This window comes from Macrotis lagotis, chromosome 4, assembly GCF_037893015.1.
Source record: "Macrotis lagotis isolate mMagLag1 chromosome 4, bilby.v1.9.chrom.fasta, whole genome shotgun sequence".
Taxonomy (NCBI): Eukaryota; Metazoa; Chordata; class Mammalia; order Peramelemorphia; family Peramelidae; genus Macrotis; species Macrotis lagotis.
In genome coordinates, this window is record NC_133661.1 from 120,015,541 (window position 1) to 120,592,256 (window position 576,716).

The 576,716-nt window shown below is 35.4% G+C and overlaps 6 protein-coding genes and 1 pseudogene across 8 annotated transcripts; 4 read left to right on the forward strand and 3 right to left on the reverse strand.

The window, feature by feature from the left end:
• Positions 1-91,592: 91,592 nt before the first annotated feature.
• Positions 91,593-91,794, forward strand: LOC141520009 (thymosin beta-15A homolog; annotated as a pseudogene).
• Positions 91,795-123,716: 31,922 nt separating this feature from the next.
• On the forward strand, positions 123,717-185,552 carry TMC3 (transmembrane channel like 3). Its single transcript, XM_074233990.1, has 22 exons — positions 123,717-123,821; positions 125,147-125,293; positions 130,978-131,053; positions 139,998-140,079; positions 147,180-147,286; positions 150,121-150,219; positions 150,318-150,460; positions 153,983-154,130; positions 156,024-156,067; positions 158,480-158,627; positions 161,625-161,734; positions 162,859-162,937; positions 164,199-164,432; positions 166,506-166,634; positions 167,029-167,096; positions 170,556-170,684; positions 173,368-173,478; positions 175,071-175,196; positions 176,131-176,209; positions 178,325-178,367; positions 183,023-183,266; positions 184,629-185,552. Exons 1-22 carry the CDS (start codon positions 123,733-123,735, stop codon positions 185,473-185,475), a joined length of 3,282 nt encoding a protein of 1,093 aa, XP_074090091.1. The 5' UTR covers positions 123,717-123,732; the 3' UTR covers positions 185,476-185,552.
• Positions 185,553-189,456: 3,904 nt separating this feature from the next.
• LOC141521434 (stAR-related lipid transfer protein 5-like) lies at positions 189,457-228,320 on the forward strand. Of its 3 annotated transcripts, none has more exons than XM_074233994.1 (6): positions 189,457-189,619; positions 190,325-190,374; positions 190,969-191,101; positions 196,926-197,043; positions 202,496-202,589; positions 218,005-228,320. In XM_074233994.1, the coding sequence occupies exons 1-6, from the start codon at positions 189,521-189,523 to the stop codon at positions 218,030-218,032; spliced, it is 522 nt and encodes a 173-aa protein (XP_074090095.1). In that variant the 5' UTR covers positions 189,457-189,520; the 3' UTR covers positions 218,033-228,320. The 3 variants fall into 3 exon arrangements, with proteins under 3 accessions (XP_074090095.1, XP_074090094.1, XP_074090093.1); XM_074233993.1 differs by lacking the exon at positions 218,005-228,320 and adding an exon at positions 214,767-215,876; XM_074233992.1 differs by lacking the exon at positions 218,005-228,320 and adding an exon at positions 207,189-210,952 and having other exon boundaries at positions 189,459-189,619.
• Positions 211,871-253,701, reverse strand: LOC141521433 (pro-interleukin-16-like). The gene is made up of 13 exons (XM_074233991.1): positions 253,604-253,701; positions 252,567-252,783; positions 250,544-250,661; positions 248,535-248,667; positions 245,678-245,765; positions 242,051-242,532; positions 236,086-236,242; positions 230,607-231,684; positions 229,515-229,692; positions 220,417-220,518; positions 219,634-219,883; positions 214,003-214,128; positions 211,871-212,418 (listed from the first exon to the last, which is right to left on the reverse strand). Exons 1-13 carry the CDS (start codon positions 253,643-253,645, stop codon positions 212,213-212,215), a joined length of 3,177 nt encoding a protein of 1,058 aa, XP_074090092.1. The 5' UTR covers positions 253,646-253,701; the 3' UTR covers positions 211,871-212,212.
• Positions 253,702-269,678: 15,977 nt separating this feature from the next.
• LOC141521438 (stAR-related lipid transfer protein 5-like) lies at positions 269,679-291,127 on the forward strand. The gene is made up of 6 exons (XM_074233997.1): positions 269,679-269,825; positions 270,514-270,563; positions 271,159-271,291; positions 277,125-277,242; positions 282,687-282,780; positions 287,381-291,127. The coding sequence occupies exons 1-6, from the start codon at positions 269,727-269,729 to the stop codon at positions 287,526-287,528; spliced, it is 642 nt and encodes a 213-aa protein (XP_074090098.1). The 5' UTR covers positions 269,679-269,726; the 3' UTR covers positions 287,529-291,127.
• A 928-nt stretch (positions 291,128-292,055) lies between these two features.
• On the reverse strand, positions 292,056-453,519 carry LOC141521436 (pro-interleukin-16-like). The gene is given in 20 exon segments (XM_074233996.1): positions 292,056-292,608; positions 294,193-294,318; positions 299,829-300,078; positions 300,612-300,713; positions 309,714-309,891; positions 310,806-311,883; positions 316,284-316,440; positions 322,237-322,718; positions 325,865-325,952; positions 328,685-328,817; positions 330,694-330,811; positions 332,693-332,758; positions 332,761-332,908; positions 333,729-333,802; positions 344,511-344,625; positions 347,924-348,034; positions 352,989-353,131; positions 363,903-364,011; positions 403,876-404,288; positions 452,962-453,519. Coding segments are annotated over 20 exon segments (4,137 nt in total). The 5' UTR covers positions 453,002-453,519; the 3' UTR covers positions 292,056-292,402.
• A 54,481-nt stretch (positions 453,520-508,000) lies between these two features.
• On the reverse strand, positions 508,001-532,852 carry CFAP161 (cilia and flagella associated protein 161). Its single transcript, XM_074233995.1, has 7 exons — positions 532,728-532,852; positions 531,289-531,378; positions 527,576-527,808; positions 517,698-517,782; positions 515,679-515,837; positions 509,515-509,588; positions 508,001-508,397 (listed from the first exon to the last, which is right to left on the reverse strand). The coding sequence occupies exons 1-7, from the start codon at positions 532,794-532,796 to the stop codon at positions 508,229-508,231; spliced, it is 879 nt and encodes a 292-aa protein (XP_074090096.1). The 5' UTR covers positions 532,797-532,852; the 3' UTR covers positions 508,001-508,228.
• Between the last annotated feature and the right edge of the window lie 43,864 nt (positions 532,853-576,716).

The window sequence follows — 576,716 nt, forward strand, 5'->3', positions numbered from 1 at the left end:
AGCTGCAGAGAAGGTATGGTCCTATATTGGCACAGGGTATTATTTTGCATAGGATTTTCCATTACTAATGAAATTTCAGATCTAGTTTCAATCTCTTTTCCTTTGACTTCCCTCATGGAGCTGCCCTAAGGAAAACATTTTGTAAAATAAAAATTATTATTATTATTTTCTATCTTAGGATGTGGCAATAAGAAATTCTATTTTCTTTTAAATTAATATCATCCTTAATAGGAGGTATTTTAGTCAGTGAATATTACATCTGTTGTAATTTCTATAAAATTGTGACTGCACAGTAATTAAATTAAAACTCTCATACATTACAGATGTTTTCCATCTGATTTAATTGGGATGGTAGGTGGGGATGGGGATTTTTGAGTACAAAAGAAGTATCTTCTTAGTTTTAATTTGATTTCCAGGCATAATTTCATTTATTTAAATGTAATACACCTGTGACATTGTGAGAACAGCTATGACCTGTGATGCAATAATTATTTTGTTATACTTCTAAGGTGTTATTCTCTTCATTTTACAAACCCCTACTTACCCTGAGAATCCAAATAGCCAAGGGTAATTTTGTAGTCATACTTTAATGAAAGGATTTTGGAATATTAATGTAATATTAATGTAAAACTAATGTAATGACTAATCTTTTTTTTAGAAAGCTGATTATCATAAATATCATTTGAGGATTTGACAAATGGAAGAAATAGAATCAAGACAGGGATTTTAATTAGAATCAAAAAATGTTCATTTCCATCAATATTATGATCTTCCTTCCAGGTCACTCGGGTTTAAAATATCAGTATCGTCTCTGATTTTCCCCCCTCTGCTTTTTCAATCCTTTTATAGTCCTCCTTTTCTAGTCCTCTAGCTTAAGGAGCTACCGAGTTCTATCGATTCTTCTTTGATAATGCCCTCCATTATCTGTTCATTCTTTTCCAATTGCACCATAGACCAAGACCAGTGATGTCATATCTGACTAATAAAAAGGCTTTCTAATCATTTTCTCTGCCTTCAGTTTCTCCCCATCCTGTATACATTAGTAGATTAATCATTTTAAAGAGCTATTTAGGGGATGGCTAGGTGGCACAGTGGATAGAGCACTGGCCCTGGAGTCAGGAGTACCTGAGTTCAAATTTGACCTCAGACACTTAATAATTACCTAGCTGTGTGGCCTTGGGCAATCCACTTAACCCCACTGCCTTGCAAAAAAACTAAAAATAAAAAAACGAAGCACTATTTTTTTATCTTGTAACTCCTATGCTCAAAATTTTTCAGTAGCCCAAACTCTGTAGATTACAATTCAAGGGCCACCCCAAAAGTAAACAAGAACAGACTTGTACTGCTCTTTATAATTTAGAAATTTTATTTCTCCCCATAACCTTGTGATATTGGGTACTGTAAATATTTATTTCCATATCATAGATGAAGAAACTGAGGGTTGGCGTGGTTAAGTGACTTGACCAATCACATGTAGTCATCTGAACCCAAGTCCTATACCCTATAGCATTCTTGATAATGATTCTGAATTGATTTCCAAAATGAATACTCTATTTTGACCAATGAAGTTTATTTATCATCTTTAAAACACATGTATTATTGTTTTTGTACTTTGGCTTTTGCTATTCTACTTTGCTGAAATTCCCTCTCCTCACACTTAAGAAATTAAAGAATTTAAGAGTTCTAAGGGACCTCTAATCCCACCCATCCACAAGAGGAATACTTTTATAATTGTATACATGACAAATGGTCCTTTAGTCTCTGCTTAATGACTTAACAAGGAAGAGGAACCTCCCATTGAGCAGTCCATTTCACTTTTGAACAACTCTAATTGGGAGCAAATTTTTCAAGACATTTAACCTGTCAGCAATTTCTACTCACTGTTCCTCATACTGTCCTATGGAACTGATGAGAAAGATAAAATCAAATCAAATCTCAGCTCACTATGACAGTCCTTCAAATATTAAAGACAACACCCAGTGAGTCCTTTATTCTCTGGTCTAAAAATGTCCAGTTCCTTTAACTGATTCTCACATTTTATATCATTCAATAAACATCCATTAAGTACCCACTGTTTGCCAGGAACTATGTAAAGGACTGTGGATCCAAAAAAACAGGGGAAAAAAGACAAAAGACAGTCCCTGACCTCAAGGAGTTTACAATCTAGTAGAAAGGGCAGTATTCAAATAAATATTTACAGGATAAATTAAAAATGTCTATTATCATCATCATCATGATGTTTGTGTTTCATCTCAAAGATCATGAGAACAGAGAGATTATGCCACGACCAGCATGTGAAGAGAGGTTATGCCACGACAAGCACGTGAAATGGATTTGAGTGAGGGGTGCTGTGATAAGTCACTTTTCTCACTTTCATCTCCAGAAACCATCTGACTCCAGTGGCCAAATATACTTCAGGACTGGAGATGGTCTTGGATGTGAGGCAATCAGGGTTAAGTGACTTGCCCAGGGTCACACAGCTAGTAAGTGCCAAATCTCTGAGATGGAACTCAAACTCCTGATGCGAAGGCCAGTGCTCTATCCACTGCATCAACGATTGGGAAAAGTTTCCTGTAAAAGGAAGGATTTTAGGGGCAGCTAGGTGGTGCAGGTGGCCCTGGAGTCAGGAGTACCTGAGTTCAAATCCGGCCTCAGACATTTAATAATTACCTAGCTGTGTTGCCTTGGGCAAACCACTTAACCCCATTGCCTTGCAAAAAAAAAGGAAGGATTTTAATTGGAAATTAAAGGAACCAAGGGAAAGAAGTAGGTGAGACTGTGAAGGGAGAGCTTTAATAACTTTAAATTGAATTTAGATTTTTGGGATTCCCCATATAATATGATATACAGTCATATTTATTTGGGGTGTGAATAGTATGAGGGTATGTATGTAAAAAGAGAGAGAAAGAGAATACCTTTTGCATTTTGCTGCTTTCTATGTTTTACACCATTTCATACAATTCTATGTTTTTTTTCTGAATTCTTACAGTGTAAGAATATTCATATGACACAATAGTATTCCTCTAGTGTGAGGTACTGAATTTTTGCTTTTATCATTTTCTATTTTAATGTTTTATTGAAGATATTTATTGATGTCACTGATAATTCCCAATGACTCTGCATCACCTATAGTAGAATCCTTCCTCTTCACAAAGAACAAACACATAAATACATAGTCTATACTGACAATATATGCTTCACTATGTACCTATGGTCTATCATCCTTCTGCCAACAGACATGCTTCACCTTTCATTCTCTAAAGTCATAATCAGTCACTGTATTGTTCAGGTTGGAAGTCTTTCAATGTTATTTTTCTTTACATTATTGTATTCATCATATAAATTGTGAAATTCTGTTTACTTCTCTCTGTATGATTTCATACAAGTCTTCTCAAGTTTCTCTGAATTCTTCATTTTCTTATTTCTTCCAATATTCTATCTCATTCCTATAACACAATTTACTCATCAATTGAAAGAGAAGTCACTTTCAATCTAATCTTTGCTATGACAAAAAAGTACTAATAACAATATGTGTTTATATATTGGACTTTACTCATGGTCATTGACCATCTTAGAATATATGTCTAGAAACTTTATTACTGAATCACAAAATAAGCACATTTTAGAAACATTTTTAGTATCATTCCCATACGCTTTCCTCAAAAGTTAAGTCTATCCACAATTCCAACAACGGTGCATTAATATGCCTGACTTCTCCTCGGCCATGTAAAATTTATAAATTTCATCTTTTGTCACCTATGCCAGTTTGATAAATATGAAGTGAAATCAGAGTTGCATTATTCTGCATTTCTTTTATTACCAATGATTTGGAATATTCCCTCATATATTTCTTTTCTTCTTATGAAAACTTCCTGTTCATACCCTTTGTCCATTTATCTACTGTGAATTATTTATCTACTATTCATATATTAATTCTCTGACACATTGAATGTCAATGCTTTATCAGAGATATTTGCTGAGAAGGTTATTTTTCCCCCAATTAATTGCGACTCTTCTTATTCTAGAGGTATTTTATGCAGAATTTATAATTTCATGAACTAAAATTATATATTACTTTTTGTCATCACCTATATCATATATATATATATATATATATATATATATATATATAGTCAAGCATGCCACCCCCACCTCACCCCAAGTCATAACTGTGCAATTACTTTCCCAATCACTCTTTTCTACCTTGATTTTACTTGCTCCTGAATCCTACATTATAGCACAAAAGAGGAGGCCCCTTCATTTTGTATTTACACTCTAATTGCTATAAGAAAAGCATTGGACTAGGAAACAGCCTACCAGGATGTTTCTCTTAGCTCTACCACTTAACTAGCTTTAGGATATTATGTATGGAGGGCAGCTTGGTGATGCAGTGGACAGAGCACTGGCCCTGGAGTCAGGAATACCTGAGTTCAGATCCAGCCTCAGACATTTAATAATTGCCTAGCTGTGTGACCTTGGGTAAGTCATTTAACCCCATTACCTTAAATAAAAAATTTTAAAAAGAAAAAATATATATTATGTGTGGGGGCAGCTAGGTGGTACAATGATAGAGAACCAGAACTGGAATCAGAAGGACCTGAGTTCAGATTCTGTCTCAGACACTCAGTACCTAGCTGTGTGACCTTGGGCCACAGCCTCTTTGCTTTGCAAACTACTCTCCCCCCACCAAAAAAAGATATTATGTGAGTAAGTCACTTCCCTTCTAAGGATCCTACTTTCCTTATCTACAAAAAAAAGGAGGTTAGAATAGATTGCCTAAGATCTCTTCTAGTTCTCATAATCTGTGAAATTATTAGCTTGATTTTTATATGCACCAGTCTTATCTGTCTGAGAATATTATAACATAATTGAGGGAAGAGAAAAAAGGAAGCATTTATGTAGAGCCTACTGTGTATCAGATATTGTACTACGTGCAGGGGATATAAAGAAAATGGCACAATCTTCAATATTTCTATATGTCTCCAAGTCAATCAGTCAGAAATTGAGATTTATTTAGTGCCTACTATATATTAAGCACTGGGCAAAGTGCTTGGGAAGCAAAAAGAGACAAAAGACAATCTTTAATCATAAGAAGCGTTCACAGGGTAAAAGCATATTGTACAAAATACTATGTCCAGAACAAGTACTCAGTAAATATTTGATGACTGAAGGAAAATGCAAAACTTCTTTACTTACTTAATGAACCAATATTGTTGCAATCAGTATAAGGAATACCTTCAATTGAAAGATCATCCATTAGTGCAGAGCAGCTAATTCTTGGAAATTATAACTTCACTCAAAATTTTATTATAAAATGAGACAGATTTTTTTCTGACAATAAAGACAAAATTCATATATTCACTATTAATATCTTTTGTTGCATGGTCTCAAATTTATGCAATTTGATCCATTGGGAAAATTACAAGATTTAAAGTCAATAAGATGAATTTTACTAATGGCTAGGCCTCTGAAAATCTGGAATTCTAGGTAGTTAAATCCCTTAAGCTCTCTGAGTTTCAATTTCCTCATCTGCAAAGTGAGATTAATCCTTTTTGCACTCTCCCCATATCACAAAGTAATTATGAGGGTCAAATAAACTAAAATCAATAGGGGGGGAAGAGTTATTGTATCCCTTTCACTTAATCCTAATTCTTCATACTGAAAATTACTCATCTGAAAACATATTTATCAAATTATATATGTACAATGCTAACCTGACTATTCACTGCTGAGATCCCGGAGGGGGATAGAAAGGGAGGGTGGAAGGAAATTTTGTAACTTAAAAATATACATGTGCATATGGATGAAAATAAATTAAAAAAATAAAAATAAAACCAATGGGGAAATGTTTTGCAAACAAAAAGTATTAAATAAATTATAATTATTTGGTACTCTTTTAATAGTAAATAGGCCAAAAATTGAGAGAAACTTCCAAGACTAATCTCAGGAGTATTCTTCCCCTAAGGATTTGGGTCAGATTCTTCCTTTAACCTTACAGCATGGAGAAATTTAACCCACCCGTTCTCCTAATTAAAAGTTGTATTCTGAGTAGTGCCTCTGAGATGCAAGTTGAAGGATTCATGACTTCTCTTTTTTAATAGTACTCACAGGTCTTGCAAAGTGACCTCAGATCAGTTTATCTTAGAGTATTCAATTGCCCCTTTACATTGGTCAGCTTCAAAGTATCCACCTTTAGGGAATTAGTGTCACATAGGGTAATAGAGTAGCTGCAAGGAAACAGACTGTGTCTCATTTTTTCTGTAGCAGAGGTGAACTGTCTGGACCACTGAGCTTCAAGCCTTCAGGATACTCTGTTTTATTTTATTGGTCTCAGTCACGATCTGGAACATGAAAGGAAATATGAGGAAACTTCAAGCTGAGATCATTCTGCAAGTCAAAAGATTAAGATGAGGTCAGGTTTGCTAGCAATTACCCCGTATCGAGTTACCAGCACCAGTTAAGATGCTAACCAGGGAACCGGAGGTTTAGGAGAGCAACAGATTTACCCTGGCCTGGATTTCCATTGCTTGAATGTTTGAGTGAACTAAAAAAGCAATGCATCCTTGTAACCAAAGAAAAAGCAAATAGAGGGTGTCAGATGACTTTTCCTATGCCTTTCATTCCCCTTTTTAAAAAAGGATGTGAGGCTTGCAAAGTTATTTAATTTTGAGAATTGAATTGATCTTCTCTTCCCAGAATCTTGCGTGATAGTGAAATCAAAGTCTGCCAAGAGAGGTCATTTATTTTATCCAGCCAAATGACTCATGGAATTAAAAAACAGGGCTCTATGATTTGGTCAAAAATGATGAAATTATACCATGAAAATATAACCCCTTCCTTTCTGTTCCTGGAAACTGTGTCTCAGGTGTTTGTGCTCCAATAAGTCAAAAATAGATTATGACCTGGATATGAAATATCACTCCATGAAAAATGTATGGCTAGGGGGAAAATCTTTAAAGGAGGATGAAGTAATCCAAAAGGAAAATTAAAAATATATAACTGGTTATACACATTTGAAAAATGCCTACACACAAAAATATAATGTAGCTGGTGTAAAGAAGAAAATGTTAATTGGGGAAGAAAAAACTTTACATGATACAAAATGAATAAAGATCTGATTTTCAAGATATATGAGGAAACAACACTAATATATACATCTAAGCTATTCCTTAATGGATACATGATCAAAAGAGGGGAAGGAACAGTTTTCAGAAGAATTACAAGTTGCTAGTAAAGAAATTAAGTGTTAATTCAACTCTTATCTTTCCAGTTATGCACATCAGAGTTGTCAAACCTATAGCTCATAGGTTACATAATAACCCATGATAAACTGGAGAGGAGCTGAACCAGAATTTCCATGTAGTTGAGAAATATATGACAAAATAAATAAAATAAAATAAAATAAAGAATGGATAGCATGATATAAGATTTTCAAAATCAATATGTGAATAGAAGGGATCTTTGTATGTGGTTTAGTGACCATTATTTCTAGTTGAATTTTGTATCACTCATATCCATAGTCTGTGAAGGAATGACAGAAATAATTCAAATTAAAAGTTTTAACTGGGTATAAGATGCATTGAGAGATCAAATTTGGAAATTTGGAAATTTCAAGGAGAGTTCCAAACACCGGTGAAAAATTGTGGAAAGAAGGGACTTGAAAATGATGCAACCATTTGGACTAGAACAAGGATTATTAGCCTGGTGCCCTAATTGGACCATGGATAGATTTCAAGGAGTCTCTGAATTTGGACTGAAAAAAACATAGATCTTACTTTTCATTAACTTTTTTTATTTCCTTTGTAAACTGATATAATGTCTTTTGTGAATTTAGAAATTATTCCGAATAGACTTTATCAGACTGCCAAAGTATCTATCTCATGGACACACACACACACACACACACACACACACACACACACACACACACACACAAATTTTAGAGCCATATGGACCAGAAAGAGATTAAGCAGAAGTGCCATTTTGAATGAAAGATAATTCATCCCTGAAGATAAAGTCAATTTCATCTATGACTAAAAAATATATGGTCTCAGTATACAGGGTAACATGAGAATATAGTACAAAACTTTAGTAATTTAGGTATTTTTTTCCTTTGCTTCTTCACTCCCTTTTAATTCTTAGTACAACTTTTCAATTGGAACTGATTTAAGATAAGAAATATTTGGGGCAGCTAGGTGGCACAGTGGACAGAGCACTGGCCCTGTAGTCAGGAGGTTCACATGTGACTTCATACACTTAATAATGGCCTGTGTGACCTTGGACAAGTCACTTAACCCTATTACATTGCCAAAAAAAAAGATAAAAAATATTTGTTGTTACAAGATACAAAAGTTAGGGGAAGCATTCAGATATTCTTAGACTTCTGGGTAAAGTTGATGACAACAGAAGTGAGACAAGGATACTTTCAAAAAGAAACTTTAGAATTAAATAAGTTAGTCTTGACTTTTCAGGGGTGTTTCTTAATATATGGTTAATTTTTTAAGCCTTTAAAAAGTTATAATAGTTGGTAAATTATCCAATTAACAATCAACAATTGCCAGAAAGTCTGTTGATGATAATCTCTTCAATGTTATGGACTTGGATCAAATTGGGTTACTATTCTGCCAAGCACTAAATTTACAGATTTACAATGACACAAGTGATCATTGTCTGGAATGGTGGTATGAGACCTGATCCTTGGGTGTTTGTGATGAAATTTTTCAAAACCTATTGAGATCATAGAGATCTGTGATGTGGTTGTGAGTGAAGAAAGTCAACAGAAATAAGACAGAAAAACTAGTTTGAGAATATGTTCAGATGAGGATCCATGATATTTCATTTTGACTTGGCACCCCATTCAGCCTCTCCTCTGGAGATATCATAGAAGGCAGCATGAATAGCCTATTCATTTTTAGAAAAATGTAACTTAAATATAGAACTTAAATAGTTGTACAGTTGATACAAGGTAGTCTGAGGAAAGTTGAGTCTGCCCCTAAGATAAACTCTGCCTTAGGGCACAGGTGAAGAGAGAAAGTTAAGATCAATTAATAAGAGCAGTATGATTGTCTAGTCTTTCAAATGATAAGACTATGTTCATTCAATCCTGGGTCTAAGATGCATCTTTCCAGTACTTGATTTGAATTGTGAAGAGACACTAGGAACCAGTGAATACAAAATTTTGGGCTGAGATTCCTTGCTGATACATGACTTTGTTATTTAATGAGTTGAATGATCTAAGGATAGTCACTTCACTTCTCAGAGGTACTATATCTTCAAAATGAGTAATTCTGAATTATATGGCCTCAAAAATTCTTTTCATTTCAAAATTATGACCCTGAATAAAGAACTAGGTACAGTTTGATATATAGTCAAATATTAGAAAAGTAGATTTCAAAAGATTTAGGAAAAGGAGAGATAGGACTGAGCAATCAATGGATACTATATGTAAACACTGGGTTAAGTGCTGGGATACAAATGCAAAAAAAATGGAACAATTCCTATTTCGAAAGTAATTCATTAAGAAACCATATGTGTGTATGAAAAAAATAAAAGATGATTAAATTCAAAATAGTTAAAGAAAAAGAACTCTAGCTTTAGGGGGAGGAGAGAAAGAGGAAAGGATTCATGTAAAAAATGGTGCTTGATTACTTCCTTCAAGGAAGATAGGAATTCTGTGAAGCAAGGGTGAGAAGGAATTAAGTTCTAAGCAAAGGGAATAAATAATCAGTCCAAAGGCATGGAGATGAAAGATGAAGAGGAATATGTAAAGAATAGAAAAGAGCCCATTTTGGATACATTGTTGAGTACAGGAAGCAAGGGGGGATATATATACTAAGACTGGAAAGATAATTGAGCAAAGGTCATTTTATTTTATTGTACTGGCAATGGGATTCCATGATCTAAATTTTTTTCCCAGGAAATGACTTGAGAGGGACAGGTACATCTCAGAAATGAAATTATAAAGAACAAAGCAAAAGATATTCCAACATAGAAGTTATTTCCTGAAGAAATAGAAGTGATAGCCAAGGAAACTCCTGATTAACTCAAACTTAAGATGAGGATCTGTATAGAAAATTGAAGTGAAGACAAATCTGAGAAAGTAATCAAGGATTAAATGCCAAAATAGAATCATAGGTCTGAATGTTCAGGAGTACTAAAGCTTAAAATAAGCTAAGGTTAATTCTTTATTTATTTAAAATCAGTGCTAAAGAGAATAACAACAACAGCAAAGTTTGCTTTTATTTTGTTGTTTTGATTTCTGCTGTGTTGACTTTAGCTCTCCTGGGGCAAGAGAAAGATATGGCCTTTATCAAAGAAAGAATATGACTGCCATTTGGGGTCAATTGGATTATCATCAAATGTGACAGTGAGAAGGCTTAAACAATCAGCACTTCTGCTTCTGTTTTCTCTTCCAAGGAGAATGATCTTTGAACTGGGAAACTAAACTGGACAAAATTTAAATGGCTAGCAGGGAAGTAAGGCCAATGAGAAATGAGACAATAAAAGAGCTTTTAACTTCACTTGCAATTAATTCACATCTCTGGCCCCAGATGAATATTCCTGAATACTGAAAGAACTGACAGATATGTCTGAAATCTTATTGCTGATTGTTGGAAGATATGGGAAAAGAAGAGAGGTTTAGTAGGACTAAGAAGGACTAAAGTCCCAATTTTCACAAAAGAAAGATTAATGCAAGTGCAAACAATAGACAATGAGCTTGATATAGATATAGAAAAATATTCTAGAAGACATTATTTAAGGTATGACTTGTTTTAATTTAGAAAGGGAAGCAATAAGTACCAAAGATCACCATGATGGTAAAGTCAATAATGGGGCATGAGAGAGAACTCATTTTTCCCTTTAAAAGGGTATCTAGAATGGTAAATCAAAAGGGTTGTATTCACAGAATACTTACTTTTTAGTCAAGATATTTTACATCTTTCAATATTTGGTCAAATGAGTAACCCAAGAAAACACTCATTAATATGTGTCATCTTGGAAGGTGTCCCTTATTAATATTCTCCAAGGATCTATCTTTGGCCATTTTGTTATTTTTGTTAATAATGATATTTTTTCCAGGATTTGGATGAAGTCATAGAAGGTATGCTTGTCATATTTACAGATAACTCAAAGCTAAAAGAGTTAGGATAAATCTAGGAACCAAAAAAAATAAACATTTTTATTATATTTCTTTCTTGTTCACATGGTTTGATCTCCTTTAAGACCCTGAACATTGCATTACTATCAGCAGAAGACAAAGACAGAATTGAGGTTAATTAACCCTCTCTCTTGGCTTTTACCATTTCTCCTGCTTTTCTATCAGACAGATTTTCAATATTTTTACTCTCTGTGTGAAATTGCTCAATGGCAATATTGTGTAATCTATTTATATCTATCATGCATGACCAACCCAAAATTTTGATTCCTCAAGATTCTGGAACATATAAGCCATTGGAAAAATGGAATTAAAAGATGGTATTCTTGTTTCAGAGAGAATTATTTAATATCATTTTAGATTTATTGAATAAATATATTCTTCTTTTTTCCTTACAGAAACATAATAATGATGATTTCCCTCAAAATATGCCTAAAATAATAAAATATATTTAACTACTGTTTGTCTTAGTTTTATCATTCTCTAATATAAAGAAATTTAACTGTAAATCAGTATGCTTTACCACTTATCTACAGGGTAAATCACTTTAACATTGAATCTCAATTTCCTTTTCCTATAAAGTGCTGAGAATTATGCTTTTGTTGCCTACTTCACGGTGTTGTTATACGATTCACATGGGATAATATATATATATATATATATATATATATACACATATATATATGACAGTGGTTTAAAAATTGTACAGCATTAGATAAATGTAAGATGCTTTTATTGGTGATATTACTAATTGACTAACAGAATTCAACTTATTATTTTTTAAAACGTGGTTTAAACTAAATTTAAGTCAATTAGCAATAAGTGCCTATTATCTTCTAGGAATTGTGCTAAGGGTAGGGAATACAAAAAAGGCAAAAGACAGTCCCTGTCCTCAAGGACCTCATAGTTTAGTGGGAGAGATAACAATCAAATGACTATATACAGAAAAGATAGATAGGAATTTAATTTCAAAAGAGATTTTCTCTTCGAATTGGACCCTTATGTGTAGTTAGAATATTTGAATAAATTTTATAAAATCCAGAGCTGTGATTAATAATAAAAGCTAGCATTCAATTCACCTCAATTCAGTAAAGATTTATGTAGTACTTTTGCCTACTGTATTTCAGGAACAGGAGAATATAAAAATTTAGTTAAAATAAAAGAAAGCTACATAGCACAGAATGAATGATTCTAGAGTCAGAGAACTCCATCTCAAATGATGACTTCGATGATTAATACCTCCTTGACTTTGGGTGAGTTATTTAATTTCATTAGGCATAAGTTTCCTTATCTGTAAAATTAAAGTACTGGACTAGATGGCAGTTAAGGCCCCACCTGTCCTTCTCTGAGGACATAATACTGATCTCTGTCTTCATGGAACTCACAGTTTCTGGAAGGGGATTGTGACACATGCACAGATAACTAAAATACAAGAGAATATACAGCAAAGCAATGAAACAGTACTGGGTCACCATAAGTTAGCAAGTTTGCTTTACTTCCAAGTTCTAGAAGACAAGATGAAAATCTTTATATACCAAGTCACAATTCACTGAGATTATCTGCAAGAAGATTATTCCCCACAAATATGAAGAGTGATATTAACTAATTATAGGATGCATACAAAATACAGAGGTCAAGGATACAGGATGATTTTTTTATTTTATTTATTTAAGGCAATGGGGTTAAGAGTGACTTTCCCAAGGCCACTCAGCTAGGCAATTATTAAGTGTCTGAGGGCGGATTTGAACTCAGGTCCTCCTGACTCCAGGGCCAGTGCTCTATCCATTGTGCCACCTAGCTGCCCTGATAAATTTGGTTTTAACAGTAGTATATGTTTTCAGTCTTTATTTAAAAGTTTGTCCATATATGGAAAATTAATCTATTATAATTACTGCAGTAAATGCTTTGAGTTATTTTGACAATAGTAATGATAGGTTTGTGCTCATTTCTCCACAGATAACAATAGTTTCTTAGAGTGAAAACATAAAATATTACATAGGGCAAATTCTTGTGCTATAGCAGAAAAATGTCAGTTTTGTGATGGCATTCCTGCTCTTTCATTTATTACCTCTATGGTCTTAGACAAGTTAGAACCTCAGTGGACCTCTATTTCTTGATCTATAAAATGAGAGCTTTAGATTAGATGAGCCATAATGACCTTTACAGCTCAAAGCCTATGGCCCTATGAATATTCTTAATAAATGACCTCCCATTCACTTTCTTTTTGACTCCTCCTTTGTTGAGCAGCTCATTACTTTCTTAGGCAGTCCATTCTATTGTCTCCAGGACTGGAATCCTGCTTCAGTCATTTACTAACTCTGAACTTAGCTGGGTGCCTTAGTCACCCTTGGTCTCATTTTCCTCACCTGTAAAATGGAGATGATACTAACATCAAGTCACAGAGTTGTCATGAGAATTAAATGAGTATATGTAAAGTAATGTTAAATATGTAAAGAAATGTTAATGTGCCATATAAATTTTAACTTATAAATGCAAAATGCCAGCCTGTCTCTTACTTAGATAAGTTTTAAAGAATGATGTAAGACAATTGAGTTATCCAGAGTCACATAACAAGGGTCATGTAATCTACATCTTCCTGTCTATAAGCTCAATACTATGTTTTCTCTAGGATGCTGCCAAATCAATAACTCCCCAAAACTTCCCCTTCCTCTTAGCGTTTTACCCTAGAATCATAGAATATTAAAACTTGAAAATACTTTAGTGATCATCTGGTCCAGACCTCTATTTTACAAGTGGGAAAACAAAGGCCCAGAGAGGCAAAAGATTTGCTCCAGGTCATAGTGCATTATAAAAGAGAAGAGCTAGGAACAGAGCCTAATTCTGCAAAGTAATAGGATGCTTCTATGTAATCAAGAAAAAGTCTCGTTAGGCGACTAAGTGGTGCAATGAATAGAACACCGGCCCTGGAGTCAGGAGTTACCTAAGTTCAAATCCAGACTGAGATACTTAATAATTACCTAGCTGTGTGGCCTTGGGCAAGCCACTTAACCCCATTGCCTTGCAAAAAAGAAAAAAGTCTTGTTTAAAGACAGACAGGCAACAATCATTTATTATAGGTTTACTCTGAACTATGTAAGTAAGTAATCAAGTGTGAACTAGGTTTATAAATAGAAAAAGAAATATTAAGTGAGGAATTATCATCTATAAATTAATTTGACACCCTTCCAATAAGAAATATAGGAGAGAAAAATCCCTTCACCCTCACCCTTTTCTAAGTTTGAGTTACTTATTAGAACTAAAGTAAAAAGATTAATACAGGTTAAACCAGTTAATGGACAGCTAGATAGTGCAGTGGATAGATCAAGGCCTGATATCCATAGGACCTGGGTTCAAATATGACCACAGATACTTATTAAATGTGTGACTCTGGACAAGTCATTTAACCCTGTTTTCACAGTTTTCTCATCTGTAAAATGAGCCAGTTCATTATCTTTACCAATAAAACCTCAAATGGGGTCACAGAGTCAGACATGACTGAAACAACACAACAACAACAAACAAGATGATAAAGAGGCCTTTCTATGACATAGCTCAAAAACTACAAATTAGAAGAAACCCAATTACTATTGTTAGAAGTGGTAACATCTGGAGCAGCTAGGTGGTACAGTGGATAGAGCACTGGCCTTGGAGTCAGGAATTCCTGAGTTCAAATCTGGCCTCAGACACTTAATAATTACCTAGCTGTGTGACCTTGGGAAAGTCACTTAACCCCATTGCCCTGCAAAAAAAAACTAACAAACAAACCAAAAAAAGTGGTCACTTCTCCAAAGTAAGGAGATGATAGAGAAGTTCTTTGTTGTCTTAAACAAAGCCTTGTGCTTCATATATAGCATACTCTACTTATATACAGATAAAAGTCTTCTGATGTCTAATCAATCAATAAGTGCCTTTACTCAATGTAGAATTTGACCAGGAAATGCTTTAGATATATAACAGGGGTGTGCTGGTAAATGTTTAACTACTGACTTGGGGGGGGTGGGAAATGAAGGCAAAACACATTTTTAAGTTAAATCTTCATTATTAAAGTTTTCTCCATACTTAAGTCAATACAATAAAAAAATAAAACAAATTTTGTCTAATACCATTTGCTGATTCCTAAGGTATAATTGCTTACATTGTAAATTGAATAATCAGCTTTGGGAAGTAAATTGAAGTTGGCTCCAGAATAAACTTGATAAATGTATTCAAGTTCTCCAGGAGTTTATAAAACTTTTAAAAAAATTTTTTTTTGATGTAAGACCCTAAACTGTATTTGTTGGATTTTCTTCAGAATAAGGTCCAGATCAAGCTTTATAATACAAGGGTATGTTTTTGACTTGTCAAACCATGCAAGATCTATTTGCCATGACCAGTGGTGTGCTGAAACAAGCTAGGTAAAGTGGGGATATACCAAGTTTTTAAGAACCACAGGTTTCCTCAATGACAAGCCCCCAGCCCCTAGTTTGCCTTAAGGGATATGAGATTAGGAGAATCACAGATACCACAGCTCACAACCCAAGATATGGTGATATACCAAGAGGTCAGTAAAAGTAAAGAGAAAGTGACTGGTAGTAGGATAATAATTATAACAATAATAAAATCTAACATTTAGAGAGCACCTAAATGTTTACAAAATGCTTCACAAATATGATCTCATTTAATTTTCACAATTATCCTAGTGGATACAATTGTAATTTTCATTTTGTAGATGAGGAAATTGAGAGTGGGAGAAGTAACTTGCCCAGGGTCACACAGCTATTAGATGTCTGAGGCTGGAGTCTAACTTGAATATTCGGATTATTTAATCTAATGCTCTCTCCACTTCACCTTGCAGCCTTGGCTAGTATAGAAAAAATATTGGATTTGGCATCAGAGATTGTTGTGAATGTGAAGCATCACTAGAGTGTTTTATTCCCTGTGAGCACCTGGGCAAGTCATGTAGCCCCTAGGGCTCAGTTTCCTCATCTGTGAATAAGAAATCCTTCTTATTCTACATCTGATCATATAATTGAAATACCAAGCCAGAATTATAAAAGAAAAAGGCTGATTTTGAACACTAGTCAAAAAATCACTAAGAATCACAGGACTTCAGGATTACCAGGGACCTGAAAATTCCTCTCCCACCATCTTGTACCAGTAATAGCATCCTCTGGACAACATCACCCCCAAGTGGTCACTTAGCTCCCATCTTCTGAAAGAGCCCTTTCTACTCTGAGACAGTTCCTCATGAGAATCTGCTCCTCTGAAACTTCTACCCATTGTTGGAAGTTTTCCCTTCTTACACCAAGTAGTAAAAGTCCACATAAGAGTCTTTCAAATATCTGAATATAGCTACCATACTGCCCCTCTATTCCAACCTTAAGTCTCCTCCTCCTCCTCCTCTTCCTTCTTCTTCCTCTTCTGCTTCTGCTTCTCCCTTTCCATTTTCTTCTCTTTCTGTTTCTTCCTTATCTCTACCCCATATCCCTAGATTATTCAAATGATCCTCATATTCTCAAAAAATTCTTAAATATGTGTGAATATGTTCCTAAAATAGTTGTTTCTGTCCAGGGAAAAGTATAGTGAAATTACCATTTTCCTCATTTTTAAAAATGGTGGAGGTAGTGCTAGCAGTAGTAGTAGTAATGGTGGTAGTAGTAGTAGTAGTAGTAGCAGTAGTAATAGTAATAATAGTAGTGGCAATGATAGTGGTAGTATAGTAATATGATAGTAGGAGAATGGTCATATAATAGTAGCAGTAGTAGTAATAATAGGGGAAGCAGCAGCAACAGTAGTAGCAGTGGCAGTAGTAGTAGCAATCGAAGTAATAATTATGTAGAAATTTAAGGTATACAAACCATTTTAAAATAAGGTATCATTTTATCCAACCAGTAGCCCTGGGAGATAAGTGCTATTATCATCCTCAATTTATAGGAGAGGAAATTGAGGCAGAAAATGGTTAAATGCCTTGTCCAGGATTAAAAAGTATCTGAGATAGCATGGTAGAAAAGAGTCATGAATTAAAGTCGACTTCAATTGAAAAGAAAGAATTGAAGTGAGCCAGTGAAATATTGCATTAAAGAAAAGTAAAACTCTAAAAAATCAAAACTTTGCCTATTTCTGCCTAAAAATAATAATACTGTGATCAATATTATCTATATGATTAATGCAGATGAAAAGATAAAATCAATGATTTCACCTAAGTGAATATATATGTATATCTACTATATACATAATATTATATAATATATACAGTTATATAATACATTACATTCATATATTATAACATAAATATATAATATTCATATATTTTATCTAATTAATATATGTTAGATGAATTTATTGTGACTATTCTATGGAATCATGGCTATATATAATGATATATACATGTATATGTGTTTGTGGATATTTTTCCCCTTTGGACCATAAGAAAATGATACATATGTCTTGTTGAATTTTAAAAACACATGCACAGTTTCCCTCTGATTCTGTGACTGACAAATAGAGCACTATTTTTCTCCTATAATATTTTCCAATGTTTAACAGAATTTTTTAAGACTGTGACACAATTTATCCCTGTCACCATTTCATAACTACAGTTTTCTGGGAAATGACCCAAAGAAGTCAGTCATGACTGAGTAAGAAGGCAGAAATTCAAATCTTGGCACCACCACTGATCACTTGTATAGTTCTCCTAAGCCAATGATCTCAAATTTTGGTCAACCCTACATAAGAATCCTTGTAAAGATCTATTGACTTAGAAAATCATATATTAACATTATCTAAGTTCTATGGTATTTTCACTTATTTTAGTCAATATTTCCCAATTACATTTTAATCTAGTTTGACCCCAACTCAGGAGTCTTGCAGAATGCTAGATTTCCTCTTCTATACGATGAGGAAATTAAAATGTGTGTTGTATACATTTCCATGGGAGTAATGAGAATCATAGATTTGTAAATTTGGCATTCACTCTCTTAATTTCTCAGACAAAAAAATTGAGGTCCAAAGAGTTAAGTAACACATTCAAAATCATGCAAGTTAATAAAATCAAAATTTGAATCCAAGTCCTTTGATTCAGCTTGGAATTCATAAAATAACACCACAAGTCTAGTTCACTGTTGCCAAAAATATCAAAAAGTACATTTTAAGGACCTGGGTTTATTGATCAATGCATATTTTGGAAGGAAATGGTAGAAACTATGTAACATACCACTACATGTTGCATAAAGTTAATACTTTAAAAGAAATGATCAAATGGTCAGAATTGTGCACCAGAAGCACTGTCTTAAAAAAAACTGACAAATGCAAATGATGGTATTCCCAATAAAACCTTCAGATCCACTTGATAATTTGAGAGATAAAATGTTTATAATGGGAGAATTATCAGAGCTCTTATCATTGCCCACAATCTATCAGACTTAGCACTGATCCATAAATTCCAATTATAATATTTATAATTTATGTCACCATACTGAACACTTATAACATCCCATGTAAAAAAAATAAAAAGTTCTAGAAATATAAAGTGTAAAGAGAAAGAATCAAAGCCATATGGGAAGAGGATGACATAACATCCTCTTTTTCCTACTACCAGATTTGTCCTAAAACTCATAAATCACAAATTTCGATCAGGAAGAAGCCCTAGAATCCATTGAATCCAATCCCTTTATTTTGCAAATGACAAAAAGTAACATACAGTAATTTTTTTGATGCAAGTCAGACAATCAGCAGGTGCTTTTGCACATTTTAAAATCAGATTAAATCCCAATGCATTTATTCTGTTATATAAATCAATCCTCTGATCCGCCTATAACAGTACTATATTGAACATTGAACACAAAAAAACCCAAAGACAAAAGTAAAATAGAAACTTGTCCCAAAACAGTTTCTATCAATCCTCCATGAAATATGAAATGAGAATAATACCATCATCAACCTCATCATCATCAAGAACAATATCAATCATCACATATATGAGCCAGCACTTGAAGATTTGAAAAATGCTTTCTGTCATCTCATCGAAATAAAGAAGAGCCCTCTTCAAAGAGGCCATGAAACAAGCTGCTTGCTCACTGATGAAAATGAAATAATTACAAGTAATTTTAGTTTAACTACCATTTAAGATTAAGACAGTAACTAGATGTTAATGCACAAAAGGCAATGGGATTGCTGATAGCTTCACACACATCTGCTTAATATTTCCAGGTAATTTGGACCATTTCCCAACACAATGAAGTAAAAATGATATTGAATTAGATCAATGCCTTTTGGTTTCTGAAACCTGAAAATATAATTACTTTTACAATTGGAAGCTGTCTCTGGAATTTCACACTTGCAACCTACTCTGAAATTAACAACTGAAGAATAATTGTCAGCTCTTTTTCACTAAGACAATAATTAAAGAAATAATTTCTTTTCCTCTGAACAAGTTTTGGCAAAGTATCTTTAAAAAATTAAATAACTCTAATCCACTATATATTTGTCAAGTGCCTGTTATTTCCTCTGTACAATAGGAGATACAATGGTGTGTAAGAAATGTAATCAAGTGAAAGCCTCCTTTCCTGAAGACTGCTAGACTTTGCATTCCTTTAAACATTGTTGGGCTAGTAAATGTTTAACAATTGACTTTCCCTGAAAAAAACTTTAATTAATTTAAATAAAATTTAAATGCTTTATAAATTTTAAAAACTTAATAAACCTTAAATACTTTAGATAAAAAAATTGACATTTTCTCCAATACTTCCTTAAGTCTAGAGATGATCAGTTAAACAACAAACCAAATCTTGATTTGCCCATTTCTGAGGTATAGAGGTTCACACTGACACTCCTGAGTCAATAGGAGCTGACTCCAGCCTCCCATTGCCTTGAGGTATGTTGATCTTTTTAGTTCCATTTAGCCTAGTCACCTGAACATTTCAGGAGCTTAAAAAATATCTTTTGAAAAGGTATTTGAGTAAGAGGATCACAGATAGGGATAGCATGAAGTAGAATATGAAAGCTTTATGACCATCAGGAGAATTCAGAGCCAGGACAAGTTGAACCTATCAGCTTAAAATGCTTAACAACTTGACCTCTTCCCATATTAGGTAAATGATCATGGAAAACAAAACTTCCTTCTAAATCTTGTCAACAAACAGTATCAAATTAAGGCAATATAAAATTCAAAATTAAGTATATATGTTTTCAGGTGAAATAAAATTTTTGAAATTGAAAAAAGTCATTCCTAATAAAGTATGTGCTTGTCTACTTTATTGGGGGACAGAATGGGAAGAATGAAATATACATATATCTATATAAAAACACAAATGTTTACATATATATATGTAAAATTTTGATTAACCAGAACTCAACTAATTAGTATGCTTAATTGGAATCCATAAATGAATTTTGTCATTTTTTCTACAAATGATTTTTAAAGATCAATGTAAAATAATGATGGGCAGCTATTAGAGAGAGAGAGAGAGAGAGAGAGAGAGAGAGAGAGAGAGAGAGAGAGAAGAGAAGAGAAGAGAAGAGGAGAGAGAGAGAAGAGGAGAGGAGAGGAGAGGAGAGGAGAGGAGAGGAGAGGAGAGGAGAGGAGAGGAGAGGAGAGGAGAAAGAGAGAGATATAAGAAGAGAGGGTAGAGATAGAATCAGTCAGAAAAACAGAGAAAGACAGGAACAGAGAGAGACACAGAGAGAGAGGAGATAGAGAAGGAGCAAAGAGAGGCAGAGAGGGTGGTGAGAGAGGGAGAAGGAGAGGCAGAATAGGGAGAAAGAAAGAGAAGGAAGGAAGGAGAGAGAGAGAGAGAGAGAGAGAGAGAGAGAGAGAGAAGGAGAAGAAGAAGAAGAAGAGACATATGGGTTTTGTAAATCTCCATGTAAGTTTTTCTAAATTTGTCTCCCAGAGAGGCATGAATATGGGATTTCATCCATCCCTTTCCAAGGAAGATATTGATTTCTACAGGGTAGGAGGTATTGGAATCTTAAAATGGTTCTCATCAAATAAAAACTAAAGAGTAGAATTCTATAATATGCGCCCATCACCACCACCAAAATATTACTAGTTTAGAGAAAATGATTCTTAGGTTCGTGTTATTTTTCTGGTATTCCGTATTCTTTAGAAAAGGCTTTGTCACTGCCACATTAATTACACAAACCACCACAAATATTGAGCAGCAAATAAACTCATTTATCTAAGCTGATGACAAAGAGAAATCAGAGAAGTTATAGAGAATTAGAATATACCAGAGAATATACAGAGACAGAATTTTCCTTTTGAAAGATCTTAATTCAAATAAGTACCTAATCTCAGCCAAGTGAAAATTCCCTGAAGTCTCTAGAGAAGCAAGTTGGAAATATGGCCTTACTTGAGGTGCTGGCCCTTTGACATGTTGGCTTCTTCCAATGTGTTTCATTTCCTGAAGAGAGACTAGAACTGCATGGGTTCTTTCTTGAAGGCAGCAACCAGAAGAAGGAACCTCTTCTCTTTCAAACTCTTGCAAACCTCACCCCTCAGGCAGGCACTGATGACTGAGTCATATTTTCACCAATGAGGAGCCTTGAATTCCTAGGCTTGAATTCTGAGTTATACTTATTTTATATATAACTCCCTCAAAAGGTGAAGAATCAAAAAAAAGAGAAGGAAAATTTTATTCTGAATTTGATTTTGCAACAGTTTAGACAGATGTTACAGGGGGAAAAAACATCTTACTGGGAGTGAGCAGTCCTGGGTTCAAATCTAAGTTCCCTCAAGCACTATCTGTATAACCATGAATTAATTATTTCCCTCTCTGGACTTTGGCTTCCTTATATGAGAGGACTGGCCTATATAAGCACGAAGATTAATAATAATAATATTAATAATAATAACAATAATAGCTAGCATTTATATAATGATTACTGTGTATTAGCCACTATTCTAAGCATTTTATTTCTGAACTAATGAAGTGATTGGTACATGGAAATAATGAATACCTTAAAGGCAGCCATGCTATGTTAGAATTAACAATAATATTTCTATAGCATTTACTATATGATGGACACTGTGCTTACTGCTTTAGAAATATTTCATTTGATCCTCACCTGGGAGATTATTATTATTCCTATTTTTATTATTTATTTATTATTTTATTGTTTATTATTCCTGTTTTACAGATATGAAAACTGAGGCTAAGTGTTTTTGTTGTAGTTGCACAGCTAGTAAGTATCTGGGTCAAATTTGAACTCAGGTACTCCTGATTTATGACGCTATGCCACCTACTGGCCTGATTGTGTGAAAAAAGAAGAGGAAATTAAAACCCTACAATGTACTCTTTGGGAGTGGAGGGTGTCAGGGGAAGAGGGAAGGGGATTTCAAGAAAGGCAGAATTCTATGGAGTAAAGCATTAATAAAGAAGTCATTTCAGGAGTATGTTCGAGAATGAAATTCCAATCAATAACGATTTAGGGCATTTTCCATGTAACTATAAATTGTCCTATACTTTCACCATTTATCAATTGGTGAATAATTCATTTTCTTATAGATTTGACAAAGTTCTTTATATATTTTAGATATGAGACCCTTATCTGATAAACTATCTGTAAAAATTTTCCCAATATTTTGTTCTTTCTTTCTCATCTTGGCTACATTTGTTTTAATTTGTACAAAACCTTTTTAATTTAATGTAATTAAAATTATCCATTTTACAACACCTAACTTTGCTATCTGTTGTTTGTTTATAAATTTTTCACCTATCCATAAGTCTTATAAAGTAATATAATCCCTGTTCTAATTTTCTTTATTTTTAATTTTACAAAGTTTTTATTTATTTTGAGTTTTACAATTTTCCCCCAATCTGGATTCCCTCTCCCACCCACCCCCCACAGAAGGCAGTTTGCTAGTCTTTACATCATTCCCATAGTATGCATTGATCTAAGTTGAACATGATGAGGGAAAAATCATATTCTTAAGGAAGAGATATATAGCGTGATATATAGCAGAATTAATTTTCTTATAATTTTTCTCTTTCTCTCTATTTTATGTATACATTTTGATTTTATCTTGGTAAATGGTGTACGATATTGGACTATTGTAAGATTCTGGTCTAGTTTCTGCCATATTGCTTTCCAGTTTTCAAAACAGAAATATTTTTTTCCACTAATTAAAAGTAAATTAATTTTTAAAAAGAAAAAAAAAGAATGACTTTCCAAAGATACAAAGGGAAACAGTTACAGTGAGAAGGAAATATGGAATTTGAGGAAATCTGTGCAAATGCAAGAGAATTTGCCAACCACCTCAGATTCCACCAAAGATGGAAGCAAAACCAAATAATGGAAGGTTAATATAAAAGCATAACATCTACTTTTAAAATAGTATCAAGAAGACTGAAGGTCAGAATAAACTGAAGTTCACAACAACAAAGTACAATGAAAAGGTTTTGCTGTTATTGTGTTATTACTTTGTTTTTAGTTATTTTGGGAGAAAATGAGGATCAAGAAATCAAGGAAAGTTTGCTTGTTTTGGATGAAGCAATGCTGACTGAATATAGAGAGAATGTAGAGCTGTTCAAATCTCATTTTTTCCTCTTTTCTTTTGCCCTTTGTGCTGAACTGGACGGGAAAAAAGTTAATAGAAATTCATTACCCAACATAAATAAGATTATAATAGAAATAGGGTAATTGACTTCCCTTAAAAAATTCAAGTCAGTTGGCTGAGATGAGCTACAGTCTCTGGTCCTGAATGAACTGATCTATGAAACTGCTAAGACTATCTCAGTGATAAGTAGAAGATCATGGAAACTGAGAAGGGAAATATAAGATCAGAGAAGAGCAAAAAAATGCTTTCCCAATTTTCAAAAAATGGAACAGATCCAAGTCTGCAAGTAAGCTTTACTATGGTTCCTGGGAAAATTCCTAAAATGAGTCATTAAAGAACTAGTTTGTAGACATCTAGAAAAGGAATGGCTTATTACAAAGCATTGCTTCAGCAAGACCAAGTCATGCTAGACTAGCCTCATTTCATTTTAACAGGATTTATAAATGAGTAGATGTTGAAAATAATGTAGATAAAATTTCCATAGATATTCGTATTTGTCATAAAATATCTGATATAAAATATTAATGCACTGTTGGTGGGTCTATGAACTTGTCTAGTCATTCTGGCAAAAGACACTACACAGAAATATCTTGTAAGTAACTGAACAAATCAATCATGTCTCTTGAGACAAAAAGTAAAAATAGCTATCCATTCAGCATTTGAGGATTCCAGGATCAAAATTCTGGAGGCAGAATTCTTTGGACTAAGTTATAAGTGGGGGTAGGTGCTTTTTTCTTTCCCCTTACTCCCTTAACCATGTCATTGCCACTACTAGATTAGTAGGAGGTAATATATCCAACCAGAAGGAAAGAGATACAGTAAGGATACACAGATATGAGAAGGCAATCTCCTGAGGGAGGAGGCAACTTCAAAGAGTCGAATCATCTGTGGAGGAGAAAATTGCCAGCTATGGACTCAAAAACAAAAAAGACATTTGGATTCTAGCTGAGAATTTCATCCAGGAGAGCAATGTATGCAAAAACTAGGTGAGGAGGACTCATTTTCAAAATCAAGTCTATCTTACAAAAGTATTTTATCAACATTGTACTTTAAGTTTGAGCCCATTCTTCCCATGAATGTGGGAAAGTATCCCAGTTTTTGGTTTTTGTTTTGCTTGTATAATAACCCTTTTTTTTCTTTGTTTTGCTTTTGGGGTGGGAGGATGTTATTTATACCAATTGTTCCTATGGTACTACCTTAGTAAACACTTTGCACAAATCTCATTAAGTCTTCAGACATATCTAATGGAAAACACCAGAAGAGAGGGAGGCAGGTGTTTCTCAAACTAAAGTATTGGGAGCAACCACTAGAGAGTTACTCAGAATCAGAACTGGCAGTGACCTCTTTAGGGACACAGAGTGGAGTATGAGTACAAATTGAAGATAGCAAAGGAGTTCTTAATATGTATTCCTAAAACACGGATCAGACCATTCCCCTCATTCTTTCAATATACACTAATGAATCCTTATTGATCCAGATAAAGTGTACATTCTTCATCCTAAGGGGCAGCTGCATGATACAGAAGATAGAGCACCAACCTTGGAGTCAGGAGGACCTGAGGTCAAATTTGGTTTCAGATACTTAAAACTTGCTTAGTTGTGTGACCTTAGACAAGTCATTTAATCCCATTGCCTTAAAAATTTTTTTAATGTTCAACCTAACATTTAAATCCCTCTACAATCTGTTTCATTATATGAAATAATCTTACCAAAGTTATTTCCCATAATCCCTCTTCATACACACCTCATTCTAGTCAAATTTGTCTAATGGTGATTTGTTATATATAATATTCCATCTTCTGTCTTCATTCTGTTGAACAAGTAGAAGACTTTATCTAGAATAATCTTGATGCTAAAATACCTGGACTTTACTTACCACCTGTGTGACCTTGGGCAATGTTATTCAACTTCTCCAAGACTTAGTTTCCTCATCTGTAAAATGAGTGAATTTGACAAGATGACCTCTCTATTCCCTTTTAATTCTATGATATCTTCCTCTACTCCCTCTCAAATAAATTTCTTTCAAAGTGTAATTCAGTACTTCCTCCTACATGAAGCATCACCTGCTCCCCCAGTTATTAGCCTCCTTTCTCTATTGAAATCACTTTGTTTTATCTCATCTGTGCATGTGTCATATCCAACATTCATCCTCCAACCTTCTACCAGGATGTAAGATCCCTAAAGGTAGGGACTGATTTGTTTTATTCTTTTCTGTCTTCATATCTCCAAGATCTAATGCATTGTCTTACATTTAATACATATTTATTGAATATAATCTAATTCTTATATTCTGGCTAAAAAACCTATAATTCTAGCTTAACATTAAAAAGGGGCTCTAAAAACCAGGCAATCTGGATTTTTGCCTAACTGGAAGTCAGGCTCCCTGAACTATAGCCTGGCTCAATCTCTACCTATCTGAACTTGAGCTAAATCATTTGCCCTCTTAACCTCAGTTTCCTCACCTGGAAAAGGAAGAAATTTTACCAACATATCCTTAAGGTGCCATTCAGCTCCAATACTATAATTTTTAAAAAGCTATTCTATATCTTGAATCAAAAATCCCAGCAAGGAAGGACAATATGTATAATTTCACACATTATCATCACTTGTAATGTTTTTTCTCCACAGGTGAGTTATTCTATCTATTCAGTTTCTGTACTTTCTCTGTGTGATACTCTATTGAGATATGTCTTCCATGCACAGATTCAGTATCCCTTCTACATGCCATTTCTGGCAACACAATTGTGTGAAAAGAATTTTTTCCCCTTCCTCTCTGTGTGATCATCCTCCTATCCAAAGTAGCAGCAGCAGATCATGTTCAATCTTCAAAGCTCCCTATCCAAACTTTACTCTTATTTTCACTTGATCCTGACACTGGGAAACGAATGATAGCTACCAAACTGACTCACACTCCCTGGATTCCTGATTTTCTCTTCACTTTAACTGTTCTTCAACTTTGGGAAATATTTGAAAGTGGGATAGAAAAACTAAGCAACATAGTTTACATATAAAAGGATGGGAAAAAAATAATAATTTATGACTTGGGTTCTTGTCCTGACCATCTAACTTCAAATTTATATGACTCTAGGCAGATTACTTCACCTCCATTGGTCTCTGTTTCTCCATCTGTAAAATGAATGATTGAATTATATGCTTTCTAAGGTCTCTTTTACATTTAGAATGCTATGAGATGGACTCAGTTTTGCTTGCCATATTCACCTCATTTCTCTTTTTATACAATCTTTCCTTTTTCATTCTATTAAGTTCTATTTTAATGACACAATTTTTCAATCACTTAGTACTTAGTATTAAGTTATTTTCAGTACACATAAAGTAAAATCAATAAATAGGCATTGAGAAAAAGAGGAAAGAACATATTATCCTTGAAGTAAAATTGAGTTTCAAATTTTGGCTCACTCCCTATGTAGCTACATGCAAATAATTACTCATTTCTCAGTCTCAGTTTCTTCAATTGTAAAATAAAAATAAAATTAAGAAAACCCAGAAGGTCATTGTGAGAAAAGCATTTGGCAAACCTTACATTTCTCAAAGATAGTAAGATTTATTATTATTATTATTATTATTATTATTATTATTATTATTATTATCATTATCATTTTCTCCTTCCCCCCCTTCAAGAGATCTTTAATTAAACTATTTTAAGGCAATTCTTTATTAATCGTGTTCAAAAAAGGCAATTTCCTAGCAACCATTGGTCCACCATTAATGAACACTGCTATTAGGGTGCTCTGCTCAGGGCTTAACCTAAATCTCTCTCACAGTAATTTAACTTCATTTGCTCTATGGAAATGAAAAACAGTGGCTATCTTCCCCATAAAATGGTCCATTATTCTCTTTGAGGACAATCATCTCTTAATTTCAACTAAAATATTCCAATTTATTTTCTCCTGCCTTTTAATCAGTCTCACTGCTTTCCCTTTCAACTTTTTATAAACCTCTCTTAAGTTTTAGATTCCAAAACCATAACAAATGTTCTCATAAGAGCTTGAATAGAGAATGACAGTTCAACCATCTGGCCTCTAAAGATCCCTTATTATATGACTATGAATATAGCAAAAAAAAAAGATTCTGTCTATTATACAGAAGTACAATACATTTTAGCTTGTTCTTGATAAGTAAGAACAGGAGATGTATGGGTAACTGTATCCCACAATGAATCCCATAGTCTCTTTTTATCAAATGAACAAAACTTATCTACAGGGCTACTAACAAATGATGCCTCACATAAGAACAATCTCCAACATTTATACTGTGATTTAAAGTTTTCAAAGAACTTTCACTCTTGTTCAATTCTCACAAATACTCAGAGGTGAGCAGGTCAGGTGTTATTTTGCCACGTGTGTGTGTGTGTGTGTGTGTGTGTGTGTGTGTGTGTGTATGTGTGTGAATGGAGGCACTCAGGAATTAAGCAACTTCTCCAAGGTCAAACAGTGATAAAGCATGTATAGGATTAGGGTTTCCAAACCACTGCTGATCCCATTCTCTTTCTCCATTAACAAGATGGTGTCATGAAGTTAATACGGTCCCAGTTTCCCTACACAAAGCTAAATGAAGGCTCTGCACAGACATTAAAACTCCCCATACCACCAAGAAAAAGACAAGATCCAAAGAATTTTTCAATGGTAGATATCATAGAGGTTCTTCAGTGAAGGTCTGTACCTTTGGGGGGGAAGGGGAAATAAAGTTCACAGGGATCAGATTCCAGTCCCAGAATAAAAAGCTTGGCTCTATACTCCCTATACCCAAAGATTACAGCTCAGACATTTCAAGATGAACAAAAAAGTTAAAAGAGCACTCACTATAGAAAGCTACCATGTAGATAAAGATAACAATGCCACCTCAGAAGAAAAAAACAATGAAAAATTACCCACAGGGGTTAGTCTCACAAGAGTCAATGAACTGGACTCAAATCCAAAAGCTCATAGAAGAGCTTTAAAAAAGAATTTAAAGGGGCGGCTAGGTGACATAGTGGATAAATTACCGGCCCTGGAGTCAGGAGTACCTGGGTTCAAATCCAGTCTCAGACACTTAATAATTACCTAGCTGTGTGGCCTTGGCAAGCCACTTAACCCCGTTTGCCTTGCAAAAAACCTAAAAAAATTTAAAAACCAAAGAAGAGAGGAAGAAGAAAAATGGAAAAACGAAATGATAGTCATGCAGGAAAATTATTTTTAAAATGACCAAATAAATCAACTCCTTTAAAAGGAAAAATGGCCAACTGGAAAAAAGAATGTAACTCTTCAAAAACTAAAATTGACCAACTGTAAAAGGAAACACAAAAGCCAATTGAAGAAAATAAAATCTTTAAAAATTAGAATTGAACAAATAGAAAACAATGATCTAGGAGACCACAAGATTCCATCAAATAAAATAAAAAGGCTGAAAAAAATTGAAAAAATGTAAATTATCCTTTAGGAACAACAAATGACCCAGAAAATGGATCCAGAAGAGATAATTTACAAATCATTAGACAACTAGAAATCCCAGATCAAAAAAAAAAAAAAAAAAAACCACCATTGGGAAGCATCTTGCAGGAAATTATCAGAGAAAACTATCCAAATCTATTAGAACAAGAAGAAAATAGACATTGAAAGAATATACAGAACTCTTCCAGAAAGAGACCCCAGGATAAAAACTCCGAGGACTATTATAGCCAAATTCCAGAATTCTCAAATAAAGGAGAAAATAATGCAAGCAGCAAAAAAGGAAACAATTTAAAAACAAAGGAAACACAATCAGTCTTACACAGAACTTATCAGCCTCAACATTGAAGGACCAGAGGACCTGGAATACCATATTTCAGAGGGCAAAGGACCTGGGATTGCAAACCAACTACCCACAAAATTCAACATATGTTGTCAGGGGAAAAAGATGAGTGTTCAACAAAATAGAGGACTTCCAAAATTTTGATGAAAAGACAGAACTGAACAAAGAATTAAATCATCAAATACATAACTAAAAAGATGCATAAAGATGTAACTGAAAATGGGGAAGAAAATAACAAAACAAAGCAAAACAAATATTAACCATCAAATTGTATACAATCCTATAAAGGACAATATAAACCTTGTAGCTCTTGAGAATTGTATTTCTCTTAAAATAGTTAAAGGGTTGAATATAATTAAAGCCATTGTTCTTAGAGATAATGTGTCTGCTTGGGTCTTGTCTCTTCATTGAAGAGGACTTTTTTGTTTAAGAAAAAAAGACCTGATGAAAAGCTAGAGTGTTTACTCTAAATTTAAGCATCTCACTTTTCTCTTGCCTACTTTAATTCTGCTTTGCTCACAAAGCTCAGCACTTTTTCTGAGTAGGCCATCTTGTGCTGGGCAGGCTTGAGTCAGTGTCTCCCATATCTTACAATCAATTGCAAAGTTCTTAAGAGAGACCTTCAGTTTCCCAGTACTTAGAGTACTTTGAAACTCTATGGTTAATTAAATCAAAAGTGACAGGGTGAGAACCTACCAAAAAGGGTTGGACTTAATTCATACTTTTTTTTTAACAATGGTTTATGTACCCTGGGTGTGGAACTAAAGGGGAGAATGGGGGGTGGGGGTAGGGGAAGTATGCTTGGGGGATGGGTACAAATAGTTCATGAAATGATTTGGTTTGGGATGATACTTTGGTTCTTGAGGATTGTCGTCCTTGGAGGGTACTTCAAAAGGGGGCAGGGTAAAAAATGGTTATAATTTGATATAATTCAAGACTCTTTCGAAGTGTACGAAGTGTATTTCTAGTGAAACAGAAGAGGGGAGGGTACTTAGTGACCTTGAGGCAATGCTGCTCACTAAACAATCGATCAATCAATCAATCTGTAGTTGTACCTTGATAGTACCTAGAACTTTTCAAGAAATCAATTAATCAATCTTTGATTGATGGTACCTGATTAATAGTATTTGTTCGATAAATAACACTAGATGAAGAGGTACAAAGATCAATAATTTGAGAGGGAAAGAAGGGAGGGTATGAGTACTGAATAAAATCTCTTTTTTTTTAGCAGTGAATGAATTCTATTCAATAAATGTGACCCAGAGAAGGAATAAGATATATTCCCACTTGGGTTTACAGATCTATCTATTCTACAGGGAAGGGGGAAGGGGGGAGGAAAAGAAAAGGGAAGAAGGAAGTGATAAAAGGGAAGGTCAAGGCCTAAGTGAAAATAAACTGAAAGTTGAATTTTAAAAGAAAAGTTAAAGGGGAAAGGGAGTTCAATTTTGGTGAGGAGGAATAAGAGTAAAGGAAAGAAAAAATATAAACTGGGAAAGATAACATGGAGGGAAATACAAAATTAGTAATCTTAACTGTGAATGTAAATGAAATGGGATGAACTTTCCCTTAAAACAGAAGCAGATAATAGAATAGATTAAAAATCAGAATCCTACAATATGTTGTTTATAAGAAACACATTTGAAGCAAAGTGATACCTTTAGAGTAAAGGTAAAAGTATAGAGCAAAATTTATTATACTTCAGTTGAAGTAAAAAAAAAATCAGGGGTAGCAATTCTGATCTCAGTAAGGAAGGAAGCTATACCTTCTTAAAAGACATCATAGGTAATGAAGCTATATCATTATTGAACATGTATGCAACTAGTGGTACAGCAACCAAATTCCTAGAGGAAAAGCTGAGTGAATTACAAGGAAACATACACAGCAAAATTTTAATAATGGGGAAACTCAAGCTCTCTCTCTCTCTCTCTCTCTCTCTCTCTCTCTCTCAGAACTGGATAAATCTAACCACAAAATTAACAAGAAGGAAATTAAGAAGTTGAATAAAATCTTGTAAGATGACAGACCTCTGGAGAAAACTTAATAGGAATATAAAAAAAGATACTTTTTTCTGCAGTACATATCACCTATTCCAAATTTGACCATGTACTAGGGCATAAAAACCTTATAATCAAATGCAGAAAGACAGAAGTAATAAATGCATTCTTCTCTGATCCTGATGCAATAAAAATTACATGTAATGAAGGGACATGGAAAGATAAACTAAAAATTAATTGTAAATTAAATGACTTAATTTTAAATAATGATTAGATCAAAAAGCAAATCATAGAAATAATAAATAATTGTATCCAGGAAAATGATAACAATGAGACATCATACCAAAATTTATGGGATGTAGACAAGGCATCCCCTTTTTGAGGGGAAACTTTATATATCTAAATACTTACATGGCCTAAATAGAGAAAGAGGAGATCAGTGAATTGGATATATAACTAAGAAAGTTAGAAAAAAGAAAAAATTAAAGATTGCCAATTAAATACCAAATTAGAAATTCTGAAAATCAAGGGAGAGATTAAAAAAATTGAAAACAAGAAAATCATTGACCTAAAAAAAACTGAGTTGGTTTTATGGAAAAAAAACTAATAAAATTGATAAACCTTTGGCTAATTTGATGTTAAAAAAGAAAAAAGATAGCTAAAATATCAGTATCAAAAATGAAAAGAGTGACCTGATCGCCAGTGAGGAGGAAATTAAAGAGATAATTCAGAGGTACTTTGCCAAATTGTATGCCAATAAGTTTGATAACCTGAATGAAATAGATGAATACTTGCAAAAATACAAACTGTCCAGATTAACAGAAGAGGAAATAAAATACTTAAACTCATTTCAGGAAAATAGATTGAAGAAACCATCAATAAACTCCATAAGGTCCAGATGGATTTAAAATTCTACCAAACATTTAAGGAACAATTAATTCCTATTCTTCATAAAATATTTTTTAAAATAGGAGTTCTGTCAAATTCCTTTTATGACACCAAAACGGTAATGATATCTAAACCAGGAAGAACCAAAATATATAAAGAAAATTATAGACCAATCTCCTTAATAAACATTGATGCAAAAATCTTAAATAAAATTTTAACCAAAAAGGTTACAGTAAGTTATTATTAGGATAATACACCATGATCAGATAGGTTTTATACCAGGTTGGAGGGGATGGTTTGATATTAGGAAAACACTTAATTAATTAAATATTATCAATAGCAAATCCAACAGAAATCAAATTAATTTCTCAATAGATGTTCAAAAAGCCTTTGATAATATACAACATCCATTTATATTAAAAAAAACACACTAGAAAGTGTTGGAATAAATGGAGTTTTCATTAAAATAATAAGTAATATCTATCTAAAACCATCAATAATATTATATGTAATGAGGATAAGTTGGGAGCATTTCCAATAAGATCAAGGATGAAACAAGGATGCCCATTATCAACATTACTATTCAACATAGTATTAGAAATGTTAGCATTTGGGGGAAGCTAGGTTGTGAGGTACGTAGTACACCAGCCCTGGAGTCAGCAAGACCTGAGTTCAAATCCAACCTCATTCTCTTAATAACTACCCAGCTGTGTGACCTTGGGCAAGTCATTTAACTCCACTGCCTTGCAAAATAAACAAAATTAGAGAAAGAAGTATTAGCTTTATCAATACAAGAAGAAAAAGAAATTGAAAGAATCGGAATTGAAAATGAAGAATCAAAGTTTTTACTCTTTGTAGATGATGTGATAGTAATTGGAGAACCCAAGAAAATCATCTAAAAAACTACTTGAAACAATTAACAAATTCAGCAAAGTAACAGGCTATAAAATAAACCCACATAAATAATCAGTATTTTAATATATAAACAACAAAGCTCAGGAGCAAGAGATAGAAAGAGAAATTCCATTTAAAGTAATTGTAGAAAATGTTAGATACTTGGGAATCTACCTTCCAAGGAAAACCCAGAAACTATATGAACACAATTACAAAGCACTTCTCACTCAAATAAAGTCAGATCTTAACAACTGGAAAAAATGACAATTGCTCATGGTTAGGTCAAACTAATAGAATAAAAATGACAATTCTACTCAAATTAAATTACTTATTCAATGCCATACCAATCAAACTACCAAATAATTATTTTACCAAGCTAGAAAAAATAAAAATTCATCTGAAGCAACAAAAGGTCAAGAATATCAAGGGAATTAATAAAAAAATGAAAAAGGTAGGTAACCTAGCTCTACCAGATCTAAAATTATACTATAAAGTGGCAGTCATCAAAACTGCTCAGTACTGGTTAAGAAATAGAATAATGGATCAGTGGATTAGGATAGTTTCAGAAGAAACAGTAGAAAATGACTACAGAAATCTACTGTTGACAACTCAGTAACATTAGCTTCTGGGATAAGAACTCACTATTTGACAAAAATTGTTGGGAAAATGGAAAAATACTATGGCAAAAACTAGGCAAAGACCTACATCTCACACCCTGTTCCAAAATAAGGTAACAGTGGGTATAGGATTGCAACTATCTGATAAATAATTTCCTGATCTATTAATTTATCTAAAGCATGACACTATATATAAATTAATAGACCAGGAAATTATCTATCAGATCTATGGAAAGGGGACAAATTTATGATCAAGAAAGAGAGTACATTATAAAGTTAAAAATGAGTGATTTTGACTATACTAAATTAGAAAAGTTTTACACTAATAAAATCAATGCTGCCAAAATTAGATGGAAAGCAGAAAAGTGAGAAACAATCTTCACAGCTAAGGGCTCTGATAAAGGGCTCATTTCTAAAATATATAGAGAATTACATCAAATGTATAAGTTTACAAGTCATTCCCCAAGTCAAAGGGTATGAATAGACAGTTTTCAAATGAAGAAATTAAAGCTACATATAATAATATGAAAAAATGATCCAAATCATCAGTTAGAGAAATGCACATTAAAACAACTATAAAGTATAACCTCACACCTATCAGATTGGCTAAGATGACAAAAAGAGAATTGATCAGTGTTAGAGAGGTTGAAGGAGGATTGGGACAAAGCATTGCTGGTGGAGTTATGAACTGGTTCAACCATTCTGGAGAGCAATATGGAACTATGTCCAAAAAGCAATAAAGCTGATCATAATCTTTGACCCAACAATTCCAATGCTAGGCCTATATCCAGAAGAAATCATAAAAAATGGGAAAAGTCCCATATATTCCAAAATATTCATAGAAGCTCTTTTGTGGTGGCAAGGAATTAGAAATTGAGGGGATGCCTATCAATTGGTGAATGATTGAACAAGTTATGGTATATGAATATTATGGAACACCATTCTATAAGAAACCATAAATGGTCAGACTCTAAAGAAGCATGGAATGACTTACAGGATCTGATAACAACATTGTGAGTTGATCAACCTTGAGGGATGCAGCTCCTTTCAGCAGTTCAGAGAGCTAGGACAGCCCTATTAGATCGGCTATGGACAATGCTAGAAGAAAAAGAAAATGAAACAAAAAATTCCTTCAGGGTCTGATGAACAGTACATTCATTTAAGAAAAATTCACTTATGTACTTCTTTCCCTTAACCTTAATTCCTCATATCGAAAAGACTAATCTGTAAACATATTTAACACAAATGTGTTTGTACAATATTCACCTGACTGCCACTAAGGGGGAGGGTAGAAAAGGAGGGTGGAAGGAAATTATGTAACTTAAAAATGTACATATGTATGTGGATGAATGTTGAAAAACTTTTATAATGTATATTTGGAAAAATAAAATATCATTTAAAAAACAATAAGCATGTTTGACAGAAGTAGGACAAGGAGAAGACCATAATATACAATATGATCTATCACAGAATGATCAAATTTGCCCTAGCTTTCCCTCCAAAAAAAATAACAGTTTGTATTTAAAAATATTTTATAATTAAAAATTGTTTTCCATAAAAGCTTTGAACATTCATTTTATTCATAATTGTTTCTATTTTGGCTTTCTATCCCAAGTACCCAACATCATGCCTGAACATATAGTAGATACTTCAAATGGTTTCTTAAATGTTTATCATATGAATGTTTATTAAACTGAATCTCAAAAACAGCTCCTGGGGTTAAGGAGTGAGGGTACCATTATCTCCATCTTGTGGATGGAGATAACGAAACTTACAAACCTGAAATCAAATCATAAATAGATGATAGAGATCAGAACCAAAGCTGATTCCCTCAGTTTGGAATCCTAGTGTTCATCGCACTCTACTCCAGCACTAAGAAATAGGGAATAAACACCATTGAGTTCAGTCTTTACTTCTTATGCTGTGATACCCTTATCTGAGTGATGCTTTCTCAAACATATTTCAATTTTGTGTTTTCACTGTGGGAAGGTAGTAACACATTGGCATCTGTATCTGTGATTGAATGATTTTTGTATAACTTCTCCCAGCTTATATCAGCCTCTGTAAAGATTGTGTTTCCCTAATACATGTTCAGTACATATGTCATAAAAAGAATTTGGTGGCCTTGTTGATGCATAGCCTTATGGTTTGTATAACTACATTCCCCTGTTCCTTGTATTTCTGAATAGATATAATATTGCATGTCAGATAGGGATCACCAAGAAAGAAACTATTTTGTGAGCATGTATCTCACGATCCACTTCAGACACTTTTTTTAAGTGGAGGCAGCAAGGTATTTGGTAAATAGTTAAAAACTGGCTCTCCAAGAGAAAAAAATCTCTATTCATGACCTACTTTTGAGTTTAATCTTCATTATAACCATTTTCTATTTTCTCCATTATTTTCTTATGCCTAGACAATGAAAGGAACAATGAAGTGAGTCCTAATTTGTAGCTGTTGCTAATTTCTCAAGTTTATATGCTCACAATGAAAATTGAACAATTGGTTCTTTTGAGTCGGCATAAACTTGTTCCAGCACACCTCTGGTATGGTGTCATAAAACAGAAAACCTTGGATTTGGATCTAGATTCCACCATTTCCTAGCTGTATAACATTAAACAAGTACCTATGTGTCTTCAAGCCCTAATGTCTTCAATTGTATAGTGGGGACATTAAGTCAATACTATTAATGTCACAAAATTGCTACATAACCTAAATGAGAAACTGTAAAGGAAAAAAGGCATATAGGTTTGGATAGAAAGGACTTATATCAAATTTTAATTCTACACTCTAATATCTAAGAGAAAATTCACTCAAACCCATGTCTCTGGGATTCAGTTTCCTCAATTGGAAAATGAAGAGGTTGGACTGGAGACCCTCAAAGGTTTCTTCCTTCAACAATCCATACTAGTTCTAAATCCTATGTCCATGAGATATTGAGGAATCATATTATAATCAAAAAGAATTGCAGACATAGAAGTTACTACTTAATGGGCTGGATAGGACTGGGGGGTGGGGCGGGGTTCTGCCCTCCCTTGGCCAGATGGATAGATATTGGACTTGGAGTCAGAAAGACCTGAGTTCAAATGGTGTTTCAGATATTTACTGGGGTATAATCTTTGGATAGTTATTTAGCCTCTTTCAGCCTCAGTTTCCTTATCCTCATAATAATAACATACATACTTATATACATATATACATAAATAGGATTTTTACAAATCTTAAGGTACTGGGTAAATACTAATTCTTTTTTACTAAAATTAATTCTTTTGGAATAAAATTTATGTCATATTTTTCTCAATTTCCTTGGAAGAGATTTGAGTTCCTTCCTGTTAAGTAGAAGAGTATTTCAAATTATGAATGCAGAAATTTTCTAGTAGTTGGCAGCCAATTCATCAGTCAGCTATCAATCAATCAAATTCTTTGCACAAATAGAAGATTTCTTCAAAATAATTCTTCATATGAATAAATTGATTGAGGAAAATAATTATAAGATAATCAGCTGTCTAACTGGAAGACATTGTAATTGAGTTCAATTGAACAGCTGTTATTGATTGCCTCCTATATTCTAGGACTTGTGTTGAATATAGAGATACCGAGATAAAAATAAAATAGTCCCTGACTTCACAAAGTTTGCATTCTATTGGATTAAACCACACACACAAACATTTGTGTGTTTAATTGAGATATGGGTTGGGAGGTAAGCCAGGTGATAAGGAAGGGCCTCAAGCAGGAGTTGGCATTTAAGACGTATCTGGAGTCAGAGTTTTTAAAAGGTAATGGTGACGAGAATATTACAGGCATAGGAAAGGGCATAACCATAGAGACATATTCACTAAATGAACATTATTTTATTTGGCAGAAAAAGAATGTAACAATGAAACTTGTGGGAGATAAGGAAAGAAAAGTATATTGGAGTCAAATCATGAATAGTCTTCAATGCCAAAAAAGTTGGAGGGCTAGCTAGGTGGCACAGTGGATGGAGCACTGACCCTGGAGTCAGGATGACCCAAGCTCAAATCCAGCCTCAGACACTTAACAATTACCTTGGACCAGTAACTTAACTCCATTACCCTGTAAAAAAAAAAAAACAAACGAGTTGGACTTTGTTGTTGACATTTGAGGGAAGGAGGGAAGGAATAAGTATTTCTATGATGTATTCTGTATTCCACACATAATGACATATTATTTACAAATATTTCATTTGATCCTCCAAAAACCCCTGGGAGGTGGATATTATTATTATTATTATTATTATTATTATTATTATTATTATTATTGTTGTTGTTGTTGTTGTTATTGTTACTATATTATTAATTACTATTATTATTGTTATTATTATTATCCCCATCTTACAATTGAGAAAAATGACAAAAAGTCAAATGTCCAAAGACACCCAAGTAGAAGTATCTAAAATCATACATGAACTCAAGTCTTCCTGACCCCAGGTCCAGAGATCCACCCACTCAGACACCCAGCTACCACTTCAGAATCAATTATTTATTTTCTCAGCAATTAAATGACAGAATATGACTTGTGCTTTAAGAAAAATTAATCCAGCAATAGTGGCAGAGGGAGAGACTAGAGATAAGGAGACTAGTCAGGAGGGAATTACAATAGTTGATAGAAGAGATAATGAATTTACAAAGGATGTGACAGTGGAAATTAAAAAGAACAACCTGTATCAAATTACTTGCTAATTAGGGATGGAGTAGAGAAGAGTGGAAGGGAGAAAAGTTTACAAAAATGAATATTGAAAACTGTCTTTTCATATAATTTGAAAAATAAACAAACATTGGGGGCAAAGAATAATACAAGATAAAAGCCACAAAATGGGAGAATTCAAAGAATTGAAGTATAAAGTCCAGGTGACTAGGATAACAATAACACCATTAGCAGCAATGAGGTCAAAAAATCATGTAATGTTCCTGGACCTCAGGTTCTTCATCAATGAAATAAAGAGGTTCACCTAGAAAGTTCTAAGTTCATTAACTTTGTTTTTTAGGCTTTTTAATAAAAAGTAGGATATGGTAGGTTTGATTTTAAATTTAATTTAAATTAAAGATAGGATTAATTAGATTGAATTTACACTTTACAAATTATAATCACAACCATATATTTATGAACTTATTGATCACTAGTCTATTGGTTTGGAAGACCCAAAATTATAGATGTGAACACAATTTGAAAAACTGCATCTTCCAAACTAATTTTCTTTTGTAATATAGAAATTTTGAATCTACACAGCCCCAACATCATTGGAAATAGAATGAGCAAAACAAAATAATGAAGTCAACATAGAGGACAGAAAAGGGACATTACTACATGTCACAATAGGGATCCAATGGAGATTTCCGACCCACCAAGTGGAATAATAAAATGAGTGCTCTGCAGAATAGAGGAGAGGGAGGTTGAGGATTGGAAGATGATCAATTATAATCATATAGTAATTCAAATTTGTTATGATGAGTGTGCGGTCTTTGAAAATCCAGGACCTAATTACATGAAAGGAACAACAATGAGGTATTAGGCTAACTATAAAAGATGCAACCAAAAGGCAATCTATTTATGAGGTGTAAATTATACCCTGGAAAGAATTAGAAAGGAAACAACTGAGTTAATGAAGAATGACAGGCCACACTTCATGATCATTAAAGTTCAGTTGTTGAAGGGAGCAGCATCAGCAATATGGAACTGGAAGCAGGGATATTTCAAGTAGTCACATGGAGTTGAGGGAAAGAAATGTATGGAGACAGGAAATCATCTCAAGGAAAGATGAAAAGACATTGGGAATAAGCCTGCTTGGTTTCATTGGACCTTAGCTGTGTCAGGAAAGGTGCAGAGGAAGCTCACTCCCTGGACTATAGACCTATAGCCAGCTCCCAAAGTGTTGCTGTATTCTCTTCCCTGACTCTTTGTCTTCCTAATCAAAACCTGAAGTTTCAAATTAGGGGAGGAGGAGAAGGAATGATAATGGAAAGACAAAGACTGTTTATTTTTGGGGGTTTGTTTTTTTTCTTTTTCCCCAATAAATTTTCATTCATTTCATTAGATATTTCTCAATTGTAAGCAAAATATTTTTGACATTTTTTTAATTTTCCAATCTCTCTGTCTCCTGTCCCATCCCTTCTCCTTGAAAAAAAATAAGCAATTTGATATAGATTATGCATGTGAAGTCATACAAAACTTATTTCTGTGTTAGACATGTTGCAAAAGGAAAGCAATATACCAAAGAAGGAAAAAAATTAAAAATTTTAAAAAGTTTTTATCTACATTTGCCATCATGACTCCTTTGGAATTGTCATGGATCATTGTATTGATGAGCATAACTAAATCATTTACAATCGATTACCATAAAAAAATTGCTGTTACTCTGTACAATGTTTCCCTAGTTCATCTCACTTCACTTTGTATCCACTCCTATAAGTACACTCCAGTTACTCTGTAATTATCTTAATCATCATTTCACTTAGCACAATAGTACACCACAACTTGTTCATCCATTTCCCAATTAATGGAAATCTACTCAATTTCCAATTTGCTGCCACAAAGAGAGCTGCTATAAATATTTTTTGCACATATGGTTTCCTTTTCCTTTTTTTTTTCTTTTAGCTCTTTCAGATAAAAACCTAGCAATGGTATTTGGGATCACAGGGTTAAGCACAGTTTTATAGGATTTTAGGCACAATTCTAAATTGTTCTCCATAATGGTTTAATCAGCTCATAACTCCACCAACACTGAATTAGTGTCCCAGTTTTTCCATATCCCTTCCAAGACTTATAATTTCCCTTTTCTAACATATTAGTCATAGCTGTAAGATGATCCCTCGTAAATCTTTTAGCTTGCATTTTTCTCATCAGTAGTGATGAGAGCAATAAAACATCATATTCTTTGATCCAGCAATGCTAATATTAGGGCTATATCCCAAAGAAATCTTTAAATATGGGAAAAATCTAAAATGTTCAAAAATGTTCATAGCAACTCTTTTTTGTACTGGCAAAGAATTGGAAATTGATGGGATTACCATCAATTGGGGAATGCTTGAACAAGTAATGGTATATGAATGTTATGAAGTACTATTGTTTTGTAAGAAATCATGAGTGGGAGGGGAAAAGTCAGGATGGTGGTGTGGAGGCAGGAATTCCAGAGGTTCTTCCCAATAAAAAACAAAAACTCTAAATGCCATAAAATTATGATGTCAATCAAATTCTAAAGGAACAGAACCCACAGAAAAACTGAATGAAACAATTTTCTAGCCCAGGACAACTTGGTAGATCCACAGGGAAGGTCTATTGCACTGGAACTGGGGTTGGAAAGAACCACAACATAGCCTGGGCTGCAGCCATCACACCAGAGCAAACCAACTCCAACCTTCCAGGAACAGTCAACTGAGTACCTGGGTCCATGGCAGTGGGTGTGGTTTCCAGAACTCTTGGACCAGGGATTGCCAGGGACATCTTGGACTGTCGACAGGAGAATCCTGCCACACCAGAGTGTGAAGCAGAGGTCGGCACAGGTCTCAGGGCAGCCCTGGGAACCTACAGAGTCATCTAGCAGGACCTTCAAGAGACCTCAGTCCATACATTGTAAGGGAGTGGGGAGAGACTGCAGACATCTCTCTGCTATCCCTGAGGCAGGACTCTGCTGCTTTGCCCATACTCAGATTCAAGGCCCAATCTGAGCCCCCATACTACCACACAGGAGAGGGAACCTCCTCACAGCTCCAGGGAAGAGAGCATCCATAGACTAGAGCACATGCCAGGAGAGTAATCAATGCCTCTCATAAGACCTTCAAGGGATTAAAGTCCCAGGAGGGGGAGTTCCAAAAACCCCCAATAGCTTTGGAAATACAGTAAATCAGGTCATAGGCTGAGGAAATGAGCAAACAACAAGGGGAAAAAAGAATCAGATCATAGAAATTTACTCTGTTACCATGGAGGATCAAACTATGCACTCAGAAGATGACAAAGTCAAAGCTTCTGTATACAAAACCACCAAGAAAATAGGAATTGGTCTCAGGCTATGGAAGAGTTCAAAACTAATTTGAAAAGCAAGTAAGGGAGATAGAAGAAAACTTGGGAAGAAAAACAAGAGAAAAGCTGGAAAATCATGTAAACCAATTCAACAACTTGATGAATGAAATACAAAAACAACACCAAAGAAAATAACAGGTTAAAAACCAGTTTAGGTCAAATAGAAAAAAGCAGTCCATAAGGCCAATGAGGAGAAAGACTTAAAAAGCAGCATTGGCCAGTTGGAAAAGGAGATAAAAAAGTTCTCTGAATAAAATAACTACTTCAAATGTAAAATAGAGCTCAAGGAAGTTGATGACGTTTTGAGAAATCAAGAAACAATAAAACAAAACTAAAAGAATTGAAAAACTAGAAGAAAAAGTGAAATATCTCATTGGAAAAACAACTGTACTGGAAAACAGGTCCAGAAGAGGTAATTTAAAAATTATTGGACTACCTGAAAGTCATGACTAGGAAAAGAGTCTAGACTTTATTTTTCAAGAAATAATCCAGCAAAATTGCCCTGAGATCCCAGATGCAGAGGGTAAAATAGAAATTGGAATAATCCACCAGTCACCTACTGAAAGAGATTCCCCCTCCCCCCCAAAAAATAAAAACTTCCAGGAATATTATAGTCAAATTCCAGCATTCTTAAGTCAAAGAGAAAATACTACAAACAGCCAGAAAGAAACAATGCAATTACCATGGCACTACAGTCAGGATTTGGCAGTATCTACATTAAGGGCTCATATGACTTGGAATCGGATACTCTGGAAGGCAAAAGAATTTAGATTACAACCAAGAATCAACTACCCAACAAAACTGAACATCCTCTTTTGGGGAAAAGGTGTACATTCAAAGAAACAGGAGATTTTTCAGACTTTTCTGCTGAAACAACTAGAGCTGAACAGAAAGTTTTATCTTGAAGATACTGTACTGAAGATTTCAGTACAGGACTCAGGTAAAGCACAGAGAGGGTGAATGGGAAGGGCTATTTATGAGGAATTTAATGATGTTGAACTGTGTGTTATTCCTACATGGGAAGAAGATACTGATAACCCATATGAACCTTCTTATTTATGAGAACAGTTAGGAGGAGCATGGTTGAAAATTGATATACTGGGAGAAAGGGAAAGGAGAGTAGAATGGGCTAAGATATTTCACATAAAAGAGTCAAGTAAAAGCTTTTTCAATGGACTGGAAGGGGGAAGGTGAGGGGAAATGAGTGAACCTTCATTTCATCAGAAAAGGCTCAGAGAAGAAATAACGTATATACTCAATAGGTTATAGAAATCTATCTTATCCTAAAGGTAAAAGAACAGGAAAGGAATGAGAGAAAGTATGCAGGGGTAAGGGAGTAGTGTCATAGGTGATAGAAGAGAGGCAAGTTCATGAGAGGGGGCAGTCAGACACAATGCACTTCTGAGGAGGGACAGGGTGAAACGAGAGACAGAATAGAATAAATGGGAGTGGGGAGGAATACAATGTAGTAAGTGTGAAAAACATATTGAAGCAACTTCTCTGATGGACTCATGATAAAGAATTCTACCCAACCCAGAGACTGAGTTGATGGTATCTGAACACACAGTAAGGTACTTTTTTTCTCTCATTTCATTTTTCTTGAAGTTTCTTTTGAAGGGAGGGAGGTTTATGTTTACTTTTACAACAAGATTTGTAGTAATTAATATAGTATTATAATAGTTTATCATATATTTAATGATAAATAAATCATTAAAAAAACACATTAAAAAAGAAATCATGAGTGGCAGACTTTAGAGAAGCACACAAAGGCTTGCATAGTCTGAAGCTGAGAGAAGTGAAGAGAATCAAGAGAACACTGTATGCATTAATACCATGGATGCAACTCCTTTACAGCATTTCAGAGATCAAGAACAATCTTGATAGACTTGCTATGGGCAATGCCATCCATATCCAGAGAAAAAACTTTGGAGTCTGAATGCAGAGCATAGCATTCTGTGTTCACTTTTTTAAAATTATCATTGCATGTACTTGGAAAAATAAGATAAAACTGTGATTAAAAATTAGTAGTTTTGAACATTTTTATCATATGATTATAAATAGCTTTGATTTTATACTTCTAAAAATTGCCTGTTCTTATCCTGTGATGGTTTATACTAGGGAATGACTTTTTATTCTTTTAAATTTGACTCAATTCACAAAATATTTGATAAATGAGGCCTCTAGCAGAAAAAAATGTGCTATAAATTTAAACCCCATTTTCTGTGTTCCATCTAATTATGGATGCATTGGTTTTTATTTGTGCAAAACCTTTCTAATTTCATCAAAATTATCCACTTTATATCCCAAAAGACTCCCTATTTCCTTTTTGGTCATAAATAATTCTCTTATCCATAGATCTAAAAGGAAAATTATTCCATGCTCACCTAATTTGCATATGATATCACACTTTATTTCTAAATCAAGCCCCCATTTTGACCATATCTTAATATATGCTGTAAAACCTTGGTCTATACTAGGATGGTGAAGGGGCAGCAGGTGAGGTAAAGTTGAGTCTCACCACTGATTTCCAAGAGTACATACACCTGGTGCATATGAAGGATGCATGCCAGATGTAAAGACTCAACCCTTGGCAATATATATAATTTATTTAAAGTTTTAGCCAAGCTGCTTTTTAGCTTTCCAAGCAATTTTTGCCAAATAGTGAGTATTTGTTCCTAAATCTTGGATCTTTGTGTTTGTCAATTTCTAAATTTACTCTAAAATACTACTTTGTATAATGTATTATATTGTTTGCAGCTATTTGACACAGAGAATAAAGAGTGGGGGTCTGGAGTCAGGAAGATCCAAGTTTAAATTTCGACCAAGATACTTAGCTGTGTGACCCTGGGCAAGTAAACCCTAGGGTGGGGTTTACTATGGATAAGAGAATAATTTATGACCAGAAAAGAAATAGGGAGTCTTTTGGGATATAAAATGGATAGTTTTGATTACTTTAAATTAGAAAGGTTTTGCACAAATAAAACCAATGCATCCATAATTAGATGGAACACAGAAAATGGGGTGAATGTTTACTCCATTTCTCTTGTCTGTAAAGACTTGAAGAATGAAATGGCAAACCATTCAAATCTCTGACAAGAAAATGCCAAAAGGAGATAAAAAGATATGTATACAACTTGAGTGACTGAAAAACAATAGAAACTGTATACCTAACTTATTCTGCTGATTTATCACTCTATTTCTTAGCCAATACAAAATTATTCATTTATTGATGTTTTACTTTTCCAAATACATTTTATGACAGTTTTTCAACATTCATTCATATGTCTATGTATATTTCTAAGTCATAAAATTTCCTTCCACCCTCCCTTCCCACCCACCCCTCCTCAGTGGTAAGGTTAATATAGTATTTATACATGCGTGTTAAACATATTTATGGGTTATCCATTTTCAGTATGGGGAATTAGGATTAAGGGAAAGAAATACACAAAAGATTTTTTGGTGAATTTAGTGTTCCTCAGATGACAAAGAATTTTTTTTGTTTTGTTTTATTTTTCTTCCTCTGGATGAGCATAGCATTGTCCATAGCTGGTCTAATAAGGTTACCTTAGTTCTCTGAACTGCTGAGAGTAGTTGCATTCATCAGGATTAATCACCTCACAGTGTTGTTGTTAATGAGCATATTATCCTCTTGGTTCTGCTCCCTTTGCTCATCATCAGATCCTGTAATTCCTTCCATGCTTTTCTAGAATATGACTATTTATGGTTTCTTATATAATGATAGTATTCCATAATATTCATGTACCATAACATGTTTAACCATTTCCCAATGGATGGGAATCCCCCCAATTTCTAAATCTTTGCCACTATAAAAAAGAGTTGCTATGAATACTTCAGAACATGTGAAAATCATAGAAAATGGAAAAAAATTATGCATGTTTCAAAATAGTCATAACAGCTCATCTTAGTCAATCTGATAAGTGTGAGATGATACCTCATATTTGTTTTAATTTGTATTTCTCTAATCAATAATGATTGGAGCATTTTTTCATATGATTACATATAGCTTTAATTTCTTCATTTGAAAACTGTCTATTCATATCCTTAGATCATTTATCAATTGGGTAATAACTTGCAACCTTATATATTTGATGCACTTCTCTATATATTTTAGAAATTAGACCTTTATCAGAACTCCAAGTTGTGAAGATTGTTTCCCAGCTTACTGCTTTCCTTCTAATTTTGGCAGCACTTATTTTATTAGTGCAAAACTTTTTAAATTTAATATAGTCAAAATCATTCATTTCCAATTATAATGTATTCTATTGCTCATTTGGTCACAAAAAATTTTCCCTTTCCATCAATCAGATGGACAGAGTATTTCTTGTTCTATTAATTTATGTATGGTATTTCTTGACCAATACCAAATTATTTTGATGTTTACCACTTTGTAATATAGGTTGAGTTCTGATACTTTATTTTTCTTCAATTTTTTTCATTGATTCGCTTGATATTCTTGATCTTATATTCTTCCAAATGAATAGTATTATAATTTTTCTAGTACTATAAAATAAATTATTGATAGTTTGATTAGTAGGAGAATGAATAATTAAATTAATTTAAGTAGAATTGTTGTTTTATTATACTGGTTCTGACTTTCTCATGAGCAATTAATAATTTTTCAGTTATTTAGATATAACATTATGTGTATGAAAAATATTTTATATTTATGTTTGTATACTTCCTGAGTTGACCTTCACCAGATAAGACTCTCAAGTATTTTATATTGCCAAGGGTTATTTTAAATGAAATTTCTATCTCTTGCTGCTGAACTTTGTTGATAATATATAGAAAAGTTGACAATTTATGTGAGTTTATTTTAGATACTGCCATTTTAATAAAGTTGTTAATTATTTCAAATAGTTTGAGTTGATTCTCTACATCATCTACAAAAGACTATTCTAATTCTTTTAATTTCTTTTTTTCTCTTATTGCTATAGCTAGCAATTGCAGTACAATATTGAACAAAAGTGATAATAATGGAGATACTACTTATCATCTCAAAGGAACTTCCATTTATTCCTATGCTTTCTTGAGTTTTTAATAGGAAGGATTTTTTGTATTATTCAAAGCTTTTTGCATCTATTGGTATAATCATATCAGGTCAATTTTCCTTGATAATTTCTAGAAATATGACATCTAGATTCTCTATTTTTTTAACCATGGCTTTCAGGTAGCCCAAAAATTCTTAAATGATTTCTCTATTTGCCTTGATCTATTGGCCAGATCATTCTAGTTGTTTTTCCAATGAGATATTTCACATTTTCTTCATTCTCATTCTTATAATTTTTTCTTATTGTCTTCTGGGTTATTAATTTCCATTTGCCCAATTTCAGTTTTTAAGTAATTATTTTTCTTTGAAGAACTTTATTACCTTTTTCCCATTTGTTGAAAGAATTTTTGTGCTTTTTTCCATTTGTGCAATTTTGTAAAATTTTTACCTATAGTAGGGTGGTGAAAGGGTAGTGGGTGAGTGGGGTATTTTTCGGGGGGAATTCTTATCAATGGGTTTTTTTGGCCTCTTTACCATTATGTCAATTTCATTTTTAAATATTATTTTCTTTAAAATTAAAATTCCTTTAAATAATATTTTTAGTGCTTCCTTTACCAACTGTTGGCTCTCTTTCCATTTTTTTTTGCTCCTTTCTTTTCTCAACTTTCCCCCATCTCGCTAATTTTATTTTAAAGTTTGGGGTTTTTAGGGGTGGCTACATGATGCAGTGGATAGAGCACCAGCCCTGGAGTCAGGAGTACCTGAGTTCAAATCCAGCCTCAGACACTTAATAATTACCTAGCTGTGTGGCCTTGGGCAAGCCACTTAACCCCATTTACCTTGCAAAAACCTTAAAAAAGAAAAAAAAAGAAAAGAAAAAAAGTTTGGGTTTTTTTAGTTCTTCCTAGACAAATTTGGATAATTGCAACCAATTCTCATTTTTCTTGAAACTCTGAATGCAGATGATTTTATTTCTTTATCTTCTAAGTTTGTGTTTTGGGATTCCCTATTATCATAGTACCTTTTATTATGGTTAGATTCTTTTGTTTGTTTGTTTTTGGTATGGTTCTCAATTTCCATGCTATTTCTTAACTTTTAACTTTATTTTAAATTTTGGCTCTTCTCCCAGGGTTTCAGGGTTTTTAATGTTTATGTTTTCAGATATATCTGAGAGGTCTGTAAGTTTCCAGTTCTTCAAGGTGACATGATCTAAGGAGAGGTGTGGTCACTATTCTCTTGACCTGTGCTCTAGTCTGAGTGACCACAAGCATACTTATCCACCCTAGAACTGTAGAGTACCCTGTAGACTTACAGCAATACAGACAAGGGTTCTAATTCTCCTTCTCACTCGAGGACTGCAACCTGAACCTTCTAAGAACGATGAAACAGAGTCCTGTACCCAGGGGTAGGAGTTTTGATGCACATTCTTCTATTTACAGATGATTGTGCACTCAGTGCAACCTCTGAAACTGAGATGAAACACAGAATAGATTGATTCTCTGCCACTTGTGCTAATTTTAATCTAATAATAAATACCAAGAAAACACAGGTGTTCCATCAGCCAGCACCACACCATTCACATGTGGAACCATCGATTATAACAATTGGAGAACTTTAGAATAATGTAAATAAGTTCACTTACCATGGCAGTGTATTTTCCAGGGAAATACCCATTGTTAATGAGACTGATACATGCATTTCCAGAGCTGGTTCTGTATTTGGGAGGTTCTGAAAGAAAGTGTAGGTGAGAAGAGGTGTTAGACTAACTACAAAACTGAAGGTCTATAGAGCCATTGTGCTGACCTCATTGCTGTATACCTGTGAAATCTAGACAGTCTACCCAGCATTATGTCAGAAAACCGAACAGCTTCTATTTATATTGTCTTAGGAAGATTCTGAAGATCACCTGACAGGAGTGACATTGAGATCCTTTCTAACAATAGACTGCCTAGCATTCAAATATTAATACAGAGAGTGCAACTATGATGGACTGGCCATTTTCTTAGAATGACAGATGTATGCTTGCCAGAAAGACTATTTTATGGACAACTCACACAGGGCAAGCACTCACAAAGGGGGTCAAAAGAGCTGATAACTAGAACACCCTGAAGGTCTCTCTTAAAACTTTTAGAATTGATTGTAAAACATGGGAGACACTGGCACAGGACTGCCCAACATGGCCTGCCCTCATCGGAGAGGGTGCTGTGCTCTATGAGGAAGGCAGAATTGAATCAACTCAAAGGAAACATGAGATACATAAGGACTATTAATGTCCAATCTGTGGTAGAGCATCCTGAGCTAATCAGCCACAGCCGGGCATACATAGTGATGTCATTTTGTTCTTCTTTGATAAAAAAAGGACAAGAACCACTAGGGAGAGGGAACAAAATTAGTGAATCACCCTGATCATCAACCATCTGTCCAATACCGCTACAAAAGAGGGGTCTTCTCAGAGTCAATTTGCTTGAAAATGTAATCCAAAGCAAGTAATAAGTTCCAAACAATTCTTAATACTGACACAAGAACTGTGAAATCAATAAGGGGAAAATGAAAAGAACATTGAAGAGAGAGAGAGAGAGAGAGAGGTCAAGTTATCATGAAACCATTGAAAAATTCCTGGAAATAGTGGAAGTCAGTTGATAAATTTCTCAAGAGTGACACTCCTTGCAAAGTCTCTCTCTTCATTTAATGAAATTCAGTTGAAAGGTTAGCCTAAGTTACACCCTTTCATTCCATATCTTTTTCCTTTCTGACCTATTCAAAGAACAAATATGCATCTCAGAAAAGATCATCTGATGCATCCATATTTTTTCACTTTGAAACTTTATTGTGGTCCCTTTTGTTATTTAAGTCCAGGGCTCTCAAGGATCACTCCCCTGTATATAAAATTAAAAGGCAGATCTAGAAGATTCCCCAAATTCATTTTAACTCTAAGTATATGATGATGATATAGTGCTTCAACGTTTGCAAAGCAATTTTTATGCATATGCACATATCATACATATAAAAGATTGTCATTCTCTTGGGTTTTAGGATTTAGAAATCCCTAGGTTACCACAGGGAGAAAAAGCCCTTTTGAGATGTACACATATTGAAAATCCCCATCATCTTCTAGCTTAATTTTCTTTTATAGTATAGAAATTTTCAAATCACAGAACCCCAACATCCTTATGAATAGAATAACTATGATGACAAAATCAACTATAGAAGAGAGAAAATGGAGGGAAAAATATATACTGAAACAAATAATAAGGGGGTCTTTTAATGAGTTTTTTTTTATTTGTTATAACTTCCCCTTCAATCAGTTAAAAAAAAATTCAAACCACTTGGTACTCTGAGGGTAAAAAAGACACAAAAGGTAAATTGCAATTTCTTCAATACTGTCCAAGAAAGCAGTGTGCTTCTCAAGACTGGGTTGAGTTGAAGAACTTCAAAAAGTTATTTCATTATTAATAATAACATAGATGGTATCTCTCACTTTTGCCTTTGATTTTCTATGCTATCTATGCTCATGTTCAGTGTAGGAATTGAAATATATTCTAAGCTCTAACCCTTATCCAGGGAAAATTCTGTCTACACAGCATCCAAATAAATAGAAATCAAATAATGAAGCATTTAATTGAAACATGTGAACAAAATATAAATAACAAGAAAATTCATTCAGTAGACTGATTTTTTTTTTCAGTCCAAATCTGTGTTTTATTGCTGTAAGGAACTATAATCCCAGAAACTCTCTCTATCAATGCAGATTCAGAAGTACTGTGCAATTTATGATCCTAAAGAGCTGCCTGGGGCACTGGGAAGTGAAACAAATGGCCTTGGATCAGTACTTTATTGTCTTTATAAAGTAATGGAAAATAATTCTTAAATAAGTCACACAGAGATTCTCATGCTGGCTGGGGGAAGTTAAGGCACTCATGTTCCAAAGAAAATTGAATAGATCTTGAGGAAACTCTTTATCCCATTTCTCTAGGAAAAGGACAGTTTAAGTTACCATGGGAAGTTCCTTTCACTCTCAATTTTCACTTAGTGAAACTTCACCTTTTCAACCACAATAATCTACACTTTCACACTAATCATCAATTTCCTTGCTGGATTATTTACATATAGGTATAAATAATAAATGGTCCCCCCCATGTCACAGTTCCACTGGATGTTAACTCAAAGGACCATTTAAGTAGTCATTCCTTTTCAAAGAATATCTTCTACCCCGACTCATATCTATATCAAGGTGAATGATTTTCTTTCACTTTTTCCCTATCTCAAGAAGTCAGGGAAATACCACCCTTTCCCCTCTTCCCCATAAGCATCTGACATAGCTGTGATTTTTCTGGAGACAAGCAACTCTTTTTTCAATTCTTTCAACTACCAGGCTGTTTTTCTTAAGAATTTATTGGAGGGAAGGGCATAAATAGTAAATACTCAGCTAATTTTCCTGTTATCAAAGAAAAATATTTACCTACCTTACATCAGTAACTAAAGTAATAATAGCAACACATTTATATTACATTAAAATTCCCATAAATTTCTTTTGTCACAAAAATACTATAAGGCAGGTAATGTGTTATTTTCCTTTTCTAGGTGAAGAAACTGAGGCTCAGAAAAATTAAATGACTTGGCCAAGATCATATAATTATCTATTTAATCATCTTAGATTCAGTCAACAATGCTCTCATTATAAGTTCTGTTGAAGAAGGGATCCGAAGTCTTACTTTTTTTTCCCATTCATCTTTGGATATATTTAGAGTTGTCAATTTATGCCTAGGAGGGTATATCACGGACCTCTGACTTTATCTTGTTATCTGTATTGTGCCTCAGAGATATAAAACCAGTTATGGTGTAAAACCAGTAGAAATGTCATCTATACTGTGTCATTGTTTGTCTGGAGAACCAATATACTGTTCAGGCTAAAAGATTTCAGTGATATGGATTCTGAGACTTTCAATGTGAAGCTGTTCCATTTGTCACATTCTGTGACTCCAAGTGGCCACCTCCCCCTAGATAACATTATTATTTGTAGTTAATTTTAGCTAGAAATTACTGAACAATTTATAGATAGTGGAACAGCAGGGTTCCTTTTGTAGCAGCTTATCTACACATGGAATAGCACAAAGGTTCTTTGTCAGCCTAGGAGAGCAGGCTCCCTTACTTGGCTCACTAGTGCCATCTTGAGGCAGTTACAAAAGGACACCAAACAGAAAACTATGTCCAAAGAGTTATGCCAGCTGTGCTTTATGCGATGATGTTCACAATAAAATATTTTGTCTATAAAGAGGAAAAGAAGGCACTAATTAAACACATTATTCTGATACTAAAAGTCAGAATGGTCCTCCTGTTAATGAGGACAGAACATAATTTATTTTGTTTTTTTTTTAAAGACCTAGGATCATCCAGATTGGATGTGTACATGGTTAGAATTTACTAGATTAATAGTTTAATAGCCCTCTTGACATTGATCTGAAGAGGAATATAATTGGATCAGAGATTATTAGATAGAAATTATGAAAGAAATAATCTGAATCATTCATTTTACAAAGGAGGAAATGGGGGCTAAGGAGGAAAGGGCTAGGAGTAGAGAAGTGACTTTCCCAAGGCCACACAGCTAGTAAGTAGCAAATTAAAATTTGAAACAATTACTTTGACTCTACATGGCTTGTTACTCATACCACATTAAAGTATTCTGGTGGAAAACAGCATCTGTTATTTATTGTTACTAAAGGAAAAATAAAGTGAAACAACAAGGCTAAATATAGAGGATTTATTTCTTGCCTGGAACACTGAACTAATAAATCAGAGAATATGAATTCTGGTTTAATTTGTAAGAGACTATGATCTTGGGGAATTCAACTTCCCTGACTTTCAGTTCTCTAATCTGCAAAGTGGGTATAATAATACTTGATCTGACTTAGGATGGCAAAGAATTCATTAGAAAATGCTCTGGAAATTATACAAGGTTACAAAATATAACATAGGGCTTCTTTGAATTGACTATTAAAACAGGGATACTTACCCAGGATGTTCATTGTAGATTCCAGGGAGTTTGTAATATTTGGTGGGGAAACATTATCTTTTTTTTAACTAACCCTTGTTTTCCTATGCAATTTACTTTAGATATTTGCAAGCATTATTCTGAGAAGGCACCTATAGGTTTCACCAGACTTCCAAAGGACTCCACAACTCAAAAGTAGGTAAGAAATCTGTTGTTAAAACTGAGCAAAATCAATTTACTATGAGTGAAGCAAGGAATCATGGATTGGAAAACTATAAATGACTTTAAAATCAATTACTCCAAACCTGTCAAATCTGAGACCCCCAAAATGCAGTAATTTGCAAAAATATCAGAGCAATTGAGAACAGAATACAGATTTTCTGTGTCCTCCTTTTCCATTTCTTTGATTTTTTAATTTTGTTCATATATTTCGTTTTAACATTACAAGCTATCTTCTCATAGCAAAGTAAAACAATTAAGGAAAAGCAAGGACAACATCTAAAAGGGCATATAACATTCGATATCTGTAGCACTCCATCACCACCTTTATTTTTAAAATAGAAATTTAATTTCTCTTCCTTCCACTTTAACTCTATTTAAAAAAAGAAAAGAAAACATTTCTTATAATATGTTTAGTCTAGCAAAACCAATGCCCTCATTAACTATATACATAATTATAGTTATGAATATATGTATATACTACATATGTATATATATAGTTATGTATACACACACACATATATATATAATATAATATATATATATATATATATTTATGAATTCATTCTACACCCTAAACCCATTGCTTCTCTGTAATGGCTGGCACATTTCATCATCAATTCTCCAGAATTTTGAATGATCATTTTATTGATCATAGTTCTTACACATTTCAAAGGATTTTGTTTGCTTGCTTGTGTGTTTTACAGTAATGTGCTCATTGTGTAAATTGTTGTCCTGGTTCTGCCCATTTCATTTTTCAACAGTTTATAGAAGACACAAAATTGTTCTACTTCTCTCACTATACCATAGCAACAGAATTAAGCAAGAAAATTCTTAGCAGTGTACATACTTGTATGAATGCATCTTGAGTCATTTTTTTGGTCAGATCATCACCCATACTTTCTTCTGTTACAATTGGTTCTAAACTTGGGACACATTTGGTGAGTTTGAACTATTCATCTCAACTTCATTTTTTTGAGTGCCATATCTTCTTCCTTACATAGCTCATCAGGATCAAGAGGTTAGATTCCAAATATTCGCTGTCACTGATGATGATCATAGAAGACACTCTAGAGATAGTGTCATTCTTTTTTTCTGTTTATTGGCTGCCTTCCAGTTTTATCTTTCAGAGTTTATAGGAGGATCTGTATTATTTAAATTTCTTATGCTGCTTCCTCTTTTATGAGGATATACTACTAATATGATTGGCCAACCTCATCAGTTTACAAAGGAACTTAAACTCTATTGTTGCCCTCTACTTCAATGTCTCTCCATTTAATAAAATGAAAGTCTTTGTCAGCTTAATTGGTTTGAGGTACTTTGAGATAACTTTATATATCAAACTTCTTTGGGCTAGCTAGATTGCACAGTGGATAGAGCACTGGGCCTGGATTCAGGAGTTCCTGAGTTCAAATCCAGCCTCAGATACTTAATAATTGCCTAGCTATGTGAACTTGGGCAAGTCACTTAATCCCCTTGCCTTAAATAACATTGTGTATATATATATATATATTATATATATATATATATATATATATATATATATATATATAATATATATATATACACATATATACATAGAATATATCAAATATTATAATATATACATATAATATATCAAACTTCCATAAGAAATGATGACAATCTGCCAAGCAAAATTGATGTAAATATGTCTCCCATTTTTACTCTATGAATTAGTAAATGAATTTAGAGGTGTCATTGGATCCAATAACTTCTTTTCATGTTTATTATTTTCTATTATGACATGGATTTTTAACTTTATCCTAACCAGGTGATCACAGACAGCTGACTCTGAAATAATTTCCATGTCAATGATTACTAATTTGCTTTTCATTAAAACAGAAAATTCATTTATTGTGATTGGGGTGGGGAAGATATAAAGGACAGAAATTAATAGATAATCAATATCTTAGACCTTTTTTCATTTCTTAGTCTTAAAACATATTTACCAGCACACTTTTTCATCAATTTCTTGGTCTCTTAATGTCTTACATAGATGAAATATGCAATGGATATGTTAATCATATGAATCAACACTGAACCAATAATTTGTATTTATAGCCCTAATATTTGCATTAGTATTTGTAAATGTTCTATATATTGGGATTTTATTATTCCATTTTCCTTCATTTTACCATTAAAACTTTTTTTTAGGTTTTTGTAAGGCAAATGGGGTTAATTGGCTTGCCCAAGGCCACACAGCTAGGTAATTATTAAGTGTCTGAGCCCGGATCTGAACTCAAGTACTCCTGACTCCAGGGCGGGTGCTCTATCCTCTGTGTCACCTAGCCACCCCACCATTAACACTTTTTAAGGGAATAGGAACCACAAAGAATGGAAGCATTTTTGTATTTATATTCATTTCTCAGGTCACTGGGGCCAAAAATTCATACATTTTAATCAATCTACTCTAAGTGACAGCCCCTCTCTATAAAACAACTATTCTTGACCCTGTAAACCTCCTTCCCTACAGGTTTAAACATGCCCAGTTCTTCTCACTAATTTTCATGGAACATGATTTCAGGCCCCACCCCCATCATTCATACTTTCAAGTTTTTTCTCCACTAAATGTTATCCAGCTATTATCAACTCATGTCACTCTTATTATGAAAACTGTGTCTAGTAATCTACTCAAGGTTTCACAAGTAGTTAGCTGTCACATCAAACTGTTGACTCATATTGAGTTTGCAGTCCAGTAACAGCCCTAGGTGTTTTTACATGAACTGATGTCTACTTGCATCTCCATAGAATCAATTGCATCAAATGATGAATATCTACAGGCATCCTTTGATCCATTTAAGCATGATGTTAATCCATTAACTACAATTCATTTTGTCATCTCAGTTCTTTATTTTTCAACAATATTTGAAAAATCAACCCTTTTGTACCCTCTTCAAAATATTCTGCCATTTTCTAAATTATCCTGTTATCTGTTATCACCGAGACACTTTATTTTGTTGCTTTTTTTGCCTCACCCAGGAGCCATTCACAGAATTCTGAGCTGCTTTATATCAACCATGTGTAGGCAAGCTGCCAGGTGTTTAATGATTGCTCTCCATTCTAGTTCAAGAAATTGGAGAAATTAGAGCTAGCTGACATTTATACAGCGTTTTCAGGTTTACAAAGTGCTTCACATACATTATCTCTTTGATCCATGAAACAATACTGTAAGATAGGTCCTACATGTGTAATTAACTCCATTTCACAGAAGAGGAAAATGAGACTTAGCAAGGTTAAATGACTTGACCATGGTAATAGAGCTAGTGTGCAATAGAGCAGAAATTTTAATTCAGGCCTGACCTTACTATATATCTGGCAATCTAGTCTCTTTATAATGCTGCTTCTCAGGAATGGGAATAATTTCCTAGATGAGCTAAACCATTCCTCTTAAAACAAGAAAGGACAGTTCCCAAGGGTTTACATTTCAATTCAGGTACATTATTCAAGCAATGGTGTATATACCACTCTTTGTGAAATGCTGATTGGGTGGAACATCACTATGTTTGACTCTCAATACTTTTTCATAAGATGTCCTAATTCTCCTAAGTTTTGTTAGAAATATAGCTTATGTAGACACAATTCTGATCATTTCACCACTCTACATAGGGATTGTGGAATGTCTTACTAAACAAGTCAAATTGGATAAATGTGATTATTTGCTAAGGCAAAGCAGGATATGTGTACTCAGTTATCTTCACTTTAAATATAGAATTAATATCAAAATGTATATAAAAATGATGGTAAGAATAATTTATGGTAAGTCCATCAAAGAGATACTTTCTGCTCCAGCTATTAAAAAATCAATTAACAAACATTACAAATATTTACTATGAGTCTGCTATGTGGAAGGCATTGTGATAGGGGCTACAGCTTTTTGAAAAATAGACTATTTCCCCTCAAGGATCTTACACATAGGGGGAATAGTGTGTATGTAAACATATATGCATGTATATAGTCATAACTATATCTATATCTATAAATGGACATAGACATAGATATATAGACATATATAGAGATCAATATTGAAATATATATATATAGATAGATAGATATAGATATAGATATATAGATATATATATGCAGCTAGGTGACACAGTAGATAGCTTTCTCTATCTGGAGTCAGGAAGTCTCATCCTGAGTTCAAATTCTGTCTCAGATACTTTTTAATCATATGACCCAGGGCAAATCACTTAACCCTTTTGCCTCAGTTCCCTAATCTGTAAATGACCTGGAGAAAGAAATGACAAACCACTCCAGGATTTTGCCAAGAAAACTCCAAATGGGATCATGAAGAGCTGGACATGACCAAAAAATTACATATATATATATATATATATATATATATATATATATATATATATACATATATATACATATATATATTTAATTTGATTTATATATATATTTAATGTGATTTATATATATATTTAATGTGATTTATATATATATATTTATATATATATATATATATATAAAATGAGAAAGAGGAATATATAGGTGGGGGTGTCACACAGAATATGTATATATACAGAATATAGCTATGATATATATATATATATATATATATATATACAGAGAGGGAGAGAGAGAGAGAGAGAGAGAGAGAGAGAGAATAATAGCTAAAGATTATGGTCACTGGATCCAGATGTTTCCAGATGAGAAAGTAAGACTGATAACTTTGCACAGCACCCCCTCATTCAAATCCAATTCACATGCACATCCCTGATGTCATAGTCTTCTTCAAGAAGGAAGGACAAACATATTAACTACATACACACAAAAAACATACAAAATCAGGAATTCCAGGAGACATGGATAGGGAATGAAAGCATTCAATGCATCAGGAACAGCCCATGCAAAGTCACAGAAATGGGAGAGAGAGAGAAAGAGAGAGACAACAAGAAGGCATCAGACTATAGGAATACATGAAAGGGCATAAATAATAACAAAGTCATAAAAGTGGGTTGAAGTCAGTTTATGAAGTTTTTAACAGAGATGAAAGACTTTATATTTGTTCTTAAAGGTTGTATGAAGGCACTGGAACTCACCAAGTAGGGTAGTGAAATAATCAGAATTGTATCTACATAAGCTACATTTCTAACAAAGCATAGGAGAATTAGGACATCATATGGAAAAGTACCTAATATATTTCCCTGAAAAGAATCTTCCACCAAACTTCCCAATTACTATCAAAAACATTATCATACTCCCAGTAATGTAAGTTCCCACCTGAGTTGTCATCCTTGATGCCTCAATTTCTTCTACAACCCCACATTCAATCAATTGGCAAATTCTATAACTTCTTCCTTTGTAACAACTCTTGAACATGCTTTCTCTCCTCTGATACTATATTGACCCTGGTGCAGACCCCCATTAGATTTTATTTTTATTTATTTCTATCTATTATATATATATATATAGATATATAGATATGTGTGTGTACATTTGTATGTGTGTGAGTGAATGTATGTATCTTCTAACTCCAACTCTGTGAACTTGCAAACCCAGTTTGACCTCAAGATTCTCTAAACAAGTATCTCAACAGCTTAACATCAAATCAGCCTTGCTTAACTTCTCAGCTCCAACCTCATGCATGAGGTCTAGTCATCAGGTTTTTTCTTTGCTCATTGTTCACATTGTTCACAGCTTATAGTTCAGTTCTATGAACTGGGTCTCTCCCTTGAATATTAAAACTTGAGAATTTCAAGTTTTGGATAAAGGAAAATTTTCCATATAGAATTTCCTTTAACATAGCCTTTATTCTGATAACATGACTGCAGGAAATGTTGCATGCTCTTTTCCCCCATTCAAAGGTAATCCTGACTAAAGAGAACATTAGGAATGAGTGGGCAGTAGGGCATTATTTTTCTGATACCTGCCTTCCTAAATGTAAAGGAAAACAGAGCTGACAAGTCAAGTCAAATCAAATCAGTACACATTTATTAAATGCTTAGTATGTGCTGGCCAAAACAGTTCAGTGCTCAAAGAACTCACAGTCTAATAATGGAGATAAAATGAAAGTAGCTGTGTGCATGTGAGTTATGCAAGACAGACTGGAGGAATCTCAGACAGAGACATTAACATTGAGATGCACTATTAAAAGGATTTTTGAAGAAAGTAGGGTTTAGTTAAGATTTGAAAGAAGTCACAAGGTTGAAAGAAGGGAACCCATCCTAGGTGTGAGGGAAGAGTCAGTAAAATTGCTTAGGCTATTAGGTTGGGCAGTAGATAAATAGAATTGAGTTTGGAGTCAAGATGACATGAGTTCAAATCTAGACTAAGATATTAGGTACATGACCCTGGGCAAGTCATTTAACTGCCTTCTAACTCAGTTTCATCAAATGTAAGATGGAAATAATGATAGCACATATCTCCCAGGGTTATTGTGAAGATACAATGAGATAATATTTGTAAAACATTTAGCACAGAATCTGATATATAATAGGTACTTAATAAATAGTCTTCTCTTCTAATTTGAGGAACAGTAAGGAGGCCAGTTTTACTAGATCACAATGTGGATGAAGAAGATAAAAATGTGAGCTTAGAAGAGGAGGAAGGGGCCAAATTAAGAAAGCCAAAGAGATAATGTTATGTTTGTTCCTAGAGGCATTAGGGAATACCTAGAAATGGTTGAATAGGAGGATAATAAAGTTAGACCTGTGCTTTAGGAAGATCCATTTAGCATCTGATAGACTGCTATGGGAGAAATCTGAGGCAGGGAAATTAACCTGCAAGCTATTTCAATAGTCTAGACATGAGATGATGAGGGCCTACACCAGTGTTAATGTAGCATCAAGGTAGAGATATTACAAAGGTAAAAGCTACAGTTTTTTTCCAATTGATTAGATATGAGAGTGAGCCTATATAATTGGGAGTATGATAGTATCTTCAACAGAAATTGGGAAGTTAGGAAGAGAAAAGTCTTTATCGGGAAAGATAATGAGTTCAGTTTGGGCATGTCAAGTTTAAGTTGTCTGAGATTTCTAGTTCACTATGATCAACAACTGAGACTGTGATATGTCTTATGCAAAACTGGAGATCACATTGGAGGTCAGGGCTGGATAAATTGATTTGAGAGTCATCTGTATAGAAAGTCTTTCAATGTTCTATATGGCCCTGATTCTCTTCTGCTTTGATTGTGAAAATGTAGCTCATGTTAGATATGTCTGATCATTTCACTATCTTATTCTATAAGCTCCAGGGGCTCCCTATTAATGCCAAGCCCCTTATTTCTCATATAGAGGAACTGAGGCCTGGAGAAATAAGTGCCTTTCTTTTGATCACACAGCTAGTGAAATCAAAAATTTGAACCTAGGGATTCCTGACTCCAACTCTAGCAGTCTATCTATTATAATTTAATTTAAAGTCATATTTACAAGGAGATGTTGAGGTTTTAACTATGAAAATCAGGAGAATTTTAGGGATCTCCTTTTATGATATAATCTAAACATATTACAAGGATCTTCCACTTGATACCCCTTGCTTTGACTTGGGCCTCATGGGCATTCTACACAATTTCTGTTCTTTTATCATTGGAAATTTAAGAATGATTCTTGGGTCCTAACATTCCCCTCCCCAGGGGTTAGATTGGTTCAAGATCTTGGGTTGGAATTATGGCCGTATAATTGGGGCATTAAATGATGTCAACTGCAGGAATATATACAAAAGGAACCACATTGATAATAGCTTTGTTCCCCGAATATTGACATCATCCCTTTGGTTTTTCATTGTTATTCTAAGCAAAGTGCTTTTTGGTCTGAATTATCTGAAAAACTGCCTCATACATTCTCTTTTACTTTGACTAAGAAATTCCTCTCTCCCCTATAACCCCTTTTTTATTGGCTATATATTTGTATCTGTTGCTAGGAAGCCTTTATTTTAAATAACTAGTAAATATGCTTTTCAGATGTTTAAGAGTATCTTTTTGGTAGCCGATGTCAGTGAAAAGAATGAGACCCATCCATCCTGATTCCCCAAAATTGAAGTATCATTATGTACAGCTGTACCAAGAAATGGGAATCATTCTCCTCCCCATCTTCACTGCTTGACTCTGCCATGTCCGTATGGCTTCCAGATGGAGGCAACTAGACTTTCCACCCTGGGCCATGGTTTCCTCTTCTTTTTTTCCTAATATCTTTCTTTCAGAATACTTTAAGAACCTTTAACTTTGAAACAAGAACCCAGCCTTAGCAGCATCTCTTTTCCAAAATATTCCTAGCTATGCATTCTGGGACTGGTTTGCCCCCCAAGACAAGATTACATTTATAAAAAAAATCATTGCTGATGTTTGGAGTGCACAGGTTACAACATGTCCTTTGGAATCATGTTCTGACATTGAAAACAATGAGCAACAAGAACTTATTATTTGTTCTTCTAATAATACATTTAAAAAATCAGCAAAAATTTCCTTATCCTTGCTAAAAGTATTTTAAAATCTTTAAGATTAATAATCACTGGTATTATTCCATTTTACAAATGAAGAAACTAAGGCTTAGAAAAATCAAGACAACAAAATTTTATTAAGTGTTTACTGTTATTTGTTTTTCAGAGAATTAAGTACTTATTAATGCTCAACAAGGTGCTAAGTGCTAGGAATATTAATATATGCAAGAGAAAAATTCTTTGCCTTCAATGTGTATGCATTTTATTTTTTTTCTATTTTTTAAAGTTTTTAATTTAATATTTCATTTTCTCAATTGCATGTCAAAAGGTATTTTTTGAGTTTTGAGTTTTTTGAGTCAAAAATTGAGGACTTTTTTCAGTAGCCCAATTCTTTGTCATCCTCTCATTGAGGAGACAAGTAAGTTCATATAGAATATGAATATGAGTCAGAGTATGCATTTTAATGAGAGAAATAAAAAAATTAAAATGAAAAGGGGAAAGAAGAGAAACTTCTGGGAGTATGGTGACAAAGGTTGAAAAATGAAAGATGAAGGACATCTGATCTGAATTATTTCTCAAAATGGAGTGTCTATGAGGAATTCATCAATAGTAGAAGAATGTTGCAAGACTTGAGAGAGAAGGCAATTGAAGGGGCAGCTAGGTGGCACAGTAGATAGAGCATTGGCCCTGGAGTCAGGAGGACCTGAGTTCAAATATGACCTCAGACATTTTTAAAAAATTGCCTAGCTGTGTGACCTTGGGCAAGTCACTTAACCCCATTGTGTTAAATTAAAAAGCATTTTTAAAAAAGAGAAGGCAGCTGAAGCATAATAGGAAAGTTCAGAAGCATTGCTGATCTGAAACCTCCTTCAAAATAAAGGTTTCAACTATCATGGATAAAAACAGATCAGAAAAGGGGTTCAAACCTAGAACTATTCTGACTTCAAGTTAGTACTCTATCCATTAGTTCTCCTTTGCTAAAGTGCATGACAGCTATCCAGGCAAATTCTCCTTAGTATATGATTTCTAATATGGAACTCTAGGGAAGCAGTCCATGATCCAAGAAGCTTATTGAATTCCTCTAAAACCAGAAGGGATCTCTTGCTCTTCTAAGTTCATATGGTGAGTTACTTGTGTCTCTGATGTGGCTCTTATTACCTATGGTCATGTGTCCTATATTTAAGATTACTGGAGGCAGCTAGGTGGTGCAGTAGATAGGGCAGTCAGAAGGACCTGAGTTCAAATGTGGCCTCAGACATTTAGTAATTAACTAGCTGTGTGACGTTGGGCAAATCACTTAACCCCTTTGCCTTAAATAAATAAAATTATGGCATTTAATATGGAAGAAGCCTTCTTCTAGCACAGCTTCTTTTCTGATGCCCAGGGATGGGAATGACCAATTATTCAAAGACATATAAGTAATAAATAAAAGAGCCAGAATTTGAACCCAAATTTCTTCTAATCATTCAAATCAGTATACTTTCCTCTATGCCTTTTTCTAATGACACGTTGTGCTTTGTATTCTTATATTATCTCCTCCACTAACTTTTCACTTTCTTGAATGCAGTTCTCACTCTGTATGTTTTGTATTCCTCATAGCAAATCTTCTCCAAAACAATAGGACATAATATAATAACTGTAAAATGGGTAAATAAATCTAGAGTTTATAAATTTTAATCTCTATAATTGCCCATTCTTCTAGGAAGAAAACAATTATGTTGCAAAGAAAAATGGTGTTATTACATTATATTTATGTTGAATATTTAATTAAGCTATATTAAAATATAATTATTCAAAAAAAAAATCACAGACCAGGTTTAGAACCTTTGACAAATTTCCTTATTTTATACATGGAGAAACAGAGGGCCAGAGGACTTAAGTAAAGGAATATTTATATTCACTGGGAATGTCTTTAAAAAGGAAGCCCTAAACAGAATATGAAAAAGCCAAAGAGAAAGAATAAGAAGAGACAAGTGAGAAGAGGAAAGAAAATGAACAGAACACAGCAACAAACACCAGAGGCTGGGTCTGATTGACCAGGTCAAACCTCTTGTAGTTTTAGTTTGATATTCAAATGAATTGAGAAAGTGGTAGGTTACTTGACAGTTAGCAAGAAATTTACTTAGGCATACCAGGAGGATATGAAGCAAGGTCGGGCATTAAGGGAAAGAGGCAAATGCAGATCTAAATAGAGCACTGAACCTGAGTTCAAATCCTAACTCAAATGCTAACTAGATGTATAACCTTAGACAAGTCACTTAACTTCTGCTTACCTCAGTTACCTCCATCTGTAAAATGGAAGCACTTATGTCCTAAGGCTGTTATAAGTATCAAATGAGTTAATTGTAAATCTATGTAAATGCTAGCTATTATTTTTATAACTCCAACTGATGCAGCTAAGCAAAGCTCCCCTACCTGAGTAGGTCTGACCTACTCGTGGTCATCATAACCTAACAGACAGCTAAGAATCAGCAAATTCCTAGAGTTCCCCATTGCTATCTTGTATCAGGCAACCAGAAAGTGATGATTTTTTTGCTATTTTGCCTAAATCTTTTGTCTCTTGAGCAACCAAATTTTAAGGAGTACTTCAATACCTTTATGGGGGAAAAAAACTAGCTTAATTTACATGGGGGTAGATGGATTAGAATATTGTTCTCACCATATTCTTTTTTTCTGTTTTTCCATGGAATAATAATTCATCTATCTTTTCACAAATATTTTGAAATGCTCATCAGAGGAATTAAATAAATCCTAATTTATACCGAATTAAACTAGACAAAATTTTAGGTATTAAAATTTTGTCGCCCCAAAATCAGAAAAGCTCACATTTCTCAAAACCTAAATCCTTGCTGAGGTTTTCTTTCCTCAAAAGTATTTATTTTAAAAAATTCCCAAACAGTAATGATTTCAACACAGAGACAGTATCTTATAGTAAAAGGAATACTGAACTTGGAGTCTGAGGTACTATATTCAAATCTTCCCTTTCCTACCTATCACCTGTAACCAAGAGCAGACTTTGTTTCTGGGGATTGAGCTACACTAGATCTCTTTCAAGTCTAAATCACACCCTGGAAACATTTCCCTGAGAGTAGAAATATAAAAACAAAATTTGACAGACTCTTAACTGCTACTGTATAATGGTGCTAAATACACCACTATAATTTAATTACATTCCTCCTTTCTGCTGCAGTAAGATGGTAGAGATATGCTTTATGAGAACACGAGCTATTATACCACATTACTGTTTCAATCAGTGTTTAACAAATGCATTCATTCACTCTTCAATTACATTCTGAGTGTGTTCCCTTTAATAGGCTGACTACATTGCTAATTTGTCTCCTAATCACCACAAACATGTTTGGCCTCAGTTCAGAGAGATAGTGGATTCCTATGTATCATGAGGAAACAATAATAGTTCAGCTAAACAGAAATATATATTCCTACAGTTTCCAGCATCTGCTATGGTGCTAAGCTGAGAAAAGTTTGTTTTAAGTGTACCTAGTAGTGAAGGAATAGCTCCTGAAGAGAAATGATGGGTTTCTCAATATTGGAAGAAGGCTTTAGCAAAAGCTGAAGTGGGATAGCCACTTATGGGTTTCCTGAGAGGTAGTTATTTTTCAAGAAATGAATTAAACTAAATGACCTCTAAGGCTCCTACCATTTTGGAGATTATGGAATGTAATGGTAGAGTGTTTACAGTCATCTGAAAATTAAACTCAATGTCCAGATTTGTCAGTTTTCTGAAAAAGCAAGATAGGGGAAAGAAACTTTATAGACCATCTAGAGCAATGCCTTCTAACCTTTTTGCTATTATGGATCTCTTTAACAGCCTAATAAAACTTAAGGGTCCCTTCTCATTATGTTTTTAAAATGTGGAAAATAATATATATTGTAGAATTATAAAAGAAACCACTTATATTAAAATATAATTATAAAAAATTCATAGACCAGGTTAAGAACTTTTTACCAATCTCTTCATTTTATATATAAGGAAATATAGAATTAAGCAAAAGAAAATTCACTGGAGATATCTTTTAAAAGTGAACCACGAGGCAGCTAGGTGATGCAGTAAATAAAGCACTGACCCTGGAGTCAGGAGATCCTGAGTTCAAATTCAGCCTCAGACACTTAAAAATTATCTGTGTGACCTTGGGCAAGTCACTTAACCCTATTGCCTTGCAAAAACCTAAAAAAAAGTGAACCCATGAATAGAATATCAAAAAGCCCAAAAGAAACAACAATGAGAAGATACAGGTATGAAAAAGGAAAGGAAAAAGAAAATTGAAGCAGCAAACACTGGAGACAGCAAGCATTAGAAGTGTAGCTGATCAGGGACAGCTATATGGTACAGTGATTAGAGCACCAGCCCTGGAGTCAGGAGGACCTGAGTTCAAACCCAGCCTCAGACATTTAATAATTACCTTGCTGTGTGATGTTGGGCAAGTTATTTAATGCCATCACCTTGCAAAAACGACAAAAAAGAAGGGTAGCTGATGGACAAAGAAAGGACTTGAGATGATTAGAAACAGTGACAGATGCAAGAAGGTGAATCTCTGTGAGAGAAGAGAGCAGGAACCAAGAAACCAAAGACAATGACTTAGAGGTAGTCAGATCATAAGTATGAGAGTTAGCTCAGCTGCCACCCATAAAACAAAATCCGAAGGAGCCAGAGAGAATTATTATATAGCAAAGATGCATCATAGATTAGAAACTTGGCTGTTAAAGATGTAGGCAGGGGTCTTTACCTGTGAAGGCAGTCTTTCCCATACAGATGCAATGGTGACATAGCTTAACAGTTAAGACCAAGTCTGGGAATGATGTAGCCCCAGAAGAGATCTATAATCTTGATGAAACAGATCTCTTTTTGTGATGCTTTTCAGTCACAGGCATTGGAATTAACAATTAAAAGGACATGTTGAATTTTTCTTAAATATTCAAAGACTATGGGCTCTCAGGAAACTAGAGATGGAATGTGGCACTTGCAGTCAAGGAAGATCTCATTAGCAGACAATCAGTGTGGGACTAGAAGAAAGAAATGAGAGAAGGAAATAAGGATTTACCTACCACCTACAATGGACCAGGCCCTTGCTAAGGATTTTATAATTATCTCATTTGATCCTTACAACAACCCTGAGAGGTTGTTGTTATTCATTTGTTTCAGGTAAGTCTGATTCACAAGACTACATTTGGGGTTTTCTTGTCAAAGATATTGGATTGATCTACCATTCCCTACTCCAGTTCATTTTACAGTTGAGGAAACTGAGGTAAACAGGGTTAAGTGACATGCCCAGTGATACACAACTAGTTAATGTCTGAGATCAGATTTAAACTCAGAAAGTTGAGTCTTCCTGACTCTAGACTCAGTGCTCTATCCACTGAGATGACTTCAATTTCTCCATATGAAAATACAAATGATCTGAAAGGCAGATGACATTCAGGAATTTTCAAGACAATTCTGGGCTATAACGTGGTATTAGTACTCATTAAGCCAGATATCCCATAAAATTTTTATTTTCAAGTGCAACAACATACCAGCTATGGAAGACCATTCTCCCCTTCAGATCATAGCATCTTAGATCTTTAGCAGTTAAGGATCTTGGTTTCCATCTCTAATTCAATTCTTTCCTTTTACAAATGAATCTGAGAGATAAAACCAGTTACATCCTTCCTCCCAATTCCCATTCATAAACCTTCTTTCTCTCTTTTTTTTTCCTTAAGCCTTACAATGTCTCCTCATCATTCCTCACATAATGTTGTTCACTGATACTTTGCTATCTGAAATATTTTCATTAAATTTAGATTTAAATTTGATCTGGAGACTTTTCCCAGAAATGGAGATCCTGGAGGAATATTCATTTTGGAGAAAATAACAAGTCATGTTCATTTTTATATTTTATGCTGGGCTCTTCATCTGACTCTTCAGACTTCCTTCTCCACCTTGACCCAATTTGGGAGAAGTTTCTCTTTTCTAACCCTTTTTTTCATCTTGCATTTGTATGTAAGCAGGGACTATCTTTTTGTGTGGATTTGTATTTCCTGAAACTAGCACAATGCCTGGGATGTGCTAAGTCTTTAATTAATGCTTGATGACTTCAGTCTGTGGAAGTCCTTAATGCAATCTCACAGGCAATGGTGATCTAGCATAAAACAGTTATTTTATATATCCCTGAAAAACTTTTTTTATTTTCTCTCCCAAACACTTTTTCTACTCTAAGATCCCACAAACAGGTCATGTCGTCATCTTCATCTCAACAGAACAGACAAGCTATTTCAGTTACTCAGAGTTATAAACCACCTCATTACTCTTTACTGCATCCTTCAAGCTTAAAGGTCAAGTGATGGATGCAATGGGGAATGAAATCATTTCCCCCATCACCCTATAAAGAAGTTGATCACTATTAACTACTTTGCTAAAACTTTTCTTGGCATCTTGAAATAGCAGATTGTTATGGAAGAAAACACAGTCACATTATCTAAATTCCAATCAAACTGAATCTGTTGATTCAATATAAACAAATTTATTTAGTGCTACTAACTACAAGGCCTTTTGTTAAGTTCTGAGTATATTTTGAGATCTGTATGTATATAATACTATGTATATATATATATATATATATATATATATATATATATATATATATATATGTTCTGCCCAAGGTGTGCACTTTATAGGGAGAAGGAAGATGTATATATAAATAACATGTATAGAATGAGACACTTGGAAGGAGACATCCTGTCAAAATGAAGGGGAATATGGTAGAAGGATTCAGAGAAGATGCTGGAGAAAATATGTCAGTTGAGTTGGTCTCTTAAAGAGGGAATGGATGGCCATGTAAGGAAATAGGTGATATTATATGCAAAAAATAGAATATTAGAGAGAGTAAGGAAGACAAGAATCCATTTATGATGGCATATAAAATATAATAAGGGTAATAATATATCTAGAAACGTCCAATGGAGTTAGGTGCCCTTTGAGGGTCCAGAGCAGGGATGCATATGAAAGATTTTCATATATGGTCAGCCTGGAAAATTGCCAAGGAAATTACATGGATTTACAAATTCAAGGCAAATCAACAAATATTTTTTCTGAGTCTTCCATATACCAGGAAATCAAAAATGAAAAATGGTAGAATTCATAAAGTTTACTCAAAGCCTACTGGGAAGATATGAAAACAGTGATGGATAATTCAGGTTCAGGTTATGATAGTAGTAAAGGACAGATTCAAAGTAGACCAAGAAAATCTGATTTTGAAATGATGCTTTGAGTGAAGTGAGAGCTGCAAATCAAAGATTACTTCAAGAATATGGGGGTACATAGACTGAGCCTCAAAGAAAAAGAAAGATAGTAACCCATAGAAGGAAAAAAGTACTATCTTCCAGGAATGGAAGTAGCTTGTACAAATAAATTTACAGAGGTAAGAGATGAAAACCACAAAGGAAAACCTGCTCTTTGTGGAGAGTTGAGGACAGATGCTCCTTATTAGCAAGTCTTCTAGATAACAAGGATCAAAGTAAGGGCTATTGTTGTTCATCTCGGATCTAGGAAAAATCTAGTATGTGTGTTAGTTGCTTAGGAGTTCCTGGGTTAGTTACAAAGAGAGAATAATTCAATTTGATTTGATGAGCATTTATTAAGTGCCTACTACATGCCAGGAAAAGGTAGTATGGAGCTTGGAAAGAATGTATAAAATAAATGAGATAGAGAAATAGAAACGCAGAAACAGAGAGAGAAAAGAGAGATAGAGAAACAGCAAAGTGGCAGAGACAAAGCCAGGCAAAAACAGACAGAAGGAGATGAGGATCCAGACTTTAGTATAAGATCCTTCTGGGAGTAGGACACAGTTCATTTGCTCTAGCTCTCATCTTTACAACCAATTCCCTCTTTCCTGTTTCATTCATTGAATCTTCTCTCTTCTTTATTCACTCTGTTTTCTGTGTCTCTGTCTTTCTGCCCCTCTTTCTGCTTCTCTCTCTCTCTCTCTCTCTCTCTCTCTCTCTCTCTCTCTCTCTCTCTCTCCTCTCTCTCCTCTCTCTCTTTCTCTGATTTGATCTGTATCTCTCTCTTTGTATCTCTGCCCATGTGTGTCTCTGTCTTTCCTTCTTTGTCTCTGTCTCAAAAGCATGCATATACACATATATGCATACATGTATATATATATATATTTATTTATACAGATATAAATATATGTGTAATATATTTGTATATACACAGGAGTGCAGGTATTTTTTAAGCTAAAATGATATAATGGATATAAAGTTCTTTGCAAACCTTAAATTGCTATATAAATGTCAGTTATTATTATTATTATTATTATCCTTTAAGCATCAAGTCTCCAATTTGATGCTGACTTCATTTACTGAGTCTTTTACTAAGATAAAACAATGTATATAGGCAATCCAGAGGTGTGGTGATAAATGTTTAAGAACTTAGGGTAGAACAAAAGGAGTAGAGGAATGTAAGAACTCATTTTAAATTTCAATCTGTATTTTCCCACTCTCTTAAGTGTAGACAATCAACAAAATAATAAACAAAGTTTTGATTTGTAGTTTGTTGATTTCTGAAGTCTAAATGCTAACACTAAGTGTTTGATGATGGATTTTCATGGGTTAGAGCTGGTCCCAGCACACCTCTGTAAATTTGTATGTGTGTGTGTAGACACATTACTTAAGAAAGAAGAAAAATATAGGGAAAGACATTATTAAGAGAAATTATTAGAAGAAATACTTAAAAACAAGATATTAGACCCACTATGGACAAAACTGATTTCAGATACATCTGTTGATCGAATCAATTGAAAAGTAACAGGAAAAAAACAGCCCTGGAGAAAAATGATGATGTTTATAAGATGCAGAGCTAGAAAGGTCCTCAGAGCTCATGTATACCAAACCCCTGATTTTATAGGAGAAAAAATTGAGTCCATGGGAGTATAAATGATTATTTTAAAGTTATAAGCAAAGGACAAGGACCCAAGTCCTACTTACTTTGTTCATCTTTTTTGTAAAGGAAACTGCTTTTTTATAAGTGATACTTTATTCCTTCCACTTCTAGGTCCATCATGTTTCATGCCCAAAAAAACACTAGTCAAGGAAAGGATTGAAAGTATTTCTTGGTAGGGGTATATATCTATGTGGAAAGTAAAGACAAAATATTGCTATGAAAAACACAAAAAGGAGAGAATTTAAGGGAAGAGAGAATAGTTGAGTTAAATGCTATAAAGGGTTCAAGAATGAGAATTGAGAAAAGGACATTGGCTAGCAATTTTTAAATTCCTGTTAATTTTGGAGCGTGCAATTTCTTGATTGAGAGTCAGAGGGTTAAGAAAAATATGAATCAATGAACTAGAGCCATTGAATATAGATAGCTTTTTCAAGGAACTAGATAAGAAAGGGAAGAAGTTTATAAGATGATGTTCAGTGGAGATGGTAGGATCTAGTGTTTTGTTAAGGTAGTCTTTGGCATATTTGTCAATAGCAACAATGGAACTATGTATAAGAAACATAGGCAAAGAGTGGATATTGGTGATAATATTTTACTGAAGATGATAAAAAGGCAGTTATGTGATACAGTGGATAGAGTGTTGAACCTGGAAAATTCGAGTTAAAATCTAGTCTCAGGTACTTACTAATTTACCACTTAACCTTAAGATTTGCCTCAGTTTCCTGTAAAATGAGCTGAAGAAAGAAAAAGCAAATCATTCTAGTATCTTTGCCAAGAAAATTGCAAATGAAATCAAGAAGAGTCAGATATTACTGAAATGACTGAACAACAAACAGAAGAAATGGCTTTAGTGAAATGATAAATGAAATGTAGAAGCTGATTAGATCACCAAATGAGAGACCATAGAGTGAAAAAAAAAGAAAACCCAAGACAGAAACTTAGAGTATGCCCACAGTCTCCCCTCCAGAGACTGAAGAGATAAAGAAAGTTGTATAATTTGATACTTAGGGATTGTGAATTGAGGAAGAGGAGAGAAGATGTAGATGTCATGGAATGAGATAGGTCTTCATCTGAGAGAGCAAAACAAAGGTGGGGATTTTCTGGGAGTCTTGAAGAGGGCAAAAAAGCCTTAGAATAAGAGATGTATACCAAATAATGAATAATTTAGGGAGGAGTAAAAGGATTACCATATTGTATGGAAGAAGTCACCTAACACAGATATTTCCTTGAAAACAGCAGTGTAAATTTATTAAGTAAATAAAATTAAAATAATACATTACAATAAAAGAATATTTTTGCTCAAAGGCAAATATTGTGTTCAATCAAAATAAGAATTATCTCAATCTGATAACTATTTTGTCATAGTTACTTAGCTCTGAGTAATAATGATAACGATAAATTGTACTATAACTACTAAAGTAAGGCAGAAAAGAAACTAAGAAACTGTATACACAGTCAAAATACTGGAAAGAGAAATATAGGCTTCTATTTACAATGAAACTACCTCTAGGAAGTTAGAGTAGAACAATGTATGCACTTTCCCCAAAGATCTGTTAAACCATTATTGATGAGGTGGGCTGGATCTTCTAGTTAGGAAGAAAAAACAAAAGGTCTTCTCAGACCTCAGAAAGAGAGATGTTACAGACCGAGACACACAGAGAGAGAAGATTGAGAGAGAGAGAGACAGAGAGACAGAGAGACAGAGAGACAGAGAGAGACACAGACAGAGACAGAGAGACAGAGAGACAGACAGAGATAGAGACAGACAGAGAGACAGAGAATAACTGAAAAAAGTGTCCCTTTCAAAACAAAAGAAGCAAAATGTGAGAGTATAGAAATGAAGAACCCATCTTAAAAAAACTGCTTCTTATTCTTCTGTTTGTATATATATATATATATATATATATATATATATATATATTTCAAACTGCTTATGAATATATGCATACTATTGCAATAGCTTTAGTTTTTCACATTTTCATGATAGCAATATTTTTTAGATATTCTTTGTTCTATCACATCACTTTTAAAATTTTAGTCTGATCTTACAAAGCCTTTGTCTATTTTATAGATACAAATTAGTTAGGAACACAAAAGAATATTATAGAGCACTTAGCTTTTTCAAGATTAGTCTAATTTACTGTCTGACTACTCCTCATTCTCCTTTGTTGCTTCATCATTCATCATACCCACTAATCCAAGGTTTTGCCCTGGGTTTACTTCTCTTCTGTTACTACATTCCTCTCCCTTGCTGATCTTCTCAGCTCCTGTGAATACAATTATCTTTATTTAGCTAATTCCTAAATTTCTATATGCATCCTTTACTTGATCTTAAAAACTATATCAACAATTGTCTACTGGGTATCTCCTGGATATTCTGTCAGTTCAAATTCAATATAGCAAAAATAGAAAACCATATCCTCCCCTCTCTGTCTCCCCTCCCAATGTCTCTGTTGCTAAATCTCTCTTGCTTAATATTGCTTAACATAGCACCCTGGTTTTGGCTATAGTAATAAATTTGTTCAAGTAGAGAGAGAGTTAGTGGTCATTGACTCCCCTCTACTGGAATAGAGACAAATTTAAAAAACAAGTTGCATGAGAAAAAGGCAGAGATGTGACACAAGAGCATACCATTTCCAGTCATACCAGAATTTGGGGACCAGTTAGCCATGTTCATCTGATTAAAGAAGTTAATTTATTTTCTTTAAAATAACATATAGGGGGGTGGCTAGGTGGCATAGTAGATAAAGCACTGGCCTTGGAGTCAGGAGTACCTGGGTTCAAATCCAGTCTCAGACACCTAAAAAAAAATTACCTAGCTGTGTGGCCTTGGGCAAGCCACTTAACCCCATTTGCCTTGCAAAAACCTAAATAAATAAATAAAATAACATATAGGAGCATGTGGGTGGTGCAGTGGATAGAGCACCAGCTCTGGAATCAGGAGGATCTGAGTTGAAATCTCATCTCAGACATTTGATATTTCTTGCTGTCTAACTATGTAACTTTGAGCAAGTCACTTAACCCCATTGCCCCACAGAAAAACAGAAGAGACTCTATGTCTGTGTGTCTGTGTGTGTGTGTGTGTGTGTGTGTGTGTGTGTGTGTGTGTGTTTAATGGATTCTCTAAGAAATACAAAAGGTAGTGGGGGAAAAGACCCTGCAGGAAATATATAATATCTAGGAATCTACTGGTGACTTAGTCAAAAGGATAAAGTATATGATTCAGAAAAAAGCAAAATGGGAAAAAATATTATCTTTTTTTTCAAAGAAGTAGAATTCTTAATTGATAAAATGGTCATAAAACAGACATCAGAGCAGATTGGAAGCTTGGGAAAAAAATCAACATTGGGGTAAAAATATTAAATATGTAATTTTGACAACTACCATGAACATATAAATAAATTGTGAGTTCTTTTGTAATTTTCTTTTTTAAATTCAGTGCCTTTCTTTGGAAATCTTTCAGACAAGGTAAATTTTCATCTGTAAGGGATTATTTTAGTGGAGACTAGCATGAGGCAAGGCTGAGAGTGCTTCCTTGAATACAGTAGTAGAGTACCCTATCAATATTTATTGACTAATTGAATTTTAAAAATCAAATTTATTGACTGACTTAATTAGATATCTTATTGAGGCTCTGCTAGTTTAAAAAAGTCAAGTTCTGGATCTTATCTATTCATCTTAACCCTATGAAGAAATGGAATTATTCATAATACAGCCATGGAATGTTAGAGCTGACAGCTATCTTAGAAGTCATCTAGAACAGAAGTATCTAACAAGCCACTGTTGGCATGCAATCTATAATACTTCTCAGTGTAGCCCAATCATTTGAAAATATGGAGACTTCTGGGGCAGAGCCAAAATGGCAATGTGAAGCTGGGATGCTCCCAGAGTTTTCCCCATACAACCTTAAATGAAACCTCTTCACAGACAGTAAGGTTACAGATCCCTCCAAAAAAAGACAAAATCAAAACAAGTTTTCAATTGTAGGCATAGTGGAGGATCTTCAGTAAAGGTTTGTCTTTTCAGAGGAAAAGGGGAAGTAAAGCCTAGTTAGGTAAGAGAGTGGGAAAGTCAGTAAGAGGCTTTTAGCCACAGTATAATCAAGGTCCCAGTGGCTAGGCAGCAGTACAGTTCTCAGCAGCTAAATAGCAAGCCAACAAGGAGGATCCCGAGCTCAAACAAAATATGAACACTGGGGTAAAATACAGGACTGCATAGGTATCAACTTGACCAGGGATAAGGCAGGGATCAGATCCCAATCAGCACAAAAAGCTCAGGACCATACTCCCTATACCACAGGAACAGAGCTCAACAATCACAAGAGCAAAAAAAAAAAAAAAAAAAAAAAAAACCTTAAAGAGTCCATAGAAAGCTACTGTGTAGATAGCGATGATAAAAATGCCACCTCAGAAGAAGGCAGTGAAAATTTTCCTACATGAGAAGTCACAAAAGAGTCTATGAATTGAACTCAAATGCAAAATCTTAGAGAAGAACTTAAACAATAATTTGAAAACCAAAGAAGAGAGGAAGAAAAAAATGGAAAAAAGAAATGAAAGCTATGCAGGAAAATAATGAAAAATTGATCAAAGAAATCAAGTTCTTTAAAAGTAAAAATAATCAACTGAGAAAAGAATGTAACTCTTCAAAAAATAATATCAATCAACTGGAAAAGAAATGCAACTCATCTAAAACTCAAATTGATCAACTGAAAAGGGAATGCACTCTGCAAAAAGTAAAATTAAACAACTAGAAAAGGAAACACAAAAGCTAACTGATGAAAATAAAATACTAAAAATTGAACTGGACAGATAAAAACGAATGAATCTATGAGACACCAAGATTCCATCAAACAAAGTAAAAAGGCTGAAAAAAAATTGAAGAAAACATAAAATACCTATTAGGAAAAGTAAACAACCTGGAAAATAGATCCAGGAGAGATAATTACAAATTATTGATCTATCAGAAAGTCTAGATTTAAAAAGGAGCTTAGAAAATATAATTGGGGAAATTATCAGGGAAAACTGTCCAAATCTACTAGGTCAAGAAGACAAAAATAGTCATTGAAAGAATATACAGAATTGCTGCATAAAAAAGACCCCTGGATAAAAACTACAAGGACTATCATAGTCAAATTCCAGAATTCTCAAATAAAAGAGAAAAGTACTGCAAGCAAACAAAAAGAAGCAATTTAAATACAAAGGAAACACAATCAGACTTCCTCAGAACTTATCAAAATCAACATTGAAGGACTGGAGGAACTGGAATTCAGCATTTTGGAGGGCAAAGGACCTTGGATTATATGCAAGAATTTACTACACTGTAAAATTCATCATATTTTGTCAAGGAAAATTTGAATTTTCAACAAAATAGAGGACTTCCAAAATTTCCTGATAAAAAAAGACCAGAACTGAACAGAGAATTCAATATTCAAATTAAAAACTCAAGAAATGTTTTAAAAGGTAGACAGAAAGGGGGGAAAATCAAATGCTAGTCAAGAACATTAAATTGTTTACAATTCTACAAGGGAAGATAACACTTGTAACTCTTGAGACTTGTATTTTCCTTAGGATAATTCAAGGGGAACAAGATTGAAGAAGACCAAAATGACATCACTATTTTTGAGACAAATTGCAGAGTATCCTCCTGTGGTTGATCAACCAAATATGAGCTCAGAATACTCTACCACAGATCATGCACAAATAGTCCAGGTGAAAAGTTGGAGTATTTACTCTAAACTTATGTGTCTTTTGACTTACTTTATTTCTGTCTTGCTCATAGAGCTCAGCACTCTCTTTGATGAAAACACCCTATGCTGGACAGTCCAGTATCAGTGTCTTTAATTTACTAGATACTTAGAAGTTCATAACACTATAGGGGCAGAGGGTGGAACCTACTTAGAAGGGTTAGACATAAAGAGATTGGGAAATGATTTTATCTTAATCCATACTTTAGTTAATGAGGATTTAAATACCATGGTTAAGGAGCTAAGGGGAGGGTGGAATATGAGAGAGAGGATGCTTGGGTTGGGGTACAAATGGTTCATGAAATGATTTGACTTTGCAGGATCTCTGATTCATGAGGATTGTTGTGTCCATGTGTACCTGAAAAAGGGATAAGGAATAAAGAGATTAAGGGTATTTCTAATGAGACAGAAGAGGGGAGAGTACTTAATGACCATGGGGCAATGGTTTTTATCAAGCAAGCAAGCAATCAATCAACCATTGATTGATTGTACTTTGATGGATAGTATTTTGAAAACAAAAAAAAAAACATAAAAAGAAGGAGAAGGTTAGACATAAATGGATAAATAATACCAAGTGAAGAGGCACATAGTAGAGGTTAAGAAGGGAGGGTGTGAACACTGAGTAAATCCTATTCAATAGATTTGGACTGAGAGAGAATAATTAACCCAAATGAATTTAAAATTCTATCCTACTCTACAAAGAAGTGGTGGGGGAAGAAGGAGGGAAAGAAAAGGGATCATAACTCAGGATCATAACCAGAATCCAGCTGAGTCTATGTCTTCTTCCCCCAGGATTCTCAGCAATTAGAACAAACTTGTTTGGAAGTTGTGAATTTTCAGACTAAAGTGAGAGAGGACTTACAGGAATCACCTATTCCAGGTGGGGTAAGATTAGTTTGTAGATGCATCTTCGAGGGTGGTGGTAGGAAAAACAATGAATGGATATGCTATAATAGATGGGAACAAAAATACAGTTCTTCCAAAAAAGATGGTCTGTTCAGACTGGAACTGTTTGCACTGAACCAGGCATTAAAAGGATTGGAAAACAAAGGGGGGACTATCTATACTGATTCCAAATATGCTTGGGGAGTTGTACACATATTTGGGAAAATATGGGAGGAGAGAGGAATGATAAATAGTAAAGGGAAAGATTTGACCCATGATGCCATAATAAGAGAAGTTTTAAATAATTTGCTTAAGCCCCCTGTTATTACAGTAGTATATGTCAGAGGACATCAATCAGGGAACTCGTTCGAAGCTAGAGGTAATTGTCTTGCCGATGAGATGGCTTGAGCAGCTGGGGAAGGAAAGCTTGGAGGACCAAAAAGATATGTTAATACTAATATCAAAGATCCTTTCATACATCTCTCCACCATCCTTTACCAATGAGGAAACGCAGAAAATGTTGGACCTAGGGGCTAAGGAGTCCAATGAGGGGTGTTGGCATTTGCCCAATGCACAGGAAGTGCTGAACAAAGCAAGTGTGAGGCAAGAAAGTAGACTTGCAGACTTTATATCAAGGCAGTCATTGGGGAGTCCAGAATCTGTGCGATGTGGTCTTAGCCAATTATGTATCTCCTGGCCTCTACACAATAGCCAGGCAATTGGTAGATGGGTGTCTCATTTGTCGAAGGACAAATAGGGCTGCCCAGCACCAAATGCTGGCAGGGGGATGGCCTCTGAGAATGCGACCCTTTCAGAGAATACAGATGGATTTTACTGAGCTTCTTCCTGTTGGACACCTCAAATACTTTTTGGTCATAGTAGACCATTTGACCTCCTGGATAGAAGCCTTCCCTCTTTCAAGGGCAACTGCCCCCATGGTCAGCAAAATTCTGCTAGAAGAAGTAATTCCCCAGTATGGTATGGTGGACAGGATTGATTCAGATCAAGGGACATACTTTACCTCCAAGTTTCTCCAGTCCCTGGCTCAAGCCTTGGAAATTTCCTGGGAACTACATACTCCCTGGCATCTGCCCTCATCTGGCAAGGTGGAAAGAATGAATCAGGGGTGGCTAGGTGGTGCAGTGGATAGAGCACCGGCCTTGGAGTCAGGAGTACCTGGGTTCAAATCCGACCTCAGATACTTAATAATTACCTAGCTGTGTGGCCTCGGGAAAGCCACTTAACCCCATTGCCTTGGAAAAAAAAGAATGAATCGGGAAATTAAGAGACAGTTAACAAAGTTCTCTTGAGACACAATTACCTTGGACCAAATGCCTGCCCCTTGCATTGTTAAGGCTCAGGACAAAGCCTAGATGGGACATTGGGTTATCCCCTTATGAGATGTTGTATGGCCATCCATTTCTTGGCCCAATTGAACAATGGGATCCTAGTTTAGATAATAAGGATAAGTTTGTCAGGGAATATATAAAGGTACTAGCCCAACATTTGAAAGATATTCAACTAAAAGGACTTATTGCACAGACGCCTCCTTTAGGGTTTTTCAGTCCATAAATTTGAACCAGGGGATTGGGTGCTGATCCAGATGTGAAAGAAGGAGAAGTTGACTCTGAATTGGGAAAGACTGTTCCAGGTTCTCCTGACCTAAGACACTGTTGTGCAGATCCAGGAGCAAGGTTGGACCCACCATACCAGAGTAATAAGATTTGTGAATCCACCAAAAGAATGGACTGTGGACTCTGAACTCACAAATGAATTGAAACTGCATTTTAAGCAAGTATAGGACTAATGGTGAACTAATGTGAACACCTCACCCAGGAGGTGGAGGATTCTTGATATTTTCCCCTTTGTTATAATTTTTTTTATCACTCCTTTGCTTCCTAGTTGGTATAAATGTATACAATATAAGGGATTTCCACATGGGACCCATTCCTGGGTGTAATTACAGTGTCACTCCCTGGGGTTGGCCCCCTTCTCTTTCTAGGCTCTGGTCAAGACTACAATCCTGCAGAAATGTGCCTTAGATATCATGTTCTGAGAGTGCCCCTCTTAAATTTGAGCCTATTTGAGACCTATTGGTATATCAGTCCTCAGTTTTAGACACTTTCCGTGAAGAAAAAACACTTTTCAGAACTTAATTCAAACCATTGCTAATACTTTCAATGTAATTAACTGTTGGATTTGTGGAAGGCCTCAAGGATTGAACACATGGCCATGGCTGCTGGTTCCACTTGAACCTGTTTGGTTATTGAGTAAAAAGTCCTTAATTCACAGTGGAACTGGATTTTGGAATGAGAAGGAAAAACACCAATGGCCACTGGCAGAATCTGTGACAGGGAGATATTGCCTTAACCAAACTGGGAAGGGACTTGACTTAGGACAAAGTAGTTGCAGGTGGACTTTCTCTGCTAAGGTTGACAATATACAATTAGTGCCAAATTGCTGGAAATATCAGGGCTGTTTGGATAAGACCCATGTACAGTGTAATGATGGCACCTGGGTTAGATGTTATACTGGAAAATTAGATGAGAATCATTGCCAATATATACTCAGTGGAGTGGGAAAGTGTAAAGGTGACCTATCCATAGCAGAATGTAAAAAGTATAATCAGAACAATGGTCCCCTGATTACTCAGCTCCAAAGTTGGAGATGGGTAAATGACAATGGATGGGAAGGGTTCTTTATTACTTTTTGGAGTGCCCAAAATAGAGGTGGAGAACCTTTCATTGAGAGATGTAGCTGGGAGGAAGGGCCACAATTGTGTAAATGCAAGTACAAAAATGATGGGCAGATGAGGTGTGATGGAGGCCCTCTAGGGGATCAGGATACACAGTATTACCCTGTAACAGAATATAATCAGACCAGGATTTTCCAGAAAAAAGAATCTGGCTCTAAAAGGGCATTATTGGGTATGTAGGCAAACAACCTATACATACCTCCCACTAAATTGGACAGGGATCTACTATATAGGATTAATTAGACCTAAGTTCTTTTTCCTCCTACACCAAATAAGAAGTTCTTTAGGTGTTCAATTGTATGATTACATAGGAAACCAGAAATGGAGTATAGATACTTCTCTAATGATAACTGGAGATGCTACTGGTTAGGGGAATGCCTGGCCCCCACAAAGGATAATTAAGGAGTGTGACCCTGCTATGTGGGCACAAGATGGGAGTTGTGGATACAGGACACCAATCTATATGTTAAACAGAATCATTAGACTTCAGGCTGTAGTGGAAATTATAACTAATCAAATGGCAAAGGCACTGGACTTATTGGCAGATGAGATCACCCAAACTAGGGAAGCTGTACTACAACACAGAGTAGTGTTAGATTTTCTGTTGTCTGAGGAAGGGGGTGTTTGTGGAAAATTGAATTTGTCCACTTGTATGAAAATTAATTACAATGGAAAATTGGTGAAGATTACCACAGAAATTAGAAAAATATCCCATGTCCATGTCCAGACTTGAAACTCTCCCTTTAATATTTCATGGTGGGCTTGGTTCGGAGGGAGCTGGTGGCATCAATTAGTGTGGTACAGACTTCCAGTATTAGGAGTCTTGATAATCCTCCCTGCCTGTATACCATGTATGATATGGTTGGTTACTAGTACAGTTCATAAAATATTCCCTCAAATACTTTTGGCTGAAGACCAAGTCCTAATGTTGATGTTAAGGAGAGAAAGTTGGACTCCTGTAAGCCAAGATAGTGGAGATGAAGAAATTGAACAGCATTGTGAGAAGTTATTACAAAAATTCAAGCAGAACAGGGGACAGAATGGGTGAAAAGTCAGCAGAGATTATAATAAATAAGAGGAAGGATTGTGAGGGGCAAAACTGCTGACTTTTCAGAAACATAGTACTAAATTAGTCTAAGACAGAGGTCTCAGTTTCTTTTTCTCAAGAATCAGGTGAGCATGAGAACCAGGATCTCCAGCTAGAAAAATTATGTCACCCCTAACCATATAAGATGTAAACAAAGACAGACCCTCCTGGGAAAGCTTAGGTACACTCCCCTTCTCTTCCAACCATCAAGTTTGGCCAATTGTTGTAAGGGTCAGCAGAATAGAGGAGGGGGAATGGGTTGTGGGTTTTGTGGTTTTTTAACCCTCCTTCAGCTTCTGTAATTCAGCTTTTCCTGCTCTCTCTCTCTCTCATAGAGAGTTAGGAACTGCCCCTCTTCTTGCAAGAACTGAAATAAATTTTAAATCATTGCTGCCTTGAGAGGACTCCAAGTAGTCATTTTGGGCTAGGGTCTCAACACCCTGCACCCTTAATCCTAATTCCTCATACAGAAAATGACTAACCTTAAACATGTTAAACACAAATGCATATATACAGTGTTTACTAGACTGTTCTCAGTTGAGGGGAGAGGGGTGGAAAGGAAAGGTGGAAGGAAATAATGTAATATAAATATGCATATGCATGTGGATGAATGCTGAAAAACTTTCATAACATTTTGTTGGAAAAATAAAATAAAATATCAATTAAGAAAACATAAATTAAAATGTAATTGAGAAAAATAAGTAAAAAATTCTATAAAACATGGATAATATCACATTTTAAAACAGAGTCTATGGATCTTAAGTATGGATTAGTAGTCCCCATTTCTATTTGAATTTGATAACCCCAAATTCTAGTTTAACCTTTTTTTAACTCTGTCTTTCCCAATGTCTCTCTGTTATTCAGAAATACAACTTGAGCTACATCCCTCTTCTTCACATCCCTCATTACCCCATCTCTTCTCTCTGAGCTATCCCCTCCCATTTGTTTATCCCTAATTACCTCATTTTCTTCCTCCTTTAAAAGCTTACCTCTCCTTAGTAAAGTTGCTCATCTTCCTTTGGCAGTCTACTCTTGGAAAGAGTGAATTTCCAAATAATTTATTTTTCCCCATATCCTTCTTTATTACTTATTCCCTGATGGCAACAGCTGCTGCTATTGCTGCTGCTGAGGATGCTTCTCTCTCTCTCTCTCTCTCTCTCTCTCTCTCTCTCTCCCTTAGCTTCTGCTAACCACAGTAATACCTTAATAATCATTTTTGTACTTTGTAAAAAAGAAAAGAAGTACAGTTGGGAATAGAACCCAAGTTTCATGATTCTTATACCAGAATGCTTTCTCTGATCTATGATCCATTTCTCATGAAAGTTATAAGCTATTTATACTATATCCTAAACATTATCAACCAAATGTCGCAGATTCCTGATGCCAGCAGAGAATTTTCCAAGTGGAGTTTCCTCTCTAGAACTTCTAACATCTCTAATAATGACCCACAGCAAGATTAGAGATGAAGTAATGAGGGCAGCCAGGTGGCCCAGTGGATAGATTGCCAACTCTAGAGTCAAGAAGATTCATCTGCACAAGTATCTGACCTTAGATACTTACTAGCTATATGGCCCTGGACAAGTCATTTAACCCTGTTTTCTTCAGTTTCCTCATCTGTAAAATGAGCTAGAAAAAGAAAGGGCAAACTACTCCAGTATCTTTGCTCTCAATTGGGGTCAAAAAGAGTCAAAAATAACTTTAACTCACAAGCAGCAACAAATCTTGGAAACCAGCTGTCATTGCTTTACCCTCTCCTCAATTAAAAAGGGCAGACTTCTAAGCAATGACTGTTTTTTAAATTGTGCCAAAGCAACTCTTTTCATAGTTCTGTTTTTAGGACATTTGGAGCCATTGCAGGGTGTCTCCATCACTGTACTTTAGTCTAGTGTGCCGTTTTCCAAGAGACTGGAAACATTCCCATAAACACAAGGCTTCTTGTCACAGAAATCTAGTTGAAAATTCCCCTGGTCTTTTCCAGTAGGAAAAGAGAATTTGCCAATTCCTTCTGTCTCTCCCCATAGTTTTCTCATCAGGGCTGTTTGCACATTGATAATGTTCCTTACTGATGTTATGTTCCCATATTTCTGTTAGATTTCACCAATCCAACCCACAGTCAGATTTTCCTCCATTTTAGTCAGCTCACAAGACTCCCTGTGTGCTACATACTCTTTATTCTTTCATTGTGGCATGCTTGGCTCATTTGATGAAGCTGTTTCAAAAGGGTGACTATATCCTTAGCTATGACTGAGTAGAAATTATTCATGCAAATGGAGGAAACAGAACTCCTTCCACCCCTGCCATCCTCCAGTTCTTATTGTCTGGACTATCATGTGATGCATAATTCTGCACTGCTTGGCTCCTCTCTTGCTCCTCTTAGTAACAGCTTTTCCATTGTTTCCATCTTTTCTGTTACCAATTTGATTATAAGTCTCCTCAGCTCTCTAGTTATATTTAGTAAGCTTCTTATGGGAAGAGAATTTGTGATCTTTGCATGACTTTATTGGGAGGGCAAGGAGGAAAAATGGAAAGCAATTCACCATCATAAAAGAATAAATCCTCAGGTAACCAGTATTTTTCTGAAAACATTTGCTCCCTTGGTGTGTGTTCTTCCTGACTGGGACCTGCTTCTGCAGTTTTTGACCATGACTTTATACCCTTGTTTTAAACCCATTGCCTCATTCAACAGTTTTAGGATTCCCAGTGAAATCTGGTTGGACAAGAGACTGTTTCTAGTTTATGTCTCTCTGCTTACTACTTGAACCATATCTATTTTTCCCAGAAAGAATCTACAATTCAATTCAACAAATAGTTATTGAATGTGAAGCATTAGAGGAGGCAAAGACAGAAACAAGAGTGTTTGTGCAATAAAAAAAGCATTCTGTCTCTGTAGAAAGACAGAAATTCAACTCAGGTCAGCAAACTTATTTTGTCTGTTATGTGTCAGACAAAACACCATGCTAAGCACTAGGGAGACAGAGACCCTACCTTCAAGGTGTCTGTGTTTCGCTGTAGGGATACAGCATGTACACAGAATAGGAAATATAAAGCATTTAAAAATATTTTCAGGAGGGACACAGCACTGAAATCTATAGGTGCCAGGAAAGGCTTCCTCTAGAGAGTGGCACATTAATTTGAATAAAATAACAAATTTTAAGTGAAATGGGGAGAAATAATACAATTCCAGGAACAGTTCCTGGAAGTAGTCAATGGAATGCCACACACAGCTGAAAAGTTTGATTGAACAATCTGGAGAGTAATAGAACTTGATAAAGGTAGATGAGAGTTAGATTGAAGAAAGTTTTAAATTCCAGGCTAGTAATTTTGTATTTTGTCCTAAAGACAATAAGGAAACACTGAAGTTTTTGAGTGGGAAAATAACAAAGATTAATGTCTTTAAATGAGTAATTTGGCAGCTATGTGGAAGATAAAGTCAAAAAGAGGCAGAATTGAGGCAGGAAAACAGGAGACTATTACAATAGTCATGTAAAGAGAAGATGAGAGCCAAATTTAGTATGGTGGTTTCATGAATGGAAAAAAAAGGAAGAAATCTGAGAGCTCTTGTTGAATTCAGACACTGAATAGATAACAGTTGGGCAAAGAGTCATGGAGAACAAAGAATCAAAGATGGCTTGATGTAAGCCTAAGGATGTTCCCAATAAAAACCAAGGAAGTTTGGAGGAAAGATCTTGCTGGGTGTGGGGGGATGGGGGATGGAAATAATGAGTTCTGTTTGGGACATTTTGAGTTTAGATGAGAGGATATCCAGGTAGACATATGGAACACATTTTGAAAATGAAGAGTTAGAATTTAGAGAGGCATGGGGTGGGGGAGGAGAGATTGAAATGATCTAAAGAAAGGAGATAAAATGCAAGATAAGAGATGTGAACAAAACTAACATGGATCTATGTTTAGCATGATTATACATGTATGGCCTATGTTGGATTACTTTCTGTTGGGGGAAGGGAGAGAGAGAGAAAAATGTAGAACTCAAAACCTTACAAAGAATTAATTGTTGAAAACTACCATTTCAAGTATTTGGGAAAATAAATAAATAAATAAATGATAAAAAAGAATATAAGAAGTGTGAAGACAAAGTCTGAAGGTAAACTGACTCTTGGTGTATATTTGTATTTAGCAAAGGGGATTCAGGGAAATTAAAGAAAAAAAGCTGAATCAGAAACTGATAGACAAGTGCTAAGTATGCAGAAAAAGAGGGTGACTTGCAGATCAAAGACTTAAGAGAGAGCAGAAGAGCACAAAGACAAAACTGTTAGATTTAGCAATCATTGGCCTGTTGGTTACCTTGGACAGAGAAGTTACAGTTGAATCATCTGGAAGTCATATTGCAAGGAACTGAGAAGCAAGTTAAGAGGTCTTCTAGCTTAGCATATGAGAAACCTGTCAATTGCTAGCAAAAGATTTCTACCTTGCTAGAAAGAAGCACCCCAAAAGGATTTTGGTTAAGAGAGATGATTTACTCCTTCCCTAACTAGATATGACTAGAGTCTCTGGAGTTCACCTCCTTTATGTAGCTCTATTTAGCTATTGAACTTCTTTGCCATAAAAGATTACATATGATATATATATATATATATGTATGTATGTATGTATATATATGTATAATCTCTTTAAATTTTCAAAATGTATTTATATTTTTTAATTTTTTAACCTTTGATATCATTTATTCCAACAAAAACACTATAAGGTAGTCACTATTTCTATCCCCATTTTATTTTTTTTGTTTTGGGGTGGGTTTTTTTTTTGTTTTTGCAAGGCAAATGGGGTTAAGTGGCTTGCCCAAGGCCACACGGCTAGGTAATTATTAAGTGTCTGAGACTGGATTTGAACCCAGGTACTCCTGACTCCAGGGCTGGTGCTTTATCCACTATGCCACCTAGCCGCCCTCTCTATCCCCATTTTATAGATGAGGAAACTGAGGTAGAACTAAGTTAAGTGACTATTCCACTTAGAGTCAAAAAGAGACAGAAAAAAAGAGGAAGGAAAACAGGAGACTATTACAATAGTCATGTAAAAAAGAAGATAACCAAATTTAGCACAGTGGAATGAAAAAAAAAGGAAGGAATAAAAGTATCACACAATTATTAAGCATCTGAGGCAATAGGTCTTCCTGACTCTAAGTTTAACAATCTATCCAGTTCTCTAGCTAGTTTCCCATGTAGATATTGCTATGATAGCACATTATAGAAGTAATATATATTCCATTGTTCCCCTTACTCACCTTATGCTCTTGCCAAATTAGGCTGGTCAACATTTCTCAGGACAAATTCACTTATGACATATTTATTTTTCAGATTCCAAGTCTTTGCACACACTTTCCTTCACAACTTCCCATCTCTGGGACATTATTCAAAAACTAATTTAAATCTCAAATTATCTTTATAAGACTCATTGAATGTCTTAGGTTATATTGACATTTATTGGGTAGTAAGATATTGATTCAGCAAAGGGGATCCAAGAAAGAGATCTGTCATAGAAACAGAGAGGAGCACTAAATATCAAGAAGGGAGTTATCAACAGTCAAAAAATGTAAACCAATATGCTGTAGCATTTTTTGGCACTTTTCTTTCTCTAACAGAATTATATAATTTTTCTTTGAATTATATCCTGCTACATTAAAAATCCATGGAAATAGGAACAATGACTTATTTATCTTTTAATTCCCTCCCCTGTATTGCTTAGAATGGCTCTCATACTCAATAAATGTTTATTAAGTTGTAGACAAGATGGAAAAATGTGGTCTGGCTTCTAGATTCCCTATAGTTACAGTAAAAGTTCTCAAGTCATACCTGGAACTACTTAGACATGTGGTAGTTGACCACAGCACTAACCACAAAGTTGTCTGGAATACGTCATTTCCAAATTCCACCAACTTTAAGCCAGAGTGTCCAGGAATATCCACATGTCTACATGATGATAGAAGATTATTAAAATCTAGCAATAAATATATATGAATATAATTTTATTATCATGTTATAATAAATGATAAAGAGAATGGCTTTACAATACTTATGAATTAAGGGAATACATATGAGTTGGAGATGAATGAAGTAAAAAGAATTAGGAAAACAATTTATTCTATAGCAACAGCATTGTAAAAGCAAACAACTTTGACAGACTTTAAAAACCCTTATAAATTCATTGACCATCCATAATTTCAGAGGGCTAATATTGAAATTTTCTTCCCAATGTCTGACAGAAGTGAGTTTGAGATAAACATTTTGGACATGTCCAATTCCAATGTAGAATTTTTTTTGTTTTGCTTTACTATGAATATTTATTGGGACAGCTATTTGGTGCAGTGAATAGAGCAACAGGCCTGGAATCAGTAAGATTCGTCTTCAGATGTAAAAATCAGGCCTCAGACAGTTACTATGTGACCTAGGTCATGTTGCTTAACCCATTTTGTTTCTGTTTCCTCATCAATAAAATTAGCTAGAAATGGAAATGTCAAAACCCTAAATGATGTCACAATAAATTAGAAACACCTGAAAATATAATAAAAATAACAAGGAATATTTATTACAAATTGATGAGTTTTTTCTTTTTTCTGAGGAAAGGTAAAAGAGACAGGAGAGAGAAAAATCAATGTTTGTTCATTTAAAAATATAATTTATATATCTTTAGAAATCAATTCTAAATATCCTATAGATTTCAAAAATTGTTCTCAAATATGTGTTAACCATATTCTAACATAGCATTAATCCCAGTAAAAGTGATCACAGTTCCTGAGCCATCAGTTAGAAGTCTTAAGGAGAACTCCATATAGAGAGCATAATGCAAGAACTTCAAGATATGTCATTTGGACCTATTCAGACCCAAGTTTTGCTTGAAGGCATAGCAATGGTTGCACATATATTCAAGAGTAGTGATTTGTTGTTGATTCCTTCTTTTGGTCTCATTGAAAATTAAAATTCAAGTTTCTTAAAATAAACAACTTGAAAAAACATGACTATATAGTAAACCAGAGATCCCCTGTGTGTAAACAATTACAATTCAACTTTGTAAGTCATTTACACAGGGAGCTGTTTATTTAAGATATTTTCCTGTTAAATTTCTTTCCACCAGAAAGTTTCTAGGAAGAGCAGTATTTTCTGATTTAGCTCATTGACTTCAGGTCAGAGAATTGCAATTTCTGAGAAGAAAAAGACCACAAAAGTTTTGCTGTTGGGGGGTAGCAGCAAGATGATGGAATGAAAGCAGAAAATCCAGGGAGCTCTCCCCCAGACCACTACAAATACTTTTACAATTGACTTTAATCAAATTCTAGAGAGGTGGAGCCCACAGAAATACTAAGTGAAACAATTTTCCAGCCCAGGACAACTTGGAAGATTTTCTGGAAAGGTCTGTTACTTACAGGGTTAGAAAGGGGCATAGGGCAGCCCAGATCATTCTGGCCACACTGGAGCAAACCTGGCTTTGACCATCCAGGAACAGTGGGTGCCTGGGTCCCTGGGGGGCACCTGGTCCCTGGTAGCAGGGGTAGTTTCCAAATCTCTCAATTCAGGGATTATAAGGATAACTTGAAGGTCAATGGGAAAACTTTGCTGTACCAGGAGACCTGGAGCAGGTCTGGGGAGCCACCCAGTAGGTGACATCCAGCAACTACTTCCAGAGCACTCAGCTTACAGATGATTAGGTGGGGAGATTGCAGAGTCTCTTTACTATCTTTGAGGCAGGACTCCGTTGCTTTGCCCATACTCAGATTCAGGTAGCAGTCTCAAGAAAAGGAGTTTTACTGCCATGGTGGGACAGAGACCCTCCTCACAGTTCCAGGGCAGAGGGTAGTGCCTGTACTCATCCACAGATCAGAGCACAGGGCAGAACAGTAGTCAGAGTTTCTCATCAGACTCTGAAGGAATTGATGTCCCTGGGGATGTCCCTAAAAACAAATGCAAAATCTTTCTAGGACAGTATATCCTCCACCCTAGAAACAGAGTCCCACCTTAACAATGAGTTAAAATCAAGTCATAGGCTGGGGAAATGAGCACTGAACAGTAGGAAAAAAATCCAACCAAAGACAATTACTTTGGTCCTATAGAAAATCAAATAAATACTCAGAAGATAACAAAGTCAAAGCTTCTATATCCAAAGTCTCCAAGGAAAATATGAATTTAGGTTATGGAAGAGCTTAAAAAAGATTTTGAAAATCAGATAAGGAGATTAAAGAAAAAATGGAAAGAAAAATGAGAATATTGAAGGAAAATCACAAAAACCAAGTCAGCTACTTGGTAAAGGAGTTACAAAAAATACTGAAGAAAACAATATTTTAAAAACCAGTTAGGTCAAATGGGAAAAGGCAGCTCAAAAAGCCAAAAGGGAAAAGCATGCCTTAAAAAAGCAGAACTGGCCAATTGGAAAAGGAAATAAGAAAGCTCTCTGAAAAAAATAATTTCCTAAAATGTGGAATGAAGCTAATGGAGGCTGATGTCTTTATGAGAAAACAAAAAACAATAAAACAAAACCAAAAAGATGAAAAGCTAGAAGAAAATGTGAGATGTCTCATTGGAAAAACAACTGACCAGGAAAACCAATCCAAGAGAGATAATTTAAAAATTATTGGGCTCCCTAAAAGTGAGTCTAGAACTTCATTTTTCAAGAAATAATCCAGGAAAATTGCCCTGATATCCTAGAAGCAGAGGGTAAAATAGAAACTGAAGGAATCTACCAATCACCTCCTGAAAGAGATCCCAAAATTAAAACTACCAGGAATATTGTAGTCAAATTCCAGAACTCCCAAGTCAAGAAGAAACTATTACAAGCAATCAGAAAGAAACAATTCAAATATAGTAGATTTATAGTCAGGATGAAACAAGATTTAGCAACATCTACATTAAGGGCTCTTGGGCTTGGAATATGATATTCTGGAAGGCAAAAGAGTTTGATTTACAATAGAGAATCAACTATCCAGAAAAACTGAACTTATTATTTCAGAGGGAAAGATGGACATTCAATGAAATGAGGACTTTCAAACTTTCCTGTTGAAACAAACAGAGATGAACAGAAAGTTTAATCTTCAAGTACAGAACTCAGGTAAAGCATAAAGAAAGTGGATGGGAAGGGCAAAGGGATTTAAGGATGTTGAACTGTTTGTATTCTTGCATGGGAAGATGATCTTGATAACTCATATGACCTCATTTATTAGGTCAATTAGGAGCATATATAGACAACACACAGGAGGGAGCTGAATATGAAGGTATAATATATTATAAAGATGGAGTTAATGGATGAGAAAAGAATGTATTGGGAGAAAGAGAAAGAAGAGGTAGAGTGGGCTAAGTTATGTCACATTAAAAAGTCAAGAAAACGTTTTGCAATGGAGTAGAAGATGGGAAGGTAAAGGGGAATGAAGGAGCCTTCACTTTCATGGAATGTAGCTCAGAGAGGAAATGACATATACACTCAATTGGGTGTAGAAATCCATCTGACCCCTAGAGAAGAATAGGAGAGGAAAGGAATGGAAGAAAGGAGATGGGGGAGGGGGTAAGGGGTGTAAGTGAGAGAAGAGAAGGAAGATTTGGGGAAGAGGATAGTCAGATACAAAATATTTTTGAGTTTGGAAAGGATGAAAGGTGAGAAAGAGAATAGCATAAATGGGGGAATAGGGAGGAATGGGATGGAGGGAAATATACCAATAGCAGTTATGGGAAAAATATTGAAGTGATTTCTCTGATGAATTTATGATAAAGAATGCTATCCATTCCAAAGATAATGCTGATGGTATCTGAATACAGACTGAAGCACACTTTTTTTTCTTTCACTTCTTTATTTTTCTTGAGGTTTCTTTTTCTATATGGCAGGTTTACTTTTACAACATGACTATTGTAGTAATGTGAAAAAAAATGGAAAAATAAAATGAAAAATAGTGTTCCTGTCCACTGACTTAACTAAAGTCATATGGTAGGACTAGTTCCTCTGAATATAGAGGTAATATACTTTCTACTACTATCACATCAGTCAGGTTATCAAAGCATGACCCATTCTTTCCTGAGAATGTTTCAAAAGGTACTTGAGATCAAAACTATTTTCATAACATTATTGTGATGCTATATGTAAATTAAAATACTCTCTCTTCTCCAATATCAGTATAAGACTAGATTTTTCATGTTTCAAACCAAAATAAGATATCATAATAGATTGATTGTACTAGCAGATATAAGAATCCAACTGACTTCTATTAAGCCAGATAGCAAATAAAAATATGTAAAACAATGACATTCTCATTTTTTTTGTTTTGGGAAATACAGTTACTTCTCATTAAAATATGCTGCCTATGTTAACATGAAACAGGTTTATTGTTATTTTAAAAACAAATATTTTTTAAATTACTAATTTTAATTTCTAATTTGGTAACTATCAGTTTAAATAAGTGATGTAAAACAAAGATCTTCGGAGGAAGTAAGAATTTTTAAAGAATGTAAAGGAATTATCAGACCAAAATGTTTGAGAATCACTGGTGAATTGAACTTGGAATCATGGAAAGTGGAGGAAGAGACAAGTAATTATTAAGGAGCTACTATGTTCTTGTCACTGTTGAAAGTGCGTTATACTCTTCTGCCGATCCTGCCGGGCTCCAGCTGACTCCTCCAAAGGCTCCGAAGCAGTGCAGAAGCAGCGGGCGTACCAAGCACCCAGCAAGCCAGCCAAAATGTTTGACAAACCAGACCTCTCCGAAGTGGAGAAATTTGACAAGAATAAGCTGAAAAAAGACCAACACAGAAGAGAAGAACATTCTTCCTTCCCAGAAAACCATTGAACAGGAGAAGGAAAGCGTCAAGTCTTCCTAGGGATGGGGCCTCCCTTCCCAGCAACAGAATCGAGAGCTTCCAGAGTATATTGTTTCGCCTTTGTCTGTTTGCTTAGCTGTTCAGTATTTTAGGCTGCTTCCATCTCCTTATCCAGTGTTGCCCAGCCATGTCCATCATGTGCTTATCTAAGAAAGAGCTGATTCATGAAAGGAAAATAAGAAAGCTGTTAACAACACTAAAAGGGTTAACAAAGAAAGTGGGTAAATGTGCAGACCACTGATCATCACTTAGGCTTATGCCTCATTTCACTCCCCTCCTCTCCCCTCCCTACCCCACTTCATTTTCTGTACACTGCTTTATAGGGTGATTAAGTGTTTTTCTTGCCTTTACAATATTACATTTTCTTCTATACTTAATATAATATCTAATAAGAAATAAAAGTAAAAATTGTGGTGGAAAAAAGTGCATTATAAGTATTATTTCATCATCAGGCTTAGATGAACCATGTTGTGCTGGTACACCACAGAGCCTCATTGATATGAGAGGGAATTCACATTCAAAAGGCCAAAGGTTTCCTCAGAATCCAGACTACCATTGGAAGTTCTGCTTCCTATGAAATCAAGTAAAGGGATAAAAAGATTCTGGAAAAGTAATTCAGAAGGATGATAAATAATATACAAGTCATGCCATCTTATATATGATGATATGGTCCTCTTTATGAAGGACAATTACTATTCACACAACACTGCTATGAAGTAGGTGCTATTATTATTCACATTTTACATTTGAAGAATCTGAGACTGACAGAAGCTAAGTGATTTACCTAGAGTCACATAACTAGTAAGAGTCTGAAACTCTTAGCTGAGGGCAGCTAAATGACACAGTGGATAATGCAATGGTCCTGGAATTAGGAGGACCTGAGTCTAAATCTGACCTCAGACACCTACTAGATGTGTGACCCTGGGTAAGTCATTTAGCCAAGACTACCTCCCCAGAACAAAAGAAACAAACAAATAAAAAGAATAGGAGGCTGGATTTAAGCTCAGGTCTTCCTGATTCCAACACCATTACAATATCCACTGTGCCAACTAGCTGCCAAGTGATCTAGGTTTAAATTGCGCCTCTGAGGCTTGTTACATATATAGACATGGACAAGTCATTTAACCTTAAGCTTCATTTTTTTCATTGGTCTTATTTGAACATGAATGTGTCTGCTACTTACTTGCAGGTGGAAGGTAGTAGAAGTATTGTGGCGATCAAGAGATAAGCATGAAAATAGGTTTGTAAATCTTCAAGTGCTTTAAAATTGTTAGATGATTATAATTAAAGTACTGTTCAGCTGTTTGATATTCCTTTTGCTTTGTTCTCCTAAGTCCTAATAGTCCTCCCAGTTCCTTATGGATTGCCTTGACTTTACAACCTGTATTTTAAGATATTTATAACCTCCTGTCTCTTTTCCTGTTTTTGATCTGCTTTTGCCCTCGTGCATGCACAGGTTCTGGCTAGTCTATCTGTTAGAGATCAATGAATTTTATCTGAATTTAGGTTTTTGAAAATAGATGCACCTGTACCTGTTCACCTGGGTACAAATCATCACCATATTGAGAGACAAATGCATGGTGTAATATAAAAACTCATAGACTTATAGGAGACCTTGATTGGAATTTCTAATTCTCTACCAATTATTTCTAGGATCATGAGGAAGGCACTAAATTTATGTTTCTCTCAAAGTCTTCATCAGCTAAAAGAGAAAAACAATATATATGATGTGAATAGAAAGAGTTTCACCTCCCGCCCCCCACTCCCAACCATCAATATAGTCATCAAGACAATGAGCTTTATAAAGTATAGAATTTTTGAAAATATCTCCTGGGGAGAGAGAATGAATTGAATGAATAATCTTTATGCTCAGGAATCTTATATGTAAAACAAGACATAGTGGAAAGACTACACATAAAGGATATCTAGAAAGAGAGGCAGGAAAGAGGACGATATTGAATAAGATGTCTACTTAACTAAACAAGAAATAGAGACAATCACAAAAGATAAAAATAGTTATCTTTTATTACGTGAAAAGATTTTATACAAACAAAATGAATATATTTAGATTTAAAAAGAAAGTGATTAAATGGGGGTTAAATAATTGCACTAAATTTATCATATAATAGTTTGATATCCAACATATCAAACAGCTAAGTGTCATATTGGATCTGAGTCAGGAAAAATCATCTTCCTGAGTTCAATTCCGGCTTCAGACACTTACTAGCTGTGTGATCCTGGTTGTCACTTAATCCTGTTTACCTCAGATTCCTCATATATAAAATGAACTAGAAAAGGAAATGGCAAATCACTCAAATATCTTTGCCAAGAAAACCCAAAATGGAGTCATAAAGAATCAGAGATACCTAGGGGTGGCTAGGTGGCATAGTGGATAAAGCACCGGCCTTGGAGTCAAGAGTACCTGGGTTCAAATCCGGTCTCAGACACTTAATAATTACCTAGCTGTGTGGCCTTGGGCAAGCCACTTAACTCCATTTGCCTTGCAAAAACCTAAAAAAACAAACAAAAAAGAATCAGAGATACCTGAAACAACTGAAAACAGCAATATCCAAGATATAGAGACAAAAAAATAAAAGAATGTGCACAAAAAGCTATATATAATGCATATATAATGATATGTATGTATATATAGTTGTGTATATATATTTGTATATACAGTCAAAAGTGCATATACAGATCACATACATGTTAAATATATGTACATATGCACACATATGTATTATATACAACAGAGCCTAGGACAGAGTCCAAATTCCAGAGATAGAGACAGAGACAGACACAGATATCAAAGGATATGAATAAACCGTTTCAAAAGAATTGCAAATTACTAATAATTATATGAAAGAATGTTCCAAATTGCTAATGAGAGAAATGCAAGTCAAAACAATCCAAAGATGGTAAAGATGGGAATTGTCAATTCTGTAGGGATTTTGAGAATGACAGGACACCAGCATATTATAGATGAAACTATGAATCAGTATAGCTTTGGGAGTTATGTATATAAAGTGACTAAAATGTTCCATGGATTCCATTATTCTTCCAAGGATGCCTTTGAAAAGAAAAACATCCTTAGAGGTACCAAAATATTTCAGTTCGTAATAGATAAGAGCTGGTAATAAAAATAGATGACTATTGATTCAGGAATGACTAAAATCATAGTACATAAATGTAAAATAATATTATTGTGTGGTAAGAAATTAGAAATCTGATGAGTAGTGAACAGAATGAAAACTTTTACGTTAAGTTATGCAAAGTAAGACAAGCAGAGCCAAGAAAGCAATATGCTCAATGACTACAACATAAGTAGAAACCACAAAATAATTAAAGGTAAATGTTAGAGAATTACAAAAAACAAAAATAGAAAAAAATAAAATGAAAAGACAACTCCCTTTACTCCTTTGCAGAGGTGGAATGTTCATAGTGTGGGACACTGAATGCATATATATTCAATCTTTTTTTTTAATGTATTGATCAGGTTTTTTGTTTCCTTCATCTTTTTTCTTAAAAAGATTAAATAGGATAGATTTTTGAGAGGAGGAGGGGAAATAATGGAGCAAACTTGGGTGATATAAAAACAAATGTGTCTGTAAAATTTAATTTTTAAAATTTTCTTTTTTTAAAAAAAGGAGGTAGAGGGCAGGTAGGTGACACAGTGAATAGAGCACCAGCCTTGGAGTCAGGAGTACCTGGGTTCAAATCCGACCTCAGACACTTAATAATTACCTAGCTGTGTGGCCTTGGGCAAGCCACTTAACCCCATTGCCTTGAAAAATCTAAAAAAAAAAAAAAGGAGGTAGAAGGGTAGAATTTGGAAATAGTGTAATGTCTACCAGAATCTTTGAGTAATGAATGTAGATGAAATGAACCCCAAAGATCAAGAGGTTATTTAATATTAGAGGACAAGTCTGAAAGTGGCAATGGTAAGATAGGAGTATTCTGACTTTCTCACACAGCCAGTGAACTAGGATAATAATGAAAGTGCAATGAACACTTGAAAGGAAAGTTAGGAATTCTGCATCATTAGGAAGGAGTCTAAATAATATAGTGGCTTTATTCTATACAAGAGTCCAGAGGCCCAGGGAGGAAACAAATTAGAAACTGAAAATAATGTTTTCAAATTTTAAAAAAACAGCAAAATGTCAATAATAATGACACCTACCTTTTGGGATTGTTCTGAGAAGTGAAAAAATGTTTGTAAAACTCTAGCAAGTGTAATAAATTCTAATTTGTTTCTCCCTTTTCCATTCCACAATTAAATCTATAAGGCTTAAAATGGAAACATTACTAAGAAAGGCACTCTAAACAATTTATAGTCAACAAGTATTAGCTAGCCTTGGGGGGAAGGAATGGAGCAAAGGGACAGTGAAAAGGGGATAGGGGTTGAGCAGATCAAATATGGAAGATGCTAGAGAGACAAAGGATAGACATTTCATGCAAATGAGGATAGAGCCCTGCTTATCTTCAAATAGAAGTTTTTCCCTCAAGGAGTTCTTGTTTCAAGGCTACAGAAGCAGGAACTTTGACTCCTGAAATTTGTTATATATTTATTTTCTAATTTAGAAATGATAAAGAACCTTCTTTTTTCAGAGGAGCCAGAAATTTTACTGGATTCTGAGAAACACCATTAAGAGTGATTCCAAAACCTAATTTAGCCACCAGGTGGAGACTTAGGCTTCTGAAAGATTCAGGGAACAGTTAAACTCTGAATGGTGGAATCAACCACTACATAGTACAGTGTACACATAGTATAGTATAGTACACATCACCATGTGTCATTAAGAAGGAGAAAATGAAAGATCATATGCCATAGATAAGTCTGCTAACCCATGATCTTATACATAATGGAAAATAAACATTTAATTAAATTGAATACCAGGAGCAATATTTATTCTATTTCTCATTAGATCCTGCATTTGTGATCTCATACTGTGTTTCTCTTCTATATCCGTGAAAGTATTAGAAGTTTTTGAATATTTCATTGTCAAGGTAACAATTTGGTAGAGTCACAGAGCCAGAAATGGAAAGGCCTCATAAATCTTCTAGTTCAATTTCTACCACCTCATTATATAGGGAAGGAAACTGAGACAGTAGGTGGGGGATGAGGACAGTGTTTTCCAAAATCACAAAGGAAATTTCATAGCTGGGATTTGAATCCAGGATCTTTAAGTACAAAATTAGACAGTTACACTACATTATATTGCTTCTCTTTTAACTTTTCTTCATAAACAGCTCATCTCCTTTTTCTTATGGTAGGCATCCCTGGAGTTTTGGGTACCCTCTTTCTTGTGGAGAGGTTGACAAAGTTTCATCTACTTAGATTTTCTTCACATCTTTTCATTGTCTTTTGTGTTTGTTTCCAAAAATGACTCTTTTCAAGATTGAAATGTTCTATAATTCAAGCCTATATTATGTACCTAGGAAAAAATATGAATGGTAATGATGTTTGGAGGTATGAATTGGCTTGGGATCATGGAGAGAGTCTATGAAATTTCCTAAATGTGATCTGAGTTGCTCTCCTCCTATTCAATTCTGATTCTGCTCACTGTCTTAACATCAACATTGTCTGATCGATGAAGTAACATTGTGAGTTATAATTAGGTATATCTGGAGAACTTCACTATAAATAAGGAATTCTTTTTCCACACTGCCTTTAACTATTTCTAAAAAGTATATAGATAGTATTGATTGGCTAGGTGGCAGAGTAGATGGAGTGCCAGACCCAGGTCAGGAAGACTCATCTTTCTGAATTCAAATCAATCCTCAGAAATTTACTTAGCTATGTGACCTTGGATAAGTCACTAAATCCTGTTTGCCTCATTTTCCTCATCTGAATTATGAGGAAATGAACTAGAGAAGGAAATGGAAACTACTCTAGAATCATTGCAAAGAGAATCTAAATTGAGTTCATGAAGAACATGATACAACTGAAAGCTACTAAACAAAAACAACATTATTTTGATAGTATTATTTAGATCCAAGGGGCCACCTCCTAATTAAAATCAAAATTAGCTATTATTATAAGGCAATTTCTTACCCTTTTCAAATTTATTATTTATTATTTATTTTGGGGTGGTGGTTGGGTTTTTTTTTTTTTTAGGTTTTTGCAAGGCGAACAGGGTTAAGTGGCTTGCCCAAGGCCATACAGCTAGGTAATTATTAAGTGTCTGAGACCGGAGTTGAACCCAGGTATTCCTGACTCCAGGGCCAGTGCTTTATCCACTATGGCACCTAGCTACCCCTATTATTTATTTTAACAATTTTTCTCTTTTTAAATATTAAGTTCAAGATTCTCTCCCTTAATCCCATACCTTCCCCTCTCACTGAGAAGACAATATGATATCAATTATTCATGTGAAACCATGGAAAACATATTTCCTTATTAGTCATATTGCCAAAAAAGGGGGGAAATGAGAAACTGTCCTTTAATTTGTACTCAGAGTACATCAATTCTCTCTGGATAGCATTTTTTCATCATGAGTTCTTTGAAATTGTCTTGGATCATTTTATTGATGAGAGTATCCAAGTCTTTCACAGTTGATCATCATTACAGAATTGGTGTTACTGTGTCCAAAATTCTTCTGATTTTTCTCCCTTCTCTTTGAAACAGTTCATGTAAGTTTTACCAAACTTTTTCTTTACCACCACAAAAAAGCTGCTATAAATATTTCTGAACATATGGGTTCTTTTCCTTTTTCCATGATCTCTTTGGGATATAGACCTAGTAGTAGTTGTCATGAATCAAAGGGTATGCCCAGTTTTATAGAAGATTTTTTGGACATAGTTCTAAATTGTTCTTTAGAATGGAAGGATTAAGGGTGGAGCCAAGATGGTGGAATGAAAGCATCATTTCCAGGGAACTCCTTCCCCCCCAAAAAAAATTCCAAAAGCTTTCAAATTATGACTCTAGCCAAAATTTAGAGGGGCAGAATACATAGAAAGACTGAGTGATACATTTTCCCAGTCCAACTTAGAAGTTCCACAGGAAAGGTGTGTTTCACCAGGACTGGGAGTTGGAAAAAGGCCCAGTCACAGCATAACCTGGGAATAGCTTGAACTGGCAGTGAGAGAATTCTGCTAGACCAGAATGAGTGTGGAGTGCGGAGCACTGGTCACAGAACCTGTAGTGAGAATCAGGAGAAATCATCCTGCACCTCCAGAGCACAGCCCACAGATGGTAAGGAGGTCAAGGGAGACTGAAGAAATTTCTCAGCTCTCCCTGGGAGCAGGATTCTGCTGTCTGCCTATACTCAGATCCAGGTTGCAGTTTGGGCTTCCTTATTAAGAAAGCCAAGCAGGACTCCTTCTTACAGCTCCAGGGCAGAGGGAAGTGCTGTGGTCATCTACATATCAAAGCACAGGATAAGACCTTGAAAGAAAAAAGGTCCCAGTGGGGTGTCCCAAAAAAAAAAACCCAAAGCCTTGGAAGTGCTATAAATTAGTCTTGGGTTGAGGAAATGAGTAAACAACAGAAAAAGGAGAATCTGACCACAGAAAATTATTTTAGTCCCAAGGAAGATCAAAACACATACTCAGATGATGACAAAATAGAAGCTTCCATCTCCAAAACCTCCAAGAGAAATAGAAAATGGGCTCAGACTATGGTTGAGCTCAAAAAAAAAAAAGACTTTGAAAAGCAATTAAGGGAGTTGGAGGAAAAACTGAAAGGAGAAATGAGAGCAATGCAGAAAAATCATGAAATCAAATCAACAACTTGGTGAAAGAAATAATGTTAAAATAATGTTAAAAACCAGTTCAGGCCAAATGGTAAAAAAAATCAAAAGCAAAAAAGCAAATGAAGGAGAAGAATGCCTTAAAAAGAAGAATTGGTCAGCTGGAAAAGGAGATAAAAAAGCTCTCTGAAGAAAATAACTCCTTCAAATGCAGAATGGAGCTAAAGGAGGTGATGGTTTTGCAAGAAATCAGGAAGAAATAAAACTCCTCCCAAAAAGCCAAAAATTAGAAGAAAATTGAAATATTTCATTGGAAAAACAATTGACCTTGAAAAACAGATAATTTAAAAATTATTGGGCTACCTGAAAGTGATGACCAGGAAAAGAGCCTAGACTTCATTTTTCAAGAAATAATACAGCAAAATTTCCATGAGATGCTAGAAGCAGAGAGTAAAATAGAAATTGAGGGAATTCACCAGTCACCTTCTGAAAGAGATCCCAAAAGAAAAACTTCCAGGAATATTATAGCCAAATTCCAAAACTCTCAGAAAATTCTAAAAGCTTCCAGAAACAAACAATTCAACTACTAAGTCTCCATATTCAGGATTACACAAGAACTGGCATTAAGGGCTCGTAGGGATTGGAATATGATATTCTGGAAGGCAAAAGATCTTGGTTTACAACAGAGAATCAACTACCCAGCAAAACTGAACATCCTCTTTCAGGGGAAAAGATAGACTTTCAATGAAACAGGGGACTTTCAGACTTCCCTATTGAAACAACCAGAGCTGAACAGAAAGTTTAATCTCCAATTACAGGACTCTGGTAAACCACAGAGGGGGGTGGATGAGAAGGACTAACTATGAGGACCTTGATGATACTGAACTGTTTGTATTCCTGCACAGGAAGAAGATATTGATAACTCATATAAACTTTTTCATTTATAAGAGCTGTTAGAAGGATCATATATAGACAGGACACAGGAAGGAGCAGAATATAATGGTATAATATAGTAAAAAGATGGAGTCAATGGGTGATAAAGGAAAGTACTAGGAGGAAGGGAAAGGAAATGAAGAAGAAGCTAAGAAATTTCACATGAGACTCAAAAAAGAAACTTTTTCAATGGAGTGGAATGGGGGAAGGCAAGGTGGGATGAGTGAGCCTTCATTCTCATCAGAAATAGCTCAGAGAGGAAATAACATACACACTTAATAGGGTATAGAAATATATCTTACCCTAGAGAAAAATGAGTAGAAAGGGATGGGATAAGGGGGAATTGGGGGAAGGGAAGGGGTGATAGAAGAGAGGGAAGATTGTGGGATAGGTTACTCAGTTACAGCACACTTTTGAACAGGGCCAGGATGAGAGGAGAGAGAGAGAAAATAGAATAAATGAGAGTGGGGAGGAATAGAGTGGAGGGAAATACAGCTAGTAATAGCAACTATGGGAAAAATATTGAAGCAACTTCTCTAGTGGACTTACGATAAAGAAAGCAACTCACCCCAGAGACAGAGCCATTGGAATCTGAACATAGACTGAAATATATTTTTTTCCTCTCTCTCACTATTCTTGAGGTTTCTCATCTTTGGGGGTGAAGGGGGTTTATGTTTACTCTTATAACAAAATTATTTTAATAATATAAAATAAATAAATCTAGATCCTTTTCTGAAAAAAAGAAAGAAAACCTACTCTTTGAAGGGCATATAAACTATGAGCCTATCACCATGAGGGAATCTTTGGGGGGAAAAAAATCTCTATCTTTATATTTAGGTACAAGAGAAAAGCACATTACTAAATTATACTTATTCTTCGATGTTAAAAAAAATTTAAATAAAAAAAATGAATGAAAGGATCAGCTCACAACTCTACCAACAATGCATATACATATTTATTTTTCCCTCATTTCCTGCAACAGTCATTTCTGATAGGTATAAGCAAGATATCTCAGTGTTATTTTAATTTGTGTTTCTTTAATCATTGAATTATAGCATTTTTCATGACCATACTAAGCTTTGATTTTTTTCTGAAAGTTCTTATTTATATCCTTTGACCAGTTATTAATTGGAAAATGGTTTTTATTTTTTATAAATTTGACTCAATCCTATATTCAGTTTATATTTGAGAATTGAGGTCTTTAACAGAAATTTTCTATAAACTTTTTTTTATTATTTCAGTGTCTATGATACATTTTGATAAAAATGTACTTTATTATCACTTTTAATTAGGTCCATTTTTAATTAAGTTTTATTTGATATCACAATTGCTCCCACCACATTTTTTTTACTTCAGCTGAAGCATAATAGATTATGGTCCAGTCCTTTATTTAACTCTGTGTGTGTCTGTCTATTTCAAGAGTGTCTCATATACAATATATAGGAGGATTATAGTTTCTAATCCATTCTGTTATTCATTTCTATTTTTGGATGAGTTCATTCCATTCACAATCACAGTTATAATTACAATCTGTGCCTTTCCCTCTATCCTATTTTCTTTTGTTTATACTTTTCTCTCTCTTTTTATCCTAATCCTTCCACAAAAGTCTATTTTGATTCTGACCACTGTCTCCCTTAAACTGCCCTGCCTTTTACCACTCCCTCCCAATCTCTTTCCTTTCCTATTTTCCTATTGAATAAGTTTATATACTTATTTTCTACACACAACTAACTGTGTGGTGTGTGAGAAGGTGTGTAGTCTTCCTTACCTGAACTAATTTGAATGGTAGTGAAATTCAAGAAATGTCTGACACACCCTTATTTCCTTCAATTATAAAAGCTCTTCCTAGTATGCCCATTTTATGTAAGAAAAATTTTTTCCCATTTTATCTCTGTTGTTCTTCTCCTATGCATCCCTATTTCTCACAACTATGTTTTTTGAGATCACCCCAACTTGCTCAGCTCACATCCATGACCTCTTTCTATATAGACTCTTTCTAGCTGCTCTAATAATAATAAAAGTTCGTAAGAGTTATACACATTATTTTCCCATATAAGATGGTAAAAAGTTTAATTCTAATAAGTCCTTTATGATTACTCTTTCATATTACCTTTTAATATTTCTCTTAAGCCTTGGATTTAAATGATGAATTTTCTATTTGTGTTCTTTTCATTAGGAATGCTTAGGGATAGAGCACCAGCCCTGGAGCGGGAGGATCTGGGTTCAAATCTAGCCTCTGATACTTAAGAATTGCCTAACTCTGTGACCCTGGGCAAGTTACTTAACTCCACTGATTTAAATAAGTAATTTTTTTTTTAAAGGAATACTTAAAATTCTTCAATTTCATCAAATATCCATTTTTACCCAAAGGATTATACTATTTTGCTGAGTGGGTGATTCTTAGTTGTAATCCTAGATGGAAGCTGCTAACTCTTGTATCATCTTCAATGTAGATCCACAGCATTTGAGTTTCTTCTCTCTGGCTGCTTGCAATATTTTCTTATTGACCAAGAAGCTCTAGAATTTGTCTATTTATAGTCTTGGAAGTTTCTAATTTGAAGTCATTTTTAGGAAATGAAAGTTGAATACTTTCAATGTACATTTTACCCTCTAGATGTAAAGATATTCTGTGATAATTTTTTGAAATCTGATGTCTAGGCTTTTATTTTTAATCATGGTTTTCAGGGTCCAATAATTCTTTAATTATCACTCCTCAATCTATTTCCTAGATGTTTTTCTGATGAAATATTTCACATTTTCTACTTTTTTATTCTTCTGCCTTTACTTTATTGCTTCTTGATATCACATGGAGACATTAGTTTTCAATTGCCCAATACTATTTTTAAGAAATATTTTTATCAGCTAGCTTTTGTATTTCCTTTTCCATTTGGCTCAATGGATTTTCGTGACTCTTTTACCATTATGCCATTTCTGGTTTTTAAAGTGTCATTTTCTTTCCTTTTTATGCCATTTTTTTTACCAAACTCTTAATTTTCTCTTCATAATTTTCCTAAATCATTTTCATTTCTTTTCCCAAGTTTTTCTCCTACCACTCATTTCTTTCTTTAACTCTTCCAGGAATTTTTGTTGACCTTGTATTAAACTAGCATTTTCCTTTGAGGTTTTTCTCAGAGTTGTTTTTACATTAGTGTCTTCTTCTAAGTTTATAATTTTCCCTGACTCTATAGAAGCTTTTTTTTAAGGTTAAGTTCTATTTTGTTGTTGTTTGTTCACTTCCCCAGCCTATTCCTCCACTTTAAGTTTTATATTTTATATTAAGGTTAATCTCTGCTCACCTGGGGGTGGATAGGCTCTGTGTCAAGCTTTGGTTTTTTCATACTACTGTTTTCAGAACTAGTTCTAGGGGTCTGCAAATCTTTAGTACTTCTAAAGTGGTGTTAAATCAAGAGATGTATGGTCATCGCTCCTGTGGACTGCACTCTGATATTTACTCAGGAAGAGCTTTTGCTTCCTAGCATCCCCAAGTACTAGTGCTCCTCTTGGTCCTGTAACTGTGACCAGATCCCACACTCCCTTGTGACTGATCACAAGCATTCCTCCCCACCCTGGAACTGCTTCCCAGAACTGCTTATGAACTTTTTAGTTGGCTGACAGGAAAACTAACACATACTGATATTCGATGATTCATCCTGAATCTTTCAGTTGGGTCTGTCTTGTAGTTTTTGTTTTGTTTTTAAGTGTATATGAAATCACTGAACAGCTGGGAGAGAATTGACCTGGGGTCAGAAATGTAATCCTAAAGGCACCAACTTCTGTCCAATTCCCTGGTATATTTTTTGCCCTGTGATAAAACCAATTAAAAATTTTCTGTTCAAACTGTATCAAATCTTATATTCTTTATGTTACATTTACTTTAAGGGATATAGGCCTAGCATGAAAAAAGTTTGGTTGTCTACTATTTCAGACTCTTGCTATTAGCAATATGGCATAGAATCATGAATTTAAGTGGGAAAGAACTTTAAATTCAAACCATTTATTTCAGAGATGAAGAAACATAATTAGAGAATGATTATTATATATGTACATCAGACTCTCCCCAGCTATATGGCTCTTCAAATGTAGGCGAAATTGACCCTAACTAATGTCTACTCCAGCACAATGATGGTAATGATTATAATAGTTATTATTATCATCAGTCCCTTAATCTCTCTGTTCTTTGGTTCTCTCATCTGGAAAATGTTAGGTTTGGATTAAAGGGCCTCCTTTTTAACTCTAAATTTATGGTTATCTGTGTAAGTGGTATTGTATGCATCTAAATACTACTGAATAAGTCCTGTATTTGAAGTCAAGAAGACAGGGGTTCAGGTTCTATCTCTGACACTTAATAGCTATGCCACTCTGTCAAGACTTGAAGGTCTCCCTACTACAGGGAACTCTCTAGATTTTATTTATTAAATCATGGGCAGATTCTGGATCTGCATTACTGAAAGAAGTCCCCCATTCATATGAAATCAGAAGATCTTGCAGAGAAGCAAGTTGAGCTGGAGTAGTGCCCATAAAGTTATTGCTTTGACCCCTCTTAGAAGGCTTAGCTTCTAATTAATTGATTGGGGGAGCTAGATGGTGCAGTGACTAAAGCCAGGAGTCCAAATCCATTCTCAGACACTTGACACTAACTAGCTGTGAGACTTTGGGTTTATCCCTTATGCCTCACATCCAGGGTCAACTCCAGTTATCCTGATTCATATCTAGCCACTGGATCCAGATGACTCTGGAGGAGAAGGTGAGGCTGGTGACTTAGCATGACATACCCTCAGTCAAATCCAATTCATGTGTTTGTCATGACATCACCTTCCAATGTTAAAGTTTTTGAGAATGAAGGACAACCACCACTATCATATACATATATATATATATGTATGTATGTATATATATATATTTGAGTATGTATTTCCATATATAAAGTACCTTTCTCTGTAGAAAGCACTTTGCTAGGTACTAGCAATTAAAACACAAAAGTGATTAAATTCACTTTTCTGTAGAAAGATGGCAAGTTAGAGCACAAAATGTCACATATGTTATCAGATAGGGTCACCTTTTTTCTGGAACAACTGGTTTTAATTAATTATCTTTACATGTAATAAGAGAGATCATTCTATAAGGAATGTTTATTGAGAAGCAAGTGGTTTGTAAATAACTAAAAGCAGCAATAAAACAGAAAATAAAGGAAAAGTATGAATTATATGAAGCAGACATTTCAAATATAACCATTTCTAAACTGATTTCCCTTTTTTTTCTGGAGACTATTAGAAAAAAACAATCTAACCCTCTTTCCAATGACTCCCTGTTATCTCCAGGAAGAAATATAAAATCCTCTGACTTTTAAAAGCCTTTCATAAACTAATCCCTTCCTAACTTCTCAATCTTATATTTTTTCCTTCCACATAGTCTTCATTCTAATAACACCAAACTCCTTTCTGTTCCTCACAAAAAAAAATCCATTTATTTTATTGACTGTCTACTTATGCCTAGAATTCTTTCCCTCTTTTTTCTGTCTCCTGGTTTCCTTGAAGTCTCAAATAAGTCTCCCCTTCTGCATACCTTTTGAAACTGGCTCTAATTTATTGTATATATATATGTATATATGTATTGTATTTGTAGATAATTATTTTGCATGCTATCTTCCCCATTATATTATAAACCTGTTGACAACAAGGTTTAATTTTTTGTTTTTTTCCACTCCATTTCTTTGCATAGGATCTGACTCACTGCAAACACTTAAGAAATGTTTATTAACTTGTCTTTATTTCAGGAAAGCCCATTCAATCCATGTACATTTCTAGAAGTCCAATCTACAAACAAAATTTTGGTGTGTAAAGTTGTTGGGACTTTTTTGCCTTAATTATTTCTTGTATTCAAAACTGTGGACTTGACAAAGTATAGGAGAGACACAGTGAAGTATACATAAGGCACAATCCTTACACTCAAGGAACACCATAGTGAATAATAAAAGATAGCCTATATATAGCTAAGTCCAAAATTGTGTGGATCAAATTAAGTGCTACAGGATATCAAAGAAGAGGAAGACCAGTAAAAGCAGGAAAAATAAGAAAGATTTCATGTAAGAGATAGAAATGAACCATGCTCTGAAGGATCAGAATTAGTAGAATTTAGCTATGTTAGAGAAGGAAAGAAGGTGTGGGTTGTAAATAACTGTAAATCACTGAATAAATAATTTTTGATTCTTTGAGTGATTGGTCTATGTTCCCACTCCTTGAAGGCTACTCATTAAAATGAAATCACTAGATACTTCCAGAGAACCCTAAGATGTTTCTTCATTTGAAAAATGATGTGTGCTTGATCTATCTCTATATGCTACCTTCCAATTCTGAAAGACTATGATTTAAAACTTCTACACCATAGTATTGGCTTTCTTAGCCACTACTTAGCAATAAAGGCACAAAAGTAGTAATTAACATAAATATGAATAATTCACAAGACAAAGAGAAAAATCTGATAGAAGCATAAATTAGACTTTAGGGAGCGATGAGAAATGTTTAGATCGAATGAGACTAGATTATGGATGACTTTGAAAGCTAAATAGGAAAGTTTCACCCATGAGGCAGCATAATATTGGTTAGAGGCCACTGAATTGGAGTCGGGAAGCTCTGAATTCAATTCTCATCAAAGGCAAATTTGTATAAACCTGAGAATGTCATTTTAATTTCTTTGTCATAATATTTTGTGATTTAAATGAATGGGTTAGACTCAATGGCCTCCAGCTTACTTTACATCTCTAAATCAATCATCCAATCTAATAATGTTTGTCCTTCATTTTTGAAGGACATCAAGGAGGTAATGCCATGACAAGCATGTGAATTGGATTTGAGTGAAGCAGGGCTATTCTAAGTCACTAGTCTCACTTTCTCCTCTGGAGCCATCTGGGTTCAGTGACCAAATATGAATCAGGATAACTGGATATAGCCTTGGATTTGAGACATTCAGGGTTAAATGACTTGCCCAAGGTCACCCAACAATTAAGCAATTAAGTGGTTAGGGTCTGAGGCTGGATTCAAACTCCCATCCTCCTATTTCCAAGATGAATGATCTATCCAGTACACCTTCTAGGTGCCTAGATCATCCAGTCGAATTTGCCTCTTCATCAAGGCTGAAGAAATGGAGTAGGGAAAGCCTGGGCTCAAGTCTCAGTCCATCTCTAAGCTTTGTGAATACCACAAGTGACTTAACCTTTGTGAATCTCAGCTCTGAGAGCCAATATGTCCTAACAGATAAAGGGAGAACTGCCCTGAAACCAAGACCTGAGTTTAAGTTTCACTTCTAACACAAATTAGGTATAACCTTGGACACTTAATTTCTCCTTGCTCAGGGAAATCATTCAAGACTAAATTAAAAAAAAAGAAAAAGGTGTCAGTTTATGTTGATGAAGGGAGGTCTCCTTACCAAAGAATTTTCTTTCATGAATGAATTAATAAGCTTAGTGTCTAGCTCTATTTAATTCCTTTACAGGGTAAATGATTCAATGAGATTGTGAATATATGTATATATATATATATATATATATATATATATACATATATGTGTGTATGTACATATTATATATATATATATATATACATACACAGAAACAACACTTTATACACCTTAAAGTGTGTAAAAATGGAAGCTGTTAATAAAGATAGATACATTCCCCATAATAAAAACTGTCATAATTTTTATTCAGTCCATAAACACTTATAATGCATTTATTATATAATAGGTCCAATGTTTCATCAATCAATCTGTCCACTAGAGATACTCAATTGCTTTTATTTAGTGCATCTAATTTAACCTGCACAGGCAAAAGGTAGGATTTCACTAAAATATCATGGGTTTGATTACTTGGATCAAAAAAGCAAACAAACACCTGTATCTCCTCTTCCATTTGTTTTCCTTATTGCTTAACCCAAAAGTCTCTTGAATGTGTCAGATCCAAGATTTATTCATTTAATTTTGTATCACTCTACACAATGCATTCTATTATATCTATGCTTAAGAACATCTCCTTCCTTAGCAATAATTCTGGTAGACAAGATGTTTCTTATGATTCACTGAAATGACAGAGTAACTCATTGGTGAATTTCAGTTAGTCATGTCATTCCATGAATCATGAGACATTTTTCTATCACACAAAAGATGACCTGGATTTGATCTTATAAAACTGGTGTCTGAAGGCTCCTTCTTCAAAGAAACCAAACATTGGTTTGGTCCTCTTTATCTAAAATGGTTCTTATGTGGGGGTCCTTTGCCTTTAGGAGCTAATGGTATCATTGGGAATGAGGTGGTACAATGATTCATGTCCTGTTTCTCCCTATTCTTCCAAAAAACATTTATTGAAAGCCAGCTGGACAAGCTGCATTGTCGTTCAGCTTTTTCCTATCTGTCTGCCTCAGTGCTGCTGGACACTGTAATTACATTTTACTTCATTTCCTAGATAATTTATGTGAAGCTCATTCAATAGCAGGAAAAGTGCAGAGGCCAGACTATGAGAACATGACACTGTAAGATTTAGAACATCTAGTTGGGATTAGAGATCTTTTTCAAGGTTATCCAACAGGCAGAGTGTAAGGAAATGTGAGTCCCACCCCTGGCAAAATGTCGCTTTTCACTACGTATAACCAATATTGAGTTGAGATGATTTGCACAGAAATTAGTTCTTCTTTCTGCCGACAGATGCTCAGTGCTTGCTGTTTACTTAGAATCAACTTGTTTTCTTTCTCCTGAGAATAATATTGAGATAAAGAAAAAGATATGGCATTTGACAAAATAGTTGTTTTCTTATTTTAACTCTTTGTTTTAAAGGTGAGAGAGCATGAATTTATACAATAATTGCAACCATGAGAAAAACAACACTGAAAAGGCAACAAAACTCTTATTAATAGTAATGATAAATTTTGGGCCAAGATAATAGACACATAGATGAGAAACAGAATTCTCTCCTTTCTGTTGAGAGGAGGGATTGGGGGGGGGGGGTTCTACAGTCATGAAATATTATACATGCTGTCATAAATAGTTAATTTTGCTTATTTTTTTTAAAATTTAGTTTTTCTTTGTGACAAGGAAAGGTATATTAGTAAAATATTATGCTATAAAAACAAAAGTAAACAATACAATATTTAAAATGAAATAAAACAAATTTTTAAATTAAATGGGGCAACAAATCTATGCCATACTTCATATTCTCCAAATTTAATTGACTAAACCACAAAAATAATAGCTTTTTAGCTATGTAGTTCTTTATGATTTTCAAAAGCACTTTTCTTAAAACAACCCTGTGAGGTTCAAAGGGCAAAGTATTTTACAGATGAGAAATCGCATCTCGGGAAAGTGAATAGGCTCCTCTAAGATGAAGCATTTACAAACCTTAGTTACAAAACTATAGACTGAAAATATAGTTCTGTATCTGAATTAAGGACCCTTTCTCATTATACTCTGCTTTTACAAAGTGTAATAATGCCCTCAATGGTACCTATTCCTTCCCTGGCTTGCTCTGTGATTCTATGTAGACCACAATGAATTTAAATCATAGTTTTTTTGAGTGTAAAATATAATGAAAACTTATGGAACATCAGAGTTATAGGGGAGTAATTTAGAAACCATTCATCCAAAAGGACATTTTAAAGGAGGAAAGTGAGTAATATACTGAAACAATATAATCCACTATTGAAAACAATATTTAGTTCACTTAAAATTCACTTTCTTTAGCCCAAATTTGAGTGAACAAACACACTTCTGGACTAGTGAGTGCCAGATTATCAATAGACTTCTAAGGGATTGTAGTAACAGTGTCATTTGCTAATAACTGCAGAATAACTACTTAAAAACTACTTAAAAACAGTTCTTCTGAGAGGTACCATTGACATATGTGAACCATAGCCAATAAAAAAAGATCATTGATATGTCTTCTTTACTCTCAGTAACTTCCTTTGTGAAAATTAAAACAGTCCTTGAAATTCAATATTTCACCTCTGAACTGAAGACAAAGGGTTCCCATGTCTTGTGCTGAAGATGTCCAAAGCACATATGGTTTGGATAATAATAATGCTAAGCTTTTCACAATAGTCCCATTTTGAAAGAATGCATAATAGATTCATTTCAAAGCTTTTTTTAAAAAAAGAAAACCTTAAATGCTTTAAAAATGAAAAGCAATAATAAATATTTATATCTCCTAGGGTACTCACAGCATTTTAACATTCTTTCAGATAATAATCTCCTTCAAAAGAAATGTACTTTCCAAATAAGGGAGGAACTTGCTTTAGGCATATCCAATATATGAAAGTTCCACAAAAGAAGGTCCTGCTTTTTAAACACTGAGTTTATTAACTGACCTCTAGTCCCACCCATCTAATGAGTCCTGCTACTCTTAATGTTTTAAAAAGCCTGTGGGTTCAGAAGAAGTTAAGATGTAAAGAGTACAAAATTCATGAACATTGATCTCTCCTCTTTATAGCTAATTTATATGTAAAAATGTTCTCTCACATTGAGGTTTTTTTTTTTCCATTGTATGGACATTGTCTAAAATTTCAGTCTTGCATGTGATGATTTTCAGACTTAAAGCAGAAGGATAAAGGGGATTAAAAAACCTGAGGGTGGTTCCCTTCAGATTCAGAACCATATTTATTAGATTCTCACCATCCCTCAAAGTTGGATGCAAGATGATCTGGGAAGGCCATGCAGAAGAAGGTCAAGCAGAAAAAGGCCATGCGTTTTATAGTAAGAATAGTTTTTATCAGGGACATGTTATTAATTTTCCAACTTTGACTTTACAGACATAAAAGGGCAATTCAATGAGAGTTCTTGGGGCTGGAAGTTTCTAAGTAGTTTTAAAAGAATTCCAGAAAGGTAAAGGGTGAGAGGATGGGTGTGAGAAAGGGAAAAGGTATGGGAAAATGAGCCTAGAGAGAAGAGATTCTGATTCAAGTGAATGATGACATGACACATACATCATGTTGACAACCTATCATGAGAAAGTCTAGTACCAAGAAACCAAAATAGAACTAAACACACTAGATACTCAGTAAATGTTTAATAAAGATCATCTAGCAATGAATAATTTTGTTTAGCTTATTCTAAACTGATTCAAGATACCTTGTACTTGGGGTTTTTGTTTTGTTTTGTTGCAGTTTTTTTTGCATATTTCTTAAAAAAACTCCTATTGCCTCCAGGATAAAATAAAAAGTCCTCTATTTGTGTACAAAACCTCTGAAAACTTTCCCTCATCCTATCATTTTATTCTCATTGCACATTGTACTGACGCTTCTTTCTTCTTTGCCTTCCATCTCCCATGCCTTCACAATTGATTTTCCACTGAAATTACTCCAACCTTACCTCCACTTTATAGCCCTCTCTTACTTGAAGATTCAGTTCATGTACCTCTTTCAACATGATCAATTGCTCTGTGTTGTTCTCACCAACTATCAGTGCTCCCCTATTTACCCATATCACTAATATTCAATTATTTTCCATATATTCACCTTATATTTATATATTTTTCTATCTTCTCTATTCTTTCTCTGTTCTCTCACAAAAAAATGCATTTCATTCCTTTTATTTATATCAAAATAGTCTACGAAATTCCTGGCATGCAGCAGTCATTGAATAAATAATTTTTGATTGTATGATTGATTGGTCCATGCTCCCAATCCTTGAGGGACTAAAAATAAATCGCTAGATACAGAAAACTCTAAGCTATTTCTTCATATGAGGTATATTTGTCCTATCTCTAGCTGCTACCTTCCAACTCTGAAAGACTATGATTTAAAACTCCTAAACTGTAGTAATGGCTTTCTTAGATTCCCTTTCTTTAGCTAACCATTTGTCTCCTAATCTCTTCACTAGGGAACTGTTGTACTTCTATAGCTATATGCAGTGCCATGTGCATAAGATAAATAATTAATATTGATTAAGTATCATTTAAGCAAAGAAACAGTTTGACTTGGTAGTCAAAGAGTTGGGATTCAAATTCTCCCTCTGATATTTATTATATGTGTCCCTATTTATATTGCTTAACCTTTACGTACCTTAAGCATCTTCCTAGGTCTTTTCTACTAAGTTATAAATGAGCTGTGATGTGTACTGGAGGAAGGAGTTACCCAAAGGGAATTTACTCAACCCAATGAAACTGCAAATGCTTCCATATTTGTGTATCCTTACAAGGACAAAGAAGACATTTTTCTTTAAAAAAAGATATTTATTAGTGTTTTTTTATTACTTCATCACAAACATTTCATTCTTTTCCAACCCATAAGCACTTGTGATTAGACTTAGAGATGTAATCTTTTAAATCATGATGTAGCATAAAAGTCTCTTTCATCTAAATATGATGGGAATTTAGTAATATGTAAGTCCCTAAAGCAGGCCATCCTCAGTGTTACTACACTACAGTGTTACTACACACATTAAAAAAATCATATTCCATTGAATTAAGACAAAATTAAAGCCATACTCTTGAAATTTGCACTCACTTTTTAACATTAGAGATATAAATGTTACTTCCCTGAACTGCAAGACATTCAGACAATCAGGAGACATAGAGTTCCAACTCTATGGCTTATTGACTGTGTGACTTTAGGCAAATTATTTTTCCTCAATAGGTCTATTATTGTTATCAGTAAAATGAAGATTTCAATACTTTTCCCCTTCCCCCAAGGGAGTAAGGATCATTTAATGTGATAAGGTGACCTAAATCATAAAGCACTATGCATGATTATTATATATGTATTACTATAGATTATTACATATTATGGAATATAACTGTCAGAGGCTCTGAAGTCAGATACTACAAATTAAATGCTAATTATAAATTTATTAAATAGCTCATAGAGCTAATTCTAATCATAAAATGTCAGTGCTAGAAAAGACCTCTAAAATCCTCTCTAGTTAAGGATTCTCAGCCTGGTGTCTACTGATCTCTGTGGAAAGAATTCATGGAGACCATGAACTTGAATGGGAAAAAATTTCATTTTTATTTTGACTGACCTCCAACTGAAATATAAGATTTCCTTCATTTGTTAATTAAAAAAATTCTGAGGATTCTGTAAGCTTTTCTGGAAAGGTACATGACAAGCAAAAAAGAAGGTCAAGAACCTCTGCTCTAATTCAATCCTCTTATTTTACAAAGGAGGAAATAGAGGCTTAGAGGATTGACTTGCCCAAGGTTATATAATAAATCAATGGAAAAGTCCATACAAGAACTCAGCTCCTGAATTCAGATTTATTATGTATTACCCTATAGCAAACTGTTATAAATAGATGTTTGTCATTGCCTATTTTGAAATATATTCAAATTTCCCAAATATAATTATTTAAATTGTTTATAATTCCTGCTACAAATTGCTTCATACTTATCTCTTGTCTGAACTATGTTCAGTTGCTAAATTAATTCTATTTCAAAGTCATGTTCAATTTTGTAGATACAAAGACATAAATTCATTGATCCTAATATGTTTTTACCCTGCAAAAATGTCAGGGTGAGACTAGATGTTATGTATATGTGTAGAAGTTGGAAATATTGATTCATCCCTCCCTGAAGGGATGATGATTTTTTGAGTAGCCAGTAATTAAATCCAGAAATATGGGAACATATTCTAATTCTTCACATTACTTCAGTCCTTGCCTGAGTTTCTAAAGGTTATTTTTTTTCTTCTTTTTGGTTTGTATCTATGATTTCATCAATAAAAGCAACTCTGTTGTGAAATCTCTTTACATCAGCAAAGATGAGCAACATCTTTGCAACTTGCAAGAGTTGCTTGGGGCAGTGAGAGGTTTAGTGAATGACCAGTATAATACCAGTAGATACAAGATAACAATCTAGCAAACCAAAACTAGAGAGTCTTGCATCTAAGAAATGGACCAAAAGACCAGAACAAAGGGCAAAAAGCTCCTATGGCAATAATTAACCAAAATTAACAAAATACTTACTTAGCATTTCAGTCTAAAATATTCTAACTCCTCTTTGCCCAAAAACCCTTGGGAGTATCAATCTTTCTGAACAGTTTTATCATTTTTTTCCTCCCAGTTTGCTTGTTTCTGTTTGATGAAATCAGTCAGTGAACAATTATTTATTAAGTGGCAGGCACTTTACTAAGTATTGCAAATAGATGCAAAGAAAGTCAAAAGACAGTTCCTGCCCTCAAGGAGCTAACAATCTAATGGAAAAATAGCATTAAAAACAACTTTCCACTAACAGAATACATACAGGATTCATTAGAGATAATCAACAGAGGGAAGTAACTAGAATTAAAAGAACTTGAAAAAGACCTCTTATAGAAGGTGTAATTTTACCTGAAACATGAAGAAATGCATAAAAGCTGAGAGGAATATTTGAGGAGGGAGAGAATTCCAGGAAAAGGGAGCAGTCATTCACTCAGTTTACAAAGTCCGGAAGCATCTTTTCATTCTGTTCAATCCTCTCATAGCCTCTTTCCCACTTTATCCTTCTCAGAATTAGCCTTCTGTTCTACAACACTTCAGGACACAGAAGTACCTCTACAGCTGCAAATAATAGTTTCATAATTATCTTTCTACACGTGAGAAAAGAAACTTGAGGTTTGGTACCTGAACTAACAGATAAGTCAGATAAGTCCCAGTAGACACAATTGCAGAATGAACTTTCATCTACAGAAAAATAAAAGAATACTTTAAAATCTGCAGGCACCATCAGCAGGTCAAGGTAGAGCTAGTCTTTTTAAATAATCTGAAATATCATACTAGATGAGAAGTAAATGGAAGCAGTGTAGTGGCAAGATGGAGAGAGTACCAAATCTAGAGTCAAAAAGATCAGAGTTCAAATCTCGCCTCAGACACTTAGTATCTGTGAGTCAATTGATTTATATTTGCCTCCATTTCCTGTCCTGAAAAATGATGATGATGTTTGTCCTTTGTTCCTGAAAAAGACCATGACATCAGGTAAGCGATGCCATGACATTCATGTGAATTGAAATTGAGTGAGGGGTGCTGTGCTAAGTCCCCAGCCTCAATTTTTTCTCCAGAGTCATCTGCGTCCAGTGGCCAGATATGAATCAGATTAACTGGAGATGACCCTAGTAGGAGGCAATCAGGATAAAATGATTTTCCCAAGGTCACACAGCTAGTACAAGTCAAGTGTCTGAGGCCAAATTTGAACTCAGGTCCTTCTGACTCCAGGGCCAATGATAATAGCATCTACTTCCTAGGATTGTTGTGAGGATCAAATGAGATAATAATTCCAAAACTCAGTGCCTGATATATCATAAGTGCTATATAAATGTTAGCTAATCATAGTTATAAATGTAGAGCTTATATCAATTTGCTTTCTGTTAGGGGGAGGAAGAAGGGGAGGAGGGAATGAGGGAGGGAGAAAAATTGTAAAACTTAAAACCTTGCAAAAATGATTGGTTAAAAATAAAAAAATAAATCAACTTCTTACTTCTGCTTAAATAAATAAATAAATGTTAGATAATAATACATATACTGTTGACCTAAAGTAAAAAAAAAACTGAATTTTAATCTCTGCCTCAAAAACTTAGTGAAACAATTCAACTTAACTTACCTCATTTTCCCCCCATCTATAAAATTGGGATGAAAATGAACCTATTTCACAGGAATGTTATATTAAATAAAGCGACTGTACTTTGTTGAATCTGAAAATAGTAAATAAATGTAAATTGGGATTAATATAGGGTCAGCCACACTTCTCAGACTGGTGTACTCCTCAGAACTTGCTGAGGTTCTGACCCTAAATGCTAAGAATATTTCCTTGGGCATCTAGTCTTTTGACTCATCTTGGACTTTTGATGCCTATCTCTTTGATCCTATATCCTTGATCTCCCCACCCTTTGATTCACTTAGACTTTTGACATCTTGAACTCTAGACTTCCAATTGATCTCAACCCTTGCCTATACTTACCTGGGATTATTTCTAGTTTCCCTTTAATGATCTATGATCCAGATATTGGTAGGGTGTTTGACCCTAGTCTAGGGAATTTTTCACCTAAATTGAACAAATAGTTTTCCAGATTTATTAGCTATGTAAGATGGGTTGGAGGGCCTGAAGGAAGTAGTCAAGAGCAAAAGTCATTTTTAGGCACAGAAACAGAAAGAACAACATAAACCCAAGAATTGTTTTGAAGGAAGAATCAAGAACACTATAACTGACTGTATAAAAGAAAAAGAAACATCAAAGATGGATTCAATATCATCCAATATTCTATCTGAAAACAATTATTTTCCTTCCTGTTCTCCCAGCACTGATGACTATGCTTTGTATTTAGAAGCCATTACCAAACTATTTGAACTCAATTCCACAATTATTGTCTTGTTATACCTCATTTTTGGAAGAAAAATAATGCAGTTAGAATGCTCTCAGAAATCCTAGGGGAAATTAATATGTTTACAATATTCCTATCATATAATTTAACTCAAAGAGAAACAGACAGCAATCCCCACAGATAAAGCAGAGCTCTGTAAGAGGATCATTGTATCTGATATCATTAGGAAACAAATATTTGTTTACATTAACAGGGCACAGGTTCAGAAATGGTTTTGAAAATAATTATTTAAAAAAGGAAATCTATTCCAGTATGCAGAATTGACTTTGTTCCTTAAGGTCACTTACAATATTTCTTTCAATAGTAAAAGTAAGTTATCAGGAGCTAGATGGCACAGTATATGGGAAATGGATTTAAGAAGAACTTGAGTTTAAACCCTATCTCAGACCTTTACAAGCTATATGCCTCTAGATAAATCATTTTACTTTAAGTCTCAGTTTCCTTATCTGTGAACTGAGGGTGAAAATGGATAATAAATATCTGTTCAGATATCCAGTGTATGATAACATAATAAGTAATTGATAACATAATAAATAAAAGATAACATATCTCACAAGATATTTGTGAAAATCAAATGAACTAACATATGTAAATGCTTTGCAAACTTAAAGCTCATTTTTATTATAAAGAGTGATCTGAGAGGTCCTAAACACTCTGATTTATAACCTGTTATATCTTTACAATTTGCTTTTCTGAAACTATTCCCTTCATAATTTTTACATCATAGCATTCTTCTACATTCATTTCCATAACTTCTTCAGCTATTCCCCAATTGATGGACCTCAGTTTCCAATTCCTTGTCATTACAAAAAGAGTTGCTATATTTTTGTATATATAAGAACTTTTCCCCTTGATCTCATTGCAGTTCAGATATAGGAATTATATTGTTGGCTCAAAGGATATGCACAGTTTTATATTTCTTTGGGTATAATTCCAAAATGTTTGACAGAATGTTGGGACCATTTTGTAGCTCCATTAACAGTGCATTAGTAGTTTTTTTTTTTATTTTCCCACATCCCCTCTAACATTTTTCACTTTCCTTTTAAGTCTTGTAGACAATCTTATAGGGGTGATGGGGTTGATAATTATTAAACTGATAATTATCAGTGATTTAAAATATTTTTATATGTATATTGATACTTTTCTCCTGAAAATAGTCATTCATGTCTTTTGATCATTTATCAATTGGTAAATGGTTCTTTTCTTAAAAGATTTGCTTCAGTTCCCTACATATTTAAGAAAGTAGACCTTTATCAAAAAAAACTTGCTGTAAAATTTTCCTCTTCTTTTCTGCTTTTTAATTTTTGACTACATTTGCCATGTTTGTGCATAAAATATTTCAATTTGACATAATCAAAATTATCTATTATCTCCCTTGTTTCATCTAAACTCTTCCCCCACTTATAGATCTGATAGATAATTTTTCCAGTTTCCTTTGCTTTGCTTATCGAATCTCCCTTTATGACTAAATCTGATGTTCATTTTGAGCTTTTTTTAGTACACAGTGTGAGATATTCTTTGCCTATTTTCCACAAGACCACTTCCCAGTTTTTCCAGAAGTTTTGTCAAATAGTGAGTTCTTACTCCAAAAGTGTGAATCTTTGGTTTTATCAAGTATGGGTTCTGCATATTGATTACCTAATCTATTTCATTAATCAATCCCTTTATCTCTTTTCAAGTGACATATTATTTTAATCATTACTGCTTTATTGTACAGTTTAAGTGGTACTGCTAGGCCCCCTTCCTTCTTTTCCATTTATTCCCTCAATACTCTTGACCTTTCCTTATTATAGATTTTTTTCCTAACTCTGCAAAGGAATTCTTTGGCAATTTGATTGCTATGGCACTGAATAAATAAACTAGTTAGAATTACAATTTTATTATATTGCTTCTGCCTAGACATGAGCACTTTAAATCTCTAATTTTTGTGAATTGACACAATTTCCTAGTATGTATCTATATTTTGAACTGCTTAGATGTTTGACATTAAAAATGGCCTCTTATTCTTATACAGTCCCAGTATTTGGTCATCTTTTCCCATACATATACACATTTCTTAAATGTTAGTTTTATTTTCTTTTTTAAAACTGAACCTGTGATTTCATCACTATATAAAATATCTGATAACAAAACTCTACCTTTGAAGCTCAGTAAATAATGTTTTAATGGCTTGAAAGGCTGAGTCACTTCTTTAAAGTCTTCTAGACAGGATATGCCAAAGATAGAATTTGTAACCAGTTTTCCTGAGTCTGAAGAGGATCATCTATCCACCAAGATGATCACATCTATGATTATCATAATAATGAAATTCTACATTAAAATCCTATGATTTCGATTTTAGAATTAGAAAGTACAGTTTAATTTAGCCCCTTTCATTTAAGGGGTTAGTTCAAAAGAATAGTAATAATGACTTGTTCAAGGTCATATAGCTTCCTAGTAGAGAAGTTCATTTTTCAATCAAATCATGAATCAATGAGTATTTATTAAGCACCTATTATTTACCTTGTACTAGGATGTAGATACAAAGAATGAAACTCTAATCAAAAAGTTTATTTTAATGGAGGAGATAAATAGCAATAAAACACATAAAATAATATGTATATACATATAGAATAAATATGAAATTAATAAATACAAATATATGCAAAGTAGTTAAATACAAAGGAGATTGGGATGGAAGGAGGTAGGAATTGGATGGATTGATAGAAGCTTCATGCTAAAAATAATACTTGAGTTTCCGCTTAAAAGAAGAAACAAATTGTACGAAGTAGAGACAAGGAAAGAATTCATTTCAGGCATGTGGGTGGTCAGTATAAAGGCATGGATTAATAATAATAATAATAATAATAATAATAATAATAATAAAATTTATGAAGCATTTACTGCATATTGGGTATCATGCTAGGTACTTTACAATTGTTTCATTTGTTCCTCACAACAACCCTGATGATAGTAACATCTCCATTTTATAGATGTGGTGATTGAGGCAAACAGGGATTAAGTGATTCACCGAAGGTCATACAGATAAAAGTCTAAGATCAGATTTGAAATCAGGTCTTCCTAATTCTTCAAACACTCTTCAACTGTGTTACCTAGCTATTTCGGTATGCCTTCTACTACCACTCTGCCTCTATAGCTTTACCTATTAGATGCAATGTCTTCCTTTGCTTCAGATTACATACTTCTCTACTGAGGGACCTCAATAATTCCCATAGAGGGGGGGAAAAAAGAACAGCTTGAGAAGGGTTCTTTCAAGTAGTAAGTAGGTTTCTCCATCCAGTGAAAAACTGCTCTTAGGCTAACCAAATGACTAAACATTAGGGAAAGGGAAATCCTATTCCAGGGTTCCATTCCATACATACATATATGTGTGTGTGTTTGTGTGTGTGTGTGTGTGTGTGTGTGTGTGTGTGTGTGTGTGTGTATCACAACAAATCTAATACTTAACATAATATAAGTAGCACAGGAGATAAAGTGCCACACCTGGAGTCAGAAACTCATCTTTCTGAGTTCAAATCTGATCTCAAACACTTATCAAGCTGTGTGACCCTGGGTAAATCACTTAACACTATTTGAGTGGGAGAAGGAAATGGCAAATCACCCCAGTATATTTTGTCAGGAAAAAAATGTAACAAAAATTCAGATGTGACTGAAAAATTACTACAATATATAAAAGAGAAAGCTAAGTGAAACAGTGGATAAAGTACCCAATCTAGAGTCAGTAAGACCCAAATTAAAATCTAAACTCTGTCACTTACTAACTTTGTGACCCTGGGCAAGTCATTTAACTCCTGACTGCCTCAGTTTCCTCATTTAAAGTATGGAGATAATACTAGCCATCAACCACCCAGGATTGTTGTGAGGACAAATGAAATTATAATTATAGAGCTTTTAGCAGAGTAGCAAAATAATTAGCATTGTATAAATGTTCACTATGATCATCATTATTCTTAAGAGAGATAAATAAACAGCAAGATCTTATAAACGCCAGAATACAATTTGGTACCTGTTTCAACAAACCTTGCCATGATCATTAAATGGTATTGATTCAGAATCCCAAACCTTCACAAGATGTGTACAATTTGGGGGATTTTGCAGCCTCAGTAGTTGTCAGAGTCCCTACTGAATTTTTTTTTCTTTTAAAGAAAAAGATGAATTAAATTTTCCATTGAAAGTCTTTCATATGTATGCTTACCTTTAACCGTCCAGCTTCCCTAGTTCTATTCCATCTTGCTTGTAGGTAGCAAAAAAAACAATTAAGATACAATACCCATTCCATGCATCTCTGCCACATCTTTCCTTTAAGTTTCAATTTCCCTTCTATAGGAAACCTTTCTCTACTTAATTCCTGTGCCTTCTCTCTATTAAACATTTCCTAATTGAGAATGTAAAATATTTCCTATTTGAGTATATAGGATACTGTATTTATTTTTTGTAGGTTATCTACTTCATTTGATTGTAAACTCCTTGAGCACAGGGATTATTGCCTCTTAATACAGAGCCTAGCACACAGTAGTTGCTTAATAAATATTTATCAATTTATTGAATTATTATATTTTATTCTAAATTCCTTTCATTTCTTATGATTGTCTTGGATGAATCTAATAGGGATTGGTCATTTGAATTTAGAAATGAACTTTATACACCAGAAAAATCCAAATTTAAAGTGACCTCTAAAATATAGCAAAATCAAAAAATGTGTTTTTATCAGAAACAATTTTCTAAAGTCTAACTTTAAGGCAGCATTGTAAGTCCTTAATATTGAATCAGAAAATGTGACTTTGAATCACAGTTTTGTGAAAATAATCTGTGTGACCTTTGGTAAATAATTTCTATGTTCTAGTCCGAAGTTTTCTTATGAAATGAGACAAGTGTATTAAATGACCTCTAAAGTCCTGTCCTACTCTAAAATCCTACAATCTCTTCTAGAACAATTCTTTTCTTTTAATCAAAGTTTTGTTTAGAAAAAGCTAAAATTAAAACAAATAAATAAGAGTTTCAATGTGGTATACCGTTTTCACAAATCTCACCAAAATAAAAACACAAAATTATATTAATATCTTCCATATAACTCAAATCAATTCTTTTTTTTCAATTTAAAGAACTGATATTGAGATCAGTGTGCATTTTGTCAAAATGAAAACCAGATTTGATAGACTATTTTTAAAATAATGTCACATAAATAAAAGGAAGAAGGTAAGTTTTTCAAGATTGTTTTATTAGAGAGTCAGCATGGTATATGGTACATGAACTTGGCACTAGATATGGAGACAAGAGGTTTCATGGTATCAAATCCTAGTTCAGCTACTTGACAACTAGTGTGACATGAGAAAAGTAACCCTTTTGGGTCTCAATTTCCTCTTCTATAAAATAAAGTGATTCAAGTAAATGATCCCTTCTAGCTAAAAATTTATGATTCTAGATAATCTTATGGAATCTTTTAATCATAGCCTATGAAGATGAGAAGAATTCATTGACCAAAAGTTTGAAAAAGTTTTGATGAAAGTGGAAAATATAGTCATTCTCTTATCTGACATTTCTTTGAATATTTTCTCTGGAAGTATCATCCCAAAATAATCTCAGGGATCCCTTTTGTTGATGGATCATATCAAGGTTTGAAGAACAATCTCTCTTAAATGAATGGATTTTGTCTAATAATGATTCAACTAAAAGTTAGCTTGTTACAAACACTGCAATCAACTGCTTAAAATAAACCAGTGAGAAATACAGAGCCAAATTGTGGAGAAGCTACAAGACTTTAGGGATGGCAAAAGCATCCCTTTGGACTAAATACAGATACTGATCTTAGCCAAACTGTACCATATTTTATATACCAGTTGCAGTTAGTTATCAATTAATTGCTGTCTCACTCATAGGAATGCAGTCATTTTTCACTCCAGTCTGTGTGTACTCACAGTATTTAATGGCTATACCTAGTAATTCCTCTTTTCATCATATAAATCCATCAATCCTTACCAAATGAATAACAGAGCATTGTATTCTCTCTAATAGCAATCATAAAGCATCTGGCCAGTTTCAAGCTTATTGCCTAAGATAATTTCTTGAAAAAAATACTAAGAAATGCTTGTTCTTATGTCAAAGTCAATTCAGTTGTTAGCCAAATAACTTGATATAATCTATTCTTTATATTTTTTGTTAATAATTTCCAGGACATCCCTTCCAGGTTTTTTTGGTTTAAAATGAAAGCTTTTTTCAGATCTTCAAAAGCGACATGAAAGGCATGTGTATCTTCAGAATATATGAATGTATCTCCAGAAATGGGCTATTATGGTTAATGAGCCAGGACAGAATCTTTGGCAATTGAGAAAGACTAGCTATGGTGAAATGAGCACAGTTGAAAAGGCTTACTTGAGATGAATGCTTTTTATGCAAACAAGCATAGTACTTATGAAACTTTTTATAATAGAATTTAAAGTTAATGACTTGGGAGACTTATAGTTTTCATTCTGAAAGTTGAAATATTTATAGATTGATGCTATTAAAAGCTTAGGGAATGCTCTTGTCCCATGACTGGTGGAAGGGGTGTGGTTTTTTTTTTTTAAATCACAATAGACCAGAAGTCATTCTGAACCCTTTGGAAATGCTGTCCTAATCATAAACCTAAAGGATTTGAACTGCCTATAAATTCTACCTGATAAGCTCTGGATCTAGCCACAAAGCCAAAGACTAAAGTTTCTTTCAAAGCAGAACTACTGCTCTGCTACTGTAGAAACCACAGCTTGGTGATTGTCACTTGCATCCCAAGATCTGTTGATTTTCTATAACTCCAGACTGTGCCTGGGCAGCATCCTCTCCAGTCTATACAGTGTGCTGCCACCTTAAAATTACATATGCATGATCAGCAGCATCCTTGTGAGAGTACCAGATGGAGGAGCTTGGATTTCTGTTTTGAAGTGGTGGTGAGTAGTCCAGTTCCTTTGATCTCATGTCCAGGAAACACTGACCAACGAAAACCCTTCTGCCTGTCCATTTTCTGAACGCCTTGCTCCTACTCTGAAGATAACAGTAAATCCATGCTATCATGAAATCTGCAAAGTTGTCTAGGCGCTATACAAGCATCAAGAGGAATGCCAGTCAACTGTGCCCTTACAGGGAGCCACTACAGTTCAGGTGAGTGTTTCTTTGTCTTTTTGCATAATGGATTTCATGAAGTCTGTGCTGTTGTGTATCACCTATGCCTTAGGAACAGACCGGAGAGAGGAGAGAAAGACAAAGATAGAAACAGATACAAATATATCGAGACAGAGACAAAGACAGAAGGAAACAAAAAAAAACAACAGAAAGATTAGAGGATAAGAGAAAGAGAGACAAACAGGTAGAGAAAAATAAGAGAGAAACAGGGAGATAAAGAGGGAAACAGAAACATAAAGACTAATATAAAATATTGACAAAGATAAACAGAAGTCGAAAAAAAGAGAGAGCAACTTGGGTAGAGATAAAAAGACAGAAAAACTGAAAAGAGCACTCTAGAAGTCCCAAAACTGTGTTCCAATCCAGCAACATTGTTGAGTAACCTTAAGTAGATAATTTTTCAATTTCCAAAGAAAAAAGAGAGAGAATTTAAATAACAATAATGGAGATAATATGAGAAGAAATATGATGCTCACAAAATGCTTCAAATGAATTGGAAATAAAATTATTTATTAAAACTTATTAAAACACTAGAATCTCACCAATAGAAATGAAATTAGAAATACTTTGCAAGCATAAAATGTGATGTATGCTATTATTTCTATTATTATTATTAAATTAATTAGAAGAAAAAGAGCATAATTTTCAAGAGATGCCATTTATTACCTTCAACTAAGGTTGTTGATTAAATTACTAACAAAGGGTTTTTAAGTGGAGATCCCCTGAGTTAGCTTAAAAGAAAAGGATATGCATTCATTATGTATGTATTAATTATATGCAAACAAATGCTTGAAATTATTTTCTGAAATCAATTAAGCATAATTTTCCCTGAAATCTCATTTCCAGTATACATTTCCTTAGCCAAACCCTTCTTCATAGAAAAAAATCAAAGACTGGTTGTCACAATTACCTTGACTTGTCAATAAGATATTGCCTTAATGAGATTTTGCTATCTTTATTTGCTTCTTTAGTTTGTGCTATCAAAACAGCCAGTTATATTACAAATTATTTTTTCCATATAAAGCTATTCTAGGAAGAATCATTTTGCATTAATACAAAAACACTTCAGAAAACATAATCCCCTCCCCTTTCATTTCTCAATATGCTCAGACTTGTTTCACCTAGAGAAACAAGTCCACTCAAGTAAACACTGTAGCAATAGTGGGCAGTGGTAGGTTAGTGCCTAATGGAACTCATTGAACTATGGTACTGTGACCAGACTGAGTTATATATAGTTGCTTTGCTAGAAAGAGTATATCAGAATAAACCTTTTTTTTCTTCCTTCGATGCCTTCTTGAACTCAGCAACTTGGATGACAGTGATAATGATGATGAAAAAGGGGACAGCAATGATCCAGAACAAATTTTCCAGAACATACAGTTCCAGAAAGACCTCATGGCCACAATTCGCTGCAGACCATGGCCCATGAGGCAAAAACTGAAAGCTCTCAGGTAAAGACAACTCATCACCGAGCATTTTCAAATACTTACTGATTTTTTTGACCCAGGAAAGGAAGTCACATAGGAAATTGACCGCATAGAGAAAGAATGGCAATTTACCCTTTGTATTTGTGTAAATTGATGACCTATTTTAGATATGACTTAATGAACTAAAAGTTTATAAATTTTCTTTTTGCTCCTTATATTAAAAACCATGTACTGAGATATATGCACTTTCTGGTAACTTAAGGGGAGACTAATTTCTATTAACTAATTAATGAGAGGTTAGATACTTAGCTATTAGCTACTTAAGGGGAGATTACTCTGAACCCAATTTAGAATAGGTTCATTTTGCTTGAATCAATGCTTTATATAACAATGGTGCTTCAACAACAAAAAAAAAAGACTATTAAAGTGAACCCCATGTCTCTAACTCAGCATAATAAGATACTTGAACTTTGGGCTGAACATTTAGGCAAGATAGTATAGAAAAGCCATTAAGAAGCAGATCAGGAAGGGCAGCTAGGTAGCACAATGGGTAGAGCACCAGCCCTGGAGTCAGAAGGACCTGAGTTCAAATTTGAGCTCAGACACTTAATAATTGCCTAGCTGTATGATCTTGGGCAAGTCACTTAACCCCATTGCCTTAAATAAAAAAAAAAAACAGAAAGCAGATCAGGAGACCTGAATTCTATTCCTAACTCTCTGCCACTGATCTTGGTGTCTGGCCCATTTTGATATGACTAATTATTAGAAGTTCTTTCTCTTTTTAATGAGCTAAAGACCACATCTCATAGCATCTACCTATCACAAATATTTCAACTCTCTGGGGACAACCAAAACAAATCAAGTCTCTCTTCCACATAATAATCTGGAATCCACATAATACTGGAATATTGTCTTCTTTTTTATAACCAGTTCCTATAATCAACTTTGTCATGTCATGGTTTTGAATTCCCTCCCTCATGGTCTTGATCTGGCTGTACTCTTGTTTTTCAATATCCTTGCTAAACTATAATACTCAAAAAGTGGGCATAAAACTCCAAATATAGCCTGATTAGGATAAAAAAAACAGAATGATATCATCTCGATAATTTTGAACCCTGAGCTTCTGATAATTCAATAGTCCCATTTTTTTGCTGCCATGTTTCATTTACTCATACCATTTACAATCCACAAACTCTTTATGTCCCTCTCATATTGTTGAGTCATCTTCTCTAATTTGTACTTGAATTTTCTTGTTTAATCAAGGCATATATTTGTCCCTGAAATTTTTCATTTTATTAGTTTTTGAATTGTACAGCGGCCTATCTAAATTTTTCAAATGTTTTTCAAATTGTTAGCTATCTTTCCAGGCATCATGTCATACAAAAGTATGGTAGTATTTCATATGTGTTTTTGTCCTTGTCATTGATTAAAAACATGTATTAGACTAACACCTTGGAAGGAATCTCGTGGCAGTCCTCTAGCAATCTCCTTCTAATATGACAGCAATCTATGAATCATTACTCATTTAGTTCTGGTCATTCAACCAGTTCCAAATCCACTTAAAGCTGCTACCATCCAATCCATATATCTTCATCTTTTCCACAAAGCTGTTATGAGAGTCTTTTTTTGAATGCCTTACTGAAATACAGCGATATATGATTATGAAATTCCCCTGATCTACCCTTCTAGTTCCTTTGTTAGAAAAGAAAATTAATTTTGGCATCACTTGATCTTATTGAACACAATTCTGGTTCATTGTGATCATAGTTTTCCTTCCTAAGAACTAATAAAACATTGTTTTAATAATTTATTCAGAACTTTTCCAGAGATTGAAGTCAAACTATGTGATCAAAATACATTTATGATCACTTATTCAATATCTGAGCACTTGAGCCCATAGGCTCCATCTCCATGTTTTTTTCCAAGAACAGCAGCAGCAGTTCACAAATTACATTAGCTAGTTCTTTCTGTATTGGGGACATAATTTATCTGGTCTTGGAGCCTTGAACTAATTGACGATTGCTTAAATGTTTTCTTACTCATTTTGTTGTGTTTCACTTCCTTAGTAACCACTTTTTGTACTGTGTGCCCCAATCTGAAGATCATTCTCCACAAGTAAAATAGGAGTTAATTTCTATCATCTCTCCATTTTCATTATCCCTTTTGTACCAAGTAACAGGCCTCTTCATTATTTGATTTTCTCTTGTGCCAAGTTTATTTAAAAAATAGCCCTTTTTGTTTCTTTAGCATGTAATATAAGACAGCTCTTTTGAAGCTTCTGAATCTCCAACATTCTTATAGGGTGCCAATCATTGTTATTCACCTTGAATTGTATGCCTTTGCTACTCTTCTCTTTATAATATCTTTTCATTTAAAAATTGTCCAGTGAATTCTCTACATATAGTCTTTTAGTCAACTTCACTTTTTCCTCCTCAAGAAAAGGTTCTCCTCAAAAAAGAGATAACAGATGTAACACATCTCTAACATCCTAAGTCAATTTCTCTTGAAAAATCTTGGGCTCTGGGCTCCAAACTATCATTTCTATCCAAAATCTCAGCTATGTAACAGAACACACAGTTTTCCCTTCTTTTACTCTGACTTTATATAAATTTTGTATTTAATGTATACACATGAGTTTTCTCAAAAAAAGCAGAAAATGCTTCATTTTCATTTGTATACTCAGTGACTAGCACTGTACTCGGTATATGAGTGTTTAATAAATATTTGTTGAATAATTTACCTTTTGTGAACTCTACAATTGTCATAACTTGTCAAAGTTTCAATCAGTTCTACTTCATTCACTAGTTTCTTCTTATTAATCAAAATCAAAGTCATTCACTCCCTCACTACTTCCTGAACCTTTTGGAAAATGAAATTGTCATTATAACTATAAGAATTTCAATTTCTCTATTTTACCAAGTGATACTCTTTCATTTCAAGTCCCTGATGTCTGCTGATACTTCTCTGAGACTGGAGCAAAGCAGGAATAAAGATTATTTGAGGTGTGGAATTAAGGAAAAGCTCTGTTTCCCAAGTCTAGGGTAATTTCTACTATACCACATATCCTTTAGTTACTAATAAACACATTACATCATTGTTCCAATTATTATTAATATATATGCTGTATATAAATAGCTACCCTGCTATCAACTAAGCCCCTTTTCTAATAATGTTAAAAGCCACCCTTTCTTAATACTTTTCTCCTTCCCTATATCTTATATGTTCTCTCTTGTTCCCATAAGCCCTTTCTCCATGAGCTTGTGGAGTGTCAAAGCAGCATATTACTAGCTAGGCCTTCAGTAGTCTAACTGAAGTAGGCTGAAGTTCACTGATTTATGTCTTCTTGGAAAGCAAGTTAATATTAGCCCCTTTTAAACCAAAGTGAGAGCTCTGAGTTAGATTTTAACATTCAACCTATTAATATAGGCATTGTCCTCTATGCTATCCTTAGGCAAAGTGGCTATGAGCCTGTAACATATTATTATCATTAGATTATGATTGATATGATATTATTATATATTGATTGAAATCTATCCTTTGGGGATCTGTGTAGAATTAATGTAGAAGGTATGTCTTCCCCAGTTAACAACTCTTCTTCAATAAAATATAGATGTACATAAAAACAGTGAATATTGACTCCAAGTTCGGTATTCTCTTTATTTTGAAATCAAGCTAACATGAGAAGGGCTATCATGTTCTCTCTGGATTTGAATTCTTAATCATCTATTTTAGCATGCATGCATATGATCTTAGGCAAATTGATTCTCGGTTTATTTATTTGTAAAGTTGGTAATGGAGGTGGGGACTAAATTTCTTTCTAGTTCTAAACTCTATATTCCACAATCCATAATAATAGCCATGGATCAGGGCTCCTGAAGGATGAGGAAAAGAAAACATTGCAAAGAGAAAGGACTTTCTCCAAGGTATACATCCATCATTTCTTCAACCAATATTTATATGATGTGACCTTCAGGTCTCTATTCTTCCCAATAATCCTCTTTTGGATACTGGTCAATTGTTCAGTTATTTTAAGTCATATTCAACTCTTTGTGAACCCATTTGAAATTTTTTTGGCAAAGATACTGTTGTGGTTTGCTATTTCCTTCTCTAACTCATTGCACAAATGAGGAAACTGAGGCAACACAGTTAAGTGATTTCCCTAGGATCACACAACAAATAGTGTCTGAGGTCAGATTTGAACTTATAAAGATGCATCCTCCTGATTCCAGACCCAGTACTCTAAACACTGTACAATAGTTGCTCTTCTTTATATTTTTCTTTATTTCAGTACTAGAACTAAAACACAATGTAATTAGTCTGACAAGAGCAGAGCACACCAGATCTCTCTCTCTTCATCAATCAAGGCCTTTCCATCCAGCCTAGGATCCTCATTAACTTTATCAGTCACCACCACATCAAACAGCTGATCCATTTTGAGCTTCTAGTCTTTTCCATATTAACTGTTGGGATTTTTTAATTAACAATTAGTATACTTAAGGCCTAGCTAGTAATATGCTGCATTAGCACCTTCACACATTGATGGAGATAGAGTTTATGAGAGAACGCATAAAGATATAGGGAAGGAGAAAAGAAGTAAGGGCACAAGAAGAGAGTAGGGACCTCAAGACTGGTGTTAAACTGTGGGTAGAGCATGAAAAGGGTTGAATTGTCATGCTGTTAGAAAGGTTGATAGTAGAGTGGCTATTCATATATGGCATGTATGCATATATATGTGTATACATATAAAGAAACTATATAAGTAGAGCTTTATGCTCATATCTATGTGCTAGAGATAGCAAGGGGAGCTATGAAAAGAGCTCTAGACTTTGAATCAAGAAGTAATGAATTCAAAAACTACTCAACCATCAACTTCGTGATCCTAAGCAAATCACTTAATTTTTGCCTATGGAACTTCCTTGTCTATAAAGAGTAGATAATAATGACACCTACCTTTCTTTTGGTTGCTTTGAGCATAAAATAACATAATTATACAACACTTTACAAATCTTAAAGAACCATGAAAAGCCTATTATCATCAATCACCACCTTTTCGTGAATGTGACTCTCTAGTAATACTTCTGACTTTTCTCCTCAGATAAGGTCACTATGACATAAAAGAAGAAATTTGTTGCAGTAAAAAAAAATGTTCTGGATTTAGAAATTAATTATAACTCCAACATTTACTAACCATGTGACCTTTAGTAAATCATTGGCTTCTCTGGACCTCATCTGCAAAAATGAAGGGGTTGGAATAAATAACTTCTATGGTCACTTTCCATTATAATCTATGATCCTATGTTATACCCCCTACTATATGACTGACTGACTCTGAGGGAGACAACTGAATTTTGCTCATAGAATTTCCAAAGCTAATGAGCCAAACATCCCCCTCTATACCCTAAATCAGAGGGAGGGTGTTAATATCTGTGAATACTTCATTTAATATCAGTACTGAGAAGCATATGAAATGCATTAGAGGCTTGGATTTGGGGGAGGGGAAGCTAAAGAGAGCATGGAAAAATTGAATTTCCTGATCACCACAAAGCGGTTCAAGGAAACATTTACATAATTCCATCATTCCGCAGCAATATTTCATAGGTTCTGGGGCAACTGTTTACTGCTTCTCTTATTTAAATGTGTTTGGTCCAGAGTTCAGAATATAATAAAATGGTGCTGTCTGGACATGATGACCTTTCTGTCTTTTGCAGACGAGCTAAAGAGATCGTGTTGAAGTTTGAAGGACGACTGACCAGGACAAGAGGTTATCAAGCAGCAGGTGCTGATGTAGGTACACAGTCTTCCTGTCTGCCAGGTCTTTGTGTCATCTGCTAGTCCTATGGGTTTCTAAGTTGCAACTACCTCCAACCAAACCTAATTTGGATAACTAATCGTGCTGCTTTTAGCTTCTTATTCACTCCCATTGAAAACATATTATCCCACTCGCAAGTCCCCTAACATTTTGTATCAACACTTTTCTGAGTGAAACTATTTCCCTGTTTAGTTCTATTTATCTATTGCATATATCAGAGGCAGCTGCATCATGGTAGATATAAAGATGGCCCTAGGCTCAAAAGGACTATTACCTTGGGCAAATCATTTAGCTTTTGTCTGCTTCAGTTTCATCTATAAGATGAGGATAATAACAGTACCTAGCATCAAATGGGATAGTGTTGTTGAAACTGAAGTCAGGAAGACTCATCTTCACAAGCTCAATTATGATCTCAGAAACTTCCCAGTTGTGTACTAGACACTTAACTCACTTAACTCTGCCTCAGTTTCTTCCTCTGTAAAATAAGCTAGAGAAGAAAATGTCAAACCACTATAGTATCTTTCACAAGAAAACCACAAATGGGATCATGAAGAGTGAAACATGACTGAAAACTACTGAACAACACAAAGCAGTGTCTGACACGTAGTATATGTTGGATTTGTGCTTGTTCTTTTCTTTTCTCCCCAGGACAACTAAGACTATGAATGGATGAACATAAATCATTAGGTCTTCAATATATGTAAAGAACTGTGTTAAGTGCTCAGAATATATATCATATATATATATATATATATATATATATATATATATATATATAAACTTCAGTGACAAAGCAAATAATACACTTTTCTTACTGTTTTTTTCAATGATAAAACCATATTTATTTTTGATGCTATGCAATTTTATAATATCAAGGATCTGGTAGGGGAAAATTCCTTTTTATAGCTCTCCAATGATGAACAGATGCGGCATCTGTGGTGGTAATTAACAGTAGTTGTGTCAAATCTACATATATAAATGCTGTTCCCCTTGACAGTGCCCCTAGAAGTAGGGGACCGAACTAGATGCAGAGTCAGGATCTAAGAAATGCTGCTCTTCTCAGGGCACCAGGCTTACCTGCCCATCATTACCAATTGTTATTTGGTTGATCCATAAGGACCCCTTCCTTACAAGGGCAACCTAGCAGAGCATCATCCAATGTATATGGATAGAGGAAATTTTTTACTCAGAGCTACCTATACCTATGCAACCACAGATCTTGTCCAAAAAAATAAATCCCTTGATCTTCTAAGACCTTGCAAATGAAAATTTAAAACATAAACAGAGTCTAATATCAATAGCTGGGAAGAAGCATTACCTAATATATGAATTGTGTTTCTCTGTATGCCTTTCATTGATGCTGGTGATTGTTTAAATAGAGTCTTTGGCCTTGATTAAGATAATTAGTTAATGGAGTTTTTTCTCCCCATAAAGATGATACATTTTATAGCATGTTGACTACCAGTCTCAGCAAATCATTTCTTAAGACAATAATATCGAAACTGACAGAAGGCCTTCATTAAGCAAATAATTTATTCTTTGTACAATAATAATCTAAACAATTTATGTGCTTTTATTTGCTCTTCTCTGTTCTGTACATGAACCAGGCCTACTATTTGTATTTATTTGTGTGTCTGGTTCAGATGTTTTACTTTTGTATATAAAATTCTAAATATAATCAACTAGTCAAGGGCAGCTGTATAGCACAGCAGATAGTATGAGGCCTAGAGTCTGAGTTTAAATTAGATCTCAGACACTTAATAACTATGTGACCCTAGGCAAGTCTCTTAACTTTTTTGATTCAGTTTCCTCATCTGTAAAATGAGTTAGAGAAGGAAATGGTAAACTATTCCAGTATCTTTGCCAAGAAAACCCCCCAAAGTGGTCATGAAGAGTTGGACAGGACTGAAAATGACCAAATGGTCACCGTTAATAACCCTAGCCCATACTGAGAATTTGGCTACCATAAAAAGAATAGTCAAAGTCATAAGCTAGAAGGAACAGCTGGGTCCATCAAGCCCATATCTGTTGTTTTAGGAATAAGGAAATGGAGATTTAACTTTCCCAAAGTCAAATAAATCATAAACATCTGAGGCAGGATTTAAATTCAGGTTCTTTGACTTCAGAGTCTTTTTTCACTGAATCATGATGCTTCCCTATTTCAGTATGTTATTTCAGTAAATTTCTTTAGATTGGAATAGATTTATCTTCTATTAAATTATAAAAAAAGAAAAACAATGCTAATGAATTTTGAGAAAGAGGAAGAAAAGAAGGAAAGAAGGAAGGAAGGAAGGAAGGAAGAGAGGGAGGGAGGAAGGGAAGAAGGGAGGAAGAGAGGGAAGACAGAAGGGAAGAAAAAAGAGGGAAGTTGGGAAGGGAGGAAGGAAAGGAAGGACAAGAAAGAATTAAGAAAATAGAAGGAAGACAGGAAAGGAAAAGAGAAAGTAAAGAGTATCATGAAGGATTGAATCACAAGCATACACTGCCTTGTAGTTAAGGATCTCTTAATTGCTTTGCAGTGGGGCATTTCCTCAGTAATTCTGTTTATATCCAAGACAAACTCTGCTTGCTTTGGTTTGAAATACATGTTCTAGCAAGATTTAAAAAAAAAACCACTATTTTGTAAAATACCTTTAGATATTATTTTCATTTTTAATTCAATTCAGCAAAGACTTATTTAGTCCTTCCTATGTATAAGATTCATTTTTCTCTCAGGGAACCCAATGACAATTTAATTCCTCAACCTAAGTTACAAACCAAGGGGATCTTTCCCTTAGCTGCTCTAGAATGGTAAGGTAGTTAAGATTTTAGGTAAAAGCAATGAACTAAAGATAGGGTCACAATTACTAGAATAACTCTGGAGTTAAACTGGTGTCGTAGAAAGAATGTTGAATTTAATAATAATAGCTAGCTTTTTCATTGTGCTTTAATTTATCCTCACCAAGAGCCCAGGTGGTATGCTATTATTATCCTTATTTTAGAAATGAAGAAATTGCAGCATAGCAGAGGAAGGTGATTTGCCAGGAACATACAATTGGGCTTTGTCTGAAACTGGATTTGAATTCAGGTCTCCCTAATTCTAAATTCAGCACTCTTCAAATTGAATCACTTCACTCCTGAATTTAGAGTCAGAGAAATTATGTCAAAGTCCTTGTTCTCTCCAATACTGCTATAATTTTAGGTAAGTCACTTATACTTTCTAAAAGCTTTTTTTCTATTTCCTTGTTTGTGGAATGGAAAATTCTTCACCTTGTTTGTATATTTGGAAGACTGTTGAAATCTAGTGAATCCTTCTCAGAATAACATTTTTAAGTGCCTAAAATAAAAAACATGCTATTTTAAAGGAAAATGACTATATTTTTAAAACATTTTCCAAATAAAAAAAAAACTTATAGAACCAAGGAAGAGAACCCCAGTCTCAATGATCTTTAAGATTTCTTTTAGTTTTAAATACTTTTAAATTTAGGATCCTAGGCAGTTAAGTGGCACAATGGATAGAGCACTGGCCTTAGAGACAGGAGGATGGGAGTTTGAATACAGGATCAGACTAGACACTTTCTAATTGGGTGACCTTGGGCAAGTCACTTAACCCTGATTTGCCTGAAATCCAAGGCTGTCTCCAGTCATCCTAATTCATATCTGACCACTAAACCCATATGACTCTGGAGGAGAAATTGAAACTGATGACTTAGCACAGCACCCTCACACACACACACATACACATACACACACACACACACACACACACACACACACACACACACACTCAAATCCAATTCATGTGCTTGTTATATTATCACCTCCCTCATGCCAGGCTCTTCTTCAAGAACAAAGGACAAACATTTTAGGATCCTAAGTTTCACCAGAACCTCTAGTTAGGAAATGTAGTGAACAGAGCACTGGCCCTATCACTGAAACTGAGTTCAGATCCAGACTCAGATATTTGACATTTACTAGTTGTATGGCAAATCACTTAATCCTGATTGTCTCACATCCAGGGTCATCTCCAGTCATCCTAATCCATATCTGGCCACTGGATTCAAGTGATGTCAGAGGAGAAAGTGAGACTAGTGACTGCATAACATCCTCAGTTGCTTCAACAGATTGTTCTAATATCATGGGCTCAAGACTTTAAAAATCTGGTTTTCCTTTTCTGTATTTTATTCATGTTCTTCTCTAACTTAACTCTCAAAACTGAAAAAAATAGTACTGCCATGCTTTGACTAAGAAAAAAGGGGCTATTCCATCAATGATCATGGAAACCATGCCTCTCAATGGGTAGATAGTTGAAACAACATTAAGTGAGGAATATCTGATTTCAAATCTGACCTAAGATACTTATTAGCTGTGTGACTCTAGGCAAGTCACTTAATTGTGTTTGCTTCAGTTTCCTCATCTGCAAAATGAGCTGTAGAAGATGACAAGCCACTACAGTATTTTGTCAAGAGAACCCTAAATAGGGTCACAAAGAGTTAGCTACAATTGAAAAATAACTCAACAGCAAATACCTCTTAAAACCAAATAATATAAGCTTTCTGCTTTCTTCTTCTTCTTCTTCTTCTTCTTCTTCTTCTTCTTCTTCTTCTTCTTCTTCTTCTTCTTCCTCCTCCTCCTTCTCCTTCTTTTTCTGTTGCCACAACATACTGTTGACTCATATTAAACTCCTAGTCCACTATAATCCTCAGATCTACATTATCCTCAAAGATAAAGTGAAGAAAAAATTCCTCCTTCCAGAAATAAACATTTTCACTAATAAAAGAAAAAAGATTCTACTTATTCTTTGTCTGGAAGGCTTTCCAAGAATTTGCTACTTTTTAATCTTGGAATCAGTGAATATGTTCTTGAATTTATGACGAGTGAAAAGAGTTAGAAATAAGATAAGTTGCCAAAAATGTTTCTTTATTATTTATTTCTGTGAACTTTCACTTATAAACATTCCTTTATGTTTATAGAGATTAGAATCATTGACCTAATTGCTCAGATTAATCAAAAGGTTCTGGACAAAGAGAATAAGAGTAAATCTACATGTTATAAAATTGTGCTAAATGGAACCTTCTAGAATTTATCTACTCTAGTTGAAACCAAGCAGTTGACCTGAATGTTGATACATTAGTATGTTGTTACACTAATGAAAACTTAAAAGATGCCTGGAAATCATAAGGAAGATTACTGTTGAGAGGAAAGAATTACTTTGGACAAGTTATGGTAACTTCTTGGGCCTCAGTTTCCTAATTTGGGAAATGGAGGCAGTAATACCTTCACTCTCTACCTCATAGCATTGTTATGAGGCTCATTGAGATGATGCATATAAAATTATCTATTAAATTATGGCACTGAACTAAATGAACATTTAGATAACTTTCAGCTCTAGATTTTATAATTTAGTATTGCAATAATAAAAATATCTGAACTTTCTTTAGTCATCCTAATTCATATCTGGTCACTGGAGCTAGATGCCTGCAGAGAAGAAAATGAGGTTGGTGACTTAGCATAGTACCCCCCTCACTCAAATCCAATTCATGTGCTTGTCATGACATTACCTCTCTGATGTCATGGTCTTCTTTGAAATGAAGGACAAACATCATCATTATCAACCAGAAAGAAGAAAGGGATATTTCCATGGTACTCATATTTGATAGATAAAATCTAGAACATAATGTTCTCTTCTTGATAATTAATTACATAAGGAATAATTATATTTATATGCATATAATATATATTAAATTTATATATATGCACGACTAAACTAAAGAGCACCAAGACGCCTTTAGCCCATGAAAACAAAAGATTGGTTGAAGGAATTGGAGGTATTTATTCTAGATCAGAGAAAATATAGGCAAGATGAGTAATTGTTACTTTGAAGTATATAAAGGACACTTGATGTTTGGCAAGTGTTTGGTGCTATTTGTCCCAGGAAAATTTTTTGCTGCTTGCCTTGTGGAAAAAATTACTTGTTATAGCTCTGGCCGGAATTAGAGTTTGAAGTATTTTTTGTCTGACCCATGATTATTAATCATAATCTGAGCTCCCTTAGACCTGAGAGTTATTGTATAAAATCTCTGCCAATCTTATGAAAGAGGGCTCTCTGAACCCTGTTGCCTAATGCATAAAACAAAGGGTCAAGGAATCTTTTGATTCTCCAACCTATTAATAATATTTCAATTACTAATCCAATTAGAATACATTAGACTAGTAATTCTCCATCCTGGTTTGGTGACATCCCAAGGAATCACAAATGATAGGATCACTAGATTTCTTTAAAGGGACTCCAGAAATCATTTATTCCTCCTCCCTCATTTCACAGATGTGAAATATGATGCTCAATAAGGAAGAGCCCAAGGACATGTAGGTTGTAAGTGGTAAAGTCATGAATCAAATACAAGTCTTCTGATAAAAATCTCATGCTCTCTTTCCTACAATTGACAGTCATTGGATAGGAGTACAGAATTGCAGCACATAACTTTCTTATACTATTTAAGATTATTTTTCTCTTGCTATTTCACCACATTTCTTAAGAAAAGTAAGCTATGTCATAAAATGGTAAAACAAAAAGAAAAAGCCTCAAAAGAAACATCATCTCAATCTTATAAGTCTGGAAGATGTGAAATATTTCTCTAGTCTGCTTCCTTCCATTATACTAAATAGTGAATAGAGTTCCAGAGAAATGTAATGACTTTTTCAGGATCACACAGTCAGTTGTAGCAAAACTACTATTAAAAATCTGATATTCTGACTCTCAATTCAGTCTGATTTTCATTACATTATGATACTAACATTGGAAGGAAGGAAGGAAGGAAGGAAGGAAGGAAGGAAGGAAGGAAGGAAGGAAGGAAGGAAGGAAGGAAGGGAGGGAGGGAGGGAGGGAGGGAGGGAGAGGAGGGAGATGTCATAGAGATGTCATCTGATGTACCCTTTTTTAAAGCAATGATAACATAAATTTGATTATAGTTCTGAGAGTGTAAGAGGTGAAAAGAGAAGTGGGGTATCAGAACAGAAAATTACCAGAGTAATAAAATGAACTTGCTATATCTCAGGAAGTAGGGTGCAGGATTGTTTGGCTTCTCCTAAGTAAAGTGAAGCAACAGCAACAGTAGCAGCACTTCAGGGGTGGGGGTGGGGTGGGGAATTGGCCAGGGAGAAGAAGAAACATGAACTCAATAATGCAAATCATTTCAATGCTCTGACTCTCAATTTCCTCACCTATAAAATGAGGACAATATTACCTTTACTGCCTAATCACACAGAGTTGGGTTTTTTAAAGAGCACTAAGTAAATGTGAATTCTTATTAGTATCATCCTCTGAAGTCTTCCCCAAAGCCTCAACATGGTACACCAGTGACTATGAAGTTCTAGAAACTATTTTTATAGAGATGGATTCTGACAAATTAGAATGACTTCAAGAATAGACCTAATGATAGAGTATTTGTCTTCTGTCCAAGAACTACCCTGATTAAGTTCAAATAGGCTTATTACATTGATTGAAGGATAATTTATTTTTCAGGTGTGACTGAAAGAATATCTACTGAGTTGTAAATTTGCAATCTGTATCAATTGAAAGAATATGCATGCAAATAAAATCACAGGTCCTAGGAGCATTGAATTATACTTATTATTTGTGCATATATCTTACTTCCCTTTACAAAAGCCATCATATCTTAGAAATAAAACTGTTTGACTGGGTTTTAGTCCAGACCTTCCACTAACTCACTCAGACCTTGGACAAGTCTCATACCATTTCCTACACCTTTAATTCAGCTGTAAAATTAGTCAAACCTATTTTTGATGATTTTTAAGACTCTTTCAGAATCTAAAATCCTTATGATTCTTAGCTAGATTCTAAGAGTATTGAAGATGAGTCCATAACTGGCTAATTTTGTATGCCATAATGTCTGCCACAGTGTCCTCCACATAGTAAATATTAAATATCTGAAGGATGGATGGGTAAGTCTATATATTGCCAGCACAAAGTTAAATTACTGGCACATAATAGGTTAGGAATAGGAACTAGAATTGTGATATCATTGACACAGGAAGTATATCTCCTAATATACAACAGTATCTTCTCTGCTGATTTTGGTTCAATTGCTACCTAAAAGACTTAGAGCTTGTGATTTTCCCATGACCACTTAGCCAGCAGTTCAGTTTCAATACTGAAAACCAGTCTTCCTAGTTTTGGGGCAAGCTCTCTATCTGCTATCTACCACAAAAAGTTTTTAATATGTGCTTGTTGATTGATTGATTAAATTGATAGTTTCTTCATCTCTAAAAATAGATTGGACTACAACAGTAGTGTCAAATTGAAACATCCCTATGGGCTTCATATTGACTTAGGAAAAAAACGCAAATAAAGGTGGTAAATACTCAAGAGTTGTTTAAACTGCTTGTAGCCTGTGGGTTACAATTTTGACACCTCTGGGCTAGATGTTCTGTTAGACCTCTTGTAGCTTGATAGCTCTATGTATGTTAATCCAAATATCAAATGCAAAAACAATAACATGGTAATACTATAAGAAAGCTGGTTCTCACTAACATTTGACAAAAGCTAGGATTTCTTATATTTTTCCGTAACGAATGAGCTATGTATCTGCTTGCTCTGAATCAGTGGGATGCTCATTAGTGCTGAGGTAGTCTATGATAGACCCCATGGTTCATCTAAAAAGGTAGACTCTATCTGCTACAACCTGAGGGAAACCCCCCTAACTACATCAAGGTTCAAAAATTACCAGGTTCAGCGAAAGATGTCTAATGTCATGAAAAATTCTGTAGTCCCTCCCCCATGCAGAAAACATGCTCCTAACTCCCTCTCATCTTTATAGTTCCATGACCATGCACTTGGATATCAACACGATCCCCAGAGCTTTTGATTGCTGCCTTATTCCTGAAAGTAATATCCTCTTCTTCTTGTCCATTTTTATTTAGCTCTGGAGGAAATTTGTCCGACTTGCCTATAACTTTGTGGTCATCTTCATTCCATGGGAAATGAGAATAAAGAAAATAGAAAGTAAGTATTTATAATCTGAGGAGAGATAGGGAATATTGGCAGGTTTTACCTCCCATGCTCTGTTCTAGAAAGTCTTTGCATACACAGAAAAAAAGTGGGTCATCCTTTTCTTTTATTATAATGGACATATTTTCTCACTTTTTTCTTTTATCCTTTAAAGTAAAAAAAGAAAGAAAGAAAAACCAAATTGTTTTAATAATTATGTATAGATAAACGAAAACAAATTCCTACAGTGGTTATATCCCAAAACAAATCTCAAGTATATCATTTCTCTTCAAAAAATATGGATACCATAATTCCTTGATGGTCCTCTGTGATTATGGTTAGGCATTGCATCAACTAGTTATTAGTTCATCACCCATTTCCAAAGTAATGTTTGCAGGTGCATTTTTGCATAGTGGACCAATTATTAGGCTGGAGTGAGGAAGACATGGGTTCAAATCCTACCTCTGGTACTCACTAGTAATATGACCATGGAAAAACAATTTAAGTGAGATGCAGTTTCCTCTTTATTTTAAAATAGAGATTAGTCTGACAGAGTTGAGCTATTATGAGGTTCAAATGTGTAGGGATAGTAAAAGTATTATAAAATCCAAATACTTTTTTTTAAATTAGGAACTTGAGCAATTTCTTAGAAAATTAAAAAAAAGTGATCATTTAACTCTAACTATAGGACCATTACTAGATCTTCTTTCTCCTGAGGAAAATTTAGCTTGAGGTGGTAAGACAAACAATAGTATTTCTGCTCTTGATAAAATCACTAATACTTTCAAACCCTACAGTTCCCTAGGGACAGGGATATAAGCAACAGGCAGGAGATCCTAGAAGAAAGAATTTAGGAAACTTGTACCATAAGAAAAAGACCTGGGAGAGACAAGACAATAACAGAAAAGAGAGGAAGGAGTGAACCAACAACCAATAGAGAACCATAAGACAAAATAATGGTGGGCTAAAGAACCCCCAAAAGAAGGAACCATGCCTTCTTCCATAACACTTTGGCACAAAGCTCCACCTTAATTATAGCTCTAACTCCCTTTTAAATTCCATCAAATTATAGCAAGGGTAAGAATATTCCCATTTTGTAGCAATTTAAGATTTACAAACCACCTTCCTCATATAGGGGTAAGTATGATACACAATTTTCCATCCTATGGTAAGCAAAGGTAACATGGCCTGATAGAAAGGACACTGGATTTAGAGTCAATGTGACCTTTAATGAGGCACTTTAATTCTCAATGGCAGTTTTTTTCTCCCAATATGTAAAATTAGGACTTAGAGCTAGATGATATCAAATTTTCCTACCTCTCTAAATCTTATAATATTGCCACAAGAGTAGTTATAATTCAATCACTATACATACAATCACAAAAACAAAAAAATGCTTATAAAATTAAATAAGTAATATGCTACTCTGCACAGCTTTTCATTTATATACACACACATGGAATTTTCAAACTCAAGTGAATCTAGGTCTCAGTGTTTTCATCTGAAAAATGAAGAAATTGTTTATAATTTAATGAATTGAGCATTAGACATAGGATTATTGTTGTTTAGTTGTTTTCAGTCCTGTCTGTCCCTAGCTATGTTATGGTATATGTGTAATTTTGAGCAAGTCAACTCTGTTTTTTCATCTGTAAAATGAGGGAGTCATAATCAATGAGCTCTACCATCCCTTCCAGTCTTAAATCTCTGATCCTATAATTTGTTCGATCCCTTCCAGTCTAAAGCCATGATCTTATGATCATTAAGTTCTCTTTAAGCTCTGTGATTGAAAGCTTAATAATAAGTAATTCATGAAGGAAATATCATTAGTTAGTGTTCTGATTGGTCTATAAGTCATCCCATCCCTTGGCAAGGGGTTTAACATGGATATATGGGAGTAACCAATGATGGAAGTTGCAATGTAGGTAAAGCTTAGAATGGAAGCCTTGATAATCATTTTTCCCAATACAGAGCTTAAAGTGCAAGGGAAAATGTAACAGTGAACTATTTGAATTTAGTTCCAGTCTTTATTTAAGAAGGAGAATATTTGAGGAGAAAGGGAAGATATCTAAAAACCATTGTGCCTAAGAGTTAGATAATGCTGACCTTTATCATATTAAAAGTTATAAAATACCTTTGAAGATAACATATCTGATCCATTGACAATGATGGTTTGGAAATTATTTTGTTTTTGTTTCCCAGAAGTGTTGTTATAATTATGCCAATCAATACTTATTTCTTCACCTTCCCTTTTACAAACAATAATATATATTTAAAATCTGACTGCCTTTTCAACATTATCCTAGGGTATAAATTATCTGGTATCTAAAGTTTTATACAAAATTATTGTTTTCTAAATTTCTAACCTCTTAGAAAAAAATTAATTTCTCTTATACAAACAAATCAGAGTCTGTCAATCTTGAACCTCAGCTGTATCCTTTGCTTTAGAAGCAATATATGTTAATTCTTTTTTTTAGGTTTTTTTGGCAAGGCAAATGGGGTTAAGTGGCCTGCCCAAGGCCACACAGCTAGGTAATTATTAAGTGTCTGAGACTGGATTTGAACCCAGGTACTCCTGAGTCCAGGGCCAGTGCTTTATCCACTATGCCACCTAGCCACCCCAATATATGTTAATTCTAACAGTTTTTAAATAAGGATTACTCTTGGTATGAAACTGGACCATTAGAATACAGTTTTTTATTTTAAAAGAAATATATATGGGATATGCTATTGTCATAATTTTCCTATAAAAGTTCTTAGAGAAACTAAAGTGAGTTATCTGTTCAGATTCAAGAAAGCAACAATTTAATTGAATAATTATGTGGTTAGTTGTAGGCGAGTTGCAGGTTAACAGCATGGTTTTTAGAAAGCATATATTTAATCAATGCAATTTCCAAAATAGCTATAACTATTTCCCTTCAACATCATCTAGCTCAATCTCTCTACCAACATATCTGAAAAGTGGTCATGAGGGGCGGTAAGGTGGCATAGTGGATAAAGCACTGGCCCTGGACTCAGGAGTACCTGGGTTCAAATCCAGTCTCAGACACTTAATAATTACCTAGCTGTCTGGCCTTGGGCAGGCCACTTAACCCCATTTGCCTTGCAATAAAACCCTAAAAAAATAAAAATTTAAAAAAAAGTGGTCATGAAATCATGAAATTTTTGCTTGAATACTTTCCAGAAGGGTAAAAGCCACTACATCGTGAAGCAACCCATTCTACTTTTGGACACTCTGAGGAGTGAGAAAATCAATAATGTTCCATAAACATCAGGGTATAGACTCCCTTGTCTTTCACCATCCATTAATTGAGAATAATTGCATATTCCCTTAAAGACTTCTTTAAGATTAAACATTTCTATTTCTTCAACTATTCTTCATATGAGATGATTTTAAACCCTTTCATTACCCTGGTCACTCTTGGCCAGACACGGGTCTCATTTTTAAAATCTGACTCCTCAAAATTAACAAAATATCAAAAGTTATAGATGAAAGAATACCACCAACTCCTCTATAAGTGTTAAGGAAAAGAATGCATATCAGATATAGAGCATCCTTTATTTTGTCCTACAAATAATACAAAATCCTGACCACTAATTTGGTTGATACAATTATTTTCCTCATTCTTCTGAGTCCTATCTTCCCCCAACCATCCACCATCCCACAGCATCCCACTCCAATCCCATGCAGATTGCTATACAATCCTTCAAACTTGTAGTGTCTCCTGCTTATTTGGACTACCCTCAAAAGGGAAATATCCTTAGGCTAGAGAGGCAGCTCCTAATATTTGGTCCTACTTTCACCTTAGGAAATCACACAAATCTAATGGTACTTAGAATCCCCCCCGAGAAATTAATTTTGAATTGCCAAAGAAGCAACATCCTGGACCATTCAAATAACTCATGGTAGCAGAGAAGGGCAAAGTCTAATTTTTTTTTCTAATTTTTTTTTGTATATTTTTTTCCTCCTCTTTATTATGATTGGATCCTTTACTATTGTCCACTCAGTCACCATGATAGGTTAAGTTCTTATCAGTTTTTGTCTATATTTTTGTAATAGCCTTCTAATTGTTTTCCTTATCTCAAGCCTGTCTCCCCTTTTATTAATTAAATTTAATTAATCTTCTGGAAATCCAGCTGTCAAAATGATTTTGGTAAATCTCATGTCTTACCATGTTATGATACTGCTCAGTGAATTCCAATGGCTCTCTCTTACCTTCAGGATCAAATACAAAATCCTCTGTTTGGTATATAAAGTTCTTTATAACTTGATGCCTTTTTAGCTTCCTAGTCTTCTAATGCATTACTCACTCTATTAGGACTGTTGAACCACTGATTAATCCTAGTCCTAAAACTCTGACATTGCTCTAGAAGGCTGGAGTTTTAGGCAATCTAAATACAGTACTCTCTCAGAAAGCTGAGGTTCTGAAAATCCCATTACTATGATTTTCTCTTCTTCACAGCTGCTATCACAACAGGCTAAAATATTACACTATTCTTTTCCTCATAACTAGGATCAGGAATGCACAGCCTAGAAACTCTTTTTTGTTTTTTTCTTAGGGTTTTTTCAAGGCAAATGGGGTTAAGTGACTGCCCAATTCTACACAGTTAGGTAATCATTAAGTGTCCCAGGTCAGATTTGAACTCAGGTACTCCTGACTCCAGAGCTGGTGCTCTAACCACTGTGCCACCTAGCTGCCCCACTAGAAACTCTTTTTTGAGCTATTTTGATAAAAGTACATACAAGTGTGTGATAATGAATGACAGTAAAGATCAAAGTTTATTTTTTTTCCTCTTCTATATCATGGACCAATCCCTTACACTTAGAATACAAGTTTCAGGGGCAGCTAGGTGGTGCAGTGGATAGAGCACCAGCTCTGGAGTCAGGAGTACCTGAGTTCAAATCTAATCTCAGAAAATTAATAATTACCTAGCTATGTGACCTCGGGCATGTCACTTAACCCTATTGCCTTGTAAAAAAACAAAAACAAAAACAAAGAATATAAATTTCAGTGTTTAGCAGGCTTTATCTTAATAAATAAAGAGTAACTTGAAAAGTCAAATAAGGACTAACAAGACTGACTAGCTCCTAAGGTACTTTATTAACAAATTCATGGATTCTTACTTTTCTTGTTTATGTCCCAAGTTGGTGTCTTGATCAAACTTCTTCACCTCTAATAGGAAGAGTTCTACATAGTGGACAACAGAAGATGGAGAGAAAGGTCTGCCAAAAAAAAAAATGTACAGGGAAACTAGATACCTGCTATCAATATCAAAGTTCAATGGACAATATTTATCTATAACTATGAGACAAGTGATCAGAAAATTTCCAGCAACATTTGTTAGAAAGAGTTCTAGACAAGAAAGGAAATCATAGTGGTTGATAAGTAAAAGAAACAGTTAGGTGGTTAGCATGTAGGAGCTCCACTTATGGGCAATAGTGAATCTAATTTGTAGACAGAACACACTGTCAGGATAATCTGGTGGCAGACAATAAGTAGAATTGGATTTATATTGGGAACCAATATGAGACAGGCCTAGCAGCAGGTAGCAGGGACATAGCCAATTGGAGTTGACAGAGATCTAGTCAGAGCAAGCCACTAGAACTTTACCTTAAAGTTGACATGGTTCTGAAAGACTTTAAAGTTCTTCTGTTCTGGGAAATAATTTGAAAATAGCACTTAGTATATAAATATAATTACTTAAAATAGGAAGCTAACAGATGACCCATTTCCTCCCCTAGAGGCTTCATGCCAATTGACCTACCTGGTCCTGAACTTTCCTACCTTGACTCTGGCAATCTCCCAAGTCATGAGATCACAATATTCCAAAGTCTTTACTCTTATAATCAATTTCTTCAAAAGTTGACTCGTGAGGAGTCAAGTTTCACATTGCATGTACTTGATACCTTTTATGAAGCCTGTCTTGGGTACCAAAATATTTAGTTAATATTTTAGGGAGGGCAGCTAGGTGGTGTAGTGGATAAAGCACCGGCCCTGGAGTCAGGAGTACCTGGGTTCAAATCTGGTCTCAGACACTTAATAATTACCTAGCTGTGTGGCCTTGGGCAAGCCACTTACCTCCATTTGCCTTGCAAAAACCTAAAAAAATTTAAAAAAATTAAAAAAAAAAAAATATATATATATATATATTTTAGGGACTAGAATCAGGGATCCAGTCCCAAAGAGGGCTAAGGGAAATGAAGCCTGGGTTCAGAGCAAAAAAGTACTCATGGAGAACTAAGATAGCAAACAGCTTATTAAAATTGAGTAAGGTACAAGTTATGGTAGAAAGGAGAATTGATCACAAAGCATACCTACAATGTCAAAGGAGACAAAAGTTCCTGAATCACTTTCCTTATGGACACAGAAATACTTTAAATTTCTTATTAATATACCAGATTACTCTCAGCATCCAGGGCATAGGTTTTCTCAGTTGCATGAAGTTCAGGCAGGAAACCAAGCCAACTAGATGATTATCAGATCATAGAATTTAGAGTTGAAAGGAATCTCAGAGACCATTTAGTTCAACTCCTCCCATTCAAAATAAATTCCACATTGCTAAAGGCTGGAAAGAATAGAGAACAAACTGTCACACATGCTTTATTGCCCTCAGGGTCTCCATGATACAACAAATAGAATGGTAGCACATTATTTAGATTATAATGAACCATGCTTTACTTCCATGCATCTGCTCTACTTTGTGTATGGGCTGGAAGAAAAGGGAAGAGAACTGTACCACAGTTTTGTAGATGATGTCCCTGAAACACTAATGCAGTTTTAAGTTTTAATAGTAATTCTTACCAAGTTTTTAAAAGAGCTGAACTAAGAATTTTGGATCACCCTGTATAACATTGCTTCAGTTGACTTTATATTGGTCTACACAATCAGTAAAATTAGACCAAAAGGGGATCAAATATATTTCAATTTCTGCATTTCTCAATTACTCTTTTACTTTTATATTGTATAGAATAATAACAAGATCAATAGAAGTAAGAAATGCACTATGTCTTGTGCATTGTGATCTAAAGAAAATCATCACTACTGCCTTAAAATACAGAAATAGCCTTGAAGTAGGGATCAAAAGTGAGCAGCTAATGTATCCTTATATCTCCTAAGGTCATTTTGGATCTGGTGTTGCCTCCTATTTTATATTTTTGAGATGGCTGTTTGGAATTAACATCGTGCTTACCATAATGACGGGTGCTTTTATTGTTCTTCCAGAGGTAAGAATCATCAGGTAAAAAAAAGAAATGTGGCAGTTTGGGAAATAGGAAAGTAAATTACATTTTTTTTTGTCATGGAAGATAGTGGGGGATGGTTTAAATGTTGAAAAAGAATCACAATATGAAATTCAATTCATTGCTAAATGTCATTTCTGTTCATTTAGTGAGGCGATTGCTGTCTAACCCATGCACACTAGCAATTATACTATAGTCAAATCCAATCTGACACCAAATATAGGTCTTCCCAAGTTGACCTTATTTCATTGATAACTACTCTTCAAGGGTTATTATTCAACCATCTAGGTCCTTAACTAGCACTGAGTGGTTGACATAAAATTTTCCTATTAATTACTGAGTAAACCATATGTGAAAAATTTTAAATCTTTCCTAGTACAAGATAAACTATTTCTCTGACCTCCTTTCAAAGTACTAACTGCCATAGAAATAAATCAGATTAGTATAAAAGTAGGTGTGCTTCTCTTTTGTTTTTTTCTTTTTTTTAATTAAGCTTCTATCCAGTGAAGTGTATTCTTTTATGACTTTTTACTTATCTCACTCCAATCAAAACTCTTTTCTCCTGAGGGTTCAAGTAAGAAGCTGATCTGATTAAATCGATTTTGTGAACATTTTTTCTTAACATTGACATTTCTGAACATAGAAGTTGTTTCCAGGTGTAATTTCCTAGTTATATCCTTTCACCTTTTATATATCCCTATATTACACACCCTGCAGTTTTCCATGAATTCTACAAAATGGTGATACAGGTTATCTCCTGCAAGTTTTATGTACATTATCTAATGGTAAGATTTGGATAATAATACAAGTGCAGGATAAGCACTTTGATATATTGAAGGATCTGGAAATCCACAGATGTGTATGTATTCCCTCCAGCTATATAGATCACACTGTACCTAAACTTGCTCTTTCTCTCCAACCACTGTTTAGGTCTTCCTATGAATACACCACAAAAAGTCCACCCAATGATCTGGAACATCTTCCTTCAAATCTGTTGTCATTGTATAGATGCCAATGAAACAAGCTGGTTAATGACTGGATTTCCTTCTCTTTCTCAATGTGAACAGTCCACCATGTTTTTCAAATCATACATCACTCTGAAAGCATCTATTATAATGTTGCATCCAGAGTTCATCTTTGTCACTGTTACAGCCTTCTTAATGCATCTTCATACTCTTTCTTGTACTTCAGGTGACCTTCAAATAAAATACTTTAGAGACTGAGATATGCCATAACTTTCAGCTATACAGTATCACTAGGGGAATATTGTTATTAAAAGATGGAATTATTTCAGTCATGAAAAGTACCAAAATTTTCCAAAGGCAATCTTGGGAGATCTATTCAACTCCAAACGCAGTTCATTGTTCATTTGCAGTACTCATTTAACAGTATATGTATCAGGGGCAGCTAGGTGGTACAGTGGATAGAGCACCAGCCCTGGAGTCAGGAGTACCTGAGTTCAAATCCAGCCTCAGACACTTAATAATTACCTAGCTGTGTGGCCTTGGACAAGCCACTTAACCCCATTTGCCTTGCAAAAAAAAAAGAGTATATGTATCAATGGATAGTTCTATAAGTCATATATCCAATTGTCTATCTTAGCCTGAACCAGTGACCTCAAACTCAGATAGGAATTGGGGCCACTAATCTATGCATAATAATGCCTGTGGGCTGTATTTTGACTTAGTTTTAAAATGTAATGGTATCTACATATTATTATTATTATATTTTTATTTATTTTGTTAAATAATTCCCAATTACATTTTAATCTGGTTCAGGTTGTACTCAGAAATATTTTGGACCTTGTGTTTGGCACCTCATGTCTGGACAATAGGCACTCTTCATATTTTTGGTTTTATATTTACCCCCAAAAGGCAATAAAATGCCACATTTGCCTACTTTCTCATATCTACAAAATTATTGAGAATAATTTATTTACATTGCAGCCTTGCAATGTGAGATATAAAACAAATTTACATTGATGAAGGTCTAAGAAGGAAAGAAGTTTTGCAAACCTTATTCTACAGCAGATCATAGCTATATAATTATATAACTGTATGAAGTATACAAGTATCTGTTTTTGGTTGACCATTAAAAAAAAATTTGATTTAGTGTCTTTACATGTGAGTGATAGCATAGGAGACTTCATTGGTCCTACATTGTATATGTTTGTCTCAAAAGTCTTAGAGATATTTTAAACTACTGAGTTTATTGACAGGATTAGTATTTCAGATTATATCCATAGAACACATTAGATGACTGTTGGATGAATATACAATATAGGATGTCTCCAAGGTCTTAGTGTAGCTAACTGAACTCAGAAGAGATCTAGGTACAATCTAAATTATATATAAATGGTAGCAATCTTTTTTTTCTTCTGCTTTGTAAAATCATTATTTGAATAGCAATTACTTCAAAACTTGTCCAGAGTTTGGGTATTGGACTTTTAATGTAGAAGACCTAGCTTCAAATCCCTTCTCAGCCACTTACCAGCTGTGCAACCCTGACAAGTCACTAGTGGTCTCTTAGTTTCCTCATATTTAAAAAGGGTTCAATGCTTTCTATGATCCTTTTAATTTCAAGTTCATATTAATGATCCTTTCTCTTTACCAGATATACCAGATATACAATGAACATCAACTGTATGTTGGAGATTTTGATGTATACTCCAATAGTGATGGTTCCAGGTGCCACTGCACCTGGCCATTCAGCTCATTTTTCTCAGGCCATTCAGTTCATTTTTCCCTATTCCCTCTTCTCCCCATGATCCTCTGGAATGAATACTCAGTTTATGGCACTAATCTTTCTTTTTTCATCAGCTGATTGCAGGGCAGCCTTTTGGAAGTACAATCAGCAAGACTATTCCCAAGGACCACATAGCTTCAGCACAAGATTTGGACACTGTTTGGTCCCTGGGGGTAAAGTTTATACTTCTTGGTGGGGCTTTATTTGTAAATGCAACAAGGTTTGGGGAAAACAGAAATCAGTGATGACATCAGTGGTACTCTCTTTGCAGGGTTATCTCAAGTACTCTGTTTTATTTTATGGCTACTATGGCAAGGAGAGAAAGATTGGCAAAGCAGGCTACCGGCTACCCTTGGCTTACTTCCTGGTTGGCATGGCGGTGTTTGTTTACAGCTTTATCATACTGTTAAAGAAGTAAGGTTACAAATGTGCTTGCATCTTTTTCTAGTCTATCCACTTTGGCCTTTTAATCCATCCTGTCTCAGTCTCACAGTGTACTACTAAAGCAAGACTTAATTTGGATTCCACAGTTTTAGAAGGGGGATGTGATTAAATTTCTGAAGGTCCATGAGTTTAAATAGGAAGGTCCATGAGTTTAAATAGGAAGGTCCATGAGTTTAAATAGGAAAAAATATCCTTTTTTATTTTTACTAATCTCTATTGGTATCTATTTCAATTATTAATGCAGTCAATAAACTATTATTTTGAAGAAGCATGATAAAGTTAGTCAAACTGTCAAAAAAATTTCATGACACACACACCAAAAAGAGATTAAGAATCTTGCTCTAAGAAAGTATATAGTAAGTACAAGCTGGTTCCATAGTACTTAATGGAAAAAGAATAGATTCTCTGTACTCCTATGATATATGTTCTAAGGCTTTTTATGAAATGGGGAAATCCATAAATGCCATATCTTCCAATTGAAAATAAGAGAAGAAAAGGAAGAGATGAGAAGATGGAATGGGGGGGGGGGGGAGAGAGACAGAGAGACAGAGAGAGAGAGCGAGAGAGAGAGACTACCTACAAATGTATCTTTTCCATCTGCTTTTCCTTTTTATTCTCTTTCCCCCTCCTTCCCTCTCCTCATCCCTCACTAAGTGAACCTGGGAAGTCACTAAACCTATCTGGAACTCCCTTAAGTTTCTTCATCTGTAAAATTGATTCCATGCCTTCTCAGGTTGTTTTGAAATCAATTTTATGATCCAATGATCATTTTTCTTTGCCAGATTTACAAATGAATAAGTTATTTGTTGGAGATTCTGAATTGTGATCCCACCAAGACAGACACTGAGTTGAATTAGAATAACAAGACAACAGGGGGCGGGGAGATTTATTAAGAACCTATTCAACAATAGTGATCCTGGCCTCTTAGATACTCTTGAACAAAACAATGCATTTCCAGGTTCCAGGGATTTTCACTGGTTGACACCATATCTAGAAAGCCTTCCCTTCTCATTTCCATCTCCTGGCTTTCCTGGTTTCTTTTGTGGCCCTGACAAAATGCATTCTTCTATATGTCTTTCCCGAATTTTCTTTATTCAAATACCTTCTCTCTGCTAATGATCTCCTATTTTTACTGTATGTAACTTGCTTGTATGTAGCTTTCTGCATGTTATCTCCCCCATTAGACTGTGAGCCCCTTGAAGTCAGGGATTGTCTTTTCCTTTTGCTTGTGTCCCAAGAATCTAGCACTGTACTGGCTTATAGTAAGTACTTCAATGCTTATTGATTTATTAACTGACTATCAGGCACCAATGTTGGAAGCTGGGGATAAAAAGATTAAAATAAAATATTGGCTACCCTCAAGGAGTTTTATATTATACCAAGAGACAACAGGTACACAAATGAGTAATTCTCATTCAGTCATTTCATTCGAATCTGATTTTTTGTGATCTCATTTGAGGTTTCCTTGACAAAAAAAAAAAAAAAAAACTAGAATGATTTGCCATTTCCTTCTGCAGCTCATGTTACAGATGATGAAACTGAGGTAAACTGGGTTATGGGACTTTCTCAGTATCATACAACTAATAAGCATCTGAAACCAGATTTGAACTCTCTAACTCCATACCCAGCACTCTACCCACTATGCCACCTATCAGGCTGCCCAAATGAATATTGATAAAAAAAAATCTGATCTAGATAGAGACATAGAGCTAAATTGGGAGAAATTAGAATTTATGAAATCAAACCAGTCCTTATAACTTAATTCAGTTATCTAAACACCAGCTGCCACTGAAATTTTAAAATTTGGTCTTACCATCTATGGCCCACCTTTCTGAATCACTCTTCAAACTCTTGTCTCTCCCCTCCATTCTCAATCCTCCTCCCTACCCCCACACAAACACACTTTCTTCATTCAGCTTTCATTCTGTCCTGAGATAAAAGAAATCCTCCTTCTAACCATCGATAACCTCTGGGCTTTCTTTCTTCTCCCCATGTCAGTAAATGGAGTACTTGTTTTACAATGTTCTCTTAGGCATAGATCTTGATTAAAATGAATTGAACCCCAAAGTAAATGAGGTTGAGCAGCCATCCCCTCAAAAAAATAATTTAAGAGGCTCTGAACTGATTTAAATGAATCTCTAATTAGTGAAAAATATTGGTGGTGATGCTAAGAGAGTAGATTGAAAGTCAATAGGAAACAAGAAGTTTGAAAAATAAAATTATGCATCCATTATATATTTTAAAAGAAATACAAATTATCCAAAGTATAGTCACATTTCATGTAAAATCTTTTTGGTTCTACTATGTATTTTGAAATACTTATTTTATATTATTAAATTCAAAGTTTTAAATAAGAAAAAATATTACAGATGAGAAAAAAGAACATTTTTGAGCAAAGAATTTTCCTGAGAAACCCAAGAGCTATACTTAATCATCATAGTATTTTCCATAGTAGTCCCCTTCCAGAACCATTGTCATTCCTATATCAAATTGGAAATTTGTTTTCTGGATCCTGTGTAGTTGTTACAAGGATTGGTTTAATCTTTTTAAAGTGTTTCCAGGGGTAGATGAGAGGAAGAGGGAGATCAAGATAGGTTAGTCCAAAAGAAAAAAGAAAAAGTGAAGAATGCTATTGAAGCATTTTTTATGAATAGAAAGGTCAGAAAAAAATCACCGATAAGCAGGGCAACTTTGATAGTAGTAGTAGAATTTGTATGTATCTTAAAATAAAATGATAGTTATTTTAATTTACAATGTTTTATTTACTATTATACTATATATAAAAATATGCTTGTTTTATTTAATATTTAAAATTCATTTATTTAAACACAAAATTAAAATTAACAAAAATCTAGAAATAAAATAGGAAGCAAAGTACATTTAGTAAAAGGAAATCTAAGTCCAGATTAGCCATTTTTATTAGCTATTTAACCTTGAGAAAAATCATTAATCTCTGAGCTTTCTTTTATTTTTATCATTTTCAATAAGAGAATATAATGCCTATTCTTACCACTTCAATTATTAGAAGATCAGATGGGATTCTATATAGGAAAGTATTATGAAATGTGTAAAACAACTATTCTCAAAAACTACTATTATTAACATTTTATTAAAATTGAGATAGGTATTGGTCCTATGATTCTATCATTACAAGGAACTTACAGATGAAGAAATACCCTCTACCAATGCAGATTGGAAATTTCTCTACAATTTATAGTCTTAAAGACTTGTCTAGAGCTGAGAGGCTTAGGGACTTGCCCAAGATAACATAGCCAGTATGTATCTCAAGGTTCTGCTAGTTCTAAAATCAGCTCTCCCTCTGTTACTTCATCTGATTGTCTGAGGGGAAAAAAAAGAAAAAGGAAGATTATATTCAGTGCTCTTTGCCAATATAAGGTTATATATAAAAAAATTAGATCAGACTTGAGATTGATATTAGGTAGCCATGTGGGGTGGGGTGTTTGTGACTCTCTTTCTGATGCTATTTTGCAGAATGGCAAAGAATTCCAGAATGAGTCTTGCAAGTGCATCCAATGAAAACTACACATTTTGTTGGCGGGTATTTTGTGCTTGGGATTATCTCATAGGAAACCCAGAGGCTGCAGAGAGCAAGACTGCTGCCATTGTGAATAGCATCAGGGTGAGCAATGTGACTGCTGAACCAACATGGGGCTAGGGGATAGAGAGCTCCCCTGGGAATGTATTTGCTTTGGGGAAGTTACTCAGTAAATTTATTTGGAACATTTAAGCACCCTTCAAAAATTAACCCTATCCCACTTCTCTCCCACCCCAACACACACACACACACACACACACACACAGAAAGAATGTTAACCTAACCTATCCAGTTCTTAGCATCTTATTTAAAATCTTCCTTATTTTAAATAACAAAATTAACATCTTAATTTTTGATGTTGTTCATAGTCTTAGCATCATCCATTGCAGAAAGTATTAGGATCAAAGTATCATAGAACAAATTTATAATTGTAAGACATCTCAGAAGTGATCTGGTAGGAAAAACTTATTTTAAAGATAAGAAAACTGAGTTTCAGGGAATTTAAGAGACATCTAAAAGCATATGTAAAGTAATAATTATAGGCCAGTTGGTCACTTCCCATTAACAAGCTGAACATTCCCTTACCCAGCAGTCATATTATCAAATATGAGTGTTATTATTTGGAACATTTGTATTCTTCAGTAAACAGATTATTGTCAACTAATGTTTATAACCATTTCAAGATTTTTAAAAGTAAATTCTATTTTGCAAATGTTTGAGTTTCTCCTATTTGCTATGCCTCTAGTAATACATAGACAAAAGTGAAATGGTGCCTGCACTCCAGAAGCTTACATTCTACTACAGGAATGCAATATAGAGAATGATTAATAAGCAAAGTAATTAGAAAAGGGAAAAAACACAACCCGTTAGGGAAGGAGAGTTAGAGAAGACTTCAGGGGGAGGTTCATAAAGTTCACCAAAGTTGAGTCTTGAAGGAAGAGAAAGATTCTGAAAGGGAAAAGGAGGAAATGCATTCCAGAAAAATAAGAGACAGTGGAATTGGGAACAGGGATTTTACAATACCAACATCCTTATTCAAAGATCATTTGCCTGAAAACCTTAATCTACCAGAATACAGAAATAAACTAAAAGAACTAGTTAAAGATGTCATAGAATTCAAGCTCTGAAACTCTTGTACTTTTCTAATAAGATAACCCCTCAGGAGCTTACATAGAACATTTTTATTTTTATTTTATACACAATTTTAGAATGATTAGCTGAATAGTTTAGCTTATAGGAACTAAGGATATTTATCTGAGAGGAGGAAGGTTTTTATCTTCAAAAATTTCAGTTATTTGAAAAGGGGAGGAAGAGGATTTAGTAGACTTATATTATTTTGCCAAAATACAAATAATGATTAGAAGATACAAAAAGGAAAGTTAAGCTTACTCTAGGGGAAATCCCTAACCATTATAGTTATCCAAAATTAGAACGAGATATATCTGGAAGTCTTGGTACAGACCTCAACTGAAGTCTGAAAGCTAAGACTGAAGACTTGTTGGGTATGTTGTAAAGCATTCTTTTCATGAAGACATGAGACTAGATGGTCCATGAAATTCCCACCAATGCTGAAAGTCTTTAATCTGGTTACCAGCCCACATTAGATGAAAACTAGAAAGTTAGGAAGGAAGTGAGACAGGGTACAGCTCAAAACAGGAATGCTGATGGCTAAAATGACAGCTAATTGTGATAGGGAAGGAGGAAACATATAAAGTGTAAAATGAGGGGAGGAGAAAAGAATTCAAACATCATAGTAATCTATGATTTTTTCATGTAAGGTCATGTAGCCTATAGATTTCAATTATTGCCAAAGGGCTTTACTGTATCCTATAGACTGTTAACCCTGAAACCTACATTCTTACATGTGTATCTCAAAATCAAGATCATATTTAGAGAAATAAGGTTGGTAATAAAAAGAAAATATTCTCAACAAAAAAATATAATGCTCTTTTTAATTATATATGTTTTTTTTTGAAGGAGGCTATCTTGGAGGAACAAGAGAAGAAGAAAAGCAAAAATTTGTATGTATTAAAGCTGTACCTTTGTGTTTACGCAACTCACTCATGAATTTCCTATTCATTTTTTTTCAAGTCAGTAACTCATCTACACAATATTTCCATAGGTATTCTTACCGATGTTCTTTTTTATCCTTCATTGCTAACATTCTTCAATGAAACACTATTGAACAGGTTGACAATTTACCTAATTTGGAATACAGATAGATTCCACATCTTTCCACATTTCACAGATAGTCAAAAAAAGTGTGTACCATAATCTCATGAGATAATATAAGGAATCAATTCTTTGCTATTCTACCTGAAGAATACTTCCTGCAGTTTGCCCTTGGCATTAAGGCATCAAATGAGCAGATATTTGAATTCCATTTGTCAAAGTTCTTCTTTCTTCAGAAACAAATTCATTTCTTGGGGATAATAAGTTCCATAACTGAGGCACTTTCTATCTCATCTCAATCCCATTTCTTTTGAGTTATTCCTATTAGATTCATACTGCATTATTTGAATTATCAATGCAACTCATGCTTCCCTTTCCTTGTTTCTTTCAGTCTCCTATTTCCTCTTTTTGTGGCCCATGGAAATTTAAAATTAAGCCAGCATTGATTAATGCAGTGGTAGAACTAATTAAATGTTCTAGAAAAGAACAAGGTTCAGATACACAGATTTTAACTTCCATCATTGTATTATTTTTTTAAATGTCTATGCTCTTTGATGTTTCCAGAACATAAAAATTTTGTCCTGAAAAAAAATTATCTCAAATTTATTGGGTGCTTTAGAGTTTAAAAAAAAAAGATACTTGCTGGGTGGCTAGGTGGCACAGTGGATAAAGCACCGGCCCTGGAGTTAGGAGTACCTGGGTTCAAATCCAGTCTCAGACACTTAATAATTACCTAGCCGTGTGGCCTTGGGCAAGCCACTTAACCCCATTTGCCTTGCAAAAACCTAAAAAAAAAAGAAAAATACTTGCCTTATAACAGCCTTGTGAGGTGGCTGAAAGTATTATCATCTCCATTTTACAAATGATGAAGTTCAGACTCAGATAATTATTTATTACCGGATCACAAAGAGTTAGGATTCAAATCTCCAAGCCCAATCTTTGTTTTTCGTCTCCTATAACCCACTGCCTTTTCTGAAGAGTGAGAAATAATCAATTAAATCTTCCTCAATACATGCTTAGTAAACTAAAGAATTAGAAAGGAGATTTCCTTTCAGGATGAAGAATCACCTTCATCTAAAAGAAAAAGAGAAGATATTATGTGATGTGTGACCTATTGCTGACTTTGCCACCCACTAACTGCATGACTTTAGACAAATCATTTTATTTTTCTGAATCTTCATTTCACCATATATAAGAAATGGATTTAATCTTTGAGTTTTCTTCCAGTTCTGAAACCCATCAATATCAGCTTCTCATGACTTAGGAAACTGAGCAAATATTCAAATATTCAACAAAATTATCATTTTTTCTTTTTCTTTTCTTTCCTCCCCTCCACCCTAGAGATGTCTACCAACAGACACATATAAAAGATATATACATATACATATACATATGTATTTCTGTATGTGAAATTATTCTACATATACTTCTATCAATTGTTTCTCCAGATACAGATAGTGCCTTTCTTTATATGTTTTTTTATAATTAATTTGGGTATTTATCATAGTCAAAATAATTATTCACTCATATTTTCCCCTCAGATGAATTCATGTCATTTATTAAAAAAAGTTTTTAACTCTTGTTTTATCTCTTCCAGAAATAATAATTTGTGTCTAAGCTTTCAGTATATCTGAAGCAATGCTTGTAGATATTTTGAAGTTATTCCCTTTTTCTGGGTTTGTGTCTTGAGCATCCTTGCCACCATAATAGATGATAATAGTGGGGTTCTTTTTTAAAAAATTGCTATTCTTCCAGTCATCTTACTCAATTCAGACTTGATGTTAAGGACATTATCACACTCCTGGAGAGAGATTCAGGGCTAGTCCTGTTATTGCTTTCAAAATATTAAGGAATCCTGAAATCTAAGATGTTATTAGCTCTGTGTATCAAGGTTGGCATCAAGGCACATTAGTGACAGTACACACCCCAAGCAGAATATCCTGAAAGGGAGAATAATTCATTGTTAGTGTGAAGAAGAACCAGTGTGCCCAACCATAAATCCTATAGAGTAGTCTCCATCACCACACAGAAATGTGGAAAACAAAGGAGGGCAAGAGGGAGACTTGTTCATAGCTTTCATGGATATGTCCATCTCTATTTTATATTCCTTAAGAAATTGGTCACTATTCAAAGATCCAATTATTATTCCAAAGAGAAAATCCAATTTGCAGTAAATGTATTTTATGATTTAAAGTACACCATGTAACAACTAACCTTCCAAGAAGTGTCCTATGACCCTTTTTCTTCCTTTTTTTTTTCAGGGCTGTAACAATATGTCTCCGGATCATTGCAAACATCCTAGTGCTCCTCTCACTTGCTGGGAGTATTTATCTAATCTACTTTGTGGTAGATCGGTCTCAGAAGCTGGAGAGGACCAAAGAGGAACTAACCCTTTGGGAAAAAAATGAGGTTTTGCATATTAACTCACTTTGAGAAAGAGTGCCTTTGAGAAGTCTCATTTCCCATTGAAATTACTGAGTTGCAGGCATTGCAGCTATGATATTTTTTCAAGTACAATTAGAAATATCCCCAAGAACTTACCTCATCCCACCTTACCCAAGAGCTGCTTAGGATACCTGCTCTCTAAAACCTAGATTGCAAGGGTTATAAGCCAGCAAGTGTCTTTTTCAGGTCTTAATGGCAGACCTTTATTCTTCTCAACCATGGAAGACTTTGGAAATGCCAGTCCAAGTCAATCCTCTTCTACTTCACATATCCTTAGGACAAATTTCACCTTAGCTCCAGAGATTACTTATTTACCCACAGGGATTTGAAAAGCAGAAGGATTTTCACTTTCAGTATACACTGAATGTATATGTGTTTGTAAGAATGACAATTTACTAATCGAGTTCTAAGGGAAATAAAAACTCAAGTCCCTTCCAACTCCATTATTTTAGAATCATAAAGTATAAAAATGGCAAAAACTCTAGGACAGATATAGTAGTCACAGTCCTTCTACTGAGTGGATTTTCAAAATGAGTTATGACATGAAGTCAAGGTTGAAAGGATTTTTAGAAACAATTTGCATAGTTCAACCAGTTAAGACCATGCCACCTGAGTGGCATGTAGTAGAGATAAAAATGACTGGCATCTATTCAATTTTTTTCTATGATATTAAAAATAATTTCCCTTTGTACAACCTCTCTGTCAAGAAACCCATAACTCAAACTTAAATCTATTTGATATCTTGCTTCTTTTCCCTCCTCTTTGAAGGTGGCCAGCTACAAACTATAATTGTCTGAAAAAATTAATCAAAGATGGTTTGAATTATTATGGAACCATCTTTTTTATTTTTCCATGCTTTTTTCTCCTTACTCTTATCTTTTATAGAAGATGTGGGAAATGGGGACAAAGTGAGTAGACTACAGAAAGGGGCAATGAAGAACATTACTCCATTCAACAAATCATCTACTCTTTGCAGAGCTGTTATCTATAATTCAAAAACTAAAATAAGATTCAGTCCCTGGCCTTATAGAACTTAAAAAGAATATAATAGGTGTACATATAACAAGTGAATAAAAAGATTATAGACTAGATATCCTATGAGATTCTAGAAGAAATGATCTCACTGACTGGAAGGAGAAAGGGAAGATAAGAGCAGGTTTCATGCAAAAGTTTGTGTTTGAATTGGGTTTTAAGAATAGATAAGAATTCAACAGGTAAAGATGAATAAGATTTAACTGATTGGCATAGATATAGGCATCAATATGAGCAAAGTCATAGAGGTGGGGAATGGGAGTAACAGAATAGAGCACAGAAAATAGTTCAATTTGACTAAAGCAGAGAGTATAATGCAGGACAATACTATGAGATAATACTGGGAAGGTAGGTAGCACTAGACTGGGCTTGTATTCCAGGTTGAGGAATTTGAGCTTTGTTTAGTAGCTAATAGAGAACCACCTCAGAATTTGAGCAAAAGAGTAAAATGTCATGTCTATGCATAAGGAAGACTTTTTGGTATCAATAGATAATGTAGAAGCCAGAAAATTGAGGAGCAAAGACCAATTAAGATGTTATCATGAGAGTTCATTTAGGTGGTAACATGTCTTTGCTAAGGTAGTAGTAATAAAGATATGGGAGTGTGTGGGAGGGGTGAAGGCAGAGTTATCAAAGAGGCAGAATTAATGGAATTTTTCTAAATTCTATTGTATATAAATGAAAGAAAAAGAAGAAAGTATGAAAGAAGAAATGGAGAAAAAAGAAAGATAAAATATAAATGATAATGGCTTAGGAAAAATTTTTTTGAAGGACTGTCATATGAAAGAGGCATTATATGTGTTCTTCTTAGACCTTTAGGACAGAACTAGGATCAATGAATGAGTGAAACTGTTGAGAGGTTGATTCTAGCTCATTGTAAGGACATACTTCCTAACAATTAGAATTATCCAAAAGTGGATTGAGATACTTCAAAAAAAGTATTTCCACTGCCCTGGAGATCATTAAGCAATTGGATGATCACTTATTAGAATTATACAGTAGTTGCTTAATAAATATTCATTCTTGCTTTAGAGGAGAATTCTTATTTAAATATAAATGACCCATGAGATTCCTTTCAACTCTGAGATTTCATAATTCTATGTGAAATCAAAAGGACAAATTATTGAAGAGAATAAAGGAAGTTCATTAGATGACAGGTTGAGTTTGAATAACCAAAGTGGCATCAAAGCATTAGACACCTGGAGAGGCAAGTTTATCTGACATCGGTATCAGCAATATAGATGTGAGGAATTATCTGCACAGAACTGTATTTCTTCCCAAATACTCTGTCAGAACCAGATTAATATGTAATTGGGAAATATTTAGCATAATAAATAAAAATACAATAGAACATAGTTAATATATTATGTAGTATTCTACATCAATATGCAGCCAAAAGGATCTTTATGAATGGTGTAGTGCTTTGTTTTCTATTTGAGTTTGACACCATTGGGCTTAATGATCTCTGAAGTCTTTTCCTTTCTAAATGTATATTTCTGAGTTTCCTTGGTTATTCAGTCTGAGAAATATTGGGTAGTACAGAAAAGATAGATCAATTCTCCCATTATTCAAATAAGTGTATTATTATATGTTGGTTTTATTTTAATAAATTAAAGGAAATAAGAGCTCGTCTCTTCCAATTCCAGTATTTTAGAATCATGTATAAAAAATGCCAAAAATTTTAGGAAGGATATAATAAAAATAAATATTTTTTTTAAATTTAATAACTTTCTATTCCAAATAATCACTGTTATTTTAGAGTTGTGTACTATTTCAGGAATCATGTGGCATTTCAAATCATTCATATCACTTGTTTACCAGGTGTAATTATATTCAAAGTACTCTGTGATCCAATGCCAAAAATTGTAACTAATGTAGAAATTTAAGATTATTTCAAACCTCTAAGTCTGAACTTTCCTTCCTCTTTAGGTCAGTGTGGTAGTTTCCCTCATTACTATGATAGCTCCTTCTGCCTTTGAACTTGTGGCTGCATTAGAGATGTACCATCCACGAACCACATTGCGATTCCAGCTTGCAAGGTACAGTAGTCATTCCCCAAATGGCCAGTGTTTGTAGTACCCCTTTCACCAAAATTAAAATGCAGAAAGTTTGCAACCTTGAGAAAATTCTTTCCTCGGGCCTTAGCATTGAGAACCTAGCACAATTATGCTTGGTCTTTAATTAATGTGAAATGACGTTATATGTTCTGTTCTCCTTGACTCCAAAGTCCTTCTCTGATAGTAATAAAAATAATGAAGGAGACACTTCTACCTTTTATGGAGGTAAACTAGCATCAGTTATGATATTCAAATATAGTCCAAAATGAAATATATTCTAGAATTTTTAGAACCTGAAAGAACCTTAGAGATTATCTAACCTGGTCTTCATTTTGTCAATGAGAAACTGAGGTCCATGGACATTAGGTGACTTTCCCAGGGTATCAACTTTAAGTGCCTACTTATTTAAGTCCATTTTCCTTTTGACTATATCACCATCTTCTCTTGATCTGAGAGAAGGAAATTCCTTTCTTTGTGCCTACCTTATGAGGAAGCATTAAGAAGAATCTAATTGTTATCTTCTTTGTCCTCACAATAATCATATTAGATCAATTGGTATCATTGTTTTTGTTTCACAATAAGGAATATACTTTATTCCTTGCTACTTGATAGTAGCTCCTTTGGGCGAGGGATTATGTTTTTTTAATCTTTGTGATCTTTTCCTCCTCTCCACAGTGTCTAACACCTAGTCTTATTTCTCCTAGGTTGTATGATAAAAGAAAGTAATTCAGTTTAAAATACAGACTGGTTTTTGCTACTACCTAAATCTGTTTCTCTTCCCCACTCTGATCATATCACTGAAAAAGGGAACAATCGATAGCATAATATATCTCAAGAGAGAAGTAATAATAAACAGCTCTTTGGTTTAAGCTACCTGATCTAGTCTAATCCCTGAGTTTTGAAAAAAAAAAACAACCGCAAAGAACTTTAGTTATTTGCTCAAGGTCATACAGTTAGTGTAACAAATCCAGGACTAGATTCCTAAACACCTGATTCTCAGCATCCCATCACATAAGATTGATTATAATTATCTCTAATTTCTGCAATACAGACCTAACAACCAAATGTGTGATATTCTAATTCCTTATTATATTTGTTACTTTCAGGGTTCTTGTGCTTTATTTGGGAAACCTATACAGCTTAATCATTGCACTTCTGGACAAGGTGAACAGCATGAGTATAGCTGTGAGTATTCCAGTGTTTTCTAACAGCATCTTCAGACATACACACACATGCTAAAAGATACCTGCCACATAATCCAGAAAAGAAAGAGAGAAAAGTGGAGGGAAGAGAGGAAGGAAGGAAGGAAGGAAGGAAGGAAGGAAGGAAGGAAGGAAGGAAGGAAGGAAGGAAGGAAGGAAGGAAGGAAGGAAGGAAGGAAGGAAGGAAGGAAGGAAAAGAAAGAAAGAAAAGCACCTTCACTAAGAACACACACAGATAGAGATATAAACATATATATATACATATAAATATGTATAGATATGTATATCTCAAACATGATTTGCTTTTATATTAATACAGCAGAGAGTAATTCATCATTTTATGCCTATGTCCTTGAACAATACCATAGAACATCTGGAAGTAAGAGTTGTGATGAATATGATGATTTGATCAGATATCCTATGTCTTAAACTTGGGACTCTGGCAATTGTGCACTAAGTCTAAGAATCAATGAGCACTGGTGAAGCGAATGACACTTTTAGAAAAGACCTTGAAGTAGAAGAGAACAGAGTAGTAGGAAAAAGCTCTAATCCAAATAAATATCTTTGTTTCTCACCCCCGTGATACATATATGCAAATATATGTGTATATGTGAATATATATCAAGATATATTTGTATTCACATAAATATCTGCATTTATAAGATGCTCTACCAGTTATAAGGTCTGTGATTTCATTGGTTTGAGGAACTTATAGAATCACAGAACTTGAGAATTAGAAGGAACCCTAGTGACCAACTAGTCTAACCCATTTACAAAATGAATCCCACTATAACATATCTGACATATGGTCATCCAATCTCTTCCTAAAGACCTTCAAGGAATGAGAGCCCACCAGCTCTCTAGCCAGACTATTGTACTTTAAATAACTCTAAATTTTGAGGAAATGTTTCCTGACATCAAACCCAAATTTATAATTTTGCTGTTTTCACCAATTGTCCCTGGTTCTACTCTGAGGCCAAATGGAACAACTCCAGGTCCTGTTTCATGTGGCAGTACCCCAAATACCTGGATAGAGCTATGATGCTCCTCCCCCTTTCCCCAGTCTTTTCATTTCCAGGTTAAACTAATAAGTACTAAGACAAAAACTAAATTCCACCTTTCCAACAATTATTCTTGACCAAAATGAGTTAGCCTTGTCATACTATAAGCAAATGAGGTCATTTGTTGAATGAAAAGATATCCCTAGGAACAGGTGTGTGCAACCTCTGTTTTCCTTCCTGCAGGAAGCTGAAGCTAAAAACAATACAGGCAACTGGGCAAATTCTCCCCACTTCCTACCCACCAGAGCACTTCCTGAGGAAGGGAAATGGTCCCCAACTATTCCTGGTATCCAAGTGAAACAAAACAGCACAATTCAGAATTACCTGATACCTACTACCATCAATAATAAGACAACTTCCTACAACTATAATGTGCAGAATCAACAGGACCAATGCTGGGAAACATATGTTGGGCAGGTAATTAGATTTCAACAAAATGAGAATATTAGCTGACTCCTGAGAAGCAAGGGGATGTAGAATATGGAGGCTGTGAGTCTGAGAAACCCTCAGAGAAATGAATTCTTCCTGAGTCTGGTAGGTTCAATTTACTCTATTCCGGAGTCAAGCTTGCCACCTATGAAGTGTGGTAGGGGAACAAAAAGGGGGCTCATGGTTTCTGTTTTCTGGAGAAAAAGAAAGGGAAGGGGAATTATAGGAAAACATCAAATCTGAAAGAGAAAAAAGGCCAAGGTGGAAATGTGAGTTTTAGGCAAGTAGACTCTAAGAAGACCTGGGAGAAAGAGGACTCATGAAAGGGTTAAGGGATGGAATTAAGGGAAAATAAGTCCTAGGCCTCAAAATATTTGTATGTGGTCATAAACCAATAAAATGTTATTTTTAAATAAAATGTATTCTTCTGTCCTATATTATAGAGAGACAGTATGGTTTACTGCAGAGTACTAAGGGCTAAAATCAAAAATAACCTGAATTCAAATCTTTCCAGATGGGTTACAGTATGTTCCATGGAGAAAGACCCCAACCAATGTAGTGCATTTTAGTATATACCCTTTTAAACAAGAGTCTGGGAAATATCATATGGCATGGAGCCATGAAAAAAGTCATATGGTTGTTTAGACAAGTTAACATAGAGATACCAATAAATTTAGAGGATAATAGAGATCCTGAAAAAGGAGTGTGAAAGCCAAAATCTCAGGTTTGGGGATGGGAGACAGGGAGCATAGGAAGAGTGAAATTGTGGACTATAGGAAATCCATTAAATTCTTTCATTTCCCATTTCTAAAATTTTGAGGGGGAAAAGAGTATCAACACATATCACTAGAAAAATGATTTCTATATAATCTGGAATAATCAAACTGGAGATCTAGCAGGAACCTCAAAGGAAATACAGTCTAACACCTATCTGAAGCATTGCTACCTTTGACCTTTGAATTATGATATATCAATATTTTAATATTTTAAGAATCTATGATTTCATTGATGTGGCTATTTCTTTTCTTCCACTGAATATGGCAATGATGGTACTGTGTTGGAAAAGTAATTTCTCTGTGCTTTAGTAAATTCAGGTCTCTGGGTTTTACTATGGTCGAATTCATCACTCTGCAATCATCTGAAATAATATAAATTAATTGTTGGATAACAGGTATTTTCAAATTCTTTCAGTTCAGCTAGTTCATGCAAGTGAGAGTTTATTGAAAAATTATCTAGTCATTGAAAATCTAGGGCCATCTCCATATCATGATAAACATTAGAGGAGGTCTCTCATGAAGGTCTAAATATGTTTCCCTATATTTCATTTATCCTTAGATACCCATTTATTTGTTTAGAACCACACTTTTATTTCTCAGCACTCCTTGGCTTTTTTCTGCCCATCAACGTTGTCTTACTTGTATCCATTGACAGTCTTAAGTAGGTCCCTATTCAATATTTGTTAAAAGAATTAATAGATTTTTATCTAGAGGGCTCAAATACAGATCAGCAAACATCATAAGGTGCAGATTCACATGGGTGGGAATGGGACTTGAGGGTATAAAAAGAAGACAACCTGTAGAAAATAGATTGCCTTTAAATAGTTTAAGCTCATAATCTAATGGGAAAAACAATCCCAATTTAGGAGAAATAATATTAGAAAAATGTAGGAAAATATAATAATAACTCTGATAATTTCAAATGTGAATTAATTGAGCAATCTGATAGAAGCAAAAAAGTAATAGAATAAGACAATACAACTCCAGCTTATTATTTATAAAAAATACTTTTAGATGGAATAAAAATTAAGCAGTTGAAAATACTTTACTATGCATCAGTTGAATGTGGAAAAAAGGAGTTGGAACATACTTTCAGAATAAGTAAAACATAGAGATTCAAAACATTAAAAAAGGATAAATAAGGAAACTACTTTATACAGAAAAGAATCATAGGTTCTAGTGTACCAATGCTAAAAAGAGAATGAAGATACTGGCAAGTAAATATAGAAGTGACAGGAAGAAATTATTGAATTTAATCAGTAATACAAGACCTTTTACTTTTCAGGAAATGCTGAAACTCTCCATTATTGATATGATCTTCACAGTGGCAAGCATTTTGCTTATTGACTTTTTCCGTGGACTTTTTGTTCGATATTTAAGTGACTGTTGGTGTTGGGACCTGGAAAGCAAATTTGTAAGCTCAGTTCTAATTTGGTTCAAGATATCTGTTCTGAGTAAGCTAACCTTAGCCTCTCCTGATGACTTTTTAACTTACAACCAGAGTTAGGAATTCTAAGGTGGAAAAATTATAGGAGAGAAGGGAAAAGACAAAAAGGACTAGTTTCTCATGTGACTAATCTATCCCTGTTCCTCTCTTTCTCTCTCTCTCTCTCTCTCTCTCTCTCTCTCTCTCTCTCTCTCTCTCTCTCACACACACACACACACACACACACACACACATGCTTACACAACTAAGACTTCAATTTCTAAGACTTCATTACATTGAAAATATGAGCATAATTCTCTGACTTGGACAAAAAAGTTTACTATATTTTATTCATTATTTAATTATTCATTTTTACTTCTAGCCTGAATATGGAGAATTCAAAATAGCTGAAAATGTGCTCCATTTGGTCTATAACCAAGGAATGATTTGGTAGGTAAAAAAACTGGTTTTGTGTTCTGGTCTGTCCTTTTCATTTGGAGTCTTCAATTTATGTATACACTATTCTCAAACACACACATCAAACCCACATAATCAACCCATAGTCTGGAAAATTAAAAAGTTCCATCACTTATAATAATAATTATCGCCTAAACATCCATAAGGCCTTTCTTTGTCAGTTCTCAAAACCCCTTGTAAGCCAGTGACATCATGTTTCCAGAAGAGGTGAGAATGATCAAGAAAACTACATATTTGATTTAAAAATTCAATTAAAAATCAGTTATATTAAAAATGATCTCAAAGAAAATTTTAAAACAGGAAAGCAAGAAGAAATCATGGAGAAGAAGGCTGATGAGAACTATATTTAGGACCTTCATCTCTATTCATCTATGGACTTCCATTTATATGACCTATAAAATAAAGAGATAGGACAAAGTGATCTCAGGTCTTCCAATTCTAACAACCTATGATTGAGGAAGTGACCATAAGAGTTTCTACCACACATCTTGCTGAGATGCCATCACCATATTCTGTGAGAAACACAACAAATTTTTTTTGAAATATTTCCCAAGCATAACTCTTCCTTAATAGAACTGATAAAGGTTCAGTTTTCTTCTCTCCTCCTTTTTCTCTCTTCCTTGTCTTCTTGTATTCTCCTATCTTCATCACTTCCTATGACTCTTAAAGAAACAAGAGGGAGTTCTGGTAAAATAGAAAGATAACAGAGTGGGGAGTTAACATCTGGACTTTTCCCCTAACTGTGTGATCTTGGGTAAATCACCTTATTTTCCTGGACCTATGATTTTTCATCTGAAAAGAGGTAAAGGGCAGAACTAGAAATGTCTCTAAGACGCTTTCTATCTTGTCATTTCATTTCCTCTTCTTCCCCCCTTCATTTTTTTTTATCTTCCAATAGCTTTCCCCAACTCCTCAGCTGTTTCGTATCCTTCCTTTCCAAGGTCTCAGTCAACTAGGAGTGCTTTGATTTTTTTTTTCAATTCTCTCATTTGCAACTTATAAATGATCCCTTATTTATACTTGAAGTTAGAGGGGGAAAGTTCATGGCTTTTAATATGAAAATTCAACAAATTTCCCCCCACTGCTGCTGCTCCTGTTGTATTATACAATGAAAAGAACACTAGATTTGATACCAGAGACTCTAATTGTAATTCCTAGGTCTGCCAATTACTGCATTATGGCCTCTCCTTGACGTCAGTTTTCTTATTTGTAAAATTAGCAGGGTGAAGAGTACATGATTTCCAAATGCCCTTTTAGTTCTACATCTAAGATCCCTCCTTTCTATATTCATTTTTGTGTAGCTGAGAGGTTGCTTTCCTGCAACACATCTCTCATTCATATGAGTAACACACTTAATCATTAGAACAACCCTGTGAATTTGGTATGCCAGCTGTTATCTCCACCTGATAGCAGAGAACTCTGTAAGAAAGAAAATTTCAATGACTTTCCTAAGATCATATGCTTATTGATGGATGCAGGATCTTTTCATAGAACTGCATTGTCTGGTCCTAATTGTTAAATAATCCTTCATATCCATTTGATTCAAACCAACTGCGTACCATTTTCAATGATGGAAAACAGACAAAAAATGTAGCTGATACATAGGAAAAATTTTCACTGTGCCAACTAGCATTAAAAAAAACTTCTAAGGGCATTGTGGCCTTTTTTTCCTTTTGAGGATATTTAAAAATAGGGTTCCCTTCCATTTATAGAGAAGGTTAAGATCTATGAACATTTCTAAATGGAAATGTTGGACTTGCTCATTCCTAAGATATGTTTCAGTACTAATATTTTATGATTCTATAAATACATGTATTTTAATAATTCTATCTGGTCCTTAGATATATAGTTATTGTTATATCAAATTTCTTTTTTGAATTTTGTTTTATTATATTTTTTCCAATTACTCATAAACATATTTTCAATATTCATCCTTTTGCAAGTTGTTGAGTCACACATTTTTCTACCTCCATCCCATCCCTCCTGAAAACAGCAAGTAATCTGATATAATTCATACATATATATAATCATGTCTATCAAATTTCTTTATGGAGCACCTGAATAATTACATCAAAATTTACTTTACAAGCTCATTAGATTTGCAATGCAAATATAACACTGTGCATAGAAATCAGGAATTCAAAAACATAGATAATACCAACCTTTCTTTTAAGATGACCAATCTAATGGAGTTAAAAGGGATTTATAAATATACCTATGATACAGGGAGGGAAAGTGAAAAAAATACAAAGAAAGATCCTGGTAGAGTGCTATGAAAAATATAGAGAATCTAAGGAGAGAGGTGAGTCTTCTTGGAGATGTCAACTAAGATGGGATTTAAAGATAGATAAATAATTCCATAGATGTTATAGGAGGGGCCTCTTTCAGCACATAATCTTTTTAATCACCATTACCACAGACCTTCCCAGTGCTTACACCAGTCTCTTCAGAGGAGGAAAGTGACTGCCTGGGATTAATGAACTCCTTCACCCCATAATTTTTCTATTTTCCCAATTTTTCACCCTTGTTCCTTTCTTTATAGTCTTGACGTTACATCTAAACAATTTTTTGGAGGGGCAATGAGGTTAAGTGATTTGTCCAAGGTCATAGTTAAATTTCAAGTGTCTGGGTCCAGATTTGAACTCAAGTCATCCAGACTCCAGGGTCAATGCCCTATCCACTGTGTCTCCAAGTCACTCCAATAGCAAAATTATTTAACTTCTTCCACTCTCAAATCTCTTGCTCTCATATCTTTCCATTATCCACATTTTTCCAATCATCGGACTTGGGTCATCATCTGCTTTCTTGAATAATTATCTTTGTCCTGTTTCCTAAATGCAGGTTCTCCTCCAGGCATTATCCTAACCATTTTACTCCCCTTTCTAAATGCTTTCCCTTGGTGATCTCATTAGTTTCCATGGATTCTCACTGATATTTCTATGTTAATTATTCCTAAATTTATATATCTAGCCCGATTATTTTTCTCATCTCTAATAGTAAGCTGTATATCATCACATAGAAGTTCCATCAATATCTCAAATTCAGCATGTCCAAAACTCTTCTTTCCCTATAAACCTATTTCCTCTTCCTGTCCCTACTTCTGTTAAGGCTATTACCATTTTCCCAGCCATAAAAATTCCTGAGCTTATTGAGCAATTATTACATTTTTGTTAATATAAACAAAATGAATAGGGGAGGAGTTCTAAAAGTTTAGGAACAAATAGATGAGTAGTCAAGAAGAGGTATAGAATAGTCCAGTTTGACTAAAACAGAGTATAGAAAGTGAATAGTGGTATAGAATAAGACAGGAAAAACAGACTGAAATCAGATTGAGGAAAACCTTGACTAACAAGGCAGGAATTTGTAATTTTAAAAAATGTAAATAGTGGATAAATTATTATATGGTAATTTTGTCTTTTCTCTATTTTACAGGATGGGGGCTTTTTTCTCACCTTGTCTTCCAGCATTCAATGTTCTCAAGTTGATTGGACTGATGTATTTACGAAGCTGGGCTGTGCTGACCTGTAATGTGCCCCATCAGCAAGTTTTCAGAGCTTCTAGGTCAGTGAAATAATTTTTTTTGTTTGTTTCTTAAAGCTTGTGCTTACTCAATCACTCCAGTACAGAGTATTTTTTAAAAAATTATTGGTTATGGGGCGGCTAGGTGGCAAAGTGGATAAAGCACCGGCCCTGGAGTCAGGAGTACCTGGGTTCAAATCTGGTCTCAGACACTTAACAATTACCTAGCTGTGTGGCCTTGGGCAAGCCACTTAACCCCATTTACCTTGCAAAAAAAAAACTAAAAATAAATACAATTATTGGTTATACTGAGGACTTTTCCCCTCTCTTAAAATTATTTTATTTTTTCCAATTACATGAAAGGATAGTTTTCGGAATTCATTTTTATAAGATTTTCAGTTCATTCCCACTTAGACTATTCTTCCAAATGTACTGTTATTATTTAAAGTACATTCAACCAGATATCAACTGATAAATTGCTATTCTGCTTACTAATAAATTCTAGAGCATAAAACTTGGTCCATTTATGACAAGTTTCTAAATCATCATAGAGACACAGCTGGAAGGTATATCAGGGATCATCTAGTCTAACCCCCTCCATTTTACAGAGACCCAGAGAGGTTAAGTAATTTGACCAAGATCACACTGAAGTTCCAAATTCTGCTCTCTTTCCACTGAACTATATATACAACTTCTCGGCAGGGTATCTTTTAAATTGGTTCCCCAAGTGTTGTATTTAAATAATTGAAGTATACCATTTTCTGCATCAAAATTCTATCCACTGTCTCACTCTGGCAAAGAAGCATGACCCTGATTTCTCAAAATCTATAGCAGCAGAGTTCAATGTCTGGCAAGTGATACCAAACTAAAAGGCTTTGAGTAGGAGTCTGGTAAAATACTCCTGTATATAGACCATCTGAGGACAAACATAATTAAGGCAAAGATGCTCATCAACAGGTGAGGTAACAACACTGTTAAAATCACAGATTTTCTAAGCATGCAAGTACAAGTATATGCTTTACAACATTATTTAATGTAAGGCATACATGATGATAATTTAGAATTCAATTCAACAAAGATTTACTAAGAACTTACTAAGTGAAATTCTGTGTCTTGTATACAATGGGGCAACAATAAAAATAATGACCACTACCTATAAGAATAAGCTAAAATTACTATTATGAAAATATAATATAATATTTAGCAATAATATATACATATATTTTGTTCAGCTCTTATTGTGCTTCTTACATCAAATCTCAAAGCATTGCAAGATCCCTTCAATGAAATACATTACTCTAAAAAGATCATCCTAATAAAATGTAAAACCAGAAGAATACTATAGGTTAATTTAGAAAAATTTTAGCAAAGTAATTAACCCACCAGCTAATAGAGTATGAGTTTAAAAATATCTTGGTGAAGGGGCAGCTAGTGGCGCAGTGGTGAGAGCACTGACCCTGGAGTCAGGAAGAACTAGTTCAAGTCTGGCTTCAGGCATTTAACAATTACCTAGCTGTGTAAGCTTCAGCAGGTCACTTAACCCCATTGCTTTGCAATAATAATAATAATAATAATAATAATAGCCTAGCTGTGTAACCTTGGACAAATCACTTAACTCCATTGCCTTAATAAATTTAAAAAAATATCTTGGTGACCTAGAACTTTGGGTTGAATTAAACAAGCTGAAATTTGATAGTAAAATATAAATTCTTACTGTTGAGTTTAAAAAATCAATACAAGATGAAGGAGGAATGGATAAACAGAAGTTCATAGGGAAAAGATTGGAGGCAGTAGGAGGCATTATTGCACTGTCAGTTCATTTTTAATTATCAGTACAAAATGACAACTAAGGAAGTTAATGACAGCTTTAATCTGTATTAGAGAAATAAAACATCCAAGAATACAAAGTTAATAGGCAGTAAATAATACATTTATTTATTTGTTTGTATATTTGTTTATTTATTATAAAGCATTAGATCTGAAGTGAAGACCTGAGTTCAAATTCTACTTCAGAAACTTATCAACTATATAACTCTAGGTGAGTCAATTCACCTGTCTGACTCCACACTTTCATCTATAGATGAAAAGGTTAAAATGAATCATGAAGTGGAGAGACTACTCACATTGAACTTTTTAAGTATAGCATTATATAGTTCGATCTGGTAGCAGAAGGAACAGCAGCAGCAGTAGCAGTAGCAGCAGTAAGCAATATAGTAGCAGGAGTGGTAAAAATAATCTCAAGTAGTTTACATCATTTCATGTACTTAATAAATGTTCAAGTTATGATTAATTGGTTTATTGTTATTATTACTTAGCACTATATAAATCTAAGCTGTAGTGCTCAAGAACTTCATATAAATCACCTTACTTGCTCCTAAGCATGAGTTAGATAGTAAAAGCATCATGCCTCCATTCTAAAGATGAAGAAACTGAGCCTCAAGGTCATATAGTGTCAGAGTCCACTCTATGACTCTTATACCAGTGTGCCCCTTCCTGACCACCAGTTCCCACTATGTCTTCTCCTCTAATTTTGATATATTGTATATATACATGATTCTAAATTGAAGTAAAGAAAAATATAAATGCGACACATTGATTTCCTTTTGAGCAATTTTCTGATTAAGAAAGGTCAATGTCATGGACCTTCTCTTTAGCAATCCCTTGATATCTGCACATATTGTAATTATCTACAAAATAAAGTCAGCAATATTTGGTTTTCTCATAGATCCAATAACTTCTACTTGGCAATGTTGCTGTTCATGCTGTTTCTGTGCATGCTGCCAACAATCTTTGCTATTGCCAGATATAAACCATCTTTAAACTGTGGTCCCTTCAGGTGAGTGATCTTTCATTGAAGACTTGCTTTCGTTTGGAAATGAAAACCAGTTTAAGAGAAACTGGACTACTTATCAGATGTACTTTTCATAGAATGCTAATGACCCAATTTCCCTTAACTTACATAACCTAAAAGTGATTAAAGGAGAGAAAAAAAGAGGGAGGAAAGAGGTGAGAAGGCAAGAGAGAGAAGGGAGGGAGGGAGTGGGGAGAGGGGAGAGAGGAGGGGGGGGAAGAGACAAAGAGACAGAGAGACAGAGAGAGACAGAGAGACAGAGAGAGATAGAGAGACAGAGAGAGACAGAGAGAGGAAAAACAAATCAAAATTAAATTTTCATGTTGATTGCTCTTTAATATTAATCAGCCAATTTTGATAATTTATATTTGGCTTAAGACCCTAAATACATCATCTCCTTTGAATTTAAATACCGTGAATACATCATCCCATTTGAAATACACAATCACTCTATGAAGTAGCTACTACAGCAAAAAAGAAGCTAAATGATTTGTCCCTGGTAACATAGCTAATAAGTGTCAGCACTGGGTTTTGAACTGAGATTTTCCAGATTCTAAGGCCAGCACTCTATCCACCTATGCAAAGTTAATGACATTTTGTGAACTTGAAATAATTAGCTAACTTCCAAATGACTTTGCTACTGAAGAGATTAGGATCAAATGTGGAATTGGGGTGGGGGGAAGTAATGAATAATATGTTTTGATTTGTTTTTATTTCTAATTTATATATACATAATTTTATAATCATTAAAAACTGGATAGTTATCAACTGAAAACCAGATATAACTGACAGGTACTCATTAGAATTTATTGATATTTTGTGAAAGACAATTATGGAATGTCAAGATAGCATAATGAATAGGGCGAATCCTCAAGGCAATAAAGACATGGGTTCAAGTTCATCTCTGATATATACTGGCTGCATGACCTTGTACAAGCCACTTAACTAGAGCTACTCCTAGACAACTCCACTAAGTCAATCACTCAACAAACTTTTATTAAATATATCTTTTATGTCAGTCACTGTACTAAGTGACCTAATTTTTAAAAAATGACTTGCTACATGACTTGCTCTTGTTTCCTTCTACCCTTAATAAAGGGATTTCAGCCTAAGGAATAAATGAGTTAGAAAAAACTGAATAATAATTTCTAAACACTCCAAGGGCCTCCATGTAGAAGAAAGTATAGACACTTTATGTTGCTCTGCAATGCAGAACTAAATCCAATAAATAGGATTTATAGGGAGGAAGCTTTTGTTGGTTGGTTGGCTTTTCTTTTTGTCAGTACTTCCTAACAAGCTGACTTGTGTAGAAGTTATTTCCCTACTACAAAAGATATTCAAGTAGGGGCTGTATTGCTGCTTTGTCAAAAATATTATAAGGAGGATTTCCAATACTGACTGAGAAGTCTAGTCAGATTATTAAGGTCTCTTCCAACTCTGCAAGTCTGGTTATTTGGAGTCCAGATTGCCTCAATTATAGCTTCAGGTATTGAAGTACTAATGCTTGGACTTAGGGCTTGCTTATTTATTCAGAAACAATTCAACTGATTTTTGTTTGATTTTTTCTTCTCTCTCAGTGGGCAAGAGAAAATCTATGACATTGTGTCTGAAACTATTAAGAATGATTTTCCTTTGTGGTTCAACTCAGTGATTGGCTATGTTAGCAGCCCAGTGGTCATTCTTCCTGCTCTGCTTCTTCTCTTGTAAGTATGATATTTCAAATCTATCATAATTGTTGCATTGTCCTTATTTAATGTAGTTCACAGAAGTAGCCAATGCTCTTTTATCTTGACTCTAATTGGTTGATTCCAGTAATATTTCCTTACTTTGTTTTATTTTCATCTTCAACCTCAAGACTTTAACATATATCATTGGCTATTTTATCAATTATTGTGTGTCCTTGAAGAAAGTCACTTTATCTAGTGAGGCTTCAGTTTGTTTGTCTGCAGAACTAAAGTATTCGATTGGATGATATCTAGGTCATTTCTAGCTCTAAATACGTATCAATAATGAGTACATCCTTAGCTGTGGCTGGGATTCTGGAACTTCTCTGAAAGAATAAGTGATTCTCATGTAACCAGCATTCTGATGCTGGTCAGAAAGTCAGATTCCAGTATTTGTTCCCACTTTTCCTATATAAAGAGTCATAAATTCAGTTGAGGTAGGAAAGGGAAACAGACAAATATAGAGGATAGTCAGATTCAGGTATGTACCTCTGTTCTAGAAGAAAAGAATGTCCCATTTCCCAGAAATTCTGTCCTTGGCCCCAGTGTTTATCACATGGCTGACAGCCATCAACCTCCTAAATCCAAAGAGGAAGCAGAAGAATCAAATGAAGTAAAGGCAGTGGGCAAAGGCAGAACTGTAAGGAATAGAAAGTCAGATCAAGGGAGCAGTTCTGTTGTGGGATTTTGAATGAGTATGAGGAGGCCTAGATCCTTGATAGCAAGTGAAAGAAATTGTGCCTTGAATTGCCCAAGATATTAGCACCCTGGAAAAACTCCTTGACCACTTTGCTATAGTGATTTTGTCTTTTCTGGCTCTGTAAGAGACCTTCTAGAAATTCAGTTGGTCTTATAAGTGTATGTGTGTTTCCCCCTACCAACCAATTATATGGCTACACCTGTTCTCTTATAGCATGCTGATTTATTACCTTCAGAGTATTGCAAGATCATTGAAGTTTACCAACAATCAGCTGAGAATGCAGATTCAAAGTGCAAGTATTGATTGAAATGACCTGTGCTATGAATTTATTTTTTCCTATTTTACCTGACCCCAAATGAAACCTCAAAGTAACTTTATTTTAGAAGCCTATAGATATGTGATAATTTGAACTGAAGGTTAGTATTTATTTTCATTTACATTTAAAGAATTTATCACCTGGCTACCCTAACTTAGCTATCTATACTTAGCTTATGTCAGTTACTGAAAAGTCATCAATGATCAGAACTATATTTGAAAGTTTACCTGCTTGATAGAAATTTCTTGGTCTTGTGTTCTGTTAACAGGCTCCATAGTCATCTCCATGCTGTGATGATGCATTGGAGAAGTACAGGGGTTTCTTTTAGAAGATAAAAGGCCAGGCTTAATATCCTGCCTCTGATATTTATTGCTTCTTTGACTTTGACTTAGACATGTCATTTCATTTTCTTAGGACTCAGTTTCCTCAACTGTAAAACAAGAAAGTTGAACAAAATTATCACCATGGTTCTTTCTAACTCTAAATAGAGGTCATATTGTGGTAGCTGTTGTTCACTCATTTTTTTCAGTGATATTTGACTTTATGATCCCATTTCAGTTTTCTTGGCAAAGATAGAATGGTTTGTCATTTCCTTCACCAACTCCTTTTACATATGAGGAATGTGAGGTAAATAGAATTAATTGACTTGCCCAGGTCCCATAGCTAGTAAGTGTCTGAGGCCAGATTTGAATTCAGGGAGAGGAATCTTCCCGATTCAGGTCTGTAACTCTCTCCACTGGGCTGCCTAACTACTCTTATTTGGAAATATATATGATTAATATTAACTCTAAGCATATCATTCAGTTAACATTGTTATAATGATGCTAATCATGGATATATAAAGCATTTTTCACTTAAGAAAAACATATTATCATTGAGATTTTAAAAATTGTTGAATACATTCATTATTCAAGGAAAGTGAATATATGTGTGCATTTGTGGGGGTAGTTAAGGAATCTTAACCACAATTTGGACATACTGTCATCAGGTAGCAGTAGACTTTGATCTAAATTCACCAGTCGATCCATAGGTTTAGGGATACAAACAGGAATTTTCTTGATAGAGGAGGGGGAGAAGGAGGGGGGGGAAAGAAGGAGGAGGAGGAGAAGGTAGAGGAGAAGATGGTGGTGGAAGAGGAGGAGGAAGAGGAGGAGGAGGAGGAGGAACAATCATATTAAATAATTCTGAGGCACATTCAAAAGAAAATGTTCCCTTACTCTCTTCCCAACGATGTTCCTGGCCAACCAACTGTGAATTAGTGTCAGATAAGACAGTAATAATTTTAATTGGTTATCCCACTAGGACTACTGATGATTCTTCTAATTCAAATAGATAGTTTAGCCAATCAGAGAAAGGAAAAAAATGAAGTTCTTAAGGTGGTACATCTGCTCCACTGATTCAACAAAAAGGATGCCAGGCAATATACTAAGGATTCAACATATCCATTGCTGCTCTGGAAACATAGATACAACAAGAAACCTTAATGAATCTTCATTCTGCTACTTAGAATCTTCCTTGCCTGAACCTTATTAATAAAGTATTTTCCACCAAATGTAAAAATAGTTTGTGGGGACACAATGTGACACAAGCATCAATAGGAGAGTCATAGTGTGACCATGTGTACAGAAAATTGTCTGTACTTGATGGAGTAAAAGGATTGTGGGAATTCTTGGGGAAAAGATAGACTTTGGAAAAAGAAGGACAAGAACTCTAAGGTAATAGGAACCATGGTGGTAGTAGTTATGGTGGTAGTAGTCCAGGGACAGTTGTTGGTATGTGGTTGGAAGGGTTGCTGCCAAGCTTCTTTTTCAGAAAAAAAATGGGAGGATTTGGTAGGACTCTGGGGACAATGTTCTACTACTACACTCATTTTAGTAAAGACTGTGCTTTAACATTGCCTAAATAACTGGGAAGGAGCACTTAACCAAGTACATCCTAGATGTGCCCAATTGTCCAATGTCTCCTAAATACCCCCAAATAGCTACATTACCAGATAGGTAGATAAATCTCTAATCTCTAACTCTCTCACAATTTCATCATTTAAAACTTAATCCATATCAACATTGCAAATAATTGTCATGTGTATTTTAGGGTAGATCTGAAGACAAGAAGAAAGTTGCCCAAATGATGGGAGGTAAGTGGAAAGTGTAAAATAAACATACAAGAATGGGTATCTTATTTTGTCCAATATACTCAAAAACAATGAAAAGAGACATTGAAGCCAATGTGGAAAAAGTGGTCTCATTCACATTTACCTCCTTACAAATTATTCTCAGCTAGATGTTTGTTGTTGAAAGCAGAGAAAATAAACCATTTAGCAATATATTGCAATCAAAAATGAATTTGGGTATAAAATCTAATTAATAATTTTAAAACCCTGAAGTGTCATTAATACACAATAAGGGAAAGAAAAAAAATTTATGTTTCAAGACTTGAATTTAAGTCTGTTCATCATTTGCCAGCTATTTGACCTTTGTAAAGTAAGTCTCAAATTGTCTCAACCTCAACTTTCTCATTTGTAAAACATAAAAAAGAATCACTTCTCTATCTACCTTAAAGTGCTGTTGAGCAGTTTAAAATGCGATAATGCATATAAAAGTATTAATACTCATAAAGTGAGGTATCTTGTTGTTGAGTCATTTTCATTTGGGTTTGATTCTTTGTGACCCCATTTGGAGGTTTCTTAGAAAAGATTCTAAAGTGGTTTGCCAATTCCTTCTCTAGCTTGTTTTATTGTTGAAGAACTGACAGAAAGTGGGTTAAGTGACTTGCCCAGAGTTACACATCTAGTAAGTGTTTGAGGTCATATTTGAACACAAGATGAGTTTTTTGACTATGAACTTGGGACTCTATCCACTGAGCCACCTAGAGGCCCAAAGTTAAAATAATGTTTGTCCATCATTCTTGAAGAAGACCATGACATCAGGGAAATGATGTCATGACAAGTGCATGAATTGTATTTGAGTGAGTGGGTGCTGAACTAAAACACCAGCTTCACTTTCTCCACCAGTCATCTGTGTCCAGTGGCCAGACAACGAATCAGGATGACTGAAGAAAACCCTGGACATGAGACAACCCCAGTTAAGTGACTTGCCCAGAGTCACACAGCTAGTTAGGGTCAAGTGTCTAAGACCAGATTCAAACTCCTGTCCTCCTGACTCCAAGATCAGTACTCTATTCACTGCACTATCTAGGTGCCCATGTCCAAGTGAATGAATGAACGAATGAATGCATGCATAGCCAAAATAGCCTTCTGAACTAAAAAGGGAAGATAGTGAGGTAGAAAAGACTATGGACAGATTCAAGAGAGAGAGAGAATATATAATTCTCAGAGAATGAATCTGAAATAAATAGAAAGCCCCCTAAAAATTGAATGGATATTGATATTACTTTGCCCCATCTCTCTGCTCCATGGAGTTACCAGTTATTACCAGATTTACCAATTTTGCCTCTGTACTGAAACAACATAACCTCAGTTTTTTCCTCTATCTATCTATCTATCCGTACCTGCTTTAAGATCCCCTATGGTTCTGATTTCTTCACTGATGGGGCCTATGAGATTCTGGTTATAGCACAGACAGAGGCAATTTTTGCTAAGGAAGTATCTGCAAATATCCAGTCTTTTGATAGTTATCCTGTTAGTACCTCCCCTGATTCTTCAAGGACTCCTGCCCGATGGCCAACTGGGAACTGAAAATTGAGACAGTGGTGGTTGTATCTACTTGTTTGAAATTCACTGGTTTGGTATCTCTGGAGTGTGAACACAGACAGAGGGTTTTACTAAGCAGGAAGCTTATTGTGGACATCTATGAAAACTTGGAGCCCACATCCAGTCTCAAGCAGCTAATGAAAATGTTATACTTTAAAAACTAAATAGACAAGATAGGCACATTCTCTTGACTGTATAACTATTAACTTATTTTATAGGGACTAAAAATCATAACGGTGATAGGGTCATACTGATTTCAAGTTATGAAGTTATAGAAATATTTACATTGCTTTTTTGTCATTTATTTTCATTGAATATGTATTTGTCCTAGTAGTTCATTGTGAATCATTGTCGTTTGTCTTTTATTTTTGAAGAGGACCAGTGACATCACCAGTGTGATATCTTGACTTGTGTGTGAACGAATTTAAGTGAGGCAACATTGCACAAAGTTGTCAGTCTCATTTTCTCTTCCGGAGTCATTGAAATCCAATGATAGGACAAAAGTTAGGACAATTGCCCCATATGCAGTGGATGACCTTGGAATATTTGATATCTGGTCAAGCTCTAACCACTCTCCAGAGCTTGCTTCAGCTGCCTTCATAGCCATAGAAACAATTTAATTCTATGTCACATTGTCAAATAATATTTGCCAGTGTAATATTAGTCCAGTGTAGATCAGGTCATTTTCTAAATCAGTTACTCAGTATAATAATAACAACATTGATTTTATAAGCACAAAATGGCCTGATATTTCAAAATCTATTATTGTTTCTTATAGCAATTATGTTAAATTGATGTTATTAGATATATTATCAAAAAGAAATTGGAAAAACTCCCTCTTTCCTCTGAGTTTCAATTTCCTCGTTATTAGAAATTAAGTAATCTCTAGGGGCTAGCAATCTATGGGACAATTTCCTCCTCTTCCCCTACCTATATGTTACAGAACATGTGATTGGAAAAGTTAAGAGTAGAATTCACTATGCTTAATATACTACTTCATGGATCACTTGTTTGAAAGAAAAAATTCTTGTTTTTATACTCACTTCTTTAAAAAAGCAAAAAAAACCCAATAAAATCCAAAGGTCCATAGTATTAAAAGTAGGGAGCATTTTAATTGAATAGATTATCCCAGGTGATGATCAGTTCAATTCATGTAACATTTGTGAAGCACTGACTATATTCCACATACTGCTAGATCCATAAAAATATACAAGACTAGATCTGACATTGCTATGTTATTATGGAACTTATAAACTAGAAGCATCAGTTTATTAGAGAAGTATCCAAAGAGTACTGTATTAGGAAATAGAGATCATCATATACTGGGGACATCAGATAAAGCTTCATTAAAAAGGTACCATGATGAGGTTTTAAAAGATCAATAGGAATTCACCAGGAGAATCATAAAAATCCATACAATAGAAGAATAATTACAGACATTTAATTTAATATTGGCACAAATTTCCCTACAGATATCCAGTAGATAGTATAAATGTGACTAAGCCCATTTTTACTGGGGTGTTAGTTAGAAAAATCAAATAATTTGGCCAAGGTCACAAAACTAATAAACATTGGAGTTACCATTCTAACTGAAATCACTCTAATTCTACAATCAGTGCCTTTTTTTTTTATCACAAACAGCCTCCTATAAAGGCAAAGGGGATTAGAAGTAATGACAATTCTAAACAAAGAAAACAGTGAGTAAAAGCATGAACATTAGAAACAGTATTAAGTAGGACTGTTTGAAAGCTTCTAAGTGGAGTAAAAAATGACTTATATATAGCTTGAAACATAGGGGGCATCAAAATTGGGAGTGAACTTTAAATTCAAGAGAATAAGTTTGACTTTAGCTTGATAGACATCAGTCAATATATATTTATTAAGCACCTACTGTGAGCTAATAACTGTGGTAAGTTCTGGAGGATACAGAAGAATAAAAGACAAAATATTGTCCAGAATAATGAGGAGCTCCCAGTCTAAATAGGGAGAAAACATGCAAATAAGATTGACAGGATAAATTGGAAATGATCAACAGAGAGAAGGCTCTAGAATCTTGAAAGTCTTTTGGTAGAAAGTAGTCTTGAAGGAAGGCAGTGAAGCCAGGGGACTGAGATGAGGAGGGAAAGAATTCTAGGCATGGTGAAAATGTGTAATGTTTGAAGATAGAATGACTTGTTTGAGGGAAAAAAAGGAGTCCAGTATCAATGCACTGACAACATGGGAAAGGGGAGAGATATAAAGATCAAAAGACAGGTCTTAGCAACAGATTCAATATGAAAGAGAGAATGAAAAGTTGGGTTTGACACATTGTGAATCTAGGAAACTGGAAAGCTAATAGTACCCTCTAAAGACTGTGAGTTCTTTGAGAAAAAGGTCTATCTTTTGCCTCTTTTTAAATCTTCCATACTTAGTAAAATGCCTGGAGCCTGATAGATATTTGATAAATATTTCTCAACTAATTCATCAGTGATAGGTAAATCTGGAAGAGGATGAAGGCCTGAGGGTAAAGATAATAAGTTAGGTTTTGAAATCTCTGAGTATAAGTTTTCTATAAGAGATCCAGTTTTAAAAACCCAATAGGCAATTGGTTGTGCAAGTCTTAAGTTTCTTGGAGAGAGTAGAGCTAAATAAGTAGATCTGAGAATTCTCAACCTAGACTTGAGAACAGAATCTTTGGGAGTTGATGAAATCATTGAGAGAAAAAGAAGGGAGAGCTAGGTGGCATAGTAGATAGAGCACAGGCCCTGGAGTCAGGAGGACCTGAGTTCTGTGTGGCCTTGGGCAAGCTACTTAACCCCATTAGCTTGCAAAAAGATAAAAAAAAGAAGAAGAAAAAGAAAAAAGGACTTAGAACCTGGCTCTTAAGATGCCTACCATTAGTAGGAATGACCTGAATGAAGATCTAGTAAAAGAGGTGGAGAAGGAACCATCTAGGAAGAGAACCATACTAAAGTACTTTCATGAAAGCCCAGAGAAAACAGGGTATCAAGGAGAGGAGGCTGTCAGGTTGCCCCTGAATGATTTTGAACAGAAGAGTGACATGAACAGGTCTGTGGATTTGTCTTTTCTTCCATTTCCAGCCAGGACACAGACCCAGGAGGGAAGCAAGAAGAAGCCTCAGGAAAGTGATTTTGTCAATCAACAGATCTCAGGTCACTCCATGACTCCCAGGAAAAATGGCAATGTGTTCAGCTTTGATTCTCCAGGCAGCAGAATTCCAACCATTTCACAAGATATACCACAGGCTAAGATTTCCAGGTCAGTGGAGATCTCTTCTCCAGTTACTGGCATCTCCAAGGCACGATCTGAGCCTGTTGACAACAGGTAAAGTTTAGTCTTAACTCCTGTATTCAGCCACAATGAGAATAATAGCATATTTTGAGTGATATTTTGAACAATTTTGTATTAAAGGACTTTTAGTTAATTTTCAAAAAGACTTAGCTATGCATGAGTATTTTACTTAAGGAACTAAGTTAACAAGATGCTAAGGAAAACAAAGAAGTTGTATTCCAGACTTAATGATTTAATTGATAGAGAAAGTTTGTTAAATGGCTATAGAAAGCAAAAAAATTGGTATTAAAAATCAAAAGAAATGGTACCTGCACTGCAATTTATAATCTTAGAATAGGAGTTCTTAATTTTGGGGGGTTCATAGATTCCTTTGGTAGTCTGGCAAAAATTAAGGACCCATTTTCAGGACATTGTTTTTAAATGCATAAAATAAAATACCTAGGATTGCAAAGCAAACTCAAGATTAGTGAAAATAAAGATGTAATTTATTTTCTGATCCAAGTTCATGGGCCTCCTGAAATCTATCAAGAGTGGTCTATAGTCCCCATGGAAATGGGTCTTAGAGGATTGCCAGGGAACACCTGAAAGTTTAAAATGTTATGTTCAGGGTAATGTAGTCAAAATGTATGAGAGGTGGGATTTTAAAACCCACCTCTTTGCTCCCAGGGCAAAAGGAAGAAATGGAAAGGGGGGTGGGGGGGGGGGAGGGAAGAAAGAAGAAGCATGAAATGGATATATTTTTACACTCAGGATTTCTTCCACTAAACACACTTGTCATACTCCAACAAAGGATAGTCCATAATACAATTCTGACCTTTTATGTTATTGATTTGATCTCCCTTTAAATCTCTCCTATAAAGTCCTCTAATGTCTCATTGTAGCATAGAGGTGGCACAGGATTCTGAGAAATGTTTGTTATCAGCAAGTTGGTCATGAAATGAATTAATGTGGGGGTAAAGAAGAGACAAGACATGGGCAGGATTGTACTAATCAGTGGAAAACTACCTAAATGAATTAAATTATGGACCTTTGAAATATTAAAGGAAACATCCTTGTAAAACAAATAGAGAACAAACATCTTTATTTTCATTTTACAGAGAAGGAAAAAGAAGAATAATTAATAATTAAATGACTCACCCAAACTCAAGTTAGCATTCCAAAATAGAGAATAGAAATGCTGTGGCAATCATGGTATTTGGCATCTTCATTTTATCTACAAATGAAGAGTTCTATTTCAAATGGCTGCTTATTGTGTTTTAAATTACACACCTGAGATATAAACTCTGGTGAGATAAGAGCACTCCCCATAAAACTTTAGCGCTTACACTTCAGTAAGAAATTAAAACTCAGGGAGAACAGAGGTCAATGTTTGTTCTTTCTTTTTTATTTTATAAGGTATCCATATTTTGCAAATGATAATGATCTCGGCAAGTCCAAGTCCTGTACTACCCCAGTTACTTTCAAAAAACACTTGGAGGACATCTATTCAGAACCCCTCTTTCGAAAAGGCATCCAACAGATGAACCCACATGCTCTCGGAACAGAAGGCCCAGGGATTGTAGGAAGACGAACACATCCTAGATATTACATCGTTAATGAGAGGGAATCCCGCAGAAAACCTCGTTCTGCCTTTCGATCACCAAGACACTTTCATAGGGACAACTTGGGTGACTTTGGGGAGAAATATCCCAGGAACAAAAGGAGCTATATGTTATCAAAACTCCACCATGCCTATCCCCCACATTTAAGTGATGAAGAGGAAGAAGAGGAATTGAGAAGGGACATATTCAATAGATCCTTTCGTCCACGATCCCTCTCAGACCTTCATCAGACATCTAATTTTTACATTGGTGAACGAACAGAGAGCCAAATCTTGGCTGCTGAAGATCTGGCCAGAATGCAGTACCAGTCTTGGAATAGTAATTTTGAGGTAGACCCCTATCGACCAGTTTATTTGTATAAAAAGCCTAGATTACAGAATTTTGACCCAGAACTTCAGTACTCAGAACACTTCATGAAACCAAAACCCAAACAAAAGATGGAACCATCCTTTACAGAGTCAGATTCAGTGTCTGCCTCTAGCAGTGACCAGCAAAACAGCAGCACTGATCAATATATCCAAGTCATTCATAATAAAGACAAATACTTAAAGAGCGCAAGCAAGCTTCACAAAAAGAAATCAAAGTCTAGGCTTGAATTGACTATTGCAGATGCCGGTGAATTGATTTGTTCAAATGTCTAGATGGATATTTGCTGTTACCTTGTAACATAGTAGCACATCATTATGATTCTGGTATCAAGAATACCAGAATGGACCAATGGACCCAAGATTTGGCCTGTGAAGGAAAAAAATTCATGATATACTGCATATTCATGGAACCTCAATGCTCTGAAACTTTTCTAGATCAGCAAAAAATGTCTGTATGTATGTAGACAATCATTTAATGGAGATCACGTTCTGATGGGCAGTAGATTGCAGTGTTCCCCAACTAGTTAGGCAAACATTTGGCACATTCATATGATGTTTGAAGTCAGAGGGAAAGACCATGTAACTCAAACTGTCTTTCCACTTCATTCTGCTTCAAAAAGGGTCAAGTCACTGTCATTGGAGTTTATATTTAGATATTTGAAACATCTCCAATTAGCTGCTCATTCTTAAAAAGAATAATATTAAAGCCCTGTATTGTTTGTTGCAGAATCTTTTAAGAAGTAAAAATCATTTCCCCATGTAATCAAAAAAAGTCTGTAAATGATTTTTTTTTCATTTCTCTAAGGTCAGGCTTCTAAACTGTGTGTATGTGTGCTATGGACTTTTTGCCAGTCAGTTAATAAATGTTTATTAATCACCTTTATGTCTCATGCACTGTGTTAAAGGTTGACAGTCTGGCCCTCTTTTCAAAATAATATTAAATGTATATAATACAATTCAATGGATCACTAATGAAACTAATTATATTAAGATAAAGTTATCAAAATATTTTTAAATATGTTAAAACAAATTCATGGGTCCCAGGTTTAGAACCTGAAACACTGTACTGGAGACAGTATGGACTCTACAAGTGTAAAACTATGGGACCTGAGAGGCAAAAAAGCTAATGTGTAATCTCAGATCATTTTAATAGAAAGTATCATTTAATCAATCCTCCAAGAAACATTTATTAAGCCTGGACATCAGGCACTGTGCTGGCTGTGAGGGATACAAAGACAAGAATGAAACAGCCCCTGCAATTGCAGGACTTATATAGGTGAGGCACATGAGCACACACAGCAGGTATAAATTATACAAAGCAGATGCATAGTTACTTTGGTGGATGTGAACAAAACACTAGAAGCTAGAGGAAACCAGAAAGACTTCATGCCAAAGACTGTTCTTGAGCTGAGTCCTAAGGAAACCAAGATTTCCAAAGACAGAGGTGAAGAGAGAGGACATTCTTGGAATGGGGAACAGCCAGGGCAAAGGCATAAAGATAGGAAATGGAGGATTATCTTTGAAGACTATCAAAAAAAACAATATAACTGTGAGAATGATAATGAAGAAAAAGAGAGCTACACTTTATATAGTGCTTTAAAGTTTGCAATGCACTTTATATATTTTTCTCTTGTGATCCTCAAAACAACCTTGTGAGACAGATGATATTACACACACACACACACACACACACACACACACACACACACACACACACACACCCCTTTTAAATTAGGAAACAGAGATTTAAGAAAACATTGCCTTAATGACATAGCTAGTAAGTGCTTAAAACAGGATTTGTATTCAGTATTCTTTTAATCCAATTATGGCATTCTAACTACCATTATACCTTACTAGTTCATTTTGGCTGTGGTTCAGTGGGTGTAGTGGGAAACCATGTATCTTAAGTTTGAAAGGAAGCATGAGATAGGTTGCAAAGAGTTTTAAATTCTAGAGATCCTAGAGTCAATAGAAATAGCCATACTTGAATTTTAGTGGGGAAAAATCACTTTGACCATTGTGTAGAGGATGGAATGGAGTAAAGAGAATCTTGGGATGTGATTTGAAGGCTACTGAAATAATCAAGAGAAGAAATGATGAGGATCTAAATTATGATGATGGCTATGTGTGTAGAAAGAAGAGGAAATACACATACATCCTTATATACCCACATATATACATGCATGCATATTGTTCAGCCATTTTAATTTTTATGACCCCATTTGGAAATTGTTTCATTCATTTTTTTACACAAATGAGATCTAACAGTAGTTCATAGTAGGAGCTTGCTAAATGCTCACTGATTTTCTGATTAATTCATATATTTGAAATACAGAAAAGATAACTGAATATAAATTCTGAGGGAGTTGTGTAGAAATAAGAGAAGCATTTCAGTATTAAACAAGAAAGAATCAGTATAAATAAAAGAGAATATTATTGGAGGAACACTCATACTTAGGAAATGAGGAGCCATCAAAGAAAATGTAGAATTAGAAAATGCAGAAGGGGCAGCTCGGTAGTGCAGTGAATAGGCTCAGACATTTGATAATTACTTAGCTATGAGACCTTAGGCAAGTCACTTTAACCCCCATTGCCTTACAAAAACAAAAACAGAGGGGTGGCTAGGTGGCACAGTGGATAAAGCACCAGCCCTGGAGTCAGGAGTACCTGGGTTCAAATCCGGTCTCAGACACCTAGCTGTGTGGCCTTGGGCAAGCCACTTAACCCCATTTGCCTTAAAAAAAAACCTAAAAAAACCCCAAAACAAAAAAAAAGAATTGATGGAGAGAGAAGTACCAAGATATGACTTTGAGAAACCATGTGGGGAGGGCTTTAATTAGGAAGGGGTAATATAATCTGACAAATGCTGTGGAGAATTTGTCATGAGATCCTCAACAAGGCACTTAATTTTGTCAAGGGTTGGTAATGAGAGTGATTAGGACAGAAATCTAGATTAAGGTGAAAGTAGGTGATGAGGAAATAAAAGCTAATATTTAAGAAACCTGGAAATAAAAGAAAGGCAAAAAATAGGGGTCAAGGGCTAAAGGGAGGGTGTTGATTCTTTCCCCTCTTAGGATGCCTTAACTTGGAGAGATGTTTCTGGGCTGTCAAAAATTGTGCCAACAAGGAAAAGAGCATTCTGCCAGATTCTATTTAATTGGAAAGTTTTATTTTCGTTATCACTATGGAGTGTCAAGGTATGTGTTCATAATAAGAGGAACAGCCTTAAATGAGACAGTTGAGTAGTTTTTGTTTGCTTGCTTGCTTGTTTGTTTTGGCCACAAAAACTCTTAAAAACCCTCTTCACTGGGGAATGGTTGGTGTGGGGCAAGTGCCCATAAAGAAGAAGCCCTGAAGTATAAATAGATGGTGGAGGTAAGGAATCAGAGGGATCAGAGAATTTTCAGCTTGAAGGAATCTTAAGTTCACTTAGTCCAATGTTTTTTCACCTTTTTTGTGGGGCACAGACCCCTTTCAACTTGAAGGAATTTAAGAACTCACCTAGTCCAAAGGTTCTGCACTGCTTCTTGTGTGGCACAGACTCCTAGTAAACACTAGGGACTTCTTTCCGACACAGATTTTAATAAATTGATGGAAACGTTAAAATTCGGTTTATAACTATTGAAAATAAAGAGGCGATTTGCTTTCCCCGCCCAAGTTTACTTGAGCCCTGAAATTCTCCCCGCCCCATGAGCCCCCGATGAAGAAGCCTTGATCCAATGCAGTCACGGAATTCAGGAGCTCAGAAGGAACAAGGTGAAGAAAGCAAGTTAACTTTGCAGAGGACGTAGGCTTCTCCACCTGGGACCGACTTCTAGGAGGCTGGGGCGCTAGGAAGGCCGTTCTAGGAAGAAGACCTTGGCTGAGCTCAGGTGAGAGCAGCCCAGTGGGAAGGCCAGGGTCTTCCCTCTCTTCCCGGTAGGCAAAGGTAGAGGACGGGGGCTGGCTCGCCCTAGTCCCGTCCAGCTCCACTGGGCACCGCACCGGAGCTGGGATCCTCTCCGCCTAGCTCGCCACGGGCGTCCCCAGATGTTTACCAAAAACGCAGCCCCGGGCGCCTTCTTCCCGAAGCTAGGCGGAGCTGGACTCCACCAAAAGCTGAGGCCGCGAACCCGACTTCATTGGATAGACCCCAGGAGGCCTTGCCTTGCTGGGCCAACCGGGGAATGGGAGGACGGACCCCGCGAATGGGGATTTTCGGACCAATCCTTGGGGCGGGGGCGGGATCTGAGCCCGACTCCTCCCCACGTGGTGAGGACTGTCAGCGCCAAGTGCCTCTACCTGCCGCGGCGGCGCTGGGCTCCCTTCCCTTCTCGCCATGGACCCTGCTCAGGCGGCAGAGACGTCCGGTTTAGTGTCGGAGAAAATGCTCCAGTACAGGAGGGACGAGAGTGGATGGAAGACGTGTCGCAGCGGCGTGAGTGATGGGGCCCCCGGGGAGACTGAGTAGTCGGACTAGGGGCGGCCCCGCCGACCCTTTGGACTCTTCGCTTGTTCCTCCGCTTGCACCAGGCTGGCACAGTGTGTTCTCTCTAAGTCCACGTCGTATTCTGAGCCTCTTTCTCACCAGCTCATTCCCCCGCCTCGTTTCTGGGCCTATGCACTCATCTCCCAGGCTCAGTATTAGTTCTAGGCTTAGCTCCCTCCACCCAAAACAAAGGATCTTCCCCAACTCAGTTCAGACTTTCTGCCCCATCTACTCCGCCCCATCTACTCCGTGACGCCTGCCTCCTTGGCCCGGACAAGCCTCACCCCCCCCCCCCCAACACACACAACACACACACACACAACTGCTCTGGATGAACTTAGCTGAAAATGCTGAACTCCCACATAAAAGACGATTTGATTTTCAGAAACCATAAACCGAAATTTCCATTCAACAAATGTTAATGAGTCACCTCCAATGAGCTAGACAGGAAAGACATAAAGATAGGTAGGTTAGGACTCTTCCAGAAAACAGGAGCCCTGCTTGAATATTAAGTAAACTGCTTCACTTCCTTGAAAAATCTTAATTTGACTAGAGGCTACAGATTGTGTAAAAGGCTTTTTTGGTGGGGGGAGGGGGCAATAAAACACCTGAGTGTTCACTTGCCTTTCTCTTCCCCAATAATTTTGTCAACAGAAAGGAGTTACGATTTCTTGGAGGCCTTCTACAGAATTTCCTGGAAATCTGTAAGTCAATGTGTTTCTTTAAACTATGTAAGATACTGAATCTTTCTTGCAAAAATTCTGTATACTTACTAATTGTCATAGTGTGGTGTAAGGGCCCCTTGGGGTCAGTCCATCAGGATTATTTTTCTGGAAAATAATATCTCTTAATTTTGAAACTCAATTTCATCAAATCGAATTGGAGTGTGGAGACAGATCTATTATAGACAGGCATAAGAGGAGGTAAACTGAAAAGCTTTGTTTTCCTCTCAAGAGTTATTATGCAGTGATTCATTAATTCAAGAAGGATTTTATTAAGAAGCATTTATCGAGGCAGCTTGATGGTACAATGGATAGAGCACTGGCCCTGGAGTCAGGAGGACCTGTGTTCAAATTCCACCTGAGATACTTAATGTTTACTTAGCTGTGTGGCCTTGGGCAAGTCACTTAACTCTGATGCCATAAAAAAGGAAGTCTTTATTGATGAACCTAGAACAGGAATTGTAAAAATAATGATAGTGGTTTTTCTGCTCACTCTGAAGTTATGAAAAGAAATAATAATTTCTCTAGACATGAGATATAATACCTCCTTGACAATTTTCTTTCCTTCCTCCACAGGTACAAAGGAGAAGGAATAATATATGGCAACCCTGAAGAGGTGTGGAAATTCTTAGCACCAGCAGATAATGGACTACGGGCAAAATGGGATGATAATGTAAAAGAATTTCAAGTTCTTGAAGTGATCAAAGATGTAAGCTATCTCAAATGTTACAATGTAATATTAATTAATGATAAACATTGTGACACAGTGATAGAGAACCAGCTTTGTAGTCAGGAAGACCTGGTTTCAATTCCTGTTTTTGACATATAATATCTATATTACCTTGGGCAAGTCACTTAAACTTTTAGATTCTCAGGCATCTTTCTAAGACTCTTAAGTTACAGACAAGTTGCTGATCTGCATCATTGAAGGGAATTTTTCATACCAGGATTTCTTTACAGGAATGAAATCATAAGTCAGACCACATAATAATGAAAAATAATTATCGCCTCTTTACATATTGATTATACCATATTTTAAGCAATATCAGAAAGAAACAACAAATAGTGAGAAATACATTGAATTAGGAGTCAGAGACTTTTTGAGTCTTTCTCTGCTATGTATTAGTGGCATGATCCTGGTCAAGTCACTTATTTCTCTCTGTCTCAGTTTTATTAGCTAGAAAATGAAGTGGTTGTTTTCCTTCTAATTCTAATATTCTCCTACTTGTCAGTCTTTGAGCACAAGAACTATGTCTTTCTAATACTTTGTAAAGTGCAACAAACCACAGGATGAGCTCAGGAAACCATAAAGTATTTAGACCCGGAAGGTACCCCAAAGATCATCTAAGAGTTCTTAAACTTTTTTTTTAATTTCAAAGAACCCTTTGGCATTTAGATCCCTTTACAGAATACTGCTTTCAAATAATTGGAGGAAAGCCATATATCATTTAGAGATAAGTAAAAAAATAAAAATTTGCTTTTTTTTCTTGTTCATCAGTATTCTCAAATCTATCCATAGACCCCAGCTAAGGATCCCTATTCTAGTTCCATTCTATCCATTTTTCTCATGTGTGCAATGAGTGGGTTAAGTTAGATGATATCTGAAGCCCTTCCAGCTCTCACATTAGATATTATTTGGTTTACCCAAGCTTCTGGGTCTTCCTAGGTGAAAAGCGTCATGCTGACGAAAGAGGTGGGGAAATCATTCTGGGAACATTAATGCTTTACTTAGACTAAGTGCTGTATTTTAGTAATACTTTCCACTCCCCACCCCCAACCCCTAACAAGATAGGGCAGCAGTGTTAGGTAACTAAGTAACTAATATGCATTCCTAGAAGAACACCAACTTTACCTGGAACAGTGTGGCTGCTGGCTTTGTTCCCACCTCCTCACTTAGGCCCTGTGTCTACTAATATAGTTAGTTCTGTAGAATTCCTTTGTTCTTTTATTGAATCGTTTATTTTTCTCTTGACTCCCATATTTGTATTTCATAATTTCTTTTCAGCAAAATTTATATATCAGGAATATTTAAAATCTAGAGGATTGATGAAATTTACTATCTACCTCCTGCCAGAGAAGCGATAGATTTAGGGTACAGAATGAGATTTATTGATTTATTTATGCATATATATATATATATATATATATATATATATATATATATATATATCCCATAAGAGAATTGTTTGACTATACATATATCTATTTTAAGGGGGATTTTTCTTTCTCTTTTTAATGGATTTTAGGGTAGATGGAAGAGAGAGAACATAGATTTTTCTTAATAAAAACCAATTTTTTAAAAAATAGTTTAAGGGACTGTTATTTGTAGAAAATTGCATTCTTTTTCATATCAAGGATTGTTAGTTTTATTTAATTGTTTTTACTTTGTTTCCAGAGACTTCTCATGAACAGCAAGTCATATCTGGAAATGTTTGTGAATGTAAATATAAAAACAAAGTATATCAATCAAAGTTAAACAAAAAAATAATAGTACCCTGATTCTGGGATTCAGAATTCCATTCATTCAATGGACTATTTTATAGATAATATTCATATTGCATCTTGCTCTCATGACACCTTTTTGGTGTATTTGTTTAATCATTTCAGGCATGTCTGACTCTTGATGATTCCATATGTAATTTTCTTGGACAAAGAATAGTTTGCCATTTCCTTCTCTGGCTCATTTTTATAGATGAGGAACTTAGGCAAAAAGGGTTAAGTGAATTGCCCAAGGTCACACAGCATGTAATTGTCTGAGGCGAGATTTGAACTCAAGAAAAGTATTCTTACTGACCCTAGTCCTAACCTCTATCCACTGAATCACCTACTTGCCCCATGCCACTTTAACTGCTGTGTCTTTCAGTACTGTGTAAGGCAACATAATTTCCCTGAATTGAGTTTCTACTACTCATGTGTTCCTTTGGTTTTCTTTCTATGTAAATCAATTGTATTTAAAGCCAGGATGCCTTTCTTTCCATAAATATTATGAGAAATAACTGACTCAAGTGAAGCAGCTTATTTATACAAATATAATAATAACAACAACAAGGAGTATGTATATAGTTATATTTTGCTAAATGCTTTATATATTAACTAGCTCATTTGGTCCTCATAACAATCCTATGTGGTCAGTGCTCTTATTATGCCCATTTTATAGATGAGGAAACTGAGACTAGTGACTTTGTCCAAGACCATAGAGCTAACAAATCTCAGAGAAAGGAATTGAATTCATCTTCCTGTCTCCTAGTCCTTTACTGTATCTTCTGGGTGAATAAGTTTGATTTGATTTTATGTATCTTATTTTCATATGTTGTTATAGTCTTATTGACAAGGGGATAGGGGACAGTTGATTTTTAATCAGAAAATTAAACATTTTTGTAAAGATCCTATGATCCTAAATCACTATTTTCTTATATGAAATCATTACTACTATTTAGAATGATTAATTCTTTGAGCATTTTTTATGATAAATTCACAGAATTTTAGAGCTGAAAGAAACCTTAGAAATCAGTACTGTCCTAGGATTCAGGAACTCTGGATTCAAGTTCTGAATTTAAGATAAAAGGGCATTTCATCTTGAAATGAGAGGGCACCAGATTTGGAGTCAGAGAACTGAATTTGGATCCTAGCTCTGATGCAAACTATTTGTGTGACCTTCCTTTTATCTCTCTGGGTCTCACTCAGTTTCCTAATTTCTAAAATAAGGGAATTGGACTCAATAACCTTTCAGGTCTCTTCTTGCTCTCAACCTTTGATTCTGTGATCTTGTGACTCAATGACTTTCAAATTCATAAAATCATAGTTATGGAGCTAGAAGGAATTTTAGAAGCCTCTGGGAAATGAGATCCAGAGAAAAGTGACCTGCCAAGGTCACAGCTAATGAGTGATAGAGCCAAGGTTCAAACTCAAGGCTTCCTGACTCCAAATCTAGTGCCCCATTTATTTGACTGGTTTACTAAACTCCTATACCATCATTTCCATCTATCCTAGTCTGTGATAATTTAGTCCTGCCTTGTCCTTTTATAGTTAAGAAAATTAAGATTAAAAGAGGTGATATATCTTGTCTAAAGTCACATAACCATTCTGTGAAAAAGTTGGAACTCCATTTCTCCTGAGTTCTAATCCAATGCTTTTTTATTCTTTAATTTTTGCCTCAATAGAAAACAGCATGTAATTTAAGCCAAAAAGTCTCACCATAGCTATAAAAGATGTCAATTCATTTATTCCAAAACCTAAGAAAATCTGGAATGTCAAATAGGTTAAAAAAAAATAGCGAGCCTTTATAGTGCTTTCAGGTTTGCAGAGTGCTTTGCAAATATTATCTCATTTCGTCCCCACCCCAACCTGGGGTGGGGGAGTGGGGGGAATAGATACCAACATTATCCTCATTTTATGGATGAGAAATGGTGGCAGAAGGCTAAATGACTTGCCCAGGTCATGGAGCTAATAACTGTCTGAACCTATAGTTGAACTCAGTTCTTCCTAACTCCAGGTTCAGTGCTTGATTCATTAGACCACCTGTCTAGGTATGTTGGGTTTCACTGAAATAGAATTAAGGGTATGATTCTTTTAAAAGTTGCCTTTTTGAAAGTGAAATTATCCCAACTTGCATAACAATAGAAGAGCTAGACCCATCTGAAACCGGGGAAGTAACAATAGAAGTTTCAGATTTCTAATAGAAAGTTAAAACAGTGTCATAGAAAGATGATAGATCATTTACTGGACTGTGATTTTTTTTGCCTCATTTGACCTCTCATCTGTAGTTTTTTAACTGTAAAAACTAATGTAATGATAATTGTACCTTTCTGATTTTTGTCTGATAGCCAATGATTTTGACTAAAATTAATCATCAAATTAAAAAAATATATTACTGCTGTTCTCTGTATTTAGGCACCAGACTACCAGAATCAATTTTATGTAATTTAACCTTTATCAGTCTAGATCCAAACCATATATATAGTTTGAAAGGATAGATGTCCAAAATGGCATAGACCCCCAAGCTCTGAGACAAAAATCTGTCTCAAAACAATTAATGTAACATTTCTAGGCATCTTGAATAAGGAAAAGGTAGTCTTAAGTTAACATTTTGTTATATTTCTCTTGGACCACTCTCCTCTCCTCCCACCCCCAAGAATCTACAGGGATCCTGACATGGGGAGAGATCATGGAGAATTTAACTGAATAGGAGACTAAGCAAATGAGTTACTCTTTGAATTAATCCTAGTTTCATTTGTTTCAGGGTTAGTGAAGGTCAGGATCTTATCTCAACCAGTTATTTTATCTGTTTCTCTAAGAAAAGTGTTTTTTTTTTTCCTTCAACACACCACCCACCTTTCCAATGGGTTTTTCAATGAGTCTGAAAGGATTTTAGGAAAAAATATTATTTCTTAGTGTTTTCAGTTCTACTAATTAGTTTTTCATTTATTTACACATAAGAAAAAAACTTCCTGACAGGCTTTCTGTGCAGGAGATTCTCATTCCATAAAAAGTTGAACAAGATGACTTCTAAGGTTCTGGTTTTCTGTGATTCCCAATAGGTAATAATTTGTGAAAAGTAAAGCTATGCAAGTGTGAGTTTCCTCTCCCAGTGTCTGATGCTTCCAAGGCATGTTTTCTCTGTAGACATGAAAATTTACTGACATTTATAGGCTCTCCTCATTTCTCCTGCTTGGTTCACATTTTTCCTCTTCTTAGCCTTACCTTAATTATTACTTACTTCCTCTCTTCATCTTTCCTCCCCTTCCTACCCCCCAAAGAAAAGTTATTTTTTTTCAGTTTGAAGAAAACAAATAGAACTCAGGAAAAAGAAAGGCACCAAGGAATAACCTTTTCCCAGAAACTGTAACATCTCAAGCATTTATAGAAGGCATGAGGTCTGGCTCACAGCAGCCATTGCTTCTTCTGATACCTAAGGAAAAGGTTCTTTAGGTTATTCTCCAGACTTCCCACTAGCAACAGTGGTGCTACTCCCTGCTATTTCTTCCTTTGCAATTCCTTTTTTAAAAATGTCTTAATCATTTTTTGTTACATTACTATTATTTTTAAAACACAGCACCAATCCCATGTTTCTCTTTTTCATGATAAAGTAGAAAGTGCAAGGAATTTGGAATTGTAGCACCTGAGTTAGAATCTTATAACTGCAACTTATTGCCTATGCAACATTAGGTTAGTCACTTAATTTCAGTTTCTCCAGGCCTGGGTTTTTACATCTGTAAAATGAAGGAGTTGGTCTAGATCAGTGGAATGAAACTCAGATAGAACCACACATAAAAGATTCCTGTTGATTTAATTTTTAAATGTAATTTTTAACCTGTTTTATTGTAATTTTATTTATTTTGTTAGCTATCTCCCAATTGCATTTTAATCTGGTTTGGACTTCATGTTTCATATTTCTTATCTAGATGACCTCCAAGTTTTCTTTCAGCTCTAGATTTATAACCCTAGGTTAGTATCTGATTGTGTTGAAGGAAAAGTATTGACTATTTTCTTTTTGAAAAGGTCCTATACAGATATTTTTTTCTTAAATTTGACAGGATCTTTTTGTAACCAGAACAATCTCACCATCAGCTGCCATGAAACTTATTTCTCCTAGAGATTTCGTAGATCTGGTACTAGTCAAGAAATATGATGATGGAACTGTAGTTTCTAATGGTGAGCTATGGCCTTATGTTTTCTTTTTATTTCAACTATGTGTGTGTGTGTGTGTGTGTGTGTGTGTATGTTTCTGTGTGTGTTGACTATCAAATACAATGATTCTTGAAAAGTAAGTCACTTGCCAAATTGCTTGCTTTTCCTGGGCCTTCACCACTGCACATAGTCATTTTTATGGAGGGTGGGGTAAAGGGGAAAGATTTCCTATCTCCTCTACACCCACTGTTTTTCAGTCTTATCTGTTCTTCATTTACATCCTTCTTTCTATCCTATCCCACTCCTCTCTAAGCAAGTGACATCCCTTATTGTTCTTTTAAGTAAATTGTCCTTTTATTGCAAAGAAGACAATGAAATCAAGGGAGTGATGTCATGAAGTGCAGGTAGTTTGGATTAAAGTGAGGGGGTGTTGTGCAAATACACTGTTCTCACTCTCTCTTCCAGATTGTTCTTTTAAGTTAATAGAAAGAATAAGTTGTGTATGGTTTTCCTAGTTCATATTTTGGCTTAGGTCCTTTTGTGGAGACCTTTCTCCTAAATGAAAATAGGGGAAGGGAGGACTCCTGTGAGAGAAACTGAGCACAGAATTTTTGATTTGGGATTTTACTTTTTCTTTTAGTCCTTGGCCTTAAGGACTCTAAGTTTAGAAACCAGGTAAAACTGACATTTTTTAAAGTCAAAAACCAGTTTGGATAATTCTAACCCTGAAATTTATTAGAGGCTAAGACAAAAATAACTAATAATGAGTAGCATAAATCTGTAATAATTCATAAAAAAAAATGTTGTGGCATAAACCCTGAAAGGACCTCCTGTTTTTCCTATTAAACTTCCTTGTTGATTATATCTTCTGCTTTGTACCATTTTGCTTCTGCATTATCCTCCACCCCTATTTCTAGCCCCATCCAATACACCCAGAGCAAAAACCCCATAAACACATTAAACATCATAGATGGAAATGGGCAGTTCATGCCAGAGAAATAAGAAAGCCTATCAGCTGTGCAGAGATGCAGTATCTCAGAGTTAAAAGGACCCTTATTCTACCCTTCTAACCATTTTTGAAGATAGCTCATAAAGTCCAAAAGGAAACCATGGGGCTTTGTTTTTTTCCCCTGGCATCAGGTGCTTAACCTGAAGGCCCAAGGTGGAAATTATTTTTCTATCATCTAATATAGCTCTTATATTGAAAGTGATTTACTTTAGATAGTGATGGATCTGAATTCTGAGGATCTAGGATCAAATCCTGGTTTTATTGTTTACTACTTATGTGATTTGGGGCAAGTTACTTTACCTCTTCTGCCCTCAATTTCCTTACGAGGAAAGGAAAAGGCACCTATTGTGTTCTAAATAGTTTGCAAATATTATATAATTTGTTCCTCACAGTAACCCTGTAATATAGGCATCCTTATCTTCATTTTATACTTGAAGAAATTGAGGCAGATAGAGATTAATTTACTATCCTGTGTGTCACACAGTTAATAAGTGTCTGAGACCAAATTTCAATTCAGGTCTTTCTGACTTTAGACCTCATGGTCTAGATGCTACTCTTACCTCCAGATGTCATTGCTAAAGTCTCATTTCTATGAGTCTATCACATCTTTAAATTCTAATTTATAATATTTTATTTGTGTTCTTCTCTAGTCCTCCACAAATTCCTATTCTGGAAAGTTTTCATCCTTTGAAAGTGATGTGATTTGGGATGGCTAAGTGGTACAGTGGATAGAGCACCAACCCTGGAGTCAGGAGTACCTGAGTTCAAATCTGGCCTTAGACACTTAGTAATTACCTAGCTGTGTGGCCTTGGGCAAGCCATTTAACCCCATCTGCCTTGCAAAAACCTAAAAAAAAAAAAAATGATGTGAATTGTTGAAGGTTATGCTAGAAGAATATAAGCTCTTGCAGCTTCCATTATGCTAGAAAAGTCTTCTAGAAAAACAGCTCCACACCCTCTGCTTCTTTGCAAAAATGAAAACTTTTGAGTATGGAATGCTGTATATATTTCCAGAATTTTTTAATATGTTGCCTAGTTTTGCTCAACTTTTTTCTTTTTTTTTTTATTCTTCAGTATAAGCTATTCTTCTCTTTGAGAAAATCTCCTCTCTAGACCTAAATTTAGAAAAAAGAGATCTCTCTCTAGGAGAAGGAAGAATAATACACTGGAAATTGTAGCTGACAATAAAAAACAATGATATCAATCATTGAACAAAAAATAGAGTTTTCTTAAGTCCATGAAGAGATTCATTATGGATAGACTGGTCACTAACTGAAAAGTTCTTTGACCATTGAAACAAATAAGGATATAAAATGACTCTCAGTCCTGCTTTCAATTCTACAGTGAAGGCAGCAAAGTAAAAGAATAGAAAGTGAATGGGGAAGTGCTAAGAATCACAATTTTAAGATGATGTCTAAACATTAAATTAGTTGGTTATTTTCCAAATCTTTAATGCTTCAGGGATCATCTTATTGGGAGAACTGAAATATGTGAATATTAAGAATCTCACTATAAATGATGTTAAAGCAGAAAGATTATGGACTTTTAGTCAGAGTCCATGGATTGAAAGCCAACCTCTGATACTTAATACCTGTGTGATCTTAGTTAAGTCTCTAAACCTCCTAAGTTTCAGTTTCCTCGCCTTTATAGAGGGGGTTAGGTCTAAATGATCTCTGAGATCTTTTCCAGCTTTAAATCTATAATCCAATGATCCAGAAAAGAAGAGGAAATTGTAGCTAAATGGAAGACTCTCCTTGGAAAGCCCATCCCCCGCCCAAGTTCTTTATCCTCATTTCCACCCTAGTAGAGAGTTCCCTATCACAGGTAATCTTGAAGCAAAGACTAGACAAGCATTTACTGGTATTGTTGCTGAGAAGGGTTTTTATTCAGAAATACATTGGACAAAGTGAACTCAGAGGTTTTTCTCATCTCTGATATGAGTTGCTTTTATCAAGGATCCAAAGATAAAAGAAATATCATTTCATGGGACATTTGTTCATCTTGTATTGCAGTGCTTATGGTGTAATTTGTAAAAGAAAAAAAAGAAAAAACCCTATTTTGTTTAAAAGACAGGCAAGTATTTGATTCAATGGCATAAAATGGTACTTTGGAGAATTTGCTACAAGAATATCCACACTATTATGATTCTAATGAAGGAATTCACTTTGTTGGAACTTTTGGTTATTAGTTTTGAAAGAATAATTAAACTGGGAGATATAACAGAGACTGTTCCATGGAGGACCTTCCAAGGGAAAATTCAAAGAAAAGATGGCTTCCCCAAAAATGCTAAGATCTCTCAAACCATTATGTGTTTGCAGAGGACACTGTGCTAACAGTATTAAGCCCAGAACACCCTGGTAAATGAGATCTCTCAATCATTTCAATTTCACAAACACCTACTATGCTGGTACTTCCTAGCCTTAAAGAACTTACATTGTTCTGAGTAAATGCAGCTTAAACAAGATGTAAAACAAGATGTAAAAAAGATGCAAAGAAACCTAGGGCATGGAAGAAGATGGGGTAGAAAGTACAGACAACTGAGGGAATCAGCAAACTAGTCTTTTTAGGAGCTCCTTCAAAAGCCAGGGATTTCAAGGAATGAAGGGAAAGAGGGAAAACATCCTAGACATAGAAAAAAGCATTGACACAGGAAGCAAAGTGCTGTGTATGTGAAACATCAGGTGTACTGAAGCCTGGCAGGTGAAGATGAATAGTAGGAAATTCATCTGTAAAGATAGGTTAGGGCCAGATGATGAAAACCTTTCAATGCTAAAACTTGTCCTAGCAACAATCAGAAACCATCAAAGCAACTTTAGTTACATTAATCAATGAATAAACATTTATTAGGCACCTACTATTACCTGGCATTGTGCTAAGCTACAGGTAAACAAAAAGTGGCAAAAGACAGTCCCTTGCCTCAGGAAACTTAGAATATAATGGAAAAGACAACATGCAAACTAGTATATATAAAGTGATCTATATATATATATATATATATATATATATATATATATATATATATAATAAACGGGCAATAATTAATTAATAGAGGAAAATAACAAGAATAAAGGAGAATTGGAGAAAACTTCCAGGAAAGGATTATTAATCAATGAACAGTAATTAAATGCTTCCTCTTCCCTAGGAAACTAGATGACTCAATGAATAGAGTGCTATGTCTGCAATCAAGAAGAACTGAGCTCAAATTTGGTCTTAGACACTAACTAGCTATAGGGCCTTGTGCAAGTCATCTAACCTCTGTTTGCCATAAGCCATTGGAAAAGGAGAAGAAAATTGCCAAGAAAACCTCATATGCGGTCTTGAAAAGTCAGATGTGACTTACAAACTGAACAACAACAACAATGCTATGAACTACCATTCCAATTGTACAAGATACTCCCTGCCCTCAAATATATTATATCCTACGGAAGCAAAACTTACATGTTCACAGAGAAGTAAATTCAATTCCTAAAATTATATGGCAAGGAAATGTGATGGTACTAGATTGTGAAGTTGGGAGAAAGGACTATTTTTGTTTTGTTGTTGCCTTTCTTGGAATCCCCTAGCCCTTAATAATTGCCAGCTGACTAGCTGGTAGGGAGCATAGTATAGGGCTAAATTGGTCACTAGGATATCAAGATTGGGAAGGGAAGAAAGTGTAACAAGATTAGTGGAGGTAATGACCTGGGAAAGAATTAAGAAATTGAGGGAATTAGGGGCGGCTAGGTAGTGTTGTGGATTAAACACCCACCTTGGAGTCAGTAGTACCTGGGTTCAAATCCAATCTCAGACACTTAATAATTGCCTAGCTGTGTGGCCTTGGGCAAGCCACTTAACCCCATTTGCCTCGCAAAAAAAAAAAACAACAACAAAACTAGAAGTTGAGAAAATTAAAGGTCATGGTGAAGACAGAAAAAAGTTAAGAGGAGTAAAATATAAGGGGAGATGGAATGATAGGAGAATATTGTCAAATAAAGGCATTTCAGAACTCTTGTTAGGGAGGTTGAACTATTCTGGGTGACAATAAAGAGTCAGAAGCCCCAGCAAATCACTTTCCAATCTCTAGGCCCAAGTTTCTTCCACTAAAATGAAGGAGTTGGATTGGGGGATCTTCAATGTCTCTCTTAGTTCTATTGTCTCCTCTATGCAGATGATCTCTAAGAGTTCTTCCTGTTCTCAGAATCTATGCTTCAGAACAAATATGTAAATTTCTAAATTAATAGGAATTTAATATGATAACTGAGAAGAGTCCTTGATATTCTCATTCTTTGTTCTTTTTCTATCCCTGCATCCTGAAATTACCTGTCCAAGCCATGCAGTTGACAATGATGCAGATTAGTCCTGGGCAGCCCTATAGCTCCTTGCTTCCCTTGACCTCCTCCCTATGATTTCCCATACAGTAAGTCTTCCGAATATCTTACATGCCAAGTTAAAGTCAGTAACTGCTCCTCTATACTTTGTTTTCTCTAGCTACCTATGTGGACTATCCATCTTGTCCTCCACAGGCAGGTTACGTGAGAGGCTTTAATCATCCCTGCGGTTGCTTTTGTGAACCTGTTCCAGGGTAAGGAAAAAAATTGCTTTGTCTTTTATGTCTAAACTAGCTCCACCAAATATAGATTTGTATACATATAGATATATGTGTGTATAAATACACATATAAATATGCATACATTTGTTTTAATATGTATGTATTGGAGAGGGAGTATACAAGAGAACATACACATATGCATATAGTCAAGTTGGAATAGTGGTTGTATATTAAAATGGGCAAAATGAAGAGGTTTTTTAAAATATGAAGCCAGGATCTACTTTAGAAATTTGGGTTGTGTCATTCAAAACAGATGAACAAACATCTATCATTTATATAATGTGTTTAAGGTTTATAAAATGCTTTCTTTGCAGCAGTCCTATAATGTTGACAATTTTGGACAGGACCTGTAATTTCAATAGCATAAGTAATAATCTGTAAACTGAAAACAAATTGATAACTTGTCACTCTTGTGTATTTATACCACCTATAATTTTTTAGGAACTAAAGCAAAAAGAAGTTAAGGAAACATCCAATCAATGGTAAAGTTAATATTAAGTTAGCTAATTAGCTAATACTAATTCTCAGTTATTAGATTAAATTCCTATCATTATAGAAATTTACATACATGTCCTGAATGTAGGACACCTTTCCTTAACTAAACCTTTATCAGTTAATTTCAGGTTGCCTGTTGTAGTCTGTAAAAGATGAAATCATTGAGGTTTGAACTTCTGAATATATTGAATTGTAAAGCAATGCATACCAATTATATGGGACAGATTTTTATGTGTTCAAAACAATTACTCAGATAAGACTAGTTAATTAAAAGAAAACAATTAACCATGCTACAAATTTAGATAATCTGATTTTTATAAGGAGGAAAGATAAGAGACTTTCCAAGTTGGAAAGGGGGAGAAGAAACAGGTTCAGTAACATGAAATCAGAAAAAAAAGAAGCATTCCACTTCCCCTTAAGTGACTGTATTCAATGGAAGGAATGTGGAAACAATAATTGATTGACAAGAAAGGAGTCAGTTTCTAGATGCACTGTATGGATTACTTGAGATATATAATTGCAAGAGAACTCCATGCATCAGTCTTGGAATCTGACTAGGTTTCTGATCAGCATAACCTAGGTCCTTAGTTAAGGTCCAGGTTCTGAACCATGAAGTAAGTACTAAGTTCAAACAACACAATAAAATTTTCTAGCAATTCCCACAATTGAATAAAGTTTTCTCAAAAGACAGAAATTAGAATAGCTCCATAATTGAATAGAAAGGGAACTAAACTAGTTCCAGAACTGTCACAAGATGAGTCAGCATGGTTCATATAGTTCATACTACTACTATTTGCTGTTCTAATTCCCTTACTGTTCAACCTGGGTCCTGCCCCAGTGACTTGCCATATATCATCCAAAGGTGTTGGATGACTAAACTTTGCAGTACTTGTTCACTTAAGGAAGAAGAGATGGAAAGAATTTATAGGAACATAGATTTTGAATTGAAAGGGACATTAAAAGGAACAATCTGAGATTGATTTGCCCAAAGTCACATGACCTTGCAATAGAACTGAGTTGTGACTCCAAAACCAAGGGCCTTTTCTCCTGAAGTCTCTGGTTTTGGTAAAGGATTTTTGCTTATAGTATTTAAATTTGGAAGGACCCTAGAGTTTATCTCATCCTACCATACCATTTTAAGGTATAAAAATTGAGGCCTTGAGAAGTTAAAAAGAAAATGTCTGGTTTAGATCCACATCTTCTGACTCTCCATTAAGTGTCATTTCCACTCTACCCATGCTGTGTTTGTATTTGTATATAAGGAAACAATAGCACCTACAGCACAAATATCTTTTTGTAAGCACCATTTAAAAGTAAGTTTAAAAATATACAGCTAGACAGTTTTTAACTTTAAAGATATCATAGCTGCCACAACACATAGTGTGGTGAAAAGAATCCTAGATGGGAAGGGAGAACTAGGTTCTAATCTTAGCTCTGTTGCTAACAAAGTATAGGATCTCTTCACAGGTTGTTTCATCTCAGTGACCTCTGAGATCATTTGTAGCTCTGATACCTAAAATGCATGGGCACAGCAAATAGAGGTCTGGCCCCGGAGTCAGGAAGAATCAACTTCATGAGTTCAAACACACCCTTGGATACTTGCTAGCTGTGTGACCCTGGGCAAGTTAACCCTTTTTGCCTTAGCTTTCTCATCTGTAAAATGAACTGAAGAAGAAAATGATATGTCATTCCAGTAATTTAAACCCAAGATGTGAAATGACTTCTCCAGACTCTCACAGAAGTGAAATCAGGATTTAGGCTAGGTCTCCTAGCTTCAAGATCTACTACAGGGATAATTTTCATTTTGCCAATGGTAAAATTGAGTCCTAGAAAGGCCAGAGGAATTTCTGCTAAAACTCTGAATTTTGACTTGTTTCTTCTTCTCCTCCCCTCATTGTGAAACAAATGATAACATTCTTTCTTATGAGCTAGAATCTACAAAGTACAGGAACAATTAATATCCAAAGAAGAACCATGAACTTGATCTATTCACCAAAACACTCATTTAGGGCATTCTTTGACACAACCAAAAATCCTGTAATGAAATAAATCCTTTATTGTGACTTTGTAAATATTGATATTTCAACTAGTTGCCTTAAAGAAGTTTTTTTAAGAAGATGTCAAACCTGGCATCTTGCTCTACATTTATTCACAATGTAAACTAGCAGTCTATCTGGTCCCTTGCTTACAGTACATATCCAAGACTATTTGAGGTGTCTATCCCTATTATCATCAAACATTTATCACCTACTGTGTGTAGGTGTGTAGGTCTGTAGACCAGGGACTAAGGTTCTATGATCCCTGCCCTCAGAGTCTTATGATTTAGTTGGAGAGAAAGTATGCATTGTATTAGAAGTCCTGCTATCCTCTATTCTTATTTCTCATCATTGTCAAATAATCTAATCTCTCAGCTCTCCTGTCTCTTCAACAAGTGAAAATGTTCTCAAAGGCTTTGTCAACACTAAAACTTTATGATTTCCACAGTGAAAAGATATTATTTTGAGAAGGAATGAAGTAATGAATATGATTCTCAATTGAGTTTCCTACTCAATTATGTTTTTTAATAAGAAAGGTCTTAGAAAAGTCAGTAAATATGACCTAGCTGTGTGGCCTTGGGCAAGCCACTTAACCCCATTTGCCTTGCAAAAACCTAAAAAAAAAAGTCAGTAAATATTGAGTATATACAATTGTCTTTTTTAAAGTTGACTGGTTTTTAATTTGAATTATTTAGATTTATAAACCTAAAATAGGTTGAATATTATACTCTTCTTCAATTATATTCAGCAAACATTAGATATATAGACATAAACAAAAACCAATCCCTCCATCAAGGAGTCTTCATTTTACTTGGGATACATTAAAATAAATGCAAGATAAGGGACAGAGCACCATGTAGAGAGATTAAGAAAGGAGGGAAGGGAGGGAAGGGAAAAATTTGGAACTCAAAATCTCACAGAAAATAAATGTTGAAAACTATCCTTACATGTAATAGAAAAAAATAAATAAAACTCAAAAAGGAGGTTTCTGGGCTAGACCTTCAAGGTAAAGCATATAAGAGCCAGAGAGGTAAGCAGGCAATATGTTCTTAGTGGAAAGGTTTTTATAGTTGAGAATACAGGAATATAGTATTTTATTCCAGTTTGCTAATTCACAAATCAAATCAAAGCTCTATTTTTGGTCACCAAGTAGAGATCCCCTTCTGCCCTGAGGATTGGTATTTATCTTTATCATCTAAGAGAGCAGATGTTCATATGGTGAGGTACAAGATAGTAAAGGCAATAACGGGAGGCTTTCATTTAAGTGTTCCCATTCCAACATGCTTACACAGTGACCCCTGGCATAGACACAGGTGTAAGATCAACAATATATCTCCAAGAAAAAGTTTTGTTGAAAATTACAAGACTAGTCATGTCTGCATTAGGCTTTAGGATTATTCCTCTGAACTGTTTCCTATCTTCTTATTTGAATCCTTTGAGCAAAACTGACAGTTTCATAAGTGGAATGTTTTTTGCTTTTTCAAAACCCTTAATTGTAAATTTTCATAAGAGAAAGCATATAAGTAATTGCTGTTTTAAAAAGTCCCTGGTTTCTGAAATATGTAACCTTCAGTCCACTTCCTGAACTGAAGAATATAATTTGATTTGTGATTCCTGCTGATCCTATAAACAGTCAAGTTGTGTTTGATTAATTAATTCAGCAGGAGAAAAAAAGAGGGTTACAAGGAAAACAAGGAGGTCAACCTTACAGATTTCTTTTAGTATTTCTTTAAATTGTTTTCAAAGGGTAAAGGTATTAGTTTTACTTTCTGTTGCTCCAGAGGGTAGAATATGGACCAGGGAGCAAAAAATAAAAATCTCACCTTATAATTTGGAAGGATTTCCTAAGAATTTGAGCTAGTCAAAAATAAAATGGGGTGCCTTGTGATATAGTGAAGTATTAAAAAAGTTGTATGTTTGGACTAGTTGATCTCTTTAGCTCACTTCCAAAGTAAGATTCTGTAATTCTTTACCACACCCTGTATTGCTCTTGCATATACATCTATAGAATAATGACATAACTTATTTATTGATTTTTCAGGGAACCTGACAAGGCCCGTATTGTCAGTTTCTTTCAGACTGACCTCAGTGGCTACCTTCCTCAGAATGTGGTGAACTCCTTTTTCCCTCACAGTATGGCTGAATTTTACAATAATCTTCAAAAAGCAGTGAACAAACTTCAAGAATGACATTCTTCAGGGGTGGCTAGGTGGTGCAGTAGATAGAGCACCGACCCTGGAGTCAGGAGTACCTGAGTTCAAATCTGGCCTCAGATACTTAATAATTACCTAGCTGTGTGGCCTTGGGCAAGTCACTTTAACTCTACTGCCTTGCAAAAACTAAAGACAGGAAGAATATGAAAATACCCAAAAGGGATTCTTCTTTCCCAAACACCAGCTATTTGACATATTTCCTTTCCTCCTCTACCTTCTCCATCACTTTCACCAAGAATAGTAAAGGAAAGGAACCAGATTTTTGTAAAGTCTTTTAATGAATAAGATATCTTGTCTTTGGCATTATTGGCATTTAGTTATAGATGATTCCTATACAGTCTTATGGAAGTAGTTTTGGATTTTGAATTAGAAGGCACAATTTCAAACCTTGTTTTTGCCACTTAATATCTGTGTGATATTTTTGCATCACTTAACCCTTCTGGACCTTGGTTTCCTCATCTTTAAAATAAGAGGAATGGACTAGATCATCTTTAAGATCTCTTTCAGCTCTAAGGGAATGTTCCTAAGGGTTGAGTCTAGCATAATTTTACATTTCACTGGTAATTACTTTAATCAGATTATTTTCCTATGCACTGAGGAAATAGGAATTTTGACTGAAACAATTATTTGAGAATATAAGAGACTGCAATATAAGACATACCATGCTTTGGTATGCAGGGGCATCAAGAGGGAACCAAGGATAGAGCATTTTTGTATGAAATCCTTATGTTGTTTGCCCTTTCCTCCTTGTATTTTAGTAATTGGTTGTTCCTCCCATTTGTAATTACCCTAGATTTGTCTTTATTGAATCTTAAGAGGCTTCCATGAAATCTTTGAAACAGATCTAAATCTAGCATTTCTGAAGTCACAGCTTCTCTACCTCACTGAGAATTCATTTTCTCATTTGTAAAAATAGGAATAATAAACATTTTAATTTCAAGATTCAATGAGAATCTATTTGTAAATTACTTTACAATCTTGAGGCTCTCTCCACATAAGATAGTATGAGTATGTCATCTTGTCTTTTTTCTTTTTTGTCCAAATTTTCAGTTTGCCAACATTATTGTAAGATCTTAAAGCTGAAACAGACCTCAAATATATTACAACCCTCCCCGGAGCATGAATTCTCTTGGCAACTAATAGTCAATCATTTTCTTATTGAACTACCTTAGGGATAGGGAATTCATTGCCTTCAGATGCAAAACTTTGTATTTCTGAGAAGCTGCAATTTTGCTTTTACTATGTGTTGAATTTTGCCTTTCAGCAACTTTGGAAACAGTCTATCCCATATCAGATTTTTTTTTCACTTTTATCAACTCACTTGTTTTTTTTGTCCATTACCAACTTGTGTAAAAAGTCATATATGTTTAATTGATTCATCCTACTTTATTATTATTTTAATCTAACCTTTGGCCTAATCATGCAACCCAAAGAATTGTGTGATCTAGGCTATATTTATAAGATGTTTCTGTTAAAATATGGTCTCATATGAACTTGAAAGTTGATGACAAAAGTGTTATGTTATTCATAAAATTAAATCCTGTTATAGGCACTATGACTAAATAGTCATTTCATATGAGGATAATGCTTAAAAATGGAGAAGAGAGATTTAAGGGTGATAGCATATGGTAGCCACCTTCAGGCATTTCCAGATGTGGTGAATGGAGGAGGGTTAGGCTCATTCAGCTTGTATCAGAAAACAGAAGTTGTCTCAGTGAATACAAGTTGCAAAAAAAGGCAAAACATTTAACAATTATAGCTAACCAAAGATGGCATGCGATGCCTTTGAAAGCACTGTGTTTCACTGGGAATCTTCAAACAAAAGCTGGATACACACTTGGGATATTTAAGGGGAGAATTTTTGTTCAGATCTGGAGTGGACTAGATAAGACCTCAGAGGAACCTTTCAACTGAGAGATATATAAAATTTAGGTTAAAGGAAATAAAAATTGGACTTGTAATTTCTTTGATATGGGGAGCTTCTAAATGAAATCCTTTACCAATGAAGATCCATCATGTCTTGGCAATGCATAGTCTTGAGAGTTGCCTAAAACATTAAGAAGTTAAGTGATTTGTTCAGGATTAATGTCAGTATATGTCACATGCAGAACTTGAACCCAGATCTTGCTGGTTTTAATGCCAGCTCTGTGAATTATGGCATTCCCATGGAAGTAAGGAGAGGAGGGTTTAAAATAATTGGTGTGATTCCAAACTAGTTGTTCTAATCAAAATGGAAGTAGATGATTATCATTTTTAGCCTTGCTGAGGGAGACAGGTTGGAGAAAGCATATGAACTGAAGAAATTTGGTCTTATTTATTAATATGGGTCTGTAATATAAATATAGCTCAAGTCTTTCACTTTTGTTCTAATGAACTGAATGATAAATGATCATCCACCTTTCTCTATATCTTCACTTGACAGTGATAATTGCTTAATCCAAGCATTTCAAGAGTGAAGGATATGGGTAACTGTGGAAGCTAATATTTGCACCATTAAATTCTGCTTTTATTCATCATGACTCTGTATTTTTTCTTTCAATATCACTGTAATTAATCATGGGGAAATCACTGAAGCACAAATTCTTGAGATACTCCATTGGAGACTTCTCTCCAAGCTGACATCAAATGAGAAATCATTACATTTTTAGTTCCCTGCTTGAAACTCATCTAATAGTTCCATTACTTAACTACATTTCTTTATTCTATCCACAAGGAGAACAGAAGAAACAGGATCAAATTATGAACAAAAATGATGACAAGAACTCTCTGTTTATATCGATTTATCAAATTCATCAATGGGCTACTATGTGGCAGACTCAGAAATTATTTAGTAACCCTGTTTCTAGTAAACCACATTTAATAGCCTTGTCAAAAAAGGAAAGAAAGCTTGTCTGGCATGACCACTTCTTGGTTAAGCTGTGTTGTATCCTTGTGATCCTTTAAAAATATATTCAGGAATTCTGTTGGATTGAAGTCAAATTCACTGGCATATCTGCATGCTTCATTTTCTTTCTTTAGTGACATTTGCCTTTCTTTTATCCTTAAGTACTTCTATTCTCCATGACTGTTCAGAAATCAAATCCATCTTCAAGTTGTTGGGGAGTTTTTTGGCCAGACAATATGGTTAAGCAATTTGCTCAAGGTCATACAACAAAGTGTGTATTAAATATCTGATGACATATTTGAATGTAGGTCCTGACTCCAGGACCTCAGTGTTCTATCTATTACACCACCTAGTTGCCCCTTATCTGCAAGTTTTTTCAGGCTGTTGGGTTATCACATTTAATAGCTTCGACAGTCCTGGACAATGTATAGCGTAAGGGTTTATTCATCATTAAGAAAATTAGGACTCAGATTAACACTTCCTAAGTCACTTAGCTAATAAGGAAGAGAATTGGATGTGCTGTTAATTACTTTTATACTATTTCATACCTTTTCCCCTTCCCTATCTCATCAGCACAGTAGTAATAGTAATAGTAATAGTAATAGTAATAGTAATAGTAATAGTAGTAATGGTGGCAGTGGTTTGGTAATAGTGTTAGTAATAGTGATAGTGTAGTATAGGTGTAGTGGTACTAGTGGTGGTGTAGTGTAGTGGCAAATGGCATATATATACATATATATATATATATATATATATATATATATATATATATCACTTTATATGTGTTATCTTATTTAATCTTTTCTACAACCCTGTGGGTAAGATTGTATTATTAATCCTATTTTACAGATGAAGAAACTGGCAGTCAGAGGTAAAGTGACTTGCTTAGGATCACATAGCTAGTTAGTATCTGAAGCAAGATTTGAACTCGAACCTTCATGATTATGAGTTTGGCAACCTATTCACTGTCGCCTAAATAACCAAGCTAACTGTCAATATTGTGAAAAGAACTCACCCCTTCAGGGGAAACAAAGTTAATTGTATAAGAACTGATATAAAGTACTTTGAAATCACTGGATGAAGGTGTAAAATACTGGAGGGGCAGCTTGGTGGCACAGTGGATAGAGCACTGGCCCTGGAGTCAGGAGTACCTGAGTTCAAATCCGGCCTCAGACACATAATAATTACCTAGCCGTGTGGCCTTGGGCAAGCCACTTAACCCCCACTGCCTGGCAAAAAAAAAAAAAAGAAATACTGGATATTTTAACACACATTTATACACACACACACACACACACACACACACACACATACATTTTATATATATATATATATATATATATATAAATACAGTTATGTACACACATTAGTTCCTTCTTTCTCCCAATGATTCTTTTTAGAAACAAAGTCTTAAATCATCTGGGTCAGGTCCAACTATAAACAAATCTTGCCATCCAGCAATCTCCATTTCCTCTTTTCACATATTCTCATGGCATAAAAATCCCCTGATTTGCTTAGGAAATCCCCTACCCATTATTATCAGTGCTGTCTTCCAAAATTACGTACTTCCCCCTCCCAACCCCAAGCTTCCCATTTCTCTTCCTAGCCCAATTAAAACAATTTAAAAAAAACAGGAAATGGCTTTTGAAAAGAATTAAATTCACCCATCTTTATTATACCATTGTATCACCAATAAGATCTCTATATGGTCTCTATATATGTGTATTCTTTTTACAAAGTCTATACAGTTTGTATGATTAGCTCTTGCAGAATATTGAGATTCTGGAGGCAGTTATGGATCTTCATTTCCTTGATAACTTGCTGTTGGATGATTTCCTAGAAAGTTGATGATATTTCCAATTGCCAGAGCTAAACATTTGGACTTTCCCAGTATCTGCATTACTGGGAGAAGAGGTCCTGAGAGAGAATTTGAGGGAGGGAGATATTTGTTGCTCTGTACTGCATCAATCAATCCTTCCCCAGGGATTGTTCAGAAGACTTAGCCAGAAAGGGATGGAATCCTTTTCTCCTGATGACAGCTGTGATGGGTCCATCAGGTAAAGACTTGATTACATTCCAGGCTTCAAAACGAGTAAGCCCTTGCATTGTGGTGGTGTTGAGCTGCAATATTTCATCTCCTGGCTGAATTGCATCACTTTTTTCTGAAGCTACCCCTGAGAATAGAGAAGAAGATTTGATGGGAAGAGATTATTCTGATATTTTACTTGGAGAGAAGAGCAGCCAAAAAAAAATACATGCCTTAAAGATTCCAGGAAATGTCTAAAGAAATCAGACAGCAGACCTAGAAATTTTCCCATTTAACTAAATGCATGCTAAGACAACCCAAAGATGCTTGGGATTATCCAGAAATTAGACCACACATTTCCTGGTATTTGCCAAAAGTCTGAGAGCTTGTTGAGAGCAGAGGCTATCTTTTACCTTTCTTTATCTTCCCAGGGCTTAGCACATTGTATATTTGTTTCAATTGTGACCCTATTTGGAGTTTTTTGGCAGGCATACTGTAGTGGTTTGCTGTTTCCTTCTCCAATTCATTTTACAGATGAAGAAATTAAGGCAAATACAGCGATGCAGATTGGAAGTGTCTGAGGGCAGATTTGAACTTGGGAAGATGAGATTTCCTGACTTCAAGCCCAGAACTCTATCTCCACTGTGCCACCTAGCTTGTAGTAGACAATGATATTTATTGACTGACTGACTAAAAAAATGCAAATTTCTACACTTCTGAAGCTTGAATACCCCTTGATTAAGACAGTCTTCTCACTAGACGGTATGTTTAGGAGACATGCACTCCAAGACTCCCAATGGTTTCAAGGGAACTAGATACCCTGAAGTGGATTAAAATCCACAACAGTGTAAAGAGAACAATGTACCCTTTCACTCTTTAATAATAGCATCTAATAATAACCTACAGAAGCTATTTAACATATTTTAGGTGCCTGGGACAAAGAGACATGGGGGGGGGGCTTCATACAAAGTCACAAAAGGTGATTGTATTCATACAACTATTTTCACATCTGTCTCCCAGATCCACACTCTTGGATACCATAAACTGAGGTGGAAAGAAAATTGGATCAAAAGTCAGGAGAACTAAATTCTATTTCCAGTTCTTCCATTTATAAGATATAGGAGGGACCTTGAACAAGTCACCTCCATCTCTGCCTCAATTTCCTCATCTGTCCAATGAATAATGAAATAAGATGACCTCCAAGTCCCCTTCCAAATCCAATATGCTATCACTGTCCCTTAAAATCAGTGCTTCCTATACATACAACAATGTGCTAAGTGCCAGAGATACAAAGAAAGACAAATCATGGCATCTGTTTTCCTGGAGCTCACATTCTATTGGGGGAAATAACATGATCAAATTATTAAGAACTTTAAATACCAATCAGAGTTCCTTAGATCAATCTACATAGGCCTGTAGACCATGGGAATTTATTTGTGTGGAATTAACCTAGTTAGATCAATCTTAGAGACTGACCTGGGACCCATTGTAGATAACTGGCTTGATCTGGTTGAGATAGTATAAAAGGTGACATTTGAATCTAGATCTTCCTGATTTCAGATTCAGCATTCTATTCACTATGCCTGCTTCTTCTCAAATGAAATATAGTCCATGTGAAATATTTATGGACAGGAAAATATTAAATGATTTTGGAGAGTTTTTCACATGCCCCCCAGGGAAAAGATTGATACTCTAAAGTAGGGTAGTAGGACAGAGATTACTTGTTCCATACCTTTGAAAATTCTGTTAATTGATAAAGGTTTATCTCCATGAATTGAACCTTTTCCTCCTTCCAGACTGAATCCTAAACCAGCAGATGTCTTTTCGAGAGTTACAGTACAGATGGTAACTTCAGTTGCTGAGGAAAAATAGAAGGTCATGTAAGGGAAGTTTACTCTTCTTTCAGGCCCATTTATTGAGACATCACTGTCAAAGAGCCAACCAGCTGTTGTGCACATTTACTGACCATCATACTCCTCTCACTGAGTCTGCCACCATTTTGACAAAAGCAGTCCCACTTATTATGGCATTAACTTCCTCAAGAGGGAGGCTGGGGATTGGGTGTGTACTGCTGGGACTGTGATATTCTCTGGGATTCCACTTCCACCCACTCTTCTCAGAGGACTCTTAGCCCTTGGCTTTCATTCTGATTGGACAGCCGAAGCAGTTCTTGGATCTCCACTTGAAGAGGAGCCTCGTCTTCTCTGACATTCAAGAACAAGTTATTAGTCTCATAATTTGTTGCACTCTCAGTACTGGATGTACTAGCCCCATGCCACCCCCCCAACCCTTGGACCTACCCTGGCCTCTAGTCTCTTAGGCAGTGTAATGGCAAAAATGTGGGACTTAGCATTAGGAGATATGGGTCCATTTCCTAGTTCTATTATTTAATAGTTGGAGGACTTTGAGCAAATCATTTAATTACACTGGACCTCTATTGTCTTTCTTTTATTAAAAAAAAAGTTCTCTTGATGTTTTTTTGTCTTTATATTTCAGTCAATTCAACACTGACTCCTCCCCTCATTGAGTCCTCCCTTATGACAGAAAAACTAGATGAAAACATCCAATACAATGTCTGCATCTGGCATTATATTCAATATTCTATCTGGTCTACCAACTCTTCATTGTGAGGGTAACATTAAACTTTATTATTTCTTTTCTGAGACCTTCCTTCCCTGTTTTCAATTTCTCAAAGTTTAACCTCTTTGTAAACTTTGTATTGACAATGTTGTAGTCATAATGTAGCGGTTATTTTCTTGGTTCTATTTATTTTACCCTGTTTCCATTTATGTAAATCTACCCATTTTCTCTGAATTTCTCATATTCATCATTTCTTATTCTCAGTCATGTTATATTGTATTCATATGACCATAGTTTTTTCAATCATCCCCAATTGATGGGCATCCATTTTGTTTTATTTTAACCATAAGCAATCCTACTGTGACTAATTTGATATATATTAGAACTTTGTTTCTGTCAGCAACTTCTTTGGGCCATGTGCCAAATACTAGAATCGTTGGAATCAAAGGTAATAGAGTTGATTCTCCATTTTCTCTTCTTTGAAATGGGGATAATATTGGAACTATTTCCTTACAGAGTTGGCGGAAGATTAGTGCTCTGAAATTCATAAAGAGTTAGGTGAGCACTATGTTATGAAAATGCTTGTTTTATTCCATAAATTAAAGATAAAATAAGTAGAAACTAGGAAAAAAAGCTAATTAAATTCTCAGTTTCCTAGACAACTCTCCTAAGACTTGAAAGACCTTCCTAAAACACTAATGTTTTCCGGAGTGCTGTGAATGAAGTGGAAGAAACCCATGCAAACCTATTCTTCCTCTCTGTTTTGTTTTATCCAAAATTACTCCTTTCAGAGTCAAGTTGCAGAACACATGCCAACCTGCCTTGTTAGAAGGAATTCCTCACACCTTAGCCCACTCTATACCAATGGAAACATAACAAACTCAAAACCAAAGGAGTGGATGAAAAGAGGACAATATCCATGTTTAAGAGAAAGCTCAATAGAACTGCATATCTAAAGAGACAGGAATCTTGATTGGGGTTTGACCTAAGAATAGATATCAGAGAATCTTTGAACATGGAATGGGGGGCGGGGAGAGAGAGAGAGAGAGAGAGAGAGAGAGAGAGAGAGAGAGAGAGAGAGAGAGAGAATAAAGACAGACATACAGAGACAGAAATTCCATCTTCAGTGTAATTTTTTGTTATGCTATGCATTTTATTTTATGGCGAACAAAATATTCTAAGAACAATTCTATAATATTTCACCAATTTACCAAGGGGATCCTGATAAACAAATATACTTAGAACCTCTGAACTAGAAGAAAACAGATGTTTCTGACCTGACTTAGAATAGAATTGACTTCAACATTTCCACAATCAATGACATATACAGCAAGAAATTCAATCATTGAAAGATTTTATAGAGAAAAAAGTTAAAGTTGCTATTCTTTTGCCTTGGCATTTTATCATGTCATGATAAAAATCTGTTTAAATGCAATTTGAATGATTAGAATCCCTTCATGTGCCAGGCTGCTTCCAAAAAACTGTCTCATTGACAGTTACAATATTCCTTGAGTATCTAGAGGGACTAATATAACCTGTTTATCAGCATCTACTTCATTTCCCTACCTCCAGAGGAGTAAGCTGCCCCAATTAAGGCCAACAAGCCTCTTAGTGAATTGGGTTTCTTTTGCAACATTTTAAAAGGCATTTTTCTAAGGCTTCACAGAGTATTCTTGAACACCAGCCAAATAGACCTCCTTAGGGCTATTGTACTAACAAAGAAATGAGTGTACACAGTTCAATGCCAGCAACAAAAAGCTATTAAAAGTTACACGTAATGTTTTCAGGAGTGCTGTGAAAGCAATAGAAAAAAAAAAGCATGCAAATCTATTTTCCCCTCTCTCCGCCTGTTTTATTCCAAAATTACTCCTGTCAGCATCACACACAGAAATCAGTAGGTTTTTATTTTTTAATTTGTTTTTCCCCCTTTCAGTTATCAGGCCAGCTGCAGCATGGGAGAGTAGGGCAAGGTGTGTCCTTACATACTAAGAGGATTAACAGCCCACAATTTGAAGCACTCTTCCATATTGTTTAGTCACTACTTTGTTTTACTACAGGATGAGCTCCCTATACTTACATTTCTAGTCTTAATATATAATCCAAGTCCAAGTAAATAATTTCCATGTGACTTGGATGCAACACAGAGGCATACATTAGAAATAGAGCAATAGACCTCCTAAAACTTAGCATGTCTAAAACTGAATTATTCTTCTTCCAACCAAAATAGTTGCTTCTCCTTTTCTTTTTTCTTTTTTTTGTATATTATGTAACTACCTTATTTATCTTGACAGCAACATTCTCTTCCATATGCAAGCTTCTTCTCTTTCACCTCCCTGCCCAATGTATATACTTGATCATTAAATTCTGCTCATTTTTTTTCTTCCTTAAGTTAATCATTTCCTCTCCTCACAAAAAAACATCAGCCTCCTTTAGACAAGTGAAGGTTGCTCCCACCTCTTTCTGGATGTTCCTGTGTCTAGGATGATTGCACCTAACTACCACATGTCCCCTTCTCCATTCAAAAATACCTCAGTGGTTTGAGTTTTTGCCGTCCCATGGTATACTTCAACTTGAAGTTGTACCTCTGACTAAGAGTTAAAGTAGAACAGAATTCCTCCTACCTCCCTCTGTTACCAGACTGACATATTTAAAAGAAACTTTATTCCCAGAGGATTTATTAAACTTGAGTTCTAATCCCAGTTTTGCCAATAGCTGGGTGATTTTTAGACAAGTTAATTTATCTCTCTGTACCTCAATTTCCTTATCCAGAGAAATGAGAGGTTTGGACTAGGATCTAGTCATTTAATGATCTTTAAGATCTCTTTCAGTTTTAAAATTGTTTGATTCTAATTTGGAATGAAATTCTCCAACTATATTAATGAAAGCTCCCTTTTGTTTCTGAAATTTGATACGCTAACATTTTGGAATCTTACTATAAAGTCTGGTTTCTTTCTAGGTTGTTCCCCTTGGGGATGAATACTGGATACTCTGGTATGGTCTTTCAGGAAAAACTAGAAAGAGAAGAAATAGGAATGAGTGTTCTTCATCCCATTTATTCAACTTTCAATTATATAGGTTAAACTTTGTTAAACTATACTAAATTTTCAATTGTGGGAGTAAAATATCCAGTTAACACCAATTCTTTTTCTCATAGCATGAAGTCACTGAAGAGATCCACTTGATGAGTGAGAAAATAATAATTGAACCTCAAAGAAATACTATTGTAAAATCTGTAAACAAAATTAAGTACATAGAGTAAATAATCTCACTTGAGGAGAGTAAGGCGAGAAGATCAGAGGAATAAAATCTGAGAGTTGAAGAAAGTTCCTGGCTTTGGAAGAAGAGGGACCAGATTGAACAGTAGAAAGTCAAGAGAGGAACCAGAATAAAATTATTTCCCAAGGAAAAAGGAGAAGAATTTCTAAAAAGTGTGGGGAAGAATTTCTAAAAGGGATTATATCAGTTATATTCAGTAGGGCACAATGTTTTGGGGAATCAAAGTGATTAGGAGGTGACATGTCCTTGGATTATAGTGGTAGGAGTGGAAAGCAGATTTCATATGTGAGTATATGTAGAAATGGGTCACTTCCTCAAAGCAGAGAAATATATAAATATTAATATTAATACAGAGTAGTCTTACCCATGAAACACAGTCATTCCAGAGGTAAAATATGATAACTTGGATTGCATGTGACTAATGAAAAGCATGCCCTTATTTATTCACCAAAGGATGGGCACCCAAAATCTTTTGCTGTCTGAAATTTGTCAGTTTTTTATTCATTTTGTTGTACTGCATCTCTATTAAGAGAGATAGGGGCCTTTAATATACAAAAATATAGCAGCTCTTTTAGTGATGGAAAAAAATTGAAAATTGAGGTAGTGTCCAACAATTGGAGAATGACTGAACAAACTGTGACATATGATCATAATGGAATACTATTGTGCTATAAAAAATGATGAGCAGGATACTCCCAGAAAGCACCTGGAAATACTTACAGGAGCTGATACACAGTGAAATGAACTGAGTACAAAATAAGAACAATATTTTAAGATAATCAGCTGTGAATGATTTACCCATTCTGAACAATACAATGGTCCAAAGACAAATCTGAAGAATTTAATGATGAAAAATGCCATCCATCTTCAGAGGAAGAACTGATCATATCTAAATACAGGATGAAGCATATTTTTTTTCATTTTCTTTATTTTTGAGGGCTTTTGGGGGGAGTGTATATTTTTTCTCAACGTGACTGTTATGGAAACATTTTGCATAAATACATATGTATATCAAATTGTTTGCCTTCTTGTATGGGTCAGAAAGACAGCTATGGGGCATGAGGTGAACTCAGACCAAGAGAGGTATGCTGAGCCTGTAGTACCTCATTGAAAATGATAATTTTATTTCAACATAGTTTTCTTTTTAATCTTATGTTCTTTATTCTGTCATTCTGAGAAGGCATTCATAAAACCTCATCGTATTGCCCAAGTGGATCATAATGCAAAAACGTGCATTATGTCCTGGTCTAAACTAAGTAGTACCATGTCAGATGTCAGAATCCTACACAGGCACCTGAAACCACTGCTCTTGTTACCTGACCCATAAGGGATACCACATGGAAAACACATGCACATATACCATTTCTTTCCCTAAGTAGTCCCTAGATTATCTTCAGGCACCAAACTTTTGGGGAGGAAATAGTTCTTAACTACATTGCAAGAAAGGAATCAAAGGGTTTTGTTATATCATGGCATCTAGGGGCTTTAGAAAACAGGGAAAACTTACTTGATTCTGTGGAAACCTCACTGACTGGTGATGATGCAGACACAATGGAAGAATTCATCCCTGTCTCATCTTCCTGTACTTTCCTTGTAACGATAACGGCCTGCTTCGGGTCTCGAGCTTGGCGGATGATGGCCAAGGCTTCATTATGTGTAGTGCCTTTAAGAGATTTCCCATTAATGGAAAGGACCTCATCTCCTTTTTGAATGGTCCCTTCTTGAAAGGCTAGCCCATTAGGAAATACTCGGTGAACCTGAACATAGCATAAAGAACAAAGATCAACACATGAGAACAAAGAAAATCCCATCCTAACAAAGTCCATATAGCCATCCTGATCATTTTGTCATGGAAGAACTCTATCATACTGTTCGATGTCTGGAGCTAAATATGAAACAAAGTGTAAAGCTCACTCTCTTTGTCCTAACTCATAATCATTTACATCTGTTTAATACTTCAGGTTTGTAAGGCGCTAAGCTAACCTCATCACAATCCTACAGAGTGGATAGTGCACATATCAATATTTAGTATGTTTTAAATGTGGAAAGGCAGTTTGGTTTAGCAGATAGTAAGCCAACCTCAGAATCCCCAATCCCTGGAAGATGAACCTTCATCTGGTGGTGGTGGGGGGGGGGGGATTGCCATTATAGACGTTTGCTTGATTAGTTGACAGAAATGATCCTTTCTAAATAAGACTTTCTGACCCTCCATTCGTGTTCAAATCACTGAACAGTCAATGTCCAAACTCCCAGAGGCCTCAACTATGGCCAGAAAATTTTGACTACTTACTGTAATTGCCTTGTTTTCTAGATCAACTCCTCCGGCTAAACTGAATCCAAGGCCAGCTCCTTCTTCCTTATGCAAAATGGTAACATGAATGCTGTCAAATTGCTATGGAAAGAAAATATTAAAGCATATTTAAATGCATATGAATGAATAGTCTAAGCCACTTATTGATTGTGTGACCTCAGGCAAGATGTTTTCAGTCTCAGTTTCTTCACCTACAAAATTCAGATATTCAAAACAGGATCCTCTAATGCCTTTTGCAGTCTTAAATCCAATGATGCCATGATCTCAAGGCTTTCTCTTCCTTCAAAACCCAATTCAGAGGTTATCTGTGTTCCCCCCACCCCCATAGCAGAATTTGATTCCCTCTTTATATTGGTTTCTTTTATGCTAGGTATATTAATTTATATTTGTTTCCCTGACACCATCCATTAACCAAATAATCAATTTCCTGACTAAAATTTCCCCAACTACTTCTAATTTGATTGTTTTGATAGTGTAAACCTTTAACTTGGATCATGCTAGATTATGATTTCTTAGACAATAATAAATATAATGAATTTTAGGCCAGTAAATGTAGAGTTGCCACTTTCTGTATATGTTTATAAGTCTGATTTCTCTGTCTCTTTTTTATGTAGCTGTCTCTCCTCTGTTTCTCTCTGTCTTAGTTTCTCTCTCCTTATTACTTTAAAAATCTTCTTTGCATAGATAGAACTTTGGTTTTGTAATCTCAAAGCCTAGATTTAGGTCTTTGTTCTGCTCCCTGATTAACTGTATGCCTTGGCAAGGTCTCAGTTTTCTCACCTATAAAATTAGAAGATAGACGAATATTATCTCTAAAATCTCTTCCAGTCCTAACATTCTATTTTTCAAACCATTTTTTGATTAACCATATATCGTGCCCCTATATGGATATGGGCACCTCAGAACATAAGAGAAACCCCTCTGATCAGAACAATGTTCCCTTCTCTGAGTCTTCATGACTCCACTCTAGTCTTCATGAAGCAGACTTCTAGGTCCTAGATTTGCATGTTCTTCTCAGGGTACCATAACAGTTAAGTAGAACAGAGCCCTAGCTTAGTAGTTTGAAGATGTACAGTTTGTTTAAAAAAACAAACAAACACCCATTTGGTATAAAACAGCATTCCCAGATTAGGTGACCTTGGTCAGTTCTCTTCAGCTATTAGCTTCAGCATCACATCCATCCTAAGAGGCAGTTAGAATTAATGAATTAAGATATGACTGATGTCATATATCACAGAATTGTTGCTGAGAAAGCACTTTGTGATGGAAATATACTCTATGAATGTGAGTAACTGCTATTACCACTGCATTGATTATACAACTGTGAATAGAATAGATGAAATTTAAGGTCTTTCTCAATATGGAGATTCCATACTTCTATTAAAGGTAGTTACTTGAAGCATTGAAGCATCAATCACATAGTGGGATAGAAAGAGATAATCTTATTCCCCCTATTATCTAAGGGATTTTTAGCTAGCAGGTATCTCACCTTCAACTTGTTTTATTTTCTTTTTTTCTTAATCTGGTAAATGATATTTAAAATTATGATCTCTGAGGTCCCTTTCTAGTTCTAATTCTTTGAATTTGGTATCTTGAAGTCATTGGATACCCAGAATAATTCTTGTTTTAGAGTTATCTGACCAACTGAAAGACATCCTGTGGTCTCTATGTTTGGTACCCTATAATTTTAATGTATCTTCACAAAGGAGTGGATTTGAATGAAATATATAGGAACCATCCTCACACCCTCTGGCAAACTGACCAGTTGTAGGTAAAATGAAAAAAAACATCATGTAGACTACATTAAATCCTATGATTTACTTTCAGCACTAAATGGAAGCTACAGGCATGGATAATACTTTAACATATAAGATTTTTTATTACAGGTATAACTATGTAATAGCAAAGCTATTATATTACAGATATGCTTATCACTAGCAGATCAGGCCAAGCTATTGTGGAAGTTCATGTTGGTCATGCCTCCACAAAAGGGGTAAGATAATGGCAGGTTCATCACTAGAGCATGCTTGGGTGGTTTTAAATTGAACTGGTCTTCTTCACTTTCTACAAGAAACATATGTTAGGGGTGGCTAGGTGAAGCAGTGGATAAAACACCGGCCCTGGAGTCAGGAGTACCTGGGTTCAAATCCAGTCTCAAACACTTAATAATTACCTAGCTGTGTGGCCTTGGGCAAGCCACTTAATCCCATATGCCTTGCAAAAAAAAAAAAACCTAAAAAAAAAGAAACATATATTACCAATGAAGTTATAAAACTTTAAGAGCAGGAGAGGACCCTTGAGAGCATCTCACTCAACTATTATGTTGACAAACTGAAGTCCAGAGAGGGGAGTGGTTTGTCTGAAATCATGCCATTTGTAGATGTAGAGGCAAAATCTGAACACAAGTCTTCCATCTCCAAGTGCAGAACTCTTTTTATTACCTTATATTTCCTCTTATGCAATAGACTTGATATGATCATTTGGCTATCAAATACTCTGAGTAGATATAAATACCTCACAGTTGGTCATCTCACTTCTCTAATTTTTTCTTCATTTGTGGCAACTGGACTAAATGATCACTGCAATCACAATCAGCTTTAATAAGCAAAATACTCATAAGATTGCTATGCAGAAAATATTTTAATTATAAAAGATATAACTATGGACTATTAATATTATAAATCAATAAATAGAACATTGAGACCTTTTTTATAATACTAGGAATGAATGAGCTGTGTAGAAAAAATGATCTTTTTCATTGATAACTAAAAATTATTAATACTGTTTAAATCCAACTCTATGTGATTCTATTCTGTACTCAAAATATAACCTGCCCCCAGTAATTTTCCATGAATGATGAATATGGCTACAACAATTTTGAGTTCCCCCATGTGTTAAATTCCCCCAAACATTCCTGTTTCAGGTCCCCATATCTAGATCTTGTTTTGATTAAAACCAAGTTTATGTTTTGGGTTCCCTGGTATTTTGGCTTTGTTTAAATTTTATTGAATATTTAGTTACTCATGACTAGTTCACTCTAATTTGCTTTTAAGCTGTCCTCTTGGCAATTTTACTGAACATTACATGTATGGTTCATGTTGAGATACCCTTGTCTAAATCATATAACTAGACAGCCTAGTTTTAGATAAGTATGCAAATTTGACTTTACATAAAGATTTTACATAAACAATCCTGAAAGAAATCTACATTCTAAAAAAACCTATTTTAACTTTACTGAACATTACTATGCTTTCTCTCCACCCTCTGCCCCAATCAAACAAAAACAACAACAGAACCCTCCAAGTAAAAGTATAGAGACATTGCCACTGCTAGAGTGGGGGCTTTGAGACATGTGGTGGGCAGAGAGGAAACCATTGCCTCTTAGGCTCTCCTGTGTGTTCAGCTCTGGTACCTGTCTTTTGTCCACTTGCACAGAAGGACCATGTGTATCTTCTAGGCTCCTGCATGTTACCCATTCTGTCCTGTTAGTGTATCTGTTTGGATCTCACAGGTCAGTTGTCCTCCTATTCTGCCTCTAAGTTCTAGCCAGGGTCCAGTGACTGACCCTGACCCAGTATATTCCTCCTTCTGGTCCCTAATCCTAATTTGCCTTTAAACCTGTGCCTGTCCTGTCCTTCTAACATTCCATGACCATTTTCATTCCTCTCTAATTCCTTCCCTTACATAGAAGTTAAAGTGAGAAATGTCTGTTTTGCAAACCATCCAGAGCCTGATCCATGCCTCTTTTCTGGCTCATTCTCCTGGACTAAATAAATTTCTTTCTAAAACCATTTCAGATTTTGAGGTTTGTTCTCATTACCAACTGAATTCAACAATAATGGATCTCAGAATTAGCTCTTAATTTTTGTGGCCATCTAGTAGAGTTATATGGAGTGAGTTAGAAGATCATAGAATTTAGAGCTTAAATACCTCATTAACTAGAATTTATGTAATGCTTCAAGGATCAGCAAAGCAGTTTGCAATACCATCTCATTTGAACTTCATAACAATCCTACTCTTAATAGAGGCAGGTTTTATTATTATCTCCATTTTATAAATGAGGAAAAGTGAGGTTAAGGGACTGGCCCTAGGGGAACATAGCTAGTAATTATCTGAGGGGGCATTTGAAATCAGGTCTTTCTGAGTCTAGGTCCAGTTCTTTATCTACTGCATCACCTAGTTTCTTGCTTGTGAAACAGATAGTAGATAGTCAATCCAGGAATAACTTTCCCAAAATGACAGAAATGAAACTAGAAACCAAGTCTCCTGTAGGTCTTGCAGTCCAACTTTCTTTTCTATATACCATGATTTTTATGTCCTATCATAATTCATGAGGTTGTTAGCATTAAGTGTCACAGAATGACAACACCCCCAAAATTTCAGACTTGGAAGAGACCTCAGAGACCACTGACCTCACCAATGTCAGTATAGGAATCTCTTTTGTAACAAACATATTAAGAACTTTCCCTTGAAGAACTCTAGTTGGAAGGGAACCACTGCCTCTGGAGGCAGGAAGTGAAGAGTTTTATTAGAAAGCAATAATTTTTCCCCATATGTACTGAGCCTAAATCTGCCTCTTTCAAATTTTTCCCCATTACTTCCAGTTCTTCCCTTGGAAGACAAACAGGTAAAATAAAAACAAAAAAAAAATCAACAATTGAACCAATTCTTTATGTTGTTGTTTCTGTTCAGTCGATTTAGTCATGTCTGACTCTTCATGATCCCATTTGAGGTTTTCTTAGCAAAGATCCTGGAGTGGTCTGCCACTTCCTTCTCCAGATCATTTTACAAAGAAGGAAATTTAGGCAAACAGGATTAAGTGACTTGCCCAGGGTTACATAGCTAATAAATATTTGAAACTGGATTTGAACTCAGTTCTTCCTGACTCCAGGTCCAACACTGTCCACTATGTCACCTAGTTGCACAATTCATACATTCATGTGCCTCACCAATTAGATGACAAGACATATAATTATCTTAAGAGAGTCATAATTCCATATGATGACCCTTTAAATATTTGTAAATAGCTACCATGTCAACTGTTAAGTCTTCCCTTCTCCAAACTAAATACCACCAGCTCCTTAAACTGATGCTCCTTTGAGACAATGATCATCATCATCATCATCCTTTGGATGTTCTCTAGCTTATCACTGTCCTCCTTAAGATGTGCCATCTAGATCAGAAAACAATACAATCTGATCAAGATATGGAATGAAAGGAGACCATTCCCTATTTGGAATATTGGATCCAGTTTTGGGTTCTAAGTGTTAATTAATATTTTTGACTGCTATATACCATTCTTGACCCACATAGAGTTTGTATAAAATTCCCAGGTTGTTTTTTCCCCTCCAGATGAACTGGGAAATATGACAGTTTTCTTTTCCATCTTTCTGCAGATGAACTTTATACTGTAATTTATCAATGATTCCTCTCATATTTTTAAGTTAATTTTCATGAATTGGACTTTATGTTTAATCTCCATTAAATTAAATTTTATGAGCTCTGACCTATAATTTTAACCTGTCAGTAACTTTTGAATATTTGCATTGTCATCCAATATGTGACATCTAGTATGTCCCCCTCAGAATTCTGTCAACCACACATTTGATAGGCCTGATGCCTTGTGCCTTCATCCAAATAATTGATAAAACTGTTACTCACAGAACCAAGGAGAGACAGACTTCCCTGAGGGTACTCTTCTAGAGACCTACAAGTTAATATCTCTCCATTTACTAGGATGTGGTTATTAAAGGTCCAGTTGTCCATCGTGCTCTAAATGTACATAATTGCAATAATATTTGAATATCTCCTAATCTTTACCATAAGACTAGCTTAAAAGACTTTGTTACATGCTTGACTATAAACTAGGTAAATTAGATCTATGTTGTTGTTGAGTCATTTCAATCATATCTGACTCTTTGTAATCCCCTTTGGGGCTTTTCTTTTTTTTAAGTTGAATTTAAATTTTCCTGAGTTACATGTAAAAACAAGTTTTAATATTAATTTTTAAAACTTTGAATTCCAAATTCTCTCCCTTCTTCCCACTCCCTCCCCATCTCCACTCTCCTATACTGAGAAAGCAAGTAATTTGAAATAGGTTAAAAATATGGAGTCATACAAAACATATCCATAATATTCATATTGTGAAAGAAAACATAGCCTCTTCCCCCAAAACATAAAGAAACCTCAAGAAAAATAAAGTAAAAAAAAAAGGTATGTTTTAGTCTACACAGACACTATCTTCTCTCTCAGGGGATGGATGGGCATTCTTTATCATTCATCTTGGATCACAGGACTGGTGAAGAAAAGCTATGCCATTCACAGCTGATTATCCTACAATACTGCTGTTACTTAGTATAACAGCACATTTTCACATTGCATCTACTCATGTAAGTCTTTCCAGTTTTTACTGAGAGCATTCTGCTTATTATTTCTTATAGCAGAAGAGCATTCCATCATAATTTCATATTGGGGTTTTCTTGGTAAAGATACTGGAGTGGTTTACCATTTCCTTCTCCACTTCATACAGATGAGTAACTGAAGCAAATAGGATTAAGTGACTTGCATAGTGTCACAAAGTCAGATTTTAACTCAGGTCTTCCTGACTCCATATTCTATATAGTTACTGTAGAATGTCTTTGATTTCCTTGACAGAAAAACAAATGAGATTAAGCTGGCAGGATTTATCTTGATTAAATCATACTGATTCTTAGTAAATTCCTGCTTTCTCTTCTAAAATTTTAGAAATCATCCCTTTAAAAATCCATGTAATTGCAGACAAAACAATTCCCAATTGACAAATGGTCAAAGGATATGAATAGGCAGTTTTCAAATGAAGAAATTAAAACTATATATAATCATATGAAAAAATGCTCCAAATCTTAGTGCGTAGAGAAATGCAAATTAAAACAAAACTATGAGGTACAGCCTCATACATATCAGATTGGCTAAAATGATAAAAAGGGAAAATGATCAATCCACTGTTGGTGAAGTTGTGCACTGATCCAATTATTCTGGACAACAGTAAGGAACTATGTCCAAAGAGCACTAAAATTGATCATACCCTTTGACCCAGCAATACCAATACTAGGCTTATTTCCAGAAGAAATCATAAAAAATGGGAAAACTCCCACATATTCCAAAATAGTCATAGCAGCTCTTTTGTAGTGGAAAAGATTTGGAAATTGAGGGAATGTAAAACAATTGAGGAATGGCTGAACAAGTTATGATATATGAATGTTTTGGAGTACTATTGTTCTATAAGAAACTATGAATTATCAAACTCTAGAGAAGCATGGAATAAATCACAGGAATTGATGTTAAGTGAAGGTAGAAGAACCAAGAGAACACTGTACACATTAACAACAATATTGTGATCAATCTTGATAGATGCAGTTCCTCTCTGCAATCCAGAGAGTTAGAACAACTCTGAGAGACCTGTTATGGACAATACTATCTACATCCAATGAAAGAAAAACAAAACAAAACAAAATAAAACAAACAAAAACCTATAGAATCTGAATGCTCACTATATTCACTTTTTAAAAATTTCTCTTAGGTTTTTCTTTCCTATCTCATGATTTTCTTTCTTTTTCCTTAGTTCTAATTTCTCATACAGAATATGACTAATCTGTAAACAGGTTAAACACAAATGTATATGTACAATGTTCACCAGACCATTGAGGGGAGGAGGGTGGGAAGGGAGGAAAGAAGGATATTATGTAACATAAATATACATATGCATTTGAATGAATGTTGAAATACTTTCATAACATGTAATTGAAAAAATAAAATATTAATAGGGGAAAAATAAAATCAATTAATGACCATTAAAAAGACAAAAGAGATAATCATGGAAATTACATTTTGCTTAAAAAGGTACTATGGACAATAAAAGTAATATTAAAAAATATTTTTAAGTTTTTTTCTGATAAAGGCCTCATTTTTCAAATATAAAAGGAACTTAATAAAATTTATAAAAATAAGATCCAATCCTCAATTGATAAATGGTCAAAAATGTGAACAGGCAGTTTTCAGAAGAAATTAAAGACTGTCTATAATCATTTTTTGAAAAATGCTATAAATCACTATTCATAGTGAAATGCAAATTAATTTTGATTAATATGAATTATTAATTATCAATAATCAATTAATTTAATTAATTAGTTTAAAAATTAATATGACATACCACCACATGCAAATTAAGACAATTATGAGATGCCACATGTCAAAAATGGCTAATACTAAAGGGTATGTGGGAAAATAGGTACACTAATGAATTGTTATAATTATTAACTGGTTCAGTCATTCTGGAACACAAAACTATGACCAAAGGGCTATAAAATTGTACATATCCTTTGTTGCAGCAATAACATTTCTAGGTCTATATCTCAAAGAGATCAAAGAAAAAGAAAAAAGATCTATATGTACAAAAATATTTATAGTAGCTCTTTTTGTGATGGCACAAAATTGGAAATTGAGAAGGTACTCAATAATTGTGGTACAAGTTGTGGTACATGATTGTAATGATATATTAGAAGAATGGTTTCAGAAACCCTCAGAAGACCTACACGAACTGATGAAAAAACCAGGAGAATAATAGACACAGTAAAGCATTATTGCAGTGATGACCAATTGTGAAAGAATTAGCTTCTTTTATCAATGCAATGATGAAAGACAATTCAGAAGAACTCATGATGAAAAATGTTATCTACTTCCAAATAGAGAACTGATGAACTCTGAGTTCAAATTGAAGTATAAGTTTCTCACTTTCTTTATTTTTCTTACTTTTTTGATAAAGTGGCTATTATGAAAATATGTTTTATATGATTTCACATGTATAGTTTATATATTGCTTGCCTTCTCAATGGATGGGAGAGGGATTGGAGAGAGGGACAGAATTTGGAAATCAGTTTTAAAAATGATAATAAATAAATAATATTTTAAAAAGCAAATGCTATAAATTGACCTGGAATTATTCAAATTTGTACTATAGTTTTCAGAATCTTTATTATTAGATCACTACAAAGAAAATATCACAATGCAAAGTAAGGAGGAAGCTTAGGAATGGCATGTACCTTTAATGTTGCTTCATCTAAGGCTTTCACTTCTTCTATAAGCTTCTTTAGTTCTTCCCGAGTGAGCAGAGAGATGACAGATTGCCCAGATCCACACGTAGACTGAGGAGAGTTGCTATCATCCTCTGCTTCCTCATTCTCCGTCAGACCCTCAGAATAGTCTCTCAGTTCAGAAAGGCTTTCATATTAGTGGAACAAAAGAGAAAAATAGTATACCATGAGAAAAGCTTCATTCCACATTGGACTATGAAATTTTAGCAGACAACATTTGATGCCACCCTTATTCTATGCCTGCCCAAGTAGTCCATTTGGGATTGAAAAATGATTTTTTAAAAAATTGTCTAATAACCATTAAATGACAGTCTTTTAGAGAAAAGGGAAGAGAACAGAAGAGAAGGGAAGGCAAGGTAAAACAAGGGAAAGCAAGGGAAGAGAAGACAAGGCAAATCAAATAACAGCATGCTTTCAAAAGAATCATTCCAGAGAATGTTCTTTGGACACAAACATGTGTAATAGGTACCTGTTACCACTCCAGGTGATCAAGTGACCAAGTGTCTGATAAAATGCTTCAGAACATAAGAATGACAAGGAGTAAAAGGGTGGAAAGAATCCTGGATTTGTAGTCAGATGGCCTGGTCCTAGCTCACTACTTAACTTAGATGCATAACTTTGAATTGAAAATTGAATCACCCATCTGGGTTGCAACTTCCTTTTTTATAAAATGAAATAGTTAGACATTCTCTAAAGATCTAAATTCTACTTATAATCTTACAAAGCAAACTCAGCTAAGACCCAGTCTTTGGATAAAACTGATCAAGGCTCTTCTAATACAGAATAACTGCTAAGGGAATTCTCCCAGATCCAGTTTAACTATTTCCCCAGAAATTCCAAAAAGTGTTCTTAGATTCTAGTTCATCACTGAGTCTGCTCAAAGTCTAATGCTGGGAATATCTAATGATGGGAATAAACTATCCTTCAGATAGAGTCAAGGTTGGACATAGTTCATTAGGGCATGTGCTCTGTGGTGGAGACTCCTGGGGCTCACCGAAACCTATCCATCATCATGAAAGAGGAGTTCTAAATATGGCTTACTTCAGTGAAAATCCCATGTCCATAGAATTTTCATTTGAAGGACTGACAGCCCTCATATCTTCCACAGGTGTTGGAGATGACCTGTCCCGAGGGTTCCATGGACTGTGCCCACAGGAGACTGGAGATGAAGGAAGGCAGAGAAAAGATTTCATTAAGGCTGATGACACCTGGCTGCTGATAGAGTAGAGCTTACTAGATTTCTCCTCATTTGCCTTCATCTCACAAGCCTGATGCGTGCTCAGGGGGAAACTCCGTGCTCTTTGGATTGGAGCATTATTCACAAGGAGGCTCTGTGACTCAGTGACCTGTGCCTGGAGTAGACTCAAGAGGTCACTGTCAGAGTTCTGAGGGCTGGATGGACGTGCTGGTGGGGGTGAATCAGAGAAGTCTAAGTCCTTGGGAGCTGAAATAGCAGTTGAGTCCAGGGGCAGAGGGCTCTTGGCAGAAGCCTGCTGCTCAGTAGTATGGCGAGTATCTTGAGAGAAGAGACCAGTGGTGACTCCTGTTTCTTGTTTACCAGATTTTTCTCTCTCTGTGAGGGAGAATTTGGGAACCATTTTCTGGTTTCCTTTCTCTGGGGGATGAGATGTACTGAATGTCTCAAAAGAACTAATCCTTTGCTTGATTGATGAAGCTCTGCCTGAGAACATGGAGTGCTCCCTTGGAATGGGACTGGGTTGGGTGGGAGTGCTTTGATCTGGTAACATTTTGGAATCTGGGGTTCCAGATCGATTCCTTAGTCCTTTTAAGCTTTGACGAAACCAGGCTGGTTTAGGAGCTACTGGAGGGCCTTTCTTCACACTACCATTTTCTTCTGTTTTGTAACCTTTGGAAATGTCACCTGAAGCTTCAAGCTTCTGTAACACCCCATCGGAGCAGTCACATTTGTGGTTTTCTTCACTGGCACTGACATTGGACCCGAGTTCTAAGTGATTATGGTCTTCACTCATGGTGGGGCTAAATAAATTTTTGATGCAATCTGAAATTCGGACCCAAGGATCTTCCACAGTAGTATCAAAGCTATAATCTACCCGGGCTTGTCTTCTAAGTAAAGGATGCTTCACTGATGAGATGACACCTAAGTACCAAAGAAAAAAAGAATGTAAAATTTACATGTTAATGTAAGTATAGGATAATAAAAAAAATTTTGATATTTCTAATGGAAAGAAAAGAGCTAAAAATGGTGCCTGGTCATATATGGTATATGGAAGAGTGATGTTGTTGGTTAGGACATTGTCATCTAAGTTCTCAGCCAAACATAATTGATTGCATTAAGGGAGAAAGGGACCCTTTGTTAAGTACCTACCATGAACCAGGAACTATGTAAACCCTTTACAAGTATTATTTAATTTAATCCTCACAACAACCCTGAGAGATAGGTGTTGTTATCATTTCTATTTTACAGATAAACTGAGACCAAGAGATGTTAAGTGATTTGAAATGAGTTAGAATTTGAATTTGGAAACTATAAGTACTAACTTCATTGAATCAAAGTATTTTGGAGGTAGAAGAAACCTTAGACACTGTCCAAAACATTTTTTTTTGTTCTGATAAAGAAATCTGAGGATCAGAGAGACCCAAGGCTTCATAGACAGTTGTTAAGAGAGTCATAGATTCCAAATTTCTTTAACCTGAGCAGAGGGTTCTTTTGACAAAACTCCACTGGCTCTCAATAAAGTAATTCAAAAATTAAATTCCAATGCTTTAAGTTTTAAACATTTAGCATTTCCTTTCAACATTTAGCTTTTAATTATATTTTTAAAAAAAATAGCAGGCTCAAATTATTTTATTATTAATAAAAAGTCAGAGAAAATGCTGACTTCAAACATGTTAATTTTGACTAGTTCCAAAAGTTAGAGTTGTAAGGACCTCAGGGTTCCTGTATTTGGTCTAACATCTTCCTTTTACAAATAAGTAAAATTTGAAAATGGAGGTAACTTGCACAAGATAACATATCTAGTAAGTGCACTGAGTAGGATATAAATTCAAGACTTAGTCTCCAAGTCTAGTGCTCTTCCTACTCAATCATAGCAGTGTGATGATTGAGTAATTTTATCATTTCATTAATAAGAACATATTATTTGTAAAAGGATGGCTTCATTTGACCATCTTTTTTAGACCAAAGACTCCTATTGGTGGAGGGCTCATAGTTTATAAGCCCTTGGAAGAGTAAGTGTTCCTGAGATGGCAATCAACTATGATTGGTTCACAAAATGGAAGATGAGCTATATTAAAATGAGTGCCTTGAGACAAGAGATCTGTGTCATGCAAATCTTGGTCAAAGAGGCATCAATTTCCATATCATGGGTCTGAGAAAAGGGAGGATTCACATTTTTGCTGACTGGTCTGAGCAAACACAATGAGCAGGAATGCATCCATTTAGAATTTCTGGATGAGGAAGTAGAAAAGGGGAAAACCTTTGGTCCTGATTCAATAATTAATTATTAAATCCAAGAGAGAAATAATTTCTCACACTTGTTATGCTTATGGTTAGACTTAGCTAAATTGGTGGCATGATTTACAATGTTGGAATCAGAATTAGGAATAATTGAGCTTGAATCCTGCCTCATAGACATATGCTAGCTGTGCAATCCTGGGCAAGTCACTTAATCTCTATCTGTTTCATTTTACGCATCTATACAATGGGAATAATAGTAGCGTTTACTTCACAAAGTGGTTGTGAGCAACAGAGAAATGGCAACTGTAAAATGCTGTGCAAAATTTAAGGTGCTATATTTAGTCTAGTGTCAAAGAATAATAAGTTCTCAAATTGTATTTCTGGTAAAGAAGCTGATTTCTTTAATCAGTACAGAACCTTAACTTCATAGTAAGCTCTGCCAGTAGGTAAGAAATCTAGCTCATTGGCATCTCCCCCAAGTTAATTACAAACTTAGGAAGACAAATGATCTGGAGTCCTGGATGAGTGATTGGGCAACTTATTATGCAAACTCCAAGGAGGTTAGGAGTTTCTCTTCTCTTTTGTTTTTGAATAAATACTCCCTTTCTCTTGGTTTGGTGTGGTCATTATCATAATGGCCTGCACCTATAGCTTTCAGGGTAAATTCTAGAAAATAAAACTTCATGTCTAAGTATCTTTTATGTCATTTCATTTTAACCCTATATTTTAAGGTTTATACTAGCTAGTATAGTTATTATTGATATTATTTTTATTGTTATTGATACCCTGCCAAAAAGACTAATTATTTTGAGAAAAATAAATAAATGGATTTTGTCTTTCTTAGAATTAAAAAATTAGAAAATTTAGTAAGGCCTAGAGAGATTAATGACTTCCCTAGACAAGTGGCATCAAATACTAAGTAGCATTGTCAGGATATAAGGAAGGTCCTGGTCTTCTGTCCTGAGATCCATTATTCTTTCCATCAAACCAAAGGTAAGAGAATCTAATTTTCATGACTACTTTTACAAATGATGTAAAAAAAAAGATGGAATTTAGAATTAGCAGACCTAGGCACTAGTTAAAGCCCTGCTAACTAACTAGCTCTGTGATGTTGAGTCACTCTCACTTCTCTGGAGGTCAATTACCCCATTTGTAAAATATAAATGCCCAGGAATCAATCCTAAGGGATGTCTTGGATTTTTAACTGGAACCATGCTCTTTGGGAACTGAATTAAATTATGAAGGTGATCCAAACCCTCAAACAAAGATGGTACAATTATGGCCCCCCTTATTTGGGGAAATATGTTTATATGTTTATCATTATCTTTAGAAATGAATATTTCTCTTTGTAAAAGCCCCACTGTCTTCCATTATCAAGAGTTAACTACTATTTATATAGGATTTCACGGTTTATATAGCATTAGGCCCTTCCACATCACAACTTTTCACATCATAGTTTAGATATATCTCAGGTTGGCCTAATGAATTAAATGGGAATGGGGGGGGGAGTTTTGTAAAAGGGGCAGATGACACATGAAGGCCAGCAGACAACAAATAAAAGGTTTAGAAACTCAGAAATGCCTAAAACATGTGAATAATATTATATAATATCTACATATTTTATCTTTTACTACCATAATAATTTAGACTTCTTCTCTGGTTAAAAAAAGGAGGGCCAAAAGTTTTTTTGAGAATTTTCCAGAATGAAGGAATGCTGCATAATATGAAAGGGCTAACTGTACACATTATCTTATTTTAGCCTCAAAATAACCCTCTCAGGTTAAGGACAATGAATATGGCTATCTCTACTTTACAAATGAAGACTTTGAAACTTGAAAGTCACAAAACAAGTATCTGAGGTTGAGTTTGAACTCCAAATCAGAAGTTCTTTAAGGAGAAATACCTACAGAATATTTTGAGTACTCAAGTATTTCTCTAAGAGCACTTTTCATTCTAAATATTCTCCATCACTAGATGTAGAAGCAGACCTTGTAGTGAGGCGTCTGGTAGCTACCTTACCCAGTTACATCCTTTTCTGATCTAGAATACTTTCTATATATCATAAACTTTAGGTTTTCTAGATAAAATATTTTACATCTTCTAACATTATGTTCTGATACTGTGAAATAATGATGGACACATGAACTTAACAACTGCTATTTTAAATGCAATTTCCCATAATTTTCTTTTTTCTTAAGTTGTTTTTTTTTTTTTTTTGCAAGGTAATGGGGTTAAGTGACTTTGCCCAAAGCCACACAGCTAGGTAATTATTAAGTGTCTGAGGTGGAATTTGAACTCGGGTACTCCTGACTCCAGAGCCGGTACTTTATCCACTACCCACCTAGCCACACCTTTCCCCCATAATTTTCAATAGTATTTTTGAATTGCTCTGTGTTTGTGATACATATTTATCATTCATCTCATATCTATTTTCCTTTAGTTATAAATCTATAGACATAAGGAGCACCATTGTGCCCTTTGAGTGTCATTGAATAATTACATAGGAAATGAAATCAGTTAGCACAGCATTACTAAACTGGAACAATCTGCATAGTCCCTTCTCAAAGTTATTTTCACACAATTGTTTCACATTATTTCTGTTGGATGAAAGATAGAATTGCATAGTGAATAGTGTGGTTGGCCTGGGGGCCAGGAAGATATGGATTCAAAAGTTGCCTCTAACACATCCTAGTTGTGTGATTATGAGCAAATCATTTGACTTCTGAGTGTCCCAGGACAACTCTCCAAAAGTACATTGTAGATGAATTGTTGACCTGCATTAGTGGAGGAAGATTGCTTATTAAGAATTTCATCTGCTAATGATTAAGAGGAGAAGCAGTATAATGCAGTCTGTAGAGAGATGGCATAAAAATCAAGAACACCTGGGTTCAAATTCTGCCCTTTAGCACATCTTTAAGATGGTTAATGCCTATGCAAATACACAAAATGACTGTTTGATCTCCACTCAAGTTTTAGAATCAAATTTTTCAAGTTTATATTTATAACTCACAAATTTATCCATTTCCCAGACAGATGTTGTACATTCAGAAGCATCTAAAACCATTTGAAAACCAAACATACCTGTCCTGGATACATTCTCTTGCTCTGATTCTGATGTAGTTGAGGCAAGAGTCTCAGCACTTTCTGCTTGAACAGAAGCTCTTGAGTCTGAACAATATGGGGCTTCACTTAAAGTTAAAACAGTTTTCTTTCCCCGTAGCTGCAGGTTTCCCACTTCCTGTGGTGTAAACAGGAAATATAGTCTGTCAAAACGCCATGCTATAAATGGTGAGAATTGCTATGGGCATAAGCCGTCTCTGTGCTTTTGATTTTATCCTCAGCATAAATCTTAAGAATGTTCAGGCTTTTTCACTAGATGAAAAATTATTTAACAGCTTCACAATGAGCCATTTTAAGCACTTGGCAGTGAGGGGTAGGGGGTGATCATGATGGAAAGAGTTTAATGACATCTTTTCCTATGCTCTTGGGCAGGGCTAAAATGAGTTACAGTCACTGGATCAACCAACCTTATGGCATTTATTTCCTGTTCCTTTAAAAAGAATTTCAATGCAGAAACTGCCACATTCTTTCCTAATCAGTTAGTTTGTGGAAAGTAGATTTATCAGAAAATTAAATTAAATACAAAACTTATATTGCATTGGAAGCCAAAGAAAATGATTTCACAGGACCTCAGATTTAGAATTGTAGAGTGGGGTGTGGAGCAGGGCAAAGAGATGCAGGATTTTTGGACTAGATGAGAAGGAAAGTTTCAAAACTGTTTTCTTGGATTCCAAGGAAGAGGTCAAGGGAATTATTATTTAGTCAGGGAATTGTGATTCCTGTCTGCCTGATTATCCCCAAATTTCAGCAGTCAGGACAGCAGCTTGTTTCCTAGACCTCTTGTCACCTGCTCTGCTCTTTAGAGGAAGCAATTAAATTTGTGCTTGGTGTCTTCCGTCTTGTATTGAATTTTATGTCTCTGATCTGTGCATGCAGAGAACAGTTTACCATCTGAGAAAGACATCACTGAAATAACTCCCTAACATTTTGCAAATTAAAATGCTATTCAAAGCTGCTCTTTCCTTTGTGTTCTACTCATTTAAAAATTTAAAAATTGCTGCATGGTCCTTTGGACTTCCTTGAAGTTGATAAGACCATGAAGGCAGAAGAAATTTCTTCTTTGGGGTAGTAAACTAGGACTATACAAGGCCTTAGAATTTAAATCACCTCAAAGTGAATATTCAGACTGACAATAGTCATTGTTATATAGAGGCATGATGATCTAGTAGGAACTTGAGTTGAGAAGATCTTGATGCAAATCTGCCTCTAAAGATATTGTTGTTCTCAAAGAGGATCAGTGGCATTAGAAAGATGATGTCTTGACTTTCAAGTAAGTTGGATATAAGGGAGGCAGAACTGTGCAAAATCATCAGTCTCACTCTCTCCTCCAGATTCATTGGAACCCAGTGGCAAGACATAGACCAAGACAACAGTCAGTGGCCCCAGAAGCAGTTGGAGATCTTGACCTTTTTAAGCTAAGGTCTTTCCCAGGTCTTAGTTTGTCTGTGGCAACTAATACTGATTCGGTGATTTAAGGTAGGGTAAGAATGGAGGCAAAAGATGACCTAGTTTGACTTCACAAAAGAATCAAGGAGTGGAAGACCTTAGATATTTACTAGTTATATGATCTGGTAAAGTCTCTATGCCTCTGTTTTCTTTTCTGAAAAATGAGGAAGTGGAATGAATGACTTTTAACATCCTTTCCAGTTCGAACTCTATGATCCTAATGAATTTCTAAAAAGAATGTGTAAATTAAAAAAATTAATGAAAATATATAGAACTAAATGTAGGCTCTGTTAGTTTATCCTAAAAATATATAATTTAAAAGACTGTTCAGATCTCCCATAAGATAATAATCTTAAAGGTAATGGAGCATCACAGAAGACACATGGAGGAAAGAATGCCAGCTCTATCATTAGAGGACCTGGGATCAAATCCTGGGTCTGTCACCTCTATCTGTGTGACTATTGGCAAATCAGTTAATCCTGCTAGGTTTCACTTTCCTCAGCTGTAAAATGAGAATGTTGTACTTGGTGAACTATAAGGTACCTTCAAATTCTCAATTTATGATCATATGACTGGATGACCTCAAAATTCATTTCTAGCTCTCTATGATACTGTGATTAGCAGATATATTTACACAGAACATGAAAGAACTAAAAGTATGCTACTCTTAATGGAATTTTCTTTCCTTCAGAAGATACTACATTTACTCTCAAATAAAAAAAAATAGTACCCAAAGGATTGTGATGTGGCTTAAAACAAAAACAAATTCTCTCTCTGTACTATCTCTATAGTCCAAAGCAAGTATTCTGGAGAGTTTCTCCATAACCAAATAAGTATTTGTCATGCTCATGTGGTAAAGTACATTCACTAGAGGAAAATGACTGCTGGGGAGACTTCTTGGTTCCTCCCTTCTTGTTCATATCCAACACATCTATCTGCCATCCATCACACTTTCTTGATTGGCTCTTTTGGGGCACCTTATGCAAACTCCCAAATTCAATTTAATTTGGGTTTTCTATTTCTATCTGGGCAGCTTTCTCTGCTTTTGCTGCTAAGAATATTGTCCCCAGCTCCTTGTAAGAGCATTTTTTTTTAACTGCTGAAAGGTTTTTAGTAAAACTGTTTTCTCCAGCAATACCAGCTCAAGTCTACTCAGGGACTTTCACTTAAGTGGTTATGCTCCAGTGATTAATGCAGCTTCTTCACTTCCTGTTCTATTTCCAGGGCCACCAAAAAGGTGACTTCAAAGTCCATGAAGAGTATATGGTAGTGCCCCCTTGCACTTTTGTTTCCTAACCACTGACTTTATAGCTGCTAAAAATCTCTTGAATTTTGCCCTCTGCTTTTCTAGTCCCTCAGTCACAAAAATAAATTTCATCCATTAAAAAAAAAAGGAAGAACTACAACAACTAAGTACAAAGGCAACCACATCCTGCTTTTTGAGGAAAGGCACTTCCTTTTTAGCAACCTGAGTTCTTCTTCCTATTCAAGATTTCAAGCTCTCACAATATTGCAAATAGCTTGGTTTGTTTATTCAATAGTTGATTTAACTCCTGTGTCTGTCTTTCTATGTGACCTTGGGCCAGTCAAGTCATGTAACCTCTATGGACTTCAGTCTCCTCATCTGTAAAATGGAAGGGTTGAACTAAATGACTCTGAGGTCCCTTTGAGCTCTAATTCTCTGATCCTATGAACCCAAATTGTTGAGTTCTTTCAGTTCTATCATGACTCCAATTGGATTTTTCTTGGCAATGACACTGGAGGGGTTTGCCATTCCTTTCTCCAGTTCATTTTACAGATAAAGAAGTAAGGCAAACACAGTTAAATGATTTGCCCAGGGTCACACAACTAGTAAGTGTCTGAAGCAGGTTATGAAAGCAGATACTCCTTACTCAAACACTATTACTCTAACCACCATACCACCTAGTCACCCCTATGGACCTAAGTCTCCATATATAATTTTATAAAAGGTCAATAAGATCTTTAGTATCAAATAACCAAGTTGACTATGAGAATCTAGATGTTGGACCTAATATAATATATTGAAATTCCACAGTCTGGTTATCCAATCTAGCTCCCTATAGTAGACTGGAACAAGACTAGATAAAGGACTCACCAGTGAGTAAAATTTGGAAAATAACGTATTTAAATAGTGAAGAAGTCTGAAGCAATAAAACTTATTAGAAACTACATGAAAAGAGAGTAAGAAAGCCCAATATGTCCCTATCCATCTAAGTGGACATTAATCAACTAGCATTTATCAAGTTCCCACTGTGTACCAAACAGCTTCTACCTTTAAGGAAATTAATTTCATAAGGAGAAGAAATATGGGCATAGAATGATAAGAAAACAAGTTCTTTCCTTCAAACATGGGCCTGAGAAACATAGATGATCATGGTGGTAAAGAATAGGGAGTTGGTTCCATTCCATCTGATCAATCAGAATTGTCTTTTTTTTAATAAAAAAAAAAAGACCTGTGACTTCTGTTCATGACACTGTCTCTTTGAATGTTGGATACCCTGAAAAACAGACATTGTCTGAGGTGGATCTATTTACTTTGGTCTTGACCTGGGGTACAAGGAACAATGAAAGGCTCTTCCCCTGAAAAATATCTCTCTACCAACTAACTGCCTATCCCTAAATGTTCCCTGTTATACCATTATCCTTAACAAGTCAAAAGGAATCTGTCTTTTTACTGAAGAGCTCTGACTCTAGCAGCAGAGGACCATAGTCTTCAGTTTCCTGATCTACAAAATGAGGGTGTTGGACTAGATGGCCTCTGAAATCCTTTCTAGTTCTAGGATCTTAAATGGCCTTTAAACTCCCTTTATTTTCTTTATAACTTAGGTAGAAGCAGTGGCTATAAGGAATAGACAGCCTCTAAGGATAATGGATCTGGGTTCAAGTCCTGCTTCTGACCCATACTGACCCTGAACAATTTATTTAGCCTATCCATAGTCTAAGTAACTCTCCCAGGGTTTAAGTTTCAGAGAAGGCTTCAACCTGCCTTGGTAAACAAAGAGTCTTCATATTAATGAAAGTTCACTATGTGACCCTGGGAAAATCCAATTGCCTTAGAAAACAAACAAACAAACAAAAATAAATCCAGAAAGTCCAGGGTCCAGTCCCTTTCCTAATCAGATAACAAAGGGGTTGTTCACTTATCCAGTCAATTGCAAGGCCAAGCTTGTCTACACTCATCTAGCCTATGCTAAGTTTGAGAATCATTCCTAAATTTAATTGAGTGATCTCTCTCTTCATACTATTTTGGGGTCTGCCTTAAGAATGACATTCATGTTCTTCAACTGTGCTTGAATTTTTAAACATGAGAAATTGCTACCAAAACAGAAATAAATATGTTATCCTCTACCACTAAGATATGGTTTTTCAGAGAGGGAGAGCTGTGTTCAAGTCTCAGCTCTGACACATACTGGTTGGTTGACCTTGGCCTATTCATTTTAACATTTTCTCAGTGTCTCAGACAATTCTCCAAATGATAAATCACAGAACACTCACTGTTTTCCTTTAGGAAACATGTTTATTCACCAAGAGTTCCTGAATATATGTAACTACTGTTGGCTTGGATCAAAAAAAATTTTTTTAGAGTTACATCAGTCTTACTTTTACTATTATTTCTAGCCTCATTATAGAATTCCAAGGCCTGGAATGAACCTGGAATAGTTGTTTAGAATGTTCTCCTAGTACTACATAGAAGCCAGTGTACATTCAGGATATAAAAAGGTTGTACTTCAAATTACAGGGTGGAGGGAAAGAGTTTCTATCTAGAACCATAAATCTCCACCATTTCCATTGGCAGACATTTTAAAAGTAGACATAGCCAGAGATATCAAATTATTGTAGTCCTTGGTGAAATGCTTAATTTCTTTTAGAGCATTTTAATAACAGGAACCTAAAAGCCATCTATCCTAATTCTCTTATTCTACAGATATAAAATTTGAGGTCTAAAAAAGTTTAAGTGAAAAAGTTCACCATGTCTTATCAGAGATGAGGTGAGAACTCAAGTCTCCTGCCATTCTAGTACCTTTTGGATTATTCTAAAAATGGAGGATGTGTTAATGGCTGTCCATGCAGTCAATTTGCATGTGATTCAGAATATCAGAGAGATTCCTGTATCTACTCTGCATATACCTGACTCTTTGGGTCTCAGTATCCTCATATCTAAAGTGAGAATCATGAAATAAACAATATCTAAGTTTCCATTTGGTTCTAGCATCATAAGAGTTGTCAGAATGTATATTTGCTTGTGAGATCCACCAAGTTCCAAACATGCCTTTTCTAAATTCAAACTCAGCTCAGGATGGAAAAAACTCATTTCTGATTACAAAATAAGAGAAATTCTGGTAGAATAGTTGAAATTCTTAAGATCTATTGTTCTGATTAGAAGATATGATGAGATGTTAATCATTAATGCTTCACTTATGGTAAGTATTTAGTAGATATAAACACAGTAACATCTTACTTGGTCCTTCATTGAAGACATTTGTTCAGCTGATACTGAAATCTCTTTTCCATCAAGGCTCTGCAGTTGATCCCCAGTAGCAGCATCTGTTTTAAAGTATTTTCTGGGTGGAGGTTTGGGTTTGGAAGACGTGGGCTTTCTAACCAGAATCTCAAAGGATTTCTTGACTTTCAAGGGTGGGTGGCACTCCTCAGTCCCCATTGGAGTTTGGCTCTCTGAATTGTTTCTTGAAGATGAAAGCAACAAACCAGACTCTTGGGTCACTGGTATATTCTCACTAGCAGCTCTTGTATCTGGATCTGATGGCTGCTGTGGGCTGCTATTGCAGCTGTTCCCAACAGATGAGGCAGGGGTATAACTGCTGTCACTACTAGATCGGATCATGACCTTCTGAGATCTTCGGTGGAAAGGGATGGCATTCTTCTCACTTTCCTTTTCACATGTGGGTCTGCCATGCCAGCTACTCTCTAGTCTTTTGATACCTGCAATTGGGATACAGTCAAAACTTGAATAAGAGGTATTTAGGACAAATAATCCAATTCTACACTTACTCTTGTTTCTGAATTGTACCAGTCACCATCAGAATACAACAGAAGTATTTGATGCAATAGTCCTTGCCTTCAAGGACCTCATGAGCTACCAGGAGGACAAGACATCCACCTACAATTTATAGTTTAAAGCCTGTTATCTTGGTTGTCAAGGAATGTATAGGGAAGTTATGAATCAGGAGTTTTCTTGACTGTGATACCACAGACCTGGGTGTGATCTTGCTCAGAGGGAGAGAGAGAGAGAGAGATAAGGACAAGTCTCTCACAAAATCTTTTTGACTCTTGGCCTCATTCAATTCTTCTTATGATCTTCATAATTTTGCTCCTATTTTCCCCCTAAAATAGGCCCTCAGTTTCTCTTCATTTTGTTTTAACTATAAATCAAATACAGAATATATTTTATTTGACCCGATTTTTAAAAATGGATAAGAAGCTCAAATCCATGACTTTGACAGTGAGAGTAAGGGCTTTTTGAGACATTTAACTGCATGAACTTGCACTCATCTTGGCCTCAATTTTCTCATCTGAAAAATGAGGATGATAATCATAGCATGGAATTGTGAGGATAAAATGATAGAATATATGTAAAACATTTTACAAATCTTAAATCGCTAAATAAATACAAGATATTATTTTGGGGGACATCAAAGGCAATGCTTCCCTCTAATGGATTCTAAATTCCTTCTAGACCCCAACAATCCATGTGTCCCAGTACCTACAATAATAATAGCTGGCATATGTATTTAAGGTTTGCAAACTTCTTTCCAAATATTGTTTCATTTTATCCTCACAACAATCCTGGAAGGTAGGTGTTATTATCATCTCTATTTTACAGATGAGGAAAATGATACCGACAGAAATTAAGTGACTTGCTCAGCATCACACAGCTAGAAAGTGTCTAAGTCTAGATTTAAACTCAAGTCTTCCTGATTTCAGATCCAGAATCCTATCCTCTGAGCCACCTAGGAAAGGAATAGACCCAGGCTACTAGATATATATGATTCCCTATTATTCTGATCCTTCTTCTGTTGTAGGATCATGTAAACAGTGTATCTCATACAGGGAACTTACTCCCTCAAGTCGGTAAGTTGGATTCTATTTCATTGCTATTGTTACTCAAATAGGCACCTGAAAAAAATTGATTTTTAAAAATAGCCCCAGTCAGGGCAGCTAGGTGGGGCAGTGGATAGAACACCAACTCTGGAGTGAGGAGGACCTGAGTTCAAATACAGTCTCAGACACCTAGCTGTGTGACCTTGGGCAAGTCACTTTAACTCCATTGCCTTGCCAAAAACAACAAAAATAGCCCTATTCCCCCAAGCAGTGCTTATTCTATCACAAATGACTGCTACAATAGCCTATTTTGTTAAGACTATGAACTTGAGGTTTAGAATACTGAAAGAGACAGACAGACAGACAGTCAGAGTCAGGGACACACAGAGAGAGATTTCTTGTGATTTCCCCCACCCCCACCCCACTATCAAGGATCATTGTCAAGAAACAAAATTCTCATCTTTCTTTATGGTTGGAAAATTGGGGTAAATATTTACTGTTAGTTATAAGATAATCGATCTATCTATAAGACACTTTAGAGACTGAGTAGCAGATTTCCCTGAATATATATAGTTGAAATAATTAAAGCCAAGAAGGATTTAAGAGTTGAACTTGGGTTTAATGACTGAACCAATCCCCCCCACCCAAATGATGATTCCACTATACCAAACTATGAGATGACTGAAAAAAGAGAGGGAAAGCAAGACACATGCCATGCTGTGCCTTTGAACAATGCCTAGCTCTTATTTTGTCACTCTTCTCATTCCAGGCCTTCTGTGATTTTCCCAATAGGCTTCCAGCCAGTCACATAAGTCTCCTATTCATATAACTGCTCTGTCCACTGATCTAGCCTTTTATCTTCCCAGTTGAAGTTCACAGGCAACTTAAATTTCTGCCTCTTTAGTCTTTTCTTAGTTCCCAGTTATTTATCCAATTAAGACTTTGACCTAATAACTTATAAACATTCAATTCAAGTCATTTAAATGTTTGTTAAGTACTAATTATGTACTAATTAGATACTAATTATATTAGGGGGTATGATAAGTCCAGGAGACTGGTATATTCTCAAGTTTGCCTGGAGCACAGGATGCATAAAGACAAATAACATTAGGGGAAGACTGAAAAGTTAAGTTGGAATGAAATCATGGAAGTTTTTCATGCCAAGGATTTTGAACTTTATCTAACAGAAAGTGAGGAAGAGGAATGTCATGATAAGATCTGTGTTTAGACTCGATGAAATTTAGAATTGGAAAGGGTCTTAGAAGAAACACATCCAAACCCTTAATGTTATAGATGAGGAAATCAAGGCAGAACTTTCCTAGCCTCACACAGCTAGCTAATGAGTGTCTGAGACAGCAGCTTTTTCCTCACTCCATCTCCAGCGGACTAATCCCCATGTCACCCCGTTACCACTTACACCATCTAACTACTTAAAGATTATGCAAGTTTCAGGCATATAGGAGAAATTGGAGAAGAGACTAATTCCATGGCATTAGACCAGCTCAAGTAGGAAGTCAATGAAATTATAACATCAACAAAATTATAAAGAAAAACTTTAAAAGAGTAAGAATTCTGACTAATGAAATAATCATGATTCCAGAATACTGATGATAAAGAATGTTCACTATCTCTGTTGGCAGATGGCCAAGGAGGGAATCTGTTTTGCTTGACTATAAATATTTATTATAAGTATTTTGCTTTTCTTTCCAATGTGAAGAAAAAATAAATGCTTATTAATGGAAAAAAAGTGAAATGAAGTTACATGAAGATAAGTAAATTATTCAATGTAAAGCAAACAAAAACTGCTTAAATCAAGGTGGGAGTAGAAAGAGAAGCTAAGTCTATAGGGTGTCCCAAAAGTCTGAGGGCAGTTTTATACTCTTAAAGCAAAGAAGCTTTAAGTTACACTCTGTAAATCCTAACAAAACAGGTTTCATTTTAGGTATCTGCAGCACTCTAACCAAAACAACCTCATGGCACATCAAAAGAATGACAAGAATTTCCTTTATTTTATTACTTTTCTTACCTTCCAAACTCCAATGATGTTTCTCTTTTCCAAATTTGCTATTCTCTACAGCCTGGGCCACAGCTTCCTTTAATTGCTGTTCAGACACCTAGAAAATATCAGCTCATTTTGTGAACTTGCATTGGGAACTACAAGAGAACTGAAAATTTAATTAATGCCTCATGGTACACTAGGATTATTGTATTAGTCTTTTGTTTCTGTTCTTGTTTTTTGCAAGGCAGTGGGGTTAAGTGACCTGCCCAAGGTCACACAGCTAGGTAATTACTACATGTTCTATCCACTGCACTGCCTCTCTGCCCCATATTGTATTAGTCTTTTACTGGTCTTACTGCCTGTTTCTTCTCCCCTTGCATTCATCCATCTTGAAAAATAATCTTTTTAAAGCGCTGTTTCATACCTATCACCTTCCCTATAACCCCCCCACACATATACCCTTTAAAAACTTCAATAACTTTCCTCTTTTCTATAGGATAAATTGTAAAATTCTTAAACCTGCAATTCAAGGCCCTCAGTCTGTTCCCAATACTTTCTCTAATGGATCATCAGTTCTTGTCAAATTGGTTTGCTGTGGAATATATACTGTATATCTTTGCCTTTGCTCATGCTCTTTTGTCTCCAGACCACAAATCTATTATAAAAGCCTAGTATTTTGTGTTAGACTATATTTATCCACTAAATTTTAAACTTAAGATTGAAGGTTTTAATTTTACAAATGAAAACAGTGAAACCCAAAGAGACCAAATTCCTCACCTGTCTGGGTGTCACACAGCTAATTAATGTTTGGACTGAGATGAGAATCTAGGTGTCCTGGATTCCATGTCCCTAATTGCTCAAAGTCTTCCAAAATCATAAGAATCAGAATCAAAGCATTTTAGAGCCAGGTAGGATCTTGGGAGTGGTTACTTCTCTCTATCTGTAGCACTTACTTTCAGAATCTCTAGGTTGGTATTTGTAACATTGTAATATAATGATTCATCCCTTTATGTATACATCCTATCTTTCCAACTAACTTCTACCAATGATGGAAGAGGACACATTGTGTTCTATAACTTTAAACAAACAGTAGATTCATCAGTGAATGCTTGTTAATAATGAAATATGTTCTTAAATTGTTGATAGCATGGTATAAGAAGCTAGAATGTTGTCTTTGAGTCAAGAATACATGAGTTCACACACTTACTCATGTGACTATGGTCATTTTTTTCTCTAACCTCAGTTTCTTCATATGTAAAATAAGGAGATCAGAGTAGATAACCTCTATTGGTCTACCTAACTAAATCCTTTGAGATTTTCCATTTCATAAAGCTAGGGAAAAGTCAGGTAATAAGTTGATAACTTTTTTTGGTGATCTAACATCTTCCCTGAAACTGTTTGGAGCTATTCACTAAATTAAAGATTATTATGGGATTTAAATACCTATATCATAGTTTAAAATCACAAATGAAAATCATAACAGCAAAGAAAAACATCTAGAAAATTAAGAAGGATCTGCTTCATTATTGTATATTTGAACTTGAATATTCTATAGAAATCTTAAAATTGACATATCCAAAACTAAATTCAATATTCTCCTTAATCCTACCCTCCTCCTAACTTCTCTATTCCTGTTACAGGCACCATTATCCTCCCAGTTATCCATGCTTACAAGCTAAATCTTATCTTCATCTCCTCATTCTCTCATCTATCATATCCAAACTGTTGTAAAGTTCTGTTAATTTTACCTTCATAGCATCCTTCATCAATGCCTCTTTTCAACTCTCACACTGCCACCTCTCTTGGTACAAGCCCATATCACCTCATGCCTGTACAACTGGAAATAAATGTGTAGTTGGTCTCCCTGATTCATCTTTCTCCACTCTAGTCCATCTTCCATTCAGCAGTGAACTTGATTTTCCTAAAGAATGTCTGACAATGTCTCCCCCACCACCACCACACACACACACACACACACACACACACACACACACACACACACATTTAATCAACTTCTGTGGCTGCATATCACCTCCAAGATCAAAAGTAAAATCCTCTGGATTTAAAGTCCTTCATAACCTGCCCATGTCCTAATTTTTCAATCTTCTTATACACTATTCCTTCCACTGGATCTATGATCCAGTAATATCCAAGTCATTCCTCCCAAATGAATTCTTTGCATCTCCCAACTCTGGGCATTTTCATTGGTGGATATTCCCTCATGTCTCAAACTTTCTTCTACCTCATCACTTCTTTTTGTACTCCATGGTTTCCTTCAAGTCATGTAATGTTAATTGTGCCTCCCCTCTAATTTATTCTGTCTTTATCTTTTTTCTACATGGTTACTTCTATGTTATCTTCCTCCACTAGAGAATCTAAGAACAGGTCCCCTGAGAGCAGGGACTATTTTTTGCTTTTCTTTGAATCCCCAACCTTATTAAGTATCCAGTAAACAAGAAAGACTTGTTTTGATTGTGCTGGACTCATCTATTAGCTAATCTAGGTTAATTATTTCAAATAAGATATTCCATTTTATTTATTCATCAGTATACAGAGAGTAAATTGAATTGTTTAAAATTTCATAAATACAGTTAAGAACATTGTGTTTCACCATAGGAACCCATTTCAGACAACACTAATATTTATAATTCAGAAACAGGATTGTACTTCCCCTAATAATGATCCTTAACAACAGCGTCATCCATGAGTCATCTATTTTGTTTGCTATGGATATTAGTGACTATGTAAAGATTATCATGCTTATGCTGACCTTTCTTACAGTAATATTTTCCAGGAAATCTTCATTTCTATAAGATTTGACTTCCAGGTTTGGTCCTAGGTGGCTGCAACTAGCTAAGAGAGAAAGAAATAATTGAGGATTTACCTGGGGATCAGGGTGTCTACTGATAATCACTGGGACTGCTCCAGGATCACAGTGACTTAGAATGGCATATACTTCATTGAGTGTCATATTTTGAACTGAAATCTCATTAATTTCTATGATTTCATCCCCACATCTGCAAAGAAACATCAACACATGATTCCAGTGACATTATTCAAAGCAAAATGACATCTAGACTTGATTACACTGTGCCTATAGCTACTTGTTTAAGAAAGAGTAAATTGATTTCTGATGTAGCTAGAGATTAAAATCTTGGACTTCCTTTCCCTTATTGAAACTTAAAAGAAAAACAGGGAAAAGGAGTAATTTCCTCAGGCACAGTATTTAACACACCCCATAAAATGAAGCTCTCATCAGACCATCTTTGCATGGACTATAAATTATACCACAATTTTTGGACAAGGGGAAAATGAGGAAATCCTTTGTTTTATAGAAGTCAGGGTCAAAGGAATGTGAAGAAACACTAGCAAAGGTGTCAATCAACTATTGCTCAAATACACAGCTTTAACATACAGATTGATACTCATTCTAATACTTTAACCTCCTAGTTCCTCAGTTTAATCATTTCCCATAGCCTATTCCTTCTCCTCATCTCAGCAACAGGCAGAGACAGTCAAGACTTTGATCTTTCCATCACCTTGATCATCTCATGAACTCTAAAATTCCCTTATCTGATCACATTGTGTTATTACATCGCCTGCCTTGCAACTCCATACTCTATTCTTTGACTTCATCATGACATTCAATCCTTTGGAAACCCCTATAAATGAATAGAACTTTTCTGGTCACTTTCTTTGTGTTTCTGACTGATTAAATTTTTGTCTGAACTAATACGTACTCTGATTGACTGGTAGGAGAAAGGAATCATATCATTAGGGGCTCATAAACTAATGTTTTGAGTGGATATTATTTGACAATGATGTTTATTCTTTATTCTAAAAGAAGACAATGATATCAGGGAGGTGATGCCATGACAAGCAAGTGAAATGGATTTGAGTGAGGGGGTGCTGTGCTAAGTCACCAACCTCACTTTCTCTTACAGAGAGAATCTGGGTCTAGTAGCCAGATATGAATCAGGAAGATTGGAGATGGGCCTGAATGTGAGGTAATTGGGTGTTTAAGTGACTTACCCAAGGTCCTACAGCTAGTAAGTGTCAAGAGGCCAAATTTGAACTCAGGTTCTCCTGACTCCAGAACTGCTGCTCTATCCACTGTACCACCTAGCTGCCTTAGTGGGAACTGACACACTTTTCCAATAGGGTCCAGGTAAAAGAATCATGCAAATAATAATGATAACTTGAGTTTGCATAGCATTTTACAATTTCCAAAGCACTTTTAGGTTTGATCTTTATAACCTTAATAAGGCAGACAAGAGTGAGCTCTGGGATCCACATTTTTAACATGAAGAAATGATCTCAGATTGTTTGTGGGTTTAGCCCAAGATCATCCAGCTAGAAGGCAGTCAGAACTAGAGCTTGGTAAATATTGAAAGACAAGATGACTGAATTTGCCCAGTACCATGACTGAAACATAGTTGAATATAATAAGTTTTTGACTAGTTGATTACTGACTTATCACATCAGTTTTTTTAAGTGCTTCAAATATATTTTAAAAGTTTAAAAAAGTATGAGTATCTGCTCATTTATTTAGAACATTTATTTATTTAGAAAACTCTTAAAGAATTAATAACACATAGGTAAATTTTGCCCTAGCTCCTCTCCCAATCACTGTAAATTCAAAACAAAGTCAAAATGTAGAAACATTTACTTTAAAGTCTATTCCTTCAATTTTCATCTCTTTCAAAAAGATTAATATGTGACTGTGAATCCCAAATATATTTAAAACCTCTTTTTAAATCATCCAGTTAACTCAGACACCACATACATTACCACTATTCTCCCTCAAATCTGTAAGTTCATTCATAATCATACTTTCTTATTTCATGAAATTTTCCACTTTTGTCCTTTTGAGAAATAAATATAGTATCATACCTGAGACGTCCATCTAAATGAGCCACTGATCCTGGGGAAAGAGTATGAATAAATATCCCAGAGATACACTGGAAGTAAGGTACACAGCACAGACCAATTCCCAATCCTACTCCAGCCTCTAGAAATGAAAATGTTGAGTATTAGTAATAAATTAACCAAATATTGGGCTTTATTGGGTACAATGTATACCAAAAACATAAATGGTGTAAAACTTTCTATATTCCAATCCTATTACTAGATGGTCTTTGATTAGAACAGAAATTATTAAAGTATGGTCTGGATTCCTTTGGAATCTCCAAGGTTCTTTTAGGGGCTCTGCAAGATCAAAATTATTTTCATAATAATACTATATATTTATAATATAATTTATATTTTATAACTTATGTATAATTCACATATTTGATAATATAATTTATAATACTTTATTTCAAAATTTATAATTTATTTTATAATTATAAAATTTTGGTTTTGATTTATAGAAACTTATTTATAACATATTTATAATTTAAATTTGTCTATTTTATAATTTATAATATATAAATAGATGATTTATAATTATATATAATAAAGTAATAAATAATAACTACATACATAATCCCTCCACAGGGGGGAGGAGGAATTCTTAATAATTTTCAAGAGTATAAGAGGTCTTAAGGTCAAAATGTTTGAGAAATGCTAGACTAGATTATAAGGAGTAATATGTCTTTCAGAACATGATTATATAAACATATCAGATTACTCAGTGTCAAGGAGAGGGAGGAGGGAAGGGAAAGAAGAATAAAAATATGGAACTCAAAATCTTACAAAAAATTAAAGTAGAAAGCTATCTTTTCAAGTAATTGAAAAAATCAAATTAAATTTCATAATTAAAAAAGATAATGGAGATAAAGTAAACCCACTTTGAGAGCTCTAAATGTTCCTGTTTTCTGTCATTTTCCCGGTCTAATTGTATTATTTATCTATTCATTTAACAGTGCATGGAATATCGTATGTATTAATAAACATTCTATGCTATGTATATCTGTTTCCCTGTCTAAATCAATAAACATTAATTATATTTTGGACAAAGTTTTGTGTTATACTTTGTGAAGTTTAAAAATATGATGTCTCTGCCCTCAAGAATCTGGAAATAAGAATAAAATGTGTGTGTGTGTGTGTGTGTGTGTGTGTGTGTGTGTGGTGTGTGTGTAGGGGGGGAGGGTGGGTGAGGAGGTATGTGAATGTGAGTGTGAGTGTGGATGTGTACAAACAAATATTGGAAAGAAAGTAATAGTCATGAGAGAAGTATAAAAGATAATAGGAACTTAGGAAGAGATCACTTGTTAACTGATGAAATCACAGAAGACTTCCTAGAGAAGATGCCCTTTGTGCTGATATAGGTATGCATGCATGCATGTATGTATGCACACACAAATTATTTAAATATTATATTAAAGTTTTAATTAATTTTATTTTATTATATTTTACATATTTGTATACATACTTAGATATGCATACATATTACTAAAAAGAGAAAATGGCCTTAGTGCTGAATGCTCACTCTCTCTTCTCTCTCTCTCTCTCTCTCTCTCTCTCTCTCTCTCTCTCTGTCTTTGCTTTGAAAGAGGGAGCTCAGCCCCAAGACCATGCTCTCTCTTTATTAACTTGAACTAAAAAATGCTTACATAGTATTACTAGAATTCAGATCTCTGGAGACCGGGATAGTCACATAGACATCTATGTCTGGACTTCAAGATATCTATCTAAGGCTAAACTTAATGTTTATCAATGCTCAACCATAGAAATGAAAGACTTTTGTCTAGAGACTAGGTATAGAGAGAGAAAGAGGGAATCCTGAGGGATGGTAAAATAAAATTCATCTATAGATTGTGCTTTTCTATTTTAACCGAGCTTTCCCCTAAATAAAGAGTTGGAATATCTCTTAAAGTCAATAATCCAGTGATTCAGAAAGTCATATGGGGTTTGGTAAAGAGAAGGAAACATGAAGGATAGTGTCCCAAAGAGCAAAGCCAGTAGTTCATACCTTTCTTTAAAGAAACTTCCATTATGATCCTATCATTGGGCTTGGCAGTGTTGACTGAAAAGGATGAGTTTTCCAAACCAAAAGAACTATTTTCCTTGGTGATGCAGGTACTCGAACTCAGTGAACGGCACAGTTGAGGAGAAAGGTAGTTGGACACAGAATGGGGAGCACTCAGACTGGTCCTGACTGTGAGAGTGAGAAGCCCCCTTTTGGCTTGCTATAAAAAGAAAATAAGATCTTATAAAATATTACAAAAACTCAAGAATTTAAATTAAACAGAAGAGATCTTTATCTGACAGTGAAAAGTCTGAACTATGTGAGATATACATGCTTGACCTCTCAAAATTTTTTCCATCTTTTGAGCCTTATTGCAGATTAAATACCATCTCCTCCTTCACTAATCCTTCTCAGAAAGAAATAATAGCACTCTCCTCTACCATTCAGGAGATGGTATTTTTACCATTTTTTTTAAAAAAGTGCTTAACACTATATCACATTAACAAAGCATCTCCCTAGGAGGTTGTCAATTCTCTCAGGACAGGATTCTGTCTGGTTCATCTTTTTAATCCCAGGATCTTGTTTCAAAGTGTCAATTATTTGTTGAATTGTTAAATTCATGTAGGAACTTGAACTAGGCAATTACCTAGTAATATTTTTATAAGACCTGCTTTAATGAATATTTAAAATTTATTTGTAATTAGCATATCAATTGCTTCTTTACAAATGAGTGCTTCCAAAGTTCTTGAAAACTTTTGGATTATTATGTAATTTACATATTTACCCTACAATCTTACTTAATACCATTAGTTTTAGGTTTTTTTAGCAGTCTTCTTTTAATGCAAAATTAATCTTTGGCTAAAATATGATTTAATCATTATAAATTCTAGATGAGTGGAAGCTAAATGAATGAGCTTTCACTGTTGCTATGTATGTATGAATGTGTGTGTATGTGTATGTGTGTGTCTGCATGCTTTAATCCACATCTAGGAAACCATACACTACTCCATTCCAAAGAAGCCATGCTAAGATAGGGTCACCTTGAATTTCTGCAAAGCATCATTATGTGTTAATCCATCCATTGATTCTCCATTAAGTTCCAGAATTTCATCCCCTGTTTGGATAAACGGAAATTGAATAAATTTAGTATCTAATCCAAGGATATTTGAATTCAAGAGCTTTGTATGGGGATAGGATGGTAATATTGTATTTGAAAATTCATTTTCATTTAAAGTCACTAGACTACTTTGGACAGGTATATATACTAAAAGACTTATAATCCTGAAATTGTATTCAAGAAACTGAAAATTCCTTCTAAATGATAATCATACCATGGTATCTTTTGCTCATTTTGAACTATGTAATAATCTATCCAGATTCATTCTAATAAAAAATAAGCCACATATCAATAAAGGAAGGATATAGCACAACTTAATAGAAATATTCCTGGAAATACTAGGAATCAGAAGACCTTGGTTCTAAGTCCTAACTCTACCACTTATAGAACAAACTATAGAATGTTAGGAAGGGGAAGGAATACATACATTTATATATATATTATATATATATATATATATATATATATGAATAGTATATATACTATGAATTAGGCACTCTGCTACATGACTTATAAATATTGTCTCATTTTATCAATGTCAGTTAATCTATCTGATTCTCAATTTCCTCATCTATAAAGTTGCAATGATAATTTCTGGTCTGGTGGCTTCTCAGGGGCATTGTGAGGAGCAAATGAGATCAATGTTACAAAGTGACTTTATAAACTGTAAATATAATAATAAAGAGGTTGTTGATATCAGTATTTTAGAGAGTAATATTGAAAAAATGAAAATATTTCAACCAAATCACATCCTTATTGAATGAATCAACATTTTTATTGAAACTGATGGCCCTGATGCTCCAGAACAGTGTCTGATATAATTCCAATATGATTCTAGTATAGTCTAGAATAATGTCTATTTCTGATAAGAATAAAATACATTAACTAGGTTTTCTATACCTAGTAATAGGAATATTAAGTATTTTAACTCATTGAAAATTTCTTTTTCTTCAATAAGGAACTCTAAGAATAAAATATGATGAAGATTGGTGTAAATTTTCCTCTAAATCACCAACATAAATAAGCCATATTCAGTGTTTAATCTGTATTGAAAACAACCCAAAATTCTCTAAATTATGACCTCTTAGAAAAATGTGGCTATGGGAGTAGTTGGGTTCATCAGGCACAGGGTTAGATCTCATCTTACGAATAGACCATGTTCCAAAATTTGTTTCATATTTGGGTGATTGGAAATACAAATATATTTTTAATAAAAAAATTTATAAATAGCAGTTAAATTCCCAGGCCAATACACAGAAGTCAATGTAACCCATAATATAGTCAAAATTGCGCACATTTATAATGAAAAATGGTGAATAAAACAGAAATCTATGAAATCATTTTTTCCTTTTAAATATGGTGCAATATATTTAAATATAGAAGTACATCTTAATAAGGTCTTCCTGAATTCCTATAAGCCCTTAATGAGGGCTGTACAAGGCTGGATCTTTAATAAGGTATGAAGTCAACTAATCCTCTTCCCCCCTCCACAACTCCTTTGAGCGTTAACAACAAATACATTGATGTTGATTGGTGATTGTTTGATATACCTGAGCTTTATAATTAAGACTTAGCCTTGTAAGGGAAAAGAGAGAATAAGAAATAGATGTGTTGTATTGAAATATGGAGAAGAGAGATGGCTATAAACAGATTCATACTCCTTAGAGTAGAATCCAGCAAAGTTTTGAGTATCTATGATGAAATACCAAAGATGGGATAGGTAGAAACAATGTTAGATTGATAAGGAGTTATTTAGCCAAGATAGCTCTCAAAGCAGCAGCAATGGAGTGTCTAATGGAGGTCTAATGGAGGAATTTCAGAACTAAGTGTAATCTAAAACTAAGGAGAAATAAAGAACAATAATGGTATGAAGAAGTAAACTTTGACTTCCAGTCAAAATGGCAGAGAGAAGACTGGCACTGTGCTAAGGTCTCCTAATTTCCCCTCAAAAATAACATGAAAGAACTCTCTTAGCAGAAATACAATCGAAAAAAACCCAGACAGAGAAGTTAGGAGAAGAACACCTACCAAAAGGTCTGTCTCAAGGGACTGTGAGTGAACCAATAGTGGAGCAGAGAACCAGAGGGGGCAGGGTGAAGCCAGAGCATCGGTCTTAGCCATGGAGGTTTTGGTGAGTGGCAGATCCAAGGACCAACTTTAGTCATGGAATCTTTGGTTGGGGGAAGAGAGGTCTGATGAGTCCCAGCTGGGCTGGAGGGTAAGTTTCAGCAAAGAAAGTTGCAAAGCACAACTGGACATAAACCCACTGGGCTTAGGGGTCCTGATCTCCATACTTTTAGCAGATCCCTCTTCCCAAAACAAACAGTAACAGCCCTCACAGCCCCTCAGGTTCAGGTGTGGGCAGCAGAGCTCCCTCAGCTGAAAGGGAGATTAACTATCTCCCTCAGGGCCCAGCCCACATTTATCGAGGACAATTCAGACCCTCCTGCAGGCTCTCACTACCTCCAGGCCTAGGGAGAGGTCCTTAAAAACTCCAAAGAAAGCAACCAGCACCCCCTACTAATTTACTAATCCAAGTGAACAAAGCCTCTAGGGTTTTCAAAAGCAAGCCACTGAGAGCCAGTCCTTATCCCAACACAAGATCCTAGGAAAATGAACAAAGGCCAGCAGAAAGGGGGCCCATTGAGGAAATACTTAGAAGACACAGATCTTAACCCAGAGAAATCTAGAATTTCTGAGGAAAATATCAATTGGTCTCCAGAAAGACTTCCTTGAAGAAATCAGGAAGGAGTTTCAAAATCAATTGGCAAAATTGGGAAAAGAAACTCAAGAGAAAATTAACACCTTGCAAGAAAAAATTAACATCTTGCAACAAGAAAACAAATCCTTGAAAAATACAATTGAACAAATACAAAATGAGAATAATTTTCTCAGATCCTCAATTTGGAAAATTCAAAAAAGAAAATAATTCTCTCTAATCCTCAACTGGAAAATGCCTTCAAAAAAATGGAATTGACCAATTGGAAAAGGAGTTGCAAAAAGTAAATGAAGAAAATTCTTCTCTTAAAAAAAGAATGAAATCTGTGGAAACTAATGACTACATGAGACAACAAGATTCTGTTAAACAAAACCCCCAAAATTGAAAAAAAATAGAAAAAAATGTAAAATACTTCATCAGAAAAATCACTGACCTCAAAAATAGATCAAGAAGAGACAACCTAAGAATTATTAGTCTTCCTGAAAACAGTGAAGAGAAAAAAAAGCCTGGACTTAATATTACAGGATTTAGTGATGAAAAACTGCCCTGATATCATGGAACCAGAGGGCAAAACAATCATTGAAAGAATACAATGATGCCCTCCAGAAAGGGATCCTAAAATGAAAAGACCAAGGAATATTGTGGCCAAATTCCAGAACTATCAAATAAAAGAGAAAATCCTATAAGCAACCAGAAAGAAACAATTTAAATACCAAAGAACCACAGAAAGGATTATGCAGGACCTGACTAAATCAACTTTAAGGGATTGAAGGGCCTGGAATGAGATATTCCAAAGAGCAAAGGAGCTTGGAATGCAGCCAAAAATTCACAATCTGGCAAAACTCAGCCTTCTCTTTCAGGGGAAAAGATGGACAATTAACAAAATGGGAGTTTTCCAACATTTCCTGATGAAAAGACCAGAACTAAATAGAAAATTTGGACATGAAACAGGAGAATCAAGAGATACATGAAAAGGAACTAAAAAGTAAAGAGAAAAATTGGGGATGGCTAGGTGGTGCAGTGGATAGAGCACCAGCCCTGGAGTCAGGAGTACCTGAGTTCAAATCTGGTCTCAGACACTTAATAATTACCTAGCTGTGTGGCCTTGGGCAAGTCACTTAACTCCATTTGTCTTACAAAATCCTAAAAAAAAACCCTGCTATCCAATAAGATGAAATTGGCTATATCCCCTCCTGGGCAAAAGATTCTCATAACTCTTGAGAATTGTAACTCTTTTGGAGAGACTATACTTAGCCAGAAGTGACGGACACTCATGACTTTTCTGTGACTCAGATAGAATGATTTAAAAACAATACCTCCTTAAAAAGGGAGACAGTAAGGATACAGGAAGAGGTGACTGCATGGGGTAAATCACATTACATGAAGAGGTACAAAGGACCTATTGCAATGGAGGGGAAGAAGGGAGGAGGTGAGTGCCACCTGAATCTTACTCTCATCAGATTTGGCTTAAAGTTAACATACATGAACTCAGTTAAGTTAAGAAACTTATCTTACCTTTCAAGTATTAAAAGGGGAAAAGGGGAGGGGGGAGAAAAAGGGGGACTAAGAGAAGGAAGGGAAGGAAGAAGGGGAAAAGGGAAAGGGGAAAGAAAGGGGAGGGGACCTGGATATAGTAGTGCAAACACAGTGAAGGTGATGGTATTCAGAAACAAAATGGTAGGGAATATGGATAAAGTATGGGGGGAAATATAAACAGAGGGAGTGGGGAAAAGATAGATGGAAAAAGAAGGACAAGGGTAATAGGAACCATGGTGGTAGTAGTTATGGTGGTAGTAGTCCAGGGACAGTTGTTGGTATGTGGTTGGAAGGGTTGCTGCCAAGCTTCTTTTTCAGAAAAAAAATGGGAGGATTTGGTAGGACTCTGGGGACAATGTTCTACTACTACACTCATTTTTAGTAAAGACTGTGCTTTAACATTGCCTAAATAACTGGGAAGGAGCACTTAACCAAGTACATCCTAGATGTGCCCAATTGTCCAATGTCTCCTAAATACCCCCAAATAGCTACATTACCAGATAGGTAGATAAATCTCTAATCTCTAACTCTCTCACAATTTCATCATTTAAAACTTAATCCATATCAACATTGCAAATAATTGTCATGTGTATTTTAGGGTAGATCTGAAGACAAGAAGAAAGTTGCCCAAATGATGGGAGGTAAGTGGAAAGTGTAAAATAAACATACAAGAATGGGTATCTTATTTTGTCCAATATACTCAAAAACAATGAAAAGAGACATTGAAGCCAATGTGGAAAAAGTGGTCTCATTCACATTTACCTCCTTACAAATTATTCTCAGCTAGATGTTTGTTGTTGAAAGCAGAGAAAATAAACCATTTAGCAATATATTGCAATCAAAAATGAATTTGGGTATAAAATCTAATTAATAATTTTAAAACCCTGAAGTGTCATTAATACACAATAAGGGAAAGAAAAAAAATTTATGTTTCAAGACTTGAATTTAAGTCTGTTCATCATTTGCCAGCTATTTGACCTTTGTAAAGTAAGTCTCAAATTGTCTCAACCTCAACTTTCTCATTTGTAAAACATAAAAAAGAATCACTTCTCTATCTACCTTAAAGTGCTGTTGAGCAGTTTAAAATGCGATAATGCATATAAAAGTATTAATACTCATAAAGTGAGGTATCTTGTTGTTGAGTCATTTTCATTTGGGTTTGATTCTTTGTGACCCCATTTGGAGGTTTCTTAGAAAAGATTCTAAAGTGGTTTGCCAATTCCTTCTCTAGCTTGTTTTATTGTTGAAGAACTGACAGAAAGTGGGTTAAGTGACTTGCCCAGAGTTACACATCTAGTAAGTGTTTGAGGTCATATTTGAACACAAGATGAGTTTTTTGACTATGAACTTGGGACTCTATCCACTGAGCCACCTAGAGGCCCAAAGTTAAAATAATGTTTGTCCATCATTCTTGAAGAAGACCATGACATCAGGGAAATGATGTCATGACAAGTGCATGAATTGTATTTGAGTGAGTGGGTGCTGAACTAAAACACCAGCTTCACTTTCTCCACCAGTCATCTGTGTCCAGTGGCCAGACAACGAATCAGGATGACTGAAGAAAACCCTGGACATGAGACAACCCCAGTTAAGTGACTTGCCCAGAGTCACACAGCTAGTTAGGGTCAAGTGTCTAAGACCAGATTCAAACTCCTGTCCTCCTGACTCCAAGATCAGTACTCTATTCACTGCACTATCTAGGTGCCCATGTCCAAGTGAATGAATGAACGAATGAATGCATGCATAGCCAAAATAGCCTTCTGAACTAAAAAGGGAAGATAGTGAGGTAGAAAAGACTATGGACAGATTCAAGAGAGAGAGAGAATATATAATTCTCAGAGAATGAATCTGAAATAAATAGAAAGCCCCCTAAAAATTGAATGGATATTGATATTACTTTGCCCCATCTCTCTGCTCCATGGAGTTACCAGTTATTACCAGATTTACCAATTTTGCCTCTGTACTGAAACAACATAACCTCAGTTTTTTCCTCTATCTATCTATCTATCCGTACCTGCTTTAAGATCCCCTATGGTTCTGATTTCTTCACTGATGGGGCCTATGAGATTCTGGTTATAGCACAGACAGAGGCAATTTTTGCTAAGGAAGTATCTGCAAATATCCAGTCTTTTGATAGTTATCCTGTTAGTACCTCCCCTGATTCTTCAAGGACTCCTGCCCGATGGCCAACTGGGAACTGAAAATTGAGACAGTGGTGGTTGTATCTACTTGTTTGAAATTCACTGGTTTGGTATCTCTGGAGTGTGAACACAGACAGAGGGTTTTACTAAGCAGGAAGCTTATTGTGGACATCTATGAAAACTTGGAGCCCACATCCAGTCTCAAGCAGCTAATGAAAATGTTATACTTTAAAAACTAAATAGACAAGATAGGCACATTCTCTTGACTGTATAACTATTAACTTATTTTATAGGGACTAAAAATCATAACGGTGATAGGGTCATACTGATTTCAAGTTATGAAGTTATAGAAATATTTACATTGCTTTTTTGTCATTTATTTTCATTGAATATGTATTTGTCCTAGTAGTTCATTGTGAATCATTGTCGTTTGTCTTTTATTTTTGAAGAGGACCAGTGACATCACCAGTGTGATATCTTGACTTGTGTGTGAACGAATTTAAGTGAGGCAACATTGCACAAAGTTGTCAGTCTCATTTTCTCTTCCGGAGTCATTGAAATCCAATGATAGGACAAAAGTTAGGACAATTGCCCCATATGCAGTGGATGACCTTGGAATATTTGATATCTGGTCAAGCTCTAACCACTCTCCAGAGCTTGCTTCAGCTGCCTTCATAGCCATAGAAACAATTTAATTCTATGTCACATTGTCAAATAATATTTGCCAGTGTAATATTAGTCCAGTGTAGATCAGGTCATTTTCTAAATCAGTTACTCAGTATAATAATAACAACATTGATTTTATAAGCACAAAATGGCCTGATATTTCAAAATCTATTATTGTTTCTTATAGCAATTATGTTAAATTGATGTTATTAGATATATTATCAAAAAGAAATTGGAAAAACTCCCTCTTTCCTCTGAGTTTCAATTTCCTCGTTATTAGAAATTAAGTAATCTCTAGGGGCTAGCAATCTATGGGACAATTTCCTCCTCTTCCCCTACCTATATGTTACAGAACATGTGATTGGAAAAGTTAAGAGTAGAATTCACTATGCTTAATATACTACTTCATGGATCACTTGTTTGAAAGAAAAAATTCTTGTTTTTATACTCACTTCTTTAAAAAAGCAAAAAAAACCCAATAAAATCCAAAGGTCCATAGTATTAAAAGTAGGGAGCATTTTAATTGAATAGATTATCCCAGGTGATGATCAGTTCAATTCATGTAACATTTGTGAAGCACTGACTATATTCCACATACTGCTAGATCCATAAAAATATACAAGACTAGATCTGACATTGCTATGTTATTATGGAACTTATAAACTAGAAGCATCAGTTTATTAGAGAAGTATCCAAAGAGTACTGTATTAGGAAATAGAGATCATCATATACTGGGGACATCAGATAAAGCTTCATTAAAAAGGTACCATGATGAGGTTTTAAAAGATCAATAGGAATTCACCAGGAGAATCATAAAAATCCATACAATAGAAGAATAATTACAGACATTTAATTTAATATTGGCACAAATTTCCCTACAGATATCCAGTAGATAGTATAAATGTGACTAAGCCCATTTTTACTGGGGTGTTAGTTAGAAAAATCAAATAATTTGGCCAAGGTCACAAAACTAATAAACATTGGAGTTACCATTCTAACTGAAATCACTCTAATTCTACAATCAGTGCCTTTTTTTTTTATCACAAACAGCCTCCTATAAAGGCAAAGGGGATTAGAAGTAATGACAATTCTAAACAAAGAAAACAGTGAGTAAAAGCATGAACATTAGAAACAGTATTAAGTAGGACTGTTTGAAAGCTTCTAAGTGGAGTAAAAAATGACTTATATATAGCTTGAAACATAGGGGGCATCAAAATTGGGAGTGAACTTTAAATTCAAGAGAATAAGTTTGACTTTAGCTTGATAGACATCAGTCAATATATATTTATTAAGCACCTACTGTGAGCTAATAACTGTGGTAAGTTCTGGAGGATACAGAAGAATAAAAGACAAAATATTGTCCAGAATAATGAGGAGCTCCCAGTCTAAATAGGGAGAAAACATGCAAATAAGATTGACAGGATAAATTGGAAATGATCAACAGAGAGAAGGCTCTAGAATCTTGAAAGTCTTTTGGTAGAAAGTAGTCTTGAAGGAAGGCAGTGAAGCCAGGGGACTGAGATGAGGAGGGAAAGAATTCTAGGCATGGTGAAAATGTGTAATGTTTGAAGATAGAATGACTTGTTTGAGGGAAAAAAAGGAGTCCAGTATCAATGCACTGACAACATGGGAAAGGGGAGAGATATAAAGATCAAAAGACAGGTCTTAGCAACAGATTCAATATGAAAGAGAGAATGAAAAGTTGGGTTTGACACATTGTGAATCTAGGAAACTGGAAAGCTAATAGTACCCTCTAAAGACTGTGAGCTCTTTGAGAAAAAGGTCTATCTTTTGCCTCTTTTTAAATCTTCCATACTTAGTAAAATGCCTGGAGCCTGATAGATATTTGATAAATATTTCTCAACTAATTCATCAGTGATAGGTAAATCTGGAAGAGGATGAAGGCCTGAGGGTAAAGATAATAAGTTAGGTTTTGAAATCTCTGAGTATAAGTTTTCTATAAGAGATCCAGTTTTAAAAACCCAATAGGCAATTGGTTGTGCAAGTCTTAAGTTTCTTGGAGAGAGTAGAGCTAAATAAGTAGATCTGAGAATTCTCAACCTAGACTTGAGAACAGAATCTTTGGGAGTTGATGAAATCATTGAGAGAAAAAGAAGGGAGAGCTAGGTGACATAGTAGATAGAGCACAGGCCCTGGAGTCAGGAGGACCTGAGTTCTGTGTGGCCTTGGGCAAGCTACTTAACCCCATTAGCTTGCAAAAAGATAAAAAAAAGAAGAAGAAAAAGAAAAAAGGACTTAGAACCTGGCTCTTAAGATGCCTACCATTAGTAGGAATGACCTGAATGAAGATCTAGTAAAAGAGGTGGAGAAGGAACCATCTAGGAAGAGAACCATACTAAAGTACTTTCATGAAAGCCCAGAGAAAACAGGGTATCAAGGAGAGGAGGCTGTCAGGTTGTCCCTGAATGATTTTGAACAGAAGAGTGACATGAACAGGTCTGTGGATTTGTCTTTTCTTCCATTTCCAGCCAGGACACAGACCCAGGAGGGAAGCAAGAAGAAGCCTCAGGAAAGTGATTTTGTCAATCAACAGATCTCAGGTCACTCCATGACTCCCAGGAAAAATGGCAATGTGTTCAGCTTTGATTCTCCAGGCAGCAGAATTCCAACCATTTCACAAGATATACCACAGGCTAAGATCTCCAGGTCAGTGGAGATCTCTTCTCCAGTTACTGGCATCTCCAAGGCACGATCTGAGCCTGTTGACAACAGGTAAAGTTTAGTCTTAACTCCTGTATTCAGCCACAATGAGAATAATAGCATATTTTGAGTGATATTTTGAACAATTTTGTATTAAAGGACTTTTAGTTAATTTTCAAAAAGACTTAGCTATGCATGAGTATTTTACTTAAGGAACTAAGTTAACAAGATGCTAAGGAAAACAAAGAAGTTGTATTCCAGACTTAATGATTTAATTGATAGAGAAAGTTTGTTAAATGGCTATAGAAAGCAAAAAAATTGGTATTAAAAATCAAAAGAAATGGTACCTGCACTGCAATTTATAATCTTAGAATAGGAGTTCTTAATTTTGGGGGGTTCATAGATTCCTTTGGTAGTCTGGCAAAAATTAAGGACCCATTTTCAGGACATTGTTTTTAAATGCATAAAATAAAATACCTAGGATTGCAAAGCAAACTCAAGATTAGTGAAAATAAAGATGTAATTTATTTTCTGATCCAAGTTCATGGGCCTCCTGAAATCTATCAAGAGTGGTCTATAGTCCCCATGGAAATGGGTCTTAGAGGATTGCCAGGGAACACCTGAAAGTTTAAAATGTTATGTTCAGGGTAATGTAGTCAAAATGTATGAGAGGTGGGATTTTAAAATCCCACCTCTTTGCTCCCAGGGCAAAAGGAAGAAATGGAAAGGGGGGTGGGGGGGGAGGGAAGAAAGAAGAAGCATGAAATGGATATATTTTTACACTCAGGATTTCTTCCACTAAACACACTTGTCATACTCCAACAAAGGATAGTCCATAATACAATTCTGACCTTTTATGTTATTGATTTGATCTCCCTTTAAATCTCTCCTATAAAGTCCTCTAATGTCTCATTGTAGCATAGAGGTGGCACAGGATTCTGAGAAATGTTTGTTATCAGCAAGTTGGTCATGAAATGAATTAATGTGGGGGTAAAGAAGAGACAAGACATGGGCAGGATTGTACTAATCAGTGGAAAACTACCTAAATGAATTAAATTATGGACCTTTGAAATATTAAAGGAAACATCCTTGTAAAACAAATAGAGAACAAACATCTTTATTTTCATTTTACAGAGAAGGAAAAAGAAGAATAATTAATAATTAAATGACTCACCCAAACTCAAGTTAGCATTCCAAAATAGAGAATAGAAATGCTGTGGCAATCATGGTATTTGGCATCTTCATTTTATCTACAAATGAAGAGTTCTATTTCAAATGGCTGCTTATTGTGTTTTAAATTACACACCTGAGATATAAACTCTGGTGAGATAAGAGCACTCCCCATAAAACTTTAGCGCTTACACTTCAGTAAGAAATTAAAACTCAGGGAGAACAGAGGTCAATGTTTGTTCTTTCTTTTTTATTTTATAAGGTATCCATATTTTGCAAATGATAATGATCTCGGCAAGTCCAAGTCCTGTACTACCCCAGTTACTTTCAAAAAACACTTGGAGGACATCTATTCAGAACCCCTCTTTCGAAAAGGCATCCAACAGATGAACCCACATGCTCTCGGAACAGAAGGCCCAGGGATTGTAGGAAGACGAACACATCCTAGATATTACATCGTTAATGAGAGGGAATCCCGCAGAAAACCTCGTTCTGCCTTTCGATCACCAAGACACTTTCATAGGGACAACTTGGGTGACTTTGGGGAGAAATATCCCAGGAACAAAAGGAGCTATATGTTATCAAAACTCCACCATGCCTATCCCCCACATTTAAGTGATGAAGAGGAAGAAGAGGAATTGAGAAGGGACATATTCAATAGATCCTTTCGTCCACGATCCCTCTCAGACCTTCATCAGACATCTAATTTTTACATTGGTGAACGAACAGAGAGCCAAATCTTGGCTGCTGAAGATCTGGCCAGAATGCAGTACCAGTCTTGGAATAGTAATTTTGAGGTAGACCCCTATCGACCAGTTTATTTGTATAAAAAGCCTAGATTACAGAATTTTGACCCAGAACTTCAGTACTCAGAACACTTCATGAAACCAAAACCCAAACAAAAGATGGAACCATCCTTTACAGAGTCAGATTCAGTGTCTGCCTCTAGCAGTGACCAGCAAAACAGCAGCACTGATCAATATATCCAAGTCATTCATAATAAAGACAAATACTTAAAGAGCGCAAGCAAGCTTCACAAAAAGAAATCAAAGTCTAGGCTTGAATTGACTATTGCAGATGCCGGTGAATTGATTTGTTCAAATGTCTAGATGGATATTTGCTGTTACCTTGTAACATAGTAGCACATCATTATGATTCTGGTATCAAGAATACCAGAATGGACCAATGGACCCAAGATTTGGCCTGTGAAGGAAAAAAATTCATGATATACTGCATATTCATGGAACCTCAATGCTCTGAAACTTTTCTAGATCAGCAAAAAATGTCTGTATGTATGTAGACAATCATTTAATGGAGATCACGTTCTGATGGGCAGTAGATTGCAGTGTTCCCCAACTAGTTAGGCAAACATTTGGCACATTCATATGATGTTTGAAGTCAGAGGGAAAGACCATGTAACTCAAACTGTCTTTCCACTTCATTCTGCTTCAAAAAGGGTCAAGTCACTGTCATTGGAGTTTATATTTAGATATTTGAAACATCTCCAATTAGCTGCTCATTCTTAAAAAGAATAATATTAAAGCCCTGTATTGTTTGTTGCAGAATCTTTTAAGAAGTAAAAATCATTTCCCCATGTAATCAAAAAAAGTCTGTAAATGATTTTTTTTTCATTTCTCTAAGGTCAGGCTTCTAAACTGTGTGTATGTGTGCTATGGACTTTTTGCCAGTCAGTTAATAAATGTTTATTAATCACCTTTATGTCTCATGCACTGTGTTAAAGGTTGACAGTCTGGCCCTCTTTTCAAAATAATATTAAATGTATATAATACAATTCAATGGATCACTAATGAAACTAATTATATTAAGATAAAGTTATCAAAATATTTTTAAATATGTTAAAACAAATTCATGGGTCCCAGGTTTAGAACCTGAAACACTGTACTGGAGACAGTATGGACTCTACAAGTGTAAAACTATGGGACCTGAGAGGCAAAAAAGCTAATGTGTAATCTCAGATCATTTTAATAGAAAGTATCATTTAATCAATCCTCCAAGAAACATTTATTAAGCCTGGACATCAGGCACTGTGCTGGCTGTGAGGGATACAAAGACAAGAATGAAACAGCCCCTGCAATTGCAGGACTTATATAGGTGAGGCACATGAGCACACACAGCAGGTATAAATTATACAAAGCAGATGCATAGTTACTTTGGTGGATGTGAACAAAACACTAGAAGCTAGAGGAAACCAGAAAGACTTCATGCCAAAGACTGTTCTTGAGCTGAGTCCTAAGGAAACCAAGATTTCCAAAGACAGAGGTGAAGAGAGAGGACATTCTTGGAATGGGGAACAGCCAGGGCAAAGGCATAAAGATAGGAAATGGAGGATTATCTTTGAAGACTATCAAAAAAAACAATATAACTGTGAGAATGATAATGAAGAAAAAGAGAGCTACACTTTATATAGTGCTTTAAAGTTTGCAATGCACTTTATATATTTTTCTCTTGTGATCCTCAAAACAACCTTGTGAGACAGATGATATTACACACACACACACACACACACACACACACACACACACACACACACACACACCTTTTAAATTAGGAAACAGAGATTTAAGAAAACATTGCCTTAATGACATAGCTAGTAAGTGCTTAAAACAGGATTTGTATTCAGTATTCTTTTAATCCAATTATGGCATTCTAACTACCATTATACCTTACTAGTTCATTTTGGCTGTGGTTCAGTGGGTGTAGTGGGAAACCATGTATCTTAAGTTTGAAAGGAAGCATGAGATAGGTTGCAAAGAGTTTTAAATTCTAGAGATCCTAGAGTCAATAGAAATAGCCATACTTGAATTTTAGTGGGGAAAAATCACTTTGACCATTGTGTAGAGGATGGAATGGAGTAAAGAGAATCTTGGGATGTGATTTGAAGGCTACTGAAATAATCAAGAGAAGAAATGATGAGGATCTAAATTATGATGATGGCTATGTGTGTAGAAAGAAGAGGAAATACACATACATCCTTATATACCCACATATATACATGCATGCATATTGTTCAGCCATTTTAATTTTTATGACCCCATTTGGAAATTGTTTCATTCATTTTTTTACACAAATGAGATCTAACAGTAGTTCATAGTAGGAGCTTGCTAAATGCTCACTGATTTTCTGATTAATTCATATATTTGAAATACAGAAAAGATAACTGAATATAAATTCTGAGGGAGTTGTGTAGAAATAAGAGAAGCATTTCAGTATTAAACAAGAAAGAATCAGTATAAATAAAAGAGAATATTATTGGAGGAACACTCATACTTAGGAAATGAGGAGCCATCAAAGAAAATGTAGAATTAGAAAATGCAGAAGGGGCAGCTCGGTAGTGCAGTGAATAGGCTCAGACATTTGATAATTACTTAGCTATGAGACCTTAGGCAAGTCACTTTAACCCCCATTGCCTTACAAAAACAAAAACAGAGGGGTGGCTAGGTGGCACAGTGGATAAAGCACCAGCCCTGGAGTCAGGAGTACCTGGGTTCAAATCCGGTCTCAGACACCTAGCTGTGTGGCCTTGGGCAAGCCACTTAACCCCATTTGCCTTAAAAAAAAACCTAAAAAAACCCCAAAACAAAAAAAAAAGAATTGATGGAGAGAGAAGTACCAAGATATGACTTTGAGAAACCATGTGGGGAGGGCTTTAATTAGGAAGGGGTAATATAATCTGACAAATGCTGTGGAGAATTTGTCATGAGATCCTCAGCAAGGCACTTAATTTTGTCAAGGGTTGGTAATGAGAGTGATTAGGACAGAAATCTAGATTAAGGTGAAAGTAGGTGATGAGGAAATAAAAGCTAATATTTAAGAAACCTGGAAATAAAAGAAAGGCAAAAAATAGGGGTCAAGGGCTAAAGGGAGGGTGTTGATTCTTTCCCCTCTTAGGATGCCTTAACTTGGAGAGATGTTTCTGGGCTGTCAAAAATTGTGCCAACAAGGAAAAGAGCATTCTGCCAGATTCTATTTAATTGGAAAGTTTTATTTTCGTTATCACTATGGAGTGTCAAGGTATGTGTTCATAATAAGAGGAACAGCCTTAAATGAGACAGTTGAGTAGTTTTTGTTTGCTTGCTTGCTTGTTTGTTTTGGCCACAAAAACTCTTAAAAACCCTCTTCACTGGGGAATGGTTGGTGTGGGGCAAGTGCCCATAAAGAAGAAGCCCTGAAGTATAAATAGATGGTGGAGGTAAGGAATCAGAGGGATCAGAGAATTTTCAGCTTGAAGGAATCTTAAGTTCACTTAGTCCAATGTTTTTTCACCTTTTTTGTGGGGCACAGACCCCTTTCAACTTGAAGGAATTTAAGAACTCACCTAGTCCAAAGGTTCTGCACTGCTTCTTGTGTGGCACAGACTCCTAGTAAACACTAGGGACTTCTTTCCGACACAGATTTTAATAAATTGATGGAAACGTTAAAATTCGGTTTATAACTATTGAAAATAAAGAGGCGATTTGCTTTCCCCCGCCCAAGTTTACTTGAGCCCTGAAATTCTCCCCGCCCCATGAGCCCCCGATGAAGAAGCCCTGATCCAATGCAGTCACGGAATTCAGGAGCTCAGAAGGAACAAGGTGAAGAAAGCAAGTTAACTTTGCAGAGGACGTAGGCTTCTCCACCTGGGACCGACTTCTAGGAGGCTGGGGCGCTAGGAAGGCCGTTCTAGGAAGAAGACCTTGGCTGAGCTCAGGTGAGAGCAGCCCAGTGGGAGGCCAGGGTCTTCCCTCTCTTCCCGGTAGGCAAAGGTAGAGGGCGGGGGCTGGCTCGCCCTAGTCCCGCCCAGCTCCACTGGGCACCGCACCGGAGCTGGGATCCTCTCCGCCTAGCTCGCCACGGGCGTCCCCAGATGTTCACCAACAACGCAGCCCCGGGCGCCTTCTTCCTGAAGCTAGGCGGAGCTGGACTCCACCAAAAGCTGAGGCCGCGAACCCGACTTCATTGGATAGACCCCAGGAGGCCTTGCCTTGCAGGGCCAACCGGGGAATGGGAGGACGGACCCCGCGAATGGGGATTTTCGGACCAATCCTTGGGGCGGGGGCGGGATCTGAGCCCGACTCCTCCCCACGTGGTGAGGACTGTCAGCGCCAAGTGCCTCTACCTGCCGCGGCGGCGCTGGGCTCCCTTCCCTTCTCGCCATGGACCCTGCTCAGGCGGCAGAGACGTCCGGCTTAGTGTCGGAGAAAATGCTCCAGTACAGGAAGGACGAGAGTGGATGGAAGACGTGTCGCAGCGGCGTGAGTGATGGGGCCCCCGGGGAGACTGAGTAGTCGGACTAGGGGCGGCCCCGCCGACCCTTTGGACTCTTCGCTTGTTCCTCCGCTTGCACCAGGCTGGCACAGTGTGTTCTCCCTAAGTCCACGTCGTATTCTGAGCCCCTTTCTCACCAGCTCATTCCCCCGCCTCGTTTCTGGGCCTATGCACTCATCTCCCAGGCTCAGTATTAGTTCTAGGCTTAGCTCCCTCCACCCAAAACAAAGGATCTTCCCCAACTCAGTTCAGACTTTCTGCCCCATCTACTCCGTGATGCCTGCCTCCTTGGCCCGGACAAGCCTCACCCCCCCCCCCCAACACACACAACACACACACACAACTGCTCTGGATGAACTTAGCTGAAAATGCTGAACTCCCACATAAAAGACGATTTGATTTTCAGAAACCATAAACCGAAATTTCCATTCAACAAATGTTAATGAGTCACCTCCAATGAGCTAGACAGGAAAGACATAAAGATAGGTAGGTTAGGACTCTTCCAGAAAACAGGAGCCCTGCTTGAATATTAAGTAAACTGCTTCACTTCCTTGAAAAATCTTAATTTGACTAGAGGCTACAGATTGTGTAAAAGGCTTTTTTGGTGGGGGGAGGGGGCAATAAAACACCTGAGTGTTCACTTGCCTTTCTCTTCCCCAATAATTTTGTCAACAGAAAGGAGTTACGATTTCTTGGAGGCCTTCTACAGAATTTTCTGGAAATCTGTAAGTCAATGTGTTTCTTTAAACTATGTAAGATACTGAATCTTTCTTGCAAAAATTCTGTATACTTACTAATTGTCATAGTGTGGTGTAAGGGCCCCTTGGGGTCAGTCCATCAGGATTATTTTTCTGGAAAATAATATCTCTTAATTTTGAAACTCAATTTCATCAAATCGAATTGGAGTGTGGAGACAGATCTATTATAGACAGGCATAAGAGGAGGTAAACTGAAAAAAATTTGTTTTCCTCTCAAGAGTTATTATGCAGTGATTCATTAATTCAAGAAGGATTTTATTAAGAAGCATTTATGGAGGCAGCTTGATGGTACAATGGATAGAGCACTGGCCCTGGAGTCAGGAGGACCCGTGTTCAAATTCCACCTTAGATACTTAATGTTTACTTAGCTGTGTGGCCTTGGGCAAGTCACTTAACTCTGATGCCTTAAAAAAGGAAGTCTTTATTGATGAACCTAGAACAGGAATTGTAAAAATAATGATAGTGGTTTTTCTGCTCACTCTGAAGTTATGAAAAGAAATAATAATTTCTCTAGACATGAGATATAATACCTGCTTGACAATTTTCTTTCCTTCCTCCACAGGTACAAAGGAGAAGGAATAATATATGGCAACCCTGAAGAGGTGTGGAAATTCTTAGCACCAGCAGATAATGGACTACGGGCAAAATGGGATGATAATGTAAAAGAATTTCAAGTTCTTGAAGTGATCAAAGATGTAAGCTATCTCAAATGTTACAATGTAATATTAATTAATGATAAACATTGTGACACAGTGATAGAGAACCAGCTTTGTAGTCAGGAAGACCTGGTTTCAATTCCTGTTTTTGACATATAATATCTATATTACCTTGGGCAAGTCACTTAAACTTTTAGATTCTCAGGCATCTTTCTAAGACTCTTAAGTTACAGACAAGTTGCTGATCTGCATCATTGAAGGGAATTTTTCATACCAGGATTTCTTTACAGGAATGAAATCATAAGTCAGACCACATAATAATGAAAAATAATTATCGCCTCTTTACATATTGATTATACCATATTTTAAGCAATATCAGAAAGAAACAACAAATAGTGAGAAATACATTGAATTAGGAGTCAGAGACTTTTTGAGTCTTTCTCTGCTATGTATTAGTGGCATGATCCTGGTCAAGTCACTTATTTCTCTCTGTCTCAGTTTTATTAGCTAGAAAATGAAGTGGTTGTTTTCCTTCTAATTCTAATATTCTCCTACTTGTCAGTCTTTGAGCACAAGAACTATGTCTTTCTAATACTTTGTAAAGTGCAACAAACCACAGGATGAGCTCAGGAAACCATAAAGTATTTAGACCCGGAAGGTACCCCAAAGATCATCTAAGAGTTCTTAAACTTTTTTTTTAATTTCAAAGAACCCTTTGGCATTTAGATCCCTTTACAGAATACTGCTTTCAAATAATTGGAGGAAAGCCATATATCATTTAGAGATAAGTAAAAAAATAAAAATTTGCTTTTTTTTCTTGTTCATCAGTATTCTCAAATCTATCCATAGACCCCAGCTAAGGATCCCTATTCTAGTTCCATTCTATCCATTTTTCTCATGTGTGCAATGAGTGGGTTAAGTTAGATGATATCTGAAGCCCTTCCAGCTCTCACATTAGATATTATTTGGTTTACCCAAGCTTCTGGGTCTTCCTAGGTGAAAAGCGTCATGCTGACGAAAGAGGTGGGGAAATCATTCTGGGAACATTAATGCTTTACTTAGACTAAGTGCTGTATTTTAGTAATACTTTCCACTCCCCACCCCCAACCCCTAACAAGATAGGGCAGCAGTGTTAGGTAACTAAGTAACTAATATGCATTCCTAGAAGAACACCAACTTTACCTGGAACAGTGTGGCTGCTGGCTTTGTTCCCACCTCCTCACTTAGGCCCTGTGTCTACTAATATAGTTAGTTCTGTAGAATTCCTTTGTTCTTTTATTGAATCGTTTATTTTTCTCTTGACTCCCATATTTGTATTTCATAATTTCTTTTCAGCAAAATTTATATATCAGGAATATTTAAAATCTAGAGGATTGATGAAATTTACTATCTACCTCCTGCCAGAGAAGCGATAGATTTAGGGTACAGAATGAGATTTATTTATTTATTTATGCGCATATATATATATATATATATATATATATATATATATAACCCATAAGAGAATTGTTTGACTATACATATATCTATTTTAAGGGGGATTTTTCTTTCCTTTCTCTTTTTAATGGATTTTAGGGTAGATGGAAGAGAGAGAACATAGATTTTTCTTAATAAAAACCAATTTTTTAAAAAATAGTTTAAGGGACTGTTATTTGTAGAAAATTGCATTCTTTTTCATATCAAGGATTGTTAGTTTTATTTAATTGTTTTTACTTTGTTTCCAGAGACTTCTCATGAACAGCAAGTCATATCTGGAAATGTTTGTGAATGTAAATATAAAAACAAAGTATATCAATCAAAGTTAAACAAAAAAATAATAGTACCCTGATTCTGGGATTCAGAATTCCATTCATTCAATGGACTATTTTATAGATAATATTCATATTGCATCTTGCTCTCATGACACCTTTTTGGTGTATTTGTTTAATCATTTCAGGCATGTCTGACTCTTGATGATTCCATATGTAATTTTCTTGGACAAAGAATAGTTTGCCATTTCCTTCTCTGGCTCATTTTTATAGATGAGGAACTTAGGCAAAAAGGGTTAAGTGAATTGCCCAAGGTCACACAGCATGTAATTGTCTGAGGCGAGATTTGAACTCAAGAAAAGTATTCTTACTGACCCTAGTCCTAACCTCTATCCACTGAATCACCTACTTGCCCCATGCCACTTTAACTGCTGTGTCTTTCAGTACTGTGTAAGGCAACATAATTTCCCTGAATTGAGTTTCTACTACTCATGTGTTCCTTTGGTTTTCTTTCTATGTAAATCAATTGTATGTAAAGCCAGGATGCCTTTCTTTCCATAAATATTATGAGAAATAACTGACTCAAGTGAAGCAGCTTATTTATACAAATATAATAATAACAACAACAAGGAGTATGTATATAGTTATATTTTGCTAAATGCTTTATATATTAACTAGCTCATTTGGTCCTCATAACAATCCTATGTGGTCAGTGCTCTTATTATGCCCATTTTATAGATGAGGAAACTGAGACTAGTGACTTTGTCCAAGACCATAGAGCTAACAAATCTCAGAGAAAGGAATTGAATTCATCTTCCTGTCTCCTAGTCCTTTACTGTATCTTCTGGGCCATAGTGAATAAGTTTGATTTGATTTTATGTATCTTATTTTCATATGTTGTTATAGTCTTATTGACAAGGGGATAGGGGACAGTTGATTTTTAATCAGAAAATTAAACATTTTTGTAAAGATCCTATGATCCTAAATCACTATTTTCTTGTATGAAATCATTACTACTATTTAGAATGATTAATTCTTTGAGCATTTTTTATGATAAATTCACAGAATTTTAGAGCTGAAAGAAACCTTAGAAATCAGTACTGTCCTAGGATTCAGGAACTCTGGATTCAAGTTCTGAATTTAAGATAAAAGGGCATTTCATCTTGAAATGAGAGGGCACCAGATTTGGAGTCAGAGAACTGAATTTGGATCCTAGCTCTGATGCAAACTATTTGTGTGACCTTCCTTTTATCTCTCTGGGTCTCACTCAGTTTCCTAATTTCTAAAATAAGGGAATTGGACTCAATAACCTTTCAGGTCTCTTCTTGCTCTCAACCTTTGATTCTGTGATCTTGTGACTCAATGACTTTCAAATTCATAAAATCATAGTTATGGAGCTAGAAGGAATTTTAGAAGCCTCTGGGAAATGAGATCCAGAGAAAAGTGACCTGCCAAGGTCACAGCTAATGAGTGATAGAGCCAAGGTTCAAACTCAAGGCTTCCTGACTCCAAATCTAGTGCCCCATTTATTTGACTGGTTTACTAAACTCCTATACCATCATTTCCATCTATCCTAGTCTGTGATAATTTAGTCCTGCCTTGTCCTTTTATAGATAAGAAAATTAAGATTAAAAGAGGTGATATATCTTGTCTAAAGTCACATAACCATTCTGTGAAAAAGTTGGAACTCCATTTCTCCTGAGTTCTAATCCAATGCTTTTTTATTCTTTAATTTTTGCCTCAATAGAAAACAGCATGTAATTTAAGCCAAAAAGTCTCACCATAGCTATAAAAGATGTCAATTCATTTATTCCAAAACCTAAGAAAATCTGGAATGTCAAATAGGTTAAAAAAAAATAGCGAGCCTTTATAGTGCTTTCAGGTTTGCAGAGTGCTTTGCAAATATTATCTCATTTCGTCCCCACCCCAACCTGGGGTGGGGGAGTGGGGGGAATAGATACCAACATTATCCTCATTTTATGGATGAGAAATGGTGGCAGAAGGTTAAATGACTTGCCCAGGTCATGGAGCTAATAACTGTCTGAACCTATAGTTGAACTCAGTTCTTCCTAACTCCAGGTTCAGTGCTTGATTCATTAGACCACCTGTCTAGGTATGTTGGGTTTCACTGAAATAGAATTAAGGGTATGATTCTTTTAAAAGTTGCCTTTTTGAAAGTGAAATTATCCCAACTTGCATAACAATAGAAGAGCTAGACCCATCTGAAACCGGGGAAGTAACAATAGAAGTTTCAGATTTCTAATAGAAAGTTAAAACAGTGTCATAGAAAGATGATAGATCATTTACTGGACTGTGATTTTTTTTGCCTCATTTGACCCTCTCATCCTGTAGTTTTTTAACTGTAAAAACTAATGTAATGATAATTGTACCTTTCTGATTTTTGTCTGATAACCAATGATTTTGACTAAAATTAATCATCAAATTAAAAAAATATATTACTGCTGTTCTCTGTATTTAGGCACCAGACTACCAGAATCAATTTTATGTAATTTAACCTTTATCAGTCTAGATCCAAACCATATATATAGTTTGAAAGGATAGATGTCCAAAATGGCATAGACCCCCCAAGCTCTGAGACAAAAATCTGTCTCAAAACAATTAATGTAACATTTCTAGGCATCTTGAATAAGGAAAAGGTAGTCTTAAGTTAACATTTTGTTATATTTCTCTTGGACCACTCTCCTCTCCTCCCACCCCCAAGAATCTACCGGGATCCTGACATGGGGAGAGATCATGGAGAATTTAACTGAATAGGAGACTAAGCAAATGAGTTCCTCTTTGAATTAATCCTAGTTTCATTTGTTTCAGGGTTAGTGAAGGTCAGGATCTTATCTCAACCAGTTATTTTATCTGTTTCTCTAAGAAAAGTGTTTTTTTTTTCCTTCAACACACCACCCACCTTTCCAATGGGTTTTTTCAATGAGTCTGAAAGGATTTTAGGAAAAAAATATTATTTCTTAGTGTTTTCAGTTCTACTAATTAGTTTTTCATTTATTTACACATAAGAAAAAAACTTCCTGACAGGCTTTCTGTGCAGGAGATTCTCATTCCATAAAAAGTTGAACAAGATGACTTCTAAGGTTCTGGTTTTCTGTGATTCCCAATAGGTAATAATTTGTGAAAAGTAAAGCTATGCAAGTGTGAGTTTCCTCTCCCAGTGTCTGATGCTTCCAAGGCATGTTTTCTCTGTAGACATGAAAATTTACTGACATTTATAGGCTCTCTTCATTTCTCCTGCTTGGTTCACATTTTTCCTCTTCTTAGCCTTACCTTAATTATTACTTACTTCCTCTCTTCATCTTTCCTCCCCTTCCTACCCCCCAAAGAAAAGTTATTTTTTTACAGTTTGAAGAAAACAAATAGAACTCAGGAAAAAGAAAGGCACCAAGGAATAACCTTTTCCCAGAAACTGTAACATCTCAATCATTTATAGAAGGCATGAGGTCTGGCTCACAGCAGCCATTGCTTCTTCTGATACCTAAGGAAAAGGTTCTTTAGGTTATCCTCCAGACTTCCCACTAGCAACAGTGGTGCTACTCCCTGCTATTTCTTCCTTTGCAATTCCTTTTTTAAAAATGTCTTAATCATTTTTTGTTACATTACTATTATTTTTAAAACACAGCACCAATCCCATGTTTCTCTTTTTCATGATAAAGTAGAAAGTGCAAGGAATTTGGAATTGTAGCACCTGAGTTAGAATCTTATAACTGCAACTTATTGCCTATGCAACATTAGGTTAGTCACTTAATTTCAGTTTCTCCAGGCCTGGGTTTTTACATCTGTAAAATGAAGGAGTTGGTCTAGATCAGTGGAATGAAACTCAGATAGAACCACACATAAAAGATTCCTGTTGATTTAATTTTTAAATGTAATTTTTAACCTGTTTTATTGTAATTTTATTTATTTTGTTAGCTATCTCCCAATTGCATTTTAATCTGGTTTGGACTTCATGTTTCATATTTCTTATCTAGATGACCTCCAAGTTTTCTTTCAGCTCTAGATTTATAACCCTAGGTTAGTATCTGATTGTGTTGAAGGAAAAGTATTGACTATTTTCTTTTTGAAAAGGTCCTATACAGATATTTTTTTCTTAAATTTGACAGGATCTTTTTGTAACCAGAACAATCTCACCATCAGCTGCCATGAAACTTATTTCTCCTAGAGATTTCGTAGATCTGGTACTAGTCAAGAAATATGATGATGGAACTGTAGTTTCTAATGGTGAGCTATGGCCTTATGTTTTCTTTTTATTTCAACTATGTGTGTGTGTGTGTGTGTGTGTGTGTGTGTGTGTGTGTGTATGTTTCTGTGTGTGTTGACTATCAAATACAATGATTCTTGAAAAAGTAAGTCACTTGCCAAATTGCTTGCTTTTCCTGGGCCTTCACCACTGCACATAGTCATTTTTATGGAGGGTGGGGTAAAGGGGAAAGATTTCCTATCTCCTCTACACCCACTGTTTTTCAGTCTTATCTGTTCTTCATTTACATCCTTCTTTCTATCCTATCCCACTCCTCTCTAAGCAAGTGACATCCCTTATTGTTCTTTTAAGTAAATTGTCCTTTTATTGCAAAGAAGACAATGAAATCAAGGGAGTGATGTCATGAAGTGCAGGTAGTTTGGATTAAAGTGAGGGGGTGTTGTGCAAATACACTGTTCTCACTCTCTCTTCCAGATTGTTCTTTTAAGTTAATAGAAAGAATAAGTTGTGTGTGGTTTTCCTAGTTCATATTTTGGCTTAGGTCCTTTTGTGGAGACCTTTCTCCTAAATGAAAATAGGGGAAGGGAGGACTCCTGTGAGAGAAACTGAGCACAGAATTTTTGATTTGGGATTTTACTTTTTCTTTTAGTCCTTGGCCTTAAGGACTCTAAGTTTAGAAACCAGGTAAAACTGATATTTTTTAAAGTCAAAAACCAGTTTGGATAATTCTAACCCTGAAATTTATTAGAGGCTAAGACAAAAATAACTAATAATGAGTAGCATAAATCTGTAATAATTCATAGAAAAAAATGTTGTGGCATAAACCCTGAAAGGACCTCCTGTTTTTCCTATTAAACTTCCTTGTTGATTATATCTTCTGCTTTGTACCATTTTGCTTCTGCATTATCCTCCACCCCTATTTCTACCCCCATCCAATACACCCAGAGCAAAAACCCCATAAACACATTAAACATCATAGATGGAAATGGGCAGTTCATGCCAGAGAAATAAGAAAGCCTATCAGCTGTGCAGAGATGCAGTATCTCAGAGTTAAAAGGACCCTTATTCTACCCTTCTAACCATTTTTGAAGATAGCTCATAAAGTCCAAAAGGAAACCATGGGGCTTTGTTTTTTTCCCCTGGCATCAGGTGCTTAACCTGAAGGCCCAAGGTGGAAATTATTTTTCTATCATCTAATATAGCTCTTATATTGAAAGTGATTTACTTTAGATAGTGATGGATCTGAATTCTGAGGATCTAGGATCAAATCCTGGTTTTATTGTTTACTACTTATGTGATTTGGAGCAAGTTACTTTACCTCTTCTGCCCTCAATTTCCTTACCAGGAAAGGAAAAGGCACCTATTGTGTTCTAAATAGTTTGCAAATATTATATAATTTGTTCCTCACAGTAACCCTGTAATATAGGCATCCTTATCTTCATTTTATACTTGAAGAAATTGAGGCAGATAGAGATTAATTTACTATCCTTTGTGTCACACAGTTAATAAGTGTCTGAGACCAAATTTCAATTCAGGTCTTTCTGACTTTAGACCTCATGGTCTAGATGCTACTCTTACCTCCAGATGTCATTGCTAAAGTCTCATTTCTATGAGTCTATCACATCTTTAAATTCTAATTTATAATATTTTATTTGTGTTCTTCTCTAGTCCTCCACAAATTCCTATTCTGGAAAGTTTTCATCCTTTGAAAGTGATGTGATTTGGGATGGCTAAGTGGTACAGTGGATAGAGCACCAACCCTGGAGTCAGGAGTACCTGAGTTCAAATCTGGCCTTAGACACTTAGTAATTACCTAGCTGTGTGGCCTTGGGCAAGCCATTTAACCCCATCTGCCTTGCAAAAACCTAAAAAAAATGATGTGAATTGTTGAAGGTTATGCTAGAAGAATATAAGCTCTTGCAGCTTCCATTATGCTAGAAAAGTCTTCTAGAAAAACAGCTCCGCACCCTCTGCTTCTTTGCAAAAATGAAAACTTGAGTATGGAATGCTGTATATATTTCCAGAATTTTTAATATGTTGCCTAGTTTTGCTCAACTTTTTTCTTTTTTTTTTTTATTCTTCAGTATAAGCTATTCTTCTCTTTGAGAAAATCTCCTCTCTAGACCTAAATTTAGAAAAAAGAGATCTCTCTCTAGGAGAAGGAAGAATAATACACTGGAAATTGTAGCTGACAATAAAAAACAATGATATCAATCATTGAACAAAAAATAGAGTTTTCTTAAGTCCATGAAGAGATTCATTATGTATAGACTGGTCACTAACTGAAAAGTTCTTTGACCATTGAAACAAATAAGGATATAAAATGACTCTCAGTCCTGCTTTCAATTCTACAGTGAAGGCAGCAAAGTAAAAGAATAGAAAGTGAATGGGGAAGTGCTAAGAATCACAATTTTAAGATGATGTCTAAACATTAAATTAGTTGGTTATTTTCCAAATCTTTAATGCTTCAGGGATCATCTTATTGGGAGAACTGAAATATGTGAATATTAAGAATCTCACTATAAATGATGTTAAAGCAGAAAGATTATGGACTTTTAGTCAGAGTCCATGGATTGAAAGCCAACCTCTGATACTTAATACCTGTGTGATCTTAGTTAAGTCTCTAAACCTCCTAAGTTTCAGTTTCCTCACCTTTATAGAGGGGGTTAGGTCTAAATGATCTCTGAGATCTTTTCCAGCTTTAAATCTATAATCCAATGATCCAGAAAAGAAGAGGAAATTGTAGCTAAATGGAAGACTCTCCTTGGAAAGCCCATCCCCCCCCCAAGTTCTTTCTCCTCATTTCCACCCTAGTAGAGAGTTCCCTATCACAGGTAATCTTGAAGCAAAGACTAGACAAACATTTACTGGTATTGTTGCTGAGAAGGGTTTTTATTCAGAAATACATTGGACAAAGTGAACTCAGAGGTTTTTCTCATCTCTGATATGAGTTGCTTTTATCAAGGATCCAAAGATAAAAGAAATATCATTTCATGGGACATTTGTTCATCTTGTATTGCAGTGCTTATGGTGTAATTTGTAAAAGACAAAAAAGAAAAAACCCTATTTTGTTTAAAAGACAGGCAAGTATTTGATTCAATGGCATAAAATGGTACTTTGGAGAATTTGCTACAAGAATATCCACACTATTATGATTCTAATGAAGGAATTCACTTTGTTGGAACTTTTGGTTATTAGTTTTGAAAGAATAATTAAACTGGGAGATATAACAGAGACTGTTCCATGGAGGACCTTCCAAGGGAAAATTCAAAGAAAAGATGGCTTCCCCAAAAATGCTAAGATCTCTCAAACCATTATGTGTTTGCAGAGGACACTGTGCTAACAGTATTAAGCCCAGAACACCCTGGTAAATGAGATCTCTCAATCAATTCAATTTCACAAACACCTACTATGCTGGTACTTCCTAGCCTTAAAGAACTTACATTGTTCTGAGTAAATGCAGCTTAAACAAGATGTAAAACAAGATGTAAAAAAGATGCAAAGAAACCTAGGGCATGGAAGAAGATGGAGTAGAAAGTACAGACAACTGAGGGAATCAGCAAACTAGTCTTTTTAGGAGCTCCTTCAAAAGCCAGGGATTTCAAGGAATGAAGGGAAAGAGGGAAAACATCCTAGACATAGAAAAAAGCATTGACACAGGAAGCAAAGTGCTGTGTATGTGAAACATCAGGTGTACTGAAGCCTGGCAGGTGAAGATGAATAGTAGGAAATTCATCTGTAAAGATAGGTTAGGGCCAGATGATGAAAACCTTTCAATGCTAAAACTTGTCCTAGCAACAATCAGAAACCATCAAAGCAACTTTAGTTACATTAATCAATGAATAAACATTTATTAGGCACCTACTATTACCTGGCATTGTGCTAAGCTACAGGTAAACAAAAAGTGGCAAAAGACAGTCCCTTGCCTCAGGAAACTTAGAATATAATGGAAAAGACAACATGCAAACTAGTATATATAAAGTGATCTATATATATATATATATATTATATATATATATGATAAACGGGCAATAATTAATTAATAGAGGAAAATAACAAGAATAAAGGAGAATTGGAGAAAACTTCCAGGAAAGGATTATTAATCAATGAACAGTAATTAAATGCTTCCTCTTCCCTAGGAAACTAGATGACTCAATGAATAGAGTGCTATGTCTGCAATCAAGAAGAACTGAGCTCAAATTTGGTCTTAGACACTAACTAGCTATAGGGCCTTGTGCAAGTCATCTAACCTCTGTTTGCCATAAGCCATTGGAAAAGGAGAAGAAAATTGCCAAGAAAACCTCATATGCGGTCTTGAAAAGTCAGATGTGACTTACAAACTGAACAACAACAACAATGCTATGAACTACCATTCCAATTATACAAGATACTCCCTGCCCTCAAATATATTATATCCTACGGAAGCAAAACTTACATGTTCACAGAGAAGTAAATTCAATTCCTAAAATTATATGGCAAGGAAATGTGATGGTACTAGGTTGTGAAGTTGGGAGAAAGGACTATTTTTGTTTTGTTGTTGCCTTTCTTGGAATCCCCTAGCCCTTAATAATTGCCAGCTGACTAGCTGGTAGGGAGCATAGTATAGGGCTAAATTGGTCACTAGGATATCAAGATTGGGAAGGGAAGAAAGTGTAACAAGATTAGTGGAGGTAATGACCTGGGAAAGAATTAAGAAATTGAGGGAATTAGGGGCAGCTAGGTAGTGTTGTGGATTAAACACCCACCTTGGAGTCAGTAGTACCTGGGTTCAAATCCAATCTCAGACACTTAATAATTGCCTAGCTGTGTGGCCTTGGGCAAGGCACTTAACCCCATTTGCCTTGCAAAAAAAAAAAACAACAACAAAACTAGAAGTTGAGAAAATTAAAGGTCATGGTGAAGACAGAAAAAAGTTAAGAGGAGTAAAATATAAGGGGAGATGGAATGATAGGAGAATATTGTCAAATAAAGGCATTTCAGAACTCTTGTTAGGGAGGTTGAACTATTCTGGGTGACAATAAAGAGTCAGAAGCCCCAGCAAATCACTTTCCAATCTCTAGGCCCAAGTTTCTTCCACTAAAATGAAGGAGTTGGATTGGGGGATCTTCAATGTCTCTCTTAGTTCTATTGTCTCCTCTATGCAGATGATCTCTAAGAGTTCTTCCTGTTCTCAGAATCTATGCTTCAGAACAAATATGTAAATTTCTAAATTAATAGGAATTTAATATGATAACTGAGAAGAGTCCTTGATATTCTCATTCTTTGTTCTTTTTCTATCCCTGCATCCTGAAATTACCTGTCCAAGCCATGCAGTTGACAATGATGCAGATTAGTCCTGGGCAGCCCTATAGCTCCTTGCTTCCCTTGACCTCCTCCCTATGATTTCCCATACAGTAAGTCTTCCGAATATCTTACATGCCAAGTTAAAGTCAGTAACTGCTCCTCTATACTTTGTTTTCTCTAGCTACCTATGTGGACTATCCATCTTGTCCTCCACAGGCAGGTTACGTGAGAGGCTTTAATCATCCCTGTGGTTGCTTTTGTGAACCTGTTCCAGGGTAAGGAAAAAAATTGCTTTGTCTTTTATGTCTAAACTAGCTCCACCAAATATAGATTTGTATACATATAGATATATGTGTGTATAAATACACATATAAATATGCATACATTTGTTTTAATATGTATGTATTGGAGAGGGAGTATACAAGAGAACATACACATATGCATATAGTCAAGTTGGAATAGTGGTTGTATATTAAAATGGGCAAAATGAAGAGGTTTTTTAAAATATGAAGCCAGGATCTACTTTAGAAATTTGGGTTGTGTCATTCAAAACAGATGAACAAACATCTATCATTTATATAATGTGTTTAAGGTTTATAAAATGCTTTCTTTGCAGCAGTCCTATAATGTTGACAATTTTGGACAGGACCTGTAATTTCAATAGCATAAGTAATAATCTGTAAACTGAAAACAAATTGATAACTTGTCACTCTTGTGTATTTATACCACCTATAATTTTTTAGGAACTAAAGCAAAAAGAAGTTAAGGAAACATCCAATCAATGGTAAAGTTAATATTAAGTTAGCTAATTAGCTAATACTAATTCTCAGTTATTAGATTAAATTCCTATCATTATAGAAATTTACATACATGTCCTGAATGTAGGACACCTTTCCTTAACTAAACCTTTATCAGTTAATTTCAGGTTGCCTGTTGTAGTCTGTAAAAGATGAAATCATTGAGGTTTGAACTTCTGAATATATTGAATTGTAAAGCAATGCATACCAATTATATGGGACAGATTTTTATGTGTTCAAAACAATTACTCAGATAAGACTAGTTAATTAAAAGAAAACAATTAACCATGCTACAAATTTAGATAATCTGATTTTTATAAGGAGGAAAGATAAGAGACTTTCCAAGTTGGAAAGGGGGAGAAGAAACAGGTTCAGTAACATGAAATCAGAAAAAAAAAGAAGCATTCCACTTCCCCTTAAGTGACTGTATTCAATGGAAGGAATGTGGAAACAATAATTGATTGACAAGAAAGGAGTCAGTTTCTAGATGCACTGTATGGATTACTTGAGATATATAATTGCAAGAGAACTCCATGCATCAGTCTTGGAATCTGACTAGGTTTCTGATCAGCATAACCTAGGTCCTTAGTTAAGGTCCAGGTTCTGAACCATGAAGTAAGTACTAAGTTCAAACAACACAATAAAATTTTCTAGCAATTCCCACAATTGAATAAAGTTTTCTCAAAAGACAGAAATTAGAATAGCTCCATAATTGAATAGAAAGGGAACTAAACTAGTTCCAGAACTGTCACAAGATGAGTCAGCATGGTTCATATAGTTCATACTACTACTATTTGCTGTTCTAATTCCCTTACTGTTCAACCTGGGTCCTGCCCCAGTGACTTGCCATATATCATCCAAAGGTGTTGGATGACTAAACTTTGCAGTACTTGTTCACTTAAGGAAGAAGAGATGGAAAGAATTTATAGGAACATAGATTTTGAATTGAAAGGGACATTAAAAGGAACAATCTGAGATTGATTTGCCCAAAGTCACATGACCTTGCAATAGAACTGAGTTGTGACTCCAAAACCAAGGGCCTTTTCTCCTGAAGTCTCTGGTTTTGGTAAAGGATTTTTGCTTATAGTATTTAAATTTGGAAGGACCCTAGAGTTTATCTCATCCTACCATACCATTTTAAGGTATAAAAATTGAGGCCTTGAGAAGTTAAAAAGAAAATGTCTGGTTTAGATCCACATCTTCTGACTCTCCATTAAGTGTCATTTCCACTCTACCCATGCTGTGTTTGTATTTGTATATAAGGAAACAATAGCACCTACAGCACAAATATCTTTTTGTAAGCACCATTTAAAAGTAAGTTTAAAAATATACAGCTAGACAGTTTTTAACTTTAAAGATATCATAGCTGCCACAACACATAGTGTGGTGAAAAGAATCCTAGATGGGAAGGGAGAACTAGGTTCTAATCTTAGCTCTGTTGCTAACAAAGTATAGGATCTCTTCACAGGTTGTTTCATCTCAGTGACCTCTGAGATCATTTGTAGCTCTGATACCTAAAATGCATGGGCACAGCAAATAGAGGTCTGGCCCCGGAGTCAGGAAGAATCAACTTCATGAGTTCAAACACACCCTTGGATACTTGCTAGCTGTGTGACCCTGGGCAAGTTAACCCTTTTTGCCTTAGCTTTCTCATCTGTAAAATGAACTGAAGAAGAAAATGATATGTCATTCCAGTAATTTAAACCCAAGATGTGAAATGACTTCTCCAGACTCTCACAGAAGTGAAATCAGGATTTAGGCTAGGTCTCCTAGCTTCAAGATCTACTACAGGGATAATTTTCATTTTGCCAATGGTAAAATTGAGTCCTAGAAAGGCCAGAGGAATTTCTGCTAAAACTCTGAATTTTGACTTGTTTCTTCTTCTCCTCCCCTCATTGTGAAACAATTGATAACATTCTTTCTTATGAGCTAGAATCTACAAAGTACAGGAACAATTAATATCCAAAGAAGAACCATGAACTTGATCTATTCACTAAAACACTCATTTAGGGCATTCTTTGACACAACCAAAAATCCTGTAATGAAATAAATCCTTTATTGTGACTTTGTAAATATTGATATTTCAACTAGTTGCCTTAAAGAAGTTTTTTTAAGAAGATGTCAAACCTGGCATCTTGCTCTACATTTATTCACAATGTAAACTAGCAGTCTATCTGGTCCCTTGCTTACAGTACATATCCAAGACTATTTGAGGTGTCTATCCCTATTATCATCAAACATTTATCACCTACTGTGTGTAGGTGTGTAGGTCTGTAGACCAGGGACTAAGGTTCTATGATCCCTGCCCTCAGAGTCTTATGATTTAGTTGGAGAGAAAGTATGCATTGTATTAGAAGTCCTGCTATCCTCTATTCTTATTTCTCATCATTGTCAAATAATCTAATCTCTCAGCTCTCCTGTCTCTTCAACAAGTGAAAATGTTCTCAAAGGCTTTGTCAACACTAAAACTTTATGATTTCCACAGTGAAAAGATATTATTTTGAGAAGGAATGAAGTAATGAATATGATTCTCAATTGAGTTTCCTACTCAATTATGTTTTTTAATAAGAAAGGTCTTAGAAAAGTCAGTAAATATGACCTAGCTGTGTGGCCTTGGGCAAGCCACTTAACCCCATTTGCCTTGCAAAAACCTAAAAAAAAAAGTCAGTAAATATTGAGTATATACAATTGTCTTTTTTAAAGTTGACTGGTTTTTAATTTGAATTATTTAGATTTATAAACCTAAAATAGGTTGAATATTATACTCTTCTTCAATTATATTCAGCAAACATTAGATATATAGACATAAACAAAAACCAATCCCTCCATCAAGGAGTCTTCATTTTACTTGGGATACATTAAAATAAATGCAAGATAAGGGACAGAGCACCATGTAGAGAGATTAAGAAAGGAGGGAAGGGAGGGAAGGGAAAAATTTGGAACTCAAAATCTCACAGAAAATAAATGTTGAAAACTATCCTTACATGTAATAGAAAAAAATAAATAAAAATCAAAAAGGAGGTTTCTGGGCTAGACCTTCAAGGTAAAGCATATAAGAGCCAGAGAGGTAAGCAGGCAATATGTTCTTAGTGGAAAGGTTTTTATAGTTGAGAATACAGGAATATAGTATTTTATTCCAGTTTGCTAATTCACAAATCAAATCAAAGCTCTATTTTTGGTCACCAAGTAGAGATCCCCTTCTGCCCTGAGGATTGGTATTTATCTTTATCATCTAAGAGAGCAGATGTTCATATGGTGAGGTACAAGATAGTAAAGGCAATAACGGGAGGCTTTCATTTAAGTGTTCCCATTCCAACATGCTTACACAGTGACCCCTGGCATAGACACAGGTGTAAGATCAACAATATATCTCCAAGAAAAAGTTTTGTTGAAAATTACAAGACTAGTCATGTCTGCATTAGGCTTTAGGATTATTCCTCTGAACTGTTTCCTATCTTCTTATTTGAATCCTTTGAGCAAAACTGACAGTTTCATAAGTGGAATGTTTTTTGCTTTTTCAAAACCCTTAATTGTAAATTTTCATAAGAGAAAGCATATAAGTAATTGCTGTTTTAAAAAGTCCCTGGTTTCTGAAATATGTAACCTTCAGTCCACTTCCTGAACTGAAGAATATAATTTGATTTGTGATTCCTGCTGATCCTATAAACAGTCAAGTTGTGTTTGATTAATTAATTCAGCAGGAGAAAAAAAGAGGGTTACAAGGAAAACAAGGAGGTCAACCTTACAGATTTCTTTTAGTATTTCTTTAAATTGTTTTCAAAGGGTAAAGGTATTAGTTTTACTTTCTGTTGCTCCAGAGGGTAGAATATGGACCAGGGAGCAAAAAATAAAAATCTCACCTTATAATTTGGAAGGATTTCCTAAGAATTTGAGCTAGTCAAAAATAAAATGGGGTGCCTTGTGATATAGTGAAGTATTAAAAAAGTTGTATGTTTGGACTAGTTGATCTCTTTAGCTCACTTCCAAAGTAAGATTCTGTAATTCTTTACCACACCCTGTATTGCTCTTGCATATACATCTATAGAATAATGACATAACTTATTTATTGATTTTTCAGGGAACCTGACAAGGCCCGTATTGTCAGTTTCTTTCAGACTGACCTCAGTGGCTACCTTCCTCAGAATGTGGTGAACTCCTTTTTCCCTCACAGTATGGCTGAATTTTACAATAATCTTCAAAAAGCAGTGAACAAACTTCAAGAATGACATTCTTCAGGGGTGGCTAGGTGGTGCAGTAGATAGAGCACCGACCCTGGAGTCAGGAGTACCTGAGTTCAAATCTGGCCTCAGATACTTAATAATTACCTAGCTGTGTGGCCTTGGGCAAGTCACTTTAACTCTACTGCCTTGCAAAAACTAAAGACAGGAAGAATATGAAAATACCCAAAAGGGATTCTTCTTTCCCAAACACCAGCTATTTGACATATTTCCTTTCCTCCTCTACCTTCTCCATCACTTTCACCAAGAATAGTAAAGGAAAGGAACCAGATTTTTGTAAAGTCTTTTAATGAATAAGATATCTTGTCTTTGGCATTATTGGCATTTAGTTATAGATGATTCCTATACGGTCTTATGGAAGTAGTTTTGGATTTTGAATTAGAAGGCACAATTTCAAACCTTGTTTTTGCCACTTAATATCTGTGTGATATTTTTGCATCACTTAACCCTTCTGGACCTTGGTTTCCTCATCTTTAAAATAAGAGGAATGGACTAGATCATCTTTAAGATCTCTTTCAGCTCTAAGGGAATGTTCCTAAGGGTTGAGTCTAGCATAATTTTACATTTCACTGGTAATTACTTTAATCAGATTATTTTCCTATGCACTGAGGAAATAGGAATTTTGACTGAAACAATTATTTGAGAATATAAGAGACTGCAATATAAGACATACCATGCTTTGGTATGCAGGGGCATCAAGAGGGAACCAAGGATAGAGCATTTTTGTATGAAATCCTTATGTTGTTTGCCCTTTCCTCCTTGTATTTTAGTAATTGGTTGTTCCTCCCATTTGTAATTACCCTAGATTTGTCTTTATTGAATCTTAAGAGGCTTCCATGAAATCTTTGAAACAGATCTAAATCTAGCATTTCTGAAGTCACAGCTTCTCTACCTCACTGAGAATTCATTTTCTCATTTGTAAAAATAGGAATAATAAACATTTTAATTTCAAGATTCAATGAGAATCTATTTGTAAATTACTTTACAATCTTGAGGCTCTCTCCACATAAGATAGTATGAGTATGTCATCTTGTCTTTTTTCTTTTTTGTCCAAATTTTCAGTTTGCCAACATTATTGTAAGATCTTAAAGCTGAAACAGACCTCAAATATATTACAACCCTCCCCGGAGCATGAATTCTCTTGGCAACTAATAGTCAATCATTTTCTTATTGAACTACCTTAGGGATAGGGAATTCATTGCCTTCAGATGCAAAACTTTGTATTTCTGAGAAGCTGCAATTTTGCTTTTACTATGTGTTGAATTTTGCCTTTCAGCAACTTTGGAAACAGTCTATCCCATATCAGATTTTTTTTTCACTTTTATCAACTCACTTGTTTTTTTTGTCCATTACCAACTTGTGTAAAAAGTCATATATGTTTAATTGATTCATCCTACTTTATTATTATTTTAATCTAACCTTTGGCCTAATCATGCAACCCAAAGAATTGTGTGATCTAGGCTATATTTATAAGATGTTTCTGTTAAAATATGGTCTCATATGAACTTGAAAGTTGATGACAAAAGTGTTATGTTATTCATAAAATTAAATCCTGTTATAGGCACTATGACTAAATAGTCATTTCATATGAGGATAATGCTTAAAAATGGAGAAGAGAGATTTAAGGGTGATAGCATATGGTAGCCACCTTCAGGCATTTCCAGATGTGGTGAATGGAGGAGGGTTAGGCTCATTCAGCTTGTATCAGAAAACAGAAGTTGTCTCAGTGAATACAAGTTGCAAAAAAAGGCAAAACATTTAACAATTATAGCTAACCAAAGATGGCATGCGATGCCTTTGAAAGCACTGTGTTTCACTGGGAATCTTCAAACAAAAGCTGGATACACACTTGGGATATTTTAGGGGAGAATTTTTGTTCAGATCTGGAGTGGACTAGATAAGACCTCAGAGGAACCTTTCAACTGAGAGATATATAAAATTTAGGTTAAAGGAAATAAAAATTGGACTTGTAATTTCTTTGATATGGGGAGCTTCTAAATGAAATCCTTTACCAATGAAGATCCATCATGTCTTGGCAATGCATAGTCTTGAGAGTTGCCTAAAACATTAAGAAGTTAAGTGATTTGTTCAGGATTAATGTCAGTATATGTCACATGCAGAACTTGAACCCAGATCTTGCTGGTTTTAATGCCAGCTCTGTGAATTATGGCATTCCCATGGAAGTAAGGAGAGGAGGGTTTAAAATAATTGGTGTGATTCCAAACTAGTTGTTCTAATCAAAATGGAAGTAGATGATTATCATTTTTAGCCTTGCTGAGGGAGACAGGTTGGAGAAAGCATATGAACTGAAGAAATTTGGTCTTATTTATTAATATGGGTCTGTAATATAAATATAGCTCAAGTCTTTCACTTTTGTTCTAATGAACTGAATGATAAATGATCATCCACCTTTCTCTATATCTTCACTTGACAGTGATAATTGCTTAATCCAAGCATTTCAAGAGTGAAGGATATGGGTAACTGTGGAAGCTAATATTTGCACCATTAAATTCTGCTTTTATTCATCATGACTCTGTATTTTTTCTTTCAATATCACTGTAATTAATCATGGGGAAATCACTGAAGCACAAATTCTTGAGATACTCCATTGGAGACTTCTCTCCAAGCTGACATCAAATGAGAAATCATTACATTTTTAGTTCCCTGCTTGAAACTCATCTAATAGTTCCATTACTTAACTACATTTCTTTATTCTATCCACAAGGAGAACAGAAGAAACAGGATCAAATTATGAACAAAAATGATGACAAGAACTCTCTGTTTATATCGATTTATCAAATTCATCAATGGGCTACTATGTGGCAGACTCAGAAATTATTTAGTAACCCTGTTTCTAGTAAACCACATTTAATAGCCTTGTCAAAAAAGGAAAGAAAGCTTGTCTGGCATGACCACTTCTTGGTTAAGCTGTGTTGTATCCTTGTGATCCTTTAAAAATATATTCAGGAATTCTGTTGGATTGAAGTCAAATTCACTGGCATATCTGCATGCTTCATTTTCTTTCTTTAGTGACATTTGCCTTTCTTTTATCCTTAAGTACTTCTATTCTCCATGACTGTTCAGAAATCAAATCCATCTTCAAGTTGTTGGGGAGTTTTTTGGCCAGACAATATGGTTAAGCAATTTGCTCAAGGTCATACAACAAAGTGTGTATTAAATATCTGATGACATATTTGAATGTAGGTCCTGACTCCAGGACCTCAGTGTTCTATCTATTACACCACCTAGTTGCCCCTTATCTGCAAGTTTTTTCAGGCTGTTGGGTTATCACATTTAATAGCTTCGACAGTCCTGGACAATGTATAGCGTAAGGGTTTATTCATCATTAAGAAAATTAGGACTCAGATTAACACTTCCTAAGTCACTTAGCTAATAAGGAAGAGAATTGGATGTGCTGTTAATTACTTTTATACTATTTCATACCTTTTCCCCTTCCCTATCTCATCAGCACAGTAGTAATAGTAATAGTAATAGTAATAGTAATAGTAATAGTAATAGTAATAGTAGTAATGGTGGCAGTGGTTTGGTAATAGTGTTAGTAATAGTGATAGTGTAATATAGGTGTAGTGGTACTAGTGGTGGTGTAGTGTAGTGGCAAATGGCATATATATATACATATATATATATATATATATATATATATATATATATATATATATATATCACTTTATATGTGTTATCTTATTTAATCTTTTCTACAACCCTGTGGGTAAGATTGTATTATTAATCCTATTTTACAGATGAAGAAACTGGCAGTCAGAGGTAAAGTGACTTGCTTAGGATCACATAGCTAGTTAGTATCTGAAGCAAGATTTGAACTCGAACCTTCATGATTATGAGTTTGGCAACCTATTCACTGTCGCCTAAATAACCAAGCTAACTGTCAATATTGTGAAAAGAACTCACCCCTTCAGGGGAAACAAAGTTAATTGTATAAGAACTGATATAAAGTACTTTGAAATCACTGGATGAAGGTGTAAAATACTGGAGGGGCAGCTTGGTGGCACAGTGGATAGAGCACTGGCCCTGGAGTCAGGAGTACCTGAGTTCAAATCCGGCCTCAGACACATAATAATTACCTAGCCGTGTGGCCTTGGGCAAGCCACTTAACCCCCACTGCCTGGCAAAAAAAAAAAAAAGAAATACTGGATATTTTAACACACATTTATACACACACACACACACACACACACATACATTTTATATATATATATATATAAATACAGTTATGTACACACATTAGTTCCTTCTTTCTCCCAATGATTCTTTTTAGAAACAAAGTCTTAAATCATCTGGGTCAGGTCCAACTATAAACAAATCTTGCCATCCAGCAATCTCCATTTCCTCTTTTCACATATTCTCATGGCATAAAAATCCCCTGATTTGCTTAGGAAATCCCCTACCCATTATTATCAGTGCTGTCTTCCAAAATTACGTACTTCCCCCTCCCAACCCCAAGCTTCCCATTTCTCTTCCTAGCCCAATTAAAACAATTTAAAAAAAACAGGAAATGGCTTTTGAAAAGAATTAAATTCACCCATCTTTATTATACCATTGTATCACCAATAAGATCTCTATATGGTCTCTATATATGTGTATTCTTTTTACAAAGTCTATACAGTTTGTATGATTAGCTCTTGCAGAATATTGAGATTCTGGAGGCAGTTATGGATCTTCATTTCCTTGATAACTTGCTGTTGGATGATTTCCTAGAAAGTTGATGATATTTCCAATTGCCAGAGCTAAACATTTGGACTTTCCCAGTATCTGCATTACTGGGAGAAGAGGTCCTGAGAGAGAATTTGAGGGAGGGAGATATTTGTTGCTCTGTACTGCATCAATCAATCCTTCCCCAGGGATTGTTCAGAAGACTTAGCCAGAAAGGGATGGAATCCTTTTCTCCTGATGACAGCTGTGATGGGTCCATCAGGTAAAGACTTGATTACATTCCAGGCTTCAAAACGAGTAAGCCCTTGCATTGTGGTGGTGTTGAGCTGCAATATTTCATCTCCTGGCTGAATTGCATCACTTTTTTCTGAAGCTACCCCTGAGAATAGAGAAGAAGATTTGATGGGAAGAGATTATTCTGATATTTTACTTGGAGAGAAGAGCAGCCAAAAAAAAATACATGCCTTAAAGATTCCAGGAAATGTCTAAAGAAATCAGACAGCAGACCTAGAAATTTTCCCATTTAACTAAATGCATGCTAAGACAACCCAAAGATGCTTGGGATTATCCAGAAATTAGACCACACATTTCCTGGTATTTGCCAAAAGTCTGAGAGCTTGTTGAGAGCAGAGGCTATCTTTTACCTTTCTTTATCTTCCCAGGGCTTAGCACATTGTATATTTGTTTCAATTGTGACCCTATTTGGAGTTTTTTGGCAGGCATACTGTAGTGGTTTGCTGTTTCCTTCTCCAATTCATTTTACAGATGAAGAAATTAAGGCAAATACAGCGATGCAGATTGGAAGTGTCTGAGGGCAGATTTGAACTTGGGAAGATGAGATTTCCTGACTTCAAGCCCAGAACTCTATCTCCACTGTGCCACCTAGCTTGTAGTAGACAATGATATTTATTGACTGACTGACTAAAAAAATGGAAATTTCCACACTTCTGAAGCTTGAATACCCCTTGATTAAGACAGTCTTCTCACTAGAGGGTATGTTTAGGAGACATGCACTCCAAGACTCCCAATGGTTTCAAGGGAACTAGATACCCTGAAGTGGATTAAAATCCACAACAGTGTAAAGAGAACAATGTACCCTTTCACTCTTTAATAATAGCATCTAATAATAACCTACAGAAGCTATTTAACATATTTTAGGTGCCTGGGACAAAGAGACATTGGGGGGGGGCTTCATACAAAGTCACAAAAGGTGATTGTATTCATACAACTATTTTCACATCTGTCTCCCAGATCCACACTCTTGGATACCATAAACTGAGGTGGAAAGAAGATTGGATCAAAAGTCAGGAGAACTAAATTCTATTTCCAGTTCTTCCATTTATAAGATATAGGAGGGACCTTGAACAAGTCACCTCCATCTCTGCCTCAATTTCCTCATCTGTCCAATGAATAATGAAATAAGATGACCTCCAAGTCCCCTTCCAAATCCAATATGCTATCACTGTCCCTTAAAATCAGTGCTTCCTATACATACAACAATGTGCTAAGTGCCAGAGATACAAAGAAAGACAAATCATGGCATCTGTTTTCCTGGAGCTCACATTCTATTGGGGGAAATAACATGATCAAATTATTAAGAACTTTAAATACCAATCAGAGTTCCTTAGATCAATCTACATAGGCCTGTAGACCATGGGAATTTATTTGTGTGGAATTAACCTAGTTAGATCAATCTTAGAGACTGACCTGGGACCCATTGTAGATAACTGGCTTGATCTGGTTGAGATAGTATAAAAGGTGACATTTGAATCTAGATCTTCCTGATTTCAGATTCAGCATTCTATTCACTATGCCTGCTTCTTCTCAAATGAAATATAGTCCATGTGAAATATTTATGGACAGGAAAATATTAAATGATTTTGGAGAGTTTTTCACATGCCCCCCAGGGAAAAGATTGATACTCTAAAGTAGGGTAGTAGGACAGAGATTACTTGTTCCATACCTTTGAAAATTCTGTTAATTGATAAAGGTTTATCTCCATGAATTGAACCTTTTCCTCCTTCCAGACTGAATCCTAAACCAGCAGATGTCTTTTCGAGAGTTACAGTACAGATGGTAACTTCAGTTGCTGAGGAAAAATAGAAGGTCATGTAAGGGAAGTTTACTCTTCTTTCAGGCCCATTTATTGAGACATCACTGTCAAAGAGCCAACCAGCTGTTGTGCACATTTACTGACCATCATACTCCTCTCACTGAGTCTGCCACCATTTTGACAAAAGCAGTCCCACTTATTATGGCATTAACTTCCTCAAGAGGGAGGCTGGGGATTGGGTGTGTACTGCTGGGACTGTGATATTCTCTGGGATTCCACTTCCACCCACTCTTCTCAGAGGACTCTTAGCCCTTGGCTTTCATTCTGATTGGACAGCCGAAGCAGTTCTTGGATCTCCACTTGAAGAGGAGCCTCGTCTTCTCTGACATTCAAGAACAAGTTATTAGTCTCATAATTTGTTGCACTCTCAGTACTGGATGTACTAGCCCCATGCCACCCCCCCAACCCTTGGACCTACCCTGGCCTCTAGTCTCTTAGGCAGTGTAATGGCAAAAATGTGGGACTTAGCATTAGGAGATATGGGTCCATTTCCTAGTTCTATTATTTAATAGTTGGAGGACTTTGAGCAAATCATTTAATTACACTGGACCTCTATTGTCTTTCTTTTATTAAAAAAAAAGTTCTCTTGATGTTTTTTTGTCTTTATATTTCAGTCAATTCAACACTGACTCCTCCCCTCATTGAGTCCTCCCTTATGACAGAAAAACTAGATGAAAACATCCAATACAATGTCTGCATCTGGCATTATATTCAATATTCTATCTGGTCTACCAACTCTTCATTGTGAGGGTAACATTAAACTTTATTATTTCTTTTCTGAGACCTTCCTTCCCTGTTTTCAATTTCTCAAAGTTTAACCTCTTTGTAAACTTTGTATTGACAATGTTGTAGTCATAATGTAGCGGTTATTTTCTTGGTTCTATTTATTTTACCCTGTTTCCATTTATGTAAATCTACCCATTTTCTCTGAATTTCTCATATTCATCATTTCTTATTCTCAGTCATGTTATATTGTATTCATATGACCATAGTTTTTTCAATCATCCCCAATTGATGGGCATCCATTTTGTTTTATTTTAACCATAAGCAATCCTACTGTGACTAATTTGATATATATTAGAACTTTGTTTCTGTCAGCAACTTCTTTGGGCCATGTGCCAAATACTAGAATCGTTGGAATCAAAGGTAATAGAGTTGATTCTCCATTTTCTCTTCTTTGAAATGGGGATAATATTGGAACTATTTCCTTACAGAGTTGGCGGAAGATTAGTGCTCTGAAATTCATAAAGAGTTAGGTGAGCACTATGTTATGAAAATGCTTGTTTTATTCCATAAATTAAAGATAAAATAAGTAGAAACTAGGAAAAAAAGCTAATTAAATTCTCAGTTTCCTAGACAACTCTCCTAAGACTTGAAAGACCTTCCTAAAACACTAATGTTTTCCGGAGTGCTGTGAATGAAGTGGAAGAAACCCATGCAAACCTATTCTTCCTCTCTGTTTTGTTTTATCCAAAATTACTCCTTTCAGAGTCAAGTTGCAGAACACATGCCAACCTGCCTTGTTAGAAGGAATTCCTCACACCTTAGCCCACTCTATACCAATGGAAACATAACAAACTCAAAACCAAAGGAGTGGATGAAAAGAGGACAATATCCATGTTTAAGAGAAAGCTCAATAGAACTGCATATCTAAAGAGACAGGAATCTTGATTGGGGTTTGACCTAAGAATAGATATCAGAGAATCTTTGAACATGGAATGGGGGGCGGGAGAGAGAGAGAGAGAGAGAGAGAGAGAGAGAGAGAGAGAGAGAGAGAGAGAGAGAGAGAGAATAAAGACAGACATACAGAGACAGAAATTCCATCTTCAGTGTAATTTTTTGTTATGCTATGCATTTTATTTTATGGCGAACAAAATATTCTAAGAACAATTCTATAATATTTCACCAATTTACCAAGGGGATCCTGATAAACAAATATACTTAGAACCTCTGAACTAGAAGAAAACAGATGTTTCTGACCTGACTTAGAATAGAATTGACTTCAACATTTCCACAATCAATGACATATACAGCAAGAAATTCAATCATTGAAAGATTTTATAGAGAAAAAAGTTAAAGTTGCTATTCTTTTGCCTTGGCATTTTATCATGTCATGATAAAAATCTGTTTAAATGCAATTTGAATGATTAGAATCCCTTCATGTGCCAGGCTGCTTCCAAAAAACTGTCTCATTGACAGTTACAATATTCCTTGAGTATCTAGAGGGACTAATATAACCTGTTTATCAGCATCTACTTCATTTCCCTACCTCCAGAGGAGTAAGCTGCCCCAATTAAGGCCAACAAGCCTCTTAGTGAATTGGGTTTCTTTTCCAACATTTTAAAAGGCATTTTTCTAAGGCTTCACAGAGTATTCTTGAACACCAGCCAAATAGACCTCCTTAGGGCTATTGTACTAACAAAGAAATGAGTGTACACAGTTCAATGCCAGCAACAAAAAGCTATTAAAAGTTACACGTAATGTTTTCAGGAGTGCTGTGAAAGCAATAGAAAAAAAAAAGCATGCAAATCTATTTTCCCCTCTCTCCGCCTGTTTTATTCCAAAATTACTCCTGTCAGCATCACACACAGAAATCAGTAGGTTTTTATTTTTTAATTTGTTTTTCCCCCTTTCAGTTATCAGGCCAGCTGCAGCATGGGAGAGTAGGGCAAGGTGTGTCCTTACATACTAAGAGGATTAACAGCCCACAATTTGAAGCACTCTTCCATATTGTTTAGTCACTACTTTGTTTTACTACAGGATGAGCTCCCTATACTTACATTTCTAGTCTTAATATATAATCCAAGTCCAAGTAAATAATTTCCATGTGACTTGGATGCAACACAGAGGCATACATTAGAAATAGAGCAATAGACCTCCTAAAACTTAGCATGTCTAAAACTGAATTATTCTTCTTCCAACCAAAATAGTTGCTTCTCCTTTTCTTTTTTCTTTTTTTTGTATATTATGTAACTACCTTATTTATCTTGACAGCAACATTCTCTTCCATATGCAAGCTTCTTCTCTTTCACCTCCCTGCCCAATGTATATACTTGATCATTAAATTCTGCTCATTTTTTTTCTTCCTTAAGTTAATCATTTCCTCTCCTCACAAAAAAACATCAGCCTCCTTTAGACAAGTGAAGGTTGCTCCCACCTCTTTCTGGATGTTCCTGTGTCTAGGATGATTGCACCTAACTACCACATGTCCCCTTCTCCATTCAAAAATACCTCAGTGGTTTGAGTTTTTGCCGTCCCATGGTATACTTCAACTTGAAGTTGTACCTCTGACTAAGAGTTAAAGTAGAACAGAATTCCTCCTACCTCCCTCTGTTACCAGACTGACATATTTAAAAGAAACTTTATTCCCAGAGGATTTATTAAACTTGAGTTCTAATCCCAGTTTTGCCAATAGCTGGGTGATTTTTAGACAAGTTAATTTATCTCTCTGTACCTCAATTTCCTTATCCAGAGAAATGAGAGGTTTGGACTAGGATCTAGTCATTTAATGATCTTTAAGATCTCTTTCAGTTTTAAAATTGTTTGATTCTAATTTGGAATGAAATTCTCCAACTATATTAATGAAAGCTCCCTTTTGTTTCTGAAATTTGATACGCTAACATTTTGGAATCTTACTATAAAGTCTGGTTTCTTTCTAGGTTGTTCCCCTTGGGGATGAATACTGGATACTCTGGTATGGTCTTTCAGGAAAAACTAGAAAGAGAAGAAATAGGAATGAGTGTTCTTCATCCCATTTATTCAACTTTCAATTATATAGGTTAAACTTTGTTAAACTATACTAAATTTTCAATTGTGGGAGTAAAATATCCAGTTAACACCAATTCTTTTTCTCATAGCATGAAGTCACTGAAGAGATCCACTTGATGAGTGAGAAAATAATAATTGAACCTCAAAGAAATACTATTGTAAAATCTGTAAACAAAATTAAGTACATAGAGTAAATAATCTCACTTGAGGAGAGTAAGGCGAGAAGATCAGAGGAATAAAATCTGAGAGTTGAAGAAAGTTCCTGGCTTTGGAAGAAGAGGGACCAGATTGAACAGTAGAAAGTCAAGAGAGGAACCAGAATAAAATTATTTCCCAAGGAAAAAGGAGAAGAATTTCTAAAAAGTGTGGGGAAGAATTTCTAAAAGGGATTATATCAGTTATATTCAGTAGGGCACAATGTTTTGGGGAATCAAAGTGATTAGGAGGTGACATGTCCTTGGATTATAGTGGTAGGAGTGGAAAGCAGATTTCATATGTGAGTATATGTAGAAATGGGTCACTTCCTCAAAGCAGAGAAATATATAAATATTAATATTAATACAGAGTAGTCTTACCCATGAAACACAGTCATTCCAGAGGTAAAATATGATAACTTGGATTGCATGTGACTAATGAAAAGCATGCCCTTATTTATTCACCAAAGGACGGGCACCCAAAATCTTTTGCTGTCTGAAATTTGTCAGTTTTTTATTCATTTTGTTGTACTGCATCTCTATTAAGAGAGATAGGGGCCTTTAATATACAAAAATATAGCAGCTCTTTTAGTGATGGAAAAAAATTGAAAATTGAGGTAGTGTCCAACAATTGGAGAATGACTGAACAAACTGTGACATATGATCATAATGGAATATTATTGTGCTATAAAAAATGATGAGCAGGATACTCCCAGAAAGCACCTGGAAATACTTACAGGAGCTGATACACAGTGAAATGAACTGAGTACAAAATAAGAACAATATTTTAAGATAATCAGCTGTGAATGATTTACCCATTCTGAACAATACAATGGTCCAAAGACAAATCTGAAGAATTTAATGATGAAAAATGCCATCCATCTTCAGAGGAAGAACTGATCATATCTAAATACAGGATGAAGCATATTTTTTTTCATTTTCTTTATTTTTGAGGGCTTTTGGGGGGAGTGTATATTTTTTCTCAACGTGACTGTTATGGAAACATTTTGCATAAATACATATGTATATCAAATTGTTTGCCTTCTTGTATGGGTCAGAAAGACAGCTATGGGGCATGAGGTGAACTCAGACCAAGAGAGGTATGCTGAGCCTGTAGTACCTCATTGAAAATGATAATTTTATTTCAACATAGTTTTCTTTTTAATCTTATGTTCTTTATTCTGTCATTCTGAGAAGGCATTCATAAAACCTCATCGTATTGCCCAAGTGGATCATAATGCAAAAACGTGCATTATGTCCTGGTCTAAACTAAGTAGTACCATGTCAGATGTCAGAATCCTACACAGGCACCTGAAACCACTGCTCTTGTTACCTGACCCATAAGGGATACCACATGGAAAACACATGCACATATACCATTTCTTTCCCTAAGTAGTCCCTAGATTATCTTCAGGCACCAAACTTTTGGGGAGGAAATAGTTCTTAACTACATTGCAAGAAAGGAATCAAAGGGTTTTGTTATATCATGGCATCTAGGGGCTTTAGAAAACAGGGAAAACTTACTTGATTCTGTGGAAACCTCACTGACTGGTGATGATGCAGACACAATGGAAGAATTCATCCCTGTCTCATCTTCCTGTACTTTCCTTGTAACGATAACGGCCTGCTTCGGGTCTCGAGCTTGGCGGATGATGGCCAAGGCTTCATTATGTGTAGTGCCTTTAAGAGATTTCCCATTAATGGAAAGGACCTCATCTCCTTTTTGAATGGTCCCTTCTTGAAAGGCTAGCCCATTAGGAAATACTCGGTGAACCTGAACATAGCATAAAGAACAAAGATCAACACATGAGAACAAAGAAAATCCCATCCTAACAAAGTCCATATAGCCATCCTGATCATTTTGTCATGGAAGAACTCTATCATACTGTTCGATGTCTGGAGCTAAATATGAAACAAAGTGTAAAGCTCACTCTCTTTGTCCTAACTCATAATCATTTACATCTGTTTAATACTTCAGGTTTGTAAGGCGCTAAGCTAACCTCATCACAATCCTACAGAGTGGATAGTGCACATATCAATATTTAGTATGTTTTAAATGTGGAAAGGCAGTTTGGTTTAGCAGATAGTAAGCCAACCTCAGAATCTCCAATCCCTGGAAGATGAACCTTCATCTGGTGGTGGTGGGGGGGGGGGGATTGCCATTATAGACGTTTGCTTGATTAGTTGACAGAAATGATCCTTTCTAAATAAGACTTTCTGACCCTCCATTCGTGTTCAAATCACTGAACAGTCAATGTCCAAACTCCCAGAGGCCTCAACTATGGCCAGAAAATTTTGACTACTTACTGTAATTGCCTTGTTTTCTAGATCAACTCCTCCGGCTAAACTGAATCCAAGGCCAGCTCCTTCTTCCTTATGCAAAATGGTAACATGAATGCTGTCAAATTGCTATGGAAAGAAAATATTAAAGCATATTTAAATGCATATGAATGAATAGTCTAAGCCATTTATTGATTGTGTGACCTCAGGCAAGATGTTTTCATTCAGTCTCAGTTTCTTCACCTACAAAATTCAGATATTCAAAACAGGATCCTCTAATGCCTTTTGCAGTCTTAAATCCAATGATGCCATGATCTCAAGGCTTTCTCTTCCTTCAAAACCCAATTCAGAGGTTATCTGTGTTCCCCCCACCCCCATAGCAGAATTTGATTCCCTCTTTATATTGGTTTCTTTTATGCTAGGTATATTAATTTATATTTGTTTCCCTGACACCATCCATTAACCAAATAATCAATTTCCTGACTAAAATTTCCCCAACTACTTCTAATTTGATTGTTTTGATAGTGTAAACCTTTAACTTGGATCATGCTAGATTATGATTTCTTAGACAATAATAAATATAATGAATTTTAGGCCAGTAAATGTAGAGTTGCCACTTTCTGTATATGTTTATAAGTCTGATTTCTCTGTCTCTTTTTTATGTAGCTGTCTCTCCTCTGTTTCTCTCTGTCTTAGTTTCTCTCTCCTTATTACTTTAAAAATCTTCTTTGCATAGATAGAACTTTGGTTTTGTAATCTCAAAGCCTAGATTTAGGTCTTTGTTCTGCTCCCTGATTAACTGTATGCCTTGGCAAGGTCTCAGTTTTCTCACCTATAAAATTAGAAGATAGACGAATATTATCTCTAAAATCTCTTCCAGTCCTAACATTCTATTTTTCAAACCATTTTTTGATTAACCATATATCGTGCCCCTATATGGATATGGGCACCTCAGAACATAAGAGAAACCCCTCTGATCAGAACAATGTTCCCTTCTCTGAGTCTTCATGACTCCACTCTAGTCTTCATGAAGCAGACTTCTAGGTCCTAGATTTGCATGTTCTTCTCAGGGTACCATAACAGTTAAGTAGAACAGAGCCCTAGCTTAGTAGTTTGAAGATGTACAGTTTGTTTAAAAAAACAAACAAACACCCATTTGGTATAAAACAGCATTCCCAGATTAGGTGACCTTGGTCAGTTCTCTTCAGCTATTAGCTTCAGCATCACATCCATCCTAAGAGGCAGTTAGAATTAATGAATTAAGATATGACTGATGTCATATATCACAGAATTGTTGCTGAGAAAGCACTTTGTGATGGAAATATACTCTATGAATGTGAGTAACTGCTATTACCACTGCATTGATTATACAACTGTGAATAGAATAGATGAAATTTAAGGTCTTTCTCAATATGGAGATTCCATACTTCTATTAAAGGTAGTTACTTGAAGCATTGAAGCATCAATCACATAGTGGGATAGAAAGAGATAATCTTATTCCCCCTATTATCTAAGGGATTTTTAGCTAGCAGGTATCTCACCTTCAACTTGTTTTATTTTCTTTTTTTCTTAATCTGGTAAATGATATTTAAAATTATGATCTCTGAGGTCCCTTTCTAGTTCTAATTCTTTGAATTTGGTATCTTGAAGTCATTGGATACCCAGAATAATTCTTGTTTTAGAGTTATCTGACCAACTGAAAGACATCCTGTGGTCTCTATGTTTGGTACCCTATAATTTTAATGTATCTTCACAAAGGAGTGGATTTGAATGAAATATATAGGAACCATCCTCACACCCTCTGGCAAACTGACCAGTTGTAGGTAAAATGAAAAAAAACATCATGTAGACTACATTAAATCCTATGATTTACTTTCAGCACTAAATGGAAGCTACAGGCATGGATAATACTTTAACATATAAGATTTTTTATTACAGGTATAACTATGTAATAGCAAAGCTATTATATTACAGATATGCTTATCACTAGCAGATCAGGCCAAGCTATTGTGGAAGTTCATGTTGGTCATGCCTCCACAAAAGGGGTAAGATAATGGCAGGTTCATCACTAGAGCATGCTTGGGTGGTTTTAAATTGAACTGGTCTTCTTCACTTTCTACAAGAAACATATGTTAGGGGTGGCTAGGTGAAGCAGTGGATAAAACACCGGCCCTGGAGTCAGGAGTACCTGGGTTCAAATCCAGTCTCAAACACTTAATAATTACCTAGCTGTGTGGCCTTGGGCAAGCCACTTAATCCCATATGCCTTGCAAAAAAAAAAAAACCTAAAAAAAAAAGAAACATATATTACCAATGAAGTTATAAAACTTTAAGAGCAGGAGAGGACCCTTGAGAGCATCTCACTCAACTATTATGTTGACAAACTGAAGTCCAGAGAGGGGAGTGGTTTGTCTGAAATCATGCCATTTGTAGATGTAGAGGCAAAATCTGAACACAAGTCTTCCATCTCCAAGTGCAGAACTCTTTTTATTACCTTATATTTCCTCTTATGCAATAGACTTGATATGATCATTTGGCTATCAAATACTCTGAGTAGATATAAATACCTCACAGTTGGTCATCTCACTTCTCTAATTTTTTCTTCATTTGTGGCAACTGGACTAAATGATCACTGCAATCACAATCAGCTTTAATAAGCAAAATACTCATAAGATTGCTATGCAGAAAATATTTTAATTATAAAAGATATAACTATGGACTATTAATATTATAAATCAATAAATAGAACATTGAGACCTTTTTTATAATACTAGGAATGAATGAGCTGTGTAGAAAAAATGATCTTTTTCATTGATAACTAAAAATTATTAATACTGTTTAAATCCAACTCTATGTGATTCTATTCTGTACTCAAAATATAACCTGCCCCCAGTAATTTTCCATGAATGATGAATATGGCTACAACAATTTTGAGTTCCCCCATGTGTTAAATTCCCCCAAACATTCCTGTTTCAGGTCCCCATATCTAGATCTTGTTTTGATTAAAACCAAGTTTATGTTTTGGGTTCCCTGGTATTTTGGCTTTGTTTAAATTTTATTGAATATTTAGTTACTCATGACTAGTTCACTCTAATTTGCTTTTAAGCTGTCCTCTTGGCAATTTTACTGAACATTACATGTATGGTTCATGTTGAGATACCCTTGTCTAAATCATATAACTAGACAGCCTAGTTTTAGATAAGTATGCAAATTTGACTTTACATAAAGATTTTACATAAACAATCCTGAAAGAAATCTACATTCTAAAAAAACCTATTTTAACTTTACTGAACATTACTATGCTTTCTCTCCACCCTCTGCCCCAATCAAACAAAAACAACAACAGAACCCTCCAAGTAAAAGTATAGAGACATTGCCACTGCTAGAGTGGGGGCTTTGAGACATGTGGTGGGCAGAGAGGAAACCATTGCCTCTTAGGCTCTCCTGTGTGTTCAGCTCTGGTACCTGTCTTTTGTCCACTTGCACAGAAGGACCATGTGTATCTTCTAGGCTCCTGCATGTTACCCATTCTGTCCTGTTAGTGTATCTGTTTGGATCTCACAGGTCAGTTGTCCTCCTATTCTGCCTCTAAGTTCTAGCCAGGGTCCAGTGACTGACCCTGACCCAGTATATTCCTCCTTCTGGTCCCTAATCCTAATTTGCCTTTAAACCTGTGCCTGTCCTGTCCTTCTAACATTCCATGACCATTTTCATTCCTCTCTAATTCCTTCCCTTACATAGAAGTTAAAGTGAGAAATGTCTGTTTTGCAAACCATCCAGAGCCTGATCCATGCCTCTTTTCTGGCTCATTCTCCTGGACTAAATAAATTTCTTTCTAAAACCATTTCAGATTTTGAGGTTTGTTCTCATTACCAACTGAATTCAACAATAATGGATCTCAGAATTAGCTCTTAATTTTTGTGGCCATCTAGTAGAGTTATATGGAGTGAGTTAGAAGATCATAGAATTTAGAGCTTAAAGACCTCATTAACTAGAATTTATGTAATGCTTCAAGGATCAGCAAAGCAGTTTGCAATACCATCTCATTTGAACTTCATAACAATCCTACTCTTAATAGAGGCAGGTTTTATTATTATCTCCATTTTATAAATGAGGAAAAGTGAGGTTAAGGGACTGGCCCTAGGGGAACATAGCTAGTAATTATCTGAGGGGGCATTTGAAATCAGGTCTTTCTGAGTCTAGGTCCAGTTCTTTATCTACTGCATCACCTAGTTTCTTGCTTGTGAAACAGATAGTAGATAGTCAATCCAGGAATAACTTTCCCAAAATGACAGAAATGAAACTAGAAACCAAGTCTCCTGTAGGTCTTGCAGTCCAACTTTCTTTTCTATATACCATGATTTTTATGTCCTATCATAATTCATGAGGTTGTTAGCATTAAGTGTCACAGAATGACAACACCCCCAAAATTTCAGACTTGGAAGAGACCTCAGAGACCACTGACCTCACCAATGTCAGTATAGGAATCTCTTTTGTAACAAACATATTAAGAACTTTCCCTTGAAGAACTCTAGTTGGAAGGGAACCACTGCCTCTGGAGGCAGGAAGTGAAGAGTTTTATTAGAAAGCAATAATTTTTCCCCATATGTACTGAGCCTAAATCTGCCTCTTTCAAATTTTTCCCCATTACTTCCAGTTCTTCCCTTGGAAGACAAACAGGTAAAATAAAAACAAAAAAAAATCAACAATTGAACCAATTCTTTATGTTGTTGTTTCTGTTCAGTCGATTTAGTCATGTCTGACTCTTCATGATCCCATTTGAGGTTTTCTTAGCAAAGATCCTGGAGTGGTCTGCCACTTCCTTCTCCAGATCATTTTACAAAGAAGGAAATTTAGGCAAACAGGATTAAGTGACTTGCCCAGGGTTACATAGCTAATAAATATTTGAAACTGGATTTGAACTCAGTTCTTCCTGACTCCAGGTCCAACACTGTCCACTATGTCACCTAGTTGCACAATTCATACATTCATGTGCCTCACCAATTAGATGACAAGACATATAATTATCTTAAGAGAGTCATAATTCCATATGATGACCCTTTAAATATTTGTAAATAGCTACCATGTCAACTGTTAAGTCTTCCCTTCTCCAAACTAAATACCACCAGCTCCTTAAACTGATGCTCCTTTGAGACAATGATCATCATCATCATCATCCTTTGGATGTTCTCTAGCTTATCACTGTCCTCCTTAAGATGTGCCATCTAGATCAGAAAACAATACAATCTGATCAAGATATGGAATGAAAGGAGACCATTCCCTATTTGGAATATTGGATCCAGTTTTGGGTTCTAAGTGTTAATTAATATTTTTGACTGCTATATACCATTCTTGACCCACATAGAGTTTGTATAAAATTCCCAGGTTGTTTTTTCCCCTCCAGATGAACTGGGAAATATGACAGTTTTCTTTTCCATCTTTCTGCAGATGAACTTTATACTGTAATTTATCAATGATTCCTCTCATATTTTTAAGTTAATTTTCATGAATTGGACTTTATGTTTAATCTCCATTAAATTAAATTTTATGAGCTCTGACCTATAATTTTAACCTGTCAGTAACTTTTGAATATTTGCATTGTCATCCAATATGTGACATCTAGTATGTCCCCCTCAGAATTCTGTCAACCACACATTTGATAGGCCTGATGCCTTGTGCCTTCATCCAAATAATTGATAAAACTGTTACTCACAGAACCAAGGAGAGACAGACTTCCCTGAGGGTACTCTTCTAGAGACCTACAAGTTAATATCTCTCCATTTACTAGGATGTGGTTATTAAAGGTCCAGTTGTCCATCGTGCTCTAAATGTACATAATTGCAATAATATTTGAATATCTCCTAATCTTTACCATAAGACTAGCTTAAAAGACTTTGTTACATGCTTGACTATAAACTAGGTAAATTAGATCTATGTTGTTGTTGAGTCATTTCAATCATATCTGACTCTTTGTAATCCCCTTTGGGGCTTTTCTTTTTTTTAAGTTGAATTTAAATTTTCCTGAGTTACATGTAAAAACAAGTTTTAATATTAATTTTTAAAACTTTGAATTCCAAATTCTCTCCCTTCTTCCCACTCCCTCCCCATCTCCACTCTCCTATACTGAGAAAGCAAGTAATTTGAAATAGGTTAAAAATATGGAGTCATACAAAACATATCCATAATATTCATATTGTGAAAGAAAACATAGCCTCTTCCCCCAAAACATAAAGAAACCTCAAGAAAAATAAAGTAAAAAAAAAAGGTATGTTTTAGTCTACACAGACACTATCTTCTCTCTCAGGGGATGGATGGGCATTCTTTATCATTCATCTTGGATCACAGGACTGGTGAAGAAAAGCTATGCCATTCACAGCTGATTATCCTACAATACTGCTGTTACTTAGTATAACAGCACATTTTCACATTGCATCTACTCATGTAAGTCTTTCCAGTTTTTACTGAGAGCATTCTGCTTATTATTTCTTATAGCAGAAGAGCATTCCATCATAATTTCATATTGGGGTTTTCTTGGTAAAGATACTGGAGTGGTTTACCATTTCCTTCTCCACTTCATACAGATGAGTAACTGAAGCAAATAGGATTAAGTGACTTGCATAGTGTCACAAAGTCAGATTTTAACTCAGGTCTTCCTGACTCCATATTCTATATAGTTACTGTAGAATGTCTTTGATTTCCTTGACAGAAAAACAAATGAAATTAAGCTGGCAGGATTTATCTTGATTAAATCATACTGATTCTTAGTAAATTCCTGCTTTCTCTTCTAAAATTTTAGAAATCATCCCTTTAAAAATCCATGTAATTGCAGACAAAACAATTCCCAATTGACAAATGGTCAAAGGATATGAATAGGCAGTTTTCAAATGAAGAAATTAAAACTATATATAATCATATGAAAAAATGCTCCAAATCTTAGTGCGTAGAGAAATGCAAATTAAAACAAAACTATGAGGTACAGCCTCATACATATCAGATTGGCTAAAATGATAAAAAGGGAAAATGATCAATCCACTGTTGGTGAAGTTGTGCACTGATCCAATTATTCTGGACAACAGTAAGGAACTATGTCCAAAGAGCACTAAAATTGATCATACCCTTTGACCCAGCAATACCAATACTAGGCTTATTTCCAGAAGAAATCATAAAAAATGGGAAAACTCCCACATATTCCAAAATAGTCATAGCAGCTCTTTTGTAGTGGAAAAGATTTGGAAATTGAGGGAATGTAAAACAATTGAGGAATGGCTGAACAAGTTATGATATATGAATGTTTTGGAGTACTATTGTTCTATAAGAAACTATGAATTATCAAACTCTAGAGAAGCATGGAATAAATCACAGGAATTGATGTTAAGTGAAGGTAGAAGAACCAAGAGAACACTGTACACATTAACAACAATATTGTGATCAATCTTGATAGATGCAGTTCCTCTCTGCAATCCAGAGAGTTAGAACAACTCTGAGAGACCTGTTATGGACAATACTATCTACATCCAATGAAAGAAAAACAAAACAAAACAAAATAAAACAAACAAAAACCTATAGAATCTGAATGCTCACTATATTCACTTTTTAAAAATTTCTCTTAGGTTTTTCTTTCCTATCTCATGATTTTCTTTCTTTTTCCTTAGTTCTAATTTCTCATACAGAATATGACTAATCTGTAAACAGGTTAAACACAAATGTATATGTACAATGTTCACCAGACCATTGAGGGGAGGAGGGTGGGAAGGGAGGAAAGAAGGATATTATGTAACATAAATATACATATGCATTTGAATGAATGTTGAAATACTTTCATAACATGTAATTGAAAAAATAAAATATTAATAGGGGAAAAATAAAATCAATTAATGACCATTAAAAAGACAAAAGAGATAATCATGGAAATTACATTTTGCTTAAAAAGGTACTATGGACAATAAAAGTAATATTAAAAACTATTTTTAAGTTTTTTTCTGATAAAGGCCTCATTTTTCAAATATAAAAGGAACTTAATAAAATTTATAAAAATAAGATCCAATCCTCAATTGATAAATGGTCAAAAATGTGAACAGGCAGTTTTCAGAAGAAATTAAAGACTGTCTATAATCATTTTTTGAAAAATGCTATAAATCACTATTCATAGTGAAATGCAAATTAATTTTGATTAATATGAATTATTAATTATCAATAATCAATTAATTTAATTAATTAGTTTAAAAATTAATATGACATACCACCACATGCAAATTAAGACAATTATGAGATGCCACATGTCAAAAATGGCTAATACTAAAGGGTATGTGGGAAAATAGGTACACTAATGAATTGTTATAATTATTAACTGGTTCAGTCATTCTGGAACACAAAACTATGACCAAAGGGCTATAAAATTGTACATATCCTTTGTTGCAGCAATAACATTTCTAGGTCTATATCTCAAAGAGATCAAAGAAAAAGAAAAAAGATCTATATGTACAAAAATATTTATAGTAGCTCTTTTTGTGATGGCACAAAATTGGAAATTGAGAAGGTACTCAATAATTGTGGTACAAGTTGTGGTACATGATTGTAATGATATATTAGAAGAATGGTTTCAGAAACCCTCAGAAGACCTACACGAACTGATGAAAAAACCAGGAGAATAATAGACACAGTAAAGCATTATTGCAGTGATGACCAATTGTGAAAGAATTAGCTTCTTTTATCAATGCAATGATGAAAGACAATTCAGAAGAACTCATGATGAAAAATGTTATCTACTTCCAAATAGAGAACTGATGAACTCTGAGTTCAAATTGAAGTATAAGTTTCTCACTTTCTTTATTTTTCTTACTTTTTTGATAAAGTGGCTATTATGAAAATATGTTTTATATGATTTCACATGTATAGTTTATATATTGCTTGCCTTCTCAATGGATGGGAGAGGGATTGGAGAGAGGGACAGAATTTGGAAATCAGTTTTAAAAATGATAATAAATAAATAATATTTTAAAAAGCAAATGCTATAAATTGACCTGGAATTATTCAAATTTGTACTATAGTTTTCAGAATCTTTATTATTAGATCACTACAAAGAAAATATCACAATGCAAAGTAAGGAGGAAGCTTAGGAATGGCATGTACCTTTAATGTTGCTTCATCTAAGGCTTTCACTTCTTCTATAAGCTTCTTTAGTTCTTCCCGAGTGAGCAGAGAGATGACAGATTGCCCAGATCCACACGTAGACTGAGGAGAGTTGCTATCATCCTCTGCTTCCTCATTCTCCGTCAGACCCTCAGAATAGTCTCTCAGTTCAGAAAGGCTTTCATATTAGTGGAACAAAAGAGAAAAATAGTATACCATGAGAAAAGCTTCATTCCACATTGGACTATGAAATTTTAGCAGACAACATTTGATGCCACCCTTATTCTATGCCTGCCCAAGTAGTCCATTTGGGATTGAAAAATGATTTTTTAAAAAATTGTCTAATAACCATTAAATGACAGTCTTTTAGAGAAAAGGGAAGAGAACAGAAGAGAAGGGAAGGCAAGGTAAAACAAGGGAAAGCAAGGGAAGAGAAGACAAGGCAAATCAAATAACAGCATGCTTTCAAAAGAATCATTCCAGAGAATGTTCTTTGGACACAAACATGTGTAATAGGTACCTGTTACCACTCCAGGTGATCAAGTGACCAAGTGTCTGATAAAATGCTTCAGAACATAAGAATGACAAGGAGTAAAAGGGTGGAAAGAATCCTGGATTTGTAGTCAGATGGCCTGGTCCTAGCTCACTACTTAACTTAGATGCATAACTTTGAATTGAAAATTGAATCACCCATCTGGGTTGCAACTTCCTTTTTTATAAAATGAAATAGTTAGACATTCTCTAAAGATCTAAATTCTACTTATAATCTTACAAAGCAAACTCAGCTAAGACCCAGTCTTTGGATAAAACTGATCAAGGCTCTTCTAATACAGAATAACTGCTAAGGGAATTCTCCCAGATCCAGTTTAACTATTTCCCCAGAAATTCCAAAAAGTGTTCTTAGATTCTAGTTCATCACTGAGTCTGCTCAAAGTCTAATGCTGGGAATATCTAATGATGGGAATAAACTATCCTTCAGATAGAGTCAAGGTTGGACATAGTTCATTAGGGCATGTGCTCTGTGGTGGAGACTCCTGGGGCTCACCGAAACCTATCCATCATCATGAAAGAGGAGTTCTAAATATGGCTTACTTCAGTGAAAATCCCATGTCCATAGAATTTTCATTTGAAGGACTGACAGCCCTCATATCTTCCACAGGTGTTGGAGATGACCTGTCCCGAGGGTTCCATGGACTGTGCCCACAGGAGACTGGAGATGAAGGAAGGCAGAGAAAAGATTTCATTAAGGCTGATGACACCTGGCTGCTGATAGAGTAGAGCTTACTAGATTTCTCCTCATTTGCCTTCATCTCACAAGCCTGATGCGTGCTCAGGGGGAAACTCCGTGCTCTTTGGATTGGAGCATTATTCACAAGGAGGCTCTGTGACTCAGTGACCTGTGCCTGGAGTAGACTCAAGAGGTCACTGTCAGAGTTCTGAGGGCTGGATGGACGTGCTGGTGGGGGTGAATCAGAGAAGTCTAAGTCCTTGGGAGCTGAAATAGCAGTTGAGTCCAGGGGCAGAGGGCTCTTGGCAGAAGCCTGCTGCTCAGTAGTATGGCGAGTATCTTGAGAGAAGAGACCAGTGGTGACTCCTGTTTCTTGTTTACCAGATTTTTCTCTCTCTGTGAGGGAGAATTTGGGAACCATTTTCTGGTTTCCTTTCTCTGGGGGATGAGATGTACTGAATGTCTCAAAAGAACTAATCCTTTGCTTGATTGATGAAGCTCTGCCTGAGAACATGGAGTGCTCCCTTGGAATGGGACTGGGTTGGGTGGGAGTGCTTTGATCTGGTAACATTTTGGAATCTGGGGTTCCAGATCGATTCCTTAGTCCTTTTAAGCTTTGACGAAACCAGGCTGGTTTAGGAGCTACTGGAGGGCCTTTCTTCACACTACCATTTTCTTCTGTTTTGTAACCTTTGGAAATGTCACCTGAAGCTTCAAGCTTCTGTAACACCCCATCGGAGCAGTCACATTTGTGGTTTTCTTCACTGGCACTGACATTGGACCCGAGTTCTAAGTGATTATGGTCTTCACTCATGGTGGGGCTAAATAAATTTTTGATGCAATCTGAAATTCGGACCCAAGGATCTTCCACAGTAGTATCAAAGCTATAATCTACCCGGGCTTGTCTTCTAAGTAAAGGATGCTTCACTGATGAGATGACACCTAAGTACCAAAGAAAAAAAGAATGTAAAATTTACATGTTAATGTAAGTATAGGATAATAAAAAAAATTTTGATATTTCTAATGGAAAGAAAAGAGCTAAAAATGGTGCCTGGTCATATATGGTATATGGAAGAGTGATGTTGTTGGTTAGGACATTGTCATCTAAGTTCTCAGCCAAACATAATTGATTGCATTAAGGGAGAAAGGGACCCTTTGTTAAGTACCTACCATGAACCAGGAACTATGTAAACCCTTTACAAGTATTATTTAATTTAATCCTCACAACAACCCTGAGAGATAGGTGTTGTTATCATTTCTATTTTACAGATAAACTGAGACCAAGAGATGTTAAGTGATTTGAAATGAGTTAGAATTTGAATTTGGAAACTATAAGTACTAACTTCATTGAATCAAAGTATTTTGGAGGTAGAAGAAACCTTAGACACTGTCCAAAACATTTTTTTTTGTTCTGATAAAGAAATCTGAGGATCAGAGAGACCCAAGGCTTCATAGACAGTTGTTAAGAGAGTCATAGATTCCAAATTTCTTTAACCTGAGCAGAGGGTTCTTTTGACAAAACTCCACTGGCTCTCAATAAAGTAATTCAAAAATTAAATTCCAATGCTTTAAGTTTTAAACATTTAGCATTTCCTTTCAACATTTAGCTTTTAATTATATTTTTAAAAAAAATAGCAGGCTCAAATTATTTTATTATTAATAAAAAGTCAGAGAAAATGCTGACTTCAAACATGTTAATTTTGACTAGTTCCAAAAGTTAGAGTTGTAAGGACCTCAGGGTTCCTGTATTTGGTCTAACATCTTCCTTTTACAAATAAGTAAAATTTGAAAATGGAGGTAACTTGCACAAGATAACATATCTAGTAAGTGCACTGAGTAGGATATAAATTCAAGACTTAGTCTCCAAGTCTAGTGCTCTTCCTACTCAATCATAGCAGTGTGATGATTGAGTAATTTTATCATTTCATTAATAAGAACATATTATTTGTAAAAGGATGGCTTCATTTGACCATCTTTTTTAGACCAAAGACTCCTATTGGTGGAGGGCTCATAGTTTATAAGCCCTTGGAAGAGTAAGTGTTCCTGAGATGGCAATCAACTATGATTGGTTCACAAAATGGAAGATGAGCTATATTAAAATGAGTGCCTTGAGACAAGAGATCTGTGTCATGCAAATCTTGGTCAAAGAGGCATCAATTTCCATATCATGGGTCTGAGAAAAGGGAGGATTCACATTTTTGCTGACTGGTCTGAGCAAACACAATGAGCAGGAATGCATCCATTTAGAATTTCTGGATGAGGAAGTAGAAAAGGGGAAAACCTTTGGTCCTGATTCAATAATTAATTATTAAATCCAAGAGAGAAATAATTTCTCACACTTGTTATGCTTATGGTTAGACTTAGCTAAATTGGTGGCATGATTTACAATGTTGGAATCAGAATTAGGAATAATTGAGCTTGAATCCTGCCTCATAGATATATGCTAGCTGTGCAATCCTGGGCAAGTCACTTAATCTCTATCTGTTTCATTTTACGCATCTATACAATGGGAATAATAGTAGCGTTTACTTCACAAAGTGGTTGTGAGCAACAGAGAAATGGCAACTGTAAAATGCTGTGCAAAATTTAAGGTGCTATATTTAGTCTAGTGTCAAAGAATAATAAGTTCTCAAATTGTATTTCTGGAAAAGAAGCTGATTTCTTTAATCAGTACAGAACCTTAACTTCATAGTAAGCTCTGCCAGTAGGTAAGAAATCTAGCTCATTGGCATCTCCCCCAAGTTAATTAACAAACTTAGGAAGACAAATGATCTGGAGTCCTGGATGAGTGATTGGGCAACTTATTATGCAAACTCCAAGGAGGTTAGGAGTTTCTCTTCTCTTTTGTTTTTGAATAAATACTCCCTTTCTCTTGGTTTGGTGTGCTCATTATCATAATGGCCTGCACCTATAGCTTTCAGGGTAAATTCTAGAAAATAAAACTTCATGTCTAAGTATCTTTTATGTCATTTCATTTTAACCCTATATTTTAAGGTTTATACTAGCTAGTATAGTTATTATTGATATTATTTTTATTGTTATTGATACCCTGCCAAAAAGACTAATTATTTTGAGAAAAATAAATAAATGGATTTTGTCTTTCTTAGAATTAAAAAATTAGAAAATTTAGTAAGGCCTAGAGAGATTAATGACTTCCCTAGACAAGTGGCATCAAATACTAAGTAGCATTGTCAGGATATAAGGAAGGTCCTGGTCTTCTGTCCTGAGATTCATTATTCTTTCCATCAAACCAAAGGTAAGAGAATCTAATTTTCATGACTACTTTTACAAATGATGTAAAAAAAAAAGATGGAATTTAGAATTAGCAGACCTAGGCACTAGTTAAAGCCCTGCTAACTAACTAGCTCTGTGATGTTGAGTCACTCTCACTTCTCTGGAGGTCAATTACCCCATTTGTAAAATATAAATGCCCAGGAATCAATCCTAAGGGATGTCTTGGATTTTTAACTGGAACCATGCTCTTTGGGAACTGAATTAAATTATGAAGGTGATCCAAACCCTCAAACAAAGATGGTACAATTATGGCCCCCCTTATTTGGGGAAATATGTTTATATGTTTATCATTATCTTTAGAAATGAATATTTCTCTTTGTAAAAGCCCCACTGTCTTCCATTATCAAGAGTTAACTACTATTTATATAGGATTTCACGGTTTATATAGCATTAGGCCCTTCCACATCACAACTTTTCACATCATAGTTTAGATATATCTCAGGTTGGCCTAATGAATTAAATGGGAATGGGGGGGGGAGTTTTGTAAAAGGGGCAGATGACACATGAAGGCCAGCAGACAACAAATAAAAGGTTTAGAAACTCAGAAATGCCTAAAACATGTGAATAATATTGTATAATATCTACATATTTTATCTTTTACTACCATAATAATTTAGACTTCTTCTCTGGTTAAAAAAAGGAGGGCCAAAAGTTTTTTTGAGAATTTTCCAGAATGAAGGAATGCTGCATAATATGAAAGGGCTAACTGTACACATTATCTTATTTTAGCCTCAAAATAACCCTCTCAGGTTAAGGACAATGAATATGGCTATCTCTACTTTACAAATGAAGACTTTGAAACTTGAAAGTCACAAAACAAGTATCTGAGGTTGAGTTTGAACTCCAAATCAGAAGTTCTTTAAGGAGAAATACCTACAGAATATTTTGAGTACTCAAGTATTTCTCTAAGAGCACTTTTCATTCTAAATATTCTCCATCACTAGATGTAGAAGCAGACCTTGTAGTGAGGCGTCTGGTAGCTACCTTACCCAGTTACATCCTTTTCTGATCTAGAATACTTTCTATATATCATAAACTTTAGGTTTTCTAGATAAAATATTTTACATCTTCTAACATTATGTTCTGATACTGTGAAATAATGATGGACACATGAACTTAACAACTGCTATTTTAAATGCAATTTCCCATAATTTTCTTTTTTCTTAAGTTGTTTTTTTTTTTTTGCAAGGTAATGGGGTTAAGTGACTTTGCCCAAAGCCACACAGCTAGGTAATTATTAAGTGTCTGAGGTGGAATTTGAACTCGGGTACTCCTGACTCCAGAGCCGGTACTTTATCCACTACCCACCTAGCCACACCTTTCCCCCATAATTTTCAATAGTATTTTTGAATTGCTCTGTGTTTGTGATACATATTTATCATTCATCTCATATCTATTTTCCTTTAGTTATAAATCTATAGACATAAGGAGCACCATTGTGCCCTTTGAGTGTCATTGAATAATTACATAGGAAATGAAATCAGTTAGCACAGCATTACTAAACTGGAACAATCTGCATAGTCCCTTCTCAAAGTTATTTTCACACAATTGTTTCACATTATTTCTGTTGGATGAAAGATAGAATTGCATAGTGAATAGTGTGGTTGGCCTGGGGGCCAGGAAGATATGGATTCAAAAGTTGCCTCTAACACATCCTAGTTGTGTGATTATGAGCAAATCATTTGACTTCTGAGTGTCCCAGGACAACTCTCCAAAAGTACATTGTAGATGAATTGTTGACCTGTATTAGTGGAGGAAGATTGCTTATTAAGAATTTCATCTGCTAATGATTAAGAGGAGAAGCAGTATAATGCAGCCTGTAGAGAGATGGCATAAAAATCAAGAACACCTGGGTTCAAATTCTGCCCTTTAGCACATCTTTAAGATGGTTAATGCCTATGCAAATACACAAAATGACTGTTTGATCTCCACTCAAGTTTTAGAATCAAATTTTTCAAGTTTATATTTATAACTCACAAATTTATCCATTTCCCAGACAGATGTTGTACATTCAGAAGCATCTAAAACCATTTGAAAACCAAACATACCTGTCCTGGATACATTCTCTTGCTCTGATTCTGATGTAGTTGAGGCAAGAGTCTCAGCACTTTCTGCTTGAACAGAAGCTCTTGAGTCTGAACAATATGGGGCTTCACTTAAAGTTAAAACAGTTTTCTTTCCCCGTAGCTGCAGGTTTCCCACTTCCTGTGGTGTAAACAGGAAATATAGTCTGTCAAAACGCCATGCTATAAATGGTGAGAATTGCTATGGGCATAAGCCGTCTCTGTGCTTTTGATTTTATCCTCAGCATAAATCTTAAGAATGTTCAGGCTTTTTCACTAGATGAAAAATTATTTAACAGCTTCACAATGAGCCATTTTAAGCACTTGGCAGTGAGGGGTAGGGGGTGATCATGATGGAAAGAGTTTAATGACATCTTTTCCTATGCTCTTGGGCAGGGCTAAAATGAGTTACAGTCACTGGATCAACCAACCTTATGGCATTTATTTCCTGTTCCTTTAAAAAGAATTTCAATGCAGAAACTGCCACATTCTTTCCTAATCAGTTAGTTTGTGGAAAGTAGATTTATCAGAAAATTAAATTAAATACAAAACTTATATTGCATTGGAAGCCAAAGAAAATGATTTCACAGGACCTCAGATTTAGAATTGTAGAGTGGGGTGTGGAGCAGGGCAAAGAGATGCAGGATTTTTGGACTAGATGAGAAGGAAAGTTTCAAAACTGTTTTCTTGGATTCCAAGGAAGAGGTCAAGGGAATTATTATTTAGTCAGGGAATTGTGATTCCTGTCTGCCTGATTATCCCCAAATTTCAGCAGTCAGGACAGCAGCTTGTTTCCTAGACCTCTTGTCACCTGCTCTGCTCTTTAGAGGAAGCAATTAAATTTGTGCTTGGTGTCTTCCGTCTTGTATTGAATTTTATGTCTCTGATCTGTGCATGCAGAGAACAGTTTACCATCTGAGAAAGACATCACTGAAATAACTCCCTAACATTTTGCAAATTAAAATGCTATTCAAAGCTGCTCTTTCCTTTGTGTTCTACTCATTTAAAAATTTAAAAATTGCTGCATGGTCCTTTGGACTTCCTTGAAGTTGATAAGACCATGAAGGCAGAAGAAATTTCTTCTTTGGGGTAGTAAACTAGGACTATACAAGGCCTTAGAATTTAAATCACCTCAAGTGAATATTCAGACTGACAATAGTCATTGTTATATAGAGGCATGATGATCTAGTAGGAACTTGAGTTGAGAAGATCTTGATGCAAATCTGCCTCTAAAGATATTGTTCTCAAAGAGGATCAGTGGCATTAGAAAGATGATGTCTTGACTTTCAAGTAAGTTGGATATAAGGGAGGCAGAACTGTGCAAAATCATCAGTCTCACTCTCTCCTCCAGATTCATTGGAACCCAGTGGCAAGACATAGACCAAGACAACAGTCAGTGGCCCCAGAAGCAGTTGGAGATCTTGACCTTTTTAAGCTAAGGTCTTTCCCAGGTCTTAGTTTGTCTGTGGCAACTAATACTGATTCGGTGATTTAAGGTAGGGTAAGAATGGAGGCAAAAGATGACCTAGTTTGACTTCACAAAAGAATCAAGGAGTGGAAGACCTTAGATATTTACTAGTTATATGATCTGGTAAAGTCTCTATGCCTCTGTTTTCTTTTCTGAAAAATGAGGAAGTGGAATGAATGACTTTTAACATCCTTTCCAGCTCGAACTCTATGATCCTAATGAATTTCTAAAAAGAATGTGTAAATTAAAAAAATTAATGAAAATATATAGAACTAAATGTAGGCTCTGTTAGTTTATCCTAAAAATATATAATTTAAAAGACTGTTCAGATCTCCCATAAAATAATAATCTTAAAGGTAATGGAGCATCACAGAAGACACATGGAGGAAAGAATGCCAGCTCTATCATTAGAGGACCTGGGATCAAATCCTGGGTCTGTCACCTCTATCTGTGTGACTATTGGCAAATCAGTTAATCCTGCTAGGTTTCACTTTCCTCAGCTGTAAAATGAGAATGTTGTACTTGGTGAACTATAAGGTACCTTCAAATTCTCAATTTATGATCATATGACTGGATGACCTCAAAATTCATTTCTAGCTCTCTATGATACTGTGATTAGCAGATATATTTACACAGAACATGAAAGAACTAAAAGTATGCTACTCTTAATGGAATTTTCTTTCCTTCAGAAGATACTACATTTACTCTCAAATAAAAAAAAATAGTACCCAAAGGATTGTGATGTGGCTTAAAACAAAAACAAATTCTCTCTCTGTACTATCTCTATAGTCCAAAGCAAGTATTCTGGAGAGTTTCTCCATAACCAAATAAGTATTTGTCATGCTCATGTGGCAAAGTACATTCACTAGAGGAAAATGACTGCTGGGGAGACTTCTTGGTTCCTCCCTTCTTGTTCATATCCAACACATCTATCTGCCATCCATCACAACTTTCTTGATTGGCTCTTTTGGGGCACCTTATGCAAACTCCCAAATTCAATTTAATTTGGGTTTTCTATTTCTATCTGGGCAGCTTTCTCTGCTTTTGCTGCTAAGAATATTGTCCCCAGCTCCTTGTAAGAGCATTTTTTTTACTGATGAAAGGTTTTTAGTAAAACTGTTTTCTCCAGCAATACCAGCTCAAGTCTACTCAGGGACTTTCACTTAAGTGGTTATGCTTCAGTGATTAATGCAGCTTCTTCACTTCCTGTTCTATTTCCAGGGCCACCAAAAAGGTGACTTCAAAGTCCATGAAGAGTATATGGTAGTGCCCCCTTGCACTTTTGTTTCCTAACCACTGACTTTATAGCTGCTAAAAATCTCTTGAATTTTGCCCTCTGCTTTTCTAGTCCCTCAGTCACAAAAATAAATTTCATCCATTAAAAAAAAAAGGAAGAACTACAACAACTAAGTACAAAGGCAACCACATCCTGCTTTTTGAGGAAAGGCACTTCCTTTTTAGCAACCTGAGTTCTTCTTCCTATTCAAGATTTCAAGCTCTCACAATATTGCAAATAGCTTGGTTTGTTTATTCAATAGTTGATTTAACTCCTGTGTCTGTCTTTCTATGTGACCTTGGGCCAGTCAAGTCATGTAACCTCTATGGACTTCAGTCTCCTCATCTGTAAAATGGAAGGGTTGAACTAAATGACTCTGAGGTCCCTTTGAGCTCTAATTCTCTGATCCTATGAACCCAAATTGTTGAGTTCTTTCAGTTCTATCATGACTCCAATTGGATTTTTCTTGGCAATGACACTGGAGGGGTATGCCATTCCTTTCTCCAGTTCATTTTACAGATAAAGAAATAAGGCAAACACAGTTAAATGATTTGCCCAGGGTCACACAACTAGTAAGTGTCTGAAGCAGGTTATGAAAGCAGATACTCCTTACTCAAACACTATTACTCTAACCACCATACCACCTAGTCACCCCTATGGACCTAAGTCTCCATATATAATTTTATAAAAGGTCAATAAGATCTTTAGTATCAAATAACCAAGTTGACTATGAGAATCTAGATGTTGGACCTAATATAATATATTGAAGTTCCACAGTCTGGTTATTCAACCTAGCTCCCTATAGTAGACTGGAACAAGACTAGATAAAGGACTCACCAGTGAGTAAAATTTGGAAAATAACGTATTTAAATAGTGAAGAAGTCTGAAGCAATAAAACTTATTAGAACCTACATGAAAAGAGAGTAAGAAAGCCCAATATGTCCCTATCCATCTAAGTGGACATTAATCAACTAGCATTTATCAAGTTCCCACTGTGTACCAAACAGCTTCTACCTTTAAGGAAATTAATTTCATAAGGAGAAGAAATATGGGCATAGAATGATAAGAAAACAAGTTATTTCCTTCAAACATGGGCCTGAGAAACATAGATGATCATGGTGGTAAAGAATAGGGAGTTGGTTCCATTCCATCTGATCAATCAGAATTGTCTTTTTTTTTAATAAAAAAAAGACCTGTGACTTCTGTTCATGTCACTGTCTCTTTGAATGTTGGACACCCTGAAAAACAGACATTGTCTGAGGTGGATCTATTTACTTTGGTCTTGGCCTGGGGTACAAGGAACAATGAAAGGCTCTTCCCCTGAAAAATATCTCTCTACCAACTAACTGCCTATCCCTAAATGTTCCCTGTTATACCATTATCCTTAACAAGTCAAAAGGAATCTGTCTTTTTACTGAAGAGCTCTGACTCTAGCAGCAGAGGACCATAGTCTTCAGTTTCCTGATCTACAAAATGAGGGTGTTGGACTAGATGGCCTCTGAAATCCTTTCTAGTTCTAGGATCTTAAATGGCCTTTAAACTCCCTTTATTTTCTTTATAACTTAGGTAGAAGCAGTGGCTATAAGGAATAGACAGCCTCTAAGGATAATGGATCTGGGTTCAAGTCCTGCTTCTGACTCATACTGACCCTGAACAATTTATTTAGCCTATCCATAGTCTAAGTAACTCTCCCAGGGTTTAAGTTTCAGAGAAGGCTTCAACCTGCCTTGGTAAACAAAGAGTCTTCATATTAATGAAAGTTCACTATGTGACCCTGGGAAAATCCAATTGCCTTAGAAAACAAACAAACAAACAAAAATAAATCCAGAAAGTCCAGGTCCAGTCCCTTTCCTAATCAGATAACAAAGGGGTTGTTCACTTATCCAGTCAATTGCAAGGCCAAGCTTGTCTACACTCATCTAGCCTATGCTAAGTTTGAGAATCATTCCTAAATTTAATTGAGTGATCTCTCTCTTCATACTATTTTGGGTCTGCCTTAAGAATGACATTCATGTTCTTCAACTGTGCTTGAATTTTTAAACATGAGAAATTGCTACCAAAACAGAAATAAATATGTTATCCTCTACCACTAAGATATGGTTTTTCAGAGAGGGAGAGCTATGTTCAAGTCTCAGCTCTGACACATACTGGTTGGTTGACCTTGGCCTATTCATTTTAACATTTTCTCAGTGTCTCAGACAATTCTCCAAATGATAAATCACAGAACACTCACTGTTTTCCTTTAGGAAACATGTTTATTCACCAAGAGTTCCTGAATATATGTAACTACTGTTGGCTTGGATCAAAAAAAATTTTTTTAGAGTTACATCAGTCTTACTTTTACTATTATTTCTAGCCTCATTATAGAATTCCAAGGCCTGGAATGAACCTGGAATAGTTGTTTAGAATGTTCTCCTAGTACTACATAGAAGCCAGTGTACATTCAGGATATAAAAAGGTGTACTTCAAATTACAGGGTGGAGGGAAAGAGTTTCTATCTAGAACCATAAATCTCCACCATTTCCATTGGCAGACGTTTTAAAAGTAGACATAGCCAGAGATATCAAATTATTGTAGTCCTTGGTGAAATGCTTAATTTCTTTTAGAGCATTTTAATAACAGGAACCTAAAAGCCATCTATCCTAATTCTCTTATTCTACAGATATAAAATTTGAGGTCTAAAAAAGTTTAAGTGAAAAAGTTCACCATGTCTTATCAGAGATGAGGTGAGAACTCAAGTCTCCTGCCATTCTAGTACCTTTTGGATTATTCTAAAAATGGAGGATGTGTTAATGGCTGTCCATGCAGTCAATTTGCATGTGATTCAGAATATCAGAGAGATTCCTGTATCTACTCTGCATATACCTGACTCTTTGGGTCTCAGTATCCTCATATCTAAAGTGAGAATCATGAAATAAACAATATCTAAGTTTCCATTTGGTTCTAGCATCATAAGAGTTGTCAGAATGTATATTTGCTTGTGAGATCCACCAAGTTCCAAACATGCCTTTCTAAATTCAAACTCAGCTCAGGATGGAAAAACTCATTTCTGATTACAAAATAAGAGAAATTCTGGTAGAATAGTTGAAATTCTTAAGATCTATTGTTCTGATTAGAAGATATGATGAGATGTTAATCATTAATGCTTCACTTATGGTAAGTATTTAGTAGATATAAACACAGTAACATCTTACTTGGTCCTTCATTGAAGACATTTGTTCAGCTGATACTGAAATCTCTTTTCCATCAAGGCTCTGCAGTTGATCCCCAGTAGCAGCATCTGTTTTAAAGTATTTTCTGGGTGGAGGTTTGGGTTTGGAAGACGTGGGCTTTCTAACCAGAATCTCAAAGGATTTCTTGACTTTCAAGGGTGGGTGGCACTCCTCAGTCCCCACTGGAGTTTGACTCTCTGAATTGTTTCTTGAAGATGAAAGCAACAAACCAGACTCTTGGGTCACTGGGATATTCTCACTAGCAGCTCTTGTATCTGGATCTGATGGCTGCTGTGGGCTGCTATTGCAGCTGTTCCCAACAGATGAGGCAGGGGTATAACTGCTGTCACTACTAGATCGGATCATGACCTTCTGAGATCTTCGGTGGAAAGGGATGGCATTCTTCTCACTTTCCTTTTCACACGTGGGTCTGCCATGCCAGCTACTCTCTAATCTTTTGATACCTGCAATTGGGATACAGTCAAAACTTGAATAAGAGGTATTTAGGACAAATAATCCAATTCTACACTTACTCTTGTTTCTGAATTGTACCAGTCACCATCAGAATACAACAGAAGTAGTATTTGATGCAATAGTCCTTGCCTTCAAGGACCTCATGAGCTACCAGGAGGACAAGACATCCACCTACAATTTATAGTTTAAAGCCTGTTATCTTGGTTGTCAAGGAATGTATAGGGAAGTTATGAATCAGGAGTTTTCTTGACTGTGATACCACAGACCTGGGTGTGATCTTGCTCAGAGGGAGAGAGAGAGAGAGATAAGGACAAGTCTCTCACAAAATCTTTTTGACTCTTGGCCTCATTCAATTCTTCTTATGATCTTCATAATTTTGCTCCTATTTTCCCCCTAAAATAGGCCCTCAGTTTCTCTTCATTTTGTTTTAACTATAAATCAAATACAGAATATGTTTTATTTGACCCGATTTTTAAAAATGGATAAGAAGCTCAAATCCATGACTTTGACAGTGAGAGTAAGGGCTTTTTGAGACATTTAACTGCATGAACTTGCACTCGTCTTGGCCTCAATTTTCTTATCTGAAAAATGAGGATGATAATCATAGCATGGAATTGTGAGGATAAAATGATAGAATATATGTAAAACATTTTACAAATCTTAAATCGCTAAATAAATACAAGATATTATTTTGGGGGACATCAAAGGCAATGCTTCCCTCTAATGGATTCTAAATTCCTTCTAGACCCCAACAATCCATGTGTCCCAGTACCTACAGTAATAATAGCTGGCATATGTATTTAAGGTTTGCAAACTTCTTTCCAAATATTGTTTCATTTTATCCTCACAACAATCCTGGAAGGTAGGTGTTATTATCATCTCTATTTTACAGATGAGGAAAATGATACCGACAGACATTAAGTGACTTGCTCAGCATCACACAGCTAGAAAGTGTCTAAGTCTAGATTTAAACTCAAGTCTTCTTGATTTCAGATCCAGAATCCTATCCTCTGAGCCACCTAGGAAAGGAATAGACCCAGGCTACTAGATATATATGATTCCCTATTATTCTGATCCTTCTTCTGTTGTAGGATCATGTAAACAGTGTATCTCATACAGGGAACTTACTCCCTCAAGTCGGTAAGTTGGATTCTATTTTATTGCTATTGTTACTCAAATAGGCAACTGAAAAAAATTGATTTTTAAAAATAGCCCCAGTCAGGGCAGCTAGGTGGGGCAGTGGATAGAACACCAACTCTGGAGTGAGGAGGACCTGAGTTCAAATACAGTCTCAGACACCTAGCTGTGTAACCTTGGGCAAGTCACTTTAACTCCATTGCCTTGCCAAAAACAACAAAAATAGCCCTATTCCCCCAAGCAGTGCTTATTCTATCACAAATGACTGCTACAATAGCCTATTTTGTTAAGACTATGAACTTGAGGTTTAGAATACTGAAAGAGACAGACAGACAGACAGTCAGAGTCAGGGACACACAGAGAGAGATTTCTTGTGATTTCCCCCACCCCCACCCCACTATCAAGGATCATCGTCAAGAAACAAAATTCTCATCTTTCTTTATGGTTGGAAAATTGGGGTAAATATTTACTGTTAGTTATAAGATAATAGATCTATCTATAAGACACTTTAGAGACTGAGTAGCAGATTTCCCTGAATATATATAGTTGCAATAATTAAAGCCAAAGAAGGATTTAAGAGTTGAACTTGGGTTTAATGACTGAACCAATCCCCCCCACCCAAATGATGATTCCACTATACCAAACTATGAGATGACTGAAAAAAGAGAGGGAAAGCAAGACACATGCCATGCTGTGCCTTTGAACAATGCCTAGCTCTTATTTTGTCACTCTTCTCATTCCAGGCCTTCTGTGATTTTCCCAATAGGCTTCCAGCCAGTCACATAAGTCTCCTATTCATATAACTGCTCTGTCCACTGATCTAGCCTTTTATCTTCCCAGTTGAAGTTCACAGGCAACTTAAATTTCTGCCTCTTTAGTCTTTTCTTAGTTCCCAGTTATTTATCCAATTAAGACTTTGACCTAATAACTTATAAACATTCAATTCAAGTCATTTAAATGTTTGTTAAGTACTAATTATGTACTAATTAGATACTAATTATATTAGGGGGTATGATAAGTCCAGGAGACTGGTATATTCTCAAGTTTGCCTGGAGCACAGGATGCATAAAGACAAATAACATTAGGGGAAGACTGAAAAGTTAAGTTGGAATGAAATCATGGAAGTTTTTCATGCCAAGGATTTTGAACTTTATCTAACAGAAAGTGAGGAAGAGGAATGTCATGATAAGATCTGTGTTTAGACTCGATGAAATTTAGAATTGGAAAGGGTCTTAGAAGAAACACATCCAAACCCTTAATGTTATAGATGAGGAAATCAAGGCAGAACTTTCCTAGCCTCACACAGCTAGCTAATGAGTGTCTGAGACAGCAGCTTTTTCCTCACTCCATCTCCAGCGGACTAATCCCCATGTCACCCCGTTACCACTTACACCATCTAACTACTTAAAGATTATGCAAGTTTCAGGCATATAGGAGAAATTGGAGAAGAGACTAATTCCATGGCATTAGACCAGCTCAAGTAGGAAGTCAATGAAATTATAACATCAACAAAATTATAAAGAAAAACTTTAAAAGAGTAAGAATTCTGACTAATGAAATAATCATGATTCCAGAATACTGATGATAAAGAATGTTCACTATCTCTGTTGGCAGATGGCCAAGGAGGGAATCTGTTTTGCTTGACTATAAATATTTATTATAAGTATTTTGCTTTTCTTTCCAATGTGAAGAAAAAATAAATGCTTATTAATAGAAAAAAGTGAAATGAAGTTACATGAAGATAAGTAAATTATTCAATGTAAAGCAAACAAAAACTGCTTAAATCAAGGTGGGAGTAGAAAGAGAAGCTAAGTCTATAGGGTGTCCCAAAAGTCTGAGGGCAGTTTTATACTCTTAAAGCAAAGAAGCTTTAAGTTACACTCTGTAAATCCTAACAAAACAGGTTTCATTTTAGGTATCTGCAGCACTCTAACCAAAACAACCTCATGGCACATCAAAAGAATGACAAGAATTTCCTTTATTTTATTACTTTTCTTACCTTCCAAACTCCAATGATGTTTCTCTTTTCCAAATTTGCTATTCTCTACAGCCTGCGCCACAGCTTCCTTTAATTGCTGTTCAGACACCTAGAAAATATCAGCTCATTTTGTGAACTTGCATTGGGAACTACAAGAGAACTGAAAATTTAATTAATGCCTCATGGTACACTAGGATTATTGTATTAGTCTTTTGTTTCTGTTCTTGTTTTTTTGCAAGGCAGTGGGGTTAAGTGACCTGCCCAAGGTCACACAGCTAGGTAATTACTACATGTTCTATCCACTGCACTGCCTCTCTGCCCCATATTGTATTAGTCTTTTACTGGTCTTACTGCCTGTTTCTTCTCCCCTTGCATTCATCCATCTTGAAAAATAATCTTTTTAAAGTGCTGTTTCATACCTATCAACTTCCCTATAACCCCCCCACACATATACCCTTTAAAAACTTCAATAACTTTCCTCTTTTCTATAGGATAAATTGTAAAATTCTTAAACCTGCAATTCAAGGCCCTCAGTCTGTTCCCAATACTTTCTCTAATGGATCATCAGTTCTTGTCAAATTGGTTTGCTGTGGAATATATACTGTATATCTTTGCCTTTGCTCATGCTCTTTTGTCTCCAGACCACAAATCTATTATAAAAGCCTAGCATTTTGTGTTAGACTATAGATATCCACTAAATTTTAAACTTAAGATTGAAGGTTTTAATTTTACAAATGAAAACAGTGAAACCCAAAGAGACCAAATTCCTCACCTGTCTGGGTGTCACACAGCTAATTAATGTTTGGACTGAGATGAGAATCCAGGTGTCCTGGATTCCATGTCCCTAATTGCTCAAAGTCTTCCAAAATCATAAGAATCAGAATCAAAGCATTTTAGAGCCAGGTAGGATCTTGGGAGTGGTTACTTCTCTCTATCTGTAGCACTTACTTTCAGAATCTCTAGGTTGGTATTTGTAACATTGTAATATAATGATTCATCCCTTTATGTATACATCCTATCTTTCCAACTAACTTCTACCAATGATGGAAGAGGACACATTGTGTTCTGTAACTTTAAACAAACAGTCGATTCATCAGTGAATGCTTGTTAATAATCAAATATGTTCTTAAATTGTTGATAGCATGGTATAAGAAGCTAGAATGTTGTCTTTGAGTCAAGAATACATGAGTTCACACACTCATGTGACTATGGTCATTTTTTTCTCTAAGGAGATCAGAGTAGATAACCTCTATTGGTCTACCTAACTAAATCCTTTGAGATTTTCCATTTCATAAAGCTAGGGAAAAGTCAGGTAATAAGTTGATAACTTTTTTTGGTGATCTAACATCTTCCCTGAAACTGTTTGGAGCTATTCACTAAATTAAAGATTATTATGGGATTTAAATACCTATATCATAGTTTAAAATCACAAATGAAAATCATAACAGCAAAGAAAAACATCTAGAAAATTAAGAAGGATCTGCTTCATTATTGTATATTTGAACTTGAATATTCTATAGAAATCTTAAAATTGACATATCCAAAACTAAATTCAATATTCTCCTTAATCCTACCCTCCTCCTAACTTCTCTATTCCTGTTACAGGCACCATTATCCTCCCAGTTATCCATGCTTACAAGCTAAATCTTATCTTCATCTCCTCATTCTCTCATCTATCATATCCAAACTGTTGTAAAGTTCTGTTAATTTTACCTTCATAGCATCCTTCATCAATGCCTCTTTTCAACTCTCACACTGCCACCTCTCTTGGTACAAGCCCATATCACCTCATGCCTGTACAACTGGAAATAAATGTGTAGTTGGTCTCCCTGATTCATCTTTCTCCACTCTAGTCCATCTTCCATTCAGCAGTCAACTTGATTTTCCTAAAGAATGTCTGACAATGTCTCCCCCCCACCACACACACACACACACACACACACACACACACACACAGACATTTAATCAACTTCTGTGGCTGCATATCACCTCCAAGATCAAAAGTAAAATCCTCTGGATTTAAAGTCCTTCATAACCTGCCCATGTCCTAATTTTTCAATCTTCTTATACACTATTCCTTCCACTGGATCTATGATCCAGTAATATCCAAGTCATTCCTCCCAAATGAATTCTTTGCATCTCCCAACTCTGGGCATTTTCATTGGTGGATATTCCCTCATGTCTCAAACTTTCTTCTACCTCATCACTTCTTTTTGTACTCCATGGTTTCCTTCAAGTCATGTAATGTTAATTGTGCCTCCCCTCTAATTTATTCTGTCTTTATCTTTTTTCTACATGGTTACTTCTATGTTATCTTCCTCCACTAGAGAATCTAAGAACAGGTCCCCTGAGAGCAGGGACTATTTTTTGCTTTTCTTTGAATCCCCAACCTTATTAAGTATCCAGTAAACAAGAAAGACTTGTTTTGATTGTGCTGGACTCATCTATTAGCTAATCTAGGTTAATTATTTCAAATAAGATATTCCATTTTATTTATTCATCAGTATACAGAGAGTAAATTGAATTGTTTAAAATTTCATAAATACAGTTAAGAACATTGTGTTTCACCATAGGAACCCATTTCAGACAACACTAATATTTATAATTCAGAAACAGGATTGTACTTCCCCTAATAATGATCCTTAACAACAGCGTCATCCATGAGTCATCTATTTTGTTTGCTATGGATATTAGTGACTATGTAAAGATTATCATGCTTATGCTGACCTTTCTTACAGTAATATTTTCCAGGAAATCTTCATTTCTATAAGATTTGACTTCCAGGTTTGGTCCTAGGTGGCAGCAACTAGCTAAGAGAGAAAGAAATAATTGAGGATTTACCTGGGGATCAGGGTGTCTACTGATAATCACTGGGACTGCTCCAGGATCACAGTGACTTAGAATGGCATATACTTCATTGAGTGTCATATTTTGAACTGAAATCTCATTAATTTCTATGATTTCATCCCCACATCTGCAAAGAAACATCAACACATGATTCCAGTGACATTATTCAAAGCAAAATGACATCTAGACTTGATTAAACTGTGCCTATAGCTACTTGTTTAAGAAAGAGTAAATTGATTTCTGATGTAGCTAGAGATTAAAATCTTGGACTTCCTTTCCCTTATTGAAACTTAAAAGAAAAACAGGGAAAAGGAGTAATTTCCTCAGGCACAGTATTTAACACACCCCATAAAATGAAGCTCTCATCAGACCATCTTTGCATGGACTATAAATTATACCACAATTTTTGGACAAGGGGAAAATGAGGAAATCCTTTGTTTTATAGAAGTCAGGGTCAAAGGAATGTGAAGAAACACTAGCAAAGGTGTCAATCAACTATTGCTCAAATACACAGCTTTAACATACAGATTGATACTCATTCTAATACTTTAACCTCCTAGTTCCTCAGTTTAATCATTTCCCATAGCCTATTCCTTCTCCTCATCTCAGCAACAGGCAGAGACAGTCAAGACTTTGATCTTTCCATCACCTTGATCATCTCATGAACTCTAAAATTCCCTTATCTGATCACATTGTGTTATTACATCGCCTGCCTTGCAACTCCATACTCTATTCTTTGACTTCATCATGACATTCAATCCTTTGGAAACCCCTATAAATGAATAGAACTTTTCTGGTCACTTTCTTTGTGTTTCTGACTGATTAAATTTTTGTCTGAACTAATACGTACTCTGATTGACTGGTAGGAGAAAGGAAGCATATCATTAGGGGGCTCATAAACTAATGTTTTGAGTGGATATTATTTGACAATGATGTTTATTCTTTATTCTAAAAGAAGACAATGATATCAGGGAGGTGATGCCATGACAAGCAAGTGAAATGGATTTGAGTGAGGGGGTGCTGTGCTAAGTCACCAACCTCACTTTCTCTTACAGAGAGAATCTGGGTCTAGTAGCCAGATATGAATCAGGAAGATTGGAGATGGGCCTGAATGTGAGGTAATTGGGTGTTTAAGTGACTTGCCCAAGGTCATACAGCTAGTAAGTGTCAAGAGGCCAAATTTGAACTCAGGTTCTCCTGACTCCAGAACTGCTGCTCTATCCACTGTACCACCTAGCTGCCTTAGTGGGAACTGACACACTTTTCCAATAGGGTCCAGGTAAAAGAATCATGCAAATAATAATGATAACTTGAGTTTGCATAGCATTTTATAATTTCCAAAGCACTTTTAGGTTTGATCTTTATAACCTTAATAAGGCAGACAAGAGTGAGCTCTGGGATCCACATTTTTAACATGAAGAAATGATCTCAGATTGTTTGTGGGTTTAGCCCAAGATCATCCAGCTAGAAGGCAGTCAGAACTAGAGCTTGGTAAATATTGAAAGACAAGATGACTGAATTTGCCCAGTACCATGACTGAAACATAGTTGAATATAATAAGTTTTGACTAGTTGATTACTGACTTATCACATCAGTTTTTTTAAGTGCTTCAAATATATTTTAAAAGTTTAAAAAAGTATGAGTATCTGCTCATTTATTTAGAACATTTATTTATTTAGAAAACTCTTAAAGAATTAATAACACATAGGTAAATTTTGCCCTAGCTCCTCTCCCAATCACTGTAAATTCAAAACAAAGTCAAAATGTAGAAACATTTACTTTAAAGTCTATTCCTTCAATTTTCATCTCTTTCAAAAAGATTAATATGTGACTGTGAATCCCAAATATATTTAAAACCTCTTTTTAAATCATCCAGTTAACTCAGACACCACATACATTACCACTATTCTCCCTCAAATCTGTAAGTTCATTCATAATCATACTTTCTTATTTCATGAAATTTTCCGCTTTTGTCCTTTTGAGAAATAAATATAGTATCATACCTGAGACGTCCATCTAAATGAGCCACTGATCCTGGGGAAAGAGTATGAATAAATATCCCAGAGATACACTGGAAGTAAGGTACACAGCACAGACCAATTCCCAATCCTACTCCAGCCTCTAGAAATGAAAATGTTGAGTATTAGTAATAAATTAACCAAATATTGGGCTTTATTGGGTACAATGTATACCAAAAACATAAATGGTATAAAACTTTCTATATTCCAATCCTATTACTAGATGGTCTTTGATTAGAACAGAAATTATTAAAGTATGGTCTGGATTCCTTTGGAATCTCCAAGGTTCTTTTAGGGGCTCTGCAAGATCAAAATTATTTTCATAATAATACTATATATTTATAATATAATTTATATTTTATAACTTATGTATAATTCACATATTTGATAATATAATTTATAATACTTTATTTCAAAATTTATAATTTATTTTATAATTATAAAATTTTGGGTTTGATTTATAGAAACTTATTTATAACATATTTATAATTTAAATTTGTCTATTTTATAATTTATAATATATAAATAGATGATTTATAATTATATATAATAAAGTAATAAATAATAACTACATACATAATCCCTCCACAGGGGGGAGGAGGAATTCTTAATAATTTTCAAGAGTATAAGAGGTCTTAAGGTCAAAATGTTTGAGAAATGCTAGACTAGATTATAAGGAGTAATATGTCTTTCAGAACATGATTATATAAACATATCAGATTACTCAGTGTCAAGGAGAGGGAGGAGGGAAGGGAAGGAAGAATAAAAATATGGAACTCAAAATCTTACAAAAAATTAAAGTAGAAAGCTATCTTTTCAAGTAATTGAAAAAATCAAATTAAATTTCATAATTAAAAAAGATAATGGAGATAAAGTAAACCCACTTTGAGAGCTCTAAATGTTCCTGTTTTCTGTCATTTTCCCGGTCTAATTGTATTATTTATCTATTCATTTAACAGTGCATGGAATATTGTATGTATTAATAAACATTCTATGCTATGTATATCTGTTTCCCTGTCCAAATCAATAAACATTAATTATATTTTGGACAAAGTTTTGTGTTATACTTTGTGAAGTTTAAAAATATGATGTCTCTGCCCTCAAGAATCTGGAAATAAGAATAAAATGTGTGTGTGTGTGTGTGGTGTGTGTGTAGGGGGGGAGGGTGGGTGAGGAGGTATGTGAATGTGAGTGTGAGTGTGGATGTGTACAAACAAATATTGGAAAGAAAGTAATAGTCATGAGAGGAGTATAAAAGATAATAGGAACTTAGGAAGAGATCACTTGTTAACTGATGAAATCACAGAAGACTTCCTAGAGAAGATGCCCTTTGTGCTGATATAGGTATGCATGCATGCATGTATGTATGCACACACAAATTATTTAAATATTATATTAAAGTTTTAATTAATTTTATTTTATTATATTTTACATATTTGTATACATACTTAGATATGCATACATATTACTAAAGAGAGAAAATGGCCTTAGTGCTGAATGCTCACTCTCTCTTCTCTCTCTCTCTCTCTCTCTCTCTCTCTCTCTCTCTGTCTTTGCTTTGAAAGAGGGAGCTCAGCCCCAAGACCATGCTCTCTCTTTATTAACTTGAACTAAAAAATGCTTACATAGTATTACTAGAATTCAGATCTCTGGAGACCAGGATAGTCACATAGACATCTATGTCTGGACTTCAAGATATCTATCTAAGGCTAAACTTAATGTTTGTCAATGTTCAACCATAGAAATGAAAGACTTTTGTCTAGAGACTAGGTATAGAGAGAGAAAGAGGGAATCCTGAGGGATGGTAAAATAAAATTCATCTATAGATTGTGCTTTTCTATTTTAACCGAGCTTTCCCCTAAATAAAGAGTTGGAATATCTCTTAAAGTCAATAATCCAGTGATTCAGAAAGTCATATGGGGTTTGGTAAAGAGAAGGAAACATGAAGGATAGTGTCCCAAAGAGCAAAGCCAGTAGTTCATACCTTTCTTTAAAGAAACTTCCATTATGATCCTATCATTGGGCTTGGCAGTGTTGACTGAAAAGGATGAGTTTCCAAACCAAAAGAACTATTTTCCTTGGTGATGCAGGTACTCGAACTCAGTGAACGGCACAGTTGAGGAGAAAGGTAGTTGGACACAGAATGGGGAGCACTCAGACTGGTCCTGACTGTGAGAGTGAGAAGCCCCCTTTTGGCTTGCTATAAAAAGAAAATAAGATCTTATAAAATATTACAAAAACTCAAGAATTTAAATTAAACAGAAGAGATCTTTATCTGACAGTGAAAAGTCTGAACTATGTGAGATATACATGCTTGACCTCTCAAAATTTTTTCCATCTTTTGAGCCTTATTGCAGATTAAATACCATCTCCTCCTTCACTAATCCTTCTCAGAAAGAAATAATAGCACTCTCCTCTACCATTCAGGAGATGGTATTTTTACCATTTTTTTAAAAAAAGTGCTTAACACTATATCACATTAACAAAGCATCTCCCTAGGAGGTTGTCAATTCTCTCAGGACAGGATTCTGTCTGGTTCATCTTTTTAATCCCAGGATCTTGTTTCAAAGTGTCAATTATTTGTTGAATTGTTAAATTCATGTAGGAACTTGAACTAGGCAATTACCTAGTAATATTTTTATAAGACCTGCTTTAATGAATATTTAAAATTTATTTGTAATTAGCATATGAATTGCTTCTTTACAAATGAGTGCTTCCAAAGTTCTTGAAAACTTTTGGATTATTATGTAATTTACATATTTACCCTACAATCTTACTTAATACCATTAGTTTTAGGTTTTTTTAGCAGTCTCCTTTTAATGCAAAATTAATCTTTGGCTAAAATATGATTTAATCATTATAAATTCTAGATGAGTGGAAGCTAAATGAATGAGCTTTCACTGTTGCTATGTATGTATGAATGTGTGTGTATGTGTATGTGTGTGTCTGCATGCTTTAATCCACATCTAGGAAACCATACACTACTCCATTCCAAAGAAGCCATGCTAAGATAGGGTCACCTTGAATTTCTGCAAAGCATCATTATGTGTTAATCCATCCATTGATTCTCCATTAAGTTCCAGAATTTCATCCCCTGTTTGGATAAACGGAAATTGAATAAATTTAGTATCTAATCCAAGGATATTTGAATTCAAGAGCTTTGTATGGGGATAGGATGGTAATATTGTATTTGAAAATTCATTTTCATTTAAAGTCACTAGACTACTTTGGACAGGTATATATACTAAAAGACTTATAATCCTGAAATTGTATTCAAGAAACTGAAAATTCCTTCTAAATGATAATCATACCATGGTATCTTTTGCTCATTTTGAACTATGTAATAATCTATCCAGATTCATTCTAATAAAAAATAAACCACATATCAATAAAGGAAGGATATAGCACAACTTAATAGAAATATTCCTGGAAATACTAGGAATCAGAAGACCTTGGTTCTAGTCCTAACTCTACCACTTATAGAACAAACTATAGAATGTTGGGAAGGGGAAGGAATACATACATTTATATATATTTTATATATATATATATATATATGAATAGTATATATACTATGAATTAGGCACTCTGTTACATGACTTATAAATATTGTCTCATTTTATCAATGTCAGTTAATCTATCTGATTCTCAATTTCCTCATCTATAAAGTTGCAATGATAATTTCTGGTCTGGTGGCTTCTCAGGGGCATTGTGAGGAGCAAATGAGATCAATGTTACAAAGTGACTTTATAAACTGTAAATATAATAATCATAAAGAGGTTGTTGGTATCAGTATTTTAGAGAGTAATATTAAAAAATGAAAATATTTCAACCAAATCACATCCTTATTGAATGAATCAACATTTTTATTGAAACTGATGGCCCTGATGCTCCAGAACAGTGTCTGATATAATTCCAATATGATTCTAGTATAGTCTAGAATAATGTCTATTTCTGATAAGAATAAAATACATTAACTAGGTTTTCTATACCTAGTAATAGGAACATTAAGTATTTTAACTCATTGAAAATTTCTTTTTCTTCAATAAGGAACTCTAAGAATAAAATATGATGAAGATTGGTGTAAATTTTCCTCTAAATCACCAACATAAATTCAGTGTTTAATCTGTATTGAAAACAACCCAAAATTCTCTAAATTATGACCTCTTAGAAAAATGTGGCTATGGGAGTAGTTGGGTTCATCAGGCACAGGGTTAGATCTCATCTTACGAATAGACCATGTTCCAAAATTTGTTTCATATTTGGGTGATTGGAAATACAAATATATTTTTAATAAAAAAAATTTATAAATAGCAGTTAAATTCCCAGGCCAATACACAGAAGTCAATGTAACCCATAATATAGTCAAAACTGCGCACATTTATAATGAAAAATGGTGAATAAAACAGAAATCTATGAAATCATTTTTTCCTTTTAAATATGGTGCAATATATTTAAATATAGAAGTACATCTTAATAAGGTCTTCCTGAATTCCTATAAGCCCTTAATGAGGGCTTTACAAGGCTGGATCTTTAATAAGGTATGAAGTCAACTAATCCTCTTCCCCCCTCCACAACTCCTTTGAGCGTTAACAACAAATACATTGATGTTGATTGGTGATTGTTTGATATACCTGAGCTTTATAATTAAGACTTAGCCTTGTAAGGGAAAAGAGAGAATAAGAAATAGATGTGTTGTATTGAAATATGGAGAAGAGAGATGGCTATAAACAGATTCATACTCCTTAGAGTAGAATCCAGCAAAGTTTTGAGTATCTATGATGAAATATGCAACCCCAAAGATGGGATAGGTAGAAACAATGTTAGATTGATAAGGAGTTATTTAGCCAAGATAGCTCACAAAGCAGCAGCAATGGAGTGTCTAATGGAGATCTAATGGAGGAATTTCAGAACTAAGTGTAATCTAAAACTAAGGAGAAATAAAAAACAATAATGGTATGAAGAAGTAAACTTTGACTTCCAGTCAAAATGGCAGAGAGAAGACTGGCACTGTGCTAAGGTCTCCTAATTTCCCCTCAAAAATAACATGAAAGAACTCTCTTAGCAGAAATACAATCGAAAAAACCCAGACAGAGAAGTTAGGAGAAGAACACCTACCAAAAGGTCTGTCTCAAGGGACTGTGAGTGAACCAATAGTGGAGAGCAGAGAACCAGAGGGGGCAGGGTGAAGCCAGAGCATCGGTCTTAGCCATGGAGGTTTTGGTGAGTGGCAGATCCAAGGACCAACTTTAGTCATGGAATCTTTGGCTGGGGGAAGAGAGGTCTGATGAGTCCCAGCTGGGCTGGAGGGTAAGTTTCAGCAAAGAAAGTTGCAAAGCACAACTGGACATAAACCCACTGGGCTTAGGGGTCCTGATCTCCATACTTTTAGCAGATCCCTCTTCCCAAAACAAACAGTAACAGCCCTCACAGCCCCTCAGATTCAGGTGTGGGCAGCAGAGCTCCCTCAGCTGAAAGGGAGATTAACTATCTCCCTCAGGGCCCAGCCCACATTTATCGAGGACAATTCAGACCCTCCTGCAGGCTCTCACTACCTCCAGGCCTAGGGAGAGGTCCTTAAAAACTCCAAAGAAAGCAACCAGCACCCCCTACTAATTTACTAATCCAAGTGAACAAAGCCTGTAGGGTTTTCAAAAGCAAGCCTCTGAGAGCCAGTCCTTATCCCAACACAAGATCCTAGGAAAATGAACAAAGGCCAGCAGAAAGGGGGCCCATTGAGGAAATACTTAGAAGACACAGATCTTAACCCAGAGAAATCTAGAATTTCTGAGGAAAATATCAATTGGTCTCCAGAAAGACTTCCTTGAAGAAATCAGGAAGGAGTTTCAAAATCAATTGGCAAAATTGGGAAAAGAAACTCAAGAGAAAATTAACACCTTGCAAGAAAAAATTAACATCTCACAACAAGAAAACAAATCCTTGAAAAATACAATTGAACAAATACAAAATGAGAATAATTTTCTCAGATCCTCAATTTGGAAAATTCAAAAAAGAAAATAATTCTCTCTAATCCTCAACTGGAAAATGCCTTCAACAAAATGGAATTGACCAATTGGAAAAGGAGTTGCAAAAAGTAAATGAAGAAAATTCTTCTCTTAAAAAAAGAATGAAATCTGTGGAAACTAATGACTACATGAGACAACAAGATTCTGTTAAACAAAACCCCCAAAATTGAAAAAAATAGAAAAAAATGTAAAATACTTCATCAGAAAAATCACTGACCTCAAAAATAGATTAAGAAGAGACAACCTAAGAATTATTAGTCTTCCTGAAAACAGTGAAGAGAAAAAAAAGCCTGGACTTAATATTACAGGATTTAGTGATGAAAAACTGCCCTGATATCATGGAACCAGAGGGCAAAACAATCATTGAAAGAATACAATGATGCCCTCCAGAAAGGGATCCTAAAATGAAAAGACCAAGGAATATTGTGGCCAAATTCCAGAACTATCAAATAAAAGAGAAAATCCTATAAGCAACCAGAAAGAAACAATTTAAATACCAAAGAACCACAGAAAGGATTATGCAGGACCTGACTAAATCAACTTTAAGGGATTGAAGGGCCTGGAATGAGATATTCCAAAGAGCAAAGGAGCTTGGAATGCAGCCAAAAATTCACAATCTGGCAAAACTCAGCCTTCTCTTTCAGGGGAAAAGATGGACAATTAACAAAATGGGAGTTTTCCAACATTTCCTGATGAAAAGACCAGAACTAAATAGAAAATTTGGACATGAAACAGGAGAATCAAGAGATACATGAAAAGGAACTAAAAAGTAAAGAGAAAACTTGGGGATGGCTAGGTGGTGCAGTGGATAGAGCACAAGCCCTGGAGTCAGGAGTACCTGAGTTCAAATCTGGTCTCAGACACTTAATAATTACCTAGCTGTGTGGCCTTGGGCAAGTCACTTAACTCCATTTGTCTTACAAAATCCTAAAAAAAAAACCCTGCTATCCAATAAGATGAAATTGTCTATATCCCCTCCTGGGCGAAAGATTCTCATAACTCTTGAGAATTGTAACTCTTTTGGAGAGACTATACTTAGCCAGAAGTGACGGACACTCATGACTTTTCTGTGACTCAGATAGAATGATTTAAAAACAATACCTCCTTAAAAAGGGAGACAGTAAGGATACAGGAAGAGGTGACTGCATGGGGTAAATCACATTACATGAAGAGGTACAAAGGACCTATTGCAATGGAGGGGAAGAAGGGAGGAGGTGAGTGCCACCTGAATCTTACTCTCATCAGATTTGGCTTAAAGTTAACATACATGAACTCAGTTAAGTTAAGAAACTTATCTTACCTTTCAAGTATTAAAAGGGGAAAAGGGGAGGGGGGAGAAAAAGGGGGACTAAGAGAAGGAAGGGAAGGAAGAAGGGGAAAAGGGAAAGGGGAAAGAAAGGGGAGGGGACCTGGATATAGTAGTGCAAACACAGTGAAGGTGGTGGTATTCAGAAACAAAATGGTAGGGAATATGGATAAAGTGAAAAATGGGGGGAAATATAAACAGAGGGAAGATAGCATGGAAGGCAATAAAGAATAAGTAATTATAACTTTAAATGTGAATGGGACAAACTCTCCCTTAAAACATAAGTGAATAGCAAAGTGAATTAAAAAACAGAATCTTATAATATGCTGCTTACAAGAAACTCATTACTCTTTTGAAGCAGAGAGATACGTATAGAGTAAAGATAAAAGATTTGAGCAAAATATATATTGCTTCAGCTAAAGTAAAAAAAAAGCAAGAGTAGCTATCCTCATCTCAGACAAAGCAGCTGCAAAAATAGATATTGTTAAAAAAGATAAGGAAGGAAATGATATCCTCCTAAAAGGTACCAAAGTAATTTTGATACTAAATATGTATGCACCCAATGATATAACATCCAGATTTTTAGAGGAGAAGTTGAATGAGATACAGGAAGACATAGACAACAAAACTCTACTAGTGGGAGACCTCAGCCTCCCACTCTCAGATTTAGATAAATCTAACCTTAAAATAAACAAGAAGGAAGTTAAGGAGGTAAATAGATTGTTAGAAAGCCTAGGCGTGGAACTCATCCAACATTTCTGGAGAGCAATCCGGAATTATGCCCAAAGGGCAACCAAAATGTGCATACCCTTTGATCCAGCAATGCCACTACTGGGTCTATACCCTGAAGAGATGATGAAAAAATGTAAAAATATCACTTATACAAAAATATTCATAGCAGCCCAGCTTGTGGTGGCAAAGAATTGGAAACTAAGTAAATGTCCTTCAATTGGGGAATGGCTTAACAAACAGTGGTATATGTATGTCAGGGAACACTCTTGTTCTATTAGAAACCAGGAGGGATGGGAATTCAGGGAAGCTTGGAAGGATTTTCATGAACTGATGCTGAGTAAGATGAGCAGAACCAGAAAAACATTGTACACCCTAATGGACTTGGTCATTCCTTCAGTGCAAGGACCAGGGACAATTTTGTGCTATCTGCAATGGAGAATACAATCTCTATCCAAGGAAAGAATTGTGGAGTTTGAAAAATGACCAAAGACTATTAACTTCAATTTAGGGAAAAAATGTTATCTTATTATGTAATTTTACTATCTCTTATCTTTATCTTTCTTCCTTAAGGATGTGATTTATTTCTCATCACATTCAATTGATATCCATTAATACCATGGAAACAATGGAAAGACTAACAGAATACCTTCTGTGGGGGTGGGGGGAGGGAAGTAAGAATGTGGGAAAAGTTGTAAAACTCAAAATTAATAAAATCTTTTTCAAAGAAAAAAAGAAATCCTAGACATGATAGACTTATGAAGGAAATTGAATGGGAATAGAAAGGAATATACTTTTTTTCTGCAGTACCTGGCACTTATACAAAAAGTGACTATGTACTAGGGCATAAAAACCTAATGATCAATTGCAGAAAGACAGAAATAGTGAACATATTATATGCTATATTGGACTATGGAGATATAGACCCAGAACTAATTGGAAACTAAATGGCCTCATTTTAAAAAATGAGCAGATCAAATAATAAATTATAGAAAGAATTAATTATTTCATCCTAGATAATGACAATAATGAAACAATGTACCAAAACCTATGGGATACACTCAAGGCATCAGTCAGGGGATATATTATATCTTTAAATGCTTACATGAATAAATTAGAAAAAGAGGAAATAAATGAATTAAATATACAACTAAAAAATTAGAGAAAGAACAAATTAAAAACCCCCAATTAAATACCAAATTAGAAATGCTAAAAATTAAAAAGAAATTAATAAAATTGAAAGCAAAGAAACTATTGAACTAATACATAAAACCAAGAGTTGGTATATAAAATTGATCAACCTCTGGTCAATTTGATTTAACAAAAAGGAAAGAAGAGATGAAGACAGAACTCTGTCTAACTTTTTCTATGACACCAATATGGTGCTGATACCTAAACCAGGAAGAGTTAAAACAGAGAAAGAATGCTATCTCCCTAATGAATATAGATACAAAAATCTTAAATAAAGTCTTAGCAAAATGATTACAAGTTATTTCTAGGATAATATGTTATGACCAAGTAGGATTTATCCCAGGAATGCAGGGTTGGTTCAATATTAGGAAAACTGTCAGTATATTCAATTATATTGGCAATAAACCTTTCAGAAATCATATGATTATATCAATAGATGCTGGGAAAGCTTTTTTGACAAAATACAGTGTCCATTACTACTAAAAAACACTAGAGAGTATAGAATAAATGGATTGTTCCTTGGAATAATAAGTAGCATCTATCTGAAACCATCAACAAGAATTATATGCAATGGGAATAGGCTAGACATAGTGGATGGGGTGAAACAAGGATGTCCATTATCACCACTACTATTCAATATTGTATTAGAAATGTTAGCTTCAGCAATAAGAGAAGAAAAAGAAATGGAAGGAGTTAGAATTGGGAAGGAAGAGACAAAGCTCTCACTCTTTGTAGATGACATGATGGTAAACCTAGAGAATCCCCCCAAAAATCTAAAAACTTTTAGAAATAATTAGCAACTTTAGCCAAGTCACAGGATATAAAATAAACCCTCATAAATCTTCAATATTTCTATATATGATTAGTAAGTTGCAGCAAAAAGAGCTAGAAAGAGAAATCCAATTCAAAGTAACTTCAGACAATATAAAATACCTGGGAGTCTACCTGCCAAGACAGACTCAGAAAGTTTTTGAAAACAGTTACAAAACACTTCTCACACAAATAAAATCAGATTTAAATAACTGGGCAAATATCAACTACTCATGGATAGGTAGAGCTAATATAATAAAAAATGACAGTTCTTTCCAAATTAAACTACTTCTTTTAAATATTAATTTAATGTGTCAGAAAAAATTGTGAATAAATTCATAGGGAGAAATAAAAAGTCAAGAATTCCCAGGGATTTAATGAAAAAAAGGAACAAAAGAATGTGGCTTAGTCCTACCAGATAAAAAATTATATTATAAAATAACAGTCACAAAAATTATCTGGTACTGGCTAAGAAACAGAGTGGTGGATCAGTGGAATAGGTTAGGTATATAGGTTAGGTATAATAGCAGGAAATGATTATAGTAATCTGTTGTTTGATAAACCCAAAGAGTCCATCTATTAGGGATAAAAACTCTCTCTTTGATAAAAACTGTTGGGGAAAATTGGAAGCGAATATGGAAGAAACTTGTATTAAAACACCACCTCACACCCTATACCAAGATAAAATCAAAATGAATACAGGATTTAGACATAAAAACAATATTATAAGCAAACTAGTAGTTCAAAGAATAGTTTACCTGACAGATTTATGGAAAGGGAAGCAGTTTATAACCAAGGAAGAGATGGAGAACATCATTAAAAACAAACTAGACAATTTTGATTAGATTAATTAAAAAGCTTTTGCACAGACAAAACCACTCTAACCAAGATCAAAAGAAATGTAGTAAATTGGGAAATGATTTTCACAATTAGTATTTCTGACAAAGGACTCATTTCTAAAATATACAGAGAACTCAGTCAAATTAAAAAAAAAAAACAAGCCATTCCCCAATTGACAAATGGTCAAAGGACATGCAAAGGCAATTTACAGATGAGAAAATCAAAGTGATCCATAGTCATATGAAAACTTGCTCTGAATCACTACTTATTAGATAAATGCAAATTAAGATATCTCTGAGGTACCACTTCACACCTCTCAGACTGGTCAATATGAGCAGAAAGTATAATGATCACTGTTGGAAGGAATGTAGGAAATCTGGAACACTAATACCTTGTTGGTGGAGCTGTGAACTCATCCAACCATTCTGGAGAGCAATTCGGAATTACCGACCAAAGGGCAACCAAAATGTGCATACCCTTTGATCCAGCAATACTACTACTGGTTCTATACCCTGAAGAGATGATAAAAAAGGGTAAAAACATTACTTGTACAAAACTATTCATAGCAGCCCTGTTTGTGGTGGCAAATAATTGAAAATTAAGTGAATGTCCTTCAGTTGGGGAATGGCATAACAAACTGTGGTATATGTATATGATGGAACACTATTGTTCTATTAGAAACCAGGAGGAATGGGAATTCAGGGAAGCCTGAAGGGATTTGCATGAACTGATGCTGAATGAGATGAGCAGAACCAGAAAAACACTATACACCCTAAAAGCAACATGGAGGTGATGTTCAAGCTGAATGGACTTGCTCATTCCATCAGAGCAACAATCAGGCACAATTTGGGGATATCTGTGATGGAGAATACCATCTGTATCCAGAGAAAGAATTGTGGAGTTTCAACAAAGACCAAAGACTATTTCCTTTAATTTAAAAAAAAATGTTATCTTCTTATATAATTTTGCTATCTCTTATTCTTTCTTTTCTTTCTTAAGCATATGATTCTCTCTCATCACATTCAACTTAGATCAATGTATACCATGGAAAATGGAAACAATGTAAAGACTAACAGACTGCCTTCTGTGGGGGGGTGGGAAGCAAGATTAGGGGAAAAATTGTAAAATTCAAAATAAATAAAATCTTTCTTTTATAAAACAAAACAAAACAAAAAAGAAGTAAACTTCTTCAAAGGTGTTTGAAGCAACATAGCCTATGTAAGTTCCAAGCAAAGATGATTTTTCATTGGGGAGGATGACAAGACTCTAGCACAGCCAAAAGCTTTTCCATTGCAAGGGTGTCTCTCATTGTAGGTCAGTACTCTAAATCTAAGGACTGATATAGGTTTCCAGAAGAGTTATGGTTCATTAGATCCATTAACACACTAGCAAACAAAAATGTTTTCAGTTTTTTCTTTTTTGGGGGAGGGCAACCCCAGAGGAATATATAAGTCCCTCAGGGAGGTGTAAGTTCTCTGAAAAGGAAGGGATTTATGTATATTCCCTCAGATAAAAGTCCTTTACAGTTTTAATCTGCTGGGGTTTTTTTGTTTTATTTTCTTTGTTTGTGTGAGTAATAGTGCCTGATCTATACTCAATGATTTGTTAGCCTGATTTCTAATATGCAAACTGAGGACTCCTTACTTATTCTGTAACTACCTAGACATGAGTCAAATTCTGATATTCCCAAGGAAAATTTTGTGTGGAGACATTAGACAAATACAGAAGTTTTGTAAAATGTCTCCAAGTTAGACTCTGGCCTGAATAAATATGTAACCATGTATTGGAATGGAATGATGATATCATTATCATATAAACTCCTGAATGAGGAAACTCCCTATTCCAAACACAGGGTATTGGCTTCTCTTCAACTAGTCATCTTAAAGAATTATCTAGAACTGAGAGGGTTAAGTGATTTTCCCAAGGTCCTATGACCAGTATATGTCAGTGACTGAACTTGAATCCACACTCTTGTCTCTAAGAATAAATCTCTATCCACTATGCATATATGCATATATATATATATATATAATATATAAAACAGCTTTTAAAAATATCCAATGTCTCTGTAATTGGCCTGATCCCAATCCCTTACCCATTTACTAAAGTCCAGAGATAATATTAGGCAATGTCCATTGACCAATATCTCAAATAAATCTCTATACCACATTGCCTGAAAATCAGAGAGTATGGGAATGAAGAATCTTGACCTCAAAACTGGAGGACTACTTTGAACAGAGGAAGGTGGCTAAGCAGCACTCATTTTGAAGAAGGGTCCTTGATTCCCATCACTCACCCTGAAGGTGCTACTCCATTCCATTAGGGGAATAGAGATCAAGAGGGTAGAAGTCATAGAAAATATGATTGGATCCCAATGACCACCTAGCCAGCCTCTCTGTATAAAGAACACAAATATATCAGAGATATATTAGAACCAAAGTGGGTGGCAATATAACTAGTAGGGAATTTTAGAGAAGATAGAAAGGAGAACAGGAGAGAGACAACAGATATTAGGGGGAATGGAATGATGGAAGTTGGGGAGAGCAAAAACCTTAGAGGTGAGTAGAAACAGTCAATTTCTTCATCATTCTTGGTAGGACCTCCATTGCTAACTAAAGGATATATGCAAGCTTGTTACATATCAATGAACAATGGCCTAAACAGATGACATAATCAGTTGAGCAACTCATACATGGAATTTCAAGCTGAAATATGCTCCTTTTACTTACCCTATACTTATATTTTATGATAAATACTATTCTTAGTCTGAAGAATTTAAATACATCTTGAACATTAAGTCTCTCCATTGGCTTAATGCCTGTTTTTGTTTTGCTTTTTTGGTTTTTTTTTAATCTCCCAAATTTTTTGTGACATAAATCATTATTGGAAAAAAATCCTACCTTCTTGTAGCCTTCCATCAGCAGCAGCTGCTCCCCCAGCAAAGATTGTCTTGACATAGATACCAATAGGGCCATAGATGCTGTCCTTTCCACCAACAATACTAAAACCCAATCCCTAAACAAAGAAAGGGGAAAGGTTATGTTTATAATTTATGTTATATAAGTAGAAACACAGCTTTATAAAAGTGGAAGTATGTTTTGTGGTCATCCAGTTCAATTTCAAACCTGAATATATGAGTCCTTGCTACGAAACTTCCAAGAAGTCACCATTCACTTTTTGCTTGAATACCTCCAATTAAATCTACTGACTCCCAAGGCAGTCCTTTGAATTTTTTGGAAAGCCCTGATTGTTTAAAAGTTTTTACAGCCCAACTTTTATTTACCTCTTTGCAAGTTTCAGACCATGATTGCCATGTCTCTGCTCTGGGACCAAGAAAAAGAAGTCTATTACCTCTTTCCTCAAGTACTTAATGGCAACTATTATGAATGTAACCAGTCACTAAATATTGACTAAGTAAACACTTACCATGTACCAGATATTGTAGTAAGTTCAGGGGGAACAAAGAAAGTCAAAAGACAGTCCATGCTTTTGATATATAACGTATGTGTAGTGTCTCTACATATGTAATATGTCATAAACAAAAGTTGCAAGTTCCATCTCCTCCCCAAAAGTAGGATAAAGCTCATTTAGACCTTAGGAAAGATGTTGGCTGATTTCCTCTTTTTTGTAGCTATTGTTATTTTAAAAATATGATCAGCATAAAAACATAGTTTATTCTTGAAAGTATAATAGGAAGTATGTATGCATTATTGTATTATTATAATGACTAAATTACTGAACAATTTTTAATGAAAAATGACCTTTAAAAACAAGAAATACACACATATATATTATATTTCACATAAATAATATATATGCATATATTTCAATTACAATGGTGTGTTTCTCAAGATGACAGTGTTTGAAAAGGAGTAGACAAGAGAACTGGATTCAAATATTTGCTCTGGCCCTTACAATTTGTATGACTTCAGGCAATTCACTTTATCTCTCTAGACATTAGTATCCTCAGTTGTAAAAATAAATTCAATTAAATATTTATTAAGCACCTACTGCATGTAGGCACAATGGTAAATTCTGGAGATACAAAAGAACAAAAGGCAGTCTCTACCCTCAAGGAGTTTACAGCCTTAATGAGGGGAGCAACATGTAAACAACTATATACAAAGCAAGTTATAAAAAGGATGAATAGGAAATAATTAACAGAGGAAAGACACTGAAATTAAAAAAGGTTAGATTGACAAGGTTATATTTATGACTTCATGATTACATAAAATATCCCAATGCCTTCTTTGCTCCCTGTGAATTTAAACAAGTAAAAACTTTTACTCCCTTAGTTTTTTCCCATTTGAGCTTGGAATTTATGTAACTGACACAGTAATATTTAGATTTCCCCCCCCCAATATTCTTTGATCCTCCTTTTATTGCTTAAATCCAATAGAAAAGTTTTTTAAAACAGGTCTTGTAAAAGAGTCAGAATAATGCATTTTAATTATATACCCACCCAAACACACACACACACACACACACACACACACACACACAGCACTTTCTCTGTAAATTTATCCTTTCTTTTCTGAGTTTGACTGAGAAAGTATCTGCATCAGGGCTTGGGCAAGTGAGAGTGGCAGATGCTGTTTAGGTGTAGGGTAGAGAAGTGTCTTGTATTCACTCAGTAATGACATGGATTCTATGAAAAACTTCAAGTCTCTTATCTTTCTTCCTCTAATCAATAGTATCTCTCTTTAAAAATCTCTCTCTCTCTCTCTCTCTCTCTCTCTCTCTCTCTCTCTCTCTCTCTCCTCTCTCTCTCTCTCTCACGCACACACACACACACACACACCCACACACATACCAATCCTATACCCATTCTCCCCTATCTATCCTTCAAGCTCCTTATAAACTGACTTTCAGCCTTAAAAGACATTTAGAAGCAATGTGCTGGGAAACTGATTATAAAAAAACACACAAACAGAAAATGTCACTTCTTTCAAGTTTATATTCCATGTAGGGGCAGCATGTACATCAAAGTATAGTAAGGAGGACTTTTAGCACTTGAGAAGAATGGGAACTCTATAAGGCAGAGGTGAGGAGAGAGTACATTCCAAGAATAGAGGAATTAATTATTTTTTTTAGGTTTTTGCAAGGCAAACAGGATTAAGTGGCTTGCCCAAGGTGGAATTAATTTCTACTGCAAAGGCGATAGGAAGATAGAAGATAGGAAACAATGGCTTTGTGTGGACACATGTGAGGAACATAGAGAAGGTCAAATTAGCTGCCTCCAGGAAAGGCAAGGGGAGGGGAGGAAATTATATATATATATATGTATGTATAAATATATATATAAAATAAATCTAGAAAATAGTAGAAAAGCCTTTGAAAACTAAAAAGAAGGATTTATATTTTATCTTAAAGGTAAGAGAGAACAAATACAGTTTATTCAATAGAAAAATAAGAAAATCCCTTTGGCAGATGTGCAGGCTGGATGGAAAAGAGGGGAGACTAGAGGTGGATGGTAATCATATATAAATATTAAGTTCTATGTGTCCCTTGAAGAGTTTTTGATGGGTGATGAAGCCCAGAAGAGCTAAAAGGTTGGACATCTTGATAGAAACCACAGCAGTAGTGTATGCAATTGATGATGATAATCTGAACTACTGTAGTAACTGTGTGCATTATTTGGAGAGATAAAAGAGTTGTTTTATAGGTAGAACCAGAAAGGTTTGGCAACTGATTTGATCCATGACCTAAGGAAGAGTGAAAGGTGAGGTTGAATAAGCTAAATCTGAAGTTTTCCTAGTGAGCTCTGTTGCATGACTTCCTGCAGCCCTGTTCAGCAATAAGTAAATAGCAAAGGAGGAGGTACACGGAGAATGGATGAAGACGGAACAAGGAAGCAAGGGATTTGAGAATAGAGGATATGATGAAATCAAAGGACTTGGAAGTAGAAAATAGAATGAAACAGAATTAATTAGCTATGTTACTGATGGAATAGAGAAGTGTCATGATTAAAAACTGAAGGGAAAAATTGTGCAGAAAGAGGACCAAAAAACCCAAAATAAACAAATAAGCCCAAATGTTTCCTTCTTCATAATTTTCTTTCAGATTATACCTAAGAAATCATCTCTAGGATAAGAAGTATTGATGTGGATTTATCAATTTCCCATTACTAATCCTTGTTTACATTCTATTCAGGTCACCCAAGGTTTTTCCTTGAAGGAAAAATGCAAAAATATAGAATTTTAGAACTAACAGAGACTTGGAAGAATTTCAGAAGTTAAAGGAGACTTTTGAGCTTGTTTAATCAAATAATTCTTTTTTACCCCCCTCCTATTAGTAAATATCCACTTCTTACCTTGGCCTGGCCCTTCATCAACACAATGTTCGAAATGACAGAAGCCTGCAAGCCAGATGCTGGCTGTGTGAGTTGGGCTGTGCTAAGTGACCGAGAAGGTCTTGAAATTGCCTGCAAACAAAAAAAAAAGAAGGATAAATAAGAGGCAGGAATTTATCAGCTCAAGTAGAGAATAAGGCTTGCTTAAATTAGTGAAAGACTTGAGTCTCTCTTTTTTGAATGATGATGATGATGATGATAATGGTAGTGGTGGTGATTTTACTTTGTAGTACATATAAGATTAGACCATTCTGTGGTCAAAAAAATTAGGCTCTTGATTAATAAAGAATGAGAGGATTCTAAATTACATCCTGGGTTCTGATAGGTTTTTGCCTTATCATGCTCTGAACCAAACCCACATGTTACTTTCCAATCATTTCCAAGTATTTCACCTTCATTCTAGTCATTATCATTCCTTTCTGTGATTTTTGGAGTCAGATTCTGGGACTCCATGTCTTTGCTGGCCACTATATCTCCATATCATTTCCCAATCGTTTTCAAATTATGTTGCTGTGGAAATTTCTTTTTCTTTTCACCAACTTCCTGTTTCCTCTTTAGGTCTTTTGTTCCACCATTAGAATATAAGCTTCTTGAAGGTAGGAACTGTCTTGCTTTCTTGTATTAATTTCCCCATGGTGTAATATAGAACCTGGTATATATTTAGTATTTAATAAATGTTTTGGCATTCATTCAACTGTAAGGGCCCTCACATACCATGTGGTCCAGTTCCATCATTTGAAGCTAGTCTATTTCTGTGTGCATGTATATGGGTATATGTATGTAAGGGTATGTATATATAACATACATATATGTATATACATGTATACATGTATATAGACTTAGTTTTGCTTGTTTATAGATATATAGATAGGGACTATCCTAGAAGTTTTAGGGTAAACATATATAAATATACAGCTATATGTAAATAATACATTCTTTCCAGTTTGGTACTATTCAAGTATTGGTTTTTTCCTTTGTATCCAAACCCAAACACCCATCCTTTTTACAATACTTAGCCTAGGACCAGGCAAAAAGTGTATGTATCTGATTCCTGAAGATCATCCTAATTAAATTTATAGAGTCCCATCACCAGAAAATTCACCTTGACTAGATCCAGTCTTTCACCCTATTCAAGACTCTCCATAATCTAGCTCCAATGTTTCCAGACTTATCTTTATGTGTTCTGTATGGTAGTCAAAATGAAAACAAAATACCTTATTATACATATCTTTTTAATATTCATGCCTTGGTTCTATGTAATGATGAATGCTTTCTCCTGCCCAATTTCCATGTACTGATTGCTTTTATTTTTTAAAGACTCAACTAGGTAAAGGGGATATGGGAAAACTGGAACACTAATGCATTGTTGGTGGAGTTGGAAACTGAGTTAACCATTCTGGAGAGCAATTTAGAAATCTGTCCAAAGGACAATAAAACTGTGCATATTCTTTGACTCAGCAATAACACTACTAGCTCTGTATTCTAAAGAGATCATAAGAAAGGGACAAAAAGCCCATGTGTACAAAAATATTTATAATAGATGGTTTTGTAGTGGCAAAGAGTTAGAAATTGAGGGAATGGCCTTCAAATAGAGAATAGCTGAACAAATTGTGGTCTATGAATGTGATGGAATTCTATTATTCTGTAAACAATCAAGATCAATTGGACTTCATAAAAACCTAGAAAGACCTGAATGAACTGATAGAGTGAAGTGAGCAGAACCGGAAGAACATTGTGTACATTAACAGAAACATTGTGTGATGATCAAAAATGAAAGACTTGCTCTTCTCAGCAGTACAATGATCAAACACAATTCTAAAGGACTTATAATGGAAAATATCATTCACATCAAGAGAAGGAACTATAGAGTCTGAATGCATACTATTTTCAATTTTTAAAATTTGTTTTATGTTTTATGCTGTGTTTGCCCTCTCATGGTTTCCTCCCTTTTGTTCTGATTCTTCTTTCACAACATGACTAATATGGAAATATGTTTAACATAGTTATACATATATAAAACCTATATAAGATTATTGGCTATCAAGGGGAGGGGAAAGGAAGGAGAAAAATGTGAAATTCAAAATCTTACAAAAAATGAATGCTAAAAATGATTTTTGCATGTAATTGGAAAGGTAAATTAAGTTAAAAAGGCAACTAGGATGCCATATTTTCCATGAAAATTTCATTCACTTTCCCAACCTCCTAATAATACACCTAAAAGTGAACTTTTCCCCCTAAACCATCAGACTGTAAACTTCATTAAAGCAAAGTTGGAGTTTTGTCTAATTTTTTAGCCCCAGGAATGGTGTCTTGCACACAGTAGGCACTTTAAAATGATTACTAATTTGAATAAAAATTCAAAATTTGATTTCTGTGTAATTGGTGCCCTGAAATTTTTACAGGCTACATTCCATTATAGGGGAATAAACTTATTAAATTGTTTCAGAATATTTCAAGAAAGCTTGAAACCAAAACTATAATTTGCTTATAGTTGCATTATACATATAATTTCTATTTTTTATTTCAACATGGCTGACTTAAATCTTTAATTTTATTGACATTTTTACATTATAAACATTTAGAGTTACTTCCACTTAGTAAAAGTGAAACAAAAGGAGAACAGTCAATGAAAAGTAATACAAAAAATCTGTTTTCTATTTTAAAAAATTAATATAAATGCTTAGAGAAATTGAGAAAAAGGAAAAACAAGTTTAATCTATCAAATATGTATAGTCAAATGAAACACATTCTCTCAATGACTGTTTATAAATACCTCTAGCTATCAGTCTATCGATCTACATTTTCATATGTCTTCTTCTGCACTCTAAATCCATCACCTCTTTTTAATTGATAACATTTAATTATCATTTCTCTGGAATCATAGATATTTATTGTATTGATCATAGTTCATATAGCTTTCAAAATTATTTTGTTTTTTAGAGTTGTATAAATTGTTCTGGTTCTGCTCATTCCTATTCATTTTTATGATGTTGATCTTATTGTATAAACTGTTCTTTTGGTTCTTCTTACTTTATCTTGCATAAGTTCATATAGATTTTTTCCAGGTCTTTTAAAAATAATTTCAAATCAATGATTTCCTCATTTCCTACAGCATAAAAGTATCCTAGCATATTCATATACCATAGTTTATTTATCTAATTTTCAATTGATAAGCATCCCCTTAATTTCCAGCTTTTTGCTAACAAGGAAAGACCTTCTACAAATATTTTTGTGCATAAAAGACTTTCTCTTCACCCTTTCATCTGTTTTTGCATATAGACTTAGCAGTGTTAAGGGTGAAAAAAATGTGTATAATTTCAATTTGATTTTCAGATTGAATATACCCATTCACAGGTCCACCAAAAATGCATCAATGTACTTGTTTTTCCATAGCCCTATTCCAAAATTTGTCATTTTCCTTTTTTCTGATCATCTTTACCACTCTGATGGTAATGAGATAAAATCTCAGAATTACTTTAGTATATATTTTTCTAATTAGTGGCATTTTAAAGCATATTTATATAACTATTGATAGCCTAGGCTTCTTTCATTGTAAACTGTCTGTTCATATCCTTAGACCATTTATTAGTTGGAAAAATATCTCTTTTTCTTATAAATTTGAACCAGTTCTTGGAAATGGGACCTTTCCCAGGGAAACTTGCTTTGAGAGTTTTGGTTTTTAATTTCTAGATGATATTACCATTTGTAGTGTGATCTAAATTTAATTTCTTCCATACTTTTGTCCAAAGTTTTTCTTATCAATTTCTTTGAATTTGTGCTAATAAAAAATGCGTACATGTTTAACTTCAAGAGGAAACACATCACAGTAAAGAGAGAGAATAAGAAGAGGTGTCAGGACACTTGGCCTACTGTAACATAAGACAGGTCATTTAGACTCATTGAACTTCAATTGTTTCATCTCGGAAATGGAACTAATAAGACCTCCATCACAGGATAATGATTATTAAATGAGAAAATATAGGTAAAAGCACTTTAAAAGTTATATACCTTAAGTAATAATGATTATTAATGGCCAAACTGAGAGTTCATGAGGTGACTATAAAGGTTTGAAGTCATACTTGAGTTCAGTTCCAATTTTGAAGATATCTATTTATGTAGCTGAGCAGATCTGATGCACAAAACAAGGTGATATGGGGCCCATGCCGAGGTTCAGCTTCAGCATTTCCTGAGTGAGTGGGCAAAGATGCAAATAAGCAGGATATAGCAAGAGCATGAGAAGAGTTGACTTACTATGCTGCAGTCAAATGGTGTTGTTCCTATAACTCCAATTGTGTTATCAAAGGATGAATGCCATTCTTAGCCAGCCAGAAGCTAAAAGCATTTAATCTGAAGGTTTGATTTTCCAGGAATGTTAAAATCTTGATAGCATGTGCCATGAATTTTGTTCCACTTGATTTAAACTGGTTTAACTTATAGTTTCACAAGCTCTTTTTAAAAATTAATTCGATATTCAAAGAATTACAGATTGTCAAAGTAACTGAGCATTCCAATGAATAGAACAATAAAACAAGCATTTATTAAGTACCTACTAAATGAAGAGCATTATGATGAGGGAGGAGGGGTGTCAATGTTTATATAAGGTAGCTTATATCCTTAAAGAACATCTAGTCTGGTAGGAGGATATGACATTGATACATCACTTTGGGGAGGCAAAGATAACTTATTGTAGAAGCATTTCACCAGAAGACATTTGTTGTTTTGAGTCATGTCTAACTTATCATGACCCTATTTAGGGTTTTTTTGGCAAAGATACTACAGTGACTTATCCTGATAAATATTTCAAGGAAATATGATATCTGGTTTCCTTTCTTGCCTCCTTCATCATTGCCATCCATTAAAATCCCTATTCCTTCAAGATTCAGTTAAAGCACAGTTTTCCACATGTTGATTTTCCCAGTCCTCTAGTTGCTAGTTCTTTCTCCAACTAGTTTGCCTTTTATCTGTCTTGTACATACCTATGTGTAGATGTTACCTCTCTTTTCAAATATAAACTTTTGAAACTTACTGTAGTTTTTCCTGCTGAGCAGTCCAGTTGCTGGGAGAGTGATTTTCTATAGCTGTAGAGAGAATAAGGTTGTCTGTCTCTACAAGCTGAAGATTTTTTGGTCATTGGGAAATCAATTTCACCAATCCAGTATGGATTCACACCTAAACCAGGAAAGGAAAGAGGGGAGGAAATGTCAGTGAAAGAATTCTCTTGGCATATGAAATTGCGTGAAAAATACATTCCATCTCAACTTACCTATTGCTTTCCCAATCTTGGTTATGTACTTACTTAGAGGCAATCTGTTCCTCCTGCATAACATTGAGTCTCTTGCCTCTGTGTCTTTGTAAAGGTTTTCCCTGTGTCTAGAATGTACTCCTCCTCATCTTTGTCTCCTATAAGGTCAACTTCCCTTTAAAACTAAACTCAAGGGGCAGCTAGGTGGCACAGTGAATAGAGCACTGTCCCTGGAGTCAGGAATACCTCAGTTCAAATGGGGCCTCAGACACTTAATAATTACCTAGCTGTGTAGCCTTGGGCAAGTCACTTAACCCCATTTGCCTTACAATAAAACCTAAAAAAACCTAAAAAAAAATAAACTCAAAGATCACAGAAGGATTTTCCTAAGGCTCTGATTATATATGTTCCTTACCTCTTGAGATTACTTCTAAAGCTATATAGGTGCTGTAGGTGGCACAATGCATATCACAATAAGTCCAGAGTCAGGAAGATCTCAGTTCAAATCTAACCCCAATCACTTACTAGCTGTATGATCTTGAGAAAATCATTTAATTATTTTGCCTCAATTTTTTTTCATCTGTAAAATGAACTGAAGGAGGAAATGACGAGCCACTCCAGTAGCTTTACTAAGAAAACACCAAATGGGGTCACAAAGAATCAGGTATGACTGAACAGTGATTAAACAATACTCAAATATCTTTTGTTGCGTTCCCAGTAGTGCTAGCCAAAACATAGTGAGGAATAATAATACCCAACACCTTCATAAGTTTTCAGAGGGCTTCCTAAAAGATAACCTCAGTTTTAGAATGCTTTTTCTGGTTCTTTGACTTCAACCCTTCCAGGGAAGGGAACAAACATTTATATAGCATTGACTATATGCTAAACACTGTGTTAAATATTTACAAATAACCATTTTATCTTCACAACAACCCTTTAAAGTAGGTGTTTTTTTACTATCCCCATTTTACATTTTTTTGAGGTAATTGATGCAAAAAAGACAGTAAGTGACTTGACCTAAGTCATGTAGCTAATACACATCTGAGACCGAATTTTAATTCAAATCTTCCTGACTCTAGATGCAATATTCTATCTAATTCAAACTTTTTACTGGACAAAAATTCTTCCACTCAGCTATCAAAGTGATCTTTCTAAAGTGAAGTTCTGATCATGTCACACTCCCCTATTCAATAAATCCTGTATTGTTATGTCAGTTATGTTTGACTCTCTGTGATCCCATTTGGGGTTTTCTTGACAAAAATACTGAAGTGTTTGTCATTTCTTCTCTAGATAATTTTACAGATGAGGAAACTGAGGCAGATAATCACACATCTAGTAAGTGTCTGAGGTCAGATTTGAACTTAGAAAGGTGAGTCTTTCAGCACTCTACCACTGGCTACCTAGATGTCCAATAAATTCAAGTGACTCCCTATCGTCTCCAGCTCTATTTGGTTTTTAAAGCCTTTCAAATAAGACTTCTTTCCTATCTTTACAGTCTTCTTATAGTTTATCCTCTTCTTCTTTCTCTATAATCCATTCACCCTGACCTATCTCTTTCTTTCAGCATTCAATCTGCAGACTCTGCCTTTTCAATAGCTATACCCCCAAGCTTAGAATATTTTCTTTTTAGTTCTGTTTCTTGTTTCTGTGACTTTTTTCAAAGTTAAGTTCAAATCCCACTTTCTATAGGAAGCCTTTCCTTTCCCCCTTGCCATCACCCACCACTAGGGCCTTCCTATAAAATTATTTCCTATTTACACTGTATGCATCTTGTATGTTCATAGTTGTTTAAAATGTGAGCGTCCGTGGCAGAAACTTTCTTGGTCAACCCTGAACATAGAACAAGACCTAGTAACTAATAAGAGCTTAATAAAGAGTATTGACTCATCTGCCTCTCAGAATATTGTGTCTTTCTGCTTCCAGGTTTCCTTCCTCCCCAACTCAACATAATCTATTTCAGATCATCTTTCACTGTTTGCTAACACTCTTGCCCAATTGTCTCCTGACAGCTGGCCTAATCTCACATTTATGTATATTGACAAATATAATGGGGGTAAATGTAAGCCTTATGAGCTATAGGGCTCTGGACCACTTCCAATGGACTATGTGTATTCTGACTTCGTACTGAATGCTTTGGCTTAACCAAACAACTCCTTTATTAGATCCTTGGTAGTAGTGTACTGGTAAATATTTAACAACTGGTTATCCCCCCAAAATGCATATATAACATAATCTTAAACTTAATCTGCATTATTTGTATTTTATCTATCATTTTATATAATCAACAGAATAATAAATCAGGTTCCAGTTTGTGACCTTCACAGATTCCTAAGGTCTAAATGCCCACATTAAAAAGTTAGCAGAACTCTCATGGGCAAACATGATCTGGCTCCAGCACACTCCTGTCTTGGTCCCACAAAGGCTGCACAGAGTACCTATGTCAAGGAGGACTGGATCCTGAGCCTGGATGATGCTTTAGGGGCAAAAACAACTTCTCCACCTTTGTCTTCATATCTCCAAAACAGGTGATATGTATGTACTCTCTTTGGGACTACTAATAAAAAAGTAGTGAATCCAAATCTGGACCTCAAGCTCCTGACTGCCTCTTTTCTTTGTGTTTCTTTTCCTGATTATAGATTATTGAATTGTGATACTAAAAAAAGCTGCTTCCAGTCCTAGAAATATTCAAGAAGTTGGCAACTTCTAGGTCCCTCAGAAGGAGCTACCTTGCTAGGGGAATTTCCTGTAGCTACACCCTTTTTGGAGAAAATGACTATAAAAATATGATGAGTTCAAGTTCATGTCTGACTAACCAGAATGCAAGAATCTTAAGAACCTTAATAAATTTGTGGAAAACAGGTGATCTGAGGTACTAAAATACCTTTTCTACAGTCCCACTAAGTGTACTGGGTTTTAATGTTTTAATTATCAACTTCCAACTAGAATACAATAGAAGACATAAAGTTATTACTTCATATTTAAATCTGTCAGAGTACACTAGCAGCTATTCATGTTTTAAGCATATCTTTTCTGTGAAGGAAATAAATATCCTATAATGTCCTAATTTCAAAGTGGATAGAGCACTGAAACTGGTGTCAGAAAGATTTAAGTTCAAATCTAGCCTCAAACACTAGTTTTTGTGACCCTGATTAAATCACTTAAACCCTATTTACTTCTGTTCTTCAGTAATAAAATGGGGATACACTGAAGAAAAAATGGCAAACCACTCCAGTATCTTTAACAAGAAAATTCTATTGAGCAAGTTCACGAAGTCAAACACAACTGAATGACTGAGCAACAAATACCAAGATCTTCACTAATACATTAGGTATCTTTCCATTTCCCTTTTGGGGAAACCTTAGATATAGGCCAAAATTAATCTTTAAATCATTTCCCCCCACACCTCTAGGGTGGAGAAAAATAAAGATTCAGGGTGCATGAGAAAAGAACTTGACATTTCTCTCTCTTTTTTTTGGCAGGGCAATGGGGTTAAGTGACTTTCCCAAGGTCACACAGCTAGGCAATTATTAAGTATCTGAGGCCAGATTTGAACTCAGGGACTCCTCACTCCAGGGCCAGTGCTCTATCTACTATGCTACCTAGCCACCCCAACATTTCTCTTTAGAAGACAGGCTTCCCTTGACATAAACCCAGAACTAGCATTCCATTAATAGAAGTAAGTCTCACCCTCCCTCCTCCTGCATTACCCCAGTTGAGCCTACTGTTGCACAAACACTCACATTTATGACAAATATATAATATGGCTCCTGTCTAGTAGTCTATAGTAGTGGTGGATCTGTTTAACTAAAGAAAATAATAGGCTTTGCAGTGAGTTGGCTTTAGGTTTTAAAGCCACCATGGCGGTAAGGCATGTCTTCCTGGAGATGTAGTAAATTGAAAGGCTACAAAGGGGAAAGAAAGTCTTTTAAATTAGATGACTGCCAAGTTTCCTTCCAGTTTTACTATCCTACACTTATTAGTGAAATAGATAATGAGAGTCTGCATACAAAAAGTGAACCTAAACAAATACAGTACTATGTATGAACAATTTCCTTTTAAAAATATTTTCCATGGATAAAGCATAACTTTTGGGATAAATACATAATTTTGAAGCTGAAATAAAACCATGTCTTTCAGAAAAGATTTATGCTTAGAGGTCAATGAGTACAAATATCCATAGCTTGACCATTTTTAACAGGGATAGAATATACTAAGTATAGAAGAGACCAGAGCTCCAATTCAGTGTTAAATGTCCTGGGGACCAGGTGGTACAAGGTAACAAGTTTGGTCAAATCTGACATTGGCATTCAATGCCCCTTACCACTGAGGTCAGCATCATGTTGCTTTTCAGCATCCCATCTATTGCCTAAGCAACAAAGAAAGGAATTCAATACAACCTTCTTCTCTTAGCTAGAGAGGGGAGTATCTGGGTCTCATAAATATTGAAACCAGAATGGAAACAATCTTGCCTAAACTGAACAGGCCAAAGGCAAGGCTGTGACAGAATCTATATAACTTAGCAAAACTGGCAAGATGTTCCCAGAAGTCAGCTTACTCCAGGTGTGTGATCCTCTCCAGCTTCCTCTCAGTGTTCTGTATCTTAGCTAGATGCCAGTACCCAGTTGAGAATGGTGATAAGAGGAAGCCAGAAAAGTCAAAGAACTAACAAATGGTGCTTCTGTATTTGGCTCTCCAACCAAGATAGAATTTTCATCAGTCATGGAAGAGGTATGACTTTGGCCTAATTGGAAGAGAAACAGACTCTAACAGTCCAGCTGTGAGCAAATATTCTCCTTGCAAAACACCCTCTTAGAATTCCTAAACTGCCTTCAAGAATTAGATCAACAGATTACTCACCATCATGAATGTTGAAAACTATCTTTACATTAAAAAAATAAAAAGAATCAGATCAAGCACTACCTTTTATTGGAACCCCTTTCTCATCCTCTCCTCAATTTCTAGTACTCTTGTTTTTCAGTCATTTTATTCATGTGTAACTCTTCATTATCCCATTTGAGGTTTTCTTGACAAAGATATTAAAGTGATTTGTCATTTCTCTAGTTCATTTTGCAGATCGGCAAACTGAGACAAACAGGGTTAAGGTACTTACCTAGAGTCACACAGCCAGTAAGTGTCTGAGACCAGATTTGGACTCAGGTCTTCCTGACTTTAGGCCTAACACTCTGTCCACTGTGTCAGCTGGCTGCCTTCTAGTACTCTCCTTCCTCAACAACAAAAAAATTACCTTATATATATTTTGTATATAACTACGAATGTATAAATTTCTTTCTTCCCAATTGAATGTAAGCTCTTTGAGGGCAGGGACTTTTTTATTTTTGTCTTAGTAAACCCAATCCCTAGTACTTAGAAGGTTCTGAAAAAAAATGTTGAGTAATTATTGATTGTATCCGTGAGAGATCCTTTTAGATGCATAGTCTCTCATTTGGAAAGTATCCACAGTGTATTCAAAAGGACATGAACTAGAAGAGCAGGGTCTTCATTTCAGTTCCATTAGGGCAAATCACTTCTCCAAACTTCCCTTTCCTTCTGTGTAAAAGGGAGATAAAGAACAGTTGCCTTGTTTATCCCACAGAGATATCTTGAGGACCAGATAAAATTATATATATATATATATATATATATATATGTATGTATATATATATATGAAAATCCCTTTTTAAACTGTGAAAAGGCTTATACAAATGTCAGGTGTTATTAGAGCATCTGTGGTCCTTCCTCAGGGGATACCAGTGAAAAGGTTTCCTTGAGCATTCAATTGGTCCCAGCTCTTCCTAGCTGGAAATTTATCTTCATTTATTCCTGTCAGTTTAAATAAAAGAAAACAAAACAGATTGCAGGAGACAGGAGATGAATTAATTAATGCAGATAACAGGAAACAAGAGGCAAACTAATTAAAATGATAGAATAGTTTGTGAGATGACATTATTTATGTGAAGGATCACAATTGAAAATGTCCTAGAGCACCTTCCATCAGGAAATGAGAAATTATTTTAGAAGCTAGGTTAAATTTTTCCACTTAGGTCATTTCTATTGCCTTTGCTCATGATAATTTCAGTATTGCTGGTTAGTTTAATTAAATTTATGATTATTTTGGTGTTTCACACGCACACACACACACACAAAGAGAGAAAAGGGTCATTAGGTCATAGAAGAGACTGGTTAAAAAGAGTCACTCATATTTTTCATCTATTTCTAGAAACAATGAGCATTTATTAAGGGCCTACAATGTTCCAGACATTAAGAACTGAGGATACAAATACAAAAAATGAAAATCTTCCCTCAAGGAGCCTATACTTTATCCAGGAAAACAACATATATGTGTGTGTGTGTGTGTGTGTGTGTGTGTGTGTGTGTGTGTGTGTGTGTGTGTGTGTGTGTGTGTGTGTGTGTGTATATACACACATATATATATAAACATAAAGATAAGCTTCATACATTTATTCTTTATATACTTTATCCTTTAAATCACTAAAAACTAAAGGCAGAGGTCTAAGAAATGTCAATGGTTATATGGAGAGCAAAATCCTGATACTTGTTAGCTATATGATTCTTGCTAAGTCATTTAATATCTCTATGTCTCAGGTACTTCCCTCAGTCTTGTCTTCTAAATCTTAGTGATGGAAGGAGTTTACCCCACCCAGAAAAAAAAAGCATGTACTCTGCATATTTTTTTGTCTTTTAGCAGCTTACCCAGTTTCATGACTGTCATGTAACCATGGAAGCATCTGGGAGGCACTGCCCTTTTGGGGAACCTGCAAAAATCTCCTTTTCCCACCCCCACTAGATTTCTATGTAAACTATTCCATAATTGTTTCTGGGGTCCTTTTAGTACAGAAAATTGAGACCCTATCACTCCCTCAAATGATAATATTCATTTTATAGAGTTAAAGATCTCTTAAAGTTAATTCAATCACAGGTGATTGGAGTAAAAATTATTAGGGATAAAGGTTCATTTTTATATAGTATTTAACAATTTGCAAAGTGCTTTCTTAAGAAAAGCAGATCAAGTTTTATTATGCCTATTTTGCAAATGAGGAAATTGAGACTTAGTGAGGTAACTAACTAGTACCACAATCTCATAGTAAATAGAAGAATTAGATCTTTTAATTCCTTTAGATGCATCCAACATTTATATCTTCTTGAACATTTTATGCAAAACATGACAAGGGGAAGAAAAAAGACAATTTCATAAATGTGAATACATATAAGTCATTTAAAACATTATGGACATTATTACTCTTAATATAAGTTCAGGTTATCAATTCTGCTTTTCCTTCTTGAGTACAAATTCAACAGGAATGAATATATCAGTTTAAAAAAAATAAAGGCAGCTAGGAGGAGCCATGGGTAGAACACTGGGTCTAGAGTCAGGAAGATATAAATTCAAATCTTATCTCAAACTCTTACAAGCTCTGTGACCCTGACCAAATTGCTTAACCTCTAGCTGGCTCAGTTTCTTCATCTGTAAAATGGTGGTAAATTTAAACAAGATTCTTTTAAAAATCTTAAAGTGCTATTTAAATACTAGGTTATCATTATAATTATTATTTTAAAATTTTAATTAAATATATTTTAATTTTTTCTGAGAAAGGTTATTTTTATATATTACAAAAGGCAAATGGAAAGGAAGAAGAAACATTGCTTCCAGAGGAATAAGGAACACTGCAATTACATATGATTATGTGTGCAAAAAAGTACAATTTTCTTACCATCTTTTTTTTTTTGGATGGCATTTAAATAGAGCCCTAACTAAGGCCAGGCTGCCATGGCTTTGTTACAGAACAACAAATTTAGAGGGTATTGTCATAGCATTTATAGTCTTTGTGCAACATAGAAATAAGGGAACTTAGTACCTAGTTAGCAAAATAAAATAAGAAGCTGTGAAATGGCAGATCTTTCTTCCCCTAGTAAGTCTCCCACCAGCCCTCTCTCTTACTGTCCTTTTCCCTCAAGTATTTCATAGAAGTAATTTCTTAAGTCTTGGGAGCTTTGTGCTATAGGGTAATATCCCAACCCCATCTCCCATTTTCTTGAGTGTCAACTTTCTCCAGTTTAGCCCTAGGCACAGTTTACAAGATTTGTGGAGGGTATGAAAATGCCTACTTAAGGCTCCACAATTAAAACCACTGCACAGTCATATCAAAGGCATAGATGACCAATGGTCAAAAAAAATGGTTTCAGATTTTGCTTGGAACCTCAGTGAAACTTGCTGAACTATGATTTTTATAGCTTCCTCACTCTTTTTTTTTATAAAGATCAGTACAGCATTCCTCAATTTCATGGCATCCTTCCCATTGAAAAGAGCATTGAAAATGACTCAGCCATAATATCTTACAGTTCTTTCATTATTTGGAGTCATGAGTGTGCTAGAACTAGATGAAACTGTCTTGTAGGAGACAAATGTTAAATTTTCAGTATAAGCATTTACACCTTATAAATCTGTGAAGGTTCTATACTTAAGAAAGTCACAGAGAAAATGTTCATACATATTAAATTTAGAAGTGTGTCCATCTTTCCCCTCTACCCCCAGCCCTTTTTGGAGAACCAGTTATTAAACATTTACTGATACACTGCTTTGGAATATAATTTATCTAGTGTCTAGCCTGATGATTTTATGTCCAGGGGTTAGGTCTGGGTGTGAGAGACAACTTGCCTCTACATGTCCCACATTAAGTTTAATTACTGAATTTGGGTAATTGCTTTCTCTAGCTCTTTACCTAAACCCATGGCCATATTGGTTCAGATCTGGGACAACCTGGCCTCTATTGAAAAAGAGAGTGGGAGGGGTGCTAGGCTCCATTTCCTACAGTCTATGGCTGGTTAAGCCCACACATACAAAACGTGGGAGAGAAATAAATTTTAAAAAGTTAAACCAATAATATTGTACCTTTATACTGCACTTTATGGTGAGATAGCATTTTAAAATATATGATCATAGATTTTGAACTGGAAAGAATGTTTCAACTTTAAATATGAGTAAAATAAGTCCATTCACATAGTGAGAGAGAATTTGAACACATGTCCTCTGACTCTAAAGGCAATGATCTTACTTAGAGAGAAAGTTTCTTCTGCCATAGAAAGGAATGGGAAGAATAAGGTCTCAATGCCATAGCTTCTAATGTTCATTCTACTGTATCATGTTGCTTCTCCAAAAATATGAGAACAGGGTCTAGAAGAGAGAGTTTGGTGCAAAACTACCTCCATTCCTTTAAAAAATCCAAAATATATTTATATGCCATTTTATACCAAACTAGTTATATATTATTGGTAAACACCAATCATTATTTACATCATTTCCCACTATAAACTTTGTTTTTGTTCAGTCATTTTCAGTCATATCCAACTCTTTGTGACCCCATTGGAGGTTTTCTTGGCAAGAATACTGGAATGGTTTGCTATTTCCTTCTCCAACTCATTTTACAGATGAGAAAACTGAGGCAAACAGGGATAATTGATTTGCTTATGGTCACATAGTGTCTGAGGCTAGATTCAAATTCAGATCCTCCTGACTCTGGATCAGTGCTCTTATTTACAATTTTATAAAGCATATTTCTCCCAACAGCTTTGTGGAACAGGGGATCAAAAGCTTAATCATCATCATTTTACAGATGAGATTTTCTGAGATCCTAGGAGGTTAACAAGTTGTCTGTAGTCACAGAGCTAGCATCAGTAGTGGGATCTGAATCCACTCAGGTCTCACTACTGATGCTAGCAATCTACCCACTATGTCATGCTGTTCAGTGACATCTGGAAGATGCAGAAGATAGAAAGATCATAGAGATTTTCTTAAAAACAAGTCAGAAATTTTGTAATTTACTCAATACATAAGCCTTTCAAAGAGAAATCTAAGATAAAAGCCAAAAATAATCAGTATAATTACTTGGCTTTCAATGACATAATTTGTGGTCATGTCTATAAAAGCCATAACTAAATGAAATGGACCTGAAAGATCAGATAACAAAAAGACTAGCTCAAATTTAGGTAAATATCTGCCCTGTGAAATGTGGGGCAACTGGATGGCACAATGCATAGAAAGGCTTGGAGTCAGGAAGACTCATTTCACTGAATTCAAATTTGGTTTAAGACACTTACTAGCCCTTGTCCCTGGACAAGGCACTTAATTCTATTTGCCTCAGTTTCCTCATTTGTAAAATGAACTGGAGAAGGAGATGGCAAACAACTTCAGTCTCTTTGCCAAGAAAATCCCAAATGAGGTTGCAGGAAATCAGATATCACTGAGCAACAATACCCTGCAAGGAAATAGGAAAGTGTTTTTAATCTTTATTTTATATACAGATGAGTAAACAGGTTCACAGAGTTAAAGCAACTTTCCCATCAATCACATAAGTATGTGGCAGTACTGTGATTTGGATCCAGATCTTCTGACTATATGTTTAGTCCTTTTCCCCTCCCCCTTAGAGTCCAAGAATAGAGGAATGCCTCCTCTGAAAGATGGGTATGATAATGATAGAACCCTTAAAAGGGAGAGGCATTTTTGGGCTAAGAGCCAGAACTGGACTGTAGAGCACAGAGAACCACTGTAGGATTCCTGCCTTTCCTAACTTCCAGCACCTTGGAATAAAAGTTCTAGTCATTCCACCAGAGTTATGACTTTGTCACCAAATAAGAATAGAATCAGTATTTAAATAACCAAGTGTTATTTGAAGTGACACTTACTTGTTGAGTTACTGCGTGTCCTCTGACCGGTGATTTTGGAGTGCAGGAAACTGTTATTTTGGACTTCCAGTTTACTGGGCTTTTCTCTAGAGGAAGCTGTTGTAGATTCCTACAAAGTAATTCCAATATCATTTCAATAAGTTGTTTAAAACAAGATTCTTGTCCTAATTAGCTTTATCATAAAATATTTAATTCATCATGACAGGGACCAGGCAGGAAGAAAGATCTGTCAAGAAATTAATGTTACCTTTGAAAATTCAAAATTTATCCTTTTTAAGAGGATGCAGTTGGCTTGTATTTAGAAATATTCCCCTCCCCAACTAGAATGTAAATTCTTTGAGAGCAGAAATCCTACTGTTTGTCATTTTTGCATCCTCGGAATCTAACATGCATGGCACCTTGCATTTAATAAATGTCTATGAAATTGAATTTGAAGAAGAAAACTGATCAAACATACTTTAAAAATTGGAGCATAAGTATGTAAAACACTGCCTTTGAAATATTGTTGAAAATATGAGACTGTGAAACAGTCAAGTGACTCACTCCAGTATTGCCTTCCTACTTTAGTTCACAGATCACAGATGGAGAACCAGGAGACATCCTAGGGGTCCTCTTGTCCAACCCTCTTATTTATAAATGGAAAAACTGAGGACCAGAAACATTCAATGATTTAAACAGGGTCATGAATATAGTAGATATCTGAGCATGGTTTTCAATAGACCCTATCCCACTCCACCCCACACCCCAAAATTTCAAATATTGTGTTCTTCCCACTGATCCATGAGTAAGCTGGCATGAGAATCAAATAATATAATCTAAGTGCTTTTATAGAACTTTATACAAAACTATATGCACACAAATAAATAAAAAAATATCTTTATTATCATGCTTTTAGCCATGTCATTTCAGAAGAAAAGCAAGTCAGAAGAAAAATAACTAACACTTGTAAAGCATTTTAAGAATATATACATATGTGCACGAATGTATCTGCGTATGTATTTATACACATTTATGTACCTAAAGAGGTACCTATATCTTCATGTGCATGCATATTCATCCACACATGTGTGCATTTGATTATAGGAATGAGTGTATATAATATACATACAGGTGTATATATGTAGCCATGGGTGACATGTGTGCACATCAACATATGCATGTAAGCATATACGTATGTGCAAATATTTATATACTATGCTATTATTCCATTTGATTCTTATAACATCCCTGTGAGACAGTGCAATGATCAGTTTTTGGCAAATAAGGAAACTGAGACTGACATAGTTTAAACAACTTGCCAAGGTCACAATTTAGTAAATATCTTGGAAGGTACATGATTCTAAGTCCAGAACTCTATCTGCTGTACCTATATATTTCCATCTCTCCATCGATAGATATATCTATATCTAGCTATTATTATTGCATTTGATCCTCACAACACTAGATGTGTTAGGGACTATTACCTTAATTTTGTTGCCTTTCAGTGACTTGGCAGTCTTTTCAACTGTTGCTGTTGCGACCCACCAAGAGTTCTTTTAGTTCACTACATGTATTAAAAAAGAAGTTCCACAAGGTAATTCAGGTTTGATCATTCCCTAAATCTATGAATTGATTCAGAGGTAACTTAGGACCTTTCCATTAGGATTAGCATACAAGACATCCTGGGGATTGGGGAATCACTTTACTTTTTCAGCACCAGGTGGCACTATCAAGTCAAAAAAATGATCTATTCACTCAGGTCAAACTCAAATTTTGTGAATTCTTAAAAACAGAATAAGTTTTTAAAAGGTTTAGAGGACTGCTTGATTTTTAGATGATTTTTAGAATCATGTTCCATTCATTCATTACAGGGATTTCATAGGTCAGTACATGCTCTTGATTCCACTGGTGAAATACATAATCATAGAATGTTGGGCAGCTAGGTAGGGTAAATTGGGTACTGGCCCTGGAGTCAGGACCACCAGGATTCAAAACCTAGCCTTAAACACTTGCTAACTGTGTAACCCTAGGAAAGAATCCCATTTACCTCAGTTTCCTCATCTGTAAAATGAACTAGAGAAGGAAATGGCAAACCATGGCAAAATCCAAGCCAAGAAAACCCCAAATGAGGTCATGGGGAGTTGAATATAACTAAAACTACTCAAGAAAAACATCAACAGTAACCAAAATAACAAATTTCAAGACAGATAGATATGGGGCAAACGGGAAAAAAATGAAGAACATTATCTGCTCTCAAGAAGCTTACATTCTACTATAGAACTTTTAATGTAGGTAACTTCAGGTACCATTATTCCTATTTTATAGATGTAGAAACTGAGATGATGGAAATAAAGAGCTACTTCACCTTGGTTCACACTGTTAATGAGCATAAGAAGTGGAATTTAAATCCAGGTTTTTCGGATTACAAGTCCATAATTTTGTTACTCCCATTAGAAGTTGGGTCTCCTTTCAGCATCCATTCATATAAATCAATACTCCCCAGTTCCACTTCTTTCAGTACAAATAATAGCACGTGTGGACAAGTAAGAAAGTTGAATTTCAACTGCTACTTGTGTCCTACCTACCAGAAGCAACTGCAAACTAGGAAAAATGAGGCTTAGCAATTTGCTGTGCTAAGGTTGCTGTAGTTTGCAAAATTTACCTCAATTTTTCCCCGATGATTATAAAGTTGAGTTAATAATGGACTTTTGATTTTTTCTGTTAATGGCAAGATAGTTAAAAAGTGCAGAAACCAATCAATCAAATATTTATTAATCACCTACTGCATGTTGAGCAGTGTACAGAAAGAATTTGGAGAGTAAAAGAAAATTGATGGTATATCATATGTACAGAAGCAGTTGCCATATAGTCTGTAAACAAAACTCTATAGAGAAGGAAAAAGGTTTTTCTTTTTCATTGCAATTATCCATTTTATAGCCATATAAGTGTTAAAAAAAATCATCTCTCTATGTGGACTATACCAAAACACTTGATGAATCACGTGAAGGGAACCTAAGAACATGTGCTTATGGGACTTTAAGATAAGGGATCTTATCTTCTCAGTATTGGAAACGCAGCTTAAAATAGGTCTAATAGATAATCAACTTGCATTTGTTTTAAACAGGAGTTGGGGGTGGTAGGATGCTAAAAACACAGATATAAAGCTAGAATAACTCTTTGGGGACATCAAGACCAACCTCATTTTATAGATGAGGAAACGGAAGTTATAATAGTCATAGAGTCATAGCTAGTACCGCTATCCTTTGGGGCATGAGGAGAGTCTATTGATGAAAAGGATATGAAATAGAGGGTAACCTAGAGAGCAATCTAGTAGCAAGGGCACTTGTACTAGGAGAGAATGTTAACTGTCTTTCAAAAAGAGCAACTTAGCCAACCATGAGGGATGACAGCAGCCCCCAAGAAAATGACTTTATGGGACCAAGCAAGAGAATTAGAGGAGATTGCCACTGCACACTCCAGGGACCTTGGTAATAATCAAGCCCAATAAGGGACAAGTTTGATCTCCAAATCACTAGGAACTGAAATAAGATACAGATGAGGGAGTAAAGTCCTATGTGACATAAAATGGTGTTCTCTACAAGGCTTCCATAATGGAAATTTTCTGTTCTACAGATGGAAGAAGGACACCCCTCTGGATGTCAGAGACCTAGGATAAAGCCTGGTTGGCCCCATTCGTGCTTCAACTTTAGGAGAATATCATATTGGAGGGATAGGGTGGAAGAGAGTTGTAAAACTTTCACCTCGTAGATCAACCTACAGACTGGCTGCAGGTGCCCACTGGGTCAGAACTATCCTATAGGCCTCAAAGTTTCAAGGACTGGACAACAATATTTGAATTCTCTGGATAATTTTGTGACACTGCAATTTACTAGAGGAGATATAACCATCGTGTAAATTATCTCACTACATAATTCCTATGGGGAAAAAAAGGTTACATTTTATCCTAAATTGGAGTGGGAAACAAATTAAATTCAAACAACTTCTCTTGGAAGTTTTAAGCTTCAAAATAACACATGGAAGGTATTTTTGACACTTCCATTTGGGACAGAGAGGGCTTAGTTAGCTGCCTCAAAGAAACACTGGCTAAAATTAATGAGTTTGTTCCAGAGTACCTAAGAGCATAGAAATCGCCTTATGTACACTATCTAATTTGAGCTGAAGGATGTTCAATGTAGTATATTATCAGGACCATTTTATAGATGAGAAAACTGAAGCTCAGAAAGGTCCAGGAATTTGCTCAGGATCATATAGTTGGTTGGTAGCAAAGCTGAGATATGAATCTAGATACTCTGATACAATGTCTACTGTTCTTTCATCACATTACCCTGTTTTAGTCACATAGACCCTGGTATAAGGATGAGAACAATGGGGAAATTTTGTTCCCCTTAATTATAATAAAAATTCATTTCTTATTAAAATGTTTTTACCCCAGCATAATATGTTATAAGCATAAAGAACCATTGGGAGTAAACCTGTATTCTAGCTCTGCTTCTCTATCTACTTGTGCAATTTAGGGCAAAGCATTGTTCTACACTGGACTTCAATTTTCTCATCCAAATAAGAATGATTTCTAAGATTCTTCCAGCTCAGAATTCTGAATGAATTCTTCAGATGAAAGAAAGTCCTGTAAATTTGATCTAAATGATTAGTGTGTCTAAGTTACTACAGGGGCCTTTGTCCCTCCTGAATTTATCATGTCAGGTAATGATTCAAAAAAAATAAGTGCTAATGGAACAAAATGTCTGTCCTTGGCTCAGAATGATGCTTGATCACAATCATTGAAAATATGCTGTGGTTGGAATGGTCTTACATCAAAGAGTGAGAGTAGGATCCAAGTTAACATGTCAACAGTTTTATGCTTTTCACTCCATCCTTCAGAGTTAATACTGGCTATACAGGCTGAGGTTTTGTCATTGGTAATAATGATGGATTGTGGAAGTGAGAGGGAAAGGGGTGCCTCCAAACTAGATTTTCCCCTCATTCTCCCCTGAGACCAAGAAATCTTAGTTTTATGTAGTTGTCCTGAAGGTCTATAATTCCTCTGCTTACTTCATAAACATTCCCTAAATTGACCAAGCCCGTTGCTGACTGAATGAGAGATTTCTATTCCTGGTTGGAGAGTTCCTTAGGAGATTGTCCATTAAGTGTCAACAGCTCATCTCCTGGTGCTAATCGGCCATCTCTAAGAGTGGTGGGGGGGAGCACACCATGATTCCCATTGGATCTGCATAGTGGAGACCAGAACTCAAATGGTTGGGATTCTTGATGGTTTATATCTTGTTAGATTTTTCTTGAGAATATATTTATTGGCTTAAAAGAGAGCAAAATCATAATTCAATAGCTGGAATGGACTTCAGAGGTTCTATAGACCATACCCTTCATTTTACAAATGAGGAAATCAGGGCTTAGGTTAGATGATCTGCCCAAGGTCATACAAACATAAGAGATAAGATCTAAACATAGGACATATCCAAAACCAGTGTTCTTCCCATTTTGAGATGTATTCATAGTATCAGAACTGGAAAAGATCATAGAGGTCATCTTGTCCAAGATCCTCCTTTAACAAATGAAAAAAAAAACTGAAATTGATGAAAATTAAGTGATTGGTCCAAGATCATATATATAGTAAACATCTAAGGCAGGATTTGTATCCATATCCTCTGACTCCAATGCCTGTGTACTTCCTTCTATAACATACTACATCCACATGTAGATACTAAGATGCTGAGGAGGGAATAGTGGGACTATTAAACTTTCCAAGTTGAATTTGCCTCCAAAAATTAGCCTTCACTTATTTCTTCTAGAATTAATACACTGTCCATACCTAGTCAAATGAGGTCATGGATCAAGTCAACCCTGTTCAGATTAGCCAGTATAGCAACCAGCATCACTGAAACAGTTGAAATGAATGAACTAGTTACACTTCAGTTCAGTCAAAAATAAGATCCTAGAATATTAGAACTGATAAGGATTCTCAAGTTAATCTAGTCTAACCAGGGGCATATTGGTAAATGTGTGATGACCAGTTTTTCAGGAAAAAGAGCATGCATTATATATTTTTAAGTTTCATCTGCATTACTAAAATTTTTGCCATCACTTTCTTAGGTATAGACAACCAACAAAACAATAACCAAATCAAAGCTTGATATAGCATGTGCCATATGAGGACATGAAGACAAAGGGATTGGAGGTAGAGCAAGGAAGGACTACTAATTAGTAATAGATCTTGGATTAGGACCCAGCTGTTCATTCTTATTCTGGTTTAATAATATATCATACTATAAGTGGGATAGCCATTATGGAACATCAACAGAGAGCACCCAAGGTTATTGTCTATCTTCTTTTAATCAAGATAGTTTAAGTAAAATTCTAATCTTGAGGAAGAGACATAATGAGATGGACATTCTTTATTCTTTCCATGATCCAGACCATTTAGTCCTAACATCAGACACCAGCCCAGCTCCCAATATAGATATGCTCTGTTTTAAAGGAAAGCAGCATATCCAAAAGCCAAAACATATCAAAAGGAAAATTGAAGAATGATTATTCACTTTTATATGAAAGAGTCTATCCCATGATTCCTTTCAAGTGTGAACTCCCTAGAGAACACATAAGTATTTGTTTACAGAACTACTTGACAGCAGAGATCAAGGGGCAGAGAGACTTAAAGCTAAATTGCCAAGAATCCCTGCCAGAGCTCAGTTCTACTGCTTTTGTTTCCCACATTCTACATGGACTGTTCCCTGATTTCAACCCTGCCCTCTCCCATTTCAGGATTTTCCCTATGTCTAACATGAATTCTCTTTCCCCCTGCATCTTCTCTTCTTTTATTTCTTTCTCTTCCATGAAATCTTCTCTTTTACTTTATACAGCTAGTGGATAAAGAGCTGATCTTAATGCCTAGAAGATCTGGATTCAAATCTGGTTTTCTGACACATGCTTGTTGTGTGACCCTGACAAGTCAATGAACTTTTCAGCTCTCTAGGCAACCCTGAAAGTCTAAAAATTTAAAGAGTAGAAATTCACTTAGAATGGAAAAGGGAGTTTTTTGAGAGTTGCCCCTCTATCAATGAAATCACATATCCTGTCCCTATCCCTTATACATAATGTCTTATCCTTTTCATTAAATTATAAGCTAATTGAAGGTAAGGATAGCATCATTTTTCACCTTTGCATGCCAGGCCATTAGTATAGCATCTGGTGTATATAATAGATTAATATGTAAAGTCTATTGAATTAATATGAATATAAAGCATATGAAGGTAATGATGAAGTGATGTTTGTCTCTCACTCTCGAAGAAGATCATGACATCAGGAGAATGATTCCATGCACATAGACTGGATTTGAGCGAGAGGCTGCTGTGCTAAGTCACCAGTCTCACTTTCTTCCCTGGAACCATCTGGGTTCAGTGCCCAAACATGAATCAGAATGAGTGGAGGTGGTTCTGGAGGAAGCAATCAGGATTAAATAACTTGTCCATAGTCACAAAGCTAGTGAGTGTTTAGTATATGAGGCTGGATTTAAATTCAGGTTTTCCTGACTCCAGAGTTGGTGCTCTATCCACTGGACCACCAAGCTGTCCTCATGGGATATTGGTACTCAATATATATATATATATATATATATATATATATATATATATATATATATGTATTCAGCTTTTTGGAAAATCTTTCACTATGTTAAACAAGGCAGCCTGGGACAGTGGACCAAACACTGAGCCAAGTGTTTTAGGAAACCTGAATTCTAAATTCTGTTTTGTCACCAATTAATTGTGTGATATTTGATGATTAATCTGCCCTATTTGGGGCTCAGTTCACTCCTTGAAATTCAAACATTCTGTAATTCTCTAATACTAAGACAAACCTGCACAGTAAACCTGCTGTTGTTATTCAGTCTTTTCAATTATATCCAAGTCTTCAGAACTGCATTTGGGAATTTCTTGGAAAAAATACCATTTCCTTCTCTGAATAATTTTACAGATGAGGAAACTGAGATAAATAGGTTACGTGACTTGCCCAAGATCACACAAGTTGTAAATGCCTGATGCTGAATTTGAACTCAGTGTCTCAAGACAGCATTCTATCCACCATGCCACCTAGATGTCCTTACAGTAAACCCAGTCTATAGTAATTTCTCTGTGGTCCTTTTATTTCCAATTATCCACATGCTACAATAGCAGCAATTATACTATTAATAAAAGATCCAAAAGAAAATTTAGATTGATGGCTCTCCCCCAAATCCTGCCTGTAGAATCAATTAGGAAACACACATATTAAGAAACGTACTGAAAAAAACTGGAGATGCTTTAGAACAGGGAATAATATTTGAAATAATATGAACATGAGACAGGTCTTCTGGGAAAAAGAATTAGGGGATAGTAGAAAGAATGCTGAATTTGAAATCAGATAAAACAGTCTTTAACCTCTGCTCTGTAAATTAACCACCCTCTTTACTTCTCTTTAGTCTAAATTGACCTCTTTCATCCCTTCTAGCCCTAAATCCTCTGGCAAATTTCTAGGGCATTGTCCCAGAAAACGTATTTGAAATTGGGCACTCAATATTTTCTTGAAAAGTAAAGACAAATAAGATCATAGACTTAGAACTAGAAGGGCCATTAAAAAAAACAAACCTAATTAAGTAATTTTGAAGAAAAAGTAGGTACAAAATACTTGAGCAACTTGCCTGGGGTCACCTAGCAAAAGTGTCTGAAATGAGTTTGAACCCAGAACTTATTGACTGCAAGTCAAGTATTGCACCTACATTTTATTTCTTTATTATCCTCTCAAAACGTAACAGGTTAATAGATTCTTGATAAGTGAATAATTGAATTTCCCTTCCACAGTTGCCTCCTTGTCAACTAATGTTCTAGCTGGCATATGCTTGTTTTTGCATCATCCTATTATGTATGCTTTTCTGAAGTAGCTAGGTGGTATAGTAAATGGAGAACTAGGCTTTGAACCAGGAAGATCCCTCTTCTTGAGTTCAAATCCAGTCTCAGATACTTACTACCTGTATGACCCTTGGCAAGTTATTTAACCTTGTTTGTCTCAGTTCTTCATTTATAAAAAGAACTGGAGAAGGAAATAGCAAACTGCTCCAGTAGCTTTGCCAAGAAAACCTCAAATGAAGAGTTGGAAATGACTGAAAAATAGCTGAACAACTGTATATTCCTTTATAGGAACTGTTAAAACTGTTTGGCATATTGGGACCATTGGATTAGATGTCCCTCCAAAACTAATGAAAACATACTAAATAGTTTATGGATGTGAAAATGCAAAGTACTATACAAAAGTAAGCTATTGCTTGTAATATTATTGCATAGTACTGGTGTTTCTGTTTTAAATTAGGTTTCAGGGAACAGATACCAGAGCCCAATTGCCATCTACAAGCAAAACTGAAAGCAAAGCAGCTTGCTTCAGATGTGAAACAGTTTGTCCAAGAGAATCACATTATATGTCCAAGTCTTAAAGCAGTTTAAAGTATGGGTTCTAGGGCAGGCAATAAGTGTCTGAGAGAACTTGCTGAAGATGTCTCCCTCATGCACAAGTCATACTCAGTTCCTATGAAGAAGAAAGGCAGTTAAATTCTCAGTTGTCCTGGAAGTGAAGAAAGCAGGAAACCTTCAATACCTGTTGTCTCTCACACTAGAACCAAAGTTTTCTGATTCTAGAGTTAGACATTAAACTACTCTGCTTCATTTGCCTCCATTTATAGCCTTGATCTCATGGATTTCTTCTTTTACTATTTACTATCTTAGAATCAACCCCTTCCCCAAGATCTTTAATTCTTGATCTGGGTAATCCTCATCATCTGATTCCTTTTAGCACTGAAGAGTAGTGCTAGTGGATGTAGTAAAATTGAAATGATCTTGCCCATGTTAAATGCATGGGCATGTTCCTCATAAATCCTCACTGTTTCCTGGCAGTTCTTCTTCTTCCCTCTTATTGATTCCCTAATTCATTCCCCTCAGGATTAATTCAAACTTTTTATTCACTTGGTTGTAGCCTCCTAAACCTTAACTCTTAGTAGAGGACTTGACTTCCTACTTCACTATAAAGGCTAGAACTACTGCTCAGAATTTCCCATCATCATCATCATCATTCACCGTCTCCTCCTTCCCTCTAGTCACAAAGAAAATAATGTCCTTTTCCTTATTAAGGTCACTAATTCTATCTGCATTCTTGATGTCATTCCTTTCCTCAATGATCAGCACTTTTCTCTAGGATCCTAGATTTCCAGATCAGAATGAAAGGGAATACAATCCGTTTCTTTTTCAGATGAGGCCCTAAGGCCCAGGGAGGCCCTGGCTTGCTCAACTTCCCCTAACTTACTTAAGCAACAGAGCTGGAGTTTGAACCCAGCACTCTTTGTCACCATAGTATGATCCCTCTAACAACTATCTTCCCATTTTTCATATAGTGTGAGGCTTTCATATAGTATGGTATGTTATAAAAGGCCTTAGACTTTGATTCAGATGAAGGAAGCTTCTATGCCTGCAAGTCTTTTTTTTTTTAAGGTTTTTTTTTGGTAAGGCAATGGGGTTAAGTGGCTTGCCCAAGGCCACATGGCTAGGTAATTTTTAAGTGTCTGAAGCCACATTTGAACTCAGGTACTCCTGACTCTAGGGCTGGTGCTCTATCCACTACACCACCTAGCCTCCCCTTATGCCCGCAAGTCTTATCACATTTCAGCCTCATTTTCCACATCTATAAGATGGGAGTAATAACATTTGCATTATCTGCCTCACAAAGTTGTTTTAAGGAAACCATTAGCAATTATTATTTCTGCCTTTCCACTCTCTATTCCCATCAACCTACAAGTTATCCATTTTCTCCGATTCTTAAAATAAACAAACTGGCCTTTCTAACTTGCCCTTCTACATTTTCCTCCCCTCCACTGTCAAGTATTTTTTTTAAAAGCTGGTAATAATATATGCTTCTGTTTCCTCAGTACCCATTCTCTCATCAATTCCTCACAAATTTGGCTTTCATTCTATTACTCTATTAAAAAGATTCTCAGAGGTCAATAAAGTCTTCACAACTCTCAAATTCAATGACCTCTTTTCAGTCTTCATTCTTGATCTCTCTGTAGCATTTTATACTGTTGGCTACCAATTTTATCCTTTTAAACAATGTTTTCTCCCTTAGCTAATGAGATACAAATAGTTACTTGTTATTTTTTTGATTTCACATTTTAAGGTTCCTTTCACTGACTTTTTAAAAAATTTGTTTTTTTTGCAAGGCAGTGGGATTAAGTGGTTTGTCCAATGCCACACAGTTATGTAATTATTTAGTGTCTGAGGCTAGATTTGAACTCAGGTACTCCTGACTCCAAGCCCAGGGCTCTATCCACTGCACCACCTAGCCACCCTCCTTCACTGACTTTTTATTTTCTTCTTGAACCTCTAAGGCAAGAACTCTCCAGGCTTCTGTCCCTTGCCCACTTCAATACAAACTTTCTCCCTGAGACATCTCTCTTCGACATTACTTCATTTATCACCACTACACGGATAACAACCAGATCAAGCCCTTACCTCTCTTCTGTGCTTCAAACTTTCATATCCATCTGTCTATATAATATTTATAAGGTTCTTAGTCTTATTTATTTAATCTTATCACCTTCAGGATAAAATACAAAAATCCTCTATTTAGAATTGCAAAGCCCTTTATAACCTAGCCTTCTCCTACCTTCCTAGGCATCTTATATCTTACATCATGTACTCTTCAGTGAAGTAACAAAAAAACACTCTACTTCTTGGTTCTTGCTCACAGCACTTATTAATACCTCTATCAGGCATTTGTATATTATTGTGTATATGACATTCTCTATTAGATTGATAATTCCTTGAAATGTATTTTAATGTAGGCTGTTAGAAGACCTGGATTTGGAGTCCAGGTCCAGTGCCTATTGTCCCCCCCCCAAAGTCACCTTAAATTTAACTATTTTGCATATATTTTATTTATCCACTTTATATTTATGCTTTATTACCATATACATATATAGAGAGAATATAGATATATTACAAACTTGTTTTCTTTCCTCTTAAAATGTAAGCTATTCTTTCTTTATTAATAATAGCCACGCAACAGACATTTAATGCTTGTAGATGTTGATTATTTAGAATTAAGTCATTTAAGTTCTTAGGTTTTTCCATCTATAAAAATGGGAATAATGATGCTTTCAATGAATGGTTTTGTAAATCATAAAGTTGTAAGTGATTGGTGAGATTTGTGTTTTATCCAAACTCCATGCTTTCCCTCAACTTCTAGCACATATCTATGCACCCAACTGGTTGCCTTATGATGGTTCATAAATAAGTGCTGCATAATTTGAAGTAACTAAATGCCTAATGAATGATAAAGGAGGTCTGGAGAGATGAGATTATAGATCCAGTTGAGGAATAACTTCCATTAACTACAGTAGTCTTAAGATTAAAAGTCAAGGAGTTGCTCTAAACTTTTAATTAATCAGTTTATTATCACTGAAAGATAGAGCTTTATAGTTAATTAACTAAAAAAACAAAGGGAATCTCTTATTTTAAATTTAAAACCAAGTAACTAAATTTAATCCCCATGGAATTACATGAAGTACTTTCAACCTGCAGAGCATCAACATTTTACAGGCACTGTTAGCAGGATACTCTGTCTGAGTCATCTGAGTTTTGTTGCTTCCTTCTCTCATCTACCCTTTGGGTGGAAAGCTAATAGAATGTGAAATTAGGATGCTGATAGCAAGGAGGTAGGAAAGAATAGAAATCAAAAGTCCTGGTTAATCCACCAGCCACATAAACAGCCCAGAATAATTAAACTTTGACTATAATATGGATAGATTCAAGCCCTTGGGGAACAGAATTACAATTTTTAAGTTGGAAAAGACCTTAAAGATCATCTCATTGAGCATCCTCATTTTACAACCAAAACTAAGGTCCATGAAATTGAAATGACCTGATCAAGGTCACTTAACTAGTCAGCAGCAGTGTTAGTAGGCTGTTGAGATTTTTTAAAAAGAAAAAATATTATAAAGGTCCAATATTGAGAAATTCTTCCCTGTGATATTACTTAGGAAGTGGTTAGAGGTTTCTCTGATGTGATCTAGGAAGCATCATAAACAATGTTCATATGGCTCACTGACCAATGTCAGATCATATCTTTTTCAATATTTCAATAATGATATTACTTCATTTACATAGATCAAAGACAATTTCTTGTTTAATCCTTACAACAACTTCACAATAACACAAGCATTATTACTTCTCTTTTTCTGAGGTTAAATGACCTATCCCAAAAGTCATATAGTCAATAAAAGCTACTGCTTAGAAATTAATTCAGATATTTTGTTTCCTCTCTAGTGCTCTTTCCATTATGCTTTGTTTGATTCTTCTTCCAAAATGGTCTATCATGGCTTCCAAATTAACTAGAAGGTCTTTGTATTACAGTGAGCATTTATATGGTGCTTGAAGGTTAACAAAGTTCCTTGCATATGCTATCTTATTTGAACCTCCTCACAACACTATAAGTTTGTGCTATTATGATTATTATTATTATTACCATTTTACAGATGAGGAAACTGAAGTTGAGAGTGTAAGTGGCTTGCTGAAGGTCACATATTGTGTCTATGGAAGCATTCCAGCTTCTTTTCTCAACTACTAGTTCAATGCATCCATAGTCAACCTCCTTTTATTTCATTTATATTCATTTCAACAATGGTTCAAGTGCCTACCATGTACCAGGCTGTGTTTTAAGTTCCAATGAATTAAAGATAAAAATGTCAAAGTCACTACCTTCATGGAGTTTATGGTGTAATAGATGTAGTATGGCAGAAATACAAATAGGTACAATAAAAGGTAGAACTTATTAGGGCAAAAGAGTCATCCAGACAAAGACTATTCAGAAAATCTGAGAAGGGAAAGGTCATTTTTAGTTGGAAGGGGAGAGAATGGACAAAGACTTCTTGGAAGAGGGGTTGTCTATGAATTGAAGAATTGCTAAATAAGTTGTAGTATATGGCAGTGATGATATTGTAAGAAAAGACAAACAAAATGTTGGTTCCAGAAAAATCTGGAAAAGCTTATATAAACTGATGTAAAGTAAAGTGAACAGACCCAGGAGAACTTTATACACTGTAACAATAATATTTTATCATGATTAACTGGGAAAGACTTAGATGCTCTGGTCAATAAAATAATCCATGACATTAGATTATGCTAAAAAAATAATATTTGTCTCTAGAGGGAGAAATACAGATTGAGACACTTTTTTTCTTGTTTTTTGACAACATGGATAATTTGGAAATATATTTTGAATGATTCCATGAGTATAATGGGCATCACATTATTTGATTTCTCAATACATAGGGGAGAGGCTAGAAAGAGGACAGAAAATTTGGAGCTCAAAAACATTTTTAATGAATGTTAATTAATTTTTAAAAGGTTAAAATAAGTAAGAAGTGGAAGCATCTTCCTATCTTGAGGGTTGATCTATAAAATGTATGTGAAGACAGATAAGATCAGCTAATTCCCTAGTTTAATTGCACATTCTTTTTTGCTCTTATCAATTTACCACTCTTTTGGGGTAGTTAGGGTGGTACAGAGGATAAAGTGCCAGACCTTAAATCAGAAAGTCTCATTTTCCTGATTTCAAATCTGACCTCAGACACCTACTAGCTGTGTGACCATGGGCAAGTCAGTTAACCCTATTTGCCTCTGTTTCCCTCATCTGTAAAAATAAGCTGAAGAAAGAAATGGCAAACCATTCTAGTGTTTTTGCCAAGAAAACTCCCAATGAGGTCACAAATAGTTAGACGTGCACAGTAACATCCAATTTGCTAATCTCATTCTTGATAACTCTCTCTGACCTCCCAGATCCCAGATGATCCTTGCCTTAGATCTGAAAAAACCTGCCTGTCCCTTTAGAACTTAACTCTGATTCTTTCAGCTGTATACTCCTCTGGTACTTCCCTACTTACCAATATGACCTATTTGACTAGAATGAAAGCTGTTATAAGAGAGGAGTAATTCAAGACTCCACCTAAGTATCTATACTGACCCTTTTCACCTCTTCTACTTAGCCTCATTCAATCTGCCTATGCCTTGTCATAAGGTGACAACTAGGGAATGCTAACTCTATTGCCATTATTCATAATAAGTATAGGGACTAAATGTGTAATTTCATTAGAATAAGGAATTACCAGGGGAGGAAAATTTTTCCCCACTCCAGGTTGGTATCCTCTAAAATTGACCATCTTAGTTTCCTAGGTCATTGAGAAGGTTTATCTTATCCAGGGTCACAACAGCCAGGATATATCAGAGTCAGGACTCAAACCCAGGTCTTTCTCACTTCAAGACTTTCTCTCTCATGCAGTATGATAGCTCACATTTATATTGTAATTTATATATAATATTTCATTTGACATGCATAACTCTGTGAGGTAAATACTTCAAATATCAGCAAAATTGTATAGATTACAAAAGTTCAGAGTTTAATCCTCTTACCCAGAATCATATAGGTTCTAAGATTTGGAGATGGTCCATATGAAAGCAGTAAGGGAAAGACACCAGAGATATGGGGAGATAGACAAAAACAGGCTATTAGAATACTGAGGAAGTAGGAAAAGATGGGGTTCAGAGGTAGCATTGGAGAAGAAGAAAGACTAGAAGAAACAGTGAAAAAATGTGTTAGGATAATGATGTACTCTCTTAAGGATGGGGGCACATGAGGTGGATAATATGGAATGTGACCAAAATTCTAATGAAAAGAGGAAAAAATCGCTTGCTGAAAATGAGGATTGGAGAGGAAATGGGCATTGATGAAGAGAAATGGTCTGGAATAATTAGTATGATGGGGTTTGTTAGTGAGGCAATGAGATACAAATTAAAGGATAGGAGAGGAACAACGAAGGCCAGTTTGAAATTGAATTCAACAGAGTAAAAACTACATTGGGCCAAGTTTACTCAATTTCACCTTCTTTTTTCATTAGCATTATTTGATAGAGATAGTGAAGAAAGAAGACATTAAGTATAATACAGGATTGGGAATCAGTGTGGTAATCTCAGTAGAACTTTAGAGGGATGTAGGAGTCCAGAGTAATAGAGAAAATACTTCAGATTTGTTGGGACTTGGAGTATAGGAGAGGGAAAACTTATATAAAGCCAGAAGTGAGATGAATATAGTGGTTGAAGATGCATGTTTGGTTCCTTAGCAGGAGAAAAGGGCAGCTAGGTCATGCAATAGATAGAGCATTCACTGATCTTGGAATAAGGATGACAGGAGTTTGAATTCAGTCTCAGATACTTAACACTTACTAGCTGTGTGACCCTGGATAAGTCACTTAACCTCAATTGCCTCACATCCAGGGCCATCTCCAGTCATCTTGATTCATATTTGCCCAGTGGACCCAGATAGCTCTGGAGGAGAAACTGAGACTGGTGATTTAGCACAGCTCCCTCACCCAAATCCCAATCATGTGCTTGTCGTGACATCAGTTCTTGTACTTCTCTAGGAATGAAGAACAAGCATCATCAGCAGGAGATGATACAAGTAAAGAGGTTGTGGTCAGAGAAGGGGAATCAGGAGTTAAAGACTTTAGATTGGGATTGCGGTCTTGTGGTGATATAATAATTTTATAACCAGGGCAGCTAGGTGGCACAGGGAATAGAGTGCCACGCCTAGGGTCAGGAAGACACATCTTTATGAATTCAAATCTGGCATCAGACATCTACTAGTTGTGTGACCCTGGGCAAGTCACTTAACTTTTTCTCAGTTTCCTCATCTGTCAAAATAAGCTATAGAACAAATGGAAAACCATTACAATAAATTTGCCAAGAATGCCCTAAATGGTCATAAAGACTTGGACATGACCAGAAGGACCAAATAACTACAATAACCAAGGCTGAGTTAATCCACCTTTGCCCCAAGAAAAATTCCCCAAACTCTGGCCACCCACACAGTCCTCTCACTACTAAAACTCCTATGTCCCCTGAAATCAGATATAAACCTCTTCTTTTTTGTATCTATCCCAGGGCACCCAACAACACCTCCAACCCATCGTCCTGTCACAACACTCAACCATAAACTGTGCTCCTGTGGTTGTTCTGTGATAGAATTTATTAAGTAAAAGAATGACTTCATCTCATATGCACTTAAAGAGAATTCACTTTGCAGCCATATTGAGGGTGGTGTAGAGTGGGCAAAGACTTGAGACTGGCAGACTAACTAGTGGGTCAGTGTAATAGGCCAGCTAGAGGTAAAGAGCGTCTGAACAAAAGTGCTAGTTGTTCAGCAAGAGTTAGAAATGTGAAAAGTTTGCAACTGATTGCAAAAGATTGCAACTGATAGCTATATGTGGTAAGAGAACAAGTGAGAAAAGTGAGATTAATGTCTGCATAGGAAATTGGAAAAAAATTTTGGGGGGGAGATTCTGCTCTAAACATGTTGAGTTGAGATGTCTCAGTTCAGTTTGAATGTCCACTTAGGAAGGCAGGGTGGGCAATTCAAGAGAGAAATGTGTATGATAATTAAAACCATGAACATTGATTGTTTCACCATCAATGACACCAAGAGGGTCAAGAGAGAAAAGAGAACCCAGGACAGACCTTTGGGAAATACAAAGAGTGGTAGAATGTAATGTGGATGCTGAACCAGAAAAGGAATCTATCTGATAGAGTCAGACAAGTAGGAAGAGAACCAGAAGAGAATATCCAGAAAAGAGTGATTAACAATATCAAAAACTACTGAGTTTGGGAAGAAGATGACTGGAAAAATGACCATCAGATAACTACTAAAACAATTATTAGCAATTCAGGGGAAGAGTAGTAGCTTTCTTTAACAGTCCAGAATTTTAAGATATCTCAGAACATCAAGCTGAATTAATTAGTGAGATGTTGAAAATCTGCACATACTAGAGATAGAATTTTTTTTTTATTTAAAAGTAAAAATTAGGACAGCTAGGTGGCACAGTAGACAGAGCACTGGCCCTGGAGTCAGGAGTACCTGAGTTCAAATCCTGCCTCAGACACTTAATAATTACCTAGCTGTGTGGCCTTGGGGCAAGCTACTTAACCCCATTGCCTTGCAAAAAACCTAAAAAAAGTAAAACTTATAATACTAAACATAATAAAATTGCAGAAAACTATTTTTACAAGTAATAAAAAACTTCTTGCCAATTGGCACAACTGGTGCTTCTACAGTCTTTCTTTATGCTTCTTTCACCACTTCCACATTCAATGTCATTATGTTGTCTCTTCAAATACCCAGGTTTTTCTTTCTCAGGGTCCTACCCTGGATGGGACCATTACAGGAATATCCCATCTTTTCTATCCTTTTCCTTCTTCCATATTAAAGTTTATCTTTACTAGTTCCCCAAGATGAGGAGTTTGCCAATCTCTGGCAAAGCTAATTAATTCTAAAGTACTGATCTGATAGCTTCTTAATGAGATATGCATTTAAAGAGATGAATGAATGTACAACTACATAGAAATTTCTATTTGTACTGCTGAAGGAGATGCTAGAAAGGCAATTAGAATAGGGAATACAAAAAGGAAAAAGAAGTGTTGAGGGAATTTCCTAATAATCTTTAAGCACCTAAATACTTTTGATGTCTGAAAGTAGAATAAGGTAAAAAAGATGATGCCCTGAAGACCTAAAGCATGAGAAAAAAACCATTGGGGTTATAATACAAAAGGAATTCTGGTAAATGAAGGCAGAAGGAAGAAATCAGAGAGATAAAGTAAATGTTGTATTTGAGAATAGTTGAGTTTGATAACAAAGGGACCCATCCATATCTATTTGTTTATATCTCTTTAAATCTTGTTCTCTTTTAAGTATTGTCTTGCTTGCATAGATATTATACATAAATCACTGTGCAGACATTAAAACACCATATAAATTTCTATTATTGTTGCAAAACTAAGATAGTGATTGGAAATTTGTCAGTGTTCTTAATGAACTATTCTTTTTTAGAAAAATAATTGAATTAGATTGCTTTCTGTTTCTCCTCTCTCATTAATTCATAACTGTAAAGGAATCGTTTTTGAGCCAAATAGTCAGTCCCAAGTCACCTGAATTATAGGCATAAAACTTAATAATAGGCAAAAAAACCCAATAAAAGTAAAAGATTCTTTAGAATTCAGTCAGACTAGGGAGAAGCAGGAAGAGTTTTGTCTAGCTTGGGGATTTATCCCTGAATCAGAAATATACCCTGAGCTGGGAAATTTTAAGAGTGGTATATTGTACTTAGATTTTAAGGAAGAAGATAAGGATATAGCAACAGAGTGGCTGGACATTAATGAGGCAAGACAAAAAAATCTGCTTCTAGAGGAAAAATAACTCAACTGTAACTGTAACTCTTATTCTAGCTTCAGCTCGATCTTACAGGATTCCTGGTCAATGGGAGGTGAAAGGTCAAAGAACATTACTAAAAGGATCCAAAAGATAGGCTAGGAATGATGCCCTGGGAGAGGGCAGGTGTCCTAGAGGAGGGCAGGTAAGCAGATTCCTTCAATGGGCATTGCTCTGGGGTCCATCATGTTATCTATTCCATTCTACAAATAAAGAAAATCTAAAAAATATAGCAGTCTGGGAAATACCTTACCGCTATATATGTACGATCAGCCTGTGAGAAAAGAGGGCCTTCAGGTGGAGCAAGGAAAAAAAATTAGTACTTCAGTCCTTACTAGCAGGTAACTTCCTAGGGATACCTTTATCTCTTCCATTTCATGGACTTTTTCTTGAAATTTCATCCTCCCTGGCTTCCCCAACTTTCCCACTATTCAGGAGGCAGAATAATCAGGGCAAAAAGTGTGATGGGCCACAGGGAAAAAAAAAATGGGATATCCCATGAGGCAAGAGGGGGCTACTTAAGAACTTCCAGTCCCTCTTCAGATCAGGGAACCTCATACCCCAGGGAGATGGTAATGTTTCCCTAGGTCTAAGAATTCTTCACTGCCTTTCAGTATAACCTGCTTCAGGAGAGGAGTAGGGATTTTATTTCAAGGGTTGCAAGTTGAGAAAGGGAAACAAAGCTGTAGCCCTCACTGGAGAGTTATGCCTTCTTGTGGACTTTCCCTTAAAAGGTTCTTTCCCTTAAAAATTTTCATTCTCTAGCTTCACAAACTTCCCTAAGACTAGAGTCTGAGGGTAATATTGACGAGTTTGGGATCAGAGTTTATTCCCTTCCTCTTCAGTTTCCTCTTGATTCATGAGATCAGAGGCTATTGTTCTGAAAAGACCAAATATTAATAACTAGATCAGAACACTGGCTTGGGAGTCAGGAGACCTAGAGTATAGGACTTTTTGCAATACTGATTCTGGGTCTTGCTTTCCTCTTCCATAAAATAAGGGGATTGAAAAATCAATTTCTAGGGTCCCTTCTAGCTCCAACAGCTAATGATATAGATTTTGGTTCTGACTCTATCTTAATTCATTCTCATTCACAGCAAGAGCTAAATAAACCTTCCTCTGGGACCTTCTTTTCTCCAAAGTTTGAGTTTCCTCTTCTAAAATGAGTCTGGGATTAGCTGATCCCCAAGGCCCTTTCCAGCTATGATACTTTAAGGAGTTTTGTGTGTTTTGAAGAGTTGGTTCCATCTTTACTTGAGCTCCCTCCTGGAAAATATTTGTTGAAATGGTCAGAATTTCTCCAGCCCCTAGCCCCAGTAGTCAGGCTTCTTGAAAACCAAGTATGAAGAAACAATAGAACCATTGCACCAAGTTACCAAAAATAATTGGTTGAAATATAAAGCTATCAGATGGTCTGCTTCTGAGGCGGAGTCAAGGAGGGGATTAGGGAGAGAAGGAGGTAAGGATGAGTAGGTTTCCTAGTAGCTGCTTGCCTGCATCCCAAACCATTTCTCCTCTACTGAGTGGGGTCCAATACCATCTTTCATGCTGCTTGCCCCAGTTCTAAAATTTCCTAGCTAAGGCATTGATGGTGTTGTCCTTCAAATCCCAAATTATAGAACTGAGGGCTAATATTTGAGAATATTAAACCATTTTTCCATGAGAGTCATTTACAACATGCAACAACATGACTCATCCTTCTTTTTTCCACTCTCTCTATCCCTCAGAGTCATTCCTCTATGTCCCTTTCATATTCTCCCTTCAAACAGGGCTGATGAACAGTTCAAACCATCAGTTGGTTTACCTAAAGCTGGTAGTCTATACAGCTACATCAGAAAGGAGTTGCATGCATGTCCAATTTGTCCATTCCCAGAGTAGAAGGAAAGGAAAAACACTCCAAACTCCCTTCCAGAACCAACCCCCCCTCCAAACCACACATACATCCCAGCTTACCCCCATTCAAACTACTTCTGCTGCAGACATTCCTTTGTGGCTTTAACTACAGCTCTGGGAGGTTTGGAGTCTCTCCTCTGGGAAAGAAAGAGTCTGAAAGGTCCTTAGAGACCAGTTAGTCCTGCCCCTCTGTTGGCTACTTTTATTCTTTTTCACAAAATAAAATCTCTGTGTGAACTACTCAGGACCTAACTCCATTTCTATCTTGGCCATATCAGGCTTCATCTAAGTCCTGGGGACCAACTATCCCAACATGGCTGGCATAAAAAAGAGGCTTTTCTGAGTTTGGATAGACTGTCTGTGAACACCAAGTGTTAACTGTACCTGTAGGTGGGCCCTCCTCCCCTCCCAAAGGAGGTCCTGATGGTTGTCTGGGAGACTTGGATACCCAGCCCTTCACTCCCAGTGGTTATGCACTCCTTCCAGACGCTGCTCTCCTGTGTCAGGAAGAGGCAAGGGGCCAATGGATCAGATTTCATAGTCTCTGAAGACCTGGCCTCATGTGTCACACAATGAAACATTCATAAACCCGTTAAACCGTTACAGCGGCCTGGCACACCCATGTTCAAATGTAAATAGTCCTCTTGGATGTTGTGCTGACCCTGTCTTTCTAAACTTCAGTATAAATGTAATATATTTATAGATAGTTATTCCCATATACAAGGAATCACATTTAGGATACTTTGGGTTTTTTTTTAAAGAAAGTATTCCTATTTTAAAAGAAAAGAACAGTTTTTAAAATCCAAAGCCATCTTTCAGCCAAAACCAGATTAAGTCTGATCCTCTTTTTTGCATCTGGAAAGACATTAGCTAAATGGTGCTGGGTAAAAGTGTGAGGCAAAGTTTATTTTGCATACCAACCCACCCCAATGTAACTTTCAGGAAGTATAGCAGAGTCCCTTTTTCCTTCTACCCAACTCACACCACCTAATTGCATGCTGGTTTTATTTGATTTCAGGATGACATAAAGTGGGGTCCATCTGAGTAAAGATCTAATATTCTCTGAAGATGATCTTCAATCTCCTTCTCCCTCCCCATCCCTGCTACATTTACTAATTCTTTTTTCCTCCTATTTCTTTAGGAACCTACTAGCAGTATCCTATGACCTCTCCCATAGTCATGCAAAGTCATCATCACCCTGTTTAAATTTTTTTATTTGTATTCTTTGAGCTCCAAACCACAGGCTACTTGTAGCATAATTTGGTGTGCAAGACTTACCCAAGGACATGACCATCACAGGGAGACACAAAGAAAGACTCAAAAGGAAAGGAAGTCAAGAATTCCAAATTCTCATTGCTCCCCACCAATGCCACCAAAAGATTTCACTTTCTTCTTATTCTCTTCCCCTCCAAGAAACACAGTTTCTATAGTTTTGGGACAATGGACCAGCCTAGACACCAGCCCAGAGGATTTGTATCTCCTTGCTTTTATGAGCTGCCTACATGTAGCCTCAGGGTGAGAGAATTTTTTTTTCTCTTCAAGGTCACTAACAGCAGCTGCTGACTTTCTACCCCCAATAGACAAACTGCTTTGCTTCCCTAATCATTGTAATAGTATCACCCTTCTAAACCCTATTCTCCCTCAATCTTCAGAGAAGGGAAGGTGATATATTTTTCCACACAACCCTTGTAGGGGATGAGTAAGTGAAGTTGGGGGACCAGTTTATATTTGAAAATTTCTTACCACTTGCTTATTCATCTCCTTCTAAGGCAGAAGCATCGCATGTGTAAAAGTATTTGTGAGCTTCACCCATGTTCTCTATAATTTCTTTTAGACAATCTTCATTTCTGTCCTGTTGAAGTGTTGAACAATACTAATCATGTCCAATACCATCTTTCAGGAATTTACTTGAAACCATAAACCATAGGTTCCTTCCTTTGGTCTCTTTTTTATGTTGTCCCCAGTTGAGGAAGAGACTTCATCTATTTCCCCTGGAGGTTCCTCATGATTTTATACTTAAGGTCTCTTGATCCAGATTTCTTATAGGCAAGGGGATATGTCAATCATTTCAATCCTACTTTAAGATCTCTTCCTTCTAGGTGATTCTGGAATGTTGTTTTGCTGCTATGGTAGATACATATCCACAAGAATAAAGTATATTTTTCTAATGACCAGTCTTAGTGTCATCAACCAGTCCAATATATCTGGACATTTGCGGTATAAGGAATAATCCTAACTTTCTTCTCCTTTCTATTGTTCCAGGACTGTCAACTGGCAGTGCCAGACCAGAAAATGAAGGACAACACTCTGAAGCACAGATTATGGAAAGACTTAGAAGTGTCTCATTGGCAAAGGACTCTAACCTATCTGAGTTTCATGATTCTTTTTGCTTGTTTGGAGGCACATTCCAACCTTTCAGGTTGACATTTAGCCAGATGAATAAACCCATTGGCTTTCCTATTGATCTAGAAAGAGGTGCTAGACTAGCAAGTTTTGGAACTACTTAATTAGTGATTTTTGGAAACTTTCCACAGAACCACAACCTAAAATATTGATCAACGTATGTAAAACCTAGTTCCTCTACCTGATATACATCTAACATTGAAAATATAGTAGGATTTAGTAGCTCTCTTTCTGCAAAAATACTCAACCATAAAGACCAACCAAAGTGGGTCTTCAAGTTCTGATAGTCCCCCTTTAAAGGGCTTCCTTTTTCCCAGCAAGGTCATCATCCAGTCAAATACACTTTTTCTCATTTTCCCTATGATGAACACTATCTATGTCTGATCAATGGGAAAAAGTTCAAGGTTGAGTCCTAAAGACCAGTTGACCCTAATGCTCTTTCTTCCTTCTACCTTTTTTTTAAATTTTGGCTCAGGCAGCATCAGAGAACCCATTGTGCAAGGCTCTGAGGGATTATGATTATATAATGATTCCTACAATCAATGATTGTACCAGTTGCAATTACTTACCTAAGGTTTGCACTCTATTCACCGAACTATTCAAGGAAATGGAAAATATGGAATTGGTACCATGATACACGGGCATTACTAGTGTGAAAATCTTATGATCTCCAACACATACACCCCCAAGAAAATAGAGGTGTTGTCAAGGACACAATGATTTCTGGCCTTGTGATAGAATTACTAATCACCCCTTAAGAAAGCCTTGTGATCAAAGCCTCAGGCAACTTACAGTATAGTCTATTGTACATGAATGGAAGCCTAAGAAAAGGCAGCCAGGAACCATATACATTTCCAGAACTATACTTCTCTGCCAAAAAGATTCCTGACTTAGTTCTCTTCTTTACCTTTCTCTTCATCTCTCATATTAAATATCTTTGGTACTTTTCTAAAATGTACTATAAAAATTTGTGATTATTTAGCAAAGAAAATGATAATCACTATTAGTAAAAATCAGTTCACAAAGAACAAACATGCCAAAATAACCTAATTTCTTCTTAATAAAATTGGTCAAGGGGCAGCTAGGTGGCACAGTGGATAGAGCACTGGCCTTGGAGTCAGGAGTACCTGAGTTCAAATCTGGCCTCAGACACTTAATAATGACCTAGCTGTGTGGCCTTGGGCAAGCCACTTAACCCCATTGCCTTGCAAAAAAACTAAAAAAAAATAAAATAAAATAAAATTGGTCAGCAGATCAGGGGAATACATAGACATGTAATGTACTCTGATTTTAGAACAATATTTGATAGTCATTTTTGATGCTTTTTAGTAAGATTTAATATGATTTGAGTTATATAAAAATTATGTAGATTCTCAACAGATACTGATTAATGGACTATTGTTAACTGGGTAGATTATTTCTAGCAAAATGCCATAGAGTTCCAATCTTTTGTTGATGACTTAGAAAAAACATAGATATTCTTACCAAATTTTCAGGTGACAGAACAGTTTCTTCCATAAACAACAATGTTGCAAAGATGATTTAGAAAAAAATAAGAACACTGATCAACACAAGAATCTACCACAATTCCAAAAGACTCATGATCAAACATTCTAGCCACCTCCTGATAGTGAGGTAATGGACTCAGGTAAGAATTTGTTTTGTTTGAGTATAAATGTTTGTTATATGGGATTTGGTTTTCTTTGCTTTCTCAATAGGGGAGGAAGGATAAAGAGGAAAAGACTCGAAATCTTCAAATAAAAGGAAATTTCATTAAAACATTTTTTTCTTGTGTAATAGAGTTAGAAAGGGGAATTAATGTGACTGGAATTTAAATCAAGATTCAAAGTCATTGACACACCAGAAATGACAAAGCAAAATAAGTGTAAATGACAATAAGTGTAAAATCCTTCATTTGTGTTTAAAACTGAAAGCACACATATATAGAAAAGGGATATTTCTCTTGGCAACAATTTATGTGAAAAAACTCTGGAGGTTTCAGTTGACTACAAATCCAATACAAGTCAATAATGTGACTTAACTGTTTAGCAAACTAATGTCACCTTAGAGATCATTAATAGCAGTATACTATCCATATCACATGAACTAGCATTACCATTATGCCTTGTGATAGATAGGCCATGAGGTAAAGTGTGTGTCAGATGATAAACTAGAATGCCCCTAGGAAATGATTAAGATGGTGAAGGGTCTGGAAGTCATGTCAAATGAGGAATGGTTGAAGACAGAAAGCAAATTTGTTCTGTAGAAGAGAACCCCAAGGAAATACATGACAAGTAGTCTTTAAATATTTGATGACTACCATATGAGAAAATAGAGTCAGCTGTCTCTTTGTTGCTCCAAAGAGCAAATTTTGGATCAATGAGTGCAGGTTTTCAGGTAAAAGATTTTGACTTAGAATAAGAAAAGACTTTCTAACAAAACTTTCCAAAATACAAAATCCCTCTTCAGGTGAGGAACTTACTATCTGAGATGTCATAGAAAGAATTATTACATCAGGTGTGTCATTGAATTAAAGGTTTCTAAGATTTCTCTCAACTTCATGGTTTACGATTGATACTGGAGATGTGGTGTTTTCACACTATCTATTTGATCTATCTACTAGGCCATCCATACTTAATATGCTTACCATGGCTATATGAGAAGTTTTGCTTTATCTCCTTTTCTTTACAACTTCCCTTTATATATCTTATTCCCTTTATGCCTCCTTCTAACATTACCTGGTGCAATCTTGCTTTGGTTGTCACTTTAAGCTATATTTTGATTAATTATAAAAACTCAAAATTAAAGGATAGATTTGCAACAGCATAGGGCAAGTGTACTGATACATACCTGACTCATACTGTTATGCAGACCTATGTTTGGAAGGTGTTAGAAACAATACCAGTGGAAGACATCTTATGGGGTAGTAATCTGGGGTGAGCCTTAATGATGAGCACAACTTAATTAAGGCTATATATCAAGACCTCCATTCATATCTAGCAAATATTTAAGTTAATTCTTTAGGGTTGGTGTATTCTAGTAACACTGGACCAGCTTTGGGGACAGTTACATTATGGTTTATGAAAGACCAAGAAAGTGACTAACTGTTGTCTTTAAGAAGCTTATACAATCCTAACTATGGTGATTTGAAACCTCCTTTTCAATCCTCCCTAGTATTACTGCACATAGGTCTAGATATATCTTTGGAAAAACAGTTACTAAGTAGTTTATATGACTTCTCTGTGTCTTTGAAGCTCTATTGTTGGCCATAATCCAATTGCATACTGCTTAAGAGCCAGATAAAAAAATCTGATGTCAGACAATTAGTGGCAACATGTCCTATAGGTTTGTCCTCAGAATTGAATAACTGATTCTCCAGTCTGAAACTGATTCTCCCATCAGTGAAGAAGTCTGCCCAGTTGTGGTATGACAGACTGTATTAGAAGGAACCATAAAAGTCATCTAATCCTTATTCCCAGAAAATCCTTATACCAAGCAAATGGTCATACAGACTATTTTAAGATCTCCATTAATGGAGAATCTACTTCCTCCAAGGCAATCCATTCCACATTTGCACTTTGTTAATTCTTTTAGAATTCCCCCTTACTTTGAACTTAAAACCAAGTCTACAAATTCAAGCTAGTGATCCTACTTCTGTCTTATGAGACCAAGCAAAAGAAGCATAATTCTCATCTGAAGATAATCTCCAAATATTTCAGGATAGCCAACAACCCTCCCCCACCCTCTCAAGTTCTCTCTTCAAGTCCCTTGAGCATCTCTTTGAATGATATAATTTCAAGGCATTTTATCTTCTTGGTCCCCACCTTCTGAACATGTGAGAATTGAACAAAATTCTCCTTTACTAGATGGCTTAACAGGGGCAGAGTACATGGCAATAATCTGCTTGTTCTAGAGAGTATTAGCTTTCATGTCACATCATTGTTTATATTGAGCTTCAAATTCATTGAAATACATAATTTTTCACAAGAACTGAGTTCCTCTTTTCTATAGTAGCACTATAATGGTGGACAAGACAAACTGGTGTGTGTGCCATGTGTTCATCAGTATATATAAAACTTTATGGAAACTCACATGAAAAATTACTATCTTTCAAGGTCTAATGTAAGTCTCCTCTCTTCACTCAAGTCTCCTCGTACTCATCTTACTCTACCTGAATTCTTACTTAGAAATATTGGGTAAAGAACAGAAAGGAGTCTTAAAGATTCATTTTACAAATGAGAAAATTGAGACTCAGAGAGAGGAAATGGTTTTTCCATCATAGAGATAGTATATAAAAGAACTGGCATTCAAAACTAGGTCTTCTCACTCCAAATTGAGTGTCCTGGACACTATACTATGGTTGACTCCTGTCAGAATGACTATTTTACTTATAGTAAGGATCACACAATTAAGAACTAATTTAGTCTATAATCCTTCTCATCTTACTTTTTTTCCCTTAATCAAGTAAACCTATCTTTGTAACCTTAACAGTTCCTAGCATGATACTAGTCACTTTATAAACATTATTGATAGTTGTGCTTGGGAAACTGGTGTATGAATGGTAAAATCCACATGCCATTTGGCTCTGGGGCTGCTCTGATGTGCACTCAGTTCAGGGATTTTGTGATCATACTGTTTATGACCAAGATAGTTTGCCACATAAAACAATCTACTCATGATGGATGATGGTCCAGTTCCCACATGTATCTTCTTTCTTACTGCCCAACAAGATAAAACTGTAGACTGAATCAAGGATCCTTTAAAACACCAAAGCTCTATGCACCCTAGAAATAAGCCTAGGAAAGTGTATCCTGTTAGTGTAAATGTATTTATAAGTGTAAGTGCTAAATGAACTTTGGTTGAAATGAAGAAAAGGTCATAGGACTATAAAATGACAATCATAGAGTTTGAAGGGACTTTAGAGACCATTTTGTCCAACATGTACTTATTCATAGAGTAATTCATTCTGCAACATTCCCTAGAATTGATCATTCATCCTTGAGACTCTGAAAGTGGGAAAAACCTACTGTTTTCTGAGGCAACTTATTTTACTTTTTTATTGTTCAGTCATTTTTTAATAATATCTGACTCTTTATGACCCCCTTCTTAAAGATACAGTATGTAAGTATGTCCTTCTTTGGCCCGTTTTACAGATGAGGTTACTGAGGCAAATACTGGTGACTTGTCGAGGATCACACAGCTAATAAGTATGGAGCCCAAATTTGAACTCAGAAAGATGACTGTTCCTGATTCCAAGCTCAGTGCTCTATCCACTGCCCCAATTCTATTTTAGCATAACTAATTGTTGGGATTCTTTTTCTTTATATAAAGACTTTATGTAAAGTCTAAAATATTCTATACTTCAACCTTCCCCATTCCTTTCAAGTTTTCAGTCTTTTTTTCAAATGGTATAATTTCCAGGTCTCATCATCCTTGCCCCACCTTGTGAACTTTTTTTTTTAGGTTTTTGCAAGGCAAATGGGGTTAAGTGGCTTGCCCAAGGCCACACAGCTAGGTAATTATTAAGTGTTTGAGACTGGATTTGAACCCAGGTACTCCTGACTCCAGGACCTGTGCTTTATCCACTGCACCACCTAGCCGCCTCCCTTGTGAACTTTTGAAAACAAGACAATGCTTTTTTGGTAGGTGACCTGTGAGGGGAAAAGGGACTCCTAGTTGCTCCCACTGGGTTCAAGCAGAAAAACTCCCTTTCCCACATTACAGCCCTTCAAAGATAGGTACAATGTCCTTTCCCTTTTAGGGACTAAATCTTCCCAGTTCCCCCAACATATTTTCAAATGCCAAGGTCAACCAACCGGGTTGCTTTCTTTTGGACACTCTCCAGCTTTTCACATCCTTCTTAAATGATGTGTCAGTCAAATTGTTCTCTGTTCATCTTACCATGGGGTTTATTGGAAGCATATAAATCAGTTTCAGTGAACACATTCATTCATAGAAAAGGTACAAAAGTCAAGCACAAATTCTACATCACTGGACCTCACTGGGTACCTGTCTTTATCTCAAGGAAATGAAAATTGCATCTATAATTGTACCAGGGAATCAGTCTTTCCAGTTATAACTCAACCATGGAATGATCAACGACTATTAGTGATCAGTGAATACTATACTGGAAGTGCAGGAAGCAACTTGCAGACTTTTACAAATGTGACAACCTGGTTAGTTTTTCTTTTCATTTTTTTTCTACTCCTTGTCATAAAGGTTAGTTCTAAATCTTGTCTGTTAAGGAATTTTTTTTTCAGAAATAAAGATGATAAAAACAGAAGATTTCAATATAAAAGCAAAAGAAAAAGTAAACTACTTATTCATAAATGGAAATAAACTAAAACCAAAGAAATACATCAATGTGGAGCAAGAAAATCTCATATGCCTCTAAATATACTAATCATGAATAAGTAAGATAAAACTATAAATCAAAAGTTTGTATATTTTCTTTTAAGTTACAAAACACCAAAGGTGTTCATGGATAGTCACTGGACAACCTATATTTATCAACTATCCCCCTTCCATCTCTGGGAAAAAAAGATAAGTATATCAAATGTGTATCAAAGATGGTATCCAGAATTGAACATTGTCTTCCTTACATGAGTTGATCAAAACAGAATATATCATACAGAAACTATCAAGTTGTTGGGTTTATTTTTTTTATTCTAGACACTGTATTTCTCTTGATTTGCCTAGGAAAAGAGGCAGAATTTTTTTTACTGTTTTGTGGTACAGCTGACTCATTTTTTAGTTTACAGGGCACTAAAATTCATGGATCATTTTCAAACTGTTTTCTAGTCATACCTCCCTCATTGGACTGAGGCCAAAAACTGGTGCAGTAATTACTGTATTAGAGGAGAAAGCAGGAGATTTAGTACTAGTCTTAACTCTTCCTCATAAAGAGACCTTAAGAAATTCATCTTTCTTCCTTGAGCCTCAGTTTCCTCATCTGTAAAATAGGGAATATAATCCTGCCCTTCTCATATCTGATGACTGTGTTTTGGGTCAAATAAGATCAAGTATTTAAAAGAACTTTGTAAGCTGTGAAGTGATTGTGGTGATATAACAGACATGAAAATGGTTCAAAGTCATAAAGTGCTGTACAATCCAGAGGTTTTGTGATGGTTGTTCCTGCCCCTTGATTGATCTTAACTCAATATATCTTAAATTTTAAAATGAATGTTGCAAAATTCTGCCATGTAAATTTAAATATATGTATATACATATAGAAATGTATGTATACACATATATAAACATGTATTTATATGTATGCATATAAAACATACACATCAGGATTTATTCTTATTAATTTTTAAAATAAAAAATAAAAATAAATGTATTATTTATTGATGTACACAGATAGTATCACAACTCAAGTAAGTTACAATAAGGTGTCATAACTCCAAAAGGAATGAAAATCTTCTAAATAAGTCTAGGAATAAATATTTTAAAAATAATTTTTCCTAGGAATTATAGTGATGAAGGATGAAAGTCATTGAACTTTGAGTAAAAAGACCTGGGTTCAATTCAGTCTCCATCATTATATGATTATGGGCAAGTGACTAACACTCTGTTAACATTTCCTCCCCTTCAAAAATGCTTTTAAAAGTAGAGGGAGGGAAATAATGCCTTCATATCTACCTCAGAGAGTTGTGGTGAGAAAAATTCTCAGCAAACTGAAATATCCTATAGAAATGTAAATTGCTATTGATTGGTACATGCTAAGGATGATTAAAATGAAGTAATGTTACATAAAGCTAATTCAAAACAGATGTGGCATGTTTCATAAGCGAACACACTGGTTAATGTGCCAGCTGCCAATTTGTTTGGAGCTTATTCTTTAATGTTTCTCAGCTTCTTGAGTACTCATTCAATTTATTAATTTTTTTTCTCTTCTATAGCTCTTGCTGGCCTGGTTGGTCTTCTTAGGTGAATGAGACTTCAGAGTCAAGCACATTTGCACAGTATTTTCAAATCAAATTTATCTGCTTGCTAGTCAGGTGGGTTTCCCCAAGTTTTCCAGTCCTGGTATCATGGGATATGTATTTCCTTTCATTCACAGCCAGAAGAATAAACTGCCAGTCAAAGCCAGACCTTACCTATTACCTCTGAAGTTTAATTTTAGAGGTCTGGTAAGACTCACTCACACAACACCACTACCACCATACAACAAAAAAAAATTCACTCTTTCAGTAAAATTCCATGGGTTTTAAGCTAGAAAGATGAGTTTTAAAATAGGAAGGTCAGGGGAGGTTGCACGACATGAAAAATTATATGAACTGAATCAAAATTAAATAAATAGAAACAAAAGAACAATGTATACAATTATTGCAACAATATTAATGACTAAGGGAGGGGAACAAAAAACAAAAGTTAAAGAAACTAAATGGTATATAATTATGAGGACCAAGATTGGCCACAAATGAGAAAAGTAAGACTCTATCTCCTCTTCTCTCTGCAAAAATGAGAGTGGGGGCTTATCACTATAGATATATTGTAATGCTGTTTTAACCAACTGCTGTGTTGATTACTTTTGCTGAACTCTTTGACTTCTCTCTCCTTTTCTCCTATCATTATTAGAAATGGTTCTCTGGATAGGGAAGGAGTAGGAAAATCATGAAAAATTAAATTAGAATATGTACAAAAGATTTTTTTAAAAGGATAGGTAATATGATGTGTCAGGAAGAACATTAATCTGACAATCAGAAGACCTAGGTATGGGACCTTGGAGAAGAGACTTGTGCTTCTGTTTTCTCATTTATAAAATGAAGAAGTCAGATTGGAGGACAAATAAGTTTCCTTTCAGGCAGCTAGGTGACTCAGTGAATAGAGTCCAGGGCTGGAGTTTCAAATCCAGTCTCAGACACTAGCTGTGTGAACCCCAAGCAGGTGACTTAACCCTTTTTGCCTCAGACCATATTAAGTCTGAGTCCTTCTCACCCACAGCAGGTATCATGAAAACTTAAGTGCTTCATAAACCTTAGATTTCCAGTACAATGTGAAATCTTCTTTGATTCAGTGGTCTTCCATTAGACTCTGTCTTCTGTTAAACTTCCAAGCTAAACATTTCACTTTCTATTTTATAGTGACTCAAGTGCCAAATGACTGGGACAATCTCTCTAGTCCTAGAGAACATTTTAGCACTTAAGGGGCCAAAGAGGTCAGGATACCTAGTGGATAGACTTTAGACTGGGTTCAAATCCTCCAGATAACACCTACTTGCATGCTTTTCCCCACCTCTAGGCATAATACACAATGTCTCGGTATCCCAAGAAACTCTAAGTATAACTAGAAGTTATAGCTCTGTATTCATGGGGGTCCACACTGGGGATTCCTTATGTAGAAGAAACCTCAGATTCAGGGGAAAAAATAGGGTTGATGAGTGGAGGGAAAGAATTTGAGGATAGAATCAGTTCTGAGTTGAAAACTGAAGAATAAAATTCCCCCATGTTGATACAGCTTGAAATATTTTGAGGTTTGAATTCATGGTTCCTGGAGACCTCTCCTGACTACCTTTAGCCTCACAGAGCTGCCTCCTTACCCTTCTCCCAGACTGCCCAGATCTCTTCATAGTGGTTCCCCACCTATTCCTATTCTTCCTTAAAGGATTCTACCCTATAAGGCCATGGCACTAGGAATACAGAGAAAGTTGTTTTTATTTTAAAAAGTTCCTAACATTCTAATGGGGACAACATTCATTTTCCTTCCCAATAACCCTAGATATGCTTGGTTTTGTTTTTCTTATTGACTTTATCAAATTAACTCCAGTGACTCTTTAATCTTTAGAGGTGCTGACTGCTAGGTCAAGGTTTAATTTGGATCCAAAGTGCATTTCCATCTACCATTCCAACATATAATGGTAGTAATGACTTAATCCTTTGGGTCCTGCCAAATAAATGGCAACTAGTTTAACTTGGCTGATTCTGTAATTCCTTTTCCTTTAATTTTCTTATTAGACCTTAAATAGCAGAGAAAGAAAGAGACAGAGAGAAAGAGGAGAAAGAAAGAAAAAGCAATCTCCATTTCACATCCAGAAGTTGTCTTGAAAGACATGTAACCATGGTGCTATGGGAGAGAGGACAGTGAACTCTATTTCTTTTTATCCTAAGCCTCACCGTGAGGCTGAACTTGAAATGGAATAAACTGGTGCTTTGTGCTGGCAGCAAGAAGGTAGTGACTCAGTTAATTAAGCATATGAGAGTGACTTGACTGACATTTTCAAAAGGGGAAAGAAGTCTGTGTTTCTGTCAAATCTGTTGTGGTCTATAAGAGGTGATTAAAACTCTAAGAGTATCTTTATGATTCTTGGGGACTTTGGTACCCTATATGGCATTCTTAACTGCTCTCCTGCACCCCAATAAATGGAAACCAATTGGGTTTCTTCATCTAATAACTTTTATAACAAATTATTCAAAATCAGGTGAATTTGAAAATGAATTTCCACCCACCCAATGAGCTTGCCCTCTACCAGAAGGAGCCCATTCTGCCCAGTGGGCAGAAGCCCCATATATATGACTGTCATTTCCAGTATCAAATAACCAGCCACATTCTTCCAATCCCATTGTGCATTTGTGGACATAAGCAAGTCACAGGAAAATCAGGCTGAATCTGAATAAAGGGCTTCATTGTTCTGGTTGCTGGCTTTTTTTTCATTGTCAGCCCCTTTAAACTTCCTTCACAGATTATTTCATTTTTTTACTTTAATCCCATGATGCCAATATTAAACCTCATTCACAACCACAAAATAAAAGAGCAGATTGTTATAAAGTACTTTTAAAGTAGGATCAGGCCAAGGCATTGAAAACCTAATGAAGTTTGTCTCTGATACTCTTCCACCTCCCCTTTCATTGCTATCCTTGATCTCTACCTACCCTCTTGCCTGACCCTTGTTCTTCTTCCTGGGTCTTATTTCCTTAAAACCATGCTCTCTTAGTCATGAGGTGAGGGCTATGTGATCCACAAATACTATATTAAAGAATCCATATATAGGTGTTAATAACTCATAATAATTTAATGTTCTTTTCCCTCCAGGAATCCTTACATTTTAATAGAGGATTCCTGGAAACCAAATGAATTTCCTTAATTCACTTAAGTTGGTGGGGAAGATATTTTTTGGTCATAAGGTCAATATGTGGATAGTAGTTACCTGCCTCTTTTCTATGGATCAGACTAGTAAGAAAGAAGAGAGTTTTCTCTGAAGAATATCTAAATATAGTATATCTACTGAGTGGCTGCTATTGTCCTTCCCAAGTACTTCATTCTACTCTGCTTTAAAGGAGACCCGCAGCACCAAGCTGCATATAACTGAACTCTACAGAGAATAAGGTCTCTGTCTCCTTTCCACTCACTTTTGACGTTCCCATCAAATATGTCTACAAAAGAACAGGGGTAGAGTTTATTCCATTAGAAAATGATAAAAAGACATTCTAATTCTAAGTAATTAATAAATTAAATACTGACAAGGATGAAAGAATCAAAGAGGTGGCTATGAAGTTGGTGTGAGTAAGGTATTGTTAGTAAAGGGAAGGTATCCTAACAAATATTTGAACCCCAAAACACAAAATTACTGATCCAAATTTATGAATGAATAAGTAACTTGGATTATTACAACTGGCTCTTAATGTTTAATGAATGAATTAATGGATGAATCTCAGAGTGAGTAGGATTGAGTGTTAAGAGACACAGGTCTTAACTTCAGACAATTAGTTTAAAAAGCCAAAAGTCAGAGAAATATTCTTAAATTTTAACCCTTTGAAAAAATAATTTGCTAAATATTTAAAAGACAAGATTTTTCACTTGATCGATTTTTAAAAGTTGAAATTTAAGGGAATCCCTAATTTATTGCTGCAACTAGAAAACTAAAGTTAATTCACACATATAGATGAAATTTAAACTAATTAATGCTATTACCACTTACTGGAAGTTCTAAGGGGAAAATCTAGGGAGAAAGAAGTTGAAGTGATTGACAAATAGGAAGTTGGAAAAATTACATATGGATTTAATTATTCAAGGGCCCCTTTCTCTAAGTATAAATGAGAGTTGCTATTTTTGTGTATACACTCTATAGGTTTGTCCATGAAGAATTTACAAAAAAAGAAAAGAGATAGACCTCTTCTCCTTGATACAAATCAGTCTGTTATTTAGAGTCAGAACTTGAATTCTGTTCTCTTGACTCCAATTCTTCAAAATTTCCATTCCCTAAGCCTTCACTCCCTTTTGGAGCTTTTTCTTTGAATTTTTTGTATTTTAATCCAAGTTCACTTTCCTAGGACACCCAAAAAACCTCCACTGTAAGATGGCATTCACTCAGGAAATATTAATTTTCCAGTTGTAATTGTAAATTGAAGTGATTTCAACTTTTAATTGATAAACCAACTCAAAGTAATCTGGAATTGAAATTTAACATTTCCTCAATTACTAATATAAACAGTAAATATTATTATAGGTTTTTCCAGATTACCAAAATATTTCATACAGGGTTATGCTGAGAAATGTTTAACAACCAACTTTCTACAAACATAAAACGTATTTTTAAGTTTAGCCTACCTTATTATTATAATATAATAGATCATTGCAGTAGTTCAAACTTGAAATGAAATGATCCTGTACCAGAATAGCAGTAGTGTCAGAGGAGAGAAGGAGGCATATACAAGACAAGTTTCAAAAATAAAAGAGATAGGCCATGAAAAAGATTGGATTTGGGTAGGAGGAGTGAGAGAGAGAGCAGTCAAAGATGACACCTAGGTCTTGAGTGAGCCTAAGCTTCATAAAAGATAGTGGTTAGAAAAAACAAAGAGTTTAGCTAGGAATGAATGATAAATCCTGTTTGGGACATGTTGAGTGTAAGATTTCTACAAGATATTTTGAAAAAGTGATCACTGCTGACTTTGAGGGAACAGTTTCTAATGGTGGAAAAGAAAGTCATATTGTAAGGGACTGAAAAATGGATGGGAATCAGAAAAACATAGAAGCAATAAATAATATTCTCTCATACCACTCTAATCCCCAAATTTGGCTGTGCAAAGGAGAAAAGCTTTAATATGAGGATAATAGGATTAATTGAAGGTTTATTAAAGTTAGGAGGAATCTCAGTATCCTTGTAGGAAAAGAGAAAAAAACTTAGAGAGGTTTAAAAGTAAAAAGAGAGAGGGAGGGAAAGACTGAAAGAAAAAGTTATCTAATGAGATGAAAAGGAATGATATCAAGGGTTTGCTTTTGGCAAGAAGGTCACCTCACGCTTTGAACCTGGAGCAGTGGTACAGAAGATGGGGGATGATTTCAAGGTTATTGGAAATTAGGGATAGAAGAAGCTCACCACAGACTTTTTCATTGAAGCATGAAACCAGGGTCTCTGCTAAGTGAGGGGAGAGGTGGTGATATAGATTTAGAAGAGAAGTTTCAAAACAGTAGCTGTGGGGAATCAAACAAGATTGGCAGTGCATCCAGTTCATGTGGTTGTGGGCCTTCTTCTAGGAGCAATAGAGGCAGAGAGGAGAAGGAAGTAGAAAGAGAGTAAGAGAGTGGAGAGAGGAAGGGGAGAAGGTCTAGAAAAAGATGAGTCAGCAAGGAATTGAAGAGACTGTGAACTTGAATGGGTTAATTAAAGGGTCATGAGTTTAAAAGAGGAAAATAAGGCCATTTCAGAGATGATGGCTTGGGACAAATCAAGGAGGAATAAAGTCTCCAGAAGTTGTGGCAAAGACAGATTATATTTAGGAATGGTGAGACATACAATAAGCTAGCAGGACAGGACATCATGTTGAGATATAGAGATCTTTGTTAGCATGGATTATGGAGGTGGGTGAAGAGGATATCAAGGATATGATCATTTCTGACTGTGGTGGCCATGGAGCAACAGTATAGATTCTAGGAACTGAAGAAGTTAATAAATTAGCAGGTAAGAGTCTTTGAGGCAACATCATCATGTAAACAAAAATTCCCCAATGAGAAGTGAGGTAGAAGGAAGGACGGTGAACCAAGAACAAAACTCCCCAAGAAAGGAGAGAAAATAACTGAGGATACTGATACAGAAGAGCATCTAAGATCTGAATAGTCTGAAAATTAAGGAAAGACAATGAAAGGAGCTATGAGGAGCACATGGAAGGATCAGTGATGAGAAGGAAACATTTCTACAACTCTTGTCCCAGTGTGCCAAAGAGCCTTGAAAAAAATGGTATCTTCAGTCCTAGAGAGGACATCAAGAGGAGTGTCTCCAGGAGAGATCCAGATGTCTGTGAGAGTAAATTCAGGCAAAGGGGAGAGAAAAGACCTATGATTTCATTAGTCCAAGGAAATCCTAAGTGAAGAAACTATCCCTATCACTGTAGATCTGGATCTTCTTTATAATTCATAATCTCAGAAATTTACCTGGAACACTGAGAGGTGAAGTGACAGCCAGAATCTGTCAGCATATGTCAGAGAAAGGAACTGAATGAACCTTGATCTTCCTAGCTTACAGACTACTTTCTCTTCACTAAGTCACTATTATTTTCTATTTCAGGGAGGAAAAAAAAACAAAAAAAAAATAAAACTCTTCAGATTTTTTTTTAAACAGGCTTTCAATGCCTTCCAAGAGAAATGGCAAGGAGGAAAGTTAGCTATCATCAGTAATATTACCATTGAGTCAACAGTCATTTTTTTTTATTTTGGAAGCAATTGGATAAAATTGCACAGCAACACACACAACTTGTAAGTGTCTGAGGCTAAATTTGAACTCAGGTCCTCCTGACTCTAGGATCACATACCTATGTGAACAAAGGTGCCAGACATGTGCTTTAAAATATAAAGAAAAGCAAAAGCAAGGTCCATGCCCCCAGGGAGTCATTATCAATTCCAATAATAATTAAAATTTATATATTATTTTAAGATTATGAGACTTAAACACCTTATTTCATTCGAAAGAAAAACAATGCAAAGTATCCATTTTCCCTCAGTAAACCTCATAAACTGAATAACATTACTGATTTATGTGAAACAACCTGCCTTACTTAAATTTGTAATACCCATCTATAAATGAAGATGAATCTCTCCGACAGTTCTAAAATAATAATTCAATATAATTCCACAAGAATATACTAAGCACCTTGATAATTTTAATTATACTCAATTCCACAAGGTTATATTAAATATCTATTTTGTATCAGGTACTTTTCTAAGTGCCAGAGACACAAGGAAAAAATCAAAACAATTCCTGTCCAGCAAGGATTCAGGTTCACTCACTGCAATGTCAAGGTTATTGAGACAGTGTTTCCTTGAAGTCATCAGTGAGCAATGCATAAGAAGGACTTTGACTGAGTAACAAATACTATTCTTCATTTTTGTAGTCAATTATAGATTCCTAGACCTGGAAAGGGCCAAAGAGGTTGCCTCCAAATAAAAAGAGTTGTTCTGAGGGAAAAGGATTAGATTTGTATTACTTAGTTCCAGAAGGCAAACTTGGGAGCAATTGATGAAATTTGCAGAGAGACAGACTTGGGCATGATATGAGAGAGAGAGAGAGAGAGAGAGAGAGAGAGAGAGAGAGAGAGAGAGAGAGAGAGAGAGAGAGAGAGAGAGATTGAGAGAGATTGAGAGAGAGAGACAGGGGGACTTCCTAATAATGAGAGCTGCCCCAGAGTGGAATATGGAGCTCTAATCCACTGGAAGTATGCAAGTAGAGACTGGATGACCACTTGTTAGGGACATGACTGAGGGGCTTCCTGTTCAAATATAGGTTGGATTAGGTGATCACTGAGGACCCTTCAAAACCTGAAGATCTGCAAGGTCATCTAGTCCAGGTCTTTGACTAATGGATAATGCACAACATCCTCTCCAATTGATCATTCAATCATTGCTTATGTCTTTATATATGTATGTATGTATGTATATATATATATATATATATATATATATATATATATTCCCTCATAAGCAGTTCATTATATCATAGTATATTTGTCCTTAAATTCCTTCTTACAATATTTCTATACATTCCTATATTCTGCATCCCTATAACTTCTATCCATTTGTCGGAGTACCCCCTCTGGAGTTAAACAGGATAATTCTCTGGTCTCTATTCCATCTAATGAATATTAATCCCTATTATGTTCATCCATTTAAATTTTTTTTTCAGAGAGAACATCTGGATGCCTGATTTTTTAAAAAGAAACTAGCCTGGAGGTTTAGACTCTAAACCACCTAATATATATTAGTCCTTATTATGCTCATCCACAAAATAGATGATTTTTTTCTTCCAAATAGAACATCTGGATCCCTGATTTTTTTAAAGAAACTAGCCCAGACATTTTTAAGCTCAGAAATCTGATTTTTTGTTGGGGCTGACAAGCACTGGACATACCTTAATAAAGCATTTTCGCCTGAGGTTCTTGCCACGGTCATTCATTGGTGTGTGGAGCTGTGCAGCCTTGCAGCCCAGAGCTAGATCAGGAATGCCTGGCTCAGCTTCTGATGTGTCTGCCAGTTGCCCAGAGCAGTGGAAAGCTCCTTCGTGGGCATAATCTGCAGCTATCTCAAAGGGGTCAGGGCATTTCTCATCAGGACTGGATCCATCATCACTGCTCTTGGCATGGCAGAGAATCAGGGACCGGGAAATGGAACGAAACTTTTTGGATTTCCTGCTCTTCCCAGTATTGCTCTGCTGCTCCATCTTCAGCGAGGAAGTGATGCTGCCCCTTTTCCTTTGCTGCTCCCACTGATTTGGCACAGATGAGGAAACTGCTTGATTGGGTTTTTCAGAAACCTCATAAGGTCCTGGAAGAAAAAGGAAGGGGGAAAAAGAGTGGTTAGATGCTACTAACTAACACAATCATTGGAAATCCTGAGCAAACCAAATAAACAGAGCCTCTTCTGGACAGTAGCAGCCACATGGTGCCTCATGACTTAGACTGCTCCATTTCACTCTAGTGCAGGACTCTGAGCGCCTAAACCAACCCCTGCATCCTTCCTTGCTGCTATTTTGGGCTGCCTGGGACATCTGAGCAAATGTCTCTGGGTGTTACCATACCTTCTGGCTCATAGACACAGAATGATTAAACCCCCAACGGACAAAATAGCATAGAATCATAGTTCTGAATCATTAACAGCTAGAACTATAACAGATCTTTTAAGGGGCACAGTGGCAGAACTCTGTAATTGAATTTGAAAGGTCTGGATTCTCATCCAGAATCTGATACTACCTTGTTGTGATTTAAGACAATGCAAATCACTACTCTGGGGTCAAGTTTCTTCATCTATAAAATTAGGTGATTGGACTAGATCAAGGATGCTCAATCTAAGGTCCATATAGAGTTTTTCAAGATACATGAACTTGAATGGGAAAAATTACATCTTTATTTCAACATAATTGGTTTTTAATGTAATCCTATGCATTTTAGTCTACACATTTAAAGATATTCTGAGAAAAGGGTCCATAGCTTCACCAAATTGGCAGAAGGGTCCATGAAACAAAAACATTAAGAACATCTGGTCTAGCTGATAGTCAAAGAGACCTATTATCTAACATTCTCTTAAATCTAATTCACTGCTTTTATTTGTTTCTTTATTTTAATAAGGAAACAGATCCAGGAAGCTTTTGCTCAAGGTTATATGATTTGTAATTCAGAAGACCAAGAATTAGAATTTTAGAGCTGGAACCAGTGATCTTATTTGTCCCATCTAACCAAACCACCTCACTTTGTAATTTGGGAAACTGATGCCCAGGGAGGTTAAATGGCAGAGTCCAGGATTTAAATTCATATCTCCTGAATTTATATGTTTTAGGGAACTGTAATGACCCCAAGTGGGATGTGATCAACCAATCAAAGACGGAGAAGACTGGTCTCATCCCACCACTCTCATCATATTCAATAATGGGACACACACCTATCCCTACTATTTGCTGATTATGAAACAACACATCCCAATTCTACCTCTTTTGTTCATCTGTGCACACCTAAAATATTCAAATTTTCATTTACTATGTATGGCATGCTTCTCAGAGCAATTATAACCAGAGGTGGGCTAAAACCACATGTAGGAACTAGTTGTTAAATTTTCAGTGTGCACTTATACCTCAAAATTCACAAATACTACAAATTATGGTTTGCTATACTGTATTGATTTCCAGACCTAAATAATGATGAAACTGTTAATAAACTTATATCATGAAGATAAATATATCTGAAAACTGGTCATTAAATAATTTACCAGTCCATCCTTAGTTATAAGCTAATACCCACTCAATGCAAGTATGTAATACCTATCTGCACCTCAGAATAGCCATAAGAATTTTGTTTTTGTTTTTTTTTTCTGATAAGATAACTAGTTGACCAAAAAAGATCAATTTCCTTATCCCTTTAAGGTAATAGCACTTTCTCCCTTTTTAACTATTTTCAATACTTTATATCTATTTCCTTGTGTACAAATTATGTTCTCACTTCTATCCCTGCCTGAGTAGAATATAAACTCTTCTTCAATTTTTTATCTTTGTACTTTTTGGACTTAGTACTATGCACCATAGTAGATACTTAATAAATGTGTGTTAAAATGGGCTGAATAGAATTTTACTCTGTTGAGAAAACTCCGTTTAATTTGCTTAAATGAAGGAAAGGTTTAAAAGAGGGAATCACTGAGACTTTGAGACCAAGACATGTAATAAAAATTTTATTTCTGACACAACAATATTCATGAAACATTGTTATTGGACCAAAAGGAAGATGACCTCAGATTACTTGCCACTGACCAATATTGGTCATGGAGATGAGAAAATAAAATGTATTTGTCTCCTCTCAAAAAGAGATGGTAGACTATGTTGGTAGAAATGTTACCAATATATCTAGATACCCATGTCTCTCTCTCTCTCTCAGATATTTCTGTTCAGCTATTTTTAATTATTATACGGGAGGACCCAACATGAAGGGATATAGTAGGAAATGACCCACTTTTTTTAAAAGGAAAAAGTGAACTCATAAATGGATTTATTTACCAGGGTACATGTCATTCCATTTTTCTCCCAACCCCAGAAAAATGTAAGTACCTTGAGGAAAGGATTGTTTGACTTTTGGTTTTCTATCCCCAGTACCTAGAAAACTAGTTCCAGACCTATATTAGTACTTCATAATTGCTTGTTGAATGGGATTAAAAATTACTCCTTAGATGAGCTTTGTGAACATATGGGCCATTAATAAGAGTTCTTAAGTGTACCTTACCTTAGGCAGTTGGGTGACTTGGTGGATAGAACACTGGACCTGGAGTCAAGAAGAAATGAGTTCATATCCAGCCTCAGATACCTATTAATTTCATGACCATGGGCAAGTCATTTAACCTCTGTCAGTCCCAGTTTCCTTAACTATAAAATGAGGATAATAATAGCACCAGCATCCTGAAGTTGCTGTGAGAATCAAATGAGACCATATTTTTAACTGAGACGATGGAGTTAACATATGGAGTACAACATATTGCTAAATGTTTGTTCCTTCCCTCCCTCCCTTCCCCTGTAGTGAAATATCTTAACTCTGAAACTCTTCAGTCCCCTAGATAAGGCCAATGAGTCAAAGAAAGGCAAAGCCCTTCTAGTATCCATAGATCCTTCATGGAAGAAGGATGATTGTTACAAATATTACCATCTTGGACACAGGTGCTCTCTCAGCAGTTCAATGATCAAGGACACTCCTGAGAGACCTATTATGGAAAATGTTATTCACCTCTACAGAACAAATTATGGAATCTGAATGCAGAATAAAGCAGACTTTTTATTTTTTAAAACTTCTCTTATTTTTTTCATTCTTTCTCATGTTTTTCCCCTTAGTTCTAATTCTTCTTTCACAACATGACTAAAATAAAAATATATTCAACATGATAGTACATGTACAACCTATATCAGATTGCTCACTGGCATGGAAAGGGAAAGGGAAAAGATGGTGGAAAAAATGTGGGACTCAAAAGCTTACAAAAGGATAAATATTGAAAACTATCTTTGCATATAACTAGAAAAAACAAAAAAATTTAAAAAATAAAAACAAAAACAAAACATTACCATCTTTTTCTATCAGCTCCCAGATAACAAGGAAAATGTCTTATTTGTACTTTGTATTTCTCCCAGTCCTAAGAACAGATATCTGAACAGATATTGAAATTGGCTTTTGATGAATATTTGCTGAGTAGGGGGAAAGGTATCAAAAAAAAATTGAAAATCTTTTGTTTGTAGAAACAGGATTACTTCTGCTTGCCAATGCTCAAACACAAACACAGAGGCTTACCAATAATTGTCATTTAAAATTTTTCTTAAAACAATGTACTTCTAAGCACTGAAATTATATAACCTTCAAGATTTCCTTATTACCCTTGTCACTTGGGCAGCCTTGAAACTAGCCATTCACAGCAACTGGCAGGGCCATCAATCTAAATGACTGTAGAGAAGCTAATTCACTAGGTCTGCAAAATGGCTTAAACAACAGCCAAAGCTCCTGAATGCTCTTTGCTGTCAACCTGGATAAAATCAAACATCTTTGATGGTTTCTTCACCTGTTAACCCAAAATAACAATATCATCACCCTAATAATACTTTCCATCCATAGGAGTTGCTAAAGATCTCATTCAATCCTTACCTCAAGCTTCTAATATAGATTGTGATAGGAATTAATATAAGGAATTCTTGGATAAGTTCCAGTGAAATAAGTGAAATCAACACTCCACACTTTGGAATAGCTTTAGAGTACTGACTTGCCCACAGTCACATAACCACCCTGTGTCAAAAGTGGAACTTGAATTCAGGTCTTCCTGACTTTAAACTTGATTGTGTATCCACTACATCAACACCACTACCACCATAAACCTCCCCCCCCAAGACATACACATACACACACACACACACACACACACACACACACACACACACCAGTACACAGTATTGTTGTCTCCATTTTACAGATGGGGCAAATGAGGATCAGATAAATGAAATGGCTTACACAGAAATCCCATTGCTAACTAGTTGTGGACCCTGGACAGTAAAACAGATTTTCAGATGCCAAGGCTAGCTAGGGCTCATTTTCCTAAGGCATGTTTGCATAGAAGTTAACTTGTAAAGAAGCATTTGCTAAAATAAAACACTTATTATTTTTCTTTCTCAGTAATAGGGAAAGCAGGAAATAATAAAATTCTGGAACCCAGCTTTAGTATGGAGGGGGTGGGGAAGACAGGGTGATGCTTTGAGAATGGGAAAACCCATATTTCTTCTCTTGCTCCCCAGACTTTGCAAGTAAATGCTAAAGGGAGGGGGTGAGGTGGGTTAAAGTCAGAAACATTTACCGCAGGGCTCTCTAGCTTCTCTAAGAGATTCCTAAACAATTTTTTCTCCATAATGCTTAACAGCATGAAGAAAAGTCTTTGCCTGCTTGCCTGCCACAGAGCTGACAGTGGGGCAGCAGCAACAGCAGCCAAGTGACTCTCCAGGGGTCCACCATTATTAGCCAGATTGCTGAGGGAATTAGGAGACAAGCCTGGGCAGGAGGAGAAGTAAGAAGAGGAGGAACAAAGAAGAGGAGGAGGAAGAAAGAAGAAGAAAGAAGAGGAGGAGTAGGAGGAGGCAGAGGAAAGTCCTCCCCTCTGCCGTTTAAGACAATTTGTTGCTTTATCAGCTTATTCTGAAAGGAAGAACTCCAGTTCATTGAAAAAAAAGCTTATAAAGATGAAAGATCCCTTCTGATTCTGGGGAGAGTACATGATGCATCATGGCCTAAGAGATGCAATTAAAGTCAGAAGACCTGGGTTTGATTCCAGGCTCAACCTAACCTATAACTACCAGAGGGATCATGAACAAGTTATGTAAACTTTCAAGAGTTTTGATTCTCCATGTGTAAAATGAGACTAGATTAATCAATCAGTAAACATTCATTAAGCTCTTGCTATGGAGCACTGTGCTAAGCATTAGGAATACAAAGAAAAACAGAAAGAGAAACTTGGTCTCGAGGAGCTTACTCCAATGAACATCACATACATACATACATACATATATGTGTGTGTATGTCCATATATATACATATATGTATATATTTATATACAAATATATACAGTAGAAAGAATGTTACTGAGTTCTTGGGTGCTTGACTGCTGTGTTCTTATAAATATTGTGTTACCCTAAGGCAGGAGAGGAGAATGAAGAAAGACATCATTTGCTTTATGTATACTTGGGACACACCTGTTCATTATTAAGTTGGAGCTTTGCTGAGTGTGTTGATATTTTCTTCTTTATAATTAGGGTTCAAGATATTGGACACACAGCAAATGCCTCTATGAAAACAAATTTGAGCAAAGACCTCAAAATCTAAAGTTTAAAAAGAGCTGAAGAGATGGGCCAAGGCCTGCAGGATGCCTTTCAGGGAAAGTTGATCCTTTGAGGCCCAGTCAATCACAGTGATAAATGGGATCTGTAGCAAATCCTCTCCCCACTGGTACATGAATCAGTAATCATGGGGGAAAACTTCCTGAGAAGGTTTACTGTCCCAAGAGTCTCTTCTGAAGAATGCCTTCAGATTATAGCAGGTAACTTGTCAACTGGATCTTGAGCATTTCTGGGTTTTAATTGTCCCTGGAGCTAGGGCCTCCATTTACTCCTAAGAGGAATAAACAAGGGAACATGATAGCCAAAGAACTCTAGAAGGGAGCAAGGACAAGATGAATCATTGAAGACACCATTAAGCCCTCTTAAGGAAAGAGATCACCACTCAGAGTTGACTCTCAGCCCATGTTCCATGAGGTTTTCTTTATTAAAAGATTTAATTGTGGCATTCTAGTGGAAGGATAGAAGCCACAAAGTCAAGCTTTCAGGGATTCAGAAACTGAAAAAGGGAGACTAGGAGGAGCACATTGTTTGGCATGTTAAAAGAAAGTAGAAACAGCTAGCAAAGCTGCACAGATAGCATTAGATGATACAAAAATCAGTTGATTTCAATGTGCTCAGAATATCAAACATATCACAGAGAATGCTAATGCAATCTGGTAAGGGAACAGAGCAACAATAGAGTGGACATGAGAAAAGTAAATGGCAGCAGTGGCAGACAGACATAGCTCAGGACAGCTAGAAGAAATACTGATCAAACCACGACCATCAGGAGACTATTAGACAAGCATAATCAAGAAGAACAAAGCAAGGACAGTATGACTGGAGAAGAATAAATGTCCAAATTTTTTAAAAAGGCAAGAGACTAAAATTTATATACTAAAGATCAAGGATTTTGACTTCTATTACTGCGAAATCCTAGAGATATTTTATAAGACTATTTGTGAACATTTATAAGTGTTAAATCATTAAAAGCCAACAATGTTTCATTCAGAATAGCTGATGCCAGTCTATATTTATTTCCTTTTTGATAGGTTAACTGACAGGCTGGTAGAACAGGGAAATACTATAGATATTTTTTTTTCCTCAAGATCTGTTGCCAGTTGGGGTAGACCAGCCAGCCCACTTGAATCACAGGGCATCCTGAGGGAGAAACAGGTTTTAGGAAGTTAAACTATCATTATTTTTACCATGACCTCCCCTCAGACTAAAGTGGAAACAGTCCTGTAGTACTAGTCAAAACCCCCAGGATCAATAACTCCTCACAAACTGTCAATCTTGTCCCAGGCTCAGAAATAAATATGATTTTATCAGTGGAAGATGTATTGCAAACCACTTTGCTGCTACACTCTTAAAGAACACTGGGCCTTTCCAAAGTACTCAAACCTGAAACCTTTAATGTTCCATTAAAATGTGAGCTCCCCAAGAACAAGATCCATCTTGTTTTTCTATTTATGTCTTTAGTGGTTGGCATGTTAGGTGCCTAAGAAATGATTCATTCGTTCAGTAAATCAATCGATCAGCAATGTTCCAGATGCTGAGAACAAAAAGATAAAGAAAAAACAGTAACTGCCCTCTAAGGGTTTATATTCTAAAGGGAGTGACCACACTTACATAATCATTTGGTAAAGTCTTTCATGTTATCCTTCATTCAGTAAATCAATCAATCAATTAACAAACTTTCATTAAATACCTACTATATGGCAAATGCTGAAGGTAAAAAAGATAAAGAAAAAACCAGTAACTGTCCTCTAGGAGTTTACACTCTAAAAGAGGTGACTACACTTACATAATCATTTGATAAAGTCTTTCATGTTATCCTACTGACAAAATGAAGGATGTGGAAAAGACCATAGGATGGATAGATAGATTCAGAATTTATTGAACAATTTACCTCAAATTTCAATAATAATTTTAATAGAAACAAACATAAAGTTCTAAAGTTGAGTCAAAAAAATACCTAAGTATATGCTCTCTTCCCATTCTTTTTGGAATTCTAAATCCCTTCAAGGATGGACCAAGGTGCTACTTCCTGTACAAAGCCTTCTCTAATCCCCTCCCTCAGAATAATTAGTGTAGTCTTCCTCCTCAAATGTATTTATCTCGGTACAGAAAGTAGTCCCCCTCCCACTATCTAGACTATATGTATATTATTTATATAAAATGTGCTTCTTCAGGACAGCTATTATTACATCTTTGTTTTATAGCACAGCATCTGGAGAAGTGCTTTACATATAATAAGCACTTGATAATGCCTGTTGAGTTCTGAGGTTAGTAAATTAACAATTCTACAGTTTTGTAAACTTGACCTTTAATGTTCTCTTATTAATTCTTTTATTTGCATAATGTAGTTTAAAGGCCTTGAAGGCAAGAATTGCTTTTCTTTTTCATTTTATTTTTTCAGTGATCAGCAAATAGGTAACTCATAGATAGAATACTGGATCTGGAGACAGGAAAAACTAAGTTCAAATTCAATTGGACATTTTGTAGCCCTGGGAAGGTCACTTCATCTTTGTCTACCTCAGTTTCCTCAACTGTAAAATAGGGATAATAATAGCCCCCTACTTTGCAGGAAGAGGATCATTGAGAGGATCAAATGAGATAAAATTTGCAAAGATATATAAATATATATATATATATATATATATATATATATATATATATATATATATACACTAGCTATTTCTAAAATTAATTGGTGCCTAATAGTTTTTGGCATCCAGTAAGCACTTAATAATTGCTTGCTGAGTTGAATTGAATTGAATATTAAAGCTTACCTTTGAGGACTTGTAACTCCACAAATATCAGCAGATTGCAATGTTTCTTGCATTACTAATAGATGATTTCCTGAGATGCTATGACCAAAAAAGAATTCCTCATTTTATATCCAAACCCATGGAGATGAACTTCTCTGAATTTAGCCAGCCTGATCCTTGAACAACAGATTTATAATCTACTTCCAGACCCACATTCAAAGCCTTTGCAGCTTGATAAGTAGGACCTTTCAAGTTTTACAATTCACTGACCTAGACTTTAAGAACTCAGGGTCATTCTTTATGTCTTGATGAGGGATTAGAGCACTTCAGACTGGATTAAGGGAGAAAATATTTTTATTCTTTTCCAGAGCAAGAGAGCTGGGAAACTCAAGGTACTCCAGGAGACCTCAGAAGGACTGACCCCAACAAAAATTTCACTATCCAGGCATATCTGGTGGTGTGGACCTGTTAGCAGAGAAAGAAAGCTGTCCAGTAATGATCTATGTTTGAACTGTGAATTCTGACCCTCTTTCCTCCTAAGATATTTTGTAACAGGTGCCTTTCCTTTTTCTGTCTACATTTTCTCCTCTCTACAGAATCCAGTGGCATCCTGCCTTCTCCCAAAGGCAAGTTTAATTCTGCACCAGCAAGAGTATATGTGGCACAAGAATAGCTAAGGTGGGGCTAAATCTTACTGACCCTCTCCAGCCAAGGAATAATGCTATTTCAGGCCTCACAGCTGCTCCCAAGTGGCTAGGAGCCAGTTTAGTTGCCAGGGAAGATTCATGGCCCATTGGTTTCTAGTATTGCCAGAATGGTTTCTATATTATAGTGCAGTTGAGCCTAGATATTCAGACAGCATAGAGCACCTTTAGACCCTCCTACCAACAGTTCACCCAGTTACTCAGGTCCAGTTTATGGCTATCCTCAGTAATAAGATGAGATGCTATTACTTTGGTGGACTTAATCTATTCCAAGCCTTTAGGCTGCATTGCTTTGTAAATACTGAATAAAACAAATTATTTGAAAATGCTTTAAACATGTAAAATTCCATGCTAATTATCAATATAATCAGTATATTGATATATATTATAAATATGCATATACATATAGAGATAGACATACACACATACACATATGCACAATTAATCAAACCTCTCCAAAAATGGAAATTCCATAGACTTACATTCAAATTTACTGATCTTTTCCCCATTTCTAAAACATGCTTTTTGCCCAAGGTTCCCCAAACCATGTAAGACATTTGATGATAATAATAAATGAAATTTATTGAACTGACCTTACTGTTCCTTACAATTATCTCTATGCTATGAGTAGAAGAAAACAGAGAGAAAATGATAGCATTGATTAGAAGCAAAAAGAGAAGAGGATATAGGAGAGGAGAGAAAAGAGGAAAGGAGGGGGGAAGAGAGAAAAGGAGAAGAAAGGAGGGAAGAGAGGAGAGGGTAGGGAAGGGAGAGAAGAGGAGCTAGAATAGTGAGTCTCTCATCAGAAAATCTGTGTAAAGAGGCTTGTTAGGAATAACATGATAAGAATTAGACTCCTGCGAGTCCAACCATGCATTGGTTGAGGATATTTAGGCATTTTCTCCCAACAAAAATGTTTTGTTGGTATTCATTAGAAGATTGCAAATAGTTTGTGACCTTTTCCTTTCATAATCCTCACAGGTTGAGAGAGGAAAGAGATTTTCACCTGCCTCAGTCATTCATGCATCTTCATTTGCCTTTTAAACATCTCAAAATAGATAGTGAATGTCTTCAACTCAACATGTTCAAAATAGAACTTCTTATCTTTTCCCCTAAAACCCTTCTACCTTTCCTATTATTGTAGAGGGCAACTATTTTCCCATTACCTCGGAAAACCGAGGAATAATTCTGAATGTCTCTCACACACATCCCCATTACCTAAGCTAATGCCAAGTTCTGTCAATTTTACCTTTGCAACAACTTTTGAATATGTCTCTTTCTTTCCTTTGTTGCACCCACCATCCCAGTGCAGGTTCTCATTAACTCATGCTTGTTGGTAGATTTGCCTGCTTCAAGTCTCTCCTTACTTTCCTTATTCCAATCCATGCTGCATTGAGCCACTAATGTGATTTTTCCAAAAACTCAGCAGGTATGACCATGTCACACACTGCCCCTGCCCTTACTCAATGAACTCCAGTGGCTCCCTCTTACCTCCAAAAGCAAATACAAAATACTTTTTTAATGTGTTTAGCATTCTAATCCCTAAGTAAACTAACCTTCTCCTACCTTTCCAGTCTTCTTAATACCTCATTCCATGCCATAGACTGATCTAGCAACACTAGTCTACTAGCTGTTCCATCTCCTTCTCTCTGGGTGTTGCCTATGCCTGGAAGCTCTACTGATCTTCCCTTAAGTCCCAACCAAAATCCTACCTCCTACAGGAAACATCCCCCCAACCCTTCTTAATTCCAGTGTCTTTCCTCTCTTAATCATTTCCTATTTATCTTGTATATAGCTTGCTTTATACATACACACACACACACACACACATATATATATATGTTTTTCCCATTAGACTGTAAGTTTCTTTACAGCAGGTACTATATATATATATATATATATATTATATATATATATATAGATAGATAGATAGATAGATAGATAGATATATATATGCCTCCTTTTGTATCCTTAGTGCTTAGCACAATGTCTGATACCTATTGGGCACTTAATAAAATGCTGATTGATTGATTCATTGATCAATTGACTAAATAACCTATTAGGATGTGGCTTTCTTATTGCTTGGTACTTCTTTTATTCATCTTTTGTTGACTCTCTGGTGACACCTCTGGAAGGTCCCTATCCCAATTACTTCCACTTCCACCATTCTTACTTTGAAGAGGCAGTATTATATGATATGGTTGAAAGTCAGGAGAGTTAGGAGAGATCTGGTATTAAATCCCACATCCAACACTATCTGTGTGCCCATGAGAAATTCATTTAAGCTTTCTGTGCTTCTCTGGACAATGGAGATAACAGTGCTCAGGACACCTCTCACAGAGCAACTTAAAGAGGTAAATAAGCTTATTTATATAAAAATAATTTGTATAAAAATTAAATTCTAATAAATTCTGAAATATTAATGCTTCTTCTTGTTGTTCAGGTATTCCAATCCTGTCCAACCATTGGTGAACCTTTGGTTGTTTTGTTTTTTGGGGGTTTTTTTAGGTTTTTTCAAGGAAATGGGGTTAAGCGGCTTGCCCAAGGCCACACAGCTAGGTAATTATTAAGTGTCTGAGGCCGGATTTGAACTCCTGACTCCAGGGCTGGTGCTCCATCCACTGCACCACCTAGCCACCCCACTGGGTGGGGGTGGGAGGTTCTTGACAAAGATACTAAAGTGGCATTCCATTTCCTTCTCCAGTTCATTTTACAAATTAGAAAAGTAAGGCAAACAGGGTTAAGTGCCTTGCTCAGGGTCACACAATTACTAAATGTCTGGGGAAGATGTCTTCCTGATTTCAGAAATTTATATTTAGGATGACCCAAAAGTCTTATTGAAGTCTTAAGCTTTGATTATAATGAAAACCAAATGCTTCAAACTTACAAAGAACAACTTTTAAAAGATTAATTTAATAAAATATTGATTTTTTAATTAGAAATCAACATGACCATCAATTTGGGCTCTAAATCACTATTTGATTCTTTAAATTTGCAAAATATTTCATCCTTTGTAGTTTAGACAAGCATTTCTACCAACAAGCTATTGAAATAATCTAGTTATAAGCTCTCCCAAAAATTGAAGTTTTAATGGAACTCTATGAGAAATAAATCTAATGGATATAGGTTAGGTGATACAGGCTGCCAAACAAGAAGACCTCCTCTAGCAATATGTCAGTAAAAGCATCATCCAGAGACAGTTGTATATACAATGCATGATGACAGAGTTCTCCATTTTGTTAACATTAAAATTAGTTATTCAATTATTATTCAAATTTCACAAACTAAATAAATGTAAAATAAATTTACATATTAATTTTCAAGTGATGTTTTTATAGCATTTCTATTCCTATGTTATTAAAGCTTAAATTTCAGAGCCTCTTGTATAAATTATTAAACCTTCAGAACATCTTGTATAGCTATTACCTGCTGTTTCCCAAAAAAACAACCTACCACCACCAAAAAGAACAACACAACAGCAACAACAACAAGTTTATATGGCATGATCTTCTTTCTCTTCTGTGTTCCACAATATGTTGAATCTATTTTCATCATTTTCTTATCTTTTCCTCCTGTCTGAGAGAAGTCTTTCTGAAGGCTTACCCTCTTTCTACCGTTTCCAGTCTCTCCCTAATCCTCTTATTCCCTATCTTTCTTGGGTTTCTTCAATCTATCCTTCTCAATGCCCCTTCTACTCTTCTTTCAAACATTCCTGCATTTCCCTTATCCTGGAAAGAAACTTTCACCTCAATTAATTAGCACATCAAGCTACCAACTTCTTTCTTCTGTTGGCTATCAATTTTTAAGGAGGAGAGAAATTAAAGGAAAAGGAGAAGGGTTCACCTTGGAAAAGAGAAGGGAGCCATTTTATTTTCTATTATTTTATTTATTATATTTTATGTAATATTGCATATATTAGCTATATTATATTATCCATTATATTACTTAAATTCTATTATTCTCTATTAATTAATTAATCAACTAGCATTTGTTGATTGTACTATTGATACTGTCCTGTGTGTCCAACACTGTTAGATGCCAGGGATATAGACAAAAAGAATAAAGCAGTTTTTTCTTGCAAAGAGCTGACATTCACCTGATAGATATTATTGCTTAATTTGGGTAAATGAGAAAGCTGATCTAAAATCTTAGTGAATTGATTTTTGATAAAAAGATTCATTCTTGAAGTAGATGACCATCCACACGTTGCTACATTTCTATTACTCTGACAATCTTGGTTTTATTTGCTTTGTTTCAATCTGCTTTGTTTCAATTTTATAGTTGTACTGACCCGAACCCCCCACAAATTTCAAATAATTTGACATAAAGTATCTTAAAAATACCTCATAGGTACTAAGTGAACCACCTTCTTTTCTTACCATATAGGACCCTGGATCTCTGGAAGTGACTTTCAATCAGATAAGAAAACGGTTGCCCTTAAGTGACTTACCCAAAGTCAAACAGCTGATAAAAAGCAGTACCAGAATTGAACTCAAGTCCTCAGATTCCAAATATGCTGCTTTTACCATTCCTTCACTGTCTCTGCTCTTATCAATGCTTGGAGAAATCCAATCCAGACTTAAAGTGGGATTTCTGTGTTTCCTATTCTATTTGTCTTCTTCCCTATCACCACACCCAGGATTCCTTTGTGTTCAACACCTGTACATAGTATTGCTGGTTCCAGATCTGCTGGTTCAGCATGTATGACCATATACAACTTCAGAGCAGTCTTTACAAAGAAGGCCACTGCTGCCTGAGTAATTTATTACCTTCACTTCCCAGAGTATCAAATTTCCCTTCAAATACTGAGAGCCCTGGGATCACAACCCACCCTACATTACCTCCAACTATTCCTATCTAACCCTCTCCCTACACAGTCACTGACTCTCTGGGAGCCTCCTTAAAGTTCACAAACTTCTTCTCTAATAGACAATGGATTCTCTGGATATAAGTTATATAGCAAATGGAAAATTAAAGGTAAATAGTCTTATATCACCAAAATCCCCTCTATTAATAGAAAAAAAAATTGGTCAAGCACATATTTTGAAGTTTAGAATCTTTGTTACTGGAGATAGTATCAATATTCGTCCCATTTCTATTTAAGACTTAAAAAAGAAAAAAGAGAACACATCAATATGTGATATCTTTTCTGGGTTTTTTTTTAATTCAAATATTAAAAAATGTGATCTTAAACTGATTAATATGTAACATTTAAATTTTTAATGAAATAAAGCAATTTATGCTTAATTTTAAAATGTCTTTATTAATATCCAGAGAAGGAATTGTAGAGTTTAAAGATAAAAGCTTACTAGCTTCAATTTTTAAAAGTTGACTTATATATTGTGTCTTTTTTCCTCTCCAATGTTTTTTTCCCATGTGAATTTGATTCTTCTTTCACAACATGATTAATATGGACCTATGCTTAGCATGGATGTACACATATAGCTCATATTAGATTGTTTTCTGTTAGGGGAGGGGAGGAGGGGAGGGAGAAAAATGTAAAACTCAAAACATTGCCCAAAAAAATTATTTTTGAAAACTACCATTAAGAGTAGTTAGAAAAATAAATACACAAAATATTTGACTAAAAAAAAGTTGCCATTTATATACATGAATATACTGTTGATATGGCAGAGGGCCTTTACCTCTGAAAGGGCCTGGTTGTTAACTGAGGTGATAGAAAATGACTGAGCCAGATGGACCAGTCTTTGTCTTTTCCAAGGATCAGCATGTCTGGGGCCTCAGCCAGGATGTCAATACCAATCAACACTTACCCAGCAGTTCCTCTACAAGTCATCTTTGCCATAGAAACCACTGGGCAGAATTGAAGAACTCTTCAGATGAGATAAGTTTCAGCTCTTGAGCCTACTCAGATCCAATCAGGGTGCTCCTAACACTTTCTATGCCTTCTATGCCTATGTATCTGAAGGAGAGACCAGGATGACAAAGAGAAAAGAAAGAAGACAAAGAAAGAAAAGAATGAAGAAGAAAAAGAGGATGGAAAGAGATGAATACAGTGACAGTAGAAGGAACAGGAAAAAAGAAGAAAAAGAGAAGAGAGGGATAGGAAAAGGTGGGCTTAGATGGGGTAGCCACACTGACTATCTGTTACTCATCACATCTCCTCACTTATCTGGTGGACAGCAGTGAAGACTGTCTTCTCTTCTCTTGACTCCATGGACCCCATGACAGAAGAAATTGATCTTCTGTTCCTCATGTCTTTCCAATCCAGTATAAGAACATGTTCATATGAATTAATTTATGAAAAAGAAAAGGGTCTATATTCTGGTCTCATTATTATTATTATTATTATTATTATTATTATTATTATTATTAAGTATTCAGATAAGTCAACAACCTCTACTAATGCATCTGGAAGTTACTCTACATCTTAGAATCTTAGAGAGTGGCCCAAGGAACTGAGAGGCTGTCTAGGTTATACAACCAGTGTGTGTCAAAAGCAGGTTTTGTCCTCAGATCTTTCTGACTTCAGGTAAAGCATTCTATCAACTGTACTTATTTGTTTATGAAAATGGAGTGGAGAAAGGAGAAATCATCAACTTCATTAAAATAAAATGGACACCCAAAGAATTTGTTAATAAAAGTACCATTTTATTCTATTCAAAATCATACAAAATAAAATTATACAGTTCTTTTCAGTTCTCTTTACTAGTTCTCTCTTCCTTCTTTTCCCAGGTCAAAACCAAGACACCTTTTTCTCTCAGACCCTTCTATTATGCTTCATGGTCACTCATCAGTTCTAGGTCAAAAATGTTCTCTTCTCAGTCACCTGAATCTTGAAATTTCTCTTAACTGACTCTTCTCTTCTATTGCACAAATCTTCCAGAAACAAGCCACCCCTATGTTAAAGGATTCTGCTCCTCTTCTGAACCTGCAGTTTCTCTGGAAGCTACAAATTTCTTTCAAATGGTTTTCCCCACTCCTGTCCAAGGTTTATATTCTCCCATCATGTCTTCCTCAGGGTCTTTTGTACTTTGGTGTGTGTCCATATATAGGAAAAATAGTAAGGATTAGTGCGGAGCATTCACTCATTTGTCTTTCTTTTTTTTTAAGTTTTTGCAAGGCAATGGGGTTACATGACTTGCCCAAGGACACACAGCTAAGTAATTATTAAGTGTATGAGACAAGATTTGAACTGAGGTCCTTCTGATTCCAGGGCCAATGTTCTATCTACTGTGCCACTTAGCTGCCCCACTCAATTGTCTTTCAATAAATATTTGGTGCATGAAGTTTTGCTGGATATCTAAAAATTCAATTCCATTTGGGTTAACCTGACCCCAGTCTAGTAGGGACTACTCTCAATCCATATATGATTTGATCAAATGGAAAACTTTAACCTAGTATGGTATCAGTTCAAATAATCTAGCAGTAACTTGCCCAGAGGTAGAAAGTCTGAAAGGTTTCCAAAAAATCAAAGTTTTATCATTGAAATTCCTATTTTAAAAAGTTACCTAGGAACCTGTGCAGACTTTCTTTTGCATCTGGCTTCTAACATGGAAAATGATGGTACCCCAGAGCCAAAAGCCTTTCCAAACTCTCCTTGATTCAGAAGCAGGATTGGATGCTGAATGTCACAGAAGAGCCAGTTATTTCCAAGTCCCAAGTCATTCCTATTTCCCTCAGTGCCCATACCTTTTTTATATTCTTTTGCTCCCTTGATCCATAGAGCACTGCTAATAGATACTGGCAGATTTCTATGACTTTAAATCAAAGGATACCTTTCCACCCAACCCCCTTTTTTCTCCCTTCAAGTTTCATGCTACAGATCTTACACCCATTATTCTCCTCCCAAATCACCACAACCCCAGTAATTGAAATGGGGATATTAAATCTAGCATTTGCAAGGAGAAAACCCATTTAGGGACACTTCATAACCCAGGCAGCAATGCTCTGTTATTAACTAAACAGTGGAAAAGTTGGTGCCTGCAACAACAGGAGGTTTTAAATTACTTGGTGGTAACAGCATAATCTCTAGCATCCCATTTTAAATGAGAATCTGATGAGCACTCTCAGTTTCAGGCTTAAGTCTTTCCAGGGAAGTAGAAACATCACTGATGAGTTGATTTCCAAGCTTGGGGAAAGTGGGAGGGGGAGGGGAAACAGTGGGTGGGATGGGAGTAAAAGGAAAAACTACAGGGTAGTGAACTTAACTCCTTTCAGTCAATAGTAAAGATAATTTGCAGAAATGAGCAGTAATGCTACAGAGAATTTTTTAAAGCAGGGAATAATCATAAAAGAATTGAAATGAGAATTAAAAACTTGACTTCTGTAAGTTGTTTTTCTTCCTAGGCTGGAGAGAGAGGAGAGAGAGAGAGAGAGAGAGAGAGAGAGAGAGAGAGAGAGAGAGAGACAGAGACAGAGACAGAGACAGAGACAGAAAGAGAGAGAGAGAGAGGGAGAGAGACAGAGAGAGACAGAGAGAGACAGAGAGAGACAGAGAGACAGAGAGAAGACAGAGAAGACGAGAGAGAGAGAGAGAGAGAGAGAGAGAGAGAGAGAATAATTGAAAACACATCCACATAGTCACATGGCTTAGCTTCAGTAATTTTATTCAGGTCATTGGAACCAACTATTGTTTCCTAATTGAACAAAATGTCAGCGAAGCTAGAGAAACACAGCCTAATGTGAGTCCACTCTCTGGAGAATGGGGCGTTAGCCCTTCAGATCTGGCAAGCCCTTGTGAGACTGGCATCTATATACTGCATTTTACTTCACTCTGGGCTCCCTGGGTCATTTGCTTAATCCATGTCTTTGTTAAAGTTTTTCTAGAATTGCTCTATGAAGGAAGAGTAAACTGAACTAATCAAAGGCAGAACTTCCTGGCCTGACTCAACAAGGACCTGAGAAGATGAGCCAGATGGCTGTGGTAACTAAGGAACTGGAAACCAATTCATTTTCCTTCTCAAGCAGGAAAATGAAAAGGACCTCTACCCCCAAGGGGCAAATAATACAAGCCAATATGGGTTAGACCAGTGACTTGCCCTCAGTTACTCTCAGAAGCATCCTTTACTTTCCAATTATTGGACCTTCGTCACGGACATGCTCCTGACAGGTGTTGACAATGAATAGATTATACACATTGCTAAATATCAAGGCAAATATGAAGATAATTAGATACCAAGGAAATCAAAGACTCATTCATTTTCCAAGGATTTTAGAAAACTGTTCCCTATCCGTCACTGGTGGATCCTATATTGATGGGAAGAATCATTAAATACTAATGGAAACATAAGAGAAATGCAGTCTCAATCCGAGCTCCAAAAATTTGCTGGTTATATAAGTATGGGGACCTAAAACTCAGCTTTCTCATCTGTAAAATGGGAATAATAATACTTGAGAGATGGACTTCACATGGTATGATGAGACAAATGTTTTATAAAAATCTCAAAGCACCAAAGAAATGTGACTCACTATCATTATTATTGTTGTTGTTGGAAAGACAATATTGTTTCCACATAGGAAAATATGCAGCAACTACTAGATTTTTCTGCCCTTACTCCCTTAAGGCTGAACACTGCTGAAGGAAGTCACACTATTCTATGACTGAGTCTATTACAAATTCATATTACATAATCCCAAACTGACCCTCACTAAAAAACAGCAAAACTTTTCTTTGTCCTTTATTAAAAATCTCTCTCCCACTGCTCTCAAAAGTTCGTCAAATCTTCTCTTTTAGTCAGACTCCAATACCTCTCCAACAGCTCCTTCATCTCCCCCTATTTTATGCCTCAAAAACCCTCTAAATCTGGGATGGCTAGGTGGTGTAGTGGATAAAGCACCGGCCCTGGAGTCAGGAGTACGTGGGTTCAGATCCTGTCTCAGACACTTAATAATTGCCTAGCTGTGTGGCCTTGGGCAAGCCACCTAACCCCATTTGCCTTGCAAAAACCTAAAAAACAAAACAAACAAACAAAAATCCCTCTACATCTTTACCCATCCATTCCATTTTTCCTTTATTCTTGTTCCTGAGAAAGAGGTCTTTTTCCTTGGTAAGGCCAAACCTTTTCCCTGAGCCCCTGTATATCCTCAACTACCTTCCTTTCTGTTTATCCTAAAGAATTTACTTTCTTAATTTCTCACTAATCTCACTTTCTCTTCTCTTTCTCTATATGTCTTTCTCTTCTCCCTCTGTCAGTTCCTCCTTATCTACTATTTTCCTCATAACCTACAAATTTCTATTTTCTGCTTTATCCTCAAATAAATTAATCTTGTCATTCCTTCAAGCTGTCATTCAAAATATTTCCTCCCTTTTATAACAAAATTTCTAGTATCATCTACACTTTCTGTAACCAATCACTTCTAAGTCCCTGATCTTCAATGAATGAGTTTTTGCTTTCCTTGGTATCCAATTATCTTCCTATTGCCTTGATAGTTACACTCCTATTTAGCAGTGTAAATAGCCTCAATCCTCAAACATCCTTCTGGTTCTCAATGTTGTTGACCATCATTCCCTCCTCCTAGACACTCACCTTCCTCAGTTTCCATGACATTGGTCCTTCCAACTTGACAGTTCTTCAGTCTATCAGTCGTCACTCATCATTTATTAAGTGCTTACTATGTTTCAACCCCTTTGATAAGTGCTGGGGATATGAAGGAAGTCTAATGAGTGAGAAAACATGGAAAACAGCCATGGACAAACAAGATACAAAAAAATTGGAGATGATCAACAAAGGGAAGGAACTTTTGGAGAAAGACTTTTCTTGGAAGGTGGTATTTTAGCCGAGTTGTGAAGGAAGCCAGGTAAGCCATGAAGTAGAGTTGAGAAGGGGCAGAATTCCAGGCTTGAGGATGACTAGTGAAAATATTCAGGCTGGAGATGGATTGTCTTAAATGAGAAGTGTGAATTAGACTGGTATCACTATATTCTAGAGTATGGGGGGAAATAAGGTGGAAGAAGATTGGAAAGCTAATAATGGTGACCGGATCATAAAAAGCCTTGAAAGTCAAAGAGCATTTTATATCTGATCCTGGAGGTGTTAGGGAGTCACTGAAGTTTATTGAATGGGGGGAATTAACCTTATCAGATTTGCTTTTGGGAAGATTAATTTGACAGTTAAGTGAAGAATAGCCTGGAGTGGGAAGAGACTTGAGGCAGGGAGACCAAGCAGAATGCTATTGAAATATTTCTGTTTTGAAATTATGAGCCTTTCTACCAGGGTAATGGCAATATTAGAGGATAAAAGGGATCACATTTGAGTAAAAGGTAAAAATCAACAGAATTTGGCAACATATTCCTTTTGGAATGGAGGGGAAATGAGAGCTGAGAATGTCTCCTAGCTTTCAAACCTGGGTCACTGAGTAATTGGGAGGATAGTGGCCCTCAGTCTTTTGTGTCTTGTCCAAATCTCTATCTCTCTCATCTCTTCAATTCCCTGCTTAGACATCTTCTGCTGTATATTCCATTAACATATCAAACAATACATCCAAAACAAAAGTTCTTATTGTCTTCATTAATCTTGTCCTTCCTCTAAACTTACATTATTTCTATTGCTGATACCACCATCTCAGACTGTAAATTCCATATCATCAATGACACTTTCCTCTCCCTCACTCTCCTTAAATATCTAATAAAATTGGCCATATCATGATGATTTTATATACTTATACATATGCATATAACTACACTATACATACATCCATATACATATATGACTCCATTCAATCACTAAAGTGATCTTCCTAAAATTGTAAGTCTAGTGATATTACTCACACCCAAACTCAATAAGCTCTGATGGCTCCTAACAGGATGATTTGAAAGAAAAATAAATGAAAAGTAGAAATACTAGATCCACAGGATTACTGATCTTTTTAGTTGGGATTTATTTCCAAAATGCTTCAGAGACATTTCTAAATATATTTCATATTTACATCCATTCACTTCCTAAAGGACTTGGGATGGTTTGCAAGCTAACACAACCAAAAGTAGAACAAAGACTCTACCCTAAAACCCAACAGTCATCCCTCTCCAAGGATCAGAAAAACATCAACATTCTCAAACTCCAGAACTGAGCAGGTGACAACACAATGCGATACATTTCACTGTTTTTTGGCTGCTGAGGCAAAAGGAAATATGCATAGTTACATGGGGGGGGGTGTCTGTTTTCTGACAGCAGAAAGCAGACAAATCTATCTACAGAAACAAAATGTTTCCTGGAACTAAATTCAAGCAGCAATTTATCACATGGACCCTGTACAAAGGAGTTTGAGTGACAGAGTAAGCAGAGTCTTCAAGCAAAACTTCAGAGCTATTCCCACCAACATCATTCCTTCAGAAATTTGGAGAATGACATTAGGGAAATAAGCAGTAACTTGTCCAATTAAATTAAATTCAACAAACATTTGTTAATCACAATTATCTGATAGGTACACATACAGAAGAAAAAAAGGAAATAGTCCCTAATCTCAAGGAGATTGTATTTAACTTAAGGTAGGGGGAGAAAAGGATTGGGAAATAATGTGAACATAGAAAATCATATACATAAAGTAACACAATATTTTGGTGGGCAGTGAGACCTGGGTACATCAAGAAAGGTTGCTTTTAGGAGATGACATTTGACTTGAGCCTCAAAGGGAGTGGGGTTCAAGAAGTTGAAGTAAGGAAAAGAAGGAGAATATTCCAGGAAGAGGAGACACTCTATGCAAAGGCCTAGAGATCGGAGAGGAATGTACTATACCGGGTACCTCAAGATGGTCGGTAAGCACTGCCTGGAACATAATAGGAACTATATAAAGGCTTATTCCCCCTCCTCCACCTTCCCCTAGAACAACAATTTCTATATCCCTTGGCTTTCAGTAAACCTTTCCTTACAACATGAAAAGAAATAAATTATATTCAACATGAAAGGAAATAAATTTTAGAGTTCATGAGGCACATACACATAAAAATAAAACAAGATTAATATCAGTAGGAAACTATATCTATTTTCCAAATATTTTTCTTGACAAATTTCTCCTAAAGGAATCCCTGGGAAAGACCAAAATCTGAGAGATAGAGAAAGGTAGAAAGGAAAAGAAAATAATGTGTAATCTTTCTGGAAAAATAAGTAGGAGCAAGATATTGAAAGACTTTAAATGTCAAATGCAGGAATATGTTTTGACCTAGAGGCAATAGACTCTATTGTTCGGAACAACAGTAATACTCAAAGATAGTCAGGGTTGGATGAGGCTACCCAACCTTTCCAGGAAAATTTCTGGGATACCTGTCTAGCCATCAGAATTTCTGAGAATTTTCTTCCTGTTTGTAGTATAACACTATGACAATATAGCTTCTACCATAGGTCAATAAGTTGAAGCAGGTGTGTTAATGTCATCTACATTCAAACTAGAATTATCATGGCTGGATAGTATTTTAAAATTCCACCAATAGGATACTGTGTTATGGAATAGGTGTTAGGACTTGATTAAGGTGTGATTCCAGTTTCCTAGGGAAACATGAATAAATCCTTTCCTCCATGCTGGACCTTGGTGCTCACATCTGAAGAATGAGGAGGCAATTTGAACTGGATATTCTCTAAGAGTTATTCCAGCTCTAATATTCTGTGACTACAAGTCAGTTCATTCAGTTACCTGAGAAGATGTTTCACAATCATCTCATCCTATTTTATTCATCAGGTTACAGTCCTACTGAAAATCAAAAATTCTACAAAGGTCTTCTGAAGGGTACTTTTATGGTCAAGACAGTCAATTGAAAACACCTGCTTTTTGATTTTTTTTTTCAGGACAAAACTGTCTATTTTGCATTTTATGGTGCAGAACTCTGGGCTCTCCAATGAATATTTGTCCAAATGCTTAGGAAGATTCAAAGCTCTTTTGAGGAAAATATTGGCCCTACCCACAGACATCTGGCTGGAAATGGGATGGTGTGCCTGGGCGAGGATACAAATCAGCCTTCCAAATTTTTACAATAGAATGTCAATTCAGCCTCCCTCAGTCTGGTATCTAAAGTATATGGATCTTTCTTCAATCAACAACATAGAGTGTTGGCACTCATCAGAAAATTCATCTGTGTATAGACTATATTCCAGCATTTATTAAATGTTCACTTGAGCCATCTCATATTTAAGAGAAACAATGTAAATGTGTGCTAACTCTCCATTCCTTGAGATTCTTAAAGCCCTTACAGTTAAATTAGAGCATCAAAAAAACAACATACCTTATCCATTTTCTCTCCAAGTCTATGCTATGATCTCAGCTTCTAGAGAAACTCAATATGTCACATATAAATTTGAACATTGTTTCTCCTTCTTTGTTCCTAAAACTTCTTTTGGGATCTTCTTCCAAAAAAAGACCCACAGGAGAAGAAATGGAAACTGAGTCGATGAGGTTTTCCTTCAAGCTTCTTGGTAAGCATGAACTACATGCTCCTTGGAGCAAGAACTACAAGGTTTGATGAAAGTTAAGCTTTCAACTCTGTACCATATTCCTACATTTATTACATATACCTGGCAGCTACAAAATTCCTGGTCTTTCCACATATGCAAAACCAGGTTGCTAATATTAGATTGCCCCTTAATACAAGACCCATATAAAAGAGTTCCAACTTGGATTCAGTGCAGTTAATTTTTTTCCTCTGAGGGAAAAAATAATCAAACAAGAATTATATAACATTATATAATTACACATCATGTATCTCTTTATCCTTGAATATCAGATTAGCCCAGATGAGAAAAAGGGAAGATGATCAATACCGAAGAGGTTGTGAGAGGACTGGGACATTGATACATTGCTTGTGGCATTGTGAATGGATCCAGCCTTTCTGGAGAGCAATGTGGAACTATGCCCAAAGAGCAATAAAAATGTTCATACCCTTTGACCCAGTAATTCCAATTCTAGGATTAAATCCAGAAGAAATTGTAAAAAATGGGAAAAGTCTTCCATGTTCCAAAATATTCATAGCAGCTCTTTTTTTAGTGGCAAAGAATTAGAAATTGAGAGGATGCCCATCAACTGGGGAATAGCTAAACAAGTTATGGTACATGAATACTATGGAATATTATTGTTCTATAAGAAACCATAAATGGTCAGACTCTAGAGAAGCATGGAATGACTTACAGGATCTGATGCTAAGTGAAGGGAGTAGAGCCAGGAGAACAATGTACACATCAACAACTTTAAGAGATGAACAACCTTGAAGGAAGCAACTCCTTCCTTGACAGTCCAGAGACTGGTAATGATCTATATTATGCCCAACCAGAGGAAGAAAAACAAAACTAAACTAAATACACAGAAAAAACACACCCCTACTAAATCTGATGAATACTTTATAAAAATTATCTCTTATGTATCTCTTTCCCTTAATCCTAATTCTTCATGCCAATTATTACTAATTTATAAATATGTTTAACAAAATATGTATGTAAAATGTTTACCTGACTGTTCCCTACTGAGCGGAGAGAGGTGGGAAGGAAGGGTGGAGGGAAATATTGTAACTTATGAATATGCATGTACAAATGGATGAAAATTAAAAAAAGAAATTAAAAAGAAGAAAATGTCAGAGATTAGAGAGGATTGTCAACAAAGCTGGAAATTAGCTCCTGTGGCTCAGAGAACTCAGGAGAACTAGGGACCTCAGGAGTTCACTTGCCCCAAACTAAGCAGATATCTTGATAGTCCTCAATGACCAGGAAGAAATTAAGAGCACATAAACTTGCTCTTAGAGTAGGAACATCATAGAGCCAAGAAGTCAGATATCTCATTGGATACAGAGAGAAGGACCTAGATCAGAAATATCACTGAACTCAGTGATATTCTTGTTTTTCTTGTTACTAAACAAAGTCACTCAGTCTCTCTGGACTTAAGCTATTATAACTGTCAAATAAAAGTATTGAATTTCATGATCTCGCAAGTCTCTTTCAGCTCAAAATATTTTTATCCTATATAGAGAGAATGAATGACAATATGACATATTGGATGGAGAAATGGCCTTGGAATGAGTAAATCTTAGGTTCAAGTCCATCTCTGATGCACACTGATCTGGTGGCCTTGAGTAAATTATATCATCACCCCATGTCTTTAGGAAACTCTAAGGGAAGGAACCAAATTACTTTCATAAAAGGAGTTCTTCACCAGAAGTACTTTGAATTAATGAAATAACAGTCCAGATCAAATATTACACATACACATATATGCATTTATAATTGTATAGGGGTGTTTATATGTTTATATATGTGTGTGTGTGTGTGTGTATTTTTGAGGAAACATGAGAAATCCTAGATAAGACTTCAATAATTTCATAATTCATTGATATTCAACTTTACTTGAAATTACCTATCTCTGCATATTTTGTATCTCACAACTGAAATAAAGTTGTTTTCCAGAATTCAGGATAATAGAAGTGTCTTACTACAGTTAATGGGAGAGTAAATAGAGTGATAGGCCTGGAATCTGGAAGACCTGGGTTCAAATCCAGTCTCAGTCACTTTAGCTGTGTGACTCTGGGCATATCACTTAGTCCCATTTTCCTCAATTTCCTCATCTATAAAATGAGCTAGAGAACAAAATGGCAAGTCATTCCAGTATCTTTGCCAAGAGAGCCCCAAAAGGGATCATGAAAAGTTGAACATGACTGAAAACAGCTAAACAGCAACATTAAGGAAGATAAAATGAAAGAACAGACAAAGCTCTGTTATGTGTCCAAAACTAAGAAGCTAAACTGGCTTCCCCCATGCCATTGGATGGTAGTAGCAAACCTCACTGTAAAAGCAAATAATTTGGGGCAGCTAGGTGATTTAGTGGATAGAGCATAGGCCCTGGTATCAAGAGAACCTTATAGTTCAAAGCCAACCTCAGACACTAACTGTGTGATCCTGGGCAAGTCACTCAATTCTGATTGCCTCAAAACAAACAAACAAGTAATTCATCCTTGAGTTTCTCCATTCAACAGCAATACAAAGATGAAAGCAGTTATAACAGATGAATATCTACTACAAAGAAGAAAAATACCTTGGCAACTCACCTGTGTATTAGCACTTCCAAATATCCCTCAAAATGAAGACTTACCTTGTGCCTTTTTAACTCTTCCAATATCCAAAGCAAGCCCTTTCACTTTTTTTCCTTTTCTGAATTTTCATACCATCCCAAGGACCACAGTAATCAGGAAAAACAAGAGCTCAGGAGAGAGACTATGACCCACTTTCCACAGTAAGGTAGGATTGAAGCAACTTTTCAAAGGAGAACCAATTTCCAAAATAATCTCCAGACTGAGAGGTTTTGAAAATGTAGAGTTCAACTACTCTGAACCTAACAACTAGGGTCTCAGTTCTTGTCACCTGCCAAGGACAGGTGACTCAGAAGGAAAAATAGTGTCCAAATTGGCAAAGGACATGGATAAAGAGTGACTCCCCAACAAGTCCATCTGGTTTCTCCATAGGAAGAGCTACCACATGCATACCCCACCCCACATAAGTCCAGAAGGAAGGCTCTAATTCACTGGCAAGCCTCCATTTTGAATACTACCTTATCATCATCTTCACAGAAAATGATATAACAAGTCAAGCTGACCTAGAATTTAAAGGATGCTGTTCTATAATGAAATGAAGAAGGCAGGGGAAAGAAGGTCTCAAGGACAGAGAATGGTTACTGAATGTGGCCACTTAATTCTATTCAAAGTTCTAGTACTAATTTGAAATGTGCCTTACAAGTCCCTTTACTTCTCTGAACATGACTTCCCCTACCCAGAAATAATCAAAGTCAAGAAAGGGAAAATTTTTACCATCCAGTCTACCAAACATTGAGAATTTACAAAAAGACAAGACATACTTGTATTTTCAGTCACTGAGATGGAAGTTGCCAACTTTTTTGGTCCTTGAATTCCTTGCCTTTTAATATACCTTCCTGTATTTGTTATTCTTTAGAAAAGAAGATAAATTTTACAGTATATTGTGCATGTGAAATAAATAAAATAGAAATTGATTTTTTCATATATATATAATCATTGATAGTATTCATATATTATAACATTCTCTCATTTAATCCTTTCAGTAATGCTGTAATGTTATCACATAATTATTATCCCTATTTTATAGATGAGGAAATGGAGATGAAGTGACCTCCTTATGGTCATGCAGCTTGTAAGTGTATTAGACCGGATTTGAATTCACATCTTCCTGACTCTAGTGCTTTCTCCATTGTACTACCTAACAGCTTACTGGAAGTTTACTTTATTCATGACAACATAATTTTTCACTGACACTACTATTTTGGGATTATTTCAATAAGAAAATACAGTTATTTACCAAGTATCCTGCTTGTCCCTTGACAAAAGTCTTCTTGGGGTATATGGTCCCCAAGATAGGAACCCCTATGCTAAGGATTACCACAAGATACAAGAGATACTATTGCCTTAAGATATCTTCTTAAATCAAAGGATAATTCTATAGCCTTTATCTTTGGGTGGAATTTCATATGTCTCCTCTATTCTGGACACGCTATATGCAACAAATTTCAAAGAGATGTTTTTATTAATCATTGGCATTTGTTATGTTGAAAAGCTTTATTTTTTACTTCTTTAGAACATACTGTTTTCACTGGATAAAGAAAAGGGATAATGTTCCACACACTCCCTGGAACAGCAGGGGACTCCCCTCACAACCCACAAGCCCTCACAACCAGATGTTTCCAGGCCTCTCTGGGGGCCTAAAACTAGGTTTTAATGAATGAGTAGGTGAAACATGTAGGAAGCCCTTGAAATTTCATGAAAGGCTGGTGGGTTGCCGAGCCCGTGACAGAGAAAACCATTCTCACAGTCCAGAGTAGATAGAAGGCCAACAATTGTATGGAAGGCATCTCATAAACAGCATACTTTCAATAAAGCTGCCTTTGTTGGACAATGCCTATTTTCAATTTTACAGTGTGAGCCTTGGATGGGAAAGACATTGAGGAATGTTAACATCAAGTGTCTGTGATTACTAGTCCCCTATTCAGGCCCATGGATTTCTATTCTTTCCTAAATTCTTCTTTTGAACCAGTGTTCTCAAAAAAGTGCCCACCCAGGATACTCTGCAATAACCTATGTACCTACCTAACCTAAACCTAATTCAGTATCATTAAGAGACTTAGAGAAACTATGGGGTTCAACATGTTTTCTGCCTCCTCCACCATGAGGAAATAGACAATAAATAAAAATGTACAGTTAAATAGTGACAAATATGCTTGTGTTCAGAAAGAAAAATTTAGCAGCAACCCATTGCCTAAAGCAACTAGTGAAAATACCTCCACCCCCTACTTTTAAGACCTTTCATATTCTGGTCCTATCCTTTTAATCCAATCTCCTTTCCCCACTGTTATGGACATGCATCTTATCCTTCTTCAGGTTAGCCACCTACATATGCAGTATTCATTCTTCTCTTTAAGACTGGATAAAAGGGCACTCTGTGACTTAATGGTCTTCTCCTTGAGCTTGGAATGCTTTCTTTCTACTTCTTTGCCTACTTAAATATTTCTCATCCTTCAAAGATTAACTCAAGGCCCTCTTCTGGTAAGCCTTCATCAGACACTCCAGTTACATGCCAAGCTCCCTCTTTGAAAACTTTGGAAAACATCAATTGCCAAGGCACTTTACTGACTACTAAAGATACAAAGATAAGTAGGACACAATCCCATTTCTCAAGAAGAATAGAATAAAATAGAATAGAATAGAGGTGAACAGTTACAAATAGCTCTGACATAAAAGAAATAGTAAAGGAGGTGTGAAGTCAAAACATTTTGAGACATGCCATTTTAAAATGTAACTTAAGAAAACAATGTGAAGCATGGTGGAAAAGGTACTTGCATTGGAGATAAGAATATCAGAGTTTGAATTCTAATACTGGCTTGGTTAGAAAGTAACTCTCTGACCTGGGGGGGGGGGGGGAAGTCATCTCACTAGTGACACAATGACAGAGTGCCCAGTCTGAAGTCAGAGGATCTGAGTTCAAATCCAGCCACAGACTAGTTGTATCACCCTGGACAAACCTTTAACCATAAAATGGGGATAATCATAGTGCTTATCTCATAGGGTTGTTGTGAGGATGAAATGAGAATGTTTATAAAGTGCTAAACACAGTGTCTAGTACATAGTAGGAGTTATATAAATGTTAGTTATTGTTATAATTGTTTATTAAAATGACTGAGTTGGAAAATGTAGTCTCTTTATGAGAACATCCTGGAGTACATTCCATAGTTTAGAAACTTATCCAAGACAATTTTAGTATTTCTACAAGTCACTTTCTTGAGTGCACACTGATATACTGAACCCCAAGTATAAAAACATTTTTTCCATTTTATTCCTCAGCTTCAGGACCAAACTAAACCCCAGACATTAGCCTTCTTACCTCCTGCTTTTAACTGTTCTTTCCCCACCCCCATCTCCCCATTCTAATAATATTTTGATCCATATGCAACTTGTTGGAAACATTTCTAGAACTTCAATCAAAGTAGGTCTAAATGTGCACATGAATGAATTTTGGAAATATGTAGGCTTATGGAAATCATTGGTAGAAGAATATGCTGACAAGTTTAGATCACACTGTGTTTTTTATCCTAGTCAATGTGGAAGAATGGGTCGAACTTGACTTTGACTCTGATGACTTGAGATTAAGTTCTAGTTCTGTCATTTATTAACTACATGACCTTGATCAGGTTACAAAATCTCAGTCTCCTCAATGGTAAATGGGAATAATGGTGCTCATATTTGCATAGGACGTTAAAGCACACTCTCTCTACAATGGTCCTGTGAGGCAGGTAATGAATATTCTGTACTCTTAAAAGTTAATGGAAAATTATTTTATTAATATAAATTCAAATTTATGGTAATTTGCACCTTTGAATTGTTTCTGAAAAACTAAATGCTGATAACAATTTTTGTACATGAGATCTAGGTCTAGTAGGAGTCTCAAAGGATAATCTAGTCCAATCTCCTCATTTAGGAAATTAAGGCCCAAAATGATTAACTTGATATTCCCAAGTTAACAGAACTTTTTAATGATAGTGTTCTATACTGTACTATCTTCTCACATTAAACCCTGTATGTTTTAAATATGTTTTCACATCAATGAGAAGATTTTAATCATAAAACCCTGGTGGACAGAAAGAAATAAACCTAGCAGGGACACTAAGCAAGAGGAGAAGGAACCTGCTTTTTTGTTATTTGGGGTGGCTGATTTGTTGTTTTTTTTTTTCCTGTCTGAATTACCCTTCCTTTACTATAAAGATGAAATGAAAGATGCATTTTTAGGGGAAACAGTTTCATTTGCTTTTTTGAAATAAAATAAATAAACCTGGAATTCCCCCAAATTCATGTGAAGTCACTGAATTATAGAGTCATGGACTCAGATTTGGAAGCATAGTCTGAAACCATATGGTTGATCTAGCCAAGAGCTCAATTGGAATCTCCCCTACAAACATGCTAGCAAATGGTCATCCAGACTCTACTTAACCTCCATAAAAGGGGAGATTACTACCCATCCATATTACTCTAGTGTCATGTTTGGACATTTATGACTGTTTCAGAGTTTTTCCTTATATCATTACAAATTCTAACTCCCTTTAACCTCCATCCATTGATTCACAGGGACCAAAAACAGTAAGTTTTATTTTTTCTTGTACTTGATGACCTTTCAAATACTTAAAGGCAGCTATCAAGAATCAGTCGAATCCAATAAACTAAGCACCTATTACGTATCTATCTCTGTGATAAGCAATGGTGTACAATGAATAAAAAGAAAGATAGTCCTAGCCCTCAAAGAGTTTATAATCTAATGGGGTAGGCGGAAGTGCACAACTCACAAAAGCAATCAGAAAGTAATCATATTGCTCCATGGAGTTGAAATCAGGCAGAGCAACAGAAAGTAGGGTGAGCTAAAAAATTCAGTTTCTGTTCTTTGTAAAGGAAAGCCTTGGGAAGAATTTGATACTCCACCTTCCAGTCCTCTAATCAGGAAGGAGAAGAGGTTGAGGGAGGCAGTGTCAGGAGGAGATTAGACGTGAGAAGATTACCTGTGAGGAACATCTTGTTTCACACAGTTGTAACCAGGCAGAGTAGAGGAGCAGAAAGGATTAATGGAAAATCATCTTTGACATTCTTATCTCTTCCCTCCCTTGTGAGCAGAGAAGCAGTCTGTTGTTTTGTTTTCATTTCCCATCAAGCTAGATTTCTCTATCATATCCCCCACATCTGGTATCCTCTCCAGGCTCCCCTTTTCCACTTTCTACTTATGTATTGTCTTCCCATTAGAATGTAAGATCTTGAGAGCCGAGATGGTCTTTCTTTTTGCTTATAGCTATCCTTTCAGTGATAAATGCATTGCTTGACTTAAACAAATAATAAAAAATGATTTTGACTGATGGATTATTCCTGTTCTCATAGATGATGAAGCAGCAGTTAGTATCAGTGGGATCCGGCAGGCAAGGGAGCATCCAGACCTAGCTTCTCTGTATCCATCTCTCTCTGCCTCTTCTTGATTTGGAGCTAGGGCACCTGAGCCACTTCAATCAATGGATACCTCCATGAGTCCAAGGAAAGTAAACTGATTCCGTATTCTTTACAGAAATGTTTGTATATCTGTATCTTTAGAGTTGATATTAAAAATCATCTCCTTTCTTTATAGAAATCACATTTGATGGATTCATATGTTTGTACTGAGCTTGAAATTTCCCCAAAGCCTGTGTGCTTGCTAGTTCCTTGTTAAAAATTTCTCCTGAGTAGCATTGCTTATTCAGTGGAATTGAGCCAATAGCCAACTGTTAGCTAAGTAAAAAACCCAAGTTTTTGATGATACTCCTAAATTAAGTAAATTCAATACAAAATTCAAATACTCTCTATAATGTTGTTGGTCAGTCATTTTCAGTTGTGTCCTACCCTTTGTGACACCATTTAGGGTTTTCTTAGCAAAGAATTTGGAGTGGTTTGTTACTTCCTTCTCCGGCTCATTTCACAAAGGAGAAGAGGCAAATGGTTAAATGATTTGCCTAGGGTCACACAGGTTGTAAGTGTCTGAGTCAGATTTAAACTCAGTAAAATGTCTTTCTGACTCCTGGCCTTTTTTTTTCCTGTGTTACTTAGCTACTTCTCTATCATAGTGGCTTCAAACCCTTAATCCTGTCCCTTAGATAATACCTCCTTATTTCCTTCTTGGTACTCTCTGATCCCTTCTTCTTAAACAAATACCAACTTTTGCTTCTGGCCTCTAAACTGATCATCCTGTTTCACCAGAAATTAGCTCCTAATCTATATGACCAAATCAGCACTCCTAAATCCTTCACTGCTGTGGCTTGGTAGACTTCAACCTGAGCTATGAACCACCCAAGCCTCAACCTATGGCATGTCTTGTCCTTACTAGAATGGTGCTTAGAGGTACAGATGGCTTCTTATCCTCTTATTATCTCTATTATTCCTATACATAATTAAAGCCCGGCAACTAGAGCTGTGGAGATCTTCGACTTTTTTGTCTCGTCTGCTACCAGAGAAAGACTTTCTCAGGACTTTCTCTCATTTTTTATCAGCTTTTGTATGCAATCCTGGCATTTCATAAATCTAAATGAATCTACTTTCTGCCTCTTTCTTCCTGATTCTAGTCCCAAAAAGGTTCCCTCAGATAATGACTTATCCTTATTTGCATAGTCAGTCTGATTGAGGTTGTTGCAGTTGAGGAGGAATGGAGCTAACTCTTCAACATTTGGAGCTGCTAATTTTTCATATGAGCAGTTGGGTGAACATTTGCATGGTGAGAGATTCACATTTGCTCTGTCCTCATTCTAGTGTTCTGTATCCAATGTGCCACTCAAAAGTGAGAGGACCAGTGCTTCAAAGCTTAGAAATGTCAATCATTATAACTGATGACAAGTTATATTATCCATTTTTTTGCTTCTTTTTAATATAGATTCCCATTAATCCCATGTTTGACTAAAACAATCATAACCTCCCTAGAACTCTAAAGAGCAAGTCTAAGGGTACTTTATAAAAGTAAAAAAAAAAAACAGTCATTGATGACCACTAAGATTGTTAAATCCAGATACTATAAAATATCTGGATTTAAATAAAGTAGGCCAATAACCAGTCTTCCTCCTATTTACCCTCCAAAAACTCTCATTTCCTGTGCTATTGTTTTCAAGCTACTCCTAAGTATGTCATACATTTTCTTGTCTTGTACCTTTACTGTGTCAGTACCCTTTCACAGAGTTCTGTTCCCATCGTCTGTTTTAAAATTTTAAGTCTTCCATGAAACCTTCTCTGATCAACTAGTCCTCCCTTAAAGCATTAAGAGTATGAAATCAAACAATTCTGAATGATACATAAGTATATACTACCCAGACAATATTTTTGGAAGGTTATTGGCTAGCTGTATGGAGGATAAAACATGCCCTAAAATTATAAAAACTCTTTGGATTGAGACCATTGGATTGAGAACTAATAGAGATCTTAGATTGCTCTACATTGATGAGAATGATAAGGAAATTATGACCCAGAGGAAAGTGACTTTCTCAAGATCAAGAGAAGTAGAAGTTTGAAATCTTAGTATTCAGCGCATATTTCTCCCAATGACCCAATTCCAAATTACCGTTTGCTAGAAATCTTCACCGTGCATCTTAAACTCAAAATGGAAAATTTTTCACAATCTGGCTGTCCAGCCTGCTTTTCTAAGATTATTTTCTCTATTCATTTTCCACTCCACCATATAAGCCAACTTGATGTACCTTGAACTTTGCATTTGGTCCTTTGTAGTGTCCCTTGTCTACATTCCCTTCTAATCTCTACTTTTGCCACCATGCTGGCACATGCTATCATCACTTCATGACTGGTTTATTGCAATAACCCATTGTCTCAAGTCTCTCCCCATTCTGGTTTATCTTCCACTCACCTGTCAAAGAGACCTTCCTAAAATGCAGCTCCATATCATCCTCCTACTGTTTGATATTCCAATTTCTTCATATCCAGTGATATTGGTGTCCTTACTCTTCCTCCCACAAGGCATTGTCACTGACTGTCCCCTTTGCCTGGAATATTCTCCCTCCCAATCTGTGATTCCTTGACTTATTTCAATCCCAACTTGTCTCATTTTGTACATGAAGGCTTTCCTGATCCCCCTTAAGGCCAATACCTTCTTCCTTCAGTGGGTTATCTCCAATTTATCCTTCTAGAGCTTGTTTATACATAGTTTGCATTAGGGGTTGTGAGTCCCTTTAGAGAAAAATCTATCTTTTGCATTTCTTTGCATTCCTTGAATTTAACCTGGCACATTGAAAAATGCATTCCATTATTTCTTCTGGGAGGCATCTAGGAAGCTCAGTGGATAGAGCATTGGGACTGGAGTCACTTGAGTTCAAATTCAGTCTCAGACACTTCTAGCTGTGTGACATTGGGCAAGTTACTTAACCTTTGATTGTCTTGATCCACTAAAGAAGGAAATAGTAAAAACACTCCAGTTTCTTTGCCAAGAAAACTTCATACTGGGTCATGAAGAGTCAGACTGAACAACAATGTTACTTCTATCTTTTATATTCCTTCAAGATTCTTTAATATACATTGCCTAATATGATACGTTTTCTAATTCCCCAGTTACTATTGCTTTTTGCACTTACCTTGAATTTACTTTGTATAAATTTTTTTATTTATCTGTAAACATGTTGTCCCACCACCTCCAGTAGGACGTTAGTAGATAATTATTTATTAAGTACCAGCTATATGCTAGATACTGTATTGAGATCTAGGGATACAGAGAGAGGCAAAAAGATAATTCCTGCTCTCAAGGAGCTCCCAGTCTAATGGAGGCACTCACAATCAAATCACACAATAGTTCCTTTGGAGCAGGGACTGTTTGTTTTGGCCTGTTGTATTTCCTGTGGTTTAATACATGGTTTGGCACAAAGGAAGCAGTTCAAAAAGGTTTGGTGAGTTCTCTCCACTGTACAGTGTTGCAAAAAGCCTCATTTCATTTCAGTAACATCCCTGTTATTCACAGTTTGCTAAGACATTATGCAAACTCTCGACCTTAAATGTTTTGGCAAAGGTCAGATGGATTTATTATAACTCAGAGAGAAGCTGTTATTTCAGCTGTTGTTTCAGGAATGGCAGGCACTGTAGAATAGTGAAAAAGGCATTAGAATGAAAGGCAAGAGAGACCTAGGTTCTAGTCCTAACTTTGACTAAATTACTATGTGTAAGTAAGGAAACAAATTCTGATCCCATTTCCTCATATAGAAAATGATGGGATTAAATAAATAATTGCTAATGGGGCATTACAAATATTTGACATAAATTATCTCATATACTTTTCACCATATGCCTTTGAGTTAGGTAGTGCAAATTTAGTGTTATCCCACTTTTACTAAAAAGGGAACCAAAGCTCAGGGTATCTAAGGGATTTACCAGGTAGTAAATGACAGAGCCTGCACTCAGATTTTGGTCTCAGAATATTTAAGTTCATACTTTAATCTAATACACTATTCCAAGGTTCTTTCTTGTTCCAGGAGACTGGGAATGCCAAATGCACCTGATTAGATTCTGAACTTGAAAGACACTCTCTTTACCCTTCTTTCCAAGGAACTCAAAACCACAGATAGGGAAATCATTAATTTAATGCTACTGAAAATCAGGATCTTAAGATAATAGAATTTCAAAGGTCATTTCATGGTCATTTTTGAGGCAAATTATTTTACAAATGAAGAAACTGAAACACATAAAAGTTAAATGAGATAGTAAGTAGCAAAGTAAGATTTTGAACTTAGGTCCAAGTTCAGGTCTTTCCACTGCACTAGCCTGTTTTCAAGGATTTGCTTCTAGAGATGGGCTATAGATTAATATTCTTGTTCATTTTAAAATAACTAAGAAAAAGGAATATAGGACCTTAAAATTGACACTGGGAGGATCTAGATTCGATTTTGGGAATAATGTCCTAACAAAACAGTGAGAGTTATGCAGATTCTATCATTCTCATTCATTAACTATCATTCAAAAAAGGACTTAGGGAATTTCTCTTTATTCAGCAAATATTTATTGAGTCTAAGTAAGACACCACTGGGATGGAAAAAACCCAGATGAATAAGATACTGTGCACATCTGCTTACCTTGTGACAAAAGCTACAGAAATACACTTTGGCATGTTGAAGACATTAATAAATAAATGAATTAACTTAATCCTTCCTGTTTCAGTGTGGAATTGGAGTTCGAAGACATATCAGAAAGAATGATTGGTCTCACAGTGGATAGAGAGCTGGGTCTGGAGTCAGGCTACAGTGGAAAGAGTATTGGATTTGGAATAGGGAGTTGTTCAATCATGCCTGACTGTTTTGTGACCTAGTGGACCATATGGCTGTCAACATTGTTCATAAAGCTTTCTTGGCAAAAATACAGCAATAGTCTACTATTTTCCTTCTCCAGTGGAGTGACTTGCCCATACACTTCATAAGTATCTGAGGCTGGATTTGAACTCATCTTCTGATTCCAGGCCCAGCTCTCTATCCACTAAGCCACCTAGCTGCCATGGGGCAAACAGAAATTGAACTTGACCAAGGTCAAAAGTGTCTGAGGCCTTATTTGAACTCAGGTCTTCCTGACTCCAGGTCCAACATTTTATCTCCTATATTATTTTGTTGCCTCCTGGAATCAGTTAAAAATACAGTTAACCTGCAGTTATTTGACCTCAGGAAAGTCATTTAACTTTTGAATTATTTCATCCTTATTAAATTAGAGTAGTAATGATTGCTCTGTCTTAGAGGAGCTGCCTTAGAGGAGTAGTAAAAGAGAAAAGAAAGGGAAACACTTTGAAAACCTCAAGAAACTATATAATGTAAACTGTAATGTTTCTGCATCTTCTAATTTATTCACAAACATCTATATGTAACCTCAAGGTGTTAGTCCTTGGAATTAAGGGAAATAAAAAATAAGCATTTATATATTTATATAGATTGCCTATTGTGCCTCAGGTACTGTTTACTAAGTACTTTTTTAACAATTATAATAGGATACTACAACAGCCTTGGGAGATAGATGTTCTTATTATCTCTACTTTACAGTTGAGGAAACTGAGGCAAACAGAAATTAAGTGACTTTCCCAGGGTCCCATGACTAGGAAGTCTTCTAAGTTAGACTGGAATTCAAGTCTTCCTTTCCCCAGAACCAATACTTACCACAAGCTACCTTGTTAGTGCAAGGGATATCCATTGTAAGAGATATTTAAGAATAAATGAAATTAACTACTAATTTGTCTAATTAAAGTTTGCCTGGAAGTGGGAAAAAGAAATTCTTTTTATGCCCACAATTTTAATAAAAATATACATATAAAAAGATGGAATGTAAGTTTTATTCTATGTTTCTCTTTAAACATACCTTTATTAGAGTACAGTGTCTAGTTTATTGCCTTTAATGTTCTTTAATGTTCTTAAGCAATTCAATGAGCTAGGAAGTATCACTTGGCCCAGAAGGGCTAACAAGGAAAGAAAAAGGGACAGGTACTTATTTAGCAGTCTAGTGTCTATGACAGACACTCTATTAAGTGCTTTACAATTATTATCTAATTTGATCTTCACAACAATGCTTCAAAGTAAGTATTGTTATTATACCCATTCTGTCATTGAGAAAAAATAAGACCTGTAGATGTTGTGACTTGCCTAGATCACAGAGAAAGTGAGATTGGATTTGTCTTCATGTCTTCATGACTCCAGGACCAGCATTTTATTCACTGTCAGATGACATATTTTTTAACATGCCTTCAAATGTTAGTTTCACAGGAAGAATATTTGTACTGTTTCATTCATTCTTTTGTTCATTTATTTAATACAAAGTGCAAGTCTCCCTTCTACAATAAATGAAGAAAAATTTGGACCAATTTCCATTTAAGACCAAAAAAAAGCATGAACACCCAGAATTTTGGAGTAGGAAAAGACTTCAGCAACTATGTTCAACCCAAAAAATTTAGTTCAAATTTGACCAACTCTGACTGCAAGCATAATAACCATGTCATTCATCTGCAACATTTTTAACCTCACGTCTCACATAACTGTCAACATAGGAGTTATTCCTTGCTGTCTTAAAAAAAAAAGACTTTTAAACTCACTCCTTTGTAAGAACAGAGTGATTTATGCAACCATAAACTTTGGATTTTTATTGTAGATTGGCAGATAGATAAATAGTACAAACTACATGAGAACATACTCAATCAAATAAATATATATTTATTTGTGACTTCAACTGGGATTTTCTTGACAAAGACACTGGAGTGGCTTGTCATTTTCTTCTCCAGATCATTTTACTAATGAGGAAACTGATGCAAATAAGTGATTTGCCCAGAATCACACAAGTATCTGAGACCAGATTTGAACTTGGAAAGATGAATCTTCCTCATTCCAGACCCAAGGCTCTATCAACTGACCCATATAGCTGCGACATGTACATATACATATTAAGTGTTATCATTTGAACTCCTCTATGAATCCTGAGGGGGAAATATATTCGGCCTACTTCTCTGTGAACCCAACTTTTACTTTCAATGTTGAGGATAGAAGATATTTACTTACAAAAATGTATATGGAGAAAGATGTAATATTTATATTGTATGTAAATATACACACATATATAATCCACTCTGCTATAACACATGCTTCCAAAAAATCCTCATTTTAGAATTTGTTCCAATACAATTGATATATTGGGGGATATTTGGGGCATAACATGATTTTTAAGTCTGTTTCTAAGCAATTTCTTTCCAAGAATCAGAAAGAATACATCATACTATACTACTTTACAATATTTCACAAGCTGCAATGCTTCTAACGTTCACTTCAACAAGCAAATTTAAGTCTCTGTCAAAGTAAAATGCTTTATTTATTGTATATCTTTTTCTAGAGCACTGACCTTGGAGTCAGGAGGACAGGAGTTCAAAACCAGTCTCAGACTTTTACTAGCTCTGTGACCTTGGGCAAGTCACTAAACTCTGATTGCCTCACATCCAGGTTCATTTCCAGTAGTCCTGATTCATATCTGGTCACTGGACCCAGATGGGTCTGGAGGAGAAAGTGAGACTGGTGACCTACACAGCATCCCTTACTCAAATCCAATTCAGGTGCTTGTCATGGCATCATCTCCCTGATATCATGATATTCGAGAATGAAGGACAAACATTATTATTATTTTTCTAGAGTAATAGTTATCTTAGGAGGATAATTGATCCATGCTGCCTCCACCTCCTTTTGTCATGGTCCAAATGCCATTGCAGTCACTATTTATTCTGGTATTTATGTATTTATTAACTATTTCATGTATATAAAACTATGCGATTGTTTTTATCAAGTTTCTGTCTTTTACTTTAAGTATTTCTAATGAAGTTTTTGAGTGTTGTTCCCTTAACTCCATTTTATCCACAAACTGGTTTTTATTGTGGATTTTGTATAGTTGAGTTTTTTGTGAATACATATGTCCCATGACAACAGATCTGCCTCTCTATATGTGTGTGTGTGTGTGTGTATGCATTTGTAAGTGTGTATAAAATCATTGAATCCAAGTCATGGCCCCTCATTTTAGCTTGATACCTTAACTAGGTCAGAATATATCTCAATCAAAAAACTATTGACTAAATACGGAGGACTTTAGATGAAATGGAATATGCCAGACAAAAAAATCTGCTCCAATTAGCTATAGAATTTCATTAGCATTTCTGGATCCTAGATAAAAAATCATTTACTTAGCTTGACTGGAAAGCTATACTAGAAGTTGGACCAAGTAAGACTTTCCAGCATGTCCTTGAAGAGAAAACATCTAGGAGGAAAGGGGAGACCTTGACTTCAGCTTTGATCAAGTCTTATTCTAACCCTCCCCTACAAGTTTAAAAAACAAAAAGGAAAAATTGCCAGTTTTGAAGGATCTGGAGTTTTGACTTTCCATCTTCCCATTGGTGTCCTAACACAGTATCCCCAGGGACATCAGTGGCCACCATCTTCTCATCAGTGTTATAACTATGTTCCTGGACCAGCTAAAAGCAGTATCTGCTTTGAAAGGCAAGGAAAGATGGATGCACAATCATCATGTTTAAGAGGAAACTCCTTGAGCACCTAATGAATGGGGGAGGGGAATCTCCAGTATCCAGGAACTGTGAATTTAACAGCATGTGTTCTCTAAGCTAGGGTCAGTTTTTCCATTGACTCTCTGTGTGCTTGTGGCAGAATGTGCCACAGACTTGGAAGGGAATGTTAGACCAAATTATTGCTGTTATTCATCTCAATAAATACCCCTTTCTAAAAGCTATTTAAGACTGGCTGATGAAACTGAGTTTTAACTCATCATCTTGGAGGAAAACACCCTGGTGTGGGACTTAAGTTAATGTCACTAGAGAATGATTCCTAACCCCTCTGGGGTATAGCCCCCCAACTTCTATAACAATAAGGAAAAAATATACCCAATGTATCTCTGGATACACATTTTATCAAATAAGAATGGGATGTAAGAGAACTCATATCCATACAAAAATACATCTATGCATATATATGTATACATCTATATGTAAGCTGTACATTACAACCATAAATGTATAAACATATACTCTTACAGAAATAAAAGTCTACACAGCAACTATAAATTGTCCCATTCCAACTTTTCAGAGTGCAAATTTACCTTCCTCTGAAGCTGTGGGGTGGGGGTGGGGGAAGCACATCTTTTTTGTTGCTACTGTTCTGACAGGAGTTGAATTCTACTACTCCTCGGTAGATCTGTACAAGAATTTCCTATTCTAACTTATGTCACTTCAATCTCAGCACTATTTACTAGTGCAAAACAGCATGGAATTAACTCAAAAGAATTCAAAGATTTCTCCTGTATGTTATTAGTCTTAGGTTCACAAGGCCTTGGAAATAGTAAGGATTTGGATATCTTGTTCTTTCATCTTCTAGCTTTAGGGAATTGTGACAAAATTTCACTTAACACAAGAGCTGGAAATAGAACTGAGTAAGTGAACAGTGAGTAACCTAGATCAACAAAGATACTACATTTGCTCTGAGGATCAAATGAGACAATACTTGTAAATCACTTTACAAACTTCAAAATACAATATAAATGTTAGCTACTGAATATATATTACTAATTCATATATAGCTTTCTGTCCACTAAGATTTTTTTAGGATGAACTGCTAACTAGATATACTTCTACTACCATTTTGAACTTATAAAGTTGATTTATGATACCCAAGTATATGATGTCCTTAAATTTAATCTTATATTTAGCTTAACTTCTAACCTGATATCATTTTCTGTTTTGACTGCTATCTAATATGTTAATTACTGGAATTGTGATCTGTCGATATAAGTATTTCATCTATCTCCTTATCCAACCTGCTAATAAAACAGCACAAAGTACTCAGAGACTTCCTTAATAATAGTAACTCATATTTATGTAAAACAATTTTTGAAATGTATTTCCCTTATAAAAGTCATATGAAGTAGATAATAAAAGTGTTAGTAGTCCATCTTTAAAGATAAGGATAGTGAGGCTCTGAAGATTTGAGTGCTTTACTCAACATCACAAAAATATAAAGTGTCTGATCATGTAGAATCCTGATATTTTGGGATTGGAAGAGACTTCAGTGACTACCTAATTCAATCTATATCCCCCTCCAAATCTTTACTACAACATTCATAATATGAGGTCATCAAACTTTGTTTAAGTCTAATGAGGGTCAATAAATAATAAATAAGCATTTATTAAATGCCTACTATGGTTCAAGGACTTTTCTAAGACTATGGGGAAACAAATACAAAAAAGAAAGCTCCTCAAGGAGCTTACAATCTGAAAATCAGAAGACAGCACACAAAAGAAGACTGAAAAGGAAAAGGGAGAGGTGGGGAGATCAGGGACAATGGGGCATGGACAAGATGTCAAAGAAGTCTAACATGTGTGCTGTTGGTGGAGTCCCAGAGAATTCCAGACAATTTGAGAAGCACACTATCTCTTAAGGCAGCCTTTTCTATTTCAGATATCTCTAAGACCTGATGAATGGCTCAGTTGGATTGAGCACTAGGCCTGAACACTCAATAGCAGTGTGATTCTGGACAAATGACAGTTTGTCTCAGCTTCTTTGATTGCAAAATAAGCTGGAGAAGTAAATGATGAATCACTATTATTTTTGCCAAGAAAACACCAAAGAATCAGACACAACTGAAAAACAATAAAAATTGTTAAGAAACTTTTCTTTATCACACTAAAATTTTTTAACTTTCCCTAATTGCTTTCAGTAAAAATTGTTAAGAAACTTTTCTTTATTACACTAAAATTTTTTAACTTTCCCTAATTGCTTTCAGTTTTGTCATTAGGGCCAAACAGAAGAAGTCTACTATTTCTTTGACATGCCAGTCCTCCAAATAATTGAAAACAGTTAATCCTATTCTCCTTCCCACTCTGTCTTCCTTCCTTCAGACTAAACAACCTCAGTTCTTCGATAGATCTATGAACATAGTACAGAATCAAGAACTATCACCAAAATGTTTGCCATACTTTGAACTCTAGCTTTTCAATGTCCTTCCAGAACTAAAAAAACCAAAATGTTTGACATATGATCTGATGGCATTGCAAGACTATCCCTATCAATGAAGTCTTCAATATTAGAATTTTGGTTTTTATTGCCTTGAATGCACAATCATCTAAAACTCTTAGATTTTTCTCAAGTTGCTGTTTAATCATTCCTTTCCAATCTTGTGCTTCCGAAGAAAACTTTTTGAAACCAAGTGTAATATTTACATTTAACTCTATTAAATTTCATCCTCTGGGATTCAGCCCAAATTCTAGCTTGTCAAGATCCTTTTGAATCCTAATTCTGTTATCTAGTGTTAATTTTTTATGACCTGAAAATCAGATAGTGATATTACCTTTGCCTCTAAGTTATTAATAAATATGATAAACAGCAGAGTCAAAGAAATAAAACTGACATTAAAATGTTAATAACTATGATTTTGGTCTAGCCTGTTACAAAATCACCTAATTGTGCTAATATACTGTTTAACTCATCTCTACCAAGAGTAATATGAGAAACTTTTTCAAATATGCTAAAATTTAGTTATACTAATGCTCCAATCAAAAATGTATTTTATTTCCCTATGATTTAATAAGTCAAACCCTAAATTATCATCCTGGCCAGTGGAGCCTTCCTTATTTTGGCAGTATTCTATCTATCTAAATTTGTCTTCAACTAATTCCCTATATATAACTTTTTTTCAGATCATTAGTCTCATGACCTCAATGTTCTTCCAAGGCACCATGAATCCTTCAAGCACATTTGCTCATGGTGATTTTTTTCTCAATGGAATACTTACATTTTTCCTCCTCTTTTCCTATCCAAATTCTTGAAAGTCTAACTCAAATCCAATAACACATTTCTTTATAACTTAAGTCCACAAATGACTAAAATCCAGTACTGTTTGGTTTTGCATTTATATTTTTCACCATATATGTTTATACGTTTTTCATTGTACCCTGATTTCTTCATATATGTTCATTTCATCAAATTTCAACCTAGATTATAAGCTCCTTGAAGCTTACCTCTTCACTACCCGGGTTCTATAATACTAAGCACAAAACTGAGCACATAATTGGTGGTTGTTTTTTTGTTGACCCATTTTTCCTGTCTTTTATTTGGCAACAATTCTGAAAATACAAGCAATGTTAAAACAAGAGGTAAAAATTAAAGACCTAGAGATGAAGAGAAAACAAAATTATCTATGTTTGCTAGTGATGATGATTTGTTTAGAGAATCCTAGAAAGTAAACAAATAAATTGAGAATAAATAATTACTTCACTAACATACTAGTTTTAAAAAATTAAATCACAGAAATCAATAGAATTTCTAAATAGAAACAAATCTACTAGGTAAAAATAGAAAGGGGTCATTTAAAATTAACTATCTGTCAGTTTAACAAAGAGAACACTCTAAAATCCATAAAAACAAATCTATAAAAACAAAATACTCTCTAAACAAAGAAGGTAATGCTTGTCCTTTTTTTTTAAGTTTTTGCAAGGCAAATGGGGTTAAGTGGCTTGCCCAAGGCCACACAGCTAGGTAATTATTAAGTGTCTGAGACCGGATTTGAACCCAGAGACTCCTGACTCCTGGGCAAGTGCTTTATCCACTGCACCGCCTAGCCACCCCTGTCCTTCATTTCTGAAGAAGACCAGCACGTGAATTAGATTTGAGTGAAGGTGTCTGCTGTGCTAAGTCACCAGCCTCACTTTCTCCTCCAGTGCCATCTGGGTCCAATGGCCAGATAAGAATCAGGACAACTGAAGATGGTCTTGGATGTGAGGCAATCAGGGGGAAAAGATTTGCCAAGGTCACCCGGCTGGTGAGTATCAAGTGTTGGAGGGTGGACTCAAACTCCCATCCTCCTGAATCCAAGGTTAGTGCTCTATCCACTGCACCACCTAGCTGTCCTAAAAATAAAGAAGGTAAAGTAACAAAGGTTTACTGAACTCTTACTATGTGCTAGGCACTCTGCCAGGTAAAGAAAAACTTAAATAATTGAAGGGATAGTCAATGCCATGCTAATGTAATAAAAGTTAATAGTCACACTAAAATTAAGTGCTAGGCTTAGTTCTATATAAATCAAACTACTAAGTGGACACTTTTCACAGAAATACAACATAAAAACAAAATTCATTTGAAAGAATAAAATATCTAGAACATCAAAGGAAAAAATTTTAATTGTGGTGATCAAAAGGGAATCCCACTTCCTTACCTCATCTATACTATAAAAAGGTAGACATACCAATTAATTGATATTAGTTAAAAAAATAGAAAAGTAGATCAATGGAACAAACTAGTTGAGGAAGAATCAGAAATAATGAATTCAACCCAGGCCTTAATATATTTTAAAATATAAATTATCTTGCATGAACTGATACTGAGCGAGATGAGCAGAACCACAAAAACGTTGTATACCCTAACAGCAACATGGGGGTGATGATCAACCTTGATGGACTTGCTCATCCCATTAGTGCAACAATCAGGGACAATTTGGGGCTATCTGTGATGGAGAATACCATCTGTATCCAGAGAAAGAATTGTGGAGTTTGAACAAAGACCAAAAACCATTACCTTCAATTTAGAAAAAAAAATTATCTTATGTAATTTTGCTATCTCTTATACTTTATTTTTCTTCCTTAAGGATATGATTTTTCTTTTATCACATTCAACTTGGCTCAATATATACTATGGGAACAATGTAAAGACTAACAGACTGTCTTCTGTGGGGGTGGGGGGAAGTAAGAATGGGGGGGGGATTGTAACACTCAAAATAAATAAAATCTTTCTTTAAAAAATATAGATTGGGGTGGCTAGGTGGCGCAGTGGATAGAGCACCCGCCTTGGAGTCAGGAGTACCTGGGTTCATATCCGACCTCAGACACTTAACCCCATTTGCCTTGCAAAATCTAAATACATATATATATATATATATATATATATATATATATATAAATTCCCCTTTTGTCAATAATTTCTGGGAAACCTGGAAGCTATAGATAGGCAGAAATTAGATTCACACTAATTTCTCTTACTATATATCATAATAGACCCAAAATAGACATCAATCTGAATTAAAGATTACACTATGAAAATTTTTTTCAAGAGTTTCATGGGTATGGTTAAGGAATAAATCTTTTAACAAAGGATAGAAGTTATTATAAAAGATAAAATGGATAACTTTTATGAAATTATAAAGTAGTTGCACTAACAAAATCAATAAAATCAGGAAAAGAAGGAAAGCAATCAACTGGGGAAAATATTTGTATCAAAATTTCTATTAAACTTCTGATCCCAAGGAGAGACATGGGATATCTCCCTATCTACAGAAGTGGGAGAGGGTAGGAGTAAGAGTATGGAACAATGCATATAAGAGGGGTTTTTGGTATGTTTGTTAGATTAGCCAGACTGTTTCATCACCTTCTTCTTTCCCGCTCAACCCCCACTGTTTATAAATACTTAGTTTTAATGGAGGGTTCTCTTATACAGGAAAAAAGGGGGAAATACCTTGAGTAATTGAGATTTTAAAAATTTAATAAAACTGTTTGTAAATATTTAAATTTGTTGCACTGAATACAACCTTTTTTGTACACACCTTTAGTGTTGCCTCCTGTACATAATGAATGATATTTTATATACTCAGGTTTTTATGACAGCTTTTTTTTAATATATAGAGTCATAGCTTTAGAGTCAAAAAGAGACACTGACTCATGTGCCTTTGGGGCAACCTTTCTTGGCCTTGGTTTCTTCATTGATAAAATGAAAGGATGAGAAGATTTAAATATCCTTCTAGATCCATATCCTATTACTTTTGATTTAGAGGTCATTCAATCACCCTGATCTATATCTTGCCATTGGATCCAAATGACTATGGAGGAGAAAGTGAAGCTGGTGACTTTTCACAACCCTCTCCCTCACTCAAATCTAACTCAAGAACAAAGGACAAACAACATCTAGTCTAACTCCCTTATTCTACCAATAGAAAAACTGAAGCAAAGGGTAGAATGATTTCCTCATATTCATCATTAATGACAGAGCTGGAACCATGATAAAACTAAATTTTATTTATATTTATATAGATAAGGGTTATTTATATGGATTATCTCATTTGCTACTCATGCCTAAACCATGAGAAACATTATTTTTCTTATTTTTTCAGACAAAGAAACTGAGGCTCGGAAATATTAAATGACTTATTAGGATCACAAAACTAGTCAAAATCCAAAGTGACTCAAAATCCAGTCATCTCTCCACATTGCTGTGCTGTCTCCTAGACCCCTTGATTCCAAGAATTCTTTTCTTTATTTTGTAAGCAGAAGTGTCAACACAAGGCCTGTGGATAGCAGGCAGCCCACAACACACCCCAGTGTGACTTGACTTGAAACACATTAAAATATAATTGGGAAGAGGGCAGCTAGATGGCAGTGGTTAGAACACCAGTCCTGGAATCAAGAGGACCTTAGTTCAAATCCAGCCTTAATAATTGCTTAGGTGTGTGACCTTGTGCAAGTCACTCCTAACCCCATTGCTTTAAATAAATAAAATTTAAACAATATAATTGGGAAATATTTAACAAAAGGAATAAAAATACAAATATCACATTTTAAAACTAAGTCAATATGGGACCTCTGGGGATCCTTATAGAAGAAGCTTCTATTTGACTTTGACAACTCAGAAAAACTAGTGAATGAGGTAAACAAAAATGTATATATTAGAATCTGAGAATTTGAAAACTAGAAGAATCCTTGGTATCACCAAACTAAATCTACAAGGTATCTTAGAGGTCACCTCATCCAATCCTTTTACTTTAGGATGAGGAAACTGAGGTCCAGAGAGTTAAGAGATTTGCTGAAGGTACACCAAGGAGTTAGTAGCAGTGGTGGGATTTGAATTCATGATAAATCTGAAACTGACACTAGACCTGTGAATGGTCTTTAGCCCAGTACTCTGGTCTTAAAACTAAGAAAAGCAAAAGGTTATGTGATTTACCTAAGGTCACTCAGAACACTTTTGGACAAACCAGGACTAGGAGTCAGTTTTCATGATTTCTACTCTCAAATAATTTCCACCACAGTACCACCTAATTAATGCACACAGAGCTGGATGTTCTCAGTGCTTCAACTCCCCCTGCTAGTTATAACCAGGGGCACATTGATTCTATTGGTCCACTTGGGTACCATTAAATGTGTTCACTGCCGTCCACAAGCTTTGAATATTAGATAATTCCTACTCTAAGTCTAATAAGTGGGAGAAGGAGCTTATTAGTCTCTAAATATTTTCTGACTTCAGAGGATGTTTTAATGGAACCAAAGTAAATTAATCCCAGGGTCATAGCCATATCTCCCTGGAGTCAGAAAAATCAAAATGTGCCTTTTCTTCTGCTCATTTTTTTTAAAGAAAACCATGTGTTTACTTTCAAATGCCAAAGTTACAACAGAGCTGACATAAAGCCAGGCTCTGTGTTGACTTTAAAAGATGGAAAAAGGGGTTAAAGTCCTTCCTTCTGATTCTTGTTTATGAAATTTTTGGACTCAAAGAACCAGGTTTTTAAAATGAGCTCACTTTTAATACCTTACCTGCTGGAAGACAGTGGTGGTCCTTAAGAGCTATGATATTTTGATTCTATGATTCTCCTGTACCACTCTCCACACTCCCTGGCCTTCCAAATTGCCCGATTTGCTCTGTATCACTTCCCATTTCACTGAAATCTGAGCTAGCTGAGACCCTGACAGTCGGCACACTTAGCTGGACTCAGAATTCAAGAAGGGGATTTAAGGAGAAACGCCAAAGAACAGAGCTGTAGCCATCAGTTGTAATGATCACTTTGAAAACCCCTTTGGAGATCAGAGACCCCTGCTCCTCTTTCCCCATCCTCCTTTCCTCCCCACCCCTGCCACACACCCAATCCAAATACTAATCACTTCTTCAGTCAGACTTTGCCCATTGAATTAAAAAGAGCTCTAACAAACACATTTAAAAGAGAAAACATTCCTTTTTCGAATATAACCTTAAATAACAGTTTTCTTAAATATATTCTTTCTTCCCCCATACACACTCCCTCATAATAGGAGATTTAACTAAATAGTTCAGATCTGGGTCCATTCCCAGGCTGAAGTCTCGAGAATAAATGTATAGAAATCATAACAGAAAGTTTTGCTTACCATTGTCACGTCTCAAAAATATCTTCTTTTGCAGGCTCATAACTGTTATTTCATGGATGAAAACAGCTCCCTTCAGGATGTTCAATATAATGTGGACGAGAGATGGCAACTCCTACTTTTTTTGAGTCTTTGAAAGTAACTCTTAAGTGAGCAGACTGCCTTCTTAATATAGTAACTTTTCTTCAGCCGAAGTTCCTTCACCCCCCCTTTTCTTTCTTTTTGCCAACAAATTTTTAATGTTTCAGATTGGGAACTTCCAAGTACCTACCTCCCTCTTAGCTAGGCAGATGTGTATAATAACAGTATAATTTCACTGAATCCACCAGTCAGATCGTAACCCTTTTCCTGTACTACAAACAGAAATGTAAAACCTCAAACTTTCCTCTGGACTCTGTATCCGTTAGAAGGTAAAAAACACCCCTTCTCTGGAGGGCTAATGTATGGAAAATGTGCTAAAATCTTTAGAGCGTTTGGGGCTCTGGGATCCCTGCCCCCTCATTGGTTAACTGGCCCATGGTGCTTTTATGTAATTCCATGGTACAAATACAACACCTCAACTCCTTGCCCAAAATTGAAATGATTCATTTGCTCCTCATTTAAACACACACACACACACACACACACACACACACACACACACACACACACAGAGTGGTTGTTTAATCCAAGTGAAAACGCCTTTCATAAACTCTGCAAAAGGCTTGGGGAGGCCCGCCCCCTTAGTGAATAAAGTCTGTGTCTTGAAAAGTACGACTTTAACTCAGGGGAAAGGTGGAGGCAGGCTTGACCCAAAACAAATACAGGGACTGAGACCCTCTTCTGTGTAAGGAGAAGCATAAAGCTGGATAATGGGGGGGGAAGGGGAGGGAGGAGACCTTCCTCCCTGAACAATTAGCAATTCTGGCGCTGGGTCCAGTTTTGTTTATTGTTTTGCTCGCCGGGCTCTGAAGCCACATGTTTCTCCACGCGTCCCTAGGATTTCATTTGTTAACTTGGAAGACACGCAGCTATCCTGCCAGCTGATCCGCGTCTCTGGGCTTGACCGTACAACCGTGCTCCAGTCCCAGATCGCCAAGCATCTCCAGGTAGCGCTGCCCTGGGGGGCTGTGAATTGGGGCTACTGGGCAGCTTGCCTTCGGATGGGCGGGGCCGGATCTCCTAACACTCCACGCTCATTTATTGACTTCTTGAACTTGCTCCTGGCTACCTAGGAGAAGGTAAGGAGGATTACCTAAGTAGTGAGGCGGATCGACCATTGGACCCAAAATCAGGAAAACGAATCCAAACTCAGCCTAAGACATTTACTGGTTGTGGGACATTGGCCAAGTTCCTTAACCTCGGTAAGCCTCAGTTTCCCCATCTGTAAAATGGGGACAATAACAGTACCTACCTTCCAGGGTTATAGTGAGGATAAAATGAGGTAATATTTCTAACTGGTTATTATTATTGACTCTTGGGGTAAGGTGAAAGGTTGCAAGGGTCTACTGTTTAGGAGATAAGACTGAAGATTGTCACCTACAGCATCATACATAGTCTATAATATTATTAACAGGGAAAGGCATTTAATTTCTCTAAGACTCAGTTTCTCCATCTATAAATGGGGAGGCAATATAATACTACTAGTTTCTTTTTAAAAAAATTGAATGTTTATTTATTTCTAATTGATGAAATAAAGCAAGCATTTCCATAACATAGTATTAGAAAGAAAAAGGCATTTAGGTGACTAAGTAGATACAGCACTGGCCTTGGAGTCAGAAGGATGGGAGTTCAAATCCAGCCTCAGACACTTGATATTTACTAGCTATGTGACCTTGGGCAAGTCACTTAATCCTGCTTGCCTCTCATCTTAGGCCATCTTCAGTTCTGATCTATATCTGGTCACTGAACCCAGATGGCTCTGGAGGAGAAAGTGAGGCTGATGACCTAACACAGCACCCTTCACTCAAATCTAATTCATGTGCTTGTTATGGCATCACTTCCCTGATGTCATGGTCTTCTTTGAGAAGGAAGGATGATGATGCATGATCATCATAACAAACAAACAAAGATGATTGCACATGAAACACCAAATCTATTATGTATAACTTGAAATTCCTTTTAAATTTCATATAGGTCTTGTAAGTAAAACATTGATCAAACTTTCAGGCCCCATAGAAATGTGATCTAATATTCTTAAACCATTTGTTTCCTTGAGCAGACCTTCCTGCTTGATGCCACTGAACATTTTCCTCTGATAAAAGGTGTTAAGACTTCCGGGAAATGTAATACAAGATACCATCTGGAACTACAATTTAGAAATGTCTTATGATAGTACATCAGAGATGGGGAGGTAAACTCCAAGCTGAAAGATTTTAGGAAAATCTTTGGGCCTTTATACTAAGGCTGCCTTGTGCTGCCTAATTTGAATGCACTAATCTCTGACACAAAAAATGGATCATTTTGTAAAAGGGGAAGTCCTGCATAAGCTCAGAACCATAGGTTAGGGTAACTAGTGCCTTATCCTAGGGCAATAAATTTAGAAGATGCGGAATTTGGAGTATGCTCAGAGTACTTGTAGTCATTTGCATCATGCATCTAGAACTAGATGAGACCTTGGATGTACTCAGGTCCAACCCCCTTATTATAGAAATGAGAAACTTGAAGTCAAGCATAGCACTTTAATAGAGTCAACATAGGGGCTTCTGACTTCAATTTCCATGTTTTCTACTTTACCACAGAACTTAGAACTTGTTTAGCAAGAAAAAATTAAAATAGTAAGCTACCTGATAACATGTAAGGATAAGTTTTTCTATTGGTCTGTCTTGTCCTTCACATCAGCCCTACTTCACCCCCCCCCCCAAGGTAGGTTCTGTAGCAGTGGCCTTACAGTGTCCTGGGTTCTCTATTATCTTCCCACAAGGCAATGTTCCATACCATCTCACACATTTTATGCTGCTTCCCCTGGGTACACTTTATGATATTTACTCTGGGGATAAAATCTCCCATTTATAACTCCAGTGAGTTTTTGCGGTGATAATAGAGTCTAAAATTATTTCCACAGGTGGATAAATCCAAGAATTTGAAGGTCCCATCTCCATTATAGACTAAGTCTTAGCATGACATCCACTTTAAGCTTTGAATCTGAGCCATAGGAATGTTTCAGGGTAGTTAATGAATTAAGATAAACTTCTTTGGCTCAATGAAATGTTAAAGATTCATGGGTGAATAAAAAAGATGGAGGTAAACAAGAACATTTTTTTCATCCTTTTTTAACATGAGAGGCATAATAGTGAATAGACAGCTGAACTCAAAGTCAGGAAGATCTGGGTTCATGTCCTCCTCTGATAAATACCATCTGTGTAAATCTGGACAAGTTATTTAAGTTCTCCCTACTCTAGGCAACTCTCTAAAACATTAGTCATAGGACTAACTTGCTTTAGTAGAGAGAATTTCTTTATACAGAAGTTTCTTATACCAATCAAATCTCCCTGTTTCTACAACATTGGGTCTTCTGGTCTTTCTCATGATTTTGCCACCTTTTAGCAGACTCTGGTCAACTTATCCTGCAGTCTCTTCATCTGTTTTTTCACCTCTCATTGACATAAGGAACTCTTTAAGGACTATCAAGTTTGACTCTTACATTCTATTATATTGAGTATAACATGTTGGATATGAATGTTATAAATAACTATTGAATTATGTGTATGTGGTATATTAGTTACAAATTTATTCACCATTACAAATTAATTTTATATATCATATTTTTTGTATAATCTAATGATTATAATTGTATTAAACAATCACAAAACCAGAATGTGTCAGAGCTAGCATGTGACAAAACTCAAGCCTCCAAATCTTATGTCTGGCCCTCTATCTATCATGATATATCATTTCTTAATAAAACAATAGAGAGTGTTTTAGCATCAGCAAAGCAGAGTGGAGTGTCAGCCTCATAGTTGAAAAGAACAGGTTTGGAAGACTGACTTTTATATAGTCTGACTATGTGACTCCAAACAAATCACCTAACCTCTCAGAGCCCCAGGCAATTTTCCAATATTATAAATTGCAGAGTACATACTAATCTTCTTTGAAAGAGGGAATGAACTCACATTAACAGTCCCAAAAGATAGATAGACAGACAGACAGATAGATAAGTGGATGGATGGATGGATGGATGGATGAGGCAGGTATGTAAATAAATAAATAGATGAATGGGTGAATGAATGAATTGTGCTTCAAGGGAAGTAGTCCAAGTATTATTAATCTCCATTTTAGGAAGTGAGGGAAATGAGATTCAGAGTTGAAGGAGCTTGCCCATTATTACATGGATGAATAAAGAAAATAGGCTTTGAAAGCAAGTCTCTTTATTGAAATCCCAGGGTTCTTCCTATTACATAGTGGTTCCCAACCTTTTTTTAAATGTAAAAACTCCTAAAAGTCAAAATTCCACAACTAGTAGCTACACCCCTTTGGTTCTTTTTCCAAGCAGATACATCCAATGTATGTAACTCCAGTTCCACTCACACTAGGTGACAAATCAATATCAGTAGGGTACATCCAATGAATGTAATTATGCTTCCACTCATTCTAGGTAACAAATCTCCATCAGTATGAAATATCCAATGTATAGAACCACTCATACTAGGTGATAAATCAATATCAGTAGAGTAAAACTTAACCTAGCCTATTTCTTGATGGTCTATTCTATTCAAGTCTGCAACCATATCCCCCCCAGAACCCAAATATCACAGTTCTATTTCATCAATTTTTGGAATTGGAATCATGATTAAGAAGGCATTCATATTGTGCTGTTGGAGGTAAAATTCTTGGAAAAGTGTAAAATGAACCAGAGTGAAAGAAAGCATTTGCCAAGAATGTTTTCATAATTTAAGAACAAAAATTGAAGGTTTGAAGATGATCAGATCCTATAGTAGTTCTGACAATAAATAATGCTGACTGGTGATCCAGCAGTATTGTTCCATGATCTGCCAGCAAGCTTCCCAGAATTCAAAGTCTTTGAAAACTGTAGAGGGAAAAAGATGGATCTACAAAAATCTCGGCGTGAGGTATAACCAAACCAGAATTCCTCGTGTGCATTTATAGATTAAAATTCAAAAGAGAACAGCATATAAGCAAAATTGTCAGGTTTCCTCTGGTAGTCTATACTCATTATAACCTCCATATTCCTTTTACTTTAGGAAGAAGTAGAAATGACATTTAGAGGGATGACATTAGGAAGAGCACTTGAACTAGACCAAGTGAATGTAGAAGAAGACATCTATCTTAGAGGTGATAGAAGTTTGGTCACTAAGGTATTGATTTCAAAGAAATCACAAAGTGGACAAGATGATGAAGGAATTTTTTTTAAGGCAACCAAGAAGATTTTATCAAGTAACAACCCATATGCCTTCTTTCTCATCTCTATAAAATTTTAAAGAGAATAGTCTATGTTTATATAGATGATATCCTTGAAAACATGGGAAGGGAACAGAGAGACTTTCAAGAATAAATTTCTATAGCACAGCCCACCTTCATAACCATACAGTTAACTGAATACTGTCTAGAATACATGATCCTACTGCATTAATTATTATTGAGGAAAAACAAAATAAAACATTTGGCATAGTAAAATAAAATGTGATCATAAAAACTTTCCTTTTATCATCTGTCTCCCATGAATTTATAAGCTGAGATTTAACAAGAGTACTTAATAGATGTGAAGAGATACTTTGTTCAGTGTTCTTCTGGATATATTGAGTGAGGCATAAATTAAGGAAATGTATGCTTGCCAGAGGCATGTATTTTCTGCCTTGGATGATGCTCATTTAAAGTCCAAAAGAAGCTGAGATGCTCTGCAGATGTTCCTATCTGCCAATAAAATTTTGCTGACAAATTTTAAGGAGTCTCTTCTGTGAGATCTGAAATCACTCAAAAGTGATAAGCCTTGTTATGAACAAAAGGAGAAAATACTGGTGCTTTCTTCCTAGATTGTGAAATGCAATTGAATGGGTAATCCATTGAGTACATATAGTTTGCAAAGACACTGGAGAATAACAATGAGCTAACTGAATAGAACCAAGAGTGAAATTTCACAGAATCTTCAATGATCTTAGGATTTTTTCTGATGCAAAATCAATCTTGTTAATGCTTATAGTCCCCTAGTGATATTACATGACTGGAAGTAAAGGATCATCATGACAATCAAAAATGTAAAATGTGAAAGACATGATTAGAGGATATGAGAAGCAGACTATATATACTGCCAATGATGACTCAAGCAAGAAGTGGAGTATAAATTAATAAGAAAAAGTTTGACTGGAAGATGAGGTGGAGTGGTCAAGTGGAGAGAATGAGAAGTAATAGATCTACAACCTGACTATTGCACTGATAATCACAAAAAAGCAAAAGCATCTGGAGGAAGTCTTAAAACATATTGGGAAGGTATATTCTCTATTGAAAATTTCCAGGAGGATTTTTAAAAGGATCACATAGCATTGGGGGAGCATGAAGGAGAATGAGAAGAAGAAGAAGAAGAAGAAGAAGAAAGAGGAGGAGGAGGAAGAAGAAGAGAAGCATTTACTTTATATAATGCCATTTTATGCACAATAATATTATAAAGTAAGTAGTTCAAATTTCAATATGCTTGTAAGCATGTGTGCAAAATATCCTGGATTTGCCTAGGTGTACTGTAAAATATTTTAAAAATTGAGCATTTTTGTCTCTTGTTTGTCATGTTTATATTTTTAATGTAATGTTTAGATATTAATGTTTTTCTCTTTTTTAAAAATTTATTTATTCTTATTTTGTACAAATAATTTCTTATACATTACTAAAATATTCCTGTTTAAGAGTAAACATAATACCCACTCCCCACCAAAAACAGACCCACATGAGCGATAATTATAAAGGAGAGAGAAAAAATTAAAATTAAAATTGAAATAAAAATTATTATTATTATTATTATAGGTGTGGCCAGGTGGCATAGTGCTGGCCCTGGAGCCAGACACTCAACAACCACCCAGCTGTGTGATCCCAGGCAAGCCACCACAACCCCATTGCCCTGCAAAAAAAAAAAAAAGACCCAAAATAAAATAAAATAGTAATAATAATAATAATAGTAGTAGGGGCGGCTGGGTGGAGAACAGAGCACCAGCCCTGGATCTAGGAGCACCCAGGTCCAAATCCGGCCTCAGACACCCAACAATCACCCAGCTGTATGGCCCCAGGCAAGCCACCCAGCCCCATTTGCCATGCACCTCCCCCCAAACAAAATAATAAAAAATATGCTTCGGTCTGTATTCTAACGCTACCAGCTCTGTCACCGATGGATCACATTCTTTACAATAAGTCCATCACAAAAGTTACTACCATATTTTTCCACTAATTGCAACTCCCTTCATTTGTACTTCTCCACTACCATATACTATATTTTCTCTCTCTCCTTTCACTCTGACTCTGCTGTAGGGTAGCTGAGTGGCACAACAGACAGATCCCTTGCCCTAGGACCAAGAGGCCCCAAGTCCACATACAACACTTTAGGCCCAGCATCCACCTAGCCCTATGGTTCCTATGGTCCCAGATAGGCCATCCAATCCCAGCCCCTTTCAAGAAGTAAAAAAGAAAATGTGTTATATCTGACCACTCTCCCCCCACAGTTCATTCTCTCCTCCATCATTCACATTTCCCCCCCCCTTCCCCTGTCCCCCTTCTCTCCTTCTTACTCTGGATGTCTATACTCCATTGAGTATATATGCTATTTCCTCTCCTGGCCACCTCTGATGAGAGTGAAGATTCTCTCATTCTCCCTTGCCTTCCCCCCTTCCATATCATTGCAATAGCTCATTGTAATAAAAGAAATTTTATTATATGAAATATCTTAGCCTATTCCACCTCTCCTTTTTCCTTCTCCCATTACATTTCCCTTTTAGCCATTGACTCCATTTTTACACCACATTATATCTTCAAATTCAGCTTTCTCCTATGCTTCATCTATAAAAGCTCCTTTCACCTGCTCTATTAAATGAGAAGGTTCATATGAGTATTATCAATGTCATTTTTCTATGCAGGAGTACATGTAGTTCATCATCATTTAGTCCCTCATATTTTCCCCTTCTCCTCCACTGCTGCACCTGAGTCTTGTATTTGAAGATCAAATTAGATATTAATTTTTAAAATTCAGATTAGTTGTTTTACTTTAGTTTAATGAATAAAAATAATGTTTCTTATGAATAAATATTCATTAAATTCTAGCTTTAAGAAATAAAAAAAATTCTCTAGGTGTACATGCTAGTAGAATATACAGCTCATGCTTCTGTTTATCCATGTGTTTCAAATAAGAAAACTGAGGCTTTAAGAGTATGTAATTTGTGGCAGCTAGGTGGCACAGTGGATAGAGCCCTGACCTTGGAGTCAGAAGGACCTGAGTTCAAATCCAACCTCAGACACGTAATACTTATTTAGCTGTGTGACCTCGGACAAGTCACTTAACTCCATTGCCTTGCCAAAAAAAAAAAGAGTATGTAATTTACTTATGATCACATACATAGTACATATGCAAGACAAGATTTGAATTCAAGTCTTCTGACACCAAAGCAGAAATATAAAAGTTAGAAAGTGATCTGAGTTAATAAATTGTATCACTGTCTATATATTAGAAATCCAAGATGATCTATGCACTACTTACTTATCAGAGATCCAGAGAAGTCAAATGTAAATGAGTGCCATCAAGGGGACCAATTAGGAGATAAAGTCCAAGGAGCAGTATAAAGAAAGGAGGCCAAAAAAACACTTTCAAAATGCCAGAAAAGCTGAGTAAGGACAAGTAGTGCTTGATGAATATTCCAAAAATTATTATGTAATCAGATATCTGGGAACTATCAATAATTGAACCACAGCCTACAGCTAATCATGATATTTATTGAAACCACATTACACCTGAATAAATATGTTTCAGTGAGGGGAGAAGCTAAAAAGACTTTAAAAGAGGAGGGGGAAGGGGAAGGAGAGGGTCTGCATAGTGGTTTCTCCCCCTCTCCCTCTCACAGGGCAATGTAATCCAATACCTCCTTTTTCATAAAAGTAAGACTCACTCAAAACTTCTTTTTATTCTTTTTCTTCTCACTTGGTATTTTTTACCAATTACATGTAAAGATAGTTTTCAATATTCATTTTTATAAGATTTTGAGCTTCATATTTTTCTCTCTCTCCCTCTCTTCTCCCTTTCTTAAGAAAGCAAGCAATCTGATATAGGTTATACATGTACAATCATGTTAAACATATTTTCAGATTAATCACGTTGTGAAAGAAGAATCAGAATAAAAGGGAAAAGTCATGAGAAAGAAAGAAAAAAAAGCAAATGAAAACAATATGCTTTGATCTGCATTCAGATTCCAAATCTATTTCTCTAGATTTGGATAGCATTTTTCATCATGAATCTTTTGGAATTGTCTTGGATTATTATGTTGTTGAAAAGAGCTAAGTCAATTAGAGTTCATCATTATCCAATGTTGCTGATACTGTGTACAATGTTTTCCTGATTCTGTTCACTTCACTTGGCATTTGTTCATGTAAGTTTTTTCTAGGTTTTTCTGAAATCTGATTGGTTATCATTTCTTTTTCTTTTTTTTTCTTTTTTTGTTTTTTGTTTTTTGCAAGGCAATGGGGCTTAGTGACTTGCCAGAGGTCATATAGCTAGGTAACTATTAAGTATCTAAGGTCAGATTTGTATTCAGGTTCATTTGACTCTAGGGCGGGTGCTTGACAGATAGTCACCTAGGTGCCCCTGGCTCATCATTTCTTATAGCACAAGAGATTCCATTACATTCATATGCCACAGCTTGCTAAGTCATTCCCCAATTGATGGGTATCCTCTCAATTTCTAATTCTTTGCCACCACAAGAAAGCTGCTATAAATATTTTTATACATGTGAAGCCTTTTCCTTTTTTTATGATCTCTTTGGCATATAAACTTAATAGTGGTAATGCTGTATGCATGATTTTCTAGCCCTTTAGACACAACTCCAAATTGTTTTTTTTCAGAATGGTTAGAGCAGTTCAAATTCCACCAACAATGCATTATTATTATTATGATTTTCCCAAATCTTCTCCAACATTTACCATTTTCCTTTTTTGTCAATCTGATAGGTAAATCTCAGAGTTGTTTTAATTTGCATTTCTCTAATAAATAGTGACATGGAGCAATTTTCATGACAATACAAACTTTTACTTTCTTCATCTGAAAATGGTATGTTCATGTACTTGACCATATAATAATTGGGAAATCACATGTATTCTTTTAAATTTGACTTATTTCTCTATATATTTTAGAGATAAGGTATTTATCAGAAACACTAGTAGTGAAAATTGCTTCCCAGATTCTGACTTTACTTCAAGTCTTGATTGCATTGACTTTAATCAAAAACTAATGTAATCAAAATTTTACATTTTGAATTTCATAATGTTTTTTATTTCTTATTTAGTCATATATTTTTCCCTTCTCCATATATCTGACAGGTAAACTAGAAGGTAAAAATTCCTTACTCTCCGAATTGGCTTATGGGATTATTCTTTATGTCTAAATCATGCACCCATTTTTATATACAGTGTGAGGTGTTGGTCTATGCCTACTTTTTGCCATGCTATTTTCAGTATTTTTTGTCAAAAATAGTGAATTCTAGAAGCTAAAGTCTTTGAGTTTAACAAACAGTAAGTTAGTTTAATCATTTACTACTATGTCTGTGTATCTAACCTATTCCATTGATCTATCCCACTATTTCTCTTTTGTTTTTTTAATCAATTTTGTTTTTTTTTAAGTTAAGACAATGGGGCTAAGTGACTTACCCAAGGTCATACAACTAGGCAATTATTAAGTATCTGAGGCTGGATCTTGACTCCAGGACCAGTGCTCTATCCACTGCACCACCTAGATGCCCCCATCACATTATTTCTTAATCAGTACCAAATAGTTTTGATGATTGCTACTTTATAATATAATGTTAGATCTGGTATGGCTAAGTGTTTCCTTTGCAATTCTTAAATTAATTCTCTAGATATTATTGACCTTTGATTCTTCCAGTTGAATTTTGTTATTTTTTCTAGCTCTATAAAATTTGTTTGTTAGTTTAATTGGTATTACACTGAATAAGTAAATTAATTTCAATAGAAAGAATTGTTATTATCATTGTATTAGTTTGGCCATGAGCCATTGAGCTTTTTCTAATTGTTTAGCTCTCACTTTATTTATGTGAAAAGTGTTTTTGTTCTTGTGTTTATATAGTTTCTGGGTTTTTCTTGGTAGTAATCTCCCAAATATTTTTTATTGTCTAAGTTATCTTAAATGGAATTTTCCTGTCTATCCCTTGCTGCTGGGCTTTAATAATGATATACAGAAATAATGATGATTTATGTAGATTTATTTTATATCCTGCAGTTTTGCAAAAGATCTCAAGTATTTTTAGTTAATTCTCTGGGATTCCTTAAGTATATCATCATATCATCTACAAAGAATGATAATTTTGTTTTCTTGTTGCTTATTCTAATTCCTTCAATTAATTTTCTTTTATTGCTAAAGGCAGTGCAACATTGAATAATAGTGGGAATAATGGGCATTCCCACTTTACCCCATTTCTTACTGGCAAGTTTCTAGCTTATCCCCTTCACATAAAATACTTGCTAATGCTGTTAGATAGATGCTGCTTATGATAAGGAAAACATTTTATTCCTATACTCTCTAGTGCTTTTTGTAGGAATGGAGTTTGTCTTTTCTGAAAAGCTTTCTCTGCATATTGGGATAATCATGTGATTCTTTTTTTAGTTTTGTTATTGAGATGGTCAATTATGTTGATGATTTTCCTAATTTTGTACCAGCCCTGCATTCCTGATATAAATCACACTTTGTCACAGTATAATCTTGGCAATGAATTGCTATCTCTTTGCTAATATTTGCTTTAAAATTTTTGCATTGATACTCAATGGGGAGTTTGCTTTATAATTTTCTTTGTCTGTTTTGGCTCTTCCTGATTTTAATATCAGAAGCATATTGGTGTCATAAAAGAAATTTGGTAGGATCTTTCTTCAATTATTTTTCCAAATAGTTTATATAATTTAGAATTAATTGTTTTTTAAATATTTGATAAAATTCACTTGTAAATTCATCTGGTTCAGGAGTTTTTTCCTTAGGGAGTTCACTGATGATTTGTTCATTTCTTTTTTCTAAAATGGAGTTATTCAAGTATTTTATTTCCTCCTCTATTAATCTGGGAAATTTATTTTTTGGTAAATATTTATCCGTTTTGCTCAGATATATTGGCATACAGATAGGCAAAATAGCTCTGAATTATTGTTTTACTTTCCTCTTCTTTAATGGTGTACTCACATTTTTCATTTTTTATGCTGGTAATTTGGTTTTTTAATTTCTTTTTTTAAATCAAACTAATCAAAAGTTTATTTATTTTGTTGGGTTTTTTTTTCACAAAACCAACTCTTAGTTTTATTTATTAGTTCAAAAGTTTTCCTACTTCAATTTTTAAATCTCTCCTTTGATTTTCAGAATTCCTACTTTAGTATTTAATTGGGGATTTTTAATTGGTTCATATTGGAGCTTTTTAAGTTGTATGCCCAGTTCAGTGATCTCCTCTTTTTTTTTCTTTTTTATCCATGTAAGCATTTAGAGAGATAGAAGTTCTCCTAAATATTATTTTGACTGTATTCCATATATTTTGTTATGTTGTCTCATTATTGTAATTATCTTCAATGTAATTAATTGTTTCTATGATTTGTTATTTGATCAATTCATTCTTTTAGGATTGCATTATGTAGTTTCCAATTAATTTTTCATCTATTTTTCTATGAACACTTATTACATGCAATTCTTATTTTATTACAATCTGAAAAGAATGTATTTGATCATTTTTCCTTTCTATCTTTGGTTGTGAGGTTTTTATGCCTAATTATCAATTTTTGTGTAGGTGCCATGTATGGTAAAGAAAAAATATATTCCTTTTTATCCCCATTCAATTTTCTTCAGAGGTCTATTATATCAGACTTTTCTAAAATTCTATTCACTTCCTTAATTTTTTTCTTGTTTATTATGTGGTTAGATTTATCTAGATCAATTGGGAAGAGATTACTTGCATTATTTCTTCCTGTAAATCATTTCATTTCTTTTCTAAGAATTTAGATGCTATATCACTTGTTGCATATATGTTTAGTATTGATATTGCTTCCTTTGTCTTTGTCTTATCTCTTTTAAGTAGATCTATTTTTACTTTTGCTTTGTCTGTGGTCCAGATTGCTACAGCTGCTTTTTTTTAAAAAAAAATTCAGTTGAGGTTAAGCATTCTGCTCCAGTCCTTCTCCTTTACTCTGTGTTTATCTCTTTGCTTCAAAAAACATATTATAGGATTCTGGTTTTTTAATCTACTCTGATATCTGCTTCTATTTTGTGACAGAGTTCATCCCATTCACATTCACATATATTGTTACTAAGTCTATTTACTTTCATCCTGTTTTCCAAATTTATGCTTTTCTCTCTCCTTTCATCTTAACCTTTTGCTTCTGACAATCACTTCTCTCAATCTGTCCTCCTTTCTATCAGTTCCCCTCCCTTTCCTTTCCCCTTTCCCCCTCCTATTTCTGCCCTTCATTCTAACAACCCCTCCTTCTCTTTTTTCCCTTTGCCCTCTTACTTTCCTAAAGGAAAAGATAAATTTCTATACCTAACTGAGTGCACATGTTACTCACTCTTTGAGTCAAATATGGAAAGAGTAAGGTTTTCTTTCTATCTACTTTAATAAGTCTTTTATACTTCTTCATGTGATGTGATTTATCCTATTCTGCCTCCCACCTTCCTCTTCTCCCAGGACAAAAATATTTTTCACCCCTTAATTTTTTTTTGATATCATCACATCAAAGTCAACTTATACTCACACTCTCTATGCATACTCCTTCTAACTGCTTTAATAGAGATACAATAATCAAGAATCACAAGATCATCTTCCTGTGTAGGTATGTAAATATTTTAACATTATTGAATAGCATGGTTTTTTTCTTTCCTGTTTACCTTTTTATACTTCTCTTGAGTCTTATATTTGAAGATCACTTTTTTTTGTTCAGCTCTGGTTCTTTTATCAGGAAAGTTTGAATGTCATCTATTTTACTGACTATCCATCTTTTTCCCTCAAAGATCATTCTCAATTTTGATGAATAGTTGAATCTTGATTGTATTATGAGATCCTTGCCTTCTAGAAAATCACATTACAAGTCCTTCAATTCTTTAATATAGAAGCTGCAAAATCCTATATAATCCTGATTGTGACACCTTGATATTTGAATTGTTTCTTTTTAACTGTTGTGGTATATTTTCTCCATGATCTGAAAATTCTAGAATTTGACCAGATTACAGAGTTTTCATTTGGGGATCTCTTTCTGGATGAATGGGTTATTTCAATAATTTTTTTTCTCTGATTCTATATGTCAGGGAAGTTTTCCTTAATAGATTCTTGAAAGATGTTGTCCAGGTTCTTTTTTTTTTTTTTTGATCATGGCTTTCAGGAGGTACAATTCTTAAATTCTTAAATTATATCTCTCTCATCTATTTTCCAGTTCGGTTGTTTTCCAGTGAGGTATTTTATATTTTCTTCTTTTTTTATTTATTTGATTTTATTTGATGATATCTCTTAGAGTTATCAGCTTCCACTTTCCCAACTCTAATTTTAAGAAATTATTTTCTTCAGTTGTTTTTTTTACCTCTTTTTCCCTTTTGCCAATTCTACTTTTTAAGGAGTTATTTTCATCAATGAATTTTTTTTTCATTTAGTCGAATGTATTTTTAGGGGGTTTTTTGCAAGGCAAATGGGGTTAAGTGGCTTGCCCAAGGCCACACAGCTAGGTAATTATTAAATGCCTGAGGCCGGATTTGAAGTCAGGTACTCCTGACTCCAGGGCGGGCCGGTGCTCTATCCACTGCACCACCTAGCCACACTACCAAATGTATTTTTTAAGCAATTCTTTTCTTCAGACAATTTTTGCCCTTCCTTTTCCAAGCTGTTGGCACTTTCTTGTTTAACTCTCATTTCTTTTCCCAATGTTTTTTATACCTCTTTTATTTGATTAAAATTTCTTTTTGAACTCTTCCAGGAAGTTTTTTTTTTTGAACTTGAGATCTAACCATATTCCCTTTTGAGGTTTCATGTGTGGATATTTTGCCATTTTTGTCCTTTTTTTTTTTTAGTTTGTATTTTGATTTTCTCTATTGTCATAGATAGCTTATTTCATGACTATTAAAGAGTTGAGTTCTGCTCTTGGGGTACAAGCAACTGTCCCAAGCTTCTTATGCTGGAAGTCAAAATCCTAGTCATTGACTTTCCGTACCAGTCTCAAATGCTAGTGACTTACCCACTGTGCCAGAATTCCAGGGCTGATAGTTTGCCTTCTGCGCTGAGGTTGGTGACCTCACAGCTGGCCTTGCTGATCCAGGAACCAAGGGTGTTGGTTGTTGATCTGCACTGTGGCTAAGAGTCCCCCACTGGCTTACTTGGAGATCTATGCTGGATTGCACTTCTCTTTCACCCAAATGAGACAGAACTTTTTCAGTTTTAAGTTATCTTAAACAAGAAAATTGTTTCCCTCTGTCTTTTTGTAGATTCTGTCCCTCCAGAATCCATTTAGAGGCTTGACTTAATGTTGTTTCTGAGGGAAACTAGGGAGAATTCTGTCACTTTCTTGACTTTTCTCTATCATTGTTAAAGACAGGTTGGTATTCCCTTGTTTCTTTTGATTACTCTAGACCTCCCAGTATAGTACTAAATACATAATAGACATTCAACCACTTTTTGACTGTCAAATAATAATATGCCATTTTCTACCCACAAATATGATACTAACAACACACTAAAAAAAGTATGCTTTTTAGTTATTTTTTTCTTTTCCCAACAATGGATCTGTACTGTCTCAAGATTGTATTTTTGTCTATAGTGACAAATCTAGAATATTTGCTAGGATTTGAGAACCTTTGAAAGACAGCAAAGTTAAGTGTTCCCTGATGATTGAGTTTCAGCCTCAATCATTGTCATATTGTAAAAAGTGAGCTTACAAAACCAGAGACTTCACAAATGTGGATATGCTATTCACAAAGGCCCTTGGATTTCATTGGAATTGTTGAGAGGAATAACTAGTACAATAAATAATAATCAATATTTAAGAACATTTTGATGCTAGGTAAAATGTAATGAGAAGAAATTTAACAGAGATAAATTTAAAACCATACACTTGGATTTTTTTAAAAAAATCAGCTACCAAAGTAAAAAATGGGGGAGGAATAATGAGACAGTAGTTCATATGAAAATTATTTACATTTTAATGGATTGCAGGCTCAAATTAGTCAACAAGGTCATCTAGAAGGGAAGAAGGAAGACAGCAAGGCAGAAAACATTTATTAATTGCCTCTTGTATACCAAACACTGTGATAAGCACCTTATAATATTATGTCATTTGACCCTCCTATGAATCCTAAAAGGTAGGTGTTATTTTTATCCCCATTTTATAGTGAAAAAATTGAGGTAACAAGTGACTTGCCTGGGGTCTCATGATAAACATTTGAACTTGTCTTTCTGTTTTCAAGCCTAGAGCACTGACCATAGTTTTCCTAGTAATCCAAGAAAAGCAAATAAAGCCTTAAGTTACATGGTATCCAGGTCAGTGGACTTAATGGTCCTTCTATTCTCTATTCTAGTACCATTAGGTACTAGATGTCATTTCTCTGAACAAGAATTTATTAGCTCAAGAGTGTCCAAAGGAAAGTAATGCACAAAGTTCTTAAGAGTATGTTAAAAACATATGAGTTGAAAGAATTGAGATTAAAGAAAATATGAGGTTGGAAGGGACATGGTCTCTTTCTTCAAGAAGTTGAAGAATTGTCACAGTGAGAGAGAGAGAGAGAGAGAGAGAGAGACTAATTCTATTACAACATAGAAATTGGAGGAATAGGTGAACGTTGTGAAAAAGCAAATTTAAGTTTGATATGAGGAAAAAACTGAAAATTCTGAAAACTTAAGTTCTCAAAAAGTGAAATGGCTACCTTAGGAGATGGTGAGAACCTCATCCATGACTGGATGACCACAATGGTGATGTAAGAGGGGAGGTTTTTATCTAGAAGGTCTCCAAGGTCCCTTTCCAACTTAGAGATTCTTATGGTTCTGAGTGTTGTTTATTTTCTTTTTGTTTTTGTTCAGTCATGTAGTTATGTCCAATTCCTAGTGATCCCTTCGACTATAGCATACTGCCCCTTCTATCCATTATTTTCCAAAGTCTGTCCAAACTCATTTCTGTGATTTAATCTATACATCTCATCTTCTGTCATCCCCTTTTCCTTTTGACTTCGATATTTCCCAAAATCAAGGTCTTTTTCAACGAGTTTCCTCTTCTCATTATATGGTCAAAGTATTTACACTTCAGATTCACTATTTGACTTTCTAGTGAATAGTTTTAATTCATTTCCTTAAGTATAGATTAATCTGATATCCTAGAAGTTCAAGGGACTCTTAAAAGTCTTCTCCACCATCACAATTCCAGTGCAGAAACTGACCCTGCACTGAACACTGTGAGAGGCATGGAAAAGAGAGGCATAAAGATGAAATGAAGCTCTGATCTGAGAACCTGAAGGGTTTATGCTATCCTCTAAATTTTATAATAAAAATAATCCTTAGCAAGAAATAACATTGCCTTTAAAAAGCCCCACCCATTTAGAGTGAGGCAGATGGTTTTCTCATTTGACTCACTTTTGCTCATACTAGAAGACACTAAATTCAAAAAACTGGCTGTTATTTATAGTCTTTTGATGACAGCCAACCAGGAGTTTGGGTGGAGAGGTCTCAGTCTGAAGCCACTGAATAATCTCTCAGTCTACTGTGGATAATCATTAGTACTGATACCTTTGACCCTGGTAAACAACAAATCCACCTGATTTTCATTGTTATCATTTATTGGCATTGTAGCTTTGAAAATAAAGGAAATTAATGATCAGTTTGAAAGATTTTGAACAGATAATTTGAGGATGTCTATGACTAGCATTTTCATAGTGCAGTGTTTTCTTTTGGAAAGGGACATGGAAACAATTCTGTCTTTGGATTATGAATTGTATTGGAGAACTAGTTTAGACACGACAAGGATCATTGAATTCCCAGGAAATTCCACAGTAAATTCTCCTAAGACTGATATTATTTTTAGGACACTTTCAGGTTTAATCATTGCACTTTATATCTTGCAACTACATTTAATACTGTTTAATTCTCATTCTGTTTAAATAAATATTTCCTTTTAATTTCTAGTTTTACTATTACCCTTCAAGGTGAATTTCCAAAGGATTTGAAATTTAAGGAAGACATCTCTTCATCTCTCCACAAAGCTTGATTCTATAGTAAAAAATAACCACATGCACCACAGCAAGAGAATATTTCTAAGAATGACTTCTTTCCATTGATTCAATTTGATCACCAAATTCAAGCTCTAAGTATTCACTCTCTTTCCTTACAATATAAAAATTTTATTAAGTCCATATTTTGATATAATAGGAAAAACATTCTATAAGATTGGAAGTTTCAGAGGAGTCATATAGTTTAACATCATCCATGAATATCAAATGATTAATAAGATGCTTTGGGCTGATACTCCTTAAATTGTAAACTATAATTAGTTATATATAGCATAGACAATAATTGATTTAAGACTAGACAGAACTTGAAAGGTTTAAATCATCTTCCTGAAAAATCTCATGCTTAATTAACATCAATTGCTATTGATGTTATTGCATTTGGGGCATGTTTTAGTTATTTATTTGTTTGTTTGTTTTATATTTTATACTATTTTTTTCTTTTTTTACATGTTTTTATCTAAGTTACATATAAAAGCAAAGTCCCAACATTCATTTCCAAAACCCTGAGTTCCAAATTCTCTTCCTTCCTTCCTTCCACCCCACTCCCTACATTGAGCAAGCTATTTACTTGGTGTAGGTTAAAAATTTCTAGCCATGAAACACATTACTAAAATATTCATGTTGCAAGAGTAACCATAATCTCTCCTCACCAACGAAGACAAACCTCAAGAAAAATAAAATGAGAAAAAAAGGTGTGCTTCAGTATGTATTCAGACACCATCTGTTCTTTTGTTGGGGTGGTTAGCATTCTTTATCACAAATCCATCAGAGAAATTGCTTCAATATTTTTCCCACAGTTGCTATTAGTAGCTGTATTTCCCTCTATCCTATCCCCCACCCCCATTTATCCTGTTGTCTCTCTCCCCGCTTTCATCCTGTCTCTCCTCACCCTGACTATCCTCTTCCACAATCTTCCTTCTCTTCAATCACCTACAACCCCCTTCCTTCCCCCTGTCCCTTTTTCCTAACTCTTTCCTCTCCTATTTTCCTCTAGGGTAAAATAGATTCCTATATCAATTGAGTGTCCACTTCCAATGAGAGTAAAGCCTCAATCACTACCCCCTCCTTCCCCCCCTTCCACTCTTGCAACTTTCACATGAAATAACTTGCCCCATTCTACCTCTCCTTTCCCTATCTCCCAGTGTATTCCTTTCTCACCCATTTACTCCTTTTTAAAAAAAAATATATTATATTATCAAATTCAATTCCCTTCTTTGCCTTGTCTATAGATGCCTCTTCTAATTGCCCTAATAAATGAGGAGGTTCATATGAGTTTTCAGTATCATCTTCCCATGCAGGAGTACAAACAGTTCAAAATCATTAAATCCCTCAAAATTTGCCCTTCTATCTACTCTCGTTCAGGTTTCCCTGAGTTCTGTACTTGAAAATCAAGCCTTCTTTTCAGCTCTGGTCATTTCATCAGGAAAGTTTGAAAGTCCCCTGTTTCATTAAATGTCTGTCTTTTCCCCTGAAAGAGTATGTTCAGTTTTGCCTGATAGTTGATTCTTTGTTGTAATCCAAACTCTTTTGCCCTCCAAAATATCATATTTCAAGTTTTACAAACCCCTAACATAGAAACTACTAAATATTATATTGTCCTGACTGTAAATTCACAACATTTCAATTATTTCTTTCTGACTGCTTGTAATATTTTCTTCTTGACCTGAGAGTTCTGAAATTTGGCTATAATATTCCTGGCAGTTTGCATTTTGGATCTCTTTCAGGAGATGATCAGTGGATTCTTGCAATTTCTAGTTTACCTTCTGCTTCTAGGATATCAAGGCAATTTTCCTGGAGAATATCTTTCTTTGATAAGTTTCACATTTTCTCCTAGTTTTTCATTCTGTTAGTTTTGTTTTATTATTTCTTGATTTCTCACAAAGTTATCAATTTCCCTTAGCCCCATTCTATGTTTGAAAGAAATTTTTTTCCAGAGAGCTTTTGAATCTCCTTTCCCAACTGGTCAATTCCACTTTGTAAGGCCTTCTTCTCCTCATTAGCCTTTTCGATTGTTTTTTCCACTTGTCCCAAACTGGTTTTTAAGATGTTATTTTTTTCAGAATTTTTTTGTAATTCCTTCACCAATTTGATGACTTGGTTTTCATGATTTTCCCACATCACTCTCATTTTTATTCCCAATTTTTCCTCTCCCTCTCTTGATTTTCAAAATCTTTTTTTGAGCTCTTCCATAGCCTGAGACCAATTCATATTTTTCTTGGAGGCTTTGGATACAGAAGCTTCACCTTTGTTATCTTCTGAGTTGTATTGTGATCCTCCATAAATTCAAAGTAATTTTCTATGATCAGAGTTTATTCTTCTTCTATTGTTTGCTTATTTCCCCAGCCTATGATTTCATTTTAACCTTTTATTATGGTGGGTCTCTGCTCCCAGGGTGAAGGATGCACTGTTCTAAGATATTGAGTGTTTTTGCACTTGTTTTCAGGGATACCCCCAGGGACCTCAATTCCTTTAAGGTCTTATGAGAGGCTCTGACTGCTCTCCTGGCTTGTGCTCTGATCTGTGGATGACCACAAGCACTCCCCTATGCCCTGGAGCTAAGAGGAGGATCCCTGCTCCGCAAGGGCAATAAAGCTCCTTCTCCTGAGACTGGGGCCTCAGACTGTGACCTGGATCTGAATATGGGCAAAGCCAGAGAGTTCTGCCTCACAGAGGGGAAAGAAACATCTGCAATTTTCCCCAATTCCTTTATCAACTGTGGGCTGAACACTGGAAGCAGCTGCTTGGTGATTCCCTGTCAGGTGACTCCCCAGGCCTGCTCCTGATTCCCAAGGTCTGGTCTGTATTGAGGTTTGCTTTGGACTGGGTTTCTCTCTCACTCTGGTACCGCAGAGCTTTCCTGCTGAGTTTCTCAATTGTCCTTGGCAGTAGCTGGGTTGAAAGGTCTGGAAACTGTCACCAATTCCATAGACTGTTTCTGGATGGCTGGAGCAGGATTGCTCTGGCACAACCAAGTTGCACTGCTGGCCCTTTCTAACAACAGTGTAACAGACCTTTCCCATGGATCTTCCAAGTTGTCTTGGGCAAGAAAATTGTTTCACTCAGTCTTTCTGTGAGTTCTGTCACTCTAAAATTTGATTAGAGTCATTATTTAAAGGTATTAAAGGTTTGGGAGAGAGCCCCCAGGAGTCTCTGCCTTTACTCGGCCATCTTCTCATGCTGACATTGAATACTTTAGAATGTTCAATATACCTGGGTCTATTTTATATGTTTGGCAGCATATGAACAAATTTAAAGAAATTAAAGTTTTGCACAAAGCAATAAGGTAGATTTCCTATCAAGATCAGAGTCCTGAATAGGAGGCAGGCTACCTATCCCCCATATATCTAATCTAAGAAAAAACTGTTAAGTTCATACTAAAACATATATTGATCAAGAAATTCGATTAGAAAATCACATGACTTATTCTACCCCATAATTCCACAGACAAATAGCCAGTATCCCAAGGGATAGGAAAGGGGTCCTTTGAGAAAAGTAAGTGCTGATGTGACCATAAGGGGATTACATATAACCTGCAAGTTTCTACCTACAACAGAGGGGCCACTTTAAAATTTTCTGGAGTGGGGCAGCTAGGTGGTGCAGCAGGGGCAGCTAGGTAGCACAGTGGATATAGCACGGGGCTTGGAGTCAGGAGGACCTGGGTTCAAATCTGCCCTCAGACACTTAATGGTTACCTAACTATGTGAACTTTGGCAAGTCACTTAACCCCATTTCCTTGCCAAAAATTAAAAATTTCTAGGGTAGGAATCTTGGAAGCCCCAAGGAGAGACTGCAAAGAGCAACTGAATTAGTGTCACTGTCTTAAGCCATAAAAGAAGATTCTGAAGTTAAAACATTCTGGACTTCAAAGACCCAAAGGTGCTAAATCTTAGGAGATAGAGGCCAGTCCAAGAAACTGGGAAACTAAGGGTCACCAACAGGGCTCCTCACCTCCATCCAAAAATATTACTTAGTCAAGTCCACGGTTCTAACATAATGCCCCAATCCTGGAACTAAATAAAGCTAGATAGATGAGGTGAGTTTTTTAAACTTTAAAAAATATCACAAATCTAACTCTATAACAGCTGCAAGCAGAGATAAAAAAATAGATTTTTCTAGAAGAAATATTTAAATTTCTAAAAAAAACAATGATAGAAGGAAAACTGAAATGAAAACTACAAAGAATTAAAAGGAAGGAATGAAATAAGTATTTTTAAGCACTTCCTATCTGCCAGACACTGTACTAAACACTTTAGATTTAATTTAATACTCTCAACAATCCTGAGAGGTAAATACTTCTGAGAGACAGAATGAAGAAGAATAGTTTAGAAGAAAAAAATAGTAAACCTAACATAAGTAATGGATTCCCTAAAAACTAGAATAGATAAGAGAGAAATCAATGAATCTTAAGTGATAGCAAAATGTCAAATAACTGATATAAAAAGTGACTGACCATAAAGGCAAATCATGGAGAAATCATTTAAGAATCATCAGACTCCCTGAATAACTTTTAAAAAAGACTTGTATATTCTACATCAAATAACCTTAAATGAAAATTCCCCTATGTTCTATAAGGAAACAATATTTAAACTAATAAAAGAAAGAATCCATAAGGATAATTTGATATATGTGCACATATGCATACATATATATGTATACATATTTTAGACAAAATCCTGAGTTCTGATATCAAAGAAAAATATTTCAATCATCCAGAAATAATACCATCCCCCAAAAGGAAATTATTATAACATTTTGAAAAATACATAGAAGCAAGAGAACTATGATAATTTTGTAAATACCATTTAGAATTTATTTAAAATGTTTTTTAGATGGGCAGCTAGGTGGTTCAGTGGATAGAGCACTGGCCCTGGAGTCAAGAGGACCTGAGTTCAAATCCAGATTCAGACACCTAATAATTACCTAGCTGTGTGACCTTGGGCAAGTCGCTTAACCCCATTGCCTTGTAAAAAAAATTTTAAGCAAATCATGAGAAATTTAAAGTCATGACTTTGTATAGAATCCTCTTTGATGCTCTTTTTGATCTTTAAATTTAGAATAGAAAAATAAAGCCAAATAATTAAATAATAAAGGTAGCTTTACTATTCAACAGATTGACAAAAATTATATTTTATTCCTGGACCTTTGCACATATACTTTTTGTTCTTCAACTAATACTTTTTGTGTTTATGAATGTTTTATTAGTAGTTATTATTACATGTGCTCAATCATCAATCATGTATTAAATGTTCACTATTTGTCAATCACTAGGAAGATTTGTCCTATATATCCCCAGACAGACTTGGGAGGACCATAAACCTTTGTAAACTAGACCATGATATCATGGTCCTCTTTGAGAACAAAGTATTTAAAAAAAACAATCTACAGATCCCACAGAATACCCTGAATGCCAAACCAATCACTTTGAGCTTTATTTGCTAGGTAGGCAGTAGAAAGTCATTGAAAGTCTTGGACTGGTGTCTTCTTACTATTTCTAGGATTCTAAGAATACTACACTATCCTGTCCATCTATATATAAAAAGACAAAATTAGCATATACACATCTAACTAGTTTTGAAAGTAGCTCTATTAAACCACTCCCAAACATCTAGTGTTCATGCAAGTTTCTTAGAAATGAAACACACTTAATTTTCTTTTGTCTACTCCTATTTCTCTCTTCTCCATAATGTGTTTTCCCTCCTGGTAAATTCTAATACTAACTCATATCCATTTACAGACTCAAGTCTTTCTGTTATCCTAGAGTCTTCATCTCAAAGAAGATAGCTATTTGTTTTTCCTCTTTTCCCTTTCCTTTTAATGGCCCCCATAAATTGTTTCTTTGTTGCTTACCCATACTTTTCCCCCTCCATAAATTTGAATAACTGGCTCCCAAACTCATTTACTGTGTGATACATCCAAGAAACCAGGTGCTACTCTCTCTCTCTCTTCAAATTCTTCTTTTAAGCAGATGCTGTTTGTCTTTCTCAAAAAAACTTTTTTTAAACTCACAGTTTGTTAGAGTGAACATTCCAGAGGACGTGTCTGGTTGATCCTATTTATTCAATTTCCTGTAGTCTCTTAAAATCTTTATAATGTCTTCATACTTTAATCCAATTTACTTTATGGGCACAGTTCTCCTTTGATTTTATTTTTAATATGACTTGTCCAGGTTTTTCTCTTAAAGTTCTCCATCTTTACCCTCCACTATACTTTTTGCTATGTCTATTTAGAAGTTTCTTTCCATTTTTTTTTAGGTTTTTGCAAGGCAAATGGGTTTAAGTGGCTTGCCCAAGGCCATACAACTAAGTAATTATTAAGTGTCTGAGGCTGGATTTGAACTTAGATTCTCCTGACTCCAGGGCTGGTGCTCTATCCACTGTACCACCTGGCTGCCCCTCTTTCCATTTTCAAATGTTGAATACCTTTTTCTCCTCCTTGGAGCATTAGTTTTCCAACAGACTTCTTTTTGTTTTTACAAGGCAATGGGGTTAAGTGACTTGCCCAAGGTCACAAAGTTACATAATTATTAAGTATCTGAGTCCAGATTTGAACTCAGATCCTCCTGACTCCAGGCCCCGTGTTCTATCCTCTGTGCCACCTAGCTGCCCCTTTCCAACAGACTTTTAACACAAGTCATTGAGATTGGGAGCATTATCTCCTTCTTACCCTACTTATATCTACTCCTCTCAGTTACTATAATCTTATGCTTTAACATTGGAACATAAGTACTTTGAATTATAAAATTATTTTGAAGGGTCTAGTGACCCTGAAACCTTGATTCCTTCCTTTATCACTTGAGTAGCTTGAAATCTTTGCTTTCCTTCAATATTCAACTCAAGCACAACCTACTAGGCCTTTCCTTGTTCTCTCAACTACTAACACTTTCAATTACCCTGTTTCTGTCTTACATAGTTCTTGAAATACCTACATGTGTACATATTGTCTTTTCTGGAATTCCCAAAGATTAATGCTTTGCCATACCATACCATATAAAACATATTAATAAAACTTTAAAAAAGTTTTAGACAAGCAATTCCCCAATTGACAAATGGTCAAAGGATATGCAAAGGCAATTTATAGATGAGGAGATCCAACCAATCCATAGTCATATGAAAAATTGCTCTAAATCATTACTTATTAGAGAAATGCAAATTAAAGCATCTCTGAGGTACCACCTCATACCTCTCAGACTGGTCAATATTACCAGAAAGGATAATGATCATTGTTGGAAGGGTTGTGGGAAATCTGGGACGCTATTCTATTGTTGGTGAAGCTGTGAACTCATCCAAACTTTCTGGAGAGAAATTTGGAACTAGTGCCCAAAGGGCTACAAAAATGTGCATACCCTTTGATACAGCAATACCACTACTGGGTCTATACCTTGAAGAGATGATGAAAAAGGGTAAAAAACATTACTTGTACAAAAATATTCATAGCAGCCCTGTTTGTGGTGGCAAAGAATTGGAAGTCAAGTAAATGTCCTTCAATTGGGGAATGGCTTAGCAAACTGTTGTATATGTATATCATGGAACACTATTGTTCTATTAGAAACCATGAGGGATGGGAATTCAGGGAAGCCTGGAGGGATCTGCATGGTCTGATGCTGAGTGAGATGAACCAGAAAAACACTGTACACCCTAACAGAAACATGGGGGCAATGATCAACCTTGATGGACTTGCTCATTCCATCAGTGCAACAATCAGGGACAATTTGGGGCTGTCTACAATACCATCTGTATCCAGAGAAAGAACTGTGGAGTTTGAACAAAGATCAAGGACTATTACCTTTAATTTAGAAAAATAAACCGATATCTTATTGTCTGATCTTGCTATCTCTTATACTTTATGTTTCTTCCTTAAGGATATGATTTCTCTCTCATCACACTCAATTTGGATCAATGTACAACATGGAAACAATGTAAAGACTGGCAAATTGCCTTCTGTGGAGAGTGGGCGGAGGGAAGTAAGATTAGGGAAAAATTGTAAAACTCAAAATAAATAAAATCTTTTAAAAAAAGAAGAAAGCCAGTTACACACACACAAAAAAAAGAGCAAACATAATACCCCCTCCCCCACAAAAACATAAAACCTCACGAGAGATAAAGTAAAAGAAAGAGAAAAAAAGGTTTTAAAATTTGTTGGACTTGACCAAAGAGTAGATAGTAACAACTGAAATCAATTTGGAAAGAAATTAAGTGTCTTTCCTAATGGATCTGTTCTTGACCCTGTGCTTTTTAAATTTTTTTCTCCACTTTTAATTTATTTATTTTCATCCATTTGTACATACGTATTCCCAAATTAAAAATTTTCCTCCACCTTCCCTTCCCACTCCCTTCCCCTCAGCAGAGAACAGTCAGGTTAGCGTTTTACATACATATTTTGTTAAACATATTTCCAAATCAGAAATTTGGGGCATTTGGAATTAGGATTAAGGGAAAGAAATACATAAGGAATAATTTTTATAAAGTGTTCATCAGATTCGGGTTTGTTTGGGTTTTTTTGCAAGGCAAATGGGGTTAAGTGACTTGCCCAAGGTCATACAGTTAGGCAATTACTATGTATCTGAGGTCAGATTTGAATTCAGGTACTCCTGACTCCAAGGCCAGTACTCTATCCACTACCACCTAGCTGCCCAAGACAATACTTCTTGAGGAGTAAAAAAAAAGAAAAAAAGATTATTGAAAAGATTACTGATTTGAAGTATATAGAGACAGACATCTGAAGGTTTTAAGTAATCTTGAACTCATTAAGTCAACACTACAACATAGCAGACCACAAAAAGATAATACTGCTATCTCCTGATCTGCTTTTAGAAATTAGGATCCAAAGCTAAGGTGACAAGTGTTGGGCTATATTCTAGAAAAGACAAGGACCATCTTTCTATCAATTCTATCCCCCGTGTTTAGTATAATGCTTCATACATAGTGTGTTTAATGTTATTGGATTGAACTTATTAAATATTTAAGGAAAAATGAATATTTCTTACATAGCTCTGCTAGTCATTTTCACTTTTCTCACAAATATCATTCAAAATTATAGCCAAAGTTTAGCTCAGACATCATTCATAACCAGGAATATGGTCATCAGACTAAGGATCATGTTTCTTCTAAGACAGATCATAAGGAACTGTTATGCAAAAAATTTTTTAATTAAAAAGTTCCATTTTGCTTAATATTCTTATCTTACCCCATCTTTTTTAATTAAAAAAGTTCCATTTTGTTTAATATTCTTATCTTACCCCATCTTAATATTTAATTTAATTTTTTCTTAAGGTATACCTTAAAATATCTGGAAATAGACCCTTTAGTCTTGACATTCTATTTCTTCTCCGATCACCTGGACCCTATCTTTGTAGATTTTGCTCATGTCGTTCCTGAATTTTGTTATTTCTGCTCAAACATTTGTATTTTTAAGAATTTTTATATTCCATTTACTTTGTATTTCATTTACTATATAAGCCAGAATTAATGTTTTTTTCTTTTTTCTGTGACATTTTAGAATTTACTCCTCTTGAAAAAAATTTCCATATCCTTGCACTTCTATTTCATTTCTCTTAAATGTCTCCCTACTTCAATGCATCATCTACACAAAAACAAAGTGATTTTCCTAAAGCACATATCTATGTTCCCTCCCTTACTCAATGAACTTCAGGGACTCCTTTTACTTCCAGTGTCAAATATAAAATCATCAATTTGACATTTACAGTTCTTCACAACTTGATCCCTTCCTATCTCTCAGTCTCCTTAGATTTTACTTCCCTCCACATGCTCTGTAATGCGGTAATACTGTCCATTTTGCTATTCTTTGCACAGGTCAGACCCTCCCTCTCCTGACTATGCTTTTTCAATTACTGTTTCCCCAAGCTTAGAATATTCTCTCTTCTCATCTCTATCTCCTGGCTTTCCTAATTTTTTTTAAAACTCAGAACTCTAAAACATTCTCCAGGCAGATTTTCTCAGTCTACCTCTTCATCTCATTCCCACCAAGTCTTTCCTATAAAATTGCCTTTCTTTTGGGTATGTATCTTGGGTGTATGTAGTTGTATTCCTGTTATCGTCCCCAACTATAGTGTGAGCTCTTTGAGGATAAAAAATGTGTTTCACCTTTCTTTGTGCCCCCAATGCTTAGTTAAGTACCTAGATCTTTAGGTATTGTTGAAATAAATGATTGATGACTTGGCATTTTTTAAAAGAACAAGACTCCTTGTTATTCTTTTTGTTGTTTTTATTGTTGTTGTTCTGTTGTTTCAGTCATGTCTGACTCTCTGTGACCCCAAAGATATTGGAGTGATTTGCCATTTTCTTCTCCATCTCCCTTCACAAGTGAGGAAACTGAGTTAAATAGTTAAGTGACCTGCCCAAGGGTACATAAACAGTAAGTATCTGAGACCAGATTTGAACTCTGGAAGATGAATCTTTCCTACTCTAGGTCCAGCATTCTGTCTCCACCATGCCACCTGGCTACCCCCACATCCCTGTTGGGGAAGAGGAATTTTCTCACCAAGTCAGTTAGTATAGGCAATATCATGGTTAATAGATGGCCCTACAGCACACTGGGGTAGGTGAGAAGCCCAGCCAACTATAAATGAGACTCAATATCACTCTGTCAAAAAAAAGTTAAAAAATCACACCTTGGAAGATGGGGGTCAAGAGATAATAAACTGCTCCAGGATCCAGGATGAAGGATGAAATAATCAATATACTCTAAGATCAAGAATAAGTCAAGTGAATGCTTTAATGGATGACAACGTCTTCCTTATTCCCTATGTTTTTAAAAAAAACTCTATACTGGTAATCATATTCCCTTCTGATTTTTTAAAGGGGTAATGCTATGATCTGGTGGGATGTACACAGTAGTAATATTTACATTTATGTTCAAATAAATGTCCTTCAATCCTCTATGCTTATGGGTTCATACCAAGCATTTGATACTATGGGTTATGTTGGAGTAACTTCCAGCTTTGTTTACTTTTCCCAAGACTTTATTAATCTACCCCTTTCACTTCCTACACTGCAGCACCACCTACTTGTTCTGGGCAGGAAAGGTTTGACAGTCTTAAGACTTCCTTTCTCATTTCTTTGAGGAAGCCTTTTTGAACATAATGAGTCACTTCTAACCATAAACCTAGACCACAAATCTTTTTCTTTCAAACACCCTCATTATATAAATTTTTGAAAGGTCTGTCTTGCTGTCTTTCTTTCCTAGCTGTCTGTGGTGGAGGGGAGGAGGGAGAAGAGAATGTTCCAAATTCCTTATTTCAAGTAATGTGTTACCCTCTTTTCCCTGTATTTTTATTTTCTAGGGACTTGAGAATTCTATCTAGTGTTGGTCTAACATAAAAAAAACAAAGGATAGAATTTATATAAGCACACTTTAAGGTTTGCAAAAGAACTTAATAATAATCTCACTTTTTCCTAATAATAACTCTATTAGGTCAAGTACTGTTATTATCAACACTTTGTTGCTATTTGTCCTTTCTTTTCAAAGGGAACCATGACATCAGGAAAGTGATGACAAGAGTTGCAAGTCAAATAGATTCAAGTGAGGCATACTGTGCCTTAAAGGGTTCTGCATATTAGGGTAATATGTTTCAGGTATGGAGGAGAAGGATAAGTTTTTTTAAACTAAGGTCTTTCTGAGGTTTCAGTTTGTTTGAGGGAATGTCCATTCAGTGATTAAGGTCAGGTAAAAAATGAGACAAAAAATGGCCTCTTTTACCTAGTCAAAAAAACATATTCTGGGAGGGCAAGATTCTCAGAGCTCCTTGTCAAAATTACTATTTACTCTTATTCTGAACCACCTAAGCCCAAACAATGACCAAATGAGGCTTGGGATGGGTTCTATTATTGGCTAACCAATCAGAACCAGAATGATTGGGTTTCAGGTATTATCTTCAAAAAAAGCAATCTATTCCATAAACCCCAAGATATTTTTGTGAGATTTATTATCCCCATTGTACCTGATAAAACTGAGGTTAAGAAGGTGAGTGGTTTGAAGCCACACAGGTACTATCTGAGAAGGATTCAAATCCAGGTAATTCTCTTTGCCTTTTTACTCTATTCATTTCTTGGGCTAGTTTCCATTCCCTCTGTGATTTCAAAAGTGTTTCTTGGGGGGTTTTTTGTTGTTTTAAAGAGAATCTACTTGGTTTCCTTTCACCAACAATACCTTTCTTATTTCTCTTTTCCTCTTGTTCATTCCCAACTACTTTCTTTTTTAATTTTTTATTTTAAATTTACATTTTTTATTTACACATTACTAAAATAATCTTATTATAAAAGTAAACATAATCACCCCTCAAAAATAAAAAACCTCAAGAGAAATAAAGTGAAAGAAAGAAGAAAAAAATGTGCTTCAATCTATGTTCAGATACCATCAGCTCTGTCTCAGGGATGGATCACATTCTTTATCACAAGTCCATCAGAGAAGTTACTTCCATATTTTTCCACAGTAGCTGTTGCTGATTGTAATTCCCTCCATCCATTCCTCCCACTACCATTTATTATATTTTCTTTCTCCTTTCACTCTGTCCCTCTTCAAAAGTGTGCTATGGGGCAACCTAATGGTTCAATGGACAGAGAGCACCGTCCCTGGGGCCAGGAAGCCCCAAGGCCACATCCCATCCCAGAGACCCAGCAACCACCCAGTCTCGGGGTCCTGGACATGCCACCCAATCCCAACACATTGCTAAAAGTAAAAAAGAAAATGTATTATTTCTGACTATCCTTTCCCATTAGCTACCCTCTTTTCTATCACCTACATCCCCCTCCCCTCCCCCGACCCCTTCCTCCTATCCCCTTTCCCTTTTCTTCTAGATTTCTATACCCTATGAAATATATATGTTTATCCTCTCTGAGCTGTTTCCTATGATAATGTAGGTTCCCTCATTCCCACTCACCTTCCCCACCCTTCCAGCCTATTGCAAAAGCTATCTCTTGATTCTTTTACATGAAATATCTTAGTCTAGTCTCCTTCTTTCCCTTTCTCCCAGTACATTTCCTTTTCACTCATTGACTGTGTTTTTACAATATATTGTACTTCAAATTTAGCTCCTTCCTGTGCCTTGTCTAGATATGCTCCTTCTAACCACTCTATTAAAAGAGAAGGGTCAAGAAAAAAAAATAAAAAAAAGAGAAGGGTCATATGAATATTATCAATAGCTTCTTTTCATGGAGAGCTACATGCAGCTCAACATCATTAACTCCCTCAAAATTTACCCTTCTCATCCACCCTGTCTATGCTTCACCTGAGTCCTGTACTTGAAGATCAAACTTTCTGTTCAGCTCTGGCCATTTCAACAGGAACATTTAAAATTCCTCCATTTCATTGAAAATCCATCTTTTCCCCCTGGAAGAGTATGTTCAATTTTGCTGGATAGTTTATTTTTGGTTGCATTCCAAGTTCTTTCGCTTTCCAGAATATTATATTCCAAGACCTATGAGCCCTTAATGTAGATGCTGCCAAGTCCTGTGTAATCCTGACTGTAGCTCCATGATATTTGAATTTCTCCTTCTCTTTGACTTGGGAGTTGTAGAACTTGGCTATAATATTCCTGGAGGTTATCTTTTTTGGATCTCTTTCTGGAAGAGATCAGTGAATTCTCTTAATTTCTATTTTGCCATCTGTTTCTATGATATCAGGGCAATTTTCCTATAGAAATTCTTTAAAAATGAAGTCAAGGCTCTTTTCCTGATCATGACTTTCAGATAGCCCAATAATTTTTAAATTGTCTCTTCTGGATCTGTTTTCCAGATCAGTTGTTTTTTTTTAATGAGATATTTCACATTTTCTTCTAGTTTTTCATTCTCTTGGTATTGTTTTTATCATTTCTTGATTCCTTGCAAAGTCATCAGCTTCCTCTATCTCCATTCTATTTTTGAAGGAGTTGTTTTCTTCAGAGAGCTTTCTTATCTCCTTTACCATTTGTCCAATTCTGCTTTTTATGGAATTCTTCTCCTCATTTACTATTTTTTGGATTGCTTTTTCCATTTGACATAAACTAGTTTTTAATATGTTATTTTCTTCAGCATGTTTTTGTATCTCGTTGACTAAGCTGCTGACTCAGTTTTCATGTTTTTCCTTCATCTCTCTCATTTCTCTTCCCAATCTTCCCTCTACCTCCCTTATTTGATTTTCAAAGTCTTTTTTGAACTCTGTTATAGTTGGAGCCCAACTCCTATTTTTTCTTGGATGCTTTGGGTACAGAAGCTTGAACTTTTTCATCTTCTGAGTTGTATGTTTTGATTCTCCATGGGACCAAAGTAATTGTATATGGTTAGGTTCCTCTTTTTCTGTTTACTCATTTCCCCAGCCTATACCCTGGTTTGGGGGTATTTCTCAAGCTTTCGGGTATTATTGGGACACCTCCGCAAGGACCTCAGTTCCAACTACCTTCTTGCACTGTCTTTGCTTTTTTTCATTCTAACTCTACCAGAAGCTTGCTTTGTTTCTCTTTGACTGCCCCCATCCCATTTCCACCATTATCCCTTGTTTACTTCCCCTTCCTTCCCCTTCTCTTACTGTCTCAGTTTCCCTGTAGCCATTCCTACAGATATGAAAAACCTTATTTTTTCTTTTTCCCCCTTTATAAAACATGATTAGGACAGTTTTTGAAGGTAGAGTTAACCTTCTTTATGGACTTTACCCAAAGAGTTCATTATTAATAAGTTGATATCAATATGGAGGGAGATACCATGTAGAATTTCTTAGGGGATGGATTTTCCCCTTCACAGGGGTGGTGCACAGTCTAACTTTTAGAAAAAGTAAAACTTCTATATCCTTCTCCTCCATATCTGAAACATATTTCCATAATATGTAGAACCCTTAAAGAATCCACAAAAGACATACATTTGTGACAATAGACTGAACCAGCAGAGTTAGCTTCATTCAAGTTCCCATAAAGATACATTTTGTGGTTACCCTGCTATCTGTTTATATTAAGGCTATATAACTGTTTTCTTTGTCATGGACTGTTTTGGTATAGGAGAAGGATAAAAGCTAAGGATTATTTTTCAGATTAATATTTATAAATGTTTAAAACAAAATACTTAGTATATATGTGTATATATAAAATATATATAATCTCAAAATGTAATTTTAAAAAGTTCACAAACTCAAGGATAAAAACCCCTGGCCTACATATATGTCTATTTATGAGGTCATAACATTTAAAAGACAAAAAGGATTTTAGATAATTTAGTCCAGGCCTGGCCTTTCATTTTTGCAGATAAAGATGCAAAGCATTAAGAATGGTCATAGGGTCATAGATTCAGAATTCAAAAGTAGCTTATAATTTACCTGTTCCAGGGCTGTGCTGAAGTTAGCTTTTACTGGCTTTAGAGAGCTTGGTTTATTTTCTTGCTGTTGTTGATTATCTAAGACTTAAGAAAGTGATGGATAAGGGGCAGCTAGGTGGTACAGTGGACAAAGCACCGGCCCTGGAGTCAGGAGTACCTGGGTTCAAATCTGGTCTCAGACATTTAATAATTACCTAGCAGTGTGGCCTTGGGCAAGCCACTTAACCACACTGCCTTACAAAAAAAAATAAAACCTAAAAAAAAAAGAAAGTGATGGATAAAATTTAATCAGACAGATTAGACTTAAAGTGTGTCTTGCATACTTTTTCCCCCAAGAACCAATTGCACCAGTAGATGTCAGATCTGGTCCAACCCTCTTCTTTTTTTTTCTTTTTATTTATTTATTTATGTGTTTATTTATGTATTTATTATTTTCTTTTCTTTTTAGATAAGGAAATTGAGAGAATATATAACCGACTTGCCCAAGGTCATAAGCATAAAAATAGCAGTCAGGATTCAAATACTGGTCTTCTGATGTCAAATGTTACTTAACCAAATATTGCCCACATAGTTATCACAGACTCAGAATTTGAGAAGAGGTCTTCTCTCAAATCTTTGAATTTCCCTTTACACCAGTGTCTCTCTATTTCTGCATCTCGTCTGGATTTCAGTTCCATAATTCTGCTCATTCCCACCTGACCTTGTTGGTTCAGGACTGTTTACCCAGTATGACAGTTCTTTGAATCTTGGAGGATTTCTACACTGTGCTACTTCATCCCCTTGCCAAAATATTCCATTTCTCTTCTTTACTCTGTTCCTCCCTCATTGGAACTTTCTAGTAACACCAACATATTTTTGAACCTTTGAATCTTCCAACTTTGCTGTCTTTCTTTGAATCAAAACTTTGAGAAAAAAGTTAATTAGCAGCCAGAGCCTACTTGCTGCTTCTTCCAAGATGACACTAGGAAAACTGATCAGCTCCTAGCAACCCATTCTCCCCTGGTCAAACCTGTCAGTCCCAGAGCCCCAGACTGAGTCATGACAGATTTATCTTTGGATGATGTAAAGAGATATGCTTCTAGCTTTTGTGAGAAAAATGATTATTAACAACTAATGATTTTGGGACATAAAGAATTCCCCCTTTTTCTATTTTCAAGACTCCCTTTCTGAAGGAATCTTACATACAAGGAATCTCTTGTCTAGGGACAATTCCATTCAACCAAGTCTGGTTAAAGACAGATCCTTTATGCTAAACTGCCCAAGATTGAGAGGTCTTGGGATAGAGAGAGTCTCTCTATCCAAGGGTGACATGATATAACTCTCAGCCACTCATTGAACTAAGCTCACTTCTATTTGTAAAGTCCACCCCTCATTAAACTGTTAATCAATTAGAGTTGATTGCTTTTTGACAAACAGCCTCTTGTCCAAAGGAATATAAATCTTTAAAAAGTAGCCTCTTTATGACAGAACAGGAGAATGAGAAGCCTTTTTTGTCAATCATCTGTGGGCTGTGATTGAAAAAAATTGATTGATTTATTCAAAAATTTGTCTCTTGAAATTATTTTAATCATTACTGTTGACTTGAATCCTTTTCAGCTCCTGGACATAAAGCACCTGTTAGATATGTCCATTACTACAGTTCTAGTTCAAACTTATTTAACCCAGTTCACATCTTGTTAACCAATATGCCACAAAAGTTACTCATACACAAAAATCTCCCTCATACCAAGTCACACTTTCTCCTGAATGCTTTTTCATTTCTGGAGAGAGTGAACATCCATAGTCAGTAAAGGGGATAAACACAAGTCCTATGGATCATTTTCTCCTCATATATTCTCCAAAATAACTCCAATTTCTTAGCTGGTCTATAACTCCCAAAATGTGATTTTTCCATAGGAATTTGAATTCTTACAAATATGTCTACTCCTTTCCCTGACCATTACATAAACAGACTGACAGACAGACAGATGCATTATCTCCACCACGTAGAATAAAAACTCTGACCCTTTGTTCCCTTTCTCTCTGCTTTAGATTATAGATCATAGATCCCTTAGATGTTATCCAATCCTACTCTCTCTTTTTCAGATGAAGAAACTGAGGTCCGGGAGAGTTATGTGACCTTTTCACAGAGTTTTTTGGCATTAAAGACTAGATTCAAATCCAGATCCTACAACTCCAGAGCCATTGTTATTTTCTGATTAATATTTTTCCCATCCATTCATCAGTCTATATTCTGAATCCAGAGTCAAAGGGTTTAATTTAGTGTCTCAGTGCTGCCTATTTGGAACCTGTGTGACCAAATTGCCTCACTTCTCTGGGGACTCTGGCCATTCATCTGAAAAAATGATGAAGTGGATTATATGATCACAAAGGTCCTTTTTGGCTTTAAAATCTATGATCCCATGATTCTTTGTTGAACAGTTTCCTTCATCCCTTGAATCTTTACATGGAATAAACATCCTCATCTCCTCCAATTCTAGAGACTGCATGGGTTAATCTCTGCTTTTCCTTCAGTTCTTTTCCAGTGTAACCCAGAAGAAAAAAAATGACAGCTATTTTATCTTCTATTTTTCCTTTTCCCTTTCCCTCCTCCCCTTTTGGATGTGTAGGTCTCTTTTTTAATAATCTTTTCCCAGTTCTGCAGCTTCTTCTTGTCATCCTTCTTCCATATTCTCATTTGCAGCCAAGAGCAGACATATCCATACTCCTGGCCTCAGTCAAGGGTAAAAAGTTCAGATCTCTGCACTCCAGACTCCCACAGGTACAAAAGCAATGCTCTTAAATCTGGGTTCTGTATAGCCTGTTCCTACACCAAGCTTTCACCATCCATCATGTCCTCTGTCCCCTGTCCTGCCATGATTCACCTTCCTAGCTGAGCAGTTATCATTACTAATTTATTTCTAATAGTCATCAAATATAGAGATGAAGCTAATGAATCATAGAACTTAAACTTGAAGACATTTCCTTCCCTCACACTTTACAATTGAAGACTTGGAGACCCATAAAAAAGTTGTATGACTTGACTGAGTTTACAAAAACAGGAAGAATCAAAGACAGAATTTGAACCCAGGTCTCCTGACTCCAGGGCTATTTCTCTTACCATTTGATTATACCAATAGTTTAGTTGATTCTTGGAACAACCCTATGAGACAAGAATGGCAGATAAAATATAACATCCATTTAACAGATGGGGAAGGAAAACTAAGCAATGGTGAGGTTAAGTGACTTCTCCAAAGCTATAAACTAGTTGATCAGAGTCCTGAGGCTAGATGTCAGATTTCTCTTATTCTTCATCTAGTGTGCTTTTTGTTATACTATTCTGATAAAGGAGATTTAAAAAAAAATAAATGTCTATGTCTCCAAATAATATACTATCCTTATATTATCATTCCACTATACTCCCTTGTTGATCTTCTATTCCAGCATATTAGAATTACACTCAGTAACCAGAAATTTCATATTCCATTCCCATATTGTTGTGCATCTTCTGGATTTTGGCCTGCAACTTTGCCTCCAAGATTCTTTTGGCAAACTGGTTTAGTCTCTCAGTTTTTTTTCTTATGAAAAATTAGCTTTGAGTGTTTCCTTGGACCAACCGATTGCCTTTCCCAAGAAAGGATAGATAGACATAGTTGAGTCAAAGGTCTATTGAGTGTTTCTAGTTCTTTATTTTCAAAGTATTAATAAAACACAAACCACATTTTGTCCAACACACTTTCCCATCATTTTAAATCCCTGTGTATCTAAAAGGAAATGTAATCCACATGTTTCTTGTTCATTTACACTTAACTCACCAAAACACTGTTCCACAATAGCTGCTTGATCTCCAAGTGTCCTTCTGAAATCCTCTTCTTAACAGCTGGAAGTCTTGAGTTGCCAAAAGAATGTCGAGTCAAATCTTGGTAGTCTCCATTTCTCATTAGATTTAGTCAAAAGGTCTTAAACAGGTGAAGTCTGGAAAATGGAGGCAAGCTTGGCAGCCAATTCCCCACCAGTTTGGTGGTGATCTCTAATATAGATTGCATAACTATGAAGCTATATGATTCTGTAGAGTGAAAAAGGAGAAAAAAAAAGGAAGAAGACTGAATTTGGAGTCAAATCTCAGGTTTGAAACATTATCTATGTGGATCAGTTGGATCAATTATGGATCAGTTCTTTAATTTCTCTATCTGAGAATTCCCTCATCGGAAAGCTGTAGATAATATTGCACTACATACCTTACAGGGTTGTTTTAAAGATAAAATGAGCAAAGGTTGCTTTCAACCACTTTAAATGATGGTTATTTTTAGAGGTTGTATTCGACAAAGCATTAGAGAGGTCAATGGATAGCAGATTCCATTGTACATGAGGAATCTTGTAAACTCTAAAGGGAAATATTTCTATGATAGTCCATTTGGTTTTAAGGAAAAAAGAAACAAGTTAGGCTCAAATCAATTCAGGAGGAGGTCATTAAGTTCCTACCCATAATCAAGGCACTTGCTAGATACTGGGTATACAAAGATAAAAATAAGATGAACTATGTTCTACCTCCCTAAGTAAATACAAAATATATACTACAAGAATACAAATTAATTTGGGGTTGGTAGAACATTAAATGAGGAAATATAGAAAGATTTCCTGTTAAAGATGGCTCTTAAACAGAGTCTAGAAGAAAGCTAGTAATTCCAGGGGATCAAAGAGGAAGAAGAAGGCCTTCTAGAACTAAGCATAGTGAGTGTAAAATCTTGGAGAGAGAAAATGAACTGGTTTGGACTGTGAGGAATGGCAAGTCCACTAATTCAGCCTCTTTTAGGGAACACATCCCCTCATGGACATTAAAAGAAACCTCACAGCAAAGCCTTGGGACAGTGTATGACATGGGCACCTGGGTCTTCTCATTCCTGTTCTGAGTTGTGTCAGAACACAAGTAAGGTCTGTGGAGGAGCTTCTCACTTCTGCCATGGAGAATAACTCTAATAGCTCCTAAGCATTAATCTTTAACAATTTTAAAATCACAAGAACAATTGTACAATCCCAAGAAATCACAAGAGGAAACTGGAGCTCTTTACAAATCCACTAGTCCAAGATGGGAAGATCCTAGGCAACTTTGAGCACACTAGTCACAAGATAGCTAAATTAAAAGGTGTACAGGGTGGCAAAATTCTTTTGACCACTATAATTGTATTTGTTCAACTGTCTACTCTCCTTCTCTAGGGGAAAAAACTCTACTTAGCCTGGCAGACTGCCAAAACTAGGTAGTGTTATGAATATGACAAGGGGCCTGGAGTCAGGAAGTAAATTCAAATCCAACTTCAAACAATTCCTAGCTGAATGACTTTGGGCAAGTAATATAACTTTTATTTTCCTCAATCCCCTCATCTGTAAAGGAGAATAACAGTAACATCTACTTCCCAGTGTTGTCATAGGATCAAATGAAATGACACTTGCATAAAATGCCAAGCATATAATATGCTATATAAATGCTAGCTATTAATAACATTAAAGTACCATATAAGAGTCATCTATTGCTGTTATTCCTGTTATTTGTTTGCCATTTGAGTTCAACTGCTAACCAACTATTTCAGTTATTCACATTTATTTTTCTTTCCCCCCCTATAAATCAAAATCCTGCTTAAATATTAAGTGCTTTAGATTCATACCCAAACTTATTTATATAACTTTCTCAAACTTTACTTAGATGTTAATAATAACAACTTACTGAGGAAATGCACCTCCCTTCCTTCTTTGTAGAAGTGAGGAACTCTGAGTATATCCTATATTATATACTGTCCAACACAAAAGTTATGCTATGCTATATTTAGTTGAACTGCCATTTCATCTTTCTTTTATTCCAAGATATGATCACTGGAGGGAGGAGGAGACTGAAATGCATTAGTAAATGAAAAATAACATAAAACCAAAAGATGATATAAATAAAAGAAGAAAAATATTCATAACTTTTATGTAGTACTTTATAGAACACTTTCTGCACAACCACCCTGTGAGGTACATAGAAGCATCATTGAGGATTTATTCACACAAAAGCAAGTAGCTGAGAAAGGATTTAAAGCCTATCCCTCCTGATCCCATGTCAAAAGATCTGCTTAATATGCCAGACTGCCTCCAATAAAACCTTGGTAGACTTCAAAATACCATGAAAATACCAAAAGTGGAAAAAAACTGTCTTACATCACAAATTTGATAGATGTTTGTCTCTTTATGAGTCTACAATCCTATAAAATCTGGCAAAACGGTGCATAGAAGACATGGTGCTCATTGTCACATTTAATCATTTCTATTTATACCACACCTTTAGAAAATGTTTTTTTTCTTCAAATTGACCTGCCTTGGAATAATTAAAGAATGGAAACCAGAAGACTTGTTGGAAAATGAAGCCAGCCTGTCTGTGGTGCCAGAGAGACCGTTGAGACAAAATTTCATGTTTCTGAAAAGCAAAAGTCATAAAATTGATTGAAGCAAAGATATGCAATAGATAAGTGCAGTTCCATGTGCCAAGTTAAATGAGGATTTGATCCAATTCATGAGATAATTATGTCCTCAGAATATCTCCATCTGAAATATACAAATAAAAGCAAAAATTCTATGTATCCTGAATTACATGAAAAATTGCTTTCAATATCCTCACTTGCTACATATAGAAATCAGCAGCAGCTGAGAGTCTCCACAGTCAATGACTGAAGTTCTGCAGTGGAGAAACCCCAGGGCTCAAGAAAGACAGGGCAGATTGTAAACAATCTACCACTTGGCACTGTTGGAGATCCTCCCACAAACTAAGTCTTGTCTGGGGCAGATTAAGAACAGCTGGAATCTTGAGACAACACAATTGGATTAAAAAAAAGACAGAAGAATATATTAAAGTAATTACAAAATAAATAAAAGGTGCTGTTGGAGGAAAGGCAATTGGATTTTGGGGTAATCATAGAAGACTTTATGTAAAAGGTGGCACTAAAGATGAACCCCAATGGCAATTATTCTAAGAGGTGAAGATAGGGGAGAGAAAAGCACTCCAACCTTGGGAGACAGCCAGTAAAAGGCCACAGAGAGGGGTTTAGAGTATCCTGTAACAATAAAAGTCCTCATTTGTAGTAGTCCTCAGCATGGAGTCAGGAAGACCTGAGGTCACATCTGCCTTCAAATTTGAATGCTTAACAGCTGTATGATGCCTCAGTTTCCTTAACTGTAAAATGGGGGATAAGAACAGTTCCTACCTCCCAGGGTTGTTGTGAGAATCAGGTAATATTTGTAAAGCATTTAGCATAAGAGGAGATAAATAAATGCTGTTATTTGTATCATTTTTTGACTATACATGTAGGGAAATAAAACTGAGAAGGTTGGTTAATGTGGCAGGTCGTGAAAGGCTTTAATTATCAGGCAGAGGATTTGTTTGATCTCAGTAGTATTAAAGATCCTCTGGATTTTATTGAGTAAGGGAGTGAGTGAAATAGTCAGACATGGGAAGATTACTTTGGTGCCTATGTCTTGAATGGATTAAGTGGAGACAGGATTGAGGCAGAGAGACCAGTTAAAGACTGTTGCATAGAACAGAGGAGAAGTGTTGAGGACCTAAATTAGGGTGGTGTCCATGTGAGCAGAAGAAAGGGAAGAAATGTGAGAGATATTGTAGAGGTAGAAATTTCAATGAAGTGGATAATAGGGAGGTAAGTGAGAATGAGAAATCAAGGATGGTACTGTGGTTATAAAACTGGGACCTGGAAGGATGACAGTGATGCTCTCAACAGAAGGAAATTTGGAAAGGGTATGGATTAGAAGAAGAAAGTTAATGAGTTCTTTTTTGATATGTTTTGGAAGAAAGATAATTATTTCTGCTTTGAATGTGTTTGTGTTTACAGTCATAGAACCTGGATCCAAATTCTGACCTGAGCAAGTCTAGTTATGTCATCTGTGAGATTTAGCAATTAGACCTGAGGCAGAGATATGCTAATAAGTGTTTAACAGTTGATTCTCAAAAATGTACACATAACGTACTTTTAAATTTAATCTGAAAATTAACATTTTCTCCAATACTTTTTTTTAGGTTTTTGCAAAGCAAATGGGGTTAAGTGGCTTGCCCAAGGCCACACAGCTAGGTAATTATTAAGTGTCTGAGACCAGATTTGAACCCAGATACTCCTGACTCCAGGGCCAGTGCTTTATCCACTGCACCACCTAGCTGCCCCTTCCCCAATACTTTTGACAAAATAATAAATTGAACCCTGAGTTCTCAGGTAAAAATGTTCATGTTGTTTATGTAACCAGTTTTAATTGTGTATGACTCTTCATCACTGTATTTGGGATTTTCTAATCAAATATAGTGGAGTGGTCTGCCATTTCCTTCTCTAGTTCATTTTACAGATGAGGCAAACAGGATTAAATTACTTGCCCAAAGTCACAGAACTAGTGTTTGAGATCAAATTTGAGTTTCAGGCCCAGCACTCTATCTATCACTGTGCCACCAACTACCTGAAAATACACACTGATGATTTAATAATTGGTTATGGTAAGCTGCTTACAGTTGACTCTAGCACAAGCATAACTAGATAGCTCCTTCCATCCCTAGATCCTGCAGCCCATGTGATTTGTATCCCTATATTTCCTTAGAGAATCCATGCAAATTGATTCTTTTAATATTTGAGGAACCTGCAGAAACCTGCAAGTCTGTCTTTTTATTCCTCATTATCATTACACAAACCAATTCCATATCTTTGATGATGCCTCTCAGGTTATTTCTCACCTACAAGTCACCTTTGGCAATATACTATGGTCCACCTTTATGCACCAAGTGCGTTTCTTTATGTCATATGACATTTTCTCCTGAGATGATGGAAGTCTATGTTTAACATATACATATATATATATATATATATATATATATATATATATATATATGATCAGTGGAAGAATGCCAAAAGATTTCCAATATTTTGAAATCTCTCAAAATCTACACAATTTCAACCAGGATTCCCTTCATCCTTTAGTTGGGGAAAGGAAGAAAAGGGAAATGGGGTAGAAGAAAGAAGGCACATATCTGAAGAACTTTTGAAAGTCCATCAGATCAATACAAGCTCAACCAAAGCTGCTGCTTGAGAACCTTGGCAGGACAGTACCCAGGGTGGGGCTATTTCCTGTCCATTTGGGAACATGTTTCAGGAGACATTAGCAGATGTTTGGCAGATGCTTGGCCTTCTTTCCAGTCAGCCAACAACAACATAACTCAGAAATGGAGAAAAAAAGTAAACTTTTGCAAGTAGACTGGGGAGATGGCTCAGACCTTCCTATATTTGGGAATGGGGGATCTAGGTCTGGTTACTTTTGTACTAGGAGGAAATGAAATTATATGTTCTTAGACTACCTAGATGATGGCAAGGCTTCAGGTTGCTTGTGTGGGTCACTTAGTTTTTGCTCTGTTGGTTGGATGCATTTTGCATTTTTAATTTCAGCCAATCATCTCACAAGTCTAAAAATGATCACACTCATTATATGAAATCAACTGTCTTAAAAAATAGTGTATCAGATTGTCTTCTATGGGAGGGGAGGGATGAGGGAAAGGAAGGGGGTGAGAATTTGTAAAATTCAAAATTTTACCAAAAAATGATAGGTAGAAACTACTATTTCATATAATGGGAAAACAAATAAAATATTTATATAATAAAAAAATAGTGAATGGTCATCATTGAGGCTAGATAACACCCATACTTCAGGAATATTCATAAGGGCTTCCTAGATTGGGAAATGTCTGATAGATATAGTAGGTAGACATATATATGTATGTATTTTCATATATATATATATGCATATATATAAAATCAGAACTATGAAGAAAAACTCAAAAATAAATGCTTTCAAATACTTTTCCTGTTGGAATATGTATTTCAAAAGAAGGGAGAAAATAAAATTTAAAAAGGATGAATAAATTATGTGGGCTGCATTCTGCAAGAATTCATCTTACTACTTTCTCTTTCTCTTATGTACTGATTCCAATCTACATCTCTCTCCAGATTCTATTCCTAATTCTCTGAATTTTTTCTACCATTTTACAACAGTTTCTTCATTCAGGAAACTCATTCTATCCCCAGACTTCTCTGCCCCTCCAAGTCCCTTCCTCTTATAGGGTGGTTCTTCTAAAAAAACCTTTATTAAAAAAAAAAATCACAAAAGCCAGACAGGAGCTTGTTCCTCTCCAGACTCCACTCCTCAGTCTCTGGATTTTCTCTAACATTTTCCCACCCCTTTTCCTATGTATATTTTCCCTCTTGCTTTTCAGCATAATTTTTATGTGCTGTCTTCCCCCCTTTAAAACAAAAACTCCTAGAGGGAATAGGGGCTGTTTCTTTCTATTTATCTTTGTATTATATTATACTAGGGACAGCTAAATGGTACAGTGGTTACAGTAGTGGACCTGGAGTCAGGAGGATCTGAGTTCAGATCCGACATTTACTAGATGTATGACCTTAGGAAAGTCACCTAATTCTGATTGCTTCCCATCCAGGCCCATCTCCAGCCATTCTGATCTATATCTGGCCTCTGGACCCAGATGGTTCCAAAAGAGAAAGTGAGGCTGGTGACTTAGCACAGCCCCACCTCACTCAAATCCAATTCATTTGCTTAACATGGTTTCACCTCCCTGAGGTCATGGTCTTCTTAGAGAATGAAAAGCAAACATCATCATCATTATATTAGCATTATGTCCTAGTGCCTGGAACATATTAAAAATTTAATAAATCTTTATTTATTTGACATTGTACCTTACATATAAAACTTATCTACCCCCTTAAGATTCCCAGTCCATATCTCAGAGTCCCAGTCCCAAACCAGTTTTGGAATACTGTGTCTTCTTCATTTTTGTAGCTATCACTGACTCAAAGCATAATCAATACCCTGTGGGTCAGATAACACTTTGGTTAATGGTTATTTTCACCTGTCAGTATGCAACCCAATAGATTTGGCCTGTCCCAAGAGAAATATCTACCCCTGGTATTTTGTAGACATCAATCTCATATTGATTTTGTTGTCTTGCTTTGTTTATTGATCTGCTGCCAAGCCGTTTTTCTCTGCAGTATTGTCATGTGCCAACCCTTGTACTTTTCCTTCCAAGAAAGGAGAACTCTGTCCAAAAGAAAAGACTGGAAAGAAAAGAATTGTTTTCCTGAAGCAGGGAGCCTCCAGGCTCCAGAAACCTCTCTCCCTCCTCAGACAACTCCTTTCAAAAAGTCTTGGGAAAGTCAAAATGTACAGAATGAGATAGTCTAGCTATTAAGATCTTTTTGTGTTTTGTGCCAATTCCATAGACTCATAAAAGCAAAGAAAATTAGAAGTCATATGGATCACCCCTGATTCAACTGTTTAGGAAACTGAGATCCAGAAAAGGGAAGTTATCTGCCCAAAGTCTCTCAGCTAGTTAACAGAAAAACTAGAACAATAAGTCTTCTAGGAGACAATCTTAACAAAACAGACTTTGAGATAGAGAGAATAGGAAATGAGAAGTTGGTCAGGGGAGGGAATAAGGAGATACAGTGTTCTTTCTCAACACATGTCTTTGTCTCCACCACTAGACTTGTCAATGCTCTGGAAAGTGAGTATTTTCTAGCCTCATAAGTACTCTCTAAAATTTCCCTCCTCCCCAATACTGTCCTGATCTCAATGACTTGCCTTCTGAGACAGGACTGAATACTTCAATCACTTTTCTTATAGCAATAAGCTACTCTTTGATACAGGCTTAAACAAAAGAAACTGGGATGTGGAAGGAGAGATTTTTTTAATTGACCACTTGAGAGAGGAAAAGTTGGGAAGACAGAAAACTAAAGAAAGAGAGAGGGGAAGAAATCAAAACTATAAAATAATCTCCTCTCCCCAAAACTAGGAAAAGAGTTGACAAATGTGAATAGGGAGAGAGAAAGAAGAGAACCTATGGCAATATCAAAGATGTTTAAGAAAAATTAAGCTTAGGGTCAAAATACTGACTTAAAAAGGGAAGGGGGAAAATTTAAAGCAATGCTAAAGATTCAAAAAAGAGTGAAACAAAACTAACTCATAAAATTAAATGTAAATGGATTAAATAATCCAATAAAATGAAAGAGAAAAGCAGAATGGATAAAGAAAGCAAAAATGCCCAACGAGGCTTTCAAGAAACAGATCTAAAATGCCAAGGTATATAGAGAATCAAAATTACAAGACTATAAGAAAATTCATTATTCAGGTATTCCCAAAAATTCAGGAGTTGCAATCTCAAAATAAGCACAAAGAGAAAAATCTTTAAAATTAGAGAAATAGCTAAATTCTGAACCAAAAAAGAGTAAGATACTGATAAAGAAAACTAAACACTGATTCTTTGGAACAATTCATAAAAGAGGCTTTTTTTTGGTCAAGTTGATTAAAAGAAGGTAGAAAATAAAATTAACAAAATAAGAAATGAAGAAGGGAAATTTAAAAACCTAGAAGAAATAGTTATTAGAACTTATTTTATAGTAATAATGACCTAACAGTGAGACATCAAAAGTAATAAATGCTTACCTATAAAAAATATAAAATGCCTACGTTAACAGAATACCAAATAATCTAAAGTGAATATGACAAGTTCAAAACAAATAATATATTTGTCTTAATGCTCCATTAAAGTTTTTCTCTGATATCCTACTCTGCCATTAGAATTCAATCTCTTTTTGGTAGTGAATTCTATGATTCTATTTCCTAGTTTTTTTTAAATAAATGAAATAATGGGGGCGGCTAGGTGGCACAGTGGATAGACCACTGGCCCTGGAGTCAGGACTACCAGAGTTCAAATCTGGCCTCAAACACTTAATAATTACCTAGCTGTGTGGACTTGGTTGGGCAAGCCACTTAAGCCCATTTGCCTTACAAACCCATAGAAAAACAAAAATAAAAATAAAAACAAATAAACAAATAAAAAAACAAAGGATTAAAAAGGAAACAAATCATATTGAAATAAATCATATTATCAAGATGTTATAAAAGCAAATTCATGAACCCTAAATTAAGAACCTCTGTTTTAAAGTCTTTTTAAATCATAGTTTTAAGGGTCCTAGCCATGGGTAAGACCATGTTATTAAAAAATCACCCTCTGTAACTGACCCTCATTAAAAACACTTTTAAAAATCTGGACTTCTCTCTAGGAAGTTAGTTCCCAAAATCTTGGACTCAACTTGATGAAAAAAATCTAGATGATTAGGTATTTGAAGGGGATTTGGGTCCTAGTGTTAGTTCTGCGACCAACTCATCTTGATCTAGGCCAAATTTTAATCATCTCCTTTAGTCTCAGATTATTCATTTATAAAATGAAACAACTGGATTAGGTCTTTCTTGTTCTGAAGATCTCATTCTAACTGAATTCATTTTTAGGATTAAGATATTTAAAATTTTAAATATTGACATCTTGTGGTTGTTTTAGAGAACTACAAGATCAAATTAGTCAATGAGGAAATTTCAAGCTTTTCTTAGGTAACTTTAAAACTAAACAGTATTTTGAAATTAGGATGGGGGGAGGATTAAATTTGTTTTGTCTTCCTTGTTCATACTCCCAAGCCTCCTCTCCTGTACTGCAGTGAGAAGCTGTACAGTATTCTGTGAGAGATAAATCAAAGAAGACTAGGAGCAAAGGAAAAGAAAGGAGTCACATAGTGAGAAGGAAATGCTGGGAGGAAAAGTTGAAATCCTTGAAGCTGGTACTCAGCTCTAAATACACACTCTCTGTTCTGAATCTGGCTCTCTGTCTCTGTCTGACTCTTTGTCTGTCAGTCTGTCTCATACACAGACACACACACATCATCATCATCATCATCACCACCACCAATAACAACAACAACACCAGTAGGACTAAATATAATACTTGAAAGAAAATTAGGGATGAGTTCTTGCAGACACTGCATTAAACCTAGTCAGAAAAGGTATGAGAGATGCTCCTTATCCCATAGCAGAGATGAAAGAATTCTGGAACACCCCCCCCACTCTACCATTTTTAGAGTGAACATTACCTGTAGGAGTGAGCATACAACAACAGCAGCTTTGGAGATGATCAAGAAAGTACAACAAGGGTTCTGAGAGAAGTCAAGGTGAATCTTCAATATCAGACTGAGCATCACCAAAGAGAAGCCAACCAGAACGTTGCAATGGGAACTCTACCAAGTAAATACTGCAGTTGTACCAGCCTCTGGGGAAAAGTTTGTTCACTGACAGGTATTTTTTTTTTTTAGAACTAAGATGGTTCATTTGATTTTCACTGAATTTCAAATAAACTTTTATATCCTTTGAGCTTTGTGAGCTACTTAAAAGAGGTATTGGTGAAAGCAGGTTATATTCTGTTAGATTAGAAGATGGAAAAATATCTGGATACAGGCAGGAAGTTGGAGAAGCAAAACAATTGTACCTGGGACCTTCAAAACTGACATAGAGTCTGGAGGAAGCAGATGGAATATAGGAACAACAAAGAGATAAGTTTGCCTAGAACTGAGATTATAAGAATAGTAAAATAGGCTGAAAAAGGGGGCATCTAGGTGGCACAGTGGATAAAGCACCAGCCCTGGAGCCAGGAGTACCTGACTCATCCAGCCTTAAACACCTAATCCTTGTCTTGCTGTGTGACCTTGGGCAATTCACTCTTAACCCCATTGACTTACACAAATAAAAAAAATAAGCTGAAAAAGATGGCTGGATTGGGGTCAGGCTATGAAAGATTTAAATGACAAATTGAGACACTTGTATTTTTATTCTGGAAATAATAGGGAACCAATGAAAACTTTTTAGGCAGGAAGGTAACAATCAGATCTGTCTAGAAATCAGTTCATAAGTGTTATTAAATTCATTAACATTAGAAATGATAAAGCCAGTTCAGAAATATTCTTTTGGCAACTGTGGGAAAGAAGAATTGGAGAAGGGGGAGCCAGATTCCAGAAGTCAGGAGTTTAATTAAGAAGTTGCTGTGGGAGCAGCTAGGTGGCACAGTGGATAGAGCACCAACCCTGGAGTCAGGAGGACCTGAGTTCAAATTTGACCTCAGACAATAATTGCCTAGCTATGTGACTTTGGCCAAGTCATTTAACCCCATTACCTTAAATAAATAAAATTCTTCTGGGGGCAGCTAGGTGATGCAGTGGATAGAGCACTGGCCCTGGAGTCAGGAGTACCTGAGTTCAAATCCGGCCTCAGGCACCTAATAATTACCTAGCTGTGTGGCCTTGGGCAAACCACTTAACCCCATTGCCTTGCAAAAAAACTAAAATTAAATAAATAAATAAAATTAAAAAATAAAAATAAATATTTTTTTAAAAAAAAAAAGAAGCTGCTGTGGAAAGTCAGAAGGCAGCAAAGAGACCCTGAATAGCATGGTGGCTGTGTGAGAGATATAGTAGAGGAGGAACCTACAAAACTGATGAGAAGTGGAGAATAGCACTGGTTATTAAGAGACTGGTCAACACCCACCTGCAAACCCACTTGCATTCTCTTTATGCAGTTTTCCTTCTGGAATAAAATGAGACACTCACAAGCCATTGAACAGTTAACAAGAAGAGGTTTTCCCTAACACAGCAAGGAGACTATCTGCTCCACTCATCTTCTGAAAATTAATCTGGTCAGCAATTCAGAGTACGATGACTTATCTTTGAAAATCTACTAAATCCTCTCTCTCATCACATTCAACTGAGAGCAATACATACCATGAAAACAATGTAAAGACTAACAGACTGCCTTCTGGGGGGGTAGGGGGAGGGAAGCAAGACTGGGGGAAAATTGTAAAACTCAAAATAAACAAATAAATTTTTTAAAAAAGAAAATCAATCAGAGAGGTCAACTCAGGACCTCTATGGACCTAAAAATGGAAGAGGCATAGATGAATGGATGGATGGGTGATGAATGGATAGATGGATGAATGAATGAATGAAGAATTTTTTTAGTTTTTACTATGTACAAAACACTATGCTAAGTGCTAGGGTACAGATAAAAAAGTAATAGTCCCAGCTTTCAAAGAGTTAATGTTATAATTCTAGGAGACAATATATGGAAGAGTTCAATTAAGGGTCAAATGAAAAGGACTTAAAATTAACAAAGCAGATGCCAATGATTTATTTAATGCCATTTCATTGATAAAAATCATAACAGTTCTAGTTGAGCCATTTGAAAGTGTTAAGGATTTTGGTGACAAGAACTTTCTTTGGGGGTTTTCAAAAGATGTGGTTGTGACATTTACTCCTGACTCCAGGGCCAGTGCTCTATCCACTGCACCACCTAGCTGCCCTGATTGTGACATTTACAAGGAACAATTGCCAGGCTGCATCTTCACAGAGGTTGCTTACACCAGGAAGATGCTTGTAGACACTAGACTGGAAACAGTTATTTTTTTGGGGTTTTTTTTTGTAAAGTAATGGTATTAAGTGACTTGGCCAAGGCCACACAGTTAAGTAAGAATTAAGTGTCTGAGGTCAAATTTGAACTCAGGTCCTCCTGACTCCAGGGTCAGTGCTCTATCCACTGAACCATCTACTGTCCCTGAAATTTTTCTATTTCAAAGCTTTTGGGTCCACAGTCCATCAAGAAGACATCTTCAGGAAGGCTGAAGAGAGATAATGATAAAAATGATGATGGCAATTTGGCATGTCTCACAAATGCTGCCTTTTGTCTCTCTACCATGGTTCCTTATTGCTTTGACCAGGATGTCTTGCCTTTCCTATAGATGGGAGTTGATTGAGAATAGTAAGCCCCTTCTTCATAAGAGCCACCTCTCTGAATGATGCCTGTGAAGGAAAGGCTCAAAGTAGTATCAGTGTTCTAGGGAGTGCTGCCATACCCATGGAAGCAGGTTTCTTGGGCCTATCTGCCTATTGGTGGTAATTGGTGATGGTGATAATACAGGTCCCTTCTCCACAATGATTCCTCTTCTCTGTGATGGATGCAGAAGCATGGGTTTTAGTAGGACTAGAAGAAGTAGGGAGACTGCCATTTCTAAGACTCTTGGGTTCAGGGTCCTGTTCTGTCTCCAAAACAGTCTAAAGAAGGATGATGATCATAGTTTATTGAGAAGGACCCAATCAAATCTCAGGGAAAGCTTTGTTGCTTTCTAGTGAAAACTAATTCCAGTTTTGAGAAATGGGGAATCCTGATCCCATCATACTAGAAGAAAAGTGGTATCCTCAACAGTTACTTGGAAATTTGAGGGAGAGGTGGTGTTTTCCCCATGGTAGAAAGATAATGTTTTCCATTTTTGGCATTGTGTTTGAGATATCCATGGGAAGTTCAATTAGAGATACCCTGAAATGAACTTCCTTCTTACCAGAATTTCTTTGCACTAGCTGGCTTTGTTGCCCTTGTTGCTCTATCCCTACTTTTTAGTTCCCATCTTTAAGACAGATCATCAAGGTCATACAGACAACTTTACCCAACTCATTTCTTATCCCCTACAAATACCTTCCATCCACTCTATAAATATTTTATATGTACCTAGTCATTTTGCATGTTGTCCCCCCCCCTTTGGAATTTAAGCTCCTTGATGGCAGGGATTACCAGCACTTTTTTCTAACCCTTAGCATAGTATCTGACCTATAAGAGACACTTGATAAATGTTTGTTGACAGAGTGACCCTGGACAAATTATTTCTTAGGGTCTCCAGGCAACTTTTTAATTTAAATTACAGAATAACTGCAAATTTACTTTAGTTGAAGGATTTCTTTGATTTTTTTCTGTTTTTTTTTCTTATATCACCCTATCCACCCACACTGACCTCTTTATATGCCCCATACTAGACACTTCCTTTACAAAATCTGGATATTTTTTCACTTGCTACCCACTATACCTAGATGTCATCTTTATCTGCATCTCCTGGATTCCTTCAAATCTCAGCTAAAATCTCATTTTCTGTAATAAACCTTATCCCTCTGTTTCAAATCTCAGCTAAAATCTCATTTTCTGTAATAAACCTTATCCCTCTGTTTATTTCCTATTTATCTTGTATTTGTCTTGTTTGTAGTTATTTGCATGTTACAGCCCCCCTCCCACTTAGATTGTAAGAGCAGGACTTGTCTTCCACCTTTCTTTATATACCCAATGTATACTTCACACAATGTCTGGAACGCAGTAGATTCTTAATATATGATGATTAAGAGGTCTCTATACCAGTAAAGTAACAGGTCTTTCCTCCTTCCCAAAACAAACTGTTCAAGGAACTATATGAGTTAGACTACCTCATCTGAGTAGTATAAGGATCAAAGGAGATAATGTGTATGTAAATATAAGCTATTAAGGTAACTCAATTGACTCAAAGCAGAAAGAAATGTATGTAGGGAATTGAAGTTTCTGGGTCAGAACAGAAACAAAAATTTAGCACTTCACTTATGGGAGAGCACAAAAACCAGAGCAGTCAGTTGCAAAATTTGATTTCAGTTTTCAGAGGTAACTGTGTCTGGAGTCACCAGATTGGTGGTACTTGACTACAGTCAAGGTCAAAATAATTGGAAACATTAGCAGAGAGCAATGTCATAATTGGTAGCCAATTGCCACCAATTTCTGGTGGTCAGAGAGAAAGTGACTCATCTGTGGGTGCTTTGTTATACTAATTCAGAGACTAGAGCCTGAAAGTGGCAGGTTTCACTTAAATGAAAGGTAACTATGTCTAGAACAAAGAACTCTGATGGAAGTGTGTAGAATAGACTGATATGGTTGGGGAATCATCATTCTTTGGGATCAACACAGGAACAATAAAGGTTAAATTCTATTTTCTAGCGCCTGAAGCAAGGAGGTATTTTCGGTATGGTTTCTGTTGAAAAATTATATCTCTTAAAGGTGCATTTATTAAAACTTGTCAGGAAGTTAAACCTGCAAGGTAACCCCAAAGTTGTTTTATGTACCTGATTTGGGATGTACCCCTTTAATTAGTTATTAAGGACAAGCTAAGTCAGTGAACTATATAAAATGGTGCTGAGACCAACATATGAGTTCCACTCTTGTACAAGCCATGTATTTGGCTTGGTACAGAGAAAGTACCCTAGGATCAGCATAATTCCAGTCAGCTACATGGTTTAGCTTTAAGGACAAAATTCTCTACCTATTGGACCTTGGGAGAGTTTTGAGATTATGACTCAACATAAACCTATCCCTCTTACTGATAGCTTTCTTTTTGTATAACTCTTAAAGGTTACAAAATTTTATTAACACATTCACATATACATATATATTGAGGAAATGTTATATGATGCTAGAATGTTAGATGTGGGATCAGGATGATGTGGATTTGAATCCTATCTCAGATACATAGTAGCTGTGTGAAACAAATCAGTTAATCTTTTTGTGTCTCAGTTTCCTCATAATGTAAAATAGAGATAATAATAGTATTGATCTCACAGGATCACAGAAGGGATCAAATGAACATATGTAAAGTATTAGATAATTTTTAAATTACATATAAATGTCAGCTATACCTATCTATTTCAGCTCTGTGCAGAAACTCAAGAATAAGTTGACAAAATAAAGCTCAAAGAGTTTGTGACTTGCCCAGTCTAACAATGCTAATAGTTATCAGAACAGGAATTAAAACCTAGATCTTATGACTTTAAGTCATGTTTTTTTTTCAGTAAAAATCTTAACAATGAATGACTGAATAGAGTTTCTTCAATGAACGTTATAGCAACAGCAAATAATATTCAGGGAAATGATGTCATACAAACATGTAAATTGGATTTGAGGTGTATGTGGGTGGGTGGGTGGGGCTTGCTAAATCACCAGCCTCACTTTCTCCTCCAGAGCATCTGGGTTCAGTGACAAGATATGAATCAGAATGATTCCTGGAAGTAAAGCAGTCAGTTAAGTGACTTGCCCAAGGTCATAAAACTAATAAGAGTCAAATATCTGAGGCTGGATTCAAACTCCTGTCCTTCTGACTCCAAATCCAGTGCCCTATCCACTGTACCACCTAGCTACCCATAGAAACAGTAAATGTGCTTTGAATGTCTAGGAACTACCACTGTTTTCCCAGGTAAAAAGGACCCAGGACTTCTTAACTAGTATGTAGAAGCCATGTGTGATGAATGAGAAGTCTGAGCCACATAATTTCTAGGTAATTAACAATCAATATATCAATTATAGCTAACTAATAATAGAGTGATGGTCATTTACTTTCTCTCATAAATCAGAAACATCCCCTGAAATCCAGAGAACATTCAATGCTTAAATAGCCTTTAAAAAGGGAATGTACCTCCCTTTTCAACTCCAGTTAACAATCAGTGAGGGTGTGGACATATTAATAAGGAGATAAGCAAAAAAGTCTTCAACTCCTCCTGCTGAGAAAATTATCCAATCATGAGATTTAGCCACTTCCAGCAAACTTGGCAAAAGAATCTTTCTCCATGCAATCTACACTCACTGGTTTTCCTCTTTGTAAACTGGATCATTCTAAAGTCTAATGGAAGATCCCAAAAATTGGAGCAGATTTTCTAAGGGAACTGGGTGAGGTCCCACTAAAAATAAAAAAGTGCATACCCCAAGGATTTGGGCAATCTTATCTATCAACAATGGTCTTCAGAGACTGACTGAAGAACTTAAAGGAGTTGATTTCTGAATGAGGAAATAGGAATGGAACACCTTAATTTAATAATTGGTTAAATAATTATCATTATAATTAATTAATAATAAGAGAAAAATAATCTCACATAATAATTTTTTATGACAGAGAACCAGGTAGAGAGAGATGATAAGATTTTTGTACCTTGCAAAGACTCAAAGAAGTTATTTTCCAAGAAATGGTACTCAAGACTCTTACGGAATGTACAAAAAAGCTTTTGGTCAGGTTAAGTCAAGGCAGGCAATAGAAATTCTTAGGCTCCTGACTAATGTTTCAATTGTACAATAGAGAATTGAAAAGAAAAAGTTGATGTCCTCTCCCTCCAAGCAGCTCAACTGAACTGCAACAGTTTCTGTTATGATGACATATTCATTTTTTGGTTTTTTTAGGTTTGTTTTTTTTTTGCAAGGCAAATGGGGTTAAGTGGCTTGCCCAAGGCCACACAGCTAGGTAATTATTAAGTGTCTGAGGCTGGATTTGAACCCAGGTACTCCTGACTCCAGGGCTGGTGCTTTATCCACTGTGCCACCTAGCCACCCCATGATGACATATTCTTAAAGGAAATATTTTGAAGAGTTGCCAAACACAATGCTATCAGGCATAATTAAATCTTGAGATTTCAGTTTCATTACTGATTTCCATCATTAGTCAAGAATAATCAATTGGTTATCTTCAAATAATATTTAATAACTATTTTTAACAGCACAATTCACAGTTAATTGATAAGGTCATGGTTCCTGTCCTCTAGGAGCTAGTCTAAAAAAGAATCCACACAAAGAAAAATGAAAATATAGTCATAAATCTTTACCAACAATCTTTACATTATAAAGGTAGTTAAGCACATATCATTCCATATAACTTTGAAAGAGTCTTATAGTTAATTTTAAAAGAATCTATTTCAATACATCAAGAAGAGGGTTAATTTCATTAAAAATTACAATTCTACTTGTTAAAAGCATAAGTCACAGAAAAGAGTTTTCATCCAATAGATTATGGTGTAGCTGTGCTCACTACTTGCTATTCTGAAATGAGTTTTATTGATGGATACTTGGGTCTGTCTAAAATAATAGATGAATGGTTGCTTGGATCCCCAGTACATAAAATCCAGTGGTTTAATGGTTTTTCAGATCTGTGAGCATCCAAATATGTGTGACAAGCGACTTCACATTCCTTTCCAAAGTATGTTCTGAGAAAAGAAAAGCAAGAGAGAATTGCCTAGTCAAATTAGGAATCAGTTTGAACATTTAACAGTGAGTCAAAAAGAATGCTTAGATTTAAAAGTAAAGTACCATGGATGAAGTTGGGACTGGTGAGTTGTTGTCTTGGGTAAGTCATTTCACTTATTTGATCCTCTATCTTTTCATCTTTAAAATGGAGATGTTATTACCTATACTACCTACCTCATAAAAATAGAACATTTGTGAAGATCAAATCAGAAAATGTTTGGAAGCAGTAAAGCACTATATACATGTATGTTACTATTATAAATTTAAAAGATAAGATAACTTAGTACTTAAAGGACCGGTATTGGAAGTTGGAAATCCCATCCATTATGCAATCTAGCATGCATGAACAAGTTGACCATGGACAAGTGATTTAAATTCTCAGTGACCTTGGGTAACTTTCAAAGATTATAAATTTATAATTTTGATAAAATCAGAGATCCAATCTAATAGAAAAAAATTAGAAATTTGACTAGCTCAAAATTGGCAAAGATCAATTCAACTCTGAATCATGTTTGTGTTTATATTGTATGGATATATGGATATATATATATTTCTCTAAAATCCTATAGAATCCTTTACTAAGGAAATCCTAGATTCTCAGATAGTTTTAAAATAGCTTTTGAGATAACAAGAAATAAATTGGATGGGATTATGTCAGATCTCATGGAATATCCTACAAATGGCTAAAAATTTTCATTTTGTTAGTCTTGGGCAATGACATCCTATCCTTAATGGACTTTTTATCATGTCCCATTAATACAGTATGAGCAGACTGCTAAAAGCCCTAACCAACATAGTCCTGTAATAGAATCATTAGGATATCATATTCAAACCCCACCATAAAACTGTCAAAACCCTCTGGATCGTCATTTAGCCCACTGTCAATATTTTAAATCTGTTCTTTTAAGTCATTTTCCCTAACACTATATTTTCCATGACTTAATTAACAGTGTTGAGGTGAGATGAATATATATTCAATGGAATTATGTTAGGAGTCACAAAAACAGAAATGTTTCTGGTCTCAAAAAATTTATATTCTACCTTTGTTTGTTAACCATTTTTCAACATCAGGAGTACCTTAAAGAATATTTCCTGTTAGCTGCTAGTGCTTGGTTCGTATGGCAGTGCTTGATAAGGATCTTGGTATTTGCCTAGAAAAATAAAGTATTATTTAAGTACTAATTAAAGAACCTTTGGTAAATTAGGTCCCTGTATGACATTTATTATTATTAATTGACTATATTAAGTAAAGTCATCATACTTCAAACAAAAGTAATTGTGAAAATAGTAATTGCAAATACTACATCAACATTTACATGTACAAAAAGTTTTATTATGATATTTTAGGGATCATTTTTTTTTACTTTCAGTTACTTCTAGGCAAAAGGAAAGTAAGTAGCATGCTATCTACATATATAAGCAATCTCATTCCATCCCATCTTCTCCAGCATATTGCCTTCTTTCTACCCCGATTCACTAATATTCACTCTCTTTTTCACTAATCTTTACTCTTTTTTCTAGTTATTTCCCTACAAACACATCTTGGTGTTTTCCATCTTCCATAAAACTTCACTTGATCCATCCTTCTCCACTATCATCGTATCTTTCTTCTCTCTCTTTTGATTAAACTTCTTGAGTAGGTACAATTGGTGCCTCCACATCCTCTCTGGCCTCATCATTCAATGGAAACTGCTCCATACAACTTACCAGTGTTCTCTGAAGTACCCGATTCAATGGTCTTTTCTCTGTCCTCATTCTTCTTGACACTGTTGATCACTGTCTTCTCTGCCATACTCTCTTCTCTCTAGGCTTTTCATTCACTATTCTCTCCTGGTTCTCCTTCCCTCTGACAGCTTTCTCATTATCCTTTACTAGATTTAAGTGCACTAACCAGGCTTATGAATGTCCTTCTATGCTATTTCACTTGGTCATCTCATCAGCTCCCCTGAATTTAATCATCTCTATTAAAATGATTTTCAGAACTATTTCTCCATTTCTAACCTCTCTCCTGATCTTCTTGACTAGCATCTCCAAATCCATATTGGACATCTCAGACCAAATGTTCTTCAGATATTTAAACTTAAAATCACTATGTACAAAAATGAACTCATTATCTTTCCCACAAAATCCTCCTCTCTTCCTATCTTCCCCATTTCTATTAAAGATAACACCATCACCCACAGTCACCCAGAATAAGAACTTATGTTAGCCTTTATTATTCTCTCTCTCTCTCTCTCTCTCTCTCTCTCTCTCTCTCTCTCTCTCTCTTTCTCTCTCTCTCTCAACTCTCCCCTTTTCTTATTAATCTTATAGATTCTCTTTATAGCATCTCATATATGTCCCCTTTTCTCCTCTGACTGTCACCATCCTGGTACAGACCCCTAATATCTCATACCTGACCTATTACAAAGGCCAGCTGGTTAGTTCTAAAGTTCCTCCTCACTCCAGTTCATCCAGTCAGCTGTCAAAGTGATTTTACTAAAATACATGTCTTACCCTGTCACCTCTCCATTTAATAAATTGTGGTACCTCCCTATCACCTGAGAATAAAATATAAAATCCTCTGTCTTTTGAAGGCTTTCATAACCTGACCCTCTTCTATATGTCTAGTCTTCTTAGTCCTTTCTCCATCCCATATATTCTGTGATCCATTGACAGTGACCTCCTTGCTACTCCTTATACAAGTCACTTGATTACCTGTGCATTTTCACTGTCTGACTCTCCTGGCTGTCAAGTTCCAGTTAAAAATCTCATCTTCCACAAGAAATCTTTCCTAATCTCTTTTAATAAATGCTGATGCTTACCCTCTAATATTATCTCCAGTTCCTTCCTTGTTTAACTTATTTGTGTCTTCCACTAGAACTGAGCTCCTTGAAATAAGAGACTGTTTTTACCTTTCTTATCTCTAGAAACTTAGTAAAATATCTGGCACATAGTAGGGACTTAATAATTTCTTGTTGATTTGACTAGACTTGATAAAATGATGGATTTGGAGTGAGGAAGATCAGAGTTTAAATCCCTACTCTGACAGTTACTGCCTGCCTGAATTTAGATGCCACAAATCATATAATGATTCTGAACTTCAGGGTCACTCCCAAGGCTTACCTATTGTGTAAACACATTAAAAACTTTCTTTTTAGCTCAACTAAAAATATTAATTAATAATATGTTCTCCAAGCTAAAATTCTTTCCAGATTTTTCCTTTTAGGAAAGTGATTTAAAAAAAAAAGATCAAAGTACCAAGAATTCCATTATGGGGCGGGGGGGACCCAACTCTAAAACACAAGGGTATCTCTTGTCATATTGAGATCTTCCTCTTCCCCAGAAGCAATTGGTCAGTGATGCAGCCAAGGGAAATACCCATATGCCATTCAGAAAAGATTATGATTACTGAAAGGAGGGAGAAGGCCCCTGTTTTCATCCTTATGCAGAAGGCCTTGTAAAGAACTGAATAGTGATTATTGTTCTAGAATGTTAACCCAAAACTTTATTCTAACATATCACTATTTGCCTTGTTCAAGATTCTTACAAATGTTACTTCAAAGTGTCTTGGGGTTGAGAGATGATTAAGGGCATTAGGGAGGATTAGGGAAAGGAGAGGAGGAGGACTGAGCTAATTTGGATTATTTTTCCCCTCTAAGATATGGCTTGAATTAAGAATACTGTTAAATAAATATTTTTTCTGATATACTGGTACCTAAAAACACAGGATACAGTATTGCTATCTTTTTCTTCAATAATAAATTATGGGTATGATAGATTTCTCATATTATAGAAAAAAAGCAATAAACAGACTCCCAACTAGTGAATCTAATATTAGAAAAGTTGAAATAAAGTAGCTTGATTAGATGATCTCTTAGGCACTTCTTCCCTGAAGGTTCTATGATTCTGTGACTAAAAGATGATATAGTAAAAGCTAAACAGGTCAGAATTGTTTCTGACTAGATTTATACAAAACACAAAGATCAATCAGGACATGATATTAGACACTGGGCTTGGGGCACAGAATTAAAAAAAAAAAAACAAGTTTTAGTTTCAGGAATTGCTCAAGACTGACCTCTGCATGTGTGCTCACCTGTGGTTGAGGAGAGGAAAAAGGAAGGGGATCTCATTATTTCATGTGGAAAAAAAAATTGGAGGTTTTAGAGTACCATAAACTCAAAAATTGTCATCAGCATTGTGATGTGGCTCCTACATTAACACAATGACATAAGTAACAGATAGAATGACATATTGGATCAAGTCTAGAAGAATAGTTGTAGTGGAACAAGCATTAACTCTAGAACGAATTACCTGTATGACCTTGTGCAAACCTCTTATCTTCCTAGGTTTGACTCATCTGTAAAATAAGGGAACAGAACTAGATGATCTCTAAACTCCAACTCCCTTCCAGCTCTAAATTTATAACTCTATGACCTGATTTCAGGACCTGTCCTTATGGGTGCTATCTGTGGAATCCAAGGCAAGCTACTCAACCTCTCAATGACTCAGATAATTCTGTGAAAAGCCATGTAGCAGAGATGTTGACAATCTGCATTGACTGAAAGAGGTTTAAGACTCAAAGTATCCCAAATCAATTCTTATTTGTTTGCATTATAGAAGATAGTAAATGACTTTTACAAGGTAAATACCAGAACAAAAATGAATAATACAGAATTAATATCTAAGATAAGAAAAAAAGACAAGGAGGATAAATAAATAAATTTTTCTATCAAATTTCTTCTAATAAAGGCTTGTTCTCTAAGATATGGAGACAATGAATAAATACACATAATACTGATAGCCATTTCCAGTAGATAAGTGGCTAAAAGAGATGAACAAGCAGTCCTCAAAATAAGTATTGCAAAATATACATAACTTAAAAGAATGTTCCAAATCACAAATTATAAAATAAACACCAATCAAAACAACCCTGAGATTTTACCTCACATTCTTTATATTTGCAAAACTGATAATAGTCAATGTTGGAGGGCTAGTGGAAGAATAGTCACACTAATACACTGTTGGTATAGATGTGTTATGGTATGACCATTCTGGAAATCAATTTAGAATTATGTAAATAATTGGACAGAAATATTCATATCCTTTGAACTAAAGACTTAATTACTAGGTTTATACCCCAAAGAACTTTTTTTAAGAAGAGAGTTATGGAAAGAAGGAAGTCCCCACATATACTAAAATATTTATAGCAACACTTTTTTATGACAACAAGGAATTGAAAATAAATCAATATCAGTTGGGAAATAGCTAAATAAATTGTTCTATAGGAAATAATGGGATATTATTTTATTGCAAGAAATTATGCATATGATGAACAAATAATAAGACCTATAGGAACTAGAAAGATCTATATGAAGTGATGCAAAATGAGATAAACAGAACCAAGGAAATAATATAGACAACAACTATAACAATATAAAAGGAAAGAACTACACATCAAAAAGTCAAAAGTAGGGGCGGCTAGGGGGCCACAGTGGATAGAGCACTGACCCTGGAGTCATGAGTACCTGAGTTCAAATCTGGCCTCAGACACTTAATAATTACCTAGCTGTGTGGCCTTGGGCAAGCCACTTAACCCCATAACCCTGCAAAAAAAAAAAAAAACTAAAAGAAATCAAAAGTGAATGTAACAAAATTTAAAAGATTAAGCATGATTCAAAAGAAAAAAAATAGGAAAGAATATTACCAAACTACTCCCTCATAGAGGTAGGAATATCAACAAGTGTCACATATTCTGTTTTTAACACTTTTTCAATGTATCCATATGCTCCTCTTTAAAATGTATTTGTTATGTAGGATGGCTCTTTGAGAATAGGTAGGGGGATATTTGATAGGTAGGTATATTTGAAATAATTATAAGAAACAGAAGATTTTTTTTCAAAAAAATCATTGGCAACTATAGGACAACAGTTTTGAATGAATGATGAGGTTGGAAGCCAGATCGTAGAGTATTAAAAAGGAGAGTAAGATGTGAAGAAGTGAAAGCAACTCTGTAGACTCAAAGGACAAAAGTGATATGAGATGGTAGGTATCAGGAAAATGGAAGGATAGGCAACAGAGAGTCAGTAGACAGGAAGAGTTTAAAGATAGGTGAGAGTGTTGGAATGACTGTAGGAAGAAATGGGAGCTTATACAATTAAAGAATTTTGGCTTGGCCAAAAGTAAGGCTGCCTCTTCGTATGAAATGTATAAAGAAAGCAAGAAGACAGAAGACATCTGGGTGATAAATATGTGATAAGGAGCATTTGGGTGAATCTACTAAGATGAATTTCATCAGGAATAAATATAGAGTCTTGAATATGGATATTAAAAAATCCCTTCTCGGGGCTGCTAGGTGGTGCAGTGGATAAAGCACCAGCCCTGGAGTCAGGAGTACCTCGGTTCAAATCGGGTCTCAGACACTTAATAATTACCTAGCTGTTTGACCTTGGGCAAGCCACTTAACCCCATTTGTCTTGGAAAAAAACCTAAAAAGAAAAATCCCTTCTCAGGTACAATTTGAAGAAAAAATAACTAGACAACAATTTTCTATAAAAAAAAATCTGGCAGTTTTAGTGATTTGCAACCCTCAATAAGGGTTAACAGTAAAACGTGATAGCCAAAAAAGTTACTATAAGCCTGAGCTACATTAAAATAGGAAAAACTTCCAGAAATAAGGAAGTGATTGTATCATTTTACATTACCCTCATCAGACCTCTTATGAAGTATTATGTTCAGGTTTGAGGAACCACAGTTTAAGAAGGATTATAGGCTGGATTATGTAAAATAAAGGGCATTCAGAATAGGGAAGGGGCTCAAGTGTATGTCATAAAATGTTCAGTTAAAGGAATTGGACATGTATAGTCCAGAGAAGAAAAAACTCTTCAGGGACATACCAGTCTCTTCAAGTATTTGGATGGATCAGATGGATTAGACAAAGGATGGATTAGACAATCTGTTTGACCAGAGAAATAAAACCAGAAAACATACGTAGAAACAAAGAGGCAAATTTAGTCTTGACATTAGAAAAATAAAAATCTTCCTAACAGTTAGAGATGCCCCAAAGTAGAAAGTGATATCTCAAACGATAACAGTTTTACTCTGATTGGAGGTCTTCAAAGTGAAGGCGGGAAAACCACTTTCAAGATATATAATGATGGGGACTTCATTTATGTGTGAATGAAACTAGATTACTGCCAAGGTTCCTGGGAAAATCTACCACTACCACACTCCTGGGAGAAAAATAAAGAAAACATTCTTACAGGAACTGGATAGCCTTCATATTCAAGGCGCAACTGAGGATCAAAATAAACAGCTTGCCAGCAAGTCAAATAGGAGAATTCATCTGTGAGATAAACATCCTGAAGTGAAGACATCTTTGATGCCCTTGTTGTTGTCTTATGGTCACTTCCCAAATAAAACTGAAAAAGAACAGGGATAAAGTAGAGTGAGAATCAAATAGGATTAGCCTATAAGTAAGCTCTTTGGGAGTTAAAGAACAAGTTACTTTTCTTCAGTCATTCCTTGTGTGTTATGAACATATCAGAATAACAATAAATGTTGAACAAATGAATAATACACCTCTGCCTTCAGTTTTTTTTTAACAGGTGGTCTTGCTGTATCAGTTGAAGTTATCTTTCATGACATCATTGTTCTAACATTAGAAGGAACCTCAGAGACAATTTAGCCCAAATCCTTCATATTTCAGATGAGAAAATTGAAGGTTGGGGAAGTTAAGTGACTTGACCAAGGTAGGAAACATCAGAGGTGATATCTGAACTCAAACTCTCTCTCTGACCTAAACCTGTGTTCATTCCAATAGAGCATGCTACCTTTAAAAAAGACTCTTATCTTCTGTACTTGCATCTTTCTTTCTTCATCTCACCAATAAGTAATTCCAGTCATTATCTGGCCATTGTTCCTGCCAACCACTACTCCCCAATGTATCCAAAAACATCATGATGAGCATCAGTCTAGTTCTATTTGACTGGAACAAGTGGGATGATTACTTCCACCGAAGACCTCATTCCTGGTAGGTCCATGTTTCCCTTAAAATAAAGGAGTCACTGGTGATGCTGATATCAGCTTAGTAGATAGCATACCTAGAATAGGTCTAGTCATAAAGTGGACATGGCCAATTGCTCAGGAAAATAAGATCACATTGGAATCATACCATGACAACTTTCTATGTCCGGGAATGTAGATCTTAATGAACTGTACTCAATTCAATTCATTCAGTTGCATAAACCTTGATATTTATTATATATGTGCAAAGCATTCTGCTGAGCTCTGGAGATGTAAAGATCAAAAAAATACACAGTGCCTGCTCTCAAATAGGGTTCTAGAGTGGTACAAAACACACACAGAGAAATACAAAGTTCAGGGGCTCAGAACCTAGAGGGCCAGGGTGGTCAGGAGGCCTCTTTGCAAGTCCAGTCCATGAGTCCTTGTTGATTATGGGTAAGTTGATTTAATTACCTTCTTTGATCAGCAAGAACAGTTCTGCCCTACCCCTCAGTCACAAGTTTCAAAAGCCGGTTTTCAAAAACAATTGACCCAATTCTCTGAACCAGTGGAGTCTGGGGAGGCAAAGACTCCCATAGGTATGTCTTCCATAGAGAAAGTCGCTCCTTCCATGCTCCAAAGGAGACAAAAGAACTGGAATTTTTTGATGTTTTACATTTTACAAAGAGTTTTTCCCCACCACAACTCTTCCATAATGTCGTTATTGTCCCTATTTAAAAATGAAGAAACAGGCTCAGAGAGTAATTTTTCCCCATGTCACACAATTTGCAATTTTGGAAGACTGGACTCAAACTCAAGTCTCATAATTCCAAAGGTAGTACTCTTTTTATTATGCCCCATTGCTTCTCCAAATAAAGTTATTTTTCCAATGTAGTTTTTGAGAGTATAATGTTATCTTCTGTAAATCTAGAAGAAGAAGATGAACAGAATGCATCTAAACTTGTATAAAAATATATTGAGACACTAATAGAACTCTTGATTCTCTATTCAACTTTCTGTTCATTAGATCACCTTAAAATGTTAAAAAATAAACTAGTATTTACCTCACTTCAATACATCCTTGATCTTATCAAGGGGGACACTGTTTCCAAATGAATAGCTAGAAGAAATCCACACCTTCCATCCTCTGAGATTCTTGCAAATACTCTCTTGTATATCCTCTCAGCATACTTCAGGTATTTCACTAGGTCTCTTGAAGATGTAAGGGGACTTGGGTATTAATAACATAAAACTAAGTACACATTTTGATTACATACCATCTTATCCTCAAAACCAGCTGTTGTTCCAAGACCAAAATTCTGCCCATATCTGACAGACTCACCCAGTGCATTTCCATCTAAGCTATCAAAAAAGAAGAAACAAGATATTAGTTTTTGTACTAGATTTTTGTGCCTATAAATCAATATATCTATATCCATCTTTAATTATCCTTAGCATACCATACTAATTGTAAATTAAGATGCCCTTGAAAATAGGCTGCCCTTAAAAATGAGATCCTTTTGAATTGCAAAAATACTTACATTAACTGTGACCTTGAGCAAATCATTCCATTTACCTTAGTTTCCTCCTCTGTAAAATGAGTTGAAGAATGAAATGACAAACTTCTCCCATATCTTTGTCAAAAAAACAAAACAAAACCTAAATAGGGTCTCAAAAAGTCAGACACAACTGAAAAATCAATAAACTTATATGAAAAACAATTATATAATATTAGAATCATTTTAATTTCTCCAGTCCTCAGTTTTGTTAGTTGGAAAATTAAGGAGTTGAACTAAATGACCTTTGAAGTTCCTCCCAGCTCTGAATCTAGTATCTATAATCTTATTTCATTATAAGATATTCAATTTGCAGTATCTTAGAATATTATGTGTTGAAATAAAAATACCTATAAAGATTTTTTATTTAAATCCCTATTAAATAATTCATTATAAATTTTTCCATCCATATAACCATATTTTCTTTCCTTTTTATTTTTATTTTATTCTTTCTGTTGTCATTGTGTTTCTTATTGTTCTCTGACTAAGCATGTTGGAGGTTTTTAGTTTTGTTTTGTTTTTTCGGTTTTTGTAAGGTAAATGGGGTTAAGTGGCTTGCCCAAAACCACACAGCTAGGTAATTATTAAGCGTCTGAGGCCGGATTTGAACTCAGGTACTCCTGACTCCAGGGCCGGTGCTCTATCCACTGTGCCCCCTAGCCGCCCTCTAAGCATGTGGTTTTAACAGTTTCCTAAGCTAGAGTTGAAGAAAAAGGTGTGATCTACATTCAGTCTACTACAATGTGTCTGAGCTTCATGGTCACATATTAATTTGTCTTACTTGAATGAGATAATAAAATATGAAAATTTGTCTTTAGCTTTTTTGTCCTATAAGCAACATTCATCTGCATTAGGTCATTCTAGGAATATGCATTTGAAATCTTTAGATGAACCTGAGGCACCAAATTGGCACCAAATTTCTTATCAGTACAATTCTTCTATTAAAAAAAAGCAAAAAACAAATGAATAGGGAAAGGTAGGAGATAGAAAATTTGAATTAAACTCTCTTGTGTTTACTTTACCCCTAACACTAACTCCCATTAGAGAAAAATATATTTTGTGATAATTATATGAAACTTAAAATATCAATTTTTAGCTTCAAATGACCAAATATACTTCATTAAAAATGAACTATAAATGTTACTATCAATAACTCATAATTTGGCAAAGGACTACGAAGAATAGTTTTTCCACCCAAAAAAAAAAACCAGAAAACTTTTATTTTTCCTGTCCAAAATGTACCCAAACCTGTTTTCTTTTTTTTTTTTTTTTTAGGTTTTTGCAAGGCAAATGGGGTTAAGTGGCTTGCCCAAGGTCACACAACTAGGTAATTATTAAGTGTCTGAGACCCGATTTGAACCCAGGTACTCCTGACTCCAAGGCCAGTGCTTTATCTACTATACCACCTAGCTGCCCCCCAAACCTGTTTTCTAAAGGATAACTAATTCAAAACTTCCCCCATGAAAAGTCATGTTGTATTAAATTATTTAAAGGTGATCTCATGTCATACTATCCCCCCTCAAAAAAATCATAAATTGGAATATAGGAAAAAACTAGTTTTTAAAAATAAAAATATTTTAATAAGAATATAAAGGACTTTAATTGTAGCACATTATTTATTTTTATTTTTACTGGATGTTCCAAAAGTCTTAGTGTAGTTATTATTACCTTTAGTGCTTAGTTGAACTAAGATTTGAAGGACATTTAGTAGAATCAAAACTTCATGATGTTCTTATATAAAGTAGAATTGAGTCTTTTTTTTAAGTTTTTAAAAGGCAATGGGGTTACGTGACTTGCCCAAGGTCACATAGCTAAGTAATTATTAAATGTCTGAGTCCAGATTTGAACTCAGGTTCTCCTGACTCTAGGATGGGTGCTCTATACACTGGTGACACATTGGATAAAACACTGGCCTTAGAGGACAGGAGTTTGAATTCAGCCTTAGTCACTTGACTTGTACTGAGCGGTTTTGGGTAAGTCACTTCACCCTGATTGTCTCACATCCAGAGCCATCTCCAGTTGTCCTGATTCATTTCTGGCCACTGGACCTAGATGGTTCTGGAGGAGAAAGTGAGGTAGGTTTCTTAGCACAGTACCCCTTCACCCAAATATCCAATTCAATTGCTTGTAGTGGTACCACCTCCCTGATGCCTAAAGTATATAGAATAAACACACATATGATGTATGGTTGATTGGAAGACAGTATTACATAATGATTGTTATTCTGACCCTTGGATGGGTCATTTTACCATTCTGGATTATACTTTTTTCATCCATAAAACTGAAAAATGAGTGAGTTGGACTGGGAGATCTCAAAAGTCCTTTCCAGCTGTGACATTGTGGAATAGAAATTTGTAAAAATCCATTTTCTTTAGCAGTGGTTTAAAAAAAAAGACAGGAAGACCTAGACCGAGAACATTCAAGAATATATACCTTTCTGTTCACAAAATAACTAATTTGAAGCATAAATTCCAACCGCTGAAAATTGTCTATATTTTGCAACCAAAATAGTTTGCTTAATATCATAGAATAGTAAGCAAATGCAAAAACGGACAGTACCTTAGAGGTCATCTGATCAAGCCAACTTGTGGCCAGTGAGTAGTATGTGTGGCTTGCATGCAACATTCCCACTTGTGGCCAAAACAGATAAAAATGAATAGGGAACTATTTAACAAAACAAATTAAAAGGGAAAAGGAGAGAGAGAGAGAGAGAGAGAGAGAGAGAGAGAGAGAGAGAGAGAGAGAGAGAGAGAGAGAGAAAAGAAGGAGGAGGAGGAGGAGGAGAGGGAGAGGGAGGGAGGGAGAATGATTACTTGTGTGGTTTGTAAAGTCAATACATGGTCCATAGAGATTCATTTCCATTTGAGTTTGACACCGATAGTTCATTTTAAAGAAGAGGAAACTGAAACTCCAGTAGATTGAGTGACCTCTCCAAGCCTCCATCCTTAATAGAAGAGGTTAAAGTCAGGAATTTAACTCCAAGTCCAACACTTTTTATTGCACCATAAATTACCCTCCTCTGTTCTATCAAAATTCAACTTGGAAGATTCATTCTACGATGAAGAAATTAACTAAATGTTATTGTGGTTGGATTATATATGAAGGTTAGTGCAGTTAAAATACACCTCAATTAAGGTTTGAAAGGTCAGCTATACTGAGCAACTCATCTCCATCCTAATTTACTCATAGCTAGAGATAAGAATGAGAACACTGCATTAGGGAATAGGAAGATAGTTATTCTGGCTGAACTAGAGGAATGAAGGTTGATCTTAAGCAGTAATTTATACTGTTGTGCTAACAGATTTGATTTTTTATTTTTCTTTTTTTTGGTTCAGACCTGTGATTTAAATAATATGGGGACTTCCACATGAGGAAACTTCGTCCATCTATGCAGATACATAGTTTTCTATAATCTATGGTCCTCAAGAGTTGCCTGGGATATAGCACTATAAAGTTATCTCATAGATAACAATTATCAGAACATAAATTCAAATACAGATCTTTGGAGTACAATTTTAGTGCTCTTTCTACTATACTGATCAATCTTGAAAAGCTGTAATAAAAGGAATAGACATGGCAAATGTCTGGATCCCTGTGGTTATTTTGACTACCTCTGTACCCTTATATTTCTTATGTATCACTATGCTATATTAATTTTTATTTGGGATTCTTCTATAAATCTGGTCCTCTTTTGTTTCATAGAGTCTACCTGACAATCTAAATTGGAAACTCTTTGAGAAAAGAAATAATAGTTTTGTTGTCTTTCAATATTTCTCAGCAATCAGATACACAAAGAACATTTGCTGACTAATCAATCATTATGAAAGAAGCTAAAGAAATAAGGAAATAGGTATTGTGGGGAAACCAGGGCATGAGTGGCAAAGTAGGGAATGAAATAAAACTAGATGAGTTTCAAGGAAATGTCACTTTTTGTGACTGCAAAATCACTGAGTTATGTTTTGCCCTTTGATCCTCCTCTCCTGAGAAAGCATGGAAAATACCGACTTGGATATTTCATTATCGAGTTAATTCATTGTAGGGGCAGCTAGGTGGCACAGTAGATAGAGCACTGGCCCTGAAGTCAGAAAGACCTGAGTTCAAATCCATATTCAAACACACTTAATAATTACCTAGCTGTGTGACTTTGGGCAAGTCACTTAACACCACTGCATTGTTGTTCAAGCAAAAAAAAAGTTAATGCATTGTAGATGCAAAAGGAAACACAACAAATGCAACTCAAATTTGTTTTGCTTCATTCTACTTTTGTTTGGGGGTTAAAGAAAGAAGAGGGCTATGATAGTGATGCAAAAAAAAAAAGAAAATGACCTAAAAAACATTTAAAAGTACAAGATGATGATGATGATGTTTGTCCTGCATTATCAAAGAACTAGACATCAGAGAGCTAATGCCATGATAAGCACATGAAATGGAAGTGAGTGAGGGGTTACTGTGCTAAGTCACCAACCTCACTTTCTCCTCCAAAACTATTTGGGCCCAGTGACTAGATATTAATCAAGACAACTGGAGATGGCCCTGGATGAGAGACAATCAGGGTTAGGGGACTTGCCCAAGGTCACACAGGTAGTGTCACATATCTGAGGTTGGATTTGGACTCCCATCATTCTGATTCCAAGGTCAGTGCTCCAAATTGCTTTTTTTAAAAGCGTAAGACAATTTTATTTTGTTTTTCCCCAGTTGCATGCAAAAACAAGTTTCAAAGCCTTGAGTTTCAAATTCTCTCCCTTCCATCCCACTCCCCCTCATTGAGAAAGAAAGTCATTTGATGTAATTTAAAATGTGTAGTCATGAAAAATATTACTATAAAAGTCATATTGTAAAAGTAAACATAACCTCTCCTCCCCCCAAAAAAAAACCTCGAGAAAAAAAAATTTTAAAGTATGCTTCAATCTGTATTCAGATGCCATCAGCTCTGTCTTGGGGAGGAATAGTATTCTTTATCATAAGTCCTTCAGAATTCCCTTGGGTAACAGCATTTCTGAGAAAAGGTAAAGCATTCACAACTGATCATCCTACAATATTGCTGTTTCTTGGAATATAGTATTTCCCATTACATCTGCTCATGTAAGTTTTTTTCTGAGAGAATATTGTTCATCGTTTCTCATAAGAGAATAGAATTTCATCTTATTCACATACCAGAATTTATTCAGTCATCCCCTCAATTTATAGTTCCTTGCCACAAGAAAAGAGCTGCTATAAATATCCTTATACTTATAGGTCCTTTTCCTTCCTATTTTTCATCTCTTCTGAAATAAAGACCTAGCAGTGGCATTGCTAGGTCAAAAGGTAGGCATAGTTTTATAGCCCTGTGGATGTAGTTCCAAATTGCTCTAAAGAATTGTTGAATTCTTTAATAACTCCTCCAATAGTGTATTGTTGCTTCATTTTTCCTACATTCCCTCCAATATTTGTCTTTTTCTCTTTCTGTTCTATTAGCCAATCGAATAGGCATAAGGTAGGACCTCAGAATTCTTCCAACTTGTATTTCTCCTTGTAAATAGTGAGTTAAGACATATTTTTAAAAGTTAATTAAATAGAAAGCATTGATAACTTCATCTAAAACTGTTCATATCTTTTGATCATTTATCAATTGGGGAATGGTCCTTATTTTTTATTAATTTGACTCATATCTCTCTTTGAGAAATGAGGTCTTTATCAGAGAAATTTCAAAAATTTTTACTAACTGTATTTCCCTCCATACTATTCCCCTTACTTCCATTTATTCTATTCTCTCCTTTCACCCATTCCCTCCCACAATCTTCCATCCCTTTTATCACCACCACCGCCACCACCACCACCACCCTACCCTGTCCCCTTTCTCCCATCCCTTTCCTTTTCTACTAGGGAAGGATAGATTTCTATACTCAGTTGAGTGTATGTGTTACTCCCCCTCTAAGACATTTCCATTGAGATCAAGGTTTACTCACTCCCCCTCACCACCTCCCTGTTCTTGCCTCTTTAATGTGAAATAACTTACTCCATTCTAGCTCCCCCCTTTCCTTTCTCCTAGTACATTCTTCTCTCATACATTATCTCTATCTTCTTCATTATCCCTTCAAATTCAACTCCCACCTATGCCTTGTCTAAATATGCTCCTTCTAACTGCTCTAATAAATGAGAAAGTTCATGAGTTATTAGTATCATCTTTCCATGCAGGAAAATAAGCAATTCAACATCATTAAGTCCTCTATGATTTGCCTTTTATCTTTACTTTTTTCTATTTCTCTTGAGTCTTGTATTTGAATATCAAATTTTCTGCTCAGCTCTGGTTGTTTGATCAGGAAAATTTGAAATTCCCCTACTTCACTGGATGTCCATCTTTTCCCATGAAAGTGTATGTTCAGTTTTGCTGGGCAATTGAATTTTTCAATCCAAACTCCTTTTGCCTTCTGGAATATTATATTCCAAGCCCTATGATCCCTTAATGTAGAAGGTGCTGTCTCTTATGTTATTCTAACTGTGGTTCCATGATATTAGAATTGTTTCTTCCAGGCTGCAATATTTTCTTCTTGGCTTGGGAACTCTAAAATTTGGCTATAATATTCCTGACAGTTTTCATTTTGGGATCTCTTTCAGGAGATTATCAGTGGATTCTTTCAATTTCTATTTACCTTCTGCTTCTAGAATATCAGGGCAGTTTTCCTGATAATTTCTTGAAAAATGATGTCTAGGTTCTTTTTTGGTCATAGTTTTCATGTAGTCCAGTAATTTTAAAATTATCTCTTCTGGGTGTGTTTTCAGGTCAATTGTTTTTCCAAAGAGCTATTTCACATTTTCTTCCTAGTTTGTCATTCTTTTGGGTTTGTTTTATTGCTTCTTAATTTCTCACAAAGTCATTATTTTCCCTTTGCTCCATTTTATATTTTAAGAAATTGTTTTCTTTAGTGAGTTTTGGTATCTCCCTTTGCATTTAACTAATCCTGCTTTTTAAGGCATTCTTCTCCTCATTGGCTTTTTTTCTAACTCATTTTCCATTTGTCCCAGTCTGGTTTTCAAGATGTTACTTTCTTCAGTATTTTTTGTATCTCCTTCACTAAGCTACTGACTCAGTTTTCATGATTTTCCCACATCACTCTCATTTCTTTTCCCAATTTTTCCTCTATCTCCTTTACTTAATTTTCAAAATCATTTTTGAGCTATTCCATAGCCTGATACCAGTTCATATTTTTCTCAGTGACTTTGGATGAAGCAGTTTTCAGTTTATCATCTTCTAAGTGTGTATTTTGATCTTCCATATGACCATAGTAACTGACTTTGGCTGCAAGTTTTTTCTTCTGTTATTTGCTTATTTCTCCAGCCTATGACTTGATTTTAACTCTTTGTTAAGGTGGGGCTCTAGTTCCAGGGTAGAGGATGTACTTTCCCAAGATTTTGAGATTTTTTACAGCTATCTTCAGAGATAATTCTAGGAACCTGCAAGTGTTCAATTCTCCCAAGGTCTTATGAGAGATCATGACTACTCTCCTGGTCTGTGCTCTGGTCTGTGGATGACCACTCCCCTCTGCTCTGGAGCTGTAAGGAGGATGGCCCCTGCTCCGAAGCAGGCAGTGAGCTCTGTTATGCTTCTTCTCCTTTTCCTGAAACTGGGAACCAAACTTTGACCTGGATCTGAGTATGGGCAAAGCCACAGAGTCCTGCCTCAAGAATAGCAGAGACACTTCTGCAGTCTCCCCCTACCCTCTTACTATCTATGGGTTGACAGGTCCAGAAACAGCTGCATCTGCTGATTCAGTGGTTCCCTAAGTCTGCTCCTGGTCTTCTAGGGCTGAGTTTGTGCTGCTGAGGACTCTGCTAAACTGAACTCCTCACCCTGCTGTGGCAGACTTTTCTTGCTGACCTTCTAAGTTGTCCTTGGTATTCTCTGGGTGAGAGGTTTGTAAACCGCCATGGCTGCCCACTGACCCAATCACCGAGTTTTCTGTTTCTGGTACAGCCTGGCCTGCCCTGAACTCTTCTCTTACCCTCTGATCTTCCAGATTGTCTTAGGCTGGAAAATTGGTTTACTATCTTTTTGTGGATTCTGTCACCCTAGAATTTGGTTAAAGACATTATTTAAAGATATTTGGAGTGGTTTGGGGAGACCTCAGGAGAGTCCCTACCTTTAATCAGCCATCTTGGCTTCACTTCTCCTAGAATTGTCAATTTTTTTATTATATTGGCTCTGCCAACTCATGAACAATTAATATTTCCTCAATTATTTAAATGTAATTGTAAAAAAGTTTTATAATTATGTTCATGTTGTTTGTAGGTTTGTTTTGGCAAGTAGACACCAAAATATTTTATACTATCTACAGTTACATTCTTTCTTTCTTTCTTTCTTTCTTTCTTCTTTTCTCTCTTTCTTTCTTTCTTTCTTTCTTTCTTTCTTTCTTTCTTATTTTAGTTTTTGCAAGGCAATAGGATTAAGTGACCTACCTGGTCACACAGCTAAGTAATTAGTAAGTTCTGCAGTTAACTTTAAATTGCCTATCTATTAATGTCTCTTCTTACTGAGTTTTGTTGGTGATATAGAAATGTTAATGATTTATTTGAGTTTATTTTATAACCTGCAACTTTGCAAAAATTATTTGTTTCAACTAACTTTTAAATTAAATCTTTAGGATTTTCCAAGTCTATCATCATATTACCTGCAAAAAGAGATAGTTTTATTACAAATGAGGTTGTCCTGAAAGAACTCTTATTTAACAAGTGGAGTTTTTCAATGTCCCCCAGTTCCCACCTACTAGCAAAGTTAATTCTAAAAATTAGAAGAACACAGAATAAAATAAGCGCTTTTATATCCTCAAGATACACTAACATAGAACAAGAATTGGGGTTCTTAGATCCAAAGCAGAGATTTTTAAACTTTTTGTGTGATAGATATCTTTGGTATACTATTGAAGCCTATATAGACCCCTTTTTGGAACAGTGTTTTTTATGCATAGAAATTTTTAAGGAAATCAATTATGTTGAAATAGAATTATCAAGGCATCAAAAAATTCATGAACTTCAGGCTAAGAATTCCTAGTAAAGCATAAAAATTAAATCTAGTTTGGTTAGTGTAAACAAAATAAATATACATGGTGTAAAAAAAGGTAATTGTCAATAGTTGTAGGGTTTGCTTCTTCTACATGCACCATGCTATTATTTTTTAAAAGCAGTTGTTTTCATTTGCATCATGGTTCTCCAGACTTTGTTCATCCAACTCTTAAGTAGCTCTCAGCTCTATGCCTATTTTCATTTACCCAAATACTCATTTGTTGTAGTGGCAGATAATTCCAAATGGGTCATATCTTTCCAAGAATAAGGGCCCCAGAATCTGTTCTACTCATGTGCTGTCTACTTTCACCATCTGAACAATGACATTTTGGACAGAAAACTAAGCTATCAGATTCACCTCTGAAAAATAAAAATACCTACTAGAAGGCACACAAAATCCAAATGATGTTTAATAATAAAAATGAATTGTTTTTACATGTTCTTATTTCCCATTATCTTTCATCAAAGCCATCCCTACTCTAAATTATGAAGTTCAGAACATCTTTAGAATACAACTTAAAATTGATGTTTATTCCCAATATAAAGTAATGAAATGTTTCTACCTTAAAATGATAAATGTGTTTCTGCCCATTGGGGCCACACCATGCATAGCAGTCACTTCACAGGGAACTTCTATGTCATTACTTATGTGTGCTTTCATTTCTTCTGGAGTCACTGACAATACTAATCTCCCAAATACAACTTGACCACCATGAGGATCTTCCCAGTCAGGATTCAAGACTAATACTTTATCTCCATAATGAACAAATCCATCTTCAGTAAAAGAAATTTCTGTCTGTAATATTAAAAAAAAAACAAAATAAAGAGAAATAAAACCACAAACTACCACTAGCAAAAACATTTAAAATTTAAAAATATGCTATATTTCTAGCCTGTCCTATACTCTACTTCCATAATTCCCCCTTTTTTGCTCCCAACAATCCTGCTAGGTCTGGAACATAATACCTCCAAGGAGTTGCCTGGCAATTAAGAACCAAGACAAGACCTTGAAAATTCTAATTACTTGTCTTCATCAGCAAAATTCCCCCAGACATTGATACTCTTCCTGGGATCATTCTTCAGTCAGTGGTTAGCATAATCTTGTCTCTTCATCTTCTCCCCCTCTGCGTGATACTGAAACTCTGACTTCAAATATGTCTCCCATTACCTCATTGTCATTCACTTTTCCCAGTATTTCTTCATCTTAGTGCCTTCTCTTTGAGATTATTGTCAATTTATCTATATCTATATCCGATAAATCTATATATATATATATCTATAATTACACATATCTATAGTTTTATCTAGTCATACATAGTTGTTTCTATGGTATCTCTCCCATTTGATTATGAACTGCCAAAGAACAAGGATTATGTTTTTGTTGGGTTTGGGGTTTTGGGTTGTTTTTGACTTTTACTTTCTTTCTATCCTCAAAGCTTAGCATAAGGGCAGCTAGGTGGCGTAGTGGATAAAGCACCGGCCTTGGAGTCAGGAGTACCTGGGTTCAAATCCGGTCTCAGACACTTAATAATTACCTAGCTGTGTGGCCTTGGGCAAGCCACTTAACCCCATTTGGCTTGCAAAAAAAAAAACCCAAAGCTTAGCATAGTGCATGTTCTTAAATGCTTCCTAACATGACTTGACTTGACCTTAATCCTCCCTCTTCTCCTCCTCACTAATGATGTCCCATTCTAAATCTGCCCACCCTTTCCACTCTCCCCTCTGAAACTATTACTCTATAATTAATAAACTTCTTTTCACTTTAGGCTTCTTCCTTTCATGCTCCTCTTGTTGTGTTCCTTTCATATAGAACTAGCTACTCATAGATAAAATTGTATTGCTGGCCATTTTTTCTAGTACGTGTACCCTTTATTATACCGCCCCCCCCCAATTCATTGGTTCTGGTTGGGAAGTCAGAATACTCCTTGTTCCCCACTGCCACTTACATAACTTCTTTCCACTGCCATCAGTCAACAACTCTCCTTTGAGAAATCACTCTTTCCCAATTTCTGATTCAATTCAGAACTTGGTGGTTGTAATCTACTGATCCCCAGACATTTTCCTTCCTTTTTCAATGAGCTCAGCTCACATTTTCACTCTCTACGCTAACCCCTGTCCTCATAAAAGGAGACATAAAAAGGAAACATAAGTGTTGAAATTCCTTCAATTTCCCCAAACTTTTTAGTTCCTCAATCTATTCATATTCTTGATCTCATGAAAACAAATGTTCCACACATGTTCTGCTTCTATGTTAAAGAATTTCAAAATGTTTGTATTTGACTATAATCATCTAACATTCTCTTTCCTTTTATCTTACACTACTCCCAAAACTATTCTTCACCCCTACAATGACCTCTAGACCCTTCACTCCGCAGTTCCTTCTCAGGCAATCATTTTGCTCTAATTACACCCTCCCCCACCCCAAATCTCAGTAAACCAATTCAATTTTGCACTATCTGAAATTTTTGAATCCCTGGCTCCCTTGTCCTACTGTCAATCATAGCTTGTCAAGTCCTAACCCTAGAATGTTCCCAACATTTGCTTCTTTTACTCCTTTTCATATGTTATTGAACAGAGCTAGAGTAAACAACTCTGAAGACTAGATGTACTACCAATTTCTGTTATCTAATGTCAATTGGACATTCACTGCAGTGTGGAGATGCTATTTCTTCCTAATTGATTCTTTATCACAGAAGTGATTTCAAACTTTTTTCTCTTCTCAAGACTCACAATACAAACTCCTTCATTATCTTAAATGAGAAGCTCCCCTCAGTTTTATAGAGAAAATCAAAATCATTCATCAAAACCTTCCCAGTCTTTTTCTCACCTCATCTCAGATCTCTCTGACATTATTTCTCCCTATCTTCTTTGCTTTCTCATAGAGATGAGGCCCTTCTCCTTAATAAAGCCAACTCAGGATGCTTTACATTCTTAATAACATTTGGGATTCCTCCATTTTTCTCTCCCTATATACTGATTACTTCCTTACTGATTACAGATATATGCCCAAGACTTCATCCTTCTTTAAAAAAAAAAAACTCCACCAGATCTACCATTCCCTCTAATATGATCTTGTATCTCTCCTCTCTTTTATGACCAATCTTTGAAAAAATCATAAATAGCACACACACACACACATACAAATATAAATAGAGAGAGAAAGAGAGAGAACTGATTCAAATTTATAAGAATGTCATTCCTAAATTGATAAATCATCAAACTATATAAAGAATAGGTAGTTTTCAGAGGAAGAAATTCAACTTATCAATAGCCATGTGAGAAAACACTCTAAATCACTAATAATTAGGTAAATGAAAAATAAAATAACTTTGAACTACCACCTCACATCCATCAGATTATGGTGATCTAGATGAAAAGGAGTAAAAAAAAATATTCCCAGAAGAAGGCTATATTATGTATTGGGAGATGAAGACTTTAGAGGGATTAAAATTTACAAATTGTATACAAGAAGACCAATTCCTCTGATGGATTATTGTGCCTCTTTGGACAGCTTCCTGCTTAAGGAGATAGGAAATCAGAGCACCTAAAGACATCTAAAAGGGCATGGGAAAGCATGGACTTAGAAAGAAAAAATGCATAGCAAAAGGAAAGAAAATCAAATAAAGGAGGGAGGGAAAAGAGGAAAATTGTACCACAGCATTTAGAAAATAGAGCAGTTTCTTCCATGGAGACACTTCAGAAACTGATAGTTCTAAGCTCTTTTGATACTTCAGAGGAAAATAAAAGCGAGGGGGGAGTGAAGGGTCAAGATCTACAAGGTAATAAAATTTCCTGAATAGAGGAAGGAACTCAAAGTCAGTAATTGATGAGAATTTCCATGAGAAACACAAAGATTAAATAAGAAAGAAAGAAAGAAATATAAATACCTTGAATCAAAAGAAAAATTAAGAATGTAAGTTTCTCAAGAGCAGGTATTGCTTCATTTTTGTCTTTGCATCCTCGGAATCTGGCATAGTGCTTTACCTGGCACACTAGAGTCATTTAATGGTACAATCTGTTGGTCACCTTTTTTCATATTCATTTTCATTCATTGAAGCATATCATTGTTCAGCCTGTTGTAAGTTTACATCCTCAATTCTGGGTTCATTATTTGCATTTTTATCTGGACAATTATTTCATTGGCTGAAATATTATTGAAAATTATATTGCAAAATTATATTGCAAATTTAAAATGTGTGGTCATGCAAAATATCAATATAGTAAAATAATAACCTTTGTTTTCTTCCCAATATAAAAAGATATAATTTAAAATTACCAGTTTTAAGAGATTCGTAATCAGTCTTCTATTTCTCTGTATAAGGAGCTGCCCCTGATCTCTTTTTTCCAAAAAATCTTTCATCATTTCCTGGTTAAATGGGAGAGGAAAAAAAAGGAGGGCAAAAGAAGATTCAATTCAAAGGATAATATTCGCAAGTGTGACTTTCTAGAAATTTTACTTGGACAATGGCTGTAACAAGTAGAAAGGAATTGATTTTTATTAATCAGTACTTATATGCGATTAAATTCTTATCAATTGAGTGATTGACTTAATCTATGATTAGATTGCATAATATCAGGTATTTTAGGCTCTAAATTTATTCAGAATTTTTAAAAAATAATTTTAAATTTATTGAGCCACCTTCCAGTCTTTCACTACACTTTCTAAGGTGAATATTTCTTTTGTGATATAAATTATCTTATATTGTATTTCCATAATACTTGACAATTTTCAAGTTTCAAGTATTTCTTAAGTTCTTCATACAAATATATATAAAAAAAGAGGCTATTTGGTGGCACAATGGATAGAGCCAGGGTCAAAAAGACCTGAATTCAAATCTTGACTCAGAAACTCAGCAGTTATGTGACCTAGAGCAAATCATTTAACTTCTGATTGTGTTAACTCAACTGTGAAATGGAGATGATAGTATCTCTCTCCTGCTAAATTTCCTTAGTAATTAGCTCCGTATTTGACACATAATAGGTGCTGTATAAATAAATTTTCACCAAGTTTCAAAACCAGGAAAACCTGAGTTCAAGTATTGACTTGTAGTTCCCTTTTGCTGTTGACTTACTCATTGACCCTGGGTAAATGACAGAGCTCTAGGGCTCTGAATAGGGAGACGCTGAGTAAGTTGGTGGGTTAATCACCATGAACCGGCTAAATGATAGGAAAAATCTATTCTGGGGAAGGGAAGTCATTAGAAAATGTCTTCTGATTGTAAATGTATAAACTATAGCAAATTACTTGCGTATTCTTGTGGGGGAAGGGAAGGATGGATGAGAGGGAGAAAACTACAAAAATGAATGTCGAAAATTATACATATAACTGAAAAATATATAAATATTTTGAAAAAGAAATGTGTTTGGAGATCAATAGGAAGAAAAATGGGAGGACGGTCAAAAGAAGAACACTTTGGAGGAGCTGAGGGGATTCTGGGGGAGGGTCTGAGGAAAGAATGAGCGTCAATCAAAGACTGGGATGGGAATGGGGGGGTCAGAGGGAATGAATGGGGGTGGGAAGGAGCTAGAGATCAAAAGGGACTGGAAGATGGTATGGGGTGGGAAGGGTGGTAGATAGGGTTTAGATCAGTTTATAAGAACTAACGGAGTGAAGGAGGAGGTGGGGGTGGGGAAACGAAGGGGCCAGAGGGAGCTCTCAGTGGCAGATCGGTTCGAACTCGCTGCAGAGATGTCCGCAGCACCGTCAGCCAATACCTCCTCCAAAAAGATATCTTCGTTCCAGTTGCCCAGCCGCACGTAGTTTCTGTAATTCTTTTTCGCCATCTCCGCCCTCCAATTGTTTCTGCAATTGGCACACTGGCAGCTCTGTTAGCGTCTCTCGTTGCCATGGAGAACTAGAATCCACGGGATTGGTCAGCATCGGAGGCATTGCTGACCAATGAACAAAAGACGCGGTCCCTTCTCAAGAACTTCTTGTTTTTCAGTGGAGTCAGATAAGGAGAGTTGTGGCCAGTGCCAGAGCAAGGGCGAGGGGCGATGGATAGCCGGCAAGCTTAAATTGCATTTACTGGATAGAAAGAAATTAATTTGACCATCTTCCTAGATGCATTTTGCAAAAAAATAAAAAAAAAATTCAATAAAAACCATCCCACAGAGACGCTTCATTGAGGGCAGTAGTTCCTTAATTGCAGGATTGTAGATTATTATTTGTTCCGCAACAATACAAATAAATTTATGGAATTAAAAAGAGAAAATGGGATAAGTTTTAAATTCCGTTAGAGGCTACTAGCTTTCAGTTTAACAAAATTGAGTTATTTTAAAGCCCAAAGTAGGAAGGTTTTTTACTTGAGTTTGGGGTATATTTTGATTTAGAGGAAAGTATTTTGTTGGATTTGGGTTTGGGGGTTGTTTTTTGTATGTTTTCTTTTGGTTGTTATTTTGGATTGTTTGTAAAGTGTACTCTGATCCGCAACACAAAAAGAAAAAAAAATGTGAACATATAGCTCCACTTTGTGGAGGAGTTAGGAAAATATATTTTTTATCTACTTAAAAGTAGACTTTTAAATTTTACTGTACATGCCCCATGTTGTGGATGCTATATGCCTCATATTTTCACTATATATTGCATATATGCGTGTGAATAAATGTATAAAATGTTCTCTGTATTTTGTTCACTTTATTCTTCATGCATTTGTACAAGAAAGTCTTCTGAAGACTGCCTCTCCCATCATTTCTTACAGGACTAGGGTATTCCATTACATTAGCATATCATAATTTATTCAGTCATTCTTCAATGGATATGCACCCCTTTTCTTCAAGTTTTTTTTTTTTTGCCACCACAAAAAAAGGTGTTGTTATAAATGGTTTTATGGGTCCTTTTCCTCTTTTTTTTTAAATCTCTTTAAGGTATAGCCCTAGTATAGCTGGGTGTATATAACCCAGTATTTGCTGGTTCAAAAACAATGTTCATAACTATTTCATTCTTAATGCCTAATTTTAGTTCCAGACCTGAAACTTGGTTGCTACTGCCTCATTTCCTCTTGATCTTGAAATTTTTTTTTCCTTTTTGTTATAATTATTCTCTCATAAACTTTGCCACTTTTTCCTACATTTAGTAGCCTTTCTTACTTTTAAAGAAATGGGGGAAATTAAGATAGAAACTTCATTAATTCCTTCCTTTTATATAGAACTTTTAAGTTTATAAAATACTTCCCTAAATATTAACTTATTTGATACTCATGGCAACTTTGGGAGGTAGGCAGGGCAGGTTCTACTATTCACATTTTATGGCTAAGAAAATTGAGACTCAGCAGTTAAATGATTTGCCCAAAGATACATGGTTGGTGTCAGAATTCAGATCTTCTGATTCCTAATCTTTATAAATTTCTGAAGATCACCTGCCAGGAAAAGATACCAGACACTGAGGTCCTTTCTCAAGCTAAACTGCCTAGTATTCCACTATAGAGAGTGTAACTATGATGGGTTAGACACATTGTTAGAATGCCAAAAGTATGCTTGCCAAAAAGACTATTTTATAGAGAACTGACACAGGGAAAGTACTCATGGTGGGGGGGGGGGGTCAAAAGAAGTGATACAGAGATGCAGAGTGATACAGAGATTTCACTTAACTCTAGAATTGATTGTACATCATGGGTGACACTGGCACAGGACCACCTAGTATGGTCTTCCCTCATTAGAGAGGGTGCTGTGCTCTATGAGCAAGGCAGAATTGAAACAGCTCAAAGGAAACATAGGATATGAAAGTTTAGAGTAAACACTCAGGTTTTCACATGGACTATTTGTGTCTGACCTGTGGTAGAACATTCTAAGTCATACTGGTCTCATCAACCACAGCTGGACACATTGTAATTTATCTCATAATGATGTCATTTTGGTCTTCTTCAACAAAGAAGGACAAGAACCAACCTACCAATATTTTTACTACACTTACTCCTTTATACCATGTATTCTTTTAAACATAACATGAATGAATAAAGTATTTACAAAGAGCTTGATATGAGCAGGGCACTATCCCAAGTACTGAGAGTACAATAGAAAAATAAGAAATCAATTCCTTATGTATTTAGGAAATAAGACTTCCATCAGAGCAATCTGCTACAAAAATTGTTTCTTCAGTTACTTCTCTTCTAATCATAGCTACATTTTTTTATAAAAAATAAAATAAATAAAGGGAAAGACTGATAGAAAGGGAATGAATGAAGGAGGTGGGGAAAGAATTAATGAAAATCGGAAAAGTAAGAAGAGAGGTTAAAGGTGGAGTAAAGGCAACTTTGCTACATGAAAGAAAATGAGGGTTCAGGACATTCAGTGAATGGCCTGGATACTGTGATCTGGTGAGAATTCAGGAGAGAGAAGAGGGAGGTGGGTATCTATGAAACTGGAAGTTACCTTAAAGCATAATGTGGCAGATTCAGAAGGGATCCTAGAATATGGAATATTGAATTTCTTTATTAAAAACACAAGTCTCTGGGCAACTAGGTGGTAAAGTGGATAGAGCACCCGCTCTGGAGTCAGGAGGACCTGAGTTCAAATTTGACCTCAGATACTTAATAATTGCCTAGCTGTGTGACCTTGGGCAAGTCACTCAAACTCCATTGCCTTAAATAAATAAAAAAAAATTAAAAAACAAAAGTCTTCAAAAAGGAGAGAATTCAGAAAATTGAATGGAAAATAAATATGATCTTTTGTTACTGGAAAAAAAAGAAACTATACCTTGTCATATGTGAACCTTGCATCCAAGATTAATTATCTAGAATTTATTTCAGGGTCCTGACCATTGACCAAAACAATAAAACAATCATTAGATGTTTAATTGACCATAGGTAGAAGTATCTTTAAGTTCTCTCCTGTGGCTAGCACAGAATATTGCATAAAAATCAATAGGTCAAAAATCTATGTTTGTATGGGAGTTCCTTATCACCAGTGCAGATCCTAAATTGTCTATAGCTTACATAAAGGGCTTCCTGAGACTCTGACAGGTTATATGTGATTTGTCTATTGCCATGCTATCAGTGAGTAGAAGAGGTGAGATTTGAATCAATCAATCAACAAGCATCTACTATGAATTAGGAACTATGCTAGATTGGGAATATAAAGACAAAATTGAAATGAGACAAGAATGAGGGCTTAAATGCAGGTTTGGAAATAGTGACCCAGAGTGATATGGAAGCCTAGATCTGAGAAAGATAAAGCAAAGGCTTACTTATAAGAGAGTGGAATCTCAGGGAAAAATATTAGCAGAAAGAGGAAAGAAGAAAGGTCTCACTGAGAGGTAGTTCTTGAGCTGGACTTTGAAAGAATTTAGGGATTCTAAAAGGCAAAAGTGATGAAGAAAGACATCCCTGGCATTTGGTTCCACTACTGCAAAGGCCTGGAAATGGAAAACATGTGAGAGGAACAAGAAGGTCAGTATGACTGAACCATTCAGTGCATAAAGAGGCGTAATGTGCAATGATCCTGGAAGTTTAGTTTGTGAAGGGCTTCTAATGTAGGAAAGAAGATTTTTATATTTGATTCTAGAAGTAATAGGGAGTCACCATCAAGAAAGGATGTGTCATCATCAAATCAATTTTTTTAAGAATATTATCTTGATAATTGGGAGAAAGATAATTTAGAGAAGAGAGAAGTTTGAATCGAGTAAATTAATGCCATTGGCATGGGTGTTAACAAGGTCTGGGTACCAGAAATAAAGAGGTAACATTTAGAGGCAACTTTTAAAACTGAATCCAAAGTCAGAATTCTATCCACTATATCATACTGCTTCTCAATGTACACAGTGGGTACTTAATAAGTATTAACTATTACTGTTGTTGTTGTTGTTCTTATTTAGTTGCTTCTTTGAGCTGAGCCATAATTTAGTAGCCAGCAAAATAAAACATAGAGTGTCATTTGGTTTAAAAACTGAACAGAGATAAATATTCAAGATTTTTTTTTTATATTCAGATTTTGACTTCATCATCCTCTTGTGCTATCTGGAACAAGTCACCTCACTTCCTAGTGTTTCAGTATATCCATCTGGGAAATGCAGATATCAATTTACCTCCTGGAAATTTTGTGGAGAATAATAACAGCACATGTCTCTTTAAATATTGGTTTTTAACCATTGTAACTACCTATGTATTTTATAAACATTCATTTAGGAGAAAAACACTATCACAGTTTAACTCTAACTCTTTATTTCTAAATTTCTAGAAAGTATTATCTATACTTCACTGTCCCATAATCAACATCCTCATCTATTCCCACCCTAAGCAATTTTAACTCTGTCTTCATTAATCTACTGAAAATGACTTCTCCAGATCTCCAATGATCTCATAATTGCCATAGCTTCTTTCAATCTTTATCCTTTTTGACTTCTCTGTAGCACTAAAAACTATAGAGCAGCTCCTCCTTTTTTATTCTGTTTTTTGCTTGTTTTCCTACCCCTCTTTTTTCTCCTAGTTCTGTCTCTCTGATGATTCCAAATTCCAATCCTGACTATACTCCCCTTCCTTTTTTTTGTCTGACTTCTTGCCAGTCTGCTTGCTAAATGTAGGCATTTCCCAAGGTTCTGTCTACATCTCTTTTCTCATCTTTCCACTCCCTTTTCTTTAGTGATATTACATCTTCTATTTCTATAGCATAAGTTTCACTTCTAACAAGGAAGAATTGCCAAATTGTATCTTTAATCAGATATCTGTAGGTTCTTAATTAAGGGGGTTTTACTTATTGACTGAACTTAGGAGATCTGAGTTGGCAGTGGGCTAAGGTGATCAGCTGTCTTCACTAAGTCGGATACCAATATGGTGAACTCCCAGAATCAGGGGACCAGCAGGTTGCCTAAGGAGGGAACATTTGGCCCAGAATGTAAACACAGTAGACAAAGATCTCTTTTGGATCAGTAGTGATCTTGAAACCATGAATGACTTGTTCCCGTTCCATGATAAATAAAATAGAGCCAGTTTGAAAAACAAAAGCAAAACGAAAACTATTCATTGAAAAAGCAGACAAAAATGTCAAGTTTGTGTCAAGAATTATATCTAACTGAATAAAATTTTTGAAGAGTTATCAAAAGGAAGAAAATTTAAATTAATGATTTGGTGGTTCTAGAAGAGAAATGGGCTAAATAGTGGAAGTTACAGGAGGATGGATTTCAGATTCATTTAAATATGAATGAATATTTTTAAATAGAAGTCAGCAATAGAATCAATGGTCATATTAGACATCTGCATTGAAAATAACCAAAGAAACCAGGGCAAATCATACTACAGACAGAGGTGAAAGTTACTTCAGGTTAAGTAAAAGGGATTTGGACAACTGAAACCATTAGAACATAAGCACTTTTTTAAAAAATAGAAGTCTGTTTAGCTGTTTTGCATGAAAAATTATTAACAACACCCAGAAGTTGGCAAATTCAAGAAACATCCCCACACCTGATCTAGTAGATAGTTCTCAGTAAAACAGATTCTTTGTGGGAACCCATTCATATTCCTTCCTGGCCTTAAACATTGAATGGTAAAGATATATAAATATATATGTATATTTATATATATAAGCATTATATATAACTGTTTTATGCACAGACTGACTCTTATGTGCAAGCATTTTGTTCCCCCAATGAAAATATCTAGTTCAGTGATCATGAAACAATGGAGGAAAATCCAATTATATTACAAAAAAAGTTGAAAATTTGAGAGCAATTAAAAAGCCCAAGAGGCATCACTCTAACTAGAAATTCCCTTATCTGGTCTGAAATGCCGTTTCCTACTTGTTTGATTCAAGTGCTTAGACTATATTATATATTTATCAAAAAATCAACTTCACTTATCCATTCATTCCTTCATCCATAGAGTATCAGCTCTGTATAAGACATTAGTTGGAAATTCTATGAGGCAACAAAAGGAGGAAGACCTAGTCCTCCTAGACTTCATACACTATTGGGAAAGAGATACACACAAATAACTGTCTCATGAGCGATGCAAAGAAAATATTTGGAGAGGTCAAAATTGGAGGAATCATTTCCTTCCAGTGAAATAATTGAATAATGAAAGCTTCCTGGAGACAATTACAGATGAACTGGAGTTTGAAAAAAAAAACAGAATTTAAACAGATAAAGATGGAGGGAATAGAAAGAGCTTTCTAAGTAGAGAGAATGACATGAACAAAATGTAGAGAAAAAATTGTATAGCTATAAAGAAATTGCATGGGGTTCTCAAGGAACAGTGAGTTGATCCTACACTGTGAAGTCCTTGATTACCAGATCCAAAAATAAAGAAATGAAGCAGCTATGCAGAAATAACTGGGCAATAAAAAATGCTCTGAGTTCATGAAGTTAGATGGCTGTAGAATTAGAAAAAAATAACCTGGCTCTAGGGATCAATCTATGCACAGGCTTGATCAGAAGAAAGTCTTAAATAAAGACAGCAAAAATAAATCTATAAAACTTAGGCAGAGCAGACTTGTTAAATCCCTATTTGAACAGACTTAAAGAAGAAATAAAACAAACCTTTAATGAAAGAGTGGGAATAATGGAATGGGGCAAGAAAGACTTATGGAATTTTTGATCTCAGAAAGATCTACAAGAATATATACATCACAACTCCCAAACCACTGTAAACTTTTATGGCTTACAGATCCTTTACTACCATCTTCTCCACACACATTTAAAAACCTAGACCTCCTGTGATATCTTTCTATCCATATGCTTGTGTCAGTTCCTGCCCACCCGGTACAACATCCTCTCTGAGATCAGGGAACATGCCTCCTTTTCTGGGTGAATTAACCTACTAGTTTTATAATTCTGCCCCTGATATTAAACTTCTTTGGCAGTGAATGAGTGCAAATTGACCCAACATGGGTTTTGTCATTTTCTTTCTATTGTTGAGGAAGGAAATGTTATCTCTCCATATGATACTTATAATCTCATATAAGTCAAAAAACTTGTCCTGCCCTCCTTATACTTTAATCCTGGAAAAGAGATAACTGTGAATCCCTCTTTAGAGTAATTGTGCAACCTAATATTGTACAACCTAATAAACAGGCCTCCAAGGAGGTTTAATGATTGCCTTATCCTTTTCATATATGTGTATATATATATATGTATATATATATATATATACATATATATATATATATATATATGCCTGTTTCCCTTTGCTGGAGGTGGGGGTGGGGGATCATTACTATAATGACTTTCACCTATAGCTTTCTTGATCAATCTTAGAAAATAAAGTTCATGTCTAACTTACATTTTCTGTCATTTTATTTTTAACTGAAAATTACTAAGTTTTACAATATCTAGTTGACCTCAGTCTATGCTTCACATCCACTCTCCCTAAACAGTTTAGATCATCTTGTCATCAGGCCTCTTTCCATATATGTATGGCACCTTCAAATATCCTTTTTATCCTTTATACTGAAACAGTAATCAAGTTTATACTATTGTTGCTTTAGTAAAGGGTATAACAGACAATTGCTCTACTTTATCATTCCTACAACTGCCCAAATAATTCCCTGTCCACCACTCTCCTATATTTGTTATTTCTATTAGTATCTAAGCTCCCTGAAAGCAGGAACAAATACTTTTGTAGGTATATCCTCATACACCTGGCACAGTTTGCCATATGTTCTAATGGGTGCTTAATAAATACTTTTTTATTCATTCATTCAAATCAAAGGTCCTTACTTCTTAAAATTCTTTAACTTCAAAAACTAAATATGGATAAACTAAAAAACTAAAAACTAAAAAACTAAAAACTAAAAATGGATAAACATGAAGAGATTTACAAGAACAGATGCTCAATGAAGGAAAATAAAGACAAGAAAACCGCATATATAGAAAGTACTGCAATATAAAAAGGAAAGCAGCATCTATCACATAAAAGACAAAAAATTTTAAAAGTCTCAGAATTATAAAGAACAAGGAGGCCCCAAAGAAGAGATTTGAGAAAATGTTTCCAATGTCTTTGAAGAAATGGAGGTGGGGGGAAGGAGGTAGGTAGGGGTGAGGGCTCTATCAGTGCAGAATATTATATATTTTGTTAGGGTTTTTAATGTATTAATCAGTTTTACTTTTTTTCATTTTTTTTGTTTTAATCTTTGCTTATAAAGTTTGATTTTCTGAGTGTGAAGGGAGGAAGAGATACAAAAGGAAAATCTAGGTAATGGAAAAACAAAAGATAACAATAAAAACCCATTTAAAAAAACTATCCATTCTTTCTTTCTCTTTCCTTTAACTTCCCTTCTCTTTAGTTCTTAAACCCTTTTGCAAGGAGTGCAGAACAGTCAAAAGTGCAGATTTCAGATTTTCTCTCCAGTGGCAGTATGGTTTGAATATGGAAATGCATTCCTTCCCTTTATATATAAAGAATCTGAGAGGGTGGCTAGGTGGCACAGTGAACAGAGCACAGCCTTGGAGTCAGGAGTACCTGGGTTCAAATCCAACCTCCTCAGACACTTAATAATTACCTAGCCATGTGGCCTTGGGCAAGCCACTTAAACCCACTGCCTTGAAAAAAAAATCTAAAAAAAAAAAGAATCTGAGAGTCAGAGAGCTGAAGGAACTTGCTCAAGGTCACACAGTTAGTGATAAAACTAAGGTTAAAATATCAAGTGCCTAGCTGATATTTAAAGCATTTGTAGTAAAATTTCATAATGACTTCTGGGATCATTTGCTAAAAATGTGTTAGCAAACAGGACACCATCTTTAATTGGCAACACTTTAAATGGAAGTTGTCATTTATGAAAAATAAAGTAGCCTAGGCCACAATGGCTTCTGATATTTGTTTTCTTGTCTTAGAACAAAGGGCCAGAGCCCCAAGTAAAAAAATGTTACCTTAATTTACAATCAAATAAAGTACTATTAGTCCAGAGCCAAAAAATGTTCATGGTTTAAAGTCCCCTAAATGTAACTGACAGGAATTCTTTTTAAAAAACACACATAATCATCATCATCATCATAATTAATGTTGATTATTAATAATAACTGACGTTTATTTGGTGATTTTTTGAAGAATATTTTATGTTTATTATGGTCACTATCTTGTTTGATGCTCATAACAATCCTCTGAGGTAAGTGCCACAAAAATTCTTATTACCCCCCTTAACAGAAGAGGAAACTGAGACTGAGAGTAGGTCATTTACCCAGGAGCATATAGCTAGTAACTGTCTGAAGCAAGATTTTTCTTTCTAAATCAATTCAATTCAAAAAGTATCTGTTGAGCACTGACTATTTGTACAGAAACATGATAAAATCGAAATAGTTTGTGTTCTCAAGGAGTTTACATTCTACTAAGGAAAAATAATATGCAATCAATTAGTAAATACAAAATAAATGCAATAATTTGGGGGGGGGGGGGAGAAGAGGGAGAACAACTAAGAACTGGAGAGGAAAAGCTCCAAAGTTCAAGAGCTACTATACTAGTTAAGGTTAGCCTTATTTCTTCTTTTTTCCTTTAATAGTTCTCAATCTTATAGCACTTCAAAAGTTGTGAAATATTTTCCTTTCAAAAACTTTTATCATTTATTTTAAACTCCTCTCAACCAACAGGGAGGAGGGAAGGAAGGAATGTGAAAAAGATGAAAGGATGGGAGGAAAGGAGGGAGAGAGAAAAGGAGGAAGGAAGGAAGAAATAGAAAGAAGGAAGGAAGGAAGGAAGGAAGGAAGGAAGGAAGGAAGGAAGGAAGGAAGGAAGGAAGGAAGGAAGGAAGGAAGGAAGGAAGGAAGGTAAATTCCCACAATGACTACATATGTTGCTTACTATTTATTATTATTATTATTATTTTGTTATTATTATTATTATTCCATAATTTTTCTTTCATGAGATAATGTTCTTCATCAATCTGCTAGGATCATGTTAATCATTTAATTGTTCAGAGTTCTTAAATCTTTTAGACTTGTTCATTTTACAGTGCTGATGTTATGATATAAATTGTTCTGGTTCTGCTCACTCTGCCCTATGACAGTGAATACAAGTCTATTTTTTACAGCACAATAGTATCCTATTTCATTCATATACCACTATTTGCTAAGTCATTCCCCAGTTGATGGTAACAAACAAAAGGTTACTGTTTAAAACTAGGAAAAATAGTTAACAAAATTCATCTGCAAAAAAAGGTCAAGAATCTCAAAGGAAAACATGAAAAGAAAATGGGAAACAAGGGGGCCTGGTAGTACCACATCTCAAAAGCAGTACAAAGCAGTAATTCTCAAAACAATTTGGTGCTGGTTAAAAAATAGAAAGATTGATCAAGAGAAAAGTTTGGGTATAGAACATAAAGAAGCAAATTAACCCAGTAGTTTCATGTTCAATAAATCCAAAGACCCTAGCTACTGAAGGTAAAAACACACCATTTGATTTTAAAAAATGGTAGAAATTAGATTTAGACCAACACTTCATACTTAATACCAAGATTAACTGCAAATTAATATGTGTCCTAGATATAAAAGGTTGCAACAAAAACAAATTAGAGGAATGATGAAAAACTTTTCTTTCAAATCTGAGGATATGGGAATATTTAAAGACCCATAGAGGGACCGAGAATCGTAGACAATAAAATGAACAGTGCTTATTACGTACACTTTAATGATTTATTGTACAAACAAAATTCAAGAAGCTAAAATAAGAAGGAAAATTGTTATGGGTGGAGGAGAGAGAGAATCTTTGCAGAAAGTTTCTCTAGTAAAGGTCTAATTTCCCAGATATATAATAAATAGATTCAAATTTATCATAATAAAACCATTCCCCGACTCATAAATAATAAAAGAATATAGTTTTCAAAAGAAGAAATACAAGCTATCAATATCTATTTTGCAAAAAAAAAGGGTACAAATCACTACTAATAAGAAAAATGCAAATAAAAGCAACTCTGAGCGTCTTCCTCACATCTGACCTGGGCAAAAATAGCAAAAAAAGAAAGATAACAAATGTTGGAGGGGTAGAGGGAAAACCAGCACATTTATGCACTTTTCTTAATAGAACTATGAACTGATACTGACATTCTGAAAAGCAATTTGGGATTCAGTCTCCAAGTTACACAAAAAAAAAAATTTATAAAAGATATTTTTGAAGGACTCTAAGAAGATTTGGAACAGCTAGGTGATATACTGGACAGACTGCTGGGTGTGGAATCAGAAAGACCTAATTTTAAATTCAGACCCAGACACTTACTAGTTGTGTGACCCTGAGAAGTAACTTGACTCTATTTGCCTCATTTTCCTCATCTGTAAAATGAGCTAGATACAAATCACTCTACATTGCCAAGAAAACCAATAAAAGGAGTCATGAAGAATCAAACATGAGTAAAAACAATTAAACAGCAACTAGGAAGATTTATATGAATTGATGCAGAATGAAGGGTACTGAACAGGAGAATAATATGAACAACAAAAATATTATAAAGAAAAACAACTTTAAAAGACCTAAGAACTCAGATCAATGTAATGGCCACCCACAATTCCAGAGAACTGATGAAACATGCTACTCACTTCCTGACTGAAAGAAAATGGACTCAAGATGTAGAATGAGTCATACATTTTTGGAAATGGCCAATGTGGGAATTTTTTTAAAAACTTAACTATGCATATTTATTACAAGGGTATATATTGCTTTTGTTTCACCACTACCACTACTAATAGTAGTTGAGGGAAAGCAAAAAGGAAAGGAAAAGTTGTGATAGGATTACAAAAAGTGAAAAGGAAATAAAAATCACAGAAAGATTCACAGATAAGGAGGATAGTTTTGAAAGTTGCATATGGAATTTATTATATTCTTGAAAAGAAAATCAAATTCTATATTATAGCTATTTCCAATTTCATTTACAAGCCTCTCCTATTCTAGACAGTCTTATAAACATTAAGTATCTATTATGTGTCATCAATTTGCTAAGTCATAGGATTCAAAGAAAGAAAAAAACAATACCAATAACAAAAAAAAAACTGTTCCTGTCCTGGAGGAACTCATGATCCTATCATGGAGACAACTAGCAAACAAATATATATAAACAAGCTACATAGAAGATAAATAACAATAGTTACCAAAAAGGAAAGCACTAGAATTAAGAGGCTTGGGACAGGTTTCCAAAATAGTATTTATCTGGAACTTGAAGGAAACCAGGAAACCCCAGCAGAGGTGAGGAGGAAGAGCACTGGGACATGGGGAATGGCTGTTCCTGAACTGGGAATAAGTGATAGATCTTCTGAAAGGACATCCAAGTGAGCGGATCTTTCCAAAAAGTCATACATATCTCTCCCTTCCTCAATCTCCACACATTAGGAATCAGAAGAAACTATTTTTCTTATTTTCACTTTGCAATGAAATCCTAAAACAAAATTCTATAGTCTTTCTCATTGATTTACTAAATTTTTTTAGAATCAATTAGATGTTTTACTCTAATAATATGCCTTCCTTGTCTGACCTGGTTGATGCTACTATAAATTGAAATATACTTAAATTGATAAGGCCTAAACCAGGAGTATAATGGTAAATGTTTAACATCTGATTAAAAAAAACTACACAGGATATACTTTTAAGTTCAATATTATTTATATTTTCTCCATTCCTTTATTAAGTTTAGATAACCAGCAAATCTATAACTCATACATTGATTTATAGTTTGCTTATTTCTGTTGTATAAATGCAAATACTGAAAATTTAATAACCAATTTTCTTTATTTTTCCAACTACATGTAATGGTAGTTTCCAACAATCATTTCTTTTTACATTTTTCTCCCTCCCTCCTTTCCCTCCCCCTTCCCCCTGACTGAAAGTAAAATCAATTCTAAAGTATTAGGTAGAGCTGGTTCAAGGATACTTCTCAGCTGAGATATACTTATTAATCTTATTCAATAGAGAAGCAAAGGTGAATAAAAAGTTACATAAATTTGAGTCACAAATATTTTTTTCAAATCTTTATTCTGTAATTAATTTGAACTTAAAAACACCACATAAAATAAACATTTGAATAAAAATTGAAAAGCAAGATACTCCATTTCTCAATGCTGGGCCATCCCAGCAACCAAATGTTCTCCCTCCTCAGCCCTTCCCCACTGAACATTCTACTGTTGAAATTTTTCCCCTTCCTAATATAAAGACCATTATTCTTATTTTAAAAAAAGCAAAATAAAAATTGATCAGTCGTACCTACTTACTGTGATCCCTTGGAATTATCCCATCTACCTGAAATAGCAATCTTATTTCTTCTGTGACATTTTTCTTGCCCCCAATACAACTTAAAAACACTTTTTTACTTGTTCACAGAAAGTTTACTAGGACCTTGAGTGCTGCTAATACTTTTCTTGCAGAAACATGCTCCTCTGTTATATTCAGGCTCTGTTAATAACTGTTAATTCTCATCACTAGATTTAAGGGATTTTCTTGTGATAGCCCCTGTCACTACCCTGTAGACTTTTTGGATGTGGCTCCAGACCTTCAGATTTGAACTTAATGCTTCTTCACTGTTGCCTTGCTATTTAGATTTACTGCAGCTGACCCACGCCATTCAACTATGCTCTTTTCTTAAACTTGGTGCTTAACCTCTCTTGAGTAAGACTTTGAGATTGTGTAACTAACTCCCCACCACTGACATCAATGACCAGCTGACCTAGGAAAGTTCATGAAAGTGGAATAAAAGGTTTATTTCAATGACAATTTAAAGGTTTTTCAGTTTTAAGAAGATGATAAAACAGAACCACAAATGACATGATGAATTTCAAGGTCTCATTGTTTTTAGGTCTGTGAAAATGAAGCATATCAAATCAGAATGAGTGATTCATTTTGTTTTAATAATTGCCCTCACTTAAAAGATATCATGAAAATTTCTACTCTAAGGAAGTCATGGTGTAATTGTGTTTCAAAACAGACTTGTTAGGTTTAAAATGTTAAGTGCTTCTAAGAAACAAGAGGTCTGTATAAGCTGTAAGATTGCAGGACTTCAGCAAAGAAAATTTAATGATTTCCAAAAGACTGAATTATATAGAAGAGGTGACTGTGGGAATATGATGGGTTTTAGACAACCTTTTATAAATTATAAATGTTTAGAAGTACTGTGGACTTTCCTCCATAGTTTATTTCTGAACTAAAATGTCATTCAGTTAGCATTACTACTCAATATGTTAAGTATTGAGAATACAAAGAAAAGAAAAAAGATAAAAAGGTCCCTATTCTCAAATAGCTCACAATCAAATGGGGTGAGGGAAATACAGCATGGAAACAACTAGATACAAAAACAAGAGAGATAGAATAAATTGGGGTCATCTCAGAGGAAGGGCACTAAGATAGCTTCTTGCAGAAGATAGGGCTTAGCTAAGACTTGGAAGAAAGTCAGGGAAGCCTGCAGAAGGAGGTGAAGAAATGAGTTTCAAGCATAGGACACACAGCCAGAGTGGGGTGGGGAGATGGAGTGACTTATAGAAGGGAATGGCAAGAAAGCCAATGTCACCTGATGCACAGGGGACTAAAATATGAAAAGCCTAGAAAATAAGAATGGGGCTAAGCTACCAAAGGGCTGTGACAGCTGGCAGATTTTATATTTCCTGGAGGTAACAAGAATTTATTGAATGAGGAAGAGTATATAGTCAAGCCAGCATTATAGGAAGATTAATTTGACAACCAAGTGAAGGATGATTTGGAGACAGAGAAACCAATAATTTATTATATTAGTCCAGGTGTGCACAAGAGAAAAATCTATAACAAAATATAAGGTCTAAATCCTAGGGAGTAATAAGCAACCATTACAGATAAGGGACTTAAAGAGGATTGAATTTTCAAGGTCTATCTTCCAAAGGCTGATTATTTATTACTATGACTATGCCAGCAATTTCATCAACTGTCAACAGGAGCATAAATCTGAATATTAGCCTTGTTTTTTTAGTCATACATAGCTGAAAGTCTTTGGACAAGACACTCTCTGGACTTCAATTTTCTCATTTGTAAAAAAAAAATAGACTGCATGATCTCTAAATTCCCTTGTAGCTTTAAATTCTATAATCCTAGATAGTAATCCTTAAAAGGATCTTGTCAATTATTCTATAAAAAAATTTAACTTTACTTGAAAATGCTTTAACATAAGATAATTATATGCTAATTATCCATTAAAGAACTATCTATTGCTGTTATGAATACTACCTCACTGAATCTTACTTGCTCACAGAATTTCAATGTTGGAAAGAACCTCAAAGATCAACTATTATAATTCTTATTTTAAATAAGAATTTCTCCTACAACTTCCTGAAAACATGTTTGATTAACATCTGCTTGAGAATCCACTATTTCCAAAGGCAACTTGCTCTTAGTTTGCAAATCTATAATTATTAGAAAGTTATTCCTCACATCAAGTAAAATCACCTTTTTTTGCAACATTGATCCATTGTTCTTAGTTCTGCTACCTGTCACCAAGCAGAACAAATTTTTTCTTCCAAAAATAGACTTTCAAATACTTGTAGACAGGTATTACATCCACAAATAGTTTTTTTCTCTAAATATTTTCAGTTCCTTCAACCTTAAATATTCAGAGAATATGATTTCAAGGTCCCTTACCATCCTATTTGCCCTTCTCTAGACATGCTTAAGTTCATTAATGTTCTTCCTGAAATATTATTAAATGTAATTTTAGTCTGCATCTTTTTTTAGAGTCAAAAGCCTTCATGAACTAGATTTGCTCTATATTCTGGTCTTTGGTATTGCTAAACTCTGAAAATGAATGACCAAAGAGTCAATGTACTTTATCAGCTGTCAAATCTGAAAATATTTAAGAGCTCACAGAGATTACATAGCAACCATTAACTCTGAAAAATAAAATAACATAAAATAAACCAAAGAGTTCACAGAGGTCAGAGGCAAAAAAAAAAAAAAAAAGCCTTTTTCCATTAGAGGAGGAAAACTAGACAGGCATGCAGGTTTTCCTCTAGGAGGAGAGGTTAAGCCTTGATACATATAGCTGTGACTAGGCAAAGAGCCAGGCAGTGAGGGCTATCAGCAACAATGAGGCAAGTTTGCCTAGTGAAAAAAAGTTTATTCATAGCAGGACTTCATGACCAGAACATGGTTCCTGAAGGAGGTTTGTCGGAGCTCAGAGACCAACTGGGGCTGGTTTGAGCCAATTCTGTGACTTAGCTGCAGCAGAATTGATTCAGAGAATGAGCACAAAGGATTGTTGTTATGTCACTCTCAGAGCATTGCTTGCTAACTCGGTCTTAGCTCTGGAAAACAGAGTATCTCCTAATAGTAAAAAGAAAGGAATGAAAGAAGAGGAGTGATCTTGGCATGGGAATCTGACTGTATTATTTTATTATATGACAATCTTCCAAATCTGTTCCTGAATTTTTTAAAAGTCTTAAGAGTTGATTTTTACTTATCTCTTTGTTTGTCTTATCCTAGCTCCCAAGCCTTTAGCATCAGCAATTTGATCTTTTCCAGGTTTAAGCAGAAAATTCCTAGTGACAACTGCTAGTTCTTTTCCTCCCCTCTCTCCACCCCTCAATCCTCCCCTCCTGCTATCTTTCTTTCTCCTCCTCTTCTTCTTCAAGGTTCATAATAAGTTGGAGGAGGGGAGTCCAAGGACAATCAGTAGCTAGATTAACTCAAAGTTAACTTTTCTCATTTAGTAGATAAAAGTTCCTTTTACACTCCTACCATAGTGCCTACTATGATTCTAGATTTCAGCCTAGATTTGGGACCAAAGGTAGGGGTTAAGTGACCTTAACTCCCAGGGTTAGATAGATATAATTAATTTCAATTCAATAAACATTATTTTTTTTAAGTTTTTACAAGGTAATGGGGTTAAGTGACTTTCCCAAGGCCACACAACTAGCTAGGTAATTAGTAAGTGTCTGAAGCTGGATTTGAACTCAGGTCCTCCTTTGGAGGTACTCCTCCAAAGTCACTACTCTATCCACTGTGCCACCTAGCTGCCCCTCAATAAACTTTTATTATGCGCCAGGCTGTGCTAAGCACTGAGGATACAAAAAAAAGACAAAAGATAGCACCTGCCTTCAAGGTGCTTACAATCTAATAAGGATGATAAAATGAAAACAAATACGTGCAAAGCAATGTATCTACAGGATAGATAGGAAATAATTAAGGAAATATTTAAGGAAAGAACAGTAAGTCATTAGAAAAATCCTCATTATTACCTCTAAGCTTTAATTATTGTTCCTTGTTGTTGAACATTTAATACCTAAACAATTAAAAGAGAAAGTAATTTTATAATATGTATTATGCTTTAAGTGACAGTTCAGTTAAAAAAAAAAAACCTTGGCTCCAAATCAATAGATCTGCATTCTATACCAACTGTTTTTCAGTCATGTCCCACTCTTCATGACCCCACTTGGGGTTTACTTGGCAAAGATACTGGAATGGTTTGCCATTTCTTTCTTCAGCTCATTAAACAGATAAGGAAACTGAGGCAGAGAGGATGAAGTGACTTGTCAATGATTACAAAATTTACACAAAGATTACTAGTGAGAGTCTGAGTTCAAATTTGAATTCAGGTCCTGCTGATTCCAGCCTCCGTGATCTATCTATTGAGCTACCTAGCTGCCCTATTCTGGACCTGAACCCATAATTAAATAGCTAAGGGAATTGGGAAGCATTATACCTCTCTGGACTTCAGTTTTCCCAACCATAAAATGGGCATTTTTTTTCCATCTAGAGGAATATATTTACTTCCAGATTGCTTTGAAAAATAGTCACCATGTAAAAACAATGTATTTGGATTTCGTTCATATTCGCTTGTTTTTTTTTAATTAAATCCTTAGACAATTAATTTATATGTGCTGATCAATTAAAGTTGCACAGTACTTTAAGATTTCAAAGCATTTAACATATATTATTGCATTTAACCCTTAGAACAATCCTTTGAGTAGGCAGCACTTATTTTACTATTTCTAATTAACATATGAGAAACTAAGTTAAATTGCTAAAAGTAGTCAAACTAAGATGAAAACCAAGGTTCTATGTTTCTTCCAACTCACTACCAAGTATTATAGATTTGCATGAGTGGCAAGAACCCAGAAATCTTAGAGGCCAAACCTATTCTTTTTTTTTTTTAGGTTTTTGCAAGGGAATGGGGTTAAGTGGCTTGCCCAAGGTCACACAGCTAGGTAATTATTAAGTGTCTGATGCCAGATTTGAACTCAGGTGTTCCTGACTCCAGGGCTGGTGCTCTATCCACTGCACCACCTAGCCACTCCCAAACATATTCCTGAAAAAGAAATCTACTCTATAACCTTTCAGAAAAATGACAATGTTTTTCACAGAACTTTAATGAGAACTTAGGGAAATTTGACCTAAGGTGCTAAAGTTTATAGGATTCATAGAATATTCACAATCCTGGAGCAATCAGGCTTGGACCAAATTAGCAAGAATAATTAGTTAAAATAGGAACCTATCAGATGGGGTCACTTCTTCCTCTTAGTAGCCACACGCCTGTTAAACTGGACCCAGGCTTGTTCCTTCTATACTTAAATAATCAGAGAATGTTTTGGATTTACCAAAGCTCCTTACAGCTAATTATGAAAGTAAAAAGAGATTCTGTGGATGGTAGATGAATTCTGTGATAAACAATACTAATTCCACTCCATTAATTATGCCTCAGTAAGTAAAAGTGGCATCACCTTTCCCCCCCATCCCCATAGCCTCTGACCTTCACTGGGAGAACTAGCATGGAAATATTCCCATCACATGAGGAAGAACTGAATGATGAAAGCAATCAAGCCTCCTTTCCCCTTGTGACAAAACAACAGTCCCCTAGGGATGCTCCCAAGTAAGGCAGTGACGATTACAAGTCTGCCTAGGGGATGCTATTTTAGGATAAACTAAAGGGCTCAGAGATTCTGTCCTTTGGATGAGCTAAAATCCAGTTCAAGGTCATTTATGCTTTTTTTCCAAAAGCCACAAAGTGCTTGTTTGTTTGTTTGTGTTTTTGTTGCTGAAGGTTGTTTGTTTTTGCTAATAGCAGGGGCACCGGTGCCAGTGAGTAAACTTGATTCATCCCAAAGAAATGAGAAAACCCAATTTCCCCTTCCCTTTCATTGAGAGAACTGACTTGAAACTTGTTTCCTCCTATGCAGCTGTTGCCACATTTCCCCCAGCAGGGGGCTGCGTTTCAATAGGGAAAAAAGGGATGCCTTTAGCCAAAATCCAGGGACTATTTGAGTATTTTGAGAGTCTACAGGAGGAAAGTTGCTCTATAAATAAAAGATACTGTTGTTGGTTTTTATCTTAGGACTCTGTATGGGTTTTTATCCTCCTAGTGGTAAAGAGTGAATTCAATTTTGTGCCAAAGACACTCTTTTTGTTGTCTGGTCTACAAGATAAGTGTTTGACAAATTTCTGCAAACCTCCCATTGTGGCTATGAATTTCCTATTTAGGAGGAAATCCCCCCTGTGGGAATTTCTGAGTATCCCACCCTGTTGCTGTGGTGGGAAATGACACACCCACCCTTCCCCAAACCTCAAGGATTCAAGTATTTAGAAAGTTCAAAGTTGGAAAGATAAATATCACAGCAACACAATGGAACTATCTTATACTCCCACATCCTCAAGGATCCTCCTTCTCCTCTTGCTCAGGGAAGTGATAAGGAACTAGATTTAGTGGAAATTCATCAACTTGCAGCTGGAATTGCACCACCATTGCAAATTCATTCATTCAGTAAAAACTTATCAAAAACCTACTTTATTTAAGGTTGGCTAATTCAACTATAGGCATGCTATCTCTTTGTCTCTCTATCTGTCTGTCTGTCTGTCTGTCTGTCTCTCTCTCTCTCTCTCTCTCTCTCTCTGTGTCTCTTTTTCTGTATGTTTGTGAGTGTGTGTGAAAAGGGATGTGTTATCATAGAATAAGCAGAGTTATTCAGACATAATTTTTAAAGTTTAAATTTGCATTCTAAAAGCCATAAGAGAATTATAGGATAAATGAACCTAGAGAGAACTTGATGAACATTTAGACAAACCATTCCCCTATAGCTTGTCCAAGATCACATAGTCTCATTCATACATAAAATATGTACCTATTATCCCCTTGTATTAAGGCGAGTATGTCCAGGAGTCCAGGAGTTCCAGTTTGAGATAAATAATTTCTTATTATGAAAAAATAGAAGAAAGAATAAAGCTGGCACCATAAAGGACTATGTCTGGATAAGTACCTGAGTAGCTGAGAAGACACTAGAAATTTGGAGGGAAGGGATGTGGGAAGTATAAAGAAAAGAATATAGAAAGGAAAAAGTAGAAGTATAACAAAAACATTTTGTCCAAGCTTTCCCTCAAAATTGTCTAACTTTCCCTCGAATTTGCAATGTCAGCTCTAACACAATCCAGTCTAGTCTCAACCTCCTACTCTTGACAAGTTCACACATTGGCTCAGCATCAAGAAAATTGGAAATTTCAATTTATCTGTCTGAGAAACACCTGAGGAAAACCACTTTTTTTTGATGGTTATCCCATTTTCTATTTAAAATAAATTCTTCTCTATTGTACAGAAAAGGATCTCTAGTAGTAATCAGTTGAGACAACATGGTTTAATAGCAGAACTAGATGAGGCAATAGAAAACCTAGGTTCTAATTTTAACTCTGTCACGAATTACATGATTTCTGATAAATCATTTAATCTCTATGACATTCATTTTCCTAATCTGCAGAATGAGGAGGTTGAACTAACTGATCTAAGAAGAGCTGCCTCTGGAATCATTAGAGGTGTATCAGAATGTCATCAATCACCATTTCAGGTCTCTTTTTACTGGGGACAAAAAGCATGATTTCTCTCACCTGATAGCATTATTAAATCCTCTATATTGATCTATTCTGAATAGGATGGTTTTTCTCCAAAAGATTTGAACTTATCTTTTATAGGAAGAGGGTTATATTTCTTATTTACCTCTAAGACATCAGTTTCTTCTTGTCTTCCTTAAGGTCACATTTTCTACCTATCTACTTTTTGTCCCCTCTTTACACCTCACCCTTATTCATTAGCTTCTTTCATACTTGACTTCCTTTATGAATTACTTCTTCAACTAATCCTTCAATATCTTTAGAAAGTCAATTTATGCATATTTCCTAATTCCTTCTGTTTCATCTTCAAGTAAAATCAGCTTATGCCATCAGAATCCCATCAATCAATTCTTTCTTTAAGCAGGAAGACATGTGTCACACAAACCCTTCAAACTGCTGAAACATTGACCTTGGTTTCCAGAATCTAAAATTAAACTAGAGATCTTTTTGACCTTCACTGGAAATTTACTCACTTATAAACTTCCTATTTACCCCCATTTATCTGTTCCTAAAGTAGTGATCTAGCATGGGTAAAGCAAAAACAGGACATCTAAAATTAACGTAATTTCCTTCTTTGAGATAGTCATTGGTAGATCAAAGAATTGGGGATCTCTGTAAACATGAATAGTATACTTGGATTACATTAAGGTATTCAACAAAGTCTCTCATGGTATCCTTTGGGATAAAATAGAAAGAACTAGCAGTTAGATTTGGAAGAAAATTAAAATGATTGATATTTGATTAGCAGGGGTATTTAATAAAAAAAATTACATGATATGACATTGCTCTGTTCAATGTTTTTAAAGTTACTTAGATGATGGCATGCTTATCAAATATGCAGTTAATTTGATACTTGAAATAATCCTATTTCTATTGTTCAAAGATCTAATCCAAAACTATCCAGATGATGACCTCAGCCAATTAGATAAAATTTAATAGGAGTAACTATAAAGTCTTACACTTGGATGTTAAAAAAAATTCAACTTTACAAGAGTTTCATAAAGGAGACATGACTAGGTCATATTTTTTAAAACTTCTGTGGTATTTCATAGACTACAAGTTCAATGTTAATAAACAGTGTAACCACAGTAACCAAATAAACTAATGATATCCCACTGCCTTGAGGGAAATAAAGTCTATAATATAATAGGCAAAATTTTCTACCTGAATTCTGCCAAGGTAAGCACTTTGCTTAGATGTGAACATTTTAGGAAGAACAATGATAAAACTAAACTGACTAGAAAAAGAAGTCCAGGATGGTGCAGGAACTGAAAATTCTGCCATAGGAAAATCGGGTTTCAGACAAGAAGATGTTTAATTTGGAGAAGAGAAATCTAAGGTTACTTTTTAAGTTGCTTAGTGTTCATCATGTGGAAGGGGATTTGGTCTTCTTCTGTTTGTCTCCAGAAGGTGGGATTAAGAGCAATAGATTGCCCTGGGTGGCATTTTTATTGAATTGTACTAATATTATAAACCACCTAGAGAAAGAGAGTTAAGTAATTCAGGGGTTAGAATGCTGGGCCTGGAGTCAGAGGTACCTGAGTTAAAAGTTTTCAGATACCATATGACCCTGGGCAAGTCACTTAATTTCTGTTTGTCTTAATCCACTGGAGAAGGAAATGAGTTTTGCTAAGAAAACCCAATGGACAGTATTTGTGTGATATGGTCTATACAGGATCACAAAGAATCAGATCTGACTGAATGACTGAACAACATAAAAAACTTCATTATCTGAAATACAGAGGATTTGGGAATATGGATTTCTTCTTGTAGCAGTGAGGTCCAAATCTGCTAGAACAAGATGACAAAAAAACATTGAAAGAATACACAGAACCTCTCCAGAAAGTACCCCAAGGATAAAAACTCCAAGGGCTGTTATAGCCAAATTCCAGAACTCTCAAACAAAGGATAGAATAGTGCAAGTAGCAAAAAGAAAACAATTGAAATTCAAAGGAAACACAATCAGACTCACACAGGACCTATTAGTTTCAACATTGAAAGACCAGAAGACTTGGAAACACCATATATTGGAGGCAAAGGACCTGGGTTTACAACCCAGAATTTACTACCCTGCAAAATTCAGCATATATTGTCAGGGGAAAAGATGGATTTTCAACAAGAGAGAGGACCTCCAGAATTTCCCAACACAAAGACCAGAATTGAACAGAAAATTCAATCACCAAATACATGACAAAAGAGTTGTATAAAAAGGCACATGAAAAGGGGAAGAAAACAAAACAAAACAAATGGTGGTCAAGACCATCAAATTGTATACTACCCTAAAAGAGAAGATATAACACTTCTAATTCTTGAGAATTTTACTTTATTTCTCTTGGAATAATCAAAGGGTCAAATATAATTGAAGAGATTGAATTTAAAGGATATGGGTATAGTTGGGTCTTGTCTCTCCATTGAAGAGGTCCAAAATGTCAGCACTATGTTTGAGACAAAAAGCCATGAAGAAAAACAGGATGTTAACTTTAAATTTAAGTGTCTCATTCTCCTTTGACTCACTTTAATTCTGCTGTGCTGATGAAACTTAGCACTTACTCTGATGAGGGCATCATAAACCAGGTGGTCCTGATTCAGTGGCTCTGTAACTTGGAATCATGCATAAAGCTCTCATGTGAGACCTCCAGAGCCTCCAAGGACTTTGAGCCTTTTAAAGTTCTTGTAGTTAATTACATCAGGGTTTGAGTTAATCTGTGCTTCACTTAACAAAGGGTTAAGTACCTTGGGTGGGGAGGGGAGGATAAAGTGAAAATAGAATTTCTAATTTGGTATTTAATTGGAGATCTTTAATTTGTTCTTTTTCTAGAGGGGGGGCACAAGTAGTTCAAGAGATGATTTGGCTTTGGATGATTCTTTGGCTCATGAGAAGGATTGTGTGTCCTAGGAGGGTACTTGAACCGGAGGGTAAGGTAAAAAATTATTATGATTATGATTTGATGTAATTTGAGGCAATGATGCTTCTCAAGCAGTTGAGCAATCGATCTGTGATGATATTTTGATAACAATATGAGCTTATCAAACAATCAAATAATCAAACTGTGATTGAAGATACCTGATTAATAGTACTTGAGAGAGAAATAACACCAGGTGAAGAGGCACAAAGATTTATAATTTTAGAGGGAAAGAAAGGGAGAGTGTAAACACTGAGTAAATTCTATTCAATAATTTGGCCCAGAGAGGGAATAAGATGCATTCCCATTTGGATTTTAAAATCTATCCTAATTTACAGGAAAAGGTGCTGGGGGGGGGGGGAGATAAGGGAAGAAGGGACTGATAAAAGGGAAGGCAAAGTTATGCATGAAAATAAACTGAAAGTTAAATTTTAAAAGAAAAGTTAAAGGGGAAAAGGAGTAAAAAGGAGTAAAATTTTGGTGAGGAGGAGTAAGAGGAAAGGAAAGAGAAAAATATAAATGGAGAAAGACAGCACAGAGGGAAATGCAGAATTAGTAATTTTTTTTTAGGTTTTTGCAAAGCAAATGGGATTAAGTGGCTTGCCCAAGGCCACACAGCTAGGTAATTATTAAGTGTCTGAGACTGGATTTGAACCCAGGTACTCCTGATTCCAGGTCCAGTGCTTTATCCACTATGCCACCTAGCCACCCAGAATTAGTAATCTTAACTGTAAATGTGAATGGGATGAACTGTCCCATAAAACAGAAGCAGATAGCAGAATGAATTAAAAACCAGGATCCTACAATATGTTGTTTACAAGAAACACATTTGAAGCAGAGAGATACACACAGGGTAAGGGTAAAAAGATGGAACAAAATATATTATGCTTCAGCTGAAGTAAAAAAAAAATCAGGGGTAGTGATCTTGATCTCAGACAAAGTGAAAACAAAATTGTCTCATTAAAAGGGACAAGGAAGGAAACTACATCTTCTTAAAAGGCACCATTGGTAATGAAGCTATGTCATTACTAAACATGTATGCATCTAGTGGAATAACATCCAAATTCCTATAGGAAAAGCTGAGTGAATTACAAGGAGACATAGACAGCAAAACTTTAATAATGGGGGACTTAAACCTCCCTCTCTCAGAACTAGATAAATCTAACCACAAAATAAACAAGAAGGAAGTTAAGAAGGTGAATAAAATCTTAGAAAACTTAGATATGATAGACCTCTGGAGAAAACTTAATGGGGATAGAAAAAAATATACCTTTTTCTTGACAGTACATGGTACCTATACCAAAATTGACCATGTACTAGGGAACAAATATTTTATAATCAAATGAAGAAAGGCAGAAATAATAAATACATACTTCTCAGACCATGATGCAACAAAAATTACTTGTAATAAAGGGTCATGGAAAGATAAACTAAAAACTAATTGGAAACTAAATAACTTAATCTTAAATAATAAATAATTAAATAAACAGAAAATAATAGAAATAATCAATAATTATATCCAAGAAAATGATACTAATGAGACTTCATACCAAACTTTATGGGATGCACCCAAGGTAGTTTTGAGGGGAACTTAATATCTCTAAATTTTTATATGAAAAAATAGAGAAAGAGGAGATCAATGAATTGAACATGTGACTAAAAATGCTAGAAAAAGAACAAATTAAAGATCCCCAATTAAATACCAAATTAGAAATTCTGAAAATCAAAGGAGAGATTAATAAAATTGAAAGCAAGAAAACCATTGATCTCATAAATAAAATTAAGAGTTGATTTTATGAAAAAGCCAATAAAATATACAAATCTTTAGTTAATCTGCTTTAAAAAAAAAGGATAGCCAAATTACCAGTATCAAAAACAAAAAAGGTGAACTACATACCAATGAGGAAATTAAAGAAATAATTTGGAGCTACTTTGCCATACTGTATGCAATGAATTTGATAGCCCGAGTGAAATAGATGAATATTTACAAAAATACAAACTGCTCAGATTAACAGAAGAGGAAATAAAATACTTAACCCCCATTTCAGAAAAAGAAATTGAAAAAAATCATCAATAAACTTCCTAAGAAAATGTCTCCAGGTCCAGATGGAGTTATAAGTGAATTCTACTAAACATTTAAGAAACATTTAAAAAATATAGAAGAAGGAGTGCTGCCAAATACCTTTTATGACACCAACATGGTACTGAAACTTTAACCAGGAAGAACCAAAACAGACAAAGAAAATTATAGTCCAATCTCCCTAATGGATATTGATACAAAAATCTTAAATAAAATTTTAGCAATGAGACTTCAGCAAGTTCTTACTAGGATAATACACCATGATCAAGTAGGATTTATACCAGGTGGTCAGGGATGGCTCAATATTAGGAAAATACTCAACATAATTGAACATATCAATAGCAAAAACAACAGAAATCTTATTATTTCAATAGATGCTGAAAAAGCATTTGATAAAATGCAACATCCATTCCTACTAAAAACACTAGAAAGTTTAGGAATAAATGGAGTTTTCCTTAAAATAATAAATAGTATCTATCTAAAACTATAAACAAATATTATATATAATGGGATAAACTTGGAGCATTTCCAATAACATCATGAGTAAAAGAAGGATGCCCATTATCACCATAACTCTTCAATATAGTATTAGAAATGCTAGCTGTAGTAATTAGAGAAGAAAAAGAAATTGAAGGAATCAGAATGAAAAAAAAAAAATGTAAAGGAAGGTGACCTAGCTTTCCCAGATCTAAGACTATACTATAAAGCAGCAGTCATCAAAATTTCCTGGTACTGTTTAAGAAATAGAGAAATGAATCAGTGGATTAGGATAGATTCAAAAAAATATATAGTAAATGATTACATCAATCTACTATTTGAGAAACCCAAAGATATCAGCTTCTGGGATAAGAACTCACTATTTGATAAAAATTGTTGGGAAAACTGGAAAAACAATATGACAAAAACTAGCATAGACCCACATCTCACACCCTATACCAATATAAGGTCAAAATGGGTACAGGATTTAGAATTACAGGGCAATACCATAGATAAGTTAATAGACCAAGAAACATTCTATCAGATCTATGGAAAAGGGAAAAATTTACGATCAAGCATGAATTAGACTATAAACTATAAAATGAATGATTTTGACTATATTAAATTTAAAAGGCTTTGCATTAATAAAATCATTGCTACTAAAATTAAAAGGAAAGCAGAAAGCTGGGAAACAATCTTCATAACTAGGAGTTCTGATAAAGGTTTCATTTCTAAAATGTATAGAAAATTACATCAAATTTATAAGGTTTCAAGTCATTCTCCAAATGATAAATGGTCAAAGGACATGAATAGACAGTTTTCAAATGAAGAAATTAAAGCTGTATATAATCATATAAAAAAAGCTCCAAATCATTATTGATTAGAGAAATGAAAATTAAAACAACTTTGAGATATCACCTCACACCTACCAGATTGGCTAAGAAGACAAAAAGGGGAAATGATCAATGTTGGAGAGGTTGTAGGAGGATTGGGACATCGATGCATTTCTAGTGGAGTTGTGAATGAATCCAGCCATTCTGGAGAGCAATATGTAACTATGCCCAAAGAGCAATAAAACTGTTCATACCATTTGACAATTTCAATTCTAAGCCTATATCCAGAAGAAATCATAAAAAATGGGAAAAGTCCCACATGTTCCAAAATATTCTTGCCTTTAATAGATCCCTTCCTGAAATATGATTCTATAAAGGTTAATCTTGCATACTATATAAATATTCCACAGGTATTTAAGTAGACTTAAATAATTGCTGGGGCAGCTAGGTGGTGCAGTGGATAAAGCACAGGCCCTGGAGTCAGGAGTACCTGGGTTCAAATCTGGTCTCAGACACTTAATAATTACCTAGCTGTGTGGCCTTGGGCAAGCCACTTAACCCTATCTGCCTTGCAAAAAATAAAAAATTCCCTGTGTGTGTGAGTGTGTGTGTGTGTGTGTATGCATATATATGTTATCTTTTCAATCATTTTCAGTCATATCTTAGTTTTCTTGACACCATTTGGAATTTTCTTGGCGAAGTGGAGTGGGTGATCATTTCCTGCTTCAGCTCATGTTACAGATGAGGAACAGAGGCAAACAAGGTTAAGAGACTTGCCCAAGGTCACCTAGCTAGCAAGTGTCTGAGGCCAGATTTGAACTCAAAAAATACAAGTCTTTCTGACCTCAGGCTCAACATTCTATTCATTGCCCCATCTAGCTATCCCAGTTTATATTATATTTTAAGCAAATATTTTTGCTTACTTTAGTCACTTGACAGACAAAATTAGACCCTGCATTTTTATTTAAATATTGCTTACTATATGAATAGAAGCAAATTAAAATAATGAGATCTTAGCATTGGAAAAGTCAATAAAATTCATTTAGTCTAATTCTTTCACTTTATTGTAAAAGAACCTGGAAAGGTTAAAAAACTGTGAAGAAGATTCCTCCTAAGAATAAACACAATCCCTACCCACCAGAGTCCACAACAGGCAGAACCCTCAATGATTTTGGAAATGCTACGGCTTTTCAAACCCTTCCACCCAGCAGAGGACTGCTTACTGTTTTAGTTATGTTAATTATTATGTCTTAATTATCCAGAAGTACTATCAGGAGTTTTTAGGGCATGAAAAAAGGAATTATCATGCCCAGTTTAAGGAAGAGTTCCTTCCACTGGTTCCCCTGATATGGGAAGCAACTGACATTAGGAATATTTGATTGCACAGATATTACACTAAGTTATTTAAGAAGTCCAGGAAAGTAGCTACTACGTGCAAAGTGGCTACTAAGATCATCTATTATTTGGAGGTATTAAGAGAATGCAGAATAGTAATTTGTTACTTTGTATGTGAAGTTTGATGAGAGTTGATAGTGGAAAGAATATTAAAAACTGAATGGCAAAGATGGTTATGGAATCTGTGGGCATGGGTAATCATTGTGGGAATGTAAACAGATCACAAGATCTCAAAGTACAAAGGAACCTCAAGGGCCATCTAGTCCAAGAATAAGAATCCCTACTACAATATACCCAAGTTGTCATTAAGCTTTTGTTTGTGAAAAAGTAAAAAGGGGTTGTGTGGAATGGGATGAATAGATCTCCTCTAAGACAATCCCTTTAACTACTGGGTATTGGAGATTGTTAGGAAGTTTTTCCCTTACATCAAGTGTGCATTTGCTTCTTTGCAATTTTCGCCCATTATTTCTAGCTCTGCCCTCTGGGTTTATGTCAATATTAAGTAAGCCACAGCTCTCCCTGCTCCAGTGCCCACACACCATGTGGACCATTGGGGAAGCCATGGATGACAGGAACTGTGGTCAGATCATTTTACTTACATTGTCTATTTGACATAGTCTAGATAAATTTCTTTCCAGTTTTCTATCTTTAGAGAGACAGTTTGGCATAGCATATCAAAAATAAGCCTCAAAACCAGTAAAACCTTGGATTCAAGTACTCTCCAGCACATATTGTGCTTGTGACCCCAAGCAACTCATTTAACCTTTCAATGCTTTAGGCAATTCTCTAACTATAAATTACAGAAAAGGGTCTACCTGCCATGGTAGAAAGATTTTCCTCACCTGGAAGCTGTTAGGTTTTTAAATTTTTTTAAATTAAATTAAATTTTTTAGCTAAACTAAATGTTTTGTCATAGTCTTAGCCTAGAAAAGTTTCTCAGGAGTATTTGATTTCTGTAGTGGATAGCATCTATTCTTTATTTATGGCAGGGACCCATTGGACCAACCAAGTCACTAGATGCTGGCAGTCAGGCCAGACCAAATTGAGATTTAATGCAGGGGGATAAAGGATGTGTTTATTTTCATGAGAATGTTATGGTGAAGAGGTGCTAGAGAAAAATCAAAGCTATTCCCTTGGGTAGTAGAAATAGAAAATTACTAGCAATAAAAACAATTCTGAGAGTCTTCAGTGTGGGGGTTGCCCTCACCCTTTTTCATCATAATATATTTTGGTAGAATCTTTCTAAAGCACACTTCTATAGTCTAGAAATAGCTTTGCCCTGCTGAGACACAAGAGACCTAATTAAAAGTTGAAACCTAGCAGATCTAAAAGATAAGGCTTTCAAACTATTGTATAATGAATTTTGTTCTTTTTCATTTTCTTTTCAGGACACAGTCGTGGAGAATTTAACTGCTAACTGGAAGCTACCTAATCTAGACTACTGCATTCAGATATGTTCAGATTCCACAAACATACTGATACCTCTAACATGCAAGGTAATATGCCAGGATCTGGGATTATCAAGATAAAGTAAGACATCCTCTCAGGATGTTTATGGTTTAATAGAGTATAAGATAGTTATATAAGTAATTCTGCTATAAGGTAGGCTATAGTATGAAAGAAACATCAAGCAAAGAGCTAGGAAAGGTATGCCTCACAATAGGTATCCTCATCATATCACTCATAGTAAATTGCTTGGGTCTTCAATGCTTTCAGAAAGAATTTTTTAATAGTTCACCAGATTCTTGTTCTGCTGCCATTTAAATGCCTTGCCACTCATTCTTTACTCATTGGAGGTGGGAATCCACTGGTCACCACTTTTTTGCAAAAGCAATCCAACAACAAGCTATGTGTTGGATGCTTGAGAATGGCTTGCTATGTATAATACAGAAATAGAAGACACAGTTCTCCAGTCTTTAGGGAGACAAGAGTAAAGCACAAAACAATAATAAACAATACCAGAATAGGCATAGAAAAGTATTGGATTGGGTAATATTGCCACAAGAATTCAAAAGATGGGACTTGGAATGAGGAGGAATAGGATCAGCAGGGAAGACTTTATACAGAAAGCTGACTTGAACTGGACCTTGACAAATAACAAGTAGGATTTCGATAAAAGGGAGAAAGAACATAGCAAAAAGCTGAAGGTGGAGAGTAAATAGATTTGGAAAGATGAAGAGACAAACCTCACTAGCATAAAGCAAACTTGCTGGAGAGGAACAAGATCGGGCATAGAGAGGTTTAGACAGGCAAAGGGAAGCCAGATGTATTATAGAAGTCTCTGAAAACTCAGCCCAGGAATTTAAACTAGATGGAGTTTGAAATGGGAAATCATTGAAAAGCTTCTGAGGAGGGAAGTTATACAATGAAATTTGTGTTTTAGGAGGATTAGTCCTAGTCACAGAATAAAGGGAGGATAACAGTGAAAAGAACCTCAAACTCAGGAAGCCAACTAATAGATTGTTACAATAGTCTAAGCAAGAAGTGTTGTGATGACTCTGGGAAGGAAGAGAAAAGACTGAAATATATCTGTGATGTAGTTATGAATTTGTCCCTCACACTGACCTGCAACCTACTCTTCAAGTCAAACAATTCTGATTCGTTTAACATTTCCTCACATAAAATGTCTCCCAAATCATTCTGCATTCCTTTTTTGTTTTTCCTCTATAAAATGCTCATTATTACTCGTTTTAAGGGAAAAAACCATAAATATTTTACTGTTAAACAGTAGAGGGAATTTTATGTTTGAACAGAGTTTTACAAACACTTGTATACAAAGCAGTGTTTAAAGGGGTGGAGAGGTAGTGTGACAAAATGATGAAGTGAAAGGACTCATCTTGATATTACTTTGTTCTTGTAATTTCTCTCCCTGCTGCTGGACAAAGTTAAGGTCCTCCAGCACAGTGATGTCAAGCTCAAACAGAACCACGGGCCTGAAATCCATATGTAAGTTTCCATGCTAGGACCACATATTGCTTTAGTTTTAAAATGTCATATTAATTATGTTTCATTGTATCTGTGAACTATTTGTGCCTGACCTATGGTAGAGTCTTCCTAGCTTTTACTTGTCTGAGCAGTCACCATTGGACATACAGTATCTTGACTCCAACATAGTGATGTCTTTTTGAACAAAGGACAATCACCATTGTATTTTTAAATATATTTTGTCAAATATTTCCCAATTATATTTTAATCTGATTCCCACCACATTCAGGAGTGTAACAAGCAATATGATTAACACCTTTGCTCTAGAGTTTGGTTTTCATTTCTCTCTCTCTCTCTCTCTCTCTCTCTCTCTTTCTCTCTCTCTCTCTACTTTTCTCCTTTTTCCTCTATTCTTTCCTCTTCTATTTTTCTCCTTCTTCCTCTCTGCCTTCTCTTCCTATTTTATTTTTATTATATTTCTTATATAAATTTATATAGCGTATAAAACCCTAAGTAGGAGATATATGGGGACCATTGTCACTGTTTAGGAGAACAATTATGGAGAAGAGAAAACTTTTCTTTTTTAAACCTCAAGTTCTGCAGATCAAGAAATTAAGTAAAAAAAAATTAAGTCATTATATTAGTAGAGAACTTTCTTAGGCTACTCAAGATCTAAGCAACAAATCTGACAGTAAAGTTCTAGTCTCCAAAGATCTCCATTGTGCCCTTGACTCACAGAGCTACCATATTCAACTCTTTATGAGGAATAATAAATCTCAGATATTAGTGTCTGGGATGTCACTCAAATACATCCAAATGGGTTTGACTGAGAAAATTGCCAAACCAAATGTTCCTTTGAAATTTGGATGAGACATATGTGTTTCTGCCTGGGAGGAATAGGAAAGAAACATGTATCCAGGGCCTAAGCACAGAGACTGTCCATCAATTGACAGCCTGAAGTTTGAGTAGTCAAAGCTTAGGGTTGTATTGAGATGAAGAGGAAATATGACTTGTTCTACGAAAAACCATCTGACTCTAGGGGAATGACATAATGGGAGAATCACTAGACTTAAACCAAGTCTGTTAATCTGGGGTCTAGCTGTAGTTCTATTACTGGCCTCGTTACCTGCATATCTTTGGGTACCTGTGAGTACAAGTATAAGACTGGTGCCAAGAGTTGTTTATAGAATGTTACCCAGGAAAATGATTTGGGGCAATATGAGTACACTATATAATATGGCACCTGTCCCAAGTTATTGGAATAGCTTCATAACCTTTAGGATTTAAACTTAATCTCACTCATGGAATGTTATAAACAGTAAACCTTTATTTGGTACATTTCAATTCACATAAGGGAAATTCTCTGGTCTTGTGATTGGTTTATACTTGTCCTTCTTGGTCTCACTCACCTTTTCTCCTTTTTTTTTTCCTCCGCATTCTTTCCTCTTCTATTTTATTCCTTGTTTTCTCTGCCTTCTCTCACTGTTACGTATGATATGGCACCTGTCTCAGGTTGTTGAAGTAGCTTCATAAACTTTAGGACTTAAAGTTAATCTCAGTCAAGGAATGTCAAACAGTAAGCCTTTACTTGGTATATTTTATTTCACATAAGGGAAATTTCTCTGTCCTTGTGGGGTCTTATGTAGGGTAGGAACAAAGTGAAAAAGAGCTACAAAGGGAGAACACAATCAAGGGGTCTATTAGACTTTATATGCAATTGATCTTTGGGGCCTGAGACAGCTAAGTGGTTCAGTGGATTAAGAACAAGACCTGAAATCAGAAAGAACTGAGTTCAAATTTGATCTTAGACACTTGCTAACTATATGACCCTAATCAAATCATTTTACCTTTATCTTAACTGTAAGAGTCTGGCATATAATAAAAGACAGACAGACAGACAGATAGATAGATAAACATACATATATGTGTGTGTTTATGTGTATATGTTATAAATATCAAAGGAAGAGGGGGAAAAAATTGAAAAGGTCATTTAAAGAAGCTGATCTGGGGCAGCTAGGTGGCACAGTGGATAGCACACTAGCCCTGGAGTCAGGACAACCTGAGTTCAAGTCTGACCTCAGACACTTAAAAATTATCTAGCTGTGTGACCTTGGGCAAGCCACTTAACCCCATTGCCTTGCAAAAACAAGAAGAAGAAGAAGAAGAAGAAGAAGAAGAAGAAGAAAGAACAAGAAGAACAAGAACAAAAAATATTTGATAAAGATCCAATAAAGCATAAGCAATATTAAATTTTAAAACTTAATTCAATAAGAAGTCCCTTGCATGGATTTGTGGGCCCCATTTCTATTTCAGTTTGGTACCATTGATATACACCACACCAAAGCTGCTACACATTCTAAGGCAGTACACACACCAGGGTATCACCAAAACATGTGAGGGGTTTTACAGGTTAGGGTAAGGTCTCACACATTGGATTCTTCTAGTTCATATCCTAGAAAGAGATGTTTGGGGATTGGCCAGCAAGTCCTGACCATGCAAGACATGGGGCTTGGATGCTTCCAGCAACCAATTACCTACTTCTATACTCTCCTTCCTTCCTTTCCATATGCAAGTTTTTACTTCCACTTTTAGGTGTTTTTATCTGGGTGTTACCTAAATACATTTTTATCAAAATGATTGCTTGACTGAACCCTCAGTCTTCAAAGTTCTTTTGCAACAGACACAAAACCCTTCCTGGGCCACGATCATTAGCCTTGGTGCCCAAAGCTCAAAGCTGGAGCTGATACCAGAATCCTAACCCTAAGAGTCCCTTTTATACATGGAAGGCCAGATTCCTCATGGAGACTGTCCACTGGTGGTCTTGTCAGCCTTTGAGAGTCTCCTGTATCCCTCTTCATAAGAGGGTATGGCATGTGTACTACAACAATGAGCTGCTCTGCTTCCTGCCTCAAATAGTCATATTGAGGAAGCCTACAGGAACCCATGTGGGATTAAACATCTGTGGGGAAAAGGCCTCCCAGCTGGGGATGTTCATCTCTAAGATATTTCCTAATTCAGATGAACATCTGGCAGGGCTACAGGGAGGAGACCAGGTCCCAGCTGTAACTGAAATGTTCTTTCAAAATATTCAACATAAATCTGAAAAGATCCTGAAGATAGCCTGAGAGATTGGAATGAAATTCCTGTTCCTCTCCTACAACTATAATGTCCAGAGCAGAAGTAGAGAACTAAGGGTCTGCACACTTTCCTAATCCCCAATATGCAGAATTCTCTGGGAAGAATTAAAACAGCCTGCTGCTTGTTGTTCCAAGTCTGCATTGACAATTCCCAAACTGTATTGTATGTTTCTTTAATTCCTTTAGTCCTTTAGATAAGACTACATTTTAGTCAGGGTGAAAAAAATGAATGATGTGTAGGAAGAAGCCATTTGTGCTATGGTCTTTCAGAGATCCAAGACATAGGTCAAAAATCAGTAAATATTTATTTAGTACTTACTATGTGCCAATACTGTGCCAAGTCCTAGGAATGCAAATAGTAAAAAAGAGAGTCTCTGCCTTCAAAGAGCTTGCAATCTAATGGGGGAAGACAACACTCAAAAAATGGGCCATGGCAGAGAGGCCAAAGAAGTCCAAAGGTAGCAGAATGAGAAATGAGACATCCCAATAAAAATCTAATTTCTCTTTTTATTTTTGTTCCCTTGTTCTAATGTTTTGCTTTATTTTTTGCTAAAATAAAAAATTTTCAGGAAAAGGGCAGGGCAGAAGTTCAATTCAGGAGCAGAGGGAAGGGTCTTCAAAAGAAACAGTCTATTGTAAATGAAGGAACTGGCCAATGAGGGCCCAGTCCTACAAACAGAGGTATATGGATAAATGTTTAACAATTGACTCTCTAGGACAAAAGAAATGTATGTACAATGCACTTTTAATTTTGCTTGACATTATTAATACTTTCTTCATTACTTTCTTAATTCTAGACAATCAAAAAAAATAATTAATCAAGCCCTAGAGAGTAAAATTTGCATTTTTCTTAGGTTTAAATGCTCCCACTGAAATTTTAGCAATTGACTCTTGCTAGCTGGCAGGAAGAAGGAAGGAAGGAAGGAAGGAAGGAAGGAAGGAAGGAAGAAAGGAAGGGAAGGTGGGAGGGAGGGAAGGAGGAAGGGAGGAAAGAAAAGAGAAGGCAAAAAACAAAGAGTTTTTTTCAACTTAGTAAGTGCTCCCAAAAGTTGATGTGATTTTAGACTATATTAGCAAAGATATCATGCCCAGGATTAAGAAGGTGACAGTGTCATGGGCAGACTCAGTCTGAAGTATTATGTTAAGTCCTGGGAACAAAAGAAAAATTACCCCTGGGTTAAGTCTCTTTTCAATCTCATCTGATTCCATCTTCCATGTTAAAGTCCTCTTATCCACATTTTAGCAAGTACAAAAATAAAATGAAAAAAAAAAGGAGAATAAGCATAATGGCAAGAGGACTAAAAACCATAACACTCAGATTAACGAAAGAGATACTGAACCTGTTGACCCTGGTGAAGACATGAAGTTGAAAGTCACAAGGGCCATATTTCCTATCTGTAAAATGGGAGAATTGGGCTAGGTGAACTCTAAGATCTTGTCAGCTCTTATTCTGTTTTAATCATCTTGTCAAGTTGGTCGGCCCTGGTGGCTGTAAGTGTTGAGAACCTAACAAGCTTTCTATGGTTCTCAAGTCCTGCTATCCCTCTACTCCAAATTTTTCCCCCCCCTCTGAGTCTATGCCAATTTATTACTGAGGAGGATGCAGATTTATGGCTTTATCCAGTCAGAAAGTAGCTCTAAGTCCCCAGCCACTCACCAACTCTGGGTCTCCCCTTTCTTTCAGAAGCCCTCCACAAAGTACAGCTGGCTTTCCCCAGAACCAGACTAACATGCTTAGAATCTGTATGCTGTTTACTGTTGACATAAACAGGATAAACAAATAAACAATACTTAATAACAAGGCATTATAAAACAATCAGACATCTCCCAAGCAACCCTGGGAGCCAGCTACTCTTCCAAACCCTCTAAGTCTCTCAGATGGTTTAGAAATTGCTTCAGCATAGAAGTTAGAGGCAGTTGGAGTTTGCTTATTCCCCAAGCCCAACCCCTAAACAATTCAATTTACACTCCCAGAGGGCCAGCCAAGAGGTAGTTAGATGTATCAGTAGACAGAGCTGGGCCTGGTGTCAAAAAGATAAATTCAAATCCAGTCTTAGACCCTTATTGACAGAATGACCCTGGACACTTACTTTAGTGTCCTCAAGTATAAAACAATAAAATAATACCCTGGAGGTATTATTAACCTGCAAACTTTTTTTTAGCTTTGTTTTGGGTTTTTTGCAAGGCAGTGAAGTTAAGTGACTTGCCCAAGGTCACACAGCTCAGTGATTATTATGTGTCTGAGGCTGGATTTGAACTCAGGTCCTCCTGGCTCCAGGGCCAGTGCTTGGGCCGGTGCTCTATCCACTGCGGCACCCAACTGCCTCCAACCTGCAAACTTGTAAAAAAAATTTTGATAACTATTTCAACATTATTAGTTTTCATTGTAATCTGAGAAGGGGTCTAAAGGCCTTTACCAGACTACTAAAGGGTACATTGGAAACTACAAGTTACATTAAATAAAAATACCAAAACTGAAGAAAACTATAGAACTTAGGCTTTCACTATGGAAGACAGATTCAGATGAAATTGAAAAGAGACTAAAGTTCCCATGGGCAAGCAATCTTCTCAATCCTGGCTGTCTCAGTCTGGTAGGGACCCCTCACATTGTCTGGCTATTGCTAACCCATTCTAGAATAGGATAGACTTAATTGCATGCCCTGGCAAGGAGAAATCTGCCCCTAAAATGTCTGGTCTTCATGCCTTCTCCTTTTGACCTTGAGTTCAGTATTCAACCCCCACTTTCCACCAAGTTCATTTCCTTCTATCCTCCCCAAACTCGAAGTCCTCCTTGCTCTGTTCAATAGTGATGGTATTAAAGTAAAAACTGGAATATGGAATAAAACTTACACTTGTACCATTTAAAGCCAAAGCATAGCCAGAAGAGTCAAGAGAAATTGAAATTTAGGTTTAATGTAAGGAGAAACTTTTGTTGTTACTTGTGTCCCACTCTTCCTGACCCCATTTGGGGTTTTCTTGATAAAGATACTAGAGTGATGTGCCATTTCCTTCTCTTGCTCATTTTATAGATGAGGATACAGAGGCTAACAGTTAAGTGACTTGCCCAGGATCACTCAGCTAGTAGGTGTTTATGGTCAGTTTTGAACTCATAAAGAATCTTCCCCGGGGCAGCTAAGGTGTGGCAGTGGATAGAGCACCCACCCTGGAGTCAGGAGTACCTGGGTTCAAATCTGGTCTCAGACACTTAATAATTACCTATGTGGCCTTGGGCAAGCCACTTAACCTCATTTGCCTTACAAAAACCTTAAAAAAAAAAAAGAGTCTTCCTGACTTCAAGTCCAGCATTCTATTTTCTGGTCCACCTAGCTATGTATTGGGCTATCTTGAAAGGTAGAGACTTGCCCTTTTCTGAAAGTCTAAGCAGAGGCTGGATCACTTAGTGGGGTTCTTATAAAAGAAATTTCTGTTCTAGATTATATGAACTCTGAAGTTTCTTCCAATTCTTCAGTTTTCTGTTTCTGTGAGAAAAGCTTTAGTTCTTCCTTTAGTATGAAGAGAATTGAACTCATTCTGTACTTCACAGCAATCTAAGAGCCTGAACAACTGACCTTGGAACCAAAATGGAATAAGACAATGTGTTCCAGACCATTCGCATTGCATTTCCCTGGAAGAAATCTAATGACCAAAATGATAAAGGCTCTGAGGATAAGAAAATGAGAGCCCATCCACAGTCTTAAAACCTACAGATTTTCCCCCAAAAAGAAATGAAATAAAATCTGTTTTAAACCTGAGTTTAAAATTTTAAGATCATCTTATCCAGGCTTCTTTTACAGGACAGAACACCAAGGCCCAGAGATTAAATGACTTGCCAAAGGTCAATGCTCCTAGCAAGAATAGACTGGATTCTTAAGATCCATGATAGCTGCCTGGACTTGCCAACTGAAACTTGGATATCATTTTTAGACTGGTGTTTTTGACTGTAATCACCTTTCATGGCTTTGCCTACACAATGGGCTATTGAGTCCTGATGTTCCTGGACAACTCCATGATTCTAAAGGGAGTGGAAGAAAACTGCTTAATGCAATTTCCAGGACCTCATTTGCAGACAGTGAATAGTATTGACCCCAAGAAGGATCAATTTCTAAGATACCAGAGATTATTTTAATTTGATCCTTCTTGGGTCAGAGATAGTTCCCTCCAATTTACCTCCTTTGTTTGAAAACTTTTTTTTCCCCGAAGGTTCACACATTCACCCTGTTCAAGTTATCCCTTCTATGGCATCAACACTTCAGAACAGTCCTTTCTCTAACAATTTAAAGTCTTTTGTTCCCCCAAAAAAGTTGCTAGAAGTCAAACTGGGATGATTTTCCCTACAAGCCTTTTCAGAGTGAGAGTATAGCCAGGGCTTTGTTCTCCCCTTGACTGGTGACTGCCTACACTGACCACTGTTTCAGAAAGATCCCCTCGCCATTGCTTCTCTTCAGATTCTCCAGACTTTTTCTATCTCTGATATGCTTCCTCCTCTTTTCTTTAGATGATAACTTTCCTCTCTTAAAATGTAAGCTCCTTGAGACTAGGGATTGCCTTGCTTAATTATATTTGCATTCCCAATGTTTGTTATAATGGGGGACACCTAGTAAGTACTAAGTATTAATGAATATTCTCTATTTCTCTGTGTATATATATATATATATATATATATATATATATATATATATATATATCTGTGTCTGTCTGTTTCTATGTCTCTGTCTCTGTCACACACACACACACACACACACACACACACACACACACCACCCAAGACATCATGGTGTGGTGAAAAAAAGGACTAGAACTATGAAACTTTGGTTCAAATCTAGGAAAGACCTCTTTGGCCTTGACTCATTTCTCTGTCAAATGAGAGGATATGAATTAGAAGGTCCTAAGGTTGCTCACCGTGACTTCACCAGGAATCAGAAATACTGGGCCCTTGGTCACTTCAGGTAAAACACAAGATATGGAACAATTCTGTCCATTGTCCTCATCTGACTTTACTGTAGGAGAATGAAAGGTCACCTAAAGTGTGCTGAAAAGGAACAAGGAAGGCTAATACCTCAGAGGAGGAAAAGTCAGGTGGAAATTCGGTATTTATTTGTCCATGTAGATTGGGTTATTTCATTTTCTTTGTGCCCCACACCCCAGGTTCGGCATTTTTTTTTTTTTTGCTGCCTCTTCCATGTGTCCACTCCCTGGACTGAACATGGGTTTTGACCTTTGCTACACAAATCTCAATGTGGTAAGATCAAAGAACTCACCGCTGCGCAGGCCTGTTAGAAGACAGTTGGCATCTCGGCGATTGACTGCCTCCTAATGAGCACCAGACACTGCTGGAAGTCCTTGGGATACAGTTCCTCTTTGAATAAAGGTCTTCCCTTTCCCCAGCCCCATGAAATTAAAATGCAGAGTGTTGAAAACATTGTCATGTTACAATTTGGGTTTTCACTACCTCTAAACAGGAAGCAGAGACACAAACCAGGCCCATCTTCAGTTCTGACTTCAGCAGCAGAATATTGGGAAATCAGGGAAAGGAAAAAAAAATCATGACCTTTAAATCTCACCACCAAGCAGCCAAATACATAAGGACTATGAGTGGCATGTGATCTACTAAAGCAAAAGAATAGGTTTTATCTGCAAGAAAATCTCTCTACAAGTATTTTTAACTAGTCTGTAAGAATCAGAAATGCCATACGTACTTGTGAGACAGGCACTGAGCTGCTTTATCCAGAGGAGATATGAGATCTCATTTTCCACATCTTAGATGGGGGGGGGGGGGGGACTTATTTCCCCAGAGACAGTTTAAATTCTATCATGTATAGAAGCATAGGGATGAACTCTGGCTTATGCCTTCTTTAAAGGAGAAATTAGTAGTGGAGTGGAGATGACCACTGCTTTCCAACTATATAATTGACCACTTACTAACTATACTTCTTTAGTTCTCTGATCCTCAGTTTTTCCTTCTTTAAAATGGGAATGATAATGTTTATTACCTAGCTCACAGTCATCAAATAAGATAAAATATGCAAAATGTTTTGAAACCATAAAATTCCACATAGGAAGATTTATCTTCTAGTTTCCTTCTTTGTACTGAACATTTTTCTTTTTTTATCTTTTTACTTTTCTTTAAAGCTTTGGTCTCAGAGTGAAATATTAGTTACATTTCTGTTTTATTTCTCAGAATGTCAGGGTCATTTGGCACTCATGTGACAGATACTATAACCAAAGTTCTTGCCAGGACTCACATTTGCATTGTCCCGGGGTGGTTGTAGAGTTAAGAGCATTTGGGGGCTGGGAAAGGAATGTCCCTGATGTACGGCTGCAGCCTGGTTCTAATTTTAGCACCAACAGAGCATTTCACTTCCTGGAGGTATCCGATTGCCGGTGCTCTCCTGCTTGTTTCACTGGGCTGATATCAGACATGTGGGAAAAATTAAAAGCACAAAGAATTGCCAAAGTGAGTCACACCCATGGTCTATCTAGCCCAGAATTCCGTCTCTGACAGTGGCAACAAGAGAAGTCATAGCCTGACTCCATGATGTCAACCATGGGATATACACCAAATTTACAAACTTTCCCTTTTTAAAAATCTGTCACTCATGGATTTTTTCCCCTAAACTTTTCCTAAATCTATTTATATTTTTGTCCTGTATCACCTTTTTTAAGGCAGTACAAACTCTCATGATTTTTAACTTAATAGGGAGCTCAAGAGAGGGATCTTGTTTGTGGTAGGGTCTGAGTAGAATCATGGAGTGGACAAAACCCCCATTCCACTAAAGGGTTTCAAACTTCCATATAGGTTGCTGGGCAATTGAAAGGGATCATTTCTCCTGTCTCTTGGCACCAAGAAAAGTCATAATCTGTCTTCATGATGTCAACCTCAAAAAGTTAGGAGTGTACACCAAATATACAAACTTTCCCTTATTAAGAATTTGTCATTCATGGATTTTTTTCTAAACTTTTCCTAAATATTTTTATATTTATGTCGTGTATCACCTTTTTTAGGCAGTAGAAACTCTTACAATTTTTAGCTAATAAGGAGCGCAAGAGAGGGATCTTGTTTGTGGTAGGGTCTGAATAGAATTATGAGGTTAACAAAAGCCCCCATTCCACTAAGGTAAGGAATTCAAACTCCCATATAGGTTGTTGGGAAACTAAAAGAGATTGTTTCTTCTTTCTGGTACCCATCAATATGAGGACTTCCCTTTAACATCCCAATGGGTCAGAAGAAAAAGGGAAAAGGTGATTAATCTCTAACTCTGCACATCTGAGATTGGATATTTCTATCTTCAAAAATGGAGCATGTCTAATCTATTAGTTTCATTAAGGCAGTTATATTGAAATATGGGAAGAGAAATAGCTTAGAAGTCAGTGGATCTGGATTTGATCCCTATCTTCTACTTTCCACCTATGTCACTCAGTCAGTGAATATTTATTAAATGTCTGTTTTATGCCAGGCAAGATTCTAATTGCTAATGATGTTACAAATGACAGTCCCCTCAAAGAAGTTATGATCTAATATGGGAGATAATATGCAAATAAATAGTACAAACAAGATAAATTCAAGATAAATAGGAAATAAATAAAAGGAGAAAGGCACTCGGGTAAAATAGACTTTGAAACAACTTCCTGTCGACTATGGGATTTGAGTTGGCAATTAAAGAAAAACAATAGCTAGAGATGAGGAGGGAGAGCAATACAGACTTGTGGAAGAAGGGTATCAAATCTGGTTCCAGACACTTAAGATGCTGAGAAAAATCACTTTTTGCCTCAGGTTTCTCTATAGAATGAACTTAAGAAAGAAATGGCAAACTACACCAGTATCTTTGCCAAAAAAATTCCAAATTGGTGTCACAAAGAGTCAAACAAAACTGAATAACAATATGGGGGATACCAGAGAGGTGAGGGATTGAAAACTACTTGGTAGGGAGTAAGTTGTAAACCCTTGGTTATGAAGGGCTTTGAATGAAAGAGTCCTAGAGTGGGTTTCTTGACTTGCTAATTTATGTCCAATGAGTCACACACAGAAAATAATAATTATTTGATAATTTGTCAGAAACTTTTTTAAAAATCTAAATAAATGCCCAAAAGCTACACCTGCCCCTTTAATGTATAAATTGAGAAAAAAAATCATCCTTGGTTAGTGACTAACGCCAGAGGAAAGCATTGAGTTATAGACATTCATTACCTGGGGCAGCTAGGTGGAGCAGTAGATAGAGCACTGGCCCTGGAGTCAGGAGGATCTGAGTTCAAATCCAGCCTCTGACATTTAATAATTACTTAGCCAGCTGTGTGACCTTGAGCAAGTCATCTAACACCACTGTCTTTCAAAAACCCCACAAAAACAAATAAATTACATACCTGCCATGTTTCTTGAACATTCAATATGATTAATTAGCTCACTTGCCTGACAAAATAATCTTGTACAGTTCTGACTATGTCATCCTCTTTTTGCCTAAAGATAAAATGCAGATTCCTTTAACTTTCATTAAGGGCCCTCCAAATTTTAACTTTAACCCATCTTTCTAGACATTTCATGTAGCTTTCATTTACACCTTCTATATAGTAGCACCTAAACTGGACTACAGCTCTAATAGATACTCTTTCCTCAATGCATTCCTATAAATCATTCTCCAGGCTAAAAAAGCCCTCTCTTCCCACCTCTACCAGTTACAATCCTTCTCTTCCTTAAAAGTTCCTTTCATGTGTCGCATTATTCATGAAATCATGCTAGACCATCCCTCCCTTCTCAACTTTGCCTAGAACACTTTTCTGAAGCTCTTTTCCCCTTATGGTACCCTATTTTGTATTTTATTTACCTATATACATATTTCATCCAATCATCATAGACTATAATCTCCTTGAGGGTGGAAACTGTGTCCATTTTTCATCTTTGGATATTTTTTCATCTCATTGAACTTAAATATTTAATAAAGACTTGCTGAATTGTTGAAAGGGTGAAGAGTGTTTCTAAGAGTTATTACTTCACTCATCAGAGTCTCAGTTTCTAAAGCTATAAAGGATAGGTTCTAAACTGCATTTCAGTTCATCCTCTGACAGGATGAAATCAGGGCTTCTTCAATGACAACACCAGTTTACTACAAAATTTTACTGAACAATAATACTTTTTACTACCAAAAGTCCTTAGTCTTCAAGGACTTTAACATCTGGCTCCTTTTTTCTCTTTCTTCTTCCTCCCTCTGGCTTCTGCTATTCCTGACTCTCTCCTTTCCG

What these genes read in the sequence shown, in the direction of transcription:
- LOC141521433 (XM_074233991.1), bottom strand. Translation starts at nt 253,645, where the DNA reads ATGGATGGATTAACACATAATGATGCTTTGCAGAAATTCAAG. An exon ending in GGAAGTTTCTTTAAAGAAAG is followed by an intron (nt 250,662 to 252,566) that starts GTATGAACTACT and finishes TTTCATTTCTAG; the next exon opens with AGGCTGGAGTAGGATTGGGA. An exon ending in TGAGGTTTCCACAGAATCAA is followed by an intron (nt 214,129 to 219,633) that starts GTAAGTTTTCCC and finishes ATTTTTCCTCAG; the next exon opens with CAACTGAAGTTACCATCTGT.
- LOC141521438 (XM_074233997.1), top strand. Translation starts at nt 269,727, where the DNA reads ATGGACCCTGCTCAGGCGGCAGAGACGTCCGGCTTAGTGTCGGAGAAA. An exon ending in TGGAACTGTAGTTTCTAATG is followed by an intron (nt 277,243 to 282,686) that starts GTGAGCTATGGC and finishes TGTTTTCTCTAG; the next exon opens with CTACCTATGTGGACTATCCA. An exon ending in TTTTGTGAACCTGTTCCAGG is followed by an intron (nt 282,781 to 287,380) that starts GTAAGGAAAAAA and finishes TTGATTTTTCAG; the next exon opens with GGAACCTGACAAGGCCCGTA.
- TMC3 (XM_074233990.1), top strand. Translation starts at nt 123,733, where the DNA reads ATGAAATCTGCAAAGTTGTCTAGGCGCTATACAAGCATCAAGAGGAAT. An exon ending in GAGAATAAAGAAAATAGAAA is followed by an intron (nt 140,080 to 147,179) that starts GTAAGTATTTAT and finishes ATATCTCCTAAG; the next exon opens with GTCATTTTGGATCTGGTGTT. An exon ending in GGGACCTGGAAAGCAAATTT is followed by an intron (nt 166,635 to 167,028) that starts GTAAGCTCAGTT and finishes TTTTACTTCTAG; the next exon opens with CCTGAATATGGAGAATTCAA.
- CFAP161 (XM_074233995.1), bottom strand. Translation starts at nt 532,796, where the DNA reads ATGGCGAAAAAGAATTACAGAAACTACGTGCGGCTGGGCAACTGGAAC. An exon ending in AAGATATCTTTTTGGAGGAG is followed by an intron (nt 531,379 to 532,727) that starts GTATTGGCTGAC and finishes CCATTTAACCAG; the next exon opens with GAAATGATGAAAGATTTTTT. An exon ending in TTACGAATCTCTTAAAACTG is followed by an intron (nt 527,809 to 531,288) that starts GTAATTTTAAAT and finishes TTAATATTACAG; the next exon opens with ACAGAAATTTCTTTTACTGA.
- LOC141521434 (XM_074233992.1), top strand. Translation starts at nt 189,521, where the DNA reads ATGGACCCTGCTCAGGCGGCAGAGACGTCCGGTTTAGTGTCGGAGAAA. An exon ending in TTCTTGAAGTGATCAAAGAT is followed by an intron (nt 191,102 to 196,925) that starts GTAAGCTATCTC and finishes TAAATTTGACAG; the next exon opens with GATCTTTTTGTAACCAGAAC. An exon ending in TTTTGTGAACCTGTTCCAGG is followed by an intron (nt 202,590 to 207,188) that starts GTAAGGAAAAAA and finishes TTGATTTTTCAG; the next exon opens with GGAACCTGACAAGGCCCGTA.